General features: G+C 39.7%; 12 protein-coding genes, 1 non-coding gene and 1 pseudogene across 16 annotated transcripts in view; 9 read left to right on the top strand and 5 right to left on the bottom strand.

The window, feature by feature from the left end:
* Window positions 1-1,997: 1,997 nt before the first annotated feature.
* On the bottom strand, window positions 1,998-11,984 carry asb6 (ankyrin repeat and SOCS box containing 6). The gene is made up of 7 exons (XM_059338199.1): window positions 11,907-11,984; window positions 11,337-11,486; window positions 10,913-11,094; window positions 5,390-5,496; window positions 5,184-5,292; window positions 5,005-5,091; window positions 1,998-2,812 (listed from the first exon to the last, which is right to left on the bottom strand). The coding sequence occupies exons 2-7, from the start codon at window positions 11,444-11,446 to the stop codon at window positions 2,097-2,099; spliced, it is 1,311 nt and encodes a 436-aa protein (XP_059194182.1). The 5' UTR covers window positions 11,447-11,486; window positions 11,907-11,984; the 3' UTR covers window positions 1,998-2,096.
* An 8,897-nt stretch (window positions 11,985-20,881) lies between these two features.
* si:dkeyp-14d3.1 (transmembrane protein 132C) lies at window positions 20,882-173,495 on the top strand. Of its 2 annotated transcripts, XM_059337945.1 has the most exons (9): window positions 20,882-21,954; window positions 47,508-48,396; window positions 99,328-99,474; window positions 130,562-130,748; window positions 152,214-152,357; window positions 159,682-159,890; window positions 166,999-167,272; window positions 169,544-169,735; window positions 171,922-173,495. In XM_059337945.1, exons 1-9 carry the CDS (start codon window positions 21,909-21,911, stop codon window positions 173,089-173,091), a joined length of 3,258 nt encoding a protein of 1,085 aa, XP_059193928.1. In that variant the 5' UTR covers window positions 20,882-21,908; the 3' UTR covers window positions 173,092-173,495. The 2 variants fall into 2 exon arrangements, with proteins under 2 accessions (XP_059193928.1, XP_059193929.1); XM_059337946.1 differs by lacking the exons at window positions 20,882-21,954; window positions 47,508-48,396; window positions 99,328-99,474; window positions 130,562-130,748; window positions 152,214-152,357 and adding an exon at window positions 157,991-158,263.
* Window positions 173,496-180,791: 7,296 nt separating this feature from the next.
* On the bottom strand, window positions 180,792-209,318 carry slc15a4 (solute carrier family 15 member 4). The gene is made up of 9 exons (XM_059337606.1): window positions 209,108-209,318; window positions 208,286-208,902; window positions 205,797-206,089; window positions 204,941-205,082; window positions 204,185-204,262; window positions 200,500-200,680; window positions 197,356-197,514; window positions 192,812-192,970; window positions 180,792-182,879 (listed from the first exon to the last, which is right to left on the bottom strand). The coding sequence occupies exons 2-9, from the start codon at window positions 208,859-208,861 to the stop codon at window positions 182,728-182,730; spliced, it is 1,740 nt and encodes a 579-aa protein (XP_059193589.1). The 5' UTR covers window positions 208,862-208,902; window positions 209,108-209,318; the 3' UTR covers window positions 180,792-182,727.
* A 132-nt stretch (window positions 209,319-209,450) lies between these two features.
* Window positions 209,451-232,919, top strand: glt1d1 (glycosyltransferase 1 domain containing 1). The gene is made up of 12 exons (XM_059337185.1): window positions 209,451-209,940; window positions 211,014-211,165; window positions 211,300-211,405; window positions 212,908-212,959; window positions 213,836-213,872; window positions 215,689-215,745; window positions 223,723-223,821; window positions 224,453-224,502; window positions 227,846-227,889; window positions 228,377-228,497; window positions 230,647-230,745; window positions 232,412-232,919. The coding sequence occupies exons 1-12, from the start codon at window positions 209,873-209,875 to the stop codon at window positions 232,562-232,564; spliced, it is 1,038 nt and encodes a 345-aa protein (XP_059193168.1). The 5' UTR covers window positions 209,451-209,872; the 3' UTR covers window positions 232,565-232,919.
* Window positions 232,920-234,474: 1,555 nt separating this feature from the next.
* Window positions 234,475-271,508, bottom strand: LOC131974741 (transmembrane protein 132D). The gene is made up of 9 exons (XM_059337184.1): window positions 271,082-271,508; window positions 264,411-265,287; window positions 253,593-253,730; window positions 247,291-247,483; window positions 242,100-242,243; window positions 237,929-238,134; window positions 237,387-237,651; window positions 237,085-237,276; window positions 234,475-236,336 (listed from the first exon to the last, which is right to left on the bottom strand). The coding sequence occupies exons 1-9, from the start codon at window positions 271,152-271,154 to the stop codon at window positions 235,011-235,013; spliced, it is 3,414 nt and encodes a 1,137-aa protein (XP_059193167.1). The 5' UTR covers window positions 271,155-271,508; the 3' UTR covers window positions 234,475-235,010.
* Window positions 271,509-321,634: 50,126 nt separating this feature from the next.
* Window positions 321,635-324,610, top strand: fzd10 (frizzled class receptor 10). The gene has a single exon (XM_059337944.1). The coding sequence runs from the start codon at window positions 322,237-322,239 to the stop codon at window positions 323,986-323,988; it is 1,752 nt and encodes a 583-aa protein (XP_059193927.1). The 5' UTR covers window positions 321,635-322,236; the 3' UTR covers window positions 323,989-324,610.
* Window positions 324,611-351,699: 27,089 nt separating this feature from the next.
* Window positions 351,700-362,370, top strand: piwil1 (piwi-like RNA-mediated gene silencing 1). Its single transcript, XM_059338246.1, has 21 exons — window positions 351,700-351,932; window positions 352,900-352,993; window positions 354,185-354,275; window positions 354,387-354,515; window positions 354,602-354,816; window positions 355,350-355,471; window positions 355,702-355,782; window positions 356,185-356,382; window positions 356,492-356,600; window positions 356,718-356,844; window positions 357,007-357,124; window positions 357,525-357,639; window positions 357,746-357,933; window positions 358,572-358,644; window positions 358,801-359,001; window positions 360,155-360,258; window positions 360,419-360,489; window positions 360,589-360,742; window positions 360,976-361,101; window positions 361,180-361,327; window positions 361,605-362,370. Exons 2-21 carry the CDS (start codon window positions 352,925-352,927, stop codon window positions 361,719-361,721), a joined length of 2,556 nt encoding a protein of 851 aa, XP_059194229.1. The 5' UTR covers window positions 351,700-351,932; window positions 352,900-352,924; the 3' UTR covers window positions 361,722-362,370.
* Window positions 362,371-365,629: 3,259 nt separating this feature from the next.
* rimbp2b (RIMS binding protein 2b) lies at window positions 365,630-477,044 on the bottom strand. The gene is made up of 30 exons (XM_059338244.1): window positions 476,810-477,044; window positions 474,140-474,263; window positions 473,531-473,624; window positions 473,301-473,435; window positions 457,626-457,763; window positions 416,663-416,746; window positions 405,500-405,589; window positions 400,707-400,829; window positions 399,164-399,268; window positions 393,552-393,602; window positions 393,012-393,032; window positions 389,694-389,898; window positions 388,542-388,690; window positions 387,612-387,691; window positions 386,867-386,976; window positions 385,915-386,787; window positions 381,747-381,898; window positions 379,939-380,592; window positions 379,630-379,779; window positions 378,614-378,775; window positions 375,323-376,102; window positions 374,124-374,232; window positions 373,499-373,624; window positions 371,966-372,141; window positions 371,021-371,189; window positions 370,835-370,897; window positions 370,418-370,521; window positions 368,622-368,693; window positions 367,481-367,615; window positions 365,630-366,608 (listed from the first exon to the last, which is right to left on the bottom strand). Exons 3-30 carry the CDS (start codon window positions 473,594-473,596, stop codon window positions 366,582-366,584), a joined length of 5,109 nt encoding a protein of 1,702 aa, XP_059194227.1. The 5' UTR covers window positions 473,597-473,624; window positions 474,140-474,263; window positions 476,810-477,044; the 3' UTR covers window positions 365,630-366,581.
* LOC131975531 (U2 spliceosomal RNA) lies at window positions 413,973-414,152 on the top strand (annotated as a pseudogene).
* A 3,130-nt stretch (window positions 477,045-480,174) lies between the features above and the next one.
* stx2b (syntaxin 2b) lies at window positions 480,175-490,569 on the bottom strand. Of its 2 annotated transcripts, XM_059337972.1 has the most exons (11): window positions 490,241-490,569; window positions 490,089-490,163; window positions 489,913-490,012; window positions 489,090-489,164; window positions 488,907-488,980; window positions 488,203-488,311; window positions 484,346-484,419; window positions 484,021-484,158; window positions 483,708-483,818; window positions 483,094-483,213; window positions 480,175-482,967 (listed from the first exon to the last, which is right to left on the bottom strand). In XM_059337972.1, the coding sequence occupies exons 1-10, from the start codon at window positions 490,268-490,270 to the stop codon at window positions 483,118-483,120; spliced, it is 882 nt and encodes a 293-aa protein (XP_059193955.1). In that variant the 5' UTR covers window positions 490,271-490,569; the 3' UTR covers window positions 480,175-482,967; window positions 483,094-483,117. The 2 variants fall into 2 exon arrangements, with proteins under 2 accessions (XP_059193955.1, XP_059193956.1); XM_059337973.1 differs by lacking the exon at window positions 490,241-490,569 and having other exon boundaries at window positions 489,962-490,012; window positions 490,089-490,105.
* Window positions 490,570-491,666: 1,097 nt separating this feature from the next.
* On the top strand, window positions 491,667-531,159 carry adgrd1 (adhesion G protein-coupled receptor D1). 2 transcript variants are annotated; one of them, XM_059338239.1, is made up of 26 exons: window positions 491,667-492,009; window positions 492,094-492,130; window positions 492,482-492,598; window positions 493,215-493,313; window positions 495,066-495,188; window positions 495,304-495,480; window positions 498,160-498,417; window positions 499,651-499,718; window positions 500,870-501,019; window positions 501,171-501,221; window positions 502,529-502,655; window positions 502,972-503,079; window positions 504,299-504,374; window positions 506,558-506,699; window positions 518,895-518,968; window positions 519,566-519,689; window positions 522,161-522,264; window positions 522,399-522,510; window positions 523,024-523,177; window positions 525,581-525,647; window positions 525,923-525,989; window positions 526,763-526,854; window positions 526,956-527,082; window positions 527,989-528,030; window positions 528,676-528,768; window positions 528,861-531,159. In XM_059338239.1, the coding sequence occupies exons 1-26, from the start codon at window positions 491,956-491,958 to the stop codon at window positions 528,954-528,956; spliced, it is 2,739 nt and encodes a 912-aa protein (XP_059194222.1). In that variant the 5' UTR covers window positions 491,667-491,955; the 3' UTR covers window positions 528,957-531,159. The 2 variants fall into 2 exon arrangements, with proteins under 2 accessions (XP_059194222.1, XP_059194221.1); XM_059338238.1 differs by lacking the exon at window positions 493,215-493,313 and having other exon boundaries at window positions 502,532-502,655.
* Window positions 531,160-533,717: 2,558 nt separating this feature from the next.
* On the top strand, window positions 533,718-550,593 carry ulk1a (unc-51 like autophagy activating kinase 1a). The gene is made up of 28 exons (XM_059337179.1): window positions 533,718-533,750; window positions 533,933-534,194; window positions 534,290-534,382; window positions 534,472-534,513; window positions 535,713-535,745; window positions 535,864-535,900; window positions 538,309-538,482; window positions 539,125-539,198; window positions 539,293-539,394; window positions 541,062-541,120; window positions 542,710-542,792; window positions 542,886-542,936; window positions 543,035-543,123; window positions 543,283-543,439; window positions 543,551-543,611; window positions 543,785-543,874; window positions 544,808-544,933; window positions 545,031-545,167; window positions 545,471-545,571; window positions 545,850-545,974; window positions 546,227-546,342; window positions 546,664-546,789; window positions 547,180-547,322; window positions 547,457-547,632; window positions 547,724-547,842; window positions 548,970-549,127; window positions 549,250-549,385; window positions 549,527-550,593. The coding sequence occupies exons 2-28, from the start codon at window positions 534,105-534,107 to the stop codon at window positions 549,574-549,576; spliced, it is 2,748 nt and encodes a 915-aa protein (XP_059193162.1). The 5' UTR covers window positions 533,718-533,750; window positions 533,933-534,104; the 3' UTR covers window positions 549,577-550,593.
* Window positions 550,594-551,011: 418 nt separating this feature from the next.
* Window positions 551,012-576,716, top strand: part of ep400 (E1A binding protein p400) — a 31,260-nt gene continuing 5,555 nt past the window's right edge. Inside the window, exons 1-41 of the mRNA XM_059336818.1 lie at window positions 551,012-551,202; window positions 553,405-554,762; window positions 554,868-554,975; window positions 555,102-555,186; window positions 555,442-555,558; window positions 557,244-557,632; window positions 557,741-558,040; window positions 558,313-558,498; window positions 558,593-558,733; window positions 558,829-558,907; window positions 559,061-559,098; window positions 559,185-559,242; window positions 559,357-559,440; window positions 559,940-560,053; window positions 560,157-560,347; window positions 560,435-560,612; window positions 561,812-561,948; window positions 562,058-562,227; window positions 562,551-562,725; window positions 562,827-562,963; window positions 563,406-563,592; window positions 563,761-563,930; window positions 564,036-564,223; window positions 565,059-565,358; window positions 567,594-567,758; window positions 569,557-569,700; window positions 569,911-569,981; window positions 570,105-570,394; window positions 570,669-570,868; window positions 571,403-571,572; window positions 572,953-573,149; window positions 573,281-573,392; window positions 573,580-573,876; window positions 573,984-574,058; window positions 574,207-574,341; window positions 574,433-574,477; window positions 574,720-574,873; window positions 575,655-575,890; window positions 576,015-576,188; window positions 576,286-576,333; window positions 576,437-576,573. Of these exons, the coding sequence (XP_059192801.1) occupies window positions 553,440-554,762; window positions 554,868-554,975; window positions 555,102-555,186; window positions 555,442-555,558; window positions 557,244-557,632; window positions 557,741-558,040; window positions 558,313-558,498; window positions 558,593-558,733; window positions 558,829-558,907; window positions 559,061-559,098; window positions 559,185-559,242; window positions 559,357-559,440; window positions 559,940-560,053; window positions 560,157-560,347; window positions 560,435-560,612; window positions 561,812-561,948; window positions 562,058-562,227; window positions 562,551-562,725; window positions 562,827-562,963; window positions 563,406-563,592; window positions 563,761-563,930; window positions 564,036-564,223; window positions 565,059-565,358; window positions 567,594-567,758; window positions 569,557-569,700; window positions 569,911-569,981; window positions 570,105-570,394; window positions 570,669-570,868; window positions 571,403-571,572; window positions 572,953-573,149; window positions 573,281-573,392; window positions 573,580-573,876; window positions 573,984-574,058; window positions 574,207-574,341; window positions 574,433-574,477; window positions 574,720-574,873; window positions 575,655-575,890; window positions 576,015-576,188; window positions 576,286-576,333; window positions 576,437-576,573 (7,505 nt within the window). The 5' untranslated portion in view covers window positions 551,012-551,202; window positions 553,405-553,439. The remainder of the gene's footprint in view (window positions 551,203-553,404; window positions 554,763-554,867; window positions 554,976-555,101; window positions 555,187-555,441; window positions 555,559-557,243; window positions 557,633-557,740; window positions 558,041-558,312; window positions 558,499-558,592; window positions 558,734-558,828; window positions 558,908-559,060; window positions 559,099-559,184; window positions 559,243-559,356; window positions 559,441-559,939; window positions 560,054-560,156; window positions 560,348-560,434; window positions 560,613-561,811; window positions 561,949-562,057; window positions 562,228-562,550; window positions 562,726-562,826; window positions 562,964-563,405; window positions 563,593-563,760; window positions 563,931-564,035; window positions 564,224-565,058; window positions 565,359-567,593; window positions 567,759-569,556; window positions 569,701-569,910; window positions 569,982-570,104; window positions 570,395-570,668; window positions 570,869-571,402; window positions 571,573-572,952; window positions 573,150-573,280; window positions 573,393-573,579; window positions 573,877-573,983; window positions 574,059-574,206; window positions 574,342-574,432; window positions 574,478-574,719; window positions 574,874-575,654; window positions 575,891-576,014; window positions 576,189-576,285; window positions 576,334-576,436; window positions 576,574-576,716) is intronic.
* On the top strand, window positions 572,470-572,599 carry LOC131975525 (small nucleolar RNA SNORA49). The gene has a single exon (XR_009394735.1). It is a non-coding gene; the product is annotated as a small nucleolar RNA SNORA49 (small nucleolar RNA).

Below are 576,716 nucleotides of genomic sequence, written 5' to 3' on the forward strand. Positions count from 1 at the left end.
CGGTTGAGAGATACAATGGGTTGCAGGGAAAGAAAAGGCTATGAGAGAATGAGCAGGTGTGGTGGGAAAGACCCATGGGCTTCAGGGAGAGAATAGATCAATAACTAATTTCAGTACCGAGCTTCACTCGCACTGTTTTCCAATAAATGCTGGATGGAGAGTACTGCCTTAGCCCTCCCCCCACTATCTCTATTCTATCACCTTCTACAAGCAGGGATTGGACTCTATGGAAGAAGGCTGTTTTTTTCAAAGCATTGTGAGTGTTGGTTGGGTGGATTATGTTCCTCCAGCTAGTGTATTGTATAAATGTAATCCAACGTTGCCATTTCCATGTGTCCTCCAAGAGTGCTCCCACAACCACTCCACATATGCCGTCTCTGGAACTTTTTTTTTTCTGCCTCCTGCAACCCCCCTCCCTTCCACCCTCCATGCTCTCTCTCTCTCTCTCTCACTCACTCTCCCTCATTCGACCAGGGCCAGTGTTGAGGTTTTGTCAAGAGATTCAGACAGACAGGAGAGTGAAGCGTGTGTCATGCAGGGCTGCTGCTGCTGCTGCTGAGGCTCTTCTCCTCAGAGGCTGTGACCTAGATAACCAAGAGGAGCTGGAGCGCTTGCAAGCCTTGGAGCCACTCCAGCTCCAGCAATGTCAGGAAGGGGTTAGTTGTGTAACACAATGTCCTATTTAGTTTGCTCGTCACACACACATACACACACATGGACGCAAACACATATGTACCCCTATGGTGTTCCTTTACTATTGCAGTATGTTTCTTTTAGGCACTGTTTGTTTATTAACAGAGACGGGATATGCAGAATGGGGTTTGTACATGCGAGGGCGCAAAAAATAAAGAGGAAAGGGGCCCAAAATTCATCTGAATTTAAACATAAGCATTAAGAATGCTTGGTAAAACTTTCCATGCCAGCAGCCACTGCAGCTATGTCACAGTTAAACCATGTCAAAAAATCTCCTGTGCGTGTTGTTCTTGCTTCTTTCATTTAGCTGGTGTTTGGTGTATGAATACAACCATTAGCTAAATGAACAGCAACAATTATTTCATGATAAACAAGCTACCAGTGAGTCTGAGTCACATTCAGCGCTGCACTGCCACTGCCTGGTCAGTTACAAGCTGTAACGTGTTGACAAACATAAAATAATGTCAAATTGATTTTACTGGATATAACAGACTTTCAGGACATTGTTTTAAAGACACATGATCCATGTTTTATTGGTTCACTTGCATGTTAAGCAAGAAGATACACAAATTCCACAATACACCACCATCATGTTGAGGAGATGAAATATAGATGGAGCCTACTGCGCTGGAACAACTTAAATAGGCTGCACTGTGAATAACTAAATCTTTGACCCTGACATCTGAGCTGCTTTTGACTTGCAAGAGCAACACTGCCATCTGGTGGCTTTTATTCTGTATTGCAACTCCCTTTACACTGATATAACTCACTGCTGTGTAGCAGTTTAATTAGAGGTGGAAAGTTAGCTTCAAATCAAAAGGCTTTTTTTCACAAACTTAATTTTGTGTCTTAAAGTAAACATACACACATTTGCCTGTAAATTTGGCACAGACAGCAGTAATAATTTAACAAAGGCCTCAATAGTTTGTTAGGTTTAGGTTCATTTATGGTGAAATGCTCAGACCATGGACTGTGTATAAAAATGAAGCCCTATTGAAAGCAAAACATCTTGATTGCCCCCTGGTGGGCGGCTGCGGTATAGGCCATTTACTCCATGTTAGTGGATGGAACATGGGCAAAACTAAAAAAACAATCAAAGTGCTTGTAAAATAAATTTTCCTCAAAGATTCTGTCATTTTAGGGAGTTCTTATCACACTAATCTATGATCAACTGTTTATTATTCTGAAAAGTTAGGCTTAAATTAGTTTTTTGATGACCTCGGTACCGCAGATCCACCATCCTCTGCCATATTCAGGATATTCTGGCTTCATGTATGTACAGCGGGAGGAAGTTCATCTTTATATACAGTCTAAGGCTCAGACATTTTGTACAAAGTATTATAGGCATTATCAGTCTTTTAATTTAGCTGTAAGATACACAAACTATCCAGTAGTTGATATAATCAGTGCTGGCTATGTTGGGGCTTGAAGCAGTCCCAGCCAGGCTTAGGTGTATATGTGTGCTCAGGAAGAATGAAGTCTTTAAGTCTGTCTGGTAATGGCAGGGCTTTGACTTTGTCTTCCAGGGGCCAAGGCTGCAGGTGGCTCCTGATGAATGCCCTACAAAGGCATCGCAGAGCAGGAGGGCTTGCTTGATGCTCTACTACGCGGCTGTGCAGCTCTGCCAGAGCCTGAGCATAGGGGTGAGGGCCGGGCACGGGGAGCTCCACGCTGAGACGCAAATCCAGCTCGGGGTCACCTACCCTCGCTAAGTCGAGCAACACCTCGGCTTGCTCCAGCAGCTCAGAGGCGTGGCTTTGATCAGAGCACTGCTGCAGGGCTGTCTGGAGCCGCTGGAAGAGAAGGTTGAAACCTGACCAACAGGAGTCGCCGTGATAGGTGCAAACCAAAGAGGCTCCGCTCTGGATTAAGAGCACAGCCAGAGGGAAGAGCAGGTCAAAATGCTCCAGGCTCGTCTGCGTCAGGGACGGCTCGCCATCCTCGTTCAGACAGAGGCTGGGGTCCACGCCGTGCGTCAGCAGTAGTTTTGTGGCCTTCAGGCAGAAGCTACCGATCTTAGCTGCGTCCTCCACACTGGCATCAAGAGCCTCCTTAATCAGAAACACCAGCGAGGACTCCACTGTTTCACAGTCTACAGTTGCAGCACTGACGTCAGCACCTGCAGTGAAGAAAGCATCACTTAGAACTACATGTGAACAAATCTGAAACAGTTAGCTACTGGTTTTCTTTTTTAGGTCCTTTGTGAAGCCAACAAAACTACATTTTGAGTAATGTTTCTTTTGAAAATATATGGTTAACATTGACTGTACCTCCTGATGCAAAGTTAAATACAAGTTGGGGAGTTCATCATTATGTTAATATATTATTATATATAATAATTTTCTTTTTTTTCCTCCCGTCCCTGCAGTGACGTTTGTCTCCATCCATAAATAAATGCATATCATTACACAGAACACAAGGGGACATACTCCATAAACGGAATTATGGAAACAAAACAACTGTGTGGAAACCAGACATCAACCTCTAAAAACACTAGATGCTACATTTCCCACAATGCAGCTTTATAGCATCTCTCATTACACTCACTCTGGCTGATAAATACATACATTTCAACTTCAAAATCTAAGTTTGTAATGAAGGCTTTCCATGACAAGATAGCCCCGATGACATCATTATTTCATCATCAGGGTTATTTTATCATAGTAGACAAACCTTTTCCAGAGCCACAGAAGACATTATACTAATGTTTGCACAGGTTTTTAGCTTTACTCTGCATAAGAACAAATACAATATAACAATGTACTGTCAACCATCAGTAGATAGCTATTATTCCAATCTGTACTCATTGACTTTCTTAAATTAACATACTGAGATTATTAAAACAAAACAAATAAATTATCAACAGATGACTTACTTACTCATCTTTTTGTCAAATGCTTGGAGAATATCTACCACTGGGGTCTGATATTATTGACTAAACAAAAAAAGATACTCATGTGTATGATGAACTGTTTTTATGTGGGTTCACTGGTAAATACTAAACTGGTAAATACTTGAATAAATACCTCATGCCTTGTTAGACTCAGAATCATCTTCGCTATGAGTAAAGTTGTTCCTGGCTGTTTACTCTGGATCATTTGTCTGACTGGCTGATTCTACCAACATGATGCGTTAGATGAATTTGATATTAGAAGATAGATAAAACTTGCTTATAGATTATTTCTCCTTTATCACTTTATTAGCATTGGAAATACACTATTGCCTATTAAGCTATTGAATGGGACTCAATTGGTTCTGGATTCTGTCTTAACTTGGTCTCAACTGCCTTCAGACCTGGTCTTGAACGTAACTTGGACTTATTAAGTTGGTCTTAACCACGGCCATGCCGTGAAGCAAAGTCTACATGACGGACCCCCTGTAGTCATAAGGCGTGTTTCCACTGAGTACTTTCTGAGTACTTTTTGGAAAGTGGCTGAGTGTTTTGGCTACCCCCACTAGTTAGTTCCCCTTGGCCTCTGTTTCCATACAGGTACTTGTGTAGCGGCTAACCAACAGAGTTCAAATGTGACAACAGACCTACGCAGCAAGCAGTGTCGCCAACTTGTTGTTATACTTAGCGACTATTCAGACGCCTCAAGCGACTCTTTTTCAAAAAGCGACTAGCGACAAATCTAGTGACTTTTTCTGGTGTTATTGGAGACTTCTGGGGACTCGTTACTCTTAACGAGCAGCAGGTCGCATCCCAAACACACACAAGCGGCCCAGTCCTCCCGCAGCAGTCTCTCTTAGTTGAGATATAGCAGGAGATGTTTACCCCTCAACGTCCAATTTGCACAAGTCTGCAAATGAATCATGCATGCGCGAAATCGCCACTCAGTAGCGGCTCAGAAAGTACCTACCCGAGGCAGGTAGTTTCTGAGCTGCTAACCGGTGAAGTTCAGCCGATTGTTTCTCCCAAGCCACACCCATAGCAGCTCACTAGAGGGAAAAGTACCTAATTGAAACGTGCCTATACTATACATAAAAAGTATGTGTATACTTAGGAGATTGATTAAACCATGATACTGCAAAGATGTAAAAGACAAACTTTGGGTCCTCGACATCCAGCAGTTAAAAATCTTGTCAGTCAGTAGCTTCATACCTGGATCACAGGATTGGTTCTGCTTCATTTTCACTTGTAACAATATGTGCATATTTTAGCCTGACTACCACTGACAGTTACTTTGATCTCAAAATGCATACAGGTAGGCAAGTATGCACACCAACACAACGATCCTGTTTGAGAGGGTATTTGAATGACCAAAGGTGGACAAGAAAGATAAAGGGTTAAGGGTGTTTTACAGTCAGTACCTCTCTGGAGCAGGAGCTCGATGTTCTCTATGTTGTGCACAGTGATTCCATCGCTGCTCGCAAAGGCATGGAGCAAAGGTGTTTTTCCTTTGGAGACGAAACCAAAGCAGTCAGTTTTCAAAATTAACATACGAGTGACAGAATCATTGTTTGAATTAAGCTGAGCAATGCAAATTTACCATTCTTGTCCTTCGCATTCACGTCAGCACCCAGGTCCAGCAGGGTGAGCAGGCAGGGGAGCCTCTCCGACTCCTCACTGGCAAGATCCAAAGGGCTGCTCTCATGGATCTACCAAGTAACATTTAGATTATTTACATTAAATGCTAACAAAACAAAGGGAATATTGAGAGAACAAAAGAGGTCGTAAATCTAACAGCTGTCTCACCCTGTCTCTCTTTTCAACGTCTGCTCCGTGACCGACCAGCAGCCTCACCATGTTTGGCCTGTTCCTCAAAACTGCCATATGTAGTGGATTGTAGTACGACACTGGGTCTGGAGAGGGGAGACACATATTACACAGAACATAATAAACAGTCTTAACGCATAGATTAAATAGAAATCAGACAGATGAAGATTTCTGACTACACTACTACATTTCCTTTAAAGCAACTATAAGAAGTTTTTAACCCTCCTCTTATGTTGCGGGTCAAATTGTCCCATTTCAAAGTTTCAAAAATAAAAAAATAAAAAAATAGTTAAAAGTATTTGTTCATAAAAAGCAAAAACTTAAAACAAAAAATATGTAATGTAACGTAAAACTATTGTATTTTATATGTAGGTCTTTCCAATGCACATAAAAAAAGTTTTAACGTGCATTTTTTATGAAAAACAAGTGAATTATCCTTATTGAACCATGATCTGTGAGAGGTAAAAAACGCAATTGCACTAATTATTGATTGAAATGGTTAGTAATGGAGTTATTAATGAAACATAAACAATGTTTATTGGGATCTTTTAGTTTCTGACACTTTTGGATAATTAAACATGCCCTGGGTAATTGCTGTTCCTGAAAAAATGAACATAACAGGAGGGTTAACTGATGATGAATCAGTCTTTATTAAACATATTTATGCCTCCTCTATATGACCTATCTAAGCAAATGAGACCATCAGTGAGAAGACTAGCTGTTTCTATATAGTTATTCTTAATGCCAGTCCCAAGGTCTGATTCTGTGCAAAATCAGAAAAAATGGAAACTGGAAGAGTCTCGTTCATATTTTCTCTGGCAAAGTTTGGCAGTGTGCAATTAGCCAGTTAAAAGTAAGCAGGAGGAGATTTTTTTGTAGAGAATTTTATTTTTGATATTAGGACAGTGATAAAGTAAGGGCAAAAACACAAGTCAGCCATTCAACAGAGAATTGTGGAATTTATGAAGGATTCAAAACTCATCCTGAATTGCCTCTAGACAGATATGAAATATTATCATATTTATTTATGAAATACATTGGGAGAAGTGGTTTTACATCAATATATGGATTTAAATTTGTGGTTCAAACAAAGTGTACTTTCTTCCACAATTGTCATATTACAGTTAATTAATTAACAATTAATCTTAGCCACAAATAGATGCATTATGTCATCACTTTGTAAACAGCTGTGTATAATGAAGAAAAATACTAATGAAGTAAGTTATTTTTTCCCCCACTTGCTTCCAAAACAAACGCACACACTAGCCAGATCAGAACCTTTACAAAATAGCTACCGCTGCATATGTTTGGAGGGATTTATTTAAATGCTGTCTCTGTATTTTCCTGTGTTTTATATATTTACCAAGTGCTTCAAATGCAGCATATGTGTTGACAAAGTGGCATGTGTGTTTTCACTGACAAATTCTCTTTTATGTATACACTATAATCAATGTCCAGATTATTAAGTGCCAATTACATGACAAGAAACTATCCTAACTATATATGCTCTTGCTTCAGTCTGTCACATAGCTGGCACAAGCTATTCTTAAACATGAAGACATAAGATGACAAACACTTGAAAAGAATAAAGAAACTTGAACAATTTTGCATGCCATGTGGGGGAATTTGTCAGTGTTAACTTTCTGGAAAAGAGGCATTCAAGAAATGTAAAAGATGAATGAAACAGCCTCTGCCAGGATTCCCTAATTATGTCCCTGGGGAAAGACATTTCCACTTCCACCAGAGGTCACCACAGCAGAGTGTGGCTGAGCCCTGGCAGGTTTCATCAGACATGCTGCACTTTTCACTGCAATTTGCTAAAGGGAGACTTATTCTCTCAAGAGTATATGGACGACAATTTGCTCAATTTACAATATGCAGCTCCTTGTGTAAAAAGTAAAAATGGCAGGTCCACTCATGTTTTGAAGTACAATCTGTCATTGAATGTTCTTTATGAATTCACAGGACAATTTTGGGCACATAGCAGAGACTCGAAATCTCCCATTAAAAGCGAAGCAATATGGAAGCTGATGTAGAAGGAGAGTCCCTGGCCAAACTCAGCAAAAACATATTTCCCTCTGGAGAGACTTGTTACAGCTTTAAAGTCTTTACATTTGAACTCACCTGCTAAGTGTGATTGGCCCTCAACTTGTTAAATAAAAGTATATTAACAGAAATGATATGCCTGATTAAACACTTATTTTGCCAGGAGTACAAAACAGGATTTTAGTTTTAAATAATTTAATATTAAAAATAATCATTTACAAAACAAGCCCTTGTAGAACTCTATGTAAATGCACTGTACACCAATCATTACATAACAGTTTGTGTATTTATCCTTCGGCTGTATCCTTTTTCAATGACAGTTCAAATATTAAGCAACATCTTATAATATGATTTTATTTAGAACTAAAGAAATTAATAATGTAAATGAATAATAATTTGCCCTCAATTTGAGTCATAGTCAGGGTCACACTGACTGAACAGGATTACATTGTGAACTAGAAAATTTCCTCTGGGGGAAATTTTGAAAGGGCCACGGGGGCTACTGCCGGTGTGTGTACACTATGATGAGATTCTTCAGAGATTTCAAACAATTAATACTAGTAATGTTATGATACTATATAATATACAAGGAGCACACCTACAACAAACATTCCTCTTCAAGTATTTATTTATACAGCAACCTATGCCCTTTAACCTCAAAATGTGTGTGTGTGTGTGAAACATTTGTATCTGGAGGAGTGTGCGCGCTTACGCGCGTGCGTGTGTGTGTGTGTGTGTGTGTGTGTGTGTGTGTGTGTGTGTGTGTGTGTGTGTGTGTGTGTGTGTGCGTGCGTATATCTTTAACTGTTATTACATTAAATGACCAGTGTGTGTGTGCGTGCGCATATCTTTAACTGTTATTACATTAAATGACCAGTGTGTGTGTGTGTGTGCGTGCATGTATCTTTAACTGTTATTACATTAAATGACCAGTGTGTGTGTGCGTGCGTGTATCTTTAACTGTTATTACATTAAATGACCAGTGTGTGTGTGTGTGCGTGTGTGTATCTTTAACTGTTATTACATTAAATGACCAGTGTGTGTGTGTGTGCGTGTATCTTTAACTGATATTACATTAAATGACCAGTGTGTGTGCGTGCGTGTATCTTTAACTGTTATTACATTAAATGACCAGTGTGTGTGTGTGTGCGTGCGTGAATCTGTAACTGTAATCACATCAAAGCATCAAAGCGTTGGGGTCGACCAATCAGAGCAGAGCAATCAACGGAATTAACAGCTGTGGAATCTTCTGGCAGAGTGAAAGCAGCCAGAGGTGGGCAGAGTGAAATTTCTGGCCTCGAACAGAAAGCAATTTTGGCAAAACCATAATACCTATCATTGATCCGACTTCCCTTTGAGCGTCCTGAGTTCTTCCTGAACCTCTACATATGTTTTTTTTTTTTTAAGAAAAATGAAAAAATAGCTTTGTTAGAGCGATCTAAAAAAAACAGTTAAATCTCACTTTTTCCGAAATCTTCCTGCGTTTTTAATATGGGACCCAATGAGGCTGTTGGTGGTTTTGGTGGGGCATCTTTGCGTCGTACGCCCAAACTATAACTCTGACAGCTTTACCAGAGGATTGTGAGTGAGAAGACAAATTTTCCTACATTTCTATGTATAAATTAGTTCTGGAGAGTGGAATTTGCGGCCTGGAGTGCAGTTTTCAAATTTATTTTTTGACAGTTTTACCTCTCCCTCTACACTCTGAGCGATGACATCACACACTCTGACACGAACATTCTGTGCAATACACACCCATTTTAATCTCAGAATTTCTCCAAAAATGATCATGGTCATTGAACAGGGATTGATAAAAAACTATATGACCTATCGAAATGCAAATTAATACACCAATACACAAGACTTGTGTCTACTGTTTAAAGTTTAAATGGAGTCTCTAGGTGAAATTATGCCGGAGAAGTAGACGTCTGAAAATCTTCAATTAATGTTCTTTTTTGCTCATTTTCTTTCGGCCGTCCCATTCATTTCAATGCAAAATTTTGGACAGTCTTCGCGACTTACGTCGCGAAAAATTCGTATTCCATAGAGAAAAGTAATAGCACACCGATCCCGATCAAACCGCACGTTTTGATATATAATTTGTCAAATAATTTGACAAATAGCGCTAGTAGCGGGACGAAATTGCGTCCGCAAGAGGAATAACAAGAAATCCACAGTATAACAGTAGTGCTCGGGGCTTTGCTATAACAGTAGTGCTCGGGGCTTTGCTCGGGGCAACTGGTCCCAGCAGCTATTGCTGTATGGGACCAGTGCTCGGTGCGATTGCCCCGAGGCCCTAATTACAGCAAATCTCTTGAGGAAAACATTTAAAAAAGGTTATTTATGACAGTTTAAAGGGGCTTCACACATTCAGAACATCCATTTCATCCCATTCTGTAATTTCCCAGCTTGGGATAAATAAAGTATATCTATCTATCTATCTATCTATCTATCTATCTATCTATCTATCTATCTATCATTATACAGCAGCAAACCACTATTTGCTATGTAAAGATATGGTGAATTAATGGTGTCCTGACCAGAGAATGAAGTCACGCTCCCTCCAAGCATTTTGTAATCTTAGCTTGTCTGTTCTTTGTTTTAATAGGCGGGCTGGCCAGGTGTGCATGTGAGTCAGGAAGGGCTGCCCAGTGCGGTAAAAAGTGATGCAAAGTGCTGCTGACCAAAGCGTCTGTATGCGAGTTAAGAATGACAACGAGAGCCATGTGGAGGCATTCCTAACTGAGACTAGATATGCTCTGAATGTTGTTTACGACACCTTTACAAATGAGGCCATCTTCAAAGTCACAATACCATTTGAGCTGATTTTACCTTAAGTGATGGGCCGTGAAACTAAATGTTATATGATCATGGGAACATTTTGAGCAGAAATTCATTGCTTCACATATTCATTAGACTTATTTAACATATGATGTGTACTCAATTATTGCTGTAATTCAAGTCCTTCTTTTTCCTTTTTGGCCGCTCCAAGTAACAGTAGAACATACTAGTCCTGTTATGTCTATTTATGTTTACCTAAATTGAGACTAATGAAAAAATGTTTTTTTGATGACGTCATAGATTTTAAAATTGCTTTTCTTGGCTTGATTAAAAATACATAAATACAAAACCTCCATGGATCAAAAATTCATTATAGATCTCTCTTTTAGAATGGTGTTGATGGGGAAAATGTTCTTTGGGCAGAAGGGGATTTTTTTTGCTGCAATACTGTGAGTGGCTACTGGAAAAAATTGGGAGCCGGCACGGTCAGTGTCACATTTTTGTGCCATGGTGCACAACATATCTTCTGTACAAAATTATGTGCACCATTGCATGTAGAATTACATGCTAAATCTAAATTGTATGCACACTACCACTCATACGCACGTATGCATGTAAAAATTATATTAAAAGTTTGTACAATTATTTAAAGCTCATTCACAAATGATTTCTCACCTTCAAAGTTTAGATCAGCTCCATAGCGTAGTAGGATTTCAGCTGCGAGCACCAGTCCCCGCTCTGCCACCTTAAACAGAGCATAGCTGATGCCTTCCAAAAACACTTCTGACTGGGACTCCCGCACCAGAAGCTCCTCTAGAGAGCCACAAACACCAGAATCATCCTCAGGGCTTTTTACTCTGGACAAAGAAGTGGAAATTAACACTGGTATAGTCAAACTGTATGAAATATAAAAGAGACAAAGAAGAATCAAATGCATTCTGTGCTTACAGCAGTTATGACTATAGCTGGAGTACTGATACAGCCATTTTAACATGAGCTATTCCAGTTGGATCAGAAATAAGGAATAAGTTATAACATAGTGGAATTTAAATCTGTACACAACTAAGTCATCGATGAATAACATGGATTTAACATGTACCTGTCCTCGTGACTCCCGCTGCCTCCCTCCAGTCCAACAACACACATGACGGCGTCCACCAGCGGCTGGTACTCATATATGATCCTACGAAACCCATGGAGGAAAGGCATGGCTCCTCACTATCGTAAGTCAATACCTAAAAAAACAAATCTACAAGAGAATACAAGTCAAATTAAGGGTTTCGCTTAAGATCAACACGTCGAGGTTAGCTGTAATTTTAAATTAGGTGTCACTCTAACTTGCTATTGGAGACACTTCTAATGAATGAATATTTGTCATTTCTCATGAAAAAGTTCGACTTTCGTATTATTACTATTGCTTTTTGTTGTATTTGTTATTATTATTTAACGTTAGTTAATGTTTAATTTGGCTGCCTAATGTACGACTTTAGGTTCTCAGAATAAAGTAATATTGTAGCCGAAGCTAGCTAACTTAGCAAGCAAATGTTGAAGCGTTACCGTCAACGCTAGCATTGAGGGCTTAATTTGTGACTCATTTAACTGCTTAATTATGAACAAAACTATTTGAGTGTAATTACTTAAACAATGTAAGTTCTTAAAACTCACTTACACACTCACGCCAGTTGTTTTCCTTCAAAACAGGAAGCTTCCCGCCCACACATATCAGTCCAACGGTGTTTTCATTCCCCTGTAAAACATTAGAGGGTAACGAAGGTTCCTCTTTACGCTCTGTAACGATAACCCTAAGCCTTGAACAATGGCTAAACTTTCTCCACTAAACAAGATCCAGTTTACAACTTAAAAAGAAACACAAATTAATGAGCAACCAAACAAGCATTTAAGACATCACTCCAGTTTAATAAACAGTTATATAGATATAGAATAGGAAGCTATATTTTTGGGATTTTTCGTCTTCTGTTTAACAGTAGTTTCTCATTGTACTTTCAACACACCTTATTGTCAGTAATTGTGTTCAGAAATGGTAAACTATGAACATATGAAAATAATTTACTCAGTACTACTAGTTGCTGTCGTGGTTTATGTGTCCTAAAATGATGGTGCTCACCTGTGGGGCTTACAGCAATATGACACATAAAATATTCAACAGCATTTGGCACAAGGCACAATATTGGTACTGAGACATACTGTCAGCTAAACCATTAAAATTGTGGTGATAAGCTTGGATAATTACAAAGGTTTAATCAGGAAACAGCACAGGCTTAAAAAACATTCCCTTTAAAACAGACTTCTCAGTTGCAAACTGTGAACATATGTCAGACAAAACATTTGTCCCATGTTAGTAATTAAGCAAGTCAATCAGCAAGTTTTATTATTTCAATCAGGTTTTCTGTAGAAAATAATGGGTTGAATTGCTTTAGATTTCAAGTACCACAGATGATAACTGACATTTTACAGCAACTGTAATTGACAAACCATAATAAAAGACAATTTTTCGTTGTGTCTATTTCTTCCAGAGATCAAGTCATTGATTAGCATTCTAGTTTGATGTTCTTGCTGACAAAATATGGCCAACAAATATTTTACCACCAACATGAACAGTTGTTAAAAAAATGTACTTTGTCCATATGGCACATTAGTCTTAGACAGCAGCTTCTTTTTTTGACAACTATTCCATTATGCGGACAGCATCTGGTTGGTTACAGTCGCCTTTGTCCTGTTTAACAAACAAACCCCTGCTGCGTGTGGGTTTGGTGACAGATGGCTTGCTTTGAGAGCCTTCGAGGAGTACTCTCTTACAAAAGATGTCATTTTTAACACATCCGCCAGTCTGATTTTGAACACAGCATATGTTAATGACAGTGAATTTTAACAGAACATATGCGGTTGTTGACATACTGTATTGCACTTAGGAAAGTAATACAAACGTCTTGCTGAGGAAGAGATGTTAGTTAAACTGACAAAACGTTTAAAGACTGTGAGACCAAATGCTTTTTGTTTAAATGGAGAACTGTATGGAAACAAAGAGGGTGTGTTTAATATTGGATGTTTGGAAAGTGGTGTATGCTGCCAAACCAAGTGAACCTTTTTTAACAAGTAAATATGCACTTTATCTTTGTAGCACATAAATGAAGCTCATACTGTAATACCACTGTACTAATTATGCATGCACAGATATAATATTGTGAAGAATGTAATAAATAAACAAGATAAAATAATTCTAATGATTGCAGTTGTGTGTGTATTTATTAGGTTCAGTAGGTAAAGCATACTGTGTGATTGCTGAGCAAATAACGGTTAATTTAAAGTCTGTCTTTAGGTGGCAGCAGTGCATCACATGCCTACACACAGGTCTCTGAGCTCGGAATCAGTGCTACACATCTGTTATTATACAGCACATGCATGAGTGCACAGTTCTACACATGCACAGAAGCAAACAAAAGCCATCATGTAAATGTAGACATGGGCAATGCCAACAAACTGCATGGGGACAATCTGTTTTTCATACCGAGAGCCCCTCCCCTGAAGTGGAAAGCAGTAATTTAATCAAGGTTTGGTTAATTCAAATTCTGTCACTTTCGAGACTATTATTATTTTCACATCTAAGTCAACCGATCAATAAAGCATAATTCCCTGCAGCCTGTTCAACGCCTTCTAATGTGGCCGAAGTCTCTTTTGCTGTATTCCAAACACGCTCAATTTACCCTAAATTTTTGAGCCATGTGCTCATGAATAATCTACTTTAAGTCTCCTTTTACAAATCTGCTAGTGCTTAGTTCTTAAGTCTTTGTGCGCACATCTGTCGGGGTTTCCCGGGTGAAGCAGACAATCTCTTTTTTTCTTCTCTCAGGTTAATTTGTACCTTTGCCACCATGTGGTCACAAGAGCATACTGTTTCTTGTCAGACAACTGTAACAGTAGGTGGCAACACACATCCAGAGTATAGCCATAAAAAAAATAGAGAGTATGTCAGCTGCAGGGCCCCGTTCCAGTTCTGATGCTTTGCATTAATGCAGGTTTTTGAGGAGGTTTAGGAACATCATGACACAGCAAGTGTCAGTGTCATTCACAAACTGCTGCATTTCAAAATGTAAGGCTTGAAACAGCTTTTACAAAAAAAATTCTCGGGCACTGTTATTTGTATTCTCCCTGAGGATATAAAGGAAATGCACACTGAGAAAGTATACTGTTTTTGGTCCTCTATTAAAGCTTAAAATATGAACTCACAAAGTCAGAAACATTTCATAATGATACAGTAATTTAACCTCTCTCAGTACTATATGTGATGAAACAACTCACAGGGATTACAGGAATCGAAGAGTAATGGTAGAGCAAAGCCTTGTCAAAAATATTACACTTTTTGCTGTTTGTCCTTTCCCTTCCTTCTAATTTTGAGCTGGATTGGTAGGATGGAGGCAGAGGGAGGAAGAAAAGAGGCAAGATAACTGCAGTTCTATTCCTATACCTTACGAGTAAATTGGCTCTTTATCAAATTTAGGCCCCATCTATCAATACAAAGAACGGTATCGAAATTACTTTGTTGGCCACAAATCGTTGGCAATAGATTGAGCCTCTCTTGAAACAAGGCCATCATTTATCTGGTTCACATTTCCTCCTGAGGTGAAAGGGAGCAGGACACAATAAGACTTTTATTTGTTCCCTGGGTGATAAATGTAACCCCCCAGAACTCTTTGATTACGAGATTACCACAAGTAAAATAAGAATCTATTAAACATTTAGACCTATTGGTGCCCTTTGAGATTCTTTCTATTTATACCGAATTATATTGTCAGGGGAGCTGGAGGCATGGGGGGGGTCTCCCAACACTGAGGAGATTTACACAGCTACAAAGTATTCTGGGCTGTGCTCAGCTGTGTAGTTTTTCCCGGGAGGGTGATGCATAAAGGAGAAGTTAATTACTGTAGATACAAAGTACTTTTAAAATGTAGTAAAACGTAGAACTCCACAGCTGCACAAAAAGCTGAACTCTGAGGTGAAAGGTGTTAGAGTACCAGTGGTGAAGGTGAAGGTGGAGGCAGTGAAATGATAATAGAGTGGCAGGGCATTGTGGTTTGGTTTCCCTCACTTCCATACCGAGAGCTGGAATTATCAGACCAGCAGGTCTGGGCCTAATATCCTTTTGTGCTGGCAGCGTATTGCCGAGTGAAGATTGTGGATGGAAATAATCAGCCCTTTAAAAGGTCACAGGAAGTTAAGCACACCCAAAGTAGACCATGACACATTCTAGCTGATAAGAAAATAACTGTCTGTGTAAGGAAGAATGAGGAGAGTTCACCTTGTCCCATTTATGCTATCATGATTGCTTTACTGTCAGTCAAATAAAATGGCACATATTCGGTCAACCCCAACTATTCGAAACTCTTCTGCTCGGGCCAACATACTTTTATTACATTTAAATTCTAATAGAGCGGTCGCTATAGCTTGATAGCACCTTTTAAGTACCTCAGCATGTTAATATGTCAAAAACCATCTATGCCGGCATAGCAATGATTTAAAAGACAAGTGTGCAGGATTTGGGGGCATCTAGCAGTAATTTTGCAGATTGTAACCAATCAAATACCCCAATCCCTTTGGCCCTCCCATTCCAAGATGGTGGATAACCTATAGTGAGCTTAATGTAATTTAAAAACATTAAAGGCCTTCTCTAGAGCCAGTATAACTACTGTAGAGATATGGTGGGGTAACATGTCGGAATCTTTGGAAGACACTGATGTATTATAAGAACAGGACACCGAACCCAATGATGAATCCTATTGAGTCCACTTGCCAAAAAGGTTTTCTCTTTACATCTGTGTTATGCGTCCCACTGAATATGCGCAGCAGTGTTTCTACAAGTTGTCCCACTCGCAAGTTCCCTCTCAGCTCAGAGACGTTGCACTGGGAGAAATTTGCTGCAAGGCTGAGCTGTGGCGCTGTATCCAGTTAATTCATCCATGATGTAGATATTCATTCATTCATTATGCTTAACTGTTAGCGAAAACGAAACAATTCTTAGTTTGAGGCGATAACAAACCCTACACACTAATTTTGCACAAAGTTTGTTTTGAAGAGTTGCAGCTAACAAGGAAAAAAGTCTATAAATATACATGTTTTATGGGACTTTTTTTTAATATAGTGTTATTATATTTAAATTTTAACTTTTTATATGTTCATATTTGTATCCTATGTTTACATTTTCAAGTTCCAAAACAGTTCATTGAGCATATTTGTGGTTTTTATTGTAGTAAATAGTAATCATTTTTCAACTCGGATTTCATGATTATTGTGCTCAAGATGTTGATAAAGTAGGTTAACGTGAGAAAATAATTGTCATATCATATAGGTGAAGAAAAAATTGATACCAAATATGGGTATAGTAAACACGTTTTATGTGGTACATGAAGGGCAAAATCCAAAGTATTCAAAAACGACCAAAATAGGCTCAGACCTCAGATGTTTAAGTCATTTAAACTGCAGAAATTATATTTTTGTCCATGTGGGACAGCAGAAACGGCAGAAAACATTGATATCATATGGCTAATGTGTTAGCTAAACTTTTTACATTTCAAGCAGATATACATCAACATTAGCATTCATTATGACTTGTGTTTTTGGCTACAGGGAAAATGTATATCCATCCATCTTGTATATCATGTATATCACTTTACTTTTATTGGAGCTCTTTTTTGGTCTCCTCCAAGTCCTGATAGAAATATCTAGCTCTTTAGCTGCTAACTGTCCACTATCTAGTCGCTAACTTTGCCTATATAGTGTACAGTTGGTTCTACAGCTAAACCAAAAGCTAAAACTCTAATGGTCTGTCGAGTTGGGGTTCATCACATTGAGCGACCCCTTTACTGTACAAGTGGTCATGTGAACCTGTCTTAGAAATAGTTGGACATTTTGGACAGTCAGCGACCAAAGCTAGTTTCCCCGTTTAAAGTCTTTGTGCTAAGCTAAGCTAAGCTAAGCGGTAGATCCAAATTTAATGGACAGATACAAGATTTGTATCTGTGTCTTTTTATCTAACCATTCACCAGAAGGCAAATATGTGAAATTCCCAAAATGTCTAACTATTCCTTTGACAGAAACATTAGGATGATAACCGCTTAAAGGAAACAATCATATTCTATTTACAGAGTTATTAAAGACTTTATGTTGTGTTATGGAAAATGACTACCATTGCTTTCAGTAGAGTTTAGGCAGCAAAATAAAAGACAAATCATTTGGGACTGGTGACTTACAGCACTGTGGGCAATAGGAAGGTCACGCTTTGCCTTCCCTCTGGGCATCAGTCTTGAAAACAGAGTGACGGCCCCAGAGAGGCTGATAAGTAAATACAGTTTTAATGGGCTGTGAATGGCTGGTGGTAATCTGTGCAGGCCGGGAGTGGGCAAGGCACAGAGGGCGACAGGGCATTCTGCAGCGGTTATTATTAATGCTATCATAGATCAGATAGGGCAGGGGAGGAGAATGAAAGGTGGTGATGAATTTGGGGCCTCCTGTCTACCAACTGACTGGAGGACAAGCTACCGAGGCTGGTTAAGGTCATAGATGAAGGATACCTACCAAAAGAAGACACAAGGGACCATTCATTATGTATAATATAGAGGGCAGGATGGTATATACCCCCGGGAGCTACTGAAGGTCATGGGGTGACAATAGGAAAGTTAAAAAAACACTCTATACACTCTAGTGTTTTTCTACTCACCCGTATGCTATTATTAATATCTGATCCCACGGTATATATATATGCAATTTATTTTAATTTTTTTTTATAGTTTCAAGAGAAACTTTGTGTCCTTGCAGGAAACTAAACTGGCTGACATTCCAAACTAAAATCTAATGATTGGTGTCTGAAAGTGGGAATGCAGTAGGATGTACGTTCGTGTGTTTGACATTTCAGTCTTTTTCGTCTATTTCCAAGGTATGAAAGCTTCCAGATCTTTGTCAAGACATCAAACTCTTGAGACCTTTCTCCAGATATCAAAGAGCTACAACCTGTCCTTGTAGAGGTCTGCGGATGTAAACGTCACCCCAGTCACTTGTATCTTTCCTTTCTAGATATCTTTTTAAATATTGCCTACAAATGCTCTACCTGTTTTTAAAATCCCCCGTTTTTCCAAATCGAATGTGTCTTCTTATCAGCTTTAGGAGGAAGATGGATGGTGCGTGATTTTTTACGGCAGACAGGGAAATTGACTTACCATGTGCAGGACTGGGAGAGGTTCGGCTGCTTTTTTTTTTAATGACTTGCAGCTATAGGCGATGTAACCCAAGCCTCTCTGGCTCTGTCTGGTGCTCTCACTGATTTCCAGCTGTTGAGTGGACCTCAGTGTAGCGTGGGCTTCAAGGGATTTGTCTGAGTGTCAGGCTATAGACGGGCTACTTTTGGACAGCTACCAGCCTTTGTGTGAGTGATGTTCCAGTCCACCATTACAGCTTGGGAAGTGACTGCTCTTGCAACCCCCTGACTTTAATGCTTTTTGCAGCTGTACAAGAGTGGATTTGTTTCCACGATCAAATTGCACACATTTAGAACAAGCAACAGCTTGGATCCCTTAAGGAGAAAAATGGAATTTGAAAGGAGAAAGGAAGCCTTAAAATTGAATGCAGTGGCTGTAACTATGATTTCATAGTAAAAGAGATTTCAAACACGCTCTTACTTTTGCAAACAACAACTAGCCTCTGTAGTATCCACACCCTCTATTTGTGTAAGTGGGTGATTTCCATTATCTGTTTGACAGGCCTTTTTAGATATAACTGCTGCACACGGAGACAAAGTATAGGTTGTGATTCCACTTTCTGACCATATTTTGCTTTGCTGATGTACTTCAGTTTCACCTGACAGTTGTGACAAACTGGCTGACGGGATGTGAGATGAGTTTTAAGTAAGTCCTGCATGCTATATGCACATGAAATATATACAAGGTCGCCCATGAAGTTGGAATAAAATATTATTTACCTCTTTCCATGAAATTATTGTAACAATGTGATTTATTCTTGACAGATATAGTGTATATCTTCTCAAAACTTTATTAGTCGATCTCTTTCAAACATATTACAATGAAAATGAAACAACAATTTAAAAGAGGCTTGTGTCTGAAAACAAAATTATTCCAACTTTATGGTCAACCATGTTTGTATAAAATATGCAAACTCACTTTTAAAATGGTTAGATTAGTATTAGCTGCTTTGGTGTTGGATTCATTTTTTATTAATAAGTGTTCCCTTCCTTAGTAAATTCAAACTCACATTAATTACATCTCAAAACAGCATGAGCATCTTACTCACAATCAAAGTACAAGCTAAACTAATGTTAGGCCCTCTTCCTTGCTGTGATCACAGCATGGCAGACAAGCAGAGCAATGAAACAAACACTCATGAAAAGAAAGATTAGACTGCTGGGTGACTCATCTGATATTTCTGTATTTAGCGTCGATGGATCTTTCTTTATCTTTCCTTCACAACACCATCTGGCCCGCGCTGAAAACAAAATCTGGCTCACGGTTTAATCAATTATCAGATTACAGTAATAAAGCATTTTTCATTTCATTTTCTGGACAAAAATTGTTTTAATTTTGAAGAATTCATCAGCGGCAACAAGTATGCTGTGGAATCACATTATAAATTCCTTCAAACTAAGAAACTGCAAACACGACAATAATCACTGTGTGAAGTCATGTATGCTTAGCCCCGGGGCCAATTAGTAAAGAAAACATTAATATTATTTACCAGATAAAATGAAGAAAAATTAAAAGACTCATAACAAAATTTTTTTTTTATGTTTTATTTTCAAATTAAAATACTTATTAACTTGTCAGGGAGTAGTGGGGGTGGGGGGTCTGAAGGGATCCTTCCCTGGCACTTTTATCAATCAATCAATCAATCAATCAATCAATCAATCCATTTATCTGTCACATGAAATGATGAAATTGGTACAATTTTAGTGTGTAATGTATTGTAATGGCAAATCCCCCCCCAATATCCAAGTGATATTTTTTCAATTTGAATGTGTAAACAGTCAGTGTGGAAAGTGCTTGTAATACTTCAGGTAGTCTGCTGTATGGATATTCAAGATGCATTGTGGGATATAGCATATGTCCCACATAGCCCTGACCAGGAATAAGTATGGCAAATAAAATGAATGAATGAATAAATAAAGAAGTCATCATCAAGGACACTAGAGACTCACTGAGTCAGCCCTACCTGAACACCCTGTGCTCACTGACTGCATGTCATCAGTAACATACTTTCATCAAATAGGTGATTTCCTCGCTGTCAGTAGCTCTGATCACCGGTGTCTAATTGGATCTTTATGGTTCCCACAGTGTTAAGTGTCTATTGCCTTCTGTCCTCCACCTTCACACCTGAGCAGCCCTGTTCACTTCACGTCCCACACCACAAGGGGTCGCTAGTGCCTGCCGAGTGGCGCAGTCATGCAATCAATTGGACATGTTCGATAACAACTTTTAAAGTCATTCTCCTTGTCCACAGAGGACAACGGTGACGGTGATAAAGTGTTTAGTAAGGAGATAAACATATGGCATTAGTTAAAACGCGTCTTACTTAAGTACAAACTGCACTTAATAGAGAAGCTTTTGGATTTAATGTGAATCCAGTTGGTCAGAAGTGTTTTGATATAAATATTAATGTGTATTCTCGCTACAACCTGAGCAGAATGGTGTGCTGCCGGAGTGCCACACGCCTCCCGATTGTGTGCCAGCGCCAGTTATTGTCACCGCTACAGGCTTTCTTCTCCTCTGCCTCTCTCGACGCGCATTGGACGGCTGACAGTGCGTAAGCGCCACTGAAACTGTAGCCTATTGCCTGTCTACAAAGAAAAAAACCCATCGAAAGATGAAGGCTTGAAACCGGACTTTCGCAGAATATTGCAGCCACTTGGTGCCAAAGTGTAATTAGAAGTGGCAGCTGCACATTTTGGCTGTGGGATCAGAGCTGTGAGCGCGCGCTCTACTGTGGCTGCTGCTGGAGTTGCGCTCAGGACTTGCCTGGGTGTGGATGTACGCTGACCTATGTTGGTATTTGAACTTCTCTACTTTTATTTATCAAACTATACATGATGACGGTTGGAAACTGCTTCTCTTCGTCCTCAAGTGCCGGACTTTACGCACTGCATGGAAGCCAACTTCAGGTGCCTGGTAATGCGGAGGATACACAGCAGACAAACTGACCCACTGAGGACAAGGGATTGAAAACGTTTTCAGTTTTTTGGGGGAGCTCACTGAGAATCATTCTGGCCATGCATCACAATACACGTTTCACTCTGTGTTTACGCATTTAATCAGGCGTCTAAGCGCCTTTCTTCTCCAAAAAAAAAAAATGCTTCAAAGAGTGATGCAAAGCTGCGCGCAAGTTCCTTCTCTTCAGCTCTTTAATTTTCCAGACAAAAACAAGTAACCTAGATAAAACACAAGTGAAACGGCGTTTTAAAATAATTTTTCACACGCACTATGCTTTTTTAGCATTTGCAAATGACTGGAAGAGGCATGACATTTTTACCCAAAAAATATGCTTTTTCTTCTTCTTTTTAAACTAACGATGCTGCAAGTAGGATTTTTTCTTTAAAGCAATTCCGGCATCCATACAATTTTTTGGGGGGGATTCTTGTTTCCCAACGACTCAAAGAAACATGTTGCATATCCTTGTGCTTCAGTCGGCGGTGTTACTTTTTGGAGGTAAGCACAATGTCCTTCGAGCCTCCTGTTTTAACTGAGGAAATGTGTTTTTTTCTTAATTATGCAGACATAAAGAATAGAAACTGCAGACAACACATGAGATAAGAGTTCAAGCCAGGTATAAGGGACAAACCCCACCTGAGACACAGGGGGACACGGGCAGTATCACCCTCTGAGTCACTGCTATATGAAGGTAAATATCTGAATACATGTTACAGTACAACATGTTCCACACAGAGTGTTTGTTCAAGGTTTTTAATTAAATTCTCCTCTATGACAACAATTAGAGTTCTTATGTGTTCAGTGCTACTTTATGTATAATGAAGAACCCTCTGCACCTGTACAACATACCCACAGCAGCTCTGGCCTTAAATAACATTTATCTCATGAATATTTCAATATGACAGGGATTCTCTTGTGCAACAGAAGCAATGTGGCTTTATTACCTCTTGGCTTGTCAGGTTATTACATCAAAATTCATCTCAAAGCCCATCATTATTTAATGGGAAAAGTTACAGAGAACCTGCAGTGGTGAGAGGATCTTCATAGCTCGGATCACAATATGACATAAACAGAGGCAACCGCTGCATGTTGTTGACATATATTTTGCAGGACTTTTCTCTCTATCTATTTGATTTCTTGCTAAAAACAAACATAATGTAATTTTGCATGACACTGCATCAGGTTTTTAGTGGCACGAGGAGGAGAGCTGCGTTTACTTTGGCTGCTTTACAGCTAGAATGTACAGATCCGGTTGGCAGCTTGTGATCTTGTGGGAAAAGGGTTAAACCGAGAATGCTATTCATAATATTTAACTTGTCCACTATTGTGCATATTTCCTCCGGTTAATACTTGGCTATAGCAGCTTTCTTTCTTACCAAACAGATGACACATTTTTTTTCAAGTTAAAAAAACATTTATTTAGCTTTAGAAATATTCTACTTAACATCGCCTGTCATGAAAAACATCTTTCTTTTCAGTAACTGACTTTATTTGCCTTTTTTTGCTTGAGGCCAAGAATCATCATCTGATTATATTCATATAAGAGCCAATGCACAGCTAATCATGCATCACTTATGGTCAAAATAAAAGACAAACCTTCACTGATTTCCCTGCAGAAGTAAGAGGTCACGCGTTTCCACAAAGTTGATGCTAAACACTCTCAAACTGCATCTTGCACGTATATTGTTCACGTACACTTTGATTATTCCTCACAGCTCAGAGGATGACTGTTTTCGACAGCACCTCCATTATGAATGCTGACTCACTTGCTTGAAGTGTACGGTAATGATGTTTGCCATATGCCAAGGCCTTCTCAGTAACCATACACAGTATGATCCTAATTGAGCATTGTGTGTCATAAAGCTGCAGGACACAGCTCCTCACTGTGAATAGTGATGAAAATTGATAACACACTCCAGGAAATGAGAGGATCAAATCCATGCTTGAAAAATGCCTGCACAGCATAATGAAGCCCTAATACAGGAGGGAAACCTTCTGGTGTGACTCTGACTAGACCCTTTGTTTGGAAAAGCAGACGTTTTATCAGGGCAGGGATCTAAAATAAAGCTTTAAAATCTCTAAAATAAAATGTCATGGTGATAAAGTGGAGAAAACGATTAAAAGTCTGTTTTCAGTGAACTGGCCTTATTTCTCATATTAATAACATTCTTATAAATTTGTCCTCTCTATTAATTGAAGCCGCGAGGTGTGCTCCAGTGAGACACCTCGCTGGGATTCCTGAGTGGAATATCCAATCTTCCCTCCCTTCGTCTTATCCTTGAGCTTAACAAGATCCAAAAGGGGATCAAGCAAGGATAGCCTTCAGTCTACATCTTTAAGTACTAAGCACACAACCAATGCTGTCTCGTGTCCCCGCTATGTGTCTGTCCTCACGCGTCTATATCCCTGTTAAGGGATTGGGCTTGTCCTGTAGGATTTCTTGGAACATCAACATTTTATTAACCCGGCAGAGATTCTTAGACTGCTTTTTCAGCCGAGAGTTTTATCTGTAATTGTCCACGGAAAGATCCACCGCTGTGGTCTTGTGCCCCAGTGCTGTGGCACACATCCAGATCCTCTTCTCTTGCCCCTGGCAGTCCTTTAAGCCTTGCAACTTATGTCCTTGAGCAAGCAAGGAGCAAGAAATGAGAGAGAGAAGTGACATAGTGCATGCACAAAAAAATAAGACTCAAATCAATTGACTACAAGTGATTTCAAAAATCTCAACAGTGCAAAAACGTGTTAACTTCCTGCTGAGAGAGCCTTTGTCTTCATGATGAAATGGGTTCAGAATAAGGGTGGGAATCACAGAGTAACTCACTGTTGCCTATGATAATGATGTATCATGACACAGCGATTCTGCAATACATTGCAAGACAACAATCTACAATACATCACTATATAAGAAGAAAAAAATACATAGAAAAGGCAGTAAAGCAGGAAATAATATTTATTCACTGCACTGTGGTGTCAGTTTCACTAAATGTGACAACAGAGGTGAAACAATTTGCAACAAAGTATGCAGAATCTTAGCTTAGTGTCTCTTTAACAGACATACGCAGAGACTGCAACTAGTCTATGTCCACATTTCCTATATTTCCAATGTAAAATAGTCATAAACTGGTTAGAGGTCGAACTGGCACAAAGCACAACGGTTAAAAGGGTGTTTAGAGGAATGATACAACTATGCCTCTCTGAAATGTTTTCAATCGTTGTAAATTAAGTTTACAGAACAAAAAATTGTTTCTGTGACTTGCTTTGTCCAGCTGTCTGCACTGTTTGCGGTTTTCGTCCTGTTTTTTTCTTCTTCAGCACAAGTTTACCCTCATTGATTTGCAGTGATCATTACAGGTGTACGCTCATTTGGAATGGCCCATTTGCTTAGTTGTTGGCATTGCTGCTTGCAGAGTTTTTCGTGACATTTGTAGCGGGCTGATTGAATGTTGCAAGTGTGAAGTTGTTTTGATGAACAGTTCTTGAGATTTACGATGGAAAATTGTACATACACAGATAAACTGATGGAGATTCCTTACCTCATAGATAGATGAGGCTGCCACAGTGCCACCTATTGGCCATATTTGTTGCAGTCACCCAGACATTAGTGGTTGTAAAAAAGGCTGCAGTTTCGGTGAATTTAGGCTACAAAACCACTGACCTGGGTTTAGGGCAAAAAACATCCTGGTTAGGCGTTATAAAAGACAGTTTAAAGATTAAATAAATGTACGTAAATGCCGGACGTGAAGTAGTTACGAGGGTGACGCGAGCCATGAAAGTTACAGATTACGCAAACAATGTAGTTTATGAAAAAAAAAAAAACCTCTGCATCGCCGTCAATCATTACTATTATGTCTGCAAGCTGGTGACGGAGGACTAAAACGTAAATGTGAGTCGTATTTTGCTGCCTGTACAAACGCCTTATATTGATGTTTTGGGGGGGAGACCAGTCTCATAGTTGCAAAAGCACAAAGCTTTCAGGAGATTTTACATAATAGTCCTGCCCACAGTCTTTGAGCAAACTTTGAGGTTCAGCAGGAGCTAAACTGTATTTCCAGACACATACACACAAATTCCTTGCTTTATAGTTAGATAAGCTCCACCATGAGGAGTCATGAAGTAGTGATTCTAGTGAATCCTTTAAGCATGTTTTATTAAAAAATATCGATGTTTTACACCAGTGTATCAATAATGTACAAGAGGAAGCGATACAATATATGTATCCCCAGTGCAGAATGTCTGTTTGCATTTCGTCACATGTCTGTCTTTGGTTTACGTTGTACAGCGTCAAACTGGAATTAAACTATCAGCTGTTTTTTTGTTGAATAAGATACACCCACAACAGGTGTATATCTTTGTTTTTATTACTTTACTCCTCCTCATATTGTTTAATTTCACTTCCAGTAAATCTCATTGAGAAGTACTAATCCAAAATTCAGTTTCCAACCTTAAACAGCTCATCAGTTATGCTTGTATAAGAAGCCTGTGGTCATTAAGATTCAAATGAGTCTCTGCCATAAGTGAGCTTGCATTGGATAAAGACCTGTAATGTAATTTCGCTGGTTTGTTGGTGTTAGCTCGGTTATGGTGTTTATTCAGGGCTCAAAGAACAAGAAAAGAACAGAAGAAATCCCTGGCGTGGTGGTATTCTTCTTATCATGGCCATCTTTCAGCTGCGCTTAGAAACACTGTGGTGCACTTTTTAGATTTGTGAAGGAGGACACTGATAAAAAGAGGCAGATTTTTCCCTTCTCTCAAATCCAATTTTGGTGTGGCTTGGGTGTTTTTTCGCAGTTCTCCTCATGGAGGGAGAAAAAGAGAATCACAGTAACAGCAGCGGCGGTGGCGGCGGCGGCGTAAGCTGGGCTTGGACTGCTGTGTAATTACCAGCCATCACAAATGTCTTATGCTGTTGGTTCGTGTGTCAAACTCTGCAACTTTGTTTGTTTAATGACCGTTTTATGAAACACACTGAGTAGGTGGACTCTCATTTAAATCCCTTGTACTGCTCTTTCATGCTCATTATACTTAAAGTGTGTGTGGGAGGCATACATTGTAGCTTTCCAATCACTGAGGCAAAGAAGGGTTTTTGCCCCCATAAATTCATATATCATCAGCGTAATGCGCTATAATATTCACACAAAGCACATCTGCCCCGTGTTAATTGGCTCTTTATAACTGCCGTGAACTCACATTCAATTTAATCAAATTTCATGATTAGGGAAGGTGAATGGAGGAAATCTGTGTAAAAGCTTTAAAGGGAGGGGTTTTGAGTGTGTGTGTGTGTGTGTGTGTGTGTGTGTGTGTGTGTGTGCGTGTGTGCCTGAGTGCGGTCATTGTAATAATTGACAAACATGCTGATGCAGTGTTTGCGCGTTCTCTCATCAGTGGATAGTTGTGTCTGAACAGAGGACTTCCCCCTCATAAATCTGTCGGGTTCACAGCCAGACTGTTTGCTCCAGTCGCGCTGCGGCGATTATTCTGTAGGTGTGGTGCAACAGAGGGAAAACCAACAGAGACCATGACTTGTGTCAGACTGCAGGCTGACTCAAACTCATTCTTTTTAAAAAAAACCCTGAAAATGATGAACTCAGGCTGCACTAGAAATTTCAATTTATAAGTGCTATGTATCAGATTTAGAGGAGAAAAATTAAAACAAGCCTAAGAGTCCACAGCTGTGCAAGCAATTCTGTGCGACTTTAATGTCAGCATACTCACAATGACAATGCTAACATGCAGATGTTTAGTACAATGTTTCCCATGTTCATCATCTTATTTTGCCTTTGTTAGCATGCTAACACTGACTAATTAGCACTAAAGACAAATGCTGTGTTCCAATACCCATACTTCCATGAGTACACTTAAACGCAGTACACTATCCGCACTTACTAAGTATGCTGATTTCAGCAGGTGAGTGTTACCCTTTGTGTTGTTTAATCTTTACTTCTACAATCCGGCAATATGGCTCCGTTAACACAGCAAATGTGGAGAATGCGCCGAAAAAAACCCATTTTTTTCGAGCTGAGCGGCTCTGCCTGGCTCCGCCTCTTCCGCTACGTAGACAAGATGACGGCTGTTGAGTGCGTATAGTGTACATCGTTCCACACTCAACGGTTTGACCGTTATGAGGGCAACATCCGGGTCCTTTAGGTACACTTCTTTTCGCTATGATCAGAATCGGAACACCCTGCGTACTCAAACTAAGTATAGTAAGTATGGGAAGTATGGGTATTGGAACACAGCAAAAGTATAACTAATGTAATGTCAATATGTTGTAGTTCTGCAGGTCATAATCCAAAGTATTGGAAAATTCAACATTATGACCTGATGGTGGCGCTGGTTGAAAAGTCACGGGAACTGTTAGAAAGTTGTCTGGGCACCACAAGTGTACACACCAAATTAAAGCTAACCCTAACTACAAGAAACTTTCATTTGTGTTGATTTTGGCGGCCCCTGTGGACAAAAGTGATAGTGTTTCAATGAACACTACCACTTTATGTTGTGTTGAATACATACTCTTGATAATACAGATTAATGACTGTAATATGATGACGGAGAAAACAAAATTGACTTTTTAATTTAACCACCTTTGTAATGCAATTTATTTTGCAATGTATTTCCTAAATAAAATAGACATATATATTTCAGACTTGGCTAGGAGGAAGAGGACCAATTCATGATCAGTTTTGAATCTGCTGACTCGCATTTTGTTCTTTCATCAGTTCTTTTGCTCCTCCTGCTTCCTTTAAACTGACTGACATGGTGGTATCTGATCTTCTCCTCCCTAAAATGATGGTCACTTCTTGCTCATACAAACCAAGATGTTGGCAGACAAAATATATTAGACACATTAACATTTTCATCTGGTGGTGGCGCTTCCTGAGAAATTCTGAGCTGGGCACCACGCATTTGTGCACCACATTAAATATCAATACATCCAATAGTTGTTGAGACATTGTAATCAAAACCAAAATTCTCAACCTCATTGTTGAACTAGAGAAAGAGGATCACATCAGTCATTATGCTTCATCTTCTTTGGAGAACAAGATCTCCAAACTAAATGACAGAATATCGTACATAAGACCGTTTGTCAATACCACCCATAACGACACATATGCGCATTTGTCAAAAGTGGCTCGCAGTGCAGCAGAGCGTTCAAAAACATTTTTTTTAATTGCTCACACGTAATTATCTGTACACGTACGGTTTGCAGTTTTGGTGAATTTATGCTACCAAACCACTGATCTAGGTTTAGGGCAAAAACTTCCTGGTAAGGGGTTATAAAAGACAGTTTAAAAAGTAAACAAATACACATAATTGGAAGAAGTGAAGCAGTTAAGAGGGCAATGTAAAAAAAAAAAAAGCACCATTGTTATCCTTAGAGCCCTTCTCTTACGTGCCTAAAACTCTTACTGAGAAATCATTTAACAGATCACATTAAAGTAAATTAGTCTCTTAAAAAATATTTTTTTTACTTCGAAAACTGATTAAAAGTAATAATGTTAAAAATGATAATTCTGTTCCCTAATACTCTACAGCTCAGAGTAAAGACACAGTTCATTAACAATGGTTTCAGCTCTTAAAAATAAGCTTGACGTTTCCTTCTGTTTACTTTGTTTGCTCAGTGGGCTTTAATACAAACCCTGCTACATTATGACTATAAAGAACAATTTCTCCAATACACACTGCTCAGGCATCTTAATAGTGCTTCAGATATGATGCTTTATTAGCTGCAGACAACGTCCCCTAAAATAACACCAATGCATTTACTGTCTTTATATTGTCCTCTCTGTCTTTACTATAAATGTTTGTAATGCTTCCTATAACAGGTGAACTTTATTCTGAAAGGGAAGGGAGAACATTTGCACTGTTTATTGTAATGTGAAAGCTAGTGAATAATAGGATATTTGAAGAAAAAAACACGCACCAGAGTAAAAAGTGGATTACATTTTTATTACTTCAAAACATTAATAAAACGTTATTAGCCTGGGAGCTTTCTCTGGAAACAAAAACTTCTAAGACAGCATACCACGATTTCAGATATTAATGTAATATATCCTGCATCAAGGCCTAAACAATACGAATACAGCCAGCAACTCAATTGTCTTGTAATTTTTGGGTCTTTGCAAGCATGGATATGAACAGAAGGAAAATATAACATCAACATTTGTGCTGAATAAAAAAAATCAACATTTTGAAATCATATCTGTAAAGACTTATTTTGTGTGCAGGTATATTGTCTGCTTTTGCAGCTGCTGTTTCCTAGCTGTGCCTTGCTTCCTTCCTGTCAGCGGAGACGCCTCCATAACTCCAATTGGTTATGCATTTTTGATTTGAGTAATCACAGGCAGGTGGCTGGACAAAAGGCTGTCACTACATCTGAGAGAGAGGAGCACTTGGTTGTGTGTGGAGCTGTCGCTGTCTATCAGAGGCATCAGAGCTTAATGCATTAGAGGCAATGATCTGACAGGTACATATTGTCAAGGCCCATTGACTTCTTTGTGGTGTGGCTGATTGATTGTCAAGATTATGTTAAAATGGAAGTCGTGTGCCTCTTTGTGATTCAGAGTGGTGTGCTCATGCAGTGGAATGCTGAACAGCAGCCTTAAAACTAGCATTGAATTTTAATTTTAAAAATATATTAGTTTTATCCCTTGAGCAGTCCATTCTGTCTGTGAATAATCACTATTGTCTGCTGCAGCTGGAACAAGACTGGAGAGTTTGTTGTGCCCTCTCATCTGTGACAGCAAACCAATGTGCGGCTGCATGAGGAATGGCTTATGGTAAATAAAAAGGTGCCTCTGACACAGCACATTTTATAATTTGAAAACAAAGAGCATTAGCCGAATGTAAAACTCTTTCGGATATAAAAAGAAATCATTGTATGCAATCAACATATTTATTGCCAGTGGAGCAGCTTTACATCAGCGTGACATCACAGATTAAAATTTATGCGGTGGTTCACTTTGACTGAACTTTTTTTCTGTTTAAAATAAGGACATTGTTATTCTATATGAATTATGACAGAAATGTATATGCTTATTGTTTATTTTCACTCTCAGCAGTGTTGGCTTACAGTTGCTTTACATTTCTATTATAATATTGCTTTACGGGAACTAGGTATCAGCAATTCTCATAACAAGAAGCAACAAATTACTTCCACAGTGGCAACAAAATATTCTCAGCTGCCAAATAACTTCAACTAGTCAACAACCCCAATTACCAAAAAGTTGGGATATCTAAAATGTCAATAAAATAGAATGCAATAATTTTCTAATCCTTTGTGACATGTATTCAATTGAAAACTGTTGAAAGACAATATATTTAAACTCTTAAAGACCACATTCATTAATCTTTATTTGAACCTGAACGATAAATTGCCTGGGACGACATACTGAGCGTATGGGCTAAGCTTATTGCAAATTTATCGGTATCGATGTAGGCCATTAAATAATAAAATAAAAATAGAGATGTCTCAATCACATAGTTTGTCCATACTGGTTATTCAAAATTAGCATGAATTTATTTTCTAGCCACTGCACAAGCTGTTAACACAAAACTGACATATTATCAGCTTAGTTGAGTTAATATGATAATATTATTTGCTTGTTAACAAACAGTTCCCTTAAATTAACAGATATGGAGCAAAATCAGTTATATTTCAAGCCACCAGCAAATGCAATTCCATTACTCTCTATCCTGTTTTTTTTCTCCAAAAAGTCCTGGGGGGAAAAACCTGCTCCTTCAGCTGCTAAATGCTTCACTGTGTTTATTAGTCAGTTGGTAACTGTGTCTGTCTGCTGTTTTGTGCTGGATAGGTCGTGAACAGTGGGTTTATCTTTGTGTGTGCAAACAAGTATGCTGAGAGTGAATCAAAACAGGAAAATTTGGCCTGTAAACCCAAAGCAATGAGCTGAAAGATGCTAAAATGGTCAGTTGGTTTGGTAACCATTCACATCACATACAGTCATCATCCGCTGTTAATCTAAAAAAAATTAAGTTAAAATGTTAAGTTTTGCAACTTTAATAACCAAATTTAAGATATGCCTTTCCAAAATGGTTGTTTATGTTGTGTTTTTATGTAAAAATAAATTTGATATTGCTCTATTGAGTGGAAAACTGCACTGTATAATGTTGTATACTGCATGTGACTATATGTGGTGTTGCATTATAAATAGATTGTTTCCATGGCTGCATTTATCACTATTCATTCAAATTGGACCAACTGAAGTAAAGGAGAGTAAAAATCACTTTAAAAGTGCGGTGTTGATCATGAGATTGGATGTTTCTTTGCTGCTTTGATTTTAAAGCCGATACTTAACAGAAATACTTCTCCAGAACAATAATTTGTTCATTCACTACAACTCAGTTAAATGTAAATGGCCTGAAGTACAATCTGACCATTGGCTAGATGGTGCTTGGTGTAATTGGAATGCCAGTGAATGTGTGCGTCCCCAATCATTCTTGACACAATCACCGGTTCCTAATCAGTGTGAAAGTAATGGCCACCTCAGAGTACAATCAGTGTACAAGTTAGTCTGGCAGGAGTGGCTCTAACTTAATGAACTCCCTCGAGTGAACTCCCTGAGTCAGCGTGACTGTGTTCATAAACAAAGAGCACCAAAGTCCTCTTATGCACAATAAATTTGTGGATCTAAAACACATTGTCCTTATATTTATACATCCTGAGCTTCAACCACATGTGTAGCGGTGATTTCACGCAGTCATTTTGCTCTGGCTGTCAAGCAGCCTGCAGTGCTCGGTTTTTGGCAGCCTTGATCGTTCATGCTTCTTTGTTTTCCTCATGCTAGGGGACGGCAAGCTGATGACGAGGGAGGATTAGATTTGTCCAGTCACAACATACAGTGTGGCAATAGTGAGTCACTGGCCCTGTGGTGCTCAGTGGTGTCGTCCAGGCCAGCCGAGGCAGCGCTGGCAGTTAGCACATGCTGCCACAGCTTGTTCTCAACCACTATCTGCTCCTGCAGATTCTCCTCTTAACCCCAAGGCCCTCAATTTCACACAGATTGGTAGGAGCCATACCAAGCTGAGACAGAATGACCCCGATGATAATGAAGGGTTAGCCTAAAAAATATGACAGTTTAATTTAAATTGGGAATAAAATTGTATAAGGATGTTAATGCAACACTGAATGCTATTTCCCTACTGCACAGAATTATAATTTGGATTAGTACATTATATTATAATCGTTTTTGGGTTTATGGATGACAATGTCAGTTGGTCAGTTTGGCCCAGACTGAAATATTTCATGTTCCCCAGAGGATGAATCCTTCAACAACTATTTGATGGATTGCCATGTAATTTAGTACAGAAATTCGCATACCCCTTTGGGTGAATTGCACTCGCTTTTAATTTAGTACCATCACTGGGCCAAATTTTTATTTTGTCGAATTGTTGCAAGCTAATCACATTCCCATCAGCCTTGGTTGTACATTAAATCAATGTGTAACCTATTATGTTACTTTTCCTCATCAAAATGTCAAAAATGACAAGACCTATGTTATATATTTTGTTGAGTTTTATACTTACATTGCCCCCAATGTTTCCAACAGTTTTCAATTCTAGTCTGTAAATTTAAGTCTGTAATTTTAATCAAGGTCATGCTAGAGCCGCTAGCAGGGGTTTATACTCTTATTTAGCATGAGGAGATACCAAGTGTCAACAATACACTACAATACAAGACAAAATAAGTATTATAATGAGAACTTGGTTCTAGGTTAAAAGTTCATAAATGTAGGCTAGAGGCAGATTATTGACTGTGTTAAAGGAGCTGAGTATAACCTTAGAATTGAATCTGACCTTTATGGGCTGGCAGTGGAGGGAGGCTAATATGGTGGTTTTCTTTGCATCCATTAAAAGCTTAACAGCATTTTTCCTACAGCAGTGTAGCATAGCAGTAAAGAGTGGTATGGATTTGAATAATGAATCAAACATGTTGTGAGGGATAGAAATCTAGGCAGGTTGCATCCAAAACAAAATTAAGATTTGATTTTTATTTGGCTCTGAAATCAATTTGGCAGAGTGATACGCAGAAGTACGATGGAGGCCTTGATATGATTCACCCGGAGGAAGCGCTAACTAATTCCCCACTATAAACCAGAGATAAGTGCAAACAAGCAGTTGGCAAGTGCTTCTTTGCCCTGCTGGGGTGCATTTGATTACTATTGCTGTCTTGTTTCATGCTGTTTTTGTGTATTCTTGGAGAACCTTGAAGATTGTTGTGTGAAGGCCCTGTAATTAGATGTTCTGGGACTAAGGCAACCGCTAAAATTCAGAGTGATGTAATCTGTGCTCCATCCTTAATTGCACATGCCATGTGTAGGATGGCTAATTTAGCCCGCGAGACTGAAGAAACCGCAAGCTTTATACCAGTTGATTCCCAAAATCATATGCCATTACTCTGTTGGGTTGTATTTTTCACAGCCTTTCTGGAACTAACACAGACTGTATAGCTTTGATGGAGGCTGCAAAGAAGGCATGGCTGCTTGAACAATATCCATACCAAAAGACAGGGGAAGAGCAGTGACAAAAAGTACAGAATGATAAGGAGAAAGGACCTATAAAACAACTAAGCATGTCAGGTGATGCACTTATCAGAGATGGAAGCCAGTGGTTCATCCAAAGAAATATTCCATTTCTAACCTGCGTGTCGACAAGGCAACTTTTGTCCAAATAAGAAATATGTCTGGAAATATATTGTGAGCTGACCAGCAGATAGAGGTGGGCTGCTCTCTGAGACAGCAGCCTTCTGTGAATGAAGACGGATGAGAAGTGAAGAATCGCTCTTTGTTCCTGTGACATGGCACAGTAAACATGAGCTCACCTCTGAGACAAACACTAAGAGAAAAAAAAACACAAGTACAGATCTCTTCAAACAAAAGCATACAACGTACATAAAACCTGAAAGCCAAGGATATAGGAGAATTCTATCAATTATTTGATAAGGGATCTGGAGTTGCACACAATTTCACAGAGGAAACTGGGAAGTGAAGTTGTGATTTATTTTTTGGTATATCTCTTCATGTTATAAGAAATAGAGCGATGCTGTTACAACTGGGCAGCAACGATACCGAGAATTCAGTATTGAAGTGGAGTTTAATCACATTAATGTTAGTGGTATGACTGAACCAGCCACATATTTACACACTCTGGTTAAAGGTTCTTCTACATGTTTTTTTTATCTACTTAAATGGATAGTTTGGATTTCCTGGGTGAGGTTGTAGGAGGTACTTAACTATAGTCAGTTTACTACAGTAGATGCTGTTAGGCATGGCCCCAGTTTGAAGAAGCATGCAGGTGTATGGAGACGGAAGCTAAGCAATTTACTGTTGTTATTATTATTATAAGCACTGTATTTTAGCGTTTAAAAAAAAGTCTCACTAAAAACAAATTATATCATTTTAAGTGTACGCTATATTTAGAATATCTTCATTAACTTACCTTGCCATCAGGCAGCCCTTTCCTACAGGAAACTGAGGCCGTAAACCAGTCTCCTTTAACAAAAATATGAATTTAATCCCACAGAGCACGGGAGTTGCTGGTCTACCGCTGCCTTGATCCATTAGTTTGTTTGTGTTATTGTGTGACTTTGATTGAATCCGAACTAACAATAAAAAAACACCAAAGTAACACAAAAACAAACCAATCGCAGCAGAAGTACACCAGAAACTCACGCGCCCTGTGAAGTAAAATGTCATTTTTTGTCATAGGAGTCTGGTGGCTTATAAGAGCACAGAGATAAGGATTCCCCTTTAAAGGCTATTCAATGGCAAAATAAAGTTGAGAAAATATTCTAAATAAAGCATACGCTTAAACTGAGTTTTTTTTAGACAGTGGTGTGATGAAAGCAACATGTGTCACTGACAGAGTTTTTTGATACTGGATATATGTGACGTTTTTTGAAAGCTGAGAAATTCACCTTATACACTGTACTCTTAACTGCAGCTCCAACTATGTCCAACTGTTTCTTCATTGCTTCCCCGCTGTTCAGGCCAACACAGGAAATAAATCAAGGCTTCTAGCACAGTAAAGTGACTTGTTGTCAGTCATCTCAATAAGGTTTGTTTTGTTTTTTCCCCTCACATGTTTTACAGTATGTAGTGCTGCTGACAAGAAACCAGAATCATCCAATGAGCGTTAGAGTTAGCTGTCAGTCCATGTGATTTCATGCTTGGTTTGTTTATGAATAAGGCAGTGTGAACCCTGAGTGCACTGAGCTGAAATGCTGAATTCTTTGGTGTGGAGAATGGAGAAAAAAATTACAGCTCTGCTAACAATCCCAATAGGCTGTTGCTTGTAATAATGAAATATTTTTGCAGGTCGTTCCCTTTTGTTGAAGCTCCTTCTGTTCAAATATGAACAGCTCTTTTAGTCATGCTTTTAATAAGATATTACTGTCTTGTCTTGGGTAGAGTAGGCAAACAAACATTTGGCAACATTGTTAGTATGATGCTGTTTTAACAGCACATTTTTGAGTGCATCATCTAATTTATGAAGGGAAGCAGCTGTGTCAAAGTTATACAGTTAGTAATATTTTACACCTGGAAGCATCATAACCTGAGCCGTCTGATAGAGGCTCAGCCACTCTACTGCAGCAGTATAAAGTTGATAAGGAATAGTTAAAATAACTCTCCCACCACTGGTTTTCAGAGTAATGTCTGATCTTGTGGGAGATATGTGGCCATGATTATTATTAGCAAAACTGCTACATATTACAGTGTTTTAAGTTTATTTTGGTCTTCTAAAGAGACACCTGGGTTAGCACTTAGCTAGCATGCTAAGTTGCTTGCATGTTTTCTACAGGTTGTTCAAACTCTTGTGACAGCATTAATCTTTAATTGCTGTCAGTTTAAATGTGTTTTTAAAGTGACAATAAATAGATTTTAGTTGAAATGTATATATGTATAATAATATTTGAAAAGACAGTTATTTGTCTTGCTGCTACATTAGCATTAGCCTGTAAAATAGCTATGGATCCTTCACCTATAGTCATCAGTCACCATTCAGACCTGCATGTTGCAGTTAGACATCAATTACAGGGTTAATTGAATACGCTAAGCCTATCTTACTCTTTGTTCCTTTTTTCACAACAAGAGTATAAAGCTTGATAATACTGGCTGCCCCCCTTCCCTTCCCTTCTCTGGTTTTCACAGGGGCTCAGTCTAACATTAAGTTAGCCAGAAAAACCTGTGGTGCTTTAGCTTGGCCTATAGAGGATTAGCTCAAACATTGAGATTTTTTATTTGTTCTGCCTGCAGAGCAGCTCTGCATCCAAGAAATGTTTGTAGAACTGAAATTATAATTAGCCTTTTTTCTTACCTACTTTTTCAACACATTAGAAAGCCCACGTCTGAAAAGCTGGCTCGGGAGGAATCGTCTAATCTTCCAGGATTCCTGCAGGCTAGTTTGCAAGTATAGAGTGAGTTGCTGTCAGTCACTGGAATAAAGTTCAGCTTGGCAGCTGGACAGAGAGGCTTTGAAAACAAAATGTGCGTTGCCACATTGCTACTTGGAAATATTTCTCTAAAACTAAACTAACAGATTTTGTCAGTGAGTGTGAAAGCATACTGCTTTCCCTTCTGATCTAGTCCCCCCCCCCCAATAGCTTTATTTCTGTGGCCTAAAATAGATCTACTTGTTCATGGAGTTAGTTCCCGCTCGGACAGATTTCAGGTTAAACTACAGATTTAAAGCCAGTCCATCTGGAGCGGCAATAAAAGCTATTTTCAGAAAGCAACAGTGCACTGTGGGGTGAAGGTACACCTATATAGGAGGGAAAAAAGACCATATTTTTTATTTTTCCAAGGACTCAAAATATTTGAATATATGAAGTGATTGCTTGACCTTGCTGTATGTATGGATGTTCACACAACCCACTGGAGAATGAATACACAGATTCCATCATGTTATAAAATGATGATGGATCTTGGGTGCATGGGAGTTAAACCTTAATGTGCCTAGATCTAAACTCAAGGTGCTTCTATCTATGTGTTTTGTTTTTTCTTTTGTCCCTTGGTACAGTTTAGTGCAGAATGTGAAGCACTGAAGTAGAGCAGAAAGAAGGAACCTTGACCTGTTTTCAAAGGTAAAAAGACAAGCATAGAGACAAAGAAGACATCTGTGCAGAGTGCAACATCAACCGTTGCTATTATTGTAGTCACTGCAGTCCTAAAATAATTAGGAAAAACACATAATTCACCAGTGTATTGCTAAAAAGAATCTATCATCATTAATCTGTCACTGTGCTATACAAGGTTAACTGTCTTTGTCACAGAATTCTATTGAAGTTCTTGGAAGATGGTTAAAACCAGTTGTATAATCAAGTTTTCCTGCAGTTCTGGTCTGACTTGTTTTAAATATGGATTAGCTTATCCTGTGCTCACTGTTCCAGGCTGTTTTACTTTATTCAAATAAATGTCACTTGCCTGGTTTTAATAAACAATGTAATCTTATTTGAGAATATGTTGAGCTCAATCTTGGAGCTCATCTGCAATTAGTCTGACTACAGTTTAACCTGTGGGGACAATGGCGGATATTTTGGGGGCCCTGATAGCCAGTGGATATTTAGACATAGAGGCATGGGTAACAATAGTGGTGCAGATATTTTTTTTATGTTGTATTTAACATGCTTAGATTTGTTTATCAGTACTAAACACAAAATACTATATACACTGATTAGAGTGTTGTTGTTTTTGCAGCTAATTGCTCATGAACTGAAATTCCTCTTCTGGCAATCATGAAGTTCTGTGCCAAATTTAGTCCTAATACATACAATGGATATTTGTAACTGTGAACACACAAATTACTCACAACTACACAAATATGTACTGTAATAGTGTAACACAGCTTATGTTATCTGGCTACCAACTGTCAAATCTTAGATGATGGAGCTTCACACAAACACTTCAAAGCAATCTGTTGTTTGATGTAGACTCATGTGGTCTTAGTGTATTCGTATGGGTTTAGGCGCTCAATTGTTCTTTCAGTCCATGTTTATAAGTCAAGAACACGGACCAGCTGTTTTTCCCTTAAGTTGAGTTCACAGGCAGTTCAAATATGACAACACACACCAAATGTGAATCTGTTTGAATGACAGCTGAGATAGACTGATTCTATAATTGCAGTGTGCCTGTGTTCCCTCAGCCCTATGTTCCCTCAGCCCTATGTTCCCACAGCCATATGTTCCCTCAACCTTATATTACCACAGCTCTATGTTCCCTCAACCCTATTTTCCACCAGCTCTATGTTCCCCAAGCCCATTGTTTCGTCAACCCTATGTTTTCTTCAATTGTATGATCCCTCAGCCAAACATTCCCAGCCCTGCTTTCTGCTGCTTTCTTTATGCAAATGAAAAGAATTTCATTACATTCACTTTGACAAATCTTTGCCTTAGTTCACACTGCCTTGAATGAATCTACACCTGCTTCTCTCCATTCACATCCTTCTCTTGAGGCTGAATACGTCCGTACCGCCTCTAAAATGTGCTCAGCAATTTATTGGAATATAATTTCAAACTGAATCGAGACATCAATTAAGCATTTACAGTCTAATAGAACTACAATGTATTATCCAATCAAGGTCAATTTCAGCATAATTATCATCTATTCATTGCAATGAACCAGAGGTCTGGTGCAGTACAAAGAAGAAGAGAAAGAACATGGAGAAAAGCCTACACTATATTCATAAACACTGCGTAGCCAAGTCTTGAAGTGTGGCTGCATTTATAGGGATTCAGCCTTGTCAGAGGAGCTTCAGGCAGAATTTATCATCCTATATGTGGGTGACCTTGGGGAGAGGTTTACCAGTAGATTTGGGGAGGGAGCAGAGTTGGATAAGGAGGCACTTAAGCATGCAGAGACACTGTGCTACAGAACTCTTTCATTTGCTAGCTGTGTTTTTCACACCTTGCTGTAAATAAAGGGATTTGGAGGAAAATCTTCTCTCTGTACTGACTTTATAAACTGATTTAATTAACTTACGGATTTTACGGCTATCATCTCCAGGTACCTCAGCAAACCCTCTAAAGCCTCTTGATTTTGGCTTTAACTAATTTAAGGTAACAAGTGAACAAGTTCATTGTGAGATTTTTGAGTGACCATAAGTGAACTCTAAAGTTGTGTTCGCTAGCTTTGTGAAACTTTGTATTGATGTCTCTTGACCCTGAGAGGAAAAGAATCATGTTTTGGCTTGATTTACGCCCATTTTCATTATCAGAGGCGTCCGCTGACTTCTCACTGTCATCAGAGAGACACAGTGCTTCATTTTTTAGCCCCAAAATTGCAGACAGGCGTCACCATCCATAATCAATCTGCTTTGCTTGTGTTGAATATTCTCTCAATTTGCTTTCTCTGGTTCCTTGATTTGGTGCAGTGCTAACTTGATTTCTTGGTGATAACGCTAAAAGAGAGGAACTATTTTAGATTTGAATAACACTGACAGTAACAGATTTGAATTTCTATTTTTCACTGATACACTGATTATTATCAATAGTCATGTAATCCTCCCCTATAATCCTATTTGCTGTGTAATTGTACAATTTCTAGCCCAGCTCTCATCAGTAGGTGGCCAATAAGTCCTTGTTGGATTTGTATCCACTTGTTCCTCTGTCCTAACAGAGCTCACTCACTGTTAAATGTCCCTCTGCACTCACAAAGAGGCCGAGTGACTCTGCCTCTGTATTTAGCCTGATTTACGATATCGTTTTGCAATAAAGGCCAGTGTGAGGGGAAGAGATTCATTAAGGAGCTCAGTTTATGTTTTAGAGAAGTCCGGAGGGGCCATGGGAATACTGATTGGCACACAGTTATGTGCTTGTCTCATCCTCCCAACCCAAGCCAAAAGCTCTCAGCCCCTTCCCCTCCAGCCATGTGCACTGGATGGCACAAAGGAGGCGTTGTTATCTGCCCGCAGGATGCCCAGGGTTCTTGCCACCCAGTCTGCAGTCTCCTGCTGTGGTAACCCTCTTCCAGACGTAGCAGGACTCCTCGCTGCACCTGGAGGCTCTTCTCAGCATTCCTTAATGACATCCCCGCTGACCCTCCCATCCACTAATAATGCCGCTTGTTTGGGGTCGTCTCTTCCATCCACAGCTTTACCAAATAGGCCAGCGGCGCGGCATTGCAGTGTTTACTCTTCATCGGTCGATACTCTTTAATCCCAGAGATGATGCTTTCTCTCATGAACTCAAAATAGCTCTTCCTCCTCCCCAGTGAAGCCACAGGCCCATTACTCTTTATTAGCTCTTAGAGTCTTAAATGTGGCCATCCATTAGATGCGAGCCAACAAACATCCCCAGCAGGTCCCTCAGTAGCCTGCCAACGCACACTCACACACACATACACTAATTTAAACTGACCCTTAATCAAGAGCAATTATTGTGCATTGAATTTAGCTCATCTACCAGATAAAGAAGGGTCACCTGTGTAGCATATTCCCTTACAAGATTTCCAAACTGTGGCCCTAGCTCTCCCTGCCATGACTCTTACTTATCAGCTGGGCGGACTCCACAGACCTCTATCTGCCTGAATGATTTCTTTTCTATAGAAGCTGGCATGAAGTAATACCATACTGTGTCATGTATTGATTCTTTTTCCAGTCCCTCTTTCTTGAATTTCTTGGTGGCTCAAAAGCATAAATCATCTGCAAATGATCCTTGAAGGAAATATTGTAATTATTATTCTTGACGCATGGTCACAAATTCAATAGCGCTTATTAATTGAACATGGAGAGAAATATGATGTGGGTAATTCAATGGGACTAGAGAGCTTTCTGTCATCCCTCATGTTTAAGACTGTCCTGTTTGGCATTCATGACAAAGCTGAGAGTGATTCAGGGTTGGAATGAGGGTCAAAGGGAGTGTAATTGTAAACCTCAACAAACAGCAGCTTCTCGGTATGATTCGCTTTTTTTCTGTCATGGAAACCCTTTTGTATGTAATCCTGTGCAAGAGATGATTGAAAACTATATAGCTTACATCCCCTTTCCAAAATAGTTTTGAAACTATTCTGTTCTTTGAGAAGAGGCCTGAAGCACATTTCCTTTTCCGCACCGCCCACCAGCGCTGCTCAAATTCTAGGTTGACCGGTGAAAAAGCAGTGCGATTCGCCCACAGAACTCTGCAGCTCATGATCTAGAGACTACGTCAGTAGTGTCGGCATCAGGTCGAGGAAACATCAGTGAGCCTCTAAACTCAGATGAGAAATCAGTTGTGCACGGAAATAAGAAATGTGTATGGTAAGTGTAGTTAGCGTCTTTGAACTTGTTTATGTTGGGGTTTTTTTAGCTTGTTGGCTTGTACTTGGTAGTGCACAGCTGACACAGCATTAGTGGTTATAAAACATACAATAATAACTGTGATGATGTAGCAGTGTGTTTTCATGCTTTCTGAGGTTCAGGTTTCTTTTTGAAGTAGTGACATCTCTAATGGAGTCTTTGATTTTAGATATCCCTCCCTTCAGTAAAGGAATTTGAAATTACCTTGCAATAAACATTAGAAAAAAACATTTTGGGGTGGTGGGGGACTAGGTATCACAGAAACACCCTCTTCGATATTACTTTGTTCATTGTTGCTCACCATCTATTTTTGCTACTTCCTATTGGGCTTTCTGTCCTTGTTTCTTACTTCATGTCTGCCTTGACGTGTGTGATGAAGCATAAAGACAGGCAACCGACTAGCCAGCCATCCTGGCAGCCATTCACTTCTGTGTCCACCCATATTATTACAGCTAGGAGTGGACAGCACGAACGAGGCCTCACCTTCCCCTGGTGTCCTCTTTTGTGGCTTTTCATTTACTCAGCGTCTGAGAGTGTGAAGGCTGCTCTTCGCTCCGCCAGTCCTATTCCAGCTCTACATATCCTAGCGTGGAGCTCCAGTGGTAGGATGAGTGAGCCTGTATGAGGCCCGGTATAGGAGCGGTGCTGCTTGGCTAGTTGGCACTCATCTGAGACCTGTTTTTCTCCCCTGCACACCTTTTACACAGCCATGTCTGACAGGAAAACCTCTGACTGTTAACCTCTGCAACCGAAAAGCTTCGACTGTATGTGCAAGAGCAGCAGCAGATATTTTAAAGTGACAACTAAACTAATTGGAACTAAAACAGTTTGTAAGGATATTACATGCTGTATGGTTGTATACTGCCTGAGAAACTAGACCAGAGCTGACAGAGATTGCAAATCTATTTCTTTTATGAGACTTTAAGATTGTTTTCCACTCAGCTGTGTAATGGCCAGAACCAAAATCTGTCCCCTCAAATTGAGTAATTTTTCCTCAAAATCACAATTGTCAATCTTATGATGACGCTACAAGGAAGGTCAGAAGAAGTAGTTAGAATTCATCCTCTAGGAACTGTGAATATCTGTACAGAATTATATGGCAACCAATGGAGTAGATGTGAATACTTCACTGGATGATTAAAAGTTTGACCTGCTATTGGCATTAGATGAAAAGTAATGGGATCATCAAAGTTATTAAAAATTTTCCCCTGGGGAAAATGAATGTCTGTACAGAATTATATGACAATACATGTAATTGTTGATAAGATATTTCAGTCTGGGCCATAGTAGTGGATCGACTGTCATTGCCTTTCATAAAGCTATGCTGCTATTATGTCTAAAGATGACAGTAACTATTTATGCGCAGAAATACGATGCTTTCATAACGCCCATTCACCAATATAATTTAATGAAACAACCATCCTCTGTATTTGCTCGATGATGAAATCGCCGAGGTCTCATTGTCGTGACGTCCTGACAGCTGTTCCATGAGGAAAACACAGCCTCAACAGCGTTTCCATGAAGAGAGGGAGAAAAAAAAATCCAGTTTTATTAAAAAGGGGATATGAAAAAAGAGCCTCAAACATTTGAATTTATCTGGCTCAGCATAATGCTGCCTAACGTTTTACAATTTAATGCCACACAATAGGGAAATTTAATTATACATGATGTGGATCATGAAGTGTGTGCTGAAATAGACATTTTTCTCAGTTGAATTATCATTATTTTTCTTTTGTCTTTGCATTTCTCCGCCAGCTGAAAGTTATGCATATCCCTCCCCCCACCCCCCATTCCTCATTAATACTTATACAACACAAATGCAGTCACTATTTATTACTTTAGCAATTTTTTCTTTAGATGTGATGTGATTGTGGCAGCTAGTGAAAACTAGTGCCAAATCATTTTTGATGGGTAATCAACATTGGACAAGTTAATTGAAAAATGTAATCACTTTCTCAGTATATATTATTCAGTGAAAATGTAATTACATTACAACTATAGAAAACCAAAAATGTTCATTCTTATGAAAGTTACTCAGTGACGCATGAAGCCAACTTCCATTTATGAATAACCCTGATCTTCTGCATCTACAGCAAGCTCATTAGAGATGTATGCCAGCTAAGCCAGCTAACTTCCACTTTAGCTCATTGCTAATTTGAATTGAGATAAAACAATTTTATTGTGCGGTTCTGTTATCTAACCAAATTAATCAAGTTATGATAGTGAAATTAGTCATTTTGAAGGAGAATTATCTGTTGATTTACAGCCAAGCTAACATGTAATCACACTCAATAATAAAACAAGCCGACCCCTAAATTGTCAAAGCAAACGAGAGTCAATGTTATTTGAATTAGTATTTTAATTACTAAAATTTCGAATTGTTATCACTTAAAATAGCTCAAAATGGAAAAAGGGAATCACACTAATTGCACATGCTAGCATAGCTTATCAGAAAGCCTAAGCATGGGGATATAGCTAATGTTAGCCTCGCTATGTCCAAAAGTAAAAAAAAAAATCTGCCTGCCAGAACTCTACAAATTAACACTTGTCATCTTTTAGACTTTGGTTTTTGTACGGATTAAACAAATGAGATATTACTTATAAGTAGTGTGCTTAACTGCTTGAAAGGGCCTTGAATGACCTTTGTATGCCTACAGTCCAGTGAAGTAAATTGAACACTGGCCTAAGGGAAACTAACCCAGAGTAAACCAGTTGTAGTCCGGGCCATAGCAGGAGGGGATTCCAAAGGCAAGATTTTATTAAACGGGAAGTGCCTATAGAGCCATATTCTCTCTGGGGGTCCAGTTATCTGAGCTTCACTCCTGCTGCACAGAAAAACAAAGAACTACTGGAGTTGGAAAAGTAGGTTTATACTGTGTTTTTTTTTTTTTTTTTTTCAATTTCTCCTCCTCAGAACAAAGGAGCGAGCGATTAATCTTGAAAAAGCTTTGTATGATTTATTAATTCCAATCCATAACACAGGCTTGCTGATTCTGATTATGTTGGATCGGGATTTGGAGATTTCAGGGCTTTATTTGTCTTGAGATAGGATTATTTCACAGTTTATAAATTCAGTGTCAGTCTTCAGACACTGTTCCTAAACAAGGTTTGCATGCTTATGCTGCTTCTGGCTGTTTGGGGGCATGAATGCACACACAGAAATACACTGACCAGACTGTTTTAAAGCAAAAAAAACATGGATTTAAGACATTGTACAGATTCAATTGAAGTTTAAATTAAATCTAAGACAAACCAACATCAAATTAAACCTTGTTTATCATTGATTCTGAGTGATAATTATTATATGCACTGTTCCTGTTCTTGACAGTTTTGTGCGGACATAGGCCACCAAGATCTAATTTGTAATGGATTTTCCATTTTCTGTTCCATTTCCTCCTTTCCACTAGAATTGCTGCTCATTTCATAAAGAGATGACTGCGCTTCATTTTTGTTTGTGTCTCGTCTCTTTGCTTTAAATAGAATTCAAATTATTTCTTTGATAGGTAAACTTGGTAGTTTGACAAAGCCCTCTTACTTGTTTTTGTGTTGCACTTGTAATTGTAAATAGTTCACATTCATTTTGACTGCTTCCTGTTTTTTATAGCTTGTATCAAATATTATCAGAGCAGCCTTGCAGAAATTTAACAAATCATCCAACCTTTTAGAATTTAATTATTTTTCATGTTTGGATCACATTCTGAATAGTGAACATTTTCATCCTTGTAGATTTAAAGTGGATAATCGTTTTATTTAAAAATAAATACAAAGGTAAATATGACTGGTGGATTCAGCCACTTAACATGCGTAGTTTTAAAATGATTTATTTATGAGGAGTAAGCTGTAATTTAAAATAGGCCTATGTACAGTATGCAATCTTATATATTGTGTGTATAAGCACAAGTGTGAGCACATTTTAATCCTTTTTTTCAGCTGTAAAAACCCTTAAATCAGATTTGAACACAGAGAGTAAGGTGCACAGTCCTGTGGAGAGAGCACTTTGAGGGCTCAGACATGAGAGTGAGAGTAACATTACTACCCAGGGATCAGGAGATGACTTTGTTCCTGACTCTTCTGTCTTAGCGGACTATCATGTTTTTCATTTGTCAGCAGCGTAACGCCACGTACACAACAATGCCTCTTGCCAACAAAACTACACAAGCCTCTTGCTTGTTCAGGAAAAATACAAATTGCTCTGTGGTGCTCTGCTGCTCAGAAGTCTGTGTTCCCTGTCGAAAACACAAGGTCTGGATCCGAGTGTTTACTCTGAAGCAGTTAACTGATGCTCTTAGTGGGACCGGTGCTGCCCCTGGGTTGATGGTTGGAGCTGGCCTGCACCCTTGTATCCCTGCAGTGTGACGGCAGCGCTGAGGTCAGGAGGGGCACTATGAATCACAAATCCCCGTCTGATTTGTAAACTGTTGGGACATTGATTTACACGGGTGATCAGATGAAAGAAATCCTCTGGCAGCTAGCAGGAAGATGGGGGTATGCTGAGGGAGTGTAATCACATAGCAGATTGCTCTTGAGAAGAAGGTCAAAGCCCACTCTTATTGTGATTAAAACCCTTTTTTATGTGCACTGAGCTGCTCTGCTGTTCCTCAACCAGTGGGGCCACAGGCGATAATAAAGGATCTTGCTCTTTACTGTAACATTAGAGGTCAAAACTGCACAAATCAGGCTTCATTGTAATTATGATTACATCATGATAAACAGTTGTTTATATATCAAAACATGATTGAGTTTTCCCTAATAGTTCACAGTCGGTTCATGATAGGAATATTTTACCAACAACCTTTGTTTTAGTTTTGTGAAAGTTCTCATTTGTTAAATATAGCAAAAACACAAGTGGACATACAAGAATGTATACCGAATAACATGAAATTGGTTATGATTTACATCAGGAACTATTTGATCACAGAATAGAAAACCAGACTATGATTCTGAACAGGAATCCAATGGCTTTTTGTTTTTGGCCATTGTTGATACTCAATGTATCAGTTGAGGTTCAATCAAGATTAGACTACCAGCTGGGCAAATTGGGAAACTACCCTGTGGCACCAGACACCCAGGGACCTCATAAATCTAACTTTTATTGAATTTCAGAGAGTTTAAACAAAAAAAAATCCTGAAAAATGACTTGGGCCATTATTTTAAGATGGTGTCGATATAATATACTCCACTGAAGCACTATAGATTACAATATTGTATCGCTTTCTCATAGCAGAGTTAAAAAACAAGCAACTAAAACAGTCAAAATCTCACACAGCAAACAAGCTGTGAAGATAATGCAAAGATAATCCATCAACAAGAGCTAATTCTAATCAAAACAGAGTTTGAAATCAAATCCTTTCTGCTCTTTCTCATAATTTGACTGTACAACTGTATCTGACAATTTTAAGCAATTAACCATGTATCACTACTTATGTAATGTAAAAGTCACAGTTGTCATTTCAGATGTCTAGATCTTCTCTTTGTCCTGTTTTATACTGTTGTACAGTCCACTTCACTTCACTACACTCACCTCCACTATTCTCAGAATATGTCCAACAGCACATAATGCTTTGGTGAGTCAGAGATTATAAGTCGCAGGAAACATGTGTAACATCCAATCATGAATAGGAACTATCAGTGTAGTGAGGAGCTGACCCACCAGGGTTGAACACAAAGAGAGAATGTGTAGTACCAGTTGTAACTCAGTATTAGCTTGTGGTTTTGCTCTGAGTGAGCTCACCCTGACTCTGCTCTTCTCTTCTGTCTTTTTTTAGTAGCCGACTGTCGAATCTTAGAGGGATTGCAGAGATACTCCTCCATCCCCACATACCTGCCCGTCAACTACCAGGTCCTCAACGCTGACTTGGCGTTCTTCCTGAAGGAGGCCAACCAGGACATCATGAGGAACTCTAGCCTGATGTCGCGGACTGAGCCCTTCTTCATCTACCAGGCCAGAAGTTTGCCCTCGATGAACACTAGCTACGGGCCCCTCTCTGTGGAGCAGGCCGTCCCTTTAGAGCTCCTGCAGAGCCCGGGGACGTTCCCCGCCTCTTCTCTTTTTACCTTCAACTGGAAGGTGCAGACCTTTATCATGAATACCAGGATCCACTTGGCCAAGCCCAAAGTCCAGGTGCTGTTTTATGTCGCAGGCAGGGACTGGGACGACTACAGCGCCATCGACAAGCTTCCCTGCGTGCACATGTTTGCTTTCCATGAGACCCAGGAGGTGCGTGGCTCTTGCCAGTTAAAAGGGGGGCTGGGGCTGTGTGTGGCTGAGCTGGAGCCCTTGGGAAGCTGGTTCAGCCCACCCAGCGTAGTGCCAGGACGCCAGAGGAACCTGGAGGTGTCTGAGGGCACGCCAGTGGAGCTGTACTACATGCTGCAGTCCACAGAGGCGGGGGAGTGCCACTCAGAAGAGGCCAGGAAGGATACCTTCATCCGCTCAAGCCAGGAAGGGCTGTTTGGTTCCTACACCTCCACACCGCTACGCAGGATTGGTGGCATAAGGCTCTATCAGAACCCCACCCCACCACCGCTCGCTGAACATAGGCTGGATAATAACTTTATGGTCATGGTGCCAGCCACACCCATGAGACAGAGGGAAACCGTCTCTGCTTTCATCACTGTGTCAGCCTACTCTCCTGTGGAGATGTTTACTCTCAGGTAAGAAGGCTTTTCTTTTTGTGCTGCTGTGAAGTGTCTGGCTGCAGACTTATTCTGTCAGTCTCAGACTGTGGAGCTCTGCAGCTGGTGTCTGTTGACTCCTGCTTTAGTAATTTTAGTCTCCCTTAAAGATTTAGGTAGTATCCACACTCAGGTTTTTTTGTTTCCTCAAGGCATAAGCCTGGAGGGGATCATGTGTTCAGTCTTGTATGTGAGAGTGTGCACAATCCAAAATGAACTTTTTGCCAATAGTTGAAAAAATGAGCTGTTGAAAAAACAGCTACTGGCCAAAATATTTTCAACCAGCTATAATAAACACTGCTTTGTATTGCTGTTGCTGTCATTTAAAAAAAGCTAATCTCTCTCTTTAAACCACACTTTCACATACTTAATCTTTTATTTTACTGGCAGATTGATCTATTCTGGCAATGTGCCATCCCATACTTGCAGAGTCTCTTGGTGGTTTGGGCAAAATTACCCTATATAGTACACAAATAATACCACTGGTAATCCAGACGGGTATTAAACAGTATAGGTAATCATAGCAATGGTGGACAGCAAAGGTCAAACAAAGAATCGCAATACAATTATTGATGTTTACCGGTGCTAATCTTGGACCCTGTCTGTCTGTCTGTCTGCCTGTCTGCAGCTTATCTTGCATACTTATTCTGTATTATTCATTCATTCATTCATTAACCTTAACCACTTATTGGAATCGGGTCGTGGGGGGCCGGAGCCAATCCCAGCTGACATTGGGCGAGATGCGGTGGACAGGTCGCCAGACTATAGCAGGGCTAACACATAGAGACAGACAATCACACTCTCATTCACACCTACGGGCAATTTAGAGTTGGCAATTAAACTACTACTATACTACTATACATATATATGCATTTATATATTTTTTTAATCTTGTGTGGTGTGTTACATCAAAATAATAATAGTAAAGTAAATTAAGTTTGAATTGAGATGTTTGGACTTATCATCCTCTTTTTTGTTTCTTTATCAAATGTATACAGTAATTTAAGCCCGGGACACCCAGTTAAAGTACCACTACACTATTCTGTGCATCTTAAAGAAAATTGAGACTATACTGCACTCCCAGTTCCCCACCCACACCAGATATGCACTCTACTGAGTCAAGTTAAAAAATATATAAACACTGAACAAATAGCTAAATCTTTCTTCTTTCTATTAGCAAACTGTTATGTTGTGCCTCAAACAGACTGCTTATTGTGTTTTGTCTCAGCAGGTTAAACCTCCATTCTCTCTTCTGCACTCGTATTGTGTTTTATTACAACTGCAATTTAGTTGTTGACTTTTTATTTCATTTTTGAAGTCAAACAAAAACAAGAATGAGTGTGAAATAATGATCTGATGCAGCTCCTAAGCGTCACCTGTTAACCAAACAGCAATTCCTGTGCTGCTGCACTGACGCTTCTGATCAAATCAGTATTGATCGTGGAGACGTCTGACAACATAAACGTAAACACAGGCTAATGGCAACAACTTTACTGCGAGATTGGCTGTATTGGAATTCCAAATGAGTGATCAGAGAAAGAGAGGTCGAGAAAGTTGCCTTGTAAACTTTACTTCTGTGAAGGCAAATGTTTCTTACCTGTACGTGATATGAAAATATGTGTGGGAAACAGCTCCTGCACACTTTTTTCTCCTACTATTTTTCAGTCAAGTGGCATTCATCACTCACTTCATATAACAAGTGACAACAAATCACACAATCTTGAAGGACAGCAGTCTATTCAAGGGCCCAAGCCATAAACCAAACATAAACAGACACGATAAACAAATATGGACACATATGTTATTGCTAAATCGACTGAATGGGCCTTGGGTTTCTTTCCCCTGAAATGTAAAATGTTATGTGTTAGGCACATTAACTATTTTTCAAAAAAGACAAAAACCACCTCAAGCTAACATTAAAAATTGCATGCACATTTTTGACAGTTTTTTCGAAATTAAACTTCTCTCAAGCAAATCTTTAAAATGCGATTGGAAATTCATTGATGGAAACACGACTACTGTTTATGGGGAAAATTGCCTTCAGGGCTTTCTGCTAAAAAGTCAGGTGAGTATAGAGACCATTGATGTAATTAGACAAGGATCCAGCTAAGTGAGTACAGGCTTTACACCTGGGAGACTGGGGTTTGAGCTCACTCTATGTGGCATAGACAGTAGCTCTTCTTCAAAATGTGCATGGAACTTTATTGATGGAAACACCAAAATTTGATAATGCTTTCAAAAATGCGCATAAAGGTTTTCACGATCGATTGAGGTGTTTTTTGTAGTTTTAAAAAAATTGTTAATGTGCTAAACAGGAGATGAGTTCTGACGTAGCAAACATTTAACTCACATCCCTGATCAGCTTTTCTTCTACTGTTTTCTCTCCGGCGCAATCTCTACTTCTTCTACTGTTTACTGACAGATTAGCCTAAACAGCATTACTTTACACTGCCATCTTCTGATGGAAGTATGTCAATGCAGCTTTGGTTATTTGCTCGAAACCAGTTGATGTCAACGTCCCTAATTTGCATTTTTTTCTTTAATGCAACATTTTTAAAAAATGCTTCAAAATTTGCTTCAACTAATGGATAGTGAATCTAGAAACTTGCTTTGCAGATCATGCATTGGTTAATAAGAATTAACATGTATTTTTCTGCTAGATGCTTATGATTGAAGTATAATGAATAAACCGTCTTGTTTCGTTCTCATCTTTGATGACAGTTGCACATGCGTAGGACTGAAAGGACACTCATGAGAAAATGGTGTCTGCTAGACAAAATTTATGAGCTGAAGTGCAAGGGAGCATTACAATTTCCTGCCAACAGAAGTTTAGTTATGTGGTGTTACAGGATGTTTTCATTTGGCATGTTAAGTTTAGCCAGGTAACCAAGCATGTGTTCCACAGTGAAGCAGGTTATCTCTCAGAAAAGGCTTGATTCAGTGAAGCTGTTGATAGGTACTAATTACAGTGAACAGATGAGACAAAATGATTTAGATAATTAACATGCAATGCAAATGAGGATGTCATTAATTAAAATGCATGTCCATTAGTGTAATGACTGAAGCCGATCTTAATCACAATGGTTTGGAACATTTATAAACCTTCCGAGAAGCTGCAACGAGGGGTCAAGCCAATTTGTCAACCTGTGTGAAGGAAAACAAGCTGCATGCTGAATGGGAGAGTTTTCTGCCTAGGCAAGGTGAAAAGCAAAGAGGCAATTTTAAAATGAGACATAAAAAAAAATGTATATAAAGCTCCCCTCATTTTCCTTTTCCAGTTGTTTACTAATGAATATCATTTACCAAGCTAACAGAGAAGATACACAGAGTGTGCTTCAGGCTTAAAATTGGAGCGAAGGCAAACAAGTTCACAATAACTGTGAAGTTTTAACAAGCCAAACAAATTCTCCGGACTTATGTCCTTCCTGTGCTTCATTTAATTACCGAATAGTTGTCCCGGAGTGATAAGGCAAACTTTTTTTCCCCATTTTTCTAAATTGAGAAACTCTTCTTTCATCAGTCAAATGAACAGAACAGGCTGGCCACAGAGGCAATGCCTGTGGTGCTTTTATTTGGCAGTGGAGCGCATGGCGGGCGCAGGTTGGCCATCTGAGAGCAGCAGATATGGAAAGGCCTCTGTGTGGTCCTAGGTGATAAGGCTGTCCTCATACATGCATTTGTTAGGACGCTTAATCACCAGAGCGAGAACACTTTGATCTCTATATTCACAACATCATTATCATCTGTGTACTACACACTTCTGTGTTAGCCATTGTTGGCTGTGTCGCCCTGAATACAGAATGAGCTTATGATCCTGTGAAATCTGTCGAACAGACCTTCCGCCACTTTAGTTTTAAATGTTTATTAGACCCCCTGGTTTCAAACATTTAATAACAAAATACAAGCCCTTCATATTCTATTGCTTAGTTTTAGACCTCAGTCTGTGCAAGCATGTGTAAACAACATATCTTTATTAAAAAGCTCACTTTTCGCATGAAAAAGGCTACATTTAAAAGAAAATGAAAATGGCTACTGAGCCCTTCAGTAATTCTTTTCTATAAAATTCAGTCTTCACCTGCGTCTCATCCATTATGCTGGAAGGTTCATGCTGCGATAGATATTATGCAATGAAAGCTAATTTCACATATTTTTAATCGCCAATCATACGGCCAATTTATTGCTTTGTGGATGCCCAGCATGGTTCGCCTTGCTGGGGTAATTCTGACTTGACATGCTACTTTTAATTTGATGGGCTCTGATTTGATTTGACCTCCTCTGTGTTAATAGGCTGTGTCAATCACAAACTTGACTGTAGTTTACTTTGCTTGAATTTTGAGGGAAATTGCTGTAGAGTGTCAAATGGTCTCTGCTTTTAGTCCCAATCACAAGTCATCCTGACATATTAGTACATTTCTATTTCATGTCCCCTCTCCCTTTGATAAGCCCTCACCCACTGGACAGAAATATCATGATTTAGATGTGAATAGAAAGAAGAATGCCTGAATATTACAATATGAAAAGACTATTCTGATTATTCATATTTTTTCACGTTTGTGAAAGATGCATCACCATTATCTGCCTGGCATTAATGCCAAAGTGAAGGTACCCAGTTTAGAGTGTACGCATGTTCAAAAATATGCCGCTCATAATATAAAGTACTTCAGGAGTGCACATAATTACAGTGTTCATCAAATGTTCATAAGAGGATGTTATTTTGATTTGATGATATGAGCTACCTCTCGTTTTACTTTTGGTTTGAATTCATATCAGTAAATTTAAGTGGTCCAATTCTATTTATTCATGGGTTGTGTGTTCACAAATTCAACTAAAAGTGCCCAATACTCAAATTATTAAAGAGGCTCATATTCCATCAGTCGAATTTCGATCAAAAAAGTGTTTTCATTGAGTGAAAAACATGGAGTTGGTATGATGGGATTAGTTACAGCAAAACAGCAAAATTCAACTTGATTCAGGACAGAAGTTGATCCCTGCCAGCCCTGAGTTTATCTTTTCCAAAATACAAAGATTTGACCTCATCAATTTTTATTTTGTTTTTTTTAAGTGGTATTAAAATTCATACATAACATAAACATTAAGTAGTAATTACTATGATGCTCTTAAAATTAATTGCCTCCAGATAATGTTCTCTGCAGTGTTTAAAAGCAGAGGGCCTCACTGCTAAAGCATAGATCATCTCCATTAACATCATAACATTTTTTGCTCAATTTTATAAAAATAAAGCATTCATTTTACACGAAAAGAGCAGAGATGCTACTTCACACAGCAAGTTTGTCATTTACAAACTAAATTGATGACAAAACAAAAAATCAAGTTCATAGGCTGCATGACAAAACCTTTGGTTTTTGGACTACCATTCTGAAGGCTCAAGTTTAGCATTTTGGCAGTCGCCATGTTAGTTTTTTGGAGGTAGAAGGGGCCATATATGGAGGAGATTGTGGTAACCAACCCAGCAGGGCCAGTGATCATATAGCCACTAGCTAATGCTAGCGCTAGTCATAGACTGTATAAATAATGGACGTAGTGACCGTGACGTCACCCATTGGTTTGTGGACTGCCCGTTTGAGGCATCGAGTTCAGCGTATCACTCGTTGCCATCTTGTGTCACCATCTTGTTTCCGAAAACAGGGAGCAGACCATATTTGGACTGTGGAGGAGCAAGAGGGATCTGACGAAACTTACTACACGCCTCTCTACACCAGCAACCCGACTGAGAGAAGTCGCTGCTAATTCATGTTAGCATTAACTGGAGCATTAACTGGGATGTTAGTTTTGACAAGCAAAAAACAAAAACAAAATGTTCGTTACTTACCTCAGAAAAATGAACAGCAACTCCTTGGAGTGTCTGTTAGTCCAACCAAGCGCTGAACAAGACATTTTTAATGAACAAAATGTTCAAATAAACTACCATTAAGTGAAAATTCAGCTTGAAAGGCTCAAAGTTATGAGACTAAACCGCTAAACATCCTTTTTTATATCAATATATCTTTATTGACACTTTGCAGTGGATACGCATTGTTCAACTTCTTTCCAGATGATGGCTTGCCTTGTTAGTGACCTGTCAATCAAAGGTGGCCACGCCCCAAATCATATGATTATTTATCTTCTTTTTTCTTCTAGATGGGACCATTGTTTATACTATTAACATCAAATTGTCGTGAAGAAGATTTTTTACTAGCGATTGAGACCCTTGTGTTGAGCTTAAAAAAAAATTCTGAGGTAATAAATCAAGTGACAAATTTTCTCATTTTGCAATGAAATGAATGGACCCAAATGCTTTTGCAACCTCCGTCAGCACCCCTTGTTGGAAATTTCGGTAGAATGTAGGTTTAAGGCACTTCCTGGTTTGCTTCACTGCTCAGAACCGGAGATTGCCGCTAGATAGTTTGGTTAGTGCATCCGTAATTCATGTTGAATATGATATTAATTGGGATGCTAATTTTGGATATGGACAGAAACTTAACATGCTTAATGGAAAAAAATATTTTGGTAAAACCATTTATCCATCCATTATCCCTAACCGCTTATCCGAACTCGGGTCACAGGGAAGGGAGCCTATCCCAGTATTCAGCGAGTGACGAGCTACACCCTGAACAGTGCGCCAGACTATCGCAGGGCTAACACATAGAGACAAACAACCATTCACGCTCTCATTCACTCCTAAACTGTATGTTTTTGGACTATGAGAGGAAGCCGGAGGACCCGGAGACAACTGACACAGGGAAAACATGCAAACCCCACATAGAGCCATTTTTGCTGTGAGGCAAGAGTAGTTACCACTAAACCACTGTGTAGCCTTGGTAAAACCAAACACTGAACTAGTTGTAGGCATCCAAAATGTTACAATCAACTTCTCATAGACTTCTATACAATTGGACTCCTTTTTTCAACCAGTTTAGTCGTCACCTGGTGGCCATTAGAAAGAATACAGGTCTAAGGCACTTTCACTTGGCTTCTCTTATTAATAAGCTATGTCCACTTGTATACAGTGGTCAGAAAATATATTTTGAGAGAAACATAATGGTGCCCCTCATGATTTCAATCAAAATAAATATTTAATCAAAATAATGAGGAAACATTAATATTTATATAGCATGTATCAGTAAGATGTTCATTGACAACTTGTTTAATTTCTTGATGCCGTAGCAAAGTTTGTGAAAAGTTGGAGATTTTATTGAAAACTAAAAAAGTCAACAGTGACATACAACAGGACATTATTAACATATAATAAGAACAATAACGCCGTGCCATTACAACATCAACCAGTTCATTACATCAAGGTATTTCATAACATTTTGGACAAGTTTACACACCATGCAGTCATTTCAGTAGCAGGTGATATAAGTAGTGGGGAGATTTACTGCATACTGTATACTGGGAATTATATTGCATAACATCTTGTGATGGTTTTAAAATGTCTTGTCAATGTCAAAGGACATCATCGAAATATAAATGACTGTGAACAAAGCAGGATTAGGCAGGATTAACTCTTTGGCAGAAGTATATTCCTTTGCTGTATTCCTTCTTCTTTGATATCTCACTGCTTTATTGTGCTGGATGAGAAACAGTATCACATCATAGTCTACTGTAGAGCCTTTTTATCATGAGCAGGAGTTAATCCTTATAATGTCTTCAAAGAATGAAGACATTTCTGCGCCACAAGCAGATTTTTGCACTAGTGCAGGGAGTCGACTGAAAGAAAGGACATTGAAAAAGCACTTAGGACTTTAAGGCCATTAAATTTAATATGCAAGTAATATATAAGTTGGACTCATTATCATAATATGTTTTCTGGTTTCTCTGTGCGAGCAATTCAGATTGTTATATGTCATTGATAATTCATTATTACCCCTCAGAATTAGATAGTTCATATGCAAATCAAATGCAGTGAAGGAAATTATTTTAAAGGATATTTTCCTCTTGCAGTCTCTAGTGGTATAGAGAAAAAAAAAACCCACAGCACAAAAGGAAATTGCTCGATTTTCTTTCTTGGTGCAGTGCTGCCATACAGCATGAATCACTGTACAGTGAGGGTCATTTCATGTGCATTGTCCTCCCTGGCTGGCCGCTGCCATTATTTTAACAATAGATTAGTCGATTTAAGTAACACAACATTTCAAGAGAGCAGATGTTCTCCCCAGCATGCTGTATTTCTCACTTACCAGACAAAAAGCTGCTGTAGTGAAGTGAAAGAGCACTCACACACCAATGGTGGTATGTTGGAGGTCTGTTAGGGACTGTATGGCAATTATTGGGCTGGGGAGGCGACTAAAATGTATGTTCCAATTCTAAAAAAAATAAGAACCACACCAGTGTTATTAAAAGACTACTCTTCAATTGAGCATTTCACATCTATAACATTTACGGACTCACGATGGTAGGTAAAAAAAAATAAAAAATCAGCACAACATATCTTTTAACACGTTACATTACCCACAATGCAACTGACTGCAGACAGTTCACTTTAGAAGTTCAGGTGTGCTATGCGACTAATTTATCACAAGCAGAGTTGAGGAATGGGCTGCAAAGGTCTGTTAAGCTAATTTCTTTCTTAGTCCACATTCACAGATTTTTTTTTATCCCATTTCCCATCTTTTAGCCTTCAGCACCAGCCAACATGACTTATCAGATTATGCTCCCTCTGGAGAAGCAAAAGAAAAAAGAGAGATTTTTGCTTCATGTGCCACTTAGCAATTTCATAGGAATGAATGGGGCCCCAACTCCATTGCTGTATCTAACTCTCTTTGTGCTGTGCTCAAGATCTATAAAACGCTTTGTATATTCTTTGGATATCCATATTAATATTTTCACATGCTATTCATTGGAATGCTAATTTCAGATAGTGAAAAACAGACAGAAACATAAACTACTTAATGGAAAAATGAACAACTCGTTAGTGTCTTTGTGTACAACCAAACACTGAACAAGACAGCAGTAGGCGACCAAAATGTTACAATCAACTTCTCATAAACTTTTATACAATTGGACTATTTTTTTCAACCAGTGGAGTCGCCCCCTGGTGGCCTTTAGAAAGAAAACAGGTTTAAGGCACTTTGATAGATAGGTTAATGTTCACACAGGTCTCTTTTTACATCAGTGTTGTGCTCAAGATCTGAAGACAAAAATCATTAATTTGTTAATTCTGTGGATATCCCTATTGGTATTTTCCCTATTGAAGTCTTCTCAATGACTAAGAGAAAAACTGAAACACTTATCCCTAGAACATCTAAAAATAATACAACAATGTTGGTACAACTTATTTCACTATTAATAACCAAAAGGCTAAGTATATTTAAAACAGTACCCCACTTTAGTTCATAAATGCAATATTTGTTACATATATCTCACAAACATTCTGGTAAGTATTTCAGCCATTCTCAATAAAGAGCTACAAATAAATAAATGTTTTTCACTGACACTTAACAGCTCTTTGGATGCTGCATGGCATAACTACTGCAGAATTTCTTCCCCAACCCGCAGACTCTAAATTTTAAGAATAAATCAATCATTAGATCAGATGTTGTGTGTAGGGTTCAAGTTCAGCCTGTCTCTGTCTCTAACATCAAAAACTATTGTACCATGACCATACACGGCCATCATGTTTGATTTTACTTCACAGATTACAACAAGTTCACAATATATGATGCTCAATTATATTAAACGTATGTGACACTTTGCTGTAGTTTTGCTTTTTGTTGTTGTGCAAAATAAAGTCCAGGGTGTGTTGGCAAGTGAAAAATCTATATTTTAACTGACAACTGTAAATATCCACTTGCACTGGGTTTCTCCAAACTGACGTAAATCTCACAAGGAAGGTTGAAACAAAAACATTAATCCGGGTTGTGAAAAAGATAAAAGGCCCGGCTCCTTCTCTCCTGAAAGAGTCAGACTATCCTCCCTCCAGCCAAAAGGACATTTTAAATATCCTTCCATTTCAATTCACTTTTGTGCAATCAACAAATTAATTTTGTCGAACTGATATAAAGTGCTTCAAGAGTGTATTTGAGAGTGACCTTACATTTAGATCTTACAAGTGTCTCAAAAAAACCTCTTTGCTTGATCTTGCTGCCTTGGGCATCACTTACTTTGCCCATAAAAGGCTCTGAAATGGGAAAGATTGGGATAAAATTGGTTACAATGAATCAGAATTCTGTGTTGTCATCAGCACTGAGATAATAACTGTTATCGCTGTGGTTGTACTTTCATCCATGGTTTGTATGTGGTAAAAAGAAGCTGGGCTAATATGCTCGTACCTATCATTTGTGTCTGTTTGTGTGTGTGTGTGTGTTGCAGATGTATGGCAGACGCAGGTCTGTTTGTGTGTTTCAGCTGACGTGTTTGCCAAGCAGACACACACTGCTGGTCTTGTGCATGCGGTTTGTTTAATCGTTCGCCTCCCTTGGAGAACACTCTCCCAAACATTTGTTTGCAAACAGATTTCAATAAAACTGTCAGCCTTTTGCAATTACATTGTGTATGCATGCGTGCGTGTGCACAGAAGGGTTTGTGCACATGTTTGTGTGTGTACAGAAGTGTTTGTCTGTGTATGCTGACACGTCTGAGCACAACGTGCCACGCTCGCACCCAGAATACTAAAAGTAGTGTATGAGCGAGTGCGATGGAATCAATTTGCCTCGTCTTTACAAGGCAGTGCATCAGTGAACAAATTATCTGCCATTACGCTTCATTATGTGTGCTGATGGACAACAGTGACTAATGTATGCAAGAGGCAATGGCCTCAAATATCGGCAGAGGTGGGACAGAATAGAATTGAACAATTCTCCAAAAAGGGTTGAATCCTTCTTATCTGGGAAGTGATCATTGTATAAGGCTTATTTCGCCTCCTTTGTCTGATTTTAGATCCGCATGGCCTATTACAATTATAACAATTATTTAAGAAAAAAGTGACATGAAGAGTCAATAAAAATATGTTTTTGTTCTCTTTAGGCTGTATACTCTATTGGAGAGATTCACCACTGCAGCTAATTATTATTTTCATTATTAAAGAATAAGTTTTTAATTTCGGCTATGTGGTTGTAGTGGTTAGCATTCGTGCCCCACAGCAAGAGAGCCCCACGTTATGTTCATCCATCCAGTCTGTGGCCTAGAGGTTAGGGATCAGGTCACCAATCTTGTAACCGGTTCGAATCCCAGGACTGACGGGTCAAGGATTGAAGTGCCCTTGAGCAAGGCACCTAACCCCCCACTGCTCCCCAGATGCAGAAATGTGCTACCCACTGCTCCTAAGCATGGTGTGTTCACTGGTGGGTAAAGGATGGGTTAAATGCAGAGGACAAATTCACTGCTCACTGTTTCAATGTGCAAAAACTGAATCACTTAATCTTAAGTGTCAGCGTGGGTTCTGTCCAGGTCCTCCGGCTTCCTCCCACAGTCCAAAGACATGCAGCTTAGGTTAATTAGTGACCCTAAAATTGCCTGTAGTTGTGAATAGTTGTCTGTCTCTTTAATAGTCTGGTGTGGGGTGTATCCCGCCTCTCTCCTAATGTCAGCTGGAATTGGCTCCAGCCCCCCACGACCCAAGTTGGACAAATGGTTATGGATAAATTAAAAAGGTTTTTAAGCATATCGAAGTACAATATTCTAATGCTATATGGATGGTAAAATAAATTATGGTTGGCTTCTCTCTCTCTCCATGCTGGCTGAGATGAAGATGATGACTACACTGTAAGAAAATCCACAGTTTTTCCAAATTATTTCTGTGTAAAAGTGCATTCTAAAATTCAGCCAGAGTGATTAGGCTTTACTGTAGCAGTCTGAATTCACCAAATCTTCTACAGTTCTTTTGAAATTCTCTTTTTTACAAAACAAATGGTTTCCTTAGTTGTATACGTTTCTAACTGGGACCAACATCAGCCACAAACCTGCAGGCTATCTCCAGGATGAAGGTCCCCTTTTAAAATTTGACTATATGAAGCCTCATATTCACATTTTCACTTTGTGTGAATTTTTTTTATTTGATATCTAATTTGAGTTTTTAGTTTGGCTCATGTCCCATCTGCTAACATGGCTAACAGCCACCAGGAGGTGACCAAAATGTTTTGGCTTCACTCATGAGAAGCTGTCATTCATCTTTGTCGATCCTTCAAACTGGGAGCATGCCGATTGCTGTCAGATATCTGTAATATATAAGATTATACAAAGCTACACCATCATGCAGAGGCCTGCGTCGGATTACGCTACAACGTACATGACTACTGGAAAGACACAGAATGATTTAAACCTCTAAAATAATGTACTTGCCCCTTAAAGTACAGTACTTGAGTAAATGTAATTCCACCACTTATCTAAAGTACTTTGTTTTAAGCTCTAAGCTTAAAACTGCTGACCACTAATGGCTTGAGATAAAAGTCCCAATAAAACTAATACTTCATAGAAATAAATGAATAAGTGATCATGTAGAGAAATGGACAAAAACATAAATGGTGGCTGGCTTTAAGACACAAGACCACAACACACACATCAACTCAGTGGTCACACCCTCATATCCGATTCATTATAGTACAATCTCATTTGAAAGCCATCATCGTTGGCTATAAACAGGCACTGAATCAGCAGCCGCTGGGGTGCTTCTGCAGGGGGAGAGTATGTGATGAAAGAGTAAGAAAATGCCTTGTCATTTATTGGCAGGCATTGAAGCCATAAGCCATTTTCCTAAAACAGCTTCTCCATTTGAAAGTGGGAGAAAGAAGCACTCCAGGGACCAGATATAGATGATTAAGACTAAACGTATCTGAGAGAGTGGCTTCAAACGTGCATTAAATAAATCTTGTCAGATGTCTCCTACAGTCATAATGAATAATTTCTTTGTAGTTTGTTTATCTTTAGTCTATGAGAGGTTGCAGTGTGATTTGGCAACCTGCTTGTGCATTTCCAAAACAAACTGTCTTCTTTCCTGTTTAGGCGGCTAATAGTGTCAACAGAGGAGACTTTGTGGAGTGCCATAATACATATTTCTTCACAAAAACAACACCCAATGCACAGCGATGTAGTGAGGAGTCTCCTCACGTTTTCATTAAGGCAGTACGATGGGTGCCACGAGGTGTCAAACATCGACGTCTCCTGTGCTGAGCTTGCCGATTTAAATTTGTTCCATTATGTTTGTTACATTTTTATTAGCTGCGAGAGTGTATGGCCTTGCCAGCGGCCGACTGAGGTCCTGTTAACAAACACTGCTGCCAAAACACTGGGTGCACGGAGAGGTGGCAGCGCTGTAATAGAGCACAGCATCAGAGTGGTGCATAGCTCCCACATCTCGCTCCCACATCGTTCCCACACAGCTCCATGGGGGGTCCGATCATCTGCCTCTGCTCCTTCTAGTCTCATTCTTAGTGGAAATACACACCCAGGAATAACATTCATATATAATTAGACAGCAACACGGATAGACTGTTGGCTTTCCTGTTGCATGGGGGGGGGGGGGGGGGGGGGGGGGGGGGGGGGGGGGGGATTGGGGGTTTTAGCCAAGAAAAATAATCTTAGTCTGTTAACAGTACAAATGCATCAGTGCACAATAAAATGTGTTCAGCAAGATGAACAATATGTATAGTAAAGGAATAGTTAGGTTAGACAGATAGGGCTTTTTTAGACATTATTTGCAGGAAATACTATATCATATTCTAACAGCATGCTTCCCTCAGACACCAGCGCTCCATGTCCTCAGACGCCTGTGTGCAACAATTAATGTGTGCACACTTGAGTGGGTCTTTGTGTGGGAGTTGCTATTGATGCCTGGTGATTTGGTGGGCGCTGTGGACAAAATGTACGGCAATCATGCGGGAATGTCGCTGGAGAAGAAGAAAGTCGAAAAAGCTGCATGTGACAGTTCAGTGAAGCAAATTTAGAAGAAAACAGATGATAAAGTAGGGTATGATCTGGAGTGAGGCTACGCGATGGTGTAGTGGTTAGCACTCTTGCCTCACAGCAAGAGGGTTGCCGGTTTGACTCCGCCTCTTTTGTGTGGAGTTTGCATGTTGTCATTGTGTCAGTGTTGGTTCTCACCGGGTACTCCGGCTTCCTCCCACAGTCCAAAAACATGCACTTAGGTTTAATTGGTGACTTTAAATTGCCCGTAGGTGTGAATGAGAGCGTGATTGTCTGTCTCTATGTGTCAGCCCTGATATAGTCTGGCAACCTGCCAACCAACCTATATTCTCACACTTTCATTATATACTTTCAATATATATTCTCAGGTTCTAATATATATTCTCCGGTTTCAATATATATTTTCAGACTTTCTATATATATTGTCAGGTTTCAATATGTATTCTCAGACTTTTAAAATATATAGTCGTGTGTGCGTGCGTGCGTGCGTGCGTGCGTGCGTGTGTATAATAAAGATAAATGTGTATATAAAGATATATATAAAGATTCCGTCATGGATTTCAGTGGTTGTCTCATTGTTGTCCAAGTACTTAATCACCACCAAATTATTTATCAATTTATTCTTTATTTTTATTTATTTATTTAATTACCTAATATATTGTATCATTTATATATAATTTAATGTATTTATTTCTTCTTCTTCTTCTTTTTATTTTTACTTTTATTTGATTTATTTATTATTCATCATTTATTTATCATCAAACACTTAAAAAGTTTAATTTTGAAAAGTTCAATAGCTACATGATGTTTCCAAAGTCATTGGGTAATTGTCTTACGTAGATAATTGTTACCTAATTGTTGACCATAATGACTATAATTATGTTTTTTGCCATAATCAAGCAGCCCTAACCAATCATGCAGAATGTACTTGCATATTATTTGTCTTCCAGTTTGATCACTGATTACATTAGTCCTCACCATGACTCACTGTTAAGATTAGCAAACTAATTGCATGTTGACGAATATCAAATGCATTAAACCTCACAATGAAATACCCTGCTGGAAGGCTAATAGAGGCCAGCTCACACCACTGATTAATATATTGACAAGAACAGAGCTTCAGAGATCACAATACATTTCCCGGCTTCCATTTTACATGCAGCGGTAATTATTTCTTTGTAGAATGGCTGAATTAAATTACAATAATTCATTCTATCTGTAATTCGGTGCTAATTAATGGGTCAGCATATTCAGTCTCCAGTCTTAAACTTACACTTTGGTTTGCCCCTTTTATTCCTTTCTAAGCATAAACATGATCAAAGCGTTTTCTCAAAATTAATTACAGTCTCTGAGCTAGATAGGCCCTGTTGGCGTTAGTTTCATGTTTAATTTAGGTTCAGTATTTTATAGGATTTTTCCCAGCTTATAATAATAGTTGTCCATCCCAAAAACCCTGATTTAAATGTTGATGTACTGTTGTCTTTTATCCCAATGAATAGCAATTTATTGTTATAAACGAATGAAATAAAGTATTGATTTAGTTGAATGCAGTCATCTGTGGTCGTATGCATTACATAACACAATCTATCCGATGTAGAGAAGAGAGGTTAATTTAATTTTATAAAAATGTACTAAAGGAGCCATCCATTTGTCACCCTCATGATGCTGCTGGAAATACAGTATGTCACACAGGCTACACTTAAACCTCCACGTCCTGGCTCAGTTGGATTGCATCGTCCATTAGACCTTGAATGATGCCCAGCTCATTAGCAGTCGGGAAGTACAGAGATATGATTTAATGCTGTTTCTTGGAAGGAACACAATAAGACAAAATTGAATGGTTTCCTTATTCATTTTCATGGACTTTAATGTGCCCTTAAAACTCTGTAATTGGCACTGTAACTGCTTGCATTTTATCTTCCCTGACACTTGTAACACTTGTTCACTAGTTCACTGACAGTGGCTAATTATCTCAGTTAGCTGCGTTCTTGCTGTTATGGAAAGTAAATAAGAAAGTAGTCGGCAGTTGGAAACACGGGGATTGTCGTGGGCTCTGTCTGCTTTCTTCTGACATCCAGATAAGAAGAGAAATAAGAGGATTATCTTTCCACCCCATACAAGTGCAATCAAATATATCAGATGCTTAGTGGATTCACTTTGGAAGACACAGGACCACATCTTTGTCTGTGAATGCATTGTGTTATCAAAGCAACTACGCTCGCTGACGGAGCCCTATTGTTTTTGTTATCATTATTTCTTTGTTTGCCTGTTACTCTTTCATTTTCTTAAAGTGTTTATGAAGCAAAAACTGTCTGACAAAAAGTATAAAAAATTGGCAGGCGAGTTGCAAATTCCATCTGCTACTAAGGCACACGAAATACACTCACTGAACTTTAGGGGGCGCTATAGCAGTAATCAAGTTTAAATTTCCTTAATTTACTTGAAAATAGCTTGGTTTAGAGTCAAAATACTTTCATTTTTGTAATCTCTTCATTCTTCTGCATCTTTGCTTCTATGTTCTTCAGGCCTAAAAATGTAAACATTTTACAGCTTTTTCTCAATTTTCTCAAAATTACTGAGAACTAAGAACTAATCGGAAACTTGGCAGAAATCATTGGGCAAATTGTCCTGAAATTTTGTTAGGATCATCTATGGACTTTGCTGATTGTAAATTGTTAAAACATTTTTGAGACATCAATCCCTTCTGATTTTACCAGCCAAAATACGTCATTTAAAAAAAAATTGCAATAACTCAGTTAAAATAATACACCGCATTGTTTCACCTCTAGGGGGCACCAGGAATGTGAAAAAATCTTAATTGGCTTTATGCATTTGAATGAAATTGGGGTTGTGCCATCTAGGATCATGATTTTGCTAATCCATAACATGTAATAATGAGTGATTAAAGTTGTCTGAGCTTATTACAAAAAAACATCGACATTTCATATTCCAAACTTTAAAAAAAAAAAAAAAAATCACACATTCCCCTTATATAGAGCTGACACTAGCCCCTTTTATTGTGCCATTTCATGCCGGCACATTTGAAGCTCTGTAACATCTCGTCTGCACTATGAACACGCCAGGATGCTGGGATCAAGTGATCCCACCCATTTTCCACCTCCAGAGGTAGTCCCAGAGGCGGAAAATTGGTGGGACTGTTGGAAGCAGGACCACTATGAACGGGCCATCCCGGCAAGGCGGAATATTTGACACAGCTACACAACAACTGCGGCCGCCATCGCTTACTGTGCACAGCGTTCGCCGCTTATCGTACACAAACCGGCATCGCTAACTGAACAAATACAGAGCTACAGAGCTAACTGTGATGCCTATTAGCACTGTGCTACACTGCACTGCTGCTGCTCTGTCGCACGTCACTATCGTCTCCTCCCACCTTGTTCTGCACTATGAAATGCCTTGGCAGAATCACTATAAACGCCCTAAGGGACCGCACTATGAAAGGGGCTATTCTTTTAACATATCCACTGAATTGTGACAAATGTTTGCCTCACTGTAACCTATGGTCAATTCAGAAATCCATCATCCTATATTTTAAAAAAAGTCAAGTCTTCAGTGACACAGATGTTTCAAGAAGGGTTCAGATCAAACGGTCAAACGATGAGTCCACAGTGACATTCAGTGTCTTACTGTAATTCTTAATGTAAAGTCAACTTATTTCTAAACGAATTTCATCAAAGAATGTGACAATACACATGAAACCAGTAGAATTATGTGACTAAAAAAAATTAAGGTTAAAGAGACAAAAATATTCTTGTTTGCACATGTGGTGTCATTGTATCAGATTGGGAGAAGGTGTGTAAAAGCCAAGAAGTCTCACAGGTGCTTCAGTCAATAAGTCACCTTCCCAGAGACAGAAAGGTTAGAAAGGTGGAGGGTTCGATTCCCACGGGGAGGCAAGTCTGACTTTCCAACATTGACCCGTTCAAGCATGCGGTGTGTTTTCAAGTGCTCATTGAGCTTAATGCTTGGCCCCCATTCATTGCTGCTTGAGGCTAAATAAATATTTTTACTTCTTCTGAAATGCACCCCATGTCCATTATTTTTTTTTGAAATATTCTTATTTATTTTCTAAGAGTTAGAAGAGAAGATCAATACCACTCTAGCATGGAGTATGGGATCAATCTTCTCGAAAGCAAACAAGCCTTTTTCCCCCAATGTCTAACTACTTTTAAAGTACAGCTAATTTCACTTACTGTAATACAAACAACAACCAAATTAACCGAGAATTTAATTATTGAAGAACAGCTGCCTGTAAATTGTGTCTGTTGCAGTTTTACTAATCAAAACAAAACATGTCGCACGTTTGTATATTACCCATCTGTTCATCAAGAATATGAACTACATTTTACATAGTGCTGTTGTGTCTGGGGAAACATATCGCAGATGGCCTCTGGTTCAGTCTCTCAGAGTTTGACGTCAGACACAGAACATGCTGTTGCCCCTGTTGAGATCAATGTCGGCATGTTTGAATTGGCCTTTTGTGCATTCTGTCTCTTTATCTGTGAACAGTACAAGGGAAGTATGGAAGCTCTTAGAGGCAAGTGAGATATGAAAAGTCTGATCTATATTGTTTGATCTTCCGCGCTTATAATAAAAAATGTATTTATATAGCACTTGTTAAGCTTAAGCACAAAGGGCTTTCCAGATTTAAAGATTTATAGAACAAAAACTAATATCAAAAACCTGACTTAAGAATGGGTGAAAATACAGTTTTTCCAGGGTTATCTTTCTAAGTGTTTGTTTTTTCGTTCGTGAAAATAAATGAAAAAAAAACCCTCATTTTTCCAAGCTCCTTTTCTTCATCTGTAAAAGTTATTTGTTTTGTTTGTTTATCGGTCAAAAAGTAGTTAAAAAATTGTTTTGGCAGGTGAAAAATTGTCAGGAATCTTTCTTAATCTTCTCTGAACCTGGAAAATGCTTTCGTCCTTTAAAGAACATTCGGTTCAGGTGCTCGTCATCCTCTTGTGGCTGAAATGAGTATTACAACAAAAACAAGAGCAACTACAAAAATTCACTTGCCCAAACTTTCTTTCATCTGTTCTTAAGTTGTAAACACAGGCGGTTAAACAATTTGGATCTGACTTTAAAAAATCGTGAACAACATTTTTTTGCCTTGCCTCTCAGGACCTCCATAGGAACTGGTGTTAGGGCACAGTCACACATTGGCAAATGCAACAGAGTGAGTATTGCCTGCTGAGGTGATATTTATGTTGAATGTGGGCAGTTTCTGGCTTGTGGCAGGTGGGGTTAACCACACATATTTCTCTGTTTGTACTTTTTAACATGGATTATACACAAGTGCCATGAATTTAAATATAATATATTTCTTGTATCTTTTTAATGAACTGTAACCAAAATAAGGTTGCAATCTAAAGTCCCCAAGTAATACAAATACTAATTTACTTAAAGCTACATTCCCAGCCCCAGTCGACTTAAAAAGACAAATTCACTGATACTTTCATGGAGTTCAGATTAGATTTCTTTCATTTTATTTTACACATCATCTCTCTCCTGATTCTGATGATCCCTGTCCAAAACCCTGCTGGAAGCCACTTCAAATGTAGGGTTTACTCACTTCATCCTTACCTGCGTCAACTCGTCTATCTGGCTGGCTGCATTCAGGGATCAGGACAGTAAAACGTATACCTAGCAACAGCTCTGCTCTCCACAGACAGCCAGAGATACAGCCCCCCTGTGATCACAGTCCCTAAAGTGCAGCCCCGCCCCCTCAGACCTGCACCAAATCAATGGTATCAGGCTGAGTGCCATTATACCCCCATATCATAGGAAGCGCTTTCCCTCTTCCTCTCCAGCTAAGCTGCTGTGCAGTGGAAGGAACAGGCGTATCATGGAGGCATGATACTAAAATACTTTGAAGTGTAACGATATAGAAATGCATACATAACATCAGTTTCTATAGATGTGCTGTACAGTACCATGCAATGGCCCTGAAACTCTGCATCCACTTTCACACGTTAATTACAGAGCAGGAAACCCTTTGTGATGATGCAATTCAAACCTTTTAAATAATAAGACGTGAAATTATTTATTCAAACATGTGGGATATTTTTCTATGTTTCCATAGCTACCAGCTCATTTCTCTGCCACAGGTGAAACAAGTCTTTGTTCTCAGAGCTATTCTTTCCCCTGTGGCTGACCATCAATCATGGTCATGCTAAAAAGAAAGAAGTGTTTTTACTCTGTTCGATGATGTTGCAGAGAGTTCTACTCTCCAGTTTCAAACTCAATAATCCACAACTTTGTATAATAAAGAAAAAAGTCATTCAAGCAATCAGAAAACAAACTGGATTATACAACAGAAAATACATCTGTAAAAGAAATCACCTCATTAAGTTTAAATGGATAGTTCAGGATTTTCGACATTCATTTGCATGAAATACTTTCTGGTAGTGTAGTGGATGTAAAGCGATTAGCTTACTTTCTGAAACATGCAATGTGTTGCTGTAGACTAATCTGTCAGTAAACAGTAGTAGAAGAAGAGATTATGCAGAAAGAAAACAGTAGAAGAAGTTGAGATTTAGCTGGAGAGAAAAAAGAATAAAAACAGGTTGCTAATCGGACAACTTTGGTCATCCATGAGAACAAATATGTCTTCGGGAATTAGATTCAATTGGGCAACTGAGAATTGTTCTTTCATGTCAGCTCGTCTTGACGGGCAGATCGTAAACAGCTGATCATTCACATGTTAAATGTTTGCTACGTCAGAACTTATTCGGAAAAAGTATTTCCATTTCCTGTACAGTGCATTCACTATTTTTCTGAAAAAGACGAAATCCACCTCAAGTTTTTTCAAATTTTGTTTTTTCCATCAAGCTTTTCTCATGTGAATCTTCAAAATGCGCATAGAAATTAGTTGATGGATACACGGCCAGTGTCATGGAATTACAAGGCTTTACTCCTCCAAACTGCATGTACACCAAAAGGTCACCCATTATACCACAAAACAATGGTCCTTGCGCATATCAAAAAACAATTTCACTGGGCACTATTTTGTTTCTTGAAAAAGACAGTAAATACAATAGTATATTACTACGTGCTGCAGCCAGTACAGTGTAAAGGCTGGCTTTATCAAGAAACAATATAGTGCCAAGTGATGTTGGTTTCTGATATGCACATGGACCATGTTTTGTGGAGTAAAACCTTGTAGATTTGTGACCCTGTGACCCTACTTTGCCGGAACTATCTATTCTATAATTGGAGCCATCCAGAACTCTGACACAGAGCTGGGACAGCAAGCTAATAGCTTTGCATCCACCACACATACAACTTAATGTCCTAAATCCCTAACTATCCTTTTAATAGTTTAATGCAGCAGTGGAGGACGTTTTTAGATCTATTTTAAAGATCTAGTGATCTACTCCGCAAAAGAGAACCATATAAAGATATGAAGGGCTCATTCCAAGAAAACACAACAATTTTCAGATTATACACTAATTAACTACACTAATAATTAATTTTATCTCCCATTTCTGCCAACTAAATTGAAAATGTTTCTTAAGTAAAAGTATGTATTATTATCAAAAAGTATTAATCATAAACAGAAGCAAAACATAAAAAAATAAACCTGTGAGTTTTCTACAAATATATTAATGTCTAAGTAGCATTTTACTGTTGTAGTTATTTGAAATAAAGCTAATTTTAAATATTTTACGCACCGTTGGGTAATGTAATCTGTCATGCATTGTATTTTTTGTGCACTTTATAACTTTTGTATATAAAAGGAGTTTGTAAAGTATGCAGTAAAACTATAAATGTGAATGTGGTGTGGTACAAAGAACAGTAGAAGGGTAGATGCATAAAATGTCACAGGAGAATGATGAGGCTCCCTTCATTACTGTGCCTTTAAGATCACATTATTTTAACTTTGCCCCTGCTTGCACTTTACTTTTTTAAAGCATATTACAGCTGAAAAAGAAGAGGAAAGCGTCTGTGAGTTGCCAGTGATGTAATCCGTTTGGTTTTTAAATATACAGCAGCTTTACTTCGGATTAATATTAGCAGTGGCGGTGTATAAAAATAGCTTTTGATGTTGTATGTGATGACATATTGGCGCTGAGCTGAACTCTCAGCACTGACCCTGCAGTAACCACTCAGACACTGGTCATGTGTAGACAGCTTGTCAATGGTAACCTGAATGTGTGAACCAAACCACTCCAGTTAGGGATAATCCTAATTACTAACTGTGGGAGGAAGCCGGAGGACCCGGAGACACGGGGAGAACATGCAAACTCCACACGGAAGAAGCTCGCTGTGAGGCGAAAGTGCTGACCACTAAACCCCCTCACCCCTAATTATTTAGTCAATTGTTATTTTCAAAAATATGTACATTTTTGTACCTATAAGTTTTTTATATTCGCATCCCAGACCCGAGTCAAACCGGAGACCTTCTTGCTGTGAGTGGTAACTACTACATCACCATGTAGCCCTAATAATAAACATGTATATTATATATATATTACAATATATAACATATTTGTATTTTATATCAAATGTAATATATTCATATACAAAATATTTTTTTAAATCAACATGATGAAGATGAATATATAAGTAAGGAAATTGTATGTTGATAAAGATATATTATAAGTGATGAATTGTATTTTTGACTAATACCAAATTTATATTTTTGTATGACAGAGATAAATGATAATACCTATTATATTCATACAGAGTTAGGAAAAGTAATTAGTGTATAGGTTCAGATCAGTAAAGACGCTGGTTAATAATCAATTAATAACTTATGGAGAAGGGGTGGGAATTAACAAGTTTGTACGTCATCTCCTTTTCGAAAGTGGTGGACAATTTTTATTGCCTTTTGCTTTTTCATCCATACTTCTTTGCATTATCATTCTTTTTTCTTTTTTTTATATGTTCGAAATACATTTCCAAACAAAAATAAATACATAGGGCTTGTATACATCAATTTGAGTGTGCTTTTACGGCTCATTTGATTGTTTTATTACATTTGTGTGGGTGCAAAACAGCCGATGAGTCATTGTGCATACCTTTATTGAACAACAATGTATATGGACAGGCAATAATAAGAATGTCACCTGCATTTGTTATATCAGCTGCTGATGTTTTCTCACCCACAACAGTGCTTCCCCCGCTCAGACCTGCATATCACTGCTCAGTCTCCTTTCATTTATTATTATAAGTGTCAAAGACAAATAAAATATCCTTGGTTCTTGACAAAGGTAACATTTTGCCCACTGGCAAATTTTAAAACTATTTTCATTGTACAAATAAGTAACATTTCACTGTGACGGTTCAGCATGAATACACAAACCTTTACAGCCCTATTGCACATCCGTTTATGTACATTTTTTGCATACTTCCTGTTAATTTATTAGTTTCAAATATTATATTTCCCAAATATGATTTTCTATGATACTATAAAGCAAGATAAAATAAGAATTCGTAGATTAGTATATAATCTAATAACAGGTGTTTAAGAGAAAGGCATTTACGCAGAACTTTGCAGAATTTTATTAATAAAAACAGTTTACAAATCATTGTTATAGTAAAATGACCTGTTTGGGAGAAAGTTTTGGCTTTCGCTGCCCCCCTGTTTTATAAAAACATTTGGTTCTGGAAGTTATATCATATACAGCTTTCATTAGTGCTATTTCCAGCTTTTTATAACAGCGCTCTGTGTGCTAATACAGTATGGATTTACATTACTCATTATACACCACTCCAATACAGAACATCCTCCACTTTACTGTTATATTGATGCATCTACACACACAAGCCCTTCTCTCTGCTGGGCTGTGTATTTCCTTTATTATATGTGTCTCAGTGTCTATCGGCTCTGCTGTAAAAAAAAAAAAAAAAAAAAGTATATTTTTTTGGCTTTCAAACATACATTGGGCCTTTTTTATTGAAAGTTCCATGCTGACTGTGTTAAAACATGACAGGACTGCTGCTGGTAGAACCACAACACTTGCATGAAAAAGGAAAGTCTACAAGCCTTTTCTCCCACCTCAAAATAGTGGCAGCACTGCTGGAGAACAGCAGTAACTGGAGAAATAACGTCATCAAGGAGGAAGAGCCTTCACACAGGGTGCCTCAGTGATTAAAATAAAAAGCTGTTTATTTTCACAGCTTGATTGCTGCCTATCTGGAGCTGGGAAGTCTTGCCGAGAAGTAAGCACACTAATCTCCCTGTATTTTTTTTCCACAAAATATACAATTTATTAGATTTGGAAATGCCCATAGAATTTTGCAGCCTGCCTGCATCCAAGCCAGTGCAGTTCCTGGAAAGGGCCTAAAAGTACATTTTGGGTCTTATTTAATTCTTATTTTGCTCATGTTGATTGATGACTTTTGCAGCACGATATCTTATAAAATATGACACGTGATTATGTTTAAACATGTTGTAAATAACTCTGTCCCCACTGTTGTTGTTTTTAGTAGTGTTCTCAGTGGCGTTAGCACAGTTAGCTAGCAAACAGCACAGCCATGTTAAGACTTGTATGCAGGAATTGATATGCTCTGAATTTTGGCCATGCCCCTCCTCCCCTGCCCTCCCAATAGGAAATCTACCTGACTAATAACATTACGTTGCTTCAGCAGACAATATTTTGTTGGGATAGCTAAGAATTACATTGCATTACTTTTGTAGGAATAACTACAACCCGACAAGTTGGGACACTGTGACAAATAGGGGAATCCAATGATTTGCTTTGTGGCCTCAACTAAATTGAATACAGTACAAAGACAAGATATCTAAAGCTCAAGCTGAAAAACTTTCAATACATTCTGTTCTCATTTACATTTATAAATTTACATTTCCCAACGTTTTAAATGGGGTTGTAAAAAACATTCATGAGGGCAGCCTGATTTGTAGGTTAAAATGGGTTTTTAATCTTCTACTGCAGCGCAACAAAACACACACATTCTTGTACTTCTATCTTTGTGAGGACCCTTCATTGACTTTTCATTGACATTGAATTTTCCCCCTACCCCCTTACATTTACATTAACCATCCCAACTAAATGCCTTGCCCCAAGCCTAACCTAAACCTAATTTCACCTGAACCTTAAAACCAACCCTCAAATGTCCTCACTTCTCAAAAATGTCCTCACTCTGTTGGTTAGAAAATTTTTCCGGTATGTAGAGTGTACACACACACACACACACACACACACACACACACACACACATCCCTAACATATTAGATTGCCAGCATTTATAAAGTGAAGTGCTTGAAGTCTAAAAGGACCAGCATCACGCTGGGCATATGTCTCCAGTGACAACTGAACCGCCTATGTTGGAGTTTACATGGAAAAGCAAAAATGCACATTTTCTCAATGTGGTATGTATGTGTGTGTATGTGTATCAAATATATCCATTTCTCTTTTGTCAACTATAACATATTAATAAAACCACCATTTCCACATTCAGACAGTCCCCAGATGGAAATGGAGCAGAGCTCTGCATTATCAAAATGCAAGCTCCCTTATTTACATTTCATCCTCTTCTTCCTGTAATAATCTTTACAGGGGGAACAGTTTCTTCCATCTTTGGAAGAAACCGTTATTAACCCGAGGAGACCCTGTTCTCATAAAAGGAATATGGAGATAGAACCTGAAATGACTTAAAGATTAGATTGTATGCTGGGAAGTTGCGGTGGGATAATGTAATATTTGGCTCGCACATACGGTATGTCACTTGGGCTTCTTGTTTCAATGACCAATTTGATGTAGATGTATTTCACCTTGATTGACTCATATCTTGATAATGTTAGCATGTGCTCTGACTACAAATTAAACAAAAATATTATTAAATAAAAAAAAACTTGTTTTTCTGTCCACTGGAGGTAAATTCTGCTCAATATTTGCAGCTTGTCTCACTCTCGCCCAACACCTCGGGATTTGACCACTCAGATGCCGAACTCTGGCATTTTACATGCACCTCCAAATTTGGTTATGTTATTTAATAGTCTGGCATTTCCAAAGGTCACAACCTTTACTTGTTCATTTGGTGTCTTCGATGTCAATGTTTCTGTGTTCAACATGAGTTTTTTCCGGGGCAGATGTCAGAGGTCTGGGCCTCGTTAGGGCTGCAGAGGGAGCTGATCGGCACCAGCGATCAATTCTCAGCAGGCCCTCTGTGATCTTTTCTGCCTGTCACTCCCTCCTCTTCTCCCAGGCCTAATCAATGAACCCAAGGTTTATCCACCAGGCTGCAGAATTGCCGGTGCACAGCAAGGACTCTTTGACAAGTCCGTCGGCGCCAATGCCAGAGAAAACAACATACTAAACCAGCTGACCCCAAGTTTCTTCCTGTCAAGTTAAAAATTCAAAATTTTTGTTTTTTTCACTGCGGTTTGGCTTTTTACAATGCACTCTGCAGTGTGTGGCTTTCCTGCAGAGCATCATCCTGTCCTCTGCAGTACCATAGTCGGACATTGAGAATATGACAGCTCCTCCTGTAGCATTAGGCGCTATCTGAAAGGAGGGAAGGAGAAGCGGAACAAAGTGGTTGGTCTGAGTGGCTAAAGACTGAGAGAAATGAACCGTGGTGGCCTCTTCCTCTCCTGTAGAAGGAGCCGGTGGGCCCATCCTGCAGCAGGAAGGTTAGGGATTCATCATTGACCAGAAAATTCAAGTGTGTGTGTGATCAGGGTGGCTGGCCCAGGGCTGGGCTAAATGGAAGACTAATGGGCAGTGGGAGCAAGCCTGACGGGCTCTGAGGAGCCCTGTTCTCTCTCCCTCCACCTGTCATCCATCACATTTCCAGCTGATACTGGGAGATAGCTGTCCCACACTGGTGGGAGGGGGGCCAAGGGAGCAGGCAGGAGGAAGAGTGTGTGTGTGTGTGGGGGGGGGGCACCAGCTGGCTGGAGACAGGGACAGGGGAAGGGATGCAGCTACTGCATGCTATTAGGAGGATTCAGTGTTTCCCAGACATTCTCCTGCACAGATTGAGGCAGAGTGGAGCCTGTCTGGTTGGGTCAGGATGAAACCTTCGGCCATGCTCAGACAAAGTTCCCAATCTTCATCATCGTCTGCACTAATTAGAATTTCCAAGATACAAATGAGGTTGTGAAGTAATGTAATAATCATAAAATAACCACAGCCATGATGATATTCAGTACAACAGCACAACCTTGAGTGTGCATTTATGCAACGGTTCTACAAGTGCCTTTATAACTAATAAATAAGAGCAATGAATGACAATAAATTATCATTGGTTATTATTATTTAATTATTTATTTAGTTCTGCCGGCACAAATAGTTTCACAACTGCTGGTACTGAACTCTTGCTTAACCCTCTGAAATCTTCGGCTATTATGTCTGTTAAAAATCTTTACCATGCCATGTTGGTATCAGTTTTTCAGCATAACCTCACCTATATGTCCTGAATTTTTAACTTTGACTTACTTGATCAAAATGTTGAACCCAAAAGAAATAAAAAAAATCTGATCTTGAAAATGATGTTTCAAAACACAGAATTTTAAATATTGCAAATATGAATACAGGTTGCAAATATAACATTTAACAGGTAAAATGAGGATAATATCTAGTTCAATATTTTATACTAAATATATTTGACAATATCTCCAGTTTTACTTGGCCGAATATCATCAAAAAAAAATCTGGCATGTAGTTTCAAGCCAGAACTTTAGAGGGAAGCTGAAGCTTAATTTTTGTCCACATCATGAATAAGTAATATGCAGGTGTTTTCATGGACTCCAGAGGGGGGATGGGTCATGTTTTCAACTAGTTATTAAATGATAAGAAAATCAAATTACGGCAACTAGTGTCTGTTGATAGGTTTCTATCCAAATATATCATAAATTGTAACGGAATTTCCCAAAAAAAAAATGTCAAAAGAAACTGCATATGAAAAGCTTGATTCCATCCAGTACTCTTTAACAAATCTTAGGAGTTGATTCTTTGAGATGAACAGGAGGCGGCTCCAGTCTTCCAGTCGGAAATTATACCACAAGTGGTGGGGCAACAAGTTGGCGCATTATAAGTGCGACTGTTGAAGCTCAAATGGTAAAAAAAAACAATCTTATGGTAATATAAAATTTCAGTTTCTTCTTCAGTTAGCTGCCGTAACAACTCAAATTTAGCATCACAGACTCCAGCGCCTGGAGTCACAGCAGGCTGGTGGCCACAGCAGAGTATCATAGGTCACTTGCAGAATTACAGAGTCCATAGTGCGCGTGTGTGTGTGGGAGGTGAGTGGAACAGACATTCAGACAATCAGCCACTTAGCACCACTACATAGCCTGAATTGAATGATCCGTTGTTTTATGACCACATTTTTCCCTACCGTGTCAAATCAGAATGTTTAGAACAAATTTATTCAATCATTTATTATCCTTAACCACTTATCTAAACCTGGAGCAAGTGGTTGCGTTAACTGAATATTTTTCGTCATTGATGGATTTCTTTTTATAATGACAGAAAATTCTGAATGCTGTCATTTTGACAGATTTGAAAACTGGGTCAATCTTACATAATTAAAGTAAATCACACCCCTGTCCCCTGTTGGATAAGCAGCTCAAACTGCAGCTACCTACCATCAGCTAGCATAATTGTCTGAGTCTTTAAAAGCACATTCACTGTGATGATTTTGATAAACAAGGTGAAAAATGGTGCGGTGGACATTGCAGGTTTTACCCCTTTTCTGTTTATTGTTTTTTGGCACTGATGTGTTGACTTTATAACAGTGATCGCACGGTCGCTGTCTCTGGTCATCTTTTCACTACACCACCGCGTAGCCCTCACCACTAATTATTCTAAGAATATGTTCCAAAAAAAAAAGTCCCAGTGATAATGTATGTCAGCGCTTTTGAATTGACTCTTGTCCAATCAAATGACTTGGTCGGAAATGACTGTTGTACAACACAAGTGCAGATGAAAGAGACTGACAGTAGCAGAGAAAGCGACAAATGGCTTAGTGACCATCATAATTAGCACTGATGCTTACGTAACTAAGCTTGAGTAGTTTGCCTCTTTGTCAGTTCAAAAGACATTATGATGTTCATAAAACAGGGTGAGGGTTCAGCTGTTTTTCTTCCAGTGTGGAGGCTTCGGAGGAACCTTTTCACATAATCATTGGTTCTGTGTTTTCTCTGTGGGACAGAGGGGGCCAGGGGAAGTTCTCTCTCTCTCTCTCTCTCTCTCTCTCACACATACACAGACACACACACACACACACTCACACACACACACAAAGACACACGAGCAACAAAAGCCAGTGAAATGGCTTTTGAAAGTCCTTTTATATCAGCTTAGATTAGAGTTCTTTTAAAACAGATGTGACCTTGAGGGCAAAGAAAAGAGATTATGGATTTTTTTTTGATCACCTCTACTAGGTGTCCTTTACCATGGCCAAGCATCAAAACCCTGCAGGCAAAACGGTCCTTAGATTGAATAACAGTAATTAGATAAGGTATCCCTTGAAGATTAGTGTTTATTGTACTCGTGTGAGTAAAATGGGGAACAAGTCTCTAGATGGATGGGGAATCTAAGAGAGGGGAGCTTGGCAGTGAGGATACATTAGTAAGAATGTTATAGAAGCATTCTCGTGGATAAAATTATTGATAAAAGATAATCATCTTTGCATTAAAGATCATCACTGAATCTATTGGACCATTTACAATTGCTTGATGGAATTTTCTATTTGTTTTTTTCTCAGAAACAAAGTATCAATACACTTCAAAATAAATCCTCTCCGATAGGGGGACAGATTCAATTGTTTCTTTGTCTTTGCTGACAAATTAATGTTTCCTCTACTGCCATGATAAATGTGTCTTTGTGGGCATGCTGCTGTTTCGATCCAGTTGTGCATGCATCGCAGGAGGGGCATTGTTGTTGTTTATATTGATAATGATGGCAGGGAAAACTAAACTGTGCTGAGTGACCAGGAAATTAGAAAACTTTCTATATAATTATACAATTCAAGTCATCAGGCCTCCAATGAATTCTAGCTGTACACTTTGTATTTCTAGGTATTATATAAATCCAACAAAGGCTATAATATAGTTTAAAGCAGATAACACTGTAATTCATGCATTTATCAACAACTTTAACTCCTGTGGGCCCACATAAGCACAAGTGGGTGTGCCAACAGATAATGAATGACAATATAGTAAATCACAGCTGAATATAAAATATGTCTTCGTGTAAGACGTATATTCTGCATTAATAAACTGACATAACTGGTAGACCTAACTGCTGGACTTCTTGAGGCTGTAATGTTCTATTAGATTTCATCATAAGATAGTTTGCTCTTCCATAATCAGTATCTAAATGTTAAGTAGTAACAATCCTTTACAAACATATACACTAAAACCTTAACATTAGAGAAAGGCAGAAGTGTATTTCTCTTCTTTTAGTACTTTGCAATGCCTGCAAAGTGTGTGAAGGTCACAGCTACTGTTATAGCAAATGACTGCAGTTCTGTTCTTATTGGTACATCTAATAGAATAATGAAGGCAAAGGCTTGTTAATTAGTTTTTCAGGCCAGAAAATCAAAATATTTTCATATTCAACAAGTTGGTATGACAGATCTCAAAAGTTTCTAACTAGGAAACAATATCAATTAACGACCATAGAAATTAACTGCACTCGCAGGTTAATTATTTGTGTCACCTTTGAAACCATAAATAAGCTACTCAAGGACAATTTTGAAATCATCAAAATGAAACAATTTAAACTGGCAGTCTTTATAAAATCCTGATTGAAACGGCAACATTTCACCTTTTGTGAAGAAAACAAAAAGCTGACCTAAGGGCTAAAAGCTGTCGTGTTTTCCTGTCTCAGATGGTTGTGATGCAGTCTTAATTCTTCATGACAGTAAAAGCATTTTATCATTTCAGAAGACAATGTTCATTTAAAACCCGGATAAGACCGGAATTTAAGTATTCAGTAGAAAGTTCTGTGATAAGTTTCCTCATGTGATATCAGCTGTCCACCAGTTCTCAGTCGACTCCCTTCACATATTCTCTCCCTCACCTCTTCCTGGTTTTCAGTGTATCATCTTGTATGGCACTGGCTCTTGACACTTTTGTGTACTGTAGCTGTTAAAATGCAAATTTCACAGGATTCAGCTTTCCTGTTCTGTCGGCAATTTACTGTGTGACGTCCCCATCTCCTTGCTGCTGCTGAGCAGAGGACGCAAGTGTCAGCTATATCCATCCTCCTGAGCCTTGGTAAAATGCCACAGTATCTTTTTGCACAAACTGCAGCACTCCTCTCACACTGCAAAAACGAGCGAAGGAGACCAACGCGGTTACAAGCTGCCCGTTGCTCTAATGTTCGATGCCCTGACATTGTTTGCACATCTGATGTACGTGTTGTAAAGCTGGTGGCAACTCAGGAAAAAAACCTTGAGCCGTGCCGTTTCCTTGCTGCAGACAGAAAGCACAAATAGCGTAAGATACCTTGTCCTAAACATTGTGAGGTGATTTCAAAAGCCATTTTACACCCAGGATAAATTCTCTACTCTCTAAAAGGCAGATGGTTGATCGTGTATTCATGTCACATTGTGTTGTAATGCGACATAAGCATTATGCAGGGCACCTTGCCACCTTTAGATATCATACAAGCAGGGCAGGTTTGCTATCTTGCAACTATAAAGTTTGCAATGTGGATCTGCTGCATTTATTAGACGTGTGGCAAACAAAGACGTGTTTGCTTATAGGTAATGTACTGATCACATCTGTTCTCTAGAGAAGAGTCTTTTCTGTGGCCTTTCCTTCAACTGTGGGGATGTGTGTTGTTTGCAGATTTGCCACTGATGACAACAGGTGGAAATGACAGCTGAATGTCAGAGAGAAAGAGGTGACGATGAGGTGATGACAAAGAAAGAAAAAATGGTTAAATCACAAAAACAGAGAGACAGATGGAAACCAGTATTCCCTTTTTTCCTTTCCTTTCCTTTCTTTTCTTTTCCTTTCCTCTCCTTTCCTTTCCTTTCCTTCCTTTGCCCAATCATGACACTGAGTAATCAGAGACAGATGGTCATAAATCTGTCTCTTTACTGTATTAACACACTCCTGTCAATGAAATAACTAGCCGTGAAATAAGCATCCGTTAATGTGCATCCTTAATCCACGTAGAACATGACACCCTCTTACTAAAAGACATTTCCGACTGCCACGTGCATTAACTGCTCCTGCTACATACAGTTCAGCAGGAGACTGATGACGAGGGAAGAGGGAGGTACTGGCTGTGTGAGAATAATAATTACATCAGGTGTGTTGACAGCAGTCCTGGTGTCTTTGGATCAGGGTATCTTGTTATGTTAATGTCTTTGTGCATGTATATGTTGTTGGGGAAGGTTTGTGTTGTTCCTCAGCTCCACCTCTGTCTGTCCTCTATCACGTCATACATAAGATCCTTTCTTTATTGTTGCATCAGTAAAAGCTTTGAATTATTCATGAAGCATATTGTAATTTGTATACAAATTAACTTAAAGCCTGGTTATGAAGGGGAAAATAGTCACCCATGATGGTTGTAAATTCTGCTTTGACCAGAGCTTTAATTGTGAGTTGTATTGAAATTGAATTTACTTTGGCTGATTTTTTTTTGCCACTTGGAGGCAGTGAAAACAAGCACACAGAATATTATAGTATCCCCATAAATGGTTGATATGGTTAGGTTCTTAGCAAACAGTTGCTTGTTTACAGATCCAGCATTTATTTTGAGAGATTTTTGTAATCAACATACAGTTTGAAGGTAAGCAAAAAAAAACTTCACTCTTATTTGGGTGTCCACAACTGACTTTAATATCTCTCTTGTAACATAACCGACATTTACTTGTTTTTAATTGAAAACAACTGTTGCCTCTGGAATAAAAAAAAACAGTCTATTTGGGTAGCTGTCTTGGTAACTTCCCTTGCTTTCATGCTACGGGCAGCAAATCAGTCTTTCAGCGATAGCAACGTGATTTAATACACTTTGATAAGTGTAAGTGAAGGACGTTTTGCACATTAAGTTGCTGGTTAGTTAGCTAGCTAGCTTGCTAATTCCACCATGCTTTCTTCCTACACTGGTTACAGAAAATGAGCTGAACAGCGGGTACTTACTTCCAGGTATGAATTTGTGTAAATTCTGTAAAAGAGAGGCTTCCTCTCAATTAAACTTCCCTGAATAAATTAAGAATAACAAAAAAAACAGCAGATATGGTGACAGAAAAGCTAGCTTGCTAACTGGCCAGCCATTCATCTCGTGAACTGACATCCGCTTTCCTTCCAGAGAGGCGGCCGGACAGCGGAGTGTGCATTGAAGGACTACTTAAGGTTGTAGTCTTTACTCGCACACTGTGCTTGTGAATGATTTTACTGTTTCACACAAATTAATTTTTAGGGGCAAATGTGATTGAAATACTTTGAGAGGTTGAGCATGTGAACGTGTGAAAATGACCAGTTAACCCAGTAGTGATTTGATCCTATGCTAGTACAAAAACATTAATCATTGCAGCTTGAGTAGGTACGATACTTTGTTGTTCTCTATCTGCCGAGCTGATTTAGCTACTGTCATTTCAGTCAGTGTTTTTCTACACTTCCCAAAATGCCTTGCAAAACCTTCTAATCTTGTGGTAAAAGATACCTTCCCAAAAAGGTGATGTGTTTCAGGCTGCTGCTGCTGTTGGTGGTAAACTGGTGAAAGTCTTTGTCTTCCTCTTTAATGCTAAAATTCTCTCGGCATAGTCCTAGAAAGAAGTCTGTGTTTTTTTGCCGCCAGGTTTTTATGTGAAATATGTAAGATTTTAAGATGCTTGAGGCCAGATGTTTCTTTTTAAAATATTCAGGAACTTGGTAGCAGTGATAACCTTTGTCTCAGCTGCAGTCAGTTCAAACTAAGCAGATGCATGTAGCGATGCAGACTTTGATGTAAAAGTCAGATGCTTATGCACATGCAGGTGAAGCACAAATTACGTGTGTCCATATGGATCTTTTCTCTCTTTTTCAGTCTCTGGTGATATTGTGTTTGTATGTGTTAGAGTGAGAAACCTGAAGGACACTTGTCCCTGGTGGGGTAGGAAAGAGCCTTGTGCCTTCAGAGCTCTAGGGCTGCTGCTCTGACAGGTGAGACTATCAGCTCTCCACAGCTCTCTGACCACATATACAGGACAAGGACACAACTTCTGCTGCCCACTTTGATACAGTGTCACCTGGCCTGTTATAGGCTGTGTCACCTGTCAATCACAGCTGAGTAATGTATTGTCAGGTACATAGGCCAAGGGCAGCCTCAGCTGTGGTTATAATTAACTGTGCAGAAGACCTTTGAGTCATATAACAGGGGTCAGCACACCCCGCTGTAATTGTAGCATTAGGTAAGAATTGTACTCCATGAGGAGAAGTGCAATTAAAATGACATACTGTTGGCTTCAGGCAGCAGTGGTGTTGGGTGGTGTGTGGGTGGGGGATCCAGTGCTTCATCCCTTCTTATTAGTGAAGGTCATGTTGTTTTTTGGAAAGCACAAAGATGTCAAAAATTGCGGGTCAAATACAAAAAACCTCAATGTTCCTTAACAGTATGTCAAGTTGGTGCAAGATACCTGCAGAGTCAGAATAAGGACTTATCACAGTGGTGTCTCCATCGACGCTGTTATGATAACCATTGTCAGTTGTTATCAACAGCCTCGATCTGGACACCACTGTAAATAGCAGTCTTTTATAAGCACCTGTTATTAGTGGCATTTTATTCTGCTAGAAAACATTACTCAGTACAGTATTGCATTATTTAAAAGTAAGAAACTCAAAGTTACCGTGTACTGCAGCAGGCTTACACAACCAGGACGAGAGCCAAAATAAGAAACAAAATTATATCGGTGTTCCTGATGTTGCTGTTGAACTGTTAGTAATGCAGTCAGAGACTTCCTCCTCAGTCAATTATTTCACCAATGTCAAAGTGACTTATCCCAGTCAGTACAAATGTGTTCCCATTCTTCAACAAATACAACTAAAGGCTGGCAGTGTACAATTGTCTGCGGTTTAGTACATTATCAGTTGCTTATGTCATGTTGATCAAAACATATTATACTGGTTCTTCGTCTCCCCCTGTGAATACATCTCGGCATTACTTCTTTGGATAAGTCACTACATGCCGAATAGTTAAAAAATCTGTCAAGCATATTTGCCATACATTTATATTATAATTTATTCTTTTTTTTTTGTAAATGTGTCCTCAATTGATTAATTGCTGTGTAGGGACTTTCACTAAGGAAGGTGAATATGTGACACTTTAAATCAACAATTTCTCTAAAACAGCTCAGAGGTGCATCTCATGAATCTTCAACTGGAAAGACAGACCACAACATAATATTACAATTTCTGACAATTGAAGAGCCAGGAAATAAACAGGGTCAACAGCCGAATGAAGAGAGATGAAGAAGAGGAGTCATATTGTGTTGCAAGGGAAGATATCTGTTGTGATGTAGATGAGAATCTGTGGCCCGACAGACTGCAGGTGTAGAAAGACTGCACTGTATTTCCAAACATAGTGCTGCATGTCTCCTATCTTTACATTTTACAGTCATTTTTATATTCTTTTGCTTTGTGCTATGCAGTGTTGTAAACAGTTTTGTCTTTTTCTTTTCTATGTGACATTATCATTGTCCTCCAACAAATTACAGTACAAACAGTAAAAGCGTAAATTTGATTCCCTTCCAATCTCTTGCAATCAACCTTGCACATACAGTCATATGTAAATTTGCACAGGAAAAGTGCAGCCTCAATCATTGTCATCAAACATTTAGCCATGTTTTTTTTTTACCAGAAAATACATACAGTACACTGTTAAACTGACAAGATGGCAAGGGATTTTGATTATCTTGTTTGTAATTCTTGTTTTTGTCATTCCGATGGCACTGACATGTTTATTGACATAATATTTTTAAGATATAAGGTCAGGATATTGGGTAAATTATGGGATTTTGCAGGTAATCCATTGTGTTTTGCTGTTTGTTTCGAGAGATGTACTTACTTTTTTTTTAGCAAACATTGAGAATGATGTAATGAGGATTTTTAAGAAATTTGTCAAAGGGCACGAGAAAGGGTTGAGTTAATAAATTATGATGATTGAATGAAAACGAAATAAGTTAAAGCTGCACAGAACAATATTTTTATAAAACCAATGGATCAAATTACTACATGTGAACAACATAGCATTTAGTGCCTCAAAATTATTATTAAGATCAAAAATGGACTTTTGTGTTTCATATGATTTGTCACTTCTCCTTTGTTGTTTTGTAAAAAGACACCAATGAAGTTGTGTTGTGGATAGAAAGTTAGCTAGCTGGCTAGGTAGCTAGTCTAGCTATCTATATATAGATAGACACTAGCTATCTTGCTTGCTAACTACCAAACAAACCAAGTAACAAAAAAAAAAAAAGTTTTGTGTTCACACAGTTAATTTCTAGGTGAAGAGAAAGTCCTCAAACGACCTAATTCACTACGTGAACAAGTACAAGTTGGATGACAGAGTTTCAGAAATTTAGGTGCCAATTTCCGAGATACGAATTGAGTCTCTAATAGACTGCAATGCTTTCTCTCTGTGCTACTATGGGCTGTTAGTGGCTCTCTGTGGTTTTGCATGATTAGAAAAGTTGTGTCGTTACATTAGTGGCCGGTGTCTCCTTCTAATCCTATTTGCCTTGTGGTCACAAACAAGGTGCCAGCAGAGCCTCTCAGCTGAAGGCACAGGGAATCTATGCTTTAGATGAAGCAGCCCTAATTCAATTGACATTACTGACTGGCTTTAATGGATTTTACCTGGTGAGCCTGCAAATTGAATATTTTAAGGCATATCAACTCCTTCGGAGTAAGCGAAGAGAAAAGCTGTAATTTTCATTTTGTGAGCATTTGGTAACGAGACAGTGACATACAGGAGATTATAATCTATTTCTCGAGTTCAGTTTGATTCGTCTTCGGTAAAGCACTGTCCCTCTTGCCTGTGATTTGGGCTTTTTATCTCCCACAAGCCATTTGATGTTCTTACCCACTGCTTTTCAGTACTGGAACACAGACTGACACACTCTCCTTGCACCACCTACACATCTTGTTGTACACCTCGGCCCCCCCTCGGCTCCTGTCTTGTCTTTCTGTGAGAAGTCAAACCCTTTGCTGTGTCATCTCATTGAGCTTCTGAGGTTGTTATTGTTTTATCTCTCGGCGTGTTGATCTCTGTGCGAGGTGGGCGGCCGTCCTTCCCCTGCTCACTCTGTAAAGGTCAGTGAGCCGCGGATGAAGTTGTGTCGATCAGATGAGTGCCACGGACTGACAGCTAATTTTCATCAAAGCAACTGGCGAGGGGGGGGGGGGGGGGGGGGGGGGGACGCCCGGGGGCCTCTTTTCTCTCTGAGGATTCTCCACTACTTATCAAGCTTACTGACTCACTGTGTGGAGATATAGCCCTGCAGTCTGCTCAGATCTACTAGCTCTTCGAAAAGTTGCAATTCACATGTATCACTGGTTTATAAGGATACAGAGAAATGGGAAACTGTGAAAAAAAAAAAATTCAACAACAGTGCTGTAACATTTTCATTTCTAGAGCAGCATCTTCTGATGATCTGCATGGCAGCCTTTGTTCATTTTTTGCCCTCTTTCCTCTCCTCTTCCCCTTTGCCAGTATTCTAAACATGGTTTGCATTGATTTATTCTCTTCCACCAATTAAAAGCAATTTTGTGAGCATTAGAGTAAGCCATGCCCGGAGCCGTTTACTGCGGCAGGCTGTTCATTGCCTCATTGTGTGTGTGCGTGCACCCGCTTGTCTCAGTGTGAACTCCTGGGCGCCTCCGTTATGCTTATTTCACTCTGTGAATGTGTCTGCACAAGCATAAGCGTGAACGTGTGTGTGCAAACGTGTGCATTTCCATTCATGTTTAGGTATACATGAGCAGATGGATGAGGGTGTGTATCAGAGATTCCCCGCACGTGCAGGGCATTAGTTTTCTGTTCGCAGGCTAAATCCTCATGTTGTTGAAGCGGTGTCAGTTGCCTCTGCCACGACACAAAGCTTATCTTTTACCAACTCTCGTACCCCCTTGGGAAGGAGAGACATGGAGGCGGGGCAAGGGGGGTGAAGGGATGTGTGAAAGAAGACAGGAAGCTCCTGGCTGATGTGAATAACTCTGGGCTCTGGAGGAAGGTTATGAAGCCAACAGCATGCTGTGTTATCCCTGAAGGACCCGGCTCCCTCTGCACTCACCACAGCTCTGTGCCATGATGGCATCGCATCAGTGTCTCAGTGCATACAGGTCTCTATTTGTCAGTAACCATCACCGACTCTACAACAGCCATCCACCCAGTTAATGGACACCTGCTGTATTGTCTTACATTGGTATACTGCAGGTGGAATACTGAAAGTTTTTGGGTTTCAGTTGGAGAACATTTTTCAACTCCAGCAGAGCAAAAAGTGCCAATAACTAATAGCTTCAGGCAAAACCTGGTGACTGAAATAGGATCAACTTTCCTGTCCCCTAATGCAATTCTGAAGACTAAAATAAATGATTTTTCAATTCACCGCTCAGTTGCCTGTTCATTTCTAGGATGGAACAATTTCACTGTGTCAACATGGAATATTATACCTCTTGCTTGTCAAAATCCTCGTGCGAGTGTACCAGTTTGCTGTTGCAGTTGAAAGACAACTTTCAGTTTGGAAAAACTTTGGCTTTTTTCTCAGCCAGAATGCAGAACAAGTGAATGAACAAGAAGCTAAACAATACTTCCTATGCAGTATACATTGATATGAATATTGTATGTGCATATGATGTATTAAAATCTGTTATCAAACTCCTTTGTATCACAGGTAACTATGGTTGATGAGACAAACTTTAAATGCCTTTAGAAACGGGCATGGAGAAAGTTCTCCTGTGATTTAAAGCAATTTGCTTCTCCTCAATATAAACTGTATGATTTGTACACAGTTATTCCTATAGAGGTCCTTTCACCCCAGGGGAAACATAGAAAGATTGTGGAATAGCTGAAGTCATTAAAAAAAACAAAAAACAAAATTATAATTGGGTTTTAAAAATAATCAGCTGTAACACTTGAACACTACATGTTGCAGAGTGCATGGAAACTACTTAGCTAAATGTTTAAACACAGGTTTAAACAGTGAGCTAAAAGCACAGACATTATAAAATATGGACGTTGTCTCTGTGACATCACCCATAGGTTAGTTATGTTCATTAAAATGAGGTTCAGAGTGGTTGGCTCCAGCCGTAGTCATCTCTGACTCCTCCTGGGTTATCAAAAAAAAAGGAGTGTGGGTGAGCTGAATGCAGTGGACAGCCACCTCAAAGTGGCCATGCATTTAATTATGTAAAACTTAAAGCCTTAACATTATCTAAATGTATGAGTTAAAACATTCTCATCACAGTTCTCATGAAAGTGGATATTAGCTATAGAGACCAAAACTGCTTTTTGTACAAGACAAAACATGTATTTTTTTTTCTTTAAAAGCTGTGCATTATAACATTAATCGTTTGGAGCTAGCCTCAAGTGGCCAGTTAAGGAACTGCAGCTTTTTGCATTTCCTTTATTGGCTTCACTTTTCAGCTCTGGAGGCTGCTGCTTGGCTAAAGGAAATGACTAAATGGTAGAAAGAAATAGCTAAAAGTATGAACTAAACAGTTAAAACAATAAGCTAAAAGTATTTGATAAATAGTTGAAATACTTAGCTAAAGGTAACACTACGATTGCTGACCACATGAACCTAAGTATTGACAGTTTTATTGTATGAAAGAATGAACAATATCCACTTTTATATAATGAGTGATGTTATACATTTGGAAAAAGTTGGGAATTGATGAAAGCGTATGTGAGTTTATGTGACCTGAGCTGTGGTGGGTAGGTTGTGAGTCACCGTTTAATGATCTTCACCTTTATGTAATGCATCCTTTGACCAACACACCAGATGAAACCGGAGATGAGACATCAGTGTGTGTGCAGCAGAGCCAGAGCCTTCAATAAAATTTCCCATTTACTAACCATTTCCTCTGGGCATGCAACTATTTATTCCCTCCCATTTTCTCAAACTGGAAATGAAATGAAAAGGGAAAAACATGGGAAAAAACAACTGTGCGGGTTAATCTCTATTGCCAACGGCAACATTGTGACATTATCTCTTTGTCACAGCTCAACAGAGGCCTGCTACTATAAGTTTCTGCATTTGTTTGAGGGTTTGTGTACATACATGTGTGAGCCATACATGCATGAGAATACGTGTACTTTTGTATTGTGTGTGTGTAGCGACACATTTTCCTTTGCCTGGCTTGTGTGAGTTTTGAGAGTGTTTGCTGTTGTGCTCGAAATGAAAGGCAACCTACAAACACACACACACACACACACACACACACACACACACGCACGCACGCACGCAAACACACACATTTATCTGCAGATTAGCCTGCGGCTGCCTGCCTGCCTGCCCCTATGCAGGAAAGAGTGGAAATACACACTTTCCAGCAGCCTCTGTTGAGCCCCAATACCTGCTCACTCTAAATCAGCTCCCCTCAAATACACTGTAATATCCCCAACAAGGGATGATACTCCAATTTACAGGCAAGAGGAACTATTTCACAAACCATCAAACTAACTAACTGCAGTCAGTCATGTTGCATTAATGAAAAGAGACATTCTTGAAGTTGCTGAATTAAATTAGAGTCTGCTTTGATTGAAAAACACTTTATCTGATGAAACAGGGGAGGGAGAGCAGTGCAAATATTTTATGTCTTAAATGATCTCACATCCGTCATTATTGACTGTTTCTATTTCTCCCAGTCGCTCTTTTTTTCTTTTTCTGCGTGGCTTTTCCCCTCTTTCTCGCTGTGCTCTTGAATTTTGTGAAAATCCAATTAGGTGGACACATTCTGCGAGAAACACCACAAAACTGCACTCCATGATAGCAATCATATGAATTCTTCAAATGGGATTTTCGATGCTCCCCCCTCGTTGCTCACACCGTGTCTACACAAAAGATTGAGTAATTGGCAAACAGATCTCCATACAAAATGTGTTTTCCCTTTCTTTTATGGCCACTCAGCATAACAATGGGTACTTCTGTAATCTCTGCTGTGTGATTCAGAAATGAAAAGCCACTGAAATGTGTCTCCTGGCATGTGGAGGAAATGACTGTAGGTAGAGCATGTTACCAAAACCAAGTGGCACCCCCATTGGCACCAGCAAAACACGGATTATTGTCTAATATACAGTAAAGCATTATCTTAGACCTATTTTACTGAGTCACTTCTGGCAGTGGCACTTCCTGAAACAGTCCTGTTATACAAAGTAAAAGCTAAAATATTGCCGTCTGTAATAAATGCTAATATTTACATGGATACATGTGCGGAATTCTAAATGCTTTCTTATCATTCATGTTGACATTATGTTGCATACAAAGAAGGAGTGAATGAATAATTCATACTAAGAGAAAAGACTGATGGAGGCTGATAGACTGAGGATATTATGTTTACCTGACCGTGCTGATAGGCTGCAGAAAGTGAAAGTTGGTCCCCACCTCCTGCTTATATTACAGGTTTCATAAAAGGGGCTCCAAAGTGTTGCGTCAATGCATTAAATTTAAAACACTCTGTTGTTGTCCTATTAACATTAATGACGATTTTAACAGTTTAATCCTCTGAGCCACTGTGCGGCTACAATCGGCGCTCACTTTGGTCTCTTGTAATCTATACTATCTGTTTTCCTGCTCTGTTGAATAGTCGAGATGAGCAGCACGGCACATTGATTTAAGTAACTGCAGAGTGCACAGTCATGCTCTGCGCCTGCAAACACACTGACTCAGGCGCCTCAGCCTCTTCTCCATCCTGTCTTTTTTTCTAAAGTGTTTCTTTTGTCAATTTAAACTCCTAACTCCATGTGACCTTACCTGAAGTATTTTATTTTTGTCTTGTCTGTTGCTTTTTGAAAAGGAAACAAAAAGAAACAAGACTAAGAGTCTACAGCCACTCCACAGACTCTTTGAGGCTATACTTAAAAACAGCAATGCCATCATGTGGATGCAAACCTGGTATAATATTTACTGGGGGTTTCTCTGACTTAGCATATCGGTGCTGAAGTACACAACCATTGGCTAAAACACAGCCTGTTTCAAGCTAAAACTATTAGATTTAAGCATATCATACTGTTATTTTAGCACTCTATGTCTACTAGAAAGGATAATTAGCAAGCTAAGGCATAGCTTTCTGAATTACCCACATTCTCATACAACACAAGTTACATAGTCTCAAATGCTTTAGCTTAACTAACAGAAATGTAGTTAGCCTAAAACTGACTTTGTATACATGAGTCAGTGACAAAATACTCAGCATATGTAAGTTAACATTAAATATACTGATTTTCACTATTGCACATTTGTTTTCCCCATTGTAACTCCTGATGCCTCACGTTTTTATTTGTCTGTATCATAGACTGTATAAATAATGGAAGTATTCACCATGACGTGTGGCTGTGGCTCAGTTGGTAGAGCGTTCTCCAGTAACCGGTGGTTCAATCCCCGACCATGGCAGCTACATGTCGAAGTATCCTTGAGCAAGATACTGAACCCCAAATTGCTCCCGATGCTGCGTTCATCGGTGTGTGAATGAATTCCCAATGGTGGCAGGTGGCACCAGTGTACCCTGGTAGCCTCGGCCACCAGTGTTAATGTGTGTGTGAATGGGTGAATGAGCGTAGTGTGTAGTGTAAAGCGCTTTGGATAAAAAGCACTATATAAGTGCGCCCCATTTACCCATTTACGTCACCCATTGGTTTGTGGACTGCCCGTTTGAGGCATTGAGTTCAGCGTTACACTCGAAATGGGTTTTTCGGAAATGGGGAACAGACCATATTTGGACTTTGGAGGAGCGAGAGGGATCTGACGACTCTGACGACACTGACTACACGCCTCTCTACACCGGCGACCCGACTGAGAGAAGTCGCTGCTAATTCATGTTAGCATTAACTGGGATATTCATTTTGGCAAGCAAAAAACAAAACAAAATGTACGTTAAGAAAAATGAACAGCGACTCCTTGGAGTGTCTGTTAGTACAAACAAGACATTTTTCATGAACAAAATGTTGAAATAAACATTCAACATTAAATGAAAATACAGTGAAAGGGTCGAAGTTAGCCACGCCCCAAATCATATGATTCTTTATCTTCTATTTTCTTCTAAATGGGGCCATTATTTACACAATTAACATTATATTGTGTTGTCTTAAAAAAAATTCTGAGGTAATAAATCAAGTGAGAAGTTTTCTAATTTTGTATTAAATTAATGGAGCCAAATGCTTCTGCAGTCAGCACCCCCTGCTGGAATTTTCGGTAGAATGCAGCTTAAGGCACTTCCTGGTTTGCCTCACTGCTCAGACCCAGAGGTTGTCGCTTGTTCTCTACCCACTTCTGTCCTCTTAAAGGCTTTAGCTTTTTGGTTCGTCAGATTTTTAAAAATTAGCTATAAGTTTTTTGCCCTGTTGGTAGTGCTTTTCACCACACAGGAGCTTTGAGTCATTTTCTGTTGTTTGCTAACAGACAGAATTGACTAGGAGCCTCCTTTATTCAATACAAAGTCGAGGGAGAAAGAGGGATTGTTTTCCCCTCTGGTGGGGGCGGGACTTAAATGCACTTTGTCTCTATCTCCTAGCTATTATTTCAGCATGCACAGATCAACTGTTTTTTTTATCTGTTCTGCGCATGTACTGGTTGAAAAAATACAATATGGGGATGGCCAACAGGCCAAACGCTTCTAAACCAGAGTCCACAAAACAATGGGTGACGTCACGGTGACTGTGTCCACTGTTTTTTACACAGTCTATCGTCTGGACCAAAGTGGTGGACCAACAAACTGACATTACCATTCTTAGATTCATGCAGCTAGCGTAGCTAGTCATTAATGAGAAAGTAGGCACAGACAGCAGCTCAATAGAAAAGGAGAGGGTTGGTGGGGTAAAGCCATGAATAATACCACAGTGTATCAAGACAGGACCTCCTGCATACACTCTCAGAGACACACAAAGTGTCTTTTTTTTTTTTACGACTTTGCAAAAGTTTCCATGTCTTATTGTACATTGCAAAAATAAAATATGTCTGTTTTGATGTGGTGCTTCAGAATTGGAGTGTAGGCGTTTGGCTTGATTTATTTTTTGTTTGTCACTGTGTATGTGTGTGTGTGTGTGTGTGTGTGTGTTCGTTCCAGTGTCTGCTTTTGTGGCAGTTATGGTCTGTGAAGCAGCAGACTCGTAGATGAGCGCGGTGCTTTACACTGTTCCATTAGCCATCAACCACAAACCATCACAAAGTACTGTCCTCCCGCTGTCTCTCTACCATTTCCCCACACTGCAGCTTCTCTCTTTTCCCCCGTTCCCCACTGAGCTGTTGCATTCCCCGCACACTGTTTATGTAGGCGGGATGGCACAATAAAACAGCAAACGCTTCCTCGGGGAGCTGCTGATTGTGGACGCATATGGTCCTCAGAGTGCGCGGTGAGAAATGGTCGGAATAGGTCACCAAACCCTGTGATGCATGTGAGCCAGGAGCAGCCCGGCTGAGCCGGATGGAAACGGGCCACAGAGGTAACTGAAGTACAGCCAGGGTCACGGGACACAGACCGCTGGTTGGGGACTCCCATTGTCGTCCAGCCTCGACCTTATTGGATTTCCCCAGGAAATGTTTATTCCTTTCACTGCCCCGCTGAGAAGTAGCTCTCCTACTTATCTCATCACTATTTATTAAGGGAGTCCCTGGGTAGTCTAAGCATACAATCAGGTGTGAGTGTAGGTGAGTAGAGGCAGAGTAGAGAGACAGAAAGAGAGAGGAAAAGAAAAGGAGGATAGAAAATACAGTAGTTACAGCATGATTTTCTTCCCTTTCTATCCAAGAAAGACTCTTGATGACATGAAATGCCATAAGAATCTGTAGTGGACCACTTTGTGCTCCATGATTGCCTCGACCTGCATCCACTTCCCGTCGTTCGGTTCAGTTTGATGCAGTCTTACTACGGTGTCAGTGAGTACTCGTCTGGTTCTTATGATTCCTGACAGTTTTGTGGAGTTGCGTCAAGTGTGACTTTTAAACTGTCAGCTAAAGGCTGTTGCCTTTTTACACTGTTCCCCTTGTTCCCTCTGTGGGCCGTTGTCTCTTTACTTCCCCTCTGGTTGTGTAATACTTGGTATTCAGAACATTCAGTCTCGATTGTAGCACCGTGGCTTCACAGGAGACCTATTCAGAGGCCGAGGAGAGCCCAGGTGTATTGATATAAAGTGTTCCCTGCTCCTTCATTTTCGAGGGGAGTGTCAGCTTGTCAGACTTTGAGGAGAGTTCTACCCAATCATTGTCTTTCCTGCCCTTGACTTCACTCTTTATTTGTGTCCTGGAATGCCACACAGCAGAGAGATACAGTTCTATAAAATATGGACACAAGACAGCATGATTAAGGGAAATGTACAGCTACCTGATGCATAAATACTTACTAAGGTGTGCTTCTCTGACCAGCTTATGCAAACAGTAATGATACAATGTTACAACAAAGTTGAACATGTTCAAAAATTATATTTTTATTTTTTATTGTTTTGACACCAGTATTCCAGGAATGAATAGTGGAAATTTGGGCGACTTTCTGACTTTTCACTTATCCAGTGAAATATCTAATTTCTACTCCCAAATTTTGTACAGACATGGATGGTCCACAGAAAATGAATCATAAAGACTTTGGTGATGTCTAAACCACTGGATGGATTGCCATTAAATTTGTTACAGACATTCTATTTTCGGATCAACAGTAATAACTTTGGTAATCCCAGGACTTTTCCTCTAGTGCTGTCATCAGATTGTAATAATGAAATACCTGCCAAACTAATGACATTCCCATCCGCCTCAGTTGTAGATGCAAATGTTTGCATGATAGCATGTTAAACTATTGTGGTGATCATGGTAATTACATCATATCTGCTAAACATCACCATGTGAGTATTATTATTGTGGTAAGGCCCCATTAGCATTTAGCTCAAAGCACCAATGAGCCTAAATTCAGCCTGACTATGTGATTGGAATGACTGTAGACTCTTTTTTTCTTCTTTTTTGACAGTAGAGGAAGAAGTGTGCAGACCTTTTTACTTAAGTACTTACAAGTAAATGTCCTGAATTAATTTTTTTATATTATATTTTTGGTCTTTTACCTTTTACAACTGATCCAAAATGCTGCTGCCAGGTGTTTAACCCACACAAGGAGAAGACTGCACATCACACCATCCTTGCTGTCCTCCTCTGTTAGTTTTAGAATAGATTTTAAGATTGCATTCCTTTTTTTTTAAGCCATCAATGGTCAGGCTCCTGCTTACATTAGTGATTCGCTTACTCCCTATGAGTCTGATCACTGCCTGAGATCCCCCAGCAGGGCCCTACTAGTGTTCCTAAATCCCAACTGGTCACCAAAGATGAAAGGACCTTGTCAGGACCTGTTCGGGGCCCCAAGCTTTGGAACTCCCTGCCTGGAGATCTCAGGCAGGCAAACTCAATGTCATCTTTTAAATCTCTTCTTAAAACTCACTTTTATCCTAGGAGCTTGTAATTTTTGTCATGCAATTTAAAATATTGTCAAGCACATTGTACACTTGTTCCGAAAGGTGCTATACAAAAAAAAGTTATTATTAAAAGTTATTATTATTATTATTGAATAAAAGGTGAAGATTGTAAAGGTGGAAAGAGGGAGTGAAAGAGGGGATGACATGCAGCAAAGGACCATGAGTTGGAATCATCTGGGCCGCTGCATTAACGACTTAGCCTTAATTATATGGGATGCATGCTCTATCATGTGAATTAACCTGTGCCCTACTGCATTATAAATCTTACTCAAGTAGAAATACATATACATAGTATTTATGGCAACTTGTACTTAAATTATCAAGAGTAAAAGTATGCATTATGCACAATCACTCCATTCAAAGAATATTTCTGAATTATCACCATCAAAACAGCCTCTACATTTAAACAAGGGCATTTTAACAAATAAACATGGTTGCCAGGTTGGATACACTGGAGGAGGTGGTGGAGAGATGCACTGTCATGATGTTCGAGTCCATCTTAAAATACCCGGATCATCCGCTACATAACACCTTTATGGACCAAAAAAACAGCAGTGGACGGCTCCTCTCTCTCCGTTGCAGGACGGAGAGATTCAAAAGATCCTTCGCTCCTACAGCCATCAGGCTGTCTCATTCTTTAAGAGATTCTACCAGACTAACTGAATTTCCCCTCAGGGATAAATAAAGTAATTTTGATTTGATTGATTTGATTTTGCTCATGAAGTTGGAATAAAATATTTTTTTACCTTGACAATGTGATTTATTATTGACAGATAAAGTGTATATCTTTTCTTTATGGGCGACCGTGTATATACTGTTGGCCAGTTTCTTCTATGACATTAAACTCATAATATGTCTTATGAACAGTCAGTAGAAAGTTGTCAGAGTGGAGGTCCAATATTTCCCTTTAAAATGCAGTGGAGTAAGTAAAATGGGCATAAAATGGGTATACTCAATACAAGTAGAGTGCCAGCACTTGAAATGTGTACTTACCTAGTTTAAGTAAACATGCTCCATTACATACAACTAAATTGTTATAAATATGAGGATTGCTATATTTTTAGAAGCTGACCTATTTAAAGGCATTTATTCCCTTGGTGAGTTTACAACATGAATCTAAAAGTCGGTATTATCGGATGAGTGCTATTTAACCTCCAGGAGACTCCTACGCTGGCTGGTTACAAGGCCAAATTGACCATTAAGTCAATAAAAGACACTTCAACCCTACTCTAACACCTACTCAGTAAGCTGGGATATGGTCTGTGGAGTAATGACTGGCTCCCCTCTGAGACTCCACTGTGTTTAAAACATTCTGAAGCCTCACTGGAAAGCACTGATAGACATCCTGATCACTGAAGTGTAAAGAAACCAGATACAAGACCCGCTGCACCCGTGGGGACCAGAGGAGGACTGTGCATGGGCTCTTTGTGTTACAGTTGTATGCTCACTGCCAGTAAGTTCCTCCTCAGCACTTCCTTTCACTCCGGCTTGAACAAGTGGATCTTCCATTAAGTGGGGGAAAAATCACCCTTGAATTAACACTGTAAGCTTTTATTTAGTGATGTCCTGTGTATTTCAGGATTTGCAGTAGGTTAAGATGAAGTGCTGTTATTTAGTTTTCGGTGTAGCCACTTTTCCTTCACCTGTAAAGTAGACAAGCTGAGGTGATTTCCTGCTTTTCCAATATGTTTAGGTTTAGCACGCAGGTTCTTGTTGCTTTCAGTCAAAGGAAGATGAAAGGGAATATAAATATAACCTTATAAACTACACTGTGGACATTGGGGAATTTAGAGGTTGCAAACATGTAATATTTTGTGGCTGCTTTGTATTATGAGCTATTGATCCTACTGTAGCGGAAAAATATATATATTTTTTACGCTGTTTGCCTGGTTATTAAAAAAAATAAAAGTAAGAGTTGACACAGTAACACAACCTACATTAAAAACTTCATTTTATTTTATTTTATTGATTTATATATTTCTAGTTTTTTCTTTATATATGATTTTCTTTTTATTTATTTTTATTATAACTAGTGGGATTATTGGAAAAACTATTAAAAAAACAAGGTCAATTAAATAAATAAATAAATATTAAATAATTTCCCATAATGCAACCAACAGCATCTTTTTTATTAGACCTTCCCTGAAAGAATATTAGATGCATAGAATATTTCAGTACCATGGAATGATGACATGACACTTGAAATTGGGTCCATGTGACATGTGATTGGTAAGTTTGAGGCACTAAAGTCACTAAAACAGCAACATTGTGACAGTTTCATGATCAGCACCATGGACAGCAGCACAGATCAGACAAACTGGTTTAGGACAGCCTGCAGCACAGGGGACATTTTATTCTCCTCACTCACATATCTGTTACCTAATATCTGTTCTGCACTGTAGAACAAATGTTTTCAACCCTCTAATAGGCTGGAGAATAATTCACTAAAACAAGATATCATGACACTAATGGATTTATTAGGTCTTCTGAGTTCGCAGAGGCTAAAATCTGTATTTTCTGCTTAGTGTGGTCATAGTGAAAGACAATTGATGCAGAATTTAGGAGGCCTCACACAATGCTGACAGAAACACAAGAATATCCGATTTATTTTGCCCTCTGCTGCCCAGTTTGGCACTTCTCATTGTGTTCCATTCTGTCCAGCCATACGAGCACAGAGCACTCCTCCTCCACACACAACTATAAACAAGACATGTTTTAATTTCTGTAAACATATAACCTTTTAAACATCACCTTCTGGTCTGGAGCAATAAACCAAATCAATCACACCTGTGGGTGTAACATCACTTGGTGCCTGCACCCATATGTATGCTGCTCACCCACACACTCACTCTCTTTGTGCCGACTGCGGAGGAATTCACTGCTGGGTGATGATGAATGCTTCAGACCTCGCTTTCATTCATAATCACAATATTTGTTGATGTTTTCAGGTGGAGAAGTAACCTTACACTTCACCTCACAAGATGTAAGAGAAGGCAGTGCTATGATTGGTCGGTGGCCAACATGTAGTCATGTCTCTCAGCCAAGTCATGGGAAGAATTTATGACTCTATGACTGCCAACACTGACACAGATCTCATCTTAAAAGACAAAATATTAGTATGATCTTGGCATATGACTAAATATTGGATGTTGTAGTGAATCTGTAAATGTCTGTTGGCCTCATAGACACACAACAGAGATGGAAGCAGCTGGCAAAAAGACATCAAATCATATTGGAAATATATTTTAAAACACGCATATGGAGCTTGCAACATTCAGATTGACCCTTAGGTGTAGTGTTTATCTTCCTATAGAGACAAAGAGCATACCATCTGTCATTATACCCATTTCACTTCACATATAACCCCTTCTCCATTTGACATTACATCAAAGAAAGAGGCTTGACTGGAGAGGGCAGATACATTCATTGGCATACAGACAGGCAATCGCATAGTGCATGTTAAAGTGAAGCAACAAATTCAAGATGAAAGCAAAGTCCTATCTTTGGTCTCATCTGCCAGCCTGGTATAGATTGGATAGAGAAAGTGATTGGGCCCTCTGTTATAATTCAGTCTGCTCTTCAATCCTGAAAGTTCGCTGTCATCCTCAGACAAAATCACACATGTTACGGAACATTAGTCTTAATCTTTTTTATGTCAACACTTTCACCCTTAGATCACTCTCTGGTGGATACAGAAGATATATTTTTCAATATAAGTTACCTGTAAAGGAGGTTTTCATTTGCAGATTTTTTTTTCTTATGGACATTTTCCTCCTTTGTAGTTCACTGAGCCAAGGACATTGACGCTGTAATTTCGCTGCAGTCAAAGAAACCCTTTCATAATGTCCCCTCCAGACTGCGAGAGAGTGAATCTATTACCTCGGGAGGTAAAGGGAGGCAGAGGAGTGGCATAATGAGGTGGTTACATCCAATTTATACAGCAGCCTCATTTTATAGAGAACAGCACAGTCACCATGGATGGCAGATCTCAAAGTGTCAGACAAAGTTACTTTTTGATTAGTTTATTTTAGCTTTCAGCTCTATTTGGAGTCATTACAAATATTTTAGCTAAGATGCACAACAACACTCATCAGACTGTTGAGGATTAAGAAACGGCGCATTAAAATAGCAGGTGTTTACTGTGTTTTGATTACTTGATTGACCAGTGGAACACATGAAATAACACACATGTCCTCATGGGGAACAAAAACAATGTGATCAAAACCAAGACAGCTGGGACATCTTTTGAAGAGAAGACCAGCAGTGAACCATCTGGATAATGTATTGCTAGACAGAATGACAAAAAAAGAATCATTGTCTGTCTGGATGCAGCTGCCATGCATGGATCAGCTGGATACTTTCAATGACTCACTGAAATGAGGATGAGCTTGGTAACAGAAGTAATATCTTCCAGCCTTAGGTGTTGATAGGCATGTACTTCCTTTCTCCGCAGGGTGAAGTTGAAAGAAGGAGTGACGTTTCTTGGGGCTCGTCCGAGCAATCCCACACAGTGGATGGTCAGCCAGGATGTAAGGAGCGAAGGCCACCGAGTGGTGACTCTCCACTGCCGCAGGAAGGAGTCCGGCTACGATCAGCAAAGGTCAGCACATAAATTACTACAATTTAAAGGAAGGGAGTTTCCAGTAAAGTGATAAGAAGATATGAAAGTATATATAGCATTTTTTTTTTTGTTTTTTTTGCAAAAAACACATTAATATATGACGTTACTCCCTTTCCTGGTTCAAGTGAACAGATGTGGTCAAGTTCAGATTACTTGAGTCACTTAAAGGTGTTACAATATTGACATATTATTAACCTATACAGTTGATGTAGCTAACATGCTAAAAAAAAAAAGCTGCCTATTTTCACCTCCAGCAGACACAGATCAACATTAGGAATTACTTGGAGTTATTTTTCTGCCCACATGGTGGCTATAATTTCAATGTGCAATCTCCTTTTACCTCTGTATTTGGTCTCCACCCTCCTCACAGAACTGGGAGATAATTCTCTGAGGGGTTATTACTATTGATGACCCCTTTCACATTTCACAATTTTTTCTATTATTAATACAAAAATTTCAATTATTGCAGCTTTTTTCTGTGAATCACAGATACATTCAAACCCAATGTTTAAGTAAAAAAAAGTTGAATAATTATTTTTTACGATGTGGCTCAACTTGCGATTTGTCTTGCCTCAACTAAGGACTTGACTTGCCCAAATGATTTGGAACTTGCTTATGACTTGAGTCTCATGTCTGGTTGAAGGTCAAGATCACTGTGACCTCACAAAACACATTTTTGGCCATAACTCAAGAATTCAGAGGTATGACAAAATTTCACACAAATGTCTACTTGGATAAAATGATAAAGCAATTACATTTTATCTTCAAAATGTCATAATCAAAACATCATAATATGTTTTGCAAAAACACTATTATGGCCATTATTCAAAAACATAACTCAGCAACAGAAGGAGATATGTTGACATATTGACTTTGATTATGGTGTAGATTTTCTGTGTACTAATTTATATATATATTATATATATATTGCTGTATATATATATATATATATATATATATATATATATATATATATATATATACATATATATACAAACACACACACACACACACACACAGTATATATGAGTCTGTCTGGATAGACATGAATGTAAACTGCAACTTGCCTGGTTGGGGGTAAGATAAAACCACAAGTCAGTAATTCTAGCTTTCCAACACATTTTATGCAAAAAACAAGATTTTATAGCGTGATAAGATTTGCTTGAATACCTTTTACAGCTGCTACAAATTCTCATTCTCTCCCTTTTGTCATACTCAACCACTGAGTTAGCGCCATCACTTACACTTAGTAGTGGTTTAATCTTCTATTTTTATTTTTTTACAGTCTTTTTACATAACCATCACTTTGGAAATTGCATTTGCTGATCGTTCATGAATTTGCAAGAGATACACAGGCACTGAATCGTACAGACTGAGTGGTTATCTAAGTGATGTTCCCTCTGCTGAAATGACACACTTGACTTGACATAAAGGCTATAGGATATGTCTGTTGAGACCACTGTGGGGAGGGAGAAGTTAACAGACCATTGCAATAGCCCCTCTTCTCTCCCTCTCTCACCATCTTCTTCCCTCCTTCTCTCATTTTATTTGCATACTTATTTTCTCCACTGCCATATCCTCAAAGTTGTTTTGGTCATTTCCCTATCTGTATTCATGTCCTTAAACTAATCTGGCAGATACGGAAGTGATTGCCAGCACTGGGGAAAAAGGTTGCTCTGTTAATTAAGTGCTGATTGAAGGCCTTTGTGCGTTTTAATGGTTTTTCCTTCTCGGATCAGGAAGTAGTTTTAATAGATCTAACTTTCTAGTGACAGGTGTAATTTTATGGATTAGAGGCAGATTTGGGATTGGGTAAAGCTCCCACTTATTTGCTCTTTAGCTTTCGTTCCACTTAGCAAATTCTAAATCACTCCCATAAGAAAACAGGACTCTTGACATAGCAGCTGCAACTTCATAATCAAAGTTGTGCAGGGGTTATTTAAGTGTAGAGTGCTCTATGCAACATATGCAATTTGAATCTGTGGGTCCAGTGATTTGTTTGGACATGCTGCTATTACTAGATCACTACGAGGAATGATTATAGTGTAACTGCAATGCACACAGCACCTTAGATAAAGATATGTGCCTGCCTTTGAAGGGCTGTAAAATGAGAAACAGCTAATAGGCATTAAATAGACGTCTCACATCGTAACATGTGGTGAGATGTTGTGTCGTGCCAGTTGCTGATGGTTAAACTTAGATCTTGGTTACATGTTGTGGTTTTTTACATTAGTTTAATATTTCCACTTCTCAGAACAAACAGTATACATCTTTATTTGACTTTATTAGCAGTCAATTTCAAACATGAGCTGCCCCAGGAGCTCAAAGTCACCCCGCACTGAAACTACTTTTCAGACCTTCTGTGCACTAGTATAATACATTTTGACAGCTCAATCTTCCTTAAATAGAAAGGTACCTGCTGCCTGAAAATGAATGTTACTGTATATGAAAATAAATAAATGATTAATCATTTTTAATCTGCCTCATCCGCCTTCTTTTTTTCCATTCAACCAGTTCAGAACCCAATTATGTTTGTGTTTAAAACAAATTATGTGCAACCCTAATTCCAAAAAACTTGTGATGCAGTGTAAAATGTAAATAAAAACAGAATAGAGAATTCACAGGCAAATTCTGAATTCAGTGTATTTTTTAAAAAAGTTTCTCAGTTTGAACATGAAATATATTGCATTTGTACCATTTTCAGTTGAATATATGTCACAAACTCAAATAATTGTGCTTTGTGCTTCCTCTTTTTCTGAGTCTGCCACTTATGCTAAAAGAAAAGAGGGTGTGGCTTCAATTTAGATGATGTGGAACAATGTGATTGGCTTATAGATGTCCTATTGAATAAGTTTGTGCATTTGGGTCAGATGATCGCAGTCATAGTTCTTAACATCCTAGCAAACTTGTCTTTTGAAATGGACGGATTAATTGTCAGAATAACATGACTGAATAAGACCCTTCAAGTACACCAGGAGCTACAACTCTAAGGAAATTATTTCTGTTATCAGATTTGTTGTTGCCGTACAGTACAAAAGTTTTTATATGTTAGTTTTACATAACTTTAGTGAGACGCTTGAATGCTGAAAGCCATTTGTTTCTCTTTGGCAGCTGGTGTCAACAGTTTCTCTAGAAATGGAAATACAGTGTTCATGAATGGGTTTAAAGGTGTTTTTTGTGGAATAAAATTGTCTCTTAAAATCTGAAAACACTACTTGTCAACTTGTATGTGAGGGGGCTGGTCGAGTTTGTCCGAGCTGATTCGTTGGCCTTTAACAATAACTCTCCCGCGGAGGTAATATATTATGTCTTTGCATGGCTGCAAGCAGAGCTACAGCATCTTGAACAACATTAAAAGAAGCTTTCAGCAAACTGCAGCAGTGAGCAGCAACACTTGGCAGCTGGCTCCTTCTTGCCTCAGGAGCCATTTTCCCCCTTTATGCAGGTATTTTTCTCACTGCTCTGTCTCATGACCCTCACCCTGTCTCCCACACACACACACACAAACACACATGTGTTCCGTTACTGTGGAAAAATCATGTTTTATTGATTTACTAAGTGAAGGAGCCAGAGCAGGAGTGAGCATATTTAGTCTAATCCCTGCTGTTTGGGCCATGTACGATGGACTGCTCCTTAATCCCCAAAGCTGTCAAAGTCACTTCACAGAGACGACCAAAGACGCCCCGTGATGGCTATACAATACACAATGCTCCAATTTTTCTTTCGTCTTGTCCTCCCCGCTCCCAGTCATTTCAATGAAGCTCTTTTAGAAGGGGATTAGACATAGCTATCTCATCTGTTGGGCTGTCATTCAGCCCGCTTTCTTCTTTTCTGCTCCTTCCTTGAGGATAGGAGAATGATGAGGTGTGTGAATGCAGTAGGTCAAACAAATGGATGAATCCTGCATCTTAATTTAACTTTTTTTTTTTTTTTTGCAACAAGATGATGATTATCCACTTATCTATATTGCTTCTGTGCCTAAAGTTTTATTGAACGAGTTACCATCGCCACTTTTGGTGTTTTTGATGCTGTGTTTTCCATTACTCGAGTAAGGTCGACTGCAGTACTACTTTTGGGTTATTTCAATTTTAGACAACTTTTTTGGATTTGGGGTGGTACATTATGATGCAGATTTTTTTAAAGTCTGAAGTCATTGTTTGTCAAGTCTGTCCGCAAATGGACAACCAAACGAGTTAGAATTGATCAAAATCTTAAAGCTTATATGCTTTCACGACACAACATCATATACATTTCTTACTTGAGTTTAAAATGTTCAACTCACAAGAATAATGACACAGTAAACCATCTATGAAAGTATTTACAATGACTTTGTATGTATTCGAGCCCTGCAGAAACTGTGCATAGTGTTTGGTGTGAACATAACATGACTCACAGTTACCTGTCCTTCATTTAAAAATAAAAAAAACCTTTTCTACATTGTACTTCTGGTCAAACCTGTAACTGCATGGTGCAGCCAAGAAAATATATTGCTTGCATAGAAGCAGAGAAAGCAGAAGGAAATATAAAACTAAACAAAAAGGGTAAATTACTAATGTGAGCAAACTTAATTTATTTTCTACACCATGTTCAAACATCCAAAACACCTTCCATGTATTCAGAATTTTGTACCATATTCTGAGGTTTCATTCAATATTCAACCAAATATGTACAGTTTTTAAATTGGATTTTCAGCTGCAACTGCATGCAAAACAAACTGTGTGTGGACGGAGGGTTAAAAGTGGCTCAGCCAGGGTGAGCAGCTGTCGGTAAGTGAGCTAATGACACCAGCAAACATATATGTCATCAGTAACTGCTCTCATGATTGCAGTGAGGGTGGATTTTCATCTTGACATGCACTCACACTCCTGGACTGAAAATTGGAAAAGCTCAGACTGTCAGCCGTGGTACAAATGGATCTTTGGCCCTGCCGGCACCAATGCACCTTGGACTGTGGACTGGATTTAAGTGTCATTGAATAATGTGTGTGTCTGCTAATTGAAGCCGTGTATGTGTGCCATGATGGGAGCACAGCCCCACTGCAAGCATGAGAGCACAGTGATACTGGGTCAGGTGTACTCTATGTCCAGATTCAGTCAGTCACTTGAAGCCGCTCACTTTGGCCAGCTGAGCCACTCCTTTATTCCCTTTCACAGCTGATCCTCCAACCACACCCAACTGGCCATGCATGCCCATTAAAAAAAAAGAAATTCACATTAGGTATAGACATTGCCATTCTTGCTTACCTTCAAATTGATATATCTGCTTTACATACAGCATATTTAGAACATGTTTCTCAGCCCTGCAGACGTTGGAATCCTCCTATGGTAATGCAAACCTGCACACTTTCTCTGACTGGCAGCATCAAGGCTAATAAAAGCAATACTGGGGTGACAGTTTTTCATCAAGGTGTGCGACAGTGTAAAGGCAGGTTGGGCTTTTGACTGGTAATGACAGAGCTGAATTCACCCTGAAGGAAATGCCACCAAACAGCTGATGTCAGGTCTTTTCAATTCAATAAAAGAAATCTATTGAGCATGCGATAATGAGTTAATGGCTGTCCAGGATTCTGTCACGATGTTTTAATGAAAAGCAAGATCTGCTCCAGTTACACTGCATGCTGGGACAAACACAGCACTTTAAAGCTGCAGGCATTTATTGCCAAATTAGACTGAATAACAAAAGCTTTGGGGAAAAACATTTTTTTCATAAAGAATAGTAAGAGCTGGAATTTGCTAAAATTGCCACTCATCAACAAATTTAAATTGTGAGATAATGTTGACTGTTAAAGAAGTGGACGTTGCCTCTAGGTCTGAAAAGTGAAGCCAATGAGGAATTGCTGTAAACCTGTATTCTTTCTAAAGGCCAGCAGGGGCCACTGGCTGCAAAAAGGAGTCAGATTGTAAAAAAATAAGTTAAAGTACAAGTTTAAGGTTTAAAAGTTTAAATATGGTATCTTCTCACAGTGGCTATGTCTGCCTGTCTACTGTTTATGGTTATTACTAAAGACAAAGTATGATGGATGCTTGAGAGCTTTCAAACAAATGCATTAATAAGATGGGTGTTATGTTCTGATTTAAAAACCTTGCACTAAACCCCCACACCTAAACGGCGATTGTTCATCACTACCTACAATAGTGACGTAGCAATATTTCTAAAGGTAAGTGGCATTAGTTTATTATATTATTATGTGGGCAGTTGTATATTCTGTATATTATAATGAATTAGGCATCATTAGGGTTGTGCTGGGGAGGAGATGTAGGCTAGCTTATGCTAACTAGCTAGCTAGTGTAAGCATAAGTTGACAACTTTAGCAACAGTTGACAACTTAGGTTTCAGTTTCAGGTGACAAAATGAATGGGATTCAATCAAAACACAGAAACCTGCTCATGTGTTCTTCTTTGGGAAAACTCACTTTCAAAAATGACTTTATGTGTTTAGTAGAACATCTGTTTTCTTTGGTATTGCTAACACAAATATGTGCTGTGCAACACTGGGCTAGTTAAAGAGGACTTTTGATTTCTATTACACAGATGCCCATAAGGTTGGAATAATTTTGTTTTCAGACACAACCCTCTTTTAATCGTGGTTTCAAGTTCGTTGTCATATGTTTGGAAGAGATTGATTAATAAAGTACTACATTACATCATCACAATCATTTAATGGAAAATGAAAAACAGACTTTTTTGTATGAGCCTGCATGATGAGAGGTCACAGTCTTAACTTGTAAGTGTGCATTCACAGCCACATATAGATTATTTAACCTTTCATTATATTTTGAAAGGAACATGCTCCCCTTTCTTTGTGAGGTTGAAATTGTCGGTGATGGTGCTACAGTACATCAAAGAAATCAAAATGAGTTCCTATAGAAAGGGACAAAATTGCTATGTGTAGTGCATATAAGACTGGCTGAAGTGCACTCTGGCAGATTGAAAAGTTCACTTTGTCACCATTAAAAGGGAGTCCATCGAAAACAAAAGCAGCCCTGCTTTCTCAGCATGTCATAAGCCATAAGTGGAGGCCTCAGTATAAGTGCAATGTCTGGGCCTCGGCAGTTCATTAAGACTGTCTGGGTGCAGATGGATCTCCCTCGTGAGCCACCACTTCATTAATCCCCCACACCACACCCAGCAGAGGGACAGCAGGCAGTCCACTCATTACAGCCACTCCACAAGAGAGCCCGTCCAAGTGGGAAGGGGAGGTGTGGAGGACATATATATTTAAATATCTTTTTTAATTTTCCAAACTTCAAACAGCCTCATCGTGGCCTGTTTTACATTAAATCAAATCTGCATAGAGTTCGGATTAATATAATTAAATTCAACATACATTAATTTCGCCATAAAGATACATGACTTTTCCTCTAAAGCAAGCTTGTAAATCTCATCAATGTGACCGGTTAGGATCCCAGAGGGAAAGAAATCATACAGCTATGTAATAACGGGTGAGATTTGGCAGCGACCTCACAATTTATCTCAATTTCAAAGTCGAGAGAACCTTTAAGAACATAATTATTTATAGTTTGTGACATTTACTGCAAAACTGCAATGAAACAAAGGACCCAGGATAGCTTTTACAGTCCTTAAGGTGCCTGAAAAAATCCTAACCGTATTTATACGTGGATGTGTCATTCTTCCTCTGATATCATGGAGTCTTTGAGAATGGTGAGGTCCAGAGATGTGAAAAAGTAAGAATGAGGAGGTGAGAACACCACTCGTTTTATAAACAGTACAGTAAAAGGTCAAACCTATTTCTGTGATTTCAAACTTGATTTGAAATTAGTTACTAAATCCTCTTGATTTGTGCAGTTTTTTATAGGTGCAGCAGCCCTGAGAACAAGCCCCATGGCATAGGCTTTAATGCTGTATAATGCTGCATAAATCAAGGCTGAAATGAAATGGCCCAATTACATTAGGGCCAAACAGGAATGTTAACTTGACAGTCTTAATGCTAACACCCTTAATAATGAATCAGCTCCATTCCCACTGGCCCCCATTTACAGTAAACACTCTCACTGGAGCCTCATCGGCAGTATTTACTGATACACAACTGTCTGCACTGCTCTATTTCCTTGGTCATCGCTTAATAATAGAAATGACATGCGACCAATGCTTGTGTGTGACAGCCCAGATGTGCCATAGTTTTTTTGTGTGTTTTTTTTTTTTTTTTTATCAAGATGGATTGAATACTGCAGGCATTATCAGGTGCCATAATGTAAGGTTGATGAGAAAAGAACATTCAAATTGTACCTAATAGAATAGATATGGCTTGGTTTCCTTTATCAGGACTGGAGCAGAGACGTGGCATATTTTGTGTCTCCCCAGGACAGCCAGCTGATTACAGCAGTCAGCACAGATTACATCTGACTGTTCAGACTGCTCCTCTGTTCCATTGCCAAGGAAACAATATGGGGAAATAATGTCCCAGTGTGCCTCATTGCACTTTTCCTCAGTCCACCAATCAGATCGTAATAACACTGACTGAGGAAGGTCTGATCTGTACTGTACATCTACACTAAGTGACCATGAAGTTGCTAAGGTAACCAAGTTTAAAACTTCATATATTTGCTTCACACACTCTGTTTGTCAGTGATATAGGGAGCAGTTTGATGGCATAGTAGCTCAGATTGATTGAAATCACGCCATGGTGGATGCTGTCTATTGCAATTTGTTTGTGTCCGTGTAGTGGTGGAGATGTGCAGTGGAGAGACAGATTGAGGTTTGCATGTGTCCCAGAGAGTTCATGTGTTTCAGATTTATAAAGGTTTATGAGTGAATATCCTGCTCTTAGAGGTTAATCCCCCAGAGGATTAGATCCTGGCCACCAGTGTTTGGAGTGTTACATTACCGAGGTTTTCTTCTCTCTGTGTGTGTGTGTGTGTGTATGTGTGTGTGTGTGTGTGTGTGTGTGTGTGGTTACTTACAGTAAGTATTTTTTGTTTTTTGTTTTTACTTAATATAATAAGTGAGGGTACTGTTTTGTAGGTCAACACATTTATACATATTTCCATCTTTAATTTTTTTAATTGCATATTTGTGTGTAAACCCATACCTACAAATCGTCTTATTTTCTCTTGCTTTCATTCGTCTCTGTTAGTTTAATCATGATTTCTGACAGCTCACTAAAGTGGAAGAAGTCTCTGCCTGCCTGTCCTTCAATATGTATTAGGGAGGCACAATATCAACTTTTTTTCAGCTGATCCAGATAATGAGTTACCTGCTTCTAATAGCTGATACTGATAAGATAATGGACAATTTCACATTTTTATTTAAAAAAGAAGTTCATAAATTCATAATCTGTACTTTATGCACCATGACAGAAAGAAAGATTAAGATGTGGGGAGCAAAGATTATTTAATATTCCACAGGTCAACTGCTTCATATTATTTGCATATGTGTCGGCTATAACTTTTTATCGGAATAATTATGATATTTCCCAATATCAGCAAATCTACATACATCCTCAGTATGCAGCATATATGTATGTATGACATTCGGTTTTCTCAAGGTGTATTGCTGAGGATCTTGGAAACTATGGAATATATTTATAACTAGATAATTTTGTATAGTGTATTGAGAGCATTATTATCTGTGACCCTGCTGAATGACATGATGGGTACAGCTCACTATCCATTGAAGAACAGATGAAGGAAAAGTGACCAGAGAGATGGTGATGTTACACTGTAGCAAACTCGGACATTAAAAATATCAGCGATTAAACTTACAGAACTAATGCTATTCTTCCTGGAATCAGAATCAGAAGCAGATCAACTTTATTATCCCACACAGGGAAATTCATTTGGTCCAGTGCTCCAGACATAAGGGCACCATAAATTCATTCATTCATTCATTACCATTAACCGCTTATCCGCAATCGGGTCGCGGGGGCTGGAGCCGATCCCAGCTGTCATTGGGCGAGAGGCGGGGTACACCCTGGACAGGACGCCAGACTATCGCAGGGCTGACACATAGAGACAGACAATCACACTCTCATTCACACCTACGGGCAACTTAGAGTCCCCAATTAAACCTAAGTGCATGTTTTTGGACTGTGGGAGGAAGCCGGAGGACCCGGAGAGCACCCACGCTGACACGGGGAGAACATGCAAACTCCACACAGAAGAGCCGCAGGCGGGAGGGCACCATAAAGTCCACAGTAAAAACAATAAAATAGCAGATCCAGTAAGACTACATAATCATAATAAAACACATTTGATAACATTAAGACAAAATTAACACAAACTAATTGATACAAGAGTGAGCAGCTAAGAGACTATTCATTAAGCTGCATGTAATACACACTCAATGCTTGAGGAATAAAGGAAAGTTCAGGTTTATACTACCTGGGTTGGCTGCAGCCCCCAATCTCCGCTGTGCTGGCCATGGTTATAAATAAGTAGGTGGGCAGCAACAACCAACCTTTACCTGGTTGCAAACAGTGCGGCTATATGCCAGGGCCTTCTGTTATCAGGCTCCACCCACTGTACGTATAGAGTCCGGTAGAAGGTGGAGCCTGTATGAGATGGAACAAATTGTAACCCTACTTCTCCTGCCCCAAGGCTGCTCGAAGTAAAGGTTGTAGAATAGCAGAGAAGCAGTGCTGCTGCCTTATCATTGTAAGGGTCCGCTTGTTTCTAGGTATACACGTCGTCATTGGCTGACTGCGCTTGTGCAAATTTGAATGGGTGAATGCATGCATGTGACTAGAGCTCAGTAGAGAGCTCCGCCTGTGCTTACAGAACTAGGTTTGCATCATCATTACTTTCAATATGTGTTTTTTTTTAAAAGTGATGATAAATGCTGTGGAACTGTAATGTAGTTATGGGATCCATCTGGCAAATCAAAGCTGATGCTGTAATAGAAACAAACCACTTTAATGTACTATAATGTCATCATCCCAACCCCTTTTCAATGTTAAGTATTTTCTGTCTCCCTCCTAATTTAAATGTGTTACCAGTCACTTTATTAGCTGGCAAGGTGTACCCAATAATGTGGCTGCTGTGGTCTTCTGCTGCTGTAGCCCTTCTGCTTCAAGGTTTAACGTGTTGTGTGTTCAGAGACAATCTGCTGCATACCATGGTTGTAACCAGTGCTTATTTGAGTGACTGTTGTCTTTCTCTTCTGACCCCTGGCATCAACAAGGCATTTTGGCTCACTGGATGTTTTCTCTTTTTCTCTGTAAACCCTAGAGATGGTTTACAGTAGATCGGCAGTTTGCACTTAGCACTTTCTTGAACTTCAGCAGATCGTCTTCACCATGTCTACATGCCTAAATGCATTGAGTTGCTGCCATGTGATTGACTGATTAACTAGATTAACTAGCAATTGAACAAGCGTACCTAATAAAGTGACCAGTGAGTGTATATTCATTGTACCTCTTCCCTTATCTACCAGCAAGTATGCACAGTACTGTAGTCTCGGTACGGGGACTGTAGTCTCAAGTGTATTCTATGATTTTACTTTGAAAAAATTATTTTATAAATGACTAAATAAGTAGAGTTATTAGACTCATTAGTAGTGATCTCTTTAACTACACAGTTGGACTGGACAGACGGACTCCTCCCTGCATTTACATCCTTCCTCTGAGAAGGATCAGGAGCTTTTGGTTTTCTTCTGAAATGCTTCAGTGTGAAACAAAAGCCGCAAATAAGCACAGCATGGATATATTTCCCGTGCTCTCCTCCCATAAATAAATGTATGACCGTACTCTCTGCAGAAATTTCCCTATGTTTTCTGAGCAGGCACAGTTTAGACCTGTGGTTAGATCAAAATTGTTGCTGTGCTCGCAGCAGGTAGCACTCAGCCAGCGAGACAAAGTGGGTTGAGATGTAAACATGCAATTGTCTACAGTCATTCTGACAAACATCCTAGTTGTTTCTCTTCTAATTACATCTTTGTAGTGTCTATTGAACAAGCACTCACTTTGGATTGCAATGGAACAAGGCTTCCCTCATTCAGCACTCTCTTCTGATGAGCTACAAGTGAGCAGCGAGAATGAGCTCCACTTGCCTTTAATATCACAAGTCAAATTTCTCACAAAAGCACAATCCCTGCAGATTTATCTAACCGAATAGGCAAAAGAAACCTTGGCCTGCAGTTGGCTCCAATTAACCTCAGTTTAACTTGGCCTTCAAGATGATTGGCTTTTACACCGAAGCCTATACCACTTAAACAAAAGCCTAGTCTTGCACCAAAGCTGTCACATTTCTCTAACCTGCACAGGAGAAATATTTAAATAAGCCTATTAAAACAGGCCTTAGGCTGTTGAGAAAGGTATAGAAACAGTTTTAGTGGGAAATATACAAGAAGGGGGCAAAAAAGAAGAAGAACTCAGCATGGGGGACACAAATGGGCAGCTCTGCTTTCAGTCAGGCAGATTCAATCAACCACAAGACAAACAGGGAAGGTACGAGTCACATTCTCTCGTCTGCACTACAACACTTTTGCGTGGGAACACTGACAAGCAATCTTTTCCTGTCCTCTGTTATCGTTCCCAGCCAAACAGGACTCTGTCCAGCTGATAACGTGCAAAGGAAAAGTATAGGATGCCACCATAGGCTCTCTCACCTGTTTAGCAGGACTTACCAGGCCTGACACGTAATCAGGCGGTCTGTACACCTCAGTGGGCCACAGGGATATCAGAAGCTGCACCCTGAGTGGCTCAACACAGCAGGGACCAGTGAAAATGCTCATGCCTCCAGATGAGATGCCACATGTTGTACATGTCACCCCTTCCACCTTGAACTTGCTCATGTAAACATTTAGCACAGATACGTGGGTGTGCATGCACCTTTACACACACAGACAGATTCCGGTGAGTGATGCAAGTGATAGTGAAGCATCTTTGGGTTGAGCTGTCTAGAGGGCACAATGAAAAGACATCCACAGAGGCTCCTCAGTTAACCCCCTCAAAGATCCTGCGGACACTTTTTATTCAGTTTGTGTTGTACTCAGTCTTCAGAGTACTACAGAAGTCTACAGAAAATTACAATCACATGAAACGACAAAACTTAAGGAATCCATTTATACCCGACATGGGATATCCTATCTGAAGGAGGTGAACCCAATGGTTGCATTTCATTGTAGTGAGACTATAAAATTAATTCAGAAGATATATGGCTTTTCTAAGTGTATTTTTCTATTTTTTTCTCCAAAATTTCTAAACTTCTGAATTTTTAATGGTTTTCCTCAAACTTTGATGGAATATCTTAATGTAGTATTATGGACCATTTTAATCAAGTGGTAAAATGGTTAAATTTGGCGCCAAATTGTGTGATACATTGTATAAACCCAAATATTGCTGGAACAATTTGTCAGACATAATTGTGCAAATGGTTATCATATTCCTCAATAATAATATTCTAAGCTCTTATTCACACAGATTTCTGACTAGAAATACAAATATGCTAATTAATCTCCAGGTTCCTAGCTTTCAGATAATGTACCACACTTCTATGTGGCCTCTACTGTTGACCTGCTATCCCTTGTCCGCCACCCGTAGCCTTTTAAAAACAGGAATGGCGAAATGTTAAGTACCTAGCAGTTACTTCCCTTCCTTCACCTCCATTTGCGCCGAGACCATGATTCATGATTAACCTTCATTAAAAAGACCTTGATGCATCTGAATGTCTTTCACAGCTGATGTGTATTTCAGTGCCACAATAGCAACTTAATCATGTCTTGTGAGTGACTCACGCTGATGCAGTCAGATGTTTCAGACACTTATAGTTAGTCTATCATAGTGTGATCTAACTCGCCTTTTACAGCCTCCAGATCAACCCTCCGTCTCCCACAGGCTGTAGGTCGGCAGGCAGCATTCAATGACTGTGCTGAATATGTAAATGGATGCCATTAAAGCTCTCTTTCTTTAATTAGTCTTTAGATTTCATGACTGAGTGCTTCCAATTATGGATCAATGTCTCATTTCTGCACATGGACCTCTGGGTGTGTGGAGGCAGTTTTTCCTGTTACAAAATGCTTTATAATTTCTCCTCTGCCAAAACGGCCGTTCAAATCACACTCCCTAACTGCTGATCAATGAGAAATTCTGCTGCTGTAAGCCTACTGATATGTGTATTATGTGCACCGGTAGGATTTTTTCTTTTTTTCTTTTTCTTTTTTTTTCATTTGGACCTGATCAGATTTTCACAAATATGCAGTTTGATTTATGGAATGGCCTGTCTGGACTTGAACTGTAAATGTGTGTATAGTGGATACACAGTGTGCTGAGGAATATAAGGCTGGTGTGTGTATGTGTGTGTGTAATTGCTCTGGTAGTAATTTAGCACTGAGCTCATTAAATGGTGCATAAGAGGGGACTAAATTCTGCTTAATACCTAAATGCACTCCTGACTGGGAGTTGGGTGTATACTGGGAGGAGGTGCTGATATAGCACTTTGAGACTGTAAACTGTTACTTGTGTGTTTGAAAAATGGCCATTAGGGGTTCACTTCTGAGAGCCTGTGATAGCTGCTCAGGGGTTTTGAAAATCCAAAATGTTAACTAATCTTACCGTTAATTGGCTTGAGACCGTCAATGTGACCACATGCAGTACTAAGTTGCGTGTGGGAATTTTCAGTTGAGGAACACTTCCAAATTTCTGGTGCAGATTTATTGTAAGTCCTAAAAGTAATTTCAGAATCTGGAGCATTCGGACGGAATCAAGGAGGGCCGGGCAAACTTTTTTTCTTTCTGAAGCTGTGGTGGGTTCAGTTTTACCACTAGTGAAGATACTGGTATCATATGAATTTAGAAGACCAGATAAATTCATTCGTATTATTGTATTGGGAAGGGTTCAAAAATACACTCCAAAGTTTGAGGGAATTTTGATGAGGGAAATGCTGACATGCCCATTTTCAAAGGGGTCCCTTGACCTCTGGCCTCAAGATATGTGAATGAAAGTAAGTTCTATGAGTACCCACACACCCTTTACAGACATGCCCACATTATGCTAATATGTGAATATGACAATATGCATGCAGTTTTGGGCAGAAACCATGCAGTTCTTTTCATGCAATACAGGTCTTATTTTTGCCTTTTTTATTTGAATATTTTTGTATACTGAGGTCCAGAAACTGAAATGCATAAATTGGGTATGAGAAGCTAAGACTGGATTCAATGGGCCCTAATTTTAGTGTGATTATGTTAGTTATCTCCATTGTAGCCAGTTCATTGCAGTGAACTGTTGTGATCTCATAACAGCCTCATGAAACTTTACAACCACAAACTAGAGACCGATAGCATTTAGAGGAGGTATGGCTTTCTTAGCTATATTGACAATAACAAGGTTTCTAAGCAGTTTCCAGAACAGAGGTGCTTGCCATCCACAAATGCCCACAAAATGCGATTCATGCAACAATTACATTTTTAATACGAAATCACAACATCTACCATGTTCCTCAAGGTCTTGGTGTCTGAATGTGATATTTTTCAGGGATTTTTGGCCATTTGTATCAATTCACGGGTTGTTAAATATTTTTAAATTTAATGCCAGATCAGTGTAACAAATGGTATCAAATGCCATTGTCACCTTTGTCAAATGCTACTACATAATGTTCTAAGATTCTATACACCAACACAATATTAATTAATTCATCGGTTGATTGATGAATTACACCACTTCTGCATGGCAACTACAGGTGACCTGCTATCTCCCCCTAAATATCCCCCACCCCTACCCCTTTAAAGAAAAAGTGGCAGACTGGTAAAGGGTTAAATCAATTTACTCCCAATCTATAGACTGTAATATTGTTATCCATCCTCTCAATGTATGTTTTTTTGCCGTAAATGTACAATATAACTTTTAATTTAAGTTAATCATTAAGTAATCAAAGTATCTATAATGCAATTACTTTTCTTAGTAAATGAACAGTCAAATCCTTGTTACATCGTTCAAAGTGGATGCAAATTGACCATTTATGATTACAGTGCAGCCTTTCGACAGGCTGCTAATGCATTCAACTTTTATTGTTTGACAGCTAGAACACAGTCAATAATTTGCATAATTAGTGATAAATGTGCAGTGAAACTCTTGGTAAGAGAATTTATTGAAACTCTCAGCACATTTGGAAGCTGGCCTTTCCACCAGGTGTGCATGTTAAAACAATATAATTTTTAATGTCAAAGTATAGCCAGTGTGTGGGTGTCACATAGATTTATTGTTGTAGTCTGAATTAAAATGGCTCTCATAAGGACTCCTGAGAAGGTAGGAGTTGTACAGGAGCTGATTCTCCATCACTGCCTCTCACCCCTCTGAGCCATGGCACTGCATTAAGACTGAGGTACAAGGCAATCATGCCCACACAGCCTCCGCATCATTTCCCTACCAACACTGTAATTATCACAAACAAAGCAGATGTGTTTACACATATGTTTATGTGAACCAGCAGGAGTGTGACTTGTAAATTAAAGTGTGTGCATGTATGCTTCTGTAAGTGTGCATGTGTATATTTGGTGTACATTTGCCTTCTAGCATCATTAGTATCACCTTAACTGAAAGGTCTATGCAGGATTTATGTGAGATTAAATATCCCCCATTTAGATCTTTGCACTACTTTTTCATAAGACGCTGGCACCGATCTCGCTCTGCTGTTACAGCAAAATCAACATCTGGCTCTGCTATCCCTATTTACCAGCGACCTGCTTGCAAAACACATGCTGTAATATTGAGCTGATCCTCTCTCTGACTCTTTCACCCTTGTTTTTGTGTGAGGAGCTTATCTTTACACATCCTACAAGCTGTAGCGGGGGGTAAAGCATAGGTTGCAATAGAGTACCATTGATCTGATGGTCTGGCCGCCTCTGGTCAATGACTCTTGTGTGTTCTCCAAGTTCTGTTGCTATGCCAACGGTGGCAGAGCTGAAAGGGACCCCAGTTTTTGCAGGTCTTTAAGGACTTTTACCGAGGAGCACAGGCACTGCCAGTGTCACAGCACCTGCAGGTGCAAAGGCAGGCCCGGACGGTCACATGATGTCACCCGCAGATCAACAAGGGGGAGCGTGGAGACGTGGGGAGGGAGGCTTTATCTGCACAAACATTTGCATCAGTGCCCCAGGGCTCAGTGTCTGCTGCCCCCTAGTGTGTGTGTGCATGAGTTATCAGCTGCTCTGCTGGCCGGTCCCTGTGGTTAATGCCTGTAATCCAGCCTTGAGATGAGTGCTTTGATGTGGGGAAAATTGAGTGTAACTGTCGGGACAAGTAGCAATTTATTATATTGCAATTTGCTATTTAGATAGCTTTGAATGAGATAGACATGGAGTACAACTGACTGGGAAGTGATGTCTGATGCATAAAGGTCTGAGGTCACCGGTGATGATAACCGCCGTCATTAGGGATCCATTACACCATGGAGCCTACTTCAGCTGATGGACTCTAATGATGTTGCACTGCAGAAAAGCATTTAGTTTTGATTAGACAATTGTTGGCATGGTGCATTTCATTAGCTCCAAGATGAGATTTTGTTGTCTGGGAATAGATATGCCACTGTTTGAGCCCGGGCTAACAGACTGTGTCTCTCAAGGCAATCTGGAGCAAGTTAAGAAACAAATGTAATAATGGAATATTTGCCTCCTGACACTCTTCTACCTTTTGCATCCAGCGTCCTTTCATTCTTTATCCCCTGCAGACAAATTGACTTTTAACTAGTCTGTCTGTCTGGAGATGTAGTGTCTCTATTTTCTTGCTGCAGCATATTACTGCACAGATAAAATGTATGTCTTAAATATTGTCTTTTTGTCTCTGTGTAGAAGCGTATCATTGTGCCAACTAAACATTTTATTGAAGTGGCCATAAATTATTTGAGTGATATAAATTAAAGCAATGACAAAAGCTCTCCACAATCCAAGGCCACATATAGCAGTTAGTTTATTCTGTCTTTTCCCATGTACATTTAATCATGTGTGTGACAGTTTGCATGACTTAGAGAGGGAGCGAGGCCAGCTGAGAAGAGTGAGAGAGCAGCGAGAGTGTGTGTGGGAGTTGAATATTTCGGCTGATGAATGCTGCAGAACACTGTTAAGCTAATCGGGAATTTGATCCCCTTATTGGGTTTGATGCACACAAGCCAGAAGCTCTTGGTTTGCGCCCATGGTTCATTATAATCGTATAATTAATAGCACTCAGCCCTTTTCTCTGTGTACACGTTAGAAAAAGGGGGTAAAGAATAAATGATTAAATTAAAGGGAATCCGATGCCTATTAAAAGTGGGTTTTAATTCAGGGACTGTAGGTTATTTAAAATGTAACAGCCCTATCTTTTTTATGAGCTCCTAGAGAATAAGATAAATGGAAATTACATTTCCCAGAATGTATTTCTTGTCTATTGGGAAAGCAGAACAAAGAAGTGCGGTCTAGAACACCTTTTTTAAAAGTGTGTCCTCCTTTATTATATTATATATTATTATTGTTTTAAGGACTTAATGTCTTAATTGGAGAGCTGACAGTGGAGAACACTTTTTTAAGTACAAGTGTCTTACTCAATAATTTTGTGAAAGTAGTAGATAATTATCATCTCAAAAACCCAAAACACGTAAGGTTTCACTGGGTTTACGTGGTTTATTATGATCAGTGGCGGCAGATTTATTGTCAGCAAAATATAAAAGTGGCAAAACAGGGCCATGTGAATGTTATATCAATGTATTACATTTTGGATTAACGATAGCATTTTACTGCTGTAGTTGGACAATAGAGTTGAATGTAACTACTACATCTACTGTTAGATACTTTAATCTGTAAAAACCTATACAATCTATATAATAACTAGTTGAGTAGAAGTATAAAAAGGCACTTTCTTATTTTCTACCACTGGTTATGATCACTGATGTAGTTTCAGAAGAGGAAATAATTTAAAGGGGAACTCCACTGAATTTTAACAATCAAAGAATCAAAAAATCAAAAAAATATTTTGTAGCGTCAGAGGGAGCTGTGTAATCTCATATTTTGCCTTAAGTGATGTCATTTGAGTCAGTTTGGTACAATATTTATAATTTCGAATTTGAGGCAACATTACAACTCACCCAAATCTCAGACTGAACGATCAGCAGGCAGCAGAAGGGAAAGAAGAATGTTGAGAATAGAAAGGACAAAAGTCCTCATGAAACAGTCTCTCAAATTTCTCTTAATTTTCTGTTAAGATAAAAATGATGGAAATGGAGTCCAGATGCTCCAGATGTTCTTAAACATCTGAATCTGCTCTTACCCAGATGGAGTGATAAATCCCACTTGATCATAACTGTTTATAGGTTATGCCCCTGAAACACTATATAAAAGCAGGTGTTGTTCTGTGTGCAACTACTCTCCACATGCTCAATAACTGAAGCAGAAGTGAAATTGACATTTGATTTTACAGTGTTAAAAATGGCATGACTGGAAAATCAAAAACTAAAGATATCTAAAGAATCTATTATATATAATGCTCTTTGATTATATGATATTCATCTGTTTTTGTGTTCCTCAGGTTTGCAATTGATGTTTCCATGTGTTGGACAAAATATTGACTGTAAAATCGTATCTTTTTTTAGTTCTTAGTAAGAGTGCTCTCAACCGCTCGTCATATTTTCTCTTACCACTTATAGAAACACAAGAAGAAAGGAATTTGTTCTCATTTCGCTTCCTGCATGAGGCCCAATATAAATATGTGCTGCTTGATGTTGACCTTCTTCAAACTGTCCTTCAGAAGACTTACAATGTAATAGGAGTTCAGTGCTGAATTGGAGTAGTACTCTTTTTTTTATTAGTGAAAAAGAAAAGTGGATGTAACCTGTATTTACCTCAGTTAGCTTCAAGTATCAAAGGTCTTTTTTAATAAAAAATACGCTGCCCACTTTTCTTAATAGTAATGTTCTCTTTTTAAAGGGACAGTTTCTAAAATACCCAGATAGAGATAATGGGGATGTCTGTTTTCTCTCAAATATAATGGCACTTTGCTTGTAAGACCTTGTAGTGAGTTGTTTCATAAAGGTGCTATTTGGTTTCTGATATATTTCCAACATAAAACCGCTCAAAACAAGGTCTGTTTTTGTAGATTTTTTCAAATGTATTTTTTTCAGTGCTTTGAGTACCACAGGCAAAGTGACATATAGTTCCATTATAATCAGGGGGACTGTCCCCCCGAAATACACCACAATGTGTCATTTTTACAGCAGCCTTTCACGGCCCATAATTAGCGATGCACTCTGGTGGCCGTAGTTACTATGAAAGACACAAAGGGGGAAGTGATGTTAATGAGTGTAAAAGAAACAGGAACAACTTTGCGCATCTATTTCATGGGCAGGAGCGTAGGAGATGGAAAGAGAAGACTCTCACACACTGTCTAACTTGCAAGACATATATGCATTGAAACATTTCAGGTGCTAGACTTATATGTCTTTAAGTAAGACATTAGTCGTGTTTTCTATGAGGGTATTAAAGCTTGATGGAAACACCAAAATTCGATAAAAATTTTGAAAATGCGCTTTATAGTTTTTTTCCGCTTACTTGAGGTGGTTTTTACAGAGCCCCTCTGGACAGAGCCCCTCTAAAAAACACCTCTGAGTGTTTTTACAAGTGACATGAGAGAAAATGGCTACAATATTAAGTAGCCATGTGGAATATGCACTCTCTTCACAATATGATTCCGTCAGATTTTATATTTACACTGTTTAACCCAAGTTGGCACCTTTGCACAGTCCCATTATGTTTTACAGACATTTGTAGTTTAACTTTCACTTCCCTTTGTATCTTGTGTCAGGCACTTCCCTCGAAACAGCCTAATTAAGCCTCAGAGTCTTTCCAGACAAAACCTAAGTTTATCTTGTACGTAGACAGATCTTGAGTTTTCAAGTCAAGATCTCGAGTTTCAAAGTCCAGATTTCGAGTTTCAAAGCCAAGATCTTGCAATGCTTTTTTTTTTTTTCTCATGTCACTTCAGGGACTCCGTAGGTATTTGTCTTTTCTGAAAAATAGTTAATGTGTGAAAAAGGAGATGGAAACCCTTTTTGTGAATTAGTTCTGACATAGCGAAAATTTAACTCACATGAGAGATCAACTGTTTCTCTGCATGTCAGGCGAGTTGACATGAAAGCACAATTATATGTTGCCAAAGAAAAACATGGTCCACTTAGGCTGGATGAGATGGTTAGTGGATGAGTCAAAGTAATACATTTGACCTATAAAAAAACGCTGTTCATATCATGTGTGAATACAACAGTAAACAATGTAATAGAAGTTATGCAATTTAACTTCCACGTGTCAAGCTTTATTAATCAAAGAAACCTCACTTTCCTTAGTTATGTGCATTTTTTTTACTTTTTAAATACCTTTTGAAGCCTGAAGCTAAAGACTGTCTCACAAGGTTAATGATGTGTTTAAAACAGCCATTTCCTGCCACAAGGAAGGGATGCTTATTTTGGAACAGCTCCTGTATTTGGAGGTAGGAGCAAACAACATATGTGGTTGTATTATAGACATCCCTATGCCCAGCATCTCTAAAATTGGGCTACTCACACTCGACACATGTGTCTCTCCAGGCCATCTGCAGTGGCTCCCTGTGGCTGTGACAAAATAAATTACATTTTAATTTTCATTTATCATTGATGTTGGCCCAAAGCAATTTGTATTCTTCAATTGTAAAAATGTGAAGCTTATATACGGCAATAAAGCACTTTTTTTAAACATATTAGTCAACTCAAATGTGCATCATAGCTTATGAAAATCTTAAAAAGCCCTAACCTATACATTTTGCCAACTTCAAGTCTAGTTTTGAGTTTCCCTAGGCTAGCTTTCGATTCCAAACTCCAAAATCATATTAATACATGCTCATCTTGACCAATTAGTCATGTTGGTAGACTAATTTAGACTTAGTAGGCTATTTTATTTTCATTCAAAATAAGATTTGCGGCTCGTTTCCGGCAATTTTCCTCTTATTTTGTTCAACAGTGGCCCTCTTTTTAGTAGAGGTTGCTGACCCCTGACCTAGAGTGATAAATAGCAGTTCAGGCAAAAGAAAAAATATGTATTTTTGATTTTGGGGTGAACTGTCCGTTTAAGATGAACTTGTATTCTGGTTTTACCATGAGTGGCTACTATACATGCTCAGGACATTGTTTTATTGCATGACAGTGTGGAATGTACTTAAGAGGAATTTGCGAGCCAAAACAGAAACGTGTTAAAAGATTTATGCTTCCTGTTGTAAAGAGTGTTACCAGAATCTATATTTTTTTCATCACACTCCCACAACCCCAACACAGCATTTAAAACACAGAGCTGCCTTTAACAGCCCAGTTTAGTATTTCCTCTATTTTTGTTCTGCTGGCGTGTAGATGAATGTCAGTCGACGCACCATAAATCAAACGTATTGGTTTAGTATCTTTGAGGAAATGATAGCAACATGAGGGATGCTCCAGCTCTCTTGATTGTATCACCAGTCTTTCACCGCAGCCTTCATGTAGGAAAAACTTCGACATGTCTGAATCCTGCACATGGATACACACACACACACACACACAGACAGTATGCATATACGCCCACACGGCCAGCACAAAGCCATACTATCACAAGCAGCTTGGTATTAAAGTTTAATCAAATGTAAAATTGGCGTCATTTTGAATGTCATATTGACAAGTTAATGTTGGGCGCTGGTGGCTCCCGTCAGCAGGCACTTTGTGCAGAAGGATCTTTATAGCTTACATCCTGGAGAGGCTGGAAAGAGCACTCATAGACGTATTGCTGCTGTCAGGTGAATGGGAAGAAAAGGTGCTTTGAATTTGGTGTTTTTCTTTTCTTTCTTTGTGTCTAACCTGAAGGGAAATTCTATATTGACATTTTTTCAGCCAAGGCATACTTGAAATCAGTAGGAAACATCCAGTGAATTCACTTCTTGAAAACTTGACTTACTGCTGCAATGGTTCATATGTAAACCTTAAAATAAATACATTGAATGAAGTGTTATCGCTATTGTTAAACTTATTTTAAATTGTGACATGAATCCACTACAATTAGTAGATTAGTCACTTAATTGGTTGTTTTGATGTTAGCTGACAAACATTTCTTAGTTGATTAGACATTTCTTTTATGATTTTTATGCTAAATGACAAAGAACAGCTACAATGATGAATTGACCGAATAAGTTGCAAAATTAAAGTTGTTTAAGTAATTTTTTGTTTTTTATTGCAAACTTTGAAGAAAATGCAATTTCTGCCTCTCGAATATGGAGATTTTTCTCTGTTCTTCTTTGAACATCTTTTGAATTGGACTGACAAAAAATGACATTTAAAAGCATCACCTCGGACTCTGAGAAACTGGGATGGGCATCTTTCACTGTTTTCTGGCATTTTATAGACCAAGAAAATTAGTTATTTGCAGCCATTTCTGATATATTTTCAGCACATCTCTGGTAAACAAAAGACGTAAAGTGGTGCTTTTGCATGGTTCTTTGTGGAGAAGTTCTGTCAATTAAATCTGCTAATCAATAAGTGGACAAAATGGTATGAGTGTTAGACGACTTAGACTTTCAGAAGTGGAGGACAGCCCTACCATTCATCTTAAATTATCTGTATTCTTGTTGGATTTCTCCCGCTTCTCTGTAGCTCGAACTCTCCAGTGGCCACTCCATACAATATATCTCTGCATAACCATGAACATCCAAAGCCACAGAGGCAGCTCCACCTCGCTGACATTTATCACTATTATTCTCTTTCCTGTCCTGCCTTTATTTGAAAGTGTTTCAGGGGGAGTTTACACCTTCTTCTCTTCCTGTCAGTGTCTCTCTTTCTATTCTGGACAAGGCTGAATTAAAAAGATCCTCTGGGTATAGGTGTCTGGGGGTGCTTTTCCTCCCACGCTTCCTCCCCACTCCCCGCACTTTGGCTCCTCTCCTTCCCCCCACGTCTCCCTCCATAACATACTGGGGGGAAAATGTTTGGGATATAAAGATACTAATGGACTTTCCATATCTGCCTCAAGTTTCCTGTGCAGAACTTGCAGAACTTAAACTATTCTTCTGTACAGCCCTCCACACTCAAGTCCACTATGAAATTAACCTGATAATAAATATTATTAATATAATAATGGAAACCCCAGTCCACGAAGAGTTTCTTAACTTTACTTTCTCACTGCTGCATACTTTCCACTGTTTTCTGCATTATCCCTTGTGAATGTATCCGTGATGATAATACATTCAGGGTCTGAGTGATTTGCTGTGATTGCAGAGCAGCTAATCAGAAGGCCATGACAAAGTGACTTGAGGACTGTGGTTTCTGGTCAGAACTCTGTCTGCAGAGACTGCTGCATGCTGTGATCATCGGGGCCCTTTCTTAGAAATCAAGCCTAAAAACAGGCTCTGACCTCTGACGTGGATGCTGGTTGGAAGGAACTCAGGATAAGTTACTTCTAATTCATCGTGATGACCTAAACCTTTCTGAATCAAATATCTTTTTCAATAAACAGTCTTATTAACATGAACTGTAGTCTTATCATATAACCATAGCATATGACATGTCATATATGGCCAGTTATTCATAATTTCCTACATCTGTGCTTCCCATTCAGCATTCAACTAATGTGACCATTTTTTATAGACAATAACTGCCACTTACAGCCAAGACAGTAGTCATCATTAAGGACATCTCTTTATTTTATTTTATTTTATTTTGGGTTTTTTTTTTTTTCAAGAAATTTGAGGTTACAAAACAACCAGAGGAAGCATTTACAATCTAGTCCAGATTCCTAAATTTGTTTTGGCTCCACAAACATGATTTAGAATAATAATTGTGGGAAAGACTTTGAAGTAATTGAAGTAATTGTTTGTGTTTATTTTGGCAATTGGCAATTCACACACATTTCAGATGTTTTTCAGTATTTTCCCAGCTGCAGCCTTGGTAATAATAGTTTAGGGAGTATAATCAGTATTAAAGTATTCTACTAGTATCATAATGTGCACAGCTTATCCTTGTGATTTCTTTTCATTATTTCTAAACTGTTTATCTGTGTTACTGTGTTACTGTACTACTCTGCATGCCTCTGCAAATTGCCCTCCCGAACAAATAAGGTGTTCTGAATTGAATTGAATTTCTGGTGAAAATAAAATAACAGCAATAGAAGCAGTTGTTATTTGCTTTTTGTATAATAAATATTACCATTATATTGCTTTAGTAACTTAAAAGCAAAATATGTTCTGCTTGTATGTTGGTCGGACAAAATTTGATTTTTTTATTCCCCACAATTTATCAAGAAATAAAATGCTGATTGATTAATTGTGAAAATACATTTTATTTGTTGCCTTAAAATTTTACTTTTTAAAATTATGTTAAGATTCATGAAATATGTGTTTTTCTGTCTTTTAAAGAGAGGCGCTTCCTCAGTGTTGCAGCACTGCTGTGTACAGCAGAGTGTTATGATGGATCTGAGATTTCTTACAGCTTGTTGACGCAATTGCATAGTAACAATGTACAGTACAAACTGCTATGATGCATTGTGCATATGAAAAACTGTAGCTTTTGTGTGTAGATGAAGGTAGTAAAGAGATGCAAACACGTGTAGAGGCCATTGTATTTCATAGTCATGACATTTGTTGCATATTGATGTTTGTATTAGATTGAGGAACCTTCATCTAGCATGAGTGATTAGGTCCACAATGTTTGCAGGCACAGATTCATGCATGGATGCTCCTGGGTGCAGTATATATACTGCAAAAGCACAAACATGTATGCACAGTTTGTGTGTGTGTGTGCGTGTGTGTGTGTGTGGTGTATGTGTGTGTGTGTGTGTCCAGGCTTCATTGTGCTGACTGGTTTATTGCTGTTCCAGGTGACAGAGCATGAGAACAGCAGAGCTTCAAGGTGCTGCTTTCAGGCACCACTGAAGCCACAAATTTGATTATTTTTTTTCTTCCACAAGTAGTTTAGAGTTTGCATGAGGCCCACACACACAGACACACACAGAGCCACGGACCGCATCTCCTCTGGTTCCAGCAGCCTGCATTATGCATCTTCATCTGCTATTCTGTTTCCATTCAACATCTCTTGTTACAGTGAATCAGCAGCGTTACATGCTGCTCTGCTGAGGTTTGTTATGGCAATACTCTACATCTTACTCTTTGTATCTTATACATAAAATATACAAAAGTCTGGCCTGGGCTTCAAATGTTTTACCAGACATATTTGCTCTAATGTTAAACTTGTGCAAAAAGAAGGGATAGTTGATGTACAAGTTGGGAAAAAAGAAGAAATTGGACCTGAAAATGTCACTTTATTTATCCCACAAAGCCTTTCTGTCTATCTCTCTCTTATTCTCTAATCCCCATTGGGTGCTGCAGTGGGCATGTGGATCCTATCACATCGGGAGAGATTAAACAAGGAGTGTCACAATGACACAGTGAGTTTGATAATGGGACAATAGAAGCTCTTTCAATTACATCTCTTTCTCTAGAGAAATCTGCTAGAAAGTAAATTCCTCCAATAACTTGGTCCTGTTTCTGTTAATTCATTTTGACATTTAAATCTATCTTTCTTTAACCTTCTTGCAGCCTAAATTCAATAGCTCACTAACGTTCGCTATCGAGATAAGATGGAGCTGAATCACCTCTGCAGAGAAGTTTCTACGCTGTGTAATTAGTGAAGACAGGAGGAGAACAATACCGGTTTGGATTTGTGGAAGAATATTTTTTTGTATTTGCAAAGCTGCATCTATCAGTCAAGTAACTGTTTTGATTGATGGGAAATTAACCAGCAAATATTTTGATGATTGATTTAACATTTTTAGGGCAACAGTTACTGTTCCGTCTTCTCAAGTCGTTCTGTCTTTAGCATTTGGATTATTTGTCAGAATTCTTGATAGGCATCCATCTGCTTTTTTTGACATTTTATGGATTTAACAATTAATGCAGAAGTTGAGTTTATTTTCTTACTTGCCAAGAGCTATATCTGAGAGTGCTATAAATCTTCTTCTCTAACTCTCTGGCCTGATACCAGACAGAACTGTCAACTCATTACACCCTGGTTTCATCTTCAGTCTGACGTTACCTCCACTGTAATTGATTTCCATGTGTGTGTGTGGGGGGGTTGATTTCCCCTAACCAATCTCTGGAGATCAACGTATCCAACAATGTAATTTTACGGTGACACTGATGCATAGCCATGCCAACATACAAATCATTTTTTAAATTAAAAGCTATTTATTTCATAAATTTGGATGGATTCTTGCAATACCACAAGATCACAAAAATCCATCTTGTCAGGCTTCGATGAATGCATTTGTGTACGCATGTCCAGTGTTTAAACAAATCAGCTACCTGTGAGCAGCTACTGACAGACAGTGAGGGTCTGTGACAGTGATTGTATGAAGTATTTTTGAAAGTGCCTGAACCTATCTTGACTTAATCATCTGGTGTATGTACAGGTGCATCACAATAAATTAGAATATTATAGTAAAGTTTATTTATGTCAGTAATTCAATTCAAAAATAGGAAATAACCCATTATATTACACACAGAATGAAACATTTCATGTCTTCATTTATTTAATTTATTCTAATTATGGCTGGCATTTCATGAAGAGCTAAAATTCAGTGTCTCAAAAAAAATGTAACATTACAAAAGACCAATTTTAAAAAGTATGTTTAATATGGAAATGTTGGCCTCTGAAAAGTATGTCCATCTATATGCACTCAATACTTGGTTGGGGCAATTTGACTTGAACTACTGGAAATGGACTTTTCCATGATATTCTAATTTATTGATTAATTTATTATTTATATATTAAGACATTATTTCAATCTGTTGTTATGTCTGTAGTCTCCCATGTGAAAATCCTCTAGTTTGCACCAGACAGAACTCTAACATTTCCTTTAATTGACAAAAGAATTTGCAGATCAATCTATACCAAAAACAAACATTCGTAGCACGCAGTCTCATATAACAAAGATGCTTAGCAATAATTTCACAGATGCAATTTAGCTTTAAAATATTTCGCGGAAATAGCACAAAACTTTTTGCAGTGAACAATACAAACGTCATCCACTCTGATTTTATATTGTGAAATAATCTTACAACAACCTCTTTATGACAGGAAGCAAACAGAGTTGTAATGTCTTGTACATTTCTAAAACTCTAACACTAGCAGTGTTGTGAGAGGCTGCTGTCACCAGTCATCACAACAGCCTTGGATATTTATGTCATCCACCGGCTTATATTGTCATTCTGACGTATAAAAATGCTCCATATAGCATCTTAAACACATAAATTACTGTGCTAAGATATTCTCTTATGTTTCACTGTCCTACAGATCTGCTAGTGTCGCTGTGATTAATGAGCATCCTGAATGTGCCTAAACAGCACCCTCGCAGCCATCTCTCTGCTATTCTCAGTGAGTCAGCTGTCAGCGTTCTCGGGCAGCACCTTGTCAAGTCACATTTCCTCTCCAGTTGGGTCTCTGAAGCCACAGGGCCAGCTGCTTCCAACTTTAGGGCCTGTTATCTACTGAGAACCTCTCTATTGCCTTTGGCTGCCCTCCGGTCGTCTGTCTGGCCTCAGATTTAGTCAAACCACAGCTAGTTTACAGATAATTATCAGGCCGAGGCCAGCTGTGTGGCACACATCCACAGGCCCTTTGTTGCTAATTGAATTAGACCCCATGCTGGAAGTGACAGAGAAATGAACAGCTTCCCCCAACGAGCCATGTGATTAGCTGACTCGGAGAGGGCAGGTCGGCTCAGGATGCCACACTGGTGTATACGGTCCGTGTCTGTAAGTCCCATTCACCCTGACAGGAACAATCATTTTATGACTTGTGTCAATGGGGGTCAAGTATAGCAGATCAAACAGTGGTTGCCGCCGGGCTTTCTACGTGAGGTGAAGAGCGCAAAATGTCTATTTATTGTTTCCGCATTTTGCCATCTGCTTTACAAATTATTGGCTAGATAGATATACAACCTGCAGCAGCTTTCGCTTTTAAGAGTTGCCATAAAAAATGCTATAAATAAACCACTTTCACCATGGACATTGTATTTATTATAGTCACAGCTTTCACAATTTTTTACTAAATCACAAGCACACACATTCTCCATACACTGCCATAATTTCAATTCATCTCCATATCATCAATCGGAGTCAAAGAGCGGCCATAGTTTACACTTTTCCTCCTCAACCTCAACTTTGCACTAACTTCAAGATCCCGTCCCTTCTCATCCCTTCACTCGTCCTTATTTTTATATGGTTGTCGTCATTCAGGTCCTGTTTTGAAGTTGGATATTTCTGTCACAAAAATGCAAAATTAACAGTATGTCTGCATGGTAAATCGAAGCACAGGGACTATTTTTACCCGACAATGTAAATTTGTATAACCTCAATATTTTGTTGCCGTTTTTTATTGTTGCAAGAAATATAAAAAAAACCTCATAAAATTCACAGCATTCGCAGCTGCTATTAAACTCTGCCAACTGGATCATGCGAGAAGGGAAATAATTGACATCTCTGAAGGGAAAGAGAGAAAAAGAAGCTAATAACAGTCAACTTTTCTGTCTTTTCTCAAGGCTCTTGTGAAGGTGTGAGTTTAGCTCCTGTCCTGTGTACAGTGTAATAAAAACCTTTCTGCTGTGCAGTCACTTTCATTCTTTTCCCTGTCTGTCTCGTCGCATGCCTAAAGTGTGTGATGTTTGCCGGAGCAAAAGTCTGTCTGTGCCGTGGAAAAGTAGGCCATTTGTGCTGAAGGCTGACACAGGTCCCTGACGCTTGCTGCCTCTGGAGCTCTCAAAGGTTTTATTTCTGGACGTTCAGAGCATCATCTGTTACCGTTGTTTGCCTGCTAAACCTTGAACCAGTCTGAGATTAGCATCTGTCTTTTCCCACAGCATTGTGGGACGGTTATGTAAGTCCATGATGTCGTACTACGCCTTCAGTGACTCGGCGCTCTGATTGGTACGCCGTTATGAAATGTGACACAAGTTATTTGGTTGTCAGCTTAATTATTCATACACACCTCTGTTGGATGTGAAAATTGGGTTGTTGTGCTCTGCTGCGCAACAAATCTTTCATTCTCTCAGAATAAAACTGAATAATATGAGAATGCTGTGGAAATAGTGTCAGAGGTACTGTATGTGAAAAGAAGAGAAGAGGATAAAACATTTTCTATTATTTATCGTTTTACTGTTTTAGTCCCCTTATTCATATTTTAGGATGTTATACATGCTTGCGTCGTTGTCTTAAGATGAATCTCATATGTATCATCTCTCTTTATACTTAACGTTTTGTTAGCTTTTGTTTAATTTGCCATTAAAAATTCTCCTTTGGCTGCCTCATGCTTCACACTATTTTCTTCATGTTACATGCACCTTCCTCTCCAAGCAAATGTGGATTTATTCATCCCTCCTCTTCTCTGTCTCTCTCCCCCTCACCATGTTCGAATTACAAGATGCTGTTTTGTGCCGGTGTGCCACAGAGACCATGCATGAAATTTATTGGCCCCGAGTCCCGCCATTTGACACGCAAGACGTGGCTAACAGATCTTGTGCCATTTCCCATCTCCTCCGGCTCCCGTGCAAAGCTGACCTTTCCTGCCTCCGGGCTATATTTAAACTCTGAGCACCAGAGACTTATGGCGCCATGGGAAATTTTATTATCAACGCTCTCCATTTGTCTGACTTAATTCGGGCCTGCCGTAGATCGTGCCAAAGTATGTCGTATATTTACGCTCTGCTACGGCAAACAAGGGCACCGGTGACAAACCCGACCATCAACACCTTAGCGTGGGGTGAAGCATTCCTCTGAACTGCTTTGAGGACCAGTCATTAGATGATAGCTTGTGTTTAGAGTGTGCATCACCTGTGGAAACGTTTGAGAGGGGGGAAAAAAGGGCTGCCATATCATCCTGTAAAGCAGAGGGTTGAGCGGGGAGGCAAACACAAAGGGACTTGACATTTTGAAGAATCTCAGTCGGTAAAATGTCATAGATTTCAGCCACAGACACATTCATCAGCCTTTACTGTTTGTCGTCATTAGAGCAGACAGTAGGTTGAATGAGCTCACGAACACACACACGCTCTCGCCCAGCCATCTGCTTAACCATTCACTGACACTCTCTTTTTTCTGTCTGTTTCTCTGGCAGGGCTGAGATGGGAGTTCAGAGGGTGCTCCAGGTGGATCTGAAAATGGAAAGCTTTCCGGAGCCGCTGGGCAGCCGCTGGATGGCCTGGCAGGTGGAGTACCCGGCCAGTCGCGCCGCCACACAAGAGGCTGAGACGGAAATCCAACTGGCGCAGGAGGACTTGGCGGGCATCGTGCCCCTGGCCATGGTGAGCAATGCCACTTCCAGCTCACTGCCACACCCAAATAGATGGCTGCACTCTCATCACTCTGAATGTGAAATGTGGAGCACTTTTTTTCCACTTTGAATCAACATTTGCATATGTTTTCTTTCAGCACATGAATGTTAGACTGTGCATTGGAAATTGCTGCACTTCTAATCATGGATGGTGGCAGTCTGAAGGAGAAACATGAATCCAATCACAATCTGGTCACATGCATTGTACAGACTTTCAATTAGGGATTTATGAAAAAAAAAGTGTTTTTCTAAACATTTGAATGGTGAGGTGGGTTGCAAGGATATTTCCTTTCATGTCTTGTTCCCTGGCATTGAAATACTATTCATAAGAGTACATTTCTTTCAGCTTATATGAATACATTACTGCCAAGGCTACACATACATTATATCAACTGCTGGACTGCATTTAGAAGGAAATAGGAAATATTGTACTTTTCACCTCATCACATTGATCTGATGGCTATAGTGACAAACTTTTTTAGATACAATTTTACATACAAAAAAAATTAATGAGTTTATAGAGCAATAGATAGTGATGCTGGTCTATACACACGTCTGCCTACACAAGGCAGTTGCCTGTGGTGCATTCCTAGAAAAAGTAAACAAAGTAAACAAAACAATCTAAATCAACTAATTGTAAATACCTCCTACACTTCAACAGTATATATAAAATAATTACAATTAGTTCTACCGTGACCAGCTTCAACATCAATATGCTGCATACAGGCAAATGCATCAGTGATAATAATCCAGTAGATACACAATAACACTCTTAGGAACAGTCTGCATACCAACTACTTTAACTTTACTTTACTTATATATTTTGTTTGCTGATTTAATGTACATTTAGTTGATTACAACATTTTATCTTGTAACAGAGGACTTTTACTTGTAGCAGAGACATTCTGAGGGTCTGCAGCTCTACCCTGAAAACAAAGCAAAGACCCCACCACAATTGTAGGTGTCACCTGCAAGCAGTCAAACAGATGCATTTCCTGGACAATGGGATGAAATTCACTGAGCTGTGCACACCTCCTGATGATTTTCTTAATCCAGACATTGTGACGTTTAGTTTTCCCATGTATCTTAACAACAGGTACAAAGCAGCAATAGTAGTTATGTGAGTTAATAGTTGCGGTGTTGTTTACACTTGCACCAATAACATGTATTAACACGAATGCGATCCTGCATCCTGCTCGCGGGGCATCAAACTGAAAAACATAAAGTTTCTCGATGCAAAGTAAACCAGTTGTTTTTTTCTGCATTCATGCCATCTATTTACATTGAGTCTTTTGTCACCTGTAGATACAAGACTTCTTATTTTAGATGCTCTGTCAAGTGTTCACACCTAAATAGAAGAAGTTAGGTCAACTTTAGAATCCAATTTAGTTCATTTTAATTAAGTAAAACTTTATTCAGAGGGACAATAAAAAAAAAAATCAGATTCCTGTATGTCTACAGAATACTAAATGTAATAGTCCTAATTGAACATAGCCTGTTGCCTATAGCCAGCTAGCTAGCTAGCTAAGATTATGTGATAGCATATTATAAAGTTAAATATTGCACAATGTGATGCAAATGCAACATGCATATTTTTTGGAAGTGTAGATATTTTTATTTAAAGGCCATCCCATTGTTTATACCATTCACCGTTAATCAACTTATAAAGAGACACACAGAGCCCACAACGGGGACAATACCAAGTTTGGATGCTAGTGTCACATAACAGGCGGGACGGGGGATCGCCACCAAAACTCTTGGTGTTTTTCCTATCAAAACGGAATAAAAGTTTTGATGGTATGGTGCTTCAGTTTGGTCTAACTTTGCAAAGTTCGGGCTAATTATTCAATTATGTAATCACAACATCTGAATAATTCCTCCACTCACTGCTGCTTAGATAAAGAAAGTAAAGGTGGGTCTGTGCCCGCAGACTGTGTTCAGGAGCTCGGCAGGAGGAGAGCATCTGTAGCTCCCAGCAGGCCTCAGATGGGGTCCAGAGTCTGGCTCTGGCCTGAGGGTACGCCTGGGGCTGTGTGTCTCCCTCCACCAGCAGAGCACAGGTACTCTGTTGTGTAGATTAAGCCCAGCTCCTCCTATAAAGCTTCACATGGAGGGCTTTGTTGAGCGACCCAGAGCGCACTGCTTCTGATTTAGATCAAGAACATTCAGGTGAAACAAATGAGCAACATCAATTTGTGAAAAAAAAAGGTGTCACATCAGCACTGATTACTGAAACAAAACTTGCATTCATTTCTATTTCAGTGCTTCTGATCTGCATGATGCAGACCTGACTGTTGTGTTAGAGTTATTCTCTAAGTATTGCCCGTAGCTGTGTAGATGATAGATGCACGTGGGTGGCTGCTCCTGGATTCAGAGGAATACGGCGTATCCTCACCCACTGATCCATTCTCTGGATAATTGAAGCGTTGCGTTTAATGCTGCAGTATTGTTCGAGTTCCTTCTCTCACATCCTTTTCATGTCAGTGATGTATCAACAGCCTGCTTGCTTTGCTCTAGGAATTCATAAGAAATTGCTCCCACACTTTCCACTGACAAAGAAATTGATTTATTACCTCAAAAAGGCTCAGCTCTGAAACAAAACTGACCACAATTTGCAGCTGATTGCACAAGGAAAATAACATTTTAAATTGAAAAAAAAGTTTGTTTGTCAAAAAACAATAAATAAAATAAAAAATAATTATATTATTATTATTATTATTATTATTATTATCAGTAATAATAATAACGATAATAATAATAATATGATTTTTACATCATTTTAATTTTTTTTCCATTGATTTAATTTCACTTGGCAGGAAAGAGAGATGAGGAAATAATTTTATGGATCTATTAATTTTGTTAAATTAATTCTGTAAATGTATGCGCACTACTCCAATCAAACCTAAAACTGTCAGCTTTTTTAATATTCTGCTCATTTTAAGGATTTTAATGGCTCACTATAAATCAAGTTTTTTCACAGTGGCAAAAATCCATCTCAATTAACCTGATATTACAATTATTTGCTAAACTTGGCTAAATCAATTAGGGGCAGGGTAATTTAGGAAGCAGCCTCTCAGGAGATAAAGATGAATAGTGTTTCATGTGTACTGAAACTGTGTGTGCGTGCCGTGCATGTGCAGAAAGGCTTGATTTTCCCTTCCGTACCTTGATTTGCTATTCTATTCAGAGGACCTGTCAGTGAGTCAGTGAAGCAGCTGCTATCGTGTCAGACACTGTGTGGATACTGTGTATTGAGGAGGATCAGGTTCGCTGATCACTGTGTACCTTTGATTCTAACATTTCAAAGTTTTTCATCATCAGACTTTTGCTGAAAAGGCGTTGATTGGGACAATTTTATTTCATTTTATTTTGCTCATCCGTGAGACTCACTCTCCGCTTGTCTACTTCTTTCAAGTGCTGCTCCTGCACGGATAACTTCCCAAGGTGCACAGCATCTCCAGCCACCTCATGGTACTCAGAACATAACACAAATACTTATACATGCAGACACATTCAGAACTCATTAACTCTGTCTGTCTCCCTCTGTCCCCTTTTTTCCCTCCCTCACTCTTATTTTTCACACACACACATGCACACAAGCATATAAGACTTCTGCAATCTGCATGCACCAATATGAGAGAAGCACACAAGCGAGAAAGAGGAAGGCTGAATTAGATTACTTGGGATCACTGTGGCATGAAAGGCCCACAGATAAGTTCCTCTCTCTTCCCGCTGCTACACTCCTCGCTGATAGAAAAGAGGAAGTAAGGTAATGTAAGAGCAGCGCCGTCAACCCTGCTTACACACACACACACACACACATCACCCCCACCACCGTCACCACCTTGCCTCCACCAAAAGGGAAAACAAAATCAGTGATTCCAACAGAAAACAGGTTTCTGCACGGAGAATTGGAGTCGCTAATAGAGTAGTGGAGATGGAGATGTAGCAGAGTGCTGGTGTATGAAATGTGGGCGGACAGAATATATAGTATGATAATCACATGCCCAGTAATGATGACTTTCATTGATGGTAAGATGTCAAGGCTTGTAACTTTATCCATTAGTTTATATGACATTTGAAACAAATGTCAGATTACTTTAAGGGGAAAAACCAATCATGCAATATGGAAATATCATAAGGAAAAGAACAGAGTGGTCAGACCTCATAACTCAAACATGTCTGCCCCAGCGATGCAGATCCAACATCATGTTTTTACTGCTTCTGCCACGGAATGTTGGCTGAACTCATTCTCCAAATGTACATCAAGGGAAGAAAGAGAACAAGTTGACTAACTATAATTCATTTTTCCATTAATCTGAGGTTTATATTTGGAAGCCTTATACGAGGAAATTGATATTTACTACATGTTGGCCCTGGATACAAACATTTTAAGCTACAAGGCAGCCTTATAAATAATGTTTGATGGTGATGTTTAAATTCTATGAAAAATGTCTGTCTTAAAGAGACAGGCACTGAAATGCAGCATTTCAGAAACAGGGTAAAGATGGATGTATTCAACATTATGAGAAAAATCATGTGTGTGTGTGTGTGTGTGTGTGTGTGTGTGTGTGTGTGTGTGTGTTTTCAACATTAAAGTGTTTTAGTAGAAATGCAAAATATAACTATAAACCTGAAAATAAACATAACATGTCCCCTTTAAACATGACTAACTTGTGAAAAAGAATCTGGGTCTCTGACAGCCAAAGTGAGGAGCAGAATATGGCTGAAGGCTGGTGCTGCAGACTGTAGTGTTGATCAGCAGAATTAGCAATATTACATCACAGACACTCAGCATTAATGTCACAGCATACTGCTGACAGGGATAGTTCAGATTTTGGAAATGGGGTTGTATGAGGTACTTATCCATAGTCAGTAGATGGTGGTTGGCACGCCCCCAGTGTGGAGAAGCAGGCAGGAGGAGTGACAAAGAAGCAGTGTGCTGTGGATGGGGTCAGCAGCAAAATGTATTTTATCCACATAAAAAAATCCAATATCAGTTCAAGTGTACGCTATATTTAGAATGTTTTACTGTCCGGTGCCCTTGTCAAAGCCACCAGACTCCACTGACAAAAACAGTAATTTTACCTTGCAGAATACAAGAGTTTTTGATCTAACACTGTCTGAGTCTGCTGCCTCTGAAATGAGCATAGATGGATATAATGACTTAATTGACCCCCGCCACCAGCACTAAATTGCTTAGCTTTCCTGTCGGTTCCCCTACCTGCTTCTTTATACTGAGGCCATGCCGGCCACTAACTACTTAGGACTTTGAATAAGTAGCGCATACAACCCCGCTTCAACAATCCAAACTGACCCTTTAGTGTCACTGTTATGGTTACTGTAGTTTCTGAAATAGTGGATCATTATTGTGATCAGTGTGAATGTAGACAGTGAATCAAGGTTATAGATGAAAGAGAGAAGAGCAGAGCAGAAACAGACTTAGAGGAAGAAGGGGGGTGTTTTCAAAGATAGCGGAGAGGGAGAAACACACGGGGAAATTCTCCACTCTTTTTTAATCAAGTTGAGAGGGGAGACTTCACAGAGCACGCTGAAGGCATCTGTTGACACAACAGCTCTGTGGTTTTGCTCTAGAAGGTCCTTTCATCTGTAATTAGCACTAATTAGTCTAATAAGCTAGACTGTATTTTGTCGTAATGGAAAAGCTGCCGTAATTGTGTTTTGACCAGAAATAATCTCATAAATTGAACGAGGATGTATAACTGACCATGTCTCTAAAGGTTGTAATGCAATAAAGCTAATGACTATTAGAAATGGGAAGCTTATTTTGGGTTTGATCACATTTATGGCCTATTACTTCAATGGCTCCTCAGACCCGTTTCCAGCCCATTTATGTTGCGTTCTAAATTACTGTGCCCTTGCCGGAATTGATTATTATAAAAAGGTCTTTTTATTGCATTCTCCCAGCCAAGTGATGGGCTCTGCCATGGGTGACACCTCTGGGAAAGCAGCGACATCGTTCTGAAAGATGAACTCTTTTTTTTTCTCCCTTTGAAGAGGACTCCTCCTGTGTCTTTCCACAGACCCACCTGCATTGGGAGGGCTCAGAGCACCACTCACCACTTTGTCACCAATTTCAAACCGTGAAGCAGGAGTTCTGCAAATGCAGCAATTATTTCAAAAGCAGAAAATGAAAAGAGTACTCAAAAGTTTTAGTCTGTTTAAAACGAGGATACGCCTCAGAACTCGTAACCGCTCGCCTTTCCTGGCTTATCTACTCTTCACCTGCTTTTTTAGATCTTTTCCCCCCACCTCTTCTCTCTCCTTCTGCTTGCTCCAGACAAACATACATTAATATATTAACAATGTAGATTAATTGCCTCCCTTGTCACCCTCCGCCTCCTTGTATTGGCATCCTCTATTTTACTTAAAGTGTGAAAGAGCTGTGTGTTTTTTTGGGTCATCTTGAGATGGATCTTAACGGCAGTAATTGGATGCCTGAGCAGATTCCCCCGCACAGTAGGAGGCTGGTCCATTATCTTTTACCATCGTGAAGTAATACACTCCTGTCCAGGCTGCCCTCATCATCATTACCCATGCTGTGGACGCCTGGTGATGGAGAGGGAGCAGGAGGACAGGGCATACATCATATCTGGACTCATCAGTCTTCCTGTTCCAGCCCGAGACACCAAACTGTGCTCACTCACACGAGCATAGAGATGAGGAGAAATGAAAGCAGCCGTTTGTATTCACGTACCGCTCCAATGTATCGTTAAACAATACATCATCACCCCGGCCTTCTCTGGCCACTTCTGCTCTCACATGATAAAGTCATCTATCAACATCCTCCAATGAATGTTTCATTTTACTCCTTTCGATTCCATTCCCTCTGTTGCAATGCACATCTTCTCTGCCAGGCAAGTGAGATCTGGAGAGCCATTTATCAAACACATAGTTAGACATACAGACAGAAGCACTTATGTGCCAGCTAATCCTGCAGAAATGCCACATGGACGCAGGTAATATCATGCAAGCTGTTTATCAAAACAGCATACACTGTAATCCTTGCTTGAAAGTACCTGATTTTAGTCAACTAATAACCTCAGCAACTTAGTTCCACTAGTGCTGAGTCTCTGTTGCGTGCCCCTGCTATTTTAGTGAAACACGATAAAGCTTTTTTTCCCCCCCACATAGCATGAGTCATACAGTTTACAATGAGGGGCTGATGGATGGATCCCAAGCGAGCAATCCATTAGCATCTACTACAGCTTAGAGGCTGATGATGAAGTGGTAGTGCTAATTGAGGCAGCCGCAGTATGCACATGTGGCGTTCTACATGTAATGCTAATTAGGGCAACAGATTGTGACAAATGGTCACTTAATACAGAACATGAACAAAGTCCTTGACTCTGGATGGCTCAACATTTTACATGTTGCTTAAAGTGGTAATAGACACTTTTTTTTTTGCTTTAACTTATCAATATGAATTAAATGTTAACTGCACAATGTAATGGCTATAGAATAATGACACCATCAGCGTTTGGATTATTTTCCTATAAGCTTTGCTTTTACTATGTATTTCTCTTTGCCACTGGGTCCGATCTCCCCCAAAAAACAATGAATGCCTGATTTATGGTACAAGCAAGTGCTTATAGGTTTGCCTATACTTATGAAGGTGATGAGATAAAAACATGGAGGCTCTGCAGTCTGAACCAAGATGGCACATTGTCAACAGCAGCGCATTACAGTTCAACTAATGACATACCATTTTTTCACAATAACAGCTTACCAAAGAGAACTTCTGGGTCTGAAAACTCAAGCCAATGAGGAAGTGCCTTAAACCTGCATTCTGTCTAATGGCCAGCAGGGGGCGACTCTGCTGGTTGCAAAAAGAAGTCAGTTTGCATGAAAGTCAACAGGAAAATGATTCTATTTCTCGCTTGATTTATTACCTCAGCAAACATAATCTCATAATGAGTTTATGGTGTTAATTGCTAGTTTCAAGTCTTCTTCAATACAGCATGATGTTTGTTTTGTAAATTTTGGTCTTATACAGAGTAGAGACGATAAAGAAGGGGTAGGACTTAAGATGGGGCTAACTTATGACTGACCTGTGTGTTTTCTTCCAAGAACTTTGACCCTTTTCACAGTGTGTTTTCAGTTAATCAGAGTTCCTTGTAATATTTTGTTCATGTGCACATGAGCAAAATACATGGTGACAGTCAGTACGGCATTTTTGGCATTTTGGCCGTACACAGGAGAACAAAGCAAGCTACAGTGGCGGAATGAAGGTTTACAGCATTCAATTAGAGAAACTAGAATATAAGTGGTTCCAAAGGGTGCGGGTCTTCACCATTTTCGATTAACTTTTACACAATTCACAATATGGTGCGGCCAAAATGCCAAACTCAAAGCTTCACAACTGAAGCCCTCAAACCTCACAGCGACTAGGTCCATTATTGAAACAACTCAACAACATATCAAACAATGTAAGCATAGCACTGAGATTTAGGCTAATATTACTTAATAGACCAATAGCAAGAATACCAGCATGGCATTGGTCTTGCAGCCTTTTATTTTGCAAAGCTCTCTAAAAGCAAGTTGGAGATTTACTCTTGTCTGGCGGGCCTCTTGCTCAGTCACTCTCTCCTTTTCTCTTATTATTTTCCTAGGTCAATGTCCTCTTCACCTTCACCATGTCCATAGAGTCTGCTGAATCGCTTCCATTGCTCGCTCACTCGGCTCTAAATGGCAACGCTCTCTCTGCTAGCACCCCACCCACCACCCCGGGCCTAAAAACCATATCCACCCAGCAGACCAAAAGACGCAACTGTCCGTGTTTCCTAACATAAATTTGGAAACAAATGCAGTGTGTCCTGTTTTGTTGGCAGTAACTAGGCTGTAGGCTCTGAGGAAAATGGATGACATCCAGTTGTCTTTGGGATAGTGGCGCCAACAATAATACCGATTGGAAACGTTGGGGGTGGGGTTGAAAAGTTGTCTGTTTCTACTTTAACTCCGTTGCCAGCTTAGGATGTAAAAGGTATTCGGAAGGACTGACACTCGTTTTCACTGTGACTGCATGTCGGGTAACAAGTGAGGAAGTGAGTAGGTGAACTAAACCTGCTGCACACTGGGAGACACTTTGAAAAAGAACAGATACACTGAGGTTTAATAGCGAATTCTTCCAGTGTCACTCAGGAAGATATACCCTGAACTGCTTTTGTAATTGAAAGGCCTAAAGTGGGTGGCAGGGGTTTGCTACCTTTTAAAACACACACTCACACAATCTCCCTTGTGCGGTATGTGATTAGAGCTTTAGATGAATACATTTTGCTGCTGCAGAACCTATTTCTGCAGAGCTTGCTCATTACCACAGTGACATCAGAAAATTATCCGTCACCATTAAGTGAGCTAACCTTCCCCACGATGTTTTAAAAAAGGTCCTCCAGCAGCAAGATTGAATCACTTGTTTACCGTGGTGTTGCCATTCTCAGAAGATGACCCACACTGCATTATGTAATTCATGTATTTGTGTAAAAGTTTGTAGAAAATGCTGAGGACCTGCACCCTTTGGAACCACTTATATTCTTGTTTCTCTAATTGAATGCTGTGAACCTTCTTTCCCGCCACTGTAGCTCGCTTTGTTCTCCTAACCCTGTCAGTTATGGTGAAAATAGTTTGTACAGCAAGGCAAGAAAAAAAAGAGTGTGGGGATGAAGTGAAGGGCAGGATCCAGACTGACAGATCAATCTCAGAGTGACAGGGTCTGCACACGTCCATATCTCACATCTCCCCATAATTGTTAACATCCCACTCCAAACTCTGGCCAAGTTCTATTCATTCTGACTTTTATCCTGGCCCACTGAGGTTTCAGAGGAATGTGTGTATTTTCTTTTAGCAGTAATGGACTCTACAGTGGAGCTGACCTTTGTGCCTGCTGAGAGAGGTCTGTGTCCAGAGGGCAGCTAAGCCAAGCTAAGCCAGGCTAAGCTGCCAGTATGGATCTCGATCAGAGCCGGGTGAAGAAATCAGACCAGAGATCAGGAGGTCATCCCCCACAGGCATGGCTGGCTGTTGGTGAAGAACTCTTCATCGATCGGCTGAGTGTGATAGATATTGGGCTGAAATTGAGCAGACTGGCGCAGGCAGGGTTGTTTCCCCGATTTCTAGCCTCTGGGCCCCAGCTCAATGGGCAAACAGCAGGGGCACCAGTGAGACATCACAGCACCAGAGCTAGCATCAGTCATAGCACCCGCCAGCTCCCTCCCCTGAGCCCCTGCAGCTCTCTCACTCATCTGCAGGTGAGCAGAGAGCTGCTTGTGTCCCTGGTGCCTGACCTTGATTCTTCCGGAGCTGAGTCTGTTGAAATTCCCCAGGGACACCCGCTCCTCCCCCCTGACCCATTGATCTAGATGTATTACAGGTATGGTATTCATGAGAATTGCAGGGGATTCGTCCTATAAACGTAAAATATTGTACTTCCACATCCGGCCATGTTTTATTCACAAGCTGCTTTTCACAGCATGAAGTGCAATTCATGGCCAGTGGACTCCAGAGGGTGGCTCCGTCCATTCAGAACGGGCGCTCAATAATTCCTAACTTTATCTTGAAAGTACAGACACTAATAAGCCCTCTGTTAATGCACTCATATTATGGACAGGCGTGTTTATAAGAGATACCCTGGAGGTGAAAGGATGCAGCACTGCTTGCTTTAACTGCATTCATAAACCGAATAGTGCAGAGCCTGTTTGGAATGGGCTGTTGCTGCTTGCAGATTTCTCAAGAATGCCTTTTCCAAACTACTTCTCACTCAACACAGCACTTCCCTGGGTTCTGGGTAATACCATGCCATGACATAGTTGCACCTCACATCCAAGTCACAGTCAGAAACACCAGTGAAATACACTCTGGTTCACAGGAAAAACGCCAGGGACAGACTTTACCATTATGCAACAGAAAAAAAGGACATTTAGATATAATGTTATAATGTTGTATCCAAAAATAACTTACAACTGGAACCAAAAAGCAGTAAAATATATGCAACTCAACTGTCTACCAATAGTGTGAACTTCTTTGCCTGTTTCGACTTCTTAAGTAATACATGTAGCTGACAAAGAAATGTCAGTAATGTGACATATTTAAATTTAACTTTCAAAATATAATTGAAATATGATGCAGTAATATAAATTAATTGCGGATTTTATAGTTTTGCTATTACATTGTAATAGTTAACAGTTTTTCATCAGAATAAATGTGTTAAATTCCACCACAGCCATCACTAACATATCACAAAAAAATGTGAAATGTAAAGCTAATTATTTCCTTGGGACCCTAAATTACTAAGTTGCAGCTACTTGCAATCAGAAAAACCAGAGAAATAAGCGAACTTAGCGAACGTTTTATTTTCCAAATAGCCAATTTAGTTGCTACATAACCACAGCATTCCCTAAAGTAGAGCACAGATTTAACTGGCAAAGGTGCATTATTAGTGTTAATAGGGTTATTTCCAAATAGGCGTATTAACTGTTTTTAGCTTGCTTTGACATTGCCAAAGTAGAAATGATGTGGGACTCCCTTTAGATTTGTACCAAATGACTTGAGTCACATATCTGCTATTTCCTGTCACACAGATAAAGTCTACTAAAGAAGACTATGAAATCAGCGACAGTTCATAATGTCATTAATATTTGTGAGGGGATTTGTCCTGTCAGCAGCTTGTCATTGTGACAGTTCCCCACAGTCAAAGTTTACCCGTAAATCATGTGCACTCATAAATAATTTACAGTCGAGATCATTTCAGTGTGACTAAAACATCAATATAGTCCATGAACTGTCATGTGAATCCTCTTGCATAACTAACCAAGCAGCTCAGATAAAGAGACGGGGATCTTGAGACGTCATTGGTTGCCCTTCTTTTGAAGTTTGTGAGGGCAAAAATACAACATAAATCATTCCACCACTGAGTCCACTATAAGCTCAGGGCTTTCTGTTCAAGTTTGTGCAGTATTTTCTTCCTTCAGGCACTGTGAGAAGTGACGGGAAGGATCAGTGCCAACCGTTTTGTCTTCTGATGTTCTCTTTCTCACCACGCTGCTATCACAGTCACACTAGCTTGGTCATCAAAAGTCAAATTCAGGTCAGACATTCAGAAGTACAATGCTTTGTTCTTTTATTACATTCAGAGACACTTATAGTCAAAGTCAAAGAATTGAATATTTAACAGTTGTACATTTAGATTATTGTGGAAAAAGGCTCTGCTCTTTGAGGGACCTCAAAGAATCCTAGCAGCAACAAGAATTCTGCGGAGGAATGAATCCCCCCTTAATGGAAGAGTTCGACATTTTGGGAGTCTTTGTGCAGTCTTGTTATCACTATCACATTAGGAGGACACCGCTTTCGTCCAAGAAATAACCCTCTCAACAAACCCGTAACAAGACAGCAAAGAAGCGTATCACCCAAAATGTGGAACTATTCCTATAAAATATATGTGTAAATACACAAAGAAAAACACATTTAGAGGAGATTGGGATGGTGAAAGGAGCTGCCACAGTGAACATTCTGGCGTGAGCATAACACACAAGTCATTGTGAGAAATGTCATGTTATTGTGGCAGCATTGTACACTGGCTTTAATATTGGCTTTAGAATATTACTCGTCAGCTGATGAAAAAGTCACGACTGCAAGGCATAAAAAAAGTAATCAGCTAATTAAAGGTCAGTTTCAGAACTTGTGCTATGCTCCTTACTTGGGAACTATGAAACAGTCCTAGGGTGAGCATATAATCCAGTGGTGGAAGGATTATTTTTATCTTTTATTTCAGTAAAAATACTAATACTACACTGTGAAAATACTTCACTACAAGTAAATTTCCTGTATTCAAAACTGTACAGAAGTAAAGTACAAAAGTATCAGCATCAAAATATACTTAAAGTATCAAAAGTGAAAGTACTCATTATGCAGACTGTTCCAACTCAAATTGTTATTTACAGGATCGCCCTATAAAGTTGGAATAATTTTGTTTTCAGACACAATCCTCTGTTAATTGTGGTTTTATATTCATTGTGATATGTTTGGAAAAGATTGATGAAAAACGTTTTGAGAAGATAATAATATAATATAATAATAATAATAATAATAATAATAGAATAATAAATCACATTGTCAAAATTATCTCATGGAAAGAGGTAAAAAAAAAAATATGTTATTCCAAATTCATGGGCGACCATCTATATTCTATAAACATTATTGGAGCATTATTATTGATCATAGGATTCATGAGAATGCGTTATCTTTTAAAATTGATCATGTTTTTCCATGTTAAATCTTGTCCTGAAAGGTAACTGGTAACCAAATGTAATGGAGTAAAAAGTACAATATTTGCCTCTTAAATGTAATGGAGTAGAAGCATAAAGTTGCATAAAATGTTACTCAAGTACTTTTACAAATGTACTTAGTTACATTCCACCACAGTAGTTATCTGTCATAGGGATTTAAATAACAAATCTGTTAAGCCTGTCTGCGTGGCACTAATGTTATTATAAAAGGATACACTTGGTAATGGGCATGCAAGCAGTGGCACAGTGTTGAAAATATACAGCAGTCCTGGAATTAAAAAAACAAAACATGCTCCTTTCAAAGATTTTTGAGCATACTGGCTGGTTTTTCCACCCTTACTTGAAATAATTATGTTACAGACATTACAAGCAGCACTGTTGTCATGTTTGTTCATGAAAGGAGGCCACCCTTTTGATTGTGCCTTCCCCTCTGCTCTGCTATGACTCCCTCTTGTTTGTGAGTTTGAAGTAATTTACTGCAGTACACAACTGTCAGAAAAATATGGCGGCATGAATAAAAGAAATTGGTAAGCTCTGTTGCATACAATTCTAATCAGGATTGGAAAATTTTGAAGCGGCTCTCAGTTGGAACCAGTTCTTGATTCTCATCCCTATCTACACCCATCTATAACTAACAACTCATCACATATTCACTTTTTTGTGGTTGACTTCCACTATGTGCTGTGACAGAGAATGAAGTGCCCTTTCCATAATGTCTCTTAATTATTGGATGAGGTACCTTGTGAACCATGTGATCCTCAACATGATCTCTCATTACCTCTCCTTTCAAACTGACACTTTCTGGAGCGGATCCACTTTCAAAGCAGCCATCGAGTTAGTCTTCTGCCTACCAGACACAGCCAACAGTAATGAGGGGATCAGATCTCTGACCGGCATGTACCTCAGACGGGGCATCACCACTCGCTGGAGATAGGCTCTTTGTGCGCCACGTACCGCTGCCACCTTCATCCAGTCAGCCGGGAAGAAGCGAGAATGGGGGGGAACGGGAAGACCGGAAAGGAACTGGCTCATTGTCGGAAGAGCAAAGAGTGGGAAGAGAAAAGAAGGAAACAAGAGAGAGACCCTCATTAAAAGGCAGCGTGTTGGCTTCACAACCATCCCACCACTTCAATGCGCTGTCATGCAGTGATGTATCGCTCTGCATGGTGCTACCAAGGCCTTTATTCCCACTCTCCTCCATGTTTCTCGCTTCTAGCCAATTAAACGCCCACTGGAATAGAAGGGAGGAAGTGCCACATTGAGCATTGCACAATGTGGAGAGAAGAGCTGATGAAAGGACATGTCTCTTTTAGTCTGCTTAATAGCTTCAGGACACTGTCTGAGTGGCGTTTAATGTCTACAGCATATAATTCACTATCCCTCTATTCGCATTTCACTTTCCTTACACGCACGCATACTTTATTGCCAAGGGATGAAAATGTTTATCAGAACTATGAATATTTCATTTAGAGAAGGTTAGTTGACTATTGGCATACTTCATGGCCCCTTTTAATGCTTTTGCTCTAGAAATGACATTAAACATCATAAAGATGATGACAGGTCATTAATCATAGTAGTAAGAGCGCCAGATTTGGTGTTTTAGCATATTTTATTTTTCTAACTACCCTGACTTGTGTTCATTGGCTTTACGACAGCCACAACAATACGGATCTGACTGGATTAGGTGCACACACTGAGCATATACACTGTTTACCCCCTTCTCTTCTCTCTGCCACAGCATGAATAATGCAGGCCCTAAAGTCCCCGACTCAACACTGTGCTTGACCTGTTCATTTGTTGCCGTAGCCAGGACGGTGGGGTCAGAATGTGGATGTGTTAGTGCAGGGTAGAAGCAGAGGCTAATCGCAACAGCAGGACGGGCGGCAGCTTCACTACTTCTCATGCGGCCCGTGTCACTCAGGCTGACACCATAAATCTCACTTATTTTCAGATCCAACCGAGACACAGGCAGAAATTACGGCCCAGAGCACATTACCAGCCACAGCAGCGTGCTGAATGCTAACAGAGAGATCCTTGATAAAGCAGACAGGCAGTTCTCCCACAGATTATTGAACAAAATCTGTAAGACTTGAGGGGGCAGATTGGCTGCTAGGAAAATCACAAACACCAGCGTCAACCTAAGAGAATCAAATGAACTACAAAACATGCTGCAGGTAAACTTTATTCGTGTATTCATATAACTGCATTATAGTCATGTCTTGTTCAGTCTTTGTTCAAGCATTTCTATGTTGAGTACTAAAAGAATAATATTATATCTATATTTAATTTTTTTCTTATACATACTTACTAGAGAGGAGAGAGTAGCATTAAGGAGCATACATGTCAAGAAAAAAAGATGAGATACTTGATTCCCATAAGTCTGTTCAGATCAATGTTCATTTTTACACCTGCCTCCTATACACGTCTTCTTTTACGTGCTATATGTAATAGCCATAGAGATTAATTAATTCTGATAGTCTCAGTTAAACTGTCAAGTTTTTAACTCATCATTATTCTAAACCAAAGCTCACAGTTGATAGGCAATCGCTTCTTCTTCTTCTTGGCTGATTGCAAGCAACTGCAAGACATGTGGGGGTACCACAGGTTCAATATGTGATGTATATTGTAATTAGATTAATTGCTATTCATTCAGTAATACTGTATACATCAATAAAAACCTAAAATAAACTGAAATGACAGGGGCTTTAATGGCATCTGAATTATTACACAATCTTGAGGATCTGTCTCGTGGCTCTATAGGGACCCTGAAAACATGGTATAAAATATGTTTCGAAGGCAGGCCCCCCTAAAGTGTTAATATACCTCACTTTATACTTCGATAGTCAGTGGCCATGGTGCTGTATAAATGAGATAATCCATTCAGAACATTGTGCTTCATAAGAATTAAGCACTGTGCATAGTGCGTTATTTTATGGTAATGTCACACTTTGTCATATATTATTTCTTTATAAATCACTGCCATACAGTATGTTATATAGCAGTGCTATATGGTATGTCATTTTGTTAGATTTGACAAGATATCTGTTAGATTATTGATACAAAGGCTGACTGACAGAAAACTTACTACAGTATAATTAACTCCTATGAAGGCTGTCTAATTCAAACTTCATGTTAATATCATCTAAACACTGTATACCAGGTGTTAGTGTTGATATAAACTCAATAAATTCATGCAAATGCAGATGTGAACAGGTATGTGGTTACATATTTATTCTGCAAGCAACAAACTTTGCTACATGTGGAACTAACATTCAAATCAATTTTAGTGAAATCCCCCTTAAACCCGGTTTCTACCATCTCAAGTGAGAAAGTCGTTAATATGACTCTAATAAAAACTCTCATCAGGTCATTTTTGCAGTTTCACAGGCCCAAATTTCATCGTCTTCTCTCGGACTCCTGTAAAATGACTGAGTGACACTGCTGATGTGCACCACTGGTCTCCATTTTGTGTTTAATTGCGCTGTCTGTGTCTGAGTGTGTGGACCATTGATGCATCACTGTGGGATCCCGCTGTGGCTTATTACTGCCAGGCCCTGCTCTCCGCTGCTCTCAACCTGCTGGGTCATCTCCAGCTGCTGTAATCTAACATTAGCCTCCGCTTTCACCAGGTCCCAACCATTTACCCCATCATGTATTATAGATGACCCTCTGGAAATGGAGGAATCCCAGCAGACGCAGAATTAATTTACAGCAACCCTCGATTTTAAGGGGAATTGAATCAAAGTCGGCGGCACAGAGAGGGGGGGGGGGGGGGGGGGGGGGGGGGGTTTATATTGCTATATAACACTGTCACAGTCTATAAAATTGTAATGAAAAGCCATTTGAAGATTAAGTGTTTTTTTTGTGATTCATTGGTATCTCTTGGCTCAACTAATAATCATTTCACTCCAAAGCTGACTGGTCTCAGTAATTGATGCTTACAAACGACCAGGCTCCTTTCAACCAAACTTAATCCTCCTTTTCTCTTTTTTTGAAAGACTCGGATTCACAAGCACACAAAAACAGGGGGGAAGTCTTTAGAAACTGAGTTAACAGGGCAGTGTACAAATCATGTGTACTTCCCTGGTGACAATAGGATTCACATGAGTGCGGTGACAGGAAGTCGAGCACTGTAGATTGGTTCTTGTCTGCGCTTGTCAGCTTTAACAATATTACTCTAAACAAATGTGACATTTTATTCAACAGGCATCACTCTCGAGTTGGATTTCTCTGTTTAAAGAAAAGTAATAGTCTCTACCTCAATAGAATAGCACTGAAATGCCCTCAGTGCTGGCAAAGCTTCCAGCCAGAAAAAGGTGTCTCATGGTCATGGTCCATTAAAATTAAAGAATTCAGAGCTGGGCTTTTGTGTAAGACCAGAATGAAAACAGCTTACAGTGCGAGGCCTTTGTCATACTGTGCAATTAGCTTAAGAAAATAATTTCAGCAAGAAAGCCATGTTCGTCATATGGCATTGAGCAGTGCACTTTGACTTTAATAGTGGCTATTTACCGAGGTAACCAGGGTTCCATGGCTATCTGTGTAATTGAAGAGCAATTTCTTCCATCCATTGTGCATGTGTGACATTAGAGAGAAAAACTTACCTCAAACTTATCTTAATTGGCCCCAATTATCCCCTGTGACAATTGTGGTGTGTGTGAAAGTGTAATGAAAGGTTAAGATTTATGTTCAGAGAACATAAAGAACCAACTGTCAAGATGGCTGAGGTCACTTACTGAGATTACCTCTAATGCAGCCTGGTGGCAAATTCCAGCAATGGTGATTTTTACATGAAAGCTACTTGAGGCTGACTGGCCAGTCATTTACACAGGACTGAGTCATGGGATGTACAGCCATTTCATCAGTTTTATACAATATAAAATAAGATATTATTGTGCAAAAATACAGTAACTACAGATTAAGTCAAACTGAGTCAAGACTTGATTTATTGATGCCTTGCAAAAGAGAGATACTTAATCCAAGTGAACCATGGAGTGGGAATGATTAAAATAAGGGTATTTTATGGAGCAAAAAGCTGAAAGAGCACAGTATGTTGTGGAAGCTGCATTGTCCCTTCGGATTCTGTGGAGATTATCCAAGTTTTCTGGCGAGGCTGAAAACTGTAAACCCTTTTATCTCAACTTGACTTTGTAGGGTGGTATTATTCTTTGTTTATTTGGATTTTATTGGTACTTCCTGTTGTTATGTTCTTGAATTTTATTATCTCCACCAGACGTAAGCCTAAAGGATCATGTGTTGTGGGTGTATCCATGCATCTGTCTTTCATTCTGTCTGTCTGCAGCTTACCTCTCACTCCACTGGACAAACCAGGATAACACTTTTCGTGCACATTTATGACTCTATGCTCAATGACTACCCGTGGTTGGGGTGATTCTCTGTTTTTGAAAAAAATATTTTATTGACTGTTTTACATCATCATTTACTGCTGGCTCCTCGGTCATCCGTCCTTCAGTTACATAGTAAAAGGCATTCCTCGTTTCTGGCTAGGCTAACAACAAGCTGGTGGGGCTGGGCAGTTCAGCTAACTCTATTTTCAATTGTGATTTCAGTTTTAACCCCTCCAATAAGCTCAGTGGTGCTACCAGGAACGTTGCTGTTGTCACTTTGCTTCAGTGATGTTTATCTTACAGGTCGTAATACCATTGGGGCAGCTGTAGCTCAGTTGGCAGAGTGGTCACCAACTGATCAGAAGGTCAGTGGTTCGATCCCTGACCATGGCAGCCTACATGTCGAAGTATCCTTGGCCAAGATACCGAACCCCAAATTCTCCCAATGCTGCGATTATCTGTGTGTGATTTAATTCCCAATTGTGGCAGGAGCACCTTTTAGGCACCTCTGCCACCAGTATAAATGTGTGTGAATGAGCGTAGTGTAAAGTGTTTTGGATAAAATGCATTTACCATCCATTTACCATTATGAATGGTGATAAGCAGCTGCAGCTCTTACATTTTGAAACTGGTCTCCCCTCAAAAACAACCCCAAAGGTCATTAGTACAGTCAGACTGTCCTCCGCCGCCCTCTAGAGGCCGTAGTAATAAAGAATGACAGCAATGCAAAGTTTAAATGGCGCAATTTGCGCTCAGGGTGGTCGATGGGTCTAACAAACATCAGACTTTCACCCAGGAGAACGGAGTTTGTGTCCAATGTGAAAACAAAAGTAAACGATCTTCCATGCTTCACGTTTTGTGCATTAACCTTTCTACGTATGTCACTTCTAGCCACGTCACCCTCGTAACTACTTCACTTCCGACATTTTCATACTTTTATTATTTGTCTTTAAAAATGCCTTGAACGGACGTTTCTTGCCCTAAACCCAGGTCAGTGGTTTTGCCAAACTGCAGGCTTTTTTACAACCACAAACTGTATATGTTTGTGTAATGACGTTTGTGCTATTTTGAGAATGCTCCACTCTGCTCTCTAATGTGAGCCGCAAAACGCTCATATGGGTCATTTTGAAAAACGCTCATGTGAGTGGTTATGGGTGGTATTCTGTTGTTTAGGTTGGAGATCTTGTCCATTTTCTACACCAGAGACCATACATTTGTGTAAAAAAAATGCTGGGTAGTGATAGCTGCTGAGTGAGATTAAACTCTTCTTTGGGAGACACGCCTGGCAGAGATCTACACTCTACTGATTTAGTTTCCATATGTTTCCTGGTACAGCTTGTGTTTTTGTTGTTTACTGCATCCCTGTCAGAAAAGCCCCTCACAAATGAAATGTACTGTTATCATTTTGAGGGCTAAAGAGGACATGATAGATTCTGGGTCATAAATATATGATAATTGTTTACCATATATTTATGACACTGAAGCTATGCTGTCAACCTACTTCCAGCCCATCCTTTCTGGCTGTGGTCTGAGAGAGTTTTCACATTGAGAAAAGAGCCCAAGCATACGATTGAAAGTAGAAATTACTTTCACTGTGTATTCCAAACAAAGCAGAGTTTGAGAAGTCTCCTGGCACTACTTTTACGAGGCAATTACACACGTACATGAGGAGGGTAATCACAACTGCCAGAGAGATGGCAAAGAGCGCCGTCAAATTCCTGTGGAACCAGGTCTATTTGAATAGAAGTTGGATTAACCCTGGCAACAGAAGCACTCAGTGACTTTATGTTACATTACTGATGGTGTGTCTGAGCAGATCAGAGAAGGAAATGATTCATAGAAAAGTGCTCATGTAATAGAGCATGAAAAAATTGAATTACGATTCTTTAAGCATTTCATTTATCTCCTGTCAATAAACGAGTAAAATCACAATGTTATTTGCCATAGTGTAGCCACTATGACTAGCCAACCACAATGTTATGCTAATTACTTTCATTACTTAGCTGGTTGAAGAGCGTGGCAGTGAGGGGAATGTTTTGTATTCATCCTGATAATTATATTCACAATAATTAGAATAACCCCCGAATCGTAAGGTTAATTTCATTTTAATCAAGTCAGCTTCCTAACTCAAAAGCAGCTATTCAAAAATAAGTCGACACGAAATGCTGCACGTTGCACCTTTAAAAAGTGAAGGAATTATTTCCAGGAGATCAAAGGAGTACAGAGAACTTGGCATAGTAGAATTTAAATAACAAAAATGTGCAATTTTAGCTGCTGTTCCTCTGGACAGTGTGCTCGCCAGCTGCAATCAGTCATTAGCTGTCCACCCAGCAGAGGACTGATTTCACAGCAGCTTTACCAATAATCACTAATTTAGCACTGATTGTGTTAAGCCTCTTTAGGCCATTTTCAATAAAATTGGCACTTCCATTCTTTCTGAGCTACAGACAGGTGACAAATAAAAAACCTGAGTAAAGTGGAGAAACATAATAAATGCAGCTTCCATAGCACAGGAGGGGCCACCGACTAGTTGTAAGAGAAAACAATCAAGACTTCATTGGCAACATCTCAACAGAGCACCAATGTCCAGACTGAGAAAGGAACCTAGCATGCAGTCAAAAAATGCAGTTCCTTGAATGGCCACTCGAGGCTGTCTCCAAAAGTGAGTCCATCCCCATAGACCCCCATTAAATTAAGCTTGTCTATGTTTAGGTGCTTTGCTGCTATTCAGGCACTTTAGACCTGCCAGGACTGCTGTGTTGACCTCTGTCTCTCTCCTTCTGCCTCTAGGACTCTGAAATCTTGAACACGGCCGTGCTGACTGGGAAGACAGTGGCTGTCCCCGTAAAGGTGGTGACCATTGGAATAGATGCTTCTGTAACAGATGTCTCAGAAGCCGTCAAGTGTCGCTCTACAGATGAAGATGTGGTCAAGGTCAGTAAGATCAATTGCTGATAGGCTACTGCATGTACAGGAGCCTGGGCTGGACAGTGATGTGTCACGTAGCCTGTACATTAGCTTGTGGTGCTTTTTATTTTTTTTAAATTGAGTTAATAACATACTTTATCAACAATTTCCACACTTTGCAACATTATCCAGTGGGCCGGACTGGATCCTTTAGCCTGATGGTTCTGCCCCTCAAGCTGCATATTTGAAATCCTGCATTAAGCCAACATTAAAATGTGTTGTTCTTCTGCAAACTAATGGGAAATCCATATTTTCTTTGCAGATTTTCATGGAAATTTTGTTAAAATTTGACAGCTCTGATGTCTGATGATCTGTTGGCATCTTTCGCCAAAACATTAGGCTCTAATAAATAATGTTTTTCTGAGAATGCTTCTGAAAGCACACATTAAATAAGTTGTTGTTGTTGTTGTTTTTTGCATTTGTGTAGTCAATTAAACCCAAAAGACTGTTTGCAGTTTGCAAGTACATCTTGTTTATCAGAGTAATGTAAGCTGTAGTGACTAGTTTATATAAAATCAAACTGAAAAGCAAACAAATGTGTGCATTGTATTGCAGACAATGCATTAGAGTGTATGTGAGAGCAATACTGTGAGTATTAAAAATGTGACAGATGAGAAGATTTTCTATGTTTAGCACATCTATATAAATCCTCCAGAAAGGATAAACAAACACAGGCAAACAACATGAAAGTGTGCGTTTGATATGCAGTGACTGCTGACAGGTTGCTCAAGTTTCCCTTTATTTTTAGAGCCCCTTTCAAACCTGGGGCACCAGGCACAACACAGTAAAAAGTCCCTTACAGCGGTATAAAGTTGAGCCCTGGTATCAATGGCTTTGCTCTCCAAAAAAGAGAAGTTGCTCTCCAACAGAATCCCAATGACTTCTTAATAATCTATTGAAAGACCAGAGATAAATCCACATCTGTCTGTGGTCTGTTTCAATTCTAAGTGGCTGAGATGTGGCTTGGTATCCAGAAACAGCACCCTGCTGTGCCGAGGGCGCCTTCCAATCGTGTTTGAACCTGTCAAGATCAGAAAGGATAGTAGGATGCAGCAAATAAAACTCATGTAATCTACACTAAAGCACAATAATGAAACAAAATCAAACCTAAAATAGAGAAGGATATCTTCCCACATCGATCCACTTCATCATGTCCGATGCGTGAGTTTGGGATGGTTAAGTGAGACCCAGAGGGAAATTAAATTGCCGTCAAAGAAGTTATAAAAAGCCACAGCTTTGCCGCTGAGATGTCGAGGTCAGAGCATTCATCCTGCAGCTCACTGTGGCTCACTAAGAGAAGTTCTCTAATCATAGCCTGCGATCATGTATGTAAACATGACTAATTCATCCAATTTTGACTCGGGGAATTTGCGAGAAGTAAACAGAGAGTGACATTAAACCTGAATAATGAATCACTGTGCACATTAAATGATGCTTCTACTCACTTGTGGCCTTATAATTACAGTGAATTTGAAATAAATACCTCAGGTTGCATGCTTTTGCTTTAAAGTCTTTGGAGATTTGTCTTTTTTAAACAAAATCTGTCTGACATGTATAGACTTACATAAGGCTCTGTCTCCAGTATATGCACGCACATGTTCCTCTTTCTGGATCTGTAGCTTGGACAGTCCTGTTTGGGGGCAATACATGCAGCCAATGTATGGACTGTGTTAGCTGTAGGTGTAAAACAGTAGAACAACAGGACCAACGCAACATGCGTTACGTCAGCTATCATCAATATCTTTATATAAATAATGGATCTCATGACTACTTGTATATATTAGAAGTAGCGATGAACCTCAGTACAATGAATGCCCAATTCTATTGTTTTGGTTCATTCCCACCATTTTAACCACGTTGTATTCGACAGCAGCTCTAATAACTCATTGTCCCACACCTGCCCAGTACCAAAGGGCAACAGAAAGATTTTGTAAGTAGTTAAACAGAACATTTTAGCTGCTAAATAACCAGGTATTTCCATATAAAAAGGGGTTCATCTTCATATTCCAGAAGTATGCAGATGAATCAGATGCTTTCATGGGAAAAGGGACAGAAGGGATCGAAGCAGCAATTTTCAGCCTCTAACCATGCAAACAGACCAATGATTTGACGCCATTGTGTCTTAGAGTCAGATTGGACAAAACATAGACACTGCCATTCAAAGGTTTTGAATCACCTGCCACAAAAGCTTGATTCAGTACAGTCAGCTGAACCTGACCCGAAAAACAAAACGCTGCACAATAGTTCAAACAGAAGGACAACTAAAGGGCCAAAAGAGACAAAGATGCCATTTTTAATAGTTAACAATAGAAATAAAAGGTCAACCTTGGGTTAGCACTTTTGGAATTGACGGAATATCAGCTGAACAAATGATAGACTGACAAATCACAGTTTAAATCCTGCTCAATCTAACCACTGAGCAGAAAATATTAATTCAAATATTTAGATCCCAATTTCACCATTATGGTTCAAAAATGATATTGGGCCACTTCAGGCTTTTTTAGGCTGGAAGATAAATTCAAAACCCAAGGTTATTCAGAGAGAGACAACCTTCAGAAGTTGGTAGATACCAAAAACAGAGAAAAAAGGTGAATATTAAGGTGAATATTGGACTTGTTTGTGTTCACCAGGAGACCAGACACACAACTCCAAATGAACAATTTTGTTGCTTTCTATCTGCTGGATGTGTAAATAGACAACTGTTAGCTATCAGCCAGCACTAAAAGGTGCAGTAGCAAATCTTGAGTCTTATTCCCAGGTTCACACAAAAGAAAAGGATATTGAAATGGCGAAATCAACAGCACAAACACATTCCCCAGTTATGTATTAATGAATTTCCTGAGCAAATCTTCAGCCTCCTTGTTAGCCATGAACTCTTACTCAAGGTCACGGCATGAGTGGGCTCTTATAACCACTGCTTCCGTGGCGCAGGGCTATTAGAATATTTACAGAACTTCCCGTTGCATTGAAGTAACTGCCGTATCTTATGCAGAGGAGTCTGAGCGGCTTAATTGCTTCTGTCAAGCCAACTCTGTGTACAAGCCAAAGACAGGCTCACCCCACCTTCATGCTCCCTACTCCCATCGCTCATATCTGCCGTGGATTGTATCTGTCTGGTGAGTTGTTAATTTCCTGGGCTAGATCCAGAGACAGCCTTAATGTCCTCTGTAAGTATTCTCCCGTTAGCTGCCTAATGCGTCTGATTAATGTGGCAGTGGATCCTCCTGGACGTTTATGATACTTTGTGAATCAGAATGACGGAGGGTGTGTAATTCACAGAGACAGTACACCCTCAGTCTGCTGCAACACACATCCTGCAGGGAGGGAGTGTGAGGGGTTAAAGGGGGTTGCTGATTAATTTGGGGTGTCTTCCTATCTTAAAATATTGATTTGGAGCTATGTCGGCCATTGGTACAGCACTGAGGCTGTAAGCATGTCAGTGTAATGTGTTGGGATGGCTGGATGTCAGCGGCCATGTTTGCCGTAATTGTTTCTGCTTAGATTATTTGGGAACAGATCAAAGAAATGCCAGCAGGCTGTTCATTTGCCTGTCATGGGACATACTGTAGCAGACGTTTATGTTAATAAGTCCCACACGCATTCGTTTTCAACTACAAATAAGAGTAAACTGACTTCATGCAATCTTTTATGAATGGATGAAAAATTAGACTGATACGATAAACGTATTTGTCAGCAAAATCCATTTTATTGATCATTCATATCACTGTTAGATTCAGTCGATGAGCCTCACACGGGGCTCAGTCAGGTGTTTTCCAGCCTGAGAGCTAATGCTCTTGCGGACAGGTTGCTGGGCCCCAACTTGTGAGAGAAGTCGGGAGACGAAGCGGGCTGTCAAAAGCACTTCAGTATCAGCCAACTGAGTGCAGTGAGAGAGAAAGAGCTGAACAATAAGGGCTGATAAGGAGCAGGGACTCCTCTGACATCTTTATCAGTTCAAACACACTCACACTGGGAGCCCTGACGGAGTCCAATCTGCTCCTTGACTGACTGTAGCCAGGGGATCGACACCGCCCTTGTAGAAATGTTCAAAAGCTTCATTAAGCAACTCTGTCAGCGCCTGTTACGTTGCAGTGTCGTGCTGCATTAGTGCAGGAGTAAGGAGTACTACTATGTGTGCTCTATACTCTTTATTGGCTGTAATAACATAGAGCAAATATCCAGTGATCGTGCGTGCATCCACTTATGAATGCAGGGCTTGTGCAGTCCTTAACAGAAGTTCTCTGATGGTTGGCTGTAGCCTTGTAGGATGCCCTGCAGCGGGCTTTTCAGCTTTCTCACAGGGGTTTCTTGAGAATCTTGTCTGGTGCTCAGGCCAGAGTACAGACGGAGAGGTTGCTGCTTTTGTTAGCTTGCAGTTGGGTGGGAAACCTTTTTGTAAAAATGGTACAAAATTGTCAAACTAAAATAAAATGCATTTTTGCCAGGCGGGGGTCCATTCAGGGTCTGTAGTTGACCCTGAAATGGGATCAAGTACAACATTTTACTTACTGATTTATCTTACCGACAATGCAAGTATTTAATATTACATGATAAATAAATTTATTGTAATCAGTGAAACACATTTCAACTTGTCAACATTACGCCACCTCCCACTGTTATTGTGAAAGTGATGCAACTGACTGCACCGTTTTCCTATTTTTCTTCTCTCCTTGTTTAGTTTTGAGATAAAAGCAGGAATATAACTGTCACATTCTTATTTGAAAGACATTTTCCTCTGTGTTTTAAAATAACTGACTCGATCTTTTGTGCTTTGTGATCATATAATACAATATAAGTGTATACAAAAGAGAGCATGGCCTGGATTTGTTATAGAGCTAAGGGTGGGTGGGTGTTGGTGATGCTGGAGTGGGTGTGGATGAGGGGCCCAAATTCTTATCCTCTCGTCCATAATTCTAAATGACTAGCCTAAATTTTCTTTTCTTTTCTTTTCTTCTTTTGCTGTGATAGCTTCCTCTACATTAGTGTTCTGCAGGGGGTGTTCATGCTTCATCCCAAGAGACATTTGATTTAACTGGTTATTTGATTGTTGCAATATATTTGTGAGCAGCCACTTAAAATGGTTAATTATATCTCTTCAATTCCAACAGCCACAAGTGCAGTTAACTAGCTGGGAGGTTGACGTTGTTACATCATTGTAACATCATATAAAGTGCTGAGGAGGACTCCCCTTTTCTGTAAGTTTTGACCATTTGCCATTTTAACAACTAGACCCATGAAAGAAAACAACGTGACCTCACGAAATGAAAAGATCACAACTTAGTAAGATCAAATTCTTTGCTGGTGGCAGCACTGAGTGGACTCACAGTACAGCGGAGGGTTCTAAAAATAGCACACACGTCATTATACATCTACGGTTCGTGGTTGTTAAAAAAAGCCTGCAGTTTGCTGCATATTTTTTTACACATTACGTGCCACAAGCACGGGAATTCGGTGTTAAGAAGTCGTGGTGATTTCACATAATTTTGTGAGATCATGCTGAAAGTAAAGCAGTAAACAATAGCTAATCCCCTCCTTTCTTTTAAAGTAAGACAAACAGCCCTGAGTGAGCAGGAGCTGAAGATGTTGAGTTAGCATAAATGAAAAATAACATCTAGTGAGAAATAGTGTTAACATTAGCATGTTAGGCTAACTAGCTTTAGTCTAGTAAGTAACCTTGCTAGCTAGCTTCCAGTTTCCGGTGGAATACAGAATGAACAGCCACATTGTCCTGTGTCATAAAAGGACGAATATCCTGAATCACTAACAGTATAATATAACCAATACTTTGTGGACTTGTTGAAAAAGAGGAAAGAAAAAGTGGTCTCTCAGCAACAGTGGCCCTCAGATGTCAATCAACTGCTGACAACACAAAGGTAAATAATAACCATCACACAGAGACTCTACAAATATGGTTTTATCTTCTTCTGAAAGAAGTTTTTTCAATTGAGAAAAACTGTGGTGTTGAAAGGATAAACTAGATTCATTGTAGAACTGTGGAGAGATGTTTTTATATTAAGTTCTATCGCATGAATTGGGGTAATGAATGAAGTCCTTCAGGCAAGCATTTACAGTATATCAAGGTAGCAGCATATGTTGTGGTTTCAAATGTCTACGTATTTCTACTTGCATTATATTTATTTTATTACATTGTATTTTTGTCTTTAAGCACACACATTGATACCAACAACACACTGGTTCTCTAGGAGTGCCACAAATTCTAGTGAATAAAAAATTTCCAGATATCTGCGACAAACCAGCCAAATTTAGTTTTCCACACAAAGTCTTCTGCTGGCTTCACTCTCGAGGTGATGTGAAGAGAAGGGAGCTCACACACAGCTATAGAATCTGTCACACACAAAGTTTTCCTCCTGGTCACAGAGGATATCCTGCCGCGGCTTCATGATTAATGGCTGTTTATGGTTTTATCTCGCTGTGGAGAAATAACTTGGAAGTAGAAAAAAAGATATTTCCCCAGACCATCTAATTCCATCTGGTTCCAGCCGTGGTAGTCTGCTATATGATGGGATCAATAGGATTGACAAAGTGCCCAGAAAACAACAGGGTATCTCTGTTTAAGACACAAGATTAATAACCCTTTACGTGTGCGTTTGTTGTGTGTGCTAGAATCTGTCTTGAGATCCCTTTTTGGCTTTTTGTGTGTGTTATGTATGTTCTGTGTTTGTAGTGCTTGCATTGCCATACCATAAGGCTTTTAAAGAAACAGAAAAAGAGAAGATTCTGGACATTAATCAAACGCTGGTACAAGTAAAGAAAGAAGCTTGGCGGGGGGCTTCAAAGAGAGTGAGCCAAAGCAACAAGGAGCTGTGTCTTTCGAAAGCACAAATTTGGCCCACTCATTCCTTTTGTCAAGCAATTTATGAAACAGATGGCTCAGAGTTTGGTCATTTTATCAAGAGACAACTGCTCTCCTCTTACTACTTTCCATCTGTTGGTTCTTCTTTTAGCTGTAGGCAGAACTATAATAGAAGAGCAGGCGACGACCTGTTTTCCCTCAGGTTCAAAGATGTCCTCACCGTACCCCCCTCCCTCTTTGCCTGAGTGTAGAGCACATACAGGACCTTTCATCTTGTTCAAAGTAGTTACAGGAATACTGTATCAGTGGGGAGCTGAGGAGTGTAAACCTTATAATCAACTTGGAGAGCCCAGGCTACAGTGTACGCCGTACTGTATGTTGCACTGTGTAATTCACTGTGTGGTCATCTAGTGCAACCGTCAGAAGAGCTCAATTTTAATGCCATCTCTGTTAATCCTTCCCTCTCCTCTCACGCAGGTGTCCGACAGGTGCGACTATGTTTTTGTGAATGGCAAGGAGATGAAGGGCAAGGTGAAGATGATGGTGAACTTCACCTACGGATACCTGAGCGCTCAACTGGAGCTCAATGTGTGGATCCCTCGACTTCCCCTCCAGATTGAGGTGTCAGACACGGAGCTGAGCCAGATCAAAGGGTGGAGGGTGCCCATCATAGCCACCAGTCAGAGGTACCGTACTGTATGCATGTGTCAGCTACAGGCTGTTGTGTCTGTGTGTTCCGCTCTCTTACTAGCAAAAGTTTTTCATCTACAGCAGTGGTACCAAGCTAACTAACACATCCCTACAGATGAACACACATACCTCTTCATCAGTTCCCAATGTGTGTTCTATATGTATAACAATATTCATCATATTAAAGTGTATAATTTTTCATAAATTCAAAGTTTTAATACTTAGATTGGTTTGGTCAGCAACCTAATCAACTGGAAGGCTTGTAGTGAAAGTCAAGTTCTATCTGACTATTTCAAATGTTTATTTATTACTTTTAGTTTTTTTTTTTTTTTTAACTGTTAAGCCAGGGTTTCTCACATACTATTTTCACCGCTTTTAGCTTATTATTTTATTCTTTTTCCAAATAGATTTAGCTAACTATTTCAACATTTTTTCCATTACTTTAAGCTAACCATTTTAGCTGTTTCTGTAATACTTTAAGCTAACTATTTTTATTTATTATTATTATTTTATTTAACTGTTTATTCATGACTTTTAGCTTATTGTTTGAATTGTTAAGTCAGTACTGCTAGCGCAATATCTTAACAGTTTATCCATGACTTTTGCTAATTATTTGCTGTTAGTTAGTACTTTAAGCTAACCTTTTCCACCAATAATTGCAATACTTTACTATCAACCAATTATGAATTAGTGACAGCTAACTATTTCAACCCTTTATCCATAACTTAAGCTAAACTCTTTGAACTGCTCGCTTGCTATTTAGCTTGTTTTCATGCAATTATGAAGTCATTGTTACAGCTGATGTATTCTTTCAGTTAAGTCATAATTTCTACTTTTTTCAGTTTAATTGACCTGCTCCACAATATTTCCGAGAACTTCCTGGCAACAGCAGAAGTAGACTTCCCACTGTTGTACCCCTGACTGGAAAACACTGATCTACAGTATTAGACTACATCAGAGGTCTTCCCCTTTAATGGTGAAGCTCATACACCATTTTCTGGATAGGGTTAAACCTGAGAAAAATAAATAAATTATTGGCTAATTGGACTAAAAGTTGGCTCAGTCTCTATATTTACTTGTTTTTTCTCTTTACGTTACAATTGAACATTTGGTCAAGAGCTCATTTTCTCATTCCAATTTCGTGTGTCATCTGCTGTGCAGTAATTCAGCCACAATTTCATATTATCCAATGAAACAGCATCCGGGACATGCCACCAATGTTAATTGGATTGGATTCAAGTTTGATTTATAAATGCACTTTGTTTTTATATTCTCTAACAATAGTGTTTTGCATATTGGCATCACATAAATGCTCCTGATCAGAGCCCTTTGTCCACTTTTTTCAGCAGCACTAGCTTCATTTGAGAGGGTAACAAATGGCCTTTATTCCAGGTGATGTATTTGATTTCGATCATGGCGGTCTGAGATAAGATAGGCCTAATGATGGGACGTGTGACTGAACACCACTCAACCTGTCTCCTCCTCACTTCAGTCCCGCTGACAGTTCTTGGCTGATAACAAAATGGCTTACCTGTGCAATACACCATTAGGACCGGCTTAAGGTGGCCTGCCATTTTGCCTCTTAGTCATCAGTAGAACAGAACATTATTAGAGCTGCCTGGAGGTCAGAACTCTCCCTGAGGGCCTCATCACTGGCAGAACCTCTGCCAACACTGATGTGCAGCGTTTCTCTGCAACTGTTGAAATCCATCAATTGATTGAGCAGCTATCAGCCTACCTGCAGTAATTACTTCTGGAAAAGCGTCAAGGTTGGACTCGAACTCGGAGTCATCCCACGCAACCAGTGTGGCTACTCTAATTATCCCTGCTCCCCTCTTATTTTGAGTGACAGAGGTACAGCATACGACTAATGCCATGGCTTGTCGAGGATGTTGCTCTCCCAGCTGTGAACTGGTACGCCTTTATCAGCGGGGACAGCCGCGTTGTGTTGTCATTGTTGATGCCGGCGCCACCGCTGATGGGCAGCAGTGAGCTTTGTTCTTCCCTGTCTTCCATCCGTCTTTGTTTATCAGGGGATAACAGGCGTGACCTTGCAAAGTAGCACTATGCCCGTTGGGGAGAATGGGCATCGGTCCACTGTCCATAAGCCCACAAGGAAGTGAGCCACTGAGCGACAGTAGCGAGCCGCGGGACCTTCCTCTATCAGTCAGACTGGTAAGTCGTGGCCACACTGCAGGGAGAGAGAGAAATGAGAAATGAAGAAACTGAAATTGGAGAGTTGCAAAAGCACTTCTCACACAGTTTTTGACTGGCACTACCTGGATGTCTCACCTCTTCCCTCCCTAAGCCCTGTCAAAACAGGGACAAGATAAGCCTTCGCAGACAGCAAACTTAAGTGTAGGCGTAGCACTCAGGCATGCTCCACTCCTTTAACATGTCTTTCAAGATATGTATATTGAGATTCCTATTTTCCTGCTTGTTTTATAGTATTTTCAAAAGTCTCTTGCAGTTACCTTCAGTTTTTAATGTTGTTTTTATTCTGAGTTAACTTAAACTTTCTGCTGTATAACAAACTTGTACTTGAATTCCCTACAACATCCTAATAAACAATCAAGCATTGTCAGACGGAGCTCCATCTGTATATATAGAAGCAGGATTGCCTATTTCTGTCCAAATGACCTTCGTCATATTATTGTGGCAGAAAGAAAAATGCAGAGAAATGCTAAAACAAATAACAGAACACGATCCACTGGGCACAACAAAAATAAGCATGACACACAGACATTAATATGCAGCATCTCCTCTGAAGTCAGAAGTGGGCTTGAAAGTGAATGAAGCGGAAAGAAAAATTGCTTTGTGAAGCAGGTTGTTCTCGGCGCTGAGTGTGATTTGTTTATTAGATTAACCTTAGATTAGATTTTGAGATGGCTGCACAAGCGCTGGCATATCAGATTTATTCTGGAGCTAAAACGGTTGGACTTCACTATCAGCTTGTTTACTCCTGAATCCATTACATCCGACTAATACCTGTATGTATAAAACGTCCTTCTAAATATACCATCTGAACGCTGATTCAGTCAATATGTCAGTACATACTCCTGTAACATCAGTGCCATTTGTCAAGTCATTGGCCGTGAATGTCAAAAAACAAATTCTGTTTACGCTCAAAACACTCACAACATGATTCAAAAGGATTTAACCAAAGCAGTCAGCGGTGAGAAACTTTCAATTACTGTCGTTGGAATAATTGGAAGATGGTGACTGGAATCATTGGCAGATGGTTTTCTCCTTTGCATATTATATTTAAATGAGCGGGGAGAGAGTGGTGAGACAGTACAGAGCGGCAATCAGTAAAAGAAGAGTAGAAATTTAAAAGAAAAATGCAAAATGAACGTTTCAGTACACATTTATTAATAGGAAACCTTGTTAGTGCAGTTGGAATGAGATGTGTAGTTTTTTGTTTATGTGAGTTTGAAGGTTGATCTTTTATTAGCCATTGTGGAGCAAGGTAACCCAGGGAGAACAGCTCTATGCCTTTGATAAGACTAACAATATTATTGACCAGGAGAACTCAAATAACCCTTTTCATGCCTGGGAAATGTGTGCAGTGTTCCACTTTTCTGTGTAAAATAACATGAAAATCATAAATGGAGGAGTTAGCATTTATGAATATGCACTGAATGTGTCACGTAGGGCTTGCTTCGGCACGACTGATCTGCTATTTTAATGCAGTGTTTCAAGGACTTCTAAAATAGTGCTAAAAGAAATTAGACTGATAAAGGCTGATACACCATTCATTTCCACTTCCTGTGTGCACCCAAAGCTATGATGAATTTGAATATTCTTAAAGTTGAATTTCTTATAGTTCCAGTTTTATTAAAACCAGTTGCACATTTAAAAATATATACCACTCTCAAGAGTACTCAGCCCCTCTAAAGTCCTGTAGGTAAACTGGGGGGATAGACACGCCCTCTAAATATATTATGATGGTTATCTTTTAGTGACATCTTAGGGAATGTTTAACTGTTCAACAAGAAAATGCAAAGAAACGACTTCATGAAGCAATGAATCCTCATGAACAGTATACAAAATATTTAACATTGTAACATGGTTGCATGATCACTGTTAACAAGTGACAATCACTCCTAAACACGTCCTTAATGTTGTGAAACAAAACTACTTGCTTATGGTTTGAAAATAGATCAGGGTATTGATTGAAATAACTACTTCCATTTGTGAGTTCTTTTCCTGCTTTTTCACACACACAAACGGTCTGCAACATAACAGAAAACATCAATATGGATGATTTAAAGCTTCACCTTGAACTAAAGTATTGAACATCTTTTTTTATTTTAACATTGGTTGTTGGTCAGGAATACTGAGACTGGTCTCCCCTCAAAAATGTCAATATAAGGCGTTTGTACATTCAGCAAAATATGACTCATGTTTACACTTTTGACTGTCCTCCGCCTTCAACTTGCGGACATATTATAATGATTGCCGGTGATGTAGTGTTAAAATGTCACAGGGGGAGTTGAGTGGGTCAAACAAACAACAGACTCACCCAGGAGAACGGGATTCGTGTTCTGTGTGAAAAAAAACTAGATTACTTTTTGCGCCTTTTTTTGTAACTTACATTTTTTTAAACGTAATTTCCATGGCTCACATCACCCTACTACATCAACTACTTCACTTTAGGCATTTACGTACATTTATTTACTGTTTCAATTGTCTTTTATAATGCCTTACCAGGAAGTTCTTTGGTCTTAGGTAAATGGTTTTGTAGCCTAAATGTATTAAACTTCAGCCTTTTTTACAACCGTGAACCGTATGTGTATGTGTAATGACATGTTTGCTATTGTTAGAATGCTCTGCAGTACCATGAGCCGAGACACGCTCATTTTGACAAACACTCAAATGTATTGGTAGGGATGGTCTATTCTGTTGTTTAGGTTGGAGAGCTTGTTAGGAATACAGAAGGTTTCAAAAGAACAATGCACAAAAATAGAAAGAAAGTAAAATCATCAACTTGATTTGTGTTTGGACACCAAAGTTCAGTCCAAAATGAAAGGCCCACCCATGTGTCCAAAACACATTCACAGGTTATATTGGAGATCTCTTGGCTGGATGACTTGCTGAATCCTGAATCCAAACTATTCTTTTGATGATCCACAGTGGAATTATTTCCTCTGTGAATAGCTGTCATTCAGTTGCATGTGAAATCAGTCCTGCCAAGCAAAAGGTTTTAAGCCCTTAACTCCAAATCTCACTGTACTCTCGGCTTTTCTCTGGTGCGTGCAGCTAACATCTTTATTCCCACGGCTTCGCATGCAGTCAGATATCTCAGGGGATTCAGACAGAAAAGAGACAAGCAGAGCGGATAATCGTGAGAAAAACAGTTTAAGGGATTAGTTTATTTTCTTCTCCCCTTTATCATGATCACAACCTTTGCTAGCATGCATGCATGTGTGTATGTGTGTGAGAGACAGAGAGACAGAGGAACAAATGATGGTAGAAAGGCAGGGGTTAGTCTACAGTGCAGTATATGATTAGTAGTTTTGTTGACAAAGCACTTTTCCTGTTTGAAAGTGTCCCAACTGTGCCCCAGTGTATGACTGAAGAGCTGTAGCAGCATTTATTCTCCCAGATCAACTGTTCAAACATTGCTTTCTCAACATCTTACGGTGCTTCATCTGTTGTTTGTTGAAACAAAAAAAAACAGTTATGGGAAAAATCTAATGATATTGCAGCTGTATTGTAACCATTTAAACCCAGTTTGTCATACTAAAAGCAATTTTCCTGCTGAGAAAGAGCTGAGCCTCTGTTGGCTGATTTGTCGCCTAAAGTAATAAAATTAGATTTGCTTGCAACAGAGCAATGAGGGAGGCTATTAACTAAAGCAGTAAGGAGGTGTATGCACATTCACAACCCAGGCCAGGTGCTCCGAAATGGTGAAGGAGAGACGTTGAGAAAGAAAAATGATAGCCATACGCTGGATTGATCCTCTCTTAGTGGTTTAATCAACAACATTGAACCGTTGGCTTGATCTTTGTCAGGTAAATATCCTTGCAAGAGTTACACTGCTGTACGTGTGTGGTGTGTGTGGTGTGTGTGTGTGTGTGTGTGTGTGTGCACGTGTGTTTCTGTATGTATGAGAACGTTTGAGATCACTTTAAGGTAAACGCTGCATACCTCAAACCACACATCAATGCAGAGCTAATCTTTCATCCATATATTTAGCAAATATAGTATGCACATATGCCACAGATGTTTTCCTGCCTTTTTAAAATTATGCCTTTTCATGCAATATAGTGTACTTTCTGTAATCTTGTTATATAGAAGCAGCATACAAAATGATTACCACCATGCTTGTGGCTCTAAATGCTAATGTCAAATGCTAACATGCTCAAACTGACAATGCTAACATGCAAATGTGTAGCAGCAGTTTACCGTGTTAGCATGCTAACTCACTAATCAGAAGGTGCAGCTGAGGTTGGTTAGGATGTCATAAATTCTGCAAGTTTTGGTCATAAAACAAAGTATTGGTCAAATTAAAATGATGACATGACATGACAGCAGGGATAGAGCCAGGCATCGTAACATTCAGGGCCTAGCTCAAACCTACAGCAGGGGGCTCTCCAGGGTTTTTTTTCCCCATTGTGCAAAAAATGCACAAAACAAAACTGTATCGCCTTCATCCTATTTAGCATCGTATTGTTCTCCCGCTGTTTTTATCATTCTGAAAGCAAAACAGAACACATTCTGTATTAGAGTTCACAGAATGATTGTTTAGCTGACAAAACTGTTACACTTTAATCCATCCCATAATAATAATAATAATAGCCACTTTAATTGCAAATCGATGACTGTCAACAATGCCAAGTTAAAGTGCTCTTCAGTACTCTGAATTGAATTTTAAGCCAACAGAAGAAAATTAACTCAGTTTTATTTGACAGTAATGGAACTGTATGGAATGGGGAAGTAAAGTCAGAAGATCACCACCATTACTTGTCTCAACCAAATTTCATTGCAATCCTTCCAATAATTAGGCTACTAAAAATAAAATCAGTCTGGACTTAAGTACATTCAAAGATTCTAGTTGCTCTCAGTTTTGTAGATCAGGTTTTTATTTTTTATTATCAGGTCCACACGTGACAGCGAGGACGAGGATGATGAAGACAGACGTGGACGAAGCTGCACCCTGCAGTACCAGCATGCCATGGTCAGAGTCCTGACCCACTTTGTAGCCGAGTCAGCTGATCCTCGAGGCCAGACCAGCTTCATGCTGGGCACTGATTGGCAGGTGGACATCACAGAGCTGGTGTGGGACTTCCTGAAGGTAGAGGACCCCCAGATCGCACAGCTTCTGGACAGGAGGATACTGGTGGGACTTGATATGGGGATGACCACGATTCAGGTAGGCCATGTGTTTGTTTTAAAGGGGAACTGCATACACCATTAAATGTGTTGCATTTCACAGTTAAAGAATAATTACAGTTGATTCCAGGTTATTTTCATAGTTTTGGACATCATTCCTATCAGTGATACAATGGTATTCACTAAGTTAATTGCTGATATCTAGTAATGCTGTGACATTAACAGTCAGTCAGTCAGAGAGGTTATAAACAACCCCCAAGTTAGTCAAAACCAATTATTACCAAGCGGCAACCTCCAGGCCTGAAAAGTGAATCCAATGTGAAAGTGCCTTATACCTGCATTCTGTGTAATGACCAGCAAAGAGCAACTTTACTGGTTGCAAAGTTCAGACTGATTGTATGTAAGTCAATAGGAAAATTAATGTACTTCTCACTCATGATGTAATTAAGAGTTTAAAATGTTTTCATAATTGATAGAAACGATGCATGAAACTATGAATATAGGACCAAAATTTAAAACTTTAACTCAACAGTGGTTCCTCAATAGGCAGGCCTAAATATAAATTTAAAAAAGATAGTTGCTGGTAGCCTTTGCCGCATGCTTTGTGGCATTGTTAATGATACAATTGCTCCGGAGCGCTAGCAATTTTAGTGTTCCACTTGTGCCATTTCTTCCAAAATATCCCATGGACCCCTTTTGTCTCAGAAGACCTTGCCACTTGTTCTTCTCATCAGTGCTATGTGGAAAGAAAGAGAAGGATCCAGAAGCAGCTCTTGCTAACAGTGAATATACTTTCAATCATTCGACCATCTGCCATTGCGCGAATCTCTAAAAGCTTGTGTAACATATTTGCTGGAAGATCATGGCCTGCTAGGCCTGCTTCATATTGCACAGATTTCTTCCAAAATCTAATGATGTAAATCACAGTGCAGAGGGCATTGGAAGCTGCCAATGATCTTGGCGAATCTCTGTTTTCATAATTACAGAATATAATGCTGTAATTATTCTAATGTCTCAAAACCAATCCAGTAATGATTTGAATATTCAAATGATGTGAAATATGATACATTTAAATGCACGCTCTTGTTTGCTGTCAATACAAATACATGTTGGATTAATATACTGTTGGAACATGAACTTATATTTTATTCCAGGGACAATGACAGATGCAAGTGTCGCTGCTCTAGTTTGACTGATACCTCCTTCTGTCTAGTGCAGACAGGTGCTCACTGCTGTGTCACAGCCTGTACTGTGGGCTCTCAGCAGTGAGTGGATCCTCCCCACTGCCCCTTTGGTTTGTCATGCTCTTCAGGCTAACTGAATGAATACCAGCCTCCTAATGGCATCTGTGTGAGTGGGATCTGCTCCCTTGGCGTCGAGGTCTCATCTGTCTGCCTGTGTGAAGACGTGTCTTCACCTTCGCAAAAGCATCTCACAAAACAAGCAAGAACCAGAAGACATGACGAGCGCCAAGGTCTGACAGCTGGGACTACCTGTACCACACAGACTGAGGAGATGCTAATAAAGATATGCATGCAAAGGAAATCACACATGGCATTCGTCATGAATGCTTCCCGCTTCTGATTTGGGGTTAAAGTGTGCATTTCCTCTTGATTGCCAGTAATAATCAAAAGGAAAGGAGTCTTACCTACAGGAGGTATTGGGGTTGGATGGCAGCCAAGTCCACATGTTGTTTGATCTACACAGCCTGAGTAAAGAGATAAAATAAAAAGTAGGTTTTGCATACTGCACAGGGGCTTGTGAGCCTTTTATGTTAGATGAAACACTTGGAAAGACATTTTCTTAAATCACCTATAACTCGCAGTAATCCACTTTTTTCGTGTCTGTGACATCTTCACTGCTAAATGCTCATTGATGTGATGTTTTTTAAATTCCACCTGCCAGGAATCACTTGTCAATCAAGTGTGATGACCAGTGTTGACTTATTCCTGTTTGGATTTTTCTGTTGTTGATGAAGTTTCTATAGGTAGTGCTGTTTTTCTCTCTTCAGCTATGGTTGCTGTCGCTGCTGATTTCTCCTGGGAAAGACCTCCCCAACTCTGGGCGCTAAGAGCAGGAAATGAAAAGGCTTTCAGCAAGCTATACAATAGGTTCAGTCAGTGTTGTAGAGCTGCATCGCTATAATTGGCCGTATACCAGAATGTCACAGGTTATTGCTTGATAATCACATATTTGAGGGGAATGTTGTGGAAGAAAATCTAATTCTTCACCTTCTCCTTTTAAAATTCCTTTAATGTCACAGTTGTAATCCTTTTTTTTTTAAAACTTCACCATCTTTTGCACCTCCTAGGTGTTGTCTCCTTTGTCGGACTCAATCCTAGCAGAAAAGACCATCACAGTGGTGGATGATAAAGTGACCATCACGGAGTTGGGGGTCCAGCTGGTGACGGGCCTCTCTATGAGCCTTCAGCTCAGTCCAGGAAGCAACAGAGCCATCCTGGCTACCACGACCACACAAGAGATTCTGCAGAGCCCCAAACAGGTCAGGATGCTGTTATATTATAAGTAGAGCTGCAATGTTTAGTTGATTTATTACAAAGGAACATTTAATAGGCGACTATTTTGATCACAATTTTTTGTCATTTTTTAAATGTCTTTTGTAGCTGTTTTGTCTCTCTCTGTGGCCATTTTCAGTCCTTTTTGTTTTTTACCCTTTACATCGTCATTGTGAGCAGTTTAATGGATAATGAGCATAATTGTTGCAGCTCTGCATGTAATAGACGTTATGTAAAGTTTTCCTAGACAGCACATATCTAATCTAATCCAACCGATTAAAATTAAAGATCAGTAATTATTTGCAATTACTATTTAGCCAGGTCTCATTAAGACTGAGAATCATGCTAATTAGTTTTGTACCAATAATTATTATCTCTCAGCATATTCAATTGTTTCTCAATGGTTTGGTAATCACTTGATGAAAGACAGACTTTTATATATCTACTGAAGCCAAAAAATGTGCATTCTGCAGCCTTGATTACTGCACTTTTCAAAACAAAAGAGTCACTTCCACATTTAATTTCACACTATCAGGGTCCTTGAATGAACAATTTTACAATCAAAGAAAGCTGCGAGTGTGCATGTGCTTGTGTACACGTGTCTATTTGTTTGTTCCACACCATTCCTAACCCTCTTAACTCCAAGGCCTGAAAGCCAGAGTGTGACAGAATGTGTTTCCTTGGGCAGCTAATAGAAATGGGAGCTTAATCTTCGAGCATGTAAAAGCAACACCACAGGTTCTGCACCAAAATATGACTTACAGCCCAAACTTCCATATTCTGCTTCCCTTACTCAGTTGCCCTGGCTGCTCTTATTGTGGCCCCTTTGATCTACCCTTCAAGGTCTCTCACAAGTTCTCTGAACTGCTCCTTTACATTTTTCCCCAACCCCCCCTCCTCTTCCTACATGTAAGAAGGATGGGAAGGCCATTTATCTCCCCTATCTCCATGCAGCAAACTGTGAAGATAAGCAGGCAGCGCTGCACTGTAAGTCCTCTGGTGTCAGTAATTAGGGAGTGTTGACAGACCACTGTGGGATCTACTTGTGTGCCTTTGGGGATTTGTCCTTTGGCAACATTAATACGCAAATTGTCTGCAGTAGAGAAGGCCTATGTATCGCATGAACAATGTTTAATGTTGCTGTTTGATCTTTTCTGCCTTCCTTTTAATCAGTATCTCCCACAGTTTAGATGGAATAACCACTGATAGAGCTGAACCACGTGATGTTGTGAGCTTGTATTGGTCTTACATTTTTTTCCACAATTAGAAAACTCCATATACAGTCATGGAAAAAAGTATTAGACCACCCTTGTTTTCTTCAATTTTATGTTCATTTGAATGCCTGGTAAAGGTACATTTGTTTGGACAAATATAATGATAACGATAAAAAAAAGCTCATAAGAGTTTAATTTAAGAGCTGATATCTAGCCATTTTCCATGGTTTTCTTGATAATAACCAAAATCATTAACAGTAAAACCATGGAAAAAGATGTCAACTCTAAAATGAAACTCTTAAAACTGTATTTTTGTTGTTATCATTATATTTGTCCAAACAAATGTACCTTTTATTGTCCCAGGCATTAAAATGAACAAGAAATAGAAGAAAACAAGGGTGGTCTTATAATTTTTTCCATGACTGTACAGTACATTGTGACTAGTGAAGGATATTTTTAAAATCACTATCTATCTATCTATCTATCTATCTATCTATGTACAGTACCTAGATGTATAAGCAGTACATATGTATTCTGAGATATTAGGGATTTCCTTCATTGATTCTAAGTGAATGTGGTGCTTTGACAAAAAGAACATGAAATGAAAATAATCATTGTGTCCCACTTTTACCAATTCATTACACACCTGAGAATAAAAGCCAGTGGCAACAAGCAGCGTGATATTACAGAGTACATGAACAACAAAGACGCCTTGCAATTTCATTATAATTTTCGGGCTAATACAATAATACAACAATTTGATCTGCTGCTGTTTGTTTCCATGAAAAGAGGCTAGATGCAGTGTTTTGCCCACTATTATTTCCATTTCTTCAAAAATACAAAAGCACAACATGTTGTCTATGTGTCACTGACTATTTATTCTCTCTCTCTCTCTCTCTCTCTCTCTCTCTCTCTCTCTCTCTCTCTCTCTCTGCATACTGTTGTGTGTGTTCCCACAGGAGGCTCTGATCAGCGCCTGGCTGCAGTTCAGCGACGGCTCTGTGGCTCCTCTAGACCTGTATAATCCTGACTTCTTTGTCCTGACGGCCACCTCCCTAGATGAGGAGATAGTGACAGTGCAGCAGAACCCTTCGTGGAAATGGCCTGTCATTGTGACGGAGGCGGAGGGCCAAGGCCTGCTGGTCAGGGTGGAAATGACTGTCTGCGAGGTCTGCCAGAAGTTCAAGCGCCGCAGCATCCTGGCAGCGGGGAACTGTAACGTCAGGGTGAAGTTCGGTCACAGTGACAGCTCAAGGGGAGGGAGCAGCGACTACAGCCCCGATGGAGACGATATGGAGAACAGAGGCAGGCTCTCCCCCTCCCAGGACAGGACTGGCCTTGACACTCACTACTACGGCAGCTCCATCTCAGACATGGAGGACGGGGTGTTGAGGAGAGCCACCACCACGAGAAGCGCGATAATGCGCAGACCTAATGGGGATAAACTTTCAGGTGATGGTAGCCAGAACATGCCGATTGACTTTTCTGACTTCCCAGCACAAGTCGACCTGCCCCGTGGCCGCAATATGGACGATGACCTCATTCAGACTGCTCGTGGGCTCACAGACCTGGAGATCGGCATGTACGCCCTGCTGGGAGTTTTCTGCCTCGCCATCCTGGTTTTCCTCATCAACTGCATCTCCTACACCCTGAAATACCGCCACAAGGAGCTCTCGATCGAGGGCCAGGAGAACATGAACCATGCCCATGATTGGGTGTGGCTGGGGAACGAGGCAGAGCTGCTGGAGAGCCAAATCAGTCTCTCGCCCCAGCAGGAGGAACAGACTTCCATGATGGACTCCAGCAGCGGGCTGGAGGAAGGCAGCCATTTGCTGAACGGAGGCTCTGCCCAGAAGAACGTGCAGGGCCAAGTGCACCGTGCGGCGGACACGGGGTGCATAGCCAAGGACAGCAAAGGAGACTCACCCACCACCAAGAGGAAGCGAGTTAAGTTCACCACGTTCACCACCATCCCCTCGGACAGTAGCTACCCCATTGTTAACACGCTGACTGGATGCCACAGCCAGGACATTAAGTGGGTGTGCCAAGACGTGGAGCTGGGAGACTCCAAGGAGTTGCGCAATTACATGGAAAGGTTAAATGACAGTGCTTTAAAAGAGGTGGCATAATGTACTGTGTGCACTTGTAACAAACTCACCCTTATGCCTTTCAGAGGAAAGTGGGTCTGAACAGAAACCGGACCTGGACAATGACTTCAGAATCACCCCAAACTGCCAAAGGGTCATTAAATTAAAGAGTCATGACTTGTCATGATTCCATAAGTGACTGATGATGAATCACTAATGGGAAAAAAGTCAAAGAGGTGGTTGTTTTTCATTTGTTTATCAGATGATTACCTTTTTATCATCGTTTTATTACTACAGGGTTTAGATAGAATGATCCCAGGACTGATCTGCCGCCAACTACGACCTGTAATATTCAGACAACATGTAGATTTTAAAATGAACAGTAACATGACTAGATAGATGTTCAGAATGTGTGTGCACATTAAATGGTTTTGGAAGTTTTGTAACATTTTTGGATATTAATTTCTTAACGCCAGATCCTTATTCCATGGAAGAGTTCTGGAGTGGCCAAAGCAAGTTACGAGAAATGTCTGCATGTTGATGGAAAAAAAAAAAGGCACAACTTTTCCAGTTCATTCTCATCCTCTTTAACACGGCAGACGACCTGTTATGTATATACCGAACAGTCTCCAAAGCATTGTATTGTTGCTCTGTATATTGTATTTTCATAACATTTAAGAAATACACAACAATGTCAAGAGCGTGTATCAGCTTTTATTGAGCGCAGCAATCATAAGGTCATTCATTTCTCGGTCAGCTGAGGAATGTGGTTGAGGAAGGGGAGCCAATTACACATTCATCTTTGTATCAAGAGTATTTTATTAGATGCAATTTACCCACAAGCCACAAAACAATCTGCCACCGTTAAACGCTGGCTGGTGGAGGAAGTCGTGGCCATTAATACTCTCATCTCGTCTATTACAACTCAGGAGCCTAATATGACAGATGAAGGGGCTTTTAAACTAAATGGCTGGACAACATGGTAATGTGACATTTCCTCCTGCCACCCCCCAGTTTAAAGTTTTGTGAGCTTTGAGGAAAATGCCAATTAAGGTCTCGTTAACCTCTGTCCCATAGCCTTGGGGAAAAAGCGAACTGATGGACAAAGTGGGATGAAATGTGCTCTCTATCTCTCGGGGAGAGTGTGGAAACAAAGAGTGATAATTACAGGCAAGGTGGAAAATGTTTTCTTTTTGGAAATGGATCTTTTATTATTCAGATAATTGCACAAATAATAATCATCTCTGAAAACTTCCTAAACAAAGGCAGTCGGCTGAAAAATTGCATTTTGCTCAGTGAACGTTATTATCATCACAGTGGTGTTGGCTGATTGGGTTTTTTTGTGTTATTATTTTCCATCAAGCAGAGAAATGTTCACATTATGTTAACTGTTGCAGCGTGGATCAGATTGTTAATCAGCAGCAGTATTAGCTTGGAAAAAGGGAGGTTAGATACTTCAGCAAATGGTAGCACTACCTTGAGTGTAATTAGGGGATGCCATTTAGATTAACTCAGTTATGTCAACAGTCAGCACTGAATGGAGGCCCTCCAGACACCTGTACCAGAGCTTAGAGGCTTTTCTGCTTTGATTTTATTAGTCCTAACAGCATGTCGACTGATTCTCTTTCCTACCTCTGTGGTGCTGCTATTGATCCACTGCATGCTAATCCAGGACACCCAATTAACACGACAAAAAAATCATTACATGGATTTAAATAGAAAGATAATAAGTCACGACATGGTATAAAGATTATTAAAAGAGTAGTTCTGTGTGTTTGGGAAATGTGCTTATTTGCTATTTGTTTCCAAGATTGATACCACTCTCGTTTTCATGGTAGATATAAACTACACCAGCAGAAATTAGCTTAGCATAGCAAAAACACCGAAAATAAGGAGAAACAGCTGGTTTGTTCAAAGGTAAAAAAAAAATAATTACCAGGCCAGTCATCAGCAAAAAATGTTATACAGTAATTGTTTCTGCAAACCACAGATGTGTTCATCTGCAGTGTTTGGTGTCAATGCAGTACAATGTTAAAAGCAGCGTAGGTCTGCCAGCAGGTAGGCGGGAAAGATGGGACCAGTTGGTCTTAGAGCTTTGACCCTTTCGCAATGTGTTTTTAGTTTATGAAAGTTATTTCTAAAATTTTGGTCACCTAATGTCTAATTCAGCATTCGGTTGTAGGAAGAAAAAAAAAACTCAAGCAGTCGGCTATTCATTTTGAACTGAAAGCATTTATGCATGTAGATCAGCATATATAGCACTGCATTGCATCTCCTTAATTTCAATGCCACCCTAAAGGGAACTTCATTACCATTTCCTCACTGGAAGGGCACTCTAGAGGGCACTTTATCATGGCTTATCTACCATTGGAGCATACAAGACAGCACTTTTGTAGCCTTTTTTTCAAACAAGGGGGCACCAAGAGGGCTGGTCTCCCCTAAACCACCACCAACAGTGTCTACAATACATCAGTTTATCTGTTAAATCAACTAATGGCAGTGTAGGTTACACATACATTCATGTGCACACACACACACACACAGAAAAAACAATTCCTCCTCACTCTTTTGTCTGTCTCTGCTGCCCTGAAATGTTTTTTTTCTTGTTCTGTGGTGCGATGATGCTCTCCTGTGTGATTTTCCTGCTTCTGTGGCTCTATCAGTAGCTGCGGGGGATTGAAGCGGGGCCCATGTGCAGCGTGTGCTGGGACCATGGCTGCTGTGCTCAGCCTGTGGACTGTGAAGGGCGAGGAGAGCCAGTGCAGGTCTGGGAGGGATTTAACTGTCAGCCACAAGGGGCATGATTGATGGAGGGCCCCATGTAATTAAAACACCACTGCGGCTCTCTTCCTGTGACCGTCGCTGGTGGTTTCAGCCTCTTCAGGTTGGAGCAGCCCAATAAAGACCCACCATCTCCTCCCCCTTGGGCTCCGGTGTCAGACGTGTTCACACCTGCTGGGATGAGGCGCAGGAGATTTAATGATTGTATTTACTTCCATTCTAAGAGCATGGTAACTCAAGACTCATTTTCACAGGCCTTGATGTCTTGACTTCCCTAAAAGGAGAAGAAAAAGCCTTCCCCAGGCCTCCATCTTAAATGGATTTTTAATTAAATTGATGATGTGAGACCAACAAACTCACACTAATGGTTGGCTTTGCTCCCTGTGGTCCTAATGTGCCGGGTCTGTATTTGCAATTTCCAAATGATTATTCGCTGCTTGATTTATGTTGCTTCCTTTGAATTCATTTTCAAATCAGTTCACAGTAGTTTTACAGCAACTAAATACGCACAAACACGCTGTCGCAGAAGAACGAAGGAGCAGCTGACAAGGTCAGCTTGACTTTCCGGTCTGACCGACTGTTACAGATGGAGCCGCAGGGAACCAAAGACAACAGCGTTCAAAAACAACACCCCTGTGCCAAATCTGTGTCTTGTAAACACAATCTCCCACCTGACCAGTGCACCACAGTGGGGAGACAAACACCACAAAGCACACACACAAATGTTCACACACACAGAGTTACTTGTCTCACCAGCCTTGTGAAAGCTCTTTATTGAACACATTGAGCCTCACCCCTTACCTCAGCCTTGACCTCGAAACATTTACTACAAGATTAGACTGGCATTATTCTGTAGTTTTCTTGTCAACAAATCCCACGATAAATATGAAAAACTAGAATGTAGTCTATGGTTCAATAGATAATGACTTCTCTGCTCTTATCAGCAGCAGCGGAAGATGCATAATAAAAACAAATTCATTCTAGAAAATACAGGGGGGGATATTTTCTTTAAACCTCTTAGTTAGGTTTAGGCAAAACAACTTAGCTAAGTTTAAGGAAAAGATCATGATTTAGGTTAAAATATCCACTTCTGTACATAACTATGGGATATAGTTACCTACAAGAAGTGATGTCCAAATGAAGCTTTATGAAGTATTTGTTGATCCTACTAGATGGTGCTCTTTGTTTAAAGAAAAGTGCACAAGGGATGGCAATTCAGTGTGCCTTTAACCTTTGTCGACAGAAAGTGCCATCTAGTGAACCCAGAAAAAGGTGTGTGAAGCTTTATTTGGACATCACTAGTTAAAAGTTAACTTGCATACATAAAATAAAAATGAATCAACAATAGAAATGTTGACTTTTGGTTTTAAAGGAGGAACCAACACCAGTATCCTGGGTGAAAGTCCTGTGTCTTCTGACCCATCCATCCACCTCATGCTCCTCCCATTGCAAACTTTGTCATTCTTTATACTAAGCCATCTAATTTCCTCCTTGCTTCTGTTATACTTACACTGGCTACGAGACCAGCAACAAACATTAATATAGGCTGTAATAAGCTGCACGTCCTGGCTAGTGATAATGTAAGTTTTATAAGAATTAAAGACATTGCATTACTTTTTGTAGGTATAAGTACAAACAGCAAATTAGAACAGACTGAACAGAGGGGCTTATGTTTTTTAATTACTTTTGAGCAAACAATAGAAAGTCTATTTCAGAGAGGAATAAGCTATACCAGACAGCTATATTACAGCCCCCCTAAATAATGTGATGAACAGCCCCAGATGGAGATGCATCCCTTCAACACGAGTGAACATCCGGTTCTGACTCTTACAATGATATATAAATACTAACTCACACTCTACAGTATAAACATATGCAATGAAAAAAGCATCAGTGATGACTCAAAAACCCAGAGGCAATAAGTAACTCCAGTAGCAAGCGAAACCCTTCAGCAGCATGAGGTGGGTACCCAACCATGTCATTTAGATATATCGGTCCAGGAGGACTAGCGGAGCCTAGCGCGCACAGGGGAGCGACATATCAGCTGGCGGCGTGAGACAGGCCATGACATTTTTCTGCCTGCTGGAAAACAATAGAAGGTCAAAGGGCTACCAAGATATAGGATGGTGTTCTAAAGTGTGACTGAGAAAAATGTATCTTGATACCTGTACTGTTTTATGGTAGTCATGCCCCATTCTGTACAAATAAGGAGCTCTAAACTCATAATAACTGAGGTTGATGCCATAAATCCAGATGGATGTACGCTGTTAAACGCATTTTACGGTTGCTTTTTTCACAGATCATCCGTCTGAATGAACATCCTTAACCCTGCCACCATGCTCAGTCCCACAGAAAACAGTCTTTCAAGTGACAAGATTTGCACACTCTTTTTAGGGAGATTTTAAGAGGCTCTACATGTTTTATTTTCCATTGCTCATATTCTCAGCATTATTTCATTGTGGGTAACGTGATAGAAACAGATCAACCCTGCGTTAACTTGTCTCTTGTCCAACTCTGTCTCGTTTGGATGCCGACCAACAAAGACAGCTCAGATAAGATAATTAGGTCTGTGTAAATGTGGATGATTAGTACTTAGAGATGGGCGATTTGTCTGCATGGCCGTTTTCTTAAACATTGTGTCTGCATTACCTTATCTTAATTAACATGTGATGATACCTCCTAATCCTCCAATTACTGGAGGAGCATCTTCTAGAGCATCTGCCGGTCGCTCATTACACAGGTAAGACTCAGTAAAACAATTAAAAGCAGCTTAGCATTTTGAAGATTATGTTAGACTGCCACATGCCCCCGAAAAGTCATTAGGAGTAGATGACATACTGCATGGAAAATGGTCTTAATTAAGCAATTACCTTAGCAGACACGGAGAAACACACACACTAACTTCTTGTTTTTCTTAATTCTTCAAACTTTTCTAGCTCACATCATATTGAAACACTTCTAATTATAAAGATACCTGGTGATGATGCCACTAACTGAAATATATAGTTAAAACTTCTTGTCACAGTTTAATTGTAGGAACCTTTTTTAGATATTTTTTTGAGAGAAAATAATTAACAAGACTAGAGTCTACAGCCATGTTAGCCGCTCTGTGAGACAACACTGTACTTTGAGCTAAATGCTAACGCAGCATGCTTACGTTATTGAAGATGTTAACATGCTAATGCCAAGCAGGACTAATGGTTACAGTGAATACTATCTTAGTTCAGTATGTTAGCATGCTAACATTTTCTGGGATCATCCATATGTTCCCCAGGACCCTTTTTTTTTTTAGAAAAAAGGTCCTAAGTTCTCCGCAATCTCTCAATCATTACGGTCACCTTGAGCTAAGGTGGGCCATGCCTACCGTCGCATGGCCCACCTTTGCTCAAGCAGCCCGGGGAACATAGACACGCTCTCCATTTTCTGATTAGCACAAAAAAAGTTCCGCTGAGGCTTATGTGATTGAATTAGCTAATTAGTTTAGCAGGTTATAAAACAAAGTTCTGGACACAAAATTTGACGTAAAAAGTAAACTCATGGGATCACCAAAACTGATACAATTAAAAATGAATGTGTGCACAAATTTTTGTCCCACAGTTCCAATATATTCAACAGATATTTAGTCATGGCACCGTGAATGTGAAAATTACATGACAACCCATTCCATTGTTCTTTTGATATTTCATACTAGACCAAAGTGATGGACAGAAACCCTAACACATGCTACTAGGAGGGTTAAAAATCAGTAGATGCTAGAATGTAACCACCAAATGCAGTACCGAACGTAAATAATTGTGCAGGCGTCCACACATTGATAATTATTTGAACTCTGCTTCAGCATGAAGGTGTAGTGAATAAATTTGAAAATATGAAATATACTTCAACCAAAATATGAATATTTGGGTTTTATTAAATAATAGAACAGCTTGTGCAGCTTTGTTGTAACTACATTTGGTGGCTATATACCAGCATCTGTCTTTAAAAATATATACTATCAATTTAGAACGCTATAATCTGTAGAGGCAATGCAAGGCAATGGCTCCTCAATGCTTTAAAGAAAATGAAAAAACAGTAGCAGGTGTAAATGTATGCTGGAGATGCTCTCTCCAGGGCACTGTTTGTTGTTTGCTTAAATCCTGGCCAATAAATCAACTAAAAATATTGGGGGGTCAGTACCAAAACTATATATCTCCATGTTATTGCCTTGCAATTCTGCTTCCATAACCATTCCGATGTGTCAGAAATTCCTCCCAACATGAGAAACAAGCCGCCACACTAGAATTATGACCCGGAGGCATTGTGTTGGTTTCAAACATCAAGCTGTCTGCTCAGTCACGGCTGTGTGGGCTCTCTGACCAAATTAAACAGGAAACGGCCCTCTCCGAGCCTTGTGGCTGTGAGGGCATACCATTAAAAAATGATCTGTGATGACGTGTTGATTTCAATCTGCGTCTGATGAAACTAAGAAGAAATATACTGCCTTCCCCAATGGGAATGCAAAATGAGGCTCCGTGTTTGCAACCTTTCTCCAAACAGCCTGCCACAGGGTGTGTTTTTTGTAATATAAATCATTTACACACAGTCTACTTTGGGTTTCCCTCAGGAGCAACAAACCATAGCCCTAATCATGAAAGTATCCTGGCAGCTTTTAAAGGCACAATCTGTGATTCTCATTTAAGCTACAGGGTCATGTCGCTGCCTGAATTTAAACAATGTCACTCTAAGCTTTTCATGTTTCTATACTAAAAACTTATGTTCACATCAGCAGTAAACTTGTATACTAGCATCTATATTTTTCATACAGTCTATGGCTAGAATAGAACATTTAGTTTGCCAAATTTAATTTTATAAGAATAACTCCTGACTGCAAAACCTTTAGCATTGCTGTTTGCCAAAATAACACAGTAAATATGCATATTAAAAGTGCAGGAAAAAGAAGAATGGCTGAGAATGACAAACCATTTTCTCAATTTAATATACTTTAATAGCAACAAATACATAACAACAAAACAATAGTCCAGTTCTGCAGCATTATGAAAACAGAATAGAATTCCAAAATAAATGCAAATAAATCTTTCTGGAGAGGCCTGACATGATACAGCAAGTATAAAATATACAATAAAACAAGGAACATCCATTTATCCGACCAATTAAACACAAACTAAAATCAATCTAACAGGAGTCACTCACCGTCAGCGAGAAAGCTTTTTGCGTTTTATGTGCTGGTACAAATGTACCTTTATTTACACCACAGGGTAAACACGGTTCTGAGCTCCCAAAGGCAGTTTTACATTTCCTGGAGAGTTCTGTCACTCGACACCATTCCTCGAGCCCTGAGAGTTTTCTTGTTTTAATAAAATGCAGTACCTTGTGCTATACTTATTCTGAGATTTAAAGGAACACACACACACACACACACAAACACAGGCATTTTCTTAACAGTATAAAGCTAAAACAAATGCATCACAGTCTAATAAATACAACAATGAAACAGAAGCTTCTTTTTCAAGATTTCCTGGCAAAGTGGCAAAGTCATGATAATACTGGAAGTTGAGCTTTATTTTGCTCCAAAAGAAGATGTCAATGTGAGTTTTTAATGTTTATCAAGTCTGCACACTTTTTTTGCAACCCAGGCATGAATGCAGCAGCTTTTTTCCTTCTATTTGTTAGACTACAGTCGAGGTTGCCTGTTAAGCTTAAGGTTAGTTTGCCATGGGGTTTTGCAGCTTGACCAGAAAAAAAAGTTATCGTTATTCATGTATGGCTCTGTTTGAGGGTTTAAAGCGGATTTATGAGATGGATTTATGTGGATTTACAGTATGTAATCACAGTCAGTGGTATCAAACGTGGGAGATTGTCTTTGTCACTATTAGATTTGAATAATAGATTTGCAAATCTAAGCGTGTCAATGGAATCTCCTTAGACAAAAGCCCTATTCTGTCATTAACAGCGATGATGTCTGGGAATCTGCAACAACAGCAAATTACCCAACGAAATTCCAATTTAATGCGATCACAAGTATGTTGCCGCATATATATTTTGAAGCTTTGCAAAAGCCCAACAGTGCTGACCAAAAGATAATGCTAAATACATTTAATGCACACATTTCAGACTGGATGCAAGTCCAGAAATCATTTAAATACTGATGCATCGTACCAATGTCAATAAAATGGTTAGCAAGTCCAAAAATAAGACTTTGTTAGAAAACAAAAGGTAAAAATCTAACTATAAAAACAACAGAGCATTCTTAATGATTAGAAAATATCTAGATATCTTATTTGTATGGCACCACTCCTCAAGTCAAGTGCAAATGATCAAAGAAAGGCAACAAGAGTAAACACAGGGGTTATGGGGTACAGTAGAAAGGATTTAAAGATGGCTCTTGTAATAAAGCTACAGTTCATAACTTAAAATTGTCTTTCTGTCATATTTGTTGTCACTATATCCTGACAGTAGTACAGCTAATCTCAGAAAAAAATATCATGTTCCTCCTGTGCTCCTAATTGCATTAGAATCCACAGTGCCTGAACAAAAACAACCAATCAGAGCTAAGGAGTCTCTAATGTAGCTGTCAATCATGTCAGTGACTGCATTCTAGTTTGAGTTACAAAAAAGTTATCTTAAAGTTACTCACTGCAGCTCTAATCTACATACTACAGTCGTATCTGTGCGTCCATCCAGTGATGTAAAACCATTATTGTTATAAAAACAGCCCCGGCTTAAAAGCTAAAATAAACATAAAAAGGAAATTTGCTGTCATGACAAGGTAATTTGTGAGTGAAAGAGGTAAACCAACCTTTTGTAGGATTTGATTAGTAAGTACCTATTGGACAGGCTCTTTTGGCACTGAGTGGTATGACTGGAAAAGGCATGTAAAGTGAGAGGGATATTTGTAGGTCAAGAGGAGATGTGTCTCTGCCTTTGACTTCCTGCTCTGACCCTCTGCTTGTCATACTTGAAAGAGACGATAAGGAAGACGAGCAAGGTGACGCCCTGGATCCCTGCCAGGAGGAAGAAGTAGTAGTGCAGAGAGCAGTCATTGATATTACCTGGAAAGAGAGAAAACAAGGACATTATTATAATGGAGCATGTAACACTTCAGCTGAGACTCCAAACAGCTGAGACGCAAGACTGGTATTCAGATGACGCTTAAAAACCGTGAGCTGCACTGCAAAATGACAAATATGGAAATTTGGAGAACAAAAGAGTCAGTCACGACATATTCAGAGGGCGACAGCAGGAGAGCTCTTTTATCACAAAGTACTGCTACGTGTTAAAAGAATACCAAAGGCAAAGGTAAACGGCCACAAGCTCGCAAGTGTGGCAGGTTGCTGTGTTTTTTTCAGGTTTTTTTACAAGACATAAAAGGCAGGCTTGAAGTGAGCATGGCAGGGAAACGTGACGCTGTCAGGAATTAGGATTCAGTGCAGGAGGCTTGTTACTTCTCATCTCACCACGGTGAAACCTTCTGAAAGTGAAGACGGTTGACCCCCCGCTCTCCTGCGTTGATACAGGAAAGGCAGTATTGATGAAGCAGGACTGAAGCGTCGGTAAAAAAAGTAATACGGGCCCTCAGCTGTGATTCAAGCCAGGGAGTCTTTCATCGGTATTAAAGGACGGTTTTGTTTCCTCGTGGGAATGGGATGCAATAAAAGGGTGGAAAAAAATAAACTGATGCCTCTGCTGTGATTTGTTGTGTGACTTGTGCACAGCGGGGGGGTGGGGAAGGACAAACACTGTGCTGAGACTGACATACAGTAAGTTTCCCCTTTCTTTCATACTGGGTCTGGGGACTTCAATCAGCAGTACAGCAAATGTTAAGACAGTTAAAATTTAAAGGCTGCTCGTTGAAGTGGTCGTCCTCATTCAGCAGCAAAGCTCAAGAGGAAAGCTCTAAACAAATCCGTTTTTTCGCCTTGCTGGGGTTTTACTTGAAGGGCAAAACAAGAACAATTGTCTCCACTGTTCAAGTACGGAGACAATTGGATTGGCTTTAGAGCAGCTTTTGTCCTCTTGACCATTTCAGGCAGACCAATTGACTTTGTAGCCAAATGCATTCGATGAGGCTGTTTACTACTTTACTGGACGAGGAGACATTTTAGCGTGAGCTGGAAGCCTCATACTGAGCACAGAAGGATTTTCTTCTCTCTGCTACAACTTATTTAAGAAGATGTCTTGATTGGTGTAACAAGCTGCATGTAAGGCACAGTTTCACCAGTGGACAGAGATACCTATAGCTAACATCCTACATTACCATCAATGAGTAAACGTGAAGCCCCGGAGCAAGCTGCTGTCTTCCTCAGATAGCGCCCATTAGCTGCTCCATGTGGAGCTGTCACACCGAATAAAGAGCCAGAGAAAGAGGGGATCTTGATTTTAATTATATATGGGGGCAATTGTCAATTCAACGTCTGCATACTCACATGGCAGGGAATTTGTGTCTGTGTGTGTGAGAGCATTTGAGTACAGGCTAATTACACCTGTCAATTCAGAGTTACCTGCCCCCTGGGTCAAGATGGTGATAATGAGAAGAATTTCCAAAGATCTTTCATTTATTTCACATCTTATGTTTAGCTGTTCTACTGAATCATTATGGAATATGTTCAATGTGATGCAAGTTTACAAGCAGAGCAGAAACTAGACAATTCAGATTTTTCTGTTATTTTTATTACCTTTTTAAGCTTTAAATTTGAGAGAATGTAATAAAAATCAAATATTGTGGGTGGGAGGAAAAATCCATGCTTGTTATTATATGTATATTATTATTGCAATTTGCAGGGCATTATTGTAGCGATACACAGACCAGTAAAATTGAGATTTTCTTATATAAATAACTTATGTTACAATTACAAAATAAAAATGTTGGTGCTAGAATATTCAAATTAATTGCTTTTTCAGGTTCACTAGATGGTTAAAAGCAATTTACTTTAATATCTCCCACTTGCTCGAGGGGATCCTGTAGTGTACTCCATATATGTTTGTATTTAGTTGGATGTTGGACTGTGTAGACTGTTCAAACAGAGAAACGGTTCAGTTTTTCAGGTGCCTGCAATGTTCAGGGTTCGTACACTTTAGCAGTGGTCAAATTCAAGCATTTTTCAAAAACTTTCAAGGTCTATTTTCAAGCGTTTCCAGTATCTTACACCTATTGTAAATTGCATGTTTTAGATGAGTACTTACATACCAAAAGGGGGAGATTTCACTTAACCATACCAACAGCGATAGTATTACACTTTTAGGAGGAACGGTCTTCATTTCAGATAGGCTACTCATTATTTTTTACATTGAACATAATTATCTATAGTTTCTATAGATGGATATAGTCAGATTGCAAGGGAAATACAGTAAACATTTCAAGCATTTACAAGCACTTTATCCAAAATCCAAGCACTTTTTAAACCTTGAAAATACAACATTTAAATTCAAGCATTTTCAAGGATTTCAAGCACCCGTACGAACCCTGAATATTTATGAGTTTTTGGGGTGTTTTGGGGCAGTGTTGGCCAGTCTGTCTGTTTTACAATCCCATTTTTCTGCTATAGAAATTACTTAAGTGAGATGAGCAGACTGTAAAACAGGTATTGACACATACATTTTCCTCTGGGGACATAATATGCAGTTGAAAAAAGGTAATATATTGCAGTATATCGCAATATATGTTATCATTATCACAATAATGCTTGTCTTGACTTAAGTATCGTGATAATATTGTATTGTGGGGCCTCTGGTGATTTCAACCTCAGTCAAATATACAGCAGAGTTGAGGTAAACAAACCCTTGTAGAAAGAAGTGCAAAGCAGTAGGTCTTGGGGTGACTAACCGCCCTGCTATTTTGGTTCATATATGAGCAGCAGCGTTAAGTGCAGAAGGCCTGGCTGAAGTTCAGTATAGATCAGAGGGTGTGGTGATTAATAAATACAGTCTCAGCCAGTCACATCGCTGGTCTTATCGCTGTGACACAGCTGTTCCAATCACAGTCAAGCATGACATCAATAGCTCAACAAATGGAAAGATGCTTCTCCAGGTAGTCATGTTGTTGTCTGGGTGGTGCACAGAGGCAAGGCGGCATTACACACGGGCAAAAATCTGCAGTCAGAAGCAGATGGTGTGGTGTTCTTGTGAACAGTGAAATTAGTACAGTGACGATATAAATTAATCATTTCTAAGCTTGTATCATAAATATATAAAATGGTTAATAAGCTTATATGATCCCATCGATCCTACACTATTTCAAGCACCGCGTTTCATGTATTAAATTGTTACATTGTACATCTTTACTTCACTTCATAATGGATTTCAAGAATTAAACATGAAACATAGAAGTTGGAAAGGACGCCATCATTATACTGCAGCAGATTGACACGGGTCTCTATTCTCAGTCCAAAACCAATTTTCCACTGAAATGCCAACAATCTGCTTTCTACTGCTTCAACTAAATGATCCTCCTCCTGTTAGGGCCTGGGCAAAGTTGTTGGCGGTTGTACTGCTTATGCTTAGCAGGTATAATTTGTTCACCTGAATTTAGCATGTTAGCATGCTAACATTTTATAGGTTTGAAATAATATTTGTCCTTGAAATCCTAGAAAAATATCTGTTTATGTGGTCAAAATACATATTTTGTTTTTATTTATCGATACATAAAAATGTAATTTTTGTCCCTCTCTTCCTATTCCAAATCTTATGTGTTATGTTTAGCTGACTTTAGATATTAATTAATTAGCTGGAAAAAAACCAATTGCATGTCATGTTTATTCTCCCTATAATTAATAACAAATTACGGCTAAGTAAATTACTTTAAAATAATATATTTTGACTGGCCAGAGGAGCAAAAGTCAGGGATATGACTAAAGTTATTACTGTTCATCCAATAATAACATCCATCCAAAAGTTGTTGAGATACTTCTGCCTGCACACAATGTGTCAGACTGATCAACCCATCAGTATTGCCAACCCAGGGTTTTACATAACTGGCCATAATGCCAACTACAAATGCAAACTTTACATACATCACGTTCATAATGCTGTGATTAACACATGCCACTGTTTCACACCAAATGTCTGTATAACATCCACCTCACTGCATTACAGGCAGCTGTGTCACAACCTATCTCCAACTAACATAGAAACCTTTATGTTCTAACAAGGCGTGCTTTGCTTCTGATCAAAGAACAGGATTAACTCATTTGAGACAAGTGATCCTGGAGCTTTGCATGACCAAATGTGATCAGTAGAGTTGATCACGCTCTGTAATGTCACCAGGTGTATTGTGCATATCTGTTTTCAGCGTCTCTGTTGTATGCATGCTCTTATGGATAATTAGAAAAAGGTGAAAGAAACACCGTCCTATCCATCAATGCCCGATGCACTGGGCCATCTCTAAAGCCTGAAACCTTTGATCCAGGAACAGAGAGCTGGCTGATGACTGTGTAAACTTCTGCCAGAACATTAATGAAATGACTGGCAAATGGAAAACCTGATACTCTGACCCCTGTCACACTTTTAACTTATTTTGTTGTCATCTTAATCCGATCAAAAGTTTAAATAGAGAGAAATAGATCAAGAACTGTGAAGTGTTTGAATAATTCATGAAGTGCAAAACAATGTGCTTGACAGGAGAGCATGGGAGGAAAAAGAGAAGTGCATTTGCAGCGAGAGCGCTTGTATTTTCAATCGATAATTCCCCTTAACAGATACTAAACCAAGTCTGCCTCTGCAGTCTTAATTAACAGAGCAGTATCGCTTCCAAAAAGCATGGAATACTGCATACAAATTACATCGAGGGAATATCCAGAGCGTTTAGTATAATATTCATACATCAGTTTAGAGTAGAATACAGACAGTATGAACACATTCAACACTGTCAGCATGAGGCATGTAACAAAAACTGATATTTCCTCCTGACATATTTACTCTCCTGCTGAAGAAAATGTTGTTACCACAGCCTTAAGATGATTCTGACCATCATGACTGGGACTCAACCTTTGTTCCACATTTCCTTACTCTTACTTAACTAGGACCCACAACATAAAAAAGAGGCCTGGAAAAAAAGCAACATGATTTTTTTTTTTTTTTGGAACAGTCCAGAAAATTGTGCAAGATTTCAGTTTATGTAATGGTTCTTGCTCTAATTTCATTACACATTAAGTTAGGCGCTACCTCCTCCTTTCAGCCTCCGCCCCCCAGGGCCCACTTGGCTGCTAACCACTTTCAAAAAATATGGAAGGCTAATTACAGCAGCAAAAGACTAAACAAGGACTTGCTGTAGAACACATTCATGAAGCCCATAAATATTTGACAGTTTTTTTTAAGGCAAATTCTTAGTGAAAACCAGAGTTTTATGGAGCAAGCGTTGTGACACAATGTTTTAGAGATTTTTATATGTGGTCCTGTTTTACAGTTAATAAATGTGAAGCTTGTGATTACACTAAATGCCATCCTACATCTGAGTGATATGAACTTGCAAGACAATTTACCTACGAGTGGGTTTGAGGAGACCATGTGAGTCCAGATGAAACGGGTCAATATCAATTTAAGGTTTGAAAATGGATCAATTGATCCAGACCTTCAGTGCAGTGAACCAACATTTTAATGCTTCGATGCTTTCAATGCCATCCTCTGCCTGGGAATGAAGTCGAGAGGGAATCAATGCATGTTTGTTTCGGCAATAAATATAGTTATTTTCTCCTGTCCTGCTCATAAAAACTTTATGATTGATGCTGAAATTTTCTACATGGCTGCAACATGCTAATTCTAACTAATTCTACTTGCCCTCTTTTGTCTCTGACATGTTGAACACATGCAGCAAAAAATAGATATTTTCAAATAAAGCCCTTTCAGACAGAATAAGAACTCATGTTAAATTTGCCAGATGTGACATTAAAGGCTTCCATTAAAACATTGACATTTCACTGAGTGTGATCTGACACTTCATGAGCAGGATGTGCGAATGTCAGCTTGCTCAGAATGTCTGAACACGTTCCAGACATCTGATATAAAATCAGTCGGGACTTGAACGCCGGTCAAAGAAAAAGGTGCCGTTTCCTGTCATGTGGCTATGGCTGCTCACAAAAACCTCACTTTGAGTGAGTGACACGCCTACAAAGAACACATTAAATGCAACAAAAGACATTTTCTAGAAACAAAAAAGCTTCTCATGTGCAAAAGATAATGTTGGTGAAGAAAGAAAAGGTTGATGTTTGATCGACTTGGCTTATGAGGTTAAAACGACTCCTTTCTGTCTCTGACAGGAAAGGATGAGATGGTGTTCTACACCAGGCCTATAAAAAATACCAAATAAAACGTGTGATGGATGACTACTCAACCAGATGTAGCTACAGTGGGGAAACCGTGGGATTTGAAAGATCAATAATTTCAACACATGAGCTCACTATGCTTTAAGTTTGAGAGCAGATGTGTCTGAAATACTGTATAACCATTTTCACTACGGCTTTGCAGGCTGATGCCAGGGACCTTTCAATCGCACATGTGGTCATTCACTCCAACACGCCACATGGGAAAGTCATTCACTGATGGACACATAGAACTCCAAGAACAAGGACTTTTTCTTTGTTCTCCTTCTAAAGTTTCATATCATTAAGTTTCATTAAAAGGTTGTCACATTTGGAACATTAATTCTCTTTTAATGAATGCCTGTAATGTATTATTTTATTTAATTAATCCATTATTATATAGTTTAAACTTTTCCTGTGCATTGGGTGTACAATTAGCTGTAAAGCTTTTCCTCTTCATTCTCCACTTAGTAATATGCAACAGTGGTGGGAAGCCTGCAGGTACCAATGACAGTTCACAAAGACAACATTGTCCGTAAGCTACTAATTACAAAACAGGTTAGGTATGTTAGGCACAAATTGATGACACAGAATAATTGAGCCAATAGGCTGCAACATAGCTGCAATGGGATATAATAATATATCATATCCAAGTTAAAGATTCATTTGACAAAGCATTACATTTTTTTAAAAAAATGTATGGGCTCAATAAAAGGGGGAAAAAAGGCCAAAAAAATCCCCAACAACAACTGGAGATGTTCTCTGTGCCCAAGCTACCAAGCCTGTTTTGTAACCGACAACGTTGTCTTGTTAATTGTCATTACCACCTGCATGCTTCCCGCCAACATTGCATATTATTAAGCAGAGAAAATGGAGGAAAAGAAACTAATCACGTTTTCCTTACAGATAAGGGAAGAGCACAGCACTCAATCCCCATCCAATAGGCGGATTGGGGAAACGTGGCATGAATCACCCATTCAACTGGCCTTAGCACTTTAGATAACAGACACTCGACTGTCCTACTGCTATCATGGACATGTGAACTAAACAGACATTTGATTCATTCATGGATTGACAGCCATATAGGGGAAACACTGAATGGATATTTGGCGTAGTTTTTGGTTGATATTTCACAAAATATCTAATGCTCAAACTGGGAAACTTTTGTTTTTTCTTGCAAATATATATACACACTCTGAATTTGATGCATTGTGTTTTATATTTACATTTTACACAGCCCCAACTTTTTTGAAATTGAAGTTGTCAGCTTAACTGATAGGGGATGACTTAATGTTTGTACCTCTTTCCAGTATTCATTACCACATGGTGTGTGGAGTATGGGCATTCCCTGGGGGCAGTCTTCTCTGTCGTCTTTACCAAGCTCAGAGTTTAAGACTTGATCTTCACCATTTACAAACCAGCTGGTAATACACAGGACAGACATGATGGACGTAATGTAACACTTTACTGATTCTGACTAGCACTGTGTTAGTGCAAAGCAGGAAGAAATGGAGCAACAGCACGCCAGGAGAGCTGCGCATCCACCAGTGCGATGCCAGACTAGCAGTGCCATCTCCGTGTAACGCTCCAGGGACAGCTTTACTTAAGAGATCCAGGGCTATGTAATCAGACCCCCAGCCTGTGATTAATGTTGCTCATCTGTCTTCAGGCCCGTACAGCTCAGTACAACTTAGCACAGCTCACCCATGATGCTGTTTACTGCACACCATTTTTGCCTGCAGCCATGGAAATAAGTTGAATCCATTCCACCTAGAGAGCCATGAGATGTGGAAGAAGCTAAACATCCAACAAACTGTGAAAAACAACCACAAAAACAAACTGCGTGATTCCCAACTGTACTTAATGCTTAAGCTTTGTGCCGTGTGTCTTTTATCAGTGGCCAGGAGGATGTTTTGTTCCATTTCTGCAACTCACCTTTTAAATGACTTGTTTTGGAAAGCAAAAGAAGTCTCACAGGCAATCCGGCTCGAGTTTAACTGCCCCTCAAGTGCAGCAAGGCTGAGCAAAGGATGGATTTATGAAGCGTGCCAAGCATCTTCCTGTGCTAACATCATCAAAAGTACCTCCCCTACCTGTCAGCGCACTGTATTAATGAGCTATTAGGTGTTTGTGAGTAAACAATTTACAGTGTTGGCTTATTTACCGCATGCTCAGGGAAAAGTGCATCTGGGTTGGGAGCCTCCTCTCGCGAGGGAGCCCATCCATCTGCTGCCACGACCACACTATTCATTCTACCACTTGGACAGATTTACACAAACCTTTTGTCGGTAGTCTGACATGTCTATTTATTATGGAAAACACTCTTAAAACAAGAGAACGGCGCAGGGTGTTGTCCTCCCCGCTCTCTGCGTCTAATTTACCAACCCTTTAAGTGGATTTTAAATCAGCACAGGCTATAAGCATTTTTAAGGTATGCCTCTGAAAAAAATGTTGTGTATTCTGAATCGATATCAACAATTCTATTACGAGTCCATACGTACAGTCGATGTGCAAAGTCAATAGTGCAATCCACAAGCACCGGGCATCTAACAGCAGGCTTGACAAGTGTAATGCTCAATTCAGGGGGATTATGGACAGCCCTGAGAAAACTGTATGGGTAGAGATCCATCACCTCTGTGCTGCAGATATTTTGAAGAGAGATCATTCTTTAAGTTTAAGCACAAACCAGAACTTCTATGAGTTTTTGTGCAACATCAGGACTATCAAGCTTGATATAAATCTATGCAACTTCTTTAACATAAGCCCCCTATTGAGAATAATGTCAGTATTATTATGGAAGTGATATAAAATGATGTTCGATTGCATAAAAACATTTTAAACTTTAAACCTGCCGATTTGGTTTTTTACACCAGAAACAAACTGTAAACACAACAATGACGTATTATCACATTTTAAGGGAATATGTCGGGCTGAACAAAAATGGAGTTTTATCGAAATTGCAATATGGACGAGTGCAATATCCATAATGCAGTAGGTGCAATATTTGTTAAAGACAAAACATGCATCGAAATAAATATTGTGGAGCTGCAGAGATGTCCTGGCCCACCAATCATATACTAAGAAAATCTCACTAATGATAGTTGATAGCTAGATGTCACAATTGCAATATTAGTCAATGTAATCACAATAATATCATTTTCAATAATTGAATTCAGACATAACATGGCTTTTAAATGTTCTCTGCACGGTCTCCACCAACTCTGGGGGAAATATCTGGCTTTTCAGTTTCGAAAAGCTGCACTATGTTCACCAGTTGGTTGCCAACTTTGGCTGTTTGGTGCTCAGCAGTGGGTTTTTAGAGCGCTCAAAACTGCTGCCTGCTGAGACTGAAAATGACAGAATGGTGAGAAAAGTCCACACAATGAGCTAAAAGAAGCTATAAAGCTCAGTCTGGGTGGCAGAAAAGGGTCCAGCACTATGGACGACTCATTTCACATTACATTTAGTCATTTGATCTGTTATTCTAGAAATATCCATTATAGCTGCTTTATTCACATCCATATTTTCAATTTGGTTTGTTTGTATGTTTGTCTGTCTGCAGCAGGATTACTGAAAAACTACTGGCTGGATTTTCATGAAACTTTGCATAACCAATGTTTTATACATTGTGTGTGTGGTTTGCAACAATGACTGCACGTATTATGGATATATAAGCTACCATATTTTCTTACCAAAGTCTCTGTGGGATGACATCCAGCCGATTATCGGGATAGAGACAAATGCCAACAAACCGGAGCCTACAAAGGAGCCAATTCCAGAGAAGAAGAAGAAGAGCCCCATGATGGCACTCTGCATGGATTTGGGGGCTGCAGAATAGGCAAACTCCAAACCTGCAATAAATAAAAATAAATAAAAGAGAAAGCGTTACATGCTACAGCCAAGGTATAATATGTATATTGTAATCTTTAACACTATGTACTTGGGTAATAGGGATGTCACAACAGCTGATGCTTCAGTACCAAGTCAATGGTACATGACTCATTTTCACTTGACAATCAAAAACATTTGAGTTTCTATTAAGCATTGTGTAAATTCACTGGTGGTCTCAACTATTACATTTCTGGCATTGTGACATTTACCCTATTGGGTAGAATATCTATTTTAATGCATCTTTGTAATATGATGGGATTTTGCTGACAATGACTGTTTTCCTTTAAGTATATTTTATGTGTGACCAAAAGGCATCCTCGGCAGCTGCTGGGCAGCTAATTTTCCATGCTTAGCACTGGTTTGTAGTGCCATTGTTGGGGGATCTACTGTGCTTGGTACTGGTCTCAAACAGTTATTTTTGGAAATCACATCACTCTGTATTTACTGTGTCATGAAAGAAAGAAAATGACTGAGAAAATGGGCAAGGGACCTAAGAGAAAGAAAGATGAGGAAGGAAAAAAAACATCAAATATGTGTCTTTTTTGCCTCAAGATCTGTCTGCCTGCAAGCTGACATTGATAATTTCATGGCACCTCAAACATGTGATTTTTCAAATGAGGCCCTATAGCAACATCTGTCAGGAGAGATTAGGGAGCTGCAGTTAAATACATTTGCCTTTTTAAGACCTTCCTTGGAGGGGGGCATAGCACAAATTAATGTGATGAGCAGTTTCCTTACAGATACCTGCACTAGTTGTGCAAAAGAAAAAAAAAGGAATAAGATAAGAGCATGGCAAACATAAGGTTATTACTCAGTGGAAAGCATGGATGACCTTTCCAAAAGTTCACAATGATACATTTGTTTATATCTGAAGCTAACCTTTTGATAGCAGAAAACACTGGTCAATAGCTATGCATATCACAGGGGACTTCAAAGGGTGGTGAGGATTCTCAGATAGCGCACGGTAAAGAGGGCAGTAGACCGACATCCTAACATTATGTTAAATCCAGCTCTTATCTGTCAGTGACAACAATAATTCAAGAAGGAGTCGAAGTAAGCTTGACATTTCTCGATCAAAGGGCAGGAATATTTGAGAGAAAAAAAGAACATTGGATTTAAAATGTATGTATATTTTTTTCTTCCCTTGGGGATTGTTGGAGGGGTGATTTCTCTTTCTTAGAAAGAAACATTAGCCTTTAACATTTTCAAAAGTGCAATACATAATTAAACTGTAGGGAATAATTTTGCTAATTTTTTTTGCATATTCTTATTGCCTGAAAGCAGACAAACTTGGGTGGTGTATAAGCAAAGAATTACCCATCGTACTACCAGACTGCGGATTGCGGCGAGGAAGTTTGATGGCACCGGAGGTTTTAAACAGATTTATTCAAACAGAAGAAGACTAAGGGGAAATACTCCTCTTAACCAGACATATGTCACAATTCTGTCAGCCAATTTTCCTTGAAGTAAGCCCTGTGGGATGGTATGGAGGGAGAGAGGAGAGTAAGTTTATTTTAAGGATCCCTATAGCTTTGTTATGTCTGGATTTGACTTTCATCGGGACCCTGATAGTGTTGTGCAAATTCCAGTGTTTTAAAGTAGCATTCTGTTCAAGGGCTTTATAATACCCAAGCTTATTAAACATATTTCAGTATCTATGTATTTTAAACTTAAGGATAATGAATGTGAATGTTGATTTGTGCAAACACGCAGTGACTGGATCGGCTAGATAATTCTTCCACTGTGGTGAGGACAAAGATGTCTTAAATATTAATGGTTCAATCTTCTCTCTTGATATAGAAATAAAGTGAAAGCTATATAGAAGAGCCTACAAGCATGACCCGTAGTAATAGGAAAATGACTCAATCATGGCTACAGGCCTTAACACACTCAAATCTCCAAGATAACCGAGGCCTGGAGGCATGATCATGATTGTAGAGGAAAAAACATAAAGGCAGACAGAAACAACTATAGACACACAACAGATAGATAAACATGATACGAGGCAGATTTCTGTTATTTCTGTATCACATTCAGTGCGTTTCTCACAGACACAAACTCCCCTCTTTTAATAAAGGAGAATATTGTTGCTGTTGCTTTCACTCTTGTCTCGATTTTTGCAGCCGCTATACGATACAAGCTTAGAGCAATTTCTCACTTTGTCACATTATTGCATTACCGGGGCAATATGGGGCATTACTTCTCATAGCTTTTAATGAAATGGCATTTCCTGTTTAGGTCAGGGCTCACAGAAAAAGAAACGGAAAAAAAGGAGCTGGCTTGCTGAACAGTTTTCAGCTGATTCACTTAAAGAATCAAAAAGAAGTATGCAGCTGACAGTACCGGCACGAACTATTCTGACCTGCGTTGACTCTATGCTTTTCTTTTTAATCATGTTCTGGAGAGGAACAGAGAATCTATTTCTCCAGGGAAAAGCAAATATGGCTACATTTCCATTGAAGGATTATGGCCTTATATTGATGAGCATGTTTTTAAGAATGACATTTACTGGGATGAATTCTTTGGGCAGCAAGGGTAAAACAACTATGAATTCAAAAACAGACCTGGACCACATTCCTGAAGCCTCAGTTATATTCTCCGCATAGAAGGTCCTGCAGACACAAGCTGATACGCAAATATAGCACATACGTAAAATATCAGATGTGCATGTGCGGCCAAAACCTGTCACCACGTCTAACGGTATGTCGTCACTTAAGTCATGCAGACGCTCATTAGTTTTCCAGTGAAAAATGTTGGTCCAAGTTGGAAACAAAAAGCAGCAGCAGTACTGCATGAGAGTCATTTTGAGAGTGATTTGTTTCGAACACAATGTTTTTTTATGGCTAGGCTTAGCAAAGTGCACCAATAAAAATGAATTAGTAACAGCTTACTTGTTTAAGAGAGGGAAATGGACATGAAAAATCAGTATCAAGCAATCCCCCCCTGAAGATTTTTAGATTTTCTCAGAAATTCTCCTATCTTCTGTTAGCACATAAAATATTTAAGCTGCTCACAAAGTCTTTGACCATTAAGCTTCTAAGGTCACAAAACAATAAATAAGTAGAAGGGTTATTACAAAACTTTAAGAAAGAGTTAATTTACCCACACTCACTCCAAGAGGTACCTAGTCATGCAGATAGTTGTGGCTTGTGCCAAGGTTTAGATATGTCAGCCTTCAGAACCTTGGCTGCCACCCCAACACCTCAACGGGGGTTAATCAAATTTTGTTTGTGCTCCACAGAGAGAGAGAGAAGATTTTTTTTTATACCCTTTACATCATGGAAGCAATATCGCTGGTTGTGTGAAGCCATTGTGGGCAATCTTGCAAATCAATGAGCCGGACCACTGGAATATACTGTTGGCTTTACAGTAAGCCAAGGACTATTTCTCTGTTCCTGCAGCCATTAGAGTCCACTGTACAATGCTTCTGACAGTGATAGCTGATGGGTTGCACTCTCATAAGGTGTCTAGGATTCTCTGCCTCTTTGGTCTACAGGCAAATTTAACTGTCACCACCCACAAAGTACTGTACTGATAATTAAACATGTCTTTTTATCTGTTGTATTTTCAAGTGTAAATTGTCTCTATGAAGAGTGTGTCGGCTGGGGAAGTGCGATAATTGGATAATTAAAAGTGGAACTTTCAGTAGAATTTCTCAGTATTATCTGTCAAGCATGTGGGAAGACACACATTGTGATTTACTGTTATATATTTAAGTTCATAGTGGTAAATGTCAACACAGCGGCTGTGAACACAGAGGTGAAAAGTTTATGTTATGATGTTTATGATGATGTTAGCCTCAGGGATACACGGTACAGTGTGAGGTGCATATCTGTGTATTCATCCTTCTTATTATCTACTGTATCTGTTTGGACAGCAAGCAGAGGGGGAGTGCTAATGTGCAAATGGTCACAAACAGAGGCGAAGCCATAGCTTTCATCATTCCAATTTTAAAAGGTTACTTTATCCACATTGTATTTATAAAATGTCCCATCACTGAACAGCATCTTGCAAGGGTGAGAGAAAATCAGGATAATCAATTATCGATCGACTTGTTGGGCTATTTACTTGGGACTACAAGCCACAAACACATTAAGCTGCTGCAGGCAATGACTCAAACAAACTGCTCAAAAAGAGTTTACACATTATTCTTCATTGCATTCTGGGCACTGCCGTTTTTTTTGCCCGCAATCCTTTCAGACTGGCTCAGTGTGGAGCTAAATCAGACTGGCTCAAACCATGAGGCTAATCACTGGAGAATACTGTATTTCACTGTTAGTCTAAATCATCATGTCTACCTGACTGGGGTGCTAAATGAGACACAGGAGATGTTGAACAACTGTACCTGCAATGCTGGCAAAGATTTCGCTGATTCCTATCAGCACATATTGAGGCACTTGCCACCATATGGGTAAATCTGCTGCGTAGTAGGTAACGTTGCCAAGCACCTGGTCAATGGGAGGGTATGATTTGACGATCTCCAGGCGTTTGGTTTCCAAAATACCTGAGGGGGAGAGGGGAAAATGCACATGAGCAGTTAGCCAAAAGGGTAAATGTACAAAATGAATGTATTAAAGCATTGTCCTACATATACATTCTAAAGAAAAAATGCAAATGAGTAAAATTAAAGGCTGTATATTTCAGTTAGGATGAAGAAAGACTTTTAAAAGTGCATGGCACCAACAAACAGCCAAACACTACACAGTTAGATGATTCAGTAACACTCCATTAAGCATTCCACTAGTTTTAAGGCTACCCTACCACTTCATTAAGATCACATCTGCACGCTTTCATATTATGGCAGTTAGTAATGGAACAGTGCAGACGGTTCAATAATAAGAGCCCAAGCAGTTGTCATCTACGCCGCTGCCTCCTAAAAGCTTTATTCGATAGAGCTATTATAATGTTACCAGTGGCTATTTCCAGATAACTCCCAGAGACAGCCTCGTATCATAACTACATTTAATGCTGTATTTGAGAGGAGTTGTAGCCTTGTAATCCGGCTATCCTATAATACCAGACGTCCATCTCGAGCAGTGTGGACACTGGACTGCCAAGAGCAAAAGTTACACTATAAACACACGCCCATGCTCCCCCCCCCCCCCCTTGCTAAACATCACACATCAGACAGCCCAGTGTGATCCCTGCCAACTCTGCTGCAGCTTTTATTTAAAAAAAAAAAAAATTATAGAGATGCTCTTGGACACCTAAAAGCCATTGAGCAGATTAGTCTATGAAGTTAAGAAAATGTGATAAAACATGCTAAAAGAAATCTTTTCAAAAGCGATGTCAGCGCAGCTTTTCAGAGCAGTGTGTGGCTGAAGTCTGGGATTGTTGTACACAAATGAAAAGCGGATCAGAAACAGTGCACTGTTCGCTTGACAGCATGTCTTCAGCTGTCCCTTTGCACTACATGGGAGGTCCAGCTGTCCCTGTGCCACGCGTGTCAGGGAGTACGATGAAACCCTGTGAAATATCGCCGCGACAAAGACATCATGACAAATTCCTGCGCATTTGTTGCACATGGTGATGAAAGTGATTCTAACTCCAAACAGCAGTGGTGTGGCCAATGTTGTGGACACAGAGTGGCGGCCTGACAATGCAATGTGTTGGACTGACTGTTCTCTGGGCCAAAAGATGCCACACTTGGTCATTCACAACTCTCCATCTGTCAGTCTCTAAACACAACATGATTTCAGCTAGTGGACAGATGCAGATAAGCAGTGAGGACACAAAGAAGGCCGGCTGAGGGAAATGCAGTTCAAAAAGTAATAACAGTGTAAAGCAGCTCCCAGGAGTCAATCTGTGTAACTGAATTAATGTGAAGCGAGGAAATGCTGGGGATAAACAGCACGGAGGCTCAGCAAATTATTCTTGGATGAGTAACTGTTAAAATAAGGTGCAGAAACAATATCATTAATACTGTATCCAAGTCGATTTCTGTACAGATTTGAATCCTAAAATCAGGTCACAACTTTGTTGCTACTAGTTGTGTATTCAACTACTGTTCTGTGACCAGCGGTCACACCAGTGCACCACCATAAACCCTTTCTCTCCACTCCCAGGACTCAAAATTGCTTTCTGCAATATTCAGAATTCATTTAGCCTGAATTCAAATGCAGGGATTGCACTTTCTTTCAATATGCCAAATGGAGGGGTAAATACCTGAATAGCTTTTGAAAATCTGAAAAAAAAAATGAACATGTGAGAGCACCTTTCCTTCCGGAAATGCTCATGTCCTCTGAAAAGAAAATATTACTTTAAAAACGAAAAGTAGACACATTAGATTTGGTTAAAAGACCTTTTAGACCATCTCTCTTATTGAAAGGAGGTTTTTGATGGGCTAAGTCGGGCTTTAATAACTCGCTAGAACATCTGAAGACTCTCCCTCAACAAACTTTCTCATTTCTTTCTTCATGTTTTTATATGAAAAGAGCAACAAGGACGAGTTAGTCCAGCACCGTTTCCTCTCTCTTAACAATAACGCACAGACACAACACAGATGATTAGATAATAACATTAACCTTTAATCTATAGATCATACATTCTGTCTATGGATCATACTTCCCACTTGATGTGTATACAGCTGCTTGAAGCCACAAGTTATATATAAACTTAGGTTGCTGCTTTAAAATGTTGAACTTATGAACTTATGTTGTATTTGTTACTTACTATTTACCTTCATTTTTAATTTGTATGGACAAATATTTAATAAACTCACAATGGACTTCAATTATCCCTCACAGTTGTTGTCATGTTTGATTCAGTGCTTCGTTAACAGTCACTTTGCAAACTGGTTGAAGCAGATCAGTCAATAGCAAGAAGGTCACTAATGACAGAACATGTTCATATTCTATGTGGTGGATGTATTGTGCATCTGAGAAAGGGCAGTGATTGTGGAAAATATAACGTGCATTGATTCTCAGGGGTGCTACTGATTTGCTTTCTTCCTGCCTCCAGGCTTGTCTCTGGCAAAACATTTTAGCCTGGATGTATCAATGCACCAGACCTCATTGACAGGCCTGGCTGAGACTTTATTTCCAAAATAATCCATGGTCTAGAAGTGAATAAGACTGAGCAGTGCTGCTGCATGCGGTGCAGTCGTTCAGGACAAAAAGTAAGATGCCACAGCTCCCCCTGGGCTTTACAAGCTAAGGAGAAAAGGCAAAATTATTTTCCCTTTGCCAGGTGGAAAGTTATGTTTTGATTCAGGGACAAATAATTCATCTGTGTCAGACCATCTGTTGAGTCTGACAAAAAGAAACAGTAAAGGCAATGATTAGTTGAAAAAGGATCAGCCAAAAGCCTGTAAATCATACTAAGAGCAGACCAGTGGTGAGAAACTGACATATTACTATCATGTTTCATGCCTTGGAAATGCTGATTCTGTTTGGCATTTACCACAAGCGCTAATTTTCTTGTTTCATTTGTGTATGTCTGGCCTACTTATGTGACAGCGTAGAGAGAACATGTCTGTGTTTGCACTCACCCGCTGCCACGGCCGAACACATAACAAAGAACATCCCCACTGCAATCCTCTTGAGAGAGGAAGGCAGCAGGCCGCGGCGTTTCAGGATGGGGTCCACCACTTTGTCCTTAAGGGGAATCAGCATAAGGATGAGCACTGCGTCAAACATGGTGAGCCAGGCGGCAGGGAAGCGGAACGTCATCTAGGGGATCCAGAGGAGAGAGATGAGGTAAAACTGTGCAAAAAGCAACAAAGCATGAAAACTACAGAGGATGTCAAAGCATTCCAACATAGTTCACCAAGTGTTTGTGTCCATATGGGTGTGCATGTGTGTGTGAAGAGTGTGTGTACTTGGGGCTTGATATTGCTTTGGCACCCCCAGGTGGCCAAAACCAAACATAGTGAAATGAAACATATTTATTCAGTTCACATTACAGAAGGAACAGTCAAATGAATGAATTATTAGTTGGTAAATTAGTTTTTATTATTGTTATTCCTATTACCATAAGTTGCAGTAGTATTGCTTTTGAATGCTTATTTATTAAATGTGCAAGTGGCATATAAATGTCCATGAAAGAATTCAAAATAGAACTTTTCAGGACAAATTCTAAATGTAGTACTATAAAGTGTAATCTATGACAGGAATAACTACAGACAATTGGAGAGAAAATCCATTGTGAGCACACAAAGTATCCACAAGTTAAGGCAAAATCTCATTGAATGTGCAATGAAACACTGCAAATTGCTGGAAATGTTTTTAGCAATTCAAATTCCGAGTGCCATCTGAGTTCCTGATGCGTCTCTGCTTTAACACTTCTGATAGCATCATTTATTCTCAAATTGAATTTCCATTTCTTGGAATAACCGCTGGCAATCTATACGCAGCTCCTTAGAGAGTGTTTTCCTCCCTTGTTTGTGCATTATCATATTCGAAATGATAGAAAGTGCTAAAGGAGATTTTTTTTTTGCCAAGGAAAGCCTGGCAGAAATAGTGGTGGTGTCCAATTCGGTTCAGGTCTTTTGTGGGCATGATGGTTCTTACTTTCTACTTCCTCAAACATACTTATATATCTATATCTATATCTATATATATATATATATATATATATATATATATATATATATATATATATATATATATATATATATATGTGTGTGTATATATATATATATGTGTGTGTGTGTGTGTGTGTGTACGTATATATTTATATATATATACACATATATAAATATATACATATACACACATATACATATATATATATACATATAATATATATGTATGTATGTATGTATGCATGTATGCATGTGTATATATATATATATATATATATATATATATATATATATATATATATATATATATATATATATATATATATATATATATATATATATATATATATATATATATATATATATATGTATACACAGTTCACAGCCTCTTTGACAGATGAATCCACACAACCCTTATATGTGAGCTCATCTATAAATGAATCATGTTACAAGTGTGTTCTTCTTTCACACTATAAATTGTGAAAATGGTCAATTCATTTGTCAATATCTAGGTTGCTTTGATCAACTGTATTCATACTATTACTATTTAGATTGAGACAAGCTGGGCGTTTCATCTATCCATTGCTTTGGGTTAACGATTCCAACTGTTTATACATGACTTTTAGGTAAGTATTTAACCAATTTATTCATTATTTTAGGCCAACTATTTCAACTGTCAATTCGTTACTTTTAGATATTTTACCCATGTATCCATTAATGTAACTTTAAGCTAACTATTTCCACTTTTTACATGTTACTTATAGCTCTTTTACCAATTTATCCATTTCAGTCAGAAAACTCAAATTACGCATAAAGTGTTTATTGAACAATGAACATGTTAGATTTGGCGTCTAGGCTCCAACCTTATCACTCCTCAGACAGTAACATGATTAATTGAGGAGTGATGTAGCAAATCCCCCCGTCGGAGCCTACAGGTGGATGCTGGTGTAGCGGTAGGGCTGAGAAGGCAATCGGCGATACGGAAGCGGCATCAGCAGTAGCATAGGCATGCGGAGGGAGACCTGGCAGATTAACCTCAACTTAAATAGGCCGCCAGATAGATTGGAGGGTGTGAATTGGTTGAGGATGTATGAGGAGTGGGGCATGTTATATGTATGGTAGCACAGCTCGAGTTGCCTGCCTTGACTAGCTCACAGGCGTCGCTTCATTACTTTTAGCCAACTATTTTGAGTTCTCTGCTCACTTGCAAACTAGTTTTTATACACTCTCAATTGCAATATGTTAATGTGTTAAAATTGGTTGTTGTAGGTTGTTGGCTATTGTAAATTTATATCAGCATTACAAAATGTGTAATCCTATTTGGCTGTTTTTTTCTCCTAATCAAAACTAGTTATATACATATTTTAATTAAATCATAATTACAGTTGAATTTAGTTGAGTTAATTAGTTGAGCTTTCCTCAAACCCCCAGGTAAATACAGAAGTAACCCCCTAACAGTACAAGTAACCCTGGTTGGGAAACACTGGTCTATATCATGGTTCCCGGCTTGGGAACTCTCAATTATGTGAACTATTAATAATGTAGTTCAAACCACTCCTAATGTAAAAAGTCAAAGGGGATTTACTGTAAATTCATGGAGACATGAAATACACGACACTAAATTAAAGCAGTAATCTCACAATGTAATCTATTTATAACCAGTTACAACACATTAATTCCTCCCAGTTATTATTATCAGCATGGGCTCTGTTTCCTTGAAGAGACAGTATTTTTTTCAGCTTTGCCATTGAAATGTGTCAGGTGAGGTGAGGGAGCAAATCACAGCGGCATCTAATCTCACTTCCCTTTTGAAGTGTCGAGGCTGGTAGCAGAAAAGGCTCAGTTCTGTTTTTGATACTAGATAAATAGTATGTGAAGGGGAAGGGGGAAAAATCCAATATCATTCTTAAACACAGTTAAACACAGTGGAATATGAGTAAACAAAACTCAGACAGTTTCAGTGTCACAAGTCTCTGTACATATTATTGTGAAATGTAATATATAAATATAAATATTCCATATATACAGTAGTAGGTTAGACTGTGTAGTTTACTGGCAAGTGTTTCACTTCACATTTCCATGAAGTCAGTGAATTCCACTATCACCTCAAACACGCCCGCTTAAAAGGGAAGAATAGTCATGCTATACATACTATGCTTCCTAGTATTTTCCAGTTTCATCATATTTAAACCTTTGATTTTTGAGAAACCATTTATGATATGGAGTTACTGAGGAGGATGTAGTCATCAAAGCCCTTCAGAACATGACATAGAATCTATCAGAGGGAGGCACGGGTATAGCAGCAGCAACACTAGTCAGGAAGAATCAGTTGGAGGCGCTGCTGTGGAGAGTTACAGTCACAGCCAGGTTGCTAATCTGCGAGGCATTAGTCTGTGAAGTTAAATTCTGACTTAATCCCCAAGGCATTACCAACCTTTGCTACTGCCTCCAGCTGTTGCCTACTATTGTGTGTCAGTGACCTACTGACTCCTTTAGTTTCAGCTGTGAAAAATCTAGTTCAAACCTTTTTTTGAGCTCTAAAAAGGGTAAATCTAACTCAATAGACTTATACAGTAGTCATTTAATATGTCATCACAATGCAACTGTTAATTTATTGAACAAACTTGGACTGTGAGTGTTTCCACATTACCTTTTGGGGGTCAGTGCTGGTGTTGGCAATACCAGGAATTCTCAGATGGAGGCCCTGCAGGATGTATGTTGTCTGCATCTGTAACACAATAAAAAAAGATTTAAGTATCAGCATGAGGTAATTATCCACTTCATGACCAGGGTGCCTGGTGGAAAACACTCTTCTCCAATACTGAAAAAGAAAATAATCTTCCCCTGTATTAAACAAGCACTAGTCTCTGGGCCAGAAAATGAGGCCAATTGAGAAGTGCATTAAAACCGCATTCTTTCTAATGGCCAGCAGGGGGCAACTCCACTGGTTGCAAAAAGAAGTCAGATTGTATAGAAGAAAAATTACCCTTCTTCTCATTTGATTTATTACTACAGTAAAGATTTTCCTAATGAGTTTCGGGTCTCAATTTATAGTGTCAGTCAAGTCATCTTCAATACAGCATGATGTTCATTTTGTAAATCATGGTTCCATTTGGAATAAAATAGGTGATAAAACAAGGTATTCTTTAGGGCGTGAATACCTTGTGATTGACAGTTCATTAACCCTGCAAACTCGTCATTTAGGATAGAAGCGTAGCAATGCATACCCATGGCACTGTGTCCATGTTTTCAACTTATAATCTTGCTACTTTAACCGAAACTATATTTTTTTCCCAGCCTGTAGTATTAACACTTGCTTATGCATCCATGAAACTTATATTCATTTCTCAATTTCTTTCACTTTTTAAAAAAATGTTTTGATTTAACTTAAAATGGTATGACTTACCTGGAAGTACACAGTCCAGTATGGGATCAGGGCAAAGAAAACTGGGAGGATTTTCACCAGGGCTTTCACTTCTTCCACCTTCTCTTCTGGATATTTGCCTCCATAGGTCACTTTGGCACTGTCAAGGAGCGTTGGTTTGTTGCTTCATGGCAATAAAAGAGAAAATAACCTTTAATATCTAAAATTACAGTGTGATTGACAGCTTTAAATAAATAATACACAGACTACACTAGAATTATTCTAAACTCCTTAAGAGTGAGACTTAATCAGCCTTTTTTGTGAACATCTTACACTTAAATAAGAGCACTTCTAGAGATAGGAGAGAAACTTTATTCTAAAGCCTATAATCCATATCTCTTGAGAAAATGTCTTAATGTAAAATTCTTGAAAGGCTGCAGGATTGGCCAACTTAAAATATTCAATGTCAAGTTTTTGAACCAATTGTGCTACTTTGGTTCAAAGTCAAGTAACAGCACTTCAGAATAACTTTTCACCACAGGGAATGAAGATGAATGCCCAACCAGTGAAAAGAAGAGAATTATACAGGGGGGGATCAAAGGCGGCTTTAACATAAAGGTCTACTAACAACACCTAGCTGTGTTATTCTGCTGAAGTCACCACCCCACTAAACTTTGCCATGAACAAAAATATGTGCTTAACTGTCGGAAAGATCCTTCCCATTGAGATTGATGAATGCTTTGCTAAAGTACAGTTATCATGAGTGTGCCGTTTGTCATTGAGGGAATGACTTTACCATTTTTACTGCCTGACAATACAATTTTATGTCATCCTTTTCCCATCATCACATAAAATGCTCTAAAACGACTGACACGCAATGGTGACATGCTGCTCTCACCGCAGCAGGTTAGGTTCCTTTGGTTTCTTGGAACAGCAGGCGAAGCCCAGGATCTTGAACATATTCGTAAAAGCGCTGCCATCAGCAGGCTTACTGATGAAGACAGTACGGCCCAGGAGAAAGACCAGGAAGGAGATCCCGAGGCACACAGTGGGAATAATATAGCCAACTGAAAAGCTGTAGTTTTGCTGGATGTAGGCTACACCTCCCAGAGACAGGATGGCTCCTAAATTGATGCACCAGTAGAACCAGTTGAAAAATCTGCGGGTCGCCTCTGGTCCCCTGTCTTTGACCTGCAATCACATATAAAACAGAATGTCAGCAACATATCATGCTGTGTGTCATACCAATTTGATAGTCAACGAGCAGCAATGTCTGCCATAAAAGAAGTGTGATCATCAGCACTTTGATATGGAAGTTTTTTTAAGTCACATGAGTAAAATAACTCCAGGAAAACCAAAGCTTGTGCATTTAAACTGCAGCCAGTTACAGTTGACAATACATGAGAGAAAAGACAAACCGCACTGATAAAGAGGAACAATGATCACAAGCTGAAACTAACACGGGTGAAAAAATGACTGATTAAAATCACTGTTTTAAATGTGATAATAATTAAAAGTGTAATTGTTTAGCAGCCTGTAAGTATATGGAATGCCTATAGCCATATGAAACTGGTAGAAGTATAAGGCAACAAGAGAGGCGGGTTGTTGTTTTTTAGGTGAGGGATAACCAAAATAAACAGCAACTTTCTGTTTATTCTTTATCTGCTCACAGAATTTTCTATGATAGCCCACACCATTAGCTCACCAAAATTGCAATAAATTCAGGTAAACGTCTATGCAGGCAAATAATATTATTCTCATAAAGGCACTGATCCATTCCACATGCAGTTATCCCCGAGGAGGAAGAGATTTTATCAATGCGTGATAAAGTGGATATGTCTTTTATATATGAGCACAAAAGATGCAGCGGTACAGCTACAATTAACTATTGGGGAGATAATGTCACGGCATTCACAAGCCAATGCTGAGCATAAATCTTTCTGGGGTTTCTCTCTGCAGTGGTGCAGTGTTAGTTAAAAAAAGGAAATCATCCTGCTCAAACTGACCACTTAATTGTTCTTTTTACTATAAATACCTGCATTATAATACATTCTTAAATAATACATACAGAGAGTAGGGTACTTTTTATAGCTCCTACATTTAGTTTTGACACAAGATCAATCAGAGTAAGTGGTTGTGTTCCCTCCAGACTTTGTCAGGACAAGACAAACATCTAATTTACTATCTTGTTTCAGTGTTGACCGTCCATCAAATAGAGAATATGGTGAGGAAACATTACAGTAATCACAGGCTGATAGACATTACAGCTGCAGTGATTCATAAAAGGACAAGGAAGGCAGACAGTGGCAATACAGTACCCTACCCTTTGCACACTGGTTTCATTTCATGTCCCAGTTTTATGATCTATTCAGCCCAGCAGCCTACAAAGATGCAGCCCCAGTAATACTGTAACTTCATGATTACTATGATCATGTGGCATATTAATAAAAATACACCACAACATTGAATATGGCAATTGTTTGACACTGCAAGAGGGTGTTATTATATTTTAGACAGTTGCATGAAACTGAAATATTCGGTTTTACTCTGAGCAAATTTCAAGTACTAACAGCTTCCACTGCCACTCATTTAGGGCTTTCAGCTGGAGGAGAATTAATGGGAATATTGTGTGCTTAACTTACATAGTTCATATCACATATTAAGTAAAGAATATAACATGTAAATGTCAACTCTTCTTCTTGCACTGGCATAATGTAGCAGATATACTGCTGTTTTTTTCTGTTGTGTGCTGCTGTTAGATGTCCCCGTTTCTGTGTTTCTCTTTTGTTTCCCTTTAATGTATGGATTTTGCTTGATGTTGTGAATAGTGGCTGTTTGAATAGGATCAAAAGGAGCATTGACAGAAACGTGAAAATCTTGTAATGAGCGTAGTGTGCTCAAGAACTAATCATGTTCACTCCGCTAGTCCCCTTTGAGAGGTTTTACCCTCTCATGGTTAGATTATTTTGAAAAACAATGACCCTATTGATGGACCTTCCCATATTTATGACTGCTTCTTGTAGAGCTGCTGACCTTATTTTTTCACCAAAGCGACAGATGTGTTGAGTTTCACTTCTTACTACCACCAAAGTATAATTCAAGGCATTGTTCTGGAGTGTTTCGATGTGTGTGTTTAATTGTCTATGAGTCAGAGAAAGAGAGGGGTTGACATTAACTCTACATTATGGTCTAAATGTCAGATTTAAAATGGAAATAAAGTGAACTGTCATGGTGTAACAAAAATCCCATCACATGTCTAACCAGCAAGACTGTCACACTGCATACCCAATTTTATACAGGCCTACATCAGCAGACACATCTCCTACTTTCTACTTTCACCATTCCTTATATAATAATAATCTGAAAGTAATTTTGTTCATACTCTACCTGATCTGCCCCAAATGGAGTGATGTTGGATTTCACAGTACCCACGCCTAATGCAACTAGAAAAAGTGCGCTGTACATTACTGGGCCACAATATGGGCTACGAATGGGACAGGTCACATTGCTTGGAGGGGTAGTTGTGTTCAGACACTCAGCAGGTTGCACAGGAAACGCCGGCTGTTCTCCACATAGTTGTGTCCTCGTGTTTTCACTGGAAATGAATGGAAAAAATAGCATGCCGAGAAAATATAGGACCAAACTTGAAGTAATTGTCCAGAATTTCCCCAGGTACGCATCTGCCAGCCAGCCTCCAAATGGTGAAATCAGGTAAGTAACTCCCATGAACATCAGAGGTGCCTGGCTTGCCTGAGTGCCCTGCCAATAAAAGGGATCACTATTGAGAAAAAGGACAAGATTGGATGTGATGCCATAGAATGCAATCCTTTCTAATGATTCAGCCAGCAGAATGGCTGCACATGCCAGTCTTCTTCCATGGAAAACTGATGGTGGTGAAGGTCTGTGCCCAGAACCTGAGTCCAACAGAGGGGTGCTCTCATTAGCATCTCTGGCGTTAGCCATTTTTATCCAACTTGATGTTCTTCTTATTTATAAGTTCAAACCTGTCAAAAAATACAGAGTAGGTTAAATATGTTAGTCAAATCTTGTCATCACTGTTTACACAGAGAAAACAGCTGGCTTAGCAACACCGAGCTCACATTTACATTTTCCAAGAGCCCCCTCCTTATGTACGGGCATTTAGTTTTAAACCTTAAGCTAGCTTTAGCATAACGATAGCTTGGTAACAGTTTGTTTAAAAAAAATTACCTTTAAGTATGAAACACGTTCCAGTGGTCTTCAATTATCTCCATTAACTTTAAAAAAAACGTTTCCCGCTAAATTATTTACTTTGTCTCGTCTTAAATCAATACTTTGTCAAAGGAGAACTGGAAGTCAACAAACACAGTCACAGCACTATCGCGTGACACATAGCTCACAGTCAACACACTGTCACACTTGCGTTTCCCTTGAGACAAGATTTATAAGTGAAATGTATCCGGCCTGCCCGTGGAGTAAAGCGAGAGAGCAACCCATCCATGTGATTTGAAGTTTGTTCCGGTTACGCAGCCGTCGAGAGAAGGAAGTGGGAGTGTGTGTTTTTTTCTTATTTTTTAGTTATTGCTGATTCTGGCATTGATACAGTAGTCAGGAGACACGAGTGTGTTATTGATATTTTTTACTCGGTCTCAAATGATGGTCTCGAAACAAAATACTGAAATAGGTCGTAACACTGTGCCTGTACAATGTGTGCTACCGTGATGTGTTTCCAGGGGAACGTATATGAGACGGACTTGTAAACATTTCAAGCATGGGTCCGCTGCCAACCCACTAATGAGCTAACTGTGGCGCTCTCGTGTAGCTTTGCTCAACGTGGAACTTGCAGGCAGACATGGGTTCAGGAAATGTGATAGGTGTTCAGTTCAGCCAGCCTACTGAAACAACACGTAGAGGCTCTGCTTGCTGCAATATTCCACTAGGTTTTCACACATGTTTATGTTAAGTTAGCTCGTCAGACCAACCTATAGTGGAGATATGAAAATACTCTTTCTTGCTTGTCTCAGCCCCAAAACTGGGAACCACACTACAGCTGAGAGGATAAGGTAATTTACATTATTGCTAAGTGTAGCTAGCTACAACAGCTGTTGCTAATTATTTTTAACCTGTTGAGGCTGCATTAGACACTGACAGTGTAGTTCCCTGTTAACCAGGGCTATCTAAAAAATAAGGCTGTCTCCACCTTACTAGCTATAATCAGTGTTAGAATTTAACTAATTACATTTACTCAGGTAATGTACAGAAGTACAGATTTGTAGTACCTGTACGTGAGTCTTTTCATGCCACTTTATACTTGTGGGTTTTGAAGAGAAACAATAAAATATCACAGCTTTAAAAATGAATTAGTAATATAACTAATGACTAATTATTTTACTAATTGATGTTTTTTACACCTAAAACGTATAACTACTGACATAGTTTGAATCTATTTTGGTGAAGTCATTTTTTAGTTTAAAGTATTGTGGTCCTAGCTCATCAAATGTGAAATTTTTCCTTTTTCCTTTTAATAACTAATTAATATAATGTATTAGTAATGATGATGAGGTTTGGAGTTTTGGGCTCTGGGAAGTTGTGACAGTTTTTCTCACTATTTAGGTATTTACAGTACCTATTCCATACATTATCATTTGTTAATATTTCAAAGTGAGCTCCACCTTAACCAACTACAACAGTAAAATACTGCTTTTATATAAAATCATGAGTAATAATGATCTAATTATATCAGTATATCAGTCACAAGGGTCATTTTACTGCACAATAAGTACTTATATTTGTAATGGCTAAAGTACATTATCCTTATTAAACATAAATACTTTTACTTTGGTACAATTGTCAGTGCAGTTGTTGTAGTGGAGTATTTTCAAAGTGACGTATTAGTTGTTTTGCTGAAGTAAAGGGTGTGAACACTTCCTCTACCAATGGCTATAACATGATTCAGGAAGAGGAAGCTCTAGGTATAAATAGTGTAGACAACACAAAGAAACCAACAAAACATTTGATTACTATGAATGAGAAAAACAAGGCTTTTGCAATAAAGTTAGTTTTAATATTTGTATCTTTACTTAACCATCCTGCTTTCCTAGTAGACATCCAGAGTCCTTTGTTTCTTTTATTTTAGGTCCCACATTGAATCAGCAGGACACACTTGTGAGCTCAGAGATGCAGCAGAATTTCAGTCTCCTGCTGAGGTGGCAAACCTAATATCTCAAAATCCTCCATTTGAGGCCGTACTGGCCATTCACCTGTTCAAAGCAGGCAAACTTCTCTTAGGTAAACATCCTTGCTTTTATATGAACTGTTCACTTATCTCCATTTGTGTTTGTCAGCATAATATTAGAAGTATACTGTTACCTGTCCCACAAATGTCAGGACCTTTCTATGTTATGTTCTAACCTTTACACCAGACATCCAAGTACCCTTTGGCGTTATCTTTGGCGGAACAGATATAAATGAAGATGTGAAAGTTGAGCAGAAGCTTGTGGTTATGGAGCAGGTGCTACTGAAAGCCAGGTGATGTTGCTGTAAACTACTATTTTAACCCATTTATATCCACAAAGCTCCACAATGAGTACATTCATTTTACCCCTTGAGTCAACAGATCACAGACAGTGTGCCTTTTCTCAGATGTGAACATTTTGTGAAAATACCTGTTGCGTTCTTAACCACTGTAGGTCTTGGACTAACTGCAGTCGTAATTTGCACAATAACAATATATGTAATGAACAATATGTCCCAATAGTAATAACTACTGTAGACTAGACTTAAATTGTAATAATAAACTGTGCAATATACCTTTTTTTTTAAAAAATGAGTACAAATGACAAAAAACAACAATTTATGTATTCTATAGAGATGAAGCCGCACGTTTGTCTTAATATATCAATTATAGGTACTTTATCCATAATTGGCACCAAATATGTCAGTAATGTATCAAAGTGTTCTACTTATTCCCTTTTATAGAGGTTGGATGCAGACATCACCACCCTGAACTGCGAGCAGGAAGTAAATACAACTATTTGACCTGATTCAAGAAATCAAGACAACCTGTATTTTCACTAGCCATGTGATTTTCAGTCTTGGATATAATAACATTTTTATAGCTTGACTAGCTCAGAACAAAGCTGTTTTTACATTTGAGACCAGAGAGAATAAATGGGTGAATCACTGCACAAGTGGCCTAAATGTAGGGATAGCATTAATCTTTAGAAATGATGTGGATATTACTATCAGAATTGCATGCCAATTAAAAACAGTAAAGACAACATTCACCATGTTCAGTAGGGTATCAACTATCTGTGGGAAAAAAAGGACAGGAGCCCCACATGATTCTCCAGTACCTGGAGTTCTGGTATGAAAGAATGAGGCTGATCACATGCAGGGCAACCCCAGCTGTGCAGGCTGTGTGTTCTTTCCCCCCTTAGTTTAACAGTGAAAAGTTAATGTGCTCACAGGACTATCAATATCCTGTCCTGTGCTCTAACGTCAGACCCAGGTGTCTCTGTTATCATGATGTTGAAAAAAAGATGGTTAGGCATCCATCTAGTAAATCTAAGGGGATAATTGCGTTCTGGGAGAACTGAGGAGATCCAGGTTTCATGACTTCAAACATCTGAATCCAGGCACCCCCCGCTGCGAGTGCCTTCTCACACAAACCTTGATCATAAAATTCAGTCACCACTCTGTTGCCCCATTTAATAATGCACGCTCACACACGCGCAAATTAATATCTCCCCACTGTTCTTTGCTCTACATTCCCTTTGTTTTCCTCTTTGTATTCTAGCTGTATTCATCCTTAAATCCTTTGCCTTCAAACCACAGCGCTTTTTCTGCTCTCACGTATTCAGCCTTAGCCGGGAGACTTTTGTGTTTTACTGTTGTAACCACTGTTTTTCCTCTATTGTCAAGAAATTGTCATTGCTCATAGAAGCCTAAAACTTACTGCTCGTAATCACAGTTCTTTTCTTTACTGAAATGGTTTTGACAGGTGATAATGATTTTTTTTTTCTTATCAGGTTTGCAGTTGCCTTTACTGACAAACTGAAAGAAGAGGCACAGTTGTTTTTGGTATGATTATGATCTTTAGTATTGTAATAGACCAACTAAAGTAGTTTATAGCTAATAATCACTGATGCTTGAATGTGCCAGTCAGTCTAATGTGAGCAGTTCTCACTCTCTGTGCTTTATGCGTGTCATCAGTATGTTCAGGACCGCCTGCTATGCTGCACCTCCAACCTTTGCAACTAACAAGACTGTCATGAGTGATATTTTAACATAGACAACATATTGACCCCTGTCTTGCAAAACTAGAGTGACAAATCAAGTAGCGAGAGCAAAAGTTTTTGTTTGTGCTGTCTCCAGCACATCAGCAGGCAGCAGTAGTCTGACAGCCCCAATAAATACAACACAAGGGCTTTTACTATACAAACACAATATCCTGCCCTGCCCCATAATAGTTTGGCATTAAAACAATATTATCATGTTTTATTTTCAGATTAGATTCCAGCCATAGGCTGCAGATTGAGGCGAGTGGCATGCTTTATCTCTGCCATTTAGTGCTGACAGCAGGCAGACAGGACAGCCACTGAGAGGCATCGCCACGCTTTTTATTGTGACAGAAAACACACATAGGGGATGAATTGAGTGTGATAGCATCCAGTCAATTTCCTTTCTATCCCCTCTGATTTATTTTGTAGCACCACCATTATCTTAGCAACTGCTTTCCTGAAACTCTTTTTAAAGTGAGGATTTTGATTAAATATGTTTGGAGCACAACAAGCATTAATTGGTTATTGTCTGATAAGAAGAGAAATTAATAATAATCAAATGTAATTTGTATCAACAAACATTAACAGTAATTACTGGTTGATTTAAAACACTTATGTATTGATGTGTTGGATGTGTTTTTAACCAGAATTTCCAACTGCTTTTTTTCCTCTCAAGCTGTCCCAGAACAGTAAAATCTATGTCCAGCCCCAAGGTAAGCTCTGCAGGATGAATATCCTCGCTTGATGCTTTGCATCCCTGACACGCCATTGAAGTGTTGCATTAATCAGCTTTGACATTTTTTCCTCCATTATCATGCTGTCCACAGTACAGAGTTGTGTTTGCTCTTGCCATTGGCCACGGTGTCATGCAGGACAGCCTAAATCACTCTTCCATGTTGTTTCCCACCAGTGGCCATGTTTGGCAAATAGTGCCCCTCCATAGATTAGAGGAGAGCCCTGGGCCAGCTGCATGGCTGAGCCCAGAGCAGGGACAGCTTATTTTTTTGTAGTGTGATCACTATCACAGTACTTTTGACATGGAGCACACAAAATAATGTTTTCAAATAGCTTAAAGGGGATATTATGCTAATTTTTAAATTAAAAATTGTATTTTGGGTTTCTACTAGAACACGTTTAATGCTTTAATCTATAAAAAAATAGCTTTCTTCCCTCATAATGTCTGTCTGAATATACCTGTAGTCACCCTCTGTCTGACTCTGTTTAAGTGCCTTTCTCTTTAAGCCCTCCTCCTGAAAAGCCCAGTCTGCTCTGATTAGTCAGTGTCCTGCTCTTACCCATCTGTGCTCTCACCACCTCTGCACCATCATTGCATCCACGGATTCAGCATGGCTGGATTCGTTTCTACCTAAATATAGTATAGTTGTGACATCACAACCTTACAGAAATCCCGATGACTCATTTAAAGGCAGTTTCTGAATACATGTGTGCATTTCTCTTTGGATTGAACATTTTGATACTTTCACAGTATTTATATAGCACCTAGATCTGCAATATTATCAAAAAAGATGTGGAAATCCCACTTTTTACAGTTTAAATCATGCATACAGGTTATTACAATATATGTTTTATACAAACACTGTGTAATACAAATAAAGAGTATTAGTTTATGATCAGAAAAACAAGTCTGAACTTGCTTATTTTTCTAATTAACTTAAAAACTATGGCCGGGACTTTAACGCGTTAAGATTAATTAATTACACAAAAATTAATGCGTAAAAAAAATTGACGCATTTTAATCGCACTTATTTTTGCACCGCGGAACGTTTCTCACTGGATGAGTTTCAGGCGGACCGATTATACTGGAGCACCAACTAGCGTTCATGAGTTCAGACAGCAACAAACCACAGTGAGAAGAAGAAGCTGATGAGACTTTGGTTGGCCCTGTGGATGATGGGACATTTTGTTACAAAAAAACGAACGAATGGACTGAAATTAATTTGATTTTTTTAAACCAGCTGGTGGTAAATCAACAAAGTCTGTTATGGCCTCTAAAGCAACAGAGAGATGTTTTCTAATAGTCAGGGTTTCCAACGTTGTGAATGTACTTGAAAGTATTGTGTTTTACTTAAAAAAACAAAGTATTATAGTTTACAGAAGGTCTACCTACCTATAGGCTACCTGAATTTCTGAAATGTACTATATTTCTAAATATGCTATTGCTACACTTAATGACAAAAATTGCACTGGTCTGTTGGACTTGAACAAAAATAAACAATATTTTTGTTGCTTAAGCTTATGTATTCAGTCATTATTCAATGGTATACTAAAAATCCATGTGAAAAAAATTACTCAATGTTCTCAGGTCAAATATTTACATGCGATTAAAATGCGATTAATTTCGATTAATTAATTACAAAGCCTCTAATTAATTAGATTTTTTTTTTTTAATCGAGTCCCGGCCCTATTAAAAAAACATATATATTTTTGTGCATAATGGATGTTAGCACTGATGTACAGTGAAGGCTTTAACAAAAACACTGCCTTGTATTTGTCCCTCTTATTTTATAGGTATCCAGACGGAAGTGAGTAAGACATTCAGCTGGACTGAATTCTTGAGGAGCTCAGGTACTGTTAATGCTTCAGTACTTGTCACTTCTGCTAGTGTTTAATGTGAGACTTAATAATTCACAGGCATCCCTGTGAACAGTTTCAAGGCTTGGTGAGGGAGTTCTGCAGATCATCCAGAAAAAGCAAATAAAACTGTTTTTGTTTTGGTTGGTGTCCTTACCCTTTCATAGCAGGGCTTTATCCTAATCTTTGGATAAACTGTATTTTAGCTTAATATTTTGTGCTCTTTACGTTGTTATTGGCAAGCATCATTTTGGTCAGGCACTGAGTTGGTGCGGTCTAAGCATTATAAACAGAGCTGACAGCAGTGTCTCATCTGATTATTAAGAATATGTCTCAAACTACACCCGGGATAGTTGTATGCACATTCACAAAATATGCAGTATAATGGCGAGGTACATGACTGAAGCTGAAACTGAAGTTTAATCTCCCTTTTAAAATAGCTTTTATTAGTGTAGTTCTCACCGACCGTACTCAAGTGTGCCACATACAGTCATGGAAAAAATAATTTGACCACCCTTGTTTTCTCTAATTTCTTGTTCATTTTAATGCCTGGTACAACTAAATGTATATTTGTTTGGACAAATATCATGATAACAACCAAAAAAGCTCATAAGAGTTTAATTTAAGAGCTGATATCTAGCCATTTTCCATAGTTTTCTTGATAATAACCAAAATCATTATCAAGAAAAACAATGGAAAATGGCTAGATATCAGCTCTTAAATTAAATTCTCATGAGCTATTTTGGTTTTTGTCATTACATTCGTCCAAACAAATATACATTTAGTTGTACCAGGCATTAAAATGAACAAGAAATTAGAGACAACAAGGTTGGTCTAATAATTTTTTCCATGACTGTATTTGAAACTGTTTGCAATAGTGTACATAAAAACCCTCCACTATTAGTCATAGACTAGTGCAGTGCAATGGAGACACTGCTGGGATCACAGTTGGAAATACATTCATATGCCCCCAACCTGAAAAATACAAATCAGAGAGCATAAATCTACTCTGTGCGATGTTAGATCTGTCAATGTGGTGGTCAGAGTTTGTAGCAGAATTCCCTTTTCCCTTCTCACCTCCAGTCTTCCAACTCCCATCTGAATAGCTCTGTTACTCCCAGCATCCTTTCCACAAAAAGCCCAGGCGTTAAATTGGACATTGCAAGATGATGTCCATCCCAGGTACATTAGTGCTCATATAGAGCAACGTTGAGTACAGAGAGGCACAATTGATTAATAGCACTGCCGCCCGGGGCCATTTGTCACCACGCTTCACAGCCGGTGCAAGTTATACTAATTGCCCACAGTCACTTCTCCATTTATTATACTTGAAATGGGAGTCACCACTGTTGTGCTTTTCCTCAGTGATGTGATGAAAGCACTGTAATCGGACTCACAGTTGCTGTTAGAGCCGTAAACATTGTTCCAGTTTCTGCGTATGTGCTCTGATTGTGTTAATTTGTCTGAGTCGTTTTTTAATGGATGTGGGTCAGATGCATTCAGTATCAGTAAGAAAGATTTTGGATTTTGCTTTGCACAGTTCAAATTGAATTATAACTGATCCTGCACTCTGTACTTAATTGTTGTAAATGTACTTTTGTCATGAAGTTGTCATAAAACTGTAACATTTTTAGGCATCGTTGCTTGTTCATCATTAGGTGGTGTTGACTTTCTGCTGTCTAAAAGATGAGATGTTCCATGCCCTCATTCTGAGCTATGATGATCTGCTCTTTCAATTTCAACAATCAGTTTAATCATGTTTTAGTCTTCCTCAAATATAGCAACACAGTCTGACAGAAGGGACTCCTGCAGTGTTACCACAGACTGTATATAAGAGGTGTACAAAGCCACCATGATGTCACCCATCAGTTTGTGGACTACTGTTCTGAAGCCTCTAGTTTGGCTCTTTGGCTGTTGCCATTTTGGTTTTTGACAGTTTGGATCTTGGTATTTTGGAGTCATACTTGGATGAGAGGTAGGAGCTAAGTTATTAGTGTGTCTTTTAGTCCAACCTACAACTGCTGAACAAGACATTTTTCACTGACCACATTTCATTTTAATGAACTGAAAACACACAGTGAAAGGGTCAAAGTTGTAAGACAAAAAAACAATGACAGCATCAGAAACAGACAACATGTTGGTAGCAACTTGTCAATCACAAGGTAGCCACGCCCTGAAGCATACCCTGCTTTATCGTCTATATTACTCTAAATGGAGCCATAACTTACAAAAGGTGTGGCTGTGGCTCAGCTGGTAGATTGGGCGCCTACTGAACGGAAGGTTGGTGGTTAGATCCCCGACCATGGCAGCCTACATGTCGAAGTATCCTTGAGCAAGATACTGAACCCCAAATTGCTCCCGATGCTGCGTTCATCGGTGTGTGAATGAATTCCCAATGGTGGCAGGTGGCACCAGTGTGCCCTGGTAGCCCAATATGAATGCGCGTGTGAACGGGTGAATGAGCGTAGTTGGATAAAAGCACTATATAAGTGCACTCCATTTACCATTTACAAAATAAACATCATGCTGTATTGAAGAAGAAGCTGAAACTAGCAACTGAGACTGAAGTCCTAAATCAAGTGAGAAGTTGGGTCATTTTCTCATAGACTTCAATACAATCATCTGACCATTAGAAAGAATGCAGGTTTAAGGCATTTCCGCATTGACTTGACTGTTCAGACCTGGAGGTTGTTGCTTGAGTATGACTTAATTTAGTCATTACTGAAGGCGAAAGCTAGAGTATATTGTATATAGGTTAGTATAATGAGGGTGAGTGGAGGTTATAGAATAAAGTTATTCTATGTGGCCCAGTGCTATTCCTCCTACCTGACTGAAGGTACATGACTATCCTGTACGTATGTCATGTGGGTGTCATGTACGCTCCAAAGGCACACACATCAGCACAGGGATCCAGAAGCTGTCATACCATGAAAGCCACTCGGTGTATGTTGTTTGTGGCCCCTGCTGCGTGCCTTGTGAGGCAGGGACACACATGAAGAGCAGCACTGTTGCGTGAGCAGCGATGCTTTGAATCATTGAAGGATGAGAGGAAACACGCAGGGGGTCTGCTGTTACCTTGTCCTGCTACCTGATCATCAAGGGACAACATGGTTATTGAATAAATTACACAGGTAGTGTTCAGTGAAGTCTGTATGTGTATTAGTTTATTCATTTTTTTTTAAATGAAAGGAGAAGGGAGTTTAGATGTCAAGTGTAATGCCTTTTATCATGTTATAGTGTGGAGACATGATCAGGGGACAATGTTTGTGCCATAGGGGGTATGTCATGCTTGTTAATGGCCTCATGTTCATAGATCATAGTACCATGTTGAGTTTTCAGGCTGTTGTTTTCATATTGAAACAAAACAACGGTTAAATGTGCGGGCATTAAAAATACATCACCGGCATAGCTTCTGCTCATTCAAAAAAAAAAAAAAAGCAACGTTATTTCTGCTTCAAACGCCTATTTCCCAATAGTTGGCTCACCCAAACATGTTAGGTCACAGGCATGATTACTCAAAACAATAGTAGTCAACCTTTCTTATGATCTGTGTTGAGCCATATTTTACAAAATTACAGTTAATGCATAATTCATCCATTCATTTTGGCTGACCAAAAATGCTGCTCTATCTCCAATATCTGGCCTATCTGTATGTGCATTCCTGATTTGGAGAGAAGGAAACTAGCCAAAGTTGATAAGACTTCTCAGATATGTGACATGCACCTACAATGTGGGCACAAACATTTCCCATTGGAACCTTTTAGCTGCCTTAAAACCTCACATATACAGTTGGATGGTGGATTATCAAACCTCTATATCAATCCCTATAAACAGGTATTTGCATATGAATGCAACTGTAGGCAATGGGGAAATAGTCTGGCGGCGGGAGCATTCTGGTTTCGTTTGTAGTCAGTTTGTAGTCTTAGTAGTATTGACCAATCGTGTTTGAGCAGGCTTTGGCTGCATGCAGATAAACAGTCTGTTTGGGGAGCCAAAGAGGTGGAAAGCATTGGCCAAAAATATAATCTCAGAACCAGTCGGCTTTTGTCTGACAAGGAATTAGCTTTCCTTATTAATATAAATTCATATGCAGATATCTGTTAGAGATAAGTGCTCTAAAGCCCAACTCCATGTTCTCATCTCTAGCTAATCGGACTCCAACAAAAATCCAACAGTACAATTAAAAACAACCATTGTTAAGGAAATGATAATACAGGAAAAGAGCAAACTAAAGGATTAAGATAAATTAGAAGAAGAAGAGGAAGTCTTGGCCTGGCTATCCATTTTACAGATAGCTGCCAGCTACACTGGAACCCTTGATATATTTTATGTTGCACACCAGAGGCTACATAGTACTCAGACTGACAGCTGATAGGTTCCAAGATGGCCTCTTTTTGTCTTAATATAACTCACCTGTGTAGCTTTGTTAATATATGTGATTTCCTCAGTTAAATTCTTATTTCGATGGCGTTGTCATTATTGAGGCCACTCCCTGCAGTCTGTGTATCACCCTGTGCCACTCAACAGATTAATAGAAGCTGTTCCGATAGATATGTGCTCTCACACCCATATACACATACACGCACACGCTGATTAAAGCATTAGGGGATTGTTCAGAATGCCCTTCTGAAATCAAAGGCAAACGAACACAAATGTGTTTTGCATAGAGCTCACAGAACTGCAAAAGAGAGAGAGAAAAGTGTGCTGCTGGCACAACAGATGATTTGTACAATTTTGTTTTTCTCCCCCGAGCAAAGATGAATTGTGTCTTAGATCCAAAGATCCAAATTTTGAAGAATTTGTTTGAATTTCTTTCTCATTTTGACATGTCTGCACTCTGGTATGATTCCAGCTGTCCTCCATTATTTTCCTGCATCTTGTTCTGAGGAAGTGACATGTTTGTTTCCCTCAGCTGATGCGCTTTCTCATCCTGTGAATCAATGCAAGGAAGTTCAATACGTCCCATAGATGGAGAGCTCTTTTGACAATCGGTTCCAAGGATCAGGGTCAATGCCCAGACTCTACGCTGTCATTTTAAGATGCTCTTTAATAGCATTAAAAGAGCTGCTTCAGTCTCCTGATCTGGACTTATCTGGCAGCAGGGGATTTCACTCGACTGTCACTGTGCTTTAAGCACGTGCTCATGTCTGTCTGTGGTATTGTTCTCAAAATGGTTTGTTTCTCAGTTTTTCACAGACACTTTCAAAATACATTTTATTATGGGCTTATTTTCACTTAAATCATAAATGTTGCAGATAGCACTGCCAACAGTGTTGACTCAAAATGTATCTTTTTTGGGTCACTGTTGAGGAAAAAAGGTCAAGGATTAAAAATGTATTTGCTGACACTTCTGCAACCCTCCACTGTTAAAACTCCTTCTACAGCTGCTTCTTTCAGTATAAATAAATGTTCTTCCATTTAGCCAGCAGACCTCGACCTTGCCTTCACACCAACTCCACTTTAAGCTCACAAAAACTCAGATTGCCTTCTCTGGCAGTGGAAAGAATAGGGCATAATGGCTTTAACATTTAAATGTTTTCTTCACATGAGGTCTATATACCACTTGGCAATCAGCTGTTGGATGGATTGATTGGGATGTTGCACTGATATTTAAGGTCAAACCCACTGACAATGTTGATCCCTGAATTTTCTTCTAGTGCCAACAGCATCCAGCGAAAATTTTTCAACATCTACTGGACAGATTGGCGCACAATTTGGAGACCACAGTCTGTATATAGTGCATCACATCTCCACTTTGGTTTGACTTTTGGGGAGCTGTCAGGCCGTCCTTCTTAAATACAGTCTATGGTACAAATAATGTATCACATTGACTTTGATGATCCTTTAGCTTTACATCGAGCATCACCATGAGGTTGACATTTATTGTTTTGAATGAACTCTCTTGACAACTATTGGATGGAATGAATGTATGAAATTTAGTACAGACATTCATATTTATCATATAGATAAATTGTAATAATTTTAGTGAACCCTCAACTTTTTATCGGGCACAATCATCAGGTCAGCATTTAATTTCACTTTTGATTGACCACCTGCAAAGCTAATGGCATTCTTCTCAGGTTCAGCTGTAGTGTTAGGTGCAAATTAGCACACCTTAGCATGCTAACACACCAAACTAAGATAAGCATGGTAAACATTATACCCGCTTATCATCAGTGATTATTATCCAACATGATTATCAGAGTTGGAGGTGCTGGAAACAGCAGTTTTACTTTCACTCAGTGAACCTTGTGAAGTCATATTTGAATGATTGTGGGTTGAGAGAAGAGTGTAGTAGTAATGTTTTCAAGTTGACAATGTGACAACGCTGTTAATCCTCATTTCTTTCCACTATTTGATCAATGTCAAGGCCTTTGTATCCTCATCACCTGGGTACATGTGATTTGCTCTAACGCTGATTTTCGAAAATGCTTTTCTTATCTTATTTCTGTATTCTACACTGAAGCAGACCATAGAGCTGTTTTGCTAACATGGAGTACAGAGTATACAAAAATTATTTATTTATTTCTGAGGGGAACTTTCACAACTCAAGTGATCGTGTACGACAGCAGAGAGCTGGAAATAGACTCACAGTTTTATTTCTTATTGGTTGAGAAGTTGCCGTTGAAAATTGTGAACATACAAACAAAACAACATGGCCAAACGCACCATGAAAATATTATCTTGACTCTGCACTGATCTATTGTGCACCCGAGTACTTTCTCCTCCGGTTGATCTTGTGGCCTTTATTCAGCATCTCCTGTATCTGTTCTTCGGCCCAGATGTCAATAAACCATTGGACTTCAGCAGAAGTCCAAGTCAGTCCTCTCCTAGTCCTGTTGCATCTGTCCCTCTGTATACATCTCACAGAATGCCCATGCAGGTGGCCAACAATCCACTGCGTTTTGGTCCATTTCCTGTAATTGGGTCGGATTACTTTCACAGTGCAAACAAACCAGACTAGGGTTCCAAGTGGTCTCAGTCCGGTTGTTTTGGTCCGTACCAGAGTACTGGAAGGATTTGGGGCGTTCACAAGCGACCAGGCGTACTGTAACAAGGATTTAACCACACCAGAGTTTGATTGAAACCGCCTAAACTTTGAGTTGAGAAAACTCTCTTATAGGCTTTTTATTAAGCGCACTACCAGAAAACATTTCCTTATCAATATATGAAACGACATATATCAGGATTGAAGACTTTACCCATCTCACCCAGCCCTATCTCTTAATATATTTGTGTGAGTGTTCAGTCACCAGGCTACAAACAAGTATTTCCATTGTAAGGATGCTATCCTCTGTCCACTAGTTGTGAAGGTACTTCACTTCAGTCTAACTCCATTATAATTACTTTATATATGAAGTACAGCGTAGTGATGTAAGTTCAGGCTCTGCTAATTGTCAGAGTGTGTGTGTGTGTGTTGCCATCATGATGGAGCAGGGCTGTGTTGTGAGGGTCAGGACTTTTATCTGTTGCTTTAAGAAGGTCAGGTGCAGAACAGTAGTTGCTGGCAGTGAGCTCAGCTGTATGCCCGCCAGTTTCTGACTAATCTCTGGATTGATCCTGAAAGTTGGATGATCTGGGAAAAGAGCCGATTTAGTGGCGCTGCCTCTCAATTAAAGCAAGGTTCTCAAAAACCGTTTGATGTTGTTAGTGTGATGTTGGGTTAGCTAATTTTAATCTGGGGCTGTTCAGTGAGCAAATTGTCACCCAAACACTGCGCGTCTGTCGTTATGATGTCGTATTACACACTGATTAGGCTGCAACCTTTCAATGTTTCCAGCAGTCTATTTCCCTGCTGAGTGTTACAACTCTGATCAGAGAATTGTGCGAGCACATTAGTCACTGCTGTCTTATTTTCCTCATGACCTTGGGTGATGTATTGCTTTCATTATCTGCCGATGTACTCGGGATGTTCATTATGCAGTGTTTTGATATTGTGGTGCTGTCTTTCTGTGTCTGGCTGCTCTCCAGGTGTAAGCAGCGAGCATGTGGATGAGCTGCGTGTCTTCCTGTTGGTCTGTGGCCTCAGGAGAGTCAAGGACCCCCTCTATCTGGTGGAGGTTTTTTCAGGTAAACCACGCAATTCCTTATGTCTACCACCATCTATTTTTATACACATACTGGTAATGAAGAAACACATTGTCAAGTAATGTAGCAAGTCACTGAAAGAGGGGTGTTGTCTCTTGCTGGCATGTTTTCAGCTTGTTCAACCAGGTGAACCTTCAAATTGAAAAAAAGCTTCTCTGAAAGGAGTAGCCTGTGGTAGAGGCAATGCATTGTCTTCATTAATTAGGAATGAAGTTAGATCTCAGCGGTTGAGTTTCAGCTAATTAAAAAATTATGTGAAAGTGCAATAAGATTCTCCTGACAGCTCATGTTGGCCCAACAAAGACATTTTGTCTCGTTATCTTGTCGAGTCTTGCCTTTATGCTGTTTCTTTTTTATGTTAACTATGTTATATTTTTATAATATATTCAGCTGTGAGAATTGCCACTGATAAGCAACATCAGTGGGTTCTTTTTGTTAAAAGAAAATCCTCTTTCATTGTATGTGACTTTCACATCACAGTTATGGTAATAAGACAGCACTAGAGGGCGTCACATTGTGGTATGATGATTCAGCCAGATAGGAGAGCTGGATGTGTGCAATCCACATGCTGAAATTTAATGAAAATATAGGTGTGTTTTTTTTTGTCTTCCAGAATGGCATTGTGAGAATCCACTGAATGTGTTGCTCATTATTGGGCCAGAGGTAAGTACACAGTTACAATACCTGCCATGTTTCTCCCACTGTTCCGTGACTGTCTGTGCTGTTGTAATGACTTAGAATTTCCTTTCCTGGGAATTGAGGTGGCCTCTAATTGGATGTAGCAGAGATACCGGCTTTAGCTGTTTAGCTGGAATTAACAGGCAGCGCTGAGGAGGAAATGACAATCATGTGCAAACAGGACAACGGTCAGCAGCAGATGTAGTGGTCCTGTTTGTGTTGGTGTCTAACTGGATGACAGCTTGATATACTCATGCATTGTGTGCCGTCTTTGATTGGTAACCAAAAGCTAAATTATAGCCAAAGTAGTCTGTAGCTGTGTCACACACAATCCCACTTCTGCCCCTGAAGTCATTAACCAGTGTTTCATATTTTTTCAAAAAGTTGCACTGATGTCCTTAGAGGGAAAATGTAAAAAATAAAATAAAATAAAATAAACTGCTATATATATATATATATATATATATATATATATATATATTAGTTTGTTTTTTTAAATGAGTTCAGTCTTAAACCAACATCATTCCTGATTGTGACTACCAATTGTTCATTTTCTTAATTTTAAACCTTTAAATGACAATTTGTTTGCATATCGTCACTATTGATTTAGATGCATTTTTATTATTTGTGTCATATTCAAAAGTATAAGGACATAAACACCTCCTTCCTAAAACTGCTATATATACTATTTATCAACATTATTTTCCATGTTCCCAGAGTGAAATATGTTAACCAATAGTAGTCCTGATCATCACTATCAAATATTCCTTTATCTTCAAATATTTAACCATTAACTACGAGTTGTTTTCTGGAAGGAATAAAACACAAAATGTTATATTTCCTATCCACATATTTAATGCTAGGGAAATTTATTGTTTTCCCCACAGTCTGGAATTTGTCAATGATGAGCAATATTGTTGATTTTTAATGAATTGCATTTACCATTGCAGTGCTCCCAACAACAGCAGTAATGTCCCTAGTGGAAACCAGGAGAGTAGCATGTATTTGCCCCATAGGCCAAACATGAAAAAAAGTCTCAATCTGGTGATAAATAGTAAAAACTACCTGTACCATTTTGAAGCCAGGGCTCTAGATTGAAATCCTGTAATAATAGAACTAATGGGGTTTCAATGTGGACATTTTTATTCGTTTGTGAGGCACAAGGGTTAACTGCACAGATACAGACAACGTGGCTTCATGTCAACAGCGTCAAATAATTTGAAAAAAGTAGCCTGCCATGATTTACGATTTCATAAATCAGTCAGACAGTCAAATGAGAGCAGGGTTTTTTATACGTTTACTATAAAAGTTTATTTTAACTGCTTGCACCTTTATATTGGAATCCAGTTATATCCCAGCAACAGCAGCAGCCTCCATTCTTTTTCCCCCCATTTCTTTTTCAATCTCTCACTCATTGATTTCTCTGTATGTTTGTCTTCATCTTCTCTCCCCCTGACTGCCTGTGATATGACACCGGTGTACAGTATTTTAGTGTCTGTTCTTTCTTTCAAACAGTGGTGTCAGGCAAAAGGTATGTTCTGCTTTAGATTTGCTCAAAAAAAACAACTCAATTAGACATGGCCAGGGGCTTATACACTGTGTGACTGCCGCTTCTTGCTCTGCTTTGCTTTGTTGTTGTTTGATGAAATGGTTCAGTGGATGCACAGACGTGTGATTCATCTCGACACCCCTGAATCACAGCGGAAGCGTGTTTGTTTGTTTGTCTGACGAATGAAAATCCATATATTATTCATGTAATATAGATGCATTTATATAGCAACCAGATTGTTTTCTTGATGATTATAGGATGCCTGTTTTTGTTGAATATACCATTATTAAATAGATTTAATGAAGTGATTGTAACTTCTAAAAATACAGACGGACGTTAGAATGAGACATGCTTTGCTCAGGCTGTCAAGACGTACTTTAAACTCAAGGTTACCTCATTCAAGTAATAAGTGCTCTGGCTGCAGAGCATCTGGCATTAAGGGGAACTTTCAGGTCAGTTTGTCAGTGATGACACATCTAACTCTGTAGCTGGGCTAAGTCATACCACAATGTGCAGCATATTCTATATTATTAACTGTGTTTCCATCAACACATTGCAATGTGCATTTTAAAGATTCACATTGGAAAAGCTCGATGGAAACACCAAAAATCTGAAAAAGTTTTGAAAACGCGGATAAAAGTTTTTACACTCACTTGAGGTGTGTTTGTCTTTTTCAAAAAAAAAGTTAATGTGCTAAACAGGAGATGGAAATGCTTTTTGTGAATAAGTTCTGATGTAGCGAACATTTAACTGTTTCCGCTCAAGTTGACATGAAAGAAAAAATATAAGTTGCTTAATTCCTGCCAAATTTTCTCTCATGGGTGACAAAAGTGGTAACCTGTTTTTTTTAAATTATTTTTTCTGTCTTGCTCAATCTCTTCTTATTCTACTGTTCACTGACGGATTAGCCTAAATCAATACATTACACTGCCATCTTCTGATGAAAGCACGTTAATACAGCTTTGTTTATTCGCTCTAAACATCCCTAATTTGCATTTTCTTTAAAAATTCAATTTTTTTTGCTTCAAAATTCACTTTGACTTTAATGGAAATGCTGCTATTGTTGATTTAACATTACTCTAAAAGTGTAATGTTAGATTTTCAGAGGTAAAAAGCTTTTGCACCAAATATTTGTTGCTTAAAGGCAAGAAAATATGTGGCAGAGCCATCATTACAAAACAGGAAGAGTTGAAACATTAATGTAGTGTCTGCCTTCCCCTCCTGGCCAGCGACATCCTTCCCCTCCACTTTCTGTTGAATCACCGTGGGACAGTACAGAATCAGTACAGTGCTTAAATCATTTGTGTTTGTTAATACAGCCTTTATCATGATCCATCCCCTGCTGCTTTTACAATGACTGCTAAATCCCAGATTACACCAGGATACCAAAATGTTCTCCGTTCAGATTCTTGGATTTTTAATGCACACGTGCTTTAAAGCAGATTCCATTTTTGAAAATTCCATGAGCTATAAAGTGAAAGAGGGGGAAAAAAAGTAGCAGCTTGCTTGGCAACATCTTTGACCTAAATTGCTATGCTTTGACTTTTCTGTGGACATGCTAATGCACGCAAATCCCACATTGCAATTAATCAGATTGGCCACCCACCCCACTCTGACCCCAATCTCTGAAAAATACAGGATTTTCAGAGAATGATTTGCTCATGATAGAAATGATTAATTGTGTCATTGTTTATTTCATCTTTCAGATTAAGTCATTGCTGGCATCCTTGATGAAAACAAGCACTTTCACTAGTCCTGTAATGTTTCTGTCTCTCTTAGGTCGATCCTGTATTTACTGTTGAAGTGGAAGCCGTTGTTAAAAGGTAAGTCTTCTTTATTGTTTTCTTTTCTTCACTAGTTATACATCTCGTAAAAGGATACTTGAGATCTGACAGTCTAATTGTCAAGAGTTTTTCTCCTGTGAGATATTTGCAGACTGCTTATCCTTCTATTTATCCCATGTGGCTCAAGAAAATATCTCAGAAAATGCAGCTTACATTTATCTTGACATAATGTGAGCAGAATGAAAAATCTGAGAGGAGCGCCAAGATCCTTTTTTTTTTGTATCTGTCCTCCCACTCTCAAGTCCTGGCTGATCTTTCAGTTTTTCGCCAAGGGCCTCCACCACAACAAAGCTCTTTGCGGCAGGAAGCTGCCCTCTCTGGTTAGGGCTTTACCTGGACTCTCCGTGCATGTCACACACAGTGCAGCTGTGTTTCCTGCCCTCAGCTTGTCACTGCCCTTTAGCGTCATTCACGCCTCTGTTAGCCCTGAGTCACGCAGAACTGAGCTTTGCCGCCGCTTCCGCAGAACAGCAGGGGTCTTCTTGGCCCGGGAGAGGAGCCAACAGGAGCTTCATGCTGCCATGAAAAGGTGCTTCGCCCTGGTTAACAGCTCCGTCTCAGAGGGCATGTCAGCAGCCATTTTGGAGGTAAACACCTGAAGGGCTCATGGGTAACTGGACAATAGCATGTCCTGACTTCAATTCAGCTGCTAAAAGCAATTCTATCTCTTTATATCTCATGCATCGTGGTGCAGAATAATGTTTTGGTTATTAGAATTTGATTTATTAAAGTATAAAGTGAGAATTTGTTATCCGAAACCCATGAAAAATGTAAACTGTGAATATTTACAGGAGGCCTTATCTTGCTGTTTCTTGCTCAGCTACAATGTTATCTGACCACTTCAGGGACAATTACCCAAATTAATTGCTTGACTCCAATCTTCCCACTCCTGAGTGAGCAAAACCTGCAAATCCACTTAATCTCTTTTAAACACAGTCGATTAAGACAATCCACAGTAGGCTTAAAGTCTGATTAGTATGTTAGCATGTTTCACTCAACAACCTGCCGAAGGTATTAGCTGATACAGATTGTTAATTCTGTAAGTGAACTAAAGCACCGAAGAGCTGAGCTGTACAACTTCCAAGGTGCTTAGGAGCTTCTTCTTTTTTCCTGATAATGATAAAGTGAGTCTGGGAGTAACTTTTGTCTGGGACATTGGGTGTGTTTAAAGGAACGGTTCACCCTCAAATTAAAATGAAGCCGCAGTGTTATTTATCAGTCTAGATCATTTTGGTGTGAGTTGCCCAGTACAAATTTGTATGCCTTCAGCTTGTTCTCAAAGCGCCAAAAATACATATTTAAAACTCAACAGCAACGTCTCTTTGCAGAAATCATGGCCTGGTTACTGAAGGAGAATCCACAGATCTTGTTAGCAGTTTTTGTGGTCCGACCAAATGCGTGCACCAGGTTAGGTAAAAAAAACCCTCAACAATGGGATTGGAACTCTGACATAAATTGCGCACTTGTAATGAGACCTGCATGCGCTCATGTTGTTTTTTCGAGCGCTTTCAAATCACTCGCGAGCTATTTTGTATCCTGCATCTCTGCTCCCTTGAGCACTATTGGAGCCTGCGGGGAGAAAAACACGCTATGCTCTGTGTGACATTTTGCAAACATTCAAGTCAAGATAATGTAATTCATATAGCACCAAATTACAATACATGTTATTCAGGCATTCAGGGATGTGTGGTTTATCCCGTTTGTCTTAGTAGTGCTGCCTCACCTTGCTGTGTAATCGGCAAAGTCGTTCAACCAATCATATTCGGTACAATGGTGATTGGCATGCCCCCCCCCCAGGCCCGCCCTCTGACTGACAAAAAACGGCCAATAAAAAAGGCGAGTGAGCAGAGAAAAGTTTTGCGAGCAGATTGGAAAGCGATCGAAAAAACAATTTGCGCATGTGGATGTTTGATTTGCGCGCGGGTCTCATTACGAGTGTGTGATTTATGTCGGCTTTCTAATCCCATACTCAACACCCTCCATGTTAGCAGATGGGACAAGAGCCAGGCTAAAAGCTAAAGGCTGCGTTTCAGATGGTAGAGTGGTCACACACTAATTGGAAGGTTGGTGGTTCGATCCCTGGCAGTCTACATTTCAAGTATCCTTGGGGAAGATACTGAACCCCGAATTGCTTCCGATGCTGCGAAATGGGTTGTGTGAATTGATTACTGGTGGTGGCGGGTGGCACCATGTAGGGTAGCCTCAGCCACTAGTGGATGAACATTATGCATGTTCATCTCTAATGTCAAAGCACTTTAAGTCGCTATGACTATAATAGCATTATACAAGTGCAGTCCATTTACCATCAGATCCATTTTTCCCCAAGATGTTTTCTATCATTTGAGGCGGGTGATTAGGAGGGAACTCAATACCACAGCTCCAGTCTTTGGCTTAGCTGTAACGTTAGCTAGCTCACTGGTGCTATATGGTACTGTATCACTAACTGCATGGTGATACGGTTGGTGGGTTTAGTTGCATAGAAAGAAATTGGTTCTTACATGAAACTGCTCACAACAAGGTCTATGGATTATTTTGAGTAACTGGGTCATGATTTCAGTTGTTTGTTTGTTTTTTTTGTACCATCTAGTTGCATTATTTAGAGTGGAAGCACACATCTCTGTGTCCACCACTGACACAAAAACAATCTAGATTGATAAATGGAACTACAGGTAAGAAAAATGTGTATTTTTTTTAAATCTTGAGTGAACTATACCTTTAATGTCTCTGCTCCAACAGGCCATGGATCTCGGGGTTCCTGTGTTGGCCAGGGACATTCCAGGAAATGCAGCCATAGTGCAGCATGAGTTCACTGGCCTACTGTACTTATCTCCTCAGGTAAATAGTGACAAACACTGACCCAGTGACCCCATTAAGCTTTAGCACTGCCAGTGTTGATGGGTTACAGGGAGGATGTACTGCATATACACTGCAGCTAGCAGCTGCGCTACCTGTCACCTCAACTGACCAGAAAAGTACTTAAGTAGCATTGTAGCCCTGTCTTAGAATGACTGAAGATGTGTCTGTTCCCAAAAGTCTCACAATTTGAAGAAAGAAAACTTTACATCATTTTGTCAAACTTTGTACTTCAAATTCTCATCATTAGTCCAATCTGAGCAGGCAAAATATAACAAAAGGAGCTGATGTTTCCCCTGGTGCTTAGATTAGGATCAAAAAATGCAGCCTTCAGGGACAGAGCAACGATTCCACATTATCATGAGGTGATGCAACACATAGCAGAAAAGTGCAAAGTGGAGAGATCCCCTGGGAGCTTTTCAGTCTGATATATAATGAGGTTTGATGCAAAAGGAGAATATCGTAAGTTAAAGCGAGTTGACAGAGGGCTTGCTGTCAAGACACCATGCTCTTGCGTGATGGCGGGGAGATAAGTCCTCTCCGGGGGAGGGGTCACGTGCGCTCAGCTCAGCTGCCAGGAGGAAGCTCTCACAGATGGTTGCAGCGACTTGGGCTGGATAAACCACGACCTCAGCCAGGACCGACGGGCAGCGAGCGATAGTCTTTCAGCCAATAACTTTTTCCTGCACCGGATCATGGTCAAGACTTTTGTTTTTGTTTAAAATCCCCTCTTATTTTTGATTGACAGTGTTTCCTGCTTCTTTAAACCTTCAAAGTAATACATATTTTAAAAATATGTCCAAAGAAACAAACACACGCACACTAGAAAGCTTTAAAGAGAAAATGGCACTTCCTGTCTGGCTTTATAATTTGCACTAAGAGTGAAGTGATTATACGCGTGCTGCTCATACATTGAGCTTTAATCCTGTTGCTGAGGATTTATAGCTCTCATATGGCCATACAGAAGAGCCGTTTCCTACCAAGAGCCTCTCCAGACATAATCACATCACTTGAATGAAGTAAAGTGAATTGGCCTGCTGACTGGCAGTGGCTAAAACTTTGCGTGCCCATTGGCTCTCTGCTTCAGTAAACGTTGGCTGCCATGTTGCAGGAACAGTTTAAGGCACTTTCACTTTATTTTGTTGGAGGCTTCTTTCAGTCTGCTGGGCCAATTAAGGAGCAACTAGGATTCAGGATGCTATGTGGATACATCACATCTCATTCAACACTCAGCGATGACACCATTACTCACTTTTTAATTGTCTAATTTTTATCCCAGTCTTCTCCTCCCCATGTCCCTGTAACAGCTGGTGCGCTAGTATTGTTTAACTGTAGCAGTCAATTTGTTTGTTTTCCCCTTTTTTCATAAGCAAACGAGAGGTGGCAGCTATTAGGATAGACTGAAAAGGTCTATTGGACAGCCGTGTTTGGATCCAGAGCCACAAATATCTCCATCCTTTGGCAATGTACAGACATTTTTTTGAAGTATTTACTAATCAGCACACAGGCTCTTATCTGACTTCTGTTCTCGTTCCTTGGATTATCTTTTATGCTTTAGAAAAAATTGTATCTTCAGGCAACTTCAATGGCAAGCTTTAAGTGGCATTTGGCAGCAAATCAGACTTGTTTTTGCTTTTATCCCTGCCAGGAATTTGTGCATCAATCTCAGAGACTGTTGTCAGATCATGAGCTGAGAGAGAGAGTGGTGAGGAATGGAAAACTCTACGTAGAGGAGCATCACAGCCTGAAACAGGAGAGAGAAACCTACCAGCGGCTGGTGGACACTCTGCTCTCAGCGTAAGGTCACAGCGTTCAGCCACACTCTGTAAACTTTCTCAGGAACTTCAGCGACAGAGAGCAGGGCATTACACCGGCAGAAATATCTATCATCAGAAATATTATCACAGATGCCTTTAGTCTGTCTGTTGAGAAATCAGGCTACAGATATGGTGCAGGGAACAATCCTGCACTGCCAGATTGAAACTCGGCTGCAGAGCACTTTGAACCAAAGACCTAGAGTAGATATTTTTGTCCTATTAATAAATTTAATATATTTGAAATACATGAACGGTTATTTAAAGTTTGGTTTTTAATATAAAAAGACTTTCTGTTCATTTATTCTATTTAATAAAGTAGTGGTCGGTGTTGGACTGAAACTGTTTTGTCTTTCCTTCCATTGAGTCAAATATTGCTGGTTGTTTTACTTAACAAAATTCTAAAAGTGAAATTAAATCTCGATTTCTCCTCCAATGCATTAGATCAGCTCATCTAATCTTGCTTAAAGCTGTTCCAGCATTTCTTTTCCTTCCAGCCTGTATGCTACCACATTCATTTTTAATAAAGTGCAATGGTTGGGTTGCACACATTCGAGTGCCCCTGCAGAAACTCAATTTGTTTAAAGGGCATGGGGGCACAAAGGGTTCTTGTAATTTGCTGTTACAAAGGTTGATTTTGGCAACACTCTGGGGCGTGAGCTGGTTAGGAAAACTTGAATGTTCTCAAAAGTTTTGCACTATGCCACTGTTGAATGTTTGATGCAACTGGAAAAATGAGAATAATACAAAATGTAGATGAATACAAATAGCTGACTTGAATACTGTTACTAGAGATGATATGCTTCATAAAAACCTGATAGATGCTTAAAGGGAAACTTGGGTATTTTTTAACCTAGACACTTTTGTTCCTTGTATTGTGTCTACAGTAAGAGCATGGGCAGATTATGAGACAATGGGCCCCTGGGCACAGACGGGCAAAAGGCCCTTCAAACTATACATAAAAGCAAGACACAAACTTAATGCTGCTTTTTCTTTCATTTTTTGTGGATTTTTGTGTCTTTGTGGTCATTTTGTGTCTCTTCATAGTCATTTTGTCCCTTTTTGAAGTAATTGTGTGTTTTTTCTACTTACACAGTCTCTTTGTTGTCTTTGTAAGGTATTTTTCATCTCATTGAGGTCATTTTGGGTTCTCTTTTGTCATTTTGTGTCTCCGTGGTAATTTCTTCCATTTCTTTGTGGTCAGCATGGGCCTTTTCTTGTGAAATTTTGCGGGCGAAGGCCAGGGGGCACCTGACAACTGGCTGCATTATAGTCGTTCCACCGTCAATGTATGTCCACTAAAAGTGCTTGTTTTTGTCACTGACAGGCTCAGATTGTTATCAGTGTCTGATCCACATTATGGATACACCGTTGCCCATGAAGTTGGAATAATTTTGTTTTCAGACAGTATTATATTAATTGTAGTTTCATATTAATTATGTTTGGAAAAGATTGATTAATAAAGTTTTTAGAATATATACACTATCTGTCAATAATAAATCACATTGTTGCATTTATTTCATGGAAAGAGGTAAAAAATATATATTTTATTCCAACTTTATGGGCGACCTTGTATTTTTCTTTGCTTTATGCAGAATGTTATTGTCGTTGTGTCTAACAAAGTCTCACTCAAGAAGAAGTCTTATTGTGAAATTCTGAAGTGTGAAGGGTTACACAAGGTTTCCGAGCGAGACTTTTCCTTGAGGTCTTTTTCATAATGTTGTCACTTATAATAAAAAATCTGAGCCTGTCACAGCTGCTGACTGCTCAATACTGAACCGATTTCAAAATGAGTTCTTCCCATTTGACCATTAGACACAAAAACATGGGTAAAGAAGTTGACAAGTGCATAAGCTTTTATGATAGAAAAGCAAGTAAAAGGCAACAATAATCAAGATCATAGTGTTTTAATGAAAAAAATCAAATGAAAAGTAGATCAACTTAAATTTACATAGAAAGGGGTCTTGGATATTGCATAATAGAAAACACCCATTTAAGTTAGAATTATTTTTAATCAAAGCCACATTTTTGGTGAAATCCTTATCTGTCAGCCTAAATTCTGTATTATAATTGTTACTCAATATATTGTATTTGTTATTCACGATACTTTTCAGTGTGTCTTTGTACCGTGTATACCAGCAAGTGAGTGCAAAAATTTAGAGAAGTAGATATCCACATGCAGCATTAACATTTGGTGGCTTTAAACACTGTGTAAATAAGAGTCCATCTGGTCAGCCATCTAACACGCATCCACACTCCAGTATTAACAGTAATATACAGTACATATACATGTAAAAGGCCTTGATAGGTAATGAAATGTAGAGGAGGGCAATTCCAAAATCACATATTTTAGACAGTTATTGGAGTTAACAAAGGCATTGAGGTGATCAAAGCCACGTCTACTGTACACGTGAGGTCTGATCAGGTTCTGTATTATAAGTGGGACCCAGGCTCTGTAATGGGCACTTGGGGTTCCTCCTCACAGCTGTCCTCTTTCCCGACCCAATGGATGCCGTGGCCGTTCTCTCTGGGTGGGAGATGTGGCGAATGCTGGCGCTCCAGAGTGGAGAAGGTGGTGAACTGGACTCTCTTCCTCTTGCTGGTGGGCGAGTGGACGGACTCAGCGTGCATAGGTTTGCTCCTGAGGGAGCCCACGCAGCTGAGGGGCGAGTCTGTAACGGAGGCCAGGCAGCTGGGCCTTCTGGACAGAGGAGCAGTCTTATCAGGCCCAATGTCTATGACGGTGGTGGTAGTCTGGGAGTCTTGCTGGACAGGGCTGCCTGGCACGCTCATCACCAGCTCGGCGTCTGTGCCGAGCCATACCCAGTCGTGCCTGTGCCCAGTGGGCTCCTGGCCGTGAGAGGGAGGCTTCTTGTGCCTGAACTTGACAACATATGAGATACAATTAACCAGAAAAACCAAGATGGCCAGGCAAAAGACACCCAACAGAGCGTACATGCCAATCTCCAAATCTGTGAGCGGCCTGTTGGCCAACAGTTCTTCACCACCAGTTTCTACCTCGGTTGTTTCCTGCCCGGGTACCTCCACCTTGGTGGGGAAGTTGTTATAGTTCACCAGGTTTCCAGGGGCCTTCACGGTGCTGGTAAAGCCAACACTGCTCATATCCTCCACTATCATGTTGTCTGAGCCATATGCTTTGCTGCTGTCACTGGGGCTGCTCATGCTGATATTCACCACGCTGGTAGGACTGCCGGTGTTTCCTGAATTGCTGGTCTTAGCCACGCCTCCGAGGCTGCCGCTGGTGATGAAGGTCCGTTCTGTAGATTTGATCGTGGTTGTGATCTTCTGCATGGCACTCTCTTCTCTATCTGACGTTGAGCTGCGTGGTGGAGTATCCTGGGACGGCTTCCTCTGCTTCCTGTTCATGTCCACCTCCTCTCCGTCGTTCCCATAGTCACTGCCGTTGTCCTTGTTGCCGACAGTGCCGATCTCTGTGCTGCTGGTGTTGCCGTCTGGGCGCCGGCTGCTTGACTGAAACTTGACCCTGAGGCTGCCGTTGCCCACAGCTACTGTGCTTTTGCGTTTGGACTTCTGGCAGGACTCACAGATGGACATCTCTACTCTGACCAGGACTCCCTCACCCTCACCCTCTGCCACCACAGTGGGAGGAATGCCCTGCACTGACACCACCCCCTGATCAAGAGATGTCACCGTCATTCGGTAGAAAGCTGGATCATATATGTCAAGAGGCGTCTGGTTGCCATCACTGAACTGCACCCAGGCGCTGACCAAAGCTTCCTGAAAGAACAGGAAATGGGTGAAATTGTGAATGTAATTTAAATGTATCGTTCATCTATTGGACATCTACATGGAGTCAGACTAGAGATGTCACAAGAACCAATACTGCAGTTGCAAGTTGATGCCTGAAAATGTTTTCTACAGTTACCACCACGGCACATTGGGAAACAGGGCTAAATTTCCCTTTAATCCTGACACAACACCATAGCTACATTTTAGCCTGCATGTAAGCTAACATTGTTTTTGTCTGTTTTCAATTATTTTTTGGAGCTTTACTCTGAAAGCATAGGTGAAAATCGGAAAGGGGAAAGAGAAAAGAGCGAGGAGACAACATGAAAAAAAGGCTAAGGGTCAGAACTGCAGCAAGGACTCAGCCTCAAGTATATGGGGCACATGCTCTACTGGCTTAGCTGCCCTGTGACCTTTCAGTCTAACATTGTTGAAACAGAACAGCTAATATTGGTAGCGAGAGCAACAAGTTAGTGAACTGCCAAGTTTCCACTGTACCTTTAGGTAAAGGTGGGGAAAAAAGGAGGGGGGAAAAAGTAGAGGAGAAAAACTGATAACAAAACGAGAGTTACGGTTGTACCTAAGATTCTATGATTTCTGGAAGACTGCCCAGTGAAATAGGATTTATTGTCTTGTTTTTGTTTTTGACCATGATATTGAATTGGGTCTTGACAATCTCAGAATTTCACCGGTATTGGTCTGGACTACTAATTGTGACATCCTTAATGCAGACTGTTACCTGTTTGGGGCTCTGTAGAAGTTCCTGCGTGGTCGTGGTAGCAAGGATGGCCCTATTGCTTCCAGTACTAAGCTGTAAAGTCATGGAGAGGCCTGTAACCAGCTGGACCCCCAACTCTGTGATGGTGACTTTGTCATCCACGACTTTGATTGTTGTCTTAGCCAGGATTGCATCAGACAGTGGAGAAAAGACCTGTCACAGAACATGATCAGATACAGTAAATTAATTAGGGTGCCTCAGACTGGATTTCATTACCAGTTGTTTGTGCAAAGTTAATTCCAAGCAGTAGATCAGTTCATTACCTGGATGGAGGTGGTCCCAAGGTCCCGTCCAGACAGCACCCTACCCGCCTGCAGCCTTGCCACTCGAGTGTCCTCCACCTTCATGAAGTATCGAACCAGCCTTGTGACATCCACCTGCCAATCTGAGCCCAGGAAATAGGCCTTAGGATCCCGAGGGTCCGCCTGCTCTGCCATAAAGTGAGTCAGCACCTGCACCATGGCATGCTGGAACTGCAACATGCAGCCCTTCCCCTTCCTGTCGTCTTCTTCACTGTTCCAGCCAGATCTGGGACATAAGCACAAAAACACACGTCTGAGTCACACCTGTCACATGGTTAATGCTTTGACCTGCTATACCCCAATCACTCAACCCTGTCTCTTTGCTTGATTAGATCACATTGAGATATTACAGTACATTATATAATGGAATCAAAACCCCTAAACCCTTGGAGAGGTATGATTTGGATTTGCATGGGCTAAAGTACTCTTCTAGAAATCCCATGTAGAAACCGAAAAAAAGGGAAGATTTTCCATTAAACAAATGCTTTGTTTGTGTGTCTCACCTTTTTGAGGTCAGTATAGGCACCCTCCAGCTTTTGATCTGGCTGAGCTCTGTATCTGACACCTCAATCTGGAGTGGGAGTCGGGGCATCCACACGTTCAGTTCAAGCTGAGCACTCAGGTAGCTGTAGGTAAAGTTTACCACCAACTTCACCTTGCCCTTCGTCTCTTTGCCATTCACGAAAACATAGTCGCACCTGTCGGACACCTGGATAGGAGGAGATAATATATACAGAACACAATCCAAGAGAACATGAATATCTTATCATTTAATTTCCATGATAATATCAAAGAGTTTGTGTAAGTACGCTTGTGTAAACAATCTATATCAAACTCCGAATGAGATTGTTGTCAATGAAGGGGATGTTAGTCATCCAACCAATGACAAAAAATAATCAAACATTCTCATAAAAGTCACTATTTTAACAAATAGGCCATTCTTACAACAACAAATGGCCCTGTGGCAGTTTTGCAGTGCATGTGTTGCCATAGTAATGTCAGATGGCTGTAATAAACTACTGCGATGATCACCGGTCCGAAGCGTTAGGAAGAGGCAGGATTGCAATTTTATGTAAATCAAAATATCATGTGGTGCAGTGCTGAACATCAGTCCTTCACAGCCAAATGCATTCATTACGTCGTGATTTCAAAGGTGACCTTCGCCAAGTTTGGGCGACTGCTCAAAGATCTCATGGACATTTTAAGACACGAGTCAGGGGGTTTTCCTTGGTCCTCTCACCAGCCGCTGCTTTAAACAAATTGGATAATTAACGCAGCATTGAAATTCAGTCACCAGCCCCCTGGAAGTGCACAAGGGAGCGGAGGCGAGAGAAAAAACGGTGACTTTGACAGATAGCCTAAGGAGGAATACAAATAGCGAATAGATTCCCGCTCTTGTTAACGTGAACCCAACAGTTTTCTGTCAAAGGGAAATGCTATTTTTGAGAGGATCTTATGTCATCAGTGCATCTGAGCATCAGTCATCCAGCACTCATGACCAGAGCTTAAGCTTTAGAATGACCACATCACTATGTGTCATCCTTGCTGTGCACTGAGATGCCCTGGCCTCTTCCCTGCAAATAATCCCACGCTTGATTTACATCCAAACAGCAGATTTACGACATGTGGCAATGAAGCCCTTGAACGGTTGATATGGAAAATTTCTAATGCAAGCATGGAACAATAGACAAGGACTGATTTAGTTCAGGTGAGGTCGTCGAGAGTTCTTGTTTTTTTTAATTCGGTGTGGAGGCAGTCGACCAGCCATCCGTGATCTGACACTTTGTTCATTTCTTCCTTTCTTTTAAGAGAATCATCTTCCACTGAACTTCCAAGAGCCATGATCAAATAAGCATCAGTTAAAAGGGAATGCCATTTTAATGTGCCATCCGCCCACTCATCCTAGTCACAATCTCATTCTGCAGCCAAGAATATCCCTCAGTGTTTTTTCTGTCAAAATAGATTTTTATTTTTTTTTATAAATGGGATTTGACTTTCATCACAGGGTACAGTATTAAAGGCAGGCATAAATATTTAAAAAATACTGAAATGCATGCTTGACTGACACAACTGTGACGGTACTTTCCTTGTGCAAATAAAACAAGTTTTAATGAGTATGCAGAATGAAATATTGCAAAGGGGCAAATTAAGTTCAAGCATCGCACTGAGTTCAGGCTTCAGGATGTAGATCATTTAGTTAAATTGCTTTGCCACGCCATAAAAAGTCCCGATTAATCAACGACGGAGACATCTATGCTCTATATGTCCCTGCCTAAAATGCTCAAGTGTCAATCCTTCAATTCTGAACTGATGAAGAGAATGCCTGTATGCACATTTTAAGTCTCTCCATCATTCATACACATTTTAAAAAACCTTTCCATCACGGCAGATTAGACTTTGTTTTGCTTTTGTTTTGTCACATGAGCTATTCATTCTAAATAAATCCTTCGCCATCTATCACTAGCCGGTTTGATACACTTCAGACACACCAGAAGAGAAAAGATATCGGAGTCAAGCTGTTACACTAAGAAGATTAAAGGGAATATTTGTGACTGAAGCCGCTCTCTGGTCAGCAAATACACTGAGAGCTACTGTAAGCTTAGAACAACAGCAAAGACAGATACATTACAGGGCTGAAAAGAATGATTTAGTCCACATCCGGCCTCTTGACATCAGCCCGTAATCCTGCTTTTCTTATAGCTGACATCCATCAGCACTTAATACATGTGCACTTACTGTATACACTGTACAGCAAATCTCTCTTCACAGGAAACACTCGTACTACGTTGCTTTATTAGCGGAGATATCTGTTGTTTGCTAAACCTGCCTCAGGACATATTAGATCAGCAAAAAAACTCCATAATAGACAGTGTCCACTGCATGTCTTTATTCTTGGTTTACAATGCTACTCTACTCTTGAGTGAAGTAAGTTCACAGCATCTGACCTCAGGGGCCAGGGGTCTGACTTTCAATTTCATCAGTAAACAAAGCCGGCTTTTGGCAGTCGGCCGTGCTCAGGTTTACAGGATAAAAGTGGCAAGTTACGGGAAAGGAGCACAGTGGCAGACTGTGAGGTCATTTGCGGTGAGCGATTTAGCCCAGCGGTTGTTCATTGTCGGGGAGATTGATGGGGGATGTTGTCGGGGCCCAGCTAATAGTTTGTTTTACCATGTGGAGAAGAGACAGAGAGCAGAGGTGACTTTGGTACAACTTATTTTTCCGCATCTGTCCTTACCGTCACACACAAAATCAACCTTGCCCTTTTTTTTTTTACAGCCACTCTAAATTGTCCCCCTAACCCTGAGCGTCAGGGCAGACAAGACACAAACATCTCACATTTGTCCATTTATTGCTGCTAATAAATGTTTTGTTCTCAGGTAACCATTTACCAGTAGTGATAGAACATTTATTACACAATACCTCTGCAGCAAAAGTGATTTAGGGTAAATAGAAGGTGTAAAAAAAGCCATTTTACCTCTAACTTTTTCATTGTCATTGTCCCTGTAATGAAACTGTTTTAAAAAGCCATTTACACCAGGTAAAAGTAAATCATTTTACTTGGAATGCGTGAAACTAAAGACACTGAAAATGGTTATTGTTCCTTCTTCCACACAGTATGTGGAGGTGTGTAACAAGTTTTTTTACTGATATAAAAATAAGCAGTAAAAGATATCGTCGTAAACTGAAACTGAATAACAACAATATCCTTTAAGAAAACTAACCTGAAACAATATTGCCTGGTTAAACACTCAATAAAAAGTAAAATGAAATATATAATGTTTTACTACATAATATTGAGCAGGCATGACTCTGAATAGATGAAGCGTGACAACAGCGTTATAGAACTAAATAACAAGAATATGATTTAAATATGTAAAATAAATATTACATATATTTAAATACTGAAGTAGATCAACATGATATTTATCCAAGCTATTCAACTCAGATCTATGAAGGATGAAAGCACAGCTGACAGGTTTTCTTCTGAGCTTGGTGGCTAAAAGTTGAGTCGAGTCGATTCCTGAATCAGAAGATTTAAGCATCATAGATATTCCTAGTTCTTAACCCGTGTTTTTTATATGTATGCTTTTATACTGTATATATAGCTGAATACTTATTTGACATTTAACCTAGTATTGGGTAGTTCGAGTCTTTTTACTGACGAGGATCACTGACTCTCGGATGGTAATTTGAATGAATCATTTTTTACGTCATTTCGTTCATATCAATTAGTGTGGCATCCACAGTCCTGTTGCTGAGCTGCCTGTCATGTGACGAATGGACGAAAGACACAAACCTGACGATCTATTATAAGACGCAAACGAGTCAACTCAGTTCTGCCGCTCAGCCAACAGCCCTGCAGCATTTGTCACATGACAAATGAACAAGTGACTCAAATTTGGGGACGCATAGTTGAGTCGTGAACTAATAATTTCTGTTTCCTGTCCTGACTGAGTTGATGCAGCTGCCATGTGACGAGGGAACGTACTGCTTGAAAATGAACGAATCACTCACTGAGACTACTTATCACTCCCCAGTCATATAAAATATTAGTTCAAACGTTCACAAAGACACACCACTAATTTAACCTGGCCCTAACATAAAATAAAAACTAATTGAACATTTAAAACTATAATCACCTTGGTGACAAGGAGCAGGAGGAAGAAATCCTACCTTGAGCACATCTTCATCAGTGGAACTACAGTCTGTGTAGTCAGACACATCAGTGATCACTCCGTCTTCTTCCACAGCTACTGTCCTCACAGGCATCACCACCTTTTTCCCAGTCAGAACAGCCGTGTTCAGGATCTCTGTGTCCTGCAGAGAAATCAGTCAGTCATTACATTGCTTACCTTCATAGAACAACAAATCAATTTATTTTACATTTTAGACATTTGGCTTGTGTTTTTTATGTAGCGGAAAAAAGGTTTTGGGGATAGGAGCACCGTGGGGTGCAAGTAGAGGAGCAAGGTGGAATAGACAGGGGCGATGGAGTGTGACTTAGTGACTCAGCAGTTCTGATGAGGTGAGAATGCTGGTCCCCCTTTGGGAAGCCAGGGAGGAGGTGGGAGGGTGTAGGAGGAGTAGAGTTAGGCTGGGTGATAGCCAGGTCACCTCATGGAAGGGAAAGCTAATCTTGGACTTTTCTGCTCAGGCATGTCCCTCAGAGCGATGCCATATCCACTCAAACATGATCAAATAATGAGAGCCATGGACGTGGACTAAAAATAATCCCTACATATCTACAGCACAGCCTGTTCTTTCATGCTTAACGTTTTATTAAATAGGACAGGTTTGGCAGGTAGAGCAGAGTTGACCACTAATCGCAGGTAGCTGGATCCCTGCATCCCCGTGTCCAAGTGTCCTTGAGCAAGACACTGAGGCCTCACTGCCCAGGCTGGTTGGGCCAGTGACTTGCATGGTAAGTGGCTCCAATTGGCCTTTGAATGCAGAATGTGTGTGTATGGGTGAATGAGAGGCAAGTGCTTTGGGTAAAAATGCTACATAAGTACAGTCTTTTTATCATTCCTTAAAGGGTTTTCCTGTTCTTATATATTTTATTTATAAATGTAATGGTGATGCATTTTGTTATCCATCCAATATCCAAATGCCCCTCAGTACCTCAGTCTGAAATAATCTTCAGCAAATGTAATTATTTTCATATAAATGGAACAAACTGCCTTTTTTTACTACCAGTTCTAACATTATGGTATACTGCAGTTCTGCGTGTGGTTTGCCAAAGTAGAGTTGCCGTACCCCACAAGAAGTGGTTTCTTGACTTCCTCAGGTCACACACTGTACTGCCAATCTTTTCTTTACTTTTAAATGTCTTAAAAAGTGTAAATCTAAAATGAGTGTTATGAATGCTCTGCCACTGTCGTTTTTGAGTTCTTATAAAGTGTGTAGATAATTATAACTTTATAAATTGTTATTTCCTGTCAATGTTTGCTTGCTAGCATTTACATTCTGACAGTGCAACAGCGTGTGAACAGCCCATATGAGCACATTCCACTCATTAGCTTTGTGTAAAGTTAATGCTCACATCAGTTGTTGGGAAACTTGTTATGGTAAGGGCTCATTTATGCTCAACATTAATTATGGATACAAAGGGAGCCTTCTGTCTGTACTCTGCGTTTATTTGTACATAGTCGGGCACCTTTTGTTAAAACCTTACGGACAACCGGGATAGTGTAGCGAATAGTTAAAGTAAAACACCACCATTGGACATGAAGAGGAAATTGCAAAACTTTTTGCTGAGATATAAATGAAAAAAAAATTCCTGTTGTCATATGCTGTAGACACCTGCTAGTGGATATATTGCATAACATCAATGCTAAAATTGAGAGGAAATGAAATTGTGTATTTTTGTAGGCCAACCCGGAAGTAGCATCTCCATGTGGTATAGCCTATTGAGAATTAGGATATGGGATTTTTGCAATTGATTTTGGATTATGGCAGAAAATAAGCTCTGTGGCAAACACGCTTCTGATGCTTACACGTTTTGTTCAGTAGAATAATGTTAATGCAGCCGAAAGAAGTAAAAAGCTAACGTTATGCTAAAAGTGAACTATACAAAGGTCATATCACTTGAACATCACAGCCATTACGCTTCAGATGATCTCTGACAAGCTAATAAATAGTTTATTTACTTTACTGACAATCTAAGAGTTTGCAAGAGCAATGAAAAACACGACTAGCTGTAGTTTCATTTAGCCACTTGTTAGCAACTGCCTTTTTAAGGACAGGTAAAAACTTTTAAAAAATTACAAGTGGGGGTATTTACTAATGTATTTAATGTCATACAATAGAATGTGAACATCTCTTCAGCTTTTGTTAACCACAGACCTTACCAAAAACCCATTTTGTTTGAGAGGAGAGATCCCAGGATGCTAAAATGCTAACTTACTTCCTGGTTTAAGAACTAATTTCTGTGGCGCCCTAAAGGATGCATGGTATGCAGGAAGTGATGGTTACATCTTTTTTTGCACATAAGGGGGCAAAAATGAGGCCGTACCAATAATAAAATTTAACTTCAGCTACAGTTTTTAAATATTTTTTAAAGGCAGGAAATTAGTTTGGACATTTTTTTTTAAATTCTGAAATTATTGTGTTGACTCCATGGCTACAGCCCTCAGTAGTACTGTATAGTAGTAGTAGTAGTCGTAGTAGTGATATCTTTCTGTCTCACTCTGTGTGTGTGTGTTGCATGCATGAATAATCAAAGCGTAAAACTGAAGCAGATGGATATGTGTCGTTCTCTGTAAAAACACACTGTTTTAAATGAAGTTGAAATAATTGAATGTTGTTCATGTAAATGAGTATGAGAGCAGTGGAGCGCAGCACGGTCAAGTTCTGTCAATGATCAGTTGAATCAAATTTAAAGAGACACTTGGCCACTCAGAGTACAAAAATGAAGCAGATGGATATGTGTCCCTCGACTGCAAAACTGGTTTAAATGAAGCCGAAATAACTGAACATCATTTTTTTTAAACTGTCATTTACAATGTAGTTAAAAAATACAGATCTGAAGTCTGTGTCAGTGAGGTTTCAGCCATTATGTAGAAGTATTGAGCAGCAGCACTTGATGGAGTTCACAGAGCAAGGCTCAGAGTGATCAGTCAGCGCTAATGTCCCCTCGAGCCAACCATCAAATCTCCTCGTGTTTGGCCCTCTGCCTGAGGTCAGCTTCTAATCCGCAAGAGAGATGAACCATGTCAAATTCACCAATCAGGATACTGTAGCATATCCTCATAACTTCAAGCACTCAGGCACCATTATGATGGAACTGCAGCAGACAGCACTGTGAAACATAAGTAACCTGGTGCCCAAACGTACAGCATAAAATATAATCATTCTAAACTTTTAATCATATGTATTTCGTCAAAAATATGTGTCAAGGTTCCTGCAGGTCTTTATAAAGTCTTAAAAGGCATTAAATTAATTAATCTAAAATAAGGCCTTAATTAGTATTGAAAGGGGCCTAAATCTGTTTATCAAATGTCCTAAAAAGCAAAGACATGTTTTTTTTTTTCAGCTTTTTTTTGTTACATTGCATTGTTAAATTTCAAAATAATTGGTTACATTTTTTTAGTCCCCCTCCATCAAAAAGCATTTATGTTCCCTTAAATGTCTGACTTTGACTATACTGACTTGTACACGATCACTCATAAAGGTGGAATCTAATATATTTTTACCTCTTTCCATGAAATGATTGTGACAATGTGATTTATTATTTAGTTTATTATATCGTTTATTTATTATTAAGTGTATATCTTCTCAAAACTTGATTAATCAATCCCTCCAAACATATCAAAATAAAAGTGTGTGAAAGGTTTGTCACTAGAGAGGTGTTCTCACATTCCTCTACTGAAGGGGAGATGTCTGTGCACTTTGCTAAACCTGAGATTCAAAAGTATGCTGGGTAAACCACAACTTCTAAGCCAATCAAAAGCCAGAAAGGGAACCCGAATCCTCGAGCACAAAGATGTCAGTACACAACAGGCTCCATATCTAAGTATGGAGGCTCACCAATGTTTCCTCTGATGAAGGAAAACAACCAGACACAGTTGGCAGACCACGGGCCAACGAGGGCTGCAGTGGTAGGCGGGCGGAGGCAGAATAGATGTTCTTCAAAGTTTTCGCTTTACTTATTATATTGGAAAACCATGTTACATAAATATAAAATACTTTAAACCACGTCTAGAGGGAAACTTTACTGACTCTTTTATTAATGTCACACAGATTAGGATAGCAGAAACAACAACACAACACTGACATTGTTTGTGACCCCTGTCTGTTAGCTAGCTGCCACTGTACCCTGGACTACTATATGTCATCTAACACGTCTTTTATAGCAGAATGCACTGAATGTAATGAATAAATAGGCCTCACAAAAGAAAAAAAAAAGTAAAAGAAAATATATTTACTGTTAATATTACTGTTGAATATTAAGACAGAAATGACAAGGAATGTTTTTAACAGACAAAGTGATTATTAATTAATTAAAAAATAAGGAAAATATTAAAAAGCTTTTTGTGATATGTACACATTATTTAAAAAAGAATTGCAACGGGGGTTCCCCACCAGATGCTTTATGGGGGGTATACCAATTATTTGCGGCATACCTAAAAGCCATACAAGCATTTTTTTCTTCAACCAAAAGTAACCTCAATTTTAGTTATTGTGAAACTGGTCTTAAATGTAATTCTCAGTGTCATTAAAAGTCTTAAATCTAACTTGCCTTAAGCTGTAGGAAGCCTGTACAGTATAATGAATGCTAAGAAACACAGAAAAGGCACTCTGTTTATATTATGTGACAGCTTGTGACTGGCATACGTCCCTCCTGCTCACAATGATGTACTCACCAGGTTGACCCAGGTGGCAGATAACTCAATATATTCAATACTGTTATTCAAAGTGGTGTAAACTCTCATGTAATGTTCTGTATTTAGTTGTGGAGATTATGTCATGGATTAATTATAGAGGTAGCATGATAAAGAGGCCCACGGCACCAAAATAGAAGCACATGAAGCAGCTGTTAGGAGGAGAGGATGACCACATATTATACGCCAGAACAGAGCAGAACAACACAGAAGAGAGACATCAGCTAGCTGACAGTCAACAACACAAGGTCACTCTCTGCTCAAAATAGAAGCTATTTACTAAACAATCCAAAGCAGCCTTTTGTGTATGTAAACCAGGCACAAATGGATCAGAGCAAAGTGCATTTTATGATATTTTCAGGCACAGACGTTCAAAGGATGTCGACCAAGTGTTGGCGTTATTGGAAAAAGCTGCTGTCAGTAGCGTCAGTGTCGGTTTTAATAATGATTAGGTGTGATATGGAAGCTGTCAGCTAACTCACCATCACAAGAGGGGCCAGACCAACAAAGTCTCTCTGAGTCGTGTAGATCCTCATGGCTCCTTCAGTCTTGGCTATGTTTTTGGATGCGGATGGCAGTTCCAGCCTCCATATGATCACCTGACTGTCGAGTGGACTGCTCAGCTCCTCCACCTCGAAATCCATCTGAAGTACCTCCAGCAGACTGCTGTCGAGCCTGAGAGTTAAGTAGGAAGAGTCAGACATATGCATGCAGTATCATACGTGCATTCACACCTGTCTACAGGGGTGGAATGTAGGGCTGGTCGATATATCAATATAAAAAATATATGGATATATTTTTAATTGTGATATGGAATTCGACCATATTGCATATATCGATATAGTTCAAACATTTTTTTATTTCTTTATACAATGCTGCCCTTACTAGGGTTTGTCATATGTACTTCCTTTGTAATGTTCGTTGTTCTTTTCTCATATAAATATATTTATTTCAGAAAAAGATTGGCCTATTTTATTTCATAGGCTATTTTTATTTAAGATATTTTTAATTAGATATGCACTTTATGGACCTTTGATTTTTTTAATTTATTTTTTTTAAAGGTAGTCCTGTCGTTATACAGTATTTATGTTCACTTAAATAAACAGTTTCAATAAAACTACTTGTGACATGTCATATTTGGCTTTGGCTTTGACTGAACACTTGCTCTCACTTTGCGATAAAAAATTTGCGATATATGGTATATCGATATTCAACAGGATATGACTTTTGGTCCATATCGCCCAGCCCTAGTGGAATGTAACTACTGTAGGTATGGTTACTCAAGTACTTTTTGAGGCACTTGTACTTGAGTCTCTTCTTTCCATGCCACTTTCTGCTTCTACTCAACTGTTTTAGAGGGAAATATTCTACTTTTTATCTCATTGAATGTATCTGACAGCTTTACTTACTTTACAAATACAGATTTCTGCAACAACAAAAAAAACACTTTAAGAGCAACTTTTTTCATAATCATTAAACTCATTTTCCATACAAAAACATTTCATGGTCACAGCTTCTCAAATTTTAAGATTTGCTGCTTTTCTTTTTAATGATTTTTAATCATTTTAATGTTTTATCTTCAGTCACTTGGAGCCTTGAACCCCTGGTCAGACACACAACCATTGTGTAGGTGTCACTTTGAGCTCTAGGTAAATGTGGCAGCATTTCTTACTATTTTCAAAGTTTTTACAAACCAAAGATAATTTGGTTATCCAATCCAAATATGAGAATAATCAGGAGATTAATCCATCATGAAAATAAGAAATGGCTGCAGTCCAATCGACTAACAAAACAGTTAAAACTACAACTAAAATCCTACTTTAACATGAATGCATCATGAGTAACAATAATCTGATTATATTATAGTATAACATAGGGGACATGTACTTTTACTTGAATACTTTAAGTATGCTTTAATGTTTATACTTTTACTATTTATATTTTCACTGCAGTACTTTAACTTAGCTTACTAATTAGACTTAAGTAAAGGATTGGAATACTTCCTCCACCTCTGCCTGTCAAAATGTTGTCTTGAAATCTCTTGATTTGTGTTGATATGGAAATGCAAATCAGCATCACAACACTGCACTGTTGGCGCATTTGTGTTTTGACTGTGTGATGGATCTAATTTTCTTCATAATGGAAATTAGCACCAGGAAGACAGAATCTCTCCATCACAGCCACTGATACTTAATGGGATTATTTCACCACCGGGGTCTGCGATTCTCTCTCCACACATTAGATTCCTGTAGAGATAATCATGTCTGGGTGAAGGTGGGGTGATTATACAGCAGTGTATCCTGCACCTCACCTCAAGTCAATGTAGATCCACATCAATTTGATCATATGTGAAACAGCAGATAACTGAACGGACCAGCTCAAAATGCATCGATGAGACTTAATTTACTGTATAATGCAATGGCATCATGTATTATAGGCTGTTTTATTAACAGTAGAGCATGCATCCCTAATGTATGGATCCAGTCATTATTTCAATGTCTTCTACCTGACTGCAATTATTTCTTATTCAGGAAAATGTTAAAAGAAATGTAGAAGGAAACTCATTAAAATGTTTTGGATTTTTGGAGATATCCAGCTCAAAGTTACCGGTAATTGTAATTTTACGAATTTGGCCCTGTGAAGATAAAGTGTAGAGATTTTTAGTAGCGGAATGTGATCCCAGTCGTTGTGACAAGACCCAATCGTCTTTTTTTAGTACAGGGCTTTGCATCTCTAGGCATTTTCACGAACTAAACCGAAAAAGGAATAAAGCTGAATTTCTCTGTCCTGGCCTTCCCTTTTAGTTGCCGGTGCTGTTAAATTCGAACTGAATAAAAGGTGATCCGAGGACAGCAGCAGCATCCTGCATACACAACAAAGTATAAGCCTTTGTAACTTATAATGGCCTCTCAGTGATGCCAGCTAGAACAGAGTGTCCTAGCCATGGATTCAATTTTCTCCCATGGCCCAAGTTAGTATCCTGGGTTTTTATTTCTTGGCACTGTATTGAACTATAGAAAAGATATATTGGTGGACAAAAATGCAATAAGCATGCACATACCCACTTGGACATTATCAGACCCAGTGCATCTGTGCGCACATGTTATAAATATCTGTGTCAGAGCTGTGCACACGCAGTAAGTCCTGTTTACTGCATGAAAATGACCTCCAAAGGGCTGCATACCAGCCGCCTTTCTGCATTAAGGGAACAACAATTGGAGAAACAGCAAATCATATTTTGCTAATCCTCCATTAAGTTCCGAACACAACAACAAAGCATACAAAAATCCTTCTCAATATTCCCCATTATATATGTCCTTATTAAGGGCAAGACAGAGGTTTAGTGCAATTGAATAATCTTAGCATATTGCTCTGAGACCTGAGATTAAAAGATAATAATGGCATTCCGGTCAAGTATCAAAACAAGATATGCTTTACTTCCATAAGCATGCATATCTCCCCCTTAAGTATGCATTAACACAGATAGCTGTAAGATAGGGGATGCTGCCGTGCTATTTACGCCCTTAGTCATTCTTGTGAAGCTTGCAGGGGGGATGATGCTTCAACAGCTTGTTTACGGCCGGCAGTCTGTCTGTGAGTAGAAACGCTAATATTAAGATCCGAACCAAGCCGCTCTGACAGAGGATAAAAGCGCTTTAATATACAGATACAGCAAATACTTTTAGTGCTCACTAAAGACAAAAAGTCAGAGAAATCCCCACTGTGGTGTGACAGTGGACACACTCTGCAGGGGTTCTGTTGGTTTCATGACATTTTGAGAGAGGATTAGCTGAAATGACTGAGTGAAAAAATATGTTAACCCATAAAGAGGTTGTGATAAACAATGTCATAATCCACGCAGAATGGGGAAAACAACTTAATGAGGTCAAACCAATAATGACGTACACGCATAAGGTCAGAGTTGTCTTAGTTTAAAGCAAACTATTGTTGTACGACCTCTAACGAGTCAGTGTCAGACAAACCAACATGTTTAGCTCCAGGAAGTTTGGACTGATCCCTGTACTGGGGTAACTTAATCTTTTTTTAGATTATAATGAAGTAAAGTTCACTGAGAAATTTTATTTTTGTGTCTACTTTTATTAGATTTTTTTTTCATCCTGGGAAAGTTGGCTGCTGCACTTGTTCTTCTCCAGCTATGCCAACCATCCACAGACAGATTAGAGCTTTAGTTTTACAAGCACTTCTTGGAGCTGTTCTAGAGGCAGAAATAATCTTACTGTTTGAATTAAATCTCAATGGATCTGTTTTTGGAGCACTGGCAAGCTTGAATGGCAAAAAGAAGAAGAATTGAAAGCAAGTGCACAACAACAATATGAATAGTATTCTCCTGGATGTTTCATTCAAGACAACTGGACGGTCAGCTAGAACAGTAAACTCACCTGGATGACTGACTGAAAATGATTTATTATTGATATATCTGCCCATTCATGGTCCCCAGAGAATGAATCCCAATGACTTCTTCAGTGGCAGCATGGGGTTGACATTTGTGGCTTTGAGTAAAACATCCCCACAATTATTGGATAGATTGCTGTGAAATTTGGTGCAGCAGCATCATGATGTCAAAATTGAAATTCACCAAGTCTGCCCCAAGGTCATTACATGCCTAAAATGTATCTGTATAATACATTATCTTAGCAAGCGAAATGTCCTTTTCCCAATCGCAGTTTCAAAATACACCATGTACAACCTTGATTAGAAAAAAAAGACAACACTGACTAAATTGGATTTCAGCCCGTCCCCACTCTCTAACACTACACTTCACCATAAAGTATAATGATTATCCCACAGAAAATTATTTTTTGTATTGTTGTGTGAATCTATATCTAAAGTTAGGACGTTACACAGGTCACATGATTAACAGGAAGTAGCATAAATTCTCTTTGAAGTCCACAAGAAGGCCAAAAGAAATTTGTGTCAAGCTATTTTCTGTATTTTTGATAATACTGTATGTGTGAATGATTATTCCTGTTCCTTCAATTAATTCTAAGATGTTGTTATGGGTTTTTTGTTTGTTTGTTTTGAAAATAGTTTTGGTAAACCACTTGAAGTTGTTGAAGTGTTCCTATGCTAGTAGCAATGGCGTCATTGTGCTTTGCCATATAAACGCCTTCCACTGAGGGCACTTCTGTAGCTTAAGTCTTTGTCTTCTTAAAGGTGGCCCCAACATACATTTTTAAACACACAATACACACGCTATCATTAGCTGTGGTACTTTGTTACCGTATTTAGCCAAGTTAGCTGACGCTATGCTAGTTTTCTAGGAGTCCGCATGGGGGATGCAATGGGGCAGCGAAATGTGATGTTCTCAACTGATGATATTAGCAGACACAAACAAGCCCATGATGACATAACTACATCAACGAGCACTTAAATAACTCTGTAACAGCGTCTCAGCAACAATGAAGCTGGTTACGCTTGGCTGTTTGGTAACTTTGTTGCTGGAAGTGTGAACATAGCATGAATGTTGTTTTGTCTGTATAGAGACAGAGCATGATGGGTCAAACTCTGAATCCAAGCAGCATACAACCAAGGGCTGAAACGCTTACAAAATGCCGGTATCTGGCCAAAAATGATTGATTTAATGAATGATTAAGCAGCTGTGTTAGCAAGCTAAAGGCATTTACAAATTAATACTGCATATCTTTCTAATTTAAGTTTCATACTGTCTTTTTGCTGTTGTTTGTTGGAGAATCGAATTGATCCGGAGACACCTTCACACATACAAAGTCAATGAAGAGTGAATTGTTTCCTCTCTGGTGGGGGCGGGACTTAAAAGTGCTCTGTCTCTATTACATTTTCCAATGGGTTATAGCCTATGTAGTATAAAAAAACTGAAACTGAGATTTAACTTAATACTGCTGTTGCGGTAGAGAAGGCTTGAAAGGACATGAGATAAACCCTTTACCCTGTGTTTCCTCTGCCCTTTTTAAAAAGTTGTCCTGTAATCTCAAGAGGCATGGGCCACACTTATGCGACTTACGATGTAAGTCATAAATGAACTCAGCTCACCTCTGTTCGATGAAATGCACTCGCTGCACTGAAAATGAAAGGACATCTGAGATAAGCTGCTTGTTGGGGAGAGGATGTAGCCCCGTTTAATGAGGTTATGGGTCAAGTTAAGTACTTCTTAGAAGCCCAATGGGATGAGTTGGATCAGACCAAGGAGCAGATGCCTTGTAAATACTTTTAGTTGTGTATGTTTGAAAATGGCTCACAACAGTTTTGCTATAAAAAACCTTCTCTGCCTCCATGGGTTAAATTATGTTTTACAGCATACTACTGTAGGCATACATGGATATGCACAGCTGGTAAATGTTTAGAAATGATTAAAGCACAGAGGAGAAGTGGACTATAAAGGGGGGGGAGTAATAGCTGTTTACAAGGGAAAGCTTTACAGGAGCACCTGCAGCCAACCTGTGCTTAGAGAGTATAAGGGATGTCCTCCCAGGACGTGCACAGTATGCTTCCACAGTAAGCCGTTGTCAGGTTTGTACAGCGCAGATGGTTTGTCTTTTACTCCACAGGTGCAAAGACAAATGTTGATATTCTTTGCAGGACATACATTACAATAGTGCCACTTTTATCAGCTAGACACACTGGCAACCAGCAGTAAGTGAAAAATTCCCTTTGGACCCTTGGAGTGTCCATTCAAACAACAACAATTTAAGCCTATAAATATGTATAAACCCCAAGCGACAACAAAGTAGACACACACTGATAGTGTACACTGGCATTGAGAGTAATGTGAAGAGAACAGACTTGCCTTTTCCCAGGTATGGGAGCCTTCCTCTGACAAATAACCGCGATGGATCCATCCGCACCCATATCCAGAGTGATGTCCCACAGTAAAGAGTTACTGGGTGTCGCTGTTCGAAAGGTCACACCTTTCTTTACTGTCGCTCTGTGGAAAGTCAGAAACAAAAAGGTCAAGAATGTGCTAAATGTGAAATGTCCTGTATTAACAACCAGTTGAATTCGTAGCAATGAATGTTTATTTTTCCCAAGTTTAAAGGCGCTGTACACGACATTCAGAACATGAATATAGCAGCACTTAAATATTTGCTAGTTAAAGATAAAGTGGAAAAATGGCGTCCTGACAGAGAATGAAGTCAGTATTTGACAACAAATGAAAGGGTGTTGAACCTGTTGGCACCTTCCCTCATGTTTAAGTCTGGCTGGCTGCCTAGTCAACAGCAACTGGCCGCTGCTCTGCACTGCAGAAGCCAGGTTACCACGTTGACTGTGGGCTTACCTATTACTACTGTTAGCTCTGACTTTGTTGCTGTTAGTCATCTCTGTTTCTTCCACCCTCTTTGTGATCAGCTGTAACTTCCATATGAACAGCAATCTCCAACAGAAGGCCAGCCCATGTAGTATGCTTTGCAGAGCGGCAGCTATTAGTGGAAAGTCTATTGCTGTTGTTATCTTGCAGTTTTCACCGCCATCATTATGGCCCAGCCAACCCAGTGCAGCTATTTCTGGCCTGGACTGAATGTCAAACTCTAATGGAAGCAGTCCCAGACCAGACTGATTTTTATTTTTTCATTTTTTTAATAGTAAAAAAGGCATTTATAAAGTGATGAATTAACCAAACATATTATTACCTGTTTTGTCATGTAATTGTTTTCTTTCCAAAAAATTTAATTTGGTAAAATTGGTATGTTTTGTCACAAGAATTGCTTCTTATTAGACAACATAATGTTCCCAGTCCCAGTGCATGGTAGATTTAAACTTCAAACTTTAAAAGATCCAGTTACTTTACATACAATGTAATGTTGATTTATTACTTCAAACTAGCTGCCTAGTTATCACAATAAATCCAGGATTTCTCTAACAAGAAGGCAGTCAATGATAAAACTGAATGTTAATTAGAGAAGCAATCAATCGCACAAAAACAAAACATTTTAAAACTCAACCATTTGTCATTTATTACCACCCTCATCACATCAAAGACAACATTATTCTTTCCATTCATCCTTATGTGCACTCATTATTTTAACTGTACTAATGGATCATTATTTTCTCTACCACTAATTTGTAAACGATAAGCATCATGCAGCTGAACATGTACACCTTCCCGCTGGGCTTCCACAGCATAAGCAGCTTGCTGTAGGTCAAATGTTAATGAGAGAATCTTCAACGAGAATAGCGATCAAGTGAGGCCAAGGGAAGCATGCGTGTAAAAATCCGGACCTCTGCTACAATACTAACAATCCATATGGTCAGCTATTCCCACAAGGTGTTGCTCCTTTATTAGGCTCAATTCTGATAAGAGTCCCTAAATACCCTGCAACATCTCAGACAAGTTGTCTCAAATAGTTCGGAACAACATGCTTGTGTAAATCTTTGGTATTTATCTGCATGCAAAGCTGTGTGGTTTATCTCTGAATTTATGAGATAAATGCAAAGTGTTGAGCGCATTAAGAGTCTCTGAGGAGATGTAATCTATGATAGGAGAAACAGTAATCTGAATACTTTACCTGCTTCTGGCTGAAGATTTTGACTTTGACAAAAGGAGGCCACTTTGCTGCCTGTTCAGCACAATGAAACAGTCTACCAGCACACATTCAGTCCTAATTGAAATATTTAAGATGACCTTTTAATGGATTTGTGGTGAGTTCTGTGTGCACATTTCTGAGTGGGAACACTTGTTCGTGCCAGCATCTGCACATGCAGCATGTAATCTGGAAGGAAGGTCTCAAGTGGCTACTGATCACAGCGTGGAAGTCACAGCTGTAGAGCCACAAAGTCTGAAACAACCTGGAGATTTAACCACAGGAGTGCAAGATAGAAAGGTCTCCTCTTTCTTCCTCTGTCTCTTTGTCAGAAAGAATGGATTTGGCTCATCTTGTGGCATTTGTGATGCTACTTAAAGTTCAAACAGACAAGAGGTCAAAGGTTAAAGGTCAGGATTAAAAAAGGGATGACTGAGCACTGTCTTTTGCAATAGCCGTTTTAATCTTGTGCCACCGTGATCCCGGAGATTGCTGGTTTCCATTCCAGCTGCACAAAACAGCAGCTGATTTATCTGATAAACACAAGTTCAACCAGGGAGCAAAAGGCTAAAAGGTGAAATCATCTGCTAATGGAAAATAAAACCCTGCCAGTTTTCTGGTCATGATTTCTGCTGTTTTAGAGTCAGTAGACACTTAATGGCCTTATTATTTACCATAAAGTAAGTGGTTGTGTTTAAGCCTCTAACCTCTCACTGTCTGAAGAGTTTGCTACAGCAAACATAGGAAACAAACTTAGGTGTTCTATTTTTCCTTTTATATAACTTCTGATACCAAAAAAAGCATAAAAAGGAGGCAAAACTGTTGGTGTTACATGAGCTCTTTGCTCAATAGTAAATGAGGCTAGCTTCCCTGTGTACTGTGCATTAGAGTGAATGACAGTAGCAAACAGAAAGGGGCAGCCAGTCCGTTGATATCAGTCTGAAGGTTCCCAGGAGGCAACAGAGCCAACAATACTGGGGCTAAATGAGCAAAGAAAATACAGGCAGTGTTGATGGAAAGAGGGTATGACTTCCTGGTTGGGAGAGATGAAAAACGAGGTGATAAGAAGGAAGGTTGCTGAATAAAAGAGGTAACAGAATGGCATATTAAATATTTCTGTTTCCACAAACGCTTTTAATTGAAGTGTTTAATATCAGCATGCAGTCTCAGCTTAAGATTGTGGCCCACTGTTTTCCATGGAAGGGGAAGGTTTATGTCTTTTTTGTGCAGTAGGCTATCCCCAGCCTGTAACAGAATAAGAATATTTTGTCCCATCCTCCAAATGCATAGCTTCACCCTTTCTCCACCCTCCAATATATTGTTGATACTAGAAAAAACAAGAGGCACATTACATATGATGTTGGGAATGCACAATACCGCAGTGAATGTGCTGTCAGACAATGATGGATGTCCATCTTCTGCAAGCAGCTAAAACTTTTCATTAAGCCGTCAGTGTGATTTCAGTTTTGTTGCTGCTCAGGCTCAGTCATCTCTGACTGTCAGACTGTGTTGAGGGTGTAGATGTACCACCAATTCTTTGAGTTCTGTTTACCATGTCAAATCTTTCCATCACTTGCTCTGATGGTCACTGTTTTTCTGATTGCTGAGCTCCTGAAAAACTCCCGAGCCACAAAGTTTGTTGTCTTACTTGACATCGCCAACTGTGAGTTGTCATGTCATTAGCTGCAGCACAGCTGAGTTTATGATGTAATTCTGATCATTATTCTGATACCTATCCGTCCCCATTAGTATTTGATTTACATCATTTGGTTATTTCAGTTCATTCAACGGCAGGGAAGTGGCTTAATAAATTTACTTAGTTAACCCAAACCATGATGATTTCCTCTACCTAACCAAGTAGTTTTGGTGTGTAAACCTCACCAAACTGCAACCGTTCCACACCATTAACCACTTTGAAACTGCAACTGTTGCATTTAGGTATGCAAGCTGTTTTATTAACTTTGTAGTTATTCCTACTAGGGATGGGTGCGATTACTTGAGGACTCGAGTATTCCTTGTTGATGTCAATATTGTAATAACTTGTCAGTACTTGCACACCTGTGCACGCGTTGTTTGAGGTTATAAAAGTCCAATTCAGTTCAGTTTTTGGCACTGCAGCACTGCAGCACTTGACACGTTGTCGGAGAGGATTACTGAACAGCCAGCACTGAGCACAATCACAACAAGTTGGATCAGTACTTAAAGGAAAAGCAGGGTGCCTGAGCATACCTGCCACCTCCATACCAGTCGAAAGAGTATTCTCACCAGCAGGACTCATATTTAATCGCCTAAGCACTCTACTGTCACCCCAACATGTGGATATGCTTATTTTCTTAATCAAGGACAAATGAACAAGTTCAGACTAAAAGGCCTATGGTATAGGCACGGGATGGGCAACTTAAATGCTGGAGGGGGCCACAATTTTTCATCGACACTACCACAGGGCCACATATAGGACCGTGCATTTAACAAGATATGATGAAACTGCAATTTTAAATATGTTTACACTGCAGTAACTTATTAGTTATTAGTAACATATTTCATGCTCAAATGCATGTATAACAGTAGGAATAGGAATACAAAAGGTTTGAAGCAAATAAAATATAACCACTTACTGTGATTTTCTTTTTCTTTTCAGTGCAAGAACAGCAGACCAACATTAATTGCAAGAAGTCATTTTGTGCATTTTTACACTGCACTTTTAAGATTTCATGCTCAAATGCATGTAGTTGTAGGGCCACTTCAAGTGAGGGTGCGGGCCGTATGCGGCCCACAGGCCTCCAGTTGCCCATCCCTGGTATAGGCAGTTAATCTACGTGGCTAATAGTTGTTACTAGTTAACTTAACCTATTTCTTAATTATTATAATCATTGTTAAATTGAGCATATTAAGCTATTCATGGCTCATCATCGTGTGATTTTTTGTCTTTTAAAGGGAAGCTGCAGGCTTAAAGTGCTGTAGGCTGTTTTGAGTTTTATTTTATATTTATTTTAACTTTGAATTTATGATTTCAGCTGTTAACTTAGAGTTACGTGATAAGAAACATAGAAATTAAATCCATACAGTCCACTACCGCCGTGACACTTGACAACAAAATGTTAATTAAAGGGCCTGCTACAGTTGTTCAATAAACACATTTGAAATTGCACTTAATTTACATTGTTGGTTATTAATTTAGGTTACACAAATGTGAAAGTATTGGACGACAATGTTCTCTTAAAGCCATTTAATCTACTATTTAGAAAATGGTAGGCTAGGTCCAGGATGTCTGTGCCTGATGAGTACGAATCGAGTACTCAAATATTAAAATTACTTAAAATCCCCATCCCTAATTCTTACAAAATGTAACGCACCACATTTTGTAGCTATGCTGTGAAACAGCATACAGACAGCAGACGCATTAGGGGTTAGCAGAAAGGCACAAACCCAACCCAGGACTTTGAACCAGGAGATCTGTGTTCACATCACACTGGAAACATCTTGTGTTCTACATCATTAACTGCATCCAGTAGTTATGTACTGATGTAGATATTTCAATCCAAACCAGTTGTTTTCTTACTGAAAGTTGTTTTTTTTGCTCGAACAAACTAGTTATGTGTCACAACATTACCACCAAGTTTTGAACAGCAGACATTGCTTCATATGATATCATAGGAACCACACTACATTGTAAGAAATCAGAAAAACCTGTGTTGATTTCATGCCAGCGGTAGGGGCACTAATTTATAAAATGCTCCCGTGGGTTGTGTTAGAGTGTAAGAACAAACAACAATTCCTATGGGTCTATGGGAGGACTAGTTGGATTTTTTTTTTCAACATAGTGGTGCCTTCTCCAATTTGCATTTCCTATTTCTGTATTTAATTGTTCGGCTGATTCTGACTGAAGAGAATTGTAAGTGCAATGTAATCCGGCATAATCAATGATTTAAGCAGGATGCCGTGTGCAATGTATTAATGAGAAAACCTAGGAGGACTGTTAATCTAGTAATGACTTCTGAATAACATGCTTTGCTGTGATGAAACACCTCTGTGTATTGAGCTGTGTGGAACAGAGTTTAACTAATAAAAAGTGGCAGTAACAAGAAGACTTATCTCAAACCTTTTTTTCTCTCCCAGCCAAACTAGAAAAAAGAAAAAAGACTTCCCCTGCGACTGGAAGAGGCGTTTTTATTCTGAGTGGTTGGGAGCAGGGACCAGTGTCCGTGGCTTTGGTTAGTAGGCCCTGAGGAGGCAGCGGGCAGGGGGAGGCACCAGGCCAGGGAAGATGGATGGCTGTGGAGACTGAAGCTGACAGTGTGTGAGAAAAGCAGCTCTCAGGTGCTCCACCTGCCATCCATCTCACTTCTGCCCAGGCTCAGCATGAGTGACAATATTCTTTACATACTCTTCATTCACTGGCAAACACATGCATGTTCCACTGGTACACAAATAGGTTGTTGGCCCTTAGCCTTCATCAGTCAGTGCTTTCTCTTACTTATTTATGGACTGCTGTGTTCTTCAAACATATCTGAAAGATCACAGAGCCACAGCTAGCAAAGGAAAGTAAAAACAATGACACAATTTAAAAAAGCAAATACATAATGCAGTCAAACCAAGAGAGAGAGAGTCTGATCAAAGACCTACAAGATGAATTGTATTCTCTGTGTGAGCTACACAGCCTCACAGAGTCTGGCCCAGATGCATTTCATCACCGTAGCTGCTATCAAGATGCTACAGTACATAGGGTTTGTAATTGCTTCCCTGATATAATTTGTGTTACCATCTTTGGCTTTGTGAGTGCATCACTGCGGGGCCACGGTACCACCGGTGAACCCCAGCGCAATCGGAAACAGATGCAATCGTTAATTATGCAGGCAAATGTCCACCGTTTAGCCAGTCTGATGGCCAGCCATCGGCAACGTGCTTATCGTACTTATGGAGCAGTTTAGGGAGTCGGGGAGACGTTCATGCCAACACTCCTGCCAGATGGCAGGCACCACCGCTCTAAAAATGGATGCGAAAGTCCTATTTGTCACACAGATGAATGATTAGGCTCCCTCGTTGAAGAGCTCACTGACACGGTGTCCTGTTGATACAGGAGCTCAAGTTTATTTATCGCCACACTGCTGCCTTTAAATAAAACCCATAGAACAAGAAAAACTATTGTTCTTCATGACTGACTTTTAATAGCCTTGAAGAAGAAAAGAAAAAGTGTGAGCTCATACTTCCTGAGCACACACTAAAGGGATCATCTAATTACCCTTCACATGACTGTGTGAAGATGGCATTAGTTTATCTGTGACCTTTATCAAACTCACTGTGAATGACAGGTTAATTTTGCAAGAACGGACAGGTGTGGCTTGTCTTTTTCTCAATCGACCTCGAATTTGTATGTCCCTTGACTCCAGCTATAGACATCAATAACAGGTTTATCATGCTGATGAGAGAGTATTAAGCAAAGCTTAATGGGACATTCAGACAGTGATAAAGCACACAGACAGCTGTTGAGGACCGGATGCACCGGGCTTGTTAATGTGCTGATAAGCGGGGGGAGGGAGCGATGTGTTACTGAGGATGTGACTTCGATGAACACTGAGTGTATAGTATCATGTTTATGGGATGCAAAGAAATATATAATTTCAGAGGTTGGTCACCCTTACATACTGTATAAATACGACTGTCCATCACGCAAGTTTAATGGCCGCAAAGCCTCCTAACAAGACTGCCAGTCAGTCCAACCAAGGAGAGGAGAGGAGAGGAGAGGAGAGGAGAGGAGAGGAGAGGAGAGGAGAGGAGAGGAGAGGAGGAAACTGTGAGTAAAGGAGTGGAGAGGGGAGAGAAGAAAGGAAAATAGAGACAAGAAAAGAAAGAAAGAAAGAAACAAAGAAACAAAGAAAGAAACAAAGAAAGAAACAGTAGGGGATTGGTGAGAAAAAGATTCAAGGTGACAGTAAAGCAAAGGACAGGGAGAGCAAGGACAGGAAAGAAAATTAAGGAAATGAATGAGAGGAGCAAAGAAGACAAATTGAAAGGACACTAAAAGAGAAGAAAGGAAGAGAAAGGAGAGTAAAAGGAAGGGAAGGGAAAGAAAATAAAAGAGGAAAGGAAGTAGGGGAGGGGAGGGAAAAAGACAGGAATCGAGAGGGAAGGAGAAAGAAAAAATAATGGAGAGGGGGCAAGAGGAGACATTTCTGCTATCTGCTTTTTGTTCAGAAACATGTGTGACTGAGTAAATGAATTAAAGCCGCAATGATTAAAAGCGACAGAATGAAGAGGGGAAATCAGGATTTCTTTTTTGGCTTCATTGCTTGAGCAAAAATCAAGAGACAGAAAGAAAAGGAACCCAGCTAAATTATTCAAATACATTGTCTAACCCTTTAAAACACATTCATGCAAAGGTCTGTATTGCAATTTAAGGACTCTCATATAATCCTGTAAATCCAGATAACCCATGAAATGTAGGATTAAAGACGTTAAGCATATTGTTTCTTTGTTTTGCTGTAAAAAATAAAAAAAAAAGAAGTGACCTGAGGAAATGTTGAGAGACTCAACTCTGAAACCAGACGAGGATAAATGCATCCATGCACAGCTGCTGCCTCAATCAATATTTACCTATTCCAGCATTCACAATTGATCTGAGTAAGTGACTGCCCAAGTGAATGAACACAGGACCAGGTGAAGAGGGAATTAATAATCCATGACTGTCCCCTCTCCTGCTCACCTGCACTCAAGCATGAATTTGCAAGTCAAGTCGGAAGTGACTCAAGTATTTTTCAGGAAGTATTGAATTGTGTACCACACACAAGTAAAGGCTGTTGTCCAGGAACTAACACACTTGAAAAAAGGCTTCAAGGACACATAACTGGACAACTTCCAATGGCACTACAAACAGCAGCATACATTATAATTTATTACATGATGTGAAACCACATTTGAAGGAAGGATTTATGACATACTTTACTTCTGATCTAAATCTACAGATATACCAAATGAATAACTTAGACAACGTATTTCACACCTCCTGACAGTCCATTATTCATTGGCTTGGAGTCGAGCAGATAGTGTCTAGAATAATAATAAAAAAAATCAGTCTCTAATCAAGTTAACGTAAATCTCTACTTGTCTGCCCTGACAGCTAACCTCGACAAATCTAGCTACGCTGCAATGCCGTTCTCTTTGATCTCCGTCTGGAAGATGATAATAAAAGGCATTACGCCACGGATGACCATGAAAACTATCAATGAAACGGTTGAGAGCAAGATGGAAGTATTTAATTTTAAATCCAGTTTGGAGATGCCAATCTCACATGTTGCATCATTTCACCTTAAAGGGCGAACTGAAATCTTGAAATCTTTTTTTTTTTTGCTTTTGTGCATTTGTATTTTTTTCCTCCAGAGGATAATATGTCAAGTGGTAAAGACATTCATTCTTGGTAAATATATAGTACAATTGTAGTATAAGTTCTTTTCTTTAAAGTCAGTGTAAAATTAGGCTCTATTACCAAGGAGGTCACAGAGACCTCCAGAGGATTAACGACTGCCTTAGGAGGAAACTACAAATGCTCTCATCTCCAGTCGAGCAAGAACATTTTGCATTGCAAAATGGGAACAGATCCTTAAATTAAATTGAGCTATGCTCATAATCCCCATGATTTTAACACATTCAATAGAAGTGCGTAGCTAAATCACAGATCCAGAGCATACCCTTTAAGCAGAGCAATGATGAGTCACAACCTACACATGACCTTATTTGATCCATGTCAACCTTAAAGACTACCGCTCTTTTAAAAATCTCTTAATGTCATCAGTCTGTGCTCACTCGAACATGTATTTTTCTAATTTGGCTTGAATAATCTACCAAAGTTTCCGGAGAGACAATTAACCCTGATCATATTTTCAGAGAAAATCATAATCCGTTCTAAATCTAATTTACTTCCATATTCTCTTAGTTTTGATGGCACAGGATTTGCAAGAAGTAGAAAAGAGGATCACTGTTAGTGAACTGTTCCCCTTATTGAATTCTAATTGAGCAAATAATAAGAGAGCTGCAGAGCTCCAAGCTCAGGCCCACCTCCTCTGTCAAACTCTTTCAATGGTACCAAGCTTGGAGAAGGAAGTGACATCTGAATTAGGGCTTCCACTAACCACTATTTTTCTATTGATTGATCTAGCCACAATTTTATTAATTAGTCTGTACTAATCTAAACAATTTATTTTTCTTCCAAATTATTATAAGTTTTATTTTTAATGTATGTCATTGTATAAAGCAGCACAAAGCAAAACAACTCAGAGGATTGTCTTACCGTGCCACCTAAAGTGAGCCTGAGCTGAAGTTGTTAGCCCCCTAACTCTAATCAGCTGGTGACAGCGAGTCCCCAGGAAAAAGCCTGAACTCCACTGCTATATTCACCACTATAATGTTGCTTTAAACTTCATATTCGCTGTCACACACATGCGCAGCGTGCATGCTGTGTGTGTACATTCATATTTCAATATGCTATAATAAATAAAGTTAGTATTGTAATGTTAAGCAGCAAATAACTTGTAGCCTACTAACCTTGGAAGCTTGCTAACACCAGCTACTGTTCACTAGCAGCTAATAACGTTAGCTGAAAGACTAACAATACATTAAGCTTTGAGCATTTATTTTTCTTGTTGTAATTGTTTATATCATTAGCTAAAATGCATGAATCACCATGTAATGCAAAATTAGCTAATGTTAGTTAGCAATACCACATTATTAAGAATCTCCCTCCATTTCTTGGCAAGTCCTGTCCTGTGTAGCATTCAAACGCTAACACAGACAATGTGCCCATGCTCATGTGAGGTACTGGTGCCAGATTTGTTAGGGCCTATCCCCTGACCAATGGTCTATACTAACCTTAACAACTCCAGGTCAATGCCTTTTCAGCTATCGTAGCATTAGTTTGCTAGTTAATTATTATTGGTATTATTGGTATTATTGGTGCAGGTTATGTGGCTTATTCATTATACTTCATTTAAATTGCTGAGCTCTCTAAAGTGACAGTTATACACCTGAGTATAATGCATCCTTTAAATAGCAAGTCTGAGCACAACAAACTGTGAGGCAACAGAAATCAGTCTTACCTGAGAGTGAAGTTTGTCAGCTGAGCAGAGCTGGCCATGAGTATGTAGAAGGTGGCGATATCAGTCTTCTTCAGCGGTTTGGAGGATGTACGTATAACAATGGAATTACCGAGCTTGAGTCGAGAAAGTGTTGCCATTCCTTTAGGCACCTGCAGAAGACGTACGCTGCCAATCCTCTGCATGGGCGTGACAGGGACATACTCTGCCTGCTGCTGGGAGCCACCCCAACGACTTCCATCCACAGAAATACACTTCCCATTGACTTTGAGTTGTGCCTGGTAGTACAGCTCCACAGGGTTTCCAGTAGATGGGTCCTGTCTCTCCCTGCTGGTGCCCTCTGACCCCGGAGCAAACCAGCTAAGAGCAGGAGACAGCTCAGCCATGCAGGTTCCCCTCTCGCCTCCCATGGCACAAGAACCCTTCACCTCCTGTGTTTGCCAGAAAGCATACACTGTCACACACGGTAGCTCATCCACAGTTCCTTCTCCCCTGCCCCAGTCCCTCCCCGAAACATAGAAGAGCACCCGCACTTTGGGCTTAGAGGAGAAAACCCGAGGCGTCAGCACAAAGGCCTGGATTTTCCAGTTAAAGGTAAAGACCTCCGGAGCGTTGAAACTCTGCACCGACTGGACCAGATCTAGAGGCACCAGCTGCTCTGTGGACATAGTGCTGTAGCTGGCGATGACGGCTGGCGGTCGGCTGGCTCTTAAGATAACAAAGGGCTGTGTGTGACTCTGCATGCTGGAGTTTCTCATGAAGTCCTGCCCAGCCTCCTTCAGGAAGAGGTAGTCGGCATCTCGCACCTCGTAGTTGACTGGCAAGAAAACAGGGAAAGGCACTGGGCTCTTACTGTCGGTCAGCTCTTTACTGCTCAGATCTGCAAGATGAAAATTGGAAATTACATTAGGTTTGTTAAAAGCCATGTATAAATGCCACATTTCTAAACAAAAACAGAACTTAGAAATCCTCTACTGCTCTCTGCATTTGAGATTATAACACTGTGAAAAACGCCAGCAGAGTTCAACGAACTTACACTTGTGAGCACAAAAAGTCAGCCAAGGCCAACTGATCAACTGAGTGGAGCATCAATGTATTACACTAAAAGGCCTGTGAGCTTAACCTTAAAATTCCTGTAACAGAGCACACAGGGGAAATATAATGTAAATTACAATATGAGAAGCTTAAGTGTTTCAGTTCAGTGTTTTAAGTTCAACAGCAGTTGAACTCTGTGGCTTTGCTCAGTGACTGGACAAAAATGATTGAGTGTGAGGATCACTGAGCCAAAAAAGCAAGGTCCTCCCCAGGGATATTAATATTTGCTTTGAACTCATGAACTGACTCACAAAAACACCCTTCCCACGACATATCAAAATAATGTGATATTTTAAATTGGTAAAACCTTTTTATTTGTTAACATCAATTTAAATCCAAACATCTTAATGGAACTACTAATGTGCACCACAATTTGAAATGAACATCTGATGTAGAGATAGAACTGCTGTACTCTGCATATTGTAAAGTGCACCTTAATGAACATGGTGCAAGTTAAAGTTACCTTTTTCTTGGGGTGGTGCATGCTATTAAATGTTACTTCCTTTGCTAGTCGGCGTCAGAAACAGTTGTTCCTTAAACGTATTAATAAAATTGTAATTTTATTTAATTTTTTTAAATTGTGATTTTATTATTTACGTTGTATTTTCCTGACCTCTGCTTGCCACCAACTCCTCTTAGTGGCCTGGTCTCCAGAGCAACTCAATGGCAAGTATCACCAAAAAACCAGCTAACATGTATGCTACAGGCTAAAGCTAACAACCAATCGTGCTAAGAATCAGTGAAATGATATAAAGCCAGGTAGCTCAATGAAATGAACATACAGACTACCATACTTGTAGTATAAACAATACAAATCTATGACTTGTCTTGACTTGAATCCTTGCTGGTGTTTTATCAACTATTACACCAAACACCAGATTTCTTACCATTGGAGCAGACATTAGGGACAGATTGACTTCAGAGCCACTTCAAATATGATTTGGTGATTGAAAATGTGATTAACACTTTCAAATGGCTATCATAGTACATTTTAGAAATATATTTTCTTTCAATTACTCTATGTTTAAGCTTCCAGGAAATTACTTGTTAGGAACATTCCTACTTCTTGACATGACTATTTACCAAGCTGTTAATACTGTTTGTAAATGGAGGCTGAAATAAAATAGTAATTTTGAATTATATATTTTTTTTTTAAACTGACACTCTCTCAGCATCTAATAATTTTTCTTCAGTCCCTAAATCATATTCAGATAACTAGACATGTTAAAGAAAGATAATATGCAGAAAAGTATTACATATAGAATGTTTACTGCTCCTGAAATCAAGTGTCAAGTGATTCAACATGTGAAATTGACTTTAAAATACTGCCTGTCGTGTTATAATTCCATATTTCTCTTCCACTGCCCCAGTTTCACCTCTGTCATGGATGATCAGCTTTCTCTATATGGAGAGGAAAGGTGGGATCAGATACATCTGGCACAAGATTTAAATCAGCCATCAAAAACTGAGATTAAAATGGCTTTTCAGATTGTCAGCAGGCTGTGAATACCCAGCAGATCCTGCATGAAAAAAACAGAACGGTGTAACTCACCATGTGAAGTAAAAGATGATGAGACCAGATTCTAATAAAATACATTAAGCTTACTTTAACAGAAATACATCTGAAAATGTATCTGCTTATTTTTCTGTAAAAATGATGCATCGGTTACTTTGTGTTGAATACCATTACAATGATCACGAGGATTACCGGCTGACTGTTAAATACTGATCACAAGTGCATTGAATGACCTTTATATGTGAGTGAGTAAAAACAACCAAAGACCATAAATATTCTCTGATCTGGTTTAAAAGCTTAATGGTAAGTGTTTGTCTCAGTGGACATGAACAGAGGTCACCCGGCCATCATGTCTCCTCATTAAACGTCCATTTTGACAGAATTATGAAGATTATAGCTGCTGACCTGAGTGTGCACTGTTTATATGGTGGCTAATTGCCCTACTTGGTGAATTAAGGACAAAAACACTGGTGTTTACTTTGCAGATTATGACAGAAATGGATGAAGCTGCATTAGCATGGTGCAAAAACAGCTTCAGTAGCGTTAAACACAAAACAAAGTATGGTCCCATGGTATACTAAAATCTAACAATGGCTTACAAAAGGGATAATATTTAGATCTATAGACTTGCTTTTGTTAAATTATGACAAAAGATGCCAGATATAAAGTTGTCCGTCACTGAATCATTAATTGTTATTTTTCCAACAAGAAGGCTTTTCTATGTCAATATCAGTCGTTACGTCCCTCATGGTTGCTAGTGTTTGACGGGTCCGTCTATCACGGCCCTTTCTGCTTTTCATCCCCACTCATTCACTCCAGCAAAGAGCCTGTCATGATGGTCTGACAGTTCACACAGCAATAACTATACTGCATGTGTCAAAATCATGTCAAACCAGCAACCCTCTGAGGAAGACAACAGTTTTTCAGTTGTTTTTTTTATTTTTTTATCGCTTTCTCTCATCCACACAGAGACAAGCGTGTCAGTCATGTTTGCCCGAGTGGGGCGATACACTGCATGAGGAGCTGGGAACATGCACTGTCCTGGCTTAGCCTACCAGTGGCCGCAGTGACAGATGTGCTGTTTAATACCAGAGCTGGCAGCAGTTCCGGCTGGAGTGAATATAAACTGGCTCACTGTCTCCTGGAGGGAGAATGCACCGCCAATGTAGCAACAAAGTACTTCACATGCAAGCTCATCCCTTTACAGTTGGGTTTGATGGGTCATCTGTGCTCTCCTTGTTATTTCATTTTACATTTAAGAAAAAGGAGGCTCTTTAAGTGAAGCATACATGATAGCACACATCTACTCAGCAGCACACTTTGCAGGGTTCGTTTACGATTCACGGCAAGATGCATCCATCTCCTTTGCCAACATTTTAGATTTTTAACAAGTAGTCAATGTAAGCAAACTGTACTTCTTTGGTCCTCTCATAATGATGAAAGTCCTGCCCTTAACTGAAAAACATGACAGCAAATCCACTGCACCAGCTGTTCCAGCCTCTCAAATCACTCATTTTGAAGACCCTGAGCTTCTCTTCCTCCTTGGCTGAGTCAGAAAGCATCAGTGTTGCCATGCAGATGCTACAACCGCCTCTAAAAGCCACCTCTCCAAGACTGCTCATTTTCAATGCCTTTGCGTTGTATTTTTCTACAGTATGTAGGTTAAGTGCTTGCTATGAGTGGGGGGGAAAACAGGAGAGTCTTTCTTTGCCAGGGTTCTAATCAGATGTTATTAATCAATTTTCAGCCCTCTTTGTGTGTAACTGAAAATGCTGTCTGTGTGAAAAAAAATTCTGGAGCTGTTCATTTGAACACTACTGTGCCTTTGAGCAATGGCAGAAAATTCACTTCAAGCTCGGATTTTGTGACTTTTCATATGTACAATATCCCTCTGTGTTTTTATCTCGACCACATGTATTAGCAAATACAGTCCAATTAGAGCTTTACTGCCATACATTAAAATAGAAATTTAAAGCAAACACGATGCATAACTTTGAAAAGTGTAGTACACTAGCTGAGGTTTGTTCTGTGGAAAGTTTACTTAGGGATTAAGACTTACAGATCCATTCAAAATAATGTTCCTCATCACCAGTTTTAATAAAAACACTGTTGGATCTAATGAGCTACACATTTCCCTGCAGTTTGTCTCAAGGCACTATATTAAAATATTTCCATAAGCATGTCAGCTAACTTCCTTCCAGCGTGCTTGTCTTTTAGCATTATTTCTCCAATTGTAATCAATCTCTGTATTATTCTATTAAAATGCCAAGGAAACGCTGTGAATTCTAATGTGCTGTAATGACTTTTACCATATGTGCAAAACAGCTTGCAGAAGCTCCCAAAAGCATCACAGAGGACAACAATGGATGTCTGGTTTTAATCAGTAATTGAGAGATTAAAAGAGGTTTCTGTGTCTCAAAGTTTTTCTTTCGTCCTGTCTGTTCAAGGTTTTTGATCATTTTTCATGTAAGTGTTATAGGTCAAATATCTTCTATACTATATCTATACTTTAAAATAGGAAAGTGTTGGCAATGGCCCAGATGCTTATACTAGGTAAGCATACAGTATACTCTGTCCTATCGATCTTCCAACACATCCACCTTTAATAAAGCACAAGAAAGTCTCAGCTTGCTCATAAATAGGTCCATAAAGACAAATATTTGAGTCTTTTGTGCGACATTTAGTCCCTTGGCAGTCACATTTGGTAGGTTAACAGCAGCTCACAGTAGAAGAAAGATGCAAGTTCCCCAAGGACTTTTTTAAAAAGCTGCAAGAAGCTATGTGGTTAATTATCAAAGGGCATCTATAAATTGTTAGGAACATAGGCAGCACAATGTGGTGCCTGCTACATCCACCTAATTGGACTATAGTGGTCCCAATTAAATGAAAGTCACAGAAATATTCACCCACCTGTTCTGAACTTCACATTTAAGGGTTGTTAGCTAAAAACGATGAAATATAGTGTTCAAAAACTTTTCAGTAGTAGTTTATTTATGTTCTGTGGTCAACACCCGGCTGCTGATTTGTTGTTGTGCCATTTATTTCATGTCATAAGGGTGAAATATGTGCTGACAACAGTGGAGCTGCGAAACAGGCCTGGTCCCCAAGTAAAAGTTAGACTTCTCATCAGACAGATCTCATGACTGCATTATATTATCTCATGAAGTGCTTTATATAAACATATAAAGTGGATGTTCTGATCATACAGCATGTAATGCCTCTAGGGCCTGTGTAGAGGGTGGAGAAGATGGGCAGAGAGTGGGGAGGCTTAGGCTTTTGCAGTGATTGGTAGGGATTGCTATGTCCAACGAGACTCTTAAAGCTGCTTTAAAAAATCTGTTTTATCACAATTTCTCTGTTTTTTTGTCATCCTTTTATCCACATAAATCAGCCACCCTGCATTTCCTGGAAATAGCTATCCATGAGGCAGTTATAGGCTTTACAGTAAATGCCTCTGTGATGTGCTTTTTTTTTTTTCATTATTAAAGTTGGGAATTGAGATTGTCTGCTTCTTGTTTGCCTTACAGTGTGTGAAAATTGGGTACCCCGCATCCATAAGGGAAAGCAATACTTCCTTAGAGAAGCAAAGTACTAAGCATTAAGGCATGGCTCAAGTTGTAATATAAACCCATCAAGTATTTCACTCCTCACTGATTTCACCCTTAATGTTTAATATCCCTCTCGCGGCTGTCACACCCGTTCGCCACAATACATAGGGTTTGGCTGACTGGAACGCTGTTAAGTTTGTGGCACAAATGAGGACATTTATATATTATTTAGACTTGTAGAGAGAACTGTTTTACTGCTGGCATTGCTCAAACAAGGCCCTGCCCCCATCACCCCAGCATGTGCACAAGATGGACAGCTCCATAATAGCTCATTGGTGTTCAGCTGTTATCATTAAATACAGTGTAGACACAGTATGAATGCTAAAACAGTGACATCCCCAAGAGCCTTCAGATTAATTCATTGCACTTTGGCAGCAGCTGCAATAGTCGTCCCTTATGTGCAGTTTAGATGAAATACACCACAACACGCAACCCATTACTTCCAGGTCACTTACCTTGTGTGAGAACTGCTGTAATTGTTGCAAAGAATATGTGTAAGGTCCTCCAGCTCTGGTAGTAAGAGCTCATTTTGGCACCCTGCGCGGCTCGATGCTGTTCCAGGCAAGTTCCCAGTGTCCGTGGTTTGGTGTTGTCTCAGCAGAGCGTGGAGCGGATCGTTTCATCCATTCCTGCAGTTCGCAAAATTAACATAATCACACCTGTGAGAGTATAACCTGTAGTGTAGTCCGTGCTGCAGGTGACAGCGCATCGAGCTCTGTTCATCGGCTGCTCCCCGGTTGTGCGTAAAAGTTGTGCGTAACGATCCTGGAGATGTCTCTCCTGAAGTGCCCCGGTTAGTAGATGTGGGGAGCTGAAACTGTGTGATGGAGAATGTTCCGTTACGATCAATACCACAACCCCTCTAAGCGAAATATCTCAACAAGTCCTCCAGATTGAGTCGGTCTCCCAGTCTGTCGCCGCGGCTGGGACTCTGCGGTGTTAAACGGCTGTTAGCAGATCACTGACTGTCTTGTGCGCAATCCTCCGGGCACTAAACTCATCATCTGTCACTGTTCATCCGCTCAGGAAACCACGTCCAGTACGCAGCTGGTAGGATTAACCCTCCGTTGGGTTGACTGTCAGAAGAAATGATCAAACGTGACACACTTAGTGATTATGGATCACTGAATCGGTTCATGTGGCACTTCACTGTAGAACATACACTGAAACATATAATTTATAGCCATTATGGAGAATACATTTCAGATCTGCAGGGGAAATTGGAAGCATGGATGTAGTTTAAGTTACTTTTTTAAGTTACTTTTGACCTCATTATTTCTCTCTCTCGCAATAGAGGCTGTAATAGACACAGTGCATCTCCACATTATTTGAAAAAAAAAAAAAAGAGTAACTCTTGCCTTTCCATAATTCTCCTCAGCACAACTTCACAAGCTAAATGAATACGTTTATTATTCTTCCCCACAAATTATGGATGATTTTCTGCACAGAGAGCCAAAAAATGCAACCTTGACTGCATGTACTATAAAAATGACACTTTAAACTCAACCAGGGCAAATCAGGCTAATAAGTTGCATGGTTGCATCACACTTACCTCATTATCACTGTTCATTCAAAGTTTAAAAATTGATAAAGAGGAATCCTCTTCTTGAATAATAAATACAGCCACATTTTTACATTTTTTTGTCCATGAAAAAAAATCCCCATCTGTAATTTCAGTGATGTTTAGCTTATAATGGTCTCTGAATGGCTGAGAGCATCAGGTGGATTTTTAGTGCCCTCTGATGGTTAAGAGTAGTTTCTATGTCAGTTAAGCAAAGGTGAGTGACTATAACTTACAACTCACTTGCATCAGAAATCATTAGATTTTTTAACTCATTTTGCCTCATTTTGTTAACAGAGTACCTGATATGTAACATTCATATTCATGTAAGCTATGTATCCACATAATATTTTTATGTGCAGGTGCTGCATGAGTGTGTTTACACTTGTTTGTGTTTTGTATATCTCAGGAACAAGAAGCAGATTTTAATAGGCTGAAATAAAACCATCCATCATCCTTAACAAGTTATATACAACTTTGTTATGAACATACTTTCACTCCAACTTACTTACTTGTTTGCAGACTTGTCGTGGAAAATGTAATGAGGTTTTATTGACTAATAAAGAGGATTAACCAATACTATCAACACACAGTGTGTGACCGAACCCCAGAGTATCTAGAGACAGGAAGAAGTTGCCACAAGCTACCGCTGTGAGCTGACTTGAGCTCCTCCCTAGCACTGCAGCACTGTGATAAGCAGCAGCAGCATCTGTGTGCTGGGTTGCTCCAGTGTGCTGTAAAGTGCTGCCCTAGGATCATTTCGATCCTTTCCTATACCTGCTCCTCACACGGCAGCTATACTGTGTAGCTATAAGGAAAGGCTGAGGAGATTTTCCCCCCAAAACTGCACTCAAAAACTTGCTGGGTTGTTTCTGTATAACACGTTGTTGGGTTGATTATGCTGTCTTATAATTCATGGTTGTTTGAGGCGCTTTGCATAACACATGGTTGGCAGGAATTTATAGTAAGTTAATATGATTTCCTGTATGTTTAATAAGCTGTGGAAACAGCATAATCTCGACATGACTGTTTATTAGATGCTAGCTAACTTTGTCAATAAATAGCAGATATGATTTTTTATATATATATATATATATATATATATATGTGTGTGTGTGTGTGTGTGTGTGTGTGTGTGTGCGTGTGTGTGTGTGTGTGTGTGTGTGTGTGTGTGTGTGTGTTAATGTAAGCTAGCTAGCTAACATTACATAAACAGGAATCTCTCGTAGTGTGGGTGTAACCCTATAATGTATATTTAAGCTAACATTAGCCAAGTTCAGGGTAGGATATCGAGAAAGGTTCAAAGATAATGGTTGAGAAAAATAAAAGCCTCTAGATGCCAGTGTAGACCTTCCTCTGCAACTAGCTCAGCATTGAATCCGCAGGAGTACTGCTTATTTCGTTGTACAAACTGGAAGATCAAGATGGACAGTTAGCTCCTCAAAAGTGAAGCCAAAACATCTTGATCACCTCCTTGTGGCTGGCCTGCAGAATAGTCATAAACTCCGCCCTCCAGGTTAGCAGATGGGACATGGTCCAAACTCAAAGTACATGTCAAATACATTTTTCCCAAAGATGTTTTTTGTCATCTTAGGTAGCTCTTATCATGTTGTATGTTAGATGGGCAAGCTGTCCACTGCTGAAGTAGTCGTAGGGGTACAGATACACCCTCAGCATTGCACATACTCACAAATGCATACAATTAGAAATATTTCACAAGATTCAGCAGGTCTAAGCAGCTGAAAGTAAACAGAACTCCTATGTAAAATAAACACTTTTGACTTGACAGCTGAATGCTTAAGTAATCTTCCAACCCAATCTTCATTAAAATAGCAGAGGCATTCTCTTGAAAGGAAACAGCCTTTTTAGTCACCTGATTTAGCGCATATGGGGAATCACTTGTCAGAAGCGTCACATGTTCACCCATCATTTAACATGACACTAAGCTGTGCAGAAAAAAAAATAATTTTGTGACCTTCCCCCAGTGACTCTCGAGTAGAAGCATCCACAGTAGCACCCGGATGCAGAGACAACATATGGTGAAACCTGTCAAGAATATGTTATGAACACTTTAAGGACAGAGAAACAACACAGGCCTGCGGATATGCAAGTTACGACGTTGACATAGATGGATGTCACAGCAGAGATGTGCTAGAGTGGGGAGAGTGGCCATAAACTGGTGATAGATGTGAGTGCCACGAGGAAGGGAATGTGTTTTCAATGTACATCATCCTTCTGTTTGACAGATAGTGGTAGCTTCTGCTGAGGTGCATTTAGCCACACACGATGCTTTAATGTGCCTGTTCTCATTTTCATTGCAAACTTAGAAAGAAAGTGCACTAAAATTTACATATCTTTACAATAACAGTGTTACTAACCATTGAAGGTTGAATATATATTCATAGGTGTATGTGTGTGTGTGTGTGTGTGTGTGTGTGTGTGTGTGTGTGTGTGTGCCTGTGTATGTGTCTTTGTGTGGGCTGATCTGCATACTCCTCCTATGTCTTTCACTTGGCCTTTCTGCTGATCCTCTTTGAGCTCTAAAGACTTAAAGGAACAGTTCACCCTAAAATAAATAATAGATATTTTTATTGTCACCTGTAGTGCTAAAACTACCATTTCAAAGCTAGTTTGATTATCAGTGCGGATCCATAAGTCTCATTAACTGTGATATAAGTTGGGATGCTAACTTTGGCTGGTGGAAAAACAGGCTTTAAAGAAAATTTACTGCAACCAATCAACTCCTCAGATTCCTCTATTTATACATCCGAACAATGAAGACATTTTTAGGTGACCGAAATGTTACAAATAACTTTCTTGTACTGAAAACAAAGGTTCAGGGCTATTCAAATGTCCACACTGCCTCAGTCCCGATTGACAGATGAAATCATAATTTACAAAATAAACATCATGCTGTATTAAAGAAGATTTGAAGCTAGCAATTAACCATTAACTCATCAGAGAAATGTTTGCTGAGGTAAAAAAATCAAAGGAGGAGTAGGCAAATTTTCTCATTGACTTATACAATTAGAATTATTTTTTCAGTCAGTGCAGTCACCCCCTGCTGGCCTTCAGAAAGAATAGAGGTTTAAGGTAGCATTGGCTTCACCTGGAGGCTACATCCACTTTTTCTATGCAGTCTATGGCTGTTGCTTCACATTTATTCTACAGTGTGCAATCAAGTTCTATCTAACTCTTGGCAAGAAAGTGTATACTGTAAGCATATTGCACCAAATGTCAAACTATTCCTTTAATCATTAGTAACTAAAGGGATTGTGGTCCATCAGAGGGGTTTTTTTCTCAGAAAACAATGCAAGCTAAAAAGACAAATCACATTTGAGAAATAATATTAAAACATTAAAAAGCCTATTAAGAAAATGATGATAGAGCTATCAATAATATATTTAATCGATAGACTAACAGAATATTATAGATCTATAAAGTAGCAAATAGTTTATCAGCCACTATAAAGCCATAAGTTACATTAAGTTCCCCTGAAAAAACATTTCTCAGATGACAGACTAACTTGAAATTTATTATTGAGTGTTTATCATCAACACTGTGCCAGTGCTTGCGGCCTGTTATCCAAAATTAATTTTTGCTTGACTGACTTGCACTGAGAGTTATTTTAAGCTAGTGTTGACATTTCTCACCAGATAAATCAACACCTTTGCAAATATGGTTCAATTTTCAAAATTGTGAAATGTGTTTAATTAACTCATAAGAACTCTGGCATCAAGTTTCTAACACTTTTTTTTATCCAGATGGAACACAGACCAGCCTTCACCAAAGTTACAACAGCATGTTCCCTTCAAAGTGTCAGAGAGGAGGCCCTAATGCATTTTGCAAATAGTAGGTGCTTTGAACAAACTACATGCCAGAATAAAAATGTTACATGAATAGTACAAATCTGACATGTCTAACTACACCCACTAACCCTTCAGATCAAACAGTCTTCTTAAAACCATGTCAACACACTACACTACATGCAATTACAGCTCAGAATGCTCCCACCTGCAGCGGGCTCCATCTATACTTTTTCACCCGATAAACCTTTAAAGAGTGCACATTGTTCAAACTGCAGTGAATAACAATCTCTCTACTTTTCCATTATATGCTACGGCGGATAAAACAGTAGAAGACAAATCTTTGATATGCTAGAAGCGTCTTCCTATTAAATAACAGAGAAAATGGTTTCTGTGTCCTTAATAGGAGGGAGGCGACTGGAGGCTTTTTCATATTACATGCCTGTGCAGCATCCACTGCACTCCCACGCAAGCCGCTCTCCAAACATTAATTGCAAGTCAGTAAAACTTGAAAGGTACAAAGCAGAGACCTGAGCAAACACTAGCTCAGATGGATGAATTACATGCAGGAGCCGGATTTCTCTATATTCCCCAGGGTCTAAGAGGAATACAAGTTAGCTTTGCAACAATATCCCCCAAGACTTAACAGGGGATTCTGATTTTAAGATAGATACTGTTGATTTCAAAATGTGCTTTGGTAAATTCCATGTCATGAAAGCCACAGAGTCCTGCCAATGTTCTTGAGCAGGACTCTTACAAACAGTTCATAGCGGTAGCTATGAAAAGCTATGTGTTGGAATTCATAAGTATCACATTAAATTGTGTCCACTGACTAGGCAACATTTCGATACCACTCTCATATTTGTCTGCTAACTTTAAAGCTACTGCTAGCAGCTGGTTAGCTTCACATAAGTGAGTATAAAGAATGGAAACAGCTAGCCCAACTCTATAACAAAAGTAATGCACTGGAATTCGTGGCTCTTGGAACCATAGACTGTATTTAAATAATGGACGTAGTCACCGTGACGTCACCAATTGGATTGTGGACTGCCCGTTTGAAGCATGGAGTTCAGTGTTACCTGCGTGGCGGCCAGGTTTGTGATGATGTGATTTCTCCAATTACAGGTAAACAGTAGCCTGGCTAACACCAGACTAATCACAAATGAGATTAGTCTGGAAACCAGCCGTTCATTTCTCTGTAGAGGAGGCGTGGTTTACGATCCTCCAGAGCCGTTTATTGGACACTTAGAATGTCTATCAAAAGCGTCTGTAGGGGGCCGTCCCGGTGGCACACCTGGTAGAGCGCGTACCACACAGGCCCAGTCCTCGTACGCGGGTGGCCCGGGTTCGAATCCGGCTCGGAGCCCTTTCCCGCATGTCTTCCCCTCTGTCTCCCCCTTTCACTCTCAATATCTCTCCTATCAATAAAGCTACAAAATGCCCAAAAAAATATCTTTAAAATTTTTTTTTTTTAAAAGCGTCTGTAGCTAGCTCTTAGCAAATCGTATCAGTTATACCAGATGACGCAGTAGAGCTACAGAAATTGATGTTTGTTGTGTGTGTGTCTGTGTCTTCTCCAGTTCTCGCTTTCTGCAAGATTATTTATTTTCACGCTTTATCCCCCCTCATGTCATTCAGCCACACACATCCACTGATTTTATGGGCAATAAACAAGCTACTGCAGGTCTCTGGGCGGCCCGCTGTCCCCCGGCTTGTAGCGAGATCACCGGCGTTACGGTAGCGGGGCTATTAGCGGGGCTATTAGTGGGGCTATTAGCTGCTGAGAGACCTTTAGCCTTTAAACTTTCGCTCTAAACTATTTAAAACACCGTCTACAGCTAAAGAGAGTTTCGCGTCTGCTGCAGCCATGTTGGATCCGTAAGAAAACTACAAGCTTCCGTCTGCCGATTAGTACGTGTCATCGTCTTGCCGTCCCTCCCTGTTCTGTGATTGGATCCCTAAAACAGGGCTAAGAAACCCCTCTGGTTTCCAGACTGCCTGGAGGTTTGAAATGAAATTCGAGCACACAAGGCAGTATGGGTATACCCAGGCTAGGTAAACAGTACACTAAAATGTGTTTTAAAAACATTTGAGGTAAGAAATAGGCAAATACATAATCTTGATTCACATTTGATCAGCGGTGCCTAATTTGACATATGATCTGAGTTTTGTGCACTGGACGATCCTACCAAACCCTCTGGGGCCCTGGCCAGGCCGTCTGGAAATCAGTCTGAATGGAAGAGTGATCAGACTCATCTGCCAGAGCAAATATAAATAGGCTTGCTAGAGTTGTCTGGTTTCTGGGCTATAGGAAAGTAGTTTTGGTGCCTAAACAGTAACAATGTAATGCTCTCCAGTGTCTGCAACGTGTTGTAAAACAGAGCTTGCCACATGTCAAGTTTCATAAGAAATCATGCAGCAAATTTACTTATTAGTTTACTCCTATATTTGAGGAGCATACCAATAGTTGTTTTTCCAAACCCGTATGCAGAGAAGTGCTGTCTGCAGCTTCCTAATCCAGCCCAAACTGGGCCATGAGAGACAGCTCTCCATGTTTGGGTTGAATACCCTCAGGCAGCCGAAGAAGAGTTTGTTCAGCCTAATCTCCACTGTGTGATGTGTGACTTCTTCCCCTGCTGTCGTACTCATGTAATCTGCTGTTTGTGCCGCTTTAAGTCCGGGGAGTAGTGAGGGGTTGAAGCGGGAGACTACATGATGGGAACTGTCATCTCCGTCCCATCGATGGGTGCTGCCAGTATCCTGCTAATCCCCAGAGTAATCCCACCACCACAACAGAGAAATCAGACACACCAAGGCAGGCAGGACAGGGCTCTGTATCCCGCTGCACAACCAATACAGACATACACACACACTGTTAACACAGCGGCAACAGCCACTTTACAGGAAAATTGGCACTCACGCTTGATTGACGCCTGAATTTATGTTTACATGTCTCGACAAATAACTGAAATGCATGAAGCAACTGAGGATTGTTTGCATTTTGAGTGAAAATGAGTCACTTCTCGGGTAAAAAAAAAAAGAAATGACACAAGCGTCCAATCTGGGATGTGTGTTACTGAGATTTGTGGCATATGCCAGTGTTGCATGTCTTTTTGTTTTTTACATTTTCTCAACCAATCCAACAGGAGAACTCACATAAATACTTTCAGTTCATAAATGAGGTCCCCAATTCAAAGGAAAGGGATCAATGCTCTTACTAAAGAAGTTATCAAACTTTCAGAGTAAGATTTTATTCTGAATCAATGGTTATGTGAAAGCGTAGGATCAGGGATCATTGAGCCGTGGAAAAAAATTCTAAAGACAAAAAACAGTCCCCTCAATGTGTTTTCTCACAGCTGTCTGAAAAACCAGAAACCAGATGGATTCGGGGTGGACTGGGTAAAAAGCAGATGTTTCGCCGTGCGTTAAAGCTGCTTCTCACTCTTACGAACATTTCTCTTTTCTCATATTTTCTTTTCTGCCTAATGAGGAAGCTTTGATGTCTGAGAGACAAATATTTCTTACTGGAGGCTGCCGCTTGACAATTATCCAAGAAATATGTTAACAATAGTGACATAAAACAATAATAATAACATCTCAACAGCTAAAGATGTGTTTCTCTTTTAACAGCAAAAGAAAAAAAGAATACATTTAAAGAAATGATCAAACAGTTTGACTCGTACTGAGATCATCTGTAACACAGAATCCTCATGTTTTAACAATCGTCTCATTAAGTTATCTTAAGGAGGTAAGGGAAATGAAATCCGTGATGCAGTATTCAGGCCACAATTAAGCATAGGTATCTCATGGAAGATTCATTATGAACCCAGTCGTCTATCTAATTCATCCATTATTTATTCATAAATTTTAGTCATGCTAGCGGCATGGCTGGATTGATGTAACTATTGGATTGATTGCAGTGAAATTTGGTACATACTTGGTTATCACTTGACTTTCAAATAGCGTCAGCATCAGGTCAAAATTGTAATAAGTCCATGTGTAATTTAATTTGTGACAATTACAATTTAAAATATATTATATATCATTTTGAAGCCTTGAGATTAGCATTTTGGCTGCAGCCATCTTGGTTTTTTTAAACTGGTGCATGCACATAATGTGTTGGGCAGCCATGAGGATGCTATACCGCTAACGCTAGTGCCAGCTAACTAGCTTGGTTAGCAGGGTGCATTTCTAATTCAAAATTGAAAGCAGACTCATTTGGGTGTTTTACTAGACTACAACTGAATGCTGAGCAAGATATTTTTAAGGTGATGTTTCACTTCATAAACTCATTATGAGAATGTTTACTGAGGAAATAAATCAAATGACAAGTATGGTTATTTTCTCATAGACTTTCATACAATCTGACTTCTTTTTTAACCAGTGGAGTCTCCCTCTGCTGACCATTAGACAGAATGCAGGTTTAAGGCTCTTCTGCATTGACTTCCCTTTTCAGATCTGCGGGTCACCCCTTGCCAAATTTCTATGGAACTAATAACATTCCCATCAGGCTCAGCTGCACTTGTGTTTAGTGCTTATTCGTAAGTGCTATCATGCAAATATGCTAAATTGAAATGATGAACATGATAAACATTATACTTGCTTTAATCAGCAAGTTACCATTGCAATTCAGAGCATTTAGCAGAGGTGGGACCAAGTCATTGTTTTGGAAGTCTCAAGTCTTTGTACTGAAGCCAAGTCCCAAGTCAAAACAGGCATGCGCCTAGTCAAGTCTCAAGTCATGAAATCTTAATTTCAAGAACAAAAGACACATTGTCGTCCATAAAGTTGGAATAAAATATGTTTTTATCTCTTTCCATAATATGATTGTGACAATGTGATTCATTCCTGACAGATAAAGTGTATATCTTCTCAAAACTTTATTTATCAATCTCTTCCAAACATGTCAGAATGAAAATGAAACCACAATTAACGGAGGACTGTGTCTCAAAATTAAATCATTCAAACTTTATGGGTGACTGTGTATATTGAATGTAAAAAATATTTTTTTTAAAATATGAATGCCTTCAAAAATGTTGCATTTATTAAAAAACAAAAAATGTCCAACTGAAACTTGTCATATTAAAAACTTTCATAGCATATAGCATGGTTTTGGGGGAAGGAATCAAATATTTTAAATTTAAAAGTTGAAGTCACAAGTCGTTGGTGTTAAAGTCCAAGTCAAGTTGCCCGTCTTGTATGAAGTCCAGTACAAATTCCTCAAATATATGTCAAAAGGCCAAAGGGTCAGCAGCATGGAGGTCAGTGAGGACTGCTGGTTTCCTATTACCTTAAGTTTTATAAAATGAACCCAAATTCACATTTTATGTAGGATTTTACTACAGACATTCCTGCAATGTAACATTTCATCCACCACTGTAGCCATGCATTTACTCCATGATTACTTGCATATAGACCAATTTTTTTGTATACAAACATTGAGAGCGAAGAAAACAAACTAGCAAAACACTACTTTCTCACAGGAATTTTCTTTATTATACTGTTGAAATGCTGTCTCGATATTGTCACTCTGGGATAGGCAAGTATAAAAAAATGTATATGTAAATGTATTTGTATATGTATATGTACATATAGCTGGAATAATTCTGTTTCAGACACAATCCTCTGTTAATTGTGGTTCCATTTTTTTTTCATTGGGATATGTTTGGAAGAAATTGATTAATAAAGTTTTGAGAAGATATACACTTTATCTGTCAAGAATAAATCACATTGTCACAATCGTGGAAAGAGATAAATATATATATATATATATATATATATATATATATATATATATATATATATATTCCAACTTCGTGAGCAACCGTGTGTTAAATGATAATGTAATGTAATGTGTAATGTTTAAAAAATGACTTTTATTATTACCTTTTAGGTTTAGGCAGCCCACTGCACAACACGACATGTTCAGAACAGATTACAACTCTTCCTGTGATTAAAGTTTTCTTGTGTATTGAACCCTACTTCTGATTCCTTCTGCAACCAACATGTGTCGCTAGAGTGACGTGTTCTGATAAGGGGTCTATAGAGTGGAGAAGTGAGATCTCATTTTTTTTAAAAGTGGTCACTCAAGACACCTGGAGATGCATTCTAATGTGTTGATGGTGTTGTTAGTCTGGTACAAAGATCTGAAAAAGAGGTATCTCATGTTGGGGCTGTAAAGGAATGTCTTACAGAATGACCTCCTCATTTCTTTAGTATTTCTTCTTTTGTTGGAACTGTGCAGAGGTTAAGTGGTAAAATGGATAATAAAGGACTGGGTTTGTGTTTTATGGCAGCATCAATGGTTCTGTGACAGCTATAGTGGATTAAATCTCTACTACAATGTAGTTTGGGTGACAGCTCTGGAGGTCAGACAAGGAGACTGGACACTCTTATTTCAGTTGCTGGCAAGCTGAGAGGCCTTGACCCAAATTTAATATGTTTGCCAAAAGGACATGTACATACTCAGTATGAGGAGGTTGTTTGCTGTACACCTTAACAGTGAAAGAGAAGCAGGAATAGATGATAAAGTGATGTCTAGCCTTGTCTGTAATCAGACAAGTGAACTAAAGGGCAAAGATGACAGGTTATTTAAGTGCAAGGACAGTTAAGTACAATGCAGACAGGCAGCAAAGATATCAATCCACTTTGAGAGTGGCCCATAAATGCTACCCAAAGGACCTATGAGGCTGATGAGGTTGATGGAGGGGTCAGAGCGAGTGAATTGCAACACCCCATTGGTTGAACATTAAGGTCATGAGGTGGACCTTGGTAGAATCTGATTGTCAAGGATGAGAGGTGCCGGTGGCAACGTTCAATAAAACATGAGAGCAATCTTCTCACCAGGAGTAAAAGAGCTCGGCAGTTCAACTCTGAGCAGCCCAAACAGATTTCCCCTGTGAGCCAAAAGCACTGCGGCTGCTCATTCACCACGGCCGGCAATCCAAGCTGCCATCAAATCGACAGCCGTTGCCAGAAATAGTGCTGAAAATTGGTCAAACTATCACACAGTATCTGACCTCTGACAAAGCTTATCTTGCACAAGAAAACGTATGGAGCTGAAATGATAGTGCCTGTCTGCTCCAGCTCCTCTTTCTGCCTCATTAGTTGCCGATATTGGATAGGTTATCTCAGCTTACAGCACATTTTAAGGTTGTAGCCAGCTCACCTTATCCTGAAAACGCTGCAACCGAAAGGTTACATTTTTTTGTGAATATCACACCTGAAACTCCTTTTGAATATGATGATTAAATTTGTGCCTAGTGCTTCCTCTATATGTCTCCTGTGTAGCAGTGACAGTATGTCAATGATGGCTACATCCTGAGTTTGTTCCATTGCTGAAGGCTGCCTGCTACAGGGCATGAAATGAGGAGACAGATGATAAGCTTCTCCCTCACGCTCTGGGGAACACAGTCAGCCATGATGGAATGAATCATGACGGTCAGGAATTTCAGAGTTAGATAAGTATGTATACACCAACACCACACGATGCATCCACAAACACGACGGGCAGCCCGTTCGAACGTTGCCACTGGATTCCTAAATGCGTAGAATTCCTGAAGACTAATTATGTACCCAGACTATCCACAGTATGGATGCAATTTGTTGTCATTTACTGGGTGCTACTCTTGATTAATGCTGACAAATATAAAGTGTGATCCTTTTAGTTTTCTCCACACGAACAGCAGCCTAAGTAGTGCAAACTGTAAACATCAAACTTCCAAGTCTTCCCCTTCAGCATTCTTAAAGACTCTCTGAAAGACCTGAGGGGCTCCACATCTTAAGCCCAATTTCCCTTTCACTGATAGAGTGCCAAGTTCTAGGAATTACCTGGCAAACTGCGATCAGGTCCAGAGGATTAACACGAGTAGTATTCTCTTCCAAAAGTCAGACTTTTTTTTTTATTCATCTCCAGAGGGTGGTTTAGGAAAAGGCCAATGAGTTGATGTCAGAGCTCAACTTTAATTTATGTATATTTCTTTTCGTACAAGCTCACAACAGCATGACATGCAGTCTGAGCAGTTAGCCAGCCATGTTATTAGATTTTTTTTTCATACTAGGGAGGATGGTGAGGGGTTTTAGGGGCAGGCAACATGTCAATCTAACAGCAGGTGAGCGGACAGATACGACATTGTATGTAATCGTGTTATGTCATAGAAATGATCAGGTGTGAATGTCTAAATATTCAATTAGGAAGCGGTGCTGCAGTGCAGTTGTGCTGCCATCTAGTGCTTCAAGGCCACACCTCACTGCTGGTTGAGTGGGATGTAAAATGAATTCAGCTCTGGACTGCATTCATTTTCTTTTCATTTATCTTGTGTGAAGTGTGTGTGTGTGTGTGTGTGTGTGTGTCACTAGGGATTTCGCCTTAGCACACACTTTTATTCAGAGCATCTTACAGTGCCAGGAGTCCACATGTCTCTAGTAAGGGTAATCCCAAAGGGAATCAAAGCCAGAGTGCTGGCAGTGTTATTGCCATGCTCTATCCATTTAACTTCACAGTGCGTATCTGTGGCCATGGTGCTGTGACTGTGTTGAGTTTGACATTAATGTTTTTCAGTTCACCCACATTACCAATAAATGAATAAATTTAATTAAGTTAAAAGAAATTCTGACATACCTCCAGTGGTATTTGGCCATGCAGATAGTTTTCTTGTTTTGATTGCCCAGTTTCTGAGATATTAGTCTCTAAGATTTTTGTCATATCTCCAATACATGAATATTACATTTTTTTTAATCAAGTTTGGAAGTATTCTCTATGAAAACTGCAGTCCACAGTGTGTTCTTTGGGTTATCAGTAACATTTGTTATACAGATAACTGCTGATACATGTACTTTCAATGTCATTTTCTATTGGTTGACTGCCAGGAATGAAAATAACTTTACTGTGTTCAGGTGGTGATAGAATTATCAAAACCATACCACTAGTCAAAACTGAAAAATATACATGTATATTGATTAGCATATATTAATTACTAAAAGGGATCTACTGGGCCCAGGGGAGTCAAAATAACTAAAGAGAAACATAAAACAGACTACGAAGACAAGATTCATGAGTTAGAGAGACCTTCCGTCTGATACTGAAAAAAGATTTATAAATTGTCAAATGGTCAAAATGGACATCATACTGGAAGAAATAAGGTAGGGTAGGTAAATAAGGGCTGGTGGCTTCGCCTCCTCATTTAAGGTTTTTGGGGGGGTTAAAAAAAAGGGGACTTTGTTATATAATTGTAAGATAGTATGCTTTGTATTTCCTGAATTGGGAACTCAGGCAGAGACACTTGTTGGACAGTGTGTTTGTATTTCTTGCTTTTGAGAGTACTACAAGAGATGCAAAACAGATGCAAAGAGACACAAACGTACCACATGACTCAAAACTACTGTGAAAAGGCACCAAACAACCACATACAGACACAAACGTAGACACAAACGTACCACAAAGTGACTCAAAACAACTGTGAAAAGGGACCAAACAACCACATACAGACACAAAGAGTCACAAAACAACTACAACAAAACACAAAACAGCCACATAAAGATAAAAAAAAAACAACTACAAAGAGACACAAAACAACTACGAAAAGATGCAAAACAGCTGAGAGACAACAAAAAAAACAAAGAGACACAAAACAACTACAAAAAAGGAGCAAAACAACCACAGACAATAAACTACTCAAAGAGCAAAACAATTACAAACTGATAACCACAGTACAAAGAGACACATTATTACCTTGAAGAGACACTCAAAAGAAAGACACAAAACAACAACAAAAAGGGGGGAAACAACTACAAAGTCTGTGTCTTGCTCAGTTGTAGGAGAGGTGGTGGGGGCTTTTGCATGTCTGTGCCCAGAGGCCCACTGTCCCATAATCTGCCCATGTTGATTACAATAAGTGTGTTGGTCAACACACATACAGTTCTCCCCCTAACTGATCTCTTAATCCATGTTTACATGTTATCATGCCATGAAGCCGACAAACATTGTTTCAAAAGTGGAAGCTTGTTTTACAATGTGTAACTTTAATTACTTACCAAGCTGATGTACCAAACTACAAACAGGCTGTGTGTCATTAACATGTAGAGTGGTGGAAGTAGAAGTAGCACAACTAGTCCTTTATTGGACCTACAGCAGCAAATTCTTTTGTCACTTCAGGTGATACAGATGTCACCTCGAGTTTTGTTATTACTCTGCTGTCCTCCACAGGCTGCTGTTGTTCTGTGGCTCTGCCTTGTGATTGACTGTGTATGCAGCAGGATGAGCCATGCCAGGACAGAGCCACTTATCACTCCGGGAGCAATGGATGACCCAGGAACAGAGATGCAGCCTGGACCACACACTGTGTCATCTGTCAGCCCGGCCGCGTAGGTGAACCGGAGGATGAGAGGAGATGAGCAGAACTGAGATTTAGAGCCCGGCCTCCCTCACATTATCTCCCCTCACACCATTGCTCATGTTGTGAAACTTCCTGGAGGTAAGAGCCACTGGAACAGACTTTACAACCAGGGGAATAAAGGGATAGCTGAAGGATGAGGAGAGGCATGCAACTCTGTTGTGGTTGTATTTCTAATGAGTATTAGACTCCAAATCACTGTATTTATCAAGTACAATGAGTGTCAGGGAATTTGTCTTGTCAGCACTGACACAAGGACATATCGACAACTCTGCACCAATGCCAGAAAGACGAATCTCAGTACATTCATTCAAATTCAAGGAGGGAAGGTTATATTTTGATTACAAAACTTGCACTTTACAGTATAGCCTTAACCTCTTCAGTTCTGGTAGTTTTTGCTGCAGATGGTTATTAAAGCTGTTGTTGAGCCAATGGATGATCCGTGGGGATTACAGAATGCATCATACACTAAAACTAACATCTTTATCCAACGTCTGCATCAAAATGAATGTACACATGAACCAGTCATAGATCCTTATTCATTACAAAAAGCTTTTTCCATAATTGTCTGCATGCGCAGTTCATTCAACTGTTCAATCTGCTGTGCGTGAGGTAGTAGCCACGCAGGCAGACACATCTTTCTATCCGGGAAGAGCACAGTGAGGGTTGGTGCATTCAGTGGAGCTGACAGGTACCTACCTCTGATTCAATGTGATTTATTTCCACACAGAGCTCGGACGTGGCCGGTGCATCGGCAGGTCAATTTGGTTTGGGTAGAAGAAGAGTTGTCTGATTGATAGAGTGGGGGCCAGCCATGTTCTCTACGCTCAGTTCCCCCCCTCCATCAGGGCCCCTGCTATGGTCGATTAATCCTCCGCACACAGAGCACAGGCTCTGCCAGGGATTTTGTGTGTGTGTTTGGGTAAGCCTCCATCTCTGACCTAAGACTGCCTCCTCCTGGAGGCAAGCTGTCGTCTGGTTCATGTTGGCATGGCTGCATTTCCATGATATAAAGCCAAGAAAATGATCTTGAGTTCTATATTACCAGCTATAGCAATGTGGACCTTTACTAATTATGATAAAATAAATACTTACAAGTCACCACTAGATGGCAATATCAGCTAAAATAATTTATTTAAAAATCACTTATATACTCCTTTATTGGCACCACCAAATATGCTAATTTGAAACTATTTTAAATGGGAAATTATTCAACAATTAAGAATATGAAAGTGGCTTTAACAGTGGATGACTATTTTTTCATACAGTTGTATTATTGCCATAAGTCCCTGCTTCCATAAGACTATTCCATAGTCAAATGAAGGAGAGCAAAGAGCTGCTGACTCGCTGTTATCAGTCACCAAAGCACAGCCAGCCTGCTCCCTGTAGTTCACTTTAATCCCACTCTCCTGGTGCTTTCTCTCAGTGCTCACCCTGCACCTGGCTGTGCACGATGAGGCCCCCTCGCATCTTCAAGGCCCTGTGCGGTCAAAGTGCTGCCTGATGTCCCACTGACCCAGCCCACCTCTAAGTATCCGTCCGAGGCCTCCCCTTTTCCCCCGAAACCCCCCAAAGGGCTTTTTATCCCTTTATCCAGGCATGAGATCAGAATTCCAGATCAGGATTAGGGTCAGTGTCTGGATCAGTTGTATCAGATATCTATTGAAGCATATCTCTCCATCCCTCTTTCTCCTCTCTGGCTTTGCTGGTCCACCAAAGATGTTTTATCTTGTGTTCTCCTTCTCCTCTCTCCTGGAGATGAGTGACACATCAGAGATAGCCTTCAACTAATCCTATCCTTTATGCTCTGTGAAAGTAAGTTGCGAGCCTGTAGCCCTTTCGCACTTTATTTGTTGTCGTTTGAAATCATACTTAATGTCATGCTCGACGTCAGATGGGAGCTCTGTGCCTTTTTAAATTTCACTCAGTCAGTGATGTGCCTCTCAGGAGCAGGAGAAACTTAAACATCAAAGCGAGACAAGAATTCTTCCAGTCAAACTGTTGGTTATTGTTGGAGTTGCTCCAGGAAATGGTTGATGAATGCATTGGCAGCATGCCTTTCAAGCCGGCATTGTTTTTGGTTTTGAAAGCTTCCCACACTGCTGTCATTATACAACACTGGACTCCAGACAGCAGGGCATGATATGTACAAGGCTGCAATGGATAAAATTAAACTTTCATTCCAGCTCTGTAGCATCCAAAAGAACAGTAATTTCAGTATTTTTCAATCTGGACCCTATTTTCACATGTTTTTGTGTCTGAGTGACTAATGGGGGCAACAATTTTTGAAATTGGTCTAATATTGAGAGAGAGAGAACTGCATCCAACAGACATAAAATGAGCTAGGAAGTAATTGCAATGTGCAACTTTGTACCGTCAGTGTTTGTCCACTAAATGTTCTTGTTTTTGCCTCTGACAGATTGTTATTGTAAGTGTCTGACAGCATTATGGACGATGAAGATGTTGTCGCTATCACATCATGTTTTCATATTTACTGATGGCAAAACAGTAGCTTTAGCTAAATATACCTCCTTTCTGTCTGCAGCAATTTTCCTTAGGAAAATGAGCTGTAGGATTTCTACTCTTCTTTGACTGGCAGCAACCATCCCAGGCAACACAGTCACTGCAGAACTGATGGTCTGCAAGTTCTGAATCAGAATCAGATACCTTATACCTTCATGATCCCAGGAGGGAAATTTGTTGTCACTCAGGTTACTCCAACCAATAGAAAGAAATTAAAGTATACATATGTAAAGTAAAAAAAGAGAGCATCTTCAATCCTAGCACCACACGATAATTCTACTCCTCAAAGAATTGTCACTAGCACTTATTGATGCACTAATAGCTCTTATTGCACTAAACCTTGATTGTTTGTTTTTATTCTTCCTGTATGTCGCTTTGGATAAAAACGTCTGCTAAATGACTAAATGTAAATGAGCAAAGAACTGCAAAGAAAAGTACAGACTTAAAAAATATACAATTAAAAAAATATATATATACAGACTTAAGAAAAAAATGACAACATGTAGTGTATGGACTGGAGGGTTTGCATATATTTTGAAGTCAGTGTTTGGTAACGTTACTATAGTAACTCAGTAGGCTACCATGGTACATACTGAGAAAATAGAACATGCTGACTACTGTAATTGACCCATAATCTATAACTCTGCAGGACAACAACAGGATGACAGACACAATATCCTCTTTACAGCTCCTTTATGGCCTAATGATAACTTCATACACATGTAATTTATTGTGCAATTCAGCTGCAATGAAAGTAAATTGGCATATTAGCCAACAGAATACAGGCTTGTATAGCTGACAGTAAATCATGTGTCATTGTGCAGTTAACTGGATCAATGCTTAGTTACAGAGAATCAGATTGCTTTTTGACTAAATTAAACTATGAAAGCTGCAGGAAGAGATGCTTGTTGCTTGACATTTTGTTGCACAATTTGGAAAAACATTAACATAAACCTCTTGCGGAAAATCTTCTAAATAACACTAGTTTTCTGTATTACAACATAACAGACTCTTCCAAGAACCTTTTCTCTAACTCTTTCATTCACGTTTCCACATAGTTCACCCCTTGAAGATTTCAGAATACTTTTTCTGCCAATACTGGACCAAATTAAAAACAAAAAAACAGGTATCCCCGTTGATCATTTACTGTAGACACAACATGGGTAAATCCTATGTTCCAATCTGACTTAGAATATAGGTGTTTTTCTTTCTTTCTTTTTTCTTTTTTTGAAATATTGCAAAGATCTGACTCATGATACACTAATAAACCCCATTTGCTATTATCAGAGCTAAAATTCTGGTCACATTGGTCCATCCATCAGCTGTGTCTACTAACTTGACCAGCAGATGGTGGTGGAGAGCTGGTGTTCCCACAGCCAGGTGCTCAGGTGAAGTTGGAGCTGGTGTGTGTGTGTGTGTGTGTGTGTGTGTGTGCGTGTGTGTGTGTGTGGGAAGGGGAACTATCCCCAGAGCTTTACCTGACCTCCCATTCCCCTCTGCTGCACACACCTTGTCAGCAGGTTGGGCCTTATCTCCCTCCGACTGAAATGAGCCATTGAGTGCACACTTGACCTTGTCATTATCTTGTACCTGGCTTTGTTTCCACTCTCCTTTCTCCCTTTTGTGTGTTTCCTGACTTTCCCTTTCCACACTATTTGAACAAAGATAAGAACAGAGTCTATTTACATCCCCCCTCAATCATACACACACAGACACACACACTCACACACACACCCTCTCTTCTCTCTTTATTTATGAAAGAAGCCTTGTGTTTATTACAAAGAGAGGCCCTGACCATGACCTTCCATGGCGGTTTGAGGTGTACTACCCAACACCACTCAGTCTTCCTTCTCTCGTTTACAATAAAGAGGAAGGATCATACTTTTTATCCTGAGTACAAAGCATACTTAATGTTGTATATGGATGTCCTTCCTGTTAAACATCGTACAAGACTACATACAATGAACTAACTTGGATGGTACAGAAATGCAGGAAGAGGAGGAACACTTAGGCCTTTAATCTCACCAACTATGTGCAGCATAAAGCCAAAATAAAGACAGAAAAGTAATTTGAAGAACATAATGAAGCAGACTTGAGGGTAGATATTCACAGGTGTAACTCTAAAAAGTATGTCCCAAACTTCCATTAAAGGAAATGCTTTTGGCAAATAAACTTATTGGTTTGTTGCCAAGCGTTAGACGCCGAAAACTGATTCCATTCTCACATACATCAATCAAATCTGAAGCTAGAGCCAGGAGACTGCTAGCTTAGTTTATCATAAAAACAGAATAGCTCTGTCAGAAGCTGAGGAATCTACCTGCACATAACCCTGGTTAAAAATAAAAATAGTTGGTTTGCACTGTCTTTTTAAAACAAGATGTAACATGCTCATTAGTGAGTTTTAGCACTAGCTCAACTTTAGCTAGCGCTAAGACTGGCTGTTTTCTTCCTGACAAAGAAAGTTCTCATTTATTAAAGTGAGGTTGTAAGAGGTTCTTATAAATAACACCAAAACATATCAAGAATATTTTCATTTCTTTGCTTTGCAGTCAGACAGCCCTGTTTAAGTTTACAAGCCATAGCTACCAGACCCTATTTACAAAAACAGTAATTTTACCTCACAGAACACGGAAGTTGCTGGTGTACTGCTGCTTCATTGTTTTAGTTTATGTAATTGTGTTATTTTGGGTTTTTTTAGGGATTTGTTCAAATTCACCAAAGTCACACAATAACACAAACAAACTAAATGATTGATGTAACGGTAGACCAGCGACTCCTGTGAGGTAAAATGTCAGTTTTTGTCAATGGAGTCTGGTGTCCTTGATAAGAGCATGCTGGGGCTTCAGGTCCCCCTGCATAAACGCAAACAGGGCTTCCTTACAACCACACTTCAAAAAACTCTCTTTAAGCTGACTGGCTGCTGGTTACAGCAGATGTGACAGAGATTTTGTTATTCTCGTCAATCTCAATGCAAGCTAATGAGTGTATCTCCCAAAATGTTAACTATTCTTTTAATAGACAGAATAATTACTGTATCTGCAATGCACTGAGATGATTTAGAAAGCTAATCTGAACTGATAAGTGCTTAATAATTGTGCACAAATTATGTACTGTGTAAGAGACTTTTTGCCCAGGTAGGTTCAACTTTCAGTGCATCTAGAGAAAATGTACACTTTCAAGAGTGCGGATAATTAGAGTAGAGATTCAAATATCGCTCACTGTATCCCACAGTTTTGAAGTAAAGTGAACCATTTTCATTGTGCAGTAGATTGATGTACCAAGCAGTAGATATTGCTCATATTTCTGTCACTTTTACGTCTTTTCCAGTATTCTTCTGACGTGAAATGAATGAAGGAAAACTATGATGGTGGTTAGAAGCTCATTCTTACTGTAACTGAGGGATGCGGCTGAGTTTCAAAGTTCCTTTTGGAATTACAATACGCATATGCTTCCCATAAAGCAAGCTTCAATATATCTGTCCATCAAAAGGTTCACTGACAGCATGAGGAGAGATGTTGCTCGCCTTTGATTCTAATGCTAAGAGCATAATTTATGTAAGATGTTTGAATGGCTTTTTGAGTAAGAATAGATTAAAGGAAGTTTCATGCTTGAGGAGCCAAAAAAGTGCCTGCAAAGCACTGTTTTTAAAACTCCTGGGGCTGCAAGAGGGTTGATGAACAGGGCGGGTGCAAATGGTGATTAGCTCACGCCATTTATTGCGCTAACAAAACAGTGTGCCAATCATGGCCATCCCTTGAGTTTTCCTCTCTTTTCTGCAAATATGAAAGACCTTGTCCCGACAGTGACTTCAAAGGTGGCAGCGGCAGGCCCCATACCAGGCCATGGCGTCTCCCTGAGCCCTTCCCCTCCACACATCAAACCCCAGCTGACAAAAGCAGCTCTAGGTGGCATAATGAGACGCATCACTCCTTTCAACTATGTGTGAAGTGTGACATTCTCTGTCTTCTTGTGTCTTGTGTTGACACTGTGTGTGAGGAGTTGACCGGACAGTCCAAACAGCGCCCCGCTCCTTGGACACTAGCCATCGAGGGCAGCATCAAAGCTTTACCAGTTCCTTAGGTCAACAGTCAGGGCTGTGTACACACACAACTGACTCAAAGGGTGAGAAGAGCAGTTGTGCGGCTGCCCTCCCCCTCGTAGCTTCCTCAAGATTGTTTCTTGTGTGTCCAGAGGAAGGCCTGCAGACCAAAACATCAACTGATAACTCAATTTTCATGAATCCTTCATGGGCGGCTGTGCCGGTCAACTGTTAAGCGGTATTAGGGTCTTTGTTTCATGCACTTGTGCACCCTATCAGATAGGAGATACTGGAAGGCATGCTCCTGCCTTGTGACTGACTCTCTGGTATTTTTGGAGGTGATGAAGGCCATTATCAGTGGATTAACAGAAACTAAGATGGTGGGGGCTCACGGTGTTGGAACATACTGCCCTAATTCCCCCTAGCCTGTATCCCATGTATTACCCTTGTCAACTGGCCAGCAGATAAGATCCCTTGGAGAGACGGAAGCTATGCAACCACGCGCTGCACCGCTCATATGACTATAACGCCGGAGCCAAAAGTAAAAAGGCAAGTTCAGTAAGCCGCGTAAAGTGGATCCATGCTCCAAACCGCAGACAGCTTTTCACTAAAATAGAGGAAACCTGGGTTTAGAATCCTCCAGAGGCACATAAAGTAGCATTCAACATGTCACAACACAGCCATAAAAACAAAGAGGGCTCTGCTCCCTGGAAGCACACACAACAGCTGCATTTATATTCAACCCCCCCATTCATCCCAATTCATGGCATAATACAGTCGGACAGGTGGATTGATAATCTAATATGGCTTAGTTTTTTTTATCCTATTCCTCTCACTTTTCAAATAGTTTACTTGGAGCCCGAGGGTGTGAGCCATCCTGTTTTCTATGGCCGCCGAATTACCTCAGAGCGCGCAGTGCCTAGCTCGCTGCCAGAGAGAGAGGCGAGTATTGTTTTCATGACAGAGATCAATGGGTGGGTGAATGTGCTTTAATTCTGCAGGAGCTCCTCTCCCAGGCTAATAAATGCAAGCCTCCCTGCTGACTGGGCTGTCGTGCTGAGCCCAGCGGGGGTCAGCCTTTTTGTGTTCCTGTGCCCAAATTATGGAACCATCAATACGCTCCCTGGAACCAGTCAATAGAAGCCCGCTTTGTGGCCGAGGGGAGACCAACTTCAAGGCTGATCAAAAAAAAAGGAAAGAAAAAAACTCTAAGCTCTGACACATTTACCAAATAGGATCAGGATCAGAACGTACAGATTTATTATACATTCAAAAAAATCTCAATTGCTTGTATTACTTGTGCAACAGATATTGGGTGTGTCTCGCCAAAGGGATGCTAAACCTGTTTCTTAATAGTTGTTTACATGTTGCAAATTCTTTAGCAGTGTGAGGCAGTTCATGGTGTCAGTGCACTGTAATTGTGCTTTGAACATGAAGCTGCAGCCACTTGAGAATCATTTAGTTGTGTTCTAAAAGTCTATTAGGGGAGAAAGTGGAGGTAATAGTTAAGCCAGTGGCAATAGCAGATATTGTTATTTTAATTAAGCTAGACTTTTGAACATTCTTACAATTTTGTGGGCATGATTACTGAAATCCATTTTCAAACATGGGTTTGCTTTTGAGGATCCCTGAAACACCACTTTTCAGCAAAATACTACATTTCTGTTGCCTGAACCAGGGGTTGTGACACACTTTCTTTTGACAACGCATAGGCGATGAAAACTGTTGTCATGCATGAGTGTGTTTCCATACTGCCTCACTGCTGCTTGTAGCATCAAGTGAATTATTAAGTATCCAGCTTCAAAAAGCTTGTAAAACTCTGTCCTCCTCAAAACCTCAAACTTTTTTCTTCCCCTCTCCCCTTTTCTCTCCCTCTTTTATTTTTGTTGGCTTCTCAAACATCAAGTTGTCTCCGGATTTTCAAACGGGCTGAAAAATAAGAGTTTCCCCAGCTTGCAAGCGCATTCAAAGGGCGCGTTCTTCAGATGTGCCACCTTGCAGCGTGGTGGTGGCTGTGCAGGAACAGGATCATTCAGATATGCTAATGGATCAGCGGGGTAGCTCCAAGCGCGGCTTACCCCGCTTTAAAAGACAGCTGCCTTCTCCCTTTCTTTTCATGCCCTACTCTCAGCCTGCCTCTCTCTTTCCCACTCTACATTGATAGCAGGTTGAAATTTAATAACCATTAAATTTCTACTAATTAGACAGATAGAGCAATTAGCCGGGTGCATGTAAATCCAGGTTGTGAAATATGTTGGACAAAGAGAGTTCAGAAGGATGAGTTTGGGCAGTCGTTGAACGCAGCTGAGGTTAGAGTCGGCGCAGTGTAATGATATCATGCTCAATGCGGAGAGCTGCAGATAATAGAGCCAGTGCCCACTGGCCCTCCCCTCGGTAAAGTGGCCCTCTGTGTCAGTGCCTGTGTATGAGCCGTTGGCTCTGCCGCTGAAGCCCCAGTCCCACACTCTCCTGGGCTATCTATTCTCTCCAGCCAGAGTCATGCTGCGCAGGAATCCTGGGTGATTGGGTTTCTTTCAGGGGCCTTATAGTCAGTCATAAATCGGAGGGGATCCTGCCCGGCCCCTCGCTCTCGCCCCTAACCCTGGCTCCAGCTGGCAGGGGACGATTGTTGGAGAGCCGAGGTCATTGCGGGGTCGCTCTCTGTGGTGCTTCTTAACTCCCCTAGCCTATTTTTTTTTCTACCCCCCCTCTCCACTGTTCCCCCCCCCCTCCTTTTTTTTCCTCTGTCTCCCGGCTGAGGTTGCTAGGGCTTGGTATTTGCTTTTTAAGACCATGTTGTAATTACAGAGGAGCTCTACTCCCCTTGCCGCCTCTGGCTCTCTCTCCTCTTTTTTTATCACTGCTGATTGGTGGTAAGAAGCTATACTGGGGCATCTCAACCCCCACAACAGGCTTTTGTGCTGCCTCTTCCCTGGGCACACACAGAACTGATTCATTCACATCTCCTAACCTTTACAGAAGGAGAAAAAAAACAGGGTGGCCTCCTCACACCAATCGGACAACAAGCAGAGTGGAGGTGGGAGTGACCTATGGAGAGGAAATGAGTGCAGGATTCCCAGCATTAGTGTGTGAAAAAACCAACTGTAGATAAACAGGTATGATGAGTAGTACTGTACTGTACTGTACTGTACTGTGATGTGTCATTCAAGAATGTTTCGTTCACTTTGAACTAATCTTTTATATGACTGGGGAGTAATGAGTAGTCTCAGTAAGTGATTCGTTCATTTTCACGCAGTACGTTCCCTCGTCACATGGCAGCTCCATCAGCTCAGTCAGGACAGGAAACAGAAATGATTAAATTACGACTCAACAATCATCCTCAAGGGCTCTCAAGTTTGAGTCTCTCGTTCATTTTTCACGTGACAGGCAGCTCTGAATGAGATAAACGAAATAACTTAAAATTTGTTTAATTTACCGTCCGAGAGTCAGTAATCTGAGTCAGTAAAACTTCCCAACACTGATGTGCATGTTTGTGCATGTGTCCCTGTGTGTGTTCTACTGGCCGCTGCTCTACACTGCTCTTATACAGCAGTGATTGCTGCTTACGCCTTCCTGACCCAAGCCATTGTTTTGTTAGCATAAATGATACGCGCCGGTTCCCCCTCAGGTTGCAACGTTAGCTCTCTCAATTGTTGCCATTTTTTAGACTGTACGCGCAAACACAGGACAAACATGTTCATGTCCCATTGTAAACTTCTTTCAACATATTCCACGTCATTGACATAACTATCTGGTGGTTATGTAAGAAAGTTGTTTTAAGCCGAACCCAGTTCTTTTTTCCTAACCTCAAACATGTCGTTTGTTGTGTCAACTTAAAGGTGCAGTTTGCAATTCCAGAGTCTCATTTCCAGGTTGTCAAATACAAAAACTTTGGGTTGGACAAAGTACTATGACGATACACCAACCAAAAGCTCCAGTATCTGATGACCTGGGAACAAGACTCCGGATTCGAATACTGCACCTTTATTTTCACCTTCATTAATTCCTAGGATATCATACAAACCATGCTGCAAACATTTTTTCGGGAGAAATTGTACAAACTTGTCACGAGAAGACATTGTAATTGTTCTTTTAAAACCATTAAAACTGTTCACTTAGTCACACTTAAGAGTTCGCCACAGGCTCAGGCCACATTTCTCTCCTGTATAGACCTATGGCTGCTCAGTGTTTTGGTAGGAAGAGTCTATGTTTGCTGTTTTAAAAGCACTACACCACAGAGAACATCAGACGCGGCCCTGCTATGTCTTTTCTGTGGGATAGCACCCCTCTGCCAACATCTGGGACCATAAACCAGGATCAGAAAGTGACAGTGAAAACAATACCGCAATGACAACAAACAATCATGCCATTGGACAATAAGTGGAGGAGGAGTCGTTTTAAACCACAGTTTCGCCAGGGGGGCTCTCACAAAGAGGGGAGCAGTCACTAAACTATCTGTAGAGCTGGCTCTTTTGTATGTCTTAAATTTAATCTCATTTGTAATATAACAAAAACAGCTGTAGGTGCGAACAGCCAAACAATGTTGGGATGAGAACTGAAGTCATTTACTGCAGCTGCTGCTGCAACAACAGTCCTGGGCCTACAAGACAGAGGCCTGAGGTGCAGCAGCCAATCATAAATATATCGTACGTATAAGCATTAAAACACTGCCTGGAACTAAATGATTATATCCACATCACAAATCCTTTACAGTGAGTGAAGCATTTGATGCTGTGTTGAGGCTTGTCTTTTCCCTAACATACTTCAAAACAAACGGAACCAAAATATCACAAAAATGCGTACAGTGTATAGCTATAGAGGCATGGCTTGTCTTTCATGTGTATGGAAAAGTGCCACAAACTAGGCATTGTTTCCTATGAAATAGGATACAGGCTTGGAAGAGCCATTGTTCTATTTCAGTTTGCTTGAATCTCCTCTGTTGCATGCTGGCTCGCTGCTTCACCGTCCTGACTTCTGACAAACAGCATCTGCACCAGGGACGCCACTTCCTCCCACGAGGCAGATGGGAACAAACCCAGTATAATCACTTCAAATAAACAGGATGCCATTAATTGTTTGCCCCATCAATTGAAGTGTGTCCCTTGGTATTCAATGAGAACTTGATTAATCATTTTAATGGTTTGACTTATTGGATGCCAGTGAGAAGAGATAAAATGTCTGGCAAGGAACAAATCGGTGGTTGAAGCCCACATTACTCTGCAGAGGCCAGGCTTATTCATAACTATAGACGGCTAATCCATTTCTACTGTGGTGTTCAATCAAAGCATGTGACCACATAGAGCAGAAGTGAAACCGGTAACCTCTGGGTTCTGAGTTTGGCATTTTCCATAATTAAAGGGAAACATAAAAGAAGTTTATAAATGCACATGGTGCTGTGGATACCCATTTCTTCACCTCTGTTCTGGTTGATAGGTTGTCCTGGTAGTAACTTCACAAGGTAGCCATGCCGTAAAACATATCCCATAATTTACCAAATGAACGTCCTGCTTTATTGAAAAATACTTGAAATAGGGATTGACACCGTAAACACATTAGGAAAATGTTTACTGAGGTAATAAATCAATCGAAAAGTAATGGCATTTTCTCATAAACTTCAATACAATCTGCTTTTTGCAACCAGCGGAGTCTCGCTGCCCATTAGAAACAATGCAGGCTTTGGGCACTCCAGCATTGGCTTCTCTTCAATGCTTAACCATGACTAACTTGACAAAATAGCCAAGTCCATGGGAAATGTATAGCTGGAGAAAGATCTGCGATATCTGTTATACCATATTTTGTACAGCAGAGATAACAGCTTTGGAAACAGTTCTCTTCCAAATGTAACATAAATTTGAATCTTTTTTCAGAAAATCGACAAAAGACAAAAATCTGAAATAATGCATGTTTCCATCCACTACTGTTATGCAAATAGGGTGAATTTAAATAAAAAGTTGGTGGTGCTTCTTCTGAAGTTGGGCTCCATGAGAAAAGGATAATAAAATATGTATAATGGTGGAAATACGACTACTATGTTTGTATAAAGACAATGACAAATATTGTGATGCGTATATCATGAATATTAATATATTTATGAAGTTATATATATCCATCCATTCATCCATCCATTCTCGTCCGCTTATCCGGGGCCGGGTCGCGGGGGCAGCAGGCTAAGCAGAGCATTCCAGGCGCCCCTCTCCCCAGCCACAACGTCCAGCTCCTCCTGGGGTACCCCGAGGCGTTCCCAGGCCAGGCGGGAGATATAATCCCTCCACCGTGTTCTGGGTCTTCCCCGGGGCCTCCTACCAGTTGGACGTGCCTGGAACACCTCTAACGGGAGGGGCCCGGGAGGCATCCTTACCAGATGCCCAAACCACCTCAACTGGCTCCTTTCGACGCGAAGGAGCAGCGGCTCTACTCCGAGCTCCCTCCGGATGTCTGAGCTCCTCACCCTATCTCTAAGGCTGAGCCCAGCCACCCTACGGAGGAAGCTCATTTCGGCCGCTTGTACCCGCAATCTCATTCTTTCGGTCACTACCCAAAGCTCATGACCATAGGTGAGGGTTGGAACGTAGATGGACCGGTAAATCGAGAGCTTTGCCTTCAGGCTCAGCTCCTTCTTCACCACAACGGTCCGGTACAACGCCCGCATCACTGCTGACGCCGCACCAAACCGCCTGTCCATCTCACGTTCCATTCTACCCTCACTCGTGAACAAGACCCCGAGATACTTGAACTCCTTCGCTTGAGGCAGTACCTCTCTCCCCACCCAGAGGGGGCAGTCCACCGTTTTCCGGCAGAGAACCATGGCCTCAGACTTGGAGGTGCTGACTCTCATCCCAACCGATTCACACTCGGCTGCAAACCGCCCCAGTGAGTGCTGGAGGTCTCGGCTTGATGAAGCCAAAAGAACCACATCATCTGCAAAAAGCAGAGATGCAATTCTGAGGTCACCAAACCGGATCCCTTCCTCCCCCTGGCTGCCTTGAGATCCTGTCCATGAAGACCACGAACAGAATCGGAGACAAGGGGCAACCCTGGCGGAGGCCAACACCCACCGGGAACGTGTTTGACGTTGTGCCGAGTATGCGGACACTGCTCTCACTTTGGTTATATAGGGACCGGATAGCTCGTAGCAACGAGCCCGGTACCCCATACTCCCGCAGTACCCCCCACAAGACTCCCCGAGGGACACGGTCATAAGCCTTCTCCAAAGAAGGCTTATGACTCCCATGCCCCCTCCAGAAGTCTCGCAAGGGTAAAGAGCTGGTCCGCTGTTCCACGGCCAGGACGAAAGCCGCATTGTTCCTCCTGAATCTGCGGTTCGACAATCGGCCGGAGCCTCCTTTCCAGCACCCTGGAGTAGACTTTCCCGGGGAGGCTGAGAAGTGTAATTCCACGGTAATTGGAACACACCCTCCGGTCCCCCTTTTTGAAAATGGGAACCACCACCCCGGTCTGCCAATCCACAGGCACTGTCCCAGACCTCCACGCGACACTGAAGAGGCGTGTCAATCATGACAACCCAACAATGTCCAGAGCCTTCAGCATCTCAGGGCGAATCTCATCCAACCCTGGCGCCTTGCCGCCGGGCAGCTTTTTAACTACCTCGGCGACCTCCGCCAGGGATATTGATGAGTCTTCCCCTGAGTCTTCAGACTCTGCCTCCTCTACGGAGGACGTTTTGGCTGGATTAAGGAGTTCCTCAAAGTGTTCTTTCCACCATCTAAGGACATCCCCAGGTCGGGTCAGCAGGTCTCCTCCCCCGCTGAACACAGCTTGGGCCAAGCCCTGCTTTCCCTTCCTGAGTCGCCTGACGGTTTTCCAGAACCTCTTTGAGGCCGACCGGAAGTCCTCCTCCATGGCCTCCCCGAATTCCTCCCATACCCGAGTTTTTGCTTCAGCGACTGCCGCAGCTGCAGCCCTTCTGGCCGAACGGTACCTGTCTGCTGATTCCAGAGACCCCTCGGCCAGCCAAGACCGAAAGGCCTCCTTCTTCAGCTTGACGGCCTCCCTCACCGCTGGTGTCCACCAGCGGGTTCTTGGGTTGCCGCCACGACAGGCACCGACGGCCTTCAGGCCACAGCTCCTACCAGCCACGTCAACAATTGAGGCTTTGAACATGGCCCATTCGGACTCCATGTCCCCAGCCTCACCCAGGATGTTGGAGAAATTCTTCCGGAGGCGTGAGTTGAAGACCCTGCAGACAGGGGCCTCTGCCAGACGTTCCCAGTTCACCCTCACTACGCATTTGGGTTTGCCAGGTCTGTCTAGCATCCTCCCCCGCCACCTGATCCAACTCACCACCAGGTGGTGATCAGTTGACAGCTCTGCTCCTCTCTTCACCCGAGAGTCCAAAACATGCGGCCGCAGATCAGACGATACGATAATAAAATCGATCATCGATCTTTGGCCTAGAGTGCTCTGGTACCAGGTACACTTATGAACAACTCTATGTTCGAACATGGTGTTCGTTATGGACAACCCATGACTAGCACAGAAGTCCAATAACAGAATACCACTCGGTTTTAGATCGGGCAGGCCGTTCCTCCCAATCACCCCCCTCCAGGTACCATCATCGTTACCCACGTGAGCGTTGAAGTCTCCCAGAAGAACAATAGAGTCCCCAGATGGTACCCCTTCCAGGACACCACCCAGAGACTCCAAGAAGGCCGGGTACTCCGAACTGCTGTTTGGTGCATAAGCACAAACAACAGTCAGAGACCTTCTCCCTGCGACTTGCAGCCGCAAGGAGGCGACCCTCTCGTTCCTCGGGGAGAACTCCAACACAGCGGCGCTCAGCCGGGGGCTTGTGAGTATCCCCACACCCGCCCGGCGCCTCTCACCCTGGGCAACTCCGGAAAAGGAGAGAGTCCAGCCTCTCTCCAGGAGTTTGGTTCCAGAGCCCAAGCTATGCGTGGAGTTGAGCCCAACTATTTCTAGTTGGTAACGCTCCACCTCCCGAACAAGCTCGGGCTCCTTCCCCGCCAGCGAGGTGACGTTCCACGTCCCCAGAGCTAGCCGCTGGAGCCGGGGGTCAGCACGCCCAGGTCCCCGCCTTTGCCTGCCGCCCGACTCTCTATGCACCCAACCCTTATGTCTGAGTCTGCGGGTGGTGGGCCCACAGGTCGGCGGGCCCACGTAGTCCTTTCGGGCTGAGCCCGGCCGGGCCCCGTGGACAAAGGCCCGGCCACCAGACGCTCGCCTGCGTCCTCCCCTCCCGGGTCTGGCTCCAGGAGGGGGCCCCGGTTTACCCGTGCCGGGCGAGGTACTCTGTTTTAAATTGTCCCGCTTCATAAGGGTCTTTGAATCGCTCTTAGTCTGGCCCCTCCCCTGGGACCACTTTGCCATGGGAGACCCTACCAGGAGCTATTGCTCCCGACAACTCAGCTCCCAGGATCACTGAGGCACACAAACCCCTCCAACACGATAAGGTGGCGATTCTTGGAGGAGAGTTATATATATATATATATGGTATATACAGTGTATATATACATATATATGTACATAATATACATTTCTTCTGGGGCCATAACAGGTTCAAATTAGCAAGTCATGCAAGGCAAAAATCCACCCTCATTTGTTGTGAACGCAGCACTATGGTGACAAGTGGTAAATGCAGGTGTGTCTTTGGACACACTTTCATTTGTTTAATCATCTGCAGTCATCGCTCTTCTCTTTGTTTGATCAGCTAAACTAACCGTTTACCTGCAAGCAGGAATCGGAAAAAAATAGCTTCAAAGAAAAAGTAATTGAGGAGCAAGTCTGTTGTGTTAGCTCTGCCTCCCTCCCTTTTCTTGCAGACTAACCTCTGCTGGGTGATGGAAAATGCCTCAATAACTGCACTGCTTGGGATTTGTCACAGGAATGTGACTGAAGAGACCCAGTTTATAAAGCTGCAAACACAACTTCTAATGGCAGGTGCTGTATAAGATGTTAATTCAACTTAGAATAGGAAGGTAGGGTAAAGACCAGTCAGATGTTTGATTTCTTTACAGAAAGACTGATGATAGAAATGTTGATAGAGAGATAGCTTTGACTTACAGAAGGCAGTGTAGCAAAGCCGACTTCATCTCTCTATTCTCTGTGTGATCATGTTTGCAAAGTAAAATGATACAATAAAATGCATGTAAGGATGCCAGCAAGAGATGTTATCTCAGTGCTTCTGAGTAAAAACAACAGTGTCAAGCAACACATCTAACAATGGACTGTTCTGCATTCAGGAATGACAGATATTGCTAACACATATCAGATGTCAACACTGAGTCAAATGTCAACAGGCGTAAACAAACACCTCCAGACAGCAGCGCAAACAATTATTAGAGAGGAAGCAAACAGAAGAGGTCTTTGCTGAACTGAGGACTTCCTCCCAGTGTTGTCTGTCTGCTTTGACGTTGTCACAGCGGCAGGTTAACAGCCCGACCGTGGTCAGATCACAAGGGCTGTGACGGCTGGATGAAAGGGCTTCACCAAAAGGTGCTAATGGAAACGTCCTGAACCTGAAACACCAGCCTCTCTGTCAAAACCACAGAGGGAGAGGAGGTGAGAGAGTGAGGGAGAAACAGACACTGACTGGTAGAGAGGCTACAGTTGTTTGTCCAGACAGAGAGGGTCATGGTGGTGACAGCATGTCCTATTCTTTACGGGGATAACTGGAGGATAGGGGACAAGGGTGTCAGTCGTCACAAGGGAGAAGAGTGGGGTGCTGGGGAGGGCACTGTGAGGGACTGAGCAAGAGGAGTCACAGGTGGGTTTTCAAAAAGGATAGTTTTATTCAACAGAAAAAGAAACAAGCATATTTACAAAATAAATAATGATAAAAGATGTCAGCCTAACAGAACTTAACTCAACGTAAACTGAGCAGACTAAGGCTACGTTTACATGATGATGGTCTGAACAGAAGACGCAAAAGTGGCGTCGCGTCTTCACTTTTTATTCCGCGTTTAGACGAGCGTTTTCAGGAGGAAATCTGCATGCACACGGTGACGCAGAAGTGTGTGGAATTCAATTGGGTATGCATGCCAGGCGGCTAGGTGGCGCTGTGATAAACTATCACAAAACGCCGCCATGTCCGCACGCATGCGTAGAATCTTCCTTCTTCTGTTATCATCTTTGTTTATTTCTCTGTACTGGCACATGTATGTGACGTAAACGCATACGCGACATGAGCAGATCTGAGCAGAGTTTTGCGTCTTGGCAGTGTAGACGGACACGCTACGGCGGAGCATATTTAACTTTTCCTCTTTGGAGGGTGGCTTCAGATTTTTGCGTTTTTAAGCCCCAAAAACGCAGTCACCGTCTAAACGAAAGGCACTTCCGATCAAATATTTTGTCGTTTTTACCCGCAAACGTCCTCGTGTAAACGGGGCCTGAACTGACCTAACAAAGACAATGTTTGACCCAGCGAAAAAAAGACAAGAGAACACATAATGGGGGATCAAACCATTGCAGGGCAATTTCACAACCCAGGTCTGTTTGGTTAGTCTGTATCAAAGTGAAATTGATACTTTTAGTTCATTTTGTATTTAGTCTTGTTTGCTTTCACAGTGCATAAATGTGAGTGGACTAAATTTTGAAAAAAGATTTGCAGAGGGGCATGCACTTAGGTGGAGAGCTGGAAATATTCTCATAGTTTTCTATTGGTTTGAAAGCTGGTGGTGAAAAATGTAAAGATGTAAATAAACAAAGCAACATGGAGCCGAATGCTATGATTGGACCTCACGATTTGACTAGGAGACATCAATCTGCTGTGTTTTGGTTCATTTACTGTAATTGGGTCTGAAACGAACCAAAACAAGGATTTAACTGCACCCGAGTGCGATTGAAACAGACTAAACTTTGGGTTATGAAAGCACCCTTGGATACGAAGGGGTAACAAAGGAAACTACCTCCAGCTAAACTACAGATAAAGCAGACGGGACAAATAACCAATTAATATTTCAGTAATTCACCATTCGGTACATTCAAACTGGCCACTTTCTGTATTTAAAGGATGGCCTTATGGTGTGTTCACACCAAACACAAAGCTAATTCTCCACGCAGCACAATTACTGCAAAGGCAAAGCAAAGATGTAGAGAGCCATTCCTGCTGGACGACACAAATGATGAAAATCTATCCCGCAACACATACATGCAAAATTTGCATCAAAATTTGCAATTACATTTTTTAACTCGAGTGAGAAAATTCACATGATACTATGTTGCGAAAACCTTGCAGACAGACCTAAGAATGCATGTATTCAGACTTTCTACAAACTGGCATCATGATGTAGTCATTTCATCAGCCTTGTGATGTTTTTGTATTTTTTGCAATGAAATCACTGCAAAATCAGAATGTTTTTGGTTCATATGGCTGCTTTCGTGGCAGCCATCCGGAAGCTGTCTCTGGTGCAGGCTCAGGCTGTGTGCAACCCTGGATGAAATAATTAACCCCGACACAACGCTGTTTGGTTTGTCGATGTATCTGGGACTAACAGGTACAAAGCAGCAATAGTGGTTATTTGTAACCATGGTTGATGACAGAAAGAAATGCAGAAAGAAACATTCTTGATATCTATACCGGTGCAAAATAAATTAGCAAATGAGCAATGCGAATAAACAGCATGCTGACAAATTTGCATGAATAACACTGGCCACTTTGTGTTTGGTGTAAATACAGCACCAAGACATCCCTCCAGCAATGAGAGAGAACTTAAAATGCCTTTAGACAAACTTATTCAAAGGCAAAGTAAAGATCAGTCTGAAGTTCACTAAGTGCTTACACTTCAAATAGAAACAACCAAATAACAAATTAACAAGATGTATGAAAAACTGTGTCATTATTTATCTGTGTGCAGGTGTGTTAAATGTGCGTGAGGTCAAAAGGTCAACTAAACTCACTAAGAAGGAAAATTAACTTTTTTTTTTTTCTTTTTTTCCTTAATATTTTTATTAGGAGGTAAGGCACATCAGAACAGGAACCAATGTTATAATTACATGGAGTATCACATCACATCTGCATCACAAGTGAAAATATAAACATATTGATACAATAGAAATACTGTGCATCATGATGAATGAAGAGCAAGACATACGGTCCGCCTCCTAGGATGTTTTCTTATTTTATATTTATGGCCCAATAGGAACATGATCGGGTAACTAACAAACAATGTGTAAATCAAAAAATAATAATAATAATAAAAATAAATGAAAAAAAATAAGGTGAAAAGAATAAATAAATAAATAAAAAATAAGTAACTGAGGATTCTTATATGTAATAAGTAAATAAGTGATTTAGCTACAGGGTGTAGACAAAAATACAAGGGAAGCCAAAAGACAGGAGAGGAGAGAAAATAAACAAATAAATAAATAAATAATAATAATAATGATAAAGATAAGAAAAAAAAACAAAGAGAGGAGGTGGGGGTCCATCAATCAGAGGAAAATTAATTGTAAACTCTAAAGTGTGTGCAGAAGGGTTACCTACAAGTGCAGCAACACCAACAAGGTTGTGTTGCTGTCTCTCAGAGGACAGAGGCCCAGTCGGCCTGGTGTCCGCTTTCACTCCTGCTGACCTGTTTGCACTACAGTTGGCTGTCCACTGTCACCCTGTTTAGACAGCTAACACTCAGCTCGCTCTGAACCCAGACTGTCAACAGCCCTTGACACTCAAGACGGCACTTAAAACACAGAAGTTTTGTTTACCCTCCTTTTGGTCTTCCTCTTCTGAAGACCTTCTCAACATCTGTAGCGAGGATGAAACAGAGTAATAATTGGATGCCGTCCTCGTGACGTTCACACAGACCTCATCTCCATTGTAATAACATCTGGTTGTTGAGAGGAAGAACTTAAATGAGTTGTTACGTCTGATTGAAGTTACAACATGCACAAACAGACACAAACACATCTCAATTGTGAAATAATGTTCTTTACGTCACAATATGGGCAACAATTACAGACAATGTATTAAAGGTGTGTCAGTTCCAGGAAGGTTTTATGTGGTGCTCAGACTAACAGCAAAGCATATTTAATTGGCAGCACAATTGTGCAAGAGACTTGAAATGGCTGTAGGCGGCACAAACTGAAGCAAAGACACACCCATGTGGGTTGAAAATGTTTCAGCTTCATGGGAAAATATTCAGGTTTATGACTCCAATTCATGAGTGTAAAGATAAAAAAATGAACAGAATTAGCGGTGAGTTTTGGGATTATAAAGTGCTGAGCTTTCATCCAATAATAAAAACCACCAGTCAGTCATGTAGGATTAACAGAAACTCAAATTTGCTTTAAGGCCAGCCTGAATACACCTACATTTTTTCATTTTAAACAAATAAATAAAAAATAAAGGTTTCAGTATGTTTCAAGGAAATTAAAACCCCTTTCACAAATGCTCTGTACCTCGGAACTTGTCTACATTTTACCCAAAAGAGCTGTATGTGAGGACACAAATGTTCACATCAGTTAGACTGGACATCAAAACCAACATTACCCTGCCAGCTCCTAGTATAAAGTCTGTTTAATGATCCTTTCTGTCATGGCACAGACGCAAAACTGGAAGAATGTAAACATCAAAGGAAAAAAAAAAAGGTAATTTAAGTGAAGACAGTAATGAAAATGTCTAACTGGGGAGATGACGGGATTCAGAAACTTCTTTTGGTAAAGGCCGACACAAAAATTATTGGAAGAGTCAAGGAACACCAGGAGACTACAACACACACCAGCTACATGATGGCCATGTTCTTGAGTTATTATGATGTTCATCGTCTTTCTGTTTGTCTGTTTGTCAGCAGGATTACAGAAAATTATTGGCCCGATTTTGATGAAACTTGGTGGAAAGTTGTTGCATGAGCCAAGGAAGAACCCAATACATTCCTGAGCAGATCTGAATCACGAGACGGATACACACATTATTTTTCTATTTCATTAACATTGCTAACATAGAGAATTTTTGCTGCATTGATGTCATTTGGGAACAATTGAAAAAATGAGTTTCCAACCAGGAAAATTCACAGTTCTTCAGTTTACATTGCAACAGGGCACACCTCGGTGGAGGTCTGTCCTCTCTTGGTGCCCTTCTATGAGTTTCAAATGAAATAATGATGATTTTAGAAGTCAGACAAAGAACTGCTCTAAGCTTTCGTCCATGAATGCTTTAACTAACGAGCTTAAGAGCTCAAACCTGGTCTGAGTCTGTCACACCCGATCTCCACCAGTCTCTTATACACCATCTTTGAACATTCAGTGTGATCATTGTCTTTCCTTAAGTCACTAGCCTCTTATCGGAGACGCCACCAATAAAACTGCTTTTAAATCCCTTCACTAAAGCCTCTACATCAACATGCTTTCCCGTGACAAGAGGGATGTCTTGTCTGCACAAATGTAAGGAAATGTGTGTTTGTGTGATAGATTGATATAAATGCACATTGTTTTAATGTTGTTTAATCATCCGAAACATTATCTTGCCCAAAGAAATCATCTGGCATACTTGAAGCTTAACAAACAGGATGTATGAAACGTGATCGTCAAACAGGACCAGTTTTGACTGACTGTCGTGGCTTCTTCTTCTGACAGTAATTAATATGTTGCAGGTTTTCCTATTCGGTCACTCAGTATGCACTGAAATGGAAATGGAAATGCTTGATATTAAGTTTGATATCAATGCCCGGGACATCTCTTGAACACCAAATGCGTGGAAGTCAAGCAGTCATTGCACTTGCTCAGAGTGGAAGGGAGGGGAAAAGCCCACAGGCACATTCCATAACTGGGTTACCAACAGCTGTCTCTTTGACAGCGGCTGAAATGTGCAAAAACAAGATATTTGTGCTGCCACTATCACTTATTTTATTTCTGAGACAATTCACAGCAGCCCATGCTGTAGATATAGAGTTGTTCTTGATAACAACACTCCTTTAATTCCACATTACGGCCCAACTTTTGTCTCCATGGTGGTGTGACCTTTAAACTTCAGAGGTTGTACCATTGTGGGGTAATTTATCCCTCAAAAAATGGACCACAAGCTTGATCACGCAGCAACGTCTATGTTCTGTGGAGGGAGAATGACAGGTTATTTAGTGCTGTTTTGATATTTGAGCCGGAGGAATGCCTACAGATACAGTGATCCCTCTGTCTGAAGAGGAAGCTTCACAGATGAGGTAAGACTGCTTACAGCTATGAAACAATATCTGAAACAGATTAAAAGACATTTTCCTCAGCTTGATTCATGTTCCTTTTTTTCAGCTCGCCCAGGTGTTACACCTCACAACAGAAAAGTGGAAGGGGAGCATAAAAGATGTGCAAATGCACTCTTGCATGAGACACGGAAAAACAAAAGGAGAGTTCATATTTTGTCAGTGGTTGAAGCCTCTAGTGTCGGCTGACAGATATTTTAGATTTCTTATCAGCTTTCCGACATTTTCTTTTTGCTACACTTTTCTACTGTCGATAAAGATTGATGTGCAAGAGTGTGTAAAGATAAAACATAGGGAGAATTACATCAGAAAGAGAGAGAAGCACTTGGTCTGCAGACACGGATTGTTCCAGCTTGTCTTCATACCTGCTCAGGTTTCACTGCGAGGCTTGTCAATCCCTCCCAGGACTTCAAACGCAGCACTGAATCCTTCACCTGCACCTTCACACCTCGCCGACAACCTGCAGCGCAAGTAGAGCGATGGTAAATTACCTATAATTACCTAGATTTGAGCTCAACATAACAAAGACATTTTCTTTTGCTGTTGTGTTATTATTGGAACATCACATTGGAGCTAGCTCTCTCTAATTAAAGCTGACATCTTTCCAATGTGCAGTTATCTGCTGTGCAGCACTGAGAAAACTTCATCTGTGCCAGATTCTTTGTTCTAGAACGCTAGAACATAAAAGCGAATATAAAAAAACGGCCAGAGAAATGCCTGAGAAAGACGCTCTTCAGTCTTCTTGCAAATCTAAATAAACTTCAGAGAAACAGGCTCCACATGTGGGTCCTTAAAAAAGAGATCCATGCAGAAGACAATGATAAAACTTGGCTCTGCACGCCTGCTTCTACCCAGAGAATCACAGCTAATAACAGCACAAAACAATGCTCCTTCTTCATGCCACTCTCACGCTTGCCATTAGATGTTCTCATTATTCTTCCCTGTGTCTTAATGCAAAGTGAAAACAGATTTTGGACGGCAGTGAAAAGTTAGCCAATCACTTAGATCTCGAGCGCTGTGTGAAATCCGTTTATCCCTGATCATTATGACAGTGTTTTTCTGTCTGTATCGATAGTCATTTCCTTTCTCCCCGCAGCAGCCTTAGAGTCTCCAACGCTGGCGCTGAGCACAGCACAGCCAGCACAGTCCCACGGAGTGCAAGCAAAGGAGGAAATCAATAGAGAAAATATTGCTGCAGGCTCACACATTTTTATCTTGCTTTGAACGAGTCAGCTTTAATTTTGCTTTGATCTCAATTTGCTGCTTTTGGGATAGCTTGGCTGCACATTGAACCAGGAGGAATAAGCTTCCACCCGGGTTTTTCTTACAAAAAGCCCTTTCAAAAGAGGCCTTTATTTTGCCTATATGCGTCAGTGTCCATTACTGGTTTACAAGGAATAAAGATACAAGGAATCAAAACAACTAATACTACAGGACTCGGACACAGTGGTGCACGTCTCATGCAGACAGTTCGCCAACTGCACTTTATCTATTCTAGTCAGGGAGGATTTATGGCCGAGCAGAGCAAATGTTGGACAATGTTAGCGAGGGGCCACAATAAAGAGATCCTTAGTGTTGCTGTCAGAAAGGGCTCAGCGTTGTTGTGGGGTAACAGGTTGACATGATGCACAGCTGGCGTTGTTCTCACTACCGCTCTGCCACACCACTCTTCTCCCCCACACATCATTAGAGCTGACACACCAAAGGGATGGCGATATTATAGCATCACCTAAGGTCTTGCTAAAGATGTCTGCCCTTCCCTCATCCCTTTTTTTTCCCAAACCAGTGCATTCTTAGGAGCGGAGTTGTTTGGGAATTTGTTTCTCTTTTCTAAAGCAGAGACAAAAGGGTAGGATAAATGACCGGGCAGAGAAAAGACCAGCGCCTTGCTGGGGAGAAAGGGAAGGGTCTAATCTAATTTGGTTAGAGGAGGATATGTGTGTGTGTGTGTGTGTGTGTGTGTGTGTGTGTGTGTGTGTGTGTGTGTGTGTGTGTGTGTGCGCATGCATGGCTGTGATGCACAGTGTGAGGGGACTGTGGGAATGGGACAGGAGGGCTGTGCTATTGAATGGAGCCTCCAGAGCCAGAAGCAGTGGGGAGTCTCCCCAGACGCGCTGATTCCGGGCTGGCCACTCAAAGAGGGATTAGACCAGAAGAAGGCCTTTCCTGATTAGCAATTCACACTCAAGTGCCCCCACGAGGACCTGGGGTAATAATATTGCCATCAGCGTCCTTCACTGATGCAGGCAATAAAATGTTTTTGACTTTTTCTCCCCCTCCTTATAACGTCAGCTAATCACTCTCATGTTTAAAGGAACTTTGCAAAAACCAGCTCTGGCAAAAACGTCTCTGCTGGGTCTGATGTGACTTTCGAAAAAAATAAAAAAATAAATGCATTTTCAAGCATTTGACTGTAACTGTTTTGGTTCATTGCTTCGTCTCAAGCTGCTGAACTCCAACAACCCCCTCCCCCCGTCCTCCTCCAGCAATGCTTCCTCCCTTCCTCTTCGCTTTGCCGTTAAACGACCACCACATGAAAGAGTATGATGTAAGAACTCCACTAAACTCATATTGCTGTTTCAAAGGCAGTCTCAACCCCAGATGTTACTGGGCTTGGTAACAAACAAAATTCATTACAACGCTGTTTATTGCAGATTGGCTAACAGCTTCCCCACTCATATAAAGCGCCACCATCCTTATAATTATACTAATCTACTCTATAAACACTTGAAAGGTTACAATAAAGCAGTGACTTCCTCTTATCAACCACAATACACAACGAGTGAGGTCAGTGGGTTAACCTTCAACTGATGGGGACTCTACCCATAATAAGAGTAGTGAAACAAAGCAGACTTTAATGGAGCAAAGTGAAAAGAAGAGTGAGACAAATTAGTCCTCATTAATAAGTTACTTTATTGAACTATTTAAACCATATGAGCAAAGAATACTGCAGGCTTTGATGTTGACGGAGCTCTTCAATAATTAATTGCTTGATTCATATGCGTTTCCTCAAAACGTCTGACCCTTTACTAAAACTAGCGCTCTTATTAAAGCGCCTGCATTTCAAACGGGACAGAAAAATACCATGTGTGATATTGAACAGAATTATCTTTGCTTGCATTTGGAATAAGAAAATCATTTAAACTGGGATAGGACAGAGTTTGGGGTAACACTTTCTTTGATGCCCATGATTATAATGCATTATGAACATACTTATAATGTCATTAATATAATAATATAATGTGTTAATATCTGCCTATAGCTCTGTAGAATTATAATTATAAGCACTCATAAATATTCATCATGTTTTCTAGCAATAACTGTAACTCATTGTGGGTTGGTCACTCACAGATTTTTTTGCAAGGATTATAGTGTAACATTGTCATAGTTTCTATCTTTATAATAGATTATAGACATGGACCTGCAAAACAATGTCAGTGAGTGGCAGCTATTAAAAACTGATTTGTTGAATTATATGTGAGTATACACAGTCGCCCATAAAGTTTGAATAAAATATTTTTTACCTCTTTCTACGAAATGATTGTGACAATGTGATTTATTATTGACGGATAAAGTGTATATCTCCTCAAAACTGTATTAATCACCAATGAAACCTGACCTTAACAGAGTATTGTGAATGAAAACAGAATTATTCCAAGTTTTTGGGCGACCGTGTAAAATGTTTAACCCTATAAAGCCTGAAGCATGAAATAATTGCCAGAAAATTAAATTTTTGTAAAAACTGAGTCCTTATTAACCTGCTGACGAATTTTAAGAAATAAATAAATTGCATATATGAATTCTAATTTGTATCATATTTGATACATCAGGTCTTTTTGTGCAATTTGTTGCTCACAGTTTGTTTTTCTCGAACTAACAAAAACATATAAACCCTAACATATTTAACCTATTAAGACTTTGACTTTTCCTTTTTCCTCAAACATGCAAAATACATATTTTTTTCCATATAACACAACATCATACATCTGCTGATATGAAGTTTTTTAATGCAACAGTGATCCACTCGTGGAACCTGCATATCATTTTTGCTACATCTGGTATTTTTGTGCAATTTGTTGCTCAGTTTGTTTATCTTCAACACATGTATACATCAGGTTTTTGATGATGTAGAGGTCTCAAAAATAACTTTATCTAATATGATACACTTGGCTTTATAGGGTTAACAATGTGCTGAGATTATTATTTTAAAGCATTATGAATACTTAAGAGCCATCATTATAGGGTGCTATAATCAGATTATAATGTATTATTAGTATGTCTTTAATGCATTATAGACATGGACCTGCAAAACAATGGCAGTGAGTGAGCAGCAATTATAAAGTATTATGACACTTGAGCTTATAGGTCATTATAAAATGCTTTATAATGTGCTAGAATTGTCTTCATAAAGCATTATGTATATTTATGAGTGCTTATAACTATAATTATACAGTGCTATGAGCAGATGTGAATGCATTATACGTGTGTTTATAATGCATTATAAACATGGCCCTGCGAGTGACCAGTGAGTGACCAGCAATTATAAAGTATTATGATACTGTAAATCATAAGTTGTTAAAATGCTTCATAATGGGCTATCTATATTGTTGTATAGCATTGTGTGTATTTTTGAGTTTCTTATACGGCGCTATCAGCAGATTAAATGGTGTTATTAGTACAATTAAAATGCATTATAGACAGTAGCTTGCGAAAATATTGTCAGTTAGTGAGCAGCATTAATTACGTATTCTGACCCTTGACCTTTTAAACCATTATTAAATACTTTATAAGGCGCTATGACTGTTGTTATAAAGCATTATATATGTTTATGAGTGCTTATAAATAGAGGCAGATGATAACACATTATAAATATGTAGTAAATATGGACTTGCAAAAACGGTACTGTGTCAGTGAGTGACCAATAATTTAAAAGTATTATGATACTTGATCTAATGTGCTATGATTTTGTTAACAGGCGTTATGAATATGTATGAGTGCTTTTAGCTACAATTATCAGCAGTGCAACAAGCAGATTATGCTGCAATCTGTACAATAAGTACATTTATAATACATTATAGAAATGGGCATCAAAAACAGTGTTTCCTATTTTTGGTTTATTATATTCATTCATTTTTTTAATGATGTTATTATGTTCTTTACTGTCCATGCTCAGATGCTTTCCTGTCATCTTTTTTGGTTTTTGGCACCAACCTCTTCACAGAATTTGGAGTGGCAATAAGAGAGAAAATAACAGATTATGTTGATAAATAGGATCATCCTGAGCTAAACGCTGAATGCGTGCGATCAGGAGGGAGAACAGGATCCTTGGACAATGTGCAGGGCATGTGGACAAATAGTCTCACCTCCAACTGAGTGTGTTGTTTCTTCTCATTGTGCCCTCTGAAAGAGAAGAGGAGGGCCTTGGTTAAGAAGATTATAGCCCTACCCCACCCGTACGTTTAATCAACATGCCCTTTCAACGCCGACAACAATGCCAAACATGTCTAAAACGTCCCCCATCTCTCCCATAGCATACCTCACATGTTGGAACAGCATGCGAGCCATCTAACCACAGCAATTAAGAGAAAATACTATGATTACTCTTTCTGATGCAGAGTTGGTGTAAGCAGATCCCATCAAAGAACTGATGGTGTCAATTTTCAGAAATGTCACCATCATAGTGGCATGTTTGATACCCATCTAATTTCAGGCTACGCAAACAAAAATGTATTAGCTTCAACTCATTTTTACTGATCAAAATTCCCTTAAGAATCCAAGGAGCTTTGCTTCCTCGCCCTTCATTTCTTTCATCCATGGTTAAATATGTAAATAAAATGTCTAAAGTCATTCTTCAAAGGGGAACAAAAGAAAAAAGGGGGCTGAGGGAAAAGACAGCCATAAAATTCCTCCGATTCTCCATAACATTAGCCAGAGGGGGGCCAGCTTCCAGCCAGAGCCTAGCAGCAGGGGAGTGAGCTCGCTCCATAGAATCACACATCGCAAATCCCACACACAAAAAAAATAAAATATCTTTTCAGCTTCAGCCATCAAAGGGCCCCCCCTTTCACTTTATTAGTTACAGAATTATCTCACAGTTGCTGATTTCTCAGAGATGGAGCTGCGCTGCTTTTCTTCATCGCACTGTTGTGGTTGCACAGATGAGATAAAGTTGCTGATGTGTGTGTGAGAGTGTGTGTGTTATGCACTTGTGTGAGCAGGAACGAGCTATAGAAGGGGGCTGTATGTGAAGCAGGGGGGTGGTAGACGGAGAAGAAGAAAAAAAAATCATAAAAGAGACAGTAGCTGCGGAGGCTACAGATGCTAAAGACTGAACAGGCCTGATTCCTCCTTTTCTTCTCATTTTCAAAGAGATATCATCATGACCAAAACAATCATGAAAGAGTGGGAGGCAGGAGGAAAGACAGGAGCGAGAACAGAACAAAGGAGATGAATTACAACAAACCAGTAGACTGTGTCTTGTGTGTGACAGTATTATCTTGTCAGCTTCATTACACCAAAGGCAGCGATAATAAGGGCAGATATTTGCTTTAAAATATGCCAGACAGGGTTTCCTGAAAGCCGGATGATCAGTAAATGGAGAGCAGAGCTGGCTCTGGCTCTGGGAACACATTGATATTACATTATTCTTCTTCACATTAAAGCTGTCATCTCTTTTTGTTCTACTTCTACACATCAGCTACATAATAAAGGTCTAGTGGAGAGGGAGGGACGGAGCAGGCATGTCAGCTGTTGTCCTTGTCTTTGTGAAGGGTCACAATATATAGAATGCATGCTGCTAGTGCATATGGGATGTTTTGACAAAGGGAATAGGTTTGCATGCAAAGTGATTTTAACATAACATAAAATACTGACACAAAGCCATACTGGTATCCAGAAAACAGTTGACTTTGTTACGGTCCAGCAAACCACAGATACATAGATATGAACGTTTTCTACACCGGGTGGGTTACACAGTGTCGCAGTCTGGTCTCACTTCAGACTCATCAGTTACCAACATTTTATCATGGCCCCTAGCATGCTATACTGATGCAAAACGCACCCTTAGCGTGTATGAGGCGCAGCACGCTTTCCATTGACTGTGATGTAAATTAGCAATATTAGACGTTTAGAGTGAATAATATCATATAAATAGCATGAGGTCCGGTCAGGCCAGGCAAGTGGAACGGTCAAACAAATCCAAGACTTTGACCCAGGAGGGGTCAAACCCTGGGGTTCTTGTCTCTTGTGAAACCAAGAGTCAGAGTTTTTATTTGGAGTCAACCTGTAAAACTGTGTCTGGCAGTTAGGTGCAGAAGTAGTTGTTTTAAAGCCCAACCCTGTTCTTGTACCATAACCTTATGTCAAGTGATTTTATAAAGTTAGCCGTTTCCTATCAAGATGGAAGTTTATTTTGAAAAGCCACGTTGCATGTAAGTTGCAAAAACTGACACACTGTACCCAACACGTCCAAAACAGAAGCAAAGGGGCTTCCATGTGCATCAGTGTGACAAGTTGGGATGAGAATCCATTGAGTATACGTCACAATCAGCAGGAATAGGAGGCCGGGGTGATCGAATGGTCCAAACGCTAGACCAGAGTTCAGGTACCGTTTGTGTTCCATGTAAAAGCTGAAGTCAATTTGAAATGTTTTGAAATTTCATCCACTAGTAACATGCAGAAGTAGTCTTTTTTTATCCAAACCTTGATCTTTTCCGCCTTTGCATCATAAAGATTACTACGGACACTAGATGGCATTGCTAAGTACAATGTATGGGGTCTGTAGTATGGGGTCGTTTTGGGGGAGGTCTATTTTTTCCCCAAAAAATTACACTCAGGGGATGGAAATTAGGACAGGATGTTGCTGTTCAGACTGAGAGTTGTTTTTAAAAACAGCCATTGTCACGTTTCCAAATGTTTAAAGCAGTGATCGTCACATGCACAAAAAAAACATAAAGAGATTCAACGTATTTGTGGTTTGCAGAAACATACAATGGCAACATTTCTCCTGGTGACTGGGTTGCACAAAATACTGAACACAAAATACTATAAGAATGATACCAGATATCAGGAGATCTAACTGTGGCAGCTAAAGGCACTGCTTACAAACTGAGAACACATGAGCATTTGTCTTTTTGAAATAAACCGATGAGCATGACATATTTTTTTGGACCGAACCCCTTCAAACGTTAACAGCTGGATAAGTGGAATCTGAGCAGCACATGTGCTGCATAGGAGGAGGGTATTGTGTTCATAAGTGTATTCATACCCTATATTTATGCTCCTGCTCCACACACTGAGCGCTAACAGCTGAAATGCCACCACTAAGATATGCTGTGCTTAAACCATTTAGGCACGCTGGTGCCAGGTTTCTCATCTCGCCTGAACACATTTCCCAAATACTTCTCAAAGCACTCTTGTAAAAACGGACTAAAAGCACTCCTGTTTACTTGTGATCAGTATTTCACCCTTGATGAAGACCACGACCAGGCTAGAGTATAAATCTCAGCACCACAAAATCTTTTACAATGTAATGTGAGTGAGGTCTAGAGGGTCTCACACATAAAACAGGCAGAAGGTCTCATAACCTGTTCTTCTCTGAGCCAGTCATGCCACCCAGCTCCTCCATGAGCAGACTGATAAAACCAACATGGAGTTCTCGCTCACTGTAACAACAATGCATCATCAGGCCGTTTATTACAGCAGTCTCTGTGTTGATGTGGTGTATTGGATTTATTTTATGACACACTGTGACTCTGGTGCTGCTGTGTCTTATGTAGGCCGACTCTCTACAGGAATGGTTTCGCTTAAACAGGCTAATAAAAGACCTTCCATCCATTCATTCTCTAAAGCACTTATCCTGTTCAGGGTCATCGGGGGCTGGGGCCTCATTACAGAAAAATACCCAAACTGCTTGTCCTATCTTTAGTTTCACAAATAGGAAAAATGCTATCTTTCTATTGCAGGAGCAATTCCTAAATACAAGGCTGTGTCCTTTCCTGTCTTAGACCTCCTATCTTATCTTAGAGGAACAGTATACAATTCTGGAGTCTCATTCCCAGGTCGTCAAATACCGACAACTGTGGGTTCATAATAGGGACGACAGTTTAATCTCATCTTTAAGTAAGGAAATCCTGACTGAATTTTCGGCACTCATCTTATCATGGCTTTATAGGTCTTTACCGTGTACTGGTAACCTACTTGAGATAGACAAACCAGATAGACAAACTCTGGCTAGTTAGCTTGCTATCATGGACCAATATAGAGTTGGAATTTAATTAAAATTAAATTAAATTGCATTAAAAATTGTATTAATTTAAAAATGTGTATAATGCACTGGACATCCTACTACATATGACAAGATACTGTTTGAAACATGTTTGTTGTTAATGTTGCAAAACAGAACTGCTATTTTTATAAGGTTTAGACTACAGAACTACTGAAGTTAGGTGGGAAAAGAAAAGGGTTATGGTTATGGTTATAAAAACTGACTTCTGAACATAACTTTCAGCAGGACACAAATGGGACACAAACACTGTGTCCCAGTTTCCTGGTTGCTGGGTTTGTTTGAAACATCCTCCGCCCCGCCCACCCATCCTTTAGGGACCTAAGTTGTCAGCAGACACAATTTTGCATGAAAGCTTAAAATTCCAATGTATTACTTTTTGTAGTAAATGATATGAAAACTGTTAAAGTAACCTTTCATTCATTATATTCCTATGCTCATATTATAGTTTTATTTAGTATTTTGATTTTAGGACATGGTCTCTACCATCGTAATGTTGGATTCCCCACTTAAGAAATCCCTACGTTAGGACATTTCTGTAATAACTAAAGTCCTATCCTAAAATAAGATTTTTTTCCCCTAAAATTAATTAGGAAACATGTTTCTCTTATAACAAAAATCCTAAACTGAGATAACATGGGATTTGAGACTTGGGAAGTTTTTTTGTACTGAGGTCACTGTATCCCATGCAGGAGACAGGATTTTATTTTATTTTAAAAAAAACCTTTAAGCTGATAAAATCAATCGAAATAAAACAACAACATTTATTTGAAGCAAAGTTACATATTTGTATGTAGTGAGTGTAGCACATGGGGAGATGGTCATTTCAGCTAACCAGTCTGGGCGGAAAGCAGATCACTTGTAGTAAAAACATTTGGTGAACATGCTAAAAACTCCACCTTCTTTAACCAACAGTAGCAGCTTGTTGGCACCTTTTTCTCTGCATGACAACGTATTGTTGAGTTATCGGATTTTTTTTTTCTTTTCTTTCTTTTTGTTTTGATTGTTGTTTTTGATTGTTTTTATATTGTCACTGTAATGTGTAATGTGAAGTTAGCTTGGCAATCACTGTGGTAAGTCTCCTATTAGAATCATTATAATAAAGAGTTCATAGAAGGATTTTATGATTTAAAAATTAATAAACACTTCAGGATTTTATACACACACACACACACACACACACACACACACATATATATATATATATAGGTGCATTCAAGGGTGCATTTGTGATATAAAAGGTAAAACACTGTAGATTATTGAGTTAATGTATGGCTCTAACTGTAAAAAGAAGTTTAAAATAAATGGACAAAATTAGGAAATTATCAAAATTTGAACATCTGGTTAAAATACAGATGTCACTGTGAGAGAGGCTGAGCAATATCCAAACTATTAATTCAAGCTCCTCAGGGCCTGACAACAGAACAATGTCAACACTTTAGGCTGACATTTGGAAAAGGAATTTAACTTTGTTATTTGTTTGCTGGACTACTTTCTTTATTGTGAGACACGGTAAATGACTGTAAGGTGTTTTTAAGATTTTTGGCCAGAACACACTGATTCCTGCACATGTAAATTCTTAACAGAATGGGAAATGTTTTTTATCACTACTCTTACACGTGTCCTCCATCAGTGGTTTCCTTCTGGGGCATTCAAAATCGTCTTATACATTAATAGACTGACAAACACTTTTTTATCAACAGAATATAGCCATTGTTTCCTTCTTCTTGCCTAAAGTATATTCCATTGAGCTGAATTAAGTTATGAGATGTGTGAAACCAGTAAGTCTCATTTGCATATGTGTATATATATATTATTACATGAAACATATCATGAATATATCATTATTTGAAGGGCAAATCCACCCTAAAACATAACTCATGCATGTAATCATTTCCATCTTAAAATGATCAGCATTCATTTTGCTGCCAATGTATTGAAGCCCCTGGTCACTGATCATCATATTTCAGTTTTTCTGTCACTATGGGTGATTACAGTTGTTCTCATTAACAATGTGGAGAGTAACTAACTACATTACTCAAGTACTGTTCATGAATATTTCAATTCTATGTTACTGCTACTTGAAGCTACTTTTACAGTTATTTGATAGCTGTTACAGATTACTCTGCAGGCTCTGATTTTACATATAAAACATATTAAATGTAATGCATTTTTATAAACTATGAAAACAGCATACAAAGTAGTTAAAATCAGCTCAACCTCGACCAGCATTAAAACACTGCTCACATGTTAACACATTAATAAGAATTACAATGACACAATATATAATAATATAATACCCTGGAGGGGGGCACTCTGCATAATGAGCACTTTACTTTTTATACTTTTTTGCTATTAATGCTACTGTTCTTTGTTATTTTATATGTTGTTGTTTTTTACTTGTAACACAGTATTTTTACATTGTGGTGTCATCACTTTTACTAAGAGGATCTAAGTACTTATTCCACCACTGATCAATGAGCTGTCAATGCCTCTGCAGAACGACATTATCTCAGTTCTTAGACCCATGCATGTACAGTCAGGCCTTACTGTGCAGTAGGGACAATATGAAATTACTTTATTCATGGATTATTTTATTATTTCCGTCATATTCTTAGTTTAAGTGAAAAATCTATTTTATTTTTTACCTCTGAGTATATGGAAATGCAAAATCAAAGGTTGCACTGGTCCAAAACATATAAAATTTCTTTAAAAAATCAGCAAATCTTGCACAAAAAGCATGGCTTGCAGGAATAAAGAGTGTAAATCTGTTCTGTTTTTTAAATTGTTTTGTCTGCTATTTAAGGGGGGTAAGATGCATTCTGAAACTTAGTTAACAATAATAGCATTCAAAAGGGGAAAAATAACAATTAAAACTTTCCATGTGGTCACATATATCCAAACAATTCAAACATCAGTTGTAACAAAGCTGTGGTGTTGGTGCGCCTGTGGACCGGTGCGCCTGTGAGACATATAGCGCAACATTTTTGGGGGCTCCATATCATAAAAATGTGTCTCTATCTTGTTGTAGTCGAAGTTTGCGGCTGAACACAAACAAACAGAGAGAAGGAAGTTTGCTGCGAGCCTTTGAAAACCGCTGTAATGAACAAGCTGTTCCGCACGATTTGGAAATAATCCGCGTGTCAGTGTCATCTTTCTTATGCAAAGTAGCTGTCTTTGAAGGCGGATCTTTTTGGCAGGTTAGACCGGGACGGAGGCTCAGACCAGCTCTCAGACGAGCGCTGCCACCAAACGCATCAACTGCCTGCTTACGGGAGGAGCATAATCCTACATTTCTGGGACTCGTTTATTATTATTCGCAGCGAGGATATTTATTTTACTTATTTCGCAGGCCGGTTCGTTGTTTCTGGTGCCTTGCCAGCTGCCATCATCGCCGTATAAAAGGACTGGAGGAACATTATTTTGGTTGTTTTCCCCGAAGTTGTCGCACGAGGAGTGAGCTCGCGCTGCTGCACAGACTCCGGAAAAGTGACATGAAACGTGAGGACGGATGAGAAACAAGTAGGGAACAAATCGGAGCACATTATCATCCTGTTTCACTCACAGCAGACTGATATGCACCGTGCAAGAGACTGAAAAAGTAACAACATCTGAGCCACAAACGGAGCGGGTGAAAGCATGGACCTTAACGCACGCGACTTCCAGCGACCACTTTGGGATTTATGTTTTTTTAATTAAACTCTGCAAACCTTAAAATGAGGAACCGGTGGTGTTGCAGCAGATAAGTTTTTCCACATACTGACTTTTTAATGACTGAAACTTGTGTGTGGTGCTATAGTGGTGAACATTTGGCCTGTTTTTTTCTTTAATCAAAAGAGGGAGAATGTGTTCAAGTGTTAAATTCAGCCTCATCTGTGTGCTACTGGTCCTGTGGAGCGGTGGAGGCTCAGCCATTAGCTCAATAGACCCCGACTGGTCAGGAGAGGGGAGATGTCAACACATCAACATCCCCCAGTGTAAGGACATTGGCTACAACATGACCCGCATGCCAAATCTCATGGGCCACGATGACCAAAAAGAGGCAGCGATCAAGCTGCAGGAGTTTGCGACGCTGATACAGTTTGGATGCCACAGTCATCTAAAATTTTTCCTGTGTTCGCTGTATGCTCCAATGTGCACAGAGCAGGTGTCCAACCCCATCCCAGCATGCAGAGTTATGTGTGAGCAGGTGAAGCTGAAATGCTCACCAATCTTGGAGCAGTTTAACTTCCCCTGGCCCGACTCTCTGGACTGCTCCCGGCTGCCGACCAAAAACGACCCAAACAACCTCTGCATGGAGGCGCCTAACAACGGCTCAGATGAGCCTCCCAAAGTGTCCCACACCCAGCCTCCAGATTTCAGGCTGCAGCGGCCATTGGGCGGGCAGGACCTGCATCTGAAGGACACTGGAAACAAGGAGGCATGCAGCAACCCCGGGAAGTTTCACTTTGTGGAGAAAAGTGAGTCCTGTGCCCCCAAATGCTACCCCAAAGTGGATGTATACTGGAGTCAAGGAGACAAGCAGTTCTCTCTGGTGTGGATAGCCATCTGGTCCATCCTCTGCTTTGTCTCCAGCGCCTTCACTGTGCTCACTTTCCTCATAGACCCACAGCGATTCAAATACCCTGAGAGGCCGATCATCTTCCTCTCCATGTCCTACTGTGTTTACTCTGTGGGCTACCTCATCAGACTTTTTGTGGGGGCTGACAGAATAGCCTGTGACAGGGACAATGGGGTCCAGTATGTTATCCAGGAGGGTCTGGAGAGCACCGGCTGCACCATTGTCTTTCTCATCCTGTATTATTTTGGCATGGCCAGCTCCCTCTGGTGGGTTATCCTGACTCTCACATGGTTCCTGGCTGCAGGGAAGAAGTGGGGTCACGAGGCCATCGAGGCCAACAGCAGCTACTTCCACCTGGCTGCGTGGGCCATCCCTGCTGTGAAGACCATCATGATCCTGGTGATGAGGAAGGTGGCGGGGGACGAGCTGACAGGGGTCTGCTACGTGGGCAGTATGGACGTCAAAGCTCTCACAGGCTTTGTGCTCATTCCTCTCTCCTGCTACCTAATTATTGGCACTTCGTTCCTGCTGTCCGGCTTTGTGGCACTTTTCCACATCCGGAAGATCATGAAAACAGAGGGAGAGAACACGGACAAGCTCGAGAAACTCATGGTCCGCATCGGGGTCTTCTCCGTGCTCTACACCGTCCCCGCCACCTGCGTCATCGCCTGCTACTTCTACGAGAGACTCAACATGGACTATTGGCGCATCGAGGCAAAGGATCAGAAGTGCGTGGACAGCAGCGGGCCAGAGTCGGACAAGTGCGTCATGAAGACTTCCATCCCCGCTGTTGAGATCTTCATGGTGAAGATCTTTATGCTGCTGGTGGTGGGCATCACCAGCGGCATGTGGATCTGGACATCAAAGACGCTGCAGTCCTGGCAGAACGTGTTTAGCAGGAAGCTAAAGAAGAGGACGAGGAGGAAGGCTGCCAGTGTGTTCACCAGCAGCAGGCCTTACATCAAACCTCACCCATCTCTCAAAGGGCACAGTACTAAGTATGAGCCTACACGGCCTCCCCCAACATGTGTATGAGCTGGCTCTCTTTGTGTAAACCCAAAAAATACTTGTAAAAGCCCTTACCTAAATGAGACTTTGTAATCAGAGTGCCATCAAAAGAATCAAGGTTCATGTTTTATTTATGCAAACTACGTTGAAGATAATGCAATGTGGGGTTTTTTGTGTCTTGAGCCATCTCATGCAACAAGAGCTGCCTTTGTTTGTGAAAAAAATCTGCTACTCCTGGATTCACTTATCCTACTGAGGAACTTGGTAGAGAGAGAGAAAAAATCTTATTGTTCCCAAGACAAAAAGAGTGGAATAAACCATTTGGATGTGTCATGGGGTCACTTGAATAATGTGCAATAGATGTTTTCCTTTAAAAAAAGACACTTGTACTGTTAGTGACAGATTACAGACAATGAAAGGACCCCACAGACAATGGTCAGAGAGATGAGTGTTGTGTTTGGAGGCTTTTTAATGGAAATCGAGGCAGTGTCATATATGTTTGAACTGGAGTGAGAGCAGCTGTTGAAAAGCGCTCCAGACCTTTCCGAACTGCCCCATTGTGAGGCAAATCCATGCCATAAATTAATCAAGCACTCGTAAATGAAAAGTTATTTGTACACGCAGTTGAGTTTTCCTCTTCTTTTTTTTCTTTGCTGTTTTATAGCACAAGGGAACATTTGTATATATTTCTAAAAAAAAAAAAAGTTCAGATTTTATAGAAAAATTAATAAAACGTTCTAGTTTTAAATGTTTGTAAAAACGGAATTGTGTCTTGCAAATGTGTTGTTATTCCCTCTGCTGGAGTGAGTCTCCATTCTCATACAGCCGCATACAGCTTGTGTTACTGCTGCAGCACTTGTGTGTCTCGCTATTACGCAGTTCGTTTTGTAGCAGACATTTAAATACAGCATAAAAAATATAATTTACCCTTATTTGTGAATGTGATGATGTGTCAGAGCTGGGTTTTAATGACATTCAGAATAGCTTTAAATAGAGTTGTTGGAGACAGCATTCTATACATGAGCAAAATATGACAAAAAGCCACATTTTTGCTGTAGTAATAGCTGATAATGTTTATACACTGTATATCTCTTGCCATAAAAAATCACTGCAGTTTTACATATAAAAAGAAGAGTGTACCCATGCTTGACATGTTAAGTGAGCACACACAGGAAGCATAAATAGCGGCATCCCTATTCCTGTTTTTAAATGTTCATAAGATAACAATGGGACATAAATGTTTGTCCCCCGGTGGCTGCATCAAAGACAATTATAAGCAAAAACAATATGAAGGAAAAGGACTATTCATGGCCTTTTATTTTCTGTTTATACTCAGGCACCAAAGTCACTTATGCTTATAGATTTGGTGAGTATATTTCTAATATAAAATCACACATTTGGTGTAATGGCTTTGATTTTTGCAATTAGAATACATGCTGTTTGATGAGAAATTCACCTTGAAACAATGTGCAGAACTATTCCTGTTAGTCAATGTTTCAGGAAATATTCATAAAGATGAAAAGTGAAAGTGGTGGAGTCATTCAGAGGACAAATTAACATCTTCACGGTTCAGTATATTGGACAAAAATAGGGCTAAACTAATGATGATTTTCCTTGTCAATTGATCTGCTGATTATTCCCTTAATTACTTAATTGGTCCATAAAATGTCATAAAACGGTGACAAAAGTTGATCTGTGTTTCCCAAAACCCAAAATGATGTTCTAAAGTGTCTTGCTTTGTCCACAACTCAAATGTATTCATATATTTACATCTACGAAGCTGCAATTAGTGAATTCTGACTATTTTTGTCTGGCAAAATTCCCTAAATTATATTAAAAAAAAGGTTGTGATTCATTTAATACTTAGCAGCTAAATGATTAATCTTTGCATCTCTAGACCATATGTCCAATTTTAATGCTGTTGTTTACATCATAACCTGTTAATGATAAATATCCCTCACTGCTTAAATGCTGGATGCTTATATAACCCTTGTAGTTTTTCACCTCAGCTGAAGTGGATATACAACTTTATTTTAGTCCACTCTCCTCCTCTCTCCCGCTCTCTCGCTGTGTTGCATGTGTCGGTGCGTATCAATGAAGGGGTTATACAATAATCCAGCTCTCATTCAGGACAGGATTAGACCGTTTGAAGGGTTCGACTTTGAAAAGGGGATCGCTGCAAACCAAAAATACAGAATATCTGTCATCTCTTCTCTTCTTATCAGTGAGGCATAGTGACATTTCTAAAGACACATCTGGCCTGGATATGAAGTAGTTACATATTGACTGAAGCGGTTTTTCTAAAGCATAAGCAAACTGAACACATTGTGCGGTGTCCTGAGATGTTTGGTGTTAAACGATCCGCACACTGTCAACAATTTTAAGGTACTTGCTCCGAGAGCCACAAGTCCAGTCTTGAACCTAAGCAACGGCAATTGTTTTTGTCTTGACAGTGCTGTCAGAGCAACAGGAAAACATGGATAGTTAAAGTCATGGCTACATGCACAAGTATGTCAAGACAGAACCACATTTGCAAGAATGATAGATGAGTAAGCATACAAGCATGCAGATATGCCTTTTAATATTTGTCGAAAAATGTGGTTTCGGTGTACGAGACCCTTTCTACCTTTATCTGCCTCACTTTAAATCTTTTTTTGGAAGTTTAAAACCTATGGTGGAGAGTCCTCTCCAGTTTAATAAAGTTTCAAAAGTGTAGTAATGCTTTATCCCGGAGGGCATTCAAGTTCCAGCGTCAACCCAACCCGTTTTAACAGTCAAAAGCACATGACTCACAACCTCTATGTGGCTGAATCAAAGTCAGCCAGTGTCTATTGATACTCTGAGTTGCGAAAAAGGTGTGAGTGCTTCTGAGAGCTTCAACAGAGGCCACCTGGATAACAGCCCCTGAGGTGTCTGGGAAGGCTGTAAATATAAATGACAGTTACCACCCCCCTCCAGGGCTTCTTCAGCCAAGCAGGCTTCACTTCTCTTCTTCTCCTCTCTTCAAAGGGAAAAGATCCTGCTCAGAGCAAGGGCAAAGTATTGCTAGCAAGAAAGTTTTTTTTTCAGGAAATCACACTCAACTGTATGTATTGCTGGATTTAGGCCTTTAAAAGTATACATCATATAACATCAGATCACAGGTTCTCAAGCCAGTGAGTGTTTCCCAGCAGAGTGAAACATCTTTAGTCTGGTGTTTGTGATCATTAAATGTTCTTCCTAGTGATGACAGGTTTTATTTGACAAAGCGGGGAATCCCGCCACAACCATGTGACTCAGCCTGATGAATCTCAGACCCACGTATATTCAAACCCCACCAGGACGAATGGCGTCACCCCACACTCATTCTTTCTGCTGTGCCATGCAGGAGATAGCAGCGTCGGCGTTGGCTTATGTTGACAAAAAAGGAGCTTCTGCTTGTGATCAGGGTTGTTAAAACGGCATCAAACCTTTGATAATTACTTGATTTAATTTAATCTGACTGGTTTGCTGGCAAGCCAGGATTTTCAGCTTTTCACACTCTGTAATTGAGCCGATGTTAAGTGTCTTTGTGGAACCGAGCTGTATTACCAACATAAAGTTGAAATGACAGAACAATTAAGCCTCTGGTTCAGAGGGAAAGTGGCAAAGAAACATCATCACCAGCCATCCTTCTGTATCAATAAATGACTACATCTTCTTCTCAATGCCATGTTATTGTATGCGAGGCAGTGGAACCAGTGTACCTTTACTTTGTCTGCTGCTTTTGCAAGCAGTCATAAAGTTCTCTGACATAGTGACATAAATCAAGTTGTTGAGATGACTGGCGGCTGAGGCAGCTTCTCTTTGATCAAGCTTTGTGGAGACGCCCCATGTCCTCATCCTCAGCTGCTCCAGCAGCACCTGTTTACTAGTTCAGACCTGTCTGTTTGGAAAGCAATGCTTAGCCTCTCAATGTCATAGACTCATACATGACGAGCACACACACATACACACAACATTCACACAAAGGAATTTGGCTGGCGCTCGAGGGTGGGTGGGTTTTCTTCCAACATGTATGCTCCTAATGTGCTAGACGCATACTGATTCTTGGCACTTGTTTCTCTTAATAGACAGCTGCTCTAAATGTAAATCTGTCGCCCCTTTTTTTTTGGGAGAGTTCTGCCTCCTTTGGCTGTACCAGAGAAAGAAAATAGTTGGTGCATCATCACAAATGAAACAGCTTTGTTTTTCCTGCTGAAGAAGTAACTTGGAGTAAGAGGGTTATTGAAGAATGAAAAAAACTTTCAGAGAGAGCTGCAAGTTTCGCAGACCAAAGTGTTATCAGAGAATGCAATGAAAGCATCCTTTCATCCCTCAACTTCTTCTGGTACATAAATCCAGAGTTCTGAGGATTATGGTTGAAGGAGGTGTGGGTGGGCTTCATGTTTTGAATTGATCTATATAGCAAAGAATCTAGGGCAATGTAAGAGTACAGCATATATGCCCAATCTGCAGTAACAAGCCATGCAGACACACACGCACACACACACACACAAACACACACACACACCAGACTGCTGTGGAAGCAGTTGTTCCCAGCCAACGCTGAAGGTGAGAGTAATTACATAAAAACCTGGCAACAATGAGTTCTCTCCCTGCTAGGCGGGGGCAGGGCACTTTTTCAAATGCATAATGAAGCGCCTTGCAGGCCCTCCGCTGATCAAACAAGTGTTTGATAGTGGCTTTGGTTTGAAAGAGGACTGAATATGTTTATTTGCATGTGGAGAAGTGAGTGACTTTGAGGTGGAGATCAGGCAGATTAGTGTTAACTGACAGAGACCTGTGCAAACAGACACTCCCCCTGAATACAAGCAGGGCAGCAGCGCACTTCCTCGGAGGACTAGTTAGGCTGAATGCAACATCAGACAGACAAGAGCATGGCAACTCCTGCCACTTTTCAGACATTGTTCTTTGTATGCTAGCCTCCTCCCCTAAGCCTGACTCTCTTTTTGTCGTACATTTTTGTCTTGTTTGGTTTGATGCGTGTGAAAGCTTGCATGCTGGTAGTTGGCACACTGCATGAGGGACTAAAAACACAATAATTGGTGGCTATTCATCAAAGACAGTTTCTAAGAATGACAAGCAGAACCACAGTCAAAATTAAAATCACTTTTGTTTGACAAGAGCATTAACAGGTGCAATGGGAATCTTCAGCAGATTGTAGATAATGTCAGACCACTAAAATCTCATCAAGATTCAATCTTAGTTCAGGCAGCATCAGTGTCTCCCATTGTAAACATACTTATAATGCTTTCTGTTCTATTTCCTGACAAAACAAGCTGGTAAAATAACTATACAGAACAAAAGCATCAAGCTCCAGCTTTAATACACAATGCAATAAAAACTCAGATGGTGAGATGAGCATAAGTGAGCAACAGAAGGGATTGTGGTATTTAGGACACCGAAACGACAGTAGAAACCCAGTAGTAAAGAGGGAGTGAAAAGCTGCGGCTGGGATCTAAAGAGGGATGGGAAATGCAGTTTTAACATGAAATAAAAAATTAACACCCACCGAGTCAAAATGCTAATGTTATCATTAATTAGCTAGTCCTTGTTTCCTAACTGCTCAGGGAGCACAGCTGGGTTTTTCATGGGGACTGCAGCTAGCTAACGTTAGCCCTGCAGCTGAATGAAGTCAGCTAAAGACTTCATAACATTATATTAACTTTGAATAGTTGCATTCCTATTAACAAACAGCAAAACACAGTCTTCAAATAGAGAGGTGAATTATTTTCACTTAGGGTGCCCCGCATAGACATTTATACAGAAAAAAATATGCCAAATCATTTTTTCATTTGTCTTCCCCTCTGTCTCCCCCTTCACTCTGTCCTATCAATAAAGCCCAAAAATGGCCCAAAAAATCTAATAAAAAAACTAAAACAATAGAGAGTAAACTAAATTACGTATTTTTACCCGGAAGTGGCATCGCCATAGGGTCGATTGAGAATTCACCTACAACATTTTTGCATTGGATTTTGGATCATTGCAGAAAATAAGCTCTGTGACAAACACGTTTCTGATGCTTATACATACATTTGAAGCGTTAATGCACCAGGCGAAAGTAAAAAGCTAACGATATGCTATAGCGAACTACACTACGCTTGCATAACAAGCTAAACAGCATTTTTGACAATCTAGCAAATCAGTCATAGACATATGGATGCCGCATTGACTGCTGCCACCCACTAGAGCGGCGTGCCTACAGGGCAGCCATCTTGGAACAGGGTCATCTTGCATCCATAGACATATATACGGATAAACATATATACATGTATACATACATGCATGATTACATATATGGAGGAATGGTGTTTCTACACAATAAAAAGTGATGATAAACAGCTCAGCTGTCAAGCTATTTTCATGAGGTTTGTTTGTCAAACGTCAGGCATCACAGACAGAGATAGAACGAAAAGAACCCAGAAAATGTTCAGGTGTACCTGTGCACAGCATCAGCCGCTTATTGTAAACAACCCGGCACGCTAACTGTACACAAAGTGTCCGCCGCTGATTTTAATCAAACCGGCATCGCTAACTGTGCACTGTATACACATTGTACTGCTACAGAGCTAACTGTGCAGCTTATTAGCACTGTGCTACGGTGCAGCACTGCTGCTGCTCTGTAGCCTGGATATACCCATACTGCCTTGCGCGCTCGATTTCATTCGAACTTCGAAAGGGTCTGGCAACTATGGCCGTTTCTTAGCTCTGTTTTAGGGATCCAATCACAGAATAGGGAGGGACGGCAAGACAATGACGCATACTACTCGACAGATGGAAGCTTGTAGTTTTGTAGTTTTCTTACGGATCCAACATGGCTGCAGCAGACGCAAAACTCTCTTTCGATCTAGCTGTAGACAGTGTTCCAGATAGTTTAGAGCGAAAGTTTATTTTAAAAGAAGAACAACGTTTGGCTTTACACTCCTGTTTCACCACCAAAAAGAATGTTTTAGCCTTGCTTCCGACAGGATTTGGCAAAAGCCTAATCTACCAACTAGCCCCGCTACCGCTTGCTGCTGTAACGCCAGTGATCTTGCTACGAGCCGGGGGGACCTGCAGCAGCTTGTCTATTGCCCATAAAATCAATGAATGTGTGTGGCTGAATGACATGAGGGGGAAATAAGGCGTACAAATAAATAATCTTGCAGTAAGCGAGAACTGGAGAAGCAAAGCAGCAAGCAACACTCTCTCACAGACACACACACACACACACACACACACACACACACACCAACACTGTCAGTAGACTGTGAGCTGAAACTATAGAGCAGCCACAGTCAGAACATGCTGCAGAAAAACATTGCCGAAGCAGAAATCAGCATTTTAGTCTCAAAGTAGAGATGGGCTAGTCTGGCTAGGTCAACATCAATTTCTGTCACTCTACATATGTCATCTGGTATACGATTGGCTAAGAGCTACGTACAGACGCTTTTGATAGACATAGCGCCCAATAAATGGCTCTGGAGGATCGTAAACCACGCCTGAATGGCTGCTTTCCAGACTAATCTCATTTGTGATTAGTCTGGTGTTAGCCAGGCTAAGTAAAACCAGCATTTTTAAAATATCCAAGCACCCTGTATCATAGCTACATGTCTGACATTTTTAACAAATCAATACATTTGGAAATTGTTCCAAAATTCAGCGAATAATTCTACTTTGAGATTGAGGAGTACCTCTTTCCATTGTGAGCAGCCTCTGCTAGCCCTGTTCCAAGATGGCTGCGCTTCAGGCACGCTCCTCCACAGTTGATGCTGTGTCTATGTATATGTCTATGAAATCAATAGCCTAATAAATTGTTAACATAATAACAACATCATTTACAAGGGTTTTCAAGAGCAATGAAAAACACAACTAGAGGCTGTAGGGTGGACTGGAGGATAGTTGTTTTCTGTGTCCGGCATGATGACGTTTAATATCCCCGACAACCACTGTAGTCACATTTAGCTGCTTTTTTAGCAACTGCCTTTTTAAGTACATAAAAACTCCAAAATTCACATGTGGGGGTATTTACTAACATATTTTATGTCGTACAACAAATGGGTTTAAGGACTCATTCCTGTGGCACCCTATTCTCTGTAGTTTAACATTTTGAAAAGTATGCTCATTTGTTTTGTTGCAGAGAGTTAGATGAGAAGATGGTCTCAATCATCTCATCTAACTCTCAATAAAAAAGAAAAATAAGCATTTTTCTCGAAATGTCGAACTCCTGTTCTCTATCATCACAATGATAATTGATAACAGTTGTGTTGGATAATATGCGACATCCAACACGAAACTGTAAGATGTAAGGAAGAAGTATAATGTTGATTCCCATGTGCTGCAACGTGACTGAGAAGGCAAGATATTGTGCGGTTAGAGGGATATGAATTGTCTGGTGTCAGCTGGAAGCAAGGTTTTCACCATGCTGATTTAGCAGCAGACTCTAATCTGTCACCTTCCTAATCCACACTGTAAAGAGCTGTGATCGTTTTAAAACACAGCAGAATTACAGAAGGGGGGGGGGGGGGGGGGCTTTCTTTTGTCGTGGACATTTCTCAAACAGATGTGTGCTGTTTGTGTTGACGTCATAGAAATTCATGTGCAATGATTGCTGCAGAAAATTAAAAAATAAATTACATCCCATAAAGCACAATGCGTGTATTTAATGTGTATTTGGGTGTGTAACACCTGCACCTGTTTGTAGTACGTAAGTGGCGTTTTTCAGAGATTTTATGGAGGCAGTGACAGGATTGATGGTGGAGAGGAGAGAGCAAGCACAACGGGAGACTGTCTACATGTGTATATATTTGTGTGAGTGTGTGAGTTTACAGACAGTATAGGAGCTATAGAGGGATAGACAGAGGGAGAGGGATGATGATGGATCTGGCAGGGCTCATGAACACCGCTGGGAGAAAATGCCTGTGGTTCAAAGACACTCTCAGCAAACTTAACAAAGAAAGATGGCACAGAGGGGGAGAACATGAAAGGAAACTACACAATCAGCTGTCACATAAACTTGGAGAAAACATCCTGGCCCTGCTGGCAGAAAATACTGTATCCAGACATTTGACTATTTTTACATAAACTCAGTGCAATGGACAACAAGACACACAATAGCACTACTACTACTACCCATTTAATAATAACTTACAAAATTGGCATGCAACTCGGCAAACAGTACAATTTCTATGCATTAATCACTTATTATTATCCAATAATAATATGATTATTGACTACTTACAGGGTATTTATTAATCAGTGTTATAAGTTACAGTTGACATGGTGGTTTGAAACCCAGATTCTGTCTTGATCATGTCCTGCTGATGGACATTTGCCAAGCAACAAGTGGTAGAAGTAGTTTCAAGATAATTTACTCAAGTATATAAAAATAAATCACACAGTATAAAAGAAGTGGATGTAGCCACTGTGACATTAACTATTGGTTTGTGGACTACTGTTTTGAAGGGTTTGACATTTTCTCCATTGCCATCTTGGTTTTTTGAAGCCAGAAGTGACGAGTGGGTGGAGGTTGGGAGGTCCGGTACCGCTACCATAGTAAAGTTAGCAGCTAGGTTGATGGACGGACGGACGGACGGACAGACAGAGACATATAGATAGATGCATGCATGCATGATTAATGAATGAATGATGATCAATTATCATTAAAACATCATTAATAGTAAATAAACCGTAAATTTCTTTCAACAGGCTACTAGCCTGGGCTATCAAATGTTTACCATTATCTTCTGAAAAGCGATGAACATTACGTTTTTTTTATATTAGTATTCTAATATTAATATCTTGCTGTTATTATAATATTATTTGCATAATATATAGGCTATTAGGCTATACATATCAGGGATGTAAAAATGAAATATTTTAACCTCACCGGGACTTTGTTAGTCCACTGCTTCACTGCTGAGTGCAACAGTGATTTCCTTCAACACTGCATTTTTTTTGACTCCCTTTGATGCCACTGCCAAACAAAACCAATCAGTTCTGTTGCACCTGGGACATCAGCATTTAAAATTAATTAGAACTTTACTTTAAAAACATTGTTCTCCTCATGCAACCAAAAAGCTTGAATTTTGAATATTCAATTAACTTGTCTGAGTATAGTCTACACTGTACAGTGTAAACTGTATTGCCTTTTTTGATGTCATAAACTCTTGGGACAAGGCCTCTAAACCCAGTATATATTAGGGCGTAATATTTGAAATACGCTTGTTTTCAGATGCCATATTTATCAGCCCCCAATCATTCTTACACTTTGATTGAGGAGATATACAAACTTTTCATGAATCACAGGTTAACCCTCTCGTAAGATGATTCCTGTGCTCAGAATCTGCGCTGGTTTCTACATTTGATTGATAAATGAGGGCCTTTGTGAAAGAGTCAAAGGTAACACAACTATACTTTTTGTCAGCTTGCTTGTATTTGCACTACTGATGTCTTGGCTACATTTTTTTCTGTATGGCAACAATCCTTGCAACTTGCAGAGTATTTCTTTTTTTTCTTGGGGCATCAACTTAATAGGAATGGGCACGCAGAACGCATAACATATGTTGGTCTACAGCGGTCCAAGACAATGTCCCATTTTTCTCCCAGCTTGTTTTATGCAGTGACAGGACTGGAAGCAATTTCGGCTAAGTATCGGGGAACAGTTGAAGAGATGATAAACGACTTTATTGTTGGGTTTTGAGGCTGTATCTGATACCAGTGCACGTGTTCCTTTGAGTAATCAAGCTATACTGTAGCATGGCAAAAGAATCTCAGTTTCCTGGACACTGGTGGCGGGCTAGATTGTCTGGTCCTGATAATAGTAATGGGAGTGATGGCAGCAGCAGCTAATCTACACAGAGAAGGGGTCAGGACCTACTTATCTGGGCTGAGTGGAAAATAACGGCCCACTTAAAGGGCCAATCTGTGATTGCAGTATGACAACCCAACTGAAACACTGTTGCCCCACTGCTGTCTTTGTTTACATAGCAACTTACTGGCTTTGAGGCATTTTTTCACACTGAAATTTATTTCCTCAGCTTTTGAAGTCAGACCTGAGGCGGCTCAAGGTTTGTTTATATTTGTAAACTTGTCAACACTTGAATGAAATGCATATGTATTTTTAGTCACGATGGGTTAGGAAAGTTTCCAAAAGATTTACTTCATTCTACACGTCAAAGTCTACAAGAACAGATGTGAGCAAAGCCAGCATTTATATGGTCAAATAAAAAAAAGATTGTAGTCCATAAAACAGCTGTCTTAAGTACAAGAGAGGCCCGAGCCAAAGGCATGCCACCACACTCTGTGGTAAAGGGTGTTCCACAAAAGCATGCAAACTATGTGTCCACATATTTACTGCACAACACCTGCACAGTGTGCTTATGAGTGCTCACAATACAGTGTATCATAAGCAAGAATGTCTGACATGGGAATGAAGAACTAAATTTGGCACTCAGTTTGATAATTGCCTCGGGTCATGGACAACACTTTGAACCAACATGGGTAGATTCACAAAACAACATAAAGACAAGCCTCTGTTGTTCCATTCTTCAAAGGAGAGAAAGGAGCACTGCTGCAGACAACAAAATGTTCTATTAGGCAGGAAACACATGACCAGTTGATTGAACTGGCGAGTTGTGCAGCTGTAGCGATGCTGCTCTGGCTGTGGCCTGTAGCAGGAGGGCTCATGTGCTTGAGAAGTGTTTTCGGTCTGAATGATTAAATAGTTTATGGTTATCAAAAGGATCTCTAGCACATGTTTATTAACTGACCCCCTCATCATAACAAGATGTATCCCTATCAAGTGGGCCTACCCCTTCATAGACCTCCTGTTCCAAATGTGTTCATTTCAACTTAGCTGGATGTTACATACATTTTTTTTCTTAATAAAATGGAATTGTCAAAGTTTAAATTGGGTTGGTCAAGTTTGCATTCTACTGGAACTTTCAACCAATTATCCATTACTTTTAACTAATTATTTCAACTGTTTATCCACTACTTTTAACCAACTATTCCAACTATTTAGCCATTACATTTTGCTAATTATTTTCACTTTTCAACCATTACCTTTAGCTAACTATTTCAAATGTATATCCATAACTTTTAACCAATTATTCCAACTACTTAGCCATTACTTTTTGGTAATTATTTTCATTGTTTAACCAATACCCTTTGCTACATATTTTAACTCTTTAACCATTACCTTTAGCTAACTATTTATACTATTTATAATTTGCTTCTTGTTAGTTATTTTAGATGTACTTTAAGCTAACACTTTGACCTGTTTATCCATTGCCCAACTTAGCTGTTTGTGTTTCATGTCTTCATGGCTATTTAAACCATGTATTACTTTAAGGTAACTATTTTGACATTACTTCTCGCTTACTAGTTTTCATGGAATCTCTATGGCAACATATGGCTTTGATGTGTTACAACTGACTCAGGTGTGTCCTGTGCAGTTAGCATATTGTTGCTAGCATACTAGTTACACATGTTATTGTTTTCAGGCACAATCCTCTGTTAATTGCTGTTTCATTTTCATTGTTGTTTGATGTTTGGAAAAGATTGATTAATACATTTTTGAGAAGATATACACTTTATCTGTCAATAACAAATCACATTGTCACAATCATTTCATATCTTTAATTACATCATATTCTTTAATTACATCTATTATTATTTTTTTATTATTAGCTGAGCTTCTCCATAATCTTTCACATACCCTATGGTGGCTGCAGAAGTATCCCTACAAGTACCTCAGGTTGAGAATAACTGCTTTAGCAGACAAGAAATTAACTTGGCTGACTTTAAACTGGAAGCAGGAATGCATGTGTGCCGATTTAGTGTTGTTTAACCCTGTGGAATCAGTCTTTCTGATCTGAATACGGCAAGAGGCTGGAAGCAGGTCAGGAGAGGTCAGAGAGGACACCGAGAGCTTCTTATGTGAGTCGGACACTTTTGAGGACCACTGCAAGGGGCACTGAGTCAGTTCATTGATATTCAAGGATTTGACCCTCTGACAACAGCGATGTCACTGAGGTTAAGACAGCCGTGCCTCTCCGTATTGTGCCGGGCCGAAAAGCCAGGGGGTCCCCCGGCCCCCCGCCCCCCTCTGCATGGTTGTCATGGTGAGCAAATCAGTCCGGCACCACTATGTCACACTCATGTGGACACATTCTCTCTTTCTTCCTCTCTTTCTTTCCTTTCTCTGACTTTCTATCGTGCTGCTTCACCGAGGGGGCTGCCAAACAGAGCTTTCTGTCCGCTGACAAAGCCTAGTGTGTCATGGACATCCCCATACATATACAGTGCAAAGAAGAGCAGACTCTGAAAATCCAACGGCTTCCCTTCCCGAAACACATGGCAACAGAGATATTTCCTCTCTCTTGTGGGATGTGAAAGAGTGTTTTATATCCAAGGACTTGTCGGGTCAGGTGGTGAATCCGTGCTGCAGGTCATCAAGTCCAAGTAACCACCAATCATGTTTCATCCCATAGCTGGAGTGAAGGACTCCTGCAACAGTTACAAGTGAGCTGGTGTCATGTGTTTTTACTTTGAGCTACTATTACACAAGTTCAACAGTAAAATGACCACAAGTAAAGCTCACTGATAAGAGCAAAAATCAATCAACAAAAATTAATTTGATTCTCTTGCAGAGCATACGTTCTTCATAACCCTACTATGTCTCCTAATGGAAACCAATTGACTGATGCCTGGCACTGTGGTGTCTTGTTGTCACACAAATATGTTCCTAGAGCCAATGTCAAGGAGATTAGGCTGAAGGGAAAATTGCAGCTGTATTTAACAGTAGAGCTGGCGAGTCGCTGCTCTCAGGTGATGGGGCATGTCTGTGCTTCACCCTATCTGAACCTGACGGCTGCTGTGGTTGGCACTGTAATTACAGAGGTTAGGCATAAATCACAGAGCACTAGGTTGGAGAGAGAGAGAGAGAGAGAGGCAGGGAAAGTAAAGAGAGAGAGACTACTATAGCCTCGGGGCCAGAAGAGGCCCTGACACTCAGAAACATACTGTTCCCTCCTAAATGCTCTCCCCCTCAGTCCCGTCTTTTACTTTCTTTCATTTTTCTTTCACTCCCACGCAGTCAAACAAAAACACACACTTGCAGTCTGTCTCTAAGGGTTCACATCGTTCCTGTGGCTGTGGCAGTCGGACTGTAGTGTCCTTTACTGGTCCTGTGGGTTCCTGATTACAACACACTCCTTCATCCTGTACACATTAAAGCAGTAAGCTCCAGACCACAGGAAATAATGATTGCGACTGCTGATGTGGATCTATGCCACTCTTCTTGTTTTCATCTCCCTCTGAAGGGAAATTTTAACATTTTCTGCAAAATATGTCACAGCCAGCATCATAGAATAGATCAGATTTATCCCTGTTTTATTTGGGGAATATACAGTCATGGAAAAAAAATATTTGACTATTGTTTTCTTCAATTTCTTGTTCATTTTAATGCCTGATAAAACTAAAGGTGCATTTGTTTGGACAAATACAATGATAACAACAAAAATAGCTCATAAGAGTTTAATTTAAGAGCTGATATCTTGCCATGGTTTTCTTGATAATGTTTTTTGTTATTACCAGGAAAACCATGTGAAATGGCTAGCTATCAGCTCTTAAATTAAACTCTTATGAGCTATATTTGTTGTTATAATTATATGTGTCCAAACAAATGTACTTTTAGTTGTACCAGGCATTAAAATGAACAAGAAATGGAAGAAAACAAGGGTGGTCTAATATGTTTTCCATGGCTTTACTTCTCTCATGGTTTAGCTAGACAGATGTCTTTAGAGAAGAAAATAATGCTGTATACCACTGTATAAAACATATTTGTAGTCAGCATGGTGATTTAATCATTAACCATTCTGCATTTAGCTGCAATGCCACATCAGTTATACTTTAAGAATTGTTTGTGCCTTTACTTTGAAGCAACTAAACCACAGACCTCATAAAAGAACTGGACATAGCCTCCAGGTTTAAAAGGTGAAACCAATGTAGAGGTGTTTTAAATTTGCATTCTTTCTTCAAGTCAGCAGGGAGCGAAAAATTTGTATAGAAGAGAAAATGACCATACTGGGTTCTGGTTTCTGGCTCAAAAAAAAACAAAAACAAAAACGGCAAAAGCCAAAATGGCAAATACGGCTTTAAAATGGTAGGTAACGAATGAATAGGTGACATCACCGTGGCTACGTAGACTTCTTTTACACAATCTATGGTAAACCATCAGATTGCCAAAACACACCATCACATAAATTCTTATTATTATTAAGTTAAAGGGAATTTCTTTAGAGACAGATTTTTTAAAGAAAGCGGGAAAAAATGGTCAAAATCAAAGAAGACCCGAGACACCCTGCCTACTAGTCTCCAATACAAGTCAAGCTTCAGAAGCACTGGATCCTACATTTCAGGGAATGCAACTTGATAGCATCTTTCATTAGACTGTAACATCAGCAGGGTTATTTCTTTAGTTTAAAATGATCCCTCCGGAGCCACAAAATACATTATATAACTGTTTTTAGCAGGAGGACATAAAAAGTTCATAAAAAGTCACTGCGATGTCACACACTGGTTTATGGACTGCTGTTTTGAAAGTTTAGCATTTCAGCTGTCGCCACCTTGGTTTTAAACATATTTGGATGAGAGGTAGCCTGGCTAACACCAGACTAATCACAAATGAGATTAGTCTGGAAACCAACCGTTCATTTCTCCGTAGAGGAGGCGTGGTTTACGATCCTCTGGAGCCGTTTATTGGGTGCTTAGAATGTCTATCAAAAGCGTCTGTAGGTAGCTCTTAGCCAATCAGATCAGTTATACCAGATGACGTATGTAGAGCGACAGAAATTGATGTTTGTTGTGTGTGTGTGTGTCTGTGAGAGAGTCTTGCTTGCTGCTTTGCTTCTCCAGTTCTCGCTTTCTCCAAGATTATTTATTTTCACGCTTTATTCCCCCTCATGTCATTCAGCCACACACATCCACTGATTTTATGGGCAATAAACAAGCTGCTGCGGGTCTCTCAGCGGCTCCGCTGTCCCCCGGTTCGTAGTGAGATCACCGGCATTACGGTAGCGGGGCTATTAGCGGGGCTAGTAGCGGGGCTATTAGCAGCACTCGTATCGGGGCTAGTAGCGGCGCTAGTTGGTAGATTAGTAGATTAGACTTTTCCCAAATCCTGTCGGAAGCAAGGCTAAAACATCCTTTTTCGTGGTGAAACAGGAGTGTAAAGTCAAACGTTGTTCTTCTTTTAAAATAAATTTTAGCTCTAAACTATTTAAAACACCATCTACAGCTAAAGAGAGTTTTGCATCTGCTGCAGCCATGTTGGATCCATAAGAAAACTACAAAACTACAAGCTTCCGTCTGCCGAGTAGTAGTCATTGTCTTGCCGTCCCACCCCGTTCTGTGATTGGATCCCTAAAACAGGGCTAAGAAACCTCTCTGGTTTCCAGACTGCCTGGAGGTTCGAAATGAAATTCGAGTGCGCAAGGCAGTATGGGTATACCCAGGCTAGATGAGAGGGGGATCTCGATGGGGATGCAAAGTTATCAGGCTACACTTGTGCTAGCTATCTTGGTGAGCAAAGTGCACCCATAATCCAAAATGAACAACCGACTCCTTAAAGTGTCTTGTAGTACAATCAAACTCTAAAAAAGTCCCTTTTAGATATTACAACTAACTTTCATGAACTGAAAACACAATTTGAAATGGTCAAAGTTATAGTTAAGTTACAACACCTGCTAATGACAAATAGTCACACCCGCATTATATTTAGCCTTATTGTCTGTTTCACTCTAAATGAGATCCCAACTAACAAAATAAACATAATGTTGTATTGAAGAAGACTTGAAACTAGTGATTGAGACCATAAACTCATTACGAAAATGTTCATTGGGGTAAAAAAAAACAAATAAGAAGTAGGGTAATTTCTCAGACTTCTATAGAATTGGGCTTTGTTTTGAAACCAATGGAGTCGCCCCCTGCTGGCCATTAGAATGAATTCAGGTTTAAGACACTTACACATTGACTTCAAAGAGTAGGCTTAGCTGATTATGTTTCATCATTGCTTGCTGCTGTAGTTGTTCCAGCTGTGTCCTGCAGCAAGGTGCATGGTTATACACAATCTAAAGAATGAAGATACAGCCCAAACATTATTACGTTTTCACTTGTCCAAGTCCTTTTTTGACTGTTCAGATTCCTACTGTTGATATGTAACAGAATAATTAATATAGGACAGGGTTACTTCGCCAAGTTAGGCCAATTTACAGTAAATTAATTTTAGTTGTGAGTTCTCCGAACTTAGCCTACACCTAACGGTGAACATACAGATGTTATTATCCAGCCTACTGATAATATAACCACTCTTATTGTATCTAGTGATCGAATTTTTAATTTATTAACAACTACAAATAACACAATAAGTAGGATTTAATTACTCATGCATTTTATCAGTCTGGCTCTGTTGATGGCAGTAGTATTGTCTGTTATTGTGTTCAGCACTGTTTTTCACCTTTTTTGTGACCGTCACCTGATATTCTTCATAAAGCTCCTTCAGCGCTGCTTTTCACCACTTTTCGCGACATCTTATTGGCTGTTCCCGGTTGTTCCACGATCGATTAATACAGGCTGCCTATATGCTCCGCGCTCACACACAATGCCAGCTTTTATAGCCTGGGTTGAGTTAGCGTTGACAAGACACGCTGAGCTGCGTTAGTGGAACGGCTTGTTCAATGAAGCCAGGGTTTGTTTAGCCACGTGGATGGAACACCCCTCTGGATGTTGTCACTTGCTGCAAACAAAAGTTATGTTTGTATGTATTATACGATTTTCAAATATTTTAAATAAAAAATGGTTAACAATCACATACTTGCGAACAGTTCTCTTCTTCTTCTTCCCTGCCTTTACTAGCTCATTGCAGCATGTCTTGACATGTTCAACACCTGTTAATGAGTGGAATAGTGTTAAACCACAACTCTTCCTTCTAGTAGGTTGCTAGGTTTGCCGCTTGCTATTTTCTTACATTTCAAGGCACCAAAAATGGCCGCCGTTTAGGCTGCAGAACCACTTCTCTAAGGTTATGGCAAAAAAGTTCCTGGTTAGTCATTTTCAAAAATTGTTCAAAAGTAAAATAAATGCATGTAAATGCAAAAGTTAAAGAGAATCACGTTAACAAGGGGTTTTAATGTTAAAGGCTTGGGTTTTTTTGACCCATCAACCACGCTCACCAGCCCATTTCAACATCTAATTTTAATGGTTTATACCTTCGCCCTTTGTGTTGTTAATAATGACTATGGTCACTAGAGGATGCTGCCATCAATACACATTAATATAGCAACCCATTCAATGAGCTGATAGCCTGCTGTATCTACTAGAAGGTAAATAGGCCCCTAAAACTAACGTTATGTAGCAATTCTGGCCCCTGACAGCGTCTGGGCCCCGGTGCAGCTGCACCCGTTACACCGTTGATATCAACGCCACTGGTCCCTACAGAGAAGAGTCATCTACAGTTGTGCCAAATTGTGGGCATTTTCTGAAATGACTGATCTTCTCATTATTCTTGGGAGGACAACTGAACTTCACGTGTAAATCCATCCTTTAAACAAAACTATGCAAAAACAACAAAAAAAACCCTTAACAATGAATAAAGACACTTCAAATGAAGAAATGTTTCACTTATTATTATAACCATCAGGGGGGAAATCACTTTCATTCATGTATAAGTCGTAAAGATAACTGGTGTACGATCCTCATTGTATTCACAATGGAAAAGACCTCCTCTGAATACATCATATTAAAGCAGCAAAGATGCTTGATCAGTCAAATCGAGTGCATTAAAAATAATGTTTAGAGGAAGTCTTTGATCTTGGCTTCCTCATTCTTTTCATCGGGGAGAAGACTTAAAAGATCTTTAAAAAAAAATGAGAAAAAAGAATCTTAGAAGCTCTAAATGTGGTGGTGTAATAGAAACATACTGTATGTCACAAACAATTACTGAGAGATTTAAGAGGACTACTCAAAGAAGTAACTGCAATCCCAACCTAATATACAGCATGGTTTGTAATAGTTTAACTTGACTGACAATGGACACTTTTTTAATATTTACTGTCAACAATAATCATAATACAGTCAGGACATGATCCACGAGACACCTTCTGATTGGCAGTCAGGTGTACATTTCCTCTACATCCTCTCCTCAAATCATCCATTACCTTCTGTTCAACAAGCAATATCTTATGCTGGAGGGGAAATCTATAGACTGTCACTACAAAATCCACTGAGTCTGATTCATTTCATCCTTTGAGCTGTGAAGTAGATTGAAGTGTAGAGTCTGCAGCTAGCCGAATTAGGACATATGGAAATGAACATATCTCTGCCGCGGCTGTGATATGCTCCATCCGTATCAGACAAAGATGTAGGCACGGCACTCAAGGTCAATGCTTTTCATGTAAAGATAATGTTGCTAAGAGGACAATCAACACTTCTCATTGCGTTTAGAGCCAAAGACCATAATATGTCTTCCACTGATCCATAAAATCATTACCAAGAAGCTTTTAACAGGTTCCAAGGACCTCGGCTTACTTTTTGAATAAAATATAAACAAGGGAAAATATCAAACCCATTAATCTTTCATTAAGCTCGCCGGATAAAAAAGAATCGCTTAAAGTATCATTCGTTACCATCACTGCGAGTGCAAAAGCCCCCTGCTAACATCAAAGGCTTCTCAAAGAAACAGAGCGGGAGAGAGTCAGTTAGCTGAATTTGGCTGAGAACCAGCTTGTGGTTGGGTTTTAATTTCGACTGACTCATAATGGCACTGAAGAGGAAATAAGGGACCCGGTCTATAAAGGTTTTTTTTGTGGCATCGGGGCCTTTTTTCTGAGCAAACACTCACATAAACAATGTGCCGCTGTTGTTTAAAAGAGCCGTGGAGACGACTGGATGTTGACAGAGGTTGAGGGCCCATCCTCGTCTTGCAAAAGTCTTTGTGTCACTGAAAGATCAGAGGATTCTCATGGCCAAAGAATAGGGAGACTTTCAAATACATACACACATGAACACACACAGGCTTGTGCAGTAGGAGGAGGGGTGGTTGCGTGTTTGGGAGGGCGATGTAACAGCACTCTTTAGGAACATGCTTTGTATGTTTGGCTGGGGCAACTGTTTGGCAACACTTCGGTGGAGGAACTTAAAATAATTTTAAAAATTCAAAGGCAGCATGTTGGAATCTCTTTATTAACCACTTTCATAGATGCTCCTAGTGTTTCTGCAGAACTGGCTGTTGTGATTCATAAATAGCTTAGAACTGACAAATAGGCCACTGTTTACCTGAAAGAATCAATGATGCTCCTTCCTTTTGCATTAGCTCTCTTTCTGTCATTTGAAAGAGCCTGGCAGTAATGCCAAGTAGGTTAATAACATGCAGTGGATTAAGGTTTTAGTATAGCTCTGCACTGCTGCTATACTAAAGAACTGATGTACCAGGGAATAAAATAAACCTCTCATGAATGTATTTTTCTGACCTGCATCCTCGTCAAAACACAGTGACACATCCATTTCCATCTGCGGCACACAAAGTGAGGGAAAGAAGCCTTCGATTGACTTCAGAGGCCCGGTATATTACATGAGTTAGTCATGGCTCATACTGAATTAAACATGGGAAGAAGAGTTTCTTTTTATCTACAGCCAAAGTATTAAATTTGACCACTGCAACCGATACTCGCCCACTTCAAATCCTCCCTTTGATAGTGAAAGCGTAGGAGCTTCAAATGTATCAGTTTGTCCTCATTTTTTAATGGGTTTTAGTCGCAAACACTGGTTGATGTTTGCAGCTAAAAAAACTAAATTATACAAAGCAATCTTTACCGCCTTGTTCCCTGCAGAGCAAACGTGTCACAGCTACGTTTCGGTTACTTTTCATATCTGTTTTTATTCCGACGCAGGTAGATTTAATCAACCAACAGCAGGGTTACAGTTTCCCTCCAAATCATCTCTGTTAGGTGCAATAATAATTACAGTAGACATGAAGAGAGAGGCTTGTGTGGTCTCCCACTGTTCTTTGGAGTTGGATGATAGTTAGATAATGCTCTGTTCAGTTTCAGAGATGTCACAGGCGTGTGTTTTGGTTGTGCGAGACTCATCTTTGCTGGTGTGGAGTTGTGATATTTTTGGACAAGCAAGGATGAAAGCCTAGGGTCCTGTGGCTAATGAGATACCGAGGCAGTGGGAATGATGGTTTTAATTACTGCCCAGGACTGGTCTAAAGGGGGTGGTTGCTGAAGAGCATGCTGAGTGTCCTAGGTTGGGAGTTCAGACCGATGCCAGTCATGCTGTGCCTGGCTGCCTTTGATGCTCACTCCCCTCTGCTTTATTCCTACATTGTGCTTATTAGATTCTTTGCTGCTGATGCTTCACTGCACCTTTGTTCAAACAAATGCTCCGGACAAAGAGAGGCATAACCGCTGAGATTTCAACTTCAAACCCCCAGAAAGTTTCAGTGATGCAGAAGGCAACTTAATCTTTTGTGGAAATTAAATCTGCAGGGCTCCCATTGTGCGGTGGCTCTCCGGCACAGAGGAGATGGATTGGGAGTTTGCTTGGCAGAGACGGTGTGATATTTATTGTCGGAGAATCAAAATGAGTCCAAAAGGTTAGCATCCAACCATGTATGTAAACTGAAATGAGTGCTAAAAATAGGAGTTTTGCTTCTGAAATGATGAATTGGGGAAGATTCCTCCCACCCGCTGTCTGCTCACATTTCAGGGGGAAGAAATCTACAGTAGATTCACAGGCAGGCTGTGAGTCCTCCGTCTCCTCGGCTGCTCCCAGCAGGAGGGTGTTGCTACGTGTCTGCTCTCTGTTCTCCTGCAGCCCAGCTGTGGACCAACCCTTGTTGACTTTTCAGAGATCACATGGCATCCTCACTGTGGCTGGCTCCGAAGGGGGTTCTGCCTCTGCAGGACTCTGCTATGGTCAGCACGGGCGTCCTCCTCCTCCTCCTGCTGTTCTTACCCCCTGCCTCTCCAAGAAAAAAAGGTTGGGCTGGCTGGTGTTTGAACACACCACGCATATTCACAAACACAAAATTATAAAAATTATTTCATGTCAAATGTTGCCAATACTTCCTCTTATTGACGTTTTATTTCTTTAAACTTTTGGTTACTTTCTGCTTTTCCTTTATTTAGCGGACAAATCTGTGCTTATTGAATGAACACAGACCTCCTGTGTCTGTATACACAAATAATCTTCAAACAAGTCAAGGCCATCAGCCAGAGGGTTTTGTTATCAAATGAACAGGAAACTATATTTGCCAAATAAATAAGACCTGAATGGAATATGTCCTTGGCGCTCAGGCTTGCAGGAAGTAAAGATAAGGGGTTGCAGTGTTTATGAAAAAAGGTGCTCTGTATTTGTAAAGCTAGGGTGATGATAATGTGTGAACCCAGTGAATGGTTTGGTTTTATACATAGCCATTTAGCCATAGTGTGTGTGGTTTTTAAGGATTATTTACTGGTTTCCTAAAAAAGGTTGATGAAAAATGTTAGATAAAATGAAGAGAAGGTAGGGATTATATATGACAATGATCATGAGTCTGATTTAAAGCTTTAAAGCTTTGCCCTGGCTCCTGTTTAGGGTCATTCTGATGTTAGCTTCTCTATGGAAACATGGGGAAAATTGAGCAGGAAGCAAACATTAGTAAAACAACAAATCAACATGAAAGCTGTGCCATAAGCTGAGCCGACACTATTTAGACCATTTAAAATATTCAGTCTCCCTGATATTGTAACCACCAGGGCCTCAAAACATGAAGAATATACAGTATGCAATGTGTACATGGTTACCTATCTTACAGTTAGTTGACTTGGTGTATTGGTGATCATGCAAACTGCAAAATGATTGAGATTAAAGGGACAGATCTGATTGTTTGAAGTGTTGCTATCCATGGTCTAACAGTGTATTACCTTCAGTAGATGGTGGTCAGCATGGCTCCAGTTTGGAGAAGAAGGCTGGAGTGTACTGCTGTGGATGGGGGTAGCAGCAAAATGTATTTTAGCCGCCTGAAAAATCAATTGTCTATGCTCTCATCAAAGCCACCAGACGTCATTGACAAAAACAGTCATTTAATTTGTCTTATTTTTGTTTTAAATGGTTAATTGGGATTCATCAACAAAAGTCCATGTCCACAGCAGCATATTGTTTAGCTTCTGTGCCTGTCCTCCATCCTGCTTCATCAAACTGGGACCATGCATACCACCTTCTACTGTAGGTAATACAGGATAAGTACTTCATACATCCCCACTTCCAAACAACAAATTTGTAAAAATCTATCAATTTTGTGCAGAAAAATAGTACAATGTACTTGCTTTCAATAAATATGATGGATTACTTTTTCTGTTGACAGTGGATGTGAAGACGACCTGCAACAAGACAAAAATCTTGTGCGTGACATTTTATTTCTTCAACTTCAAAACTGGGTTTACTCATTCATGTAGATAAGTCAGGTGTCACTGTTGGCTGCATCAGATGTAATTACAATTTCACTTTTAATGATATTTTTTTATAATACAAGTATTATTCAATTTAAACAACAATACTAACAACTTATTATCACTTAATGTTCCTTATATATAACTTTCAGTTTTCAGTTTGAGCATTAGATTATGATGGTTTCCCATTAATAATCAACAGACAGGTAGTGTGGGACACTGGCTACAAACCTCAGTGTCCTGACCCCCACTACGGGTAGCTGAAGCTTTGAGGGTCTTGAGGCCTTCTAGTACCCAGTAACCAGTACAGGTGTATCTCAACTCATTAGAAAATCATGGAAAAGTCACCAAGTATTAAGTGCATATAGATGGACATACTATTCTGAGGCCAACATTTCCATGTTAAAAATACTTTTTTTTTTGTAATATTCAAAATTTTTAGGTCTTCATTAAATGTAAGCCATAATCATTATAATTAGAAGAAATGAAATAAATTAAGACATGAGATGTTTCATTCTGTGTGTAATGGATCTATATAATGTGTTATTTCCACTTTTTGAATCGGATTACTGACATAAATACATTGTTCTATGATATTCTAATTTATTGAGCACTGGTACAAAGTGAGTAATTCAATTACTGATTTAAATGATATTCCCATACTAAAAAAACGGATCACTGATATAGTACACTCAGTTCTTAGTCGAATAGGCCTATATAAAAAACAAATAACAAATTAAAGTAAAGTATAACAGTGTGGAAAACACCAAAACACATCAATTAGTAAATGTTAAGATGGTTTATCATAGATACATGGCTTACTTCTTAGCATACAAACACATAGCCTACAGATTAGCTCTGAATACTGAAAAGATTTAACACAAAAAACAGATTTAAAGTTCTGTCCACATCAAAATTGAGCATCACAGTCAGGACCGATATTATGTCGCATAATGGCACGGCGTGATGCTGAGACTGTAAATATAACGTGATAATCATTCATTCATTCATTCATTCATTCATTCATTCATTCATTAACCGCTTATCCGCAATCGGGTCGAGGGGGGCTGGAGCTGATCCCAGCTGACATTGGGCGAGAGGCGGGGTACACCCTGGACAGGTCGCCAGACTATCACAGGACTGACACATAGAGACCATAGACTGTATAAAATAGATAGAGACAATCACACTCTCATTCACACCTACGGGCAATTTAGAGTCACCAATTAAACCTAAGTGCATGTTTTTGGACTGTGGGAGGAAGCCGGAGGACCCGGAGAGCACCCACGCTGACACGGGGAGAACATGCAAACTCCACACAGAAGAGCCGCAGGCGGGAGGCGAACCGGCTCCGCCATTGAAACGTTCCCGCTGTGTCTGCAGCGTCCTGCGTCATAGCTGCACGTTAGAAAAACGGAGGCCACGTCACACGATGACCTTTCACCTGCCGCTGGTCATCATGTGACGTAAACAGCCTAGTCCTGCATTGGAATAGTGCACAGGTAAAACAACCTAAAAGCTAAAGAAAATGGCGAAGCATGACATAGAATAAATGCTATATTGGTCAGAAAAAGCCTACTTTGTGCGTATTATTATTTAAGGACAAAAAAATCTCTGATGCAATATTAATAGGAAATAATAATCTCAAAATGTAGGAAAAAAGCATCCTGCAGTTATTCAGTTCATTATTTGGATTAATTGTACAGTTTATCAGTTGTTCTGGACTGTTATTGCTATGAATTCATATAATATGAAATATTAATAAAATGTGCAGTCAGTTTACCCAATGATAGAAAAGGAGTTCCTTATAGACAAAGGTTGTGGTGTATTATGTGATGCTTATAAAAAGTCATGCTGTCACAATTTGTATGGTTGAAATATGTATCATATAATTCACACATTAGATGACAATGCTGCAGAAAATCTGTCTCTTCATTCATTTGTCTTTTAGTATTTAGTGTAGATAGTGTACAATTAATGGCTTATAATTTATTTAGGGCAGCAAATGTTTTCATTTATAAATATAGGAAAAACATTGTTGTTGTTTTTGAGAAGGAAACTAGGGTTTTTTTTCGTTCAGAATCAGCCTGAAAATGATCTTCTCCTTCTGATGGAGGACTGCTACTGGAAGTGAACCTCAGTGATATTCACAATAGGCCGTGTACCATCGCTAACTAAGCTGGAAACTGTTGTGGCATTTTCTGTCTCCTTTATAAATAGAACCCCAGTTTGTTTCAGATTTAACATACTGTATGCTTAGTTTGACTGCTTATTCTGCATGGGCTTAGAAACCCATGGTGCAAAATGTGTATGTGTGTGATGCAGTGCCTGCGTCTTTTAAAGGGGGAACACACTGATGCAGAGCAGATTAGGTTCCGCGGCAGGCAAGCGAATAATCTAATTTTCCCTAACCCGCTTACTGATATCATGGCACGGTAGATCCTTATTATTCAGAATCCCCTCTTGTTCTGGTTTTGCAATCAGGAGTTCAAGCTTAATGGGACCACTGTGATTTATGTAGAACAAACACTTTGATCCTGTTTTGTTTTTTCGACACAGGAAGTGAGGTTGAATGAATATGAATATCATTTAAATACTGCATATTGACACAGAAACATGTTCCTGACAGGGGTGGTGATGGTGACATCCTTGGTTGTTTTGATAATAATGTAAGAATGAAGGGTGTGTTTTTGTGAAAGTACAGCTAGTTTGATATACTAACTGTGTTGCATGTTTCCTTTCATCAGCTTTGGGCCGTAGTATCTCGCAGAGCATGATTAGCGTAAGCGTGGAATCCACACTGCTGGGGGCTGCAGGGCAGGCTTGAAGCCTGAAGCGCATTCATCAACGTCCCTGGCAGGGTGCACCTTTCTCAGCCTCACACTGCTCAGCTTGCAGCCCACTCCCCGGCCACATTTTCCTCTTTTTTCTTTCATTCTCACTCTTTTTCAATGGCCTTTGTTGTTTTTTAAAAGATAGCGTGGTTTTTGAAGTTCTTTTTTTTTTTTAATCAAAGCTTTTACAGTACTGGACCGTTTGTGTCAGGTTCATATTGTTCAGCATTCAACAACATGATATTACTGTGTGTTGGATGCATTTGAAACTGTTCTGATGCTCATAGACACATATGCCCCAGTGGATTTCTTTGTCTTCTCAGTGTGACTTCTCCTCTTTTTACCCCACAATCAGGCTTTATGACACTGATGTCCCTGGCTTTTTCTTCATCTCCCCTCAGTTTTCTTCCAGCAGGTAAACAGTGACTGAAGCACAGTCCTCCCAGACCGGTCCCTCAGGTCTGAATCTGTAATCACTCTTAGATCTCAGACATGAAAGACCTGCGTACATCTTCCCAAAAATGCCCTCTGAGGTGTTAAGCTCAGTTTCAAATGGTTGAATGTGGAGAAGAGAGGAAAAGTTTGGGAAGAAATAATAGCTTGTGATCAGGTATCTCTTAGAAGGAGTGCATAGGAAGAATTTTTTTGACTTTGTAGAAGCATTCTTAACACTTATATGTCTGAGTCATTTTTCATTGTAAATGCCAAAACCATACACAAGGCCTTCTTGGTCTGAACCCCCCCCCCTTTTCCAAGCATCGTTAAAGTAACTTAATTGAATACTACAGCCAGCATATTTTGATCTCTCAGTCCATACTTTTAGGAAAAATTATTTTAATACTTTATTGACATTCATACCCTCACCCTGAATCCATTTAGGCCTCACTATAACAGGCCTACATGCCTCCTTAAGGCATCTTTATTCAGTGTTTGTACTGTAAAATGTTTGGGGGAAAAATGTAGTCTACCTACTAAGTGTTTAAACCTGACATACATTTTTCATGATGTAAATTTATCATATCACAGTAGAGTAGCCTATGCCTTCACAAACTGAAAGTTATAAACTATACACTATACCGGAAGTCAATGTCACATTTTAGATAAATATTCTCACTATTATTGTGGTTAACACTGAGTCAGAAAAGCTCAACAAGACATCTGTCAGATTTATAAAACACCAACAGTATGTGTATCAGAGCTCTGATATTCATTAAAGACTCGGTGAAGTAGGTGTTGGTTTCCCAGCCAGCCCGACTCTGTATATTTACTGTAAGGGCTTTGCTGACATCTTGTGGTCGCAGTTGATATCGCACTGTTAAAAAACTTGGACACACACGACAGTACAGGGTTAAACGGATTACTGCGCATAAAAAAGCAGTTCTTAGGCTTTTCTGATTAATTATTTCAACAACCCCTCGATAATGTATGTCATTTGATTCATTCTGAAAGACTGTACTTGTAATAGATAATTGGGCCTTATGCAAGCTGACGAATTGCTTGTTGAAGGTAAAGAAAAAAATACGGGCGTATTAATTTCTCAGTAAAGAGGCCTTTAACTAAATTGCCCTCGTGGATCGCGCGCCTGTGTTAAAATTTATGTGGTCGAGTGACGAAGGAGTCACAAAGCAACTTTTCTTCGAAAGTGAGTATCCCAAAAACTAAATTGAAATTGATGCATCATAAGTTGATTTTGAAAATAATACTTTATGCCTGAATATGTTTTCTTCAACAAGTTTAAGATGCAATGCTACTCGAAATTTTTGAACCCTCAAATCGTTAATTGCAAACCAGTCTGCTAACATGAAAGTGCTGCTTATTGTTGAGGTAATCTGATTTAACTAACGTATTCGTAATTGAATATACTAGTGACATATCCTGCAGGAGAAAAGGAGATTTTATCCGACGGTAACCTTTGTTAGCTTGCTAATGTTAGCTAGCCTTAAAGTTAACCTTGCTAGTTGAGTAGTGGGCCGCACTTCTTGTTAATTAGCATGCGCCATCTTGTCGCTAGAAACGTGCAACTTAAAGCACGTGTATTATGTAGAATAATATAAGGGTCAATGGCGTGATCTAACGCAATGTCAGTTGGTGTAACCAGTACATTTTTCCCATAAAAATACGATTATATACAGGGAAATAAATGTGAACTAAAATGAGAAGAAATACAATGCACGTTTACAATGCAACACTATGGTATAACACATTTTTACATAATTTGTCAAAACGTTTGAAAAGAATGGTTGTATTAAGGATATGTTCTGCTGCTCAATATTGACGAAATGTGTAGATGTATAAATACTAAAAAAAACAAAATAATTATATGTATATGTCCACTTAAATACAATTTAGGTGGAGGAAGTATTATAATTTTTTGTGGTTACACCATTTGACATGTTCCATATTTGTTACTCACCCATATAATCAAAAAACAGGCAGAAGGTATTTGTTTAAATACAAAAACTAATACTGGAGCATTTCTTAGGCTTTTCTACTTGTAGTTTAGGTCGCCAGGTAGAATTGTCTTTTTCCAAACTGTTGCATATTCTTTACATTTGTACGTAATTTTGCGTTGATGGTACATTTATTTTATTTTATTTTTTTTGAAACAGCTGCACCACCAGAGAGGATCTGAATATGACCGGAAGGGCACGAGCTAGATCAAGGGGCAGAGCACGCGGTCAAGAGACTGCGGCACCTGGAGCGGTAAGTGCATCTGTGACTAACGTTTGGGGTAGTTTGACATGACAGTGAACCTTTATGTACCAACTTGATCCTTGTGCTAATCGGAAATATTTAGGACTATGTTCAGTTGCGCCTTTGTTAAATATCATTATTACAAAAAAAACATGCTTGCTAGTTTTCATGGTTTTTTTTGGCTTTATATGCAAATCTCTAGTCTTGAGATTTGTTACCAGCAAGTTAAATTGGAGGTGAATGTAAAATCGGTTGTGGTACAAAGACACGTGGCGTTTAAATAATTGTCTTGGTTACAGATAGTCACACTGTTAAAATAATCGCAAATGCCATTTTTTGTCAAAATTGTTGTTTTTTTGCTTAAATAATCTCCTCATGACACCGGCCACCTATGGTAAAATCGCCTACATCCTCAGTTGATCAGATCATGTGATTTTACCCCTTTAAGATCATCACTTCTTTGACAATTTGCCACATTTATAGGCATCAGATAAGAGCCAGAGGGAGATTGTTTAGTTTATCAGTGTTTTATTGTTGACACTAATATTGGTAACACTTTACTCTAAGTTGTCTACATAAGAGTGACATGAGCGCTTTGAAGTAACATTGAAGCTTATGATACATGTCATGTTTCTGACAGGCTTGTGTGACTCTTATGTAGACACCTTCAAAATAAAGTGTTACCATATCTTGCTTAAGTCACAAAGGCATGTTCAAAAAATTGCCTAAGTCATTTATTTCTCTTAAGTTACATAATTTACACACAGTGTTATTGCTATGCCAATAGCCATCCTTTGTTACATCATTTTTGATTGAAATGATCAATAAATGTCATGTTACACTTTTGGTGAAGTTTTTTGTCTTTCCAGTAAAACATGAAAAAATGAGTTGGGCGGTTATTTTAACAGGGTGACGAGATGACGATCTGCAGAACTTTTTGTTCTCATTAGAGCTATCGTTTACTGCAGAAGTAGTCTCCGTAAAAACTATTGACAGTATTTTTTTTATTTATTTATTTTTTAAACAAAGCTTTGTTGCCTGTTCCTTTTTATATATCTATTGACTTGAGCAAGTAAAGGAACACAGTTATGCAATCAGTTATGCAAAATGTGAACCAACAAAAAGAATTAAGCATATTCAGCTTATTTTGAATAATGATAATACACAATAAAAAGTATTGGCTTTCTTTGTTTCTTGAAGAGCAAGGCCCGAGAGATTCCCCCACCTGCAGAGGGGGAGCTGGTTGGTAGAGGGAGGCAGAAAGGGGCTCCAGGAGCTTTTTCTGCCGAAGGTACAGTTAAAATCATAATATTTGTCAATTGATTTGGGCTGTTTCTTGCAAATGAAAGTCTGTGTGGATATGCAATTAGAAATGTTTAACATCTCATTTTGTATTTATCAGCTGTTCTTCAGATTTCAGCCGGCTTTCAGCAGGTGAAGCTGGGAGAAAGAGGTGGACGCCGCAGAGATTTTAATGATGCAGGGGTTAACACCAGGCAGGCTATGGAGCATGTTAAGGACTCAAAGTGTGGTCAGTTATTTGAACTTAACGACTACTGACATGCAGCATATGTATATTCTGCATTACTCACTAAAACTGTATGTGTCTCCCCTCAGGAACATCCGGGAATCCCATTCAGCTGACGGCAAACTTCTTTCGAATAGTGTCCCGCCCTCAGTGGGTGCTGTTTCAGTACCATGTGGACTACAACCCACCAATGGAGTCTCGTCGTCTGAGATGTGCCCTCCTCTTTCAGCATGACGAAACACTTGGCACAGCACGGAGCTTTGATGGCGCTCTGCTCTTTTTGCCTCACAGAATGCACAACAAGGTACTCTAATACTTTAGACATGTACAAAATACCCAACTGTTTGTAACACACACAATCACACTGTTGAAAGGATACCAATGTTTTGATATTGTCCACAAGTCCCCCAAATAGCTTGCACCTTACTAGACCAGAGTTAACTCTGACCAGTAAAGTGAGATTAGCACCCCATGCTGTCACTTGAAAAGCTGCTATCATTACTGTACAATGAGATTGTGTAAATTAAAGTTCTTTGTTGCTACGACAGATTTCCATCGGTTGGTTTTAGTTATATTTTCCTTTATTTTGCTTTCATCCCTGTGTATACCTAGTTGGAAATGAAAGATTGTCAAGCTGAGAAAGTGAGCAGAAGCACATTTTGTCTTAGGTTATTACGCACAGCCAGCCACATCTGCAAAAATATAACTTGTAATTGGATTTGACGGTTCTATTGTAAGTGAATTTGGATGGAAGGTTTGATTGTTATATTAAATTTTGTTCCTCTGGGCAAAAGTTTGTTTACTTCCTTGTACTATAATGTGTCACCTCGTGTTTAGGAGACAGTGCTCCACAGCGAGACAAGGAACGGAGAGAAGGTTAAGATAACTGTCACCCTGACGAATGAACTGCCACCTACTTCACCAGTGTGCATTCAGTTCTACAACATCGTTTTCAGAAGGTAAATGTTAAGTAATGTGCAGTTAGGCCTTAGATATGAATTGCCCTAGCCAAATAAAACATCCCCTATCAATTAAACATAACTATTAGTGTACTTGTCATTATAGATGTTCCGTTTTTAAATGGAAATAAATTTAATCTCATTAAGCTTGGATACTAATACAATTCACCCCCACATTCTTTATCTTAGAAACTTCCAAACAACTCAAACTATTATATCATTTTTTTCAGGATCCTGAGAATGCTCAACATGCAGCAGATTGGGCGCAACTACTACAACCCCGATGATCCACTCAACATTCCGCAGCACAGGTATTAGCCTTTTCATTGTTAATTCTTTATTTATTATGTACATCTTTTTTAAGATGTGACACTCCACAGATATCTAAAATAAGCCAATTTATCTTGAATCATAAAAAAATGATGGCAATTATGTTTCCACAGAAAACATTTAAAAAAAAATGTATACCTTATAATCTTCAGAACAATTCCTTAACCAATAAAAATACATATTTAAAAAAATAAAGCAAATATTTGCTCTTTGATAAGTTTAATGAATTTAAGTTCAGCTTTTGTAAATGGATACTGTGAGTCTTGGTTTCTTACTTTATCAGTTAGAAAAATAAAAATAAACTATTCAATAGGCAATCTTTATTGCTAGAATCTAAATATGTATATTGGATTTGGAACAGTGAGCCTATCTGTCTCTCCTAGGCTGACCATCTGGCCGGGCTACACCAACACCATTCTGCACTACGAGAGATCCATCATGCTGTGCACTGACGTGAGCCACAAGGTGCTGCGTAGTGAGACTGTCCTTGAGTTCATGGCCGGCCTGAGGCAGAGGTGTGGAGAGCAGCGCTTCCCTGAGGCCTGCTCCAAGGAGCTGATTGGACTCATAGTCCTCACAAAGTACGCTCCACATTTCACACACATTTTTGCATTAACATGCAGAAGTGTTGCATCTTCTGCGTTTTGTCAGTTGTCATTTGTTCTTCTCTCACTGCCTCTCATATTTTAGGTACAACAACAAGACCTACAGGGTTGATGAGATTGCATGGGATCACACCCCCAACAACACATTCACGAGGAGAGACAAAGAAATCTCCTTCAAGAACTACTATAAGGATGTAGGTGTCAATGAAGCCCCCCCCCCCTAAAGTTTAATGGCAATTTTAAGTCTAAATCTAGTCAGTGATGCATCTAAATATTTACCTTATTCAAATGTCTGTATTTTCTGTTTTAAGCAATATGGCCTGGACGTCACTGATGGGAACCAGGTGCTGCTAGTCAGCCATGTGAAGAGGATGGGTCCTGCTGGAGGTCCTCCTCCAGGCCCGGCTATGCTCGTCCCAGAGTTGTGCTACCTTACAGGTTACGTTGCAGAAGTTTGTGCGGCTTTATTAAGACTTAACACAACATTTTAGGGGTTAATTACTTCATCAGTGGTGTCAGGGCTGCTGTCGAAGAGTCTGAAATAATTAACCTGATGCAAAAACAATTTGTCATAACTTTAAATGAAAACTTGTTTGACAGGCTTGACTGACAAGATGCGATCAGACTTCAACATCATGAAGGACTTGAGCACCCACACCAGATTGTCCCCAGAGCAGAGGGAGGGACGCCTCAACAGATTTGTCTCTCAAATACAGAAGTAAGTGATCATCATCTCTGAACTTTGAAAGTTTTAGTCAGAAATGCTGCAAGCAGTGAGCTCTGGCCACACTGTCAGATATTGTAGCACTTTAAGGCCTTAGTAAGCCTTGAAATGTCCTAATTATTCTTTATTAGTTCCTACTTGGCAATGGAAGCTGTCAACTTCACAAGTGCAATTGGTGAAAGGTTAAAATTGACCCCGTCACAGCTACTTTTCCCTGTCCATTAAGATGCTGTACTTTTAGTCTGTTTCCTCTAGAAGTTGTCCTCCTCTCAGCAGCTTGTGTAATTCTGTCTATTCATACACACAGAAGTTATAAAAAATCAAGTTTTCCTGTCAACATCTTCAGGCATTATAATCCCAGGCTTTGATTTAAATCCTAAACATTATTTCATAGGAATGCTGACGCACAGGCGGAGTTGGATAAGTGGGGACTCAACTTTGATAAGGAACTCCTAAGACTGACTGGCAGAGTCCTCCCAGCGGAGAGGATTTTCCAGGGTTCAAAATCGGTATAATGAGCTTGTGGATGCATACCATTTGTTCTTTTGAGTTAATCAAAGGATTTGTTTATATGATCTTAATTAAGAGATTACCATAATAATTTGTGTCACCTAGTACGAGTACAGCCCCTGGGCAGCTGATTGGTCCAAAGAGATGCGTGGGGCGCCTCTGATCTATGCTCCTCCACTGGAGAACTGGCTATTGTTTCACACCCGTCGCAACAGCAACGAAGCCCAGTCCCTCCTGCAGACCCTCAACCGAGTCTCGGGTCCACTTGGTATCCGTATTCAGAGAGCTGTCATGTGAGTTCTAGCGCAAGAATGATGGAAGAAGAACCAGCTTTCTGATTGTAGTCTGAAAGGGTGAAATTATTACTGATGCTCTGACTGAAATCCTTGAATTTCAGGCTTTTCTCAGCATCAGCAATCATTTTTGACCGTTTTATAATGTGAGTGTAGAATACATTTACATGCGTAAACTAATGCAGTCTATTAATGCATGAAGTTCATCATTGTTGAAACTGTTTGAAGCTATTGGGTAAACTTGAGGATAATTTTGGAGGCTGCTGTTTGTTAAATTGTATTTCAATATGCACAATTAGAGAGGCCAGTCTGTAGTCTTCCCTCATTGATATCATGGGGTAGTCAAAGTAATGTAAATGCAGTCTAACCTTCATGAGGGTAGGATTGATTGCAGGACTATTGTATTAGACTGCATTAGTTTTAGTTAAGCCTCAGTAATAAACAATAAAAGAATAAAAAACACAATTAAGTGTATAAAGCGGTAACACGAAGGTATTTATTATATATTGTTTTATTTAGTAGTGGAATATGTTAACCTTAGTCACTTTTGTTAACTAAGTAAATTATTTTTTGTTGCCCAGCCCTGGTTCGGTGGCTACAGTTATGTCATTATCTGCAAGCTGTCTTCTTTTATTCAGGATCGAGTATGATGATCATCAGGAGTCTCTCCTCAGAGCCCTGCAGCAAAATGTTGGACCTCAAGTAACCATGGTAAGGAACTGAATATATATTACATAAACATGAAGGTGCAGATCAAGTTGGACTCGTGCGTTTTTGCTCTGTTTACATGATGTTTAAGTGTTTTTGAGACATAGAGATGTGCTGTGTGAACAAAGCTGTATGAGACCATACATTTGCTTCTGTTAGGTGGTGGTGGTCCTCTCCAGCAACAGGAAGGACAAGTACGACAGTGTCAAGAAGTACCTTTGTGTGGACTGCCCCACTCCCAGCCAGTGTGTGGTTTCCCGTACCCTCAGCCGGCCTCAGGCACTCATGACTGTGGCTACCAAGATTGCTCTGCAGATGGCCTGCAAGATGGGAGGAGAGCTGTGGAGTGTGGAAATCCCCGTAAGTCACAAGCGCACTGATTAACACCGGGATTCCACTGGATGCGTTACGACTCCGAAACGGGTCTGACCATAACAGCTGCGTATCTCCGCAGTCCGTCAACACACACTGGATCCGTCTGTGTTGAGCTGTTGGGGACAGCGGAGTCCCGAGGACACACAAGATCTCGCAAATTCACGCGTAATCAATCAACATCTCCTCATTAATGACTGGAGAGGTCGAGGTTAGCTGCTCTGTGCCGAATTGATGCGGCGTGCTCCGTCGTCCGATTTTAAAAAGAAAAAAAGCTCTGCGCAAGTGTTGCAAGGGCTGCCGGATGGCCGTGCGACGTCTGACTCACTACGCAGCGGATCTGGAGCCGGTGGAATCTCACACATTGATTATAATGAGTGCGTAACGGCACCGCCAACGGATCTGCAGCCGTTACGCATTCAGTAGAATTTAGGGGTAACTTGTACACTAAAGACACCACAAGTTAGGTGTGTTTTGGGAAAACAAGATTAAGCAGTTCTTGAGTGGATTAAACTGTCAGATGTTTTAGAGCAGATAAAGAATGAAAATGGTGCTGTGTAATGTTTCACTGAACAGACACTAAACAGAATGTCAGCAGTGGATGACTCAATTTGAAGGTCTGAATCAGGTTTGTTGACAGATATGGAGCTGGCTGCACAAGGCTTAGACTACCAAATAACATTCAAGGCTCCATCTGTCTCCAATGTGGCAGGGAATTATTTTTTTCATTCTTGTTTGTCATCTTCGCTTTATCTTATTTTTGGGGCTTTTTGCTTGGTTATGTCACATATTTGAGACGTACAAATGTGACACTAGCTTACTTTATTCAGATTAATGTGTTTATAGTGGATATTAACCATACTGTTTAGCAGCCCTAGCTTGTAAACCTGGATATCCTGTACCTACATGTTACTCATAAGGTTTCTCCACAGGCCTGGGGTTAGTGAATGTGTTCCATAACTTATAAACTAAATGCGTCTCTGCCCGAGGCTGAAGGGGAGACGGAGACAGACAGCATAGTTTCCATGAGCGCTTTTGGGGCTGGGGTTACACACAAATGTTTACAGGTGGGAAGTATTGATGTAAGGTGTTTGGGACAGAGCTGGAGTGATATACTGCTTATTTATCCCACTTTGTGCAGCTCAAACAGCTGATGATTGTGGGCATTGACTGCTACCACGACACCATTGCTGGGAAAAGATCCATCGGAGCTCTAGTTGCCAGCCTCAACCCGACCATGAGCAGGTTAGTTTTTACAACAGTTTGTTTGCACACAGCACCTCAGTCTACAGCCTGAATTAGGTTGTGCTTAACATCTGCAAAGGTCCGCCTTACATCATTGGTTGTGATCTTCCAGTCTTCATACTACAGCCAGTTGTGACATTTTGTGACAATTTCTTTTAAGGTGGTTCTCAAAGTGTGTGCTGCAGCACAAAGGCCAGGAAATCATGGATGGACTGAAGATGGCCTTAAGTGGCAAGTTGCTTTCCATAATTATACAAATGTCTTATCATTGCACATTATTGTTGAATAAAACAGTCTCACAATAACTGTCATAACTTTCTGTTTTTCCAGCTGCACTGAAAGACTACCTGAAGTTCAACAACTGCCTGCCTTCACGCATCATTGTGTACCGTGATGGAGTGGGAGACGGTCAGCTGCAGAGCGTGGTCAACTATGAGGTCGCACAGATCATGGACTCCATCAAGTCCATGGGCCACGACTACATGTGGGTTTTTTTTTTTTTTTATATATATATCCAAAGCAGTTTTTTGTTTAAAAACCCTGTCAAAAAGCTGCTGCACTTACAAGCGATCTGTCAAATCTCCAGTGTGTTGATAATATAATTATTAAACAACATATAAATGTCCTTGTGATTTGTGATGGACTTGAGAGCAGTAGGTGCTCATCATGAGAAACATAATTTATACTGTAAATTGACTCTCCATCTGCTCATCATAGGCCCAAGCTCAGTGTGGTGGTGGTGAAGAAGCGCATCAGCAGCAGGTTTTTCGCCCAAATCAGTGGAAAGGTGTCCAACCCTCCTCCAGGCACCATCATTGACTCGGAGGTCACCCGTCCCGAGTGGTATGTTTGTTTTTAGGTGTTCTTTTTTTTCTTCTTTTTTTTGTTTAGTAGTTCACTGTTTAAATCTTTGTTTGTCAGGTATGACTTCTACATCGTGAGCCAGGCTGTCCGCACTGGATGCGTCTCTCCGACCCATTACAATGTTGTGTACGACACCAGCGGACTGAAGCCCGATCACATGCAGCGGCTTACCTACAAGCTGTGCCACATGTACTACAACTGGCAGGTAGGCTGGCTCTGAAATCAGAGCATTAATGAGCTTTTTTTTGTCCTGGATGGATAGTCTCCAAAGGAAGTCTGGAAGATTTGTGTTCAACTTTATAAATACAGATGCACTGAAAATGCCTGTCCGTTAGTACAGGTGTGGAGATATTTTATAGTTGGGTACAAACTGTTATTGAATTTCTGATATTTAATCATTTAGCCCAATAATGTAATCAATAAAATAAAAACATTTCACTTTTAGAGGCACTCTCTTAGACATTTTACTGTTTGTGCTGCAGGGCATCATCAGAGTGCCCGCTCCCTGCCAGTACGCCCACAAGCTGGCTTTTCTTGTGGGTCAGAGCATCCACAGGGAGCCCAACATGAAACTGGACGACTACCTGTTTTACCTCTGAGGATAAAAAGACGAGCAACTTGTTTGGCTCTTGACTCCTAAGTTACATTGTGACGAACCATATGTAAAACTTCTGTTGCAAAAGTTCTTTTAAGTTTACATTTTGCCAAAGAGTTTGTTTGCATTTCTAGTGTCAGCCCTGTGTATTGAGTTATGCAGTTAAAGAGATTCATCTTGCAAATTGAAGTCAATTTGGAGATCAAGAGATAGCACATATGCTAAAATGATCAATAGTGCACCCCGTCTACAGTACGAAATAAACCTGGTGTTTTCAAAGTAAAGTAGATAATGTTCAGAGTAAAGTGTCATAAGTAACATTAATCTTTGAGTTAATCCAAGTTGAACCTGAGATATACTTAATATTTTAATTTTATATTAACCAATATAAGTTAATGTTGGCTTTTCTTTTGAGAAAGGAAAATATCTAAGCAAAGTTTGTTTCATTGGGGAATCTAAATTCTTTTTTATAATCTCTATTATATAAGTGAATCTCCTGGTGTTGGTAGATTATTTGTATTAATGGCTGTTTTCCAGTGTGGGGAGAAAAAAATGCTGTACAATGTTACATTTTTGTTTAACGGTTCATATGGATCAACATCTAGGTACTGTTATTGCTGTTACATATGGTTTGAATAAATATTTGTGTGGTATTTCGTCTTTTAAGTTAAATCACACATGCAAACATTACAAAATATCAAATTTATTTAGATCTTTTTTTTCTCTTCCTTTGTTTTTTTTAGAAAAGATTGCACATGCACACCCACACAATAATTTGTAACCATCAATATAGGCTGATAATTCTTATCATAAAGCTAGCACACAATTGCAGACTTTTAAACAAAATGGTCTTAAAGACACCATGGGGAAAGCTTGCACTGTTTGATTATAAAGTTAAATGTACAAAAAAGGCAGTTTGAAAATCAAGTATAAACATTTAAAAACAATTTTACAAATGGACAAAGTACAAAAAGAGCAACAGTCACTCAAAATGAAGAGAAGCAATGTCTGAAGACATGGTCCATAAATAGGAAAGAGATGTACATAAGTTTACCATAGGTTAACATGGCTGTTCGGCCGAGAATTGTACAGAAAGTATTACAGAATGTTTTGCATACATTCTTTTTTGGCAGTTTCAGTTCAACTCTTGTGTATAGAAAAAATAGGCTAGATTTTCAGGTACATGAGGATGAAATGGAAAACAGAAAAGTGAGGACAAATAAAGGTGGACTGTATCATTTCACGCACAAAGACGGACATCTGCACAATCCTTCTGGGCAGCTTTGAAAATACATAGGCTTTCAATTCATCATACATTCACTACTCTACATTAAGGTGTATAGATATATATATATATTATTGGTATACAGTACTTGTATCCTGCACCAACCGAACTCGGGACACTGAACAGGCATCAACGACAGATTGGCTTGAATAAACATATTTCAGATCTAATAGATTTTGGGTTAGAAGGGTGAAGGGGCAGCATCGAGGTAGCCTTGTGTCTCACTGCTAACTACTGTGAAAACAGTCAAACCTTTAGTCTTCTAGTGAAGCCCAAAAGTGTTGCATGTTATGAATCAAATGCAGTACAATAACAGGAATTCATTTGCTGATGCTATATCACACAGATTAACTAATATTTGTTCTGTTGTAATATGGTTTCCTTTGTAGAGTAGTCATTGTTTTACATCAGATGTGCATCAGTGTGGCTTAAAAAACAGTAAACTAAAAAAGTCCCTTCATTCACTCCGTAGCCTCAAAAAGTGGAATATGCTAATATAATCATTTGCCCTTTTGACCATTATTTTCTACATTTAAAAATATCTTTTTTGAGCTTAACTATAGGGGATGGACATTGTCAACACAGGAGTCTTTGATGGTTATATGTAAGCTCTGGTCCTATGGAAATCACTACAGTCACACAACAACCTGCACATCACCGTCAGGATTAACATCTGCAAACAGGTGTTATGAAAGACCAACATAAATGAATAGTAGGCATGGAACTACACGCTCTACTGGGCAAAGTACTAACCATTGTGCGATTATAAGGCAAATACATGGAGGATCTACTAGGCATTTCCATTCAGGATGATTTTAATGCAGAGACCCTGTAGTAGGTACAGTATGTGCTTATTTTATTCAGTGTCAGACATGTTTGTGTGGGGGGGGGGGGGGCCTCTCGCCTCTATCACAGTAATGACAGGGCAGAAGAGTAGGAGTAATTCTGCAGATTTGTCACAGCATTCTGCACCACCAGTCAGCCATGTCGTATTAAAGTACTGCATGCTCCAGGTTCCATACTGAGCCCATCACATTGCATGCACTCAAAGGGTCAGGAGGGAATGTGCTGAAGTAAAGCATGCAAACCTCTCGTACAATTTATGTGACTGGAACAAGCTTGAGGGGACGCCCTGCTAGTCCATCATTTTCTTCAGATTCAAAGTGGAATCACGTTTTAATTTATCCCGTAGTGTTTAAATGATTGATTTCTGTACACAGAGACACTGGTCGGACTTTTAATGGTATGTATTAAGTGCCATCAGACTGGACCTGGTGCAGAATGGAGAATGCCACAGGTCTTGTCTCCATCTACACCAAAGCTTCAGTCAGAGACTTGGAGGTAATACTCAATACTACATCAGCCGACACCACGAGGTCTCAGGATCAGAATATGAAATGTGTTACTGAAAATATGAAGTTGATAGTGTTAACAAAATACAAATATTCTAGTATACAACAGATGTACAAGAATAAAGCATTTGCTAAGTTCACAAATGCCACCTGTCCACTGTTATAGATTTTTTTTTTTTTTAAACACAAGGAAGTGGATGATGCCCTCCGAGTAAGTCGAGAAATTATTTTACAGTGCCAAGTCTTTGCAAAAGTGTCTTCCCTTTGGAGAGCAGTCCCTTTTTCTTTTTGGAGGAGTACATGTCCAGTGGGGCCCTGATGGGACTGCCGGGCCCCACGGTGGCAGGGCCAGAGCCAGGGATGTGTGGACGCACTGTGGGAGAGCCTGCTCTTCTGGGCGGACCCGATTTTTCCGATGGAACCTAATGGGAGACCCGTAAGGGACAGTTGAGGGTGTTAAAAAGCCAGCCGTCTCTCACCTCAGTCACTACTCCCCTCCTTCTCTTATGTCCTTTCTGTCTCAGCAGGGCCACCATAGCTCTGAAGTCTACCTCCCTGGATGTTGTCCTGTGCACTCAGGTATAGATATACAACCCCCCCACCCCCTCCCCTCCCTCTCTCAGGTAGAAACAGTGCTTTTTTTTTTTGTTTTTTTTATGAAGCTGCTATTAATAAGCTACAACAACACAGAATTTAAGCATGGCATTGACTAACTTCCACATCAATGTAAGGTGACAACATTTCCCAATAACAGATATCAGGGGCAAGGCAGTTCCTCTCACATAAACAGATACATTTGCATTGTGGGACAAGTGGGACATATTTATATCACATTCACTTTCCTTCCCCTTAAATATATATATATATATATTTACTGATACAACTGGATTACAGAGAAACTACTAATCACTATTCCTTTTCTGTAATCATGAGCTAAAAGGCTCCTTTAAATTGCACTTTGGGAAGACAGATGGTCAAATATTCCATTTTTATGAGGCTATATTTATATATACAATGTGTTTTAAACACCAGAATACATAACGTATCAAAATCATTCTGCTTCAGTAGTATTTTATGCTGAGTTTAAAGTGAGACTATAACTTTTGAGAAAAAAAACTTTTTATATTATTTTCTTTAGGAAGAAAATACACCATTGCTCAAGTCAATACAATTCTGTTTTGTTGTTAGCCATTTTAGGTAAAAATGTAAGGGATGATGTACAGCAAGCCAGTCATTATTGCAAAATAAACTCCCAACATTGTTTATTTTGCAATAATGACCTGCTTGCTGTACATTATCCTGCTTATTACACAACTACTTACTAAAAAAATCCATAGTTTGACCAAAATATATTTTTTAAATTATTGTATTGCTTCTGCTTCGAAACTACATAAAAAGTAATTGTCTGTTATACACAGCAGCGGTCTGCTATTCAGAAATAACAGACTGTAGAATATTGCGATTGACCAATCAGAATGGAGTGAAATAATGCTGTATATTCACCACTAACTTAGCAATTAAGCTAAATGCTAAAAGGTAGTGTAGCAACCAAGCATTATCCTATGATTGTAATTTTGTAGCTGCTGCTCAGCAAAGTTCTAGTCTCACTTTAAATCAATAACCATTAGTTTGCAATCTAATTGATAGTTAATCTTGACTCACAAAATTAGCCAAAACCAAAATACTCACTGATTTGATTTTTTAAAAATTGTCTGAATAAATTTCTTTTAACATTTCACATTACATCTTTGGGTTTTTGCATAGAATTTGTGGGTTTTTTTCTGGATTTTTTTTCTAGGATGCAGCATGTCATACTGCACTGAAAGTAGTCTCAATGTTAGTAACCGTAATTTTAACTGAACTTTTTGACAATTGAGGGTACAACAATGGCCTTTTAGCTCACCATGAGTTACAGCAGGAGACTTATTGCAGGAGACGGACATTGTCATGTACAACACTCAGAGAAACAACTGAAGATACCATACCATTCTTGTCTAATGCATTGGCTAGGGTTACTGTCTCCTACCAACAAACATCATTGAGTGTTTTGGTGAAACAAAGAGTGATCCTAAAAACTACCTAAAGGCATAGCAGCACTAAAGGAATGTCATATAGAGTATACATGTTGCATACCAGAAGCTAAGGGTACCCATGTCATCTGCATTAGACGAGGGGAGCGTAATCTTGGTATCCTCAGTTGCTCACTTACGTGACGGAAACAGAGCCTTTAAGGTGTGAAATGAACACTCTTCTTCTGTTTTGCCAAGCGGGTGAGGAAAAGAAATAAAAAAATATATATGGTGATGGCATTTCAATAGTTTACACTATGACAATGGCAAATTAGAACACAGGGAAAGAAATATCTGATGACACCTATTAATATTTCAACAATTGCATTATTCGTCAAACACAAAAATAACATCACATATTTACATTTAGTAAATAATTACTTCTGAAATTATTCTCTGATGGCAACATAGGCTAAGTGACCTTTGCGTGCTACTTTACAAGAAAGCAATATACAAAACAAGGCGTTCAGGAGCAGATACAAAAGTAGTACTACACTAGACTTAATCTTTATATAAAATGTTCAAGATTTCATGCATCTGGACTATAGAACATGCTGCGCTACAGACTACATAGTTTATCTTTCAGTACAACAAAACTATTTACTCTATTAGAAATTATTTGAGATCAAACACAGAATATATTCATAAAGCATCTGTTAGAATGCTAAATATGCATGTGCAAAAAGTGTTAACTGCTCTTTTCAAGACATGACAGAACAAGTAGAAAGTCACAGGAGTGTCCCCCCTCCATTTTACTCTCATTGAGAATGCTTTATGAATACAATAGATCCATGTATTATACAATGCACAACTTCCCCCCTTTCACAGCAGTAAACATGAAAAATAAAAGTTCCTCTGTCAAGTATTAGTCTCAAAGTTTTTTTTTTCTTCATAGATCTTAGACATCTATTTATTTACAGTGTAATGCTCCAAAGTCAGAAATCCCATTGTACTTCAATGAGACACACACACGCACAGACACAGTACTAAAGGAGATAGAGGGAACTGAAAAGAGTAAATGGATGACAGAGGGCTAGTACTGCGAAGGAGCATGTACCCTTTTGGTCTTTATCCGTGCAGGAGTGTCCTGGGGGTATCGAGATGGTGAGTCAGTGAGAAAAACCTCTACATCATCAGGCACTTCTTCTAGAAAGTTGGAAGGAACAAGTCCCTTGTGTCCATTGAGCTCGCCCTGAGGGGGACACAAGGATAGTGAGACCTCTGCTGTATTTAACATGAAATGTGACACTCTAGTTTCTCCGCATGCTGTAAGGAGTTGCATGTAAAGTTTACATGTCCACACGACTGTGCATTGCAACCAATGCAGTTGATGCTAGTGCATTCAAAATAACTCCTCCCACCTCATAACTCAACTAATCATTTGCTTCTTTAACATAGAAACCAGGGAGTCTCCTGGATAATTGAACAATACATAAGAAATTGCAAAAAACAAAACAAAAAACAGACCCCCAAAGAACACTGATCACGAAGAAAACTGAAAGACTTCTTTTTTTTAATTTTACTGTCTCATTATTATTTTATATTATTAACAACTTGTCACTCAGGGATAGGCAAGTATAAAAAATGTATGTGTATAAAAATGAAGACTTTTATTAGTACCTTTTTTGGTTTGGGCAGCGCACCGACATTTTCAAAACAGATTACAACCCTCCTGTGATTTTCTTGTGTACTGAAGTCTACTTCTGATTCCTTCTGCAACCGACGTGCGTGTGCAATTGTTTGTGATGCTAGAATTATGTGCTCTGATAAGGGGTCTATGGGTTTAAGTCATTGCCATCATTTTTGGAATGCTACATGGCAAAGAATCCAGTCAGGGGCATAAATCACAGCTTTAACAAATTCATGTTTAATTACGAAATGTATGGCGCTAATTTCTTGTCAAAACCTACCAAACAAACAAAACATGTTTTACCAATGCACGATAATTCACTTACACAATGTGTGCCATAGCAACTGGAATTCAGTCAGTTCAGTCAGTAGGTTTTTTGACAGGTTAGGTGAGGAATATTAGGGTAAGCCAATTATAGGCAGAGCAGGCAGGGTTGTGCCTTCACTATCCTAGGAATCAAAAAACCCGTCTGGGATGAGACCCCCAGCACTGGAATGCAAAAAAATGAACAACAACAAACAGAAAAAGATACTCAACGGACAAGGAAAAATAAATGTTTGGCACTTACATAATAAAAGCCATCTTCATCTATTTCACCAAAAACACTGATGACGTCACCGGCACAGAAAGTCAGTTCAGCCTGTTGAAGAACAAAGACCATTCAGATACAGTTGGCTTGTTGTACTTTTCTTGTTGTTTACAGCATGTTAGTGTGCAAAAAACTTTCCAAAACATCAAATGTTACTGGGGTTTGATGAGTTTGAAATGCTGTGCTTCCTTTTCCAAATCAATGTGATGCATCTTAAACACAAGTGTCAAATCAGTCTCTGCAGATGGACTGTTGCAACTGTAAATGCATCAAATGTTGGATCTTTGAAGACAGGATTGCAACACACTGGGCACATCTGTCCTACAGGGTTTTTATTATTCCAGAACACACAAACCAAACATAGCGTATGTACAGTATGTAGGAGACAGGTCGACACAAAAGACCAAACCGAGGAGGGGGGATGCTGGCTCAGGCAATGCATGAGAGGCTGTTCATGAGCACCAGGGACAGAGGGCTATGGCCCGTCATCTGAAACCCACCTCCTCGTTTGCACTCGAACAAACGGGGGAGGAAACACACACAGAGCAGACAGTACCGTACACTCCTCACCCTCACTCACCTCCTCATTCAGTCTGTTGCCCTCATACTGTGTCGGTGGCAGTGCCAATAGAAAGGTGAGAGTAAGTGAACGGGGGGTGGGGCAATAAAACAGCACGGGAAAGTATTCAATCTTCCAGCTTACACAGTGCTAACTGTAACTCTTCAATCAACCTCACCTTTGCACATATTACGCTGAATCACACTTAAAGGGATACTTCGACATCATGTTGCCAAGAGTTAGATAGGAAGATTTATACCACTCTTGAAGGTACAGCGGGGAACATTGTTGGCTTAGCTTTATATAAAGGCTGGAAGCAGCTAGCCTGGTTTAAGACTTTCTATTTGAAATCCAAACTTTCATTTGACCATAGATAATATTGAAATTTTAAAGACCCGTTAGAATTCAAAATTCACAGTCTGTAAGCACAACAGACCATTTGAAGTAGTTTGCCTTGTTATCCAGCAGAGGGCGCTCTAAACATTCACTGTTAGCCTTACCTACGGTGTTGCCAACAGAATCCACTTACTCAATAGATTTAGCAACTTTTCAGACTTGGAAACTTCTAAAAAAAACTAGCAACAAGTTAAGTTACTAATCAGATCATTAGGGGAAAAGCAAGAATTTTAATTAATTTGAATGAATAGATGTTTTTTTTTTTAAGTTGCAGCCCTAGCCTGGTTCTGTCAGGTAACAAAATCTGCTGTGTTATTATAACATGTTATATCTTGTTAAATCTTATTTGCCATCTGGCCATGAGTTTCAAGACGCTAGCCCACAACTGATCAGCTACACTTAGGATAAAGACTGGAAGTAGCTGAATACTGCTAGCTTGACTCCATCTGTAACTCCCTTACAACTATAGTGTATCATTTTCACATTTTGGTTTTTAAACATATTAAACAAATTAGGTATGTGCTTAGGTATATGTCAATTAGAGTCTTGTCTTTGTGCTAAACTAAGCTAAGCTAAGCATCCTGTGGCTGTAGCATGAGTGGTATCAATCTTCTCATCAAGCTCGACAACAGAGTGAAACAGTCACACTAGCTTAACTTTCAATTCTGAACTGACTAAACAAAACAATACATATCCTCAACTTTATGCCTGTGCATCTCAAATATTTTGTGCTTTGAATGTTATGCATTTGTTAACATGATGGTGGTGACAGAGAATTGTCAAGACAAAGTGAATGAGATGGAGCCACAGGAGGCTGTACCTCTACATCAACGTTAGGGGAGCTCTCTCGGGGGTCGTAGTCATACAAAGCCACCATTCTGCGTGTTGACATCGGATGTTGACGGCCACTCCGCCTGTTCCTCTCTGTGGAGACGAAAAGTAATAATAGACAGGACAAAGTTTAAGCAGTGGAAATAATCTTAAACTTGACTGAAAGATGTCATGACCAGTGATGATGCATCATTGCCATGCAAGTCCAACAAACAGCAATCTGATCATGTGGCTTATAAGGTGAACAGTTCCTATGTTCATGGTTAGGGTTTAGAGTTTAGTGACAGCAAATATAAAATGTGGAAATGAACTAAAAGCAGTTAACAGATGAATAGGGATAGTGAGAAGTGAAAAAAGACAGTAAAGATGAAGCAGAGAGCAGAATATTATCTCACTAGACACAGACCTCTTTTGGACTTTCTGGACCTGCGATTTATTGAGCGGCCATCTTTGAAACGGTCACAGTTCACTTCACAGGAAAGCAGAAAAACAATTAAGTGGGAAGAGTATAGGAAAGGAGAAATGCATCAGTAAATGACAGTTCAGCAGAGACAGTTTAGTTTAGAAGGGCAAGGTTTTAAAAAGATCTCACCTAACTTCTCCACAGGAGTGTTGAGTGGCAGGAAGCCCTGTTTGAGGAGCTGGTCCATCATTTCATCATCCTCTGTTTGGATCTCAGAGACCATGTTACAGGGGATCAGACCCACTCGGTCTCGGACCTCTGCCCTGTAGAAGCCATCGGTGTCTTTATTCCCAAACACCTGAAGAAACAACGAAGTGTCAGGGGAAGAAACGCAAACAGTAGACATATACCATAGAGTCGGCAACCAGGATGGACAAAGATTATACTTATATTTACATGTACATTCTAAAGACCAGCCAAGACAACATAACTGCAGGGGTGTAACCCTGATGCCTCACAAATAATAGATGAATACTATTTTACACTTTCTATACTTCAGTCCTGATCATAACTACAAAATATTCATTCATTTTCAGGATTGCCAAATGCCAATTAGTTTAAATGATGCCACAGTTGTTAAAATATAATTATCTATAATACATAACCTGTGCTGTATTGAATATTTCCCCCACTCCTATTTTTTTTTCACAGTCTGGGATTTGTCAATAATTGACAACAACACAGATTTTGATGCACTACATCAAATTCTGCAGTGCTCCATAATACAGCAGCAATTACTCTCAAGGAAACAAGGAGCATAGCATGTATTTGCCCCATAGGGCAAACATTAGAATTTTTTTTCTTTAATGGCTGTGGGATCAAAAATTGGGGTAGCAGTGGGGTTACTGTTGTCCTTAAGGGTGTGTCTGTATTTTGGGTTGAACTTCGAAATTTGACAAATAAATGAGCCATATGAATTAACACAGCCAAAGTGTAGAAAAATAGAAAATCCAAACTATCTCTAGTGGGGCACAAAGGTTAACAAAACAAATTGAATAAGAAAGTTTACTTTTAGCTAGGTTTGAAACATATCTATCTACAGGTCTTAGTAGTGTCTAAGAATGAAGCCACCACCTTGATGATCTGGCCCTCCTTGAATGGCAGCTCCTCATCGGCAGCATCAGGGTTGGGAGACATGGACATGGGGTCATAGTCAAACAGAGCCACAAACACACGGGTCATCTCGTCTGGCTCTGACTCCTCATAGTATTCCGGGGATCGCCGTTCCCGCCTGCGCCCGCCATAGCCGTCTGAAACATAGAGGAGGCCTCTGCTGCTACTACCAGCCTTATACAGCCACGCTGGCTGTAGAGGCAATGAGAGCAGAAGATGTCTCTTTGTTAGAGCTGACAGGGGAGAGGGTGATGAGATGCATGTGTGAAAAAAGAGCCATAGGTCCAAAAATTAGGCTTTTAGTTTGGATCTCTTTTACTTTGAAAAATGATACTCCTGTTGTTTTCTCGCATTAAAAGCAAAGGATGCTTTTGACTAAGAAAAAGGCTCGAAATCATCGCAGCTCATCGGGGGTTCTTCGTTCACACATCTCTGCTTGCTGGCGTGACAGTCGCTAAACATCACAGTGATAGCACAGTACAACACAGCACAGACAGGAAACACATGTCAAGCAGTTTTTTTGGGGGGTGCAAGGGAAACTGAATGACTGTGCACACCAGGAGGACACAAGTAACACTGCACTATTGTTCATTGCTGTTTCACTGCCTTATCTCACAGAGGCTGATTAACATGCATGCTTTCCCAGGGACTGGACATGATGAGGAGAGCATTCCTACATCCAATGCAGGTGTATGGTCATGCTTTAAGGCCACATCTGGAAACAATGTGCAGCGAAAAAGGGGCAAAGGAGACACGTTCCCAAGGGAGATAACACATCAAATGCCCTAGCAGTTCCTGGCAACGCAGATATCAGTGAGGGGGAAGGGATGAGCCTGATATCCGTTCCCCATGCTTCTCATGGATCACCATGGCTAATGTTTCAATGGCAGATTGTGAGTCTGAAGGATGGCTCAGAGATATCGCAAGCAATCCTAACGAAAATGTGATTTTTTTTTTGTAAGATGTCAAATGTGCTTCAATTACTTTAAAAAAACAACTTTGATGGCAGCAGAGTTGATGAATGTGCAACCGAGTGATACCAACAAGGCAGTCTTTCCTTCTCACTGTGTTATAAACGGTTCATGCAAAATTAAAGCAAACCCGCTACTGGCTCATGAAGGCGGGAGGAAGGAAAAGAGGAGGTGCCGGAGAAGCTAAGGAAGAGGAGGGCGGGTTAAGTTGCGGTGGGGTGGGAGGGTGTTCTGGATATGGAGGGTGAATGGGAAGAGTAGGAGTGAGTTGGGGTTTCTTGGGATTGAGGGTGTAGGAGTACATACAGGGAAGGGATTTTCATTCTCCAAAAAACGGGAAAAGTGGCCAGTCTTGTCTTCCCCCGTCAGCTTTATTCAGCTAAGCTAAGCTAAACTAAACAAAGGAGCTAGCTGCCCAGCACAGAACAAAGACCACCATATCACTGCATGTATTCAAGAACGATTCTTGGCCTTTTCTGGCATTGTCACAAGGTGAATTGTCATTGTCAGCTGCACCACATACCATATTGATCCTCTGAGGACATAGATCGCCATATCCTGCGCCGAGCTACACTGCCATAGTAAACATCCTCCTTGACGGGTGAGGGGTTCCCCTCACTCCCCTCACTGTTACTGTCCATGGTGATCTCTATAGAAGACACCAATCACAACGTTACGGTCAGAGATCCCCCGCACACACACTCTGCTCTACCCCATGGCCCAATCACTCATGCTGAGACAGTAGGATGATGAGGTTGCCCTGATGTGGGGAAGGGGTGTAACAAGGCAACAGGTTTCACTCTGGAGTCACTGGGTGTAAAACAGCAATGCTTGCACTGTTGCGGGGGAGGTCAAATTGGGTGATCATGTAAACATGTTAACCCACAGTAAACACAGGCATAGGGAGTGTAACTTTCCTGCAAAACTGCATGTGAACATTTTGGCGATTCCAGCTCGTGAGGATGGACAGCTACAGGGTGTGCAAACACCCCACAAAATAAGGGTCTACGTGGTTGTTTAAGCTCTATGGGAGAGATGTACAGCTCGGCTCACATGGGTAAGGGGAAACACATGGTATAAATAGCACAAACATCAGTGGCCCTGCAGGTGGGGGATGACGCGTCTCCTCATGTGGTGACCTCACTAACCAATGGATGGGATGGGCCGCTGCTGAGGGGGGTTGCCGATGTGAACCGGCCTCCTCCCCGAGTGGTCCAGGCGGTCAGCGTTCGCGTGTGATGATGAGTTCCCAATGATCTTTAGAGTAAAAAACAAAAGACGAGAGGTTAGATCAGCAAATCGCCGACATCGTGAAAAAAAACATTTAAAATAATCCCACAATCCTGTTAAACAACAAAAAAACCATAAGAGCAAATGATTTGACTTCCATTTGTCCTTAGGGAGGCAAAATAATAGTAAAAATAAAACAATAAGGAAACCCAACAAACCATCAAAACAAGTAAATCAAATCAACCCCCCAACACAACAACATGGACTGGGGGTCAGGAAGGGTCAGATGTTTCGCTAAAGACCATTTGGTAGGTTTGTTTTGTTCTGTGCATGTCAGCTTCTTGATGAGAAAAGAAAGCAGCACAGAAGAGAAATGATGAGTGAAGAACAGAGAGTGGGTGAGAGCGGGTGTGATGGAAAATGGTTAAAGATGTAGTTAGACGAGCAAAGCCATTATAGCCTCAGCCTGGGGCTTTGTATAACAACAATCAAAATGTAATATATGAAAAATGATGATGGACAAGATTTTTTTTTGCTGTAGAGACAAGCAAGAGATGATGCGTATGGGTTGAAGGCTAAATGAATCACCACAGGCTGCAGACGTCTTGATCTGGCCTTATTTTGTATGTGAAGCAATGAGAGGCAAGAGATGCTGAAATAAAGCTCCAAGCACAAGGTGGAGCTGCAGCTCTACAGAGGGCGAGAGATGGAGAGCAACGAATGAAGCTAGCAGCTGGCAGAGAGGAGGCGGGGGGGACAAGACGGGAGCAGCACGTCCCCATGCACTGCACAGAGACTTTCCTTTAAATGGAACCTTTCCCCTCAAAGACATGAGAATTCAAAACGTAGTTAAATGGCCTTTAGGTAATTGAAAGCTTTACTTTAAAAATCCACCTGACATTCTCAGTACAAGCAAAGTAACTCACACAAAAGTAAAACATCAAATCAGACCGAACATGACAATGTGATAACTTGTCATAAAATGAAAAACAAAATGCCAAATTAAAGAAATAAAAAGGGGAGGGGGGTAATAGTAAAGAAAAACAGACGACATTAAGAAAACAGAATGGCTGCAGCTTGCTGATGGAAAGTACAGCAGAAAGTCTGAATCACACACCAGCGGCTGGTCCCGGTTGAGCCTGGACAAAGACTGGGCCCTAGCCTCCCTGTGGGGGCTGTAATAGACCCTGTCCAGCTCGTTCAGCCTGCCCTCGCTCAGGGCCCCTTCCCTGGAGTAGTTCCTCGGCCCGGCCTCCCGACCAGGCCCAAAGTGCTCCCTGTTCCTAAAGTCACCTGTGTGTACCGACTTGGCCGCAGTCGCTGCGATGTCAGAGAACTCCTCCTCGACGCTGCACTGCCGGGTCAGAGTTCTTTTACGGCCCATAGCCAGCGCCCGCCTTTCTACCGGGCCTTCACAGTGAATGATGTGAACGGGCCCCCGCATGGGGCTCCCGTGAGTGTAGTAGCCTCGATAACCTCGGCCCAGAGAGCCTTCTTCCTCACTGCCACAGTCTAAACCACTGTCGGGACTCTTGGTGTTCTGGCGGTTGGGTCTCACCAGGCCGCGGTCGTCTATGCTGTAGTAGTAGCGGCTGTCAGAGAAGCGAGGGGAGGAGCGCTGTCGCTGCAGGTGGCGGGAGTTCTTGCTTGAGGTGGGATGGTTGCGCATGTGGCCGTCCTGGGGGTACATCCTTCGCTGAGTGTGCGGAATTCCCGGCCGCCCACCGTCTTCGAAGCACAGGCGCTGGCCCATGCCGTCCACGCAGTCCGACTCTTCCTCAGCCACCTCTGGGATGCTGTGGAGGCGCTTGCTGCGGAGCGACTTCTGCTTCACCACCTCCCTCTGGAGGTCCCAGCAGTCCCGTTCCTCGGCTAAGTCCTGACGCTTGTAATATGCCTTCAGTCATAATCAAGAGGCAAAGTTCCACAATTTCACAGTTCAGTTAGTCAAGTTCAATTCAAAAGGTTCAGTTTAGATTTTTGTGAGGAGGGTTGAAAAGTTTTTCGGAGGTTTTTAGAACAGGCAGGAAACAACACAGTATGTGAATAGAACAAATGGGGGGAAAGACAAAATAAAGACAGAATTAGTTATTTGTGACAATGTAGTAAGACATGCAGTCTCATTCCGTGAGGAGGAAATGGCATGCTTTGAACAGGAATCTGTGAAGGCTCAAATTTGGAGTGACAACTGATAAACGGAGTGAGGTTAAATGTGGAAAAGGGAATTTCATTTGTGAGAAATTAGAAATATCCAAACGAACGTGCCACAGATGAGGGAGAATTGAAAACATCAATGTGGATGAAATAAAATAATAAATCCGAAGAAAACAAAGATAAACAATTTAAAATGTATTAAAACATACAGAACTTCCTTCAATGTGCTTACAGAAAACAACAACAATCAGATAATTCATCTCTTACGATTCCCTTAACAATATCTAATTATAATTCTATCATTGCTATACATATTTTAAAAAACATTTTTACAGAAAAATAGGGGGGATGGATAATGTGCATCAGTAAAAAAAAGAAAGATGGCGATGACAAAAAGGAGATGAAGCATTGGTGTATTTAAAGAGTTAATACACTAATGACTTCCACTCATGAAAACCACATTGCTGTACACATTTAACTGGACAAAAACAAAGATACCGGGAAGCATCAGCTCACAGCTTCAAATCTTTAGGTGCACGGTAGTGGCAGGGACACATAGAAACAAAACTCCAGCGCTCACAGAAAAACAGTCTGCTTGTTAACTGGGGGCAAAAATGAACGCAGTTCAGCTAGAAGTATCAGCGTAATGAAAATAGAAGAAATGGCAGCTTATAAACAGGGCTGAGGTTCAAACATTGCATAATAAGATCTATATATGAACAAACCGCCCAGAGACAGCCTCTTTAATTAAGTGACCGCAGTTGTCAAAAACAATGTTCAGTCAGTCATATACAGTATATAAGTGAATGGACACACTCGGAATATACACTCACCGGCCACCTATTTAGCTAGCAAGTTGTACCTAATAAAGTGGCAACTCATGTGCTGCTGTAGCCCATCTGCTTTAAGGTTCAACAGGTTGTGTGTTCAGAGATGGTCTGCTGCAGACCTTGGTTGTAACGAGTGGTTATTTAAGTTACTGTTGCCTTTCTTCCATTCTCCTCTGACCTCTGGCATCAACAAGGCATTTTGGCTCACTGGATGTTTTCTCCTTTTGAGACCATTCTCGGTAAACCCTAGAGATGGTTTACAGCAGATAATTTCTGAAATATTCAGACCAACAACCATGCCACATTCAAAGTCACTTAAATCACCTTTCTTCCCCATTCTGATGCTCGCTCTGAACTTCAGCAGATCGTCTTCACCATGTCTACATTCCCTAAATGCATTGAGATGCTGCCATGTGATTGGCTAATTAGATATTTGCAGTCACAAGCAGTTGAACAGGTGTACCTAATAAAGGTTAAACTGTCCAAAAAGCTCTAATGATTGTCTTTTGTGAATCGGGGGCTCAGACTATCCAGTAAATATGAAATCCCTTAAACAGAATATTTCTAGTGGAGACGCATATTTTAAATCGCACTGATAATGACTTCAGACTGAAATGCATTCGTTTTTTGCCCACAATAAATAAGAAAACTATTTCACTAGGAGTTTTGCTTCTGCAAAGACAGGGATAAGCTAACTCAATGTGCAGGTCTATTCCAATACAGAGGACCAATGAGCCACTACAGTACCCCTAACTCTCACAACAGGATGTGATCACAACATGATTTTTCATCATGACGGCAGATTCCCTTTACATCCCCACCGACAGACCAAATGAAGACAGGATCATGTTCCGACAATGTTAACATTTACATTGACAATTGAAAAATCAAACATTAGGACATGACAGACATAAACAAGCGTGAATATTTCCATTTAAGTACTCACTTAAATGAGATTCCCATATGCACTTGATATGCCATGACCCTTCGGTACAGTACAGTGTATTAATAATTTGCACTTTGATATCACATCTGACTTTTAACACTCCTTTGGTGCAGTAAAAAGAGCATCAAAATGCAAGTCAAACCATAACAAAACATTATGCTTCTAGTTTACGACCTTACCCTCTAGCATGCTGTACAGTTATGTATACACAGCCATTCCCATGAGCTCAGCCCTGATTGACTAAAGCAGTGCTGGAGGGGCGGGGTGTAGGAGCAGGCTGAGGTGGGGAGGCTGATTCAGCTAACACAAGGCAGGGGAGCTCAGCCAGGCAAAGCCACGACGGGCCTGGTTGTAGAGCCTGTGAGAGAGATCATGTATCTCTGCAGGTGGCAAGACCCTCCCTCCCTAAAACCCGTCTCCCCACCGTCCTCTGTCCTCCCCCCTTGACCACTAGTAACTGAGGGTGTGCAGAATGTACCTTAAGAGTGTTGTGGGAATTGATGCTGCGCCTACGGCCCTCCTCCAGTTGCATCTCAGAGTAAAGATCTTCCTCGTCCTCCTCCATGATGTCAGACAGGTCTGAACCCCGACTGCTCTCTGTGTGGTACTCCTCACTGTGGCTGTAATGGTGATGATGGTGCTGGGGGGGGGAACAAGAGAGAAAAGTTGAAAAGGAACCTATTAGACAAAGATCAACATGTTTTATATTCACTTTTTTGGTGATATCTCTGGTGCTGGATTAGTCACCGTTAACAAGGAGACGAAGGAAAGTGTGTATACTCTCCCGAGACTAATTAGCACCAATAATGTCACCTATGCTCTTCGGACACCTCCATACAAGTGTAAAAACAGTGTTAACAAAGTTGTGTATGTTGATGAAAACGCTTGTATAGCTAAACACTAACCTTATGCAAACGTATACCTAAGTAAACAATTAGTTTAAAACTGGAGTCACTTACACTTTTCCCCAATGCCTTAAAGCTGGTGCAGGCAGTTGGGTTTTTTTTTTTGCCACATTGCACAAAACTACCATAATAACCTTTCAGTATGTTGTAATTCAAGTGGTCTGGTCTTTTGCACCTCCTCTCAGCTGTGTTCAGGCACTAGAAAATCTATCTAAGTTGTCATTCTGGCATTTGCAACAACTGCCTATACTGCAAAGCAACCAAAAAAAGAAAAACGGATTTACCAAACACGGAGCAGGACAATAGACTTTTTGCCATTTCTAGAAAATGGCCTACCCCAGCTTTAAGTATATATTTTAAAAATATGATGCATTAAATATTCAAGAAAATAAAAATGTAATATTGATGCAATACAGAAGCAGAAATACCTATTAAGAGGGGTTTCAATTTGATATGATGGGATGAGATTTGATTTCCTTCTATTTGATTATGCCTACATGCAGGTACCAATTCTATGTGCTTCCCAAAAACAAGTGACACACATTCACTGATTGTCTGAGTGCAGCTGGCTGTGCTTTCTGTAATGTACCTGTCTGCCCAGCTCTGACCCTCTGAGGAATTCATCCACCGAGGCTCCTCTCCTCCTCGCATGAGGAGAGTCGTAGCCGTCCTCCTCCTCGTCAGAGTTGAGCGGATGCATGGCGTTACCTCGCTCACTAAAGATATTCCTTTTCTCAACCTGATAAAAGAAACACAATATTTAGATTGTAAAAAATTATCCAAATAATTTTCTGCAATGAAACCCAGTGAAACAAATGGGCAAGCTAATGAAAAACAGCTTAATACTAGATTATTTCACGTGCTGAGATGAATGCTGTGTTATAGCTAAATCACGCACCCGGTTTCCCTCGGCGAACACTCTCTGGGCAGCTTCCCTGGCCATGGCCTTGGCGATGGTGTTGGGGATGGGGACTCCCTGAGGCTGTGGCAGGATCCTCTGAGGAGAGGGTGACCGCCGTGGCTGGAAGTGCGGCGGCTCCAGGTTGGTTCCACGCATGGGAGGCAGCGGAGAGGGGGATCTCTCCCAGGGCTGGGCTGTCCGCAGTCCCACCTCATGCTCTTTGGTTTGTGGCTCTCTGGCACTTACTAATGGTTTGGACTTGGGCATGAGGTGACGCTGGCAATGAGGAGGGGGTTGGCAGACGGGCTGCGAGTGCGTCTGTGTGTGGGGCAGCGTGTGGGGCTGGGTTCGAGACAGAGCCTGCACCTGGGGCTGAGGATGATTTGGGGGGTACGTAGACGGGTAGGGAGGATGGGTTTGTGAGTGCACTGCATGTGACTGCGGGTGGAGCATTGGTTGTGATGGTGCAGTGGTTCGGTGGGAGAGGCGTGGAGAGCCCAAGAGATTGTTCGGGATGACGGCCACGGGCGAGTCCTGAGACTCTCCTTGTGTTGATAACGTCCTTACAATGACTTCCCTGGCCTCCAGACACTGAATCCTGTTTAATTCCACGGCCACATAGTCTGCTGTGGGGTATAAGACTTCTGCTATCTGTATTCACAAAGGAACCAGAGAGTTCTTACCAAAGGCAATTCAGAATATCAGCAGAGAAGTACTCTGTAACCCCATCATCATGCAAACTACAAGCATTTCTAGCTCTTATACCTTTTGGCTGAAAAAATATAAATCCCAATAAAAAATTATCTTAACACACAGATTTTTGGATCCTGGAGCCCCAGGAAAATAAACTATCTTCAAAAATAACACATTAAAAGACGTGTTCTATGAAAACTTGAATAACTTGAATAACATTAACCATGTGATTCTCAGCTTTCTGAGGCTATTTGACATTGTTGTTTTAACGACCAACGATGTGTGCCATCATGTGATACCCAAATGTATAGTGGCACAGTGTGAGAGATGATATTAACCAAAATATAAAAATGTATTACTGTCACATTTTCTGCTAAAAAAAATGCCCAGGACAAAATCTAATAAATGGCTGTAACGTAGTGAGTAAAACATGTATTTGCAGCAAAATCCACATGGAGTTTCAAACACCTAACTTTTCACATTGAGAAAAATAAAAATGTCCTAGTTGACAATGAAGTTATTCTAGAAAACACAAGTTTTTTTCACTGGGATTTTTTTGGGCAAATATGGTATGCTTACCCAAAGATGGTGACTTTACATTTCACCAGAAAGAAAGGGTAGGTTTCCCTTAATCAGACAATGTATAACCCTTGATACTGACTGAAAAAATAAGATCAGAATTGGCAAACATTAGAAACTATGTCCAGGTCTTTCTTTGTCTACGGAGGCTTTAGAGGGTACTAAAGCACTAACTTCAGTCCTGTTGGGACTTTTTTCTTTCTATCTAGCATGCCTGTTGGTTTACAATTACACCAGACTAATCATGGTTGGTAGACAAATTTGCACACACACAAGACAATAACCTCTTGTGGAAAAGGGGTGTCATATAGGCACAGCACCATGGAGCCTATTGTAGCTCTCTTTTTTAAACGTATATCTTAAGTGATGCTTGACCCTGAGGCCTGGATATCAGCATTAAATCATTTCTCCAGGAGATGGCAATAGAGCACTACTCGTAGAAGTCACCATTCAGGAAGGCAAAGGTTACTACCTTTTCTAAGAACTGAATTATAAGACTCAAAAATCAAATGACTTGTTCTGACTTTTGGTACCTTTTGTCCCTTTGTGCACACGGCATAGCCAATCACACTGGCCCCGTTGGAGGTTCCTGAAGACGTCAGAGGCGGCGGCTTCCATCTGACCTGCAGGATCCCCGGCGTCTGACCCAACTGGACCTGCACCTCCTGGGGAGGGAGAGGGGGCCCTGGGGAGCACAACACACACACTGGATAAGGAGAGAAAAAAAGACAGCTCAACAGTGGCTGGACCATTTCTGCCTATTGATGAAAAAATAATGTGCTGACCTCAATGCTATGGAAACAGAAACATTCAATGACCATTTTCACAGTGGTATGAGATAAGGCAGTGGTTCCGAACCTTTTTGGTCTAAAGGTACCTCCACGACCCTATCATGAACTTAAGTATCCCTTTGTCATTTACCAAAGTATGTTTCACATACATAACACTATTCACTAAATAATACATGTGTTAATATTTAGGTTGGGTTGGTCAGCAATTGTACTATAATTTCTTCTACTAGTGAAGCTGAATGTTTCAACAGTGTGTCCATTACTTTTAGCTAACTATTTCAACCATTTATCCATTATTTTTAGCAAACTATTTCAAAATGTATCCAGTATCTTTAGCTGACTTTATCAATCATTTATCCATTATCTTTAGCTAACTTAAACAACTATTTATATATTATCTTTAGCTAAATTAAACAACTATTTATATATCATCTTTAGCTAACTTAAACAACTATTTCTCCATTATCTTTAGCTAACTTTATCAACTATTTATCCATTATCTTTAGTTAACTATTTTTCCAATAGTCCAAGCTAGCTAGTTTAAGCTACTATTAGCTCATATACCAGCTAACGGTTTCAGCTGTATACTTTTAGCGAACTATCTAAACTGTTGAATTTTTTTATGAACCCTTTGACCTGCTTATGCTATACTTGAAGCTATCTTGTATATAGAATAGTTTATCGGTTACTAATCATCGTTTAGTCAGTAATTCTATTTCAAATTTTTATTCATTGCTTTTAGCTACTCATTTGCTACTTAGTTTTCACACACATGTATGCTCAGGTGTTACAGCTCATATATACTTTTAATCGAGTCATAATTTCTATGATTTCAAATTAGTTGAGCTGCTCCACAGTGCTTTCCAAGTACACCCTTGCTATTCTCATAGGGGAATTATATGTCTCCTATCTAAATAACTCTCTATATATTAAGTACTGTTTATAGTCTTGTGGTATTACCAAGAATTTTATTGAAAACTTAACGCAATATAAATTAAAAAGTATTTTAAAAGCATTTTCAATTTTACTGAAATGACTGGCTAGTATATTTGGTGATACACTGATTGAGAAGCAGCTGATCGTAGCATTTATTATGTTTGAACTTATTTGTAGGGTATTTATGCTTAGCTCTGTGCTGGATCATTTTGTGTATCCAGATATGTATTTATATGTGCATCAAGCTAAGCTTCACATTGGTTGAAAAACCCAAGTTTGCCAACATGCGGTCGTCATTGTATGTACAGCAATGTGCTGTTGCCAGATTCATGCTGATAATATTCTATGGAGCATTAAAAAAAACACAGTTTGCTATTTCCACAATCTGTCAGCGCTGCCTGCATACTAAACAACATACCCATCTGTGCAGTGCTGCTGCTCCCCTGCAGTCACACAGTGAGAGAGAGTGAGCAGATGCAGTCAGCAGTATCTCTGAGCTGCAACGTGCAGCTGTTAGAGTGTCCGAGAATCTCCATCAACAGAATCTTAATCACATTTCTACGCTGACTGTCAGCAGTGGACACACTCGGTCTCGGAACAGCAGCAGTGGTTGTTGGGAGATTTCATTTCCTGTTGTCACTTTTAAACTGTCGTAAACAACGGGCGCCCCCGGGAACTGAAATTAGTGTGTGAATGAATATTTCAGTGGAGCCTCTTTCATTAATACTGGACACAAACAGCAGACGCTGATTTCCAGGCTGCTCTGTAACTAATATTAATAAAAGTGTTGCATCGCTAGGAAGTAATGAAGTCACTTGTTTGAAGAACACATGCTGATTGTGAGCGCCTAATATAGTGTCTCTAGACAATGGCCTCCATATTGATGGCAGTTGTCCGCCACCGATACTGACACTATTTCAGACGCCTCTTATTAACATGTTCAATAGATGGATCATTTAATGAACTCTCAGCATGTTAGCTCGTCAGCTGCCAACTCAAAATGTCACGTCAAACTTCAGCCTCACTGTCTCCCTGTCCTCCCCTCTCTTACTACTACCCTTTATTCAATCTCTTTCGACCTTTTCTCTATTCATTACTTGACTTCATAATCTCTTCCATCTCATCCTTAACAATGGGATTTTTTTGGGCCCCTTTTCATGTTGAATAAAGGTTAAATAATCACAATCCCATCCTTCTGAGAACATTTAGTCACACAAAAAGCAACAGTATAACATTTCTGAACCATATTTTGTCTACAATTGGCTACCTACACATACAACAGTGCCACAAATGCAGCTGGCTGTGGAGACAGTCACCCTTATTACATTCTCACTTGAAAAGATTTCCACACACAGTCAGGCTGTGAGACCCGAGTTAGCGCTGGCAACAGCAAAGCATCTCCAGGCCTCATGGGAAAAGAAATCCCAGAGATCTTCACTCACTATTTACACTCATTTGGCTTCCAGAGACACTGTTTCCAGTGTTATGTTGCTCTATTCAGCAAATGCTTCTTCGATGTTTTCTCATTGCGCTTTTCTTTTTTTCCCCCCTACCATGCATGTGTCTTATCGCAGCAGTACACACACAAATCCTTGAGGGCAATCTAAAAGTGGCTGGGGAAAAATGAAAGTGGCTGAGATGTTTGTCAGGTTTGTAAATGTAATGGGTTTGAAGCGTGTGGCTGAGTAAATAAATGGATTGCTGTGTTGGCTGTAAATTATCAGATGGCTTTCATTTTGAAATGTCAGATGACTTTGAAACTGAATATTAGAGTACAAGACCGGTAATCAGATTGGGGGAAAACAGGAGAGCTGTTACCCCTTTATCATGAAAACACTTTTTATACAAAACTTAACGTCATAAGCTGACTGCATCTGTTGGTTCAAGTTTGAGTGCTTGAGTCAGCCTTGCTTCCAGTCACAACTTGCACTTCTTTTCAATGAAAAAGCTCTTATAACCTTATTGTAGGCTACATTCCCAGCAACAAACAGCAGACAGACAAACGTAGCAACTAGCAAGTAAACACAGTGGAGCATTTTGCTGTTAAAGAAATATGTGCCTTTTAAGAGTAAATACAAGCAAACTAGAAGGGTACTCGGAGAGCATAGACTTCTGTCAAGGCCCTCTCTTGTTAACCAAAGTAAAACATGATTTGTGTGATTTGTGTATCCACCCTGTGATTTGGATCCTCTCCAAAACGCAGCGGGTTCTTCTTTGACCCTTGCTACATCCTTCCACCAAGTTTCATGAAAACCAGGCCAGTAGTTTTTCTGTAATCCTGCTGACAAACAGACAAACAAACCCAACGAAAAACATAACCTCCTTGGCCCCAATTACCACCAATTTAAACTGTAACTGTAACACAATACAGTTACTCATATTTTGTATTTTTTAAATACATAATCACATTTCTTGTATTCTGTTAGTCCCCAGCCCTGGGTAGTGCACTGCTTTGGGCTAAACCTCAACCTGCTAACATGTTGATGTGAAGCAGGTATAATGTTAATCTTAGTTTTGTGAGACATCATGCTAACATTTGCTAAGAGTTGCTCAGTAATTAAAGTGTTGGACAAATAAAAAAAATGAAAAATCTTGGGATCAGCAAGACCACAAGTTGTTACAATCTATCTTGAGGGGGATATAAATGTCACCAAGTTTAATGGCAATCATTGTAATAGTTGTTCAGACAATTCACCACCAACTTAACCGTGCCACTAGAGAAAAGTCAGGGCATCATTAGGATATATCCTCTCTACACTATGGATATCTGTACAAATGGCAATATTTCAGTCTGGACCAAAGCAGTGGACCGAGAAACCTACCACCAGACCGACACTGCCATCCCTAGAGCCATGCAAGCGTGGCTAAAAATATCCCAGTAGTTCCAGCTGTGACTATACAACCATCCACCACATAGAAAAAGTCCTTACAGTACCGGGCTTACAATACTGAAAAGATAAACTGTGAGGCTGACCTGCAGGCTGAGTGCAGAACTCCACAGAGATTTCCCTCTTCTCCCTTTGATCCATCGGAAGTTGCCAAGGCACCTGATGCGGCTGCGCCACAACCTTCACCTTGTAAACTGTCATGGGCTTCAGGTTGAAGAACTTGTACTTATAGCCCCCCGCCTTGACCATGTCGTACTCTGCACCATTGAGGAAGATGGTGTGACTGTAGTTGCTGTTGCTGGGCATCCAAGAGAGCTCAGCAGAGACCTGCGTGATGCTGTCCACCCGCAGGTAGTAAGGTGCCACCACCACATCCTTTCCCACCAGCAGAGTGCACCGGAGCTCGTCCGACGGGCCCCGGTCGGTGATGCTCTGCACTGAGATGCGATAGGTGTTGGTGGCCAGATTGAGCTTTTCAAGAAGAGACTTCGTCCTGCCCCCGTAGGGGACACTCATGCGCAACTCCTTATCCACCAAGACATTGTAGCCACTGATGGAGCCCCAGCCCGGAGGAACCACAGGAGGATCCCAGCCAATAATCACACTCTTGGCCAGTTGTTTAATCAAGTTGATGCGGCGGGGATAAGGCACAATGTCTTCACCGACCTCGTCAGTGCTGACGTCCAAGGTTCCTGTCCCATTGCTGGAGGAGCCCAGGAGGTCCATGCCCAAGCTGCTGGTGCTTATACAGTCTAGTTTGCTGTCAGACAGCAGGCTGCTTATGCCCGTTAATGTTCCTGTGCTCGCTTTCAGTCTCTGAGTCCCCAGGCTACTGTGGTTGAGGTAGCCAGGTTCTTTAGCCACTGTGTCCCTGTGTTGGACAGAGGGTGTCTCCTCATCTTGGACAAAATCCACAAAATTGGATGGAACCAGTCCCCGCTGTCCATCGAGCAGCTCTCCTGAGGAATAAAAAGCAATTAGTTGGTGCTGTGGTGATGCTAAGGATGAAAGATTAAACGTTACAAAGGCAGGTCAGACCTTCGTAAAAGCCGTCCTCATCCATTGTCCCGTAAACGTAGAGGTACTTCCCTGCCACCAGGGGGAGCTCTGCCTCAGGATGCTCATTAGGCCCGTCATAAGGATTGTAACTAGAGCAAAGAACATAAATAAACAATCATCTGCAAATCCGGTTTCACAATTACTTTCCATCAGGGTTTTTTATGTCAACCACTCCAATTGTCTTCTATGTATGTCAAGAGAAAATGATTTGCTGAGTGCTGCTTTGAAAATATGAAGTTTGTTTCTTTATTCTGTTTTTTTTTTACAAATATGAAAGAGCTGAGGACAGTGTGGGTTGAAAGCTCTGGCTCCGTTTCACATATTTGTGCTCTGAGGATTCCAATTATTTTTTGTGCTGACAGGTAATTTTCTTTAGAGATAGAAACACTGAATCATCTTTAAGACCACAGCCTAAAGCTCTGTGAGAGAAAGCAAATAATCTCAGCAAGATTTGTCCATGACTTGTCTACACTGAGCAGTTCAGTTTACTGTAAAGAGGTATGTAAAGGTTTTTGGCCACCTCTCTAGTTAATTATCACCGTCTCTTAGGACGTTTTACTGTTCAGGGGTTTGTGTTATGTTTGCACAAAGATCCTGTTTACATTTACTCTGAAAATGCAATGACACCTTTAAAATATTTCCAAGGTTGAAGCACTATAAGGTTTCATCCTTGTTCACAATTCCAGAAAGAGGTTGTATCTTGTATCTTTCTCTGTATACGTACCTGTACCGAGCAATACACAGACGAACTTTCCCCGTGAACCTCGGTTTGGACCTGGTAGTTGAGCTGAGCTCTTTGTCCATCTAGAGACGCAAAAAAGACACAAATAATCATTCACCTCATATTCAGATAACCAGAGTGCTAAGCTTTTTATTTTTAAATCATTTTGCATCTTATTGAGGAAGGAGCTGACCACATAATATACATTGTATTTCTTTTGTTTTCAACTGTACACCTCCTGTGCACTAAAAATATTTTCATCCTTCACAATAGACAGGCCTGCATGAGTAAAAATGGGAAGCCTCCTGCCTTCCTCCTGCATGGATTTTCTCTTGTTCAGCCCAAATGCATTACTTAAATTAAAATGACGCAGCATCCCCCCCCCCCCCCCCCCCCCCCCCCCCACACAATATTGTAACAAACAGCTGTCGATACTAACAGATAAAAAGGCGAGGTAACAGATTTACCTTTGAGGAGCTGAGCACATTTAAGGGGAGACACTACAGGTGACTAGAGAAATTTATTTTAACTAATAGATATCACCATACAACTGCCCCAGTGGAATTCTTACATAAAGATAGTTATTTTTTGTATTATAAGTTTTGTGAAATTGTATTTTTACTTATGTAAGTGAGGATTTATCTTATCAAACATGCTAATTTGCATATGTTTCCAGATAAGGAATCTGAACATTGCAAGTTTGATTTTGTTAATAGAAGGGATTTTGGATATCTCTTTTTATCACTCCATAGATCAGAAAATACTCTTACCAACCATAAAAAAACAATCTTGTCATGTTTTTAGGAATTAAATGTTGAAGTTTACAGGTTAACGTTGGTTAGACTATTTTTTTTCTACAGATGTAAAATGTAAATAGAGAAATGTGCAATAAAGCAAAAAACATATTAGATACAAACAGACACCATTAGATACCTCAGAGAGGAAAGCCCGTGCTGGGCTGCTAACTCGACCCCGAGTGAGGAATGTTGGCTTGACAGAGAGGAGCTCGGGCTTGTCTCCACTGATCTGGAGTGGTCGAATGAACTCCGATATCAAAGATCTGCTTGTTGGAGCCTCATTGCCTGTGGAGGAAACACGTCTCTCATCAAATCTTCACATTAACACACATGTAACAGAGCTAGTATCAGACTTGTGGCCAAAATAAAGAGACAGGCAGAGAGACAGAGAGATGCAGACAAACAGAACAGTAAATCAACATTTTACACTTTGTGTAATGGTGCTGCATTATGTAAACACATCATGATCTACACTGTTATAAAAATGTAAAGCAAACCAGAAAAACAGCATCCATAGTCTGTAGATTTTATGCTGTTTAAATACATGGTTGTCCATAAAGTTGGAGTTTTCATTGTGATATGTTTGAAAGAGATCGATTTATAAAGTTTTGAGAAGATATGCTCTTTATCTGTCAAGAATAAATCACATAGTCACAATACTTTAATGGAAAGAGGTAAAAAAAAAAAAGTTTATTCCAACTTTATGGGCGACTGTATATTAGCCATTTTTCTGCATTATGACGTTGTTGTTTTTTTTGCATGCATCATTAAGGTCAATAACAGCAATGTAGTCTTATGTTTCCAATCATTTATAATAAATAAATAAAAACTACAATTGTTAAATGATACATAACTGTAATAAGTGAAGGATTTGTGTATCCACAAAAACAAGTCAAAAACAAACAGAGAACAAGTTTTGCCGGCCAGAGGCTATTTCTCACCATGATTGATTATTTCATTAACAGTTTGTGTTTACTGCGGATTAAGTCAGAAGCCTCTCAGACTTCTAATTTCCGCTATGCAGTTTTTTTCCACCTCATTGTGAGGAAACTGACTCCTCTTCCAATATTCACAGTTACTGCCAGCAGCTCTCACATGACAGAAATGATACATTTATTCAATTGCAGAGCGCTTCAGTAAGAGTCGGCAACTTCAAGCAAAATTAATTTGGTTTATTAGCTTCAGTTGTAAATGAGATTTCAGCCACTTGAAAATGTGACAATTAATCAATTTTTACTACTTTCTTTGCTTAAAATAACAAAAAATAACTCCATCAAGCTAGACATACCTTTTCCTATGGGGGCAGCCAGTCCATTGAGGAGCTGTGAGAGGGATTTGTTGGGCGATCCTGGAGACTCACATACAGTTAAGGGTTCAGTGCTGAGGATATCAAATTTCCCCGCCTGGAGCCGGAACTTCTCCAGCTCTTTTGACAAGAGGTTGAACTGCTCACTCTGTGACCGACATTTTTCCTCCAGCTCACGGACTTTGGCCTGATGGTGGTGAGGGAGGAGAGTCATCAAGAGAAGAGCGGGAGACAGAGAGAAAGAAACAGACAGACAGAAAGAAAGAGAGAGAGAATGACAGACAGACAGACAGACAGACAGACAGTGGCAGGGAGACAAAGGATGGGAAACAAAGGAAGACAACAGAAGAAAAAATAAGGAAACCACAGGATGCAAGACTGAACATTCTGCACAGAAATACTGCAGTACACACAGTACAGAAGGGACGTATACAATGCTATACGTCCACTGTCAACACACAAATAGAACATGGAATAAGATTTACTTTAGGACATGTTGATCGGTCAATTCAGAGAAAAACTTCTTAAAATGCCTTTAAGTACTACAGATAGTATACAAATCACATGCACAGCTACAGTTAAAGCTAACCATACTGAAATTAAAAGGCCTCCTGCATCAAGGCAGTATGCATAACCAAACTGCACAGTGTATTAGAGGATAAGGCTGATGATTATTTTTTTCTTATTGTCAAATAATCCCTTGGAAAGACCAAAATCAGCAATCATTTTGTTCTACTAACAAGTACTGTCTGTGTGTCCTGATATATCTTTAGCTCTACCTACAGCTCCATTATTGTCAAAAAACTATTGAAAACATACAACTGAGCTACCCTGTTGCACTGGGTAACATGGGCATTGTGGTTTATTTAAGTCAATCCCAAATACTGTACACCATCTTGCTGCTGGAAATTCTTGGGCCCACATGTATGTATTAATGTGTGTGTATGAATCCGCAGCTGAAAATAGTCCCCAGTAAATGCATTATTTACTTCTGTTTGAGTGACATTTGCTAAAAAAAACTACAGTGCCAAGCTTTTGTGTTGTTGTTTTTTTAAGAATGAAAAAATACAGTATATTTAGTGACTATACCGATTTGTTACCTGTTCATTGGGAATAAATGGATTGGTCTCTTCATGGGATTTGTCAACAATAACAAATTCATAAAATAACACCAGTTGTATACTTTCAAAGCTGTGGTAGGCAGTTTTTTTTACATGCAAACAAATTTTTATTCAAGTGGTCTGAGAGAAAACTAGACTTCTGCACCTCCTCTTGGCTCTGTTTAAAAAAAATAGCATGTGCTACGAGACTATTCGACAATCACAGGTCATTTCTGAGAGAGGACATTCCTGTTGGCTCTTCCACAAACACAAATGCAAGTCCCTTCAGATGGTGAAAGCAGTGAATACCTGACCTTTCATACTGGTGTGTTGTTTTAGAGATGGAGAGAAAATGTTGCTAATAGTTTAGCCTTCTACTAACTGTAGCAAGGCACATAGTTCACAGCATCAGTTAGTATCTGGCTAAAGTATTAGCAATGTTTTTACTCTGTTCCCTCTAATAGTTTAGCCTTCTGCTAACTATGGCTGTGAGTTCACAGCTTAGCTTCAACCATGGGGTCACTGTTACAGTTAGCATATGATTAAGAGTTAGCAATGTTGTTACTCTGTCCTAATAGTTTAGCCTTTTGCTAACTACAGCTTAGCTGCAACCATGAGCTCACTGTTACAGTTAGTATCTGGCTAAAGTATTCACAACATTGACCATTTTCTCAAAAACCCTTGGTCGATATTGACACTTGTTTAATCCATATACATGAATTCAAGCTAGCTTGAGCCTCAAATAACAGTGTGTCATCTCAAAGCTATGTATGAATATGCCTGTGCTCCTCTGGTCTGGGGGCTTACGACAGAGAGTTCCAGGAGGAGGGCTGTATTTTCAAATTCTAGCTTTTTTTTTTTGCTTTCTTTCCTTTTTTTGCCTTTTTCCAAAAAACTGCATACCCCAGCTTAAGGAGCAAGAAACCTAATTACACAACATCACACTGACAAACTAAACAGAATTGTTTGGGCAGTTATAATGGAAATTCCAGGTGCTAGAGCATGATGTCACAAGTTGAATGATTGATCATCAAAAAATCACTTTCCACTCTGAAACTGACAACAACCCCAATGCTCTGTCAGACACTGAAGCTACCATGGAATTTTTGTTAGCACTGCCCAACAACAGCAACACCCCCTGCTACTGCAGAACTCTCTATGCTGTTAGATCCATCTCATGCACACAGATTTTTGCTGGATATAACATGCTGTTAGCAGACACACAACGAAGGAATTCCTGCATTTGTAAAATAGAATTAGTAAATTAAGAAATATTAGTTTTAATAGCATCATACAGTTTTCAAATGTATGGCAAGTAGACAGTTTTTAAAACACATGCTGAATAACAGACATGCAATGCTACAATGAAAAAGGATCACATTCATCACTGTTTGGCAATGTGATCCTTTGATTACAATACAGTCTTATACACTCAGACATCTACTGTATGCATCAATATATAGAAACATGTCTTTGTACTCTAGATGAAAAAATGAAAAGCTTTGAGTCTAAAATATCTGCAACACATATACAACACTTCCTGACTTTGTATTACAATTTATTTTACCAATTAAATATATCTTTGTTGTTCACATCTAAACACACACTTTTAACACGTGTTTGGTTTTTTAAAGTTAAATTTGCACACCTCAACGTGTTGATGGGCTTTGATTATGTGGGATTGAGGTCGGTCATTGACGCCCCAGGCATTCCTCTTTAATTGAAGTCGATCCATATTCTGAATCTTTTCATCAATTGTTAAGCGACTGCGCTGAATTTTTCTTTATGATCAAGTCAAAGACCTCCAGTTTATGCTGTCAGTCATGTTCCAGACTTTGAAACAGCTCTCCACTTGTGAGTTTGCTTTGATGGGGAATGTGAAACAGGGCAGAGTGGGCAGTAAAGCCCGAGAAAAGAAGCAGCCCTGAATTTTTCTGAAAACCAAAAAGCAAAGAGCACACATCAGATTAGTTCTGAACTGATATATGCTTTATGTGACCTTTTACCTTTTGAGTACCACTTGTACATTTGCTGTGTTTATCATCACCACAAATCTTAGATTGTAATGAATAATTTTGTTTGTAATGTGGTGTTTAATCACCATACCTCTTGGGCCAAAGGGGGGCTGTATACCCTTGCTGACTATACAGAGGAAGGTGTTAAATAAATAAATAAATAAATAAAAACAATTCTGAAATACCTGCATGCTGTCCAAGTGGTTCTGTATAAGCATAAACACGCACCCATTCAGTAAAAAGAGATGTAGGAAAGAAATAAAGCACAATTACACATGTGATCACTCATACACATCTTGTAATCACTCTGAAATTACGGTCTGATTTGACACACAGACATACGCATCACCCTATTATAATGCTAATAAAAAAAATTAAATAAATACATAGATAATAGTAGAATGTTACATTTTGTTGTTTATAATTCATTCCCCCTCATGTAAAAAGGCTATTTATACAGTTCAAATGTGTACCTCACAAGACAATTAACAATATAGTGAGAAAAAAAAATATATAAACCCAGGATTCATAACTTAAAATAGGAGATAACTCAAAAAATAAAATAAAAATAAAAAAGAGCTTACACATTCAGGTAGTGAGGTTAGGAAATGGCTTGAGGTTTACACAGGTCTGCCCCAGGGCTGACTAGTCCCTTATCCTCCAGCAGAAACCACATAAACACACACAGTCAAACCCCCCTCCACCCCCAGACTCCAGACGCTCACCTCTAACAGATGGACAGCGCCTTCATGTTCCTTTTTTGCCTCAACCTGAGCCTGGGAAATACAGGGTGCAGCGTTTTAGTTCATTTTCATTTATATTGCAGTTAAGTTTCAGTTTAAAACGCCAATGAAAGACCATCACACACAAAATGGAAACACCTTTTCATCCGTTGGCGCTTAGGGTGAAAATGGTTGAAAAGAAAGCCACCGTCTTTGTCGACACTCAGTGAGGCCATGATGAAGATTAATTTGCAGTTCATTTCTTTGACTCACATTTGACATTTTCAACAGTGGCTTTATTTGAACAATCCACAACCAGCTCAAGATATTGTGGCTTTTCTTGCACCATTTTCACCTTTTATATTTTATGTTTTTTTAAGCGTATTTAATTGCCAAGGGTGAGTTCTGCAACATGAAACCATTACGTGCATGCACTAGTTAATAAAAGCAAGGAACATTTGAAATCAGTTTACTACACTTACCTGCAAAGACCACTTTCCAGAAAGCATCTAAACTTGAGGTCTCAAACCACAAGCCTGGGGGCCAAATCCAGCCAAATAAGTGTTTCGTATTTCCTTATTTTTGTTTTGCCAAATACAGAAATTACAGAAATTATTTAATTTCCTAGAAAGGTTCTGCCTCCAGCTATAACACCAGTTACAACACCAGCTATAGAGCTCAAACTGGCTCTTAATTCACATTTAAGGGAATAGCTGACACCCTTATTCGCTTCCTGTCCAAGAGGATTGATACCACTCTCAGTCTGTCTGTCAAACATGAAGCTACAGCCAGCAACTGTATAATTTAGCTTCACACAGAGACTGGAACCAGGGCAATAGCTCACCTGCCTATGTAAAAGATAACAAAAAATACACACTGCATATGGACGTAATCTCAAATATGTCAACCATAGGTTTCTGAACTACACGGCTTTACTATGCGGATGATGCTACAGGGACATTTTTGCTTCTTTTCTTGTTAGTTCTTTGCAGTGCTTGGAAATAATGTTGGCAAACATAGCCTTTGCCTTGACACATCTCTTCCATTTGCTACTACTATTGTATTATTGAAAGAAAATGGAAGTAAATAAATATGTTTATTTCAATGTAAAAGTAGTAGCAAGTATTCACAGTATATGCTCAATGTCAGCTGGGATCAGCTCCAGCCAACAGCAACCCAAGGTCACATGAAAAGTTAAGGATAATAAATGAATGAATAAAGATGCATTGATCATTGATTTATATTTATATCAGAGCCCTCTCAATCAAAATTGAATCATGAGGAGACAAGGGATTTCCACCTCTACTCTAACGCTCACCAATTAACTTAACATTGAATCTCATTTGTTTAATCAAAACAAGTACAAAAACAACAATTTTTCCTTTAAGGGGGGGTTATGTGCCACTGTACAGTCATAGAAACAATTATTAGACCACCCTTTTTCTTCAATTTATTGTTCATGTTAATGCCAGGTACAACTAATGGTACATTTGTTTGGACAAATATAATGATAGCAACAAAAATAGCTCATAAGAGTTTAATTTAAGAGCTGATATCTAGCCATTTTCCATGGTTTTCTTTATAATGATTTTGTTTATTATCAAGGAATTAAATGAAGAATAAATTGAAGAAAACAAGGGTAGTCTAATATTTTTTCCATGACTGTATTTCAGTTACTATTCAACCAGCTGAGACTCTGAGGACGGTACTGATGCCAGGCAAGGATGAGACTGACTCATAAAACAGCAAACTGTCAACATGATGTCCTGATGTGTTTAGGAGCAGCAGCACTTTAGTGAAGACCAACAGGACTCTTCACAGGACACCTGACACACTAATGGCTACTTTCTAAAGCTAAAAGAAAAGGCTGATGTGAAGCACAGACAGATTCAAGAGAAGTGGACATTTTCATTTTCTCTCATGAAGTTTAATACAGCAGAAAGCCGCCGTGGAAAGAGGAATCCAGGAAAGAAAAACCGGGCCACTGGCCCCCAGATAACCAGAGTTTGAGACCCCTAGTCTATGTTAACTGTGCTGGTCATTTTGACATGTCAGTCATACCGAGGTGTACTGTATGTTTGAATGGGTATTTATCGCAGAAAACTTGCCTATACTGAGGTCTTTTTTACAAACAAACACAATTTTGAAGACGTTTTAAATTATGTTTCATCAATAATAAATTAAGGAGGCGAGTGCATTCGAGAGGAATGAGGTTTGGGTATTATAGAAGCATTGAACTGTATAGAAACATAGCATAATACATGCCATTTTTCTTATGGGAACTAGAAACATCTGTTGAGAAAAACAAGTGTTCCACATGAATATGAGAGCATCTGTGGACTTTACAATTTCATAAATCTACTTTGCAGGCAATTAATTTAGGAGAATGCAGAGAGCAGCCAGTGTCTGAAGGAAGATAAGGCAGTAATGAGCTTCTGTTAATGAGAGAGAAAAAAAGCTGAGAACTCTGCCTGTGAAAGGCCGACTGTGAAGTTAGAGCAACACTGCAGCAACAGCAACACTGGGGTACACACACACACTTTCTACAGAAGTCATTGGTGACAATTCCTATCACGTTCACACTATCAGCAATCTCAGCCATTGCTGGGCTCGCGTTGACATTACAGTCAGCTTCAGCGCACAGAGGAGGAAGCCCGACCATCAAATGGCCTGGGCCAGCATTTTTTTGTTTAAGCATGCCTCTAAAAAGTGTCATATCTACTCTGGGTTTTCAGTGGTTGATTTGCTTGCTTGTAACAAACAAGAGGAGTGCTCCTGAAATGTTGAGCACTCAGGGTTTGGAGAGTGATAGACAGCTGAAGGGTGGGGCTGAGAGGATGCAGTGGGAGAGCTCTGGTAGTGCTACAGCCTGTGGAGAGCATTTGTCTTTGCTCTGCTCTCTATAAAACAGTCTCTGAGTTGACTTTCACCTTTGTTGGCTTGTTCTGGTGCTCAATAAAAACCTCTTTGACCCCCTTTACACCTTACATTAAAATAATATCAGGTTATTGGATTGCAATCACATAGTGCTTGACCACATGGAAGTACAGGTGTAAATGCACCCAAAACACATTGAGGAAACACAACCTCAGGTGATCAGGGACACATTCAACAACAATTGCTATTTCAATCCACAAACAACAATTTCCAGCACCGGCCTCTAACAGGGCCAGACCACGGACTGTAGAAAAAATGGACGCAGTCTACTGGACATCACCCATAGGTTCCTGAAGAGCCAAAATTAAGCTTGTTGCCATCTGGGCAGTGCCTGACTCCTCCTTATTCTTGGTTAATCCAAAAAAGAGGCAAAGAGGTGGAGTGGTTGTGAGCTGAAGCAGGCTCAATGCAACAGCCGCAACTAGGGATGGGAATGGGAATAATTAATCAGTGATCAGTTAATGGTCGTTAAGAATTTGGTCAATCACATGGAATTTTTTATCGATCTGTGCATTTTTTTATTATCTATTAGTACTTGTTCAGTTCTGCGGCCGTACGTAAATAAGCCAATGAGCTGAGAATTAAGTTGGATAAAGCTACAGTTTGCAAACTGAAAATTGCAATAACAATTACGTATAAAACACACAGAAATACAAGAGTATACGTTTGAGCAAAAATATCTTACTGTATCAAACCTGCAACCTAGCATGAACCTCACACTTTTTAATTTTAACACATTTAAAAATGCAAGATTACTGTGAAAAACTCATGCCTCTTCGGGGGCTAAAACATAAAACATTGAACTCCTTGACGTTATCTTTACAGTTAAATCTCAGTTGAGTTAGTTTAAAGATCGACGTAATCAAAACAGGCTTTTGCATAGTACTGTATATATATTTTTTATTTTGTGCATTTATGCATGCAGCAGTTAATCGATTAATTGATCGTTAACATTATAGATAATCGAGTTGGCAGGTTTCTTCGAAATGAACCAACCTTAATTATGCATAACTTTATGGCTTAATATAAAAGAAATGGGTGAGAGTATAGTCTCTAGGCATTCATCCCCCTCACAGTTAACAGGAAATTACTTCAGCTGTATAGTTGTGATACATGTAATATAGCTGTCAATGAGTATTGACTCTTTTTTGGAGCAACCCTAAAGTGACCACGCGAGTTTTTGGCACTTCCACATTGGCTCCACATTTTAGCCTTTGGAGGTTAAAACTTGGCCCAGTTGCCAGGGAGCGGAACTGCCCAGACACAAAAAACATCTTCATCCAGTAATGATAGAAAAGTCCCGTTAGAGAAAAATAAATAAAGTAAAAGTATCACAGTGCAGCCTGGTGCTGTGTCGGTGCTGGGAGCTGAGGCGAGTGCGGCCGGAGCGAGCAGACACCAGACCTTCCAGCACCATCAAAACATACCAAAGCTGCATTTCAAAAGGTGGACTTCAGCAACATGTCTATGAGCTCTGTGGTGTGCTATGGCTATAGTGTTCAGAGCAGGAGGAGACAGAAGAGACAGAAGAGAGCGTCTCTGGACAGATCAATCGGATCTCAGTCGTACCTCAATGCAGACACTGGAGACACAGATCCCGTCTTTTTTTTCAATTGCTAACATGCATTGGTCAAAACTGTTCACGCAGTCACAGAAACAGAAGTCTTTGTGGACCAAACTGTGAATTGATATTTATTGCTTTCGCACAAATTAACACATTTAACACACTGTTGAATGAGAATGATTGTAAATTCCAAGCAATACTCTTGTTGCCAAACAGACAAAAGGGGAAGGCTTAGGATTTTATTTATTAATTTTTAAATAAATAAACAATCAATAATAATTTAATAATAAATTATTGTAGCCATGGTTTTTTTTTTTTTAACTCATCTTACTTGTCAGAAATAATAAAGATATATAAAGATACAGAAAAAAATGAAGCATCCTGAAGCAAATTGCCACATTTTCTGTTTAATTCATTCATTGTTACATAGTAGAGTCAATAGTGTTGTAAAAATACGTCATTATACATACACAAACGGTTCGTGGTTGTAAAAAAGGCTGTAGTTTCTGTGAATTTAGGCCACAAAACCAATGACCTAGGTTTAGGGCAAAAAACGTCCTTGTAAGACATTATAAAAGACAGTTTCAATAGTGAATAAATGTATGTAAATGCTGGAAGTGACGTAGTTACAATTGTAGGAAGTTACGTAAGAAGCGTTTGTTTTCACATGGGACAAGAACCCCGTTCGTGAAAGTCAGCTGTTTGTTCGACCCTCCCACCCGAGTTTGATATCTGCTATTTAAACTCCATCAACATCATTACTACTACGTCGGCAAGATGTCGGCAGAGGACAGTCAAAAATGTAAATGTGAGTTGTATTTTGCTACATGTTTTTGAGAGGTGACCAGTCTGAGTGGTTTGAGTTTTAATATTCAAATTTGCTTGTTTGACCATGATGCATGTTGTAATACAGACTGTATGAGCAGCAGCTTTAGTACTGACCAATGCTTGTTAGCAGAAAAAAAAAACTTATCTAGATACAATCTGGATATGAGATGCATTTTAATGCCAGGTGTAAACAAGGCATTTGACTCATGACACGGACACAGACTGAGCCGACAAGAAAGCCCAAACCTCTGGTGCTGTGAGGGTTAAGTAACCTGAGCTCCCTTACCTTCTGAAGAACTTCAATCTCCTGCTGCTTTGCATTGAGTACAGCCAAGGCCTGCTCATGCTCCAACTCTAGCTGCTGCCTCCGCTCTGCAGCCTCGCGCATATGCTGTCCGCAGGGGGTGCAGGGGTGGAGAGCCGGGAGTGAGGATTGTGGGGAGGGGGGAAGGGGAAGGGGAGCATATAGAGAGGGCTGCTGTTAGTGGAACTAAAATCCAAACGGCACTGAGCCAACACAAAATGCATCTCCAGTCTTCTACTCCACACTCAGAGACAACACAAGTGTTACAATGTGCACACACATCACACATACAGAGGCTGGTTAACAGTGTACTGACCTTTCAAAAAAACACCTTAAAAACAAGGAAGACATAAACTATGCCACAAAGAGTGTGAGGACAGTTTATGTCGAATGATCTGCGTGAGAGATCAGATCAAATTTTGCACAAAAGGTGCTTATGGATGAGGACTAGAGATGCTTTGCTGTGTGAACAGGAAATACTAACATCAATCCACAGTCAGGTTTGCTGCCCCCTTTAGGTAACACAATACCTGTTTGAAGTCTGGTTTACTGGGACTGTTTGAAAAGCTGTCCTCAGCGATGTTGTCTTTGCATGATCAATACAGGGTTTTACGTTACATGAAAAGGGTGAGCAAACTCCGTAGCGTGCTCACTTGTCTGTGGTCATCCATAACAACAAAAGAAGCCATACAATACAAGGGGACTGAATGCTATAGGCTCTTCATAACACAATATGCCCGTGTCATCCAGTCACATCACTGCTCCCTCTATATGTGAATACTTGCGACACTGTCAGGTGAAAGCAAATGACATTTTCATGCCAGTAAAAACCAAGGTCTAAGATAGGTAATGTCATCAGACTTGGAGGTGACATTATCATCATGAAGGGTGACCCAGTCTCTCTATCTCCTCTTCCTCCCCCTCCCGTCATCATAAAGCCAAACTCTTAGTCCTGCCTCATGCAAAAGAATCACATTCCACAGTGCTGTGGTCGTATAGCCAGGTGACCATTCGTATGTCTGGTAAGCAGCCCACGGATAAAGGGAGAGATAAGCACAGCCACTGAGGTGGACAGAAAGCATTCAGAATGGGATTGAATAGGACTGCTCCCTGACAGATGGACATAGCAGTGATACCTTAGAAATCTAGCAGGGGGAGAAGGGACAGGGAAGGTGGGGAGGGACAGCTCAGGGAGGGTAGGACAACATGAAAGGGTGCAATAGGAAAGGAAAGGAGGGGCAGACTGCTCCAAGCTTCTACTCTTTCACAGCTCCCGGTCAGACCTCCCAACACGACACTGGAAGGCAACAGACATGTCAGGGACATTAGACAGTTTAGCGGAAGATAACCAGATGGAGGCAGTGTAGCACAGGTAGGAGAAGGGGTACTGGCAAAGGGGTTAGGCTGCATAAAAACACCTGATGTTAGGATCCCGGGGATAGACGGACTATTAGAACTAGAAATGCACAAGGTATTGACTGAGAGATGGTGCAGTCAGGTCTGACCTTGGAGCTGGCTTCCTCACCTTGAGCACCTGCTCTAGGTTCTCCAGTTTGCCTTGGAGCTGGTTCCTCTCCCACAGGGCTAAATCTCTCTCCTGCGTCACAGCACCAAGGGTCTCTTTGAGCTGGGCATACTCAGACTTCACCTGTGCAGACAGAAGCAAAGAGACTCAGAGTGCGAATGCACACTTTTATTGTCTTTGGGTCAAAGCAGGCTGTTAACCCTTAATAGGGCACTCATTGAAATACTTGCGAATTCCAAATTTCAACCCTAGAGAATATTGGAGGATATTACATACAGCCAGAATGTGTAAAAAAAAAACTTTGAGAAAAAAGTTTACGAGATTAAAGTGGCAAATCTATGAGAAAAAATGTGCAGATTTCTGAGATTTAAAGTGGTGAATCTGCAAGAAAAAAGTTGCTTTTCTCCCCACTTTTTTCTCTTAAATCTGCAACTTTTTTCTTGTAGATTTGCCACTTTTATCTAGTAAATTTGCAACTTTTTTCTTGAAATATTACTTTTATTTTTATTCATACTTGGCCTTAATATGCCGTCATAGTCAAGTTCTCCTCGTACAAGTCATTGAAGAATAACTCGACTGTTTCTTGCAGATTTTTTTTCTAAATTTTTCATTTTTACATTGGAGGTCAAGGTCAATAAAGTTAATATTATTATATTATTATCATACTAATTGGTCAGATGTCATGGTGTCACTGTCTGTGACGTAGCCTGATCTTTGCTGGTTAGCTGGAAGAAATCCATGTGGTTCTACGACCAAACAGAGAGACATGGGGACCCCATTCTGATATCCACTGAAGTTAAAAAAAATATAGTTCTTCGCCCGATAAAGGGTTAAAGGAATACTTCACCCTCAAAATGATCAGTTGTATATCAATAAGTCCCCTGAAGAAACCTTTTCTTGTTTTGAATTCAAAAGCAGAGAAAATTCTTGATGAATTTAAGTAAATGGGGGGCCGTGTTTAATAGCAAAACTACATCAAAACAACCATTTGCTAATTCTCACAAAACTTGTGCAGTGTAATCCAAGTCTCATTTATCCTGTTGTCAACTCAGGACTTCCCCAAACACATGCATTCTCATGAAAGCCTTTTAAAACAATTCTGCATAAACAGACTAATGCATGAATGAGTATCGTACCCGCATAAGCCTGAGACTGTTCATGCAAGTGTGTTAAATATTAATATTTTAGTGCATGCAATGGCAAAGCACTGAGCATACGACTAGATAATGGAGATTTGGGTTCTACTGCACAAGTTGTTAATATACAAATGATAGTAGTCAAGTATTCTTTTAATCAGTTTCATTTTAGATCTGGTTTTCACACTGCATTAAACTGATTTGTGGCCCAAGAATACTGACAGGTTCATGTTTTACTTTGTAGATATGAAAGCGGTCAGGTGGAAGAGGTTACCCGCTTGCCTATTTTCTCCTGTCACCTGAAAATGTCATAAGTCAAAATGCTCCCCCTTAACAGTTTTGAGAATGTAAGCATAGAAAATGGATAAACAGATGTTAGGGAACACACTTACTCTACCTCTCCTTTTCTTTATAAGAAGCTGTCATTTCTTTTCTCAAACCATTTAAGGGCATGTGTTTTATTTGGGGTTTTTTCTGTATTAAGTTTGAGTTTTTGCTGTAAAATACACAAATGTGTGTTTACACCATGGCGTGTGTATTGTGTGTATCTTCAAGGAACTAACAACCTTTTGAATGCTTTTGCTTCCTCGTAAAACCTTAGAAAAGCTGGCTTTTTTTTTCAGTATTTGAAATATTTGTAGTTTGCTTCTTCCCTGCATATCGCTGGTGCTCCTTTATTTTGCACATTATTACCACGTGAAGATAAGTAGAAGATTAGCAGAAATGTGTATTGCTTCACCTGTGTGGTCTGTGGCCACCCTTACCTAATCATACCATGTTGGTAATGACAAAACCTATATTGAGAGCTTTACATTGAATGTATTACTGCAGAGTACAATAACAGTGTCAACACTCCAGTGTGATCGTAGGCAAAAGCCAATGCAAGAAAATGATACATTTGCTCATTAGCTTATTTCCCATGATTCACACTCAGGAACTAAAAATGGAGGAGAGAGTGCCACTCATTTTTGGTTTTGCTTTACAAGTCCCATAAGCAGCTGTATGGTATTAAAAAGCTGTGTTTTTTAATGACATAATATGGCTAGATTATCCAACTATATCCAAGTACTTGGAGCAAAGGCTCATTCAGTGGGTTGCCACTTTACTTGATTCTAGTGGGGATGAAATGTCAGGGACACCATTAAGTAAGATCAAATTCAATAGCAAACCACAGCTGACTACAGAGTTAAATCTGTGCCTTTTTCATACAATATCAACAAAAACTGAACATAAAACAGTTCATAGAGGTAGAGCTGTTTCTGTGGACTGAATTCAATTATACGGCTGTTTCTATTTTTCTGGTCGTCACTGTTGATTTAAGCATGATGCAGTAAAAATGATTTGCTTTAATGCTATCTAAAGCATTCCTAACATTTGAAACAGGCAGGAAGTGTTATGGGCCAGACGTGGGAGCTGGCTGGTTTCGGTGATAAAAGCCTTTAAATATTATAATAATACAAGAGTAACATAATTCACTGACTCCCATGGCTGCAGACCAAAACATTAATAAATTATTCATGCTTCATTGTTAACCAAGCACTAAGCATTCAATTGACTGAAGCAATTGCACATTATGTTAACACTGTACACCAATTCAACACCAATGAGGTCCGTACTGCCTTTATGAACAATAAATGAAAAATGTGTCCATATTTCTATTCCTACATATTCTTTATAATCCGTCTCCCACATAGCAGTTGTATTGTTACTTAAGAGGCAGTATTTTTCAGTCAGCTTTTTAAAAGCCCCTGTTCGGCAGCATGATGACTGTCCCTGCAGCCGTAATGTGGCGAAGCCCCTTCCTCAGAGCAGCCATGAATGACAAATGATTCCTTGAGGAGGGCGTTTCAGCAAACACCAGCAAAGCAAAACACAAACAGAAATCAGTGAGTCTGCCTCTGAACCGCCCGCCTCTACACAGCAAAAACTATCCGCATGGATAAGAGCGACTGTCAGACTTAATGTAGACGGATCGAACCAATCTATACGGGATTCAGCAGAAGCAGGTCAATAGTCTATTATGGGTAGGGGGAGGTGCCGTTTGTAGCCCCTCCTAGTTCATTCAGAGACGATATGGATCAGAACACGGGGGTGGAAGCGAGGGCTAATATCCGCACTGCCCTGGAGAGTGCTACTCTCATATCCGTCAGTGTGATAACAGTTCAGAATAGCTGCACCAAGAGCCATCCAAGTCCCTGATACGACATCAATAACCAGCATCCCACCCTGCTTCACCCTGACAGCAACTACCTGCCAATCAACTCCTTCAGGAAATTGCCTACCTGTCTACAGAGGGAGGCCAGGTGCTCTTTGTTTGTTGATCTACTTTAACATTGTGTTATCAGCTCTGAAGGCCTTTAGGGTCTTGGGGCTAAAAGGAAGGTGAGGGTGTTATAATAGAATCTGAGGCTCGTTGGTTTCATTTATACTCTGAAAAGTGGGAAAAAAGCTCCATCTATCCAGCATCCTGGGGCAGTTATGGCTAAGTCATAGCGTGACCCAGAAAGTCATCTGATAGAGTGTTAATGTAAAGACCAGAGAGGTTGTGGCCTCTGAAGAAACAAGACCGAGAGTCTATAGCCGTGTTAGCAGCTCTGTGAGACTGTACTTGCGATCTTGAAGGGCTATAGCAAACAGCGTTAAAAACAAAAGGTGTGCCCTACCTGACAGAACTTAGGTGTTCTATGGCTGTTCGCCACCTATTCTGCAGGTGCTGGCCAGATTTTACTGCGCATGTGTGGTACCCCAAGGATATGATGCCATTTGACCTCATATCTTCTCCTCTTTCAACCCTCCTTGGCTTATATTTACCAGGTGTAATGTTCACCATCTTAGTTTAGTGTGTTAGCAGGCCAACACTCGCTAATTAGCACCAAACATAGAGCAAAGCTGAGGCTGACGGAAATGTACGGAGAAGTACTCAATAAAAAAATAAATTCTGACCTGATGATGGCGCTACATAAAAAGTTAAGGGACCTACAGAGTTACTACAAGTTATACTGAGGGGAATATGAATGTCTATATCACATTTCATGGCAAGTCTGATAGCTGCTGACACAAATCACTAAACTCTTTGTAGCACTTGAGGTAAAGTCAGGGAATCTCCAAGGTTGTCAACATATTTTGCAAAAAAAAAAAAAAAGTAACATCATAGTGGCGGAACAGAAAAAGTCAGTGGATCATCAAACTCACGAGTATTCATCCTCTGGTGACAATGAATGTCAGTCCATCCAGTATCTACCCTGCCAAGAAGGCTATGTTTTTGGTTCTGTTTGTTGTTGTTATGGTTGTTTTTGTCTGTTTGTCAGCAGGATTACAGAAAAACTACTGGTCTCATTTTCATGAAGATTCTTATGATTATGAAAGTTTTTCCCTTTTGTTAACATTGCGAGATAGAGCATGGCCTTGCCTGAGGGCTGCATTCTCGGAGTGCCCTTCTAGTTGTTATGGTATTCCAGTCTGGATGAAAACAAATGGCAGAAAACAACAGACCAACACTGTCATCCACAGAGCCATGCTGCTGGCAGCTAAAAACATGTTTTAAGCCTTCTCACAGGATATGAGCTTAAAGTCACTGCAAGTGTGAATGGAGCAGCACTGAGCCATACAGTATACAGTCAAAAAGTGAAAGTCTTTTTGTATTTCGCTTCTTCTTACCTTCTCATACTCAGATGCCTTGTGGCTATTGTTGAACAACTGAAGGTTCAAGTGTTTGTTCTCCTGGAGGAAATCTTGAAGCTCATTCTCCTAGACGAGAGAGGCAGGAAGAGAACAGCATTCAGAACCCAAGAAGTCCCCATGATTAGACCAGAGCACAGCACTCAAACCCAGCATGTTGTTAGCGATAGCCCATGCATTATTCATCTGTGGAGACTGCTCAAGGTTTCTACATTCTAGAAGCTGCCATTTTAGCCAGTGGAACAATATTAATGTCATAATATCAGCTTTTATTTCTGTCTTAAACATACTGAAACAGAATGAAAATGTTCTTCACTGCTCTCTATGAGGGGATGTAAATCAAACATGCCTTCTGATACCCTCCTAATCACTCTCTCTCTCTCACACACACACACACACACACACTAAGATCCTTTCCCCACTCTCTCTCCAAGTGTGTTGAGTTGAGGGTAAAAAAAATGCCTTCGTTGCAGGGGAGGAAACTTAATTACATTCAATCAACAGACGTGAGGTGTGCTGCGGATGCAATTTGCAGTGTCAACTGGAGAGTACTCTGACTGAGATGTGTAATTCAGTGCAGCTACAGCAGCCATGTAGGGCAAGTGTTGTTCTTGTTGGGAGCTAAGAAACCTACTGGCTCATGCATGATAAATGTACTGTAAATACAGTGCTTCCTAATGGCGTGTGATGGTGAGCCTGCTCCTTCTCCTTATGTTTTACTTATGAAGGATGTTTCAGAGGGCAAATGGAGACAGGAGTAAAGATTTTATTTTTAAATGAAAAACATGCATGCAAAAGTGCACAACAGACTAGAAAATATTAAGCAGTTTCCTTTGTTGTAGTGAATTTCATGAAACATTTCATAAAACATTTTCTAATCAGCATTTTCAAATGCATGCCAAAAATTTGGTTCTTGTCATAGGAATAAGACTTTTTTTCACAGAACACATTTTGACATGTCACGGTAGGAGAATCACAGACATAAATCATTTTTTAAAAATGATAATATATATCTGCTGCATATTGACTCACTGTCATGGGCACAACAAAACCATTGTTTGACTTTACAAACTCAAAACTATTTTGTACAAACTTTTTTGTTTCTAGGATTTAGCAATCCTGTGAATCACTAAACTAATATTTAGTTGTATGACCACAGTTTTTTGTAACTGCTTCACATCTGTGTGGCATGGAGTCAACCAACTTGTGGCACCTTTCAGCTGTTATTCCACTCCAAGATTCTCTAACAACATTCCACAATTCATTTACATTTCTTGGTTTTGCTTCAGAAACAGCATTTTTAAAGTCACCCCACAAGTTCTCAATTGGATTAAGGTCCGGGGATCGGGCTGGCCACTCCATAACATCAATGATGTTGGTTTGGAACCAAGATTTTGCTGGTTTACTAGTGTGTTTGGGGTCATTGTCTTGTTGAAACACCCATTTCAAGGGCATGTCCTCTTCAGCATGAGGCAACACGACCTCTTCAAGTATTTTCACATATGCAAACTGATCCATGATCCCTGGTATGTGATAAATAGGCCCAACACCATAGTAGGAGAAACATGCCCATATCATGATGCTTCACTGTCTTCACTGTGTACTGTGGCTTGAATTCAGAGTTTGGGGCTCGTCTCACAAACTGTCTGCGGCCCTTGGACCCAAAAAGAACAATTTTACTCTCATCAGTCCACAAAATGTTCCTTCATTTCTCTTTAGGCCAGTTGATGTGTTCTTTGGCAAATTGTAACCTCTTCTGCACATGCCTTTTTTTAACAGAGGGACTTTGCGGGGGACTCTTGTAAATAGATTAGCTTCACACAGACGTCTTCTAACTGTCACAGCACTTACAGGTAACTCCAGACTGTCTTTGATCATCCTGGAGTTGATCATTGGCTGAGCCTTAGCCATTCTGCTTATTCTTCCATCCATTTTGATGGTTGTCTTCCGTTTTCTGCCATGTGTCTCTGGTTTTGCTATCCATTTTAAAGCATTGGAGATCATTTTAGCTGAACAGCCTATAATTGTTTGCACCTCTTTATAAGTTTCCCCCTCTCCAATCAACTTTTTAATCAAAGTACGCTGTTCTTCTGAACAATGTCTTGAACGACCCATTTTCCTCAGGCTTTCAAAGAGAAATGCATGTTCAACAAGTGCTGGCTTCATCCTTAAATAGGGGCCACCTGATTCACACCTGTTTTTTCACAAAATTGATGACCTAACTGATTGAATGCCACACTGCTATTTTTTTTAACACACCCCTTTCAACTAATTGCCCAGTTGCACAGCCCTAAGAGCGTGCATATCATGAATGCTGGGTCTTGTTGGTTTTCTGAGAATCTACTGCACCTACTGGTACCTTGTCTGCCATGTAGCGATAAAAATATACTAAAAACCTGGATTAACCTGGTTAGTCACATTGGACTGCTATTACTTTGAACACTACTGTATACACTATAAAGTCAATTCTGGCTCAGAAAAAACATGCTAAACTTAAGGCTTCATAACCATACTCACAAACCAATAGGTGGTCATGGTGCCTGCAGCCACTTTTTTATGCAGTCTATGATCAAAATGCATATTATTATTTTGCTACAACATACAGTACATACCTTATTCATAAAGTCACAGCTACTACTACAAACACAACAGCTACTAGTCACTAATTCCAATAATAATAATGGCAAATTCTAATGTGGAAATTTACTGCATAAACACAACTACAGTATGTCCATATTCACACCACAGAGGAGAAATACTGTCAAGGACAAGCAGTGATAAATAAACAACAGCCTGAAGACAATACCAGAGTCACATCTGAGATCTGCTGTTTTTCCATTAATTTCATGTCTGTCACGTCCAAAAAAATTATTGGCATTTCAACCTGCATCAATTGTGTCCAGTCAATTTTAATGCTTCCCGTACAAGCACTAGATTGCATTGGCATTCCTATTCATATCCATTGATCCTTCAATTCGCAGCTAATGTGGGCTGGCTGAGCCTCCAGGTGTTCATTCTGAAGGACAAACAGAGAGCTCACATTTTACTGTAAGCACACTGACGAGAACAGTGGACTGAAATACTTCTGAATTAAAGCTTGTTGTTGATTTAAGCATTTCAACATGACTGCCATCCTCATTTAAAATCCTTTTTGGAATTTCGGATGTGACAGCACACACGTAGTGATGCAAACCAAATTGTCATGAACACAGGGAATCAGCTGTTTCTTTGTACTGTATTGTGGACGTGTTAACGCTTTAAACAGATCAGTATACGTCATAATCCTTTGGCAAGACACATATTTGTGGAGAGTCTGTGAGCCCAGAGATGGAGAGAATCTCATGCAGAATACACTGTGGCCTACAGTATATTGAGCTGCCTCCAACATATTTCAGCTGAGGTTTTTCTGCTGAGGTGTGATTTGCCATTTGAGATTTGCTTTGAATAAGTACACCACTCTACACATAAACCGCACACAGCATAAAATCAGTTGGACGATTTGTAATACTTTATACAGTGGATAAACATCAATGTTGGTCATTGACACACAAAGGCTTCTGGCTAACTCTGTTTTTTTTTTAACCATGTGTAATCATGTTTTTTATGAAATTGGACTGTCCCCTTTTAAATAAACTAATAGATGCTATTTACCAGAATATATAATTTGCAATTTCCAAAATAGAATGTAATGAGCAAAAAGACAGAACAAGACAAAAAAAATCATGAATGCATGATTATGTAGAAAGTATTTTTGGTGTGTTTGATTTTCAGGATACTTTCATGAATAATACACTATGGAACAATATTATTAGGTCTGGGGCAGAGTACCTGGGTCACTGTTGTGTATGAAAGTGGTGTGGAGGCAGTTGTGTGTTTTGTCCAGACAGGATCTGACTCAGCCTGGTGTGCCGAGCTGTGTGTTTAATTTTGACAAGCCTGACAGATGAATCAACTCTGCCATTTAACGCACAAGCAAAGCAAACATGTCACCCACTTACTCTCTGCTCTGTGGACTCAGTGTAAGCAGCATCATTTGCTCTTGTTCAGTATAGACACTATCATTATTGTACAAATGATCAGCTAAGCCTTCTCAGCCTGACTCTGACTGTATTTCTTTATGCAAACCATTTGCACTAAGGACTAAATGTATACATATTACAGGTGTATCTGAACCTCCCCCTCCCAACTACTGGCTGCTTATAACACTTAGGTCATTGAAAAGTAAAGTGAAGTTAGGGCTGGCAAGATGCCCAAAATGTAATTAAACCGTTTCCAAGTGTGCAGCTGGAAGGTACTGACTTCAGCTGCCAGTGTAGTGTAAAAGTACATGCTGCATTTCCCTAACATAGGGCTTGTGTAAAAGGTGAGATCTCTTTGTCTTTTTATTATAAAGCAGGTCTAGGTACTGTAAAAATACTGTAAGAAATGCACACAGCCTGTATTAAAAACTGCACCTTTAAACAAGCTGTCAGGACCCCTGATGTGATGTCATAACTATAAAATGTATAGGTATATAGGTGCTACAGTGCAGTGTCATTCCCTGGCTGCAATGACAGTGCACAGACAGGGAGAGCACAGATACACAAGGCTGCGGTCACACACAAATCACATGGAGTTCAACCATGGTGAACTTTCACTGGCAATTTCACAGCCTCATCCAATAACAGAGACGTGTGTGTGTGTGTGTGTGTGTGTGTGTGTGTGTGTGTGTGTGTGTGTGTGTGATTGATCGGACGGACTACAAACCAGCACACTCATATCTGCTTGTGTCACATCCTGCACAGCTCACATATCACCTCGGCAGGAGATGGTCACTCGCCTGTATTCATGCATGTGTATCTGCAGCCCGAGAGATGCCATAACACTGACCAATCAGACAGTATGAGAAAAACAATGTGTTATTTGCATGTGTAAACATGTTCTAGTAGAAACCCAAAATACAAGTATAAACCTGAAAAAGAGCTTAATATGACCCCTTTAAGTTCCCCTTAACCATATGACTTGATATGGTCCATATTTGACAACCTGGAAATGGAACTCAACAATCAACTATCTTTCTCCAGAATCACATAGAGCACCTTTAAGCATCGTACACAATGGTGTATGTAAACTACACACCAGAAACATTCAGTACAAGGTCATTTCAAAGAGCTGCAACACATTTACACAATGCAAATCTGCTGCACTGTGTGAAATGAAAAAAATAAAAAATGTGAAGACAAAAGAGTCAATCTTGAAATTGCCTTTTTGCTTTCGCGCATACAATGCATGCCATGTGTCTAAACAATAAGAGCTGCCAATCCCGCCTTTAACAGAAGGTGTTTGTGCTTCCAAACAGCTCACGATGAAAGCTAAGCTGACCGCAGAGGCCGTTGCACTCCGGCTATTGAGCTACATTTGAGAGAACATCTCTGCAGTCCAGTCCTTGGACTTGTTGAGTCTGCTGCCGTCTGCCTTAGTGTTAATCTTCGATTAGTGCCGATACATTTTTGAGCTACGCTGTCACAGCAGGTGCTTGTTGCCATGGTCGCAGGCCTTAAATGTTAGCGGACGCATGCTCCTGTGATGGTCTGTAGTTTTATACTCGATACCCAGGTTGGTTGAGGTGCCAGACGGTTATGTTTACTGTCACGCTCACACTTAGTGTTTATATACACGGCAGCTGAACTCACTGTGAGCAGACGTGGCATTAATAGCAGCTGGAATATGAAAGGCTTGGGCTTGAAACATGAACATATACATTTCTGTATATTGCTCCCAGTGTTTTGTTAATATCCACCAACACAGCAGCTAACAGCTGCACCTAATTCTCTATGTGCACTCTTTACTTTAACCTGAGAAGGAGAAAAACAGGGGAGAGACAGAGAGGTAAGCCAGTTAAGACCAAACAGGGAGTGACATTACTGTCAACTTGCCGTCCCCTCACAATAGTGTTCATTGGTCTTGTCTGTGTTTGTGTCTCTGTTCTCGGAGCTTGGTGCGGGAGGAGATAAGAGCTGTGCTGCAGTCTGTGGAGACCAGCCTGCCATTTCTGCACGCCATTTGGGGACACTTTGTCCTTTGGGTAGCTTCCCCCGGACTCAGCAGGCTGACAATGGGCAAGGAGGGGAAGTGCTGCTGTGGGCTGGGAACGTGAGAGGAGGGCAGCAGAGAAAACAGTCCTAATGGAGTGTTTATTTGGGGCACAGAGCCACACACAAAGACAGCTCATCTAAAGAAATGGGCTTGGGGCAAGAGGGAATGAATTCAAATAGTCTCGGACCAAACAGTGCCATTTAAATTACTGCTGAATCTCTCCAGCTCCTGCCTTTCATAGGAAAAACCTCACTCGGGGCCATCTGCTCTATCTGTGCCTACTTCTGCTTCTACAGGTTACAAACATGTATCATTTTTATGAAGTGCTAAACTTCAACTAAACTTCATGAAGAAGCTTTTATATCAGTCTTACAAATCCCAGTTTTTTTTTCCAACTCCCAAACCACAGACTGCAGGCCAACAAATGTCTACTCTTACACATTCTCTAAACTTCTCGCAAATTCAACTGAAATTAAACTCAACATTTTGCTGCAGAGCCCATGGGGACCCCACTTTGAGAACATCATAGCAGTGATATGTCATCCTCTCTCAGAATAAGCTTCAACAGAAGCTGAGCAGAGCTCTCCATCTCTGTAAAACATAATACAAAGTGATTAGTTATGCTGCATCCACTTAAGCTTTATTTGTGCTGTGATTTACAATTGATGTCCTCCTGCTGTGAGAGGCTGATGGAGCCTGATGACTCGGCTTATTTAATGCACAGTATGTTTCCACAACAAAATTAATACAACATAGCAAGGTAATTATTGCCACTGCTGGTCAATGGTTACTTAAGCATACTTGGAATGTAGCCTGGCTCCAACTGCAAATCCCCCACTCCCCAGCACCACCTAACAACACAAGTTAAATACACACAGTCACATGTGACCTGCCTACATTCTTCACACACAACACAGCAACTGTGATTAACCACTCAAACCAACAGAAACACTCCTAAACCACACTACTAAACCTGGCCATCTAAAAACATCATGCTCAAACTGTGAATCAACTATTCCCCTAAAGGAAGAAATGCATTGCCCACAAAACCACCTCAATATGACACTAACTGTTCACGTGACACATGGTGCTTACCTCTCTCTACGGCAGGTCACCCAAAGTTTAGTGAAGCATCTATTCAATATTTTAGGTTATGGTTTGGATCAGATTATACTTTTTTTCCAATATCTGATGCAGTGATTTTGGCCAATAACAGCCCAATACCAATCCTGAATATCAGATCAGGGCATCCCTATCAACTGGGTTTTTTACTGCGCTGTGTGTTGCTATGATTGTTGTACACAAACCAACTAACCGACAATTTGCAAAGATGGGAATAAGATGCTACCCAAGAGAAAAGCCCACATTCTGGTTGGTAGGAGAAACACACCTACTTTTTAAAAACTATGAAGACTTGGATATCAATGAAACAAAATGGCACAAGCAAATCCACTCATTCTACTTATATTTTGACGTGATAAAAAACATTTTGCATGGAAAGGGAAATATTAGTGGAATGTTTATTTTCATTCATTAACCATATAAGCAGCTTTGGAGGAATATTGTTTTTTTTTCAGAAAAAGCTTCCAGTCCTCTCCTTTTCTGCATGGATGTATTGGTCCATCACTATCTTTTATGGGACACTATTGCAGCCCTCTGCAGTTAGTAATAATGTGCACCCTGGATTCTAGACACATTCTTGCACAACATACAATACGACAAAGTGAGCCCACTCCTAATAACATTGTTCTGAAGCACTAGAGAAGAAAATCTCCACAGGATACTTAGCGTTACATTTCTGATGATGAACAACCTCACATCAACATGTGCAGAATCCATCAGACAAAACAAACAAATTACTGTATATATATCTTACACAAGCCACTGATTCGGATCACAGTATGTTGTCATTAAGGCCGGGACATTATGCTTTTCTCCTGATTCGCTATTGTTGCGTCTCGTCAAGTATGTTAATTTTGTTCATGTTCATTTTTAGTGTTTCATGTTTTGTCATGCCTTAGTTTAGTTTCATGTTTAGTCCTTTGTTGTTATGACCACTTTATGTTAAGTTAAAGTCACTCATGTCTAGTCTCATCGTGCACTTCCTGTTTTATTTTGTATTTACCTTCTCCCTCTCGTTTCAGACCCTGACTTCCTCCCTTTGTGTGGGTTTCACCTGTTTTCCCCTCATGTGTAAATAGTCCGTAGCTGTATCCCAAAGTCAAGGATCCTTCCTTGGTAGGATCCTTCCTTCAGAGTCGGGTCCTCCGGAGGCGAGGCAAGAGTCCTTCCTTTCACTGGTGTAACGCACAAATGGGACAGCCTTCGAAGTGTGCAGCTGTGCATCATTGCGTAATTGGACGTCCTGCTTAAATTCAGCGCCGCTCTCGGCCTTTTGGCTAAGATCAAGTGTAGTATCTGTTCTTATCAGTTTAATAAAAATAAATAAATAAATTCAGCGCCGCAATTTCAAAATCAGTTCACGATGTGTCTTTGTCATCAGCACTCTGACACATATTTGTGAAAATGGAAGAAGATGCTTTAAGGTTGAATCTCCACAATTTAGCAAGTAAAGCCACAAAGTGGATTAAACCTGAATATTTAACTGATCCTGGCTGAATTTGGCCGCTACTTAGTTTCATAAAAGCAGCGGCGCATAATTCATCATGGAAATATGTTCTGTGATTTTTTATTTTTTATTTTACAGAACAGTACAATAACAGAACTTTCGGTCCCTGTAAACACAATAAAGAAATATATAACTTTCTGAATGGCACAGTTGCACATAGTACATCAACATCTGACGCATATAAATCAATTAACAATAACTTTAGCGACTGAGACGACATTAATTAACTTAACCGGCAATGTATCAAGATGACGTTTATTATCTTTAGCTAAATATTCTGGCATTTGTTTATGTATATGTTTTTGCTTGACTTTGAACACACTTTGTGACTTTGTAAGTTATGTGATCACATTCAGTGGAAACTGAAAATACTTATATATTTAAATGCATATTGCGCCGCCGGCGTCGCTGTTTCTACGCTCGCCATTTTTAAATGTGCACTATGCTTTATGGGTAGTCGGAGCGCACGGAGGATACACACATGCATCCTTGGAATTTGGGCAAAAGAAGGACTCTGTCCTCTGGAGGATCCTCGACATTGGGACAGTCTTTCAGCAGATGTCGATGACGTAGTGTCCTTCAAATCCAGCCGTTTGAGCATCCTTCCTTGACATTGGGACACAGCCAGTGTCTCCCTTTGTCTTGTTGCCAGTTCATCTTGTTCATGTATGCTTTGTCTTGTCAACGCCCCAGCCAGGTTATTTCATGTTATCAGATCTGATTTAAGTTTTGTGTTAGTTAATTGATCCTCCAAGTGAGCTTTATTTGTACTTTCATCCTCCAAGTGAGTTTATTTTTTTTTTGTTTGCATTCTCACTAAGTAAAGACTTTTGTTATACCTTCAACTGCCTGTGAGTTGTGCATTTGAGTCCACCAGATTTGTGTCAAGGTCATTACAGCTATGTATTTAGATTTTCAAATGTTGTGATTCTATCAGTATTGCAGTAAGATTTAACAAAATTTTTGTTTACTTTTTTAACACTGAATCATAGGGAAAAAGTTGAATCATATGCTTCTGAGACACATTTTCAAAAACAATGGACATAGCATGGCAGTCAGTCTTATTTTTGACATTTGTATCAGCTCATAAAAAGCTACTAAAATAGGATTGTACAATTTTATTATCATCCAACCAATCTTTTCTTTTTAGTAAGAAGAATAAATATAGAGTGGGAAATGAAGAAAAGAGATGTATCGATATTTTCACTTTGCACCAATAATATTGGATGGTTATAATGAATCAATATATCATTACACCCCGATCTCACAGCTGCTGAGACTACTTTGCGAGGAAGGGAAGCTCCGGACTTAGCTGCTGTAGCAACTGGACTTGAGCCAGCTCATACAGTGGATGCTTTAACCTGTATGACTAGCATCAGCTGGTCCAGGATCAGAACCCAGCACTGGGGTTTAGTGTTGCCTGAATCCCTGTTGCTACAGTCACGAAAGGTCTGTGTCCCCAGACTGTTTGCCATTCTCTACTTTCTTGCTTCGGCTTTGATTTGCTGGAAACAGATATGACGACATGTTACTTATAGGAAACCGAAATAAAAACTGCCCTCCACCTCACCAGTTATACAAAATTTTACAAGAGAAAATTGTCCATACTTTAGTCTATCAATTTCATCCCCACCCCTGGTTGTCATATTATGAGAAATCAGGAGCAAAAAAGACCAACATGGGATTAACACACAGCCTTTTTATTTAAATAACGCATAGCCAAAACCTTAAGACTGTCAGCCATGAGAAAAAGAAGCTTTTTATTCCCTTCTCAGCAGGTTCTCTCTTATCTTTTCTTTCCTTCTCTTTGCCTTTTGTCCTGACTCAATGCCACTCCAGCAGGCAGAATGACATTTCTGGGGCACTGCGAGAAAATGTCCTTCAAAAGGCACCACGCACCATATGAAAATACAAGACTTGTGTAACAGATCTCTGACCTTTTACATTGGTGACCATTACTTGAAAACCCCACATGGTGCTATGTGCTGCTGTGTGCTTGAATAACAGCATGGTTGTACTGAACTGCTTGAGCTAATGTGTATACAAAAGAAAGAAACCAATATAGCCACAGCCTGAGGATGTACACAGTGGTGTCCTTATATACATCATGGTTCTATACGCTGCGTTTCTTCTGTGTTTGTGCATGATCACACACACTGCAAACACTAACTGCTGCAAAGTGTATCTAACATTTTCAAATGTATTCCCCACGCTAACAAAACTCAACCCACAAATACTGCGACTTGCAGTTAACTGCTGCCATTTTTCAATTTCAGTCATCACCGGCTGAGAACCAAGCTATCATTACAGAAGACCCGCCACTCATTTTCTCAGGGGACGTTTGTGTGTGATGATAGGAGGCGAGGCTCTCAGGTACAAATCAATTTAAGCCTCCGTCCTATCGCTTAGAGGCCAGAGTATATTTTTGGAGCACTTACCAAAGTCTGACATGTTTGATTCTTTTTCTTCACCTCCGCCTCAAGTGCTTCACACTCCTTCCTTCTGGTGCTGATCTCAGTCTCCTGGGGAGAGGGGGAAAAAAGCATAGGACAGCTGCTATAGTTTGTCAGGAACAGAAGCTTCCTGAGAGAATTCAGTGAAACTAGGCAGGGAAACAGGGAGCAGGACCATTTCATTATTCAGCAGTATTTAGGTGTATGAGCGCAGCAGAGAGATTTTCAGAGATTATCCAATAGATAATACAAAATGTTTTTGTTGCCGGAAAACAGACAGGGGGCTGGAATGATTCTGACGTTCAGATGTTGTGGATGTAAGGTGTGATCCTCTAGTAATGATGTGATGAAAAGGATCAAACAAAAGTGTGTTGAAAAGCTTGAAGACAGTTTGGCCCTGTCATACCACAGAAGGGAAAACAATCCCTCTCTCTCCATTCACTTTGTATTGAATAAAGGAGCCTCCTTGACAATTCCGTCTGTTAGCAAACAACAGAAAAATGTCTCAAGGCTGGTGTGTGTTAAGAAACCAGAACTAACTCTTCTCTGACAAAGTCTGACAAACTGAAAAAAAGGAATTTTTAAGAGGACAAAAGTGAATACAGATATATACATATGTGAGACATCAGTTACTGTGGGGAAAACTGTGCAATCCCGAAACTTAAGTTAAGCTAAAGCATATGATACTATGTAACTTGTGTTGTAGTAGAATGTGGATAATTCAGAAAGCTATGCCTTAGCTTGCTAACATGTAGCTATCATTAGCTTGCTAACAGCAAACTTATCCTTTCTGGTAGTGCTAAAATAACTATAAGTTTTAGGGTAGGCGTTGTTTTCAGAGTATGACACGTGTTGCTCTGTCTCTATGTTAAGTATCTTAGTTGCTTAGTAGCATGTTAGCATGCTAAAATTTGACAATAAGGAAACACTAAGGATGTTTGACGCTGAGGGGAATGTCATTGGTTTAGAAAGAATTTAGTTATAAACCAAAGTCTTGTACAAATCAAAATGTTGACGCTACTAGTATGGCTAATGACGTTAACAACTCGTACATGGAGCATAAAGACTATTTTCACTGCAGATATGTCTACCTAGCAGCCACACTTTTCGCCGTGTTTTTCCTGTCGTAACATGTAAAATGTCTATTCTGTCTCACATTAGATATGAACTCAGTATGTTTTTATGCAAAACAGCAGTGCAATGGGCAGCAGTGTTGCCTCACAGCAAGCTGGTTAGCGTGGGTTTTCTCCTGATTATCCAGCTTCCTCCCACAGTCAGAAGACATGCAGGTGTTAGGTTAATTGTTGGCTCTAAATTGCCCGTAGGTGTGAATGGGAGCGTGAATGGTTGTCTGTCTCTATGTGTCATGGTGGATGGATGGATAGATATAATACAGTATGTTATGTTTCCATCAAGCAGCCATTGAGGCAACCGACGTGACAACTCAATGCTGTGTACATTCTGGTAAAAAAAATCGGATAAAAATATATCTGTAAAATCTGTTTATAAAAGCTTCCAACGCTGTATTCTTTCCCATTTTTCACATGTCAATTGTCGACTCTATGGGTCCAATTATAATGTTAGTTTACATTAACTGGGTAGACTGTGTCACACACATACAGTGCTGATCAAACGGGAGTGAGTTACAACTGATATATATATACATTTCATGTCATTCATCTAAAATGCATGTTGAATGCTCACAAACACTTGTACTATTACCTGCTGGGCAACAAACTAAAGGAGAGCATGAATTCACTTAAAAATAGCAGTTAGTCTGACTGGCTGCTGGGTAGATTTAGTTCATGAAATGCTAGCAAAGCATAACATAGTACATAAAATAACAGCAGAAATCTCAGAAAGGTTGAACGGCCATGTTCAACTATATCCTTAAACATTATAGTAACAGATGAAAATGACAACAGAAATAAACAAGTTTTCGGATGTCACACATCTCCACAGTTCAAATCAGCTATCCCGAAGTGATTGTTGTGTTAGTATATCATTACAGGGATTCGGTCTATTGAGGTCAATTACTTGTCAGCAGGAAAAGCACAGGTGTAACTAATGACCTTAACAATGGCTATGTTCCATTTAAGGGTCCCAGTAAGCCGGCAGGCACACGAGCAGAGCCCTGGCTCTGATATTTCTACAAGGAATGCAGCCTTAATTAATGTTATTAATTACACCAGTGCTTTTTCTGCACAGGTCTGAGGTTTATTCTGTCTCACATGTAAATGAATATGAAAAGTGAAACTAAAAGATTAAATGTGTGCACATGTAACGTAAATCACACTCTGACAGTTTGTAAGTTTCAACCAGTGCCTAGCTGACACCTCATATTTCCTCCTGAGGTTTTTGAATGCCTGTTATGTTTCCATCAAGCAGCCGTTTAACTGAGCTGACAGCTGAATGCTGCGTTAGCTGGAATTACAATGAAAAAGAAGTTGAGCTTTCTTCACAATGTGCGATTAGAGTCAAAGAACATGACTAAAGTCTGCCACAATATCCACGGAGGATGACTTGTTTAGTCTATCAGTTTTCTTCAGGTAATTCATCACCACTGGCTTCTCAGTGGGAGCGCACAGGAAGACAAGCTAAAACTGGGATATCCTCATCAAAGCTGCCTGTGTGTTCTGCCCTGCATGCGCTGGAGATGCCCTTCTTTTTTGTCATTCCGCTTTAATCATGAGGTTAACGCTTTGTGGCAAGCTGGGATGTATTCAGCAGTGAAGGGTATAATGCACACCTTCTCTATGGGCATTCATGAAAGAGATGGATGGAATGGATCAGTTTGACACCCCTGATTTAATGCATAGCCAACTATTGCACTGCTCTTACAGTACAAAAAACATGAAAGTGTTACATCACCCAGCAGCTCCTCTGTTTATCAGCAGACTGAGCCCTCCATCAGTGTAGGAGGAACAGCCTTGCTATGGATGGGAGTCAAAGTGCAGCTGGATGTTCCAAGATTAGCGTATAGAATTAAACAGGGTTTTATCTGTGTCAGTGTGTGCTACCAGGGCACACACACACTCTCTGGTTGTATGGCACCACGTGTCGCTGAGCAGGACTAAAATAAGCACCAGTGGAGCAACCAGAAGCCCACAGCACACAATGCATGCTGCATGTGAGAATGCATGAATGTGCACTTAATCACAGGAACGCTCACAGCCTGGTTTGACTTTTGGAATCTGTTAAAATAGAAGACATCAGCTGGATCCCCTCTTGATCTGTAAGCAGTGTTGTGTTCGATTACTCAGATTATTTTTTTTCATTGTAATGAGTATGTTAACATGTTAGTTGAATGACTTATCTCAATAAATTAGAATGCAAATAGATGGACATACTTTTCAGAGGCCAACATTTCCATATTAAACATATTTGTTAAAATTGGTCTTTTGTAATATTACTTTTTTTTTGAGAGCCTGAATTTTAGGTCTTCATCAAATGTAAGTAATGTAATCATTATATTTAGAAGAAGTCAAATAAATTAAGACATGAAATGTTTCATTATGTGTGTAATGGATCTATATAATGTGGTATTTCCACTTTTTGAATTGAATTACTGACATAAATAAACTTTTCTATGATATTCTAATTTGTTGAGATGAACCTGTAAATCATATGAGTGTTATTTGACTAAGAACTGTTATTTCGTCACATTTTCATAGAAGCAATCCATTACTGTTGAAATATTACTGTTCCTGTTACTTTTGTTGCCACAAAAAAAGAAAAAAAGTATATCCCTGGTGGGTTTGCACTGTTTCTCTCTCTTCTGCACCTATTTTACTTCTTGGCAGGTAGCTGCATACTGATGTAAGGTATCTAATCCTGTGGTTGTGTCAGTATGCATAGGGAGCTCAGCTAGTGAGGTGGCAGACAGGACAGACCTCACGTCGTGGAAGTATTTGCAATATTTTGAATATGTTAGTGCACAGGATAAGAACACCACAGAAAGATTGTGCCTTGGGGATGAGCGTCTTACATCTGCCAAAAGCTCTGCTTGAGCTTGTAGCAGGTTACTTGGTGGAGGAGTCAATATATTCAAAGGTAGTTGTACAGTAGGCAACTCGCTTTCTAAACAATATGACCAACATGTGCAAGCAATCACAGAGGGGTTTTCATTTTTGACAAAAGCAAAAGTACTCCAGTGATCCAGTAATCTTGTAATGACCAAGGTTATTATAGTTAACGAAAACTAACAAAATAACGAAAACTAAAATTGAAAAAACATTTTTGTTAACTAAAATAAAAATAAAAACAAGAGTTTTTTAAAAAACATAACTAACTGAAACTGTATTGTGTGGTTACAAAACTAACTAAAATTGTAGTGTAAATGTCCTTAGTTTTCGTCTTTGTCAACTTTTTTCATACATAATTCAGTGTTTCTATTTCAACATGCAGGAACACATGGTAAATATGTTTACTGAGACTGGGATGTCTACACTTCAACCAAAATACAAAACACCCCGAACTGTAAGAGTTAATAACCTTATTGGGGCTAAGATGGATAAACCAAAGGAAATGAAGGCACATACCCATTACAAAAAAACTAAAACTAACACTAAAACTAATAAAAACTAAACTAAAACTAAGCATTCTCAAAAAAATAAAAAATAAACTAAAACTAGCAAACTCACTCTAAAAACTAACTAAAACTAACTGAATTTGAAAACAAAAATCCACAATGAAATTAAAACTAAAACTAATGAAAAATCCAAAACTATTATAACCTTGGTAATGACACAGGTTTTTTTAAAAGCATCATTACAAAACACTGCCTGTGAATGTCCACAATATTCAATAAGACACTGAGCAACAGGGTCAGAGAGCAGGACGAACGGAGGGATTAAGAAACAAGCTTTGACCCTTTCGAGGTCTGTAGCCTTGTGCTGTTTCACCCCAGGCAAGTGACAGTTGGTGTGATTAAATCTTTGACCCTTTATCTGTCGTAGCTGCTCCACCAGTGATCCTGCTCATCTGCACGTATGTGTTAGCATGCGCTCTAGTATTTCTATCCTTTCAAGGACCAAAACATGAAAAAATTAAGGGGCCCCTTAAGTGAGGATTTCATGGTATAATACCCAATTAGGATGGAGAGTTTTGGTGAGTTATAGTTGTATTCTTTATAATTAAAGTTTCAGCTACTAAGTTTTTGTCAGTATCTCTACTAAAAAGTTGAAAATCATTGCGTATGTTTGGATAAATATTTACGCTTAAGAGATGATTGCTTTACTTAGGTGTAATATTAGCCTCTGCTAGGTGTTTGTCTGTGGGATTCTTAACACCTAAAACAGCACGCTCAAATATGAATGAAAAACTATGAAAAGAGTAAAAAAGATTGGACGTGCTCTAAAAAGTCTACATATGCACAATGTACACTCGCACAGTGACTCTAAATGATTTCCTTTGAGTGAATCACACAGAGCCCCCGCAGACAGCTTGCCATCTCCCATGTGGGCTGGTATCTAATGTGTACAGTCTCCAGAACCAGACGGCTGCAACACACACGAAGGATATTTCACACACACACACACACACACACACACACATAAACACACAGCTTTCAGGCTTGCTGAGGCCCATTTGTTTGGAGCACATTTGCCAATGTTCAATTAAAAATCCCTCTGATAAAAGATTCAAATGGCTGCCATTGTGAGTAATGAGCTCCTGTATAAGTGAAGAGGCGTTTACTGCACAGCAGATGAAGACAGATGAGGAAGACCATCCCCTAAGGCTGGTTCCAGCATTCGTGCCTCAGTGGCACTAATGCAAATGCATGCACGCCAAAGGTGCATCCACAGCTATATACACCTCTACGTCTCATATGTACGACAGTATCAGCAGTGGGAATTTCACTTTCTGTTTGATGGCAAAACATCTTTGAATCAATATCTTGACAACTTTTCAGGGTATTGAGTGGTACAAGGTCCATGGTTTGATTTTACGTTGAGGGCAAATGTACAGTCATGGAAAAAATTATTAGACCCTTGTTTTCTTCTGTTTCTTGTTCATTTTAATGCCTGGTAATACTAAAGGTACATTTGTTTGGACAAATATAATGATAACAACAAAAATAGCTCATGAGAGTTTAATTTAGGAGCTGATATCTAGCCATTTTTATGGTTTTCTTGATATGAAACCATGGAAAATGGCTAGATATCAGCTCTTAAATTAAACTCTGCCAGATTATGATATAACAATATCAAAAATCTAAGACAATATCTAGTCTCATGTCATGTTATCAATATAGTATAGATACATTTGTCAGCCCCACACTGCAAAAAAAGCCAGCTTGTATTTTTTGGCCTAAAACCGTGATTTAAGTTGGTAAAACTAAATTATTGACATTTAGGGCAATATTATAAGTAACAAAGCGAGCCAGTTGTATGCTCGAAAACAAGTTGGTGAGTTGTTGTTACTTATATCTTTACGTTGGGGTTCAAAACAAGAGACAATAGTTCTGTTAACTCTTATTTCTTTGTTGTGAAATGCGGGAAAGCCAACTTTCAGAGTTGGCACTGCACTTGAAGTCTCATTGTGGCTCTGCTGCCTGAGCTTGAGTCCACACAGGTAAGCAACCCTTAATTAAATTAATTAAAATGATACAGGAATTTTATTCTGAGCTGTGTTGTGTGGTGTTGTACGTCGTTTGTTGGATAAGACAAGCTTTTCAACATTAACTTCAACTTTAAACACAAACAGGTTTTCAGTCATTCGCGAAAGCTAGCGGCTAACTGATGCTAGCCACGCCGCTTGTTACAGCTACAAGATTAGCCATTAGCGTATCAATGCTAACTCAAAATTGTGGTCGCAACATTAGCTGACATTTCATAGCAGCGTTACAATCGTGCCAATTCAGCACATTGCAGAAGTTAGAAGTAAGGATTAAAAGTTATTACAATGTAAAATTATAAGTACAACTTACAGTTGAGTTGACAAAAATCTGAAACAAACTCAAAAACAAACTTAAAATATTTAGTTTAATTGTCCAACTTAAAATTTTATCGAAGTTTGTTGCCTTGGAATTTTGAGTTCACCCAATTTTTCTTTTTTTGCAGTGCAGTCTATCAATAAAATATGATGGCATGTTTGACACAAGCCTAAAGTCTTGACAAAAGAAAAAACATATGGCCAAATACCACCAGTATCCACCTCCACAAGCGTTTATTTGCTTAAAGATTGCACATTGATGTTTTTCCTTTTGCAAATAAACTCACAAAATACTCCTGAAAATGTACCTTGACTACTAATTATCGTTTACCAAACTCAAGCTACAAGAAAGCAAAGAGCCTCAGCTGTGAGCCCTGAACGCAGCCGTCTTGGTGTTCAGCAACATGGAGAGTTCCCCTGGGAACACAACAGTAGCATGTGGTGTATGTACGCTTTTTGCTTTAACTATTTCTGTCGCTGCTGATCCTCCTCTGTGACTTCAATGACCAGCAACATCTTGATGAAATGAGGTGCACATACTACAGTATCATTTCTGCAATGACTAATTAACAAGAAAGGCTTTCCCCATCCGATTCTCCGCGTTCACTCTTCTGATCTTTTGTAGTTGGGAAAGCTCTGTGTATAATCTCTGGCAAGCAGGGGTAACCTCATTACTCTCGCTCTCTCTTCCTCTCTCTCTCTCTTTCATCCCTTGTTGTGTTGAATATGCATGATGCGTAATGATGGGTAATAATCCTGCCTATGGCTGAGCAAAAAAAAATGCTAACGTTTTCAACCAGGGGTCGATTCTATGCGAACAGCAGATATCTGATGGATATATCAAATATAGACAGACATGCACAGGAGTGTTAACACAGCCTCTGTTCTTCCTGCACAATCTCTTAGGTTAACTTCACATCTAATTATGACACTGAATGCTAATCCTTGAGGAAATATGCAGGCACACAGTGTGCTCAGCTGAGCTACATTATGATAAAACGGATGGCCACCCTAAAGAAAAATCTTTACTGGGAGTAGTTATGCTCAGAAACAACAGTTAATTTGGTCCCTCTCAAAATGTCAGCAGTGCTCCCTGAGATATATATATTGACCCGAGACACTTTTTTCTTGTTATTGTGAGTTTGTTTCTTCTCTCCAGCCAAGCTACAGCAAAGGAGGAGACCATTAAGGAGGCTGGAGGAAAGAGTAACGATGCCTAGTGTTGTCAGGGGTCTTTAATAGAGGATTCCCCTCTATTACTCAACACCCAAGCACCAGTTCCACTTAGCATCATGTAGTATATGACTATACAGCGCATACTGGCAGCCCAGACACGGTAATCTAGTGCAGCACAGTGAGCACTTGTGATTTCAAATCATTTGAAATGGCAGAGTAAGTTACATAACCCCTACAGCTTAAGTCTGTGTGCGCAGGCACAGATGCTTGCACTCCACTAATACTGTACTCGCCTGCCGCCTGCGAGTGTGTATCTGTATGTTTGTGTGTGCATGGAAACATGCAGACTGACTGCTGAATCACACGTTTGCAGGAAAAACAAGTGCAACTCCCTGAGGTCAGCAAGTACATTCCTACACAGACAGAAAGAGAGAGATGAAAAGAAACGACATGAGGAGCAGAGAGGAAAGGGTAAAGAGTAAGTTGAGAGGAGTGATAGTGAATGATCATGAGAGAGATACGTGAAAGCAGCAAGGCCGAGATGTGCATGCAAATCAAAACTAAAAGGGAGAATGGGCAAAATGAAAAATGGAATAGAGGCAGGATTTACCGTCTAAGCTCCTCAGCTCTGCAGCATTTTGTCCCGGATATAAGACCTCAGCGAGGCGTCCTCTATCAGGCATATTAAACATCATGCAGCAGTGGCAAAAGGAGTAGCCTAGTCTGGATTTCACTTCTTCTCCATCTTTCTCTCTCCCTCTCTCTTTTTCTTTCACACTCTATCTTCCCCACCACGATCCACATGCATTGGCGTGCTGCAGAATCAGAAATGAAGCTGCCACTATCACCGGGGTCTGACCTCTCTGAGCCACCGAACACTACGCTACCTGCCTGCTGATGTCTTATGAGTCTAACACACTACTACTGAAGAGCACAAAGGGCGGAGAGGGAAAGAGGAAGAAGAAGAAGAAGAAGGGGGAATACTGTTGCCACAGCCACAGTGAATGACAATGATTGTAAAAAAAGAGAAACAGAAAGAGGAACTATTCTGCTACTATCACAGGCCTCAATAATAAAGCGAGGGATGAAAGAGGAGTGACAGGAGCAGAACAATAAAAGATCAGCTTGGATCTATAAGAAAACGTAAGGTTGTTGGAATAGATGGCTAATTTGAAAGAGCAGGCTCAGTGTGTGTGTGTGTGTGTGAGGCTCCAAAGAGAAGACTGTAAATCTGATAATCCCACTGCATGAACACAAAGATGTCAGATGAGACTTTTACCTTAATGGAAACTAAACAATGAGTCATGCAGCCACAACAGACTCCTACAGAGATAAAGGAGGGTGCTGTACAGTGCTGTGATATCTATTCATCTCCCTATGACAATGCTGGATTCATAAATGCACTGTTATATAGAGAAACGGCTCTATGATGAGAGAATAAACAGGTTTCATTTTGGCGTTTTTGGCAGCTGAAACCATTTCGCTGACTAAAGGTCCACTGAGAACATCTGATGATTACTGCTGCAACCAAGCAAATGCTGGAAGCCCACTGCTGTTGCCCACTCAGACACAGAGGCTTACTCATCCCCAGCTGGATTTGCTGGCCGAGTTTCTGCAGACTGTCATTCAGTTCACATGGTAACCTTCGTCTCTCGTGGCCGTGCGGTAAACGCCTTGTAACTAAGCACAGTTCTCGTAAACACGTAGCACCTCTGCAGCTTTTATTATGACTGTTGTCTAGAGAAAACATAAAGCGCACAGTACACAAAGTGTTAGGTGTTGTGTGTGTGGGCAGGAGGTTATTTTATCTACATGGACTGTAAACTTTAGGGATTGACTTTGTGCACTACAAAGATGAGCTGATGATGGGTTGTTAATCCTGTGTTATTCCTGTTCGTTAGAGATAGCAGAACACAGTGTTTGATGATAGTACAGAAATCTATAGAGCTTCACAGTTAGCTTAGTCACAGGAATAAACACTAGGGGTGTGAGAAAAAAAGCGATACACTTTAGCATCATGATTACAGCCGTTGTCGACTTCTGGTTTTGCTGGTCCGGTTTGGTCTATGAGTCTACAGCGGTTTGATCTGAAGAAAACAAGCATTTGTCATTATGATACATTATGAAAAATTAAAAAGGAGCCTATACAGCAACCTGTGCTGTCACAGCGATAAATCCAACTTGTGTTTACAATGTTTTTCCAACACATACTTTACTTGGCGAGCTGCCTAGGTATCTGGTGACCCATTTTAGCATTTTCATTTTTATTTACAGAGAGAGAGAGAGAGAGAGAGAGACATTTTCTGGTATTACGTTAGAAGACGCAGACATGATGCACTATGCCATTTTAACATGGTTAACATAATATTACACTTGTTAACAAGCAGACTAATAGAGCCAGAAGTGTCTGATTGGCTGCACACAATTTACTGCAGATTGAGACCGACAATATGAAGATCGGCAAAGGTGCACGTTGCATTTGTTTTTTTAAATGTTCGCATTTTTTTAGGAAGACGTGACAATGTTGTTTGGGGCAATATGGAAAAAAACATTTTGGATGAAAGAAGTGAGCCTCACTCTCTAATTCTTCTTTTTATTGGCGGTTGGCAAACCAGCTTAGAGGTGCATTACTGCCACCAAGTGGACAGGAGTTGTTACATTATCAATCATTGGCTCTCTCAGTCTCATTATGTTTCCACTCTGGAACGGCTGCTGAATCGAGTGTGACACCTAGTGGTAAAACTTGGTGGTCTAGTCTCGGTGTCTGGATTAATGTCAATCCTGTTTTAAATTGTTTTCCGGTCTAAATATAAATATCTAAATATTGTTTTGTGATATTGTAACTCTCAAAATAACGGTATTGATTATTTTACATTGATAATTTACATTATGTAGCTGAGATTGCACATAAATTAGTGGCACGATGTTGGATGCTACAGGGATTGCGAACAAATCCAAATACAGTTCTCACTGATCTTTCTGCACAAACATGTTTTTCATACAATGACAGTAAAAAAAATCACACTATATTGCCTTGCTTACATTGCAATATATGGCAATATATTTAATCGTTACTCATGTAATATGGTACTTATCACATCACCTGAATCTTGCCAATTCACAAACCCCACTACACACACAAGCTGTATACTCTAAAACCAGGACCAAAATGTGCCAGGAGCAGGAGGTATCCAAGCATGTTTTAGTCTCTCCAGGAATTTTTGATCAAGGGAATTATTGCAAATTCAACCATTCCACTAAATAATTCTGGTTAAAACTGGTTAAAATCCAAGAATGACTGCATTTAGCCCCTAATTACAGCCACTTTTAATATGAAAGGATTATACAATATCTATCTCTAAAAAGAAAAGTAAACAAAAGCAATGCTCAGACGAATGTGCTTTCCCAGAATCCCAGGCTGAGTATCACTCCCACACAAGTGCTACTAAAAACATACCTTTTTTTCTTTGCAGTTTCTTTCTGACAAAAAAAGCTGCAAATTGCATTCCAATTTTTTTTTTTTATCACAATCTCTGCAAAATAAATCCCTTTCAGCCAGATTCGTAATAAATGCTGTGAGATCCTGATGGGACTGATATTTCAAAATACAAACAACCCAGCAAGCACTTTACAGAAATGAATACCGCGATTGCCAAAAAAATATCCAAGCCCCAATTTCACAAAAAAATGTCAGGTAGTACCCCTGGATCAGTACTGAACTACACTCAGCTGGCATTCTGCCTTTTAAACATCGACTGAAAGGTCAACATCTTTACTGTAATATTTTACTGTCAAAAGATGACAGAACGACTTGAATAATTAAAATAATGCTGAAAGCCATTACAAGTGAAGTGTAGCATCATGGCTAGAGAAGTTGAGGTTCCCAGATGGCCTGTGTGTAAACACACAACACTGAGAGCAGAGATTCAAGGTTGGCTCGGTCTCATTAGAGTGGCCAGTAGCCGTGCAGGTAGATGAGCCACTGAGATGATGGACTGTTCTCTGATTGGTCCAGACAAGAGTGTTCAACCCTCAGGAGGCAGTGTCAACACTGGAAACGGAGCAGAGGAGCAAACACAGTAACACAAATGAACCATGAATCAAGACCACTAATACCACAAACTGTACACAGAGGAAATCACAGTAGTTGTGCGTCTCAGTTAACACAGTAGCAACAAGAGTGGTCTTTGTTTATATTTTTCAGCAGAGTTTTGTCCACAGCTACAACTCCAGAGAGCACGAATCAGCAACAACACAATGTAATTAGGTGATTGAAATGACAAAATTACTTCATATTTTATCTTGGGCATCAGGGCTCTTCTGTAAGTGTGAACCTCAAAACAAGTTTGTCTCTAATGTTAACACATAATCAGATTTTCTGTATCTGCATATATGCATCTTAATAATGTGTGCTGCACACTGTTGTCAGAGACCATGAATTGTATAAAAGGATCCAACTAGGCTGTGTTTCCATTGTGGCATACAAAACTATGTCCCTAAAAACAATGCATCCACTGATTTACATCTGTCTCTTTGACAATGGAAGTGTATGCAAGAATGGCATCATGTGATGGATCTGGGAGTCTAAATTCCACAGTGTGGGCACTATGTCAAATTGGCCTCAAAGCCCGGCGCTGTTCCTTGGCACTTGGGTAGCTCCAGCAGTAGCCATCTTGGCACTGCCTGGCTCCACCTTAAACCCAGCCAACACAAAAATGAGCAAAGAGGTGGAGCATGGGTGGAGCTGAAGCAGGACGTATGAAGTCTGGTTGCCAAAACACAAATTAGCAATAGAGACCAAAACCTTTTCTTGTACCAGGCTGTAAGCATGTTTATTTAATTATTATTTCATTTCTATGGGAAGTGACTTGCTTTTGGAGCCAGCCTCAAGTGGCCTTTTAAGAAACTGCAGCTTTTGGCACTTCTACATTGGCTTCATCTTTCAACCTATATACTATATACACTTACCATAAAAAAGATTTAAACTTCAATTTGTGAATAAATATTACGCATACAAATTTAAAATCTTTCTAAAGTACATTGGTTTACAATATGTTTGAAATATATTTTACAATTATTATCCAAAAGGTTAATGGGTAGTGGCACATAAAAATGAAACAAAAAATGTGTCAGTGAAGACATTTGATGAGGTCAGACTAAATAGCCCAAAATTAATCTGCCCACGTGTCTAGACGGCAAAGTCATGTTTCCTGCTGTCTAACTAGATATGCAGTAGAGATGAGAAATTACCCAGCATTACTTTATAAAAGATAAACAGCATTCAGTACAAATCACTGGTTAGTTTTATATAGACAGTTAAGCTCAACCAGAGATATCAGACAAATCCATGGGTTGGTAAAAAAAAATGTTTGGGTAAAAAAATATGTAAAAAAGGAGCAGCCATCTTTCCCTTCATGTCGTCTACTTTGCCAGAATCCCTCACTTGCCGTCTACAGGGAGTTGTGCTCTCACATCTGCGCCCCTTTCAGTTAGAAGCCAACAGAGAAAGAGAATCTCACAAACCTGCCATGATCAAATTAATTCACATCGAACCAGGCTGCCTGTTTGTCTGCACACTTGGGCCCCAACCAGATAAGCTGATTATAACACAAAATATTACATGCTGTCCTATTTGTTCTGATCCAGTGTTATCCCGATGACTCTGGTAATGCAAAATCACTGACCTATGAAATTCCAAGGCAAGTTAAGATGGATAATTATGAGGTATATACCGTGATCCTTCAGATCCAAACTGGGGCAGCCTTTGGCACAAACAGGGACTTTTTCAGCTGTGAGAATTACGTCCAGTAATTCCATTTAGTCATTTATAAAATGATTAAGGAGTCACAGGAGCACAGGGACTCCCTCTTCCACCCACTGGATTACCACCTGTGGTCTACTATATCAGACAGCAATAACACTATGTGTTGATGCTGTTGTGATTTTGTGATGCATGCATTAGAGCAGCACACTTTGACATAGTGTGCACTAACCAGCACAAGCTCTCATGGTACATGCTGTCTCTTTGCCTTGATTTAAAGCTAATTTCAATGTAATGATAAACTCTTAGCAAACGCTAATTCTACACTGGCTGCTGCTAATTTAGTCATCTTCCTGCCCCACACAGTGAGCGCTCGGGCTGTTACAGGCGAAGGGGATGTCACCAGCTGAGGTGGCCTGTCTCCCGCTTTGATCCTCAGCCAGAGCCACAGACATATGCTGCTCCATCCTGCAGGGAGGAGCTGTACTGGATGCAGGGAACAGCACTCCATTGCCTCTCCATTCATTAACTATATTTCAACAGCTGGTGACCAATTAGTTTGCTCTCCAGATTGCAAAAAACGATATAATGAGTACACCTTAACTTTTATATCCTTTGTCAAAGCAGAACAAACTTAATGTTGGCAAAATATAGTTTGTTCACTGAATTGTTTCCATTTAATTCAGGTGGATACTGAGCAGTGAGCCTCAGCACCAGGCTAAAACATTCCTCCCTCAGCGCTGTCTTCAATGCTCGCCAAGCGCTGCTGTCAGCCTGGCCTCACAGAAGTGTCCATTAATGGGCCCTTAATACCAGAGAAAGAGGAAAATGGAGAGGAAGGTCGTACGTGGTCTGGTGTAGAGGATCATCTGCTTGTAAACGTGAGAGTTAGAAAGGCTGCCTGTCCGTGAATTGATTATTATGAGTTGTCAGACTTGGCTTTTGGCCTCAGCGAAAAGCCAGACAGACTCTGAAGTGAGGAGTTTTCACATTAGGGTGTGGGTGAAGAGATCCTGTGTCCAGTAATGGGAGACAGGTGGTGCCCAGGAGGAGATAAAGAGTGAGGCTCTCACCCCACAGGAGTCTGGCACAATGGCAGCAGAAACAGACGCCTTTGCCTCCCATCTGGGGGACACTCTCTAACCATCACTGCCAATTTACAGGGCACTCAATTACTGGTCATTACCTGAGCGAGGACTTGCTGCCTGCAGCATTCCAGTGCCAAATCATACAAGTGGTCAGATGGAAAAACTAAATAATGCCAGCGGTGGATATAGACAAATTCCATTCTGCTCTATTATTATCATTATGTTTGCAATACAAACGATCGGGAAGGCATAGGGAAACAGAACAGGCAAAGAGGTAAATAAAAAGACAAGAGACAACAAATAGATCAGACACACAAAGTGCCAGGGCTTGCATGTATGTGTGTGTGTGTGTGTGTGTGAGAGAGAGAGGCCCGGTATTTCATTGTGCCATCAAGGACATTTTAAATGATTAACTGATTAACTGAACAACAACTTACCATCATGTAATCAAGCATATTTGTATTGTCTAAACCAGACTACAGAGTCTACAGTAGACTGGCCGCGTGAGGTTACCTGGAAACTAGAAATCAATACAACCGCAGTCCTTTTATCTTGAAGGCAATTTACGTATGTGCGTGCATGCGTAGGCACCTGCATAGAAATGTGTTCCACAAAAAACACTCAGTTTCCTTGATACCTTGTGTAAAAACACTTATTGCTTTTTGCATAAAGTTAATAAATTGCTGGTTTACAACATAACATACATGGTCTATATTGTTTTTGTGGTTTGAATGCATGTTGTGTTTAGAAAAAGTGAGATTTTACGATTTTACTATTGACATTGACATAGTCTTATCATAACATGTACTCTTACCAGTAGCAGCTCAAAACTATATAATTTACAGCTTTTTATAAAGCAATTAAATTAATATTGAGCAGAGCTAAGTTCAGAGTATAGGTCCGGCCCTCGGCAACCTTCACAGTATCTCATGTGGCCCCTTGGGAAAATCAATTGCCCACCCCTGGTCTACAGCAATAGTGGCTTGGTGTGGCTATGATAAATGTTAACGTTAGCAACATGCTAACGCTAACAATGACAAAATTAACAGAAAAAGATGCTTTGGTCATTTATAAATGGTGTCATCAGTTCTTCCAGCAGAGCATGCTCGGACTTACAACCTGATGGCAAGCAGGACAAAAATAGAGTTTATTATCATTCAAGAACAAACCCGAGTTGACACTGGAAAATCAACTGCTTTTTTAACATTGTACACCATTAAACAACCATAATGTCCCTTCCCATTTTGAGTAAAAAACATCCAAAATTAGCTCTTTCTGCCTTGATAGAAAGGCGGTCACATGGTCTGAATTTGACACTCATAACATTATGGGCGGAGCTTCCTGAAAACCAGGACAATCGAGCCAGAACCAGTCTTCCGCTGACTACAAAATTTCTCTTCCCCTTCCATACCTGTGCATTATTTTGCTGAGTTAGCACTTTTTGGCTGGGACCTCCAGTATATTTTAACCATTTAATTACGTTAAGTTTTATGGGTCTTTGTTTATAACTTTGTAATGTGTATACCTGTGATGAATAATACATATGCATATTTGTGATAAAGGGTCATAATATAATGGCATAATAAATGAATAATAGTTGGCTTGTGTTAATAGAACATTATATGGATATTGCAGTATCAGCCCCAGAAATCCAGTATCCATCAGGCTCTACTTAATATTAGAAAGACGCTCTCTAAAATAACTTGAATATCAAAAGTAATCTCCATAGTATTTAAAGTTATTTCATATTTTGAAGCAACAGAAGTGCTCATGGAATTCAGTTTATGGAGCAAAACATTCTGTACATGGGAGAATAGCAGCAAATCTACACACGAGCTTTCATATCCTCTCACAGACACTGCGGTCACACAGACACAGAACTGTAGCTTGGAACAAATGAGGAGGCGTCCCTGCTGAGGCTCAATTGGAAACAAATTACTTATTTTTACAGCAGAGAGCCCTGTAACTCGGGGGTAAATGAGGACTGCAAATCTCAAACTAATTCTGTCTTGGCCTGTGGCTCCAAAGAAGCCACAGTGAGGTAAAATTTCAGGGGACTTTTGCTGCTAAACTAAATTTAGCAGGTATCCTGATCTCACAGATGCTCCAGACAAAAGACCATGACAGGTGACATTTTTGTCAAACTGAATTGGAGTTAAGATTAATCTGAAGCCTGCTGTGCACCACCAACAGCATAACAGAATGTGGGGGAGTGACAGAGTCCAGCATTAGCATATAAACAACAGTGTGGAGTAGATGGCGGCTGCACAAGCCTTGATTGTCAATATGTTCGCTGGTCCTCATCCAGGGATCAGAGAGGGGCTGTCAGGACTTTGATTCCTGCACACAGGGGAGAGGATAAACAGCAGAAAAACAACACTCCAACCTGTCAATCATTGGACTCTCCATTTCTAGCACTATGGAGTCCAATTTGAGTATTCAGGAGGATAGAAAAGAACTCCAATTTAGCTTTTTGCGTTTGAAAAATGGACTCAGAAGGGTTCCAAAACAGACGAATGAAATGCAGGCTAGACTAATGTCTTACTGCCTTAATAACAGTCACAATTGGTATTTCTGCTTTCCTGGATCTAATTCACTGCACAATTGGAACAAATTGGGAGGTTAATTAGAGAAGTTATGGTTCCTTTCTGTTTCAGCAAAAACACATCTCAGGATGATTTCAAACTATGAATTACCACCACTGTCTCATGCTTTCTGTCACAAAAGGTGACAACATCTACCTGGAGACCGTCAGACAGAGCAGAGCTGACTGAGCAGTGGAAAATATTGTTTGTGTAACAGCAGCTTGGCCTCCTGAAATTACGTTCTCACACAACTAAACTGCATTGAACCAGTGATTATAGACTGAAGATACAGACTGAAGAAACATACAAACAGACGTCACTTTATTTGAAACCCTTTTAGCATTTATAAATGTAAACAATTAATATATTTTAACTCCATGTAATTGTCCAAAACTAAATTAAATTGCATTCCCTCAAAATAAAACTTTGTCAATTACAGTGAAGGAAATGTCGTTTGTTCTTGACATATGGCTGGGCAATAATTGAATACAATAATTTACCGTCTTTCATTGGCATCGTTTGGTGTTAAAAACAAAAATCGAAAAGTTGTGATACAACATTATATTGTTTAATTTGAGAAAAACAGCTGGGACCTGAACAATATAAAAATGGCAGCCAAATTGCGTTATGGAAAGGTTTACTTCATTTAGATCGCTCTTTACGTTTTCAACCTTGCAGGCAAAGCTAGAGAGAACAATAGAGATGCTGTTTAATTAACACTGAATATGGAGCATACAAAAATAGGTTTTAGTTATTTCATATAGACAATTTATTAACAGAATAACCAGAAAACATGCTATATTGTGATATATATATATATATATATTGTTATTAAGATATGAAATTACCTTCTTGGCCAGCACAATACATTTCTAATCAAAGTACAGCATGGTGGTGGTTGGAATGGATGGATGGTTCAAATAAACACAGAGCTTTCACTCAGGAAGCTGCTCTTACTCTCCTGTGTGAAACTAAATGTCAATGTTTGCTTTTTTAATAACAAACATATTTATTATAACCCAAATCATGATCTTTCACGAAACCTAACATGTCGTTTTATCGTCTAAACCTAACTAAGTAGTTCTGATGCGCAAACTTGACGAAACTTCTATAGCACAATGTTAACCTTGTATTGAAACCGTAGTTTTGTTTAAAAATCATAACATTTGAGACTGTAATCCAGGATACAACATCTTTTCCTTGAAACATGAGAACACAGTTTAGTTGTACATGAATGTAACTCTGAGGAGGCAGGGCTGGTACCAGTGTGTGTGGCTCTCAGAAAGGACATCAATTTCTGCTGCCTCCACTCAGCAGGGGTTGGCTGATGCTGGTTTGGAGGGAACAAAGCCAACATTAGTACTGATCCAAGCACTTTTGTAGTCACTGGAAGTCACTACAAATAACTTTAATAAGCCCTCACACAGTAACACAGCTAGTGAAAGTCTGAACACCACAAGCATGTCCAAGGTTTCAGACACTGTGTCATCCTTTTTCCAAAGCTGCTCACATATAGTGACAAAATAATACTACGTATAGTGTTTGATGGCTATACTACAAGCAGTGAATACAAGCCTCATTCTACCCTTTGTGTAACACAGGACCACACTGATTATCTTTCCACTGAGAACACTTAAGCAAATGTTGCACTGCTCTCAGCAGTTACCATGGCATTTCTGCTGGCAAAGCAAAAGTTTGGATTTGAAACTGACGAGATGCTGTTTTGCAAAAGGTTTTACATCTATGTACAAAATGCAGAACTTAACCGTGCTGAGATTCTTAAATGAAGAACACATCAAAAGTGTTTCTGTGCAATCTTAAATGGCAGACTGCACTGCTGTGGATTGTTTAATAATACAAAATGTCTCCGTGTTTTCAAAGCGTTGTTCATGCTTTGAAAGTAAAGCAACAGAAGGAATCAAATAGACTGTGTGTGTGTGTGTGTGTGTGTGTGTGTATGAAAGAGAGCGTGACATTACTTCTCTGATACCCCCGCTCATTCAATTAAAACTCTGAACTACTTCAAATATCTGTCTGAGGCTCATTTACCACCTTAATAGAGTCTCAGCTAAATGTTGATATCTGAGGTTCGGCCCGTGTGAGATGTCAAAGCAGACATACTCTCAGCACACTGAGTGGACCTGAATGGAACATTATGTGCTTTTAATTTGCAGAACATAATATGCCTGTAATTTCTCTCTTCAATTTTCATGGTTGTTATGATGTGTGTTGCTGAAAATGCAGAAAGTTACACAGAACATTATTGTTTATTAAGTATTTACTGCTCTAATTAAAAACTCTCCAGACTTGAGGAATCGTTTGACATTTTGGGAAATAAGCTTCTTCGCTTTCTTGCTGACGAGTAAAATGGACACTATTCTCATATATGTTCATAAAATACAAAGCTACAACCAGCAACCCATTAGCTTCAATTAGCAAACAGACTGGAAACAGGGGGAAACAACGAGCTGGGCTCTGTTTGCAAAACCAACAAGGTACAGTGTATTAATTATGTAGCTTCAGAGGTGCTGGTGCACCAGTAGTAGTAGTAGTATTTTTTTTTTTTTCCTGTTTGTACTCGAGTCTTTGTGCTAAGCTAAGCTAAGCTAAGCTAAGCACTATTGGATATAAGGCACCACAGGAAAGAATTCTTAAACCAGGAAGTAAGTTAGCATTTTAGCACCATGGGGTCTATCCTCTAAAACTCAATGAGGATTTTAAAATGGGTTGCTGGTTAGATGCCTGAAATAAGGTTTGTGGTTAACACAAGCTTAAAAGATGTTCCAGTTTTTGTACAACATCAAATATGTTAAAATACCCCCACTTGTGAATTTTTAAGTTTTTAAGTGCCCTTAAAAAGATGGTTGCTAACAAGTGGCCAAATGAGACTACAGTGGTTGTCGGGGACATTAAACGTCATCTCGCCAGAAACGGACGACAACTCTATCATTAGTTTGCCTCACAGTCTCTAGTCGTGTTTTTCAGTTCTCTTGCAAACTCTTGTAGATAAGCTTTATAAAGAACTTATTAGGCTACGGTTTCCCTAGCTTGTCAAAACCGCTGGTTAGCTTGTCAGAGACGTCTGAAGCATAACAGCTGTGATGTTTAAGTCATACGAACGAGGTTTAGTTCGCAGTAGCATAACATTAGCTTTTTACTTTTGTCAGTTGCATGAGTCTGACTATTATAACCTCAGTAAACATTTTCCTCAAGAGTTTATAGTCCTAATCAAGTCTTCTTCAAGACAGCGTGATGTTCTTTTAATAAGTTATGGTCCCTAGTAAAATGGTAAGATGAAACAGCAAGGGATGCTCTAGGGTGAAATTACCTTGTGAGACAAGTTGCTCCCATGGCGCACTGTGTTTTTACATTTTAAAATTTTGCTAACCAAGCTAGCTAGCTTACTGATCACTAAGCGCCACCTTCTCATCCAAAAATGGTAGTCCAAAAACCAGTGGGTAATAAAAAGCTACATACGTCTACGCCCATCATGTACATTGCAGTGGTGTCCAAGTGATCCATGAAAAGTGGCTCAATTGGCTGCAGGTTTTTATTCCAGCCAAGCAGGAGCACACCTGACTCAACCCATTCAATCACCTGGACTCACTCAGTTGATTTGTTGTGAAGGCAGTTCAGGTGATTGAATGAGTTGAGTCAGGTGTGCTCTTGCTTGGTTGGAACAAAAACCTGCAGCCACATGGCCCTTAAATGGATCAGTTGGACAACCCTGGTCTTTGGTATGCCTGGCTGCACACAAAATTAGAGTTGTGTACTGAACTCGGCACTTTAAACAGTACAGAGAGAGAGAGAGAGAGAGAAAGAGAGAGAGAAATGTTGCCCCTGCAGGTTGTTCAAGTTACAGTGAGTCAGGGCAATGGTGAGTCTGTACAATTTTCAAATCGACACGAATACAAAGCTTGCTGCAGTATAATATAATACAATATAATGGCAAGCTGAAAGCATTCATAAGTACACTTTCTCTCACACACACACGACAGTGTCCTCACCCAGCACACTATGCCCTGGTGACAGACTGACAGGCAGATTGAAGGGAAGGGTTTGGTCGTTGAGAGGGGTTATACTTTATGTGGTGTGTAGAATGTTTTCAATACAACGAAATGTTCCAAACATAGTTTTACAGTGTTTACAACTGAAATTACATTTATGTTATTAGAGAGAGAGGAAAGTACCAAAAAAAGGTACCACTGGGAATCGGCACCAAACTCAAGGTACCAGTATCAGTTCTAAGATGAACACCTACCCACCCACAAAATATCGAGCTAGAAGCAGCAAGCAATTACAAAAATAATTTCAAAATTGTTGCTACAATGTTAACATGCTACTTTAACATATAATAATCGATAATTTAACATCCTGAAAGTGACCATTCATCATTATAAGTACACAATATTCTATTGCTATACTTTTGTACTTTCACTTTCAAATGCAGGGCTTTTACTTGTAATGGAGAATTTTTTCATTGTTATTGTTCCTTCAAATACTAAATACTTCTTTCACCACTGTGTTTGCCTGTGCAGTATTTATACATTTGTATAATCTACACCCACTCACCAATCTTTTTCTAGTAAACACACTTATGTGCATAGAGAACAAACTTAGAGCTAGAGAGAATGCACTGCTTCTTAAAAACAACTCTTCTGTTCACATGGGCAAGAGGGAAACTTACACATGCAACCATATTGAAACCTGCCATGGTAACAGTACATTTCAAGCTACATTTCAGTGTTCATAAGAACATGATGATGATCTGTATCATTATCAGTAGATGGCACATTAGGAATTCAAGGCACATTCAAGGCTCTTCTTAACCTGCTGACAGCAATGTGAGTATTGCATACTATGTTCATTCAAAGGTCTGAGACTTCTGAAAATACAGGCCTCTACTTTGCATTAAGATGAGACAGAGCACACAGGAAGCACGCTGACAACAAAGGACAGATCATCCTCTCTTCTTCCGCTGGCCCCCACTGACCTGCCTTCACACTCCAGTACACCAGGAGAGAACCACGCTGCATGCCAGCAGCAGTCCACAGCTTTTACCCACTCCCAAAAACACAGGCCGCTGTAAAGTGGTATACAAACAAATCAGTGCACCATGCATCCTCCTTTACTTTAAAAACTTTGAACTAAGAAAGGAACAAAGTGGGGGGTCAGGTGTAAAACAGACAGACAGACAGAGAAAGAGATGAAAGGGAGTGATTGGTAGCTGGCTGCCATTCTGGCCCGGTGGCCCCACGGCTGATGCACAGCGTTGCGTAATGGGTCTGCATGCAGTGTGAAGCACAGCAAAACAGGGCTTCAGCACATGTAGCTGAAGAGACCACTCAAGCCTTCTGGGGAAGGGAAGTTATTTCAGTGAGCACATACATACACAGGATGAGACAGCCGTGTTTTGACACAGTGTGCTAAAAATAGCACGTTCTTAATAGCAAAAATCAGAGTGCCAGACTGGCACGAGAGGGGAGAGATAAAACATTTCTTCCAAAGACGCACAACTAGGGGGCATGGTGAATAAGAGGAAAGCGGCCCGTTGCGGGGCAAACTGCTCCGAATCAGCTCACATCTCACTGTGATACCACCTGACACGCGTGTGCCGCGCAAGGCCACACAAGCCGCAATCCCATACAATAAACGCACCGCTGCAATTAAGAATCAGCCTGAGCAAGTTTGGAGATCTGTTATGCAATTCTCAGCCTGTGGGGCCGTGTGTGTTAGGAAATGGCGGCAGACAGGCCCTGTTGTATATGGCTATTAATCACGCTCGGTCTCTTTGCTCTTTTTCTATTTCCAGAGAAGCGGAAGCCTGAGGGGAGCGGACCTACGGCACCGTAGCACGTGCAGGCTGGACTTCAGCATCACTGCAAATGTCACACAATGTTAGCTCGCTCACTGGAGGTCAGGCTACGGTGAGATGATCACGAGGACGATCTATAAACGGCACCTTTGCACCGAACTCTTTATGGATGTAATGTTTGCTAATGCTTTAAGCTGACACTCAACTCCCACTGCGAAAATAATGACCTCAAACTTGGGCTTTTTGTATTTTCTCCTTTTTTTTAGGGTGCATCTGATGAATGTAAATGCACTCATGAAGCACCTCGGTTGCAGATAAGAGAATCGGTTAAATGCAAAATACACTAAGGGCTTCAACCGTGCAAAACCACCAGCTGCATTTCCACCCTGCAGGGAACCAAAGGGAATACTGATGAGCACAGGTATTTCTGTAAACAGACACACAGAGCAGGGAGATCAGGACACATGAACAGGTATTGTGTGTATTAAAGCCACCAAAAAGAACACATCCCTCTCTCTCCCTCTCTCCCTCTCTCTCTCTCTCTCCCTCTCTCTCCCTCCCTCTCTCTCTCTCTCTCTCTCTCGGGTGCATGAGAGGAGATTTCTGCAGGGTGTGTTGGAGTGTGAGTCATCATCAGTGCAGAGAGAGAAAGAAGGGAGAGGCATTCTTTAAGTCGAAGGCAGTGCTTATGGCAGCAATGCAGCAAGGAAATACTGAACTCCCTGCTTCCTTAATAGGTTTAAAAACCACCACAGATATCAAACAACAGCAGGTAAAGTACTCCCAGCTGGTAAATGTATATGCGATCTTGGTGTTATGCAACAACAGGTCAGCACAGCAGCTCCAGTGTAGCCTATTGAATGATCGGAGCATCAGACACTGTGGGTTGGGGCAAAGCCTGAGCTTAATGATTGAATAATGATGAGTGACTTTCCATTGTGGTCATGTTACTGTAATGAAGACAGGACTGCACACCACTGTAGCTCACGAGGTATGACACAGAACAAAGTCCAGGGTAAATGGAGAATATTATCCAGAACAAATTTAGTAAATTATATCTTTTATGTGTTCATTTTTAATTTTTGATAATTAGTCGGTTACATCACATGTGTTTTTCATGGTCACGGGCCTGACGTTGTTTTCTAGAGTTCCTGAGGGGTGAGCCATCTTACATCATTCCTATCTTTGCTGAGAGTTGCACGTTCCAAACACTGACTGGGAAGCAACAGGTAAACACACAATGTCACAAAATGGTGGCGTCTAAAAACGCTCAAAAGCATGGCAGTATTTCACCCTAAACCCGGCAAACAAAAGGCTTGGCTGAAAGATTTGTAAAGCGGACCTTGCACGTCACGGGAACAAGTCGGTCGTGCACAAACATTTGAAAAGAAGGCAGGTCGGACTTGTCCAGGTAAGATAATTCGTTTCTCAGCTAACGTCAGCTATCTATAGACGGAGTTGCATCAGCTTCTAACCTCTTCCACTTTATCTGTCCTTAATTTTCAATGGACAAAAACTTTACACATGCTTAAAAGAACCTCCAACTAAATTTAAAGCTTGATAGCTAAATAAGAGCCATAAGTAATTTTGCAATTAATTATCCGATTAGTCGACTAATTTTTTTTAATAATCAGTGACTATTTGACCATCAAAAAAAGCATTATTTGCAGACCTAATGCACAGTATGTAATTTCTGCAGCTTGAGGTCTCTCGATCAAAACAATAACAAAACAGATTTTGATGATGTCATGCATGGGATCATGGGAGTTGTTGTTCTTGATTGATAAACGATCACCTGCTGATTAAAAGTGACTCAGGCAGAAATAATGCTGGCAGATGACTGACCTTACTAGCGTAACGTTAACTTTCTTACATACCATTATATAAGGGGACTACCCATACAGCTACTTTAGCTAACGTTATGTGGGGACTTCAGTCGTGAGGTAGCCCAGCGCTGTTATGATTGGTTAAAACAATCACACTAAAAATAACTTTATGAGTGTGTTAAATGTTGTTGTAGCAGTATGACGTTGCCATATTAGCTTAATGGCTAGCACGATCCCCTCGTCACATAGCACAACGCAGTAAACTGGATGGATATTAAAATATGTCAAATGATGTTTCTACTGGAATACTATGTGGTAAAACGAAATGAACAATGCCATTTAAAATATTTTGCTGTGACAGAAATCTACTGTTACTGAGTATAATCCTCTGATATTGTAAATGGACTCATTGGTGTTTAATGCGTTTCCCAAGAAGTTAGAACAAATCGAGGGGTAAAGGTTATGAAGCCATTGACAGGCGATCAAATGAAAGGCACTGCGATCATTAGTAAAATAAAGATTTTCCTGCTTTTACTTTGCTGGAACATTTGGCATAATGTGAATACACAACTCAACAGAATAAATAGTAGCGAGTTGTTTATAGACATTTTAAAGCTTCAAATCAATTGCTATTTAGTCCAACACCTCCAAGAACAGGATTTGCTGTGTTTTATGTTATTAAACTGTTACTCAATATAAAGAGATTTTATAAGAGTAAAAGAATAAATAATAATCAAAGAATAATCAGATGAATCAATAATGAAACGAATCATAAGCTGCAGCCCAATTTGTTTGCATGAAATATGCACAAAATGCAAAAATTTATATAATATTCATCAACAGAGCCAACAAAAATAAGCTCTAACTAAATATGATGTCTACTGGAAGAATCTGCACTTTTTGCCTGTTTCATAGACATTTCAAAGGCAGGAGGAAAATTCCTTAAGGACTGTACTGGAGGGAGGTGGAGCTTTCTCACACTACTGGCAGAATTTCTCAAAAGGCTTTGTGTAAAAATGAAGACTGAATATGAGACTAAATTAAGTCAACAATTTCCCTAGCAAACAGTTTATATAAAAAGGACTTAATTACTCAAACAGAATTTGAAAAGAAAAATTGGATAAATAATCATGTGTGCTCAATAAACCATTAAATTAAAAAAGGAATCATTATTTTTATCCAAAAGGGAGTCTTTTTAACTTTAACAGCTGCAGAATTTCAGCAGTTACTTTTGTGTGAATAGAATGAAAGAAAAAATGTTAAAAAAAAATAAATTTAAAAAAACAGGTCAGAAGAGTGTGTGACACTGACAGAGACTGGCTACCTGTCCCATTGTGAAAACATCAAACAGACACAATTCCATCCACTTCCCTGAACCGTCCTCATAGCTTCTGAATTTCCTCACCCACTCTGAACAAAGCTCTCTCGCTGGCCTGGCCTTACCTTCTCCCACACAGAGACGGTGCAAGCCTTAAAGACGAGTTCCCTCATATCCAGACAAGCAGCGGGTGACAAATGGTAGGTTTCGGTCTCCACAAGTCTGTCCGCACCGTAGCGCAGATGGTGAAATAGATGGAGCTCTCTTCGCAGAATCCTAAAACAGCGGCATAAGTCTGCAACTTGATCCTGAAGTTCAGCTCAAGTCCATGGTGTAATTCAAGCCTGCTGATTAAATTACTGCATGCTGCAATAGCTCCAGACAGCCAATGATACACCATCACAGACTCTAACTGATAGGCTGCGTGTTTGACTCACAAAATTAATATGAATTCAAGGTCAGCGTTGCAGCTACATGTGGTAAAGGACAGCATCTTTATTCAGCAAAAAAAAAAAGTCTTTTGACAGTGTTAACAGGTATTTTTTTACTCCCAGCCATTTTCTAGTCTCTCTCTCACCCTCTAAGGGAGAGAAAGTTAAATATCCACTCCCTGGTAAGTGGCTTGGTGCCATATTTTGCTCCGTGAGACCTCTGTCAGCTGTGTGATACATAAGATATCAACTGGAGGAGAAAAAAACCAGAAAGAAAGCGAAAAAGGAGAGGGGGAGTGATGCAATCCAAGCAAATGACCCAGAAAACAACCTTTTTCTGGTGAACTCATTGGACAAAAAGTCATGTCAGCAGTGTGAATCATCCCAAGTCAGCCTGTCAGGACCACTTGCCCCTCACACTCATCCCAAAGCACCTACTAAGAACAAAACCTCACAGAGGACAGCATCTCAAATGCAGCAAGAGGCAGGAGTCTCAACAACAAGCTCAGAGAGAGGGAGAGAAAAGAGAAAAAAGAAAAAACGACTAACCACTGAACAAAACGCTCTGATGAACAAGCATTCCCAACTGAGACAAAGGAGCAATTCGAGGAAGCAAGAGAGGGTTATGGAGTGATACAATAACAACACTCCAGACACAGACACAGCTCAACGCAACTCTTGTGACACTGTGAGTGGCCGGCTTATCAGTCAGCTCCTCTGTCTGTATGAGAAACGCTGGCAGTCATAGTTAGTCTTTAATTCCACCCAGACACCATTCTAATTAAGGGGCACTAGACTGGGCACAATCACCCACCTCCTGATAATTTACAATTACACAAATAAAATCAAATAAATATCATTTAAAATAAAACCTGTTAACTATGTGCATATTTATGACATAAAAGATAAATAACAAAAAACATACAGTATTGAGAGCACCAAGTATAAAACCAGTGCCACTGAGTTCACAGTATGCAGTTACAACCATAATTTATAAAAATTAGTATAAAACTAATGGATAGATGGGGGTGTTCTGGTGGCTCAGTGATTCGGGCACATAACAAGTCATCATAACATTCCTGCTTTGACTATAGCTGGGGATTTTTTGTTGTTTACCATACATTTTTCTCTCTCCTCCCTCTTCACCAAGTTATATTTTTGTATTCTCCACTGTGAACTGTCTAATAAAGTCAATAATTGCAGAGAATTGATTTGGAATGAATTGATAAAAACACTTTGCGTCAAAGTGGACTAAACATACAGTTGGGGGCCATGTTTTTTATGTCATGTTTCCATGTTTCTGGAAATACCACGTGGCATCTTCAATGTGTGAAAAGAGGCTAATGCAGAAGTGCATTAAACCTGCATTCTTTCTAATGGCCAGCAGGGGGCAACTCCACTGGCTGGAAAAAGAATTCAGATTGTACAGAAGTCTATGAGAAAATGAGCCTACTTCTCACAATATATTACCAGTGGACATTTTCCTGGTCAAATGAAATGGTCGATAAGACATTGTAGACTTTTGGGCGTGAATACCAGGTAATTGACAAGCAACTACCATGGCGAACTGTGTGTTTTCATCTTGGATTTGACCCTGTCACAGTATTTTCACTTTGTGAAATTCAAGTGGAACATTCTGGTTGTTTAAAAATTCAGTCTTCAGTTTAACGAAGACACTTTAAGAAGTTGCCTGTTTATTTTGAATTACGGACACCTAGCTAAATAAATTAGCTAGTTAGCATAAAAATCAAGATGTTGACAGCTAAAATGTCAATCTCAAGGAGTCAACTTATTTTCCACCTAAGATTTACAAGGAGACATCTACATCTATCTGTATGGCACTGGGTTGCAGAGCAGTGCATGGAGAACTGAAGTCACTAATGGGGCTCTGTGACACTGGACTTTTGCAAGGCAGAGTTTTAAACAAAATGCTAACATCAACATGCTAACACGTTTTTGATGACAACGTTAACATGCTCTTGTTTAATCTGCATATTACTGATGATGTTCACTGCTTTAGCATGTTACTATGCAAACATTTGTAATGATCAGGTACAGCTCACTGGAATGTCAGTCAAACTGTGCACTGGCAAAAAAAATCTAGATGAATGGATAAACAGCAATTTGGGTTAAAACATACATTGTAAAACATTACATTTCCATGTCTTTTTATAATAGAGCAGGTTTAGGTGTTGAAGACACAATCCACAGAAAAATGCACAAGAATGGACTGGGCGTATTTGGGAGCAGGGCTTAAAGAGAGACATGTGGTAAAAAATACTTACAGGATGAGAAAGATAATGGTTGTTTTTTTTTACACTAACTCATGTAATTATGTTCTAGTAGAAACCTAAAATACAAGTGTGAAACCGAAAAATGAGCACAGTACGTCCCCTTTAAAGGTCTGGGCGTGAACTGTCCCTTTAAACTGCTCTTTTACTTGACAGTGCAGCTTGGGGACTTTAATGACAGGCTTTGTAATTAGCCACCACATAATGGGAATGACCTTATTAAGCTGCTGCTGGGTCACAAGCAGATTTAGGTTAACAAAACACACACACTACCAATTATTCTTTTTTATCAGGTACTATCTGCTCATACTTTTTTTTCTCCTTTATCTCAATTGGCACATGAGTGCGCAAGCACACATAGATGCACAAAGTCAAATCTTTCTTTAGGAGAGGGAGTATCAATATTTATGCACTGGCCTAGTCCATAAATACCAGTGGCCAGTCAAAAAATCAATACACGCCTGCTACATATTTTAATCTGCCTATGAAGGTCACATTACTCCGACAACGCCTGAGAGGGAGAAGCACACACACACTTGACTAAATCAGCCAGTAGCTTTTGCATTCACGCCACCCTGACCCTGCCCCAGTTCAGCTAATGTCACTGAAACACGTACTGTATAAAGAGTGTAAAAACAGCTCGAGCTCATCGTGTGTAAATGGATTATAAATGCCATTACAGGCAGATGCTGTAGCTGCGTCTGAATAGGCTGTGTTTTCAAGGTTTAGCCCTGTGTAACTCGTGTACATTATAGATGAGGCAGAGGAGAAGGGGAGTGTTCAGTGGAGCACTATCAGTTACCAGAAGGCCAATCTAAATCTCCCCCATCATGACTAAACTCTATTTCAGAGCCACAGGGGTGACACAGCAACAAGCTCAGCCTTCCCTGCAGGCAGCTGTAAACTTAGGCACAACTCTCCGGCCTCCATGGAGCCGCAGCAACAGAGAGAGAAAAAACCCCACTGTGTTCTCATTTCTAAAACTGAGGCACTGCCAAAGCAATTCCTGCCATCACATGAATTTGTCACTTTGCTAACAGGGCTTATGAAAGTTAGATGAACATTTTACGATCTTGTTAAAACCGGTTACATTATTAAAAGGGCACATTCATCCTGCGAGGCGAGAAAGAGAGCCTGTAGCAGATTGAAATTTTAATAAGCTCAATGCAGTGGCTGGAGATTGAGAAACTTGGCAGAGATTTAGCTTTGAAATCCTCAATATGGGCATGAGATGATTTAGCCTCATTGTATCATGCATGCACTCAAGCGGGTCAAAAGACAGGGGATTCTGCAAACCTGTGATAAACCCATTAACCAGCTTAACTCCAGACACTTCCCCAGCATTTTAATCTGTGATATGAAGCAATGTTTCTACTGCTAGATTTTTATTTTTTTTAATGGAGTCCCATTTAGCTCAGCGTAATAAGATACTATCAGGACTACATGTATTTTACAGGTTTTATTTGACATTACTGCGCTGGCATGTTGTTATCTCCTGTGATGGAATGTAACCAAGTACGTTAAATCAAGTAGTGTACTTAATTACAATTTTGAGGTACTTGTACTTTGAGTATTTCCATTTCATGTAACTTTCTACTTCTACTCCACTACACTGTAAAAAAAAAAAAAAAAATCTGTTTAATTTACGGTAAAATGCCGGCAGCTGTGGTTGCAAGAACTTCAACGTAAAAAAAATACAGTGAGTGGGTTTTCTACTGTAAATTTAAATGTAAATATCAGCAAAAACTGTAATTTTGAATGAGTAGTCCCTTTATTTTTTAGGGTAATTGTGTCCTGGTAATATTATGGTATTTCCCCTTTAATTTTACATGAAAAAAATGTGTGTTTTCTACAGTTTAAAAGTTTTTATTCTATTCCTCAATTTACGGTAATTTCTACTACGGTGATATTCAATTTTACACCCTATTTCTGATGCAATTTGAAAATGTTTTTACTGTAATTTCTACAAAGATTTTTTAGAGTGTAGCTTTTAGAGGAAGATATTGTCCTTTTTACTCCACAACTTTAATACAAGATTTAACATTAAAAAAAAACATGATACATTTGAAATAAGAATGCATGTTTATAAATTAAAGCACATAATATTATATTAAGTAGTTGAAATTAGCCCTACATTGACAACAGCTGATTACATAAATGCATCAATAATAATAATTCAATAATACATTTGGACGATTGCTTTTGCTTTTGATACTTTGGTAAGGTTTTGAATGCAGGACTTTTACTTGTAATTGAGTAATTACACAGTGAAGTACTTTTACTGAATGGTGATTTTTATTTTATTTTATGCTAGCACACCACTGCTGAATGAATACACAGAGAGCAGTGTGATGCTCCAGCCTGTGGCCATCATGACAGGCCAGACTGTAGATGAAGGCTGCTGGTGTCAGCAGGCTCGGAAACACCTGACCCTGGAGGAGACTGGAGAGGACTCGCTCGCTCTCTCTGCTCTCTCTGATAAGGCTGGGATAAACCGTATCTCGGCATCATAAGTGGACCGTTATCTGGCAAGGTAAAGGCCCAAGCATTGACTGCATACAGTGCTGTGTATGTTTGTGTGTGTGTTTGCCCTTGTCCCTGTGTGCACGCTGGCAGCAGACACCCTGTGTGTGTTAAATCGTGCCGTACATTCCTGCAGCTCCTCGCAGACCTGTTACAGCAGAGAGGCAATGGGCCTTGTTCCAACAGCAACACAGCTTTACAGTTTACATTCAAGGCTCGTATCTCAGTCAGGAAATAGGACAGGAGTGAGAACCATGTTTACTGCTGATGAATAATAACACATTTTCACTGTGAGCGGATTAGTGTTAAAACAAATATTAGATTACGGCATTTAATGAATAACTAGGGATATTTTTGGCTTTTTAATTTCTTAACCATTTTAACTGTGTGGATGCATATGGCGTACATTTCGGCAAGGATGTGTTTTTTTTCTGAATTTAAATTTTTATAAAAGTGTATAATATACTGTGGAGCTGAAATACAGAAATTATCTTGATAATAAAAATAAAGATTTTCGATCCCATGGACAATACAGCATAAAATCATGCATTCTATTATATAAGGCTTTCAATCAAGAGCCCTGACTTAAAAATTTTAGTTTTTACTATTTTTCACGATATTAAGCCATTTTCTCTTGTTTACTTAGGGCAAAAACATGCTGTTTCTTGGTTCACACGAGAGTTATTGCTGCTGTTTTAGGAAGCACTGCAGTGTTTGATGCAATCAAAAATATATCACCAAATATTACCCCCAAAAAAAAGGCACAAAATAACATAATTGTATTAACAGTATTCAACCATTTATATGTCTAAAAAAAAACAACCAAAAAAATGCAAGAGCATGAGGTCCAGGAAATAAAGTTATTTTAGTTTTATCCTGCACCTTAGACTAGAAATGGACTAGTTATGGACTAGCACCAGTTACTGGGATTTATTGAGAAAACATTTTGCTAAATGTCTTAATATTAAACTTAAAACTATCCACAACACAGTGTTTTTATAACAAGAAATGATGTGACAGAAACAACACACACATTCTCTAATGTAGATTCTCACACATGATGGACAGTGTTAGGAATGTAAGCTGTTCCCTCTTTAGAGGTATCTGGCCAACTTGGGGCTGCTACCACAGTCATAAACAAACACATTAGTATTGTGGAGAAACCTAGGCGACCCCTGTGCATCAGTAAGACAATGACTGATAACTAATCAGTCAGCTGGAGAAGCAGGAAGAGCTGCTGAGTGAATGTTGTGCAGCAGAAGCAGTGTGCGGGGATGGGTCAGCCAGCAGCATCTGAGCGTTAATAAGGGGGGTAATTGAATTAGAGGATCAGTGGAGGCCTGTAGTGTGGGCGCCACACGGCTCTAATTTCATTACAAGTGATGTAAACATGAGGTTGGCCCCCAGCGTAGGGGCCTCCAACATCATTACATGCACAAACACAAACACACACACACAAAAATACAATGCTCTCATATAAAAATAAATAACAAAAGCACAAATCTACACCTGCTTGTCTCATGTAGCATCGTGTGCCACCATGCAGAGATTTCTGCTGTGTGTTGGTGAGAGTTGTGAAGTTTCACTAATGAGGAAATAAAAGTGAATCAGGGGAAAAATCATCATTATGTGGCACATGAAAAGCAGGAACACAGCATCAGCTATTCAGGTGTCATTAAATCTTGTGCAGCGCCGAGGCTCCGTGGTTAGAACGGCTGTCTCATTGCAAGAAGTCGATTGATTTTTCAGCCCTTTCTGTGTGCTGTTTATGTTTTGCGAATATGAATAAATATGAATAATGATAAATCTGGTGACGGGTGTGTAGGAGAGAGTACGTGAGACATTAAGTTGACACCGGGGAATATTTTTAGTTCTGTTTTCTTAGAAGAACACGATGGATACCTACAATCTATGCTATCCATCCTGTGACTGTGAGTTTTTCAATCTCTGTGATGCATATTTATGATCAGCAGTCGAATGTGCCTTGGCCTGATGATTCACTTGACCATCAAACTGGCCTGTGTAGAGCTGCAGGCTCGACTGTAGGCCTTTTTCCGGTGATGAATAGTTATGAGGGCAGGAGTTAACCAAGGAGAAACTGTTCACATCCCTAATAAGTCTTTCCCCTCGCCTTCTCAGCTGGGACAATGAGACACTCCCAGAGACAGATGGGTCACATCGTCAGCTTTTCAACATGCAGGTAGACCAATCGGAGCACAGGAAGAAAACTGACGGCTATAGAGACAGAAATAGTCTTTTGCAAAGGTACAAAGCGAGTGGCATTGCCTAACTCTTTGCCAAAACATCACACATGTCATTACTTCATAGGACAGTAAATCAGAAAATCTCTTCCACTTTAAACAGCAGATCTGTTCATGCGACTGACTTCTGTCAAAATGCTCAATGTTGAAAAATGCCCAAACCTTTCTTGGACCAGTCTTTGACAGATGCGCCCGTTTTATTTTTTGACACCCTGGGGAGCCTGCCAATTTACCTCACAAGTTTACCCCTGCAGCAGAGCAGGAGGGAGACAAGGGTGAGGCAGACGTCTCCAGTAGAGAAACATCACACCTCCACAGTAATTCATGTTTTTCATAAGCAAAAGCAAGCAAAACTATGGAAATAACGTTTTTCTTCTTGCAAATGAAAAATAGAATTCATGAGCAATAAAACATGCCACTGTTCTAAAGTCCCATTGCTCAGACAGCCCAATAGTCTGAAAAATTTCCCACTGGCCTGAAATCCCATTAGTTCACTGGGAGGTTATCCAGAAAACAAAAACCCATTGCTCCTATGGGCCGCTGCTCCGAAAATACACACTCTATCCAAGTTTTCGCAGTTAATATATGAGTGCATTTGACGTACAAGTGATCAGTTTAATCTAAACCATGATATATCTCCAACCCTAACCCTACCCAAGTGTTTTTTGTGCCTAAACCTAACAAAACCTTAACCACTTTTGTTATGTAATGTTAAAGACTGGAGTCTGGAAATTAGGAAAGCCGGTAGAAATCAAGTGTGCTTTTTGGGACTATCTGGGCCATATTGTTCAAGGGTTTTTCCTCAAAATATGATGATAGACATTCAGCACTTAATTGGAAAACCTCAACAGACGCTTTGAGTGTAAATGGCAATTAATACAGCCCTACTGTTCAAAGTTACATAGCATTGATGTTATGAAAAGATTGGGTTTGGGTTGAACCTGGGCTGTTTGTGTTTTATTGCATTTTGCTTTTGCATTCTTGAGAACAGCTGCAAGAAAATCTCTTACCTCCTACAAAGTGTACAAAACTAGTTAGTTGATTGTTTGAACATTTCTGCTCTGTTGCTTTGGGTGCACTGATCAGGTCAGGATAATGCTTGAATTATGGAGCACTGTATGATATATCTGAATGTGAAAATACTTTAATTAAACTCCTGTGACTGCATTTTCCAAAACTGTAAGTACATAATTTATAGGCAGCAAGTGACTGAAGACGGAACTGCGTCTTTCTTCTGCCACTTTCCTTGATCTCAAAAACTCCTGCAGTCGCACACTTTAAAAGAGGAAAACGTTCTGTAAATGTCAACTTTTGCAGAATAACAACTAGAACTCCGTGTCTGTGAAAATCCCTCTTCAGCACAAATCTGCATGACTAAAAGAGGACAGGAAACAAAGGTAAAAGGAGGGTACAAAATCTCTAGGGCATATTAAAAAAAATAAAAAAGTTTTATCAAGATTGCTCACAGGAAAACACCCACGTTGCATAAGACGGGAAGATGTAACGGCTGCAGACAGCTGTGTACACGAGGAAGGTACCTTCACCAGAGTGCGTCTGCGGTTTGTTGATTGCATCTCCATCATAAGATAACAGAGCTGCAAGCTAATGGAGCTTGTTGAAGTGCCTCATGCTCTGTCAGGTTTTCATTACTGCTTCACTCAGTCTTATGCAAGACTGTTCAGTATTGATAATTACTGACGCTGCACCAATCTTTCAGGATCCATAATCGGCTGTTTTTCCACTTCAGGGAACTAACAACACCACCACCCCTCCAAATACCCCTGGTCCCTCCCAGCAGTGTTGTGCCTGAACGCGTTCATTGAACGATAGTTCATATTTTTGGTAAACGTGAACTGAACGTACTGTATTACTGCCTGATGAACGATACTGTGAACGCGTTCATTCTGGTGTCTGTGAACGGCACGCTCACTCTTTTTAATTTCGTTTAATAAGGTGCCAGATTTCTATAGAGCCTCCCAGGTGAAAAACACACTGTTAACAGTCCTGTAGTGCAGGGGTGCCCAACCAGTCAATCGATGCGTGTGCTTTCTTCTACTGTCTATGCCTGGCAAGTGTGAGAGCGCCAAATTGAGTAGAGGCCGAGAGCGGTATTGCAGACAGATAGAGATTTCAATCTGGCAGTGTCGCACCGCCGCATGCGTCATCAAAACAAAAAGCATGGAGGCGACAGCAGCAAGGAGGCGTCATATGATCATTTAAGCGAGTTGTATGACCAGGTCGGTGAGGATGGGAACAATCTTACATTTCTGTGCAAACTTTGCCCACCGGCTTTCAAAAAGAAAATCCGCACTTCAGTCACGTCCTCAGCAAACCTGAAACGGCACAGCGAACTGAAGCCAAGCCAAACAATTTAAAAGTGACTCAATAATGTTGAAATGTTTTACACTTTGAATGTTGCACTTTCAAGTTCAACCTTAATTCCCTACCTCAGCCTGGTTGCTACCTCAGTTTGTGTTAGTAGAATGGTCTTGAGGGTGTGTAACTTGTTTGTTTAACCTGCCTGGTGAATTTTTCCAGGATTCCAGTATTCCTATTTAGTATGTACTGATATGGAATTTGAAATGGAAAATTATTATAGCACCTTAAGGACTACTATCCTGTTTGTCTTATAATTCCTCATTAAAAAAAGACATTCAAGCAGCAAGTTTTTCCTCATGTTTTTGAGAATATACTGTAGGGAAAGCTGCAGCTGCTACTAGTGTGGACTGAATGGACAGCAACAAGTGTTAAAGCAACAATGGGGGAAGGCTGTCCCTTCAATGCTAATGTAAATCCTGGTTGGATAATGATTCAAAATTGGATATGAAGATGAAATCTGACACATAGTTTCAGCGTTGAACTAATGAAATAATTGCTGTCTGTGGTTCTATATGTGCTGAGGCAATAATTTTGAAAAATTATAGCTTGCAACATATTGGGGAAAAAAATGAACTGGTTCATTTTTTGGAGCTGTGAACTTAGTTCAAAATTTTGAATTATGAACTATGAACTGAACTAGTTCATGTAGAAAGTGAACTTTCCCAACACTGCCTCCCAGTCCATTCCCTGTTTACTGAGTGGCTGCAAAACACCCGCTTAATGACACGATAAGATGCACGGTGACTTCAAAAGCGCTCATTTCCCAGCAACTGTCACCGGTACGAGGGAAGAAGAGGTTTTTATGTGACCAGACCTCAACCAAGGATGTTCTAATTATCTAAAGGTTTCAGTCTGAATGAGGGCAACAAGTAAACACAAACTCCAGAAATCACATTCTGTGTAAAAAAAAAAAAAGCAGGCAAATGCACATTTAAATGACCTTTAAACAGAATTGTTGCATTCTTACATTACACACTTATTTAAAAAATATGGTTTTAATCACATTTGGTTTCTGTAAAAACGCTGCAGCACATGACTGAAATGGCAGGCGATCCCTGAGGAAATGTTGACAGGCTAATTATCAAGTCGCCTTGTCACAAGCAGAAGGAGAGTTTAAAAATAAAGTTCACACCACCCTCATTATGTAAACAATCACAGTCACTCGTGCTAACCTCGCACCCCTATAGACTACAGCTGGCGGACTTTAACGAGGCCACATTCTCGAGAAGGTTTGACGGCTGTGAAAGGCGTGCGAGAACATCGTGTGTTCCTGTAAGTTTGCATCCAAACCAAAAAGCAGGGAACAGAAAAAGATGACACAGACAACATCTAAGTTAGTTTTTTTATGTCATGATTACTGCCAATAATATGGATCTCTGTCTAGATCACTGGGAAATCTCAATTACTGTTCATTAACACGAGGAAAAACTGCTAACAACAAAGCTTCAGTTTACGGTTCAGCCAAAAGATGTCACCCATAACGTCGCCCTCTGTGAAAACAACAGTCTGGTGAGTGCTGAGGAGACACAGGAGAGGAAGCCAGCAGCCACACACACACACACACACACACACACACAACTCATCCCCTTTGCGCAAGCACCACACTGAGGTCTAATCGATGCAGCTCATTCATATTGAACCACAGACGTCAGGGGAAGCCGGGGGAATTACAAGCAGCCTCCGCTGTGAGATCGCAGCCTCGAGGAAGCCTGAGGAAGGCGAAGCCAGCGCCACTCTGGGAACCCGCCGTTTACTGTCCGCGGCGGTTTCAACAACATGGCTACTGGGTCTCCTCGCACCACAGGAAATGACACGGAACAGGTACAAGTGCTTTAACCAGATGGTTAATTCAAATATTATCTCAGTTGTGAGAAAATGATGCATTAAACCCCACTAGATGGGTTTCTCCACTGCTCTGTAGTAGCATCAACATATACACTGGATCATAGGAAATCCAAAATAAGAAGGCCAATCCTTCCTTTGAATACATCTTAGAGATGGGACGGGTGAAAAATAAAGGAAAGACTTGAATGAATCAGCAGAGAAAGAAAACAAATGCAGATGCTTTCATACATCATATCATACTCTATTGCTCTGTGCTGTGTATAAAATGTAAGATGGGAGTGGTCTCTGCACCCATACATAGGGCACCAGGGCTCACTGAATGGACTGATGAGTATGAACATGATGTGAATATTACACTATGGCCTACGCAGTCAGTCTGAACACCTATGACATTTTGAACAGTTATCAACTCAGAACAACTGGTGTAGTATTTCAGATGAGCAGCAGGGCTGGTTTAAAGAAGACCAGGTCAAGACCTCTTACACTGTAATAAATTATTCTGTAGTCATTTCATTTTACTTAATATATTTGATGAAATGTATTGAATATAAATGCGTCCTTGATTTTGAGGCAGTTGTTTAAGTAACTTTAATATAAAAAATGTTTGAGATAGAATCTACTTATTTTGATCACATTAAATATAATCTTTATGTGTATGTAATTCTAAATCAAGAGAATTTTGAATGAATCCAACACAATAGAATTAGTCTGTTTTTCATTGACAGGCACTTCCTTTTAAGTTGTTATTAACTCAACTTGTAACGTAGTTAGATTTAATTAATAATATTGCGTGCAATCTGTTGCCTCAATTTTATTGAGTAGCTATTGTTTATCTTTTGTAGTGTATATCCAGTATATATGCGATTTTGTGGGCAATGTGTCACAGGAATAGTTAATGGTTGTGTTTATGGTGTGAATATTTTGGATATGAGTGGTTAGTATGCTTTTGTCCCAGTAATACAAACAAGTAATTATACACTTAATGATATAATAAACTCTACAGCCAATCTCTGCACATCTCACAGAGAACCCCTGCTGTTTAAAATCACACACACATATATTGCTGTATATGTGTTTTGAACTGCATCTACATTCATTAATCAAGACTCCCAGTGTGTTTGTGTTCCTGTTTCACTACCTGCAGATTCCCATCACTCAGTGAGGGAAATAAAATCAATCAGTCAATATATACACACATTGTTGATGTCTCCCCATGAAGCCGACATGAAAACTAATCAAATCAAATACATTTCTGCCTACAGTCACCCTGATGAAGGCAGGTTAGCCAGCCGCTGACCAATGAAATTCAAAGTGTAAGGAGAAGCTCACAGATAGACCAGGAGCCTTGTAAAAAAGTTAAATACACATCAACAGCTGGATATTTGCTACGAAGATATAAGAGGACAGCAGTCGAGCAGACCCGCCTCTTGAACAAACTGTGATCACTTACTCACTCAGTCGCATACACACCCATGTGTTGGGCTGACCAAAAACTGTACTAAAGCTACATTTTCATTAAGGATCCCTGTACAAGACTGGGTGTCAAGATAACAGTAAATGCAGACGTCTCTTTAGTGTTGCATATTATTAAACTAATATATGATGAATGTAATACAGCTGTCCTGCCATAAAGGTTACTTGTATGATGCTTAGAATTTCCTTTCTGTTTTTTTACAGTGTCATGGTGTTGTTAATTTAACTACATGTTTAGCATTGAGCTCATAGTTGGACGTGGTGTTTTATAGGACCGTATTAAATCAGGAGGTGTTTCTAATATTCTGCCCCACTTATGATTATAAATAGGGATTCCAGAAAAAAAGAAACACCTCTAAATATAATGTAGCCCAGTAAAACACCACGGCAAACTACAACCTCAATAATAAACACATAATTAAATGTATTTACACATTCCGGATAATGTCAACTAAAACAGGCAAGCAAGGGTCGAGCAGAGTTGTCTTCATTTTGTGTGAAAGCAATAGCAATTAGGCTATCTTCGACTTACTTTATTTATTTATCTCAAAAGCAAACTACTCAGTTAGATAGTGATTTATTATGAAAGTAATGCAATTAAAATTTCACACAGTTTCAAGCACTTCCAGCAGCTGTAATAACCCTGTACATAGTTTCTATCAATATCCGGGAAAATCTTCTCAACAACCTCCCACACAAAACTGATCCTAATGTAGGCTGCCTGGTATCACTGACAATAAAAAAAAGTTAAAATGACCTTTAAGATGATTATTCATTGGGAAAATATGCAGGATTTTATGTCTGTATTTTATAACTTTAAATTATGCTTTTAAGTTCGCCAGCCGGTCAGTCTGCCAACATCTTCCTGTCCAGCCTTGGTGTCCTCAGACAGGCATGAGGTGAACACATAGTCAGGAGACAATGTCTCCAGACTTCCCCTGACGCTGTCAGTGGTCATGTAACACAGAGAAAACTGCCACTTTGACCCCAATTAATCCCAATAATGCCTCTAAAGGAACACAGGCAGAAAGCAGCACAGCTCATTTCAAAATTAAACCAACAACTGGAGGAGAAATAACTCATGGTTCACAAGTTCACGATCCAAAGCAGAGAGAGGAACATGAAAGCCAGAAAACTGCTCAAAGCAAATGCCTCCACAGCCGTCTTCAACTGGCCCTAATGGACCGTGCCCAGCCCAGCATCAACAAGCCTTTATCTCCACTTCACACAGAGAACTCACCAGTAGCTTCTGCTTCAGCTGCTGGTGGCTCAGGCTGTCCGGGTCAAGTCTCAGAGCTCTGCTGTTGTCGCCTAGAAGACGAAAGTTGTCCAAAGGCTGCACACCTGGGAGCTGGAGGGGCAAAACTTCATTTCTCAGCTGTGGGGGGAAACAGAAAAGAACACAATGCTAAAGTTGTATAAAGCATCTCAGTCAAAATGATATCATGAAAATAATATTTTCTTAAGAAACCAAACCTTCCCGCAAGGGTCAGTTATTATTGGGGATGGGTATTGGCACATGATACCTATCAGACATTGACAGTAATAACCCAGTACAAGTCGAATCAAAACATCTTCTGTAAAACCACACATGCATTTGATCCGTTTTGTACCCGAGAAAAACATACTGATTTTGGTTTTCTTTGCAGCCTATTACTCCACGTTTTCTTAGATTTAATGGAATGTGTGATTAGCCCAGCAGGTACAACCAATACATTCTGTGGTGAGGTGAAGTCGAGCGTAGTATATTTGACGGACTTGGCAGATCAGCGTGGAGCATATTTGTGTAAAAATCATTTGGATGGTGAGGAGTGGTGGTGGCGTATTACACTACATGCTTCCATTCACGTGATGGGTATTGAATGAAGTAGAACAAAAAGCTTTTGAAAAGTAGTGTGGTGGTTGTGGTGGAGGATTTACACTATTACATCTACTTGATAACATGGTTACTCGTTCTTCACAGATTCATGTTAAGAATACAAAATATAGCCGACAAATAAAATACATTAGTATATGAATAGATTTATATACCCAAGGAGAAAACCAAAAGCTATCACCAGTTTATAAAGTAATTGTTGTAGTTTGTAGCAGTTCAACGAGGAGGACCCAAATGCTGGACACGAGGAAAGCAAGTTCAGAGCAAAAAGGGTGTGCTCAACTAACAAACAGCTGATTCAAAAGGCAAAAAACAGGCAAGCAATAAAGCTGAAGAGGAAGACTGAGGTAATATAAAGTGCAACAGAAGAAGAACACAAAAACACACTGAAGCAAACCTGTGTAACTTGAGGAAAACAAACAAAGAATCAAAGACGATTTGACAGTGAATGGAGAAAAGCACCAAACCTAAAAACGCACTGTGGCTCCCCGGCATAGTCTAATTTGCCCTGCTAACGTTACATTTTTATAAGGTAGTCAGTCAGTTCCCCCAACCCCCTACCTCTTGTGCGTTCACACACTTACATGCACACTGAATCTACCCAGCTGTATCCACCTAGATGGTGAGGAAAATTTGGAATGCAGAACCTTTACTTGTAAGAGATTATTTATACACTGTGGTATTAGTGATTTTACTTAAGTACAATATCTGAATATTCCTTCCACCCCTGCAAATAAAGTACTTTGGTATCCATATTACTTTAAGGGCACTGTTGGTAAATGATACCCAACCCTGGTTATCAGTAAAACAATGTCTGACTGTGCAATTTTTGGCTGATGTATTCCAAATAAACCTTCACCACTGCTGGTCCCATTGGTGATGAAATCTGCTAGCACTCTTTCTAAGTGTAGGTGAGTGGCCGCTCAGAGCCAGCAGGAGGTTTGAGTGGAAAAAACAGCTAACAGCTACACAAACGCAGTACAAACAGCGTGTTCCCTCTTCATTGATCTTCACAGGTTCAGTCTGACAATAGAAAGAATAAAACTATCTACTGGACTACTTGCCCACCTGCTTCTCTGAGCACACATGGGTCACACAGTGTTCCACTAAAGTTTGCTTACAAGGAAAATAAAGTCACTGGTCAGAAACAAATGTGATAAAATAGAAAAGGGTATTTTTTTTTTATAATGGAGGAGCTGTATTTGTTCATCTGTGCATGTCACAAGACAACAACTGATTGTTTTAATGGCGACTTAATTATATTATCTTAGTCATCCAGATGCTTCAGACAGCTTTGTTTACTCACATTGAAAAATCTGCAAACAACCGAGCAACATGTTGACCTAGTGTATCAATGAAAAATAACACTTAAGCACTCATTCAACCAGATACTTACAAACCCACACAAGTATAAGATGCCAACAAGGTAAAATAACATCCTCTCTCCATGTTCAACCACTTAGCCAGCAATGCTGATAGCACTACCTAAACTGCTTGTTATTGCCAAGCTAGTGGAGCTGGCTGGAAATAATAATGCCCCCTATTAAATTATTCATGGCTCCAGTCAGGTGGAACCAGATGCTGCTTTTGTGTCATAGAGGGAGAGCTGTAACTCGACTCAAGCATGGAAGGCCATCGCTGCATGGAGGTAAAGACTCCATGGAACAAGCATGGATGCTGCTGGGCTTACAAACAAAAAACACAGGATGTCATGACACTCGCCAGGCTGTTTCCATGTGACATTTTCCTGCCAGTGTTCAGACAGAGGACGATGGTTCAGTAGGTTGGTCCAAACGGGGGACGGAGCCTGAGGTTGCGCTCGCAGTTCACCAACCCTGTGTTGGTGTCGCTGTGCCCCACCCTGACATTTGTGGCCATGGCCAGAAGATGACCTTTTTTTGTCCATGCCATGCTTTAGTGCTGAATACTAATGCTATGGTGCTGTGTGCCCGCCACTCATGGGAACAAGCAGTGCTATTTTTAACCACATGTCCCCAGCTGCACATCTCCAACCTGGGGCCAATGGGCAATTAGTGTTTGTTTCTAATGGCAGGAGGCAGTGCCATAACCTCCCTAACGCAAACAGACATCTGGACAAAGACGGTCTCTGTCCTGCCCTGTAACCCTGCCGCAAGGCATGACTCCTTAACCATGTAGCCCCCTCCCTTAACCTGAACCTCCATAGGTGCTAAGAAACTCTTCTCCCCATCATCAGCTGTCATTCACTCATTCACAAGGTGACTTTTTTACCTGCTCCTGCAATAATTCATGGCCTTGGCAGAAAAAACAAAAAAACTGAATACACAGTTGATAACCAAGTCCATTAAAAAATCTCCATTAAAAAGCCTCTTGTTCAGGCATGGAGATCCGCCATAACTAAAACCCTGAACATTCTTTACAATAATGCTGGCAGTAAAATGCAGTTTAAAACATATAGATTCCATTGCACACCACTGCTGAGGAGCAAGCTGAGCACACAGTCCCCCTCTGTATGAAGTGTAACACGGAGCCTGGAACCTACATGCATATGTTTTGGAGTTGTTTAAAGATTCAGAACTACTGGGTAGAATTGAAGAATGATATAATTAACATGATTGGGTACGAATTGAAGATGTCTTCCATCCATTGTATCCTGGCAACTGATGTGGCGATAATAATGCTGAATTGAACGGGATATTGCCGTATATGGCAAGAAAGATAATTTTGAAACATTGGATATCTAAGGCACCCACATTGGAGGGTTGGTATTGGGAGATATTGAGAAGTCTCCCATTGGAAAAACTGCCTTTCACTTTACATGATAACAGCGGGGGTATTTAATAAAATCTGGAGGCCTGTGGACTCAATGGATCCCTCTGGACTAGGTTTGGGTGCTCTGCTTTACTACATGAGATCAGGAACTCTTCAGAAATCTTTTGTCAATAAACACAGTTTATCACTGCATCTACATATGCAGGTTAAGACTCTACCATGCACAGAGAAAGCCAGATATCTACAACATTCAGAAAAACCACCAACAAGTACGTTGTGGTCTGACGAGTCCACATTTCAAATGGGTTTTGGAAACCATGGAGATGACATGTCCTCCAGGCTAAAGAGGAACCTTGTTACCAGCATAAAGTTAAAAAAGTGCATCCTTGATGGTATGGGGGTGCACCCATGACATCATGGGTAACTTGCCCATTTGTTTGGTATATTTACAAAAATATTAAGTTTATCAGTTCATACATTGCATATATTTTCTATGTACGGTTTAGGAATGAATGAATCAAATTATGGCATTATGTTTTATTCATTAATTATTTTATACAACTTCCCAACTATTAAGGAATCAGGTTTTTACAATAAATTGCTTCTGGAATAAAAAAACGAATTAATAAAATAATAAAAGAAAAATGAATAAAAAGCATCAATAAAAACAAAAATTTGTATTTTTATAGTTTTATTTTAAATGGCAGTTTTCTACTGATTACCTCAACAAATTTAAAGTGTCTTTCAGTGCAATATGTGTTTCATTATGTGTTGCTATTGCAAAGACAAAATGATAAATTTGACATTAAAAAAAACATTTGACGATAAAAAAAAAAAACCTTGTTTGTCAAAGAGGCCATCAGTATTAATTATTGACATGCTGTATTTCAGAAGGCTCCGTGGAGTTATGGCGAATATTAACATCAATTAATCCATCAATAATCTCAGAAATGCACACCACAATTTTCTGAAGCCTTAGGTGACTGAACACATGACTGAAGAGCCAGAGAAAGGTAATGTTAGATATTATTTCATGAGAATAAATTATATTTGATTAATTTTCAAAATATTTGCCTATAAATTTTCTGTTGTAATTAACTAATCAATTATTCCACTAATCATGTCACTTCTAGTTATTTATGACTACAATATTGGAAGAGGGAGCATTCACAAACATTTATTCACTCTGTGCATGATTGGCCGGCTCAGACGTGCACATAGGACTGAATGACATTTCAGAACACTGTGGGCTCATTATTTGTGATAATTGTCAGAGCCGAGGGAAAGCTTTCTGTTTTCATTTATACTAGGATGAATATTCCATGCAGACATTTCTAATTAAGCAGAATTAGACACTGTTTGTTTTTCCCAGCATACAGAAATTTCACAAAAACCCATGTTGGGCTGTAGTCCCTGACTGTCAGCAACTCTTAGATAACACAGTATATTATGATATATCTGGCTGAGCGGGTATAATGAGTCAGTTTGGGAGTCTGTATGTCATGACGCCCTCTTTAATTCATTTTAGTCAGGGCAAAGCTAATTCAATCCACCTTATTACAGCTTCTTCATGCAATTACCCAGTGCCCCTGTTCATCGATGGGGACAGGGGATTGGACAGCAGGCTTACCAAGCCTATAGAGACCTGTAACATAGGACAATGTACCATGCCCTATCATATAGTTAACAAAGATAAATCGCTGCAAAAAGAAGAAATCATTGAGCTGCAGCTCCCACTGCACAGCCCAGCTTTTTTTTCTTGTAATCTGCTGTGAAATTCCACTTGATCGGGACATTAGAATCAATTACATCCCCACATAAACACAAAGCATTAACTCTGGAGCACATTAGCATTCCATTAATCATGCTCAACATTAAAGGTGCTGTAGAAACAGCAAGTGTGCCTTGAACTGACTGGCACATTGTGTCTGTAGCACTGCCTGCCAATAACATGTTATCAAAGAGAGTGCAATTAACCTTCAACATGGTGGACAATACACAGAGTGGAGCGTGTCTCTAAAGGACATGAACATTGGACATGGTGTCCAACATCCACCTTAGACTTCACAGGACCCATCGCTTGTTGTCAACTGTAAGCTGAACAGATAAAAAAAAAAACATTACACCACTCTGTATCTCCTTTTTGGTAAGAAAGTTTGGATTAAATCAATCTCGGAACCAATCAGCTCTCTTAGCGTCTAGGGTCTGGACAATATTTCTGGGGTTCGATATCTGGTTAATGGATATGTGGGTCAATACTTCCTCTTTTTCTTTAACTACCTGTATTCAACTAAAGGTTGTTCGATTGCTAATTTTAATTTATTGGAGCTGAATTGTTAACATTAAAATCAAAACAAACATGCAAATTATTGAAATGGATTGGATGCAATTGAATGATTTCAAATAATGAATTAATTAAAGAATTAATTAATGCCTGCACTGGGCCAGTCAAAAAATTATTGCTATCGGGCCTAAGAACTTTTCCGGGGGAAGCCTGAATTTGTTTTAAAAAAGCAGCCTTCTGGTTACCTTACAAACCCATCATACAAAGTCATATCGGTGCAAAATCTACATAGAAAAGTTCTATTTTCATTCCATCTTTAAAAAACCACTATATCGGCCAACAAATTAGTAATCTGTGAATTTTCCTCTCTTAAAGCTGAATCAGTATGTGTCTCAAAAATCCCATGTCAGCCAGGCCCTACACTGAACACGATTACACTTTTGAAAGAAAAAATGAATGCAGTGTGGGCAAAACAGATGCAGGAAGCAAAACCTGTAAGCGTAAAGGCGGACAGAGGTAGAGACCGAGATTGAACCTGTGGAGATAAGCTTTTTTATTACAAAGCAAATCCTGACAAATAATCATCACGGCCTGTGGATTTTGGCAAGATCCACATACTCATCCCCAGCACCCGCCCTCGGGCGGATCGTCCACCTTTCAGTACGGATCCAACCAGGCCTCCACTTCACTGAGCTGACCGCAAACACAGACTCACTGACAGCTCAGACAGAGAGACACACACATCTAAAGAAAATATATGCTTCATATATATGCTTTAGGTTTAATGGGTATTGTTAGTCAAACCAGGCTAGTGGACCTAAATTATGCTCTCTTTTTTGGAGTCCTACCTCTTCCCCTGCACTGATTCCCACAAGGACAATCAATGCCTTGTCCATAACAATTTAGCACTGATGAAGCCACAGGATTAGCATAACCTTTGCACTACCACACCAAGGCCTGCAGCTTTAAATGCAAACATTTGTTGCAGTGAAAATGTCACAGTTGTCAGTCCTATCTGTAAACTGGAGTGGAAACAAAAACATAGCATCACCCTAACAATGAACCAGTACAACTAACTTCTCTGGGCTCATCTAATCTCATGCTGTTTACACCACATCAGTGTTGTCCATCTGACTGAGCGGACAGCCCTGATCAACTCCAGGAACAATCAATTATGAATGCAGTCAGATCCCGGAGGTGATTACCGGCTACTCTCCTCTGACCTCCAAAGAAGTCAGCAGCCAGTGCCTCGCGGTCGCCAGAGCCCGACTACAGCAGTCAGTCAAACCGCCGACATGACGACAGCTGGCACAACATATCTACTTACATTACATTTCAGCTGCAGGAGCATGGCGTAACACAAACGTGCTGTGAACATATACATGCACATATGTAATTATGTGCATTTGTGTGTGCATTTATGTGAACAAACTGTTATGCTCATGTGCAAATCACATGCATATAGATGCACGTATAGACACACATACACTGAACATGTGTGTAGAGCGGATCTAATCTAGGGGCTTATATAGCACAAAACATCTACATAAGTCTGCTCTCACATGAAAATACCCTCTGGACACACAGGAGACACATGCTTGCTCTGTCATGCACGGGACAAGTCCAACAATTGGAGCGAGTGATGTGGTTTCTGACAATGATAATGCACTTTCACTCTGCTGTCACTCTGAGGCTCCCGGAGCCATCTTTACAGAGATTTCCCAGTGAAGATGGTGTTATGTAACAGCGGCCGTGGACCCTGCTGTTCATATCACTAATGCCTCACACTGTGGCGGGGTCACGTGCTTTATCCAGGCCACATCCAGGCGCCAGCAGCAGCAGTGTTCCAGCTGTTACTACAGCCTAGCCTCAGTCACTCAGGACCATGCTGAGCCATGCTCCGCTCACACTGCTACATCCTCCACTGAGCAGCCATGTTCAGCACCTCAGCACTCCCTTTTATCTGTCTCTCTAACACCAGCAATGGAGACACGCTGCATACTACCAATACTTTACCACATCATTTACACACTACACATAATAGGAGACGCTAATGCATTCTTATGGGACTTCAACTGAGCAACCCTATCACATACTCAAGGGTAATTGTATTGTTAAGGAAACTTTAAATATATGTTGTGCCAATTCCAATTTTGTTGCCAACTTCTATCTGCATACGCATCTACACTGCCAAAAAGGTTGTTAATTGCATCACCACCCAAGGTAACACATGCTGCACACTGACTTTTAAGTGTTAACCATCTTTATATAAACAGCTTCAAACGGAATTTTCAAATTACTTGTCCACATCATTGCTATGTCTTGAACATGCTGAGCATTTGTCTAAACCGGCTTCAAAGTTTTAGAGATATATCAGGAGCGTTTCCTAAATCAATACTTCTACTGATGAATGGAGATTAAATCATCCTCATACGTAAACATATTAGTTACAGTTTTTAACATTTGGTTAATGTTGTGAAACGGTCACAGTTTGGTTAGGTTGGTTTGGTTAGGTTTCAGAAAAAAAAAAAGTACTTGGTTAGGTTTAAGAAAAGGTCAGGGTTTGAGGCAAAATAAGTAGGTTCATAAGTGTGCAACATAGTTATGTTTGTCATGTATAATTTGATGTACTTGTGCACATGACATACATATACAGAACTTAACTGATAAGATAACAGTTACAGTCGGTCAGTGTGGTTGTTTGACCTAACCCTTTTTCTACACCTGACGCTCAAAGTTAGCGACTACCAGGTGAACACAGTGGAGCTTTTAGCTGCTAGAGATGCAGATATTTCCATCAGGAGTGGGTGGAGACTAAAGTGGAGCAAAAAGGAGAGTGAATATTGAATTAAAAACTAGGCCATGGAGATAAACATATTTTAATGCATACTAATGTACTTTGGCTTTGATTACTCTGTTAAATATAGAAAGTGTGGGAGACAGCTACGTCAAGATTATGATAGAAAAATGGCTATGGGATTATGCATAAGAATATACATTAACCATTATTGGCCAATAATTTATCGGCCTGATGTATATTAAGCATCCCTCTCAGAAATATTTGAACATGAAAGGCTAAAAAAAAAAAAACCTCAATATATCAATATACCTTGTTTTACTCCGTAACATCACACTACCAGATGGCTTTAACATGGTATAAAAGCAGTGAGAGCAGACGCTTTTTAATTTAAATTCATTATCATTTTCTGTGACTGAAAACTGAACTCCCAATGCGGTAAACCGCACCCATTTGTTGCTCCCAGAGGGAGAAAATAAACATTGAGAATTTTATGCAAATATCATTTGACCCAGGGCTGCTGGATTAGAAAAAAATCTGAACAGTACACTTTCTCCCTCCTTGAACTCCCCCACCACTAACACCACCCCCTGCCTTCTCTCTCCAACTCCTTGCAGAGAAAACAAATGTAGGTTAGAAATATGAAAACCCATCCGTGCATAGTGAAGATGAAAGTCGCTTGCTGGCAGCTCAGGGATAACCAGTGAAATGATGAATGGCCGTGCCTGCTTGTCAAGGTGGACAGGAGGAGCTACAGTATGAATGGGAGTTTGTGAGTACTCTCATATCTGAGACTGACAGCCCTAATTATGGGAGCTCTTCAAATGAGTGACCTTGGTAGGAAACATCCGTACGTGTGCACACACAGAGACAAAATATTTTCACACAGTGAAAATCACAGTTCAGCCTTCTCTGTTTATTCCCACTGTCACCCTCTTCTCTCATGACTGCCACCTATAGGAACTCAGCGCAAACAGAGCTCTGTAGCTGATGACACAACATGCAGAAACATTTACACCTTTTACATATCCAGTAATGCCCTCTACATCCCACAGCTTCAATTTATAATGTACACACACACACACACACACACACACACACACACACACACCTCTTTGGTATGTGAGAAAAAACTATACAGTGTCAGCTGTTGTGTTAGCAGCATGCATTGATAACAATCTACACTGCTATACGACACTGATGGATCATCTGCACAAATGTTTGACAAAATCTGTGCAAGCAAATTGATCTGTATGCCTGCTGTCTGCCAACAAACATTCATATCCCCAATCCATTAACTTCATCTACCCTTGTGATCTCAACTTAAAACTAACATATCACCTCTGCATATAGACTCTACAGAAAGCGCCATCTGACAGGCATGGCAGTGACAACCGGAACCAACGTCAATTGCAAAAATCCACATTATTATCACGCACTGATAATAAACACACTGCTCTTGCTATGCCAACTGAAGTATTCTTTTAAACACACTGCAGCGTGTTTTCAGTTAGGGCGAGAAACTCAATATAACAATATGACAGTGAATCCTCACTGCATGCAAATGATGTGCAATGTCCTCTGGCTCTTCTCAATGCTGGATATCCTGTGCACAACAGCTCGAAACAGGTTTATCCATCTCGTGAGAAATCCTTATACGCGTAAAGGGGCTACATGTGTACGGAAGAGTGCATTTCAATGTATGTAGCCGCTAAGAGTCTAAGACACTAAGACATGTTATGATGATCTTTATCCCTCCAGCAGCAGCAGCAGCATCAGCAGCAGCATCAGCAGCAGCTCAGGGATCCTGCAGCAGAGGCAGCACAACAATCCTTCGCTCAGAAAAACACACACGGCTTGACAGCAGACAGTAGATGGTACAGTACCTTAGCAGCAGTCGATAAAGGACCGATGCGGTGGCAGGTGTTTCCTTCTGTGTTGGAAGGACGGAAAAGCAGCAGAAACCGGGACGATGGCTATGGCAGCTCTGTAGCATAAAATGGTTCATCAATGCTCGGCAGAAAGAGGCACAGCCAGGCAGCGCGGGGAGAGGGAGAGAGAGAGAGAGGGAGAGAGACAGCCAGCGAGCATCACTCAGCTCACACTACCGTGGCTGTGCAGCAGAGCACACACACACCAACACGCCCCCTTTCTCTACCTCTCTCTCTCTCCCTCTCTCTCACTTTCTCACACACACACACACACACACACACACACACACGCTTAGTCACACAGACACAGGCACGCAGGGGTGCAGAGGCAGTGCAGTGCGCAGCAGAACTGAGCAGCGCTCCCTCTCCAGGATGTCTTTCGTCTTCCTTAATCAGAATGGGTTATTCTGATTAAGTCCTATTCTCAGCAGTCACAGACAATCCTGTCAATAAAGCCTTGCAGCCACGTGCTCCATCGTACCGCCTTCCCACCTAACCGCCACAGATGATCAGCCATGTTTGTAGCTGGCAAGGTCATGTGAGGTTCTCTGGCGTCCCCCTTGGTCTTTGCTCCCAGTTTTGTTGCAGTGTTTCTCGGCTATTTCTGTTTTGTTTTGTTTTGAAGCTGATACAGGGACTCGCCTCGTCACGGGTCATTATGCCACAGAGACTACCCGGAGGCTCAGCCCTGACAAACCCTCACTCACTGAGTGGTGGGCCAGACCAATCAGCTATCACAAACATCAGCTACACCATTACCATCCAATCACAGATCAGGAAATCAAGTGCAGAAGGGTATTAAAGGGGATTATTTGGGCCATCCTGGGTTTTTTTCTCCACTACAGGGAGATGTGGAGGAGACCAGCATCGTGTGTGCAGTATGGCTGCCCTCTGTGGCGGACAGTGGTGCTGCACTCTGTTGTGGGAGAGAAAAAAAAGGGAGAGAGGAGGAGCAGGGCCCTAAACAGATATGTTTTCCTCAGCGTGGATGCCTAGCAACGACAGCGGCTCCTTACCTCTGTTTAGAGCCATCCCTCCCCCTCCAGCGGGACCCTCCTGCAATCCCAAATGAGAGCTTATAGTGCACAAAGGCTGTTTAACACTCAAGGCACCACAACATAACACACAATTGATGTCAAATGCTCCCGCCCATGTCCTCTACCTGGTGTGTAAACACTACAGGGGGAGGTGCTGAGCTCTGACACGGAGCAGGAAGCACACCTGATGTTTTCACTATAACATCAGCTGCTATCGGCAACTCCGCTGTAGATTAGATCACCTCCAGGGCCAAGACTAAATTAACTAAATCATAACACAGCAGGATTAAAAGTAGAACTGCAAGCATTACACTTCTTTGATCATAGTGACTAGGGAACTCTGTTTTTCTTTATTTATGAATTTAGAAGTCATAAATGACCTTCAGATGTCTGATTTCTTGTGTCTCCCTGAAGAAGAATGAGAAGCCTTCAGCTGTGTTTTTTTGTGAGCTGCACCTTGAGTCAACAAAGAAAGAACATTTTAATAATAATTATTAAAGACCCTGAGTCTGGATTAAGACGACGACAATGATACTTCATAAAACGTTAATCTGCAATAGAAATATGTGATGAATCAAATAAGTGCTGGCCTGGCTACCAAAATAGAGGCCAGAGAAATTCAGATTACATCACACAGAGAGGGACTGTCACTCCTTTCTCAGTTCAGGACGCCCTTACTTCTCACTATCTTTGCATAGCAAATGGTTGTTTACAGCTATATTAATGTTCTGCACCTTTAACTGTTAAGTTGCAATTTTATGTCTGAGCCAAGTGGGATCAAGGCATTTCTGGCTTTTCACAAGGGAGGACAAAGCTATGTAAGATGCATCAACTAGCTGGTGCAGCTGCTGGTCCCATGTTATTTTTTAAATAATGATTCAGAGGATGCCTGCCTACCTTAGGATGTTTAAGGGAACCAAACCTGTTCGGACAGCTGTCAGAGGATGTCAGAAGGCAGACCAGGAGCTGCAGGCCTGCCTTAACTCAGCTGGCTTAGACATGTTTGGAGGTGTGAACAACTGTTTTGACACCCCCTTTTGTGAAGGGTTCTGCAAATTAAAAAAAACACCATGAGGTGCAACAACAACAACAATACATGGAGCTAAGGTAGCTTATATATCGAGAGGCAGCAAATAATAAGGAATGAAGAACAGAAACATTTTGCAGATAAATATTGGTGCAGTCTTTAGATCTTTAGACGTAAACAAGCTGTCTTGAGACAAAAAAATATCAATAACTTCTATGATGACCAAAATAGTTAGATGCCCATACTGTTAATTTCACAATAGTTAAATAACCAAAATCTAATTTGAAATCTAGTCTCAAGATATGCATTTTTATATCAGTATGAAACCTCCTGCTGAGTTCATCCCATCCATCCCTTCCCCACTCTAAAGCAGGACAGATCAACCCAGTGGCACGGACTTGAGACGTAATGAAGGTCTTTGTATGGCAGGTCCTGTCCGCTGTTTGGCTGCAGAGTGTACTACTCTGATGCTGTCCATAACAGCCTCCACTGGGCCTCTGCACACCTCTTGTTTATACATCACAGTCTTGTTTTGAAGACTCTTGTGCTTTCAAAACAAGCAATAACAAGCAAGTGTGCTGAAATGACGCACATGCATTTCTCAATGGATTTTGGGTTTCTTAACAGGAAAAGGCTGTACGTGAGAAGAAAAAAAACACGTGAAACTGTATTTGCAGGTAGAAAATGCTTTCACTTTCATCTTATAAATTCCCTATGAGGAAATGACTGAAAATGTGGCTTTTAATCAAACTGGTCAATTTTGTGAACAGTAGCCACACTGTTTATAACCTGATGTAATATAAGACAGTAGAGTCAAGTATTAGTGTTCACAAGTACCCCGAGAAGAATTTTGTTTTTGTTAAATGCTATTGTGAACATTGTGGGATTTACTCAACACCAAAGAGAGGACACCTTTTAGTCAGCTACATGTCACAACATCCACACTAACCACGCCTTTGCGGACGTTGGCGCTCTTTATACCCATCACCAGTCCAATGCTAAAGCCAAAGGGTGCTGAAAAGGTTTCATAACAATCTGTCTGTTGTTTGCAAAAACATACAATGCCAACAGGTTTTTTTCAGAGGGTGAAAACACAGCCAACCAGAATGCAGGTTAGTATCATAATTTAGGCCCCGTTTACACGAGGACGCTTGCGGGTGAAAACGACAAAATATTTTATCGGAAGTGCCTTTCATTTAGACGGTGACGTCGTTTTTGGGGCTTAAAAACGCAAAAATCTGAAACCACCCTCCAAAGTGGAAAAGTTGAATACGCTCCGCCGTAGCGTGTCCGTCTACACTGCCAAGACGCAAAACTCTGCTCAGATCTGCTCATTTACGTCACATACATGCCCCAGTACAGGAAAGTCTTCAGCTTCAGGTTCAGCTTCAGTCTTTCCACCAAATGTACAGGATATGTAGAGATAGTATTAGTGAACAGAGAAGGATCTGTAATTACCTCTATCACATTTTGGATGCACCAATTCGTCGGAGGCGAGCCAGACGGCTTTGGATCTGGGAGATCTAGTGGATGGTGGAGAACTTTGTGGAAGGAGTAGCTGATGAAAATGCGTGGTGTGAAAACTTCTGCATGCCCAAAGATGCTCTTATCGCTTTAAGTGATGCCGCCTGGCATGCATACAATCGAATTTCACACACTTTTGCGTCACCGTATGCACGCAGATTTCCTCCCGAAAACGCTCGTCTAAACGAGGAATAAAAAGTGAAGACGCGACGCCACTTTTGCGTCTTCTGTTCAGACCGTCATCATGTAAACGTAGCCTTAGTCACCGTCGGAAATGTCAGATGTTGACTTGATATGAATTATGATAGAAAAATGTTCCAAAAGGAGGGTCTGTGGGCACTTCATGTCTAATGAAGAAGTGACTCTTCAAACTGAGATATATTAATATATCTCTAATGCTAGTCAGTGTGACTGAACAGTTCAACTCATGAGCCATCGTTGAACTTATTATTCATGTTCAACCTTTTTTTTTAATCATATATAAGGCAGTAAGGTAACAAGCTTTTTTAAGTTGAATCAGCTTAAAATGTTGTGTACTTTCTTTAATCCACCATCCACTTCCACATATCCCCAATTAGGTTGTCACAGAGTCAAGCACACAGAATAATACAAAAACACACGCCATGTCTGAAGACGGACTGACTGTTAATCTGCACATGGACACGAATATAAGCTACTCAGGCTATTTACCAACCCAGCTGCATTTCGCACATCTGGATAATAAGTATATTTCATCTGATTTCTGCGCTACTGAGGCTGGAACTGCAATTTCAAATCAGTTCTATTCTCTTAAATTGACTCTAAATTGTGACTCTTTTGTACACCAGAATGCACAACCAGTAGGCGTTTTGGCGTTATATTTTGTTGCTGTTGCTGATAGTGGGGCAGGACCAGCAAAGACAAAAAGAAAAGAATTGACCAAGAAACAAAGAAAAAGCTAAACGACACAAGTGATAGAGCAAGAGTTAACCTTAGCCGGTCATATAGCACAGAGAATCGTGGGATCAGCAAGGATTCAAAGTTGATCCTGAATTAACCCTGATCTGACTACACAGGTATGTAATGAGAGACAGAGTGACAGAGAGAGGTAATAAGAAGCATTGCACGTATGAAGTTATTTAAAAATATGTCTTTTGGAGGATTATTCAAAAGAGCCTTTTTCCTTTAAATTTTTTCCCTTATGCTTTGTCAAAAATGTAAAATCCTACATTTACTTTTCAAATGCCTGTGTTCTACACTTGACTCAGCTTTTATGTTTATGTATGGGTATCTAGAATTATAAACTAATGCAAAAAATTTAGCAAACCTGTCCAAATGCAATTAATTTGTAGACAGTGTATATTTTAAGCTGTATTTAGTAAAATGCATATTACATAATGGCATGTTGGGTAATCTCTTTATAAACAAGCAAATACCACTTACAGTAAATAAAGCATTACTGTGTCTTGTCTGTTTGGGAGCTTAAGAAATGAAAACACAATCAGTGAGTGCCACATATGATTGCATTTGTTAATGATGAGCCTAGGTGACAGTAAGGAGCCTTGGCTGAGGAGTGCAGCGTGAGGTCAGATTATCGCTGCGGGCATCAACAAGTGCTGATCCCGCCAGTGTCCAGACACGGCTGAATCAAAGCTTATTCATCGAAAGGTTCACAAGCAACACGCAGGGAAACAACACGCCACGCTCACCTTATCTGTGTTTCCTCTCATCCGGCTGTTCTTCTTTGCTGAGGCTAACCTCTGTCTCTGGCTCCACGCTGCTTCACACTGAGGTGGCTTCAGGAGTTTCTCCACTTTGCAGGTCTTCTGACAACCCATTGTCCCCTGGCACATTAAAAACAGATATCAGGTTAAGCCACACATCAATCCCATTACATCTAAATGATACGTTCCCTGTTTGTTACAAGCAATAAACCTACCATGACAGAATGGATTGCATGCTTCCCCAAACGCTTGTCATGGTCAGCAGTGCCGGCTGATGTCATAACTCCAGCATGTTCAGATTATAAATATCTGTATTCAGCAGAGTTACATAATAATGGATGTTGGATTATCGTCGGTACACACAGACAGAAAAGACGGCACAGCTGCCACAGGAAATACATCAAACTACAAAACAAGCTACAATTACATATGAGTGGGTTTTTTTTTAAAGCAGGCAAGAGCTGTATGAGAGTAATGTACTGTATTTTTAGCACTAGTTTGTTAGTTTTTGTTGATGAAAATAAAAACATTATAGCATCACATGTATGTCAAAAAGTAAACAGTTTAAACAGTAGAAATGATGAAAAGTGAAGGTTTTATTTAGCTTTGTTAAATCTACATGTTTTCTCAATAAAAACTGATATTTTAAAAGGTAAGAAGACATTTACATAATTGGACTAAAGCTTCAAATTAAAATTTTCATTGATCTTTCTCAGTAGTGTAGTAGTAGAAGTTTCTCAGTAGCTGTGGGCTATAATTTAACTAGAGACTAATAAAATGCAACTGAATCCAATAGATTTTTCAAATATTTTACTAGCACCCACCTATGATGCATGATAAGCCAGGCTCCAGCAGAAACGAGGCAGTAATTAAAAACGTCCAGTGATCCGGTCATCAGTTACTGTGCAGTTTGCATCAGGTCATCCAGGCCGGCGTTCTCCAAAACCACTGCAGAAGAGATTCCTTCCTTGTCAGCTCTGTTTCCAGTATGAGCAAACACTCTATTGAAGTATGCAATTTACTGTTCTCATTTAAAAAACAGAGACATATCTCATACAGAGCACACAGTAACAAATCTTTCTACAGCCTTCAAATGCGACGAGAGTCTCCTCTACGCAGGCCAAGTATTGTGACGCCTCCTGCATCACTCTGAGAGACTGCAATACCAGCTTCACTGTTTTCTTCTTGTGGTCGGATAAATGTTTTGGTGCCCGTTTAGTCATTCCAAACAGTCCTCTGTATTTTATTATGTAAGAGTCTCTAGCAGCTTTTAAAATATGAAGGCCTAGAAGGTTATATCTGCACACACGAGAAGTTCACTCAACTGTACACACAGGCTCTAATTCTGGATCCAGTAAGAGTCTAACAGGGTTTGTATACAGTGAAAGATCCCACTTGAAAAATATCCAGTAGTTTAGAAGCTTGGGCGCCCTTACTGCCGCTGGTGGTTGTGAAACTTTGCCAGTCTATGAGAGATTTAACAACGTGTTGTGATAAAAAGTGGGTAGAGTGGCTCAAAGTTGTACTCAATTAAAAGTACTATTACTTTGTATCTACTACTTTAAGTGGATATGACTGCCATCATTTTTCGCAATAGCTGGTCTTCTTCAGGTGAAGACGTAAATATATACCTGTGCTTGTGGTCAGTTTGTGATTAAATGTCAGATCATCATGTGCTGTTTAGGTAATCTATTACATCTAGACCACAACAATATTCACAATCTGTGATCACAAAATTCCCATGTCACTACTGCAATAATATTATACGATTTTGAGTAGGCTACACATGTAAGAAAATACATTTTAAACTGAATTATTTGCATGTTGTCTACTACATCATATTATGACTTGATAAATAAAATCAGAAAATCAGATATGCATGAACCCAGACAATCGTGTCAAAAAAGTAGGCTAAATATCTAAGGCACCAACATGATACAGTTTGTTAAAACTTTGATATTTCCCGTTTAGATGTTTCATGTCCAAGTAGTCGTCACATATCCCAACAGGTCTTGCTAATAAGATAACAGAAGTGGCCAAATCTCCACAACATATATCAAAATTGTGACATTAATAGTGCTGTTGAACAATACATTATTTTTCAGATTTGTTTTTAAGTAAAAAAAACAAGAATAAATCAATAATAAATAAAAACAAATAACCATTTGCCTTTTTGTTTGCATCTCCATAACATATATAAAAATTGTAACTTTAATTTGTTCAGGAAATATGTCAGAACAAGTTAAATGCAATACAGGACATAAACAGATTAGAATTGTTAAATGGGTTTAAATTTAGCCTCGTAACAAAAAATAAGCTTTGTGAAGTTAGCTACTTTTTCACATTTCTGTTTCCAGTCACAGCCACATTTTGGAGAGGTGACTTCTTGTCAAAGTCACATGACCACCACACCAGGGTGTTGAGTATGTGTCGCTTAGAGATTGAATGAGTTAAGGTGAAGCATAAAGCTGAATATGGGAGTTTATAGAAGATTTAAAGTGTTTGTTACACGGGTGTCACCATGGGTTCTTATGGGTTAAGAGATACTGATGTGACGTTTCATCACTAATTTCCTATTAATACAGGTGCGTTAACTTCTTCACTTGTTCCTGAGGAAACCATCTGTGTATGAAATGTTATATCGTCACACTGTTAAAATAATCGCCTCAGTCATTTTTTTGTTAAAATTGTTGTTTTTGCCTAAATCATCTCCTCATGACGCTGGCCACCTATGGTAAAATTGCCTACATCCTCAGTTGATCAGATCATGTGATTTTACCACTTTAAGATAATAAATAAGATAAAGTGTGTGACTTAAGCAATATATGGTAATACTTTATTTTGAAGGTGTCTACATAAGAGTGACATGAGCGTGTCATAAACATGACATGGGATGTGTCATGAACATTAATGACACTTTGAAGTAACATTAATGCTCATGATACTTGTCATGTCATGTTTCTGACAGGCTTGTGTGACTCTTATGAAGACACCTTCAAAATAAAGTGTTGCCTAAGTCATTTATTTCTCTTAAGTAACATAATTTACACACAGTGTTATTACTATGCCAATAGCCATCCTTTGTTACATCCTTTTTGAGTGAAATGATCAATAAATGTCATATGTTACACTTTTGGTGATGTTTTTTGTGTTTCCTGCAAAATTTGAAAAAAATTGTTAGGCGATTATTTTAACAGTTGACGATATCAGTCATGGCCACATAAAATAGTTCTGTCTTTTTGTAATTTATCTATTTTTCCGTCTCACGTCATCAGACTGCATAAATGACCGACTATAATAATAAAGTTTGCGATTTGGGAAGATGCGCTAAAGTTAGCTTAGCTTCACATAGCGACAGAATCATAGACTGTATATAAATGGACAGAATGCAGGGGCAGCAAGTTTGAAGCATAATGTAGTATTAAATGTAGTATTAAATGTATTAGCAGCAACACAACAGACACACCGGCTGTGTAATTCACTCATTTACTGACCTCAGACCTGCATTTATGTTCAGAGATCGCTGCATTTTGTGCAGTTTGAAGTCATAAAATTACTCCGACGATGGCAAAAAGAAAAAAGAAAAAAAAAGAAGTGAGGCCAGGGTAAAGGTACGCTACCAGAGCCCAACAGACCTGGGATCAGGAGACCATCAGCCTCAAAAATGTGCATTCATGTGCTCAAATGTACAAGCTGGGTTATCCAATTAATCCATGAAAGGAACATTTGGCTGCAGTTTTTTATTCTAACCAAGAGTGCACCTGACTCATCTTGAATGCCTGAGTGAAGACAGAAGGCAAACCTGCAGCCACATGGCCCTTTAGTGCAGTGGTTCCCAAACTGGGGGGGGCCCAGGGTTATAAAAGGGGGGGGCGTGTTAAGGCTAAATTGAAAAGATTTCATTGTTCTCCAATGCTGGTAAAAGCTAAATCAAATCATGACTCTACTCTAAATATTACAAATACAAAAAACAAAGATGAAAAATATGACAAGACCATTCTTGCTTGTTGTGTGGAAGCCGTCGGGGGGCTTAATAGTATTTTTTAGATAGAAAAGGGGGGCCCAGTAGAAAAACTTTGGGAACCACTACTTTAGTGGATCAATTGGATACCCTGTACTAGAGTACAAGTACGCATTATTCTCGCTCAAGAAAAATAACCTGAGTGACTAATCCTTATTTACATATCAATCTTTTTGTTTCTGTTTACTATTGACCAATCACATTTGAGCAGGCTTTGTTTGGACAATGCAATTAGACAGTTGGATGTGGAGAGCAAAAGAGCGCAATCTAAGAGCTAAGCTATCATCTGATGACAATTTTTGTGTTAAGCCAATTTTCAATTTATCTGCATTTATATGCAGATGGGCTATCTGTTTATAATTTGGCAGAAATGTAGTCTGAACCTTAAACACCTGTAAGAGATTAACAATGATGCACGTAAGAGGAAGTCTTAGTGCAGATATCCGCTATCCAGAGTTTCCACTGGCTACACCAGAACCCCATTGCCCCTGCAGGCTAAATTGTTGCCAGACTTCGAGATTGACTGTATAGCCTGTATAGGTCCAGAATGATTTTCTTATACCATTTGTTACACACTGACAGGATGGCAGGTAGGGAGACAGATGTCGACATCAACAACACAGGGTTGAGCAGGAGGGAAACTATAGTGGTGAGAGAAAAGAGTGAGTGAGAGGGAGGGAGTAGGTCCATGAGCGTGAATAGCTGTAAGAGAGAGAAAAAGGACACGGCTAGCTCAGGTGGAACAGAGAGGGTGAAAAGAAGGACCCAAAGGCAGAATTGCTTAATGTAGTGGTAAGTTTCAAGGTAAAGGAAAAAGGGAGGTTAAAAAAAAAAAAAGTCGATCAGCAGCACACAAAATCATTGGAGGGCAAGATGGACAAGTGAAATGTGGCAGAGATTAAGGAGATATAAACTTGCAAACAGGCTGTAATACTGAAGTGCAGATGGAAAAGGCAAATAAAGTATTAAGTGTTAGATAAGTCAAAGTACTAGCCCTGAGAATGGGGGACCAGAGGTTTGATGGCTGCAATGCAGTACTTTCTGGAGTACTTGAACTTTAGTGTGCCAAGTGGTTATGAGGCACAAGAGGAATTGGGGAAAGGGAGACTGAAATGGAACTTGAGATGAAGGTCCTCCCAAAGGAGATATACTTTGGATTTTGTGAGCTATTCAAAGGAAAGAGAAAATCTGTTCGTTGTGATGGGGAATATTAAAGGCTATGGTATGTGTGGAGGGGGAGTGAGACCAAAGTGTTGTAACTGTGGAGGCATAGTGTTGCTGGTGGGAGCTGTGAGGTGCTGCTATGAGAGGTGAAGGTGCAACAGATAAAAGTGAAAATGTCAGAGAAGATTTAACAGTTTATAGTTAGAAGAGAGGAAACAGACATTGTGTATAATCCATAGGTCGTACTGCTTAAGAGCACTGCTTAAAGGTATTATCTGATGCAATTTACATGAATTAAGTGTTTGTATTACCAATGTGTGCAATGTGTTGCCAACAGATTGTAACGTGCAACATGCTTTATTAACTCTTTTTCACAGATTTAAAAGTAGTTAGTCAAATAATATCACATTTGTTTGGATCCAAGCACATTTAGATATCCCTGGAAATGAAAACACAGACAAATTGGCAACAGAAGCAAATAAAAAAATGTCTAAACTAATATAAGACTGTGGAGAAAAATAAATAGATAGTGCCAACGGTATTGCGACATCTACACTCAATTCAAAATAATAAGATGTCATAAGTCATAAGTAGGAACAATAACAATACTCTTTTCCTGATGGGAAAACATCCTTCAGATCATTGTAATTAGTGTCATGCAAAAGAGACAGTTCGGCACGTTCTAGTTATATGCAATTATGGTAAACAGGGCAAATAGAGGCCAGTGAAAAGTGTGGAGACAGTGTGAAGGGCAGGAAATTGCTATGAGGCTTTATGAGAGCTTTCCAGACTAATTAAACGATTTAAAAATGGACATTGAGGAAAACAATATCCAGAAGGAGGCATAATATAGCATTAAGGATGCCAACTATGCAAATGTGCTTCAAAGAACATTTTCAACACATGTTGTGGATTATTATAGTAAGCCAACCCACTCCATATGCAGATCTATGAACATATTTTTATCATTCTCCATTCTGCTGGCTGTCACAGTTACTGTACTTTCACAGACTACAGTATGGAACATTTGAATGTCCTCATAAAAGTATTACAAATAAGTAGTATTAAAGAAATATGCACAAATTAGAATTAGAAGAAGCCCTTAAAAGTAGCTCTCAAAATATTGTGTCTACACGTTATTCACCGGTGCTTCCAACACCTACAGCTTGCAACAGGAATTACTCATCCAAATAAACCGCTGTGTCCAAGTTATATCTAAGTTCATAATATCACTCGACATGACATCTCGGATGTCTTGCTCAGTGACCTGAAAACACCCTCATGTACAAATTTTAAGGACATTCACTGGCATTTCACTCTAAGTGCACCTCTGAAGTTTCCTTTGATCTAATTCAAAGAGAGGAAAGAACTTGCCCTCTGGGGACTTACTTCCACTTTCTTCACTAATCTTGTTTGGTTGATTACACGGAAGTCAAGCGCTTTGTGCAAAGTGCTCATTAGTCCTGAAATAAACAGCACCCTGTGCTTCTTTCTGTTTTCCTGTAAACAAACTGAACCTCCAAATATTTGGAGCGTTAAAAGAGGAGAGAAGATAACCTCAATGCTGTCTGACAAATTCGGATGTGTTGGTAATTTAAAAGTTATCCTGTATTAATGAATAAGTTCAACTTTATCACCTTTGATTTGAAACAAACAAACAATAGACACTGCAAAGTCTCTTTATCTTTTAATTACATGACATAATTATTCTGTTTTAATATAAAATACAAGAAATAACTTACAAATAAAAAAGTGTCAAAATGTAAATGTGTGCTCCTGAAATAACATCGTCCAAGAGTCCTACGTTGTAGCATGACTTTTTTTACTATAAATATTTCAGTCATCACACACTGTGATAAATATTCTATATTCAATAAGTTAAGTCATATTTAATGTCAACAAGGCACGTTTGTAAGGGTGCTGATTTAGAGTTAAAGTGATGAATTCCATTTGATTGATCTGAAAATAGTTCTTGTGATTGAAACATAGTTAACTGTTTACAGATTTTTTTTTTCAATTTTCAATTTCTGAAGGACTCCTGAGCTGTAGTAGTTTTACATTCAATTCACATGAATCCAGTAAGTATATAAAATGACAAGAGAACATACGCAGTATACACTTAAACACAAATTATACAATCAAAGACAATTGTCACAATATATTTTGAATAATAAATCAGAAGTTTAACATTTTGCGGAAAACGCCTATTCACTTTATTGTCTAGAGCAGCTATTCTCAATCTTGGGGTCCCGACCCCAATTGCGGTCGCGAGATGATTTCTGGGGGTCGCCAAATAATTTTGGAAGTCAGCTCTCTCTCTGTGTTAAAGTGTTCATGTGTTAATGTGTTTAAGTCTTTTTGGTCATTTAATGTCTTTTTTTGGTCATTTTGTGATTTTTTTTTTTTTTCGTTTTGTGTCTTTTTGGGTCGTTTTGTGTTTTTTTGGGGTCATTTTGTGTCTTTTTTTGGTCATTTAGTGTCTTTTGGTCATTTTGTTTCCTTTTTTGGTCATTTTGTGTCTTTTTTTAGTCATTTTGTGTCTCTTTTGGTAATTTTGTTTCTTTATTGGGTAATTTAGTGTCTTTTTCTGGTCAATTTGTGTCGTTTTTGGTCATTTTGTCTTTTTTGATCACTTTGTTGTCAATTTGTGTCTTTTTTGGTCATTTTGTTTCTTTTTTGGGTGATCTGAACTGTGCGTGTGAGATTCTGTACAGTGAGCGGGGGTCGCGGACAACATGCATGTTAAATTGGGGGTCGCGACTCAAAAAGGTTGAGAACTACTGGTCTAGAGTAAGATGATGACATGGATATCACTGTAATGTCTCTTTGCTAATTATGAAGCTGCAGCCAGTAGCTGTTTAGCTTAGCTTAGCACAAAGTAACTGGGAGTAAAGGTAAACAGCTAGCCTGGCTCTCCAAAGGTAAAATTAGCCCACCATCATCTCTAGGGTTCACAAACCACCGCACAAATATCTTGTTTGTTTAACCTGTACACAAACAAAGTGTAAAAATGACACACTGTGGGTTTTAGCAGGGGCTATGTGCCAGGAAAATTTACTTCCTGGCGCCTTCGATAGTTTCCTGGCAACATCACAATGACAAGATTCCTGGAAATCACTTGTGCCCGGCCAATAAATAGTTTTGCACCACAGAATTAGAAAAAAATTCACAAAATTTGACAAATAGCCTGTAAGCCTATCGCGTGCCATATTTGTTGGTTTGGGCCGAGACAAGCTAGATGGTTTTCTGTCACCAGCTTCATATTTAGGCTACATTTATGGCATGAATGCTATAAATCTTCTTATTTAACTCTCAGTAAGAAGTCAATCCTGTCCACACTTGAGGGGGAAATAATTAATAATAATTTATAGCTTTTCATTGATTTTGTGTTACGGTAAACCCTGTCAATTCTGTCTGCTAGCAAACAATGGAAAAGTGCTGTGTGGTGGGATAAACTGGCAACAGGGTAAAGAATCCATAACTATTGTTTTACAAGCTGCGGAATGTAAAAGTTGAGTCTTTAGGAGGACAAAAGTGGATACAGGATATGAGATGTGAAGCAACAACAGTAAGAAGGGGGAAACTGGCTCAGACTAGAGTCAGTATGCCTAACATTACATGTGCAACAAGCATTTTGTGACTAATTTAAATATCCAAGTGTCAGTTTTAAGCTAACTGTATTTATGTTAATTAAGCTAAAGCATTTTGCCAGTATGCAACTTGTGTTATAGTTGAATATGGATAAATCAGAAAGCTATGCAGTATTATGTTTGTAAGTGCCGTTAACAAAGCTAACATTAGCTTACTAACAGCTAACCTGTCCTCTCTGGTAGACATAGGTGCTAAGGTAATAATTTGACACTTTTAAATCTAATGTTTTAAGCTAGCTATAGATCTTATATTAGCGTTTTAGTCTTTGGTGGCATATTGTAGCACCAATAGTTTTCCCCTCCTGTGGGCATGGTTTTCAGAGTATGACGCACTCTGCTCTGTCTCTATTAGCTTATTTCCAAGATATCCTTTACAGTCATTAGACCAAGAAATGTCTGAGAGTGATACTTAACATGAAAAAACAGCAGCAATACAGGACACACACCAATGTATAAACATCATGTGCTTCCAGTGTATTATATTCCATTCAAGGAAAAGGATGTTTGCTGACAGGATGCTTTGTTCTAGCTGTATGGAATTGCTCCAGAACAGTGTATCATGAGGTCTGATGTTGCAAAGTGGATCGCACATATTATACTTTCTTCAGCATGGTCAAGAGATCCTCTCTGTAATGCTGTAACATCGTGAATGACTTATTTTGAACCTGTTCTATTAAGTTTTCTCATTACAGGAGCCAACCACAGCTGAGTGCTATGAGTGTGTGACTCGTGAAATACGTCACTCAAAGACTCCAACTATTATGATGATTAAAAGGAGTAAACCTGCAGCTCCACACATGGCAAGGCAGAGACGTTTCTGTCAAAAAGAGAAGAAAAGAGGAGTCAGAATCCTTCAAACCAATCAGCAGCTGAATTAATTGATGTTGAGATGGACAGATGGATGAATGAACGTTTAGGTAATGAAAGTTGGACAAAGTGTTACCTCACGCAGTAATCACAGTAGTTCTCATACAGGAGGTTTGGTTAGTCCAACAGACAGGCCAACAATTAGTGCAATGACAGCAAGCAGGATCAAGAGAGCAAAGGCAAGGATAATGTATTTCTGCCAAGTGAAAAAGAGGGTGTTATTTGAACTTCAATTAAAAGTAGGATACCATTAAAGGGACGGTTCACCCAAGAATCAAAAACATACATTTTTTTAGTAGTGCTATTTATCAATCCACATTATGTTTGTGCGAGTTGGAGTTTTCTTTCAGTTTTCTTTCTACTACAGTGCTGCTAACAACAACGTCTATAGATTATCTTTTTCTTCACTTGTGGCACTTTGAGCACCACAAGTAAAATACTATCTTGTTCCATGATATTCCAGAGAAGGCAGACATCTCTACAGCCAATACCTCCAATATTCGCACAAAACAACACTACAGGTAAGAGAAAAATATGTATTTTTGATTTCAGGATGGACCTTTAAAAAGGCTATCAACAGATTCATATGGTGATAAAGGGGTCATGTGTGACTTTGATATCTTAATATAAGATATGATTTGCCTTTTTTTTTTACAATATAGCAACACAGAATTAGAAAGGAATACATACCCTGCGTGACTTTTTCTGGTACCTCACTGCCTTTTTGGTCTCTTCTTTTGCACTACAAATGTATTCGGCTGCATTTGAGACATTCGTTTCAATGTTGTTAACCATATCCCCCTGTAAATAACACAATCAGAATGCTTTTGTTTATAGCATAATAATATTGTGTCAGTATTTGTGAAACACAGTGAAATACTGCTAAACTTGTGATCTGTGAGGAAGTATAACAAAGTCAATACACACACATTACACATTGTCTAATACGACTTCATTTCTAATTAATAAGAGTGGCTTTTACCACTGTTATTGTAGCTTTTACCTGGGTTTCTACCAGCATTGCCATGTCCATGAACATGGCATGGAGCTCTCTGATGCTCGACTCCAGGCGCATGATGTCCTGGTGACGTGACTCGATCTCATTAAGGGCCTGACGTGTAATCTGGGAATCAGAAATTATCTGAGGGAGAAAAACAGAGACAAGGCAAAATAATTGACCCAAAAACAACTGACAAATGTTCCCAGCTGTGTGTAAAAACACCACCCCACCCCCAATTAATTGGCTCCTCCTCTACCACTAGATGGCAGTATTAGATTTTAACCTTGCAATAACAGTATGCTGCACAGTAAAGCATGAGAAAACTTACATCAGATGTGAAGATAGATGGATTTCCACTTTCTAGCATGTCCTCTAGTTCCTCATTAGTGGTCAGTCTTCCAGCTAAAAGGAGGCAAAGGCAGTGATTATCCAGCAATGAACCAATACTTCCTGTATTTTAGAGAATGGTTGTTATATACACCTTTAAGTAAGATTGTATATAAAGAAATTGGGGATCCAAGACACCAGAAACTGTGATACATGTTGTTGTTTGTGAAATTTGAGAAAATAAGGTATAATTTACAGGCCTGTGAAGATTTATTATGAAAACAAAGCAGTCTATGATATCTTGGTTGGAGAAAATTGAGTCCTGAGATTTAAAATTTTACCCTTGGATTCAGTAACTATGATTGAAATATAGAAGGAAAGTGGACTGGGATCTCTTGATCCATATTTATCTGAAGACAAGTTATGTCAACAATCTGCTAATGGTTTAAACAGCTGTCTTTGACTAAAAGACTGATTATTTGACCCACCCTGTTGTAATTAGGGATTTTTGCTTTTAAAACAATAAAATCTGACATTAAAAAGACAATACATCCAGATTAGTAAATGCACAAATGTTTAGAATATAAACAAATGTCTGTACAACATATATATGGTTGTGTTCTTAATCCCAGGGCAATACATTTGTCTGACTGCTGTGTATAAAGCCTGCTGTGTGAAGAGAAGAAGCCTCATGTAGCTCTATCGATTGAGCTGCCAGAGAAATAAAGTCTCTGTTATTCACCAGGGACACTGCTACAAACACAAGGCAGACTTTTCCACAAGCAGTGAGAGATTTATTGTTAAAATAAATAATTAATTCATTTAAAATGTGAAAAAAACGATGATGATTTGTTGAACAGCGTTAAAGTAAGGCACATTGAGGGTTGATCAATATTGCTAGCAAAACGTGCTGTTATTAAACTACAAATCTTAGTGCAACAGTTGTAAACAAAGCATTTATCACTGGACTGCTAATTGAGATAATTTAATGTGCAATTGTAGTCAGCTCCTGCTGTGGTTTTCAGTTTAATCACGGCTGAGGGTTGCATTTGTGACTAAGATTAGAAGTGTCTGAACACAAAGGAAGCGAGCAGCCCTCACAGAGAAACAGCTGTTGAAACTCTATAAACAGAAAGCTTTCTTTTCCTGGAACCATGCCTTCTGTCGTACATCACCCTCCCCTGAGAGTAAGATCTGTGTGCAGGTGCTCACTGTATGTCACACACCTTTCGCAATAGCAATTCCTCAGGGAGACGGAGCCAAACACAGCAAAACACGCCACCATTACAGCTCATCAATGCACATCAAGCAAAAGAGTATCACTTCTGAATGATGCAAGTGAACGGTGTAAGTCCACGATAGCTCAGACTGAGGTTCATGTGGCCGTGTCAAAGACAGGTGAACTACTGTTACGCAGGCTGCTAAGGCCCTCTGCCCGTTTCCCGGGCAACGCAAACACAACAAGGCGTCTCCGGTATCAGGCTCTTCCTTCTGCACTGCAGAGAGAACTGGAGCCTCTCATTAATGCTGGCCGCAGGGACTCCTAGAGACAGTCCTATTTTTCGCTTTTCACTATTGTCCCGTGTTACTCATGTGCATAATACAATGCACCTGATACACACTGTCTTTGCATTTGTTTACCAAACACATTATGGTGGAAAATATAGAGTGGTCTGGTTGCAAAGAAAACACATTTAGCATAAGTTAAATGTGTTTGTCTTTGCAATACTTGCAATTTGCTAATACACTTATTCACACTGTATATTGTAGATTTTGTTGATGTTCCAAATCCTGTTAATATTGGACAATGAAATTCATTCTACTTGCTAATTATTAGGGTGCTTGTACCCCCTGGGCTACTTGTGTAGCTGCTACAGAGTATAAGAAAAGATTGTAGAGGAGAAAAAAAAAATAGGGTTAGGGTTAAGGTTAGGGATTTGATTAAATTAATATATCCACATATTGAGTTAGCTGTAGCACCTGAACACTTCGTTGCAGTTATGTAAGAGTGTGTGAAAAATAGCAAGTGAGCACAAAGGTTTAAACAGGTAGCTAACGGCTAAATGGTTCAAATGATTAGCTAAAAGTGATGGATAAATGTTTGATGGTTAGATGTTAGATGGTATAAATAGTTGGATAAAGTACTGACCAAGCAAATAAGTAGCTTAAAGTATGGATTAACGGTTAAAATAGTTAGCTAAGAGTAATGGACAAACGGTTAAAATAGTTTTCATAGCCAAAATCAAATTTACTGACAGTAATGTAGAAATGGATACAATCGTTATCTATACTGCCCTACAAAGACTAACTGTAGTAACTACGCAAAAGGTAAAACTGAGAAAAACTGCTTTAAAGTTTTTTAACGTTTTTAACTGGCCAGCCAAATGGGTTATAGGTAGGTAAGTGATATGACACTTATTTCTACATGTATTGATTGTCATTTTTATGCTAAAAAATCATGATGATTTATTTGACCTTTGACCCCAAAAACGTAGTTACTGCAGTCTGGTTTTGCTGTAAAAAAAAAAAAGTTCTAATAGTAATGCAGAAACAGAGTGGAGTAACTACAATGTTGCTTTCTTCTTTCAGCTTTTATATTTTGTTTTCAGTGAATAAACATTTTCAAATAGATTTTGTTTTAAAAAATCTTAATATAATTTTATCTCACTTTTTTACTTCATCACTATCTAGATAATAATTTCCCTATCAAATAAACTTATAATGTCTATTATTTTTATGTTTAAATTAGTATATTTATCCAAGTAAGTGCAATTACTGCTTTGTTTTGAGTTGGATTTTGTGTTTTTTATATAATTATTTCTCTGAAATAAAGCAAAATTGAAATCTAAAACTTTGTCACAAGATAAAACAGACATCAAGGAGTTCATTTTTAATTACAACTTAACTTTGACCAAAAATGTAGTTACTGCAGTTAGGCTTTGTCGGGCAGTATAAGTAATGGATAAACAGTTCAAATAAGTAGCTTAGCGTAGTGTAATGGAGATAACTAAAAGTAACAGGTTAAATCATTAGCTTCAAGCGATGGCTAAATTAGTTGCCCTTAAGTAGCCCTAATGGATATATTGTTGAAATAGTTGGCTGATTAATAAACAAAATAGCTTAAAGTACTGGAGAAAAAATTAAAATAGTTAGCTTAAAGTAAAACAAAGGATAAATTGTTGAAACAATCTGCTTCACTCCAAGCAGTAGCCTTACAATTGCTGACCAAAGCAACTTAAATATTGACAGTTGTATGAAACGGTCTACTTTAATGAATAGGGTTAAACATTTGTATCATACTTTGGGATGATGTTTGCGAGTTCAGAGGCCTTGGCTGTGGCTGTACCTCCAACCAAAAAGTTTGCAGAACACCTATCTATTATCCTATTCCTTGATCTATCCTTGTAGGCTACTACAAATACTGCCAAGTTCTGTCAAAACATTCCAAATTCAGTATTTGAGTGTGATAAATTGTGACTTTGGTTTGTGCAACAAAGAACCCTGACACCTTTGCGAAACCTAAAAAAAAAAAAAAAAAAAAGGCTGGCCTGCTGCTGCGGCCTGTTTATCAACAGTTAGGTTAGTGTCCAGAGCGGAAACGGGTGCAGTCTGTTTCCTGGATCCTGTCCTAACACAACTTCAAGGTTTGATTTGTCTCTTTTATCTCTTGATTTACAAATCTTCACCAAGCAACCAAATCCAAGCCAGTGAGGTGTTTCAAAAAACAGAGTATTTCCTGTTTGTAGTGGCACTGTACATTCAGTATTAATACTTTCAAACTTCAAAGACTGCTCTATAAATAAAGCCCATAATTCCAAAACTTGTGAGGGCTCAGAGGGTCCATTATTTTTCACCTACTTATCTCCAGCTGTCTCTGGATCCTTCCTTTGCTTCTTTCCCGAAAGGACACTTGTGTCTCATTGTACTGGGTCATGACCTCCACAAACTTCCTGGACAGCACAGTGTGCTGTGGACACATGAAAAGACAAGGACAGACGGTGAATATGGGCTTTATCATTTAACACTCCACACCGTTCTGTACAAGATGCTTACATTGTCGGAACTAAGTACATTTTAAGGGTTTATCTCTTCCTGGTTCAAAATTCATTCAAACAAAAGAAATGCAATGTTATGGAAACCCATTTTTTCCAATGTGATGGGGATTATATCAAGATACTAACTCATTATTTCGAGATATAGGTAATTTTTTAGAGGTAATTCATTCTTTCGTGGTAAAGTCATTGCAATGAGAAAGTTTCTTATTATCTGAGATATTAAGTCATTATTTTACAATACTACTATCCATCCTATTTTTGACCAACATATCTTTTAAAATAGTTAACATTGCAGGTAAAGTTGCAGCTTATTTGTCTAAAGGCTATCTTAGATACAACAATATAAAAACATTTTCCCCATTTCCCTCCTGATGTTTGTGTACGACTGGCAGATGGCTGATGATGATCATGTATGAGCAGGATATGTAACGTGTGTGTGTGTGTGTGTGTGTGTGTGTGTGTGTGTGTGTGTGTGTGTTTATGAGGAGTTATCAACTGTTTCCTGACCTGCGTTTTCTGGATCCTGAAGTCAACAGAGGATCTGTTAGCTACATCATCTTTGGGCATACTGTGCTCCATGGCTTCAGAGGGACAGAGTTATGATCCATTACACAACAGCGGGCAACATTATCTTTTTTATATGGTGTAGTCAATAAATAAGTGCAACAATCACGTCATTGTTAAACTCACATTTCAGTTTAGTTCGCACAACATTGGCATTCCCTTTGATATCGTTGGTCAGTGCATCCAGTTGGTCCTTTGTTCCTTCACATAGACACAAATAGGAAAACGGAAAACACGTCAGACTTGGTTTTCTGATGAGGAAAAATAATGTCATCTGGCTAATCACTCTCTCTCTTTCCTGTAAATATTGAATTTATTTTGTGATTTCATCTTGTAACTTGGCAACAACCCTGTGGCAATATTAAAGAGGTCACTCAGCACAAAGCATGACCTCTTTGTTTCTTTCCCTGGTGACCATTTGTACGTCATGGATCTTAAAACACTGTACTCTGTTACATTAAACATAATCAGGGATGATGCCATGGAACTGTAAACTGGCTCTTTGTCTTGCAGGGTCCGCAGGCTCACATACTGAACAAAGCCAAGAACTGAGTAGTAACATTGTTCTCGCTATTATAGATATTTAAATCATTATAAAGTACTTTAAAACTGTATCCTCTTGATAACATTATTCACATTTAACACTAGTGGTTGCAAACATCTGGAGATGAAAACCAGCGTCCTTGACAGGTTCCTGATAGGACAAGTCAGAGCCCAAACTACAATGGTTTGTGAGCTTTGGAGCCAAAGCAGAGCCGTTTCCTTCAGAGGTTTCCGGCTGGGCGGCCATTCATTTACAATGAGGAGGAAAACGTAACAAAGGAAGTGAGACATTTTCACCCTGTGCCTTGAATGTCAAACTCAAGCCAAGCAGTTCTTACTACAAGTGAATGCAACACATGAAAACTGCAGACATTCACGTCAGTCGTTTATAAAGACACACACTCACTGTCATGTGGGTTGGGTGCAGACAGGATCATGCTGTGCATCTTCCTCACCTCTTCCACTTGGTAGGAGATCTTATCAAGAAGTCCCCTGACTTCTTCCACCTGGATTAATCAATAACACATCAGTATCTTGAGTCAAACCTGCAGTGCACACCCTGGAAGTTGCAATGATACCCACCCTTCTGAAAAAGCTCTCCATGAAGCCATCTCTGTCCACTACGACTGCAACATCCTCCTCTGCTCGTGTCCTGCTCTGTACGGATGAAAGAAAAGTGACTTTTTGTGCAGCCAGGATGTTTTACCTGTCGAGGTGTAAGAAAAGACACTCACAGCAGTCAGTTCAGCCAGTCTATCCTTCATCACACCGATCAGCTTGTCTCCCGCCCAGATAATTCTAGTAAAACACCAGTTTGGTCATCCTGTAAGTCTCCATGTGTAGAGTGACATCCTCCTTAATGTGTCGAGATGGCCGAATGGAGATGAGAAACACAACAGGCGTTGTTAAGGCGACAGAAATAGGAAGACAGCGTCTAAAAAGTTTAAATTCTACAAAAACTCGGTCTAATAGTTAATCCCCTACAAAATAAAAGCCTAAAGTGGCTGTTTCTGTGTCAATATTTCTCACCGCACAAGCGCAAAGACCTGTAACAGATCCACAATATCTCTTTACACGGGATACGCCTCTTCTCTCACCCCTCCCTCCCTCTCTCCCTCTCCCTCCGCCTCAGGGGGGAGAAACTAGTCCACCCTCAATTAAATTTGATCGGACCAACATGATAAACAAACTAAATTAATGTAATCCTATTAGGTTTTGGCAGGGTTGCAAGTAGAAAAGAAGGACATATTATATTGCCATTAAAAAACTACACCTAAGTACCACCAGTACATGAGTGGTTTGTGGTATATCATATCAAACCACGGTGATTTTATAAAATCAGATTATGAATGTTGGTTTGACAGGAAAAACACCACGAGGCAGTTATACGAGAAGTTTTAATAAATAATAGATAGCACGGCTGGGTGGCCGCTAAACTATTGGCTTTGTGACCACATGGTGGCGCTGTTTACCTTGATATGTGTACAAGTTGACCTTGGCAGCCAGTAAAGGAACTACTAGTGGTTCTGATGACTCCCCCATCTGTGGATATCCTCCAAACTATCAGTATTTCACTCATAATACTTAATAATTATGATACTTATAATAATGCACTGTGAGTCACATCTCTTTTGACAAATATCATTTTTATGATATCTCTGCATGCAGCTACAGTGTGAGGTATTTATTTTGTAAATCGTTTAAATGTAATTAACGAAACTCATCATGGCACTTATAAACAGTTATAATTGCTGTTGCAGATACTGATCACTGGGTCCCCCTGCCTGTCTGTAACCCTACCCATCTTCAGCAGCATCCCTGTTGTTGATCCCGGAGAGTCCGGGGTGTTGTCTTATAATTTAACCCACTATCGAAACTAGCCATGAAACCCCCTTGTCGATACGTATCTTTTTATCTTAAAAAGCATTTTGGGTCGCTCAGCGCAGACCCTGATCTCATTCATTCTCCGCGCAATCTCTAATTACGCACAAGTAATGCCATTTACGCACAGCTCCAACGCCCCTCCTCAGAAGATCCAAAAATGACATCACGTTTTGCAATTCCCACGTTCAGTCCAACAAGCCAGTACGGAGCTTCTCCGCTCCGAGCCATTTCCAGATGCAGCCACAGAAAGTCAAAGAAACAAGTTCAGTGTAGGGATCAAGATTACACGGATTACACTTTTTCTGCGTGGAAGTGGAAGTTGGGCTTCAGATTTTTATCATGAAAAGGAAACTTCTGAAGTTTTTCAGCCTCATACCAGATCACTAAATTGATTTAGTTTTGTGTTCTTCTACTGTTATCATAACTTATCTATATTTTAAGTCTGGACACATGGACTGATCAGAAGTTCTTGGAATAATGAGTGACTTCTCCTGGATTCATCTCGATTCGTGGATTTAACAGTTGTTTTTAGAAAAGACTGTATGTGGTACACTTTCCAAAAGCTATGGAATTTTGCTTGCGAATTAATCTTTTTACAGCATTTGTCTCCTGTATTAAGGTAAGCTCTCACACACAGCATATTTGTATTGTCTGATCATGTTTTGCGCAGCAGCCTTTATAGATGCATTTGATTTCTTTACAGGTTTATGTTCAAGCGGCACAACATGTCAAGCACCCAGGTAGTAATGGATTTTTATATGGGTGGTGTGATTTATTTGATGTTTCTATACTGTCTTAAGTTGCCTAATTAAAAAAAAAACCTTTTTTGCAGTTATATATTCATAAATATACAGTAAAAAGTTTTTTTTTCATGTGCCAAACCAGAGAATGTTATTGATTTGTTTTCTGCCCTTAATCAGAACAATTTGTAGTTTTGCAGCTGTTGGGTTCATTATTGTCAATCTTTTAATCCTCCCAAAATCCAAAATGCTGTGCCAGGAAAATACATTTTGAGTAATGGGACAGAGCTTGATTGGGGGAAAAGAAAAGCCCTTTCTGGATTCTTGTTTACCCATGAACTCTCCGTCCAGGCCTGCAGGTGTTGGCCACGGCCTCACATTATTGGCCTCTCGATGCTGTGGACGGAATCCATGAACTGTGGGACCAGATTGGAAACAGACCAGGTTATGTTAATGGAAGTAACATAAGTATGTACATTTATTAAATAGACTGCGTGTACTCGTGGGAATGCACCGCCTAAATGTCTTTTTTCTGATTGCTCTCTGCATGGTCTGAAGCTGTTTTTTCACCACCCACCTTCCAGCCATCATGCTTTTTAAATGTGCTGCTGTGTTCAGAGTGTTTATATTGTATGTAAGATGTATCACTGAAATGATTCAGCAAAATATGATTTCACATATAGTATCTCATAATCTGGAGGTGGTAAAAGTCTGAAAATGTAGGAATAACTCTGCATCTTAGAATTTTTTATTAGATGACGGACTGAAAGGCAATAACTTCTTCCATGTGTATTGAGTTTGTAACCCTGTTTCCATTACATATATCAGTGCAAATGTTAAAGTTAAAGAGGGATCAGGTATAGACTTGAGTATGATGTGTGGAGTCACTCTGAGTTAAGGAAAATCCAAAGAGGCAAAGAGCTGAACCTCTTTGCGTGCTGCCACCGTGCACTCAGCTCAGCATCACTCTGTCTCATACCTGCACACCACGTCCCTCCTGTTGTCTCCTCTCACTGTTCTTGTGTCCTCTGTTATGTGTCTATCTAGGTGTGAATCACTGTTTTTCTCCATTGTCTTTGTCCAGCTCTCAGAATCCACAACCACACTGTGCTCCCTTCTTCCCATAACTCTTCCTATGTGTATACCAATGACTCTGCCTACACTAACATTTCTGCAACAGTAGGTGAGGATCAATCACTTTCCGCTCACTGAATTCATTTGTGCATCACCCACCCGCTCCCTGTTGTCCTCTCTGTATGCAGACACGGTTGAGCTGAGTGTTTCACACATTTCTACTTGTGCAGTCTTTTGTATGTGAAGCACGAGATGATTATTATACATAATTGTGTTTTATTGTTGATTAGCTTTAGTGAAACCAGAGTTGTAACATATTAATACTTCACTTGTTTAGTGCAGTTATATTCTTTTATGAGATAGTCTGCCAAGAAAGCTGTAAAACACTCATGGTTATGAACAATTTATGAGTACAACAGCGACTCCAAAAGAGTGATCATTTGCTTATCCTTATTGACATATATTCAACTGAACACTGTGCAAAGACAAAGACATTTTATGTTCAAAGTGATCAATTTTATTGTTGATTGTAAATTGACTGTAAGTACACTCATTCTGAATATCGTCACATTCCTAAAATAATGTTATCAGTCAGACAAGTTGTTTTTTTTTTTTTTGCCTAAACCATCTCTTCATGATGCTGGCCACCTTTGGCGAAATCCCTGGGCCATTATTTTAAGAGGGTGTCGATATATTGTCTGCAACACATTCCAAAATATTTGGGACAGGTGCGTGTTTGCTAGTGGGTTACATCACGTTTTCTTTTAAAAAACACTTAATAAGTGTTTAGGAACTGAGAACACCAATTGTTGAAGTTTTATGTATGAAGTTTTTATATATGGCTACAGTTGTGCCACACATTTTGAATAGGAGACAGTTCTGGATTGCAGGCAGGTCAGTTTAGTACCTGCACTCATTTCCTTTGATTTCCTTGACTGTCTTGCTGAAATAAGCAGGGATTTCCCTGAAAAAATTGTTGTCGGGATGGCAGCACATCCTGCTCTGAAACCTGTATGAACCTTTCAGCTGCAAATTACTCATGATGCCATGGGCACTAACACCCCCCCATACCATCACAGATGCTGGCTTTTAAACTTTGCGCTGGTGACAGTCTGGATGGTCCTTTTCCTTCTTAGCCTGGGGACTGATGTTATTGATGATATGACTTTTGCATTGCATGGTAGAGGTTTAACTTGTATTTCTAGATGCAACTACAAACAAAGAAATTTCAAAACACAATTGGTCACATACCTTGAATTCAATTTTGTTAATAAAAATCTGAAATAAATGGGTGAAATTATTTGGTAAAGTGTTTTGCCAAAATTGGAAAAAAAACATTAGGGTTAACTTAACTGTTCCTTAGTCCACGTAATAAAATCCTTTATGCAACGATGTTGATTGCATATGTCGATGCAGTGCCGGAGGATTAGGGGCATGTTGGTTTTCAGGCCCTGCTCCTGATGTGCCATGATTTCTCCAGAGTCTCTGAATCTTTTAATGATCTTATAGGTTAACCTGTTACCTGTGAAAGGTTCCCAACAGGTGCTTTTCCTAGTCTTTTGTCGGCCCTGTCAGAACTTTTTTGAAATGTGCTGCTCACATTAGATTTTGGAAAAGCATATAGTTGCACAAATCCATGAAGTTGATAAGGTAAAACACTGAATATATTGTCTTTGTACAGCTTTCAATTGAATTTGTGTTAAAATCAAAGTAGTAGATAAATATTGAGGGATTTAGGATAATTTGATATGTTGGCTGACTCAATGGTTGAGTATAATAAGGAATAAGTAGACTCTCTGTCTAGCAGACACTGATCATAATATTCAAGCAAAATGATGCCTTGATTTATGTTTTGCTGCAGATATTGTTGAAGGTATGGTCAACAAGGGCATCTTCCTGAATGGAGACAATGGCGGTACCTTTCTCCACTTTGGGAACTACCAGAACTCTTGTATTAGCGACCCTACTTGGTGTGGTCCAGAGGGTAAGTGTTCTGTAGTTAATGAATAAGAGAGTGTGGCATAACAATAATTATTTTCAACCCACTTGAGTGTCTTGCATTGATTGCTACAGTTGATTTTTTTTAAATTATTCTCTAGGGATTACCTTCTCCTTTTTCTGGAAAAACTACGAGGTAGAATCCCGTTTTGCTGTAGCCTCTGGAGGGAAAGTTATCTCAAATGGCTTCTCCGTCTTCACCAATACCTATGGAGGATATGTGGAGTTTTACACTCGAGGCAACAACCACAGATGGAAGGCCAACATTGGACTTCCAGGTACTGTGGATGATTTTGCCTTTACACACTTTATTCTTTTGGTTACACTTCCCATAGGCACCCAGAGGAATGTATTTTGGTCTTGGAAATATGTATTTTTTGTTTTTAACCATAAATTGTTAGTTATGTAATTGCGTTCATGGTTTAGTTAACTGAAACCAGATGTAGCCGCAGACAGTTGATTTGGCAAGTCAAGGGTAAATCTTTTGCTGAATTACAAAACATACAATTATTATGGACGTGCAAAGAGATGCTGTCATTTCCTTTTTAAATACAGTAATGTTTGGTTATTAGTAAACGTCAAGTTAGACGAAATTTGAAACTGTGACCAATACCTTGAATTCAATTTTATAAATAAAAATCTTAAATAAATGAGATGAAATGATTTGGTAAACTGTTTTGACAAAATGGGGGGAAAAAACAACTTTTTGTGAAAGCTGTACAGGTCAGTTGTTCTCAAATGACTTCTGTCATCTTTGTTTTTGCTGCAATTACTCAAGGTTGTGTCCACGGTGCGTCATAACTCAATTAAGATGTGAGTGCTCTGTTACAGAAGATCAAACGTCATCTGGTTTTCATACAGTGTGACATGTCAAAAGTTTCAGGACATCTGTCAGTTCTCTCTCCAGTTTAAGGAAAAGCTTTTTAGGGAGATAGATTAAACCTCATGTGTCCTATGACAAATATAACGGTCACGGAAGGATCAGAATGTCGCATTATAGCCTGCATCTTTCTACACAAAGTGAAAGAGAGCGTTAAAGTGTGTATGTGGGGGTGGTCTTTGGCACATATGGTTTATATTCTAACCACAAATAAGATGTATTTTGGTTGTTTTTCTCTTCTGGTGGAAGTGTTTTCAGATGTGTTGTCTAATGGGACTCCCCTCATTGTCAATTCAGAGATGCAAGGGGAAGTTGGTTCTTTGTAGTGTAAAACTGACTGGAGAGAGCTTGCAGGGCCAGAACAGACCCTGACTTCAAGTTCTTGTGGGCACACAGGATTTACTCATAAAATAACAAAGATGTTTTGAGCTGAAACTAAAAGTGAAATAATTAATTACATTTAAATGCATGAGTATCTGTTTTGATCAGCAATTAGCATTGTTTCCAACCATTTTTAAACAAGCTAGCTTTTATTTTTGACAAATTGTATTATCTTTGGTAACCTGCCAAACTTATGACATTCCTATTAGACTCAGTTGGACATGGTGTTATTTAGCTAAACGTAGGCATGCCAACACTTAGCCTAACTGAAATTAACAGTATAAACCAAGTAAACATAACATACTAACCTTTGGAAAGTATGTTACTAACATGCTAGCGTTAAGTAGGCATAGAAAACAAAAGTTCCTTGTGGTCAACATAGCCTACTAAACGTTAGCATGTGTTAGCATTTTCATTGTAGCTTTGTTATCATGCTGACATAGTATTTAGCTCAAAGCACTGCTGTGCCTCACATAGCTAGCATGGCTGTAGACATCATGGATGCATAGAGAGTAAATGTCTTGTTCAACCAAAAGTAAAGTATTTCCTGCTTTTACCTTCTGAAATGTAAGGATTTGTTGCTTTTTTGTTGAATATATGTTCAGCTTACAAACACATTTGGGTTTTAAAATGTTGTTTGGACTAAACAAGCAATTTGAATAGTTATTTTATGCTCTAGGAGGCATTTTATGGTAAAATGGATCCATAGAGAAAACAACCTACTTATAACAAAATGAAAATATTTATTAGCAGCAACCCTAAAAAAAAGTAGAATGGACTTTCAAACAGCAACAAAGATTGTAGATGAAAAGTCATATTGGCCACAGATATACTGTAATTGCTGTTGAAATATGCGTTCGTGTACACAACCAACAGTGTTGTGAACAGAATTGTTAACATTTGCCTGTGTACAATGCGTATTACTAGATGTTTTCACGAGGGTCACACCAGAGAAGTCAGCACGAATAGAAATACTAGATTTGCAGGATGTAAATAACAAACATGGCAACACTTCTAAACTGTCTCAGACTCCAGAAGGAGAAAGTTACTAGATAGAAACTTCTGAACTGTCTCTGCTTTATTGTTTACTTGAGAATACAGTAGAATGAGTCCCTACTCCATGTGTGGTGCATCTTGCGGACACATATCGTTATTTCTGGCGATGCTCCAAACAATGCTTCAAACAGATGCAGGACACACAAGGAAGCCATCATGCACATGCGAAAACAAACCTGAATTTCTGTGTCTTGTCAGTGTTCGACAATTTTACAGATTTATTGACTTTAAACTTGAATTGACAAAAATAAAAAAAGACTCTAGCATCTAAGACTTTAACACCATTGACTTTTGACTTTACTGCACTTGAACCTTTTGACTTGAAAACACTTGATACCTTCCTTCAAGCCATTCTCAATGCTATGAATATGCAAAGTCAGGACTAATTTTATATATATAAAGCATTCATGATTTTTGAAAATGTAAGATATTATTACTTCAATGCCATTACATTACCAATGTAATGCCATTACATTACCAATGTAATGGCATTACGTTAATAAAGAGGATATTATGACTTGACTAAAGATTAAGACTAGAGATTTTACAGTCTTGAATTGGGATTTGAGAGCAGAGGCTTGAGACATACTTGAAAAACATAAAACGATGACCACATCTGAAAATATGTTTCCTCTTTCAGGGCCTTTTTGGACCCACATTCTCTTCACATGGACAAAAAAGGATGGTCTGAAGGTCTACATCAATGGGACTTTTACTGCGGGTGACCAAGCTGGCAGTGTCTCAGAGAACTACGGTGACCCCTACCCCGACCTTGTTATTGGAACTGGCAACAACAAGGCATATAGACACTATCTAACAGGCGCCTTCGATGAGTTTGTCATCTGGGAGAGAGCCCTTTCAGCGTACGATATCTTGCTCTACTACAGTGCAGCCATCGGTAGGACATCACGCTCTACTTTACTGTCATTCTACCACTTCACATATCTTATTATAATACTTCCTCCCTCTTGAGTCTGCTCTGAGGAAACAAGGGTTAAAAAGCAATTTCCGTCCTCACTGCATTCCATCCACAGCATTCATGCATAACAACAAGATGCTAAACTATTCAAGTTTACTGCAGTTTTGTCAAATGGCTCTAGTTGCACAAAACACTTTCATGACCTTCCATCATGTAAAAGTGCCATGGCTCACATAGTTCTGCCTTATACGTATTTATAAGCGTGCAGAGGCGTGTTAGGTCGGACGGGGCATATCATTTTGATTTAATGTGGCAGGTTATAACAGCATAACTAGGACAGAACCCCAGACCCTTGACTGTTTTTGTTCTGTTAACCTCCTTCGGTCAATAGAGTGCCATAAATGGACAAAAGCATGTTGACATTTATGAGAACTAATAAATAATAAAATTATACTGTGTAATAATAATACATATTGCTAAATTTCATGCTAGCCTGAGGAATGGCAGAAGCCTGATGATTTGCACCTTTTTAGCAAGTAGTCCGAAACATAGTGTATGAAACATACTGTATGGTCAAAGTATATGAAAACTATAACTATGTACTATTAGAGCTTCAACTGCTCACAGTGTATAAGTATGAAGTGTACACACTGCCTTCATTTCTTCTCCGAAGTCGTTACCAAAAGCAATATATTCCACAGACCATTACCAGACGCAAAGAGCCCGACTGTTATGGTTACAGAAAAATATTTTTACTTCTCCAGAGCACACCTATAAAATGTTGCATTGAACCAAAGAGGAACAGGAACGTTTCAGACAGATACCTCTAATGTACCTCCATATATGGTTGTTTTTCTGGTAGCTGTTTAATGCTGTTTTTATTAAATGACAACAAAGACATAAAATGTATCTTAGCCTTGTACAGAAGCTTGTGGCAGAGTATTATGTGGTTGATTATCCCAGTTTTGTACAGATTGTAATCTATCTACTTTCATGACTGGGCATGATCCAGCCTCATAAACTGTGAGCTGTATGGTGATAAAATCCAGCTACATTACAACAGCGGCCGAGCCTGGTCAGGTTCAACCAAGGATCTAATAACAACAGGGCTTCTTAAATGGGGATACCCAAACTAGAAAAAATGAACACAATGTATGTCACCAGTGTGGTTCCTAACACATTATAAAAAGCCCTTTGTTTTGTCTTTTCTAGGTCAGGCCCTGGTTTCTGCCACAACACCCGGAGTCTCCAGAGACGTCACTTCAACTGCACCAACAGTAGTAAGTTTGTGAGCTCTGAATATCTGAATCTCCTTATTCGGCAAAAAACAGTGTTGGAGAAATTACTTTAAAAGCATAGCTTGGTAAGCTACAAGTTGCTTCACACTAGAAGTAAACTACCCGAGGGAAAATTTAGTTTGGTTGACTAAAGTTACTTAGAAGAAGTAGTTTAAATTACTTTGTTAAAAAAAAAAAAAAATCTAATTAATTATCTAATTCAAAGAAGTCACATGCTACTCAATTAAAAAAAACATTTTTAAAAGTTCCCACCTTGTATGGCCCTAATAGTTTATTGCTACAGTAGTTAACTAAACAAAAAAATAAGTAATTTAACTACTTGAGTTACTAATGCAAATATAAATGAAATTGAGATACCAGCAAGCCACTGTATAATGGAGTTTTACGAGTACTTTGATTACATGTAGTTCACTACTGTCCAACACTGCATGTAATTGTACTAACATATGTGAATAAACATAGCATACATATAGAAATGGTGTGAACAATTTGCATACAGTTTTGGGATCAAAAATGTACAAAATGCAAACAATTAGGTTCTTATCGAGCTGCTCTTTCCTTTTGAACACTGGTGGACTCAGGGGAAGGGTGACGGTCCCCAACAGCACAAAAGTTCGTTTTGGATGCATGTATGTTAGACAAAACATGATAAACAGCACCCAAGGATGCCCTTCCAGTGGAGAAAATGTGATGAAGTGCCCTCTTGGGTGGTGTTAAAATTAAGAAGACGTGATACAGTGAAGTATAGGTTGATGCTAGAAAATGCTGGTGCCATTATACAGTATATACTTTTTGCCCTGAGAAAGCCTGTGTCCATCACTGCTTTTGAAGATAAAGGAGGAAAACAGGCTATTGAGAGCACATGTGAATAGATTCGTCCTGTTTATTAAAGGGCTTTGGAGGTAGAAAACGGATAAAGGAATAGAAGAAAGTGAAGACATCTGCTCAACACTACGCACAAAATGGCTCCCTGTAGGGCACTAGGCTGAAAAACAGCAACACTGAATCATTTGTCCAAAGAGAGTTTCCCAAACACACAATACACATCCTGTGTATGTTGGAACTGGGGGCTCCTTCGGAAACTGCCTTCTGATGGTAAACCTCATTTGATGCCTGATGTGTCTTCTCCCCAGAGAGCCACAGAAGTGAGTCCTCCTGTCGTCAGCAGTCAGCGCGAGGAGGTCCAGAGCTCCCAGGATCCAGAGTCCTTGCCGGTGTTGGGCTTCCTGAAGGCGCTGCCCAATAGGACTATTCCTCACAACACTGCCAACAACCTTACACAGGTGAAACACAGTCCATTACACATGCAATGCAACACACAATTTACAATTGTGTGTACAATATTGTACAATTCACACACACACACACACACACAGTGCCCACCCATGTGCATGTGATGCAACAGTTCCGTGATGTCTGTTTTCTTCCTTTCAGACTTTTCTCAAAAGTGTGGAAGAAGTGCTGTCCTCTCCAGGGCTGCCAGAGGTAAATGAGTTCACACTGTTGTTGTGCAATGTTCAAATATGACATAATGTAACATATGCAATTTGGTGAATACTTTAATCCAAGGCACTTAAGGGATCCATGAGTTTGAGATTTTAACGCAGCATATTTTGGCACAAGCAGTGCCAGCAGCAAAAACACTACCTGGCAGTGGACCCACGAAGGATTACCGTATGTAATCAAGTATAGCGGTGCAAATTGTATAAGACAGCGCTGCTGACTATAAAGTGCTCTATAACACAATGGGTTGAATGTAAATTTGCAGACCCCTGCACTGTACACTCATCCTGGCCAAATCTCCAGGCGCTTATATACAAACACATTGATGCCAGAAGAAAGACTGAGCAAGTGTGTCGTTTCAGTACATTGACTGCTCAGAACAAGCATGCTTGTTTTTGTAGGGGCAAGCTGAAACAGATGTCCATGTATGAGAACGCAAAACTTGGACAGTAGATACAGTGTTTAGTAAAGCCCCTGGCGATGACCGTCTCTAATCAGGTTCATGCCAAGTGTCAGAAAAATGTCTCTGTTTATTGACTTTTTATATGACTTTTAATCTACACAATATGGCCTGTGTGCTGTTTTCAGTTTTTGTCATGCTAAAAAAGTATGCATGACCCCAATAATTGTCATTTGTAGCCACAGTGGCAGCTAATTAGCAAAACTAATGTTGCCTGCTGTATATGGCAATTTGTTTAATTAAGTTTTGTTTGATTTGCTAAAGCTTTTATTGTTTGTTTATTATTGGTGATTAAAGTGATACTACTTTATATTGCCCTACTTTTACATACATATTTGTGCCGTTCCAAATAATTTCCTATGAGGAACGTCGTCATATGGTTGATAACAGGAAATATTGTCCTGGTTGAATTTTTGTACCTTAAAAAAAAGGGGGGTTTCCTCAGAGACCAGGGGTGCTGGACATCTGCTTAAATTGCTTCATGGGTAGGACCAACTCTTTAAATTACTATGTTTTACCTTTCTGTCTCAAAGGTAATACACGATTGCCGAGATGACATCATCTGATTATTTTCTTAGACTTTTGAAAGCTCCCTCCATAGACACAGAAGACATTATACAACTGTTATATGCTGAGAAGTACTCTTTGTGATGTGTAAATCAACATTTGTGTGAAATTGCTGGCGTGCCCCTTTGACTTGACCTATTTTAAATTTGTTAAATGGACCTCGGAAGAAAAATAAAAGTTTAAATGCTATGACACCATTGCTGGACATCGGAAGCAGCGCCTGAACTGATTGTGACCATTCTTCTGTTGGGTCTTTGTTAAGCAGCAGTCCATCCCTGTGGTCAGCGGTCTGATCGAGACCGTGGACAGAGTGATGGAACACATGGTGACTAACCTGGAGCCCAGCCCGAACTCCCATCTCTCCCTGGGTGGAACATCTTTTGTTGCAGGTCAGTATGCTGTCAGCTCTCCATACGGTGACTCACTGTTTTGCAGTGTGCGTGGACAGGGTTAGCCATGGAGCATCAAGCTGACATCATTAGTTTTCATATTCGGAGGACACATGCGGGTCAGAAATGCAGAGGTCAAACCCTCTCACGGGTATGGGTCTTTTTTTGCATAATATTTTGTTTGCCACTAAGCTTGCTTGTGTCTTTCTCTCAAGGGTGTCTTCACATCTTTTATCCACCCTTGATAAAGCAGATGTTGCTTCTCGGTGTGTTTTTCTCAACAGTTCCCGCTTTGTCTAACCTCTGACCCCCACAGATTACTCTCTGATGAAATTCCCACAGAACTACGACCTGTCACATTACCGCTTCCCCACACAAGGCAAGAGTTACATCTCAGTCCCTGGAGAGGCCTTCACCATGCAGTGTAAGTGCAAATATCACAGACGTTCAATGACATGTCTTGACGATTCTGTCTAGAAGGTAGTAGCTTCTCTAGGTTGAGTGTGAAAACTGCACATTCGTCGTGGTCTAATTCTGCCAAGAGAAAATTGTCCAGCTGAGAGGCTCTTGTTATTTCCCAGTAATTTATTACGCAAAGATTTAAGGCTGCTAACGTAGCATACAGTATTGGACAGGAGTGCCGTGAGAGCTTTTGTGTTACTTTACGGTGCGCCGTAGAAATCCAGCTATGACTTTAATGTTAGCAGTTACCCTTTTATTCTAAAACAGAAAGAAGGAGAGAGAGAGCACTTTTTCTCCACTTTCCCCTGTCATTAAAAAGAATGGATGAGGGAGAGCAGTAATTACGATGGGCATTAAAGCTCTTGTTTGTTTGACTTTGTGTTCAGGTCAGATTCCCTTGGCTCCACCTGGCTGCTACATGCACAATTTTGCTGTACAATCACTGGAATCAACCGTTTTATTAATGCATTAAAGGGCTGTTATCAGAAATGGAGTATATGTTATTGCTTAACACATTAGAGCCAGGACCAAATTAACTCATAGCTGGTGAATACCTGGCTGAATGAAATGCTCCAAGGGGAGGTTTTATATCCTTATTAAGGAGAGCGCATTGGTGTGTTTGGAGACTTTATTATATTTTTCCTTATTCTCTCTGTTTCTAAGTTGTACAAGTAAACTGGCCACCTTGAGGTCTCTTGTGGGACTTCCTGGGGGTGCGTTCTGTTGAAATAATTTTTTGAAAAACTCTCCTGCAGCACATGCACCGCACATTTGTTTGACATCAGCAAGCTTTTGTTGTCACAGTCAGGACTAGAGGGCCTTTGAAAGGAGGAACAGGACCATTAAGGATTTCCTCCAATTTCATTGTTTATCTTACAGTATTACGGTGGGACCATACTGGATGCTAGGTCAGATTAGAGGAGGGGGGACTGGACCTCCTGCTTCCTTGGTGAAGTCATGTAGTGGTTTCATAAGATTTCCCAACATCCACGTGGTGTGCGGCCCTCTCCCTTTCACCCTTGTGCGAGTATACTGTCGTCCGATTAGACTGCCGGTGCCAGCGTGCGCCGACAGGGCAGCGTTAATTAACTTTTCTACTTTGTGAGCATTTTAGCAGCACTGCATTACATTTCCAGCCCACTGCCCAGGACGTTCAACTGCTGTATGTTGTTTCTCCTCAGCTCAAACCACCATCGTTGGCCTCTTCTACCACAATATGCACAACTACTACAAAGAGATCAGCCCGGCCAAGACCAGGTAAGAGGACAGGACAACACCCAATGAGACAGCCAACTGACTTTACACTTTCTTGTTCATCCTATCTAATCATTCCACTTTTGTTTTGGCTAGGGTTTTATCTAGTAAAATATTTTCTAAATAAAACCTTTCATGCCATTCAACAAGAAAAGTTTGGCTTCTCTCTTCGTGCTTCCTGTGTGGGAAATCAGGCCCCTTGGTACCAAGGCGTCCCCACTTCCTGCCCCACAGAACGGCTGATGCCTGGGGCCGGAGCCTTATCTGTCTTCTCGCCTATCTCTCATCTCACCACTCAACCTCCACTGACTGATACACCCTGCCATTAGCTCCACATGTCGCCCCTCGGTTATTGTCTCATCACTGGGCCAGCTTGTTCCACTTGAGTTGCATTGTTTATTATTTACCAAACCTGACATAACAGCGATTAAGCACTATGTACTTCATAAAATTAAAGTACAAAATGTGAAATATGTGACAGTACATTTGGAGATGTTTGTGTCTGATTGTTTTTAATTTGGCCCAGCTTCTCTGTGGGTGAGAATGTCTCCTCTGTATCATGATAAAGAGGTGATGTTTGTATGATCCCAATGTCACATATCAGGTTGCCTTGAAAAACTATTGATGCAGTGCTGCTGCTTGAGTGTGAGTAATTATATAGACAGATGATCAAAGTCCCACTTAAATGCTACTGTTCTGGGTCAGTGTGTAACAGGTAAGTGTTGATGCGAGTACCAGATTACAGTGATTTTTAAATACGACCAGCAGCTCTTTAGGTCGGACTGTCCTGTTGGTCCTCACCCTCCAGACTAAAATTTGACATGGAGGTCAAGTATGTGTGTGAGAAAGTGTGTGTTTGTGTGTGTGTGTGTGTGTGTGTGTGTGTGTGTGTTCATTGCAATTAAAAAGGGGCAGTGGGAGTGACCTATAAAAAAAAAGTATAAACTTTTAACATATTAATTTTTGTAGCTCTTGAGGGAGGCATCGTTTCACTCATAGACTTTTTTTTCACGGTGTAGTGATGTTTGCCCCTCCCCTTACACTTAAGCCCTGCCTCATTATTGCTCTCACAGAAATGTTTAGTTGCAGTGGTACAAGTTAGCCCCGCCCCTATAACCTAGCCACACCCACTTCCATAACTTATTAACCATTTGTTTTAGAAACTTGTGGGAAGCATTTTTGGTTTCGGCAGAGAGTTTCTGTTTCAATAGACGTTTTCAGACCAAGCAGTTCTGGGAACGCTCTGAGTTGATTTATCCACTGCAGAGCTTACCAAGGATTACATACCTTGTTTGCATTTGCACCGCCAATAGGAATGTTGGAGTATCGTAAGCTAGTCATAATCATGTTGTATATCCCCTGTCATACACAGTAAAGCCTGGACTTCACTTTTGGTCAATTTGTCCACATTGTTTCTTCTTTATTTCATTATAAACCTTTGTTTACCTGCTAACTGTTTTTAAAAAAAATGCATTTCTGGCTCAATCATTTAAGTCATAAGAAAAGTCCCTTTAAAGTTGTTCTAAGAACTACGATTGTTCATTGATTTATTATGGATAATTACAATATTATCCATGATTAGATAATAATGTAACACATGATGTGTTGGTCATGCATGTGATACTTTTTTTTAACTTGATTTGCTTTTTTAACACAAAAAGTGTTAAAAAGAAAAAATTAACACTAACCGTGTATAAAATTTAACAGAGAGTGTATGTAAAAGTTTTTCCATTCCAAAAATGCTTATTGATGTAAACTACCCCAATCCCCACAATCGCCAAGCCCCTGCCATAACTCATAAACTGTTTGTCCTACAGCCTTGCAGGAGGCGTTGTTGGACCCAGCTGAGATTAGTTCTTAGTTGCAACCAGCAGCCTCATAGCTCACTCTGTCTGTTGGTTGTCCCACATAATTTCCCCATCCTTTGCTGGCCACAGTTTTAGCCCCAAGAAGCTGAAATTTGGCCTCAAGTTCAAGTGTTTGTGATATTGTGTGTGGGTGTGAATGCATGGACTTGTGGAACCAAGCACGCATGGCCACAGCTATTTGGATATGTACTCTGTTTGTCTCTCGTGACCTTTTTTCTGTCTCTTTTGTATTTGTATCTGACTCTTATGCCTTCTTCTATTCCTGCCTGTCACGCTTCCTTTCTTGGCTTACATACTCTTTCTTTTTTTGTCTCTTAGGATTAACGAAGCAGCTGATTACAAGGATCACAAGATCCAGGTAGCAAGTTGTCTGATTTCTCTGAAAGTGGAGCCTTCACCAGCCCTGTCGGTCAACCTGTCTGGATCTCCACTCATCAAGATCGTCCTCACCCACGTCCTGGTAAGAATAAACCCATAAGATGTCCCAGTTTTTCTTCTTATTTGACTCCCGTCTCTAGCGACCGTTTACCTGCTGTGTGAGTCAGTCATTCTGGGAAAATTGAGTGCTTTTCCAGTTGGTGGACACAGTTGTTGGGTGTGGGACACCCACCTTATCAGGGTAAAGAGGCCCTGTGGCTACAGTAGCCGGGTCCCCCCCATATGAAATCTATCAGCTCTATTTTCGGCGGTCTCTTATGTAAGACGATAAGTGTCTATCACTGGCCGAGGCTTGTGCAGCTGGGCACCCACCAGCACAAAGAGCGAAGCCTATTTTGGTTTTCATTAGCCTGCCTAACTTTTCCTTCACAGAGCATGTGGCTTCCAGAAAGCAAACTGATTATGGACATTTCAACTGCAGGCTAAGGGCGCTTTGAAACGAACAATAACTTTCTTTTATGACAAACATAATTTTTTTCTTTGCTGCTTTATGGAAGGAGCCATGCCAGTTTTCCATGGGAAATGCAGTCGAAACTCATAATGAAAATTAACTTAAAATGTGTATCGCATTAGCCCGTTTCCTTGTAAAGTCAGAAATGTGGCAGTGCTCTTCACAGCCATGTATATATATTTTTATTCTTTTTGCACATAAACAGGATTTTTATGACATTCTTTTTCATCTTAATGAATTGTGTTACTAGCGTATTAGACTATCATACAATAGCATTAATGAGGCAGTAGACTAAACCCACAACAATGTGATTTTGTTCAAGTTATAAGTCCAACAAGAATTATTCACTTTCTATTAAAGTGAATAACCAATGCATCTTTTTTCTCTCCTTACTCTTAAGAGCACAAATGAAAGCCAGCTTCAATGAAACCATGGTAATATTGCTTTGTTTGCCTTCATTTTCCCCGATGAAATAAATATTTATGCTGCAATCATCTGGCTTGGTTCCTGTGACAATGATTACTGTGTTTGTATAAGCAGACACCATGGGAGAGGGCTTATAATCCTCTTTGTTATGGGAGAGCTGGAGATGCTCAGCAGCTCTGCTGTCTGTTGATCAAGGTGTTTCTATTTTGGTTGGATTGCCTTTACCTCTGATGTAAGGATAAATCAGGTTTCTCTCATTCCTTCCCCTCTACCACATTACAAATAAGCTGCTATTACTAACGCGTACTGATTGGAACGCACCATGCCAGCATATTTCAACTTAATTTAGCCTGCATAGCTTGGATGATGATTTTTATTTAAGAGCTGCATCGTAATTTGGCACACAGCTCTTTTGGCTGTGATCGCGTCCAGAAAAAAAAAAGTGTGTTTTGCTGCTGCGCTGGAAAGACCTGTTGTTGGTCAAAAACTGACTATTTTTGGAGTTTTAATGTGTTTGGCAGCTGGTGGATACTTATCACCTCCCTAGCTTGGAGGCAGGGAGGGCGGCTCACACAGTATGAGGCCGACCTTTCCCATCATTGTTTATGTCGCTCTTTACTGTGTGCACAAGTTAAACCTCAAAGATGTTCTCTCATGGCAGCAGTTAAGAGTAAGTGATTTGTAACAGTTTATCCCCAGAAAGTATACAAACACCCGGTGACTTCATTAAAACCCAGCGGGGGGGGGGCTGAGTGTGTCTAAAGCAGAAATGTGTCAGCCTCCTCATCTGTCTTCTCATGCTGTCATGGCAACAAAAGTCCTGTGTGCCATCTCGTTCGGTACAAACAGTCACCTACTGTCATGGCTCTCATCCAAATGTCATCCATTTTCTCTATCTGGCACCTGCCATGATAAGATGTATCGTACGGTGGATTGAGAGTCACCAGCTTGTAAAGACCGCCGTGTCATGGCGGGTACCGCTCACTGAAGGTCAAAGCCATGTGGTCGGTGTCAGGGTGACCTCGCAGGCTTGATTGATGCCCTCTGAGTACACTGCCAGCCCCGGTGAGGTCATGCCATTCCCAGCTGCCTCGGTCAGAGCCGAAACGCCGCCATCACACGTAACGTGGCACGGATCGGGTTTGATACCCAGACAAGGTGTTATCAAGACCGCTGGAGGCCCACATGCTTTCTCACGCCATTCGGCTGCCGTGTTGATTGGACCCTGGCTCCATCAGTGATTTATTACTGCTGTCAGACTTTGAGAGAGCCTAAAGAGGGAAGAAGTGAAGAAAAAAGGAGGGCGGGAGGGTGGGAGGCATCGAGGCCTGTAGTTAAACATTAATACATACATAAAAAGGCCGACACCTCCTCCTCTGTCCTTCTTCTTCTGTCAAAGCATCATGTTGATGGTATGAAGTGAATGAATGGAAAGATTGATTTCATGAGCAAAGTGGATTTATGGGGTCAAAACGGAGAGGATTTAAAAAACAGATTTTGACAAGCGGGCCTGACTTTACAGGCTTCTAAAGCAATGTGTTGGGCTGGCGGCTCCATGAGAAGAGCCGGGGAGAAAGGGTGAAACTGGGTGGCAGCGATGGAAGAGCACTGGTGGCCTCGATATATATGTATATATATGTACATCAATTCACCTTAAGTCATTTGTGATGTAATATAAAAGTACGAATCATTAACTTTACAGAAACATTTTATAATTTGCTTTCAGAGTTAGATGAGACAATCAATAACACTCTTATGTCTGTATGATAAATATAAGGAAACAGCCAGCAGCTGGTTAGCATAGCTTACTTTAAAAATGTGCATAATGTCCCCTCAAATGTCTGACCTTGACTATGCCGACTTGTATCCGTCTAAAAGTTGTGACTAAAGAGTTTTTTTCCATTCTTCTACTGAAGGGGGAGATGTCTGTGCTCTTCAAATTTGAGAATCAAAGTACGACGGGCAAGTCAGATCTCATATGTTACTACTAAACAATAAGACAATCAAAAGCCATAAAAGAAACCCGAAAACCTCCACAGCAGAGGGGGGCTCCTCGCTGTGGCTAAGGCAAGCTATCAAGCTAACAAACTACATTTAACATTCTGATACTTTACTTAATTAAAAGTGATAATACCACACTGTAAATATACTCCGTTATAATTTTTTTTTTTAAATCCTGCATTTAAAAATGTTTCTCATGTAAAATAAAAAGTATAATCAGGAAAGTGTTCTTTACCCATTAAAGTCAAAGGACTCAATGGAGAAAACTGTCCCCTGTGACACTGTTATATTATTGAGGTGAAGTTCATTTTTTGCTATTTTGTGTCAGAGTACAACTAATGATTGCTACCATTATATATATATGTATATATATATATATATATATATATATATATATACAGTCACGGGAAAAATATTAGACCACCTTCGTTTTCTTTAATATCTTGTTCATTTTAATGCCTGGGACAACTTAAGGTACATTTCCATGGTTTTCCTGATAATGATTTGGTTATGATGAAGAAAACCATGGGAAATGGCTAGATATCAGCTCTTAAATTAAACTCTTATGAGCTATTTTTGTTGCTGAAGGAAAAGGGTGGTCTAATATTTTTTCCTTGACTGTATATATATGAAGATTATTTTGATTGATCAATTGTTTCGCATTTTAAACTTGGAAAATAGTGAAAAATGCCGTCACAGTTACACAGATCACAGATGTTTATTTGTCCAACCAACAGTCCAAACCTCAGCAATATTTTAATAATACATTAAAATTATCAGAAGGTGCAAAAAACCTCTAGTCTCTCTGGCTTCAAAAATTCCAGTAAATGTACTTATCTACATTCCACCTCTGTTGGTGACTAAGTCTGCTATAAGGCTGTGTCCATCAGCTCCCTCCCATAATTTACAGAAAAAGAAAGGCAGTTTGGTGGGCGGTGAGTAAAGAGGTCAGGGGCAGAAGGAAAACTGGGTGGCTTGTGTTTACAAAGACGTCTAGACTTGTTGGAGCTGGTGGATCAATTGTTCAGCAACTTAGAAAATAAACACGCAAAGGTTATTTAGCACTTTCTGATAGCCATGCATGCTGTTAATTGTGTAAGCCAGAACTGGTATCAGTCCTTTCTGCCACAATAATAACTGCTCTTTATTGCCGGTCTTTTTATAGCTCCCAGCACACGCCCAGCTTAAACCTTGTGGGCAAAATCTCTCTCTCTCTCTCTCTCTCTCTCTCTCTCTCTCTCTCTCTCTCTCTCTCTCTCTCTCTCTCTCTCTCTCTCTCTCTCTCCCAACCACCCACACCCATCCATACACCAGCACATACACAAACACAAGTTGTGTGAGCCAACACGCTGATCAATCACAGATGGAGGTCTGGCTATTGCTATTCCTTTCTTACCAAAAGATTTAGAATCTCTCTTTTACGGCTCCTCCCATTCAGCACCCCCTTTCTGTCACCACTCAAACGACGCAACCACCACCTCTCGCTACGTGCTGAACAGAGCAGAGCTCAGGGCGCAGGGGGAAGTAGAAAAGGTCCCGATTCTTTCTGTGGCCTCAGACAATGTTCAGAGAGAAAACAAGTGGTCGTATATTACCCTTTATAAACCTGTATAATCTTTATAAACACTGAGAAATTCAAGTTTGTGAATGTGAAGGCAATCTTTTTGGAATGTCTTAAGAAACATTTGTTGGTATTTTGTTCCTTATAAAAAAGTGCGTTAGAAGGATTCAAGAAGGCTTGGCCATAGGCAGTAATGTCAGTTATAAAAAAAATTTTTTGTATCCATTGTATTTGTATTTTTGTTGTGAGACATTACACCATTATAAACCATTATAAACTAGTCAGCACCATCAGACCGATATCGTACTATAGCATTCTCACTACAGTGGCCAAGAAACTCATTGTCTCATGAAGTGCGTGTTGATTTTTAAGCAAAAATGATAAAATCACATTAGTTTATTTAGGTTATCCCTGCATTTCTGCTGCTTTTCTGAGCCCAGGTTGCATTCATTTAAAAATTATATCATTAGGAATTAATGTAATAAATAAAAAAATGCAACAAAAAAGAAAGCAAAAAAAAGAAAACGTGAAAAATACTATTTAAAAAAAAAGGGATGTGATGATTAGGGCTGAAACGGTTGATTTATCAATTAATCAGAAACAGAAAATTGTTGATTTCAGATAATCAATTAATCCAGAAATACCAAACATTCACTAGTTCCAACTTTTCATATGTGAGAATTTTGTAATCTGTTTTTAAATTGAAAATCTTAACATTGTTATTAAATAGTCTGAAACTTAACTTGGCCTTTTTGTGACCATCTGAATACAGACTTAAAACAGAAAGAAATACATTTTTCTAAAAAAAAAAAAAAAAAAATCTGTATGTAACCTTACTATTTATTAAAAAAAAATTTACTACTGTCTATATGTTTCTTTTTATCTTTTTTTTCATTATTATTGTAATGCACCTCCTATGAAAGCAAAGGTTTGATTCCATTAAAAAAAAATTAAAAAATTAACATTTCTGTGTTCTCATGCTAGTTATGAAAAAAATTGAATAATCACTGAACATCGTCAGCTAAAAATGTTATTTACCCTTATTTGATCTCACATATTTCCCACGTTCAAACTTCTCTGCAGAGGCTCAAAATCCATCCCTGAACTTACATATGCACAGAAAGCAGGGAACTATTACAGTGGCCTCATATAAAAGCCTGTGGGAACGCATGAATTCATGCATGGAGAACCTCTCCCGTTGTCATGTGAGTTTAATTCTAAAGCTCATATTTGTTGTTTTAATCACTTAATAGACACAGTACAGTATCCCTGTGAATGCCCACAGCTCACCTGGTCAACAATCACCATCTCTGGCTTGTTTTAATTGCCCCAGTTTTCCTCACACCCTGCATACCTATCAACACGTCTCGTTGTTTTCAGAGTCTACCTTGGAGACTGAGCTGAGACCACAGCTGCATGTCTTATTACATTTCCCCTGAAGGAATGATCTCACTCAAGGCCAGTTGTGTTTTTGCTGCATGGACTCAGATTGTTACTCCACATGCTGTATGTGGATCCACTCAAGTCTGCCGTGTGATTGAAAAGCTCTGTGATAACAACACAGAGATCTGCACTCCATCAGAGCGGCAGGTTGAGTCACTGCGATGCTTCCACACACTGACCTTAAGGTGCTTCGATTGGCAGGTTTTTCTCAAACTCCAGGTCAAGTTTTGAGTTGTGGTTGGTTCTTTTTGAGCCGGCTGGACTGAGTAATCCGACACCATACCTTGGTGCGCCTTTCCCAGACACAGCGCAATAAAGCGTTTCCTTCCCTGGCTAAATTTAAGAGCAGTCAATGCAGCTTTCGGGGAATGCATGTATGCTATTACGCAGAACAATTCAGCCATTGTCAAACTCTTCTGTTGACTCATATGTGACCTACTGTACACCTCCGGAAGATGAGTGTAGCCTTAAATAATATCTTCATCATTATGTAAGTGTGATTGGTGAGTTTTGGTGCTGTTATGGGCCCTGCTGACAGCTGCACTGTTAAAAATTGATATCTATACCAAATGCAGAAAGCGGAGTCCAAATTACACCCTGGCTCTCTGCGCTCTCAAATATTTGGAACGTTTGAGGGAAAAGGAGAAGATCACTTACTTATTCACTCACACTGTTGTGTCATTTTTTTCCCAGCTTTTTAAATTTAGCACAACTGAAGCCTGTATTTAGACTTTTTTGCTCTTTTGCTCTTGTGGTTGCATATTTTTGTAGCAGTGCAGGATGGAATGAGTGGGTGTAGGCAGATTTTTTTTTTTTACAAGTAATATTTCTTATTTGTTCAAGGTCCACTCACTAGTCCTTCATGTGGCGTTCAATTGCATCTCATGTTCTCAAGCTAATACCAAGCTCTGGAAAAAGCTAGTAAAAGGACCAATAATAAGGACTTTGTTTTGTCAAATTGCTGTTTCCAAGCTAAGGTCAAGAATGAAGGCGCAACATTTATTTTCTTTCAGTTAGAACTCTTATCACATTTGATTGAAATAGGTAATACGAACTGTTACACATTAAAGTGTCTAAAAATGACTCGACTTGTGTTTTAGATTTTGTTGAGTTGTCATAGAGAAATACATTGATTTGATGATTTTTAATCATTTGGTTGCCTGTTAATGGCGTCATATCCCCTCTGTGTTAGCACAAAGGATTTAGTCATTCGATGTCTTAAATGATCAGAGAAACAAGCTGAGCAAACACCAGTGTCATCTGTCAGCTGAACAGCAGCCGAGAAAGTCTGATTTTTAACATGAAACTGCTTTATTCAGTGTTTTTACCTATTTTAATTCTTGGATCCATTTGTTTAGGAGAGGACGAGACTTTGAAATTTGGCTCCCAGTAAAAACCTTAACATTTAAATCTTAAGTTATCAGAGATGTGAGCTAAAGTTAGCAGCCGCTTAGCTTGCGGCCCCCTCCAAGACGTCCTTTGCGAGCGAGACAGCTTTGGAGAAACACTGATTTTTATCGCCAAACTTATTTTTCTAGTGCTTTTACCAGTTTTAATTACTGGGTCCTGTTGTTTTGAAGAGGAGGAGACCTCTGCAGATAATTTGGCTGCTGGTAAAACCCTTCTTAACGATGAACAATGAAGAAATCCTAACTGGGAGAAACTGACAGCAGGTGTTCCAGGCTGCAGCTGGACCACATTGAAACTTCATCTTTTGTTATTGTTTTGATTTAGAGACCCCTAGCAGCAGAAAAATACATATTGTGCATTTAACAGTGGCTCACTGTGGAATATGTTACTGCAGAATTGTGTGTGTGTGTGTGTGTGTGTGTGTGTGTGTGTGTGTGTGTGTGTACTTGGGTTGTATTTTTCCAGCCTGTCTGTTTGGATTGACTGTTGAAACAAGCATAATGGGTGGTGTGTAGCTTTCTCCATCTTTTCTTTATTTGCGCCTTTCTCATGAACCAGCTGTCAAAATGTAAGATTTAGATTAGCTTGGAGTTGCCCGATGTCTTGGGATTTGCAGAGACATATGCTGTCGGCATTTGCTGAAGCTGGCTCAACCGCAGCGAGGCTCCAGCTTCCAGCTCTGCCAGTGATGGGAGGTCTGAAAGACACCACAGAGGACGGAGAAGCTTGCATTTATACAAATTGCTGGGTTGTGTGTGTCATCTGCGACTTATATGCTTTTGTGATGCATGAGAGTGTTTATTTTCCTTCCTCATTGTTTCATCCATGTGGCTCAGCGCAGTCATGAAGCAGTGAAAGGACGAGGCGTGCTGTGGTTCAAAGGGATAGACACATCAGACAGCTGCCAGCGGCTCTCATGCTGATACTGAAGGCCTTTTGCTGATCATAACTGATTGGTGTGGTGGTAAATCACTGGTATGGGTGTGTTTCCATTAGCAAGTCATCAGGATGCAACACTGAATATCTTTTATGTAAAACATTATTATATTATACGTATGTTATGATGATGACATGGCAGCTCAGAGTGTTGGTTTCCTCCAAAAGAGTTGCATCATGAGCAGCTGTTCCAACTGCAGTCCTGGTTAATAACACCCAAGACACACTTCATGTGTTATAGCTGCCTCACGCAGAGATAATTAAGTGCATTTACTCTAATTCTTATAATTTGGAAATACTTGAGTATCCATTTTACCCTTTTTTTTTATACTTCTACTCCACTTTCAGTTGGGCTCTGTGCTTTTTACTCTGCAACATTTATGGTACTACTTACTTTTACTAGATCTTTAAATATTAAACCAGTGGTTTCCAACCTTATGGGCTTGTGACACCTTACAAAACATTCTGTGTAGTGTGGGCCTCCTGTTAGTGTCAGATGTCTAGGAGATGTTAACAGATCCACAAATAAGTGATTTACACCCTCTAAACTTATTACTTTAAAAGAAAATGACCAAAGAAAGAATGATCAAATATTTCACAAAAAGAACAAAGATTAAAGAAAAGTTAAAATAAAAAAAATAATTTGTCCTTACCACATTAAAGGAAAACTTTATGGATTTTCAGCCAGCTCATCATCATCAGATGATGAGAACAAATGCAAAAGACCAATTTTTTGCCTCTATTAGATTGTACCGCCGAAGGAAAAGGGGGAGAAATAGAGGTGATGACATGCAATAAAAGGCTGCTAAAGACTCAGCCTGAGACTTTGGGTGCATGCTGTACCAGATAAGCTTCCAGGGAACCCAATTCAGCTGACTTTAGCTGGGAGCCCTGGGCACTGGCAGCCTGGAGGGAAACCAGGTGTCATTCATCTGCATATTGACGCTGAAAAGTTTTGTTTTCATAACTGACGACGCCTAAAATTTATCTTGTGGCACTTTGAATCACTGGACTAAACTACCTAGCTGTAAGTAGGTTGTAAGATTGTAAGTAATAATCTAATAATGTCATAAATGATAAAACATCTGTCACCGGGGCCATTTTTCTGCAGAATGAGTTATATTATTTTGGTTCTGTAGGTACAATTTTATGATAATAATTTTCCTACTTTAAGTGTGGTTTAATTAGATAAGTAGGCAAGGCAAGGTAAGGCAAGTTTATTTGTATAGCACTTTTCAACAACAGGGCAATTCAAAGTGCTTTACACAAAGCATCGAACACATTTAAAAGAGACATATGTAAAATGACATTCAAATATAAAAATTTAAGACTAAAAATGAGCAGATATAATATTTATTAAAACATATAAAAGTACATTCAAATATAAAATTTTAAAATTGAAAGTGAGCTGATAAAATATATATATAGTTTTAAATATCAAAGTCTCTACTCATATCGCTGAATGGGGGGTGCATTTAAAGTAAGCACTGTAGACGCAGCTGTGGTTGACAGCAGGACACAGTGACATAGAAACACCAGAAACACTTTGATTTATTGGCCTCTGTCTCTCTGACCCTTCCCCTCTATCAGCCTGTCACTCTGTATCACTCCGCTGTCACTAGCTTTCATCCTCTCCTTCCTCTCTACGTCTGTTCTCCTTACGAGGCTCAAAGTGATTTCCAATGCGGTGTTTGCTGGCCTTCTGTTGTTAATAAAGACTTGGAGCACCCTCTCCGGTCTTGGCTGGTGACTGAGGCCTCGGGGCACAGAGGGAACAACGGCCTGTGCGCAAAACTCGGGCAGATCTCCGAGTGCATTTTAACACTCAGCAGTTACTTTCAGGTTCCTGCACCTCTGCTCAGATATCGACTGGAAAACACGCACTGGATAAACCACAAACAAACAGTTGCTAGAGAGGAAGTGTGGCCAAACTGCACCCCTTATGTGTGATGGTCTGTTAGTCGATGTATATTTGGTGCATATCCTGGTTTGATAATGATGGATTGTTCCCCATGAGCCAGGGTTTACATTCTGTGCTAAATGTGGATAATTAGTCTTCCTTCATTGCACAGGAACAGTAAAGGTTCAGCGATTGTAGAGAGCATGTAAAGCAAGCCTTACAGTGTGCCAATTACAGTTTGTCTCTCTTCCATCTGCTTTCATTTACACCCAACAAGCAATGTGAGTTATTAAAGCCCACAGGGGAGCTGTAAATTCACTCGTGGGGTTGCTTGCTGCTCCTCAAAGCTGGCCGCCGGCTTGTGATGACGGGGTGCATTTACGGCGCTCTCTCGGTTCTTGGACCCATTGTGCTGCCTGTTCTAATGGGCCACATGAATATCCAGCCATCGCATTCAACTCCAGGGTCACAATACATGATGACTAAAGAGCTGCATGTGCGAAACAGACAGAATGAGAGCAGCCATTTGGTTACACAATGAAGTCAACGTATTGTGCTATGCTTTGTAATATGAATCACTGAGCCTATGGGCCAGGAAACAGACAGCCTGAGTGTCAGTTTCACTCTCGCGCTCACTTTTTCCAGAAGGAAATAGTGCAGACGCAGTCCATCTAATCATACACTTATTCAGTCTGAGAGTCCAGGCTCGGGGAATGGGAAGAGGTGTGCAGTCTCTGTGTATACACCCAACCAGCCAATGAAAGTGTTGTTTTCTTCAGATGACAGATTGAGGAGGGTAGTGGTTTGACCTGAAACTAGGGCCAAGCCCCAATTACTGCATTCTTGCACTGCAGCCATTAGCTCACTGTCTCCAGGGACTCCAAATCTCATATTAAGGCATGACATGGAAAAAGTGAGTTATAATCAAATAAGATTCTTGAAGACAGTAGGGATTTTAGCTCAGTGTAATAATCACCTTTGTGTGTCGATCTGGGTCTTGTCTGTCCTTTAGTGTGATCTCAGACTGCTTTAGTTGAAGCCTTCTTTTAATGGCATTTAAGCACCAAAAAAAGTGTGAGTTTTTTTTTTTATATCAGAAGCAGGATTGATAAAGTGGTTTAGACTTCTTTAGATACAAAAGCAAAATACAACGTTTTTTTTTTTTTTTTTTTTACATGTATTTGTATCTTATTTTTTACGTCAATGGCGTTGTATGAGTCCTAAAGTCAGTGTATTACTTAAAGTAGATGTTTGTTGGCAGTTAGGAGAAGCAGGCAGCAATACCTGCATGAAAGCTTACCAATGTACTGCTGTAGATGACGTGAGGACTGCAGCTAAACATATGTAAGCCACTTTTAAAAAAGGCCCACCTAAAGAAATCAATATCAGTATGCTATGTTTAGAATATTTTTACAGCTTTACTGTGTAATTCTATGTTCTGGCCAAAGCCACCAGACTCCATTGACAAAAACAGTCATTTTACCTTGAAGAACATGGGAGTTGCTGGTATACTGCTGTATTGATTATTTAGTTGTTTGTGTAATTAATTATGTAACTTTGGTGAATATGAAATGACCCTTTATATAACCAGGCCACACAAGTCACACAATAACACAAACAAACCAAATGATTGAGGCAGTGGTCGACTAGTAACTCCTATGTGAGGTAAAATTACTGTTTTTGTCAATGGAGTCTGGTGGCTTCAATGGCACCATACTCCTGCCTGATTCTCCAAACTGGAGGCGCACCTACCGCCATCTTCTGTAGGTAATACACCAGATAAGTACATCCTACAACCCCACTTCAATAAATCAAAACTATCCCTTTAATGTATCTAACATATCAGGATCAGTTGGTTCTGTTTAGCATATGAATGGAAAGATATTTGAAGAGCATGATCAAAGAGTGCTGCTTATTTGTGTCTAAAATATTCAATGTTGTCTTCTTGATCATGACACATTTTCAAAACAGGTTTCTCTGAGTTTTACTTGTCATTTAATGAGCCAGTACAATGGAAAAGCAAATGTTTTCCAGTATCACATACTTTTCTTTTGCAATTAAAGATCCAAATTGTATCCATCTTTTTCAGAGTAAAGAACAGCAAGAGCAAGTCCTTAATCAGAGCAATAAGGTCTACCTCTACTGCGCCTTCTTGGACTATAGGTGGGTCTGTGTTTGTGATTTAGATGCAGCATGTCTCAATTATTTATTCACATGTAGTGCCAAAGAGATTTTTATCTTGATTGTCCAATCTTTGCATTTTCTTTGCTCAAGTCTTAAAGGCTTTAAATCATAAGAAATGATCAGTGATTTGGAAGAGGTGTATTTCCCTTCTCTTCTTTCAAATAAAAAACAGCCAGTGTCCCATGTGTTCTCGTTTCATGTGTTTGGTTTATCTTGAGCAACAGCACTCTGTAAAAATATGCCTGATCTGATAAATGGAGCCAAAACACTGTTTAGAAAGCATAAATCAGTTTAAAAGGGAGTGTATTTTGGTTTGATTCAAAGACTTCCTCTTCTCCACTCCCCTTTGCCCTGAAGCTCAAGGAATATGTGAATTATTGGATTGCCCTTTCAGATCGCCCCTGGCAAATTCAGCAAAAAACAAAACAAAAAAAAAATTCTGTGTGCCTCCCACAATGGATCATAGTCCAGCAGTGTTTCTATAAAAAAGAACCCTGGTTGTTTTTTTCCTGTATGTTTGTTCTTCATTCTTGTATATAGTTTCTGTAAATAATAACTAATTGTTGTTGTTTTTAGCTCAAAGGAGGGAGTATGGTCCAACGAAGGCTGTGTACGCTCAGGTGGGAACATGACCTACTCTGTGTGTCTGTGCAACCACCTTACCAACTTTGCAATACTGATGCAGGTGGTGCCTTTAAAGGTATGACATTGTAGCTACTAGCTGCTTTATTTTTTCCCTTTTTTTTGCATCAGGCAGTTATTTTCAATAAAAAAAGCTATGCTAAACTGACTGTAGACTACCTATCCAGCACCAGACAGCAGACAGGCAAAGTTAGTTAAGTATCTGGTGTGGAGCATTTAGCAGCTAAAGAAACAGATCTTTAACTCAGGAGCTTGTGGAGACTAAAACAGAGCTAAAAAGAGACTAAATATTGGTCTTAATTTTGAGTCCCCAAAAACTCTGCTTCAAATGAATGCTTATTTTGCTCAACATCTGTCAGATGTGTAATAGGTAACAGCTCTCTTACATGTACATACAGACCTGGCATTACCATGCATCTTAGGTAATCAATCACACGTGGAGAGCTCTAAGAGTGTCTGTTTACACCTGGCACAAGAATGCGTCTCCAAGTGTCTTCAGTGACCACTTGTGATCAGATCTCACTTACCACAGATATAACATAACATTACAGGAAAGTCTGTCGTGAAATCCTACATAAACATGAACTTTGGGTTCATTTTATGAACCTAAAGCTATAAGGATATTGTAAACCGACAGTTCCTCTGGACCTCTGTACCACCCCCTTTGACACTTCTGCACCCAGAGCTTCAAAAAGCAGCAGTATGTCTGTGCTTAGCACCAGAACACACATCACAGTTGATAACAGTTCTCTGCCCAAAAAGCATTTTCCGCATAGACCACCATTATAAAAGAGACGTCTCTAAACAGGAACTGCAACAAAATCAACTATTGCTGGTTATTATGACCTTTTATATTTGTAAAACTTTTTGACACACATGGAAAAAAACATGATTTAAATGCATAATATCGTCCCAAAAGAGTAGGAACATGCAGGTGCTGGGCTGCACAACATGATGGTGAACCTGACAGCCAGAAAACCTTTTTGGCTTTCAGTCAATTTTCATTCAAGTGAACGGGCACCATCTCTGAGTCCAGTATCCAGTCCTGGTGTTTTGCATGCTTGCTCATTATCGAACCGTCAAATTATCAAGACTTGCACTGGAATAGAAAGGAGCTATTGTTGATGTTATTAGTGACACCTGTGACCAATGTCCAAATGCCTGCTGTGAAAAAGACCTGGTGATGTTTTTCACTACTGTGCTGTTCATTTAATCTGTTATGGGGGAAAACAGCAAACCTCCCACTACTATTCAGGCTTATCCCTCTATCCTAGCCGTGTTCAAAAGTGTGTCCCTCCCTCTGTGTCCTCTGTGTCACACAATAAGTACATTTGTCGGAACATAATTGGACAGGAAAGAGTGGTTAACCACACAGAAACCACCGACCAGAAGCCCCCACTTCAGCATTTGGACAGTTTATCGTTCCTTCCTGTGGGTCAATTGTAAGCAGACCTACACAGTCACAATGTCGGTTACACTGGTGGTTTTATAGTGAAGTACTTCGGACAACCATGATTAAGTGTGGTATTTTTGGGTCACTGCACAGGTCAGTGCTCTGTTATTCAAGCACCACACTCTCTCAATGGACTGAAAACTGCCCCTTTGAGCCATCCTCTAAAATCTGTCCCCTTTAAACATCAGGGAAAACACTCATTCTCCTCTCTGAACACTGTCCTGCAGTACAAATCTGTGTACGTTATCACCACAGTCTAACTCTTTGTTATCCAAGAATATGAGCCATGGGAGTATGGTCAGCGTCCACAATGGCTTCTTTAAATAGAAAAGAGGACTTCTTATTGCAGCTAAGTGGGCCAGTGCTGTATTTAAGGAGCAGAAGTCTATTTGATGCTATACTTTCCTTTAGCCAGTCTCTAATTAGTGGGCTGCCTCATCCCTCAGCTGCAAGGGAACATCCCACATATCCCTTTTCTGGAAGGCTGAGACTCCTCTGCTCTCGTAATGACAAGGCGCATGTGAAGACAGTTAATGGAGAATCAAACCCAAACCCTCAAAATAGTCCAAAACAACATGAATGCATGAAGCTATACGCCATAGATATATGCAGATGGAGAAACATAATCTTTCACTAGTTAGTTTCTTGGACTATGTTTATTTTGTCTATCCTGAAATCACAACAAAAAAGATACTTGGGTGCACATGAAAAAACTAAAACTGTTAAAATATGTAAAATAAAATACACAGAATGTGTGATATTAGTCATATAACATTGGCTTTGTCTTATCCTTTGCACATGAGGATTTAAACCATTGCTTAAGCTTTATGACAGCATGCCCAGTCCTGGAGAGTAGCCTGCTTGAGAAACACTAATGAGAGTCCGTATTGTGTACATCATCATAAACTCCACGGGGCCCCTTTGAATTTCCTGGCTAATGAAACAGGCTGAATAAAACAGGCTGAACTAGCTTTGCATGTGTGTTAGATACACAATGAACCAACCCACCATGCAGGCAAGATAATCATGTTTTTATGTTGTCTTTTCCATTGTTGATGATGTGTCTCTGTACACAGCTCACTACTGGCCACAGGGTGGCACTGTCAACCATCGGTTATGTCGGTTGCTCAATCTCCATCATCTGTCTTGCCATCACTCTGGTCACTTTTGCAGTTCTGTCGTGAGTATCATCATTTTTAACAAGCTCTACTGTACATCTGTATTCAAAACATTTAACTTTTATGTTTTATATGGTAACTGTTCTTATTACCAATGTACTATAAGTTAATGTGAAGTTGTCCTGCTGCTCTGCAGGTCAGTGAGTACTATCCGTAACCAGAGATACCACATCCACGCCAACCTGTCCTTCGCCATCCTGGTGGCTGAGATCCTACTGCTTATCAGCGCTCGCTTTGACCCGGGCACGGTATGTACACAGAAAACAAAATTATTCTACCTCTAAGGGCAGCCGTGTATGATAATATATATATATTTTTTGACACTTTTGTTTTTCAGTTAAATTATATTTAAAAAAAATTAAGAAAATCCACCCCAAAAAATCATTCAATTAGGCCTGTTGTAAGGCCTAACTGAAAGCTGCTTAGCAAATATTCAATAAAAATGTAAAAATAATAATAAATTACACCAAAATGTGTGTTGTCAGAAGCCAATTTCTAAATTGAAAATAATCAGCCAGCGTGAATGATGATTATAAATGATTAAATTAATAATGAGTATTATGATGATGGGTTAAGCATGAAAGACAATAAATCTAAAAGGTAAAACATACAGTCCACTGGTGCAACAGAAAAAAAACAGAACAGAGGATAAATAAAAGTAAAACTGCAATTAGCAAAGGCCTTTTAATAATGATAAAGCATACATAAATAATGAATGAATGTTTGATAGTAAAAATCCTGATTTGTGTCCCCTATTCAAGCTGCCTTGTAAAGTCATGGCTGTCCTGCTTCACTTCTTCTTTCTGAGCGCCTTTGCCTGGATGCTGGTGGAGGGCCTCCACCTCTACAGTATGGTGGTCAAGGTGTTTGGCTCTGAGGGCAGCAAACACTTCTACTACTATGGCATCGGCTGGGGTGAGTCTGCTCAACAGCCTTTCATTACCAGATTGGAAATACAGGCGATATATCTGCTATATGTTGTTGTTGTTTTTTTCACACTACTTCCTACAAAAGATTTACAAAACTGTGTAAAGGAGCCCCTCCCTCAATACAGACAAAAGTAGAAGAAGAATGTGTTTGCATATTGAAAATTGTCAACTCAAACATAGTTAGAAAAAGACTAACTAACTAACATGACATGACATAAAAGACCATACAAATAATAAAATACAAGATAAGAAAATACATAGTAATAATATTAATAAAAAAATAATAATAACAGTAAAACAAATAACAAATATAAAAAGGATATGTAAAATAATAATAATAATAATAATAATAATAAAGACATACAAAATAATAATAATAATAAAAATAAAATAATTACATATAAATAATAATAAAAATAAGTTAAGTAAATAAATAAGTAAATTAAATAAAAAATGAATACATTTTTTAAAAAGTCAGTGATAAAATGCTGTATTTGCTTCTTAATATTTCAAAGATACCCTTCCTATTCTTTATGACTGTGTGTATAACATTTTGTGACTAATTTTGTGAATAAAGTATGCATCTTATTTTATCGTCCCTAATTTCACCCAATGTCCTGCCTCGACTTCATGCCAAACAATTACTGTAATAGGATTTGACTATTTTAAGTGACCTTACTGGTCAAATATTGTTTATGAAAAGTAAGTAACTCTGACCCTGCTGAATCTGCTTTGAGTTAAATTCCAGCATAACAATTGGCTCTCCTGATCTGAGTGAACTGGAGTTTGATGGACAGATAAAAAGAATCTGGGACATACGTATACTGTCTTTGGCTGCTGGGGAATGCATAGTCTCTCCTTCACATGCTGAACCCATTAGTGGAAAAACGATCCCTTTTTTATTACTTCCTTTCTTCAGGCCAGAGTGATTTTTCATTTTGTGTGGCCAACTGCAAATTATGTGCCGGAGACTTGTCTGACAGTTAGAAGTATAGCTGTTATACATAAAAAGCAAATACTCCCTTTATAATTAATTGCTGCTGCTATTAGCTGTGATAAAGGCTGTTGAGTACTTTATCTTTCTTTTCCTCCTTCAAAGTAAAAGTTTCCTTGTAGTATAGCATGCTGGAAACATTTGGAGCTGGCAAGCAAAATATCAAAAAGAGTTATTTGCAGGGAAATTAGAAATTAATAGCACTGCAGATAGTTGAAAGCATGGCGGATGTAAAAGAGTTAGCAGAGACAGGTGCTACAGGAGGTGGAGTTTACCGTGTTGGACTATATAATGAGTGTCAAAGTGTTTAATAGGGCCACGAGACTGTTTGCTAAAATTAACCAAGACATACTTGTTGGATGTCACTGTGGAGGTTAAAATGCAGTATGAATTATGTTGTAGCTACTGTTTGGCCTAGATGACTGTTTCTATTAGGCCACAGAGACATTTCAGTCTACTACGTTGTTTCGAGATCATTCCTAAATTTCTCTCTTGATCTCTAAGAATATGAGAGTGCTGATAAGTTGTGTTGACACTGTGTGTACTTTAATTAAAGGTTCCCTGTATAGTTTCTGACCACAAGTAGTGCTATGGAGCAATTTTTAGTCTCCTTTTTGTTATTGCATTTTGCATGCATGTGCACGCTTAAACACAACTGGGAACATGCAGTCATCCAACAAAATAGTGGGAGAAATAACAGGTTTATGGGGCATTGCCATAGACTGTGTAAAAAAAAGTAGATGTAGCCATCAAGACATCCACCCATTGCTTTTTGGACCACAACTTTTAAGCTTTGAGCTTGGGAGGAGTGCTTAGCTAAATATTAAGTCACCAGCTAACGCTACTATCTAGCTAGCTTGGTAGTAGGTTGCATCTGTAATTCAAGTTACACATTAACTGAGAAATTTCTGAGCAACCAAAATGTTACAGTCAAAACACACTGTGAAAGGGTAAAAGAAGAAGAAGAAGAAGAAAAGACTGACAACCCCCCAAAACAAGTTCACAACTATGTAAATGTACACAGTGCCATGAATATGCATTGCTGCGGCTGTAGCCTGATTGGCAGGATAAGGATTTTTCATCTGTTTTATTCTAAATAGGACCATAATTGTGAACATCATGCTGAATTGAAGAAGACTGGGAACTAGTAATTCAGACAATAAACTGATTAGGAAAATGTTTACTGAGGTAATAAATCAAGTGAGAAGCATGGTCATTTTCTCATAGACTTCTATACAATCCGACTTATTTTTGAAAGCAGCGAAGTCAACCCCTTCTGCCTATGAAAAATAATTAACATTGAAAGCATACAGTTTGTTAATCCAGTCATGGATACAATCTGATCTGGTTTAGTGAATATGTAACATGTGCGTTTGTACCTTTGTTTATTTTCAGGCGCTCCATTGGTGATATGTGTGGTGTCCATGACATCAGCCCTGAACAGTTATGGTGAGGTTGACAAGTAAGTATGACCTGCCCTTTTTTTTTAAATCATAGGAATTATATGGAATTCATTGTATCCCATCAAAGCTTGATGCATTGCATGAGAATGACATCACATGTGGAATAACTTGGAACCATCAACTGTGTTCAATGTTATTCAAAAGCTTTTAGATTCACAGTACCTACACATGTCATTCCATATTTACATTACAGCATTATAGCCTTTTTTACTTGGAAGGGAACACGGTGTGATTTTTTTCTTTTTTACCCTTGCCCCTGTCCTTGCTTTTTCAGCTGTTGGCTGTCACTGACGAATGGAGCCATCTGGGCATTTGTGGCACCGGCTCTGTTTGTCATTGTGGTGAGGAATTTGCAACAATTAGCATCTGTAATTTTTTACAGTTCCCAATGTGATAAGTAATTTGATCTAGGATTAAATCTATATTCATTGTAAACTTGTATTCTAGTTGTGGAGGGAAGAAAAAAAAAATCTGCTACTATCTATGCTACTTGTGTCTAAGGTTGCAAAGAGGTGGGAAAGTTCCGGTAAATTTCCTGAAACTTTCCATGGGAAGTTAAGCTGAGGAATTTTGGAAATATTCAAAATAAAAAACATGACATTTCAAGACATTTATTTGTAAGAAGAACTTCATCAAGCTTTTATTATTTCACTGCAAAATCAATCCCCCCCCCCCAACCACCACCTCATTCAGAAATCCCAATATTAAATGAAAGAAATGAAAATAGACCCTCTCCCTCCCAAAAAAGTCCCATTAAGCATGTAAATGTTGAATGTACATGTGATGGAGGAATGCACAGTGAATGTAGGGGGCGTGGCCTTGGCAGGGGCGTGGCCTCAGCAGCCCTGCAGTAAGCAGTGTGCTATGTGGTTGTGATTGAGGAACAGCAGGTATTCAAGTGTACCTGCATGAAATCTTCTTGTTTTAGTCAAGATACTGGTAAAATATATTTTCCCAACTATATTTAAGTTCCCTGTTAGGTGCCAATTTTCAATTTTGTTAATTCACTGTTTATTCCCATAAATTCCAATGGAAAGTTTCCAACTTTGGAAATTCCAAGAATTTCGTAACCCTACTTGTGTTAAATGTGTTTAACCTCTTTTCTGATTTGCAGGTGAATATTGGCATTCTGATATCTGTGACCAGGATCATATCCAGAATCAGCGGAGAGAGTTACAAAGTTCATGGAGATGCCAATGCAGTCAAGTAAGTTTATTTGTTTTCATGATCAGACCAAAGCTCTATTCATGTTTCTCTTTTATTTAAAGCTAATAATATAAAACGGTTGTCTCATGTTATGTTTGAAGGCTGACAGTGAAGGCAGTGGCTGTGCTCTTGCCTATACTCGGCATTTCCTGGATCTTTGGCGTTCTCGCTGTCAACACACACTCTTTGGCCTTCCTATATATTTTTGCAGTATTCAACTCATTACAAGTAAGTTCTTTGCTATGGGATCTTTGGTAACACTTTCTATGAAGACTACATCTATAGTGCATTATAAGCGCATTCATAGTGAATTATAATGCTCATTATAATCAATCATAATGCATTATGACTGCACTCATAAACACATATAAAGCTTCATGATGCACTATATCAACAGTTATAAATATAGCTTATAATGACTTATAAATCCAAGTGTCTTATAAATCCAAGAGTGCTCTTGACTGGTTATAAACTACAGGCTGACTGATGAGGCTTATAATACATTACAACTACTCATACCCCTCTATACACACACCTCAACAATCAATTGTTATAAGGACTCATAGGATGCCATAAGTATAAATAATGACTTATGATGCAGCATAGCTTCTTTTAAATGCTTGAAAATGTGTTACACTTTACTTAACGCCAACAATGAAACATCATGATTAGCTATACTGCATTATAGATGCGTCTATATGAACCTCACTTTACTTAAAGCATACATTGATCATTTATTTATACTTATGGCATTCTATGAGTCCTTATAACAATTGATTGTTGAGGTGTGTGTATAGAGGGGTATGAGTAGTTGTAATGTATTATAAGCCTCACCAGTCAGCCTGTAGTTTATAACCAGTCAAGAGCACTCATAAGACACTTGGATTTATAAGTCATTATAAGCTATATTTATAACTGTTGATATAGTGCATCATGAAGCTTTATATGTGTTTATGAATGCAGTCATAATGCATTATGATTGATTATAATGAGCATTATAATTCACTATGAATGCGCTCATAATGCACTATAGATGTAGTCTTCATAGAAAATGTTACCGGATCTTTTTTTCCACTAAATAGTTGCATTTACTTGTGAAAATCCTGCTAACTTGACATTTTTCCTTTTCTTTAGGGGTTCTTTGTCTTCTTGTTTCACTGTCTTCTCAATTCTGAGGTATGCTGCTAAATATATGAGTTTTGACATCTCAATCTTGTCTATACATTAAACAGCCAAAATTTAATTTAACCTCTGTTGCAACATATAGACTGTAATATGACTGTAATAATGGCCAATTCTTTAGAGTGTCTTTTCAATTGCTGAACAAGACAATTTTTGGTGACCAAATATTACAATTATCTTTCATGAACTGAAAACACAATGTGAAAGTTAAAAAAACTAGTCAAAAAACAAGTTCAAGGCTATTTAAATGTACTCGGTACCATAGCATTGCTACGTCTATATCCTGCTTTATTGTCTATTTTACTCTAAACGGGACGATAATTTACAACATAAACATCATGCTGTATTGAAGAAGACTTGAAGGTATCGAGTGAAACTATAAAAGCAAAATCTTCACTGAAGTAATAAATCAAGTGAAAATTAGGGTAATTTTCTCATAGACTTCTATATAATTTGATTTATTTTTGCAACCAGTGGAGCTCCCTGCTGGTCATTAGAAAAAATGCAGGTTTAGGAATTTCCACACAAGCTTTACTTCTAACACCAGGAGGCATGATCCACCTCTTTTATAAAGTCTGTGTCGCAACCCCTATTTCTGGTATCTTTCACCAGTATCTGTTATGACACTTCTTTCTTTAGGTCAGAGCTGCTTTCAAACACAAAACCAAGGTGTGGTCTCTTACCAGCAGCTCCATTCGAAACATCAATGTGAAGCCATTCAACTCTGACATTGTGAGTGCGGATGTTAGAGATTTGCCCTAACAAAAAAAGCACTATTATACTCTTAACTGCTTGAGTCTAATATTCTCCTTCCCATCCTCTAGATGAATGGAAACAAGGAGGGTGTGACTCCCACCAAGATGAACACTTGGGACAAAAGCACCAACTCTGCCAATCGAATTGACCTCTCCGCTGTGTAGAACCATTTGTGGCAGGAGATCAATCCAAAGTTCACTAGTGTAGAATGACAAACACTGGCCAGAGTATTCTTCCACTGTGTTATGTAATGAATTGGACACTCATCTGTTCAAGTGAAAGTGATACCAAAGGAAGTGCTGTGTAGCTGATTTATAGCTTCACCTTTGAAGACAAACAGACTCTAAGGACTGTGCCTTATTATTGTATCATAAAATGTGTTCCCAAAAACAAGAGCAGGGATTTCTGAGGAGGTCAGCGAGAGTCTTAACATTCAGAGGTTCAGAATGGATTTTCTAGATTTACCTGATGCATGGTCCATTTGTATTTAATTGTGGTTGATTTAATAATTGGAAAAGGAATAGTATAATATTTTTGGAAATTATGCCTATATGTTTTCTTGCTGAGAGTTAGATGAAAAGACTTTGCTGGTTAGGTTAGCTTATCTTAGCTTAGCACAAAGACTGTAAATGTGAAAATATTTAGCCTGTCTCTGTTCACAAGTGATAAAATCCACCTGCCAGCACTTCTAAAGCTTATTGATCAACTTGTTTTATCTCTTCATTCAATCAGTTTCAATACAGAAGTGTAAAAATGACACATTATGGTTCTACCCTACCGTTATGTGCTGGACTAGCTAGCCAAGCTAGCTGTTTCCATGTTTATGCAAAGCTAAACTCAAGTCTTCTGCTGCTGGCAGCATATTTATGCCATGTGTCCAATGCATGGTGTGACTCGATTCATCTTGTTTTTGATACCAGGTCCTTTTCTCTATTTTTTTTCCACTGCGACCCATGCGATTCTCAGCTGGTCGCCACGTGAAATTGTGGTGAGATCATCTTCAAAGTGACACTCACTGAATCCTTTCATCTGCACCAAACAGAGGAACTGCTGCACCTCATTAATTATATGGCATAGAGTAAATAGTACGTCAGGGGGGATTGTACAGCATAGTTTTGCGGGCTGTCATTCGCCAATTGCCAAAATTGTGGTTGCTATTGACGGCAATTTAAAATCACTTATGACAATTCTCTCTGGCAAATCAGTGGTCTGCAGTGTTTTAGCTCCATGTTCTAGTATTGGCTCAGCCTGTTTGATATGACATTAGTGTACAGACGAGTGGTAGCAATCTTTTCATTGAACTCAGCAAGAAAGCAACTAAGCTTACTCCCCAAAATGTCAAAAACATTCCCATTAAATCACAGTTGTTTTGACATGTAATTTGTATGACACAATAGAATAGAGCTATTACATCTACTTTAATTTACTTGCAGAAAATGTAACTAACATTTTAGATATGTTTTTTCAGGGTGTGGTTGCATACAAAAACATAAACTTGGATGGAAAAGACACAGGAAAGCAGCATATTTCCCTAAATATAGACTTTGATTCATGCCATGAAAAAACAATGGCACAATGGTTTCATTGACTGGTAAAGTATTCATCGTCACCAAGATTCACCTGGTTCATACTGCTTTGATCCAATGTTGGGGACAACGCAACTCAAGAACTGCATGAAAACAATGGATGAAGTTGTAGTGAATTAGACCCGATGTCATTCTGATATAATGTATTTATTTATTTTGTGATCCGTGTCTTCTGCAAAGTGCCACAGCTCAACAATCAGTATGTTTATTGTTAAATTCTATGTCTATTTGTGTCTCTCTTAAATGAACTGGTATATTTGCAGTACCTCACATCGTAGTAAGCTGCAGTATGTTAGGCTTTTTGAGGAATAGTGAATACTGGTTGTTTTTTGGACACAATTCTGTGAAGTTTTATGGTGTCTAGTTATTTCTGTTGCTAATTTCTTTTACATTTCCGTACATTTTTTCTACAATGAAATATGTTCTACAACAGAGGGACTTAATAGGGTTATTGCTTTTTTTTTCTTAAAATACTGTGAGAATGGAGGGAGATGGCATATTTTTAAATGTCATTGATCTTACACTGTACCAGCATTAAGTTTCCTAAAACAGGATTTACTGTAAGTCACTCTGCGCTCACTATTCATGACAAATTTAAATATTTCAAAATGTCTATGCTTATATGGCTTTTAATGATTGTTGTCTTATGGTACTATGGTTTGTGCTTTCAATTATCTTTATTATAAAACGTTCATGACAAGAAATCAGTGTAATCTTTATTACATGACTTTCACCATCATGTTCACATTACAACATGTGACCCGCAACTCTGCCATTAACCCTTTATCAGGCAAAGAACTATATTTGGTACCTTCAGGTAATATTTCGAGAAAAAAGTTGCAAATTTACTAGATTAAAGTGGCAAATCTACAAGAAGTGTGAAAAAGCTACTTTTTCCTCCCAGATTCACCACTTTAACCCTTAATAGAGCACTCATTGAAATTCTTGCAAATTCCAAATTTCAACCCTAGAGAATATTGGAGGATATTACATACTGCTAGAATGTGTGAAAAAACCATACGAAAATAATATTTTGAGAAAGAAGTTTACGAGATTAAAGTGGCAAATCTACGAGAAAAAAATGCGCAGATTTGTGAGATTTATTAAAGTGAAAAAAAAAATCCTTTTTTCCCACTTTTTTCACGTGAATCTGTGACTTTTTTCACGCAGGTTTGCCACTTTAAATCTCTTCAATGTGCCACTTTTTTTCTTGTAGATTTGTCACTTTAATCTAGTAAATATGCAACTTTTTTCTCGAGATATTACCTGAAGTTACCAAATATAGTTCTTTGCCTGATAAAGGGTTAATTATGCTATTTGATGGATACTTACATGTGTGTACCTGTGAATTATACCATATTTGATCAATTTTTGGTCACAACCAAGGTATTGGTAAATGGACCTGCACTTATATAGGGCTTTTCTAGTCGCTTTGCTACCACTCAAAGTGCTACCCTAAACGGTGCCACCTGCCACCATTGGGAATTCACACTGATGAACACAGCATTTGGAGCAATCTGGGGCTCAGTATCTTGCTCAACGATACTTTGACATGGTTGGCTGCCATGTTTAGGGATCGAACCACCAACCATCCGATCAGTAAGCGACCACTCTACCAACTGAGCCACAGCTGCCCCACTGAGCCACAGCCGCCCCGAATTGTTCAAAGTGTTCACATTTTTATTGTCAGTCTTAAAAACAATACTCAGGTGTCCATATGTACATTGAAATATGTTTTGCTTGCTGCAATAATTCCTCTTGTTTCCATTCCAAAGTTTATATGAAGATCGTATGAGGCTTCAGCAGTCCAGATTAAACGACAAATCAAATGAGTATTCTCTCTTTATGTTACTATTCCTCCACTCAACCTCAGCAAGAAAACACTGAAGACTGGAGAAAAACAAAGGAAATATACTGAAAAGACAAAAACTTCGGAAGAGATCCACATGATTTGATTAACTCAGACTTCTGCGGCCACATATTAGCTTCAGATAAAGATGGGGATATGTTTTACTATTATTTTTTACACATAACAAAGACTACTGATTGTGTTACCCATCAATTACATTGGAGGTATATAGATTAATCACTTTATTAATCCAACAATGGGGAAATTCAACCTCTGCATTTACCCATCCTTCTTTTTTAACACAACTGAACACACCATGCAAGGAGCAGAGGGCAACACATTACTTCGCTTGCTCACCTGTCGGTCCTGGGATTCGAACCGGAGACTCTCCAGTTACAAGTCCGATTCCTACATACACAGACCTAAGCAGTAGGAATGATAACAGTGAGCAAAACCTATTTTGATGTACAGATTGGGAAAATGATATCCTTTACACATACAACAACAAAAGTAGCCATGATACCATTGATTATGTGATGTGTTGGCACAAATGGCCATACATGTCTTAAAATGCATTGTGTCAGCACAGAACATTGGGCCTAAATGGACTACAAAAAACCTGGAGGGACAAACATTTCCGTAAAATGTTTAGTAAAGGGGTAACTTGTTTTTGGCTTCATACTGAATAAAGACCTTCAGAAGGAACTTTAACTGAACCCTATAACTACATTGTAGTGACCCGATTGCTATTGTTAGACCATGTGCCTCAGGGCAGATGGAGAAGTGGTGGTAAACTTGATGTTGTTTATGGTAATTTCTTTAAATACCTCTTATCTTTGTTTAATTTGGGTGTTTGTACATGCACAGTTTTGACCGATGAAAATATAATTTTATCACACATACAGGAGCAAATAATGTGTTGTGCTGCTAGACACCTAAAATAAAACCACCATAACACAGCTCCTTCCACACATATATACAAGCACTTATAAATACAAAGTACACGCACACTTACACACACACACACTCACACACACACATACGCATCTATAGCATTTACATACAATTCCCCCATTGGTCTGTCTGTCCGTCTGTCTGTCTGTCTGTCTGTCTGTCTGCTGATTTGCTTATCAGCATACATGTATGGCCACACAATAACCCTCCTCATACTTATTAATTAATCAGAAATCAATGTTAACAACAACTGGTGTTGTAAATATCTACTCTTTATTATTATTTTTAATAATTTGCTTATTTTCTGTTTAAGTTGTTTGACCTCTTCTTGTTCTGTAAATAAAAATAAAGTTGTCCTCCAAAAGTGTGTGTGGGGGGGGGGCCAAAAAAAGAAAAAAAAGAAAATAGCTCCTTCGTTATTTAACGTTTAAAAATAAGTCTTAGCCAAATTAAGACATTGAATTGCAAGTTAACGAGGTGCCCCTGAAGGCATCATCATCAAGCCGCTGCCTGTGTGTTTGCGCATGCTCGCCGTGAGATATGAATAACTCGAGCGTATGGGCAGATAGGTGAGTAAGTCAATATTATCTGAGCTTAGTGTCTGAAAACAAACAGCGTTTGACACTACATCGACTTTTTACTTCTCCCGGTTGTAGAAAAGTACCAGGGACTTGTGTCGCTAATATTTTGTTTGCATACAGTTTATTTATACGTACGCTGTTGTTGTTTTATTTACTTTTTGTGTTGACAGACGTCTTCGTCATGCTATCATCAACATTCTCTTCGAATATGAAGCTTGTCACGTGTGAAGACAGTATTTTCCATCAATGAAATGGGATTTACCGGCACGAGGGAAGTGTCGTGGGACAGTACAGTTGGAAAATCCACCTCTTAATACTTGAACGCGTTTGTTTTTATTATCCATGGAGTCTGTTGGGAAGTTTGAGTTCAACAGGAAAGACCTGATTGGTCACGGCGCCTTTGCAGTTGTGTTCAAAGGCAGACATAAAGAGGTAACTGTTATATCTGAGACAAATCTGTCCTGTCATTGCTGATGAATGTAAGGTTGGTGTATTTATTATATCCTGCTTGTATTTTACTTTTCAAGAAGCGTGACTGGGTAGTTGCTGTGAAATGTATCAACAAGAAAAACCTGGCCAAATCTCAGTCTTTGCTTGGCAAAGAAATCAAAATATTGAAGGTAATGAGTTAACTTTTAATGTTGCAGCATATTGTGTGTCAGGCTTTCTGTGTACCTTTTCCTTCTAATGTTTTCTCCACCTCTTTTAGGAGCTGAAACATGAAAACATTGTCAGACTACTTGACTATCAGGTAAAGACAGTTGTCTTCTCTTCCCCCCTCTCTGCTCTGACACACAGCAGCACAAACCTACAGTTTGCTTAGTAACCACATAATAATACACGTGCAGTGCTGTTGACTTTGCTGCCACATGTTGAAAATGTTGACATGTTGCCAACATCAAGCACCACTTGCTCCTGGGGTGTTGGATGTTGTAGTTTTTTATGGCGCTAGCAACCTCAATGACCCGAACTCGAGCTGTAGTTAATATTAGATAGAAGTTTTCTGTCTTCAAACAAAATATTCTAAGAGAGAAAACTGGGGCCTTAATAACATGATACTGATTGCTCACTATGAGTGTGTCACTGTATGACATAGACTAAATTAATACTTTTAAAGAGATCACACACAGCACAGGCAAATAACCATTTGCATGGATGTAGGTTTGCGTGAGTGTGTGTGCTTCCCTCTTCTCACCTTACTCACACCTGCCAGACATCAGAGAGGGCTGAGCCGACCTCTCACTGTTCCTGACAGATGGCAGGGTGCAGCCGGTTAAACAATGGCTTATAAAACACAGAGTCTGAGTGGCGTCTCACAGCAGACACGACAGCATGCAAGGCTAATGACTTTAAATGATACATTCTAGGTCAGGCTGTAGGAGCCTTTTGTAGACAGCAATGTGTTCATTTACCTGCAACAAGCTGCTCTCTGTTATCTTTTAGCGTGATACTGCATTTTAATAGCCACAGTGTTATTTGTACAAGTGGTAAACACTGCAATACACAGACTCTACTAGCTTTAACTGATATACAAGACAGAAAAAGAGGCACCCTCACTCATTACTTCAATCAGGTGGGACTGGCACCCTAATTTCTCACCCTTTTATCCCAACCCATGTCACCTCACCGCTCTGTGACTTTTTCAATGGTAATGAAGTGGGGTGCCAAATTCTGGAGGGGGCAAGATGGGGTACAGTTTCAGGCCCCTGAGATAACTCTTGTCAGGGGGGCCAGAATTTCTCGAAGTGCCACTGGTGGCGGGCCAAATAGAGTCAGCCTAGTCCAAGATGGGCACAGCTGTTAAGACATTGATTAATTGTTGCTGTAATTCCACATCTCTACATAAAGTAAATGTGATTTATGTTGTCATTTTTTTACACTTTCAATTAGATTGTAGTTGCTATACCTTTTGAAAATGATAATCAGCATTTTATTTTGTTTTATCAACAGGAAATGGGAGGATGTGTATATCTCGTCATGGAGGTGAGTTGTGTTACAAATGGTAATGCTTGTTGTGTTGAAATAGCAATGCAAATCACATGCATTAACAAAGCACTATTGTCAAAGCTTTTATTAAGTCTTCTTTGTCTCATCTTTTCAGTACTGCAATGGCGGTGACCTGGCAGAGTACCTTCACTGTAAGTTTACTACATTCTGCAGAGCTTAAAGGGATAGTTTGATTTTGTGAAGTGGTGTTGTATGAGATACTTATCCATCATGAGTGTATTTCCCACAGTAGTTGGCTCTTGGCATGCCCTCAGATTCCAGGAGAAGGCTGGAGAAGCAACAGCAAAACATATTTTAGCCACCTAAAAAAAGATCATTATCAGTTTAAGTGTATACTATATTTAGAGCCCTTTCCAGTGGGGAAGTGAAGCAGTTATGTTTACCAGACTCCTTTGACAAAACCAGTAATTTCACCTTTCAGAACAAAGGAGTTGCTGGTCTACCGCTACCATAATAACCCTTTAACACCAAAACCACACAATAACACAAACTAACTTGGTGATTGAGGTCCAGCAACCATGTTCTGTGAGGTAAATTATGTTTTTGTCAATGCAGTCTGGTGGCTTTCAGGAGAGCATAAATGGACATAACAGCTCCAGTTTCCCATCGGAAAAAGCTGTAAAATAAAGTAGTGAAAGTATTCAAATATGGCTTACACTCAAACTGATAATGATTTTATAAGGTGGCTCCATAGCAGTTCATTGCTTAGTTTACGTGCTGGTACTCCAGCCTGCTTCTCTAAACGGGGGGAGTGCCGACCTCTGAGGATAAGTACCTCAACACTTCTGAATTCTGCACTATCCCTTCACCATAGCTTAGGTCTCACTACTGTAAAGTTTTCTGTTTCACCTGAAGTCTAGTGTGTTGCATTCAAGGAGCAAACTTACAGTTTGTTATCTGTAAGTATGTTTTCAGCAGCTTACTGTTGTACTGGCGGGTCAGTTTAAGAGGATTTGCTCAGCATTTTAGGTGTTTTGAAGGAATAGGGATTTTGAGGCTCAGAGCAGTACAACCATTGAATTCAGGTTTAAGGTTCCAACAGGTCAGGGGGTAAATTATCACTAATACCTCAAGTACTAAACCCAGATCAAATTAAACCACAAGCATTGGATTGAGATTAGTTTTTTCCCTAAGTTTTTACTACAAATTATGTAAAAAAACATTAATTCCCAGCTTGAGTTTGTTGTCTTCCCTTGTAATTTCACCACATTTAGATTCTCATAATTATATAAATATATGTATGATGATGCAGCTTTAGGTATCGAGTTGATTTTTCTCTGGCTGAATTTACGTCATTAGTGTCTATTCAGATGCTTATGTGTATCATTGGCCTATTTCTGCCACCTTGCCAGCGTCTCTTATTTTGTAGACTTATGTGCCTCTGCCAAGGATTCACATCCAGCTATTTGCAGAACAACACTCAGTCACACTTGGCAAGGTTCACGGAGCACCCACATGACCTCGCCCATCTGCCACTCACTTATCCCCTGTGCCCTGGTGGAAAAACACTGCAGCTAGAAATACTGAACGCACTGGGGAGGGGGGAGAGAGTGCTAGTATGTCAGACTGCCTTGACATTAATATCCAAATGAAGCCCCTCATAAACAAAATTCTCTTCCACGAAGTCTGACAGCGGTGACGCTGATGTGACTAGACTGGTGCATTTTCACCTTACCTTACTTAACAAAGTAAATCAAATATTTTAATCATTATTAATGTGAGCATTATTTTTCTAATGAATCATTACCATTACAACTTTCCTAAATCCAAGTTGACCAACAGTCCAAAAATATGTAGTTTAATGTACAGTCATGGAAAAAAGTTACTAGACCACCCTTGTTTTCTTCTTGCTTTCTTGTTCATGTAATGCCTGGTACAACTAAAGGTACATTTGTTTGGACAAATTTAATTAATTAATTTAAGAGCTGATATTTCTTGATAATAATCAAAATCAATAACAAGAAAACCATGGAAAATGACTAGATATCAGCTCTTAAATTAAACTCTTATGAGCTATTTTTGTTGTTATCATTATATTTTTTCAAACAAATCTACCTTTAGTTGTACCAGGCATTAAAACGAATAATAAATTGAAGAAAACAACGGTCTAATAATTTTTTCCATGACTGTACTAGAATATCAGAAGAAGCAGAACATATTCACATTTGAGAGGCTCAAGTCAGTACACTTTTTAGGCATTTGTGCTTAAAGTTACTTTAATGATTTATCAATAGTAAAAGTAATACTAGTAATGTTTTATTGATTGACTTATTGATTAATTGTTATCTCATCTGATCTCTAATAAGCACCACATTTTAGGATTTGTAGCTTCTTTGCAACAACATCCATATTTGAATCATTCTCTTCTGTCCTGGCTACATAAGAGTCTGGACATACATGGATGTGTACTGCAACGTGACTTACAAACTTTGCTTCACCTCTTTACGCGTATTTACTCCATGCAATATGATAGACCTTCTATATATTGCCATGCTGACTTCATCCAGTATCATTTGTATTTCATCCCTCTGACCCTCAGCTAAGGGCACGTTAAGTGAGGACACCATCCGAGTATTCCTGCAGCAAATGAGTCAGGCCATGAAGGTCCTGCAGAGCAAAGGCATCCTCCACAGAGACCTCAAACCCCAGAACATCTTGCTCTGCCACCCAGAGGGGCGCAGGTCCAGCCCCATCAATACCTGCATTAAGATAGGTAAGGACTTCACACCCCAGGGTATGAGAAGAAGTTTACATACGTCTGTGAAAATGCATTGGTTGTGGAGTTTTACTTAATTCCTAGCTGTACACACACACACACACACATACACACACAGACACGTACACACAAATCCTTGTACCCTAACTTGGACCTAATGGGAAACATAATCTTAAAACCAAGTCTTAAACCTCAAACAGGCCTTTGTAGAATTAAAGACTGGCCAAAATATCCTCACTTCCCAAAAATGTCCTTACTCTGTTGATTAAAAACTTGTTCCGGTCCTCACTATGTAGGAAGTACAAGTAAACACACACACACACACACACACACACACACACACACACACACACATATTGTGTTTCCATCACTTTAAAAGGACATTACATTGACTTCAATTATTTTCCTGAAGTGTTTCCCCAACCCTAAACCCTAATGTTAAAACCTTCTTGAATTCTAGTCTTTACATGAGAATTTAATGATTTTTGTTATTGGGACTTGTATTTTGTCCCTATGAGGAAGGCATGTGCCCATATGCTGTGCAAACAGGTTTATGTCCCCACAACAGGAGTATCACACGGCCACACACACACACACACGCTACTGTATGTATCTCACTTGATTTCTCTCCCCCTCCAGCTGACTTTGGGTTTGCACGTCATCTCCAGACAAACACCATGGCAGCCACACTGTGTGGCTCTCCCATGTACATGGTGAGTATTAAAGTCTCTCGCTCTGGTTCCATGTGCCAACAAGGTGTAATGTCAGCATGTCTCTAAGCTGTAAGCTGTGTTTGTCTGGACACAGGCTCCTGAGGTCATCATGTCCCAGAACTATGATGCCAAGGCTGATCTGTGGAGCATCGGTACTATTGTGTACCAGTGTCTGACTGGAAAGGCCCCATTTCATGTGAGTGGCACTTAAACGAATAGAATATACATGTAACCTAACATAACATTGCACAAACATATACGGTTACAAAAACTACATCACTCTTTTTAGGTGTTTAGGTAAATGGATTTAGCAATTGGGCAACAAATACTTGTTGAAAACTCTTACGCAAGCACACGTTATTTTTGCTTTACTTCCTAGAAAGAGCAGACTCATTATTGTCAACACCAAACTGAACATGATGCAATGCTTACACAACACAGAGAAACATGAACCACAGCACCACCATTAAAAACCACCTGCCTGCTGGGTGACTCTCCCACATCTCCAGTGTTATTAGCTGGAAAATGCTGGAACAGCTTGACCACTTGTTAGGAAAGCAGGTTGTTTACAGACGGGGGGCATGCGGAAATGGCTGTGGGCCATTTCTTCCAACCCAAAGCAAATATTGTTTCACAACCCTGAGTATTACTTTCCACAGTTCACGTGGCTGCTCAACTGACAGCACTGGACTTTTATTTGCAGATTGCCTCAGTTGTGATCATATATAGACACGTGCTAATGTTTTGTCTCTTCTTTGGTCCCTTCCTTGTCTGAAGTCCATTTTCATCCTCATATACGAGCAATTAAAAAAAGAAAAAAAAACATCCTGTTGTTTGAACCTTTGTTCCTGTTGAAGTTATTTATGTTGCTATTTCCTAAGAAGAATTTTCCTTGAGTGACAGGGAGGATTGACTTCTATTTCTGCCAGGCAGCTCCGTCAGTTGTGATAAGTCCAAGGGTCAGTGTGAGGTTGGCTGCTGCTGATGTGGAGGATGTTTACTTTGCTGGCATCTCCGTGCATTCTACTTTGCTCTCAAATTGTTTTTCTAGTTTTCTTTTAAATGTGTAATGATGTAGTGAGATAAATAGTCAAACCTTCCTTGATCATTATTCAAATGTTTGTTTGTAAGGATGCAGGTGGATTTGTTAACATATTTTTATGTGAGGGCTGCTCCATTCGAGCAAAAAAATCATTATCCTAATTACTTAAGTTCATATTGTGATAACGATTTTTTAACATGATTTCTCATTGACATGGGCAACATAACACAACACTTTTTGATTTAAAAAAAAAAAAAAACCTGTATTTTTTTAAACTTTAAATATTATTCAACTGAAAAAATGTATAAAAATAAGATAAATAAATTAAATGTATAATAAATAATATATGAATATATATATTTATATGTACATACATTTAAATAAATTATATAAAAGTAATACATACGCATAAAATGGTCAAAAATAAATAAGATCAACTATGTTGTAGCATCAATGCACTTCAACAACCTGCTGAAAACTAATAAACATATTCACAATAATAATAAAGAAAAAATATTAAATACAAATTAATAAGATTTAATATTTTGTAGTGCACTGCCACAAATTAGTAAAAACTACTTAATTTAGGAAAACTATATTCAACATATTCCAGACAGTAATTCAGTAAAAACAGGTGAAAGTGCAGTGTTGTTAAAGAAAAGACAAAATTAATCATTAAAACAAAATAATTTGTTCATTCATCATCTTGTTTCCATAATTGTCTGAAGCCAAAATCTGAAATTATATTAATCACACAGCCCTAGTGTACAAGTAAATGTTCATTTTCTATTGTTACTTATATTTGTTTTGTATGTGTGTAGGCCAGCACACCGCAGGAACTTCGTCTGTATTATGAAAGCAACAGGACCCTCTTACCCAGGTGAGTGGACGACCCCACGGCAACACACATCTATACTGATACTGTCAACACAGACACACAGACACACGCACAGGAAGATGATAGGGGACATGTATACAGGCATTGCAAGGAGAACTGTCTTCCCTGCACTCAGTTTGCTTGTGTGTGTGTGTGTGTGTGTGTGTGTGTGTGTGTGTGTGTGTGTGTGTGTGTGTGTGTGTGTGTGTGTGTGTGTGTGTGTGTGTGTGTGTGTGTGTGTGTGTGTGTGTGTGTGTGTGTGTGTGTGTGTGTGTGTGTGTGTGTGTGTGTGAGAATGACATTTACACTCAGACTGTTAACAATCCACATGTAAGCATCCATACAGGCACGTGTGCATACATATTATTTCTCTAGAAATCCCACACTACTAAAAATAGTCAGACTGTGGAAGAAACATACAGACACCTGACAGGGCTGATCATCTTTCTCAATCAGACTCTCTTACACCGTTGCCATTTCAAAATCTAGCAAATGTGTAACACTACATTTTGTGTCCATATTCATCTATATGACATGTTATCTACAGTCATGGGAAAAAAATATTAGAACACCCTTGTTTTTTTCAATTTCTTGTTCATTTTAATGCCTGGTACAACTAAAGGTACATTTGTTTGGACAGATTTAATGATGATAACAAAAATAACTCATAAGAGTTTCGTTTTAGAGCTGATATCTAGTCATTTTCCATGGTTTTCTTGATAATGATTTTGGCTATTATCAAGAAACCCATGGAAAATGGCTAGATATCAGCTCTTAAATTAAACTGTTATTAGCTATTTTTGTTTTTATCATTATTATATATGTCCAAACAAATGTACCTTTAGTTGTACCAGCCATTAAAATGAACGAGAAAACAAGGGTGGTCTAATATTTTTTTTCCATGACTGTATGTGTAATCTGAATCTCTATATTTCTGCCCTGATATCAGTTGCCAAATGCCTTTACAATTACTTCTCTTGGCTATTTAAAGTCATTCTGATGCTCAGAACTTGGACCTGGAAAGTGTTCAAAGGGATTTATGGATTGTTTTCCTTCTGTTTTCACGGTGTACTTTGCTTTGACTGTGTATAGCTTGTGGCCGTGCTTATCTTATCTTTTGGAGTGATAAAGCCGAGTGATAAGACGCAGTGTTTCAGACACAGTGTTCGGACGCACAGTTTGTTGTTTTCTTGTCATTCTATATATAACCTGCTCCGAGCTGCCAGCTAGTGACCTGCACGGCTATCATTTTCCACATGACCCACATAGCTCCACACACATAAACAAACAGACAGGCACATACACACACACGCACAGTCGGTACTGACTCTGAGCATCATGATGCCCTGAGGTTTTGCACTGAAGCTGCAAATTAGATTGTAAATTTGCACATTTTACATCTCACTCTGAGCTTATGAAACACAAGTGACCTAAATATTACTTATTTTAAGACCACATATATTGTTCAGTGAACACACTAAAGCAATTTCAAAATATTAACATAATAAAAATAGATATAATATTAATATGTAGGCTATGCATACAACACAATGTATAAAACTGCTTTAATCTGCTTTCCCCTCTTTTCTCAGCATCCCAAAGGAGACTTCTAGTACCCTAAGACACTTACTGTTGGGGCTGCTGCAGAGAAACCACAAAGATCGGATCGGCTTTGGTAAACCTTTGCCTTTTTAACATTCAGAACCTGTTTTCTGAACTGTTTCTATTTTAAAAAGTCTCTCTTACATCTAAATCTTTACATTTGCAGATGAGTTTTTCCACCATCCTTTCCTTGACACAAGCTCATCCACAAAAAAATGTAAGGACTGTATCATACGTGTCTCTGTGCAGCTTAGAATCAATAAAGGTGCTGTAGCCAGGGTCCTAAAGCTTACATTTTTATGTTTTTTTTGACAGGCCTTCAAGGCCAAGTGCTCCCCTACCCCAGTTCAGGCTCGGCCAGTTCCTCTGGCAGCTCCTCCACATCCCATCCAGCCTCCCCTCAAGTATGTAAACCTCTCTGTAGTGGATTTATAAAACCAAATCCCTTGGTCAAGGATGTAAAATGTAAATGTCTTTAAAATAAATACAGTAAACTTTTGTTCCCTTTTTTATCTAACCTAGTTATAGTTAATGAAACAGTTCTTTATTTTACACTCTCTTAGCATTCCGATGGAGAAATGCACCGACTTCAGCCCAAAGCACGGTATTCCCCTACACAGGACAACCCGGGCTTCCTGCTGAAAGAAATAGCCAATCAAGACAGTAGGAAAACCTCATCCTACACAGAGGACTACGTTATGGTGCCTGCCCAGTTTCCAAGTAAGACTTTCCAAGCTTCACTCTATAGGTATCTGGGTTGTTTGTTTATTGTGCAGGTTTTTCTTCACATCAGCAAATGAGTCTGACTATTTCTGTTTTACTGCTTTGTAGGTGAATGCACATGTGAGGTTGAAGTTGGGTCACCCATTGAGAGTTGCCTGATATACAGTGGGTGAGTAGTCCCCCTGAGGGGTCCACATTATCGTATCAGTTAATCAGGATCAGGCAGTATTTGCTATTTCAAATTCATTTGAAAAAGATTATTTTTGATATGTAAAATGCATTGACAGTCATCATCTAACAGGGAAGTTTCCAAAGAGAGAGCTAACCAATATCTTTCTTTAGGAGTTCACTGCTGGTTGAAAGAGGTTCCAGAAACGCAGGAAAGACACCTCCACCCTCTCCCCTGCTCCACTCTCCCTCCAAGCCTGTTAGGTAAGAGAGAGGACCGGTTTAGATTTTGGTGGGTTAAAGATGAAAGTATTCTGAAAAAGATAAGTACCGTAAGTTGGATGTTAGCCTCAACCATAGATTGTATAGAAGAAGTGGACGTACCCATTGTGACATCACCCACTGGTTTGCGCACTTCCCTTTTTAAGCCTGGAAATTTGATTATAGGCTGTCACCATCTTGTTTTTTTAGAGCAAGACGTGACCATCTTTGGATGAGAGGGTGGAGCAGGGGAGGGGGATCATGCTAGGTTACAAGCTATTGCAATGCTAGCTTGATTGGCTCAGTGCGTCCATAGTTCACGTTAACTGTAATTTTGTTTTGGATGCTTTTTGTTAGCGAACATGGGCTTACTTTTAGAAAAAATTAACAGCTGAACAATACTGTTTCAGATGACCAAAATGATACTCTCATTAACTGAAATAACACTGTGAAAGAGTCAAAGTTCTAAGACGAAAACACTGACAACACCCTTAACCAAGTTCAAAGCCTCTATCCTGAGGATAACAATACCCTAATGCTTACCCATCTGCTTAATCATTTTACTCAAAATGGGACCATAACTAACTAATAAACATCATGCTGTGATTGAGAACATAAACTTATTTTGAAACATTTTAGTGAAGTAATAAATTAAGAAAAGACTTCTAAGCAGTTTGACTTCTTTTTGTACCCTATGAAGTTGCCCCCTGCTGGCAATAAGAAAGAATGCAGGTTAAGGCACTTCCACATTGGCTTCACTTTTCAGGCCCAGAGGTTGCTGCTTGGCTTAAAAAGTATTTATATTCTTTTTATGCTCAACATGAGTAATTATGGGTTTAGAACATGTACATTTACTTTTTGGGAATCCCACTGTTGTGTTTAATTGATTAATAAATACACATTCCTAAATCTTTGCTTCCTCTTTAATCCATACAGCAAGCCTGTTGGAATCAATGGCCCTAGGTTCAGCCCCTCTGTGCCCATTCCTGTCCCAACTCAAATCCACAACTACCAGCGTATGGAGCAGAACCTGCAACCTAGCGGCCTGCATGGCTCCACCAGGCATGTACAGCTGCTCAGCTGGATTTATCTGCATCCACTGCTACTCAGTGTCTTGTTATTCTTATGCCTTTATCTATCTATGTCTCGTGTCATTTAGGGTCACACTCTGCTGTGCTGGCAGCGGCTCCCCACAATGTGGAGGCTGCAGAGCTCCAAGTCCAGGGTTTGTCCTCAACTCAACTCCCCCTGAACTGGCAACTGGAGGAGCCCAACCACAACAGTCCTCCCCACCAGGTGGGCATCTCGATCAGCATTTGTTTCACCTATTTAGGGAGTGTTGGTTAAGCAGAACTCGCCATGTCACACTCCTCCAGTAATACACTACATGGGAATTTGTCAGTGCAATGACACTTGTTGTTGGCCACCAGGGCCATTTGGGTGTTTACAAAAATTCCACCATCTGAAATATGTCATGTTTGGTACATTCTGGGAGTTGTTTTGTGGTGATGTGTTGCTATTTAATTTTCTCTGTACCCAATTTCCCTCTGCCTGATTCATGGTTTAATGATTTAATCTTTGTGACACCCTGTATTCTAGTGGGAATGACCCCAAAGAACTCGGAGCAGACTCTCCCGTTTAGTACAAGAACTGGAGTGCTTGCTGGCTCTCCTGACAATCAGGTCACCTCCAATCCCAAGGTCAGCTTCTAAATCATTTATAGTACTACACAACAGCATGTGCATTTGTTCCACAATCCACACTGCATATTTACCTGTTCAATTTCTTTTCAACTTTGTTCAAAAGCGACTAATTCTTTCTATAAGACTTGAAAGAGTAAAAGAGCTATGAGCAGCACACAGAGTAGAATCAGATTATTCTGAAATCCAACATCACCCAATTGTATAGTATAGTATAGTATAGTATGTGTTAACAATTAGATTAAGTTTTAATGAGTTTATTTTCCTTTTTTAAACAGCAGGTTCAATCAAGAATGCTAAACCGCATCAGGACTGTCCCAGACCTGAAATCCCTTGATCCATCTGCTGCTTCCCAGACCAACCTCGGCAGGAAACCAGCTAATAAAAAGGGCCCTTTTAAAAGGTCGGAACAATATATTCTTATTCTTATTCTTATTCCTATTAATTTATTCATTAATTAACAGTTATATATGATTAGACAACCCGACAGCGGAATGAAATGTGAGTCTGTACACATTTATGGGACTAATAATTCACATTGGATTTACTAAGTCATTGATATGAAAACTTGACACCTGGAGATATCACACAGTATAAAATATTTACGAAATCTGATATATTATTAATGGTTCCTTTGGCTGTATTGAATGTCCAGATCACTGAGCACAGGCCGGCTGTCTGACATGCTACTGAAGGCGGCCTTTGGAGCTCACCTTCTTGAAGAGGAAAGCGATGAGAGCCTGAACAGTGAGAAAGGCATGGATATAACAGGTACCATTTGATTTACCAATAGTCAAAACTTCGTAGCCATTGTTGTAGCATAGAAAATATGGGCACGTATTTCCCAGCCAGTGTAGTTTAATGACCCTTTTTAAAGTCATGCAAAGAGGAGAATTTAATAATTATATTGGTATCAATACTTATTGTGAAATAAACACAAATGAGGTATTACTGTGTTGACAACAAGCGCTTAGTCTGTGTTATCTGCCTTGACCATGACCGTGTCATTTACTTGGCTGCGGTTCAGCTGGGCTACACTTACTAAATACATCTTACATTTATTACACTTAAACTTCTTATTTGCTCCAACAGCTCCACCTACTGGTTATCATAGAGGCTTTCAGTGCTCAGACAGCCCACCTCCTGCAGTTTTCACAATGGGTTCTCCATCCAGAGGAAACACTCCTCCTGATGCCGTGATGTCAAGGATGTTCTCAGGTAGATGTTCGAACTCCGCAGCTGGTGTCCTTTAATTAAGTTAATTTATGAGTGCTCTCTCCAGTAGAGTTCATTTAGAACACTTGTGCAAATTGAGTGAGGTATAGTTTTCTAATTAAAAGAAATATAATATTTCTTCTCCTATTTTTTTTGTCTGTGAAGATAAAGAGATTTTGATAAACTTTTTGTAAACTATGTTTTAGTTTCCTCTTTTTTGTTAGCAATATTGTATTTGAATGTGATGTGTAATAGAACAAACAGATTTTTTTCAATAGAAGTTTTAATAACAAAACAACACATAATAAGAGCATCCTGGTTATTGTAACCCTAAAACCTGTCATCAGTTACTCCACTGTTTCGGGTTCAGCTGCATTTTCTTCTTAAATGCAGGCTCCCCCAGCTACTGGCTACTGAACAGTCGCCTTCTCCAGGGAGGATGTCGAAGAAACTTTGAGAGTGAAGCCATGGACTCTACTCCTCACAGTAGCCTGGTCTTTCACCCTCCAGCGCTCCCAGAAGATACACTGATGGAGGTACAGATTAATACTGTGAGGTGAACCCTCCAGGTTGTTTTGACTTTTCAGTCATTTGCAGATGAACATAAAATACAGGAATTCTGATTCCACATGGACAGTTTCAATATTCACTGCATTTGTTCTTTTCACAGCCGGCTCATACAGATGCTCTGAGTGAGCTGCGTTTCACCTTGGCTTTTGTCCACTGTGTTATGGAATTGGCTTCTTCCAAGGACACAGGGCTGGATGCCATCAGCACTCCTGATGTTTCCTTTCTAGAGCAGAGCTTGGTGACTGATCAGATCAGCCTTCTAAGTAAAGAATGGAGGTGAGAGGAATGGAGCTTTTTACATTTTCTCATCTATTTTCCTCAAAAATCAGTTTCAAAATAATTGCTGTTTCTTGTGTGCATATTCCAGCTATGCAGAGCAGTTAGTGTTGTACATGAAGGTGGAAGAGTTCCTGTCATCAGCACTGCACACTGCTAGAGAGACTATCAAACAAGGCCAACTGCTTCCCTCTGCTACAGTCAAACAAGGTGAGTTTTGAATATCAAGCACTCTCCTTTTGTAGACTTGGAGGGTGTCTTTTAAATGTTTCTAGTTTGTATTTCTTCAGTAAAACTAGAGCTTTTGGGCATTATAGTCTAACTGAAAGCATTAAAGAGGGCAATTTGATCCGCCCGAGTAGTCTAAGGGTGAGAGCAGCAATCAATTAGTCGACTAATCAAATATTCGATCGACAAAAAATAATTGCCAACTACAAAGTAATGTGATATAATTGATTGATGATGATGATGATGATGATGATGAGAATCCATTATTTATGCACAATTTTTTCATCCAAAAATTCTTGAAAATTCAGTTTTGAGCCTCCAAAGCAAGAGTATTATTTGCTTTTCTCAGGTTTATATCATTTTAAACTGAATGTTTTGGGGTTTGGAACTGACAAAATTACATTAAAAGACATCACCTTGGACTTTGAGAAAACGAGGAAATAATCAGCCGATTATTAGATAATTAAAATAATTTAGTTGCAGCCCTAGTGAGGCCGTTTATTAGAATAGAGCATTTTAGTCCAGTCAAATGGGACAAAGTAATTACACTGAGGTGTGGACCAAAACAACAGCACCGAGACCTGTGAGAAGAGGTGTGTCGGTCAGTTCCAAAACACTCTGATGGTGGGAACATGATCTGACCTCAATCCAACTTTAAGCTCAATTGGTCCTGTAGCCAGGTGTAATTTGCATTCTGGGATATGGCAGAGCACATAAACTTTAGCAGCTTGCATTGTAGCAGTAGTAGCAGCAAACTGGACAATTGCATAGCAATGTTACTCTCACAGAAATGTGCTCCAGTCCAAAACACAGGTTATGTTCTATGTCTTGCTGTATATACTGTACTTTCTTGCTCCACCCCAGATACATCTAAACAATGTAAACATTTCACATGCTGTGAAAAAAGGGAATTAAGGGGGAAACGATCAACGTTTACAAACTCATCAACTGGTTCGTAGCAGAGCAAACAAACTAAAGGTGTAAAAACGCCATAACTGAGTGAGAATTGGCATTCCATGTTAAAATATGATATGATGAGAAGGTTGAGCTTGTTTTGTTGTTTTTGTAATAATATTAAAAAGCTCTGTGTACTGTATTCCTTTGTACAGTTATCAGAAAGCTGAATGAATCCTACAAGAGCTGTGTCACATACTGTCGCACCCTCAACAATCGCCTGCAGACCTTCTTGCTTGACAAACAGAAGCTCATGGACCGTTTTAATGGACTCACAGCAGAGAAGCTCATCTACAACCACACCGTGAACATGGTGAGCTCGCTTTACCGGAGAGGATGTTGAAATTCACTTCAAATCAGATTCTACTCAACGTCAGTATGCAATATTATTTTTGTCTTAATGTGTGTGTTTGTGTGTGTTCTTACTTTGTTCAGGTACAGTGTGCTGCTCTAGATGAGATGTTCCAGTATGGAACAGCATCAATCCAGCGTTACCACAAAGCCCTTTTGCTAATGGAGGGTCTGTCCCGAATCATCACAGAGCAGAAGGACATTGACAGCATCGATAAATGTATGTGACACCACTTTAACACATTAAAACAGTAGTTAAAATGCTAGAATGTCTAACTATAAATTAATTCCTCATACGATCTTTCTTAGGTTTTTACTAGATTTCATTCTAATCTGAATTTTTCAATCTCCCTTTTCTCAGGTAAGCAGTGTATTGAGCGACGCCTTTCTGCTCTGCAGACTCAACAGTAGCCATGAGCTCTACAACTGCAACTGCATTATCTTGCCTCATCCATCCACATTCAGTGTAGATGGATTCTCCAAGGCTGTCAGTAGACTTAAGCACTTTGATCTGTCTTAAGGGAAATGACCACTGGAGCATCTGCTCTTATCCCACCAGCCAGTCTCTAATTTTTACATAAATGCACAGAAAAGACTGGAAGTCTCGTTTTTGGACAAGTTCTTGAAGACAGATTGTGTCATGATTGTTTGAATACTTTGATCAGGTAAATTGTTCTCAGTATTTGTTTTGTTTTGTTACAGAATGTATCTGTTAGTGTGATAGTGTTTAGTAGTTTGCACATAGAGTACTCAATTTAAATAATAACTGATTGTTAATGTGTTGTACTTGAAACAAAAATTATTTCATTGTTTTCTCTATTTGAAGCGTTGGTGTACTGTAAAAGCTCGCTGGCCAACAGGAGTCAGAATGTTTTGGATGAGATGACCAAATGTGTAGCAGTAATAGTAAAAACTGTGCCTGCTTTTTTACATTTTTCATCACAGCAGAGTAGTGGATGTAATGAAAGTATGCTTTGACCTCATACAGAATAATTGTCTTACAGTACAATGAGCACATTTTAGACATTTGAATGAGATTTTAGTTTGACAACTGATCCAACAAAGCCCTCTGGCAGGTGATGTACTCAGTCATGAGTACTATAACTGACGTGAACTGCATGCCACATTGTTTAAATTTATCTGCTGTTTGTTTGTGTGTATGTGTGCACAATAGTTTGTTTGTTTTTTCCAGCTGTTTGGATAATTGTAAAAAGATTGGTAATTTGTGAATTAATTTGTATGTGATTTCACCTCATAGAACACTAGTTTATTACAAACACTAATTCAATATTTTGTGAAGATGTTAGTGCTAAAACAGAAGTTCATTAGAACATATCAAGTTGCCTTTTCTACTTTTATTTTATGACAGTCAAATTTGCCAAATGAATTGTTACACACTGTTTGATGAAAATAAATAATATTTATTGCTAAAACTATGGATTCTCTTCAAGTCTTTATTTTAGTTTGCATGATAATTAGTTTGCCTCAATATCTATTTACACGTTCTCCATAATGCCTAGATTTAAATACATTATTTCATTTGTCGTCAATATACGGAAGAGGATTAGGGCCACACAAGAAAAAAATATTTGAGTTCTGACTTTATTCTCAGAATTCTGAGTTTAAAGTTATTCTCAGAATTCTGACTTTAAACCAACTCAGAATTCTGAGTTTATAATCAGAATTCTGAGTTTAAAGTCAAAACTCAATTTTTTTAATTGTGTGGCCCTTATCCTCCTCCGTATCGATACGTTGTAAGGACTAGAGGCAAAAAATCAGCTGAAAATAATGCTGTTTTATATGTGTCTATGGTTTTATTAACATAAACAGCTACTTCCTGGAGACAGAACGACATCCGGGTTACACTAAAGGTTACCGCGGTCGCCATGTTGCTGAATGAAATTAGCTCCAAAACATTGAATAGCCGCTAGCAATATCGATATTTTATTTTTTCGTCGAATAACATTTGTTACAGCATGTGACTTATTGTAAACATGACTTAGGATTTATAAAACTACTACAGAAGCCCCATTCCCTGTAAGTAACACTGTTGAGGTTATAAAATGTATTTATTCATTGGAAGCTGGCCTGCTAGCAATAACAAGCTAACATAGTTAGCATTTGCTAGAACGCGTCCCGTAGCAAGGCTCATGGTAACTGCATAAATGGCACAGACAGCATTATTGCAGAGGTTACGGTTTAATATTTATAATCTGGTTTGACTATATATATCACCTAACCCTTAGTCTGAACCTAATTGTTTGACAAGTGCAGGTGTTTGTGTATTATTGTAATGCTACTAACTAGCTAGCGTTAGCTAACGTTACGCCCCGGAGCAAAACTGGAATCGGGAGCTAACGTAACAAACAATGAAAATGTATGCCAGTACTCAAGAAATACTCTTATATGGTGGACATTTTGGTTGTAAATATAGTGTCCTTATTGTGGTGTAAAAACGAATAGTCCACAGCAATCTCGAACATTTCTCCACGCTATAATTTACTGTAATAGGCCAACAGTAACGGTACAGATCACCAGTATCAGTAACGTATATCACCTTTGTTTAATGTGCAGATTGGCTTTGGCTGATTCACAGTGGGAAAACGATCAACCCCAACATTTACATTATTGGCCGATATATCTTGCAATATAGATTTTTGTCTGGCTCTCGCTTAAAAGTGCACACAAGTGTAGTGATGGGTGATAGCTATATTACGTTTAAAGATGTAATGGTAATATATCGTCATCCTGTTAAAATAATCGCCTAACTCATTTTTTCAAGTTTCGCAGGAAATGCAAAAAACTTCACCAAAAGTGTAACATATGACATTTATTGATCATTTCACTCAAAAAGGATGTAACAAAGGATGGCTATTGGCATCGTAATAACACTGTGTGTGTAAATTATGTAACTTCAGAGAAATTAATGACAATTTTTTTTAACAAGATATGGTAACACTTTGTTTTGAAGATGTCTACATAAGAGTCACACAAGCCTGTCAGAAACATGACATGGCAAGTATCATGAGCATTAATGTTACTTCAAAGTGTCATTAATATTTATGACACATCCCATGTCTTGTTTATGACACGCTCATGTCACTCTTATGTAGACACCTTCAAAATAAAGTGTTACCATATCTTGCTTAAGTCACAAAGGCATGTTCTAAAAATTGCCTAAGTCACATTTTATTTTGATTTAGGCATAATAAATCAGCTTAAGTCACACACTTTATCTTCTTTATTATCTTAAAGGGGTAAAATCACATGATGTGATCAACTGAGGATGTAGGCAATTTTACGATAGGTGGCCGGCAGCATGAGGAGATGATTTAGGCAAAGAATAATAATTTTGACAAAAAATGACTTAGGCGATTATTTTAACAGTGTGACAATATATATATGCAAGCTGCTTGCAAGGTGTAGCAAGATGTTTTCTGGTCTTAAATGTAACAACCCTTTCCTACTTTGCTTATAACATGTCATGGCTGTAACCAATAATTACAAATTTAATATGTGTGATGATGTACCAGCTGTCAAACGGGATGAGTTTGCCCACCACCTGCCCTCTATATCTGCATTATTTACTGTAAATACATGTGGACCCATATATGTGTGAATCTATTTTGATTGGTCATCTATATCAGTTTAATACATTAAGTGGGCGATGTGGAGAATATCCTCTGTTACAGTGTATAATTGTAATATACAATTTTATATGAAGACACTGATCATTTCATTAATTTTCTGTTGGATAAATTGACAGTACTGACGGTTGACATAGTTTCTATATAAAATAACTCAAGAGTAATGCTGGTTTTAGATTAATCCAGTAAATTGAATACCTGTCCAATAAGGAACCTCACAATGATGTAAAATCAAATGGAAAACAATACAATATTGCCATGGAGTACCACTGCTCATTATGATGCACATACATCCAGAGAAAGTATGGGGATTTTGTTATGTACAGTATGGCATAATCTCTTGACAGTCGAAAAATGCATATTGATCTGTATATGCTGTTTCATGGGGAGAAATCTATTACAATTACAAGTAATTAAGATGTTTGAAATATGTGACCCGGCGGGATGTATTTTTACTATGTAACCATGTATTACTAATGTATGCACTACTAGCTGACCTCCCAGAAAAAGCCTTAAAACCACCTTATTTTTTGGGTCACATTCAATTGTTAAAAATCACTTAATGTTGTGCTTTGCTGTGTCTTTTCCACAGATTATTGTGTTTAGACATAGTAACAGTCTCACGCAATGCACCATGGAAGTGGATCACAGAATATGCAACGACAGCTTCAGAGATCCAAGTCTGTTAGTGGAGCTGAAGCAGAGGAGCAGCAGCAGCCCACCATGGCAGTCACACAACAGCAAGCTACAGTTAACCACCCTCAGTCTCCTGTGACCACATTTTCCTCTGCTGCCAGCCCTTCAGCCCCCCAGTCGCCCAATTATCAAATAATCATGAGTCGTAGCCCTGTCACTGGCCAGAATATGAACATCACATTGCAAAATGTGGGGCAGATGGTGACTGGTAACCCGCAGATCACTCTCATGACCACTCCCATCCAGAACCCAGCATCCCCTGGCTTCCAGCATACTACACCTCAGTGGAGGTTTGAGCATGCTTCATCCTCCTACATCCAGGTCACTTCACCTGTGGCCCAGCAAATGCAGCCCCAAAGTCCAACCCAACACAGCCCAGTCCCTCTGCAAGGTGTGACAAGGCCAGGAGCCCCTGCAACAGCATTGGGTGTGTGTGGACAGAGCCCAACACGATTTGTTGAAACTGGTATGTTAGTGCGGCAAATCAATTTAGGCAGTCCATCTGGGAGTGGCCACTTTGTTTACCAGGAGGGGACAGGGCTGGCCCAGATTGCCCCAGCCACACCTGGCCAGATACAGCTGGCCTCTCCAGGAGCACCAGGCTCTGTGAGAGAGCGCAGGCTTTCTCAGCCTCACTCACAGACTGGAGGCACCATCCACCACCTCGGACCTCAGAGTCCAGTGGCCACAGGTACTGCTCTTCCCACTCTGGGCAGTCCTGGTCACATCACCACTTCCAACCTACCTCCACAGATCAGCAGTATCATTAAAGGACAGCTGGCACGCCCTATGATATTTGAGAAGACGACGCAGGGTGTGGTTGCTGGAGTAGGAACCACAGCCACAGCATCATTCAGTATACCCTCCTCAATTCCACCGTCTAGCCCATCCCTCACAAGTCCACCCCAAGGGATGCCCAACAATCCTCTTGCGCCCACCAGCATGACTGTAGCCACTATGAAGAAGCAGGTTCCCAAGAAGTTAGAGGAAATTGCTCCGTCTACTCCAGAGATTGCCCAACTGAGAAAACTGTGCTTGGAGCACCACACAAAGAAGATGGAGAGCCTGAAAGAAGTGTTCAAAGAATACCTGATTGAGCTTTTCTTTCTGCAGCACCTCCAAGGGAACATGATGGACTATGTAGCTTTTAAGAAGAAGCCCTGTGTTCCCTTGTATACTTACTTGAGACAGAACGACTTAGACATTGAAGATGAAGAGGAAGAAGAAGAACAGTCCGAGGTCATTAATGATGAGGTATTACATCGGTTGGTTCTAAGTGAGAGATCAAGTAGGAATTTTACAATGAGAGAATGAATATGAAATGAATATCGTTCGTCTTTCAAATCTGTGTCTTTTCAGGTAAAGGTTGTTACTGGCAAGGATGGCCAAGCAGTGACACCAGTTGCCATAGCAACGCAGCTTCCTCCCAATGTTTCTGCAGCTTTCTCTGTCCAGCAGCAGTTTCAGGTGATAGAGTAGAACACTTGTTTTAAGCACTCATCACAATGATTTATCTTTTCTTTATTTCTTAAATTCTATTGAGAATCTTTTTGGAATTCCTTCACTAATTCTTGGAGAGGTTGTTTTTTTCAGGGGAACCAAGGAACTGCTGCTGGCTCCATTACCAACCCTGGAGACATGGATGCCTTTAAGAGGCAACAGGCTATGGTGCAAGCAGGTAGGGCAAGGATCGTAGACTCCTGTCTCTCTTATGTTGCTTTGTTTCCTCCCCGTTTGCTTTCTTTTCTGTTTGTTTTCTTTTCTCCCTCTAATTGCTTCTGCTTTTAGATATTTGGCATCCTCTACTAGCGCTCTGTGTTGAAGTCTGAACCCAAGGAAGGAGAGGTGACCTGTAAGGTCTTCCGAAGGTCATTGCTCTGTGCCGAGTGCTTTTGTTTTGCGTTATGAGGGTATTGTGTGTTTTAAATCCCAGATCAGGCTAAGAGGTCCCGGATTGACGTTGGTCGCCATGGGCTGATTTTCCAGCATCCTGGTGTAGCTCTAGGATCACCTGGCGTTCCACTCCAGCAGCTTATGCCAACTGCGCAAGGTAGGAGTGCTACTACCAGGCCGCTCTGTGTTCTTTTCGCTGCTGCTGGACGTATCCCCTCAAACTAAGGAGATTTTTAAAAAGTGAATCACAACATTCATCTTCTACAAACAAACTTCAAGCAGCATCAACAAACAGATCTTCATCCATCTGCTGGATTTCTCAGCAGTCCACAGGAAGTTCAGGCTTAGCTGTACCAACACCAGCTCTCTCTATCAGGAATAATGGGGAAGAAGACAATCCAAGTCTGAAGAAGAGTAGCCACTCAATGGGAAGATGCCATGTCTTATGATTTCCCTTTTTTGTTTTTACTATTGATCACCCGTTGTTATCCATCTCTTCTTTTCTGAAGTTTGTTCCTGTTAGTCATCTTTATTTGGACAGACCTTCCCGTGCTGATGGATTTTCATCATGTCTGGAGGTGGATCACAGAAAGTGGGAACCCTGTGGGAATGCATTCACTTTCCAATGGGTTTTGCTTGTTTTCCCATTTTATGAATCCACTTGTCATGCTTCCTTTTGGTTTCCCATCGTCATTCCGTCACAAGTCTTTTCCTCTCTGATTGTCCGTCCTTGCATCATCAACAGGGATTCGAAATCATCAATCTTAAATCCATCCGTTACATCTTTCAGACTTTCTTTATTTATCTCATGTTCACATTTAGTTGATTTCCTTCCATGTTATTTCATGGCATTTTGTTCTGACTTGGCTTCTTTCCCTCAGTCTAAGTAGGAGGGGAATCATGTGGAGGAGTTGCGTTCACGGCACAGGTTTTTGCGATTGTGGTGGTGTGGGTGTATCAGGGCCAGGTGTTGATGGCGTCTAGGCAAGGTGGTGTCACGTGCAGGGAGGTAAGGCAGGTGCTGCTTTAGTGTGCACAGCTCCGCTCAGGCCTGCTGTCTGCAAGACCCCATGTGTGTCCTTTTGCTCACCTCTGTGCTTTGTCGCTATGTGAGGCATCCAGATGCCTTGGTTACCGCTAGAATGACATTGCTTCATGCATGCCAAACATGGTGTTTTTGTGAGTGTCTGCTCTATATTTTTATTTCCCCTTTCTTCCTCTTATCTCTAAGTACTAAGTCTCTAAGTTCTTTTTTTCATTTTCCTCTTTAACATTTCTATTCTTCCTCTCTAAAAACCTCTCTTATTGCACGTATAATTTTTGATGTTTTTAACCACATTCTCTCAACATTTGAAATGCAATATTTTGGTTTTGCATTAATCAAAGTAGTATTTTATTTGAGAGACATGTAGATTCTCACATTAATTTCATTTCTTCTGTAATCATTTTGCTGTATGACTTTCATTAGTTTCTGCCTTGACCATCAAGAAGTAGTACATTACTGTTGATTCATAGAGTACATCTGGTTCAAGGTACTGAGGCGCTCTAATAGCTGAAGCTAATAGCTAATAGCTCTAAACTGTCATTTAAAATGTAAAAGTACTCTTTCATGATCTACCCTTTAGCTTCAAAAGATGTAACTTGTTAAAATGGGTCTCTCAAATATGTATAAAGGGAAAGGTAATACTCCTTTAAAACCTTTTTATTAAAACGACACAAGTAAGTTTACAAAACACTTCACTTAAAATGACAAGATTGTCAACTTGATTTTTACCGTCTTTCTTTGTGTGCTTTCTATGCCACCCCTTTGTCTGTCCTATAATTTGGTTACTATGTGTACAGGCGGGATGCCGCCTACTCCTCAAGCGGTCCAGATTGCAGGACAGAAGCAGAACCAGCAACAATACGACCCATCCAAAGGACCTCCAGTGCAGAATGCAGCCAGTCTGCACACCCCTCCTCCCCAGCTGCCGAGCAGGTTGCCCCAAGGTGGCCTTCCTATGGCAAGCCTGTCCATGACACTCTCTCAGCAGGCTCAGTTAGTGGAGAACACAGCTCAGTCGGGTGGTCAGCTCCAGGTGAAGGTGCAGGCAGGTGCGCCTGTCCTGGCCACAGTAAACCCCCACACACAGCTCCAGGCCCAACTGCAGCAACAGATGCAGCCAGGTCTTCATCTCCAGTTGCAGCCCCAGCAGCAACAGTCGCAGGCCATACTACAGTCAGGACAAGCGGTCAGTCTAGTGGAAATCACACAAATACACTATTCATTTATGTTTAGGAATAAATCGTGATACTCCAAATTGTCCTACTAATAATATCATTTTCTCCCTTCTTTATAGACGGTGGCACTTGCTCGCCCTAGTACAGACTCAAACCAGCCTGTTCAGAGGATTATGACCAACTCAATATCCATGACATCCATGTCTCCTGCTCCCCTCTCTGCTCCCAATTCTGTTCCAACCTGCCACACTGCAAGCCCGATACGCCCTATTGGCTCTAACATCAACCCAAGCACCCAGTCCAAGCTGACTGGAACAAATGGCATATCTGCAGTAAAAGTTGGCGGCTTTGGTCAAAGTGCGACCATGCAGTCCTCACAGGAGGGTTCTCAAGATAAGCAAGTTGAGCAAGCCAAACTGGTGAGTTCCCTAAGAACATTGCAAACATGTCTGAAAATGATATCGGCTTTAAAGGATGCTATTTCTTTAAATGTTTTAAATACACTCATGAGTTCTGTTTAGATATTATTATTAGCAGTTTATTTTGTATGGCAGTTAAAATATATACTTTTACCTTGCTCTTTAAGGTTTTTATTTTGGGGTTCAGAATAAAATATTTGGGGGAGCAACTGAAACAAGGATAAGTATTCTTTGTCCCTTTTCTGATGCCACATGCTGTTTCTTTTTCCCAGGAAAGTCAAGTGCATCAGCGCATTTCTGAGCTAAGGAAGGAGGGCCAGTGGTCAGCCAGTAGGCTCCCCAAACTTGTGGAAGCCTCGCGTCCAAAATCCCACTGGGACTACCTCCTGGAGGAGATGCAATGGATGGCAGCTGACTTTGCCCAGGAGAGGAGATGGAAAGAAGCAGCTGCTAAGAAGGTATGGCAGAGACATTAGCACAACAGGAGGAGGAATCATTGGAGGAACTGATGTCTTGTTAATAGCCAAACTGTCTCATGTACCTCTTCTACAGCTTGTTCGCACATGTGCCCGTTACCATCAAGAGCAGAAGAAAAGTGAAGAGCAGTCAAAGAAAGAAAGGGAAATTCATCTTCGTCACATTGCCAGCACAATTGCCAGAGAGGTGGAATTCTTCTGGTCAAACATTGAGCAGGTATGTTTATTTTTTTTATTTTTCCAAATATGCCTGGTTTATAACTGATTCCAGTTTGTTTCTTACCAGTCTAAAGTACATATCTTTTCTGCCAGGTTGTGGAAATTAAACTCCAGTTTGAAATTTATGAAAAGAGGCTCAAAGCTCTCAGCTTACAGAAAGCATCGGCCAAAGGTACGTCACGCTTAGCAACAACCAATAATAAATGAAAATATATTTACTCCATGAGCTTTTATTTTCCATCTATTGGTCCAGTTCAAGCTCAACCGTACCTATCTATCTTACCTGTTCTACTATTTTAATAACCAGATTTTACTTTTGTGACAGTAGCTGGTCAGACAACAGGAGTGAAAGCTGATAAAGAGGTAGGTGGTGCACTGACACTCGAATAAATGACATGCAAATGCACCTATTGCATTTTATCTATATTTTAAATTTTTTGTTTTCATAGGATGTGGGGACATCAACTAGAAAAAGAAAATCAAGTTCATCCTTGCCTGATGAACACGGTATGTGTCAAACTATCAAGGCTCCTATGACAAAAAGAAAAGATAATAACATGGATGTTTAAAGAGTCTGTACAGTTACCTTTATCACCCTATTTGTCTTTCTTTTAATCACAGATGAGGAAGGCACCATAGAGGAACAGGAGGCCATGGAGGGGGAAGCAGACCACCAAGCAGAGTTGGTTGACCTGGCCAAAGATGGTACATATTTACTTATCTCCTCTGTCTATGCCTATGTGGAGAGGCAGGATTTTGAAGGAGAAATTGTTGTATTCCAAAGCCCTATTTATTGTCTTGACCACAACATACAGTATATGCAGGTTATCAGTAAACCAGGCTTTGGCCTTGTCCATTTTTTTCACAACATGACATTACACTGGGGAACCCTGCACATCCACTTCATATGTCTAAGTAGTTTTACCAACACCCTTGTGTTGCCTAGAGTTACCCTGTAATCTGAATTGAAAATTGCTGTATATAGACATACAATTGTGTAAATTGATGTTATGTATTAATAATGTTAACACATTGTTATGCACAGTTAACAAATCTGTTTTATTAATCTGTTGCCATAATGGTGTGTTAAAAAACACATCGGGTATTTATACTGTGAATATACTCTTGGGCAATAAATGTTTTTTTCTTGTCTTGTCTTTGTGTCTGCATTGCTTATTGAAATGCTTTTGTATTTGGCTTTCAGCTGAGATGCCTCTTGATGCTTTAAAAAAGCAGTATGCAGGTGCCTACGTTGACAGCTTTGAGTGGCCTCAGCCTAGTCCTCATAGTGATGAGGATGACATGGAAGAGACTGAAGGTACCTTTTATAATTTAAAAAATGAAATGGTCATTTTCATCCTTTGACCTGTTTAAGCTAATGGTTGTGCATGATATGATGTGTGTTATTCTTTATTTTACAGAAATGGAGACTCCTACAGGCAGTCCACCTGAGGCAGTGTTGATAGACTCTCTGCTAAGTGTGGACCAGTACCGTGGTGCTGATAAAGCCACTTCCTCTGACTCTGATGGGAAGCCTGCCAGAGATATAGCTGAAGTGGCTGCAGCCACAGAGCTCATCCTGCCCAAGGGCAGCTTCAGGACCACTTCCTCAGTAAGACGCACGCAAACACAGACACACAAAAGAAAAAGATGCCTTTTATCATTTTTTAACTGATCTTTTTTATATTACTACTACTAGAACCGCAGCCCAGCTCCTTTTCTACTGCATGGATCGCTGCGAGAGTATCAGCAAATTGGTGTGGACTGGCTGGTTAACCTTCACAAGAAACATCTCAATGGCATCCTTGCTGATGAGACCGGACTCGGAAAGACAGTACAGACAGTGGCTTACATGGCCCAACTAGCTGGCCAAGAGGGTGTGTTTCTGTTCAAAGATATACATGATTTTTTGATAGTAAACAGGGTTTCCTCCAGGATTTTTTTAAACCATGGGGGATGTCTGCCCGAGTGGAAGAGGGGTGGTGACGACGACGACGACAACATGTGAAATAATGACTATTTCAAACTGAATCTTTTTCTAAATACATTATTTACTATAGGGTTTCTGGTACATGAATTAAAAATAATAATTGAAAATAGGATCTTGCCAAAACAACAAATTAAAGATATAAATTAAATAACTAAACTAGTCTATACTGAATACAGTCAAATAAACATTATTATAAAAATGATCATTTCTATTGACTTGAGGGAATAACATCACGACAATAAGTCAAGAACATTGAGTTTCTCCTCAATGTAAGATTAACTGACTCTCATCCTCTGGAACCCTTCTCTTTTTTTTTTAAATTAGTTTAATAAACTCATCTGAAAATGTAACCAGAAAAGAGTCATGGCAGAAAATTACCTGGGCATTACCTAAGCAAACGAAAATTAAGTTTTACAGTTAAAAATTAATCTACAACAAAATAATATCTTAATACTGTACAACCAAAGACTCGGCATGCTTTATTAAGCCTAAAGTAGTCTATTTTTAAGTGTCAGTGGTACAAAAATAAAATTAAAATAAGAATCTCTCTGAAATAATGATAGAAATAATGCATATCCTGTATTAAACAATCAATAGCCTAACACATTTATCCCAACTCAGGATTTTTTCTGTAGCCTAATCCATCTATACATTAGGGTCATTTTCACTGGTTTGAACAAAACTGTATCAAATATAACCTAGATTGGGTACCTTTCTTTCACCCTTTTCTCTCCCTCCACGTCAGACTGTTGTTCTCTACTCGCTTCATCTTTTGCGCGCCGCAGCCAAACAGGCAGGTGGTAACTCCGGTGTTGGTTTTTCAAAATAAGGGTATTGATATTAAGCGTACCGTCACATTTCATGAAAAACACTGTTCTGTGCCAAAATCACATTTCATACAATAATTTACATTAATATAAACATAAAACAACATAAAAACAAGGTTAAAAAAACAACATTATTCTGAAGGTGTGGCGGCTTTTATTTTGCCGTGGCGGTGCGCCACAATCAATTGCATGTAGAGGAAACCCTGGACAATATTTTTTGAAGGTGAATGCCATAGAGACATTCTGTGTTCCTCCACAGGCATCTGGGGACCCCACCTTATTGTAGTAAGGACGTGTAAGTTGCTTAATTGGGAGGTGGAGTTCAAGCGCTGGTGTCCTGGCCTTAAGATTCTCCTGTACCTTGGTAACAGAAAGGAGCGCAGATCTAAGAGAATGGTAGATATTCTGAATTTAAACAACACATATTGGCAACATTACTCAATATAAAAGGTTTTTTTTCTGCTGTGAATTTCATAACATGTCATCTGATCCCCGTTATCTACAGTGGTGGGGGGAAGCCAACAGCTTCCATGTATGTGTGACGTCCTACAAGCTGCTGATGAAAGACCAGAGCCATTTTGTGAAGAGAAGGTGGAGGCACCTGGTCCTAGACGAGGTCCAGCTCCTCAAAAACATGACTGAGAAACACTGGGAAACTGTCTTTGCTCTCAAAAGGTGAGCAGGGGAATGAACGCGATATTAATTCCAGCTTCTCAAGAGACAGGATTCTACTTTTTCAGACTTATTTATTCTTTTGTAATCTGCAATATTAATGAAAGTTATTGAGATTTTTTGTTTTCCTGATAGCAAAGAGCTTTAAGGGAGTGATAGATATCGATGTGAATATTGCCATTAGTTTAAGACAAAATATTTCCAAGATTAAATCATTTCCATGCCGGGGAGTTTTGTCTTTGTTTGCAAAATTCCTTTTAACATTCTGCCAAATGCTTTTGACAAGGCTCAGTTAACTGAGTAAAATATTTTTGTGCATCTTGCAGTGAGCAGAGGCTCCTCCTCATCAACACTCCTCTACAGAATACTCTAAAGGAGTTGTGGACCATGATCCACTTCCTTTTGCCAGGAATCACAAGGGCCTACTCCGACTTCCCTGTTAAGGCGGGCACAGACCAGAACCAGGACTACTGCCACAAACTGGTCATCCGCCTCCACAGGGTGGGTATTATGTCTGCAAGTTCATCTGCCTATTAAACTGTGCCACACTAACATGTTGCCTTTCCACTTAACATCTGAAATCTTCTTACGTCTAACTGTAGGTGATCCAGCCTTTCATCCTGAGACGCTCTAAAAGGGACGTGGAGAAACAGCTGCCCAAGAAGTACGAGCATATCCTAAAGTGTCGTTTGTCCACCAGACAGAAGAGCCTTTATGAGGATATCCTCACTCAACCAAGGTGAGGTTTTTGCTCCACATAGAGATTTATAATGTGATCAAAATAAGGTTTTTCCTTCTCTGAATTCTGTATATCAGGGACATTTGCAAATAAACCACTGGACAGCAATTTAATATAAGTAACATGTTTCATGGCCATGTAACTTTAATCACATTTAATGTTAAGGTTTTTCTTTTCTGTAATTCATACAATTGAAATTCAAGTTATGTTTTTCTTCAAATGTTTTGAATGGTGCAGATCTTGCCACTAGAACTAAAAAGTAACTCAAGGTTAGCTTATAACACATTTTTATTTTTACTGGGATAGACGTTTATTATCTTTTCTATTTGGAAAAAAAGATGAAAGATACAGTAAAATTTGCCCAGAATGTGCGTGTTTTTGCTTCTTGCTTTTGTTTTGAACTGTTGATAATAATAATTTCTGTCTGGGTGTGCTCCTGTAGAGCTCAGGAGGCGCTGAAGACAGGTCATTTCGTCAGCGTACTTCAGGTCTTGATGCAGTTGCAGCGAGTGTGTAACCACCCTGAGCTGGTGGCACCCAGGGAGACCAGCAGCTCCTACTACTGCTCCTCTCTGCAATACAACGTCCCATCACTGGTGCTGGAAGCTCTTCAGAATGACTCAAGCAAGGTATATACTCGTTCATTGCATTGCTGATGTTCAACCATCATTCAAAAATGATTTTTTTACAACGTAATTGGCAAGCATATTTAAGTAAAATATATTAAAATATTAATATAAAAAATCATGTCTACTCAATCTGCATTGATCTGCTTCTGCTGTCTTTTATTCTCCTAGATTGCAAACATGTCCATATTTGATCTGATCAATAACGAGAACAGACTGACTCGGTATCAGACTGAAGAGGCGGTACCCAAACTAAAGCTCACTCAGCAGCTCATAGAGGAGATCCACACTGCTCCAGAACCACCACCACGGCCCAAGCCATGTCCAATAAAACCTATGAGGTCAGCCATTAAATCACTAAATATCCAAGTAACTTGACATAATAGATGTTTTAATATTGATATTTTGTTCTTGAAACAATGATCATTTAACCTTTTTATGATTAGATTGTTCCAGCCAGTGCAGTACGGGATAAAGCCAGAAGGTCGCCTGGCTGCCATCACAAGTGCAGCAGGCCAGCGTCCTCCAACGAGCTCTCCCGCTACTAGCACCTCTGTTTCCACCACCAACCAGTCAGCCCAGACCAGGGGCAAGTCCCCTGTCACCACTGCAACTACTACAGCCACTTCTCATGGTAAGAATATTCCACAAATAGTAGTTAGTAAAGGACAGGGAGTTATGTTTTCACAGATGGTAAAGGAATTCCAGATGGTGTTCTCATCCAACATCAAACTTAAAAGACAGAAAGAACCACCCATAGCTCATTTGTTTGTGCCTTTACCTAGTTTACATATACTAGTTTTAACATTGTGTTACATACTGTGTTATGCTGTATTGTGACACTGCCCTATATGAAAATGACATACTTTGTCATGCTTAAAACATTAATCCAAGCTGTGCCCATACTGTTATTTATTGTTATCATTAGCGTTTGCAGTGCATTTTTTAAAACATGTACAGTGTGGAAATATACATTTACCATGGGGTGAATTTTTACAACAACTTCATTGAGAGGTTTGGGACAGCCTTACTGGCAAGTGTCACTGTTCACAAATTTGCTTAGATTTAAATTTCCATGCAGAAGTGGACGACTGGCCTCATTGTTGTGACCTAACAACCAACAGCCAGGCTAAAATGAAAGAAGAAACAGTCATAGTAAACTTTCCAGATGAAGAGCTGCAGCCAAAAGGCATTAACTGCAGTTTGGGTGATGTTTGGCTGCCACTAAATTCATCCACACAGATGGAACTGACGTTCTAGAGACGCACAATTACTGTCACACCAAATTGTTAGCGATGATTAATCTGTGTGGCAATCAATAACATCTCTAATCCTGCTTGCTGTATTGGCCTAACAAGGCTGAGTGTTTTTTTATGTGGATGAAATTGTTTGATCGTACTGATGATTTGACTAAATATTGGGTTACCCCTAACATGTAGTCCCATACCCCATTGCCTTGTACTCCACAGCGGTTGGAACAGCTACTCAGAGAGCCCAGACTACCCCTCCCGTCAGCAGCAGCAGCAACACTGCCGCCTCCACTGTAGCCTCCTCTGGGAACAGTGGCATTGGGCAGCATGTGTTGGGGGCTACCTCTGTGGCCTTGGGCCAGACCTTGGCTGGCACAGTTGTGGGATCTATAGCTTCTGTCGGCCAGCCTGCATTAGCGCAGGTCCCCAGACCAGCTCTAACCCCCAGCCATGCCATCCAGCCCAGCTTACTGTCCCAGAGGCTGGTTCTTACATCTCAGGCCCAGGCACGGTTGCCTAGTAAGTGGCCTCCCCTCCCTCTCAGCGTTTCCCCTACACCTCTGGCACAACAGTATGGGCTGCTCTACACTGAGGCATTTATTGGGGCACTGCTGATATGTGTAAGGTCTACACAGTTCCAGAGAAATAGCTTTTTACAAAGACTCAAACCTGCAATCACTGTAGCTCTAGTGGTGCAGCAATTTCGGTCATGACCGACATGCCATGTATCAATAGTTATACATTTCTTGATATAAACAAGGTCCGTATAAGGTTAGATCTGTAGCCATATCAGCAGCATCTCTACAGCCTCAGCATTCTCCAATTTCTGTCTAGCAACCTGCATGTACACTATGAATGTCCCACTTATGTTTTACCGCACATCACTACACTACTTAACTTAATTATTATGTCCTCCCCCTACTTTTTAATCATTTTTCTCCCAGTTTACTAATATTCTTTTTTTCTCTTGCATCAGCCCAGCTGCAGGAAGAAATCCCAAAGCATTTTCTTTTTTTTTCTTTGCTAAGTTTGATTTCACGCTGATGTTGAGCATCACTGCAAAGCATGCGGAAATGGTCCCACAAATTGCCAACCCTTTCTGCCTCAATTGTGAACAGAGAAACCTTTTCAGTAACAACACACAGTATTTGAATATATAAAAAGGGAAAAAAAATGTTTTCAAGAAATTCCAACTTTTTGTTTGATAATGGTTTTTGAAACTGTTAAATGCGATTCTTTAAGTAAACTCTTACATATAATTTTAGCCCAGTAGTTTTTTATTTTCATTTGATAATTTGTGAGCCTATGTCTGGTGTAAGTAAATTTGATTGAATGATTCATGCACACTAATATCTTGTGTCCACTTATTAAGAGCGGTGTCCCCAACTAAGCATTATTAGTCAGATATGAATGGTCAAGTCTTTACCATCATTGACTAATTGTGGAATCTTTTTTTTTAATCATTGATCCCCCCCCCCTATGTTAAAACCTAATGTATCTGTAGAAAAATAGAAAGAAAGTAAAATAATTATTGTCCAAAATATATGTGGCTATTGCTCAATGTGTGCCTTGTAAATACGTCATACAGTTTAAAAACGTGTGAATTAATGGATTAAACAAAAATAATCAATTAATAGATGCCAAAAATATCTGTAGTTTAACATCCACATTTTCAAAGTGTATGTGAACCATTTAGATTGTCCACAGCCTGGAAAACTTGTGTTGTCACTGCATTTATACAGGACATTATTATTACTAATTTGTGCACACTAATAGCTGCTGGGCTGTCAACATTTTATGAATTTAAATTACTATTTAGTAAAGTAGATTAATATGTAGTCATTGTTTATTCTTCAAATCGCATTTGATAGCTTCAGTAAACATTATTTAATGTATTATTAAACATTTTCGATTTACTTGAAAATTGACTTAGACTGTTTGTTGTTATTTCATTTTGCCATTTGCCTTCTGCCAGTCATAAGTTTCTGAACACCCCACATGTTAGGCACTTCTTTTAGATGACATAAATTTGTTATAAAGTCTATTGCCTCAGTATTTACAACCTAACACGATCTTCTTATTAGGTTTAGAGACGTAAAAGCTGAATGGCAACATTAATTGTGTCCTGAGAGATCATGTCATTCAATCATGCCATTTCCAAAGTACTTGTAATTCATTTTGATAAATGCATAAAGTGACAATGTTTATGAATTCTCAATTTCCCATTTACACTTTCCCCCTCATATTTATAAATGTTACATTTGTTAAGTACCTATCAGAATGAGTGCATTGGTCATCAGAAATGGCAAAAAAAAAGTTAAATCAGTGTTTAAAATGTTCCTGTAAATGAAAATAAAGATAATTGATAATACATGAGGGTGATTCAGAGGCTTTTAATTGACAAGGTATGATTGTTTGACACCAATTCCTAAGCATACTTCCTTTAAAAGACAGCAAGTGCAGTGCTTTATGTTTCAGGCTCTCTGTTTCACCTGAGAACTACCCTTACAGCCATTTTCTTTCCCCTTCAGGGTTTATAAAAGTAGGAGCTGCTATGGTTCTGTTGTGGAGGGCGGCTGTGCTCGTTCCTCTGATTAATACACCCTGGTTTTTGCATGTCTTGTCTCTTTTTCACCCTTTAACTAACTGAGAAGCAGAGTATATTGTTTTGTAGCTATCAAAATGTCAGACATTTTCAGCAACATTTTTTAGTGCTGCTTTTAATCAAGTGTCTGTTCTTGCTTTTTATTGAAGGTGGAGATGTGGTGAAGATTGCCCAGTTGGCCAACATAGCAGGCAGTCAAAATCGTATCTCCCAGCCAGAGACTCCTGTCACTCTGCAATTTCAGGGTAACAAGTTCACTTTGTCCCCCAGCCAACTCCGCCAACTCACCACGGGACAGCCCTTGCAGCTCCAAGGTACACTCGGTAATGTACATCCCATTGTCACATTTTTATCTCAACATAATTCTCTCTTTTGTGTCCCTTTAACATTTAGACTTAATATCAAATGATGTATGCTTATTCGACTTGTCTACAAGGCCTCAAGGCAATGGAAGGGGCCTAACACCTAAGATGCATACCATATATTTGAACCTTCCCTGGTTTGATTCTGGCGGGGGGACCTTTATTGCATGTCATCCTCCTTTCTCTGCATGTTTCGTCGCTTTCTGTTATCAGCTAAATAAAGGCTAAATGCCAAAAAGTCCTCTTGGATTGAAATATGTCTTGAATACAGTTAAAGAGAATCATTTTGTCTAAAAGTCCAACTGGAATTAAATCACCTTTGTCTGCTACGACATAAACATCTGCTCTGTAAATCACCTGTCACCACTTGTTTTTTTTGTTTTTAATATTAGGATAGCACTCCCTCGTATTACAATGCCTTCATTTGACAAAAAAATGTTAAGTATCTGTCTACATAGATGAAACCGTATTTTAGTACAACTGAAATCTTACACAAAGCAGTAACATCAGCTTTCTATCATAGGCAGAGCAGATGGCCACATTGAGCCAGACAGCAGCTTGCTGCACAAGAGCCATAGACTTTGAACAACAACTCACATTAGCTTTCCTGCTTAAATCTCCTTCATATTTCATTTACAAACAGCAACCTGCCATGTCCAGCCCCTCAGCTTGTTAGTTGAGCCATCAAACATTCCCTGGGGAAAAGAGCACTGCTCACCTCAGCTTATCAGCTGCCCAGCTGTAGTGCATGTGGTTGGGAAGCAGGAGTGAATCATAGAGGCACTCAAGTATTGATTGTCCAAAAATAGGCCACAGTTATTTCAGATAGACTGTTTATTTATTGAATTACCATAAAAAATGCTATATTATTATATATATCATTATCGGGATATGAAATGCTCTATATAGGGATAGAAATTTTGGTCATGTCGCCCAGTCATACTTAACACCATGTAAACTTGCCTGCAAATATCACTTCAGTCCGTTGCAGATGCTGGTGTGCATAACATCTCTCTACTCTCCGTTGAGATAGATGGTATAGTGCTACAGTTAGTTTAAGCCAATGGCACTTGACGCTGTGTAAATCAACTGAGGAGCTAGGAGACTTTTCTCCTGCCCGTAGCGTAATCCCAACTGAACGCCACAGGAGAATTTCAGCCTTCATGCAGGACTGCAGTCATCACTGCACTTTTGTTTCCACACACGCATACCTGGTGTGTTTGTGTGTGCAAGCCCTGTCCTTCGTGAAATACAGGGCTCAAAGAAGAGAAACTGACAGCAAAACGCTGTAAAGACTCTCACATTGAGTTGAAATGGAATCATCGCACTGCAACACCTCCTCCAATTTAATTAAAGGCATTTTAAGGATTCGATAATCTGACAATATTTAGAAAACAAAACAAAAAACTAATATCTGAATCCCAAAATTGAAAACCGAATAACTACTAAAAGAAGAAATAGTCAAATATTCAAGTTCCGCCCTAATGTTGACATAATTTTTGTCTACAAAATAGATGACTAAATGTGTTTTCAGTTGGACTTTGACTCTCAGTAGTTTTATTGGTGTTACAATCTCCTTGTTGTACTTTTGTTTCTCTCTTGTTGCACAAACTTCAATTCTGATAGCATGAAATCTTTTATTGTTCATATTCATTTTAATGGCCAAGTGGGTCTTAACTCGCTCTCTAAGTTCTGTAGGGTTTTGAGAATGAACCACTTACATTTTTTGCTAAATGTGTCATGGATTTAGGCAACATCCTGCAGATTGTGTCAGCTCCAGGGCAGCAGATCATCAGGCCCCAGGGATCAATGGTAATGCAAACAATGCCACAAACTGTCCCCGCCTCCAACGCCTCAGCTACACCTCATCCCGCCATGTCAACAGCCCAACAAGGTGAATTATTTACACTTTAATAGTAACATCATCTTGTACCAATATATTAATATAATGCTGGGAATACTTTTTCTGATATAAAATGCTATCTTGTCACCACAATAACACCTTTTTCCTGTGAAATAGTTGAACGGTGGTGTTTGCAATAGCAGTGGTTCTGTAAATTACTAGAATTTTGTGTATTTATACCATTGCATATTTCCTTTTAAGCATTGGGTGCAACTACAAATGCCACATCAGCCACCACCAAGCTCACCACTGCAGCTCCTGCTGGTTCTCAGGTCAGTACATCACTTTTAACCAAAGTCATGTTTTAATGTCCCGTTTCCCTCATTTTTCAGCATGCAGACTCCATTTTTGTATTTAAATTAATAACTTTACCTGTTTGTACCCTCTAATGTCAGGAGTCTTCAGAAGAAAAGACTCAACAGCTCAAGGAACGTTTGAGCCGCCTGCTTGAAGCAAACGAGCGACGCTGTAGCCGCAGAGTGTTGTACGGCTCAGACCTGCTGCAGGCTTGCACTGTGAGCACAGAGCCTGGTCACACTGCCCTGACTGCTGGAGGCTGGAGGTGGGTGGGGAGAGAGAGCTGCCTCAGAGCCCAGAGAACCTGCGTGGCTACCACCTCTACACTGCAATCCACTCTGCTCTCTGTGGAGGACCGCCTGGAGGCTGCCAACAGCCTTATCAAGAGGTACTTCAGCATAGTGTTGAAGCCTCCTTCAGTCCATTCTGCATATGTTGTTTAAAACCATCATAGAATACCATATAAATCTATGCATGGCCGTTAGAACTGCATTCGTGACTGTTTAAGGCACTGTTTATGCAGTATTAAAATTATGTCAGATCTCTATCTCTCCATTTCGAGAAATTATAGTTTGCCTAAGACGTTTTTATCACAGTGCAATTCCATTATGTTTTATTTCTTAATCCAAATAACGATCTGATTGATTATTGTCATGTTTTAGGCTGGTATGTGTGGTGCCTCCAGCTGTAGCCCAACCTCCTCACCTTTATGCAGCCAATCCTCCAGTTCCCTTCAGTCTTGAAAAGAAGTCTCTTCACCGTCGGCTACAGGAAGCCTCTGCCGCTCACAGTGCTGGCCTCCACTTGGCGTCCAGACGTCTCCTATGTTTTTCTGACCTGCAGCTAATGCAGATGGATTCAGGTTAGGCTAGCATATTTTGCTGTTTTTTACATTCAGCAAGCTGGGAATGATTTTAAGACATGCATGAGTAACTACAATATAGCTATGTAATAACTAATATGAATTGCATATCAGAAAACCACTACTGTAATTCTTTGCCTACACAGAGTGAACCTACATTTGGATAGTATACCTTTTTTTAAACAGCGAAAAATAAACAGTTTAAACAAAACCATCTGTTAAACACAGTAAACAATGTGTACACAAGATTTAAAAGAAAAAAATAAATGTCAATGTCATGTATCTTCTCTTTAGAACAATTCAAATGAAAAAAGTCCCTGAAAAGGTGGAATGAATATACTATGAATATATTTTCCATGCTAATATGTAGTATTCTCAACTGAAAATAAATATTAAATAATAAATATTTAAAAAATGCTGGGATTACAGAGAAAAAAATGCACCCGTTAATTTACACACATAATACTCTTTATACTTACTGTTACTATCTGACCATAACAAGAATGATAACTTCTTGATTTTTTTTTTCCAAAGGTAAACTGGAAGCTCTTGCTATTCTGCTGCAGAAGCTTAGGTCAGAGAGCCACCGTGTCCTCATCTTTACTCAGATGGTGAAGATGCTCGACATCCTGGAGGCCTTCCTAGATTACAGGCAGCTCACTTACGTGCGGGTCGATGAAAGCTTCACTCCTGACGAACGACAGGTAAAATCATCTACGAGTGTTCTCACAATACTGGAAATTTTAACTTTAATACAATACCATGAAAAAATGAGGGAGGGAATGACACATCATCAATCTTTTTTTAATGAAAAGGTAAATATAACAAGGCTATTACATGCCAACAGTGACTTCTTGTCTAGCAGCAGAGAACAGCAGAATGACTGTAATAAACATTAACAATGATTCAATAAGATTGCATTACGTCTTCATGTTCAAAAAACGTTCAAAAGGAAATCTGTTGTGTATATGCCACACTGGAGGTGGCTTTAGTTGCTGCAGTAGACATGGCAATTTTATGACACTGTAACAAATGTAAGGTTGTTGAGAAACAGTCAGGAGACTTGTTTAAGTTGTTATGTGCAACACACAACATTAAGAGTTAATTGAAGCTAGGGTCCACAAGTTATTGAACATGACATCATCTTTAATGAGATAGCACCATAAAAAAACACAATTTATGATATTGAACCAGAGAAGACAGCATTTTGAGTGGGAGAGAGAAACAGGAACTACATGGACATTGGTATAACAGTTGACCAGTAGTTGGCAAGCATGTGCCATGAAGGGCAAGACTGTATGTAGGTTCTCCCCATGAAAGTTCTTAACTGTTTATCCTCTTGCATATGTGCAGGTCAAGTGTTGTATAGTCATATGACAGCAGTCATATGAGACCCAAGAATGGGTCACATGTTGCATAGATCTGTAACAACCCTGTTGTATAAAGGGCCCTGTCATCCTTAAGGCTGCTCCTTCTGTCCTCAGTCAACATTAAACTTTGAAACGACAAAAGCATAAAATGCCACGGCTATTAAAAATGGACAGATGCATTCACCTGGTGACTTAATTTTACATTTTGATAGACTTCCATGCCTTTGTGTGCCTCCCTGTCTAACACCGGGACCTCCCAGTGTCAGTGCAGAGTTCTGGCTCAACAAGGGGACACACTGTGTTGCTCTCTTCCCTCCCTGCTGGATTCTGTTCCTTGCAGGGCCTAAGAGATGCAGACATTAGTTGGGATCACAGTCTGTGCTCATGGGTTTAGTTTTTTTTTTCTATTTACTGCTGCATACCTTTTCAACATATGAAATGTTTCTGCTGCCTGAGCAAATTGAAAACTTAAATGCTCCGGTCCTGAGCCTTTTTTCTATTATGTAATAAGTATTGTGTCTGGGTCAGTTAATTAGACTTTGTGTTGCTGTTAGAAAATACAGACCAGAAAAGCAAAGCAAATTCAATGCATGAGAAGGATTAGTAAATTCAATTAAAGAGGTTTAGTAAATTCTTATTTATTGTGTATTGTCAACAGCTTCTCTCCTAGCCTTTGTCCAGTCTGTTAACAAGCTTGCTATTGCGTCCCTGCAGGAGAATATAAAGAAGTTCAACAGGAACAGGAATGTGTTCTGCAGCATCCTGACCAACCGCTGCTGCTCTGCAGTTGGGACATTGTTTGATGCAGACACCATCATCTTCTACGACACAGACCTCAATCCCAGCATGGATGCCCGCACCCAAGAGTGGTGTGACAAAATAGGACGTTCCAAGGACATACACATATACAGGTGATATTATCAAAACATTGAAATCTGTATTACTTCTAATCTATTTTTATATTACTTAAAACATCACTTTGAAAACATTGATATTTAAGGACTTTAGTGCTACTCTTGTATATTTTTTCTGTGTTGTTCAGGTTGGAGAGTGGGAACTCCATCGAAGAGAAGCTGTTGAAGAACGGCACCAAGGACCTGATCAGAGAGGTGGCTGCCCAAGGAACTGACTACTCCTTGGCTTTCCTAACACAAGTAAGTGGAATTCATTTTGGCTTTGTCTTGGAATTTCAGAAACTCTACTCACCTGTATTGTTTGTTATTGCTTAATGCTACATTCATTAAAATGAAAGCATTTTGTTGATCAGTACAGTTGTTATTTTCTCCACCCATTGAACCGAGACCCTTCTAACATAACTGGCCTGATATTGTTTGTTTTCAGCGGACAATCCAGGATCTGTTTGAGGTGGAGGCAGGCTCAGGGGAGAAGGTGGAGGAGTTTGTGGTTCTTCACCAGGAACCATCAGCCTCTGAGGCCATCTCTCCCAGAGTGGCTCGACCCTACATCCAGGCTCTCCACAGCATAAACCTGGATGCCCTGCCAGAGGAGGAAGAGCAGCGGCAGCAGGCTGATGAGGAGTTAGCAGGCAAGGAGTCAGCAGAGGACAACCAGGAGTCAGAAAGCCAAGTAAAAGAAGAGCCTGCTCAGAAAGAAGAGCTGGATGCAGTCATGGAACAGGTATCTTTACTTTTTTATATACCTTTTGGAAGCGGGAAATTACAACAAATGCTGCTTGTTTATCTTGATAGGTCTATATTTGTATTTACTGCTTTTCCCTCAAACAGCTCACACCAATTGAGAGGTATGCTCTGCATTACCTGGAGTACCTCCACATCAGTGACGATGAAACTGCTCTCAAGGTAATTTAAATTGTAGTGTTTATTTAATTATACAGATTTCAGGTATATATCTTCACAAATTTAATTTCTGCTCTAACATGTTGGTATTTCAGCTTATATTTGTCCTTTGGCAAGTCTGACTGATTGATACATGTTTATTTTTCCTCAGGAGCGTTTGGTGTGCTCTAAGAGAGGCTGGGAACGGCAGCAGCTGCTGAAGCTAGAGGAGGAGGAGGAGGAGCAGCAGATTATGGCGGGAGATGAAGATCTCTTCACCTACACTAGAGAGGATGCCTACAACATGGTGGGTGGCCATTATGATCTCTGCTAATCAAACATGTTGGTGCTTGTGAAATGTGCTGCACTGTTGTTGACATTTCTCTGCGTTTCAACAGGAGTATGTATTTGATGCAGAGGATGGTCATACAGAAATCATGCCGGTAAGACACCCAATGTGATGTAATTGGAAAAGATTCAGTAATGGATAATATTTTGAGTGGTGTCTAGTAAGGGTTTAATTTGTAGAACAGCATCAGTTACTAAGGATTTGACATTATTTCTACCTATTATCTGAATTTGAATCTTCACTATTCTCTCCCTAATTTAATTTGTTTTTATCGAGGCACATCAAAAAGTTCCACTTTGTTTTGCCTTTATTCTGACTTTTAATCTTCCAACACAGCTTTGGACTCCACCCACACCACCACAGGATGACAATGACATTTATATCGATTCTGTGATGATGCTGATGTATGACACCACACCCATGCCCGAGTCCAAGCTGCCTCCTATCTACATCCGCAAGGAACACAAGAGACTCAAGATGGACCCCTCAGGTAAGATGACATTTGTCTTTAAGGCTATAAGGCATGTTTATGTACTTAGACAATATATTTTTGCTCCAAATAGTAGATTTTTTCTGCTTTTGAATTGTTGTAAATCCGGAAGTAAATGTGTTTTAGGGAAGGAGTTTTTAAAAGCTTTCTGGCTGAAGTAGTGTTGGGTTGTAAGACCAAGAATTTGTATCACAGTATTTTTTTGACCCCACAAAATGATACATACAATAAGGAATGAAAGGTTTTCAGAATATAAATTATTTCAATTCTGTCAACTGCAACAGGATAAAAACAATAGTTGAAATGAAATAGATACGCCAAAATATTTTAACTCTCTGACCCCACAACCAGCCAGCTGGATTTCATAGACATTTTGTCGTTGTTTTTTTTACATTGCCAAAACAACACAATTTTTGATAGTCCTTGAACACCTCATGTGTGATGAATACTTCACTTTTGTGAACCATTCTGTCAAATAACCAAACAAATCTGATTTTAGCAAGCATATGCGATGTCCGACTCTTTGGCTTTACTGTTTCACTGGCGCTACTGGTTCTTATAAAGTGTTCCAATGCTAAAATACTGTAAGAAGGGTACACTGTCAATAGGGGTCCCTTCACATTGTTGCAACTTTGCACCAGTATGGCAAATATGAAAAATTCATATTTTTCATGAAATTGAAACTGATAGCCGATGAACCAGAGTAACACCTAACACTGTGCTGAAAGGTCATTGCAGTTTTGTTTGGGTTCTCTGTCCTTACTCGAGTGTGTTTGTTCAGCAGCAGCCAGAAAAAAGAAGAAGGGCCACGGCGAGACGGTCATTCCTCCACGCTCCCTTTTCGAAAAGGCCAGCATGCTGAAAGTTCGCCGCGAGGGCAAGGACCAGAAAAAGAACTTCTCCCTCAAGCAGCAGGCGCCCTTTGCCAAACCCCTGCCCTCGCTGGTTAAACCTGCCATGGAGGCGGGCCAGGACAACCCAGAGTGGCTTATCAGTGAGGACTGGGCTCTGCTTCAGGTACTGGCTCTAAACATTTCCATGATGTTTTTTCTTTACAAGCTGTGTTGGTGGAAGTCTTCACCTAATAAAATGAGTAATATGTATGTGTAATGTTCCAATATCATTGCTGTGTGCCTGATAGGCTGTGAAGCAGCTGCTGGAGTTGCCCCTGAATCTGACAATCGTGTCCCCTGCCCACACTCCTAATTGGGATCTGGTGAGCGACGTTGTGAACTCCTGCAGCCGTATCTACCGCTCGCCCAAACAGTGCCGCAACCGCTACGAGAATGTCATCATTCCTAGAGAAGAGGGCAAGGTAATGGAGAGTGAGAGAGAGAATGCAGTCATCCCTCTTTGCTTGAAAATCGATTGTTCACCTTGTACTTGTTTGTCTAAACCATGTCTTTTTTCAGTTGGTGTATGAGGCAAACCCCAAGAAAAAAACCAAGAGCATATACAAAGTACAGTACCCTGTCCTGCATTTGTATCTTTATAATAAATGTCTCTCTGCTCTTGAATTCCTGGCTAACTTTTGCTCTGTATCATTTGTCTGTACACACTCAGTCTAAGAACAGCCGTCCTCTGAGGACGTGTCAGATCTACACACAGGATGACAACGCCACTCACATTCAGCTGTACAACAGCCGCTTTGAACTAATGAAGATCATTGCCAGCAAGAGGAGCCCACCAATCAAACCACTGTAAGTACTAAAGATTGTCCGTTTACAATGAATGAAGTCTCTTTGAGGAGCTACAACCAAAGATAAAAATAAAAAGCTTTTTGTGACATGTAATCAGACAGTTTTTTTCTATCTTAAGAAAATAGTGACAACAAGTTCAGATG

Source organism: Centropristis striata, chromosome 7 (genome assembly GCF_030273125.1).
Source record: "Centropristis striata isolate RG_2023a ecotype Rhode Island chromosome 7, C.striata_1.0, whole genome shotgun sequence".
NCBI lineage: Eukaryota > Metazoa > Chordata > Actinopteri > Perciformes > Serranidae > Centropristis > Centropristis striata.

Bases quoted from the DNA above. Each gene is read 5' to 3' on its own strand.
- adgrd1 (XM_059338239.1), top strand. From the start codon at position 491,956: ATGGAATTTTGCTTGCGAATTAATCTTTTTACAGCATTTGTCTCCTGT. The intron at 504,375-506,557 runs GTAAGAGGACAG...TTTGTCTCTTAG, and splicing joins ATCAGCCCGGCCAAGACCAG to GATTAACGAAGCAGCTGATT. The intron at 519,690-522,160 runs GTATGACATTGT...CTCTGTACACAG, and splicing joins TGCAGGTGGTGCCTTTAAAG to CTCACTACTGGCCACAGGGT.
- ulk1a (XM_059337179.1), top strand. From the start codon at position 534,105: ATGGAGTCTGTTGGGAAGTTTGAGTTCAACAGGAAAGACCTGATTGGT. The intron at 535,901-538,308 runs GTAAGTTTACTA...TCTGACCCTCAG, and splicing joins CCTGGCAGAGTACCTTCACT to CTAAGGGCACGTTAAGTGAG. The intron at 549,386-549,526 runs GTATGTGACACC...CCCTTTTCTCAG, and splicing joins CATTGACAGCATCGATAAAT to GTAAGCAGTGTATTGAGCGA.
- glt1d1 (XM_059337185.1), top strand. From the start codon at position 209,873: ATGAAAATACTCTTTCTTGCTTGTCTCAGCCCCAAAACTGGGAACCAC. The intron at 224,503-227,845 runs GTAAGTACACAG...TGTCTCTCTTAG, and splicing joins TGCTCATTATTGGGCCAGAG to GTCGATCCTGTATTTACTGT. The intron at 230,746-232,411 runs GTAAATAGTGAC...TATCCCTGCCAG, and splicing joins TACTGTACTTATCTCCTCAG to GAATTTGTGCATCAATCTCA.
- LOC131974741 (XM_059337184.1), bottom strand. From the start codon at position 271,154: ATGAGCTCTTACTACCAGAGCTGGAGGACCTTACACATATTCTTTGCA. The intron at 265,288-271,081 runs GTAAGTGACCTG...TTCATCTTGCAG, and splicing joins TACAGCAGTTCTCACACAAG to ATCTGAGCAGTAAAGAGCTG. The intron at 238,135-242,099 runs GTAGGATTTCTT...CCTCCTATCCAG, and splicing joins CTGATGAAGATGTGCTCAAG to GTGTCCGACAGGTGCGACTA.
- slc15a4 (XM_059337606.1), bottom strand. From the start codon at position 208,861: ATGGCTAACGCCAGAGATGCTAATGAGAGCACCCCTCTGTTGGACTCA. The intron at 206,090-208,285 runs GTAGAGTATGAA...ATGTGATTGCAG, and splicing joins CTCCATTTGGGGCAGATCAG to GTCAAAGACAGGGGACCAGA. The intron at 205,083-205,796 runs GTGAGAGCAGCA...ATTGCCATGAAG, and splicing joins AAGGAACCTAACCTGCTGCG to CAACAAACCAACGCTCCTTG.
- piwil1 (XM_059338246.1), top strand. From the start codon at position 352,925: ATGACCGGAAGGGCACGAGCTAGATCAAGGGGCAGAGCACGCGGTCAA. The intron at 355,472-355,701 runs GTAAATGTTAAG...CATTTTTTTCAG, and splicing joins TACAACATCGTTTTCAGAAG to GATCCTGAGAATGCTCAACA. The intron at 361,328-361,604 runs GTAGGCTGGCTC...TTTGTGCTGCAG, and splicing joins ACATGTACTACAACTGGCAG to GGCATCATCAGAGTGCCCGC.
- rimbp2b (XM_059338244.1), bottom strand. From the start codon at position 473,596: ATGACATCAGCCGGCACTGCTGACCATGACAAGCGTTTGGGGAAGCAT. The intron at 405,590-416,662 runs GTAAGTGCTCCA...TCTCTCGTCTAG, and splicing joins ATCAAACATGTCAGACTTTG to GAGAATGAGCTTCAAGATTT. The intron at 400,830-405,499 runs GTAAGAAGAAGC...CTGTCTGCACAG, and splicing joins AGGCATCTGAGTATGAGAAG to GTGAAGTCTGAGTATGCCCA.
- asb6 (XM_059338199.1), bottom strand. From the start codon at position 11,446: ATGCCTTTCCTCCATGGGTTTCGTAGGATCATATATGAGTACCAGCCG. The intron at 11,095-11,336 runs GTACATGTTAAA...TTCTTTGTCCAG, and splicing joins AGCGGGAGTCACGAGGACAG to AGTAAAAAGCCCTGAGGATG. The intron at 5,092-5,183 runs GTAAATTTGCAT...TCGTCTCCAAAG, and splicing joins GAATGCGAAGGACAAGAATG to GAAAAACACCTTTGCTCCAT.
- stx2b (XM_059337972.1), bottom strand. From the start codon at position 490,270: ATGAAGGATAGACTGGCTGAACTGACTGCT. The intron at 488,312-488,906 runs GTCAGGAAACAG...ATGTGTCCACAG, and splicing joins TCAGGATCCAGAAAACGCAG to CACACTGTGCTGTCCAGGAA. The intron at 484,420-488,202 runs GTAGGTGAAAAA...GCCTCCTTTTAG, and splicing joins CCAGAGACAGCTGGAGATAA to CTGGAAGACTGACCACTAAT.
- si:dkeyp-14d3.1 (XM_059337945.1), top strand. From the start codon at position 21,909: ATGTTGCATATCCTTGTGCTTCAGTCGGCGGTGTTACTTTTTGGAG. The intron at 21,955-47,507 runs GTAAGCACAATG...GTCTTTTTTTAG, and splicing joins GGCGGTGTTACTTTTTGGAG to TAGCCGACTGTCGAATCTTA. The intron at 169,736-171,921 runs GTCAGGATGCTG...GTGTTCCCACAG, and splicing joins TTCTGCAGAGCCCCAAACAG to GAGGCTCTGATCAGCGCCTG.
- fzd10 (XM_059337944.1), top strand. From the start codon at position 322,237: ATGTGTTCAAGTGTTAAATTCAGCCTCATCTGTGTGCTACTGGTCCTG.